This window comes from Drosophila serrata, unplaced genomic scaffold (genome assembly GCF_035046125.1).
Source record: "Drosophila serrata isolate PLE 108 unplaced genomic scaffold, ASM3504612v1 contig_276, whole genome shotgun sequence".
Lineage (NCBI taxonomy): Eukaryota > Metazoa > Arthropoda > Insecta > Diptera > Drosophilidae > Drosophila > Drosophila serrata.
The window spans coordinates 885,720-1,366,296 of record NW_028257174.1 but is presented as its reverse complement, the minus strand read 5'-3'; the positions used below and the strand labels follow the sequence as shown (position 1 = coordinate 1,366,296).

Below are 480,577 nucleotides of genomic sequence, written 5' to 3'. Positions count from 1 at the left end.
TTCTTTTGCGATGCGGGCGCATTTCGCTTCGCCTTTTTCGTTAGTTAGAAAGTGCCGTTACATGCACTGCTTGTTCTCACCCTTAAAAGCGGAACCTAAGAGCGGGAGAGTCGCTCAAAGAGTTCGATCCTCTCTTGTGAAGGTTAATTTTGGCAGTTGAAAAGCTGCTGCCTTTGTTTATCTCTTTTTGTGGGTGAAAAAGGAAAGAATGAAATGCGCGCGCAATTTAATGGAATTTTACTTGTTTAATTGGCTACTTTAAGACTTTTTCAACTATATTTTACTATTAGTAGTAAGGGGAGGATATTAAAATTTAAGTTTTTATTATTATATTATATTATTTTATGCGATTTAAAATCTTTTTAAAATTGAATTATTATATTATAAGTATGCATGTTTTTTTTTTATATCTTCTCCTAAATCTTATTTAAACATTCTTAATCATACAATTTGCAAACTGCAAGAGTTCTGACTACAAATATATTCCCTCATTTATTTATCCAAAGCAAACCATTTAAAACTTTATGTTTTCTTAGACAAAAACTTTAATATTGAAACTAAAATAAAACAAAAATGGAAATTATCTTCGGTAAGTCGAAATTTATATACCCTTGCAGCCTTTGCTACGGAATTATAGGATCGAATTGGAAACTGATCATATAATATATTCGCACTTTTGGATCAATATTTATCGATATTTCTATATGCCATTTTTTTTACTTACCCAATTTTAAAAAATTCATAACTAAGCCAAAAAAGCATTAATTTTAAATCGGAAAGCGCTCCTGTGTTAGTTTTTATTAGGTTATCAAATCTGCATACTCAATAATAAAAAAATTTAAATTTTCATAAATTTTTTCTTCAAATTTAACGATGTTATCCCTTAAAAATTTTTGATAAAAATTAAAAATTTTAATTTTCTGTTTGAGATGGCTAGATCGACTCGGCTGTTCATGCTGATCAAGAATATATATGACTTATAGGGTCGGAAATGACTCCTTCACTTAGTTTTACGCTTCTGGCTAAAATCAGAATACCATTCTTTGAGTCGATATTTATTTATAATATTAAATGACAATTTAATGGAAAAATTTAATTATAAAATATTCATAACTCAGCTAAAAATGCATTAATTTTAATTCGGAAAGCGGTCCTATGTTAGTTTTTCTTAGGTTTATAAATCTGCATACTCAAATTGAATTTTAAAAGAATTTAAATTTTTTATAAATTTTATCTGCATTTTTAACGATAAAACCCCTTAAAAAATTTTGATAAAAATTAAAAATTTTAATTTTCTGTTTGAGATGTCTAGATCGAATCGGCTGCTGATGCTGATTAAGAATATATATGATTTATGGGGTCGGAAATGATTTCTTCACATAGTTTTAGGCTTCTAACTAAAATTAGAATACCCCGTAAGGGTATAAAAAAACCAACAAAAAGGCAGATATAATTCACAAATCTTGAGCTTGCAGCATCCATGACCCAAAATGGAGGACTTGCCCTTGGCTTCATTTATCATCAACAGTTGTGGGCATGTCTTTTGTGCAACATTTTATTATTATTTCTTCATAATTTGATACATCATGCCCAGAGACCTTCGTCTGGCAGTGGATGCTACTGCAGCATCAGATTTTTGGCTGCATGTTGGGGCCATTTATCATGGGGGATGCTCAGATTCCGGATGCTGCTGCAATCAGTGCATACACACACACATACAACACACACATGTGACTCTGGCGGAGATTTGGCCATGAAGTCCTCATAAAATATTATGTTCAACTTTTGCGGCCAGTCCTCGAAATCCCGTGACGTGACTGGTTTTCTTTTTTTTTCTCTCTTTTTTGAAGTCAAATAAATCTGCCATTTCCGGGCTACACATGTAGCTCTCTTTCTCTATATACATAAATATGTATATATATGGAATATATATATATATATATATGAGGGAAATTTACCATTTAATTTTGGGCATACTTTCTCCGATTTTGCGGCACCTGGCTGGACCTAATGAGTTTACTTCCGACTCGCTGGATTCCAACTCGGACACGTGATGAAAATACGCTGTCAGCAAATTGATAGTTGCAAAAGGCACTGAAAGAAAAATCTAATAATTTGGGATATCAAGAACATTAGAAGCTGCATAAGTTAGGATTTTAAAAAATGTCTAGAATTCAAAATATTTCTGAGTTAAGGAAAGGCTTAGGAGAGCTTTAAGGTATGTCCCTTTGGAATACAAAAACTTAAACTGCTCTAAAAATATGAAAAAATACATAAAAAATAAACGGGAAGGAAAACTGTATTGATTTGGGGTATTAAAAATACTACTACTACAAGTTGTTTAATTTATGATTTATGTAATTATAGATTTTAATATACATTTTTAAAGATTTTTCTGATTAAAAGAAAGTCTTACAAGAGCTTAAGGCATGTCCTTTTGGAATACAAAATATTCCCTAAAACTGACCTAAAAAATATAAAAAAAAAAATACATACAAAATAAACAAGAAAGAAAATTATATTACTTCTGGGTTATAATTTATATAATTATATATTTTAATCTAGATTTTTATATACATTTTTTCAAGATTTTTTTCGAATTAAAAGAAAGCCTTAAAAGAACTTCCTTTGAGAATACCAAAGGTGGCCTTAAGCTGACTTAAAAATATAAAAATTAACAAAAATATATATATATTCTACTTTGACTGGAACAACATTATAGTATATATTTAATATATTTTCAAGATATATTATCTATAATTTATTTCCCTGTAAAAGTCAAAAAGCAAATGGCCACTTGGTCTCTGGCTTTTAGTCCTGCACGTCCTGATTCCTTTTGTTATATCTGCCAGATCCTGGCATATATCTGGCGGCGAACACGTGTCTCCTTCTGGTCCTGCCAGCCGCAAAAAATATATATGAATCAATAAATGAGCTGAAATAAATGACATGAGGACACACACTCAGAAACACACACACAAGCTGCCGAGCGAAATCAACTTGTTTACGAATATGAGACGCCTCTGACATCTGGCCACTGGGAAAGGCAACTCAAACCAAAAAGGGCTGGAGGCGTGTTATTGAATAATATTGAAACGATTGACTGGCATCTGCCAAGGAAGCGCCAAATGAGATTTCCCTCACACTCGAGTGCCTTCCTGCTTCCTCTCAAAATCACCCGAAGAACATGCCTTTGGGCACTGCCTTTGCTTCCGCTTGCTTTTCATATATGTGTTATGTATCTATATTTAAAAGGAACAAGAGGTCCCTGGCAATTGTCTTAAGTGTTACTCGAAAATGGGATCAAAATTGCTGGTAGTTTGTTGGGTTGTTCATTTTTGATCTGTGGGGTGTTTTTTTTACTTATTGGTTCCTCTTTAGTTGTTCATTTTGTTCATTTTTTCTTATAGTTCTTGATAATGTTTTCTCTCAAGTTTATTATTGTTTACTTTAAGTGTCTTTTTTGAGGTTTTTAATTTCGGTCTTGTATTATTTGATATGTGGTTCATTTTTGCTGCCTTGCTCCATTTTGTTCATTTGTTCATTTTGGCTTTCTCTCTCCGGCTGACTTTGGCTTCTTTTATTTAGTTGTTCATTTGTTCGCCCTCTGTTATCTTTTTTAATTTGATTTTTAGATGTTTTCTCTAGCTTAATTTCTTAAGGTTTTTATTTCGGATTCGTATTGTTTTATCCGTGGTTCATTTTAGATGTCTTGGTCTTATTTATTCAGTTGTTTATTCTCATTTTCTTATCATATTTATCTTTTGTTAAATTATAAATATGATTTTATTTGCTATTTTATTATTTATTTTTTACATTTTCTTGTTCCGCGATTGGTTTTTTTTAATTTTCTTTCTACTCCTATTTATTTAGGTGTTCATTTCTTGTTCTATTTTTAGGGGTTCATTTTTTCTCTCTAGTTCATTTTTCTTCAGCAAAAAATGTATGCTCTCTTGTTGAATATTCATTATAAATATTTAACAAAGATTTCCGAAATATTTCCAGGCCTAAAAGTGATTTTTTAAACATTAAAGTAATTAACTCTTCAAAGTTAACATTTTATTTAAGCACACATAATTTATTTTCGCCAAATTTAAGCTGCTTAAAAAATAAGATTTGGAATAAAAACTACGCGGAGCCAAAACAAATCGCGCCATTTACCGCATTTGTAATCGCATTTGGACGGAATCCTGGCTGTTGGCCAAATTTCGCTTGTGGCGGAAGGAGCCGTCATAAACTGAAACTGAAACCGAACCTGGCCAAGACAATAACCAGGATATCCGCCTCAGCCCAGTTGGCAGCCAGTGACTACAACTAATTACTGTCCTCTGAGCCAAAGCCAAGGCGTAAAAAAAATAAATAAAATCAAAATCAAAATAAAAATAAATTTCGATATGCATTAAAATCGAATCAATCATGGATGAAGGCTGACGGCTGACGGCTGAAGGCTGAAATGCTGCCTGCAGTTAGCATCCTGCAGGACATTGTTGCAGGCACCGATTTCTGCGGTTATTTTGGCCAGTTTATTGGTGGTCATAACACACACACACACACATATATACTTACCTGGCCCAAACTGAGGACTTTTGGCCATAAAAGCAAACGCATAAACCATCCGAAATGGCCGGCAGCAGAGCAACGTGGGCAACCCTGCCAGCAGCTGCTTACATAATTATGTGGATTCCAGGATTCCAGGACTTTAGGGAGAGATCAGGGAGAGCAGGGAGCAGGGAACAGGGAAAAGGGAGCCAGAAGCTGGAAGGAGCCCCGAGGAGCTGAGAGGTGGGGAGGGCCAAGACAAATTGGCATAATGAAAACAGCTGGCGACGCCTTCGAGGGTCATAGGGCCAAATGCAAATCGCAAATGTCGCGTGTTCCTGCACATTTCACTTGTCGCCTGCTGGTCCTGCTTGGTCCTTTGAGGAGTGTGATTCAGTGATGGGAAAATAGGGGAAAAATACCCTATATAAAAGGGGAAAATATATACAAAAATAAAGAAATTTTATAAAATATGAAATATAGTTAAAAAATTGTGAAATAATAAGGAAAGATTGCCCGATAAAATATGAATTAAATATCTTTATAAAAGCTAAAAAAATATTTTCTAAAGAAAACTAAAGACTAGAAATATCACGTTTCCTTTAAGAATTTTATATATATTAACTTAGTTAAAATTTTATAATAATTATAAAGTTATAAATATTTTTAACAAGATATATATTTTCATTCTTTTATCAAAGATATTTAAATTTTGTAATGACAATAAAACCCAAAACTTAATTTAACTCAAGTAAAATTGAACTTAAAATCCATACAAATCTTATAAATCATAAATTAAATATTTAAATAAAGGCCAAAGCTAAAAACCTTTTTATAATATACAAAAAAATATTTTCACATATTTTTTAGCAATAGAAAAAAATTACTTTAATAATTATATTCAGCATTAAATATTAACCGAAAGATTTAAACCAAAAAAACTCTTAATTTTTATGAGAAAATTCTTTTTCCTATCAAATAAATGTTGTTGTATAAATAATAATATAATATAAAATATATTTAAGTACAAAAACATGGCCAGCACTGAGTGCCTTATGGCTTATTTCTCATTAGAATTTCGCATAACCCAAAGTACAAAGAGAGAGAGAGGGAGAAAGGGTATTGTGGCAACCGGACCACATATGGCCAGGACTGCATAAATTTCCGGCACACTTTCTGTGGCCAGAGATTCGAGATTCCGCCGCCATCTTACCGGCGATGGCGATATCAGGCGAATTAGCATAGAAAACTGCAAATTTGAATTATGACCAGAGGCGGCAGCAGCAGCCGGAGCAGGAACAGGACCAAGAGCAGGAGCAGGAACAGGACCAAGAGCAGGAGCAGGAACAGGAACAGGAGCAGGAGAAGTAGAAGACACAACAAGGAGCATCAGAAGCAGCATTTTCAAGGATCTGAAGCCAGGAGCAGATGTTCCACTGGCCTCTGTTGAAGCGGCAAAATGTATGCGATGCGTAATCAAAGTAGCTGGGGAAAAAAAGAAGGAAACAGTAAGAAAAAAACTCAAAACACAAAGAACTACAAGATGGATTTTTCCAAGGGGAAATTTTGGAGCCTCTAATTGAAAGGAATATAGAAAATATTAATAGGAATATGATATGAAATGGGAAATATTCGATTCAAACTAGTTTATATATTTATTTAAAAATTCAATTGGTTTTTTTAAATCAAATTACTATGGCTTATTTTTTTTTGTAAGCAAAATAAATGTATAATAAATACATATGTTCTAAATTAGTTTGTACGTTTTTAATAACACAAATATTATTTTGAGACGCTTCAAAGTAATTAAATCCTAATAAGTTTGAAATAAACTTTTTTTAAGTAAAAGAAAGATAAAAAATACTAAGTATCTTTTAAGAATTTAATATATAAGCCCGATCCACCTTCTCCTTATTTTGTAATTTTTTAGGGCCTTTTTACTTTTTTATAAGCTTGAAATAGAATACTCTTAAAGCAATGCAAAAACCTTTAAGAATTTCAAGAGTTAAGAATATGAATTAAAGATTTATTAGATATTTTATAACTGGTATTTATTATTATAATTCAAATTAGATCTTTATAAGCTTGAAGTAAAATATTTTCAAGAGGAAACTAGAAATACCATATTTCCTTTAGGAATTTTATTTATATTAACTGAAGAACCTTTTTAAATATTTATTTGTGTACTAAAACGTAAATATTTTTCAACATATATATAACAATTGTTATAAATTTCTTTTCATTATAATAATTCTAATTAGATCTTAATAAGCTGGAAGTAAAATATTATGGAAACCAATGACTAGAAATATCACGTTTTCTTTGACAATTTCATATATATAAACCGAAGAACCTTTTAAATAATTATTAATTTAGTGAACTATAATATTTTACAACCTATATATATAAATTCGTATAACCTAGATTGGTAAAGGGTAAAAAGTAACCCCTTTCAAGGGGGTGATTACCTTCGACACCTAGAGAACAAGACCTTTGAACCTACCCATACTGACGACGATTGTTTGCATAATTCAGAGGGTTCAGTGTAGAGCAATCGTGGCACCATTTTCCGCCCGTTTTCCTTTACGCTTTTCCAATTTGCATGTGCATATGCACATATGCTGGCATTGAACTTTGACCACTGCCAGAGATCCACCTCCGCATCCAGTGACTGTGCCTGTTCCTGTTCCTGTGACTGTGCCTTTGCCTTTGCCTTTTGCATCCTTTTTTCTGGGAGCACATCCCGAAGCATCGTGGCGCATCCTGGCGAGTCTAATGCGACTAATAGATCCTTGTTTGCCCGAAAAGTTTGCGGCACACGGCACACCCACTTGGGCTGAGTTGGCCTTGTTTGCCACTCGAAGTAAGCGGCAAGCATCGAGCTACCAGTTTTCCAGCTACCAGTTTCCCAGCTTCCAGCTCCTCCTCAGCAAATACGTAATCAGTGGAAATTTTCATGCGCATTTTTCCTGCCTTTCGTCTCTATCGTCTCGGCAAATAAACGGCGTTCTCCTCCAAATACTTGAAATACGTTGCTCAATTTCCATAAACACGTGAGCAAATAGCACGTGTGCCTCGGTAGGAGGCGCAGGACTTACAGTTAAGCAAATCACAGTGCCTACAAAGCTATTATTTTGATTTATTTGAAAAAATTTAATATTAATAGGATTATTAATATCTGCTTTAAAATGTGTATTACATATTTTTAAAGTTTTTTATCTGTGAAAATATCTCACCTAAGCAAGAAATTTAAATAATTAGGCACCATAAATTCTTTCTAATCCAATTTCTGATTAGAAAATTCTCAATTTCATTACTTTTTTATTAGTAAAATTTAAAAAATGTTTTGTATCTTTGGTAATCTATTTTAAATGATTTTTTATATTGATTTTTTATATTGATTTTTATTTTAAAACATTTGTAAGTTGGTATAAAACCATTTAAACAAATAAATACCATAAAAACACCCTTTGTTCATAAGCTTGCAGCTAGAACGTATTGGGAATTTTAATGCAAGGCTAGCATCTAATAAGCCAAAGCTGCACATCAATTCTTGATAAATTAACAACATTTAATCAAAAATGCTTTTAACAATTTAAGAAACAAAGCTATAAGTTCTTTTTCGCTTAATTTCATTAGTATATGTTTAGTTGTTATTTCGATTAAAGTTTCAGCATTATTTACATTACATATAATGCCCTATTTCAAAACAATATATTCTATAAAAGCTTTTAATATTTATCAAATATTATTTGAAATATGCAGAAAAATCTATTTTAAAATATATTCAAAAGTATCTTGAATGAAATTTAAATCTCCATCTATTTTTTCTGAGTGCATAAAAAACCTGTCGGCACTGAAGTTTTCCCCTATGGCATTTGTTAACTATTGCCGACATTTGCTTGCGTAGGTGGCACTTCACAAGGAAACCCCCCTTTTCAAGAAATCGCCAACCCCTCTTACAATTTTTTCCTCTTTTTTTTATCCAGTCAAGCCGCCGCCTCTGTTTGAGTTTCGGTGCTGTAAAATGCGCCTCAAATTGATTTTTATTTATATTTCAAAGGGAAAACTTTTGTGCAGCTGTCGTCATTGAGGGAGGAGAGCTTGTTGTTTTTCTTCGTTATTTTCTGCTTTTGTTTTTATGTTTCTTGTTGTTGTTGGCTTGCAGCTGCGACAAACTTGCGAATACGAGCCGTCAATATTTCATCACGGAACTCCTCTTCATATACAACATCGATTTAGTTATTCAAGGGGAAATCGGAAAAAGGGGAAAATCGGAAAAGGGGAATCATGAATCAGTAGGTTTGAGGAGCAAACAACTCGAGGCATTGAATATTATATAAAGAGCCTTCATGGCAGGTATAAATATTCCAATAAATAATCCAATCAGCTAACAAAAATGTATTTATGATTATGCCCATCGTAGCGTTTGTTTTTCCTCTCTTCTCTTTTCAGTTTGCAAAAAAAAAAAAGAGTATCGGGAATTTTCTTTTGAATGATTGGTAGTTTTTGTTAAATCAATAATTTGGATAGGAATAAAATCAATAAAAAATGTTTCTTGAATCTACCTTAAGTCTATACAAAATCTATAAAAAAAATCTACACAAAGTCTACAAAAATCTAAACAAAATCTACACAAAATCTACACAAAATCTTCAAAAAATATACACTACATCTTAACAAATTCTTTATAAAATCTATCTAACACCTATAAAAAGTCTATCTAAATCTTTCTACAAAATCTACAAAAAATCTATCTAAAATCTACTAAACTCTATATAAAATTTTTACAAAATCTACACAAAAGCTACATAAAATCTGCACAAAATCTACATAAAATTTATTTTAAATCTTTACAAAATCTACACAAAGTATATAGAAAAACTACACAAAAGCTATATAAAATATTTTAAATCTATTCAAAAGCTACATAAAATATTTTTTAAATCTATACAAAAACTACACAAAAGCTACATAAAATATCTTAAATCTATATCTATACAAAGCAAGCTACATTAAATATCTTAAATCTATACAAAATCTACTCAAAATCTACATAAAATCTGCACAAAATCTACATAAAATTTATTTTAAATCTCTACAAAATCTGCACAAAATATATAGAAAAACTACACAAAAGCTACATAAAATATCATAAATCTATTCAAAAACTACACAAAAGCTACATAAATTATTTTAATATATACAAAAACTACACAAAAGCTACATAAAATATCTTAAATCTATACAAAATCTACTCCAAATCTACTCCAAATCTACTCCAAATCTACAAAAAATCTACACAAAATCTACATAAAATTTATTTTAAATCTATGCAAAATCTAAAAAAAATCTACACACAATCTATACAAAGCAAGCTACATAAAATCTATTTTAAATCTATCCAAAACCTATACAAAATCTATAAAAAAGCTACACAAAATCTACATCAAATATCTTAAATCTATACAAGAGCTACACAAAATCTACATAAAATATCTTAAATTTATACAACAAATCTATAAAAAAGCTACAAAAAATCTACATAAAATATCTTAAAACTATACAATATGTACATAAAATTTATCTTAAGTCTATACAAAATCTATGTTAAATCTCTACAAAATCTTCACAAAATCTACAAAAAATCTACACAAAATCTACATAAAATTTATTTTAAATTTATACAAAATCTACCAAAAATCTACACACAATCTATACAAAGCAAGCTACATAAAATCTATTTTAAATCTATCCAAAACCTATATAAAATCTATAATAAAGCTACACAAAATCTACATAAAATATCTTAAATCTATACAAGAGCTACACAAAATCTACATAAAATATTTTAAATTTATACAAAATCTACAACAAATCTATAAAAAAACTACATAAAATATCTTAAAACTATACAATATGTACATAAAATTTATCTTAAGTCTATACAAAATCTATGTTAAATCTCTACAAAATCTTCACAAAAGCTACACAAAATCTACACAAAATCTGCACAAAATCTATACAAAATCTACACAAAATCTACACAAAATCTACACAAAATCTACAAAAAATATACACTACATCTAAACAAATTCTTTATAAAATCTATCTAACACCTATAAAAAGTATCTAAATCTTTCTACAAAATCTACAAAAATTCTATCTAAAATCTACTAAACTCTATATAAAATCTATATAAAATCTATATAAAATTTGTACAAAATCTACACAAAATCTACACAAAATCTACATAAAATTTATTTTAAATCTATACAAAATCTACACAAAATATATAGAAAAACTACACAAAAGCTACATAAAATATCTTAAATCTATTCAAAAGCTACATAAAATATTTTTTAAATCTATACAAAAACTACACAAAAGCTACATAAAATATCTTCAATCTATAAAAAATCTACTCCAAATCTACAAAAAATCTACACACAATCTACATAAAATTTATTTTAAAGCTATACAAAATCTAAAAAAAAATCTACACACAATCTATACAAAGCAAGCTACATTAAATATCTTAAATCTATACAAAATCTACTCAAAATCTACATAAAATCTGCATAAAATTTATTTTAAATCTCTAAAAAATCTGCACAAAATATATAGAAAAACTACACAAAAGCTACATAAAATATCTTAAATCTATTCAAAAACTACACAAAAGCTACATAAATTATTTTAATCTATACAAAAACTACACAAAAGCTACATAAAATATCTTAAATCTATACAAAATCTACTCCAAATATACAAAAAATCTACACAAAATCTACATAAAATTTATTTTAAATCTATACAAAAAGCAAAGCAAAGCAAGCTACATAAAATATCTTAAATCTATACAAAATCTACATAAAATCTGCACAAAATCTACATAATTTTTTTTTAAATCTCTACAAAATCTGCACAAAATATGTAGAAAAACTACACAAAAGCTAAATAAAATATCTTAAATCTATTCAAAAACTACACAAAAGCTACATAAAATATTTTTTTAATTCATACAAAAACTACACAAAAGCTACATAAAATATCTTAAATCTATACAAAATCTACTCCAAATCTACAAAATATCTACACAAAATCTATATAAAATTTAAAGCTATACAAAATCTACAAAAAATCTACACACAATCTATACAAAGCAAGCTACATAAAATATCTTAAATCTATACAAAATCTACTCAAAATCTACATAAAATCTGCACAAAATCTACATAAATTTTTTTTTTAATCTCTACAAAATCTGCACAAAATATATAGAAAAACTACACAAAAGCTACATAAAATATCTTAAATCTATTCAAAAACTACACAAAAGCTACATAAAATATTTTTTTAATCTATACAAAAACTACACAAAAGCTACATAAAATATCTTAAATCTATACAAAATCTAGTCAAAATCTACATAAAATCTGCACAAAAAATCGAAATAAAATTTATTTTAAATCTATACAAAATCTACACAACATATATAGAAAAACTACACAATGCTACATAAAATATCTTAAATCTATACAAAATCTACTCCAAATATACACAAAAACTACATAAAATTTATTTTAAATATAAACAAAATCTACACAAATATAAGGAAAAACTACACAATGCTACATAAAATATCTTAAATCTATACAAGAGCTACACAAAATCTACATAAAATATCTACAGAATCTACAATCTATCTTAAATCTATACAATATCTACATAAAATCCATCTTAAATCTGTACAAAATCTTAAATCTATTCAAAATCTACACAAAATCTACATAAAATATCTACAGAATCTACAATCTATCTTAAATCTATACAATATCTACATAAAATCCATCTTAAATCTGTACAAAATCTTAAATCTATTCAAAATCTACACAAAATCTACATAAAATATCTACAGAATCTACAATCTATCTTAAATCTATACAATATCTACATAAAATCCATCTTAAATCTGTACAAAATCTTAAATCTATACAAAATCTACACAAAATATATAGAAAACCTACACAATGCTACATAAAATATCTTAAATCTATACAAAATCTACTCCAAATCTACATAAAATCTACATAAAATTTATTTTAAATCTATAAAAAATCTACTTCAAATCTACAAAAAACCTACACAAAAAATCTAAATAAAATTTATTTTAAATCTATACAAAATCTACACAACATATATAGAAAAACTAAACAATGCTACATAAAATATCTTAAATCTATACAAAATCTACTCCAAATATACACAAAATCTACATAAAATTTATTTTAAATATAAACAAAATCTACACAAATATAAGGAAAAACTACACAATGCTACATAAAATATCTTAAATCTATACAAGAGCTACACAAAATCTACATAAAATATCTACAGAATCTACAATCTATCTTAAATCTATACAATATCTACATAAAATCCATCTTAAATCTGTACAAAATCTTAAATCTATTCAAAATCTACACAAAATCTACATAAAATATCTACAGAATCTACAATCTATCTTAAATCTATACAATATCTACATAAAATCCATCTTAAATCTGTACAAAATCTTAAATCTATTCAAAATCTACACAAAATCTACATAAAATATCTACAGAATCTACAATCTATCTTAAATCTATACAATATCTACATAAAATCCATCTTAAATCTGTACAAAATCTTAAATCTATACAAAATCTACACAAAATATATAGAAAACCTACACAATGCTACATAAAATATCTTAAATCTATACAAAATCTACTCCAAATCTACACACAATCTACATAAAATTTATTTTAAATCTATAAAAAATCTACTTCAAATCTACAAAAAACCTACACAAAAAATCTAAATAAAATTTATTTTAAATCTATACAAAATCTACACAACATATATAGAAAAACTACACAATGCTACATAAAATATCTTAATCTATACAAAATCTACTCCAAATATACACAAAATCTACATAAAATTTATTTTAAATATAAACAAAATCTACACAAATATAAGGAAAAACTACACAATGCTACATAAAATATCTTAAATCTATACAAGAGCTACACAAAATCTACATAAAATATCTACAGAATCTACAATCTATCTTAAATCTATACAATATCTACATAAAATCCATCTTAAATCTGTACAAAATCTTAAATCTATACAAAATCTACACAAAATATATAGAAAACCTACACAATGCTACATAAAATATCTTAAATCTATACAAAATCTACTCCAAATCTACACACAATCTACATAAAATTTATTTTAGATCTATAAAAAATCTACTTTAAATCTACAAAAAACCTACACAAAAAATCTAAATAAAATTTATTTTAAATCTATACAAAATCTACACAACATATATAGAAAAACTATACAATGCTACATAAAATATCTTAAATCTATACAAAATCTACTCCAAATATACACAAAATCTACATAAAATTTATTTTAAATATAAACAAAATCTACACAAATATAAGGAAAAACTACACAATGCTACATAAAATATCTTAAATCTATACAAGAGCTACACAAAATCTACATAAAATATCTACAGAATCTACAATCTATCTTAAATCTATACAATATCTACATAAAATCCATCTTAAATCTGTACAAATCTTAAATCTATTCAAAATCTACACAAAATCTACATAAAATATCTACAGAATCTACAATCTATCTTAAATCTATACAATATCTACATAAAATCCATCTTAAATCTGTACAAAATCTTAAATCTATTCAAAATCTACACAAAATCTACATAAAATATCTACAGAATCTACAATCTATCTTAAATCTATACAATATCTACATAAAATCCATCTTAAATCTGTACAAAATCTTAAATCTATTCAAAATCTACACAAAATCTACATAAAATATCTACAGAATCTACAATCTATCTTAAATCTATACAATATCTACATAAAATCCATCTTAAATCTGTACAAAATCTTAAATCTATACAAAATCTACACAAAATATATAGAAAACCTACACAATGCTACATAAAATATCTTAAATCTATACAAAATCTACTCCAAATCTACACAAAATCTACATAAAATTTATTTTAAATCTATAAAAAATCTACTTCAAATCTACAAAAAACCTACACAAAAAATCTAAATAAAATTTATTTTAAATCTATACAAAATCTACACAACATATATAGAAAAACTACACAATGCTACATAAAATATCTTAAATCTATACAAAATCTACTCCAAATATACACAAAATCTACATAAAATTTATTTTAAATATAAACAAAATCTACACAAATATAAGGGAAAACTACACAATGCTACATAAAATATCTTAAATCTATACAAGAGCTACACAAAATCTACATAAAATATCTACAGAATCTACAATCTATCTTAAATCTATACAATATCTACTTAAAATCCATCTTAAATCTGTACAAAATCTTAAATCTATACAAAATCTACACAAAATATATAGAAAACCTACACAATGCTACATAAAATATCTTAAATCTATACAAAATCTACTCCAAATCTACACACAATCTACATAAAATTTATTTTAAATCTATAAAAAATCTACTTCAAATCTACAAAAAACCTACACAAAAAATCTAAATAAAATTTATTTTAAATCTATACAAAATCTACACAACATATATAGAAAAACTATACAATGCTACATAAAATATCTTAAATCTATACAAAATCTACTCCAAATATACACAAAATCTACATAAAATTTATTTTAAATATAAACAAAATCTACACAAATATAAGGAAAAACTACACAATGCTACATAAAATATCTTAAATCTATACAAGAGCTACACAAAATCTACATAAAATATCTACAGAATCTACAATCTATCTTAAATCTATACAATATCTACATAAAATCCATCTTAAATCTGTACAAAATCTTAAATCTATTCAAAATCTACACAAAATCTACATAAAATATCTACAGAATCTACAATCTATCTTAAATCTATACAATATCTACATAAAATCCATCTTAAATCTGTACAAAATTTTAAATCTATACAAAATCTACACAAAATATATAGAAAACCTACACAATGCTACATAAAATATCTTAAATCTATACAAAATCTACTCCAAATCTACACAAAATCTACATAAAATTTATTTTAAATCTATAAAAAATCTACTTCAAATCTACAAAAAACCTACACAAAAAATCTAAATAAAATTTATTTTAAATCTATACAAAATCTACACAACATATATAGAAAAACTACACAATGCTACATAAAATATCTTAAATCTATACAAAATCTACTCCAAATATACACAAAATCTACATAAAATTTATTCTAAATCTATAAAAACTCTACTTCAAATCTACAAAAAATCGACACAAAAAATCTAAATAAAATGTATTTTAAATCTATACAAAATCTACACAACATATATAGAAAAACTACACAATGCTACATAAAATATCTTAAATCTATACAAAATCTACTCCAAATATACACAAAATCTACATAAAATTTATTTTAAATCTATAAAAAATCTACTTCAAATCTACACAAAAAATCTACATAAAATCTATTTTAAATCTATTCAAAATCTACACGATATATATGTATAGAAAAACTTTACAAAAGCTACATAAAATATCTTAAATCTATACAAAATCTACTCCAAATCTACATAAAATTTATTTTAAATCTATAAAAAATCTACTTAAAATCTACAAAAAATCTACCTACAATCTATTTAAAACCTATACAAAATTTATAAAAAACCAACACAAAATCTAAATAAAATATCCTAAATCTATACAAGAGCTACACAAAAGCTACATAAAATATCTTAAAACTATACAATATGTACATAAAATGTATCTTATATCTATACAAAATCTATGTTTAATCTCTACAAAATCTTCACAAAATCTACAAAAAACCTATACAAAATTTACATAAAATTTATCTTAAATGATTATAAAATCTATACAATACCAACATAAGATTTATCTTAAGTCTATAAAAAATCTATATTAAATATATACAAAATATATTTTAGGTCTATACAAATCTATAAAAAATCGACACAAAATCTTTACAAAATATTCATAAAATGCATCTTAAATCATTAAAAAATCTATACAATATCTACATAAAATCTATCTTAAATCTTTAAAAATTCTATCTCAATTCTATACCAAATCTATACAAATTCTATACAAAAGCTACACAAAATCTATACAAAATCTATACAAAATCTACACAAAATATATACAAAATCTATTTGAAATCTATACAAAATCGATACACAAAAGCTACATAAAATATCTTAAGACGATAAAAAATATACACAAATTCTATACAAAAAATACACAAAATCTTTACAAAATCTACAAGAAATCTATACAAAAGCTACACAAAATATATACAAAATCTACAAGAAATCTATTTTAAATCTATACAAAATCTATACAATAACTACACAAAAGCTACATAAAATATCTTAAGTCTATACAAAATCTATATGAAATATATTTTAAATCTATACAAAAGCTAAAAAAAATCTACATAAAACATCTTAAGTCTATACGAAATCTTCACAAAATCTATTTAAAATCTCTTCAAAATTAAACAAAATTTATATAAAAGCTACACAAAATCTATAAAAAAGCTACACAAAATCTACATAAAAGATATTAAATTTATACAAAATCTACATAAAATCTTTCTTAAATCTACACAAAATTTACATAAAAATATTTTAAGTCTATACAAATTTTAAATCTATACAAAAGCTTCACAAAATATGTCTTAAATCTATACAAAATCTATTTTGAATCTCTACAAAATCTTTCCAAAATCTGCAAAAAATCTACATAAATGTATAGATTTCATATAGATTTTAAATCTTTACAAAATCTTTACATAAAATCTAATTTAAAACTATAAATAATATATAAAAAATCTATACAAAATGTATACTAAATCTACGTACAATTTATCTTAAGTCTATACAATATCTTCCCGGCCAAAAATTTTGGTTTATTTCAGGGGAACCACCCACTTGCACCTCCAACCATGGCTAGTGATTCATTTCCACCGGCTTTTAAGCGGGAGGATTGGAATCGAAGCCTTAGCTAGACACTGCATTACCCCGGACAGAGCATGCGCCACAGCGTTACCATTGTACGGGGTAATACAGTGTCCATTGCCCAGCCGGCGCCCTCGGGGAGGGTTCAGCTGGAGGATTTTTGCCAGCCAAAATCTATCTTAAGTCTATACAAAATCTACAACAAAATCTACACAAAATCTATCTTAAATCTACATTAATACTATCTTAAATGTATACAAAATCTATCTTAAATCTACATTAATACCATCTTAAATGTATACAAAATCTATCTTAAATCTCTACAAAATCTAGACAAAATTTACAGCAAATCAATATTAAAACTTCACAAAATCTATCTTAAATCTATACAAAATCTACATAAAACCTATCTTAAATCTATACAAAATCTATCTTAAGTCTATACAAAATCTACAACAAAATCTATCTTAAATCTACATTAATACTATCTTAAATGAATACAAAATCGATCTTAAATCTATATAAAATCTTCCTTAAAACTATTCAAAATCTACACAAAATCTACACAAAAGCTATACAAAATCTACATTAAATCAATTTTTAATTCTTTCTAATATCTTGTTTAAATCCATATGAAATCTATACATAATCTATATTAAATCTATCTTAAATCTATACAAAATTTATATTTAATGTATCGTAAATTTATAAAAGAAACAAACGTAATCTAGTTCCCCCATGAAACATTTGTGGTTTCTCTTAAACCGCAATCCGATCATTTCCATTTGCGGTTGAGCCGGATTATGCAATCAGAAATCGTAATGCAATTCGGTGGACGTAAGTCCACTCAAAGAAAAGGGAAGACTTTTATTTATAATTTTAAAAAATTATACTGAAATTTAGTTTAATTTATTCAATACTCTTTATTAATTAAGCTTCTTTTTTAATAGAGAAATTGAATATATATGGTTTTAGGCAAGCATATTTTTATTCTTATGCCATTTACTTATTCAAAGTATATTTATCTTTAAAATATACCTGAAGTGATGTGAAGAAAAAACTAAAGTGGTGTTTAGCTATTAATTAACTATTTTTCAAAGAAAATAGTACAAGTGATGTACAAAAATAATATGATATGTGTTCAGCTATCATAAACTTTCTAATAAACCCAAGATTTTCTATAAAAAATTTGAGTTCTTGGGAGAAAGGAAATAGACTCGTGTTTAGTCTTAAAAAAATCTTATAATATTTGATTTTACAATACAATTAAATTTCAAATATTTAATTTATAAGATTTTTTCAATGTATAAAAAATCTGAGAAGCAGCATCTCAACTCGTAGAGATCTGTGATCTGATTTGTGATTTCATTTCGCTGGCAATCGTTGTCATGGAACGTTGGCAAAATCGGGTGGCTGTGGTGACTGGTGCCAGTTCAGGGATTGGAGCAGAGCTAGCCCGTCGCCTGGTCTCCGCCGGAGTGATAGTGGTGGCTCTGGCCCGTCGTCTCGATCGTCTGGAGCAACTGCGCCGGGAACTCCCGGAGGAACAGCAATCGCAGCTTCATATTTATCAGTGTGATGTCACCGATATCGAAGCAGTTAATGCCACCTTTGAGGCAATAATCGAAGAGCTGGGAGGCATTGATATACTTGTGAATAATGCTGGAAAGCTATCCGGTGGTCAATTGCTGACCCTGTCCCTGGACACGGTTCAGCAGGTGCTCCAGACGAATGTGATGGGTGTGGTTAGTTGCACACAGCGGGCATTCGCCTCGATGCGGCAACGGCAGGTCACAGGTCATGTGGTGCTTATCAATAGCATTGTGGGACATTATCTATTTAATCCGTTGCCTGGAAGTCAGCAGGAATTGAATATATATCCTGCCACCAAGCATGCGGTGACCGCACTCACTGAACTATTCCGCCAGGAGATGAGGGACTTTAAGACCCAAGTTAAGGTCACGGTGGGTACTAAATATTGTTAATTAAAATCACATTAAATCTGGTTATTACTGAGCTAACCATTTGTGCACTTTAATTACTTGCATTTTTATGACCTTACAGTCGTTAAGTGAACAATTGAAGGTCTAAATTAGGCGCCAGAAATTCATATATCATTTATTTACAATCTGTTCTTAACCAGAGCATTAGTCCTGGATTGGTGGACACGGAGATAGTGCCACAGGCTTACAAATCGCTGCCCATGCTTAGGGCTGAGGATGTGGCCAATGCCATAATGTATGTTTTGGCCACTCCAGAGCATGTCCAGGTGCATGAGCTGACCATAAAGCCCATGGGGGAACCCTTCTAGGACTAGGACACTGACCAGGACCACTGTAATCCATTTGAATATTTAAATATCGAAAGCACTGGTTTCTAAATAATTTGTGAAGTAATCAAGGCACTGCTATACATTCATGGTTATGAATATAAATATATATACATATATTTTATATAATAAAATTTATCTATGCTACATATTATACATATTTTATACATACATTATTAAATAAACTAAAGCTTTTGAAAATTTCATTTTAATTTGAAATTTGTTTTGATTTTAGTTAGTATTTAATCGTATTCTCTGAATCTATATTTTTTAATTTGTATTTATTCGCATTCTCTGAATCTATATTAATAAATAATTTTATATGGCAATTTCTTCAATAAATCAAAGTTTAAAAAATGCATAACTCAGCCAAAAATGCATTAATTTTAAATCGGAAAGCTGTCCCATGCTAGTTTTTATAAGGTTTATAAATATGCATACTCTGTTTAAAATGTAAAAAAATTATTTTTTGAAAATATTTTTCTTGTCAATTTTATTCTTTAAAAAATGTAAAAAAATTATAAAACATTTTTTTTCTCTCAGAGATAGCTAGAAAGTTTTGCCTGTTGATGCTGATCAAGAATATATATGATTTATAGGGTCGGAAATGACTCCTTCACTAAGTTTTAAGCTTCTGACTAAACTTAAAATGCCCTTCTTTCGAAGGGTATAAAAACAGTAGAGTATTAAGTAAAGTTCTTAAAATTATTAAATAAAATTGATTTATAATTTTCTTTGTTGAAAAAAGTCTTATTGGTATTATATTAATTTTATGAAGCTTTAGTTTTGTGCTAAAATATGTATATAATATACATATTTTGTTCAGTAAACTTATTTAATAATATCATTATATGGTTTTTAATTACTTACTGCTTTTGCCAACTTAATAAAATAAAACCAACTTAACCTAACTTAAGCTAATAAAATAAAATAAATACAAATCTTTAAAATAACTTAATAGTATAATAAATAAATAAAACCCTTATATATTTCAACAGATTTTAAATATCCAAAATATGTACTTTAGTTTCCAACTGATTTATTTGTTGTTTATTACTTTGTTTAGCTAGTTCTATATATATTTTTTATAGCTCCCAAAAGATTTATTTATAAAAGGTTTAAAACGCAAAATACATAGTAAACTTCTTAAGTGATTTATTTGTTTATATTTCTGTTTGTTTACCTATAGTTCTATTTAGATATTTTTTTTATGACTTGAAACTGATTTATTATGCGGAGGGTTTCCTAGTGTAAACTCCTAAGTAGTAAAAGCTTAAAAAATCGTCATAATTGCGACTATATAAATGCGGCACATCGCGAATTGAGTGATGAATGATACTCTCAATTATTCATTTCACGTGTGAACGGCGCGCTTGGGCGTTTCGATAGTAAATAATTAATAAAGCCAAGTACCAGGCCAAGTTGGGATGGGTCTGGGTTCAAATCGGGGGTCTATATAAAGCTCCGACCAGGCACAAACTGAACTCAGTTGAGAAGAGTACTCAGCCAGGGATAGTTTGAACAAGAAAAAATACTTAAAAATAGTGGAAATATATATTAGAAAATATATATTCTACTGGAAAGATGGATCGCTGGCAGGATCGTGTGGCTGTGGTCACTGGAGCCAGTTCTGGGATTGGAGCAGCCGTTGCCCGCCAGCTGGTCAATGCCGGTGTGGTTGTGGTGGGTCTAGCCCGGCGTGTGGATCGCATGGAGGCCATCAAAGAGGAGTTGCCGGGAGAATTACAATCTCGTTTCCATTGCATTCACTGTGATGTCGGGGATTTGGATTCGGTGACGGCTGCCTTTGATTGGATTGAAGAGCAACTCGGTGGCTGTGACATTTTGGTGAATAATGCCGGTTGTCTATTTCCCGGGCAGTTGCTCACCCTGGAGCTGGAGCATTTGCAGCAGGTTTTAAATGTGAATCTAATGGGTGTGGTTAATTGTACACGTCGTGCGTATCGCTCGATGAAACAACGCGATGTGGCCGGTCATGTGGTGCTCATCAATAGTCTCACTGGTGAAACATTGATAAATCCACCGGGTGAAGAGCTGCAGGTCCTCAATATGTATCCTTTGACAAAGCATGGCATAAAAGCTTTGCTGGAGCTATTGCGACAGGAGTTTCGAGGTTTCAAGACGCAAATTAAGGTCACTGTGAGTTTGTGATTAGTTTAATTCTTAATTATTTTTCTTGGAGAGTAATAATGTTGATATCCTTTTTGGCAGAGCATTAGTCCTGGTGTCACCGACACCGAGATTCTGCCTTCGGGTTATGAAAGTTTGCCCATGCTAACACCGGATGATGTGGCCGCCAGTATAATGTACGCTTTGGCCACACCACCGCATGTCCAGGTGCATCAGTTGACCATCAAACCACTGGGTGAACCCTTCTAAGGTCCTTCTGAATCCTGCATCATTTTCAGCGAATATATGTATAGCGATAACTGAAATTGCGTTTTCTTTATTTGAAAATAACTTGGCGACATTTTTTTTTTTGGCTTGAAAAGGGAGATGTGTCACTTGCGGCAAGCAGTCAAGAATGAGAGAGAAAAAAGAATGTATATACGAAAATAAGTTAACATTAGCATGGAGTCCTGGCAAAAAGGATGTTGCTGACGGCTGAGCTAAGGTGGGAGAGTGAGAGAGAGGGAGAGCAAGAGCCGGAACAGGTGACGCGGCCACATCCGCATCCGCATCCGCTTTTGCCGACTGCAGCAAGGACGCTCTCTGTCAATATTGAAAGCGTACGCGTTTGACATAAAATGTAATATAGTCGCACACACACAACACGCTCAAAGGAGAGAATTCCAGGTCGTCGGGGTTTAGGAGATATGCAAAAGCTGCTACCGCGTAAAATGCACCAAAAGAAATGCAAAAATTACATTCCCTAAATGAAAAATTGGGAATTATACGCCACAATAAGGCTATAAAGTAACAGAAACTAGGAAAAATCAGAGATTTGCAATTCCTGAACTAGTACTTGGGAATTATAAGCAATACACAAACCTAGCAGTTGGGAATTATAAGAAAAAATCAAGAACTTGAAGAATATGGTAAATTTGCATGCACCTCAACTATGACTTGAGAATTATAAGAAAAACTCACAACCCCCACTTGAGAATTATAGGAAAAATGCGGGTTTAAGAACCATAAATTTATAAAAAAGAGAAAAACCCATAAAGCATTCTCTCAGTGCATTTTTTGAGACGATGGCTTCGCATTTTGCATTTCATTTCGAGGGAGCAGGAGCCGCACATGGCACACATGGAGCCATTCCTTGACGCCGCCTCCACCTTGGGCTAAGCCAGAGTCAGACAACTTTTATGACTTGCTTGCAAACAGGAGGAGCAGTGGCACAAGGAGCAGGAGTAGGAGCTGGAGATGGAGCAGGTCCTGGAGCAGGAGCAGGAGCAGGAGCAGGAGCAGGAGCAGGAGCAGGAGCAGGATAAGGAGCTGAAGCTGAAGCTGGAGCTGGAGCACTGCACAAGTAACGGTAATGGTGATGCTTATGCTTATGGTAACAGCAGCAGCAGGAGCAGCAGCAGCATCAGCGACAGCAGCAACATCGAACTTCGTTGCGCGTCACGCCAAGTTGTCAATGTTGCATATAAACACGGTGTTGTCAATGTTGCTGCTGCTGCAACTAATATTGTTGCAACTACACTGGAAATTAAATATATGCAAATAAATATACACAAAAAAATATATACAAATAAGTATAAATAAATATATATAAATAAATATATTTAAATAAATATATACAAATAAATATATATAAATAAATATATATAAATAAATATATATAAATAAATATATATAAATAAATATTAATATATAATTAAATTAAAAATAAATATATACTAAAAACTATAGAGAAATAAATATATATAAATAAAAACATGAAAATAAATATATACAAATAAATATATATAAATTAATATTTATCTAAAGATATATAATTTATTTATATTATATTTATATATAGATATAATTTGAATTATTATAATTTATGTTTAACTAAAAAGTCTTAAATATGTAAATGCTGTCTTCTTTAACAGCAGTTTCTAATTAATTTCATTATAATTTAATGTTATTACTATTTTTATATGACTATTATTATTATTCTTATATTAGTATTATTATTATTCTTATATTAGTATTATTATTATTCTTATATTAGTATTATTATTATTCTTATATTAGTATTATTATTATTCTTATATTAGTATTATTATTATTCTTATATTAGTATTATTATTATTATTATGATATAACTATTATTTTTATTATTATTCTTATATTACTATTATTATTATTATTATATTACTATTATTATTATTATAATTCCTATTTCTCTAATTTATATTATTAATTTTATTTTTATTTATTAATTATTACAGTGTCTTAAATAATTATTATATATTATTATGTACCTTTGTAAGGTGTTTCTAATTTTAGTCAGAAGCTTAAAACTGTGAAATAATCATTTCCGACCCTATACATCATATATATTCTTAATCAGCATCAACAGACGAATCAATCTAAGAATATTTTTAAGAAGATAGATTTTATAAAATTTTTCCAAAGTTTGTTTTCTTACTGGTTATTATTTAAAATGCTTTTCTCTTTACCATTATTTTCTTAATTTGAAATTTAATTATTCTGCTAAATGCTAATATTAAATATAAAATGTGTTTTTTATTTTATTTATTATAGTTTGTTTTATTATTATTTCTAGGTACATAGTATTTTTTTTAAGTAACAAAGTGTTACTTATTTTATTTATTATAGTATTTTTATTATTATTTCTAAGTATATAGTATTTTATAAATTATTATTTAAATAGATTTAGTTGAAATCCTTTGCTCTTATTTATATAATTATAATTCTTATAATTATATATATAATTCTCTATTCTCTATTTTTATTCAATCTTTATTTAATTTATTCTGTATAGGTTTTTAATCTACCTAAGTCTTGACTTTTTCATTCTTTATATTGCATATTTTACATTTTCTTAATTTTATATTTTTCCTAAATTTATTTTCTGTGTAAAAAAACTGGTTGCAGTTGCTGGAATATTACTGGCAGAAAGTTGGCGGTGCAGGTCGTTCAGTTGTCTGTTCCACTGGCACAGCGAGTCCTTTGAAAGTGTCTGTCAGGAATATAGAGCTAATAATGTCGCGGCTCCTTGTGTTGTACCCAGGTTTCGATTTTCTTTTGCGGTTTTTTTTTTCTTTTTTTTTTTTTTGTTCTTTTCGTGGAAAAGAAAAACACACACGAAAACACATGACCTGCAGCTTATCCACTTGAAAATGTCGTTTGAGATGACTTAATGGTAATTGAGCCTTGAATTTAGGAGGAGCTGCTTAAAGATTATAAAAATGTTTATATTAAACATGATTTATATTATATATAATATTCTATCCCCTGATATTCCCACCCTTGACCTTCGATTGGGAAGAAAGGGAAATGCCTGAGAATTCGATTCCTTCGAGTCTGCATTGGCCACTTCCGTTCATGTTCCATTTCCGTTTCCTCATCACGGTCACGCCTTAAAGTGTTTTCTTCGCTGCTGCTTTTGCTTCTGGTGTTTTTTTTTTTTGCCTAGCTTTTCCTCTGTTTTTCTTATTTTTTCCTTGATTTTTTTTTGTATGTTTCCAGCGGAAGAAATTTATTTTGCACTCGACACTTGAACTTTTTCCTTTTTAAGCGTGCGCCTTACCCTCTCGTAACCGCCCGAGGTCACAGGTCAACGAGGGGGAGTAGGAGTAGGAGGAGGAGGAGGAGGGTGAGGGTGGTGGCTGTTAGTGTTATGGCACTTATTAGTGGCCAGCTTCTAATTTGTTTTTAAATACGTTGCCCCAGGGTGCCGTCATTTAAGTGGTTTCAACTTTCATTTCCTTCAAGATTAAATAAAGAGCATGCAATGTTTGCTCTTTTTTTTATTATAGTTTAAATTCGGTTTTTATTTGTTGCATTTAAATGCTCATATTTTTTTGTATATAAAATATAAATGAGTTTAAAATTGTTTAAGTACAAAAGATATTTAGGGAGAGTTTAGACAGAGCAGAACATTTCATAAATAAATTTAAAGTGCTACCTAACTTCCGTTTCCTGTGCTTCCAGTATATTTTGTACTTCCAGTTGGGTTATTTTTGTGTTTATGTGAATTATAAATTAATTTAAAGATTTTTTGAGTGCAAAGAAAGCTAAAAAAAGAACTTAGTAAGATGAGACGACTCTATAAATAAATATAAAAGGCAGCCTTACTTCCGCTTTCATTATTTCCGCTTCCTTCCAGTGCTTCCAGTACTTTCAGTACTTCCAATTGCATTGTTTTTGTTGTTTTTAAGTGTTTGTCATTTATATCTAAATATAAAGGTTTATTAATGCAAATGAGTAAATGAGTAAGATGAGACACTCTATAAATAAATATAAAAGGCAGCCTTACTTCCGCTTTCATTCATTCATCCTTCCAGTGCTTCCAGTACTTCCAATTGGATTATTTTTGTTGTTTCGAAATATTTATGTTATTGATAAATAAATATAAAGGTTTTTTGAATGCAAAGAAAGCTAAAAATATAACTTAGTAAGATGAGACGACTCTATAAATAAATATAAAAGGCAGCCTTACTTCCGCTTTCGTTATTTCCGCTTACTTCCAGTGCTTCCAGTACTTTCAGTACTTCCAATTGCATTGTTTTTGTTGTTTTTAAGTGTTTATGTTTCTTATAACTAAATTTTTTTTAAGGAAAAGGAGGCTAAAGAGAGCGCTCTTTAAATAAATATAAAAAACTAAATACCTTACTTCCCTCCACCTGTTCCTGTACCCCCTGCATTTCCAGTGATCTAACCCATATATTCATCCATATTAGCCACATATTCGGCTATGACATCCTGTTCCAACTTCACCAACTGATTGTTCCTCTTCAGCAAAACCACCTCGAATTCCCTGCGTTCGGGATGACTCACCGAAAGCAGTGCACCAATGGCCAACTTGATGGCCCGATGGCGGCTGGGTAAAAAGCTAGTGGCATATCCTTTTTCCAAATATGCCAGAGCCGTTTGTGCTGAACGTCCAATGGCCGTGGCAATATATTCACTATAATTCCCATACGGATCAGTTTGATATAAACGTGCCTTTACATTGGCATCATAGCCACCGATGAGACACGAGACCCCAAAGGGACGGCAATCGGGGGCCTGGGTATACTTTAGCTTCAAGTTGGCCAAATATCTATTTTCAATAATTAATCTTACTGGTATATATATGGTAAAGATGTTGGATAAACTCACTCAGTGATAAGCCTAACGCTAACTGGATCCTCATCATTAAGGGCCCGCAGCTTCTGGCACTTGGCACGTGCGCGGGCCACCAAGACACGGGCATCGGGCGATATGCCGGCATAGGACATTATCATATTCTTATCCAAGGAAAAAATCCTCTCCGTTGTATGCTCCATCTGCTGTGGCATCAATTCCTTTTGCTCCAAAGCCAGCACCACACAATTATAGCAACGAATGCCCACAGCGGTGGATCCTTTCTGGACACCATTTTGGGCATATTCCACTTGAAGTAGACGACCGCCGGGCGAGAAGAGTGTAACTGGTTTATTGCAGCGGGGACGCATTTTAGAAATCCAAGGGAAAATTGGTGAAAATTCACAAGACAATTAGTTTATGTTCTGATTTTTTTTCTTTCTGACAACTGGAAAATGTTGTTTGACGTGGGATATTGAAGTGGAGAAGTATCGATAATAATATATCTTTTGTAGAGAATATGAATACGATAGTCGATATCGATGTTTTTTAGGGAGTCATTGAATAATTCAAATTTACCATATCAATTAATTTATTAAAACCTTGTACGGTATTATTATTTTAGTCAGAAATACAGGATATAGTATATAAAGTATAAATTATATATTAATGATAATTTAAATTTTTTTTTAAGTATTTAATAAAATTAAGTTCCTTAAGAAACATAATAACAAATAACCCACATATTTATTCCCTCTATATTTTTAGTCAAAAACTTGTAACGATGTGAAGAAATCATTTCCGATCCTATAAATCATATATATTCTTGATCAGCATCAACAGCCGGATTGATCTAGCTGTCTTAGGTAGAACAAAATTTTTTGAATTTTTTTTTCCAAAATTTTAGGGCTTAAAAATGACAACAAAATTTAATTTTTTTACATTTTAAATTGAGTAAGCAGATTTATTAATCTACTTAAAACTAACATGGGACTGCTTTCTGATTTAGATTTAAATTAAGGCTTTTTTGGCATAGCTATGAGATTTTTAAAACTGTAAAATGTTGCAAAAATTACCCTATAAAAGTAACGAAATTATTGATTAAATAAAAAATACTAAAATAAATTATAATATATAATGTATTATGCTTACTTATATTTCCCATTCCATTCTTTTTTTGTATTAAATAAGAAAACGATTTATAGATATGGTATATTCTTTTCTTGATAGTTATCCTAAGGAAAAATATTTATATTTTTTAATAATAATAATTAATCTATTTAAAATTGTATATATTTTCTTTAAAAATTTCAAATACTTTCCACAAAATATACCGATATGGTCCGGCCTAAATAGCTTATTAAAGAAAGGGCGGGGAGTTGCGTTAAAATCTCTGTGAATCCTTGACTCTGCCCACTATATTCCATTTAAATTCAAATTGGCCTTTCACCAAAAGGGACCAACACACACACACCCATACAGAGACACACACAAACATGGCGACACCTGGAAAAGCTGGAAATCCCTTGGCGAGGAGCCGAAATTTGATCAAATTTCTGCTGCATACTTTGGGGCGCCAGCTTGGAATTTGCATTAAAATTAGGCTGGTCGAGGAGGAGGAGCGAAGGACGCTAATCAAGGACGTCGCAACATCGTGGTCACCTTTTTTTTTTATTTTGTTTCTGTTTAGAATTTTCTCTTTTGTTAATTTGTTGACACTTTTGGTGTTTTGTTTCTCTTTTCCCTCTTGGGGATCTTGATTGATTTGCTGGGACATTTTCCCCACACACACATTTTCCCAGCTGCTTTTCCTCGACTAATTAACATAATGCTGACAGTTTTTAATAAGTCGAAGGAAATTCTTAACGACAGCAGGTGTTGCAAATGCATTTGATTACCCCAACAAAAAAAAAAAAAAGAATATATAGTAGTTGCCTTTTAATTAAAACTTCAATTCGACGAACCCGAAAATGCAAACCCAGCAAACGCCGCATCGGCAGGGCTTTTCTCCAAGGATTTCCCTTTTCCTCCCAAGCTGTGTGTGTGTGTGTATGTGTATGTGGTGACTCAATCACGCGGCTCACATCTCGCAGCGGAAAATCTAATTAAACAGCTTCGTGGCTGCCTTCCACTACTCCATCTTCCTTTTGGGGAGAGCGCGGAGAGGTGGCTGTATCTGTATCTGTATCTGTATCTTAAAATGTGCAGATGGAGCTGTATCTTAAGCTGTATCTATATATCTGCATCTTTCTTTAAGAGGCAGTTGAGATACTAGTTTATGTTAAGTGTAAAAGCCACAGTAGTAGTATTTTTATTTTGATTTGTTAATTTAAAAGAAAATATTCCTATAATATTATTGAAAAAATTAATAAATAAATATTGTATTATTATATATTTTAAAGTGTATCTGTAGCTGTGTTAAAATATATAAATATTGGAATTTAAACTGTCACCTGTTGAGATTCTCATTTTTGACAAAGATTTGCTTACGCTGATATTTTTCTCTCCCACTTGAGATTTATTATATTTAAAAAATATATATATAATTTCGTATGTAGATATTTGTTTAATTATTAGTATATTTTAGGGAGCTAATTTTTAAATTTTACATACTTTAAAAGGCATTTGATATTTAAATTATTACAACTAAGTATTAACCGACGGTCTTATTCTCTAATAATCTCATTTGCACCATTTAAGGCAGGATTTTCTTTATGAAAATATCTCTAATTTAGTACTTAAATAATTGTATATTTGTGGAATTTTTTAATTGGTTAATAATTCTAAATTTATGGTAAGTAAAGGTCTTATTCGCAATTGATCTATTTTGCCCCACTTCAACTTAATTTTTCTTAAAGAAATTAATAAAAAAATTACTGATAAAAATTAAAAAAAAAATGTTATTTATTATTCTTAATTATTATTTTACTTTATATAATTTTTTAGGCGATTTCCTATTTTATTTATTACAAATTAATACAAACTAAAGCGTTTAAGTTGCTTGCTTTCTTTTTTTAAGTATTTTTATCTTCTTTTATTAAGTATTTATATTTATTTTGTATACTTTAATTTATTATAAATTTAATAAGAAAGTTTTGTGTGTGTATTTTTAATCTCTTCTTAATTGACCAAGACAAAACATTTCGCGTGCAGTTTTTTCCGCGACACTTAACCTGCCCTTAGGGCAAAGCCTTCTTTCTCTCTTGACTTGCATAATTTCCGCTGGCCCCTAGGTTCTACCACTTTTCCCCTCTCTATTTCCACTTTCTCCTTGTTTTCTTCATCCCTTTTCCCTGCTCTTTTCCGCCCTCTTACGTCGCAGCAGCATCAACTAATTATAAAGTTAAGAGCGGAAACATTTACCAAAACATTTAGCGAAAAATGCACATTTGCTAGAAAACGTGTACGGACTTGGTAATAAGCGAGTTTTGTACCGAAACTTGCTAACGAAATCAAAAAGGCCAATTCCACAGTTCGGTTATCCAGCATCCGTGATCCCCTCGTCCTGTGAAGCCTACAACATGTACCAATCCTCCCACGTAGGAGCCAGTTGGGCATGCAAATGCCTCCGTCCGGCAACCGCCAACCGCAAACGAGCTCCGGCTCCGGCTCCGGCTCCGGCTCCGAGTCCGGATCTCCTGCCACATCCCACATTCACTCACTCAGTCCCTGCACTGACTCATGTGTTTCCAGGGAGTTTTCCTTTAAATGGAAGCTGGGAATACCCTCTGAAAGGAAGTTTTACAGCTACTAAAAGTATTTCTACACCTAAATAAATTATTTAAATTCAAATCTAAATATATAATGAATAACATAAATGTCACTTATGGTTACTTAGAGAGACCCTTTTTGGGGGTAGGGGGCAAGGGTATGTGGCAAGTGCAGCCGAGTGAGCAGAAGACAGCAGCAGCAGCGTCAGATAATAAATGTCAAGTCGGGTGAGACGTGGCCATTGTGGCTTATGGCCTTATTTTTTTTTTTTAACTCTGTGCATTCCTGAATACGTAATCGTAATCTCTGCATATGCGTGCAACGCACTCTTGCGGCATTTTGCTGAATTATATATATATCTTTATGCTGTTGCAACCAGATAACATTTGAGTAAATGCAACTACAGCCAGGAATATAACACAAAAAAAAACGAAGGGAAAATTAAAGCAAAGCCGCTATAACAATTTGTAACAAAAAACATGGGCACTTGGCACCCATTAAATCTGGCAGTTGGAAATGGTTAGAAAGAAGATTGTGTCACTAACCTGATCATAAGCCAGGTATCCGCGGTATCCATGTGTCCCCAGGTCCTTTGCAATTGCATTGGGTATTGTTATTAGATGACTATAAAATATACAAGTCAGGCAAAGTGCTGCTCAATCGGCCGGGACTGGTACAATTCTCATTCTCGAATACCCATACCCGAAACCCCATTCCCACCTCATGCCCGCCGCATGCCATACCCCATACCCCATACCTAAACCCATGTCCTGGGAATGTATTACGAAATCACCAGCCTCAACCTCTCGCAGAACCCATTTGGTGCCAGTTTAAGTCGTTGCGGCGACTAAATATCGTTTCTAGAGATGGGTATTTACTTTAAAGAGGAGTTACTATTTAAATGTATATATATTTTTTAATTTTTTATTTAAAAAAATGTATTTTCCTCTAATGTGATGGATTTGCATTTTTTATAATAATCTATTACCAATGCTAAAAGTTAGAAACCTATAAATTATTGTGCTAATCTCAACGGAAATGTTTAAAAAGGAGAACTATGGATGCCCTTGTTCCAGCTCCTTGCCTTGCCTTGAACAATTAACTTATTTATAAATAATTAATCATATAATAATAAAAAAGAAGAATAATAAATAAGAAATTATAATACCCATAACAGGTTAGAATATTGCTGCAAAAGTTGAATAATTTATAATTTACTTAGGCTCTTAACTTTGGGTACATGTTTGTAATTATTCTTAATACAAAGTGCTGCATCACTTTAAATTAAAATTAGGTGAATGGAGACCAAGTAAGGAAATCAATTGAAATATAAATGCAAAGCTAGCACAGCTAATTCTAAACCTAGGCCTGATACCTTCTCTAGCATCTGATATATGATATGATATAATGATATAAATATATAAATTGGTTACGACTCACCGCAGTAATTCTTTCCAGTGTTATGTTCTTAGTGACTTTAATTAGGCTTCTCATCATCTTGATCGAATTAAGCTTCTTCTTCCTGGTTATCCAGATGTATTTCAATGGCCACGTCATATTTTTCGGGTTGCAAGTTAAGCACAATCACTATCACTTTAGATGTTAACACTAGGTACCCCTAGGACAGACTGAGGCGCGCGGCCTCATAGCGCCTCTATTTATAGTTCCCGAGAAGAGAGAGGAGCAGAGAAAGTGAGCGAGAGAGTAAGCGATATCGCTACCGATAGGCTTAGAGGGAAAGAGTTGCCTCTCGAGAGGCACAGAGGAAGAGGCATATAGGGAGAGATAGAGAGAGGGACGAAGAGGGACGAAGAGGGGGGAAGAGGGGGAGTGAGCTATTTATTATTATTATTTATTCATTGCCATTACAATATTTTATTATTTCAAGATCGGAAACCAACTTCGCCACGTCAGCGTTTTTATTATATTATATATTATATATTATATATTATATATTATATATTATATATTATATATTATATATTATATATTATATATTATATATTATATATTATATATTATATATTATATATTATATATTATATATTATATATTATATATTATATATTATATATTATATATTATATATTATATATTATATATTATATATTATATATTATATATTATATATTATATATTATATATTATATATTATATATTATATATTATATATTATATATTATATATTATATATTATATATTATATATTATATATTATATATTATATATTATATATTATATATTATATATTATATATTATATATTATATATTATATATTATATATTATATATTATATATTATATATTATATATTATATATTATATATTACAAATTATTATTTATATTATTATAAAAACCCAACAAAGAAAATCATCAAACAACCAATTCCAAATCTATAACTAAATCATAAAGAACTTTAAATTTCAAGTAATAAAAACTTGATTAAAATATCATTTTAATTGGTAAATTTTATTTTATTCTGTTATTAAATTAAAAGAAACTTTTAATATCTAATATTAACACCTCGATTTAAATATTATTTCATTTGGATAAATTTTAATAAAATGTTGGTCCAAAAATATTCAATAATATATTTTTAAACATATATGTTGAATAGTATCAAGTGCAGCTAAATGAAAAACATTCCCTAAAATATTTGCAAACATTTTTACCTTACTCTGAATTGATTTTCGATATTTTATTTCTCCCATCTCTAGGACGCTTTCACTTCCATTGAAGCGATTCGGGAAGCGCTGACAATTCAGAGACATTACATTCTTTTCTATGTACATGTTATGCAATAAATAGTCCCGTTTTATAATAATCTAATGGCAATTGTGGGCGACAGTTCTCGTTGTCGTTTGCCATCTCCTTCTCTATTTTCCCTTTCTCTCTCCGTCGCTCTTCCTCCCCTCTTATGGTCTCTTTCTCGGTTGTCCATGTTTAGCCTTCTCTATTTCCCATTTCCCACTAACAATTTCCCGCTACCCATTTTCCCTGTCGAACGTAAATGGCATGGAAAGTGTGGAAAGGAAGCAAGTGCACAGGAAAATCAGTTTTGTGGTTTTGATTTTATCAATGATAAGGGGAAAAATTTAAGGAAAATATTTGTAAATATTAAATTTTATATAAAACTGTGCTTTAATATTGGATAATCAGATTCTGGGATTAATTTTTTAATTAGCTAATAGTATAATATTACAAAAATAATGGATAGAAATTGCAACAACTTGGTAAAGTTTAAATAAATCTATAGATGTGAATTTAAAGTGAAATGGGGTTAAATATAAATAAGAAATATTGGATTTAATTTGTAAAATTACTTGAATATATATATATATAACTGAAAAATTAATATAACTTTTTCATAATTTACTTTAATCTTTGATTAATTTATAAAAGCTACTCAAAACAGTCAAAATTTCACCATAATATTTATTAAAACTTCCCAAAGTATAGAAAATATATATGTTTAAGACTGTTTTGTCCTGTGTAAAGGATATATGGCATGACGGGGGGGCATGTTACTGGACCTGCCACGCCTCCCTGAACAGAGACCACCGCACTCTTGACATCAAAGAGAGCATCGCACTGCGACTATAATAAAAATGGCAACGAAATTATGCAATTAGTGGCGTAATATGAAGCACTTTACGGGCGCTGTGGGCGTTCTCGTTAATAAAGCTCCCCCCCTCCAACCCATTTCCATTCCGGAAAAGTTTTTCCCAACCCCCCCAAAAAAAAAGCAAAAAACACAAAAAAAAAGTCAAAAGCATCAGCAGCAGTCAAGTTGTGATGATAACGATAATGAAGTGGCAGCAGCCCAAAAATGACAAAGAAATTGGACCACAGATTTATAGATAATCCGCACTTTGGATGCTGAAAGCTTTATTGGCCATAAATGACTTTCGAATTTCGCTGCTCATTTAATTCCGCAAAATGATTTAATAACGTAAAACTGAAGAGCCTTCGTAGTGTTAAGTGGCCCCCCAAAAGAACATAATTAATTGTCTGTGCGGTTATTGTGGTTCATTTTAAGATTTCATCTACAGAATTGAAGAGATCAAGCAAAAATATTTACGAGAATTAGGAAATAAGTGAATTTTTGGCATAATTGCCAATGTTTGATTACACTTTAAGGAAAATGTCAGTGGAAAAGGGCAACGCAGCGAGCCAAGAAAATTTTCTGCAACAGGAGCAGGATGTAGACGCAATTTACGGTTGCTCCTGCTCCTTTCTTGGCCATGTTTTTTTATTCTTGCCCCGACTTTTGCGGCATTTGAGTGTGCCGTATAAGTCAGGTAGCGCGTAACCTTGGCGTCGTCATTTCTCCACTTTTATTATTTTTTTTCCTGTTCTTTTAGGAGCTTAGAGGGGGGTGCAGCAACCACAGCAGCAGCAGCAGCAGCAGCAGCAGGAAAAATAAAAGAAAATCTGAAAGAAAACGCAGCACAACCCACAAGCCCTCCACACATGCTCATGCAAATACTTGGAAGTCGCAGGCCAGATAAATGCACTGACAATAAAAAAGGGAAAGAAAAGTCCCTATAAAATATAACAACTTAGAATAAAAATGAAAACCAAAAATTAAAGAGAAAGGCTAAAAAGAAAAAGAAGCTGTAAAAATAGAAGAGAAGCTTTAAACAAGTGTTTAGAAATAATATAACAAAGAAAGGTTAATATTAAAAGATAGATAAAAAGTAAAGATAGATAGTGGGGAAATAATTATAAAGTTGCAGTTTTCAAATGGAATTATAGGATAAAATCGAAAATTAATTCGAATATTCACATTCTTTAAGTCAATATTTATTAATATTTTATATAACAGATATTTTTACAAATCAAGGAATTTAAAAACTCATAACTTAGCTGTAGCAGCTCTAATTTTAAATTGGAAAGCTGCCCTATGTTAGTTTTCACTTTAACTTTAAGCATATGTTTGTAGTTATTCCTATACAAAATGCTGTATCACTTTAAATTTAAATTAGGTGAATGGAGACCAAGTAAGGAAATCAATTGGAAAATAAATGCAAAGCTAGCACAGCTAATTCTAAACCTAGGCTTGATACCTCCTCTAGCATCTGATATATGATATGATATAATGATATAAATATATAAATTGGTTACGACTCACCGCAGTACTTCCTTCCAGTGTTATGTTCTTGGTGACTTTAATTAGGCTTCTCATCATCTTGATCGAAGTAAGCTTCTTCTTCCTGTTTATCCAGATGTATTCCAATGGCCACGTCATATTTGTCGGGTTGCAGGTTAATCACAATCACTATCACTTTAGATGTTAACATTAGGTACCCCTAGGACAGACTGAGGCGCGCGGCCCGATAGCGCCTCTATTTATAGTTCCCGAGAAGAGAGAGGAGCAGAGAAAGTGAGCGAGAGAGTAAGCGATATCGCCAGCGATTGGAAGAGGGAAAGAGTTATCTCTCGAGAGGCACAGAGGAAGAGGCATATAGGGAGTTGGACATATCGAGTGATAGAGAGAAAGGGGGGGAGGAAAAGGTAGTGAGCTATTTATTATTATTATTTATTCATTGAAATTACAATATTTTATTATTTAAAGATCGGAAACTAACTTCGCCACGTCATCGTTCATATGCCAGCAATAAGATATAGTCGTCTGATCCGGCCCTTTCTGCCCTATATACTATATTATATATTATATTTTATATATATTATATATATTATATTATATATATATTATATATATTATTTTATATATATATTATATATATTATATTATATATATAATATATAATATATAATATATATTATATATTATATATTTCTCAGCGTTAAAAGCCTCAAAGAATTTCATTTAATTGATTATAATGCGCTCAAAAACAAATACAAATATACAATTTACAATTTATAATTATAATTTTTATAAATACAAGTATATATATACAATTTATATAAAGTATAATTATAAATGTTATATTTATATATGTATTTCTTTATGAGATAATTATAAGGAAATTATGGAAATTAATAGAATAATATGTGTTAGCATACCAGTAATTATTTTCCTAGTTGTAACCATAATTTTTCTATAAATGCAGCAAAGAATAAAATAATAATAATATATGTAATAATTATTACAAATATTATTATAATATTTTTAAAGCACTTAGCTTTTCTAACTGTGTACAATTAATTCGCTGTTGGCGAAAAAATGTCATAACATGAAGAGTGATATTCCACGCTCCAATTACGAGCAGTCGTGCCTCAGCCTCAGTCTCTCCCCCTTTCCCCTTTCCCACCCCCCAAAAAAAGGAGGCAACACAAAAAAAGCAGTAAAAAAAACATGATGCAGGCGGCGAAAAGGACGAAACTGCCACGCCCCCCTGTGCCTCCTGTTGCCATGCCTGCATTTGCGCTTATGTAACCAATGTCATCGTTATTTTTAACTTAATTTACATGCTTAACTAAAGTTGTCAGAAAATTATGTTGACGCATGCAGCTTTCAATTATGTTGCATACACGAGAGGCCACGTCAACGTGGTGTGTACAGAGTGTACAGAGTGTGTGTGTGGAGTGTGTGTGGTGTGTGCGGCCAACATGGCGTATGAATTTTGGCTTGACATGTGCACATCATATTATCATAATTGCGGCGAAACGTACGTGAATAAAGCAAATGAATGACAGTCGAATGCATGAATGAATGCGCACGAGCACTGTGATTTGTATTCATTTGTATTTTCACATATTCGAATGAGTATTTTGTATGGGGTATATAATATGGAGGGGAAAAGTCCCTATAAAATCAAGGGAGGGGGGACTTAATTACAGGACATTTTTGGTGTAAATTAAAATAGGTTAGTGTAAAATAATTTTAAACAAAAAAGGAAGTTAATTTCAAGAGACTGAAGTTCGAATACACTTGCTGTTAGGTTTAGGATCAGGGGTTTGAATGTGAAACCAATCATAAATAAACCAAAAAGACGCATTAAACTCAATTTGGAATGCTTTGCTTTGTAGGATACTTTAATATATAAATAAAAAAAATTGTATACATTTTTTACAATTTTATTAATGTTAACTATTTGCTAAATTAAAAAAAAAGCCTTTTATTATTTTGTGGCATACCTTTTTCTTATATATTATTCTCTATTTATTAATATTTTGATTGAAAATATGAATATATATGCCACTTGGCCATCATTTTAATTTTGGCATTCGTATAGTTACGGGAAAACCTAAAATACGTATATTCTTAAAATATTAAATCGATATTTTTATATGCTAAGTTTTTAAGTAAATTCACGATTTTTAAAATGTCACAACTAAGGCAAAAATGCATTAATTTCACATCTGAAAGCTGTTCTTTGCTAGTTTTTAATCAGCTAACAAATCTGCATATTTAGTTTTAAGATTTTATGACTTTCAATTTTTGTCAAATTTTGACAATTTTACAATATCAAATTTAACCATAAAATTTTGAAAAAAAATTTCAAAAAAATTTGTTTTTTCAAACACAACTAGATCGATTCGGCTTTTCATTCTGATCAAGAATATATATGATTTATAGGTTCGGAAATGATTCCTTCACTTAGTTTTAAGCTTCTGACTAAAATTATAATACCCTTAAGAGGTTAGAATAATGTAGTAAAAGTAAAATAATTTAAATTTAGTGGGGCTTTGAGTAGGTATTCTTTATACAAAGTGCTGCATCACTTTAAATTAAAATTAGGTAAATGGAGACCAAGTAAGGAAATCAATAGGAAAATAAGTGCAAAGCTGGCATAGCCGATTATAAACCTAGGCCTGATAATTTCTCTAGCATCTGATATATGATATGATATAATGATATAAATATATAAATTGGTTACGACTCACAGCAATAAATTCTTCCAGTGTTATGTTCTTGGTGACTTTAATTAGGCTTCTCATCATCTTGATCGAAGTAAGCTTCTTCTTCCTGGTTACCCAGATGTATTCCAATGGCCACGTCATATTTTTCGGGTTGCAGGTTAATCACAATCACTATCACTTTAGATGTTAACACTAGGTACCCCTAGGACAGACTGAGGCGCGCGGCCCGATAGCGCCTCTATTTATAGTTCCCGAGAAGAGAGAGGAGCAGAGAAATTGAGCGAGAGAGCGCTAGAGAGAAAGCGATATCGCCAGCGATTGGAAGAGGGAAAGAGTTGCCTCTCGAGAGGCACAGAGGAAGAGGCATATAGGGAGTTGGACATATCAAGAGAGATAGAGAGAGGGGGAGGGAGGGGGAGAGTGAGCTATTTATTATTATTATTTATATTATATATTTTATTATTTTAAGAACGGAAACCAAATTCGCCACGTCATCGTTTCTATTGCAGTTATATGATATACATAGTCATCCGATTTTAATAAAAAACGAAAATTTAAAATAATACAAAATTGCTGTATTTCAAATTTAATGAAAATATGTTCAAAATTGGAATAGTATTTTCGATCGTTCCTATGGCAGCTATATGATATATTCGTCCGATCCGTTCCTTTCTGACTATAAAAACAACTTCAGATTGCTTCAAAACTGAGATACTGATTTGGAATTTTAATATTGAGTCACAAAGTAAATAAAATTTAAAAAATACAATATATATCAATGCCAAAAGGGACTGCGGACTTCAGGACTTTCTCTCTGCCCTTTTAATGGCCGCCATTTGAGTGCATTTTCAGTTAACAAATGCTTTGGCATTTAACCTTCAACCCTGAACCGAAAGTGCGAGAATACTTTCCGTTTCATTTGCACTCGACACACATTCATCTTAATGCCTCCTTTTTTTGTATTTTTATTTTACTTTATTTTATTTTTTTTGTTGTTGTGTCTGACCGTTGCCCTTTTTGGACGCAACGCAACGCGACAATTAAATTTAATAGCAACGCAATTAACTCTTAATTTCTATTTTAGCCCCACCTTTTTTTGTTTGGTTTTTTTTTTGTTCTGCAACCTGCTGACCCATTGTCTTTGCCACTAAGCGGCAAATATTTTAGTTCTCGCCCAACGCAGCACCAAAAAAATGTGAAATAAGAGCAAAAAATAATGTCTGGAGAAAGGTCCTGACTATGGAATACCTAAGAAAAATAATATTTTAATAGCTCTACAGGCATTTGATAGTATTAAATGGGAGTTGGTTTTAATGTTTTGGAGTTGTTTTGATTTTTGGGGATTTATTTTGTAGTTTTAAAATATTTTAAGTTTTAAGTTTTAGTTTCAATATTTATTAAATTTGGTTATTAAAATTTGCATGTATTACACCCTTAGAGATCTATTTTTATATTTATTTAGTTGGTTATATATTACATTATTATTTAAATACTTATTTGCAATTAAATCCAGGCTAAAAACAAGAGACCAAGTTAACTGATGAGTTTTCTGATGGAAACGAAAAAGACCCATCAGGAAAAATTATATATAATATTCATAAGTCGAAAATTTGATATTAATTTATTTTTGATATATAATTATATTTTTAAAGATTGTTTAAATGTTTTTTTGTTGGGTTTATAGACATTGTTTTGGTGATTTAGACTTGGTTTACATAACTGATAATTCTTAATTGATTATATTTCTTAAATTTAAAAGTACCCTTAAGTGAGCTTTTACACATTTTATTATAGGTTTAGATATATATTTTTAATTTAATAATATGGCGTAAGAACTTTAGAATTTAGAACCATAATTTATAATTATTTAATTAAATTCAACGATTAAATTATGTTTTTTCTTTTAAGAGCTCTCTTTATGTGTCTTTAAATATATTTATGTCGTTATTTCCTCATTTATATATTTATATATATACTATTTTTTTATTTATTTAAATAATATTTGTATAATAATTATATATTATCACTTAGAGACTGTCATAAAGTCTTACCACTCTCTTTCTCCCTTCCTTTTTTTTCAAAAAAGAAGAAGCTGTTGAAATCCCCTCGAGTCCTGTGAGTTGTCCTGTGTAATGGGTATCAAAGGCATACATACATAGAGCCAGAGTCAGAGCCAGAGAACCACATTCAACAGCGACAGAGGTCATTTTATTAATTAACCAGCTGGCAAAGTTGCGTCTCAGTTGGGATAGGGATACCGGGATACCGGGATTCAGGGATTCCGGGTGATACACTGCCGGACTGACTACCCTTTGCCATTGCCATTGGTGGACCAAAAACCCCCAAAAAGGATACTCCCCTGGCGCTTGACTAAAATGTGCGGCAAATTGCGTGAATTATTCCTCTGTGAGTGTGTGTGTGTGTGTTTGCAAAGGTGTTGGGCAAACAGGACGAAAGGACATGGACGAGGACGAAATTGAAATGAAATGAAATGCTTGGGATCTCCACCGGGCCGACGACCCTTTGAATTACTTCATTAAATTTGCATATTAGGTGCGGATTTGGTTACATTTACCGCACTTTTTCACCGCTCTGTGAAAATGTTTTCACAACACATTCTCCCTGTATATATATACATATATATACCCCTTTTTTCCCAACTCCTGCCAACAGATTGAACGAGAATAATGGGAATCCGCTTAATGGGCAGCCAGCGTCGCCGGCTAATGGACGTCATAAAGCGACCTCGAGGCCGGCAAAGCTACCAGCTATGGCACTCAGGTGTCGCAAATATATTCTATACTATATATATATATATCGGATATAGTCTACATATATATATTGACAATTTTTGGTAGGAAAAAAGTGTGTGTGTTGATTGGTTTTCCGTAAAGTACCAAAGGCGGCTTAGCTCGACAATTGTTCTTTTAATAGCTGAGGGTTTGCTCAGAACTCCTTAAAAAACTTCAGAAAATACATTTAATTATTTTGTCGCATTCTTTTTTATAATGTTTTAATCTCCATTAATTAATATGTTGATTGGAAATATAAATATATAAGACATTTGGCAATCAATGCCATTTTAGCCTTTGTATATCTACAAGAAAAACAAAAAATATGTGTATTTTAGAAAAATTACATCGATATTTTTATATGCTAACTTTGGGAGTAAAATCAAAGTTTTTAAAATTTCATAACTAAGCCAAAAATGCATTAATTTCACATCGGAAAGCTGTTCTGTGCTAGTTTTTATAAGGCTAACAAATCTGCATATTTAGTTTTAAGAATTTATAATTTTAAATTTTTGTCAAATTTTGACAATTTAACAATATCAAATTTAACCATAGAATTTTGAAAAAAAATTTCAAAATTTTTTTTTTATTCAAACACACCTAGATCAATTCGGCTTTTCATTCTGATCAAGAATATATATGATTTATAGGGTCGGAGATGATTCCTTCACTTAGTTTTAAGCTTCTGACTAAAATTGTAATACCCTTAAGAGGTTAGAATAATGTAGTAAAAGTAAAATAACTTATAATTTAGTGGGGCTCTTAACTTTGAGTAGGTATTATTTTTACAAAATGCTGCATCACTTTAAATTCAAACTAAGTTATCTGATCCATGACTAAAAGGAAATCAATTGGAAAATAAATGCAAAGCTAGCAAAGCTAATTCTAAACCTAGGCCTGATACCTTCTCTAGCATCTGATATGATATAATGATATAAATATATAAATTGGTTACGACTCACCGCAGTAATTCCTTTCAGTGTTATGTTCTTGGCGACTTTGATTAGGCTTCATATCATCTTGATCGAAGTAAGCTTCTTCTTCCTGGTTATCCAGATGTATTCCAATGGCCACGTCATATTTTTCGGGTTGTAGGTTAATCACAATCACTATCACTTTAGATGTTAACACTAGGTACCCCTAGGACAGACTGAGGCGCGCGGCCCGATAGCGCCTCTATTTATAGTTCCCGAGAAGAGAGAGGAGCAGAGAAAGTGAGCGAGAGAGTAAGCGATATCGCTAGCGATTGGCAGAGGGAAAGAGTTGCCTCTAGAGAGGCATAGAGGAAGAGGCATATAGAGAGTTGGACATATCGAGAGAGATAGAGAAAGGGGGAGGGAGGGGGAGAGTGAGCTATTTATTATTATTATTTATTCACTGCCATTAAAATACTTTATTATTTCAAGAACGGAAACTTACTTCACCTTACTTCATCGTTTCTATTCAAGCTATTTGATATAGTCGTCCGATTCTAATCAAAATCAAACATTTAAAATAATACTGAATTGCTATATGATATAGTCGAGCAATCCTGCTCATTCAGACATATGTATATAAGAGTTAGATTATATAGAAGAGTAGCTGCAAAGTATCATTCAGATAGCTTAAAAACTTGAAGACTGATTTGGAACTTTATTATTAGTCACAAAAAAGTTACTAAAATTAAAAAATAATTACATTATACAGGGAAATTTCTCTATAAAGAGTCATATATATATCTTCCCATATATACGTATATCCCTTTTAGTACTTAAAAATTGTTTATAAATAGACGTCCCTTTCATTCCCCTTAATTTAGCATTTAGATTTATGGTAAATCCAATTCTCAATTACAAGTGAGTTTACAGTGATTGCTTTTGCGGGTCGCAGGAACTCCTGTTGCTTCCGACACTTGGCAATTTTGGATTATCCCCCCTTTATTTTTATTTTTTGTTTTTTTCCATGGAGATCAGCAAACACTTGATAATAATGCCAAGTGGGCTAGGGGTCTATATCACCTCTTGATCCTTCGCTAATCCGCAATCTCTTTTTGCTGCCGTTGGGCACCTGTTAAGTTCATGAGTGGAGCAGCGACATCAACGTCATTATCATGGCCATAATCATGGCCCAGCCATGGGAAAAATCTAGAGGGGAAAACCCATGGAAAACCCAGGGAAATGCTAGAGAAGGGGGAGGGAAAGGGATGGGAAAAACCGAGGTGGCAACGGCCTTAGGCCGCAGCCTAGACGGCGAAAAATTCAGCGACGCGTTGCCCCCGTTGCCATAAATTAGAAAGTGTCAGGTTCGTTACGTAAATTACCTGGCCCATAAAAAGAGGAGACCCAAGGAGCCCAAGGAGCGCAAGGAGTCCTAGGAGCCCAGGGAATCCAAGGACCAAGACCCAAGGAGCCAGGGAGCCTGAAGAGAGCTGCGTGCGAAGGCGTGGCAGAAAGACTTGGAGGAAAATTTGTATTCCACAAAAATATAAAACAAAGATCTAGCAAGGGTTTAAAATTATATTCTTAGGTTTAGGGATTAATTTACTTTTTGGTAAAAATGTATAATAAAATAATTCATAAGTAATTTATATAATATTTAATAGGTATTTAAACTATATATTTAAAATCTAAATATATATTACTAAATCTTTTAAATATATAGATTAAACCATAAACTTTATAAAGAATTATATAAAAGGTCTATTAAATAAATTTTTAAATTAATTATTACTTATATTCAATTATAATGATATAATTTAATTTATTTGTATATTGTCAGAGGTTTAATCTATATTTTTTCATATATATATTTAAAATATATATATTTAATAATTAACTTAGAAAAGCTAAACAAAAATGTTTAAAAATCATATGACAAAAGTTTCATGGAATTTTTTTGTGAGGTTTAGTTTAATTTAATTATTATTATATTACTAAATTATATAATTGAATTGATATAATTTTTCTTTAATTATTTTATCATATATATTATTTAAAAGGTTTAGTATATATTAAATCTATATTTATATTTCAAATATAAATTAATTAATTGACTTTAAAAATATAAACAACTTTAAATGAAATCATACAGTTTACCCAAAAACATTTCTTGTCAGGTTTAGTTTTTGTATTTAATTATTATTATCAAAATATTATTTTTACTATATTAGTTATACGTTCCCTTAATTTTTTTAAGTGCATAAATAGCGACAACAGCAACAGCGACAACGAATTAATGTCTTTTTATTTGCGCCTGGCGCGCCGAAAGGGCAAAAAGATTTGTCAAGGATATTTTCGGCATGGCGTCGGCGGCGGCGGCTTTCCCTTTTTCCTCCTTCTTCCTTCCTTATTCCTTGTGGGCGTGGCTCAGCGTCTAGCTCCTCCCGCTTTGCATGCGAGAGGAGAGAGTGAGAGGGGGACGCAGGGGGGTAAAAATAAATAAAGATGCTGACCCAGAAATAAAAATGAGATTAAGTGTGATTAACACGCTGCCGAGCTTAGACGCTGCCGTCTTCCATATTTCCAATTTGCGGGTGTTACACAGAGAAAACTGATTCAGAAACTTCAATTAATTAATGGAAAATAATAATTTTTTTTTAAAATATTTAAAAATAAATAACAATGAGAGATAACACATATTTTTGATGTATTTAAAGGGTTTAAGCAAATCTAAACGTCTGAATTTTAATAAATACAAAAATATTTATAAGAAAACTTATTCATTTAAGTATTTTATACTTATTGAGTATTAATTTGGCTTTGTTTTTATAAGGAAAACCTAATTTGTAACTTTAAAAATATTTTTAAACCCTAAAATTCAAATAAGATGTATTGTTTCATAGCTTTGTTTCATTCTTTATAATTTTTTTTTGGATGATTTATTTCTCTTTTACATTTTGTTTTTTTTGTAAATATATTACAGTCAAATCTAGGATTCTTTCTCCTGTTTTTTTTTTTCAGTGCCACCTTTGTTTTTTTTTGTATATATACTAAGTATTTTTTTGTTGTCCCCCGCATTAGCCGCATTATGCATTATTTTCGCTTTCACAACTCGAAAAGGAAAGGCGAAGAGCGCGCGAAAAGGACGCGCAAAGGCCGGCAAGGACAAGATACTCGCAGGATTAAAAAAAAAACAAAAAAATGTAAAAGGAAAACAAGACAAAACAAAGGACACCCGATTCCCTCACAGCATCATCATTATCATAATCATCGTCATCATCATCTTCATTCTCATCTTCATCTTCATCTCTTTGCCGGCATATCCTGTATCCTTCGAGAGGAGGGGCTGTAATTTATTTAGTTACAACTTGATTTGCATAAAGCGAACATTTACTTTTTAATTAGGTGTAAAATTTATGCACTTCACTTTCATTTTGGCCTTCTCTCTGTCTCTCTCACTGTCTCCTTGAGCTTTTGTATTAATTTCTTACAACTGACCCTGCGACTAGGCGACAAAGTTAACTTTAGTTTTTTGTACTCAAGTGGCGAAAGTTACTCGGAATCGAAGTTAAAAATTTATTTTATTACATATATATTATATATATACTTTTACTAGATCTTATTCAAATTTAAAAGTAGACTTTAAAGCTTGAAATAAGTTGAGAAGTGTCTTTCCTTAAGTTTGGGAATAGCTAGAAGTAAAGGAGCCCCAATAAGTAGGCAATACTTTTTACACACAGACATAACTGAGGACTTCATGGTCGGTTAAGCTTTTTTTAAACTAATTTTGTTGTTTTTTTAAGGGTAAATTTAACAGCTATGTTTTCTTAATAATATATATATACTTATTTACTAGATCTTTTTCTACTCTCAAGGTAAATAAACAATAAAGAAGTGTGTCTTTGGGATTAGCTAATAGTGAAGGATCTTTAAATTATTGCTTTAATACTTTTAACCCACAAATAAACCCTGTTACCGTTTTATCTATATTTTCCATAATTTTCTATATATTTTAAGCTCGTTTTGAACTCCTCACAAGTGCCACAAAATGGCAACGAGGGGGTAAATGGCTTAAGCTATAGGTTTCGATTTCGATTTCTATTTCGATTTCGATACCTATACGGATTGTAAGAGTTTACGGATTACACTCGGTGTGTCTGGCCATTGCCTCGTCACGTCCAAGATACATTTTGCCGCCCCCATTGGAAAATCCCTGTGCTGCAGTCCCAATCCCCAGCCCACTTTTATATCGCAGCCGTTGGCATGTGGAAATACTTTTGGGCGGGTAGTTAATCGGTGACTTACTCTTCCACCTGGCGAGGGATTCGCCTCGTCTCGTTTTTTCCTTCCTTATTTTCTTTTTTCCTTTTTCTTATTTTTTGGGCTTCCTCTTGTGTTTTTTTTTTTTTTTTTGAGTAGTGTGAACGTGCCCGTGCCACAAGGCCCACTTAATGCAGCACACTGAGGTGCGATAAGGAATTTTCTAGATTTCTTTTGGCCGCCACACACTCGTTCACACGAGAGTGATGTGGCTGGGAATTACAGGGTGTTACCTTTTTGGGGATTTCAAAATGTATATCTAACTATCATTTTATATGAAATTAATTAATTATATATGAAAAATATCCAATACTATGATATAAATATAAATATAATATTATATAATATATTTATAATATATAATATAATATAAAAATAATATTTATAATTGTTATTATAACAGCTGGGGGATTGCTCATAACTTCACAAAATACAGTTAATTATTTTGTCGCATTCTTTTTTCTAATGTTTTATTGTCTATTAATTAATATTTTTAATGGATATAATTATGAATATATAGACATTTAGCAATCAATGCGATTTTAGCCTTTGTATACCTACAAGAAACACTAAAATAAGTGTATTTTATAAATATTAAATCGATATTTTTATATGCTAATTTTTTGGGTAAATCAACGATTTTTAATATATCAGAACTAAGCCAAAAATGCATTAATTTCAGATCGGAAAGCTGTTCTGTGCTAGTTTTTATAAGGGTAACAAATCTGCATATTTAGTTTTAAGATTTTACAAATTTAAATTTTTGTCAAATTTTGCCATTTTAACATTATAAACTATAACTATAGAATTAAAAAAAAAATTTCAAAATTTTTTTTTATTTAAACACACCCAGATCGAATCGGCTTTTCATTCTGATCAAGAATATATATGATTTATAGGGTCGGAAATGATTCCTTCACTTAGTTTTAAGCTTCTGACTAAAATTATAATACCTTTAAGAGGTTAGAATAATGTAGTAAAAGTAAAATAATTTATAATTTAGTGAGGCTCTTAACTTAGAGTAGGTATTCTTTATACAAAGTGCTGCATCACTTTAAATTAAAATTAGGTGAATGGAGACCAAGTAAGGAAATCAATTGAAATATAAATGCAAAGCTAGCACAGCTAATTCTAAACCCAGCATTTGATATATGATATGATATAATGATATAAATATATAAATTGGTTACGACTCACCGCAGTAATTCCTTCCAGTGTTATGTTCTTGGTGACTTTAATTAGGCTTCACATCATCTTGGTCGAATTAAGCTTCTTCTTCCTGGTTATCCAGATGTATTCCAATGGCCACGTCATATTTTTCGGGTTGCAGGTTAATCACAATCACTATCACTTTAGATGTTAACACTAGGTACCCCTAGGACAGACTGAGGCGCGCGGCCCGATAGCGCCTCTATTTATAGTTCCCGAGAAGAGAGAGGAGCAGAGAAAGTGAGCGAGAGAGTAAGCGATATCGCTAGCGATTGGCAGAGGGAAAGAGTTGCCTCTCGAGAGGCACAGATAGAGAGAGGCATATAGAGAGTTGGACATATCGAGAGATAATGATAGAGAGGGGGGAGAGGGGGAGTGAGCTATTTATTATTATTATTTATTTGCTGCCATTACAATATTTTATTATTTCAAGAACGGAAACTAACTTCGCCACGTCATCGTTTTTATTGCAGCTATATGATATATTCGTCCGATTTTAATAAATAAATAAATAATAATATTTTAATAATAAAAACGAACATTTAAAATAATACAAAATTGCTTTATTTCAAATTTGATGAAAATATGTTAAAATGAATGAAAATATGAAAATGTGTTAAATATAATATTTAAATATGTATAATGAATGATTAAAAATCAGTACAGTATTTATATATTTGATGTCCACAGATCACAATAATAAGTGCTTAAATATTCAATATTTTTCCATATTTACATAAACTATAATTCTTATTATTATTTAATTAATTTAATTAATTAAATTTACATTTTTTTCGGCTGTATTTGGCCTTTATATATTTTTAAATTAACAAAGATACATATTGCGCTTAATATTACATCGAAAATATAATACAATTTTAAATACTGAATTTTAAAATAAGAATATTTACATACCTAACTTTTAAATAGCAAAAAATATGGCATTTAAAACATATTTATTAATTAAAAAAACCCTAAATTTCTTTTTCAATAATGTTGTTTTTGGATCTATCGAAAAAGAATATATATTTAAGATTATTTAATTATTGTACATGTACTTTTGCGTTGAAAATTAGTGCAGTACTTAAAAATTGATGTTTTTTTAATGTGCACAGATCAGAATAATAGATTCTTAAATATTCAATATTTTTTCATATTTCTATAAACTAAAATTCGATATGGTAAAAGGATGTACTATACTTATTGTATGTACATTTTTATCGGCAGTTTTTAACCTTTATTTCCATTTTAAATCTTCTTTTTATCTGGTAATTTTAAATTGAAATAAAACTAAATAAAAAGAAGAAAAAAGGCACCCTGTTTCTCCCTTATTCGAATGCGTCTCGGTTTTTATTTTCGTTTCCTTTATTCAGTGGCAACTTTTGTAGCTGGAGCGGCTGCCTTTTGTGTTGTTTGTGTGCACATTTCAGTGCCAACAACTGTCAATCTTTCCGCCAGATGAAGCCTCCTCCCCAGGTCCTTACCAGTTCCCTTTGCAGCTCCTCCCCAGGTCCTTACCGGTTCCCTTCCCAACTCGCTCCCCGATGCACCCCTTACCAGCTCACCAGCCTCTCATCCTTTCCTCCATCACTTATCCGCCATGTGGTCGTGTGTTTTGATACACATATTGTATCGTTTTGCGGCAGAAGCCAGTTGAGTTCTCTAAGGGAGCAGGTGAGGGAAGGCAGGAGGGAGCAGGTAAGGAGGTATCAGGTGGGAGGTGGGAGGTGGAAGGACCCACCCCAAGGTTACCCCCAAAGGAGGCGGCCAGAAGAGGGGGCTCCTTGGTATGGCATAAGTGCCTGTATAAAAGAAGTCGACATTTATTTGCGAGCATGTTGTAAATTGTAAATTACATTCCTAATCTTTGGAAGGGCCCACATACAGATTTCCCTTACATTTTCCCACCCACACTTGTTTCTTCCTTATTTCCCCCCACTTCCACTTCCACTTCCACTGAAGATTTTCCCAAATGACGCACAAATAGACAGCCGGCGAGGCGCAGGCACGCACTTTTGCTCATTTATGTTTTAAATTTCATTTGGAGACAATGGTGGAGGCGGTGGAAATGTCGGTGGAAATTCGTTGCTGGAAAATTTAAGGCAAGTCAAGATGAGTGGAGAGCGTAAAGTAAAGTAACGTAAAGTATAGGGAAGCACGGGAAAGTTACAATTTAGACGCCCAACTTCAGATGTCGTTGTGCTTAATGCTTTGGGGACTTTTGTCCTTGCCGTGATTTGTATGCATATGTGTGTATGTGTAAATACACTGGGAGAAATATAATGTATACTTTGAAATTTTTTAAACGGTAGCTTAGATAAAGTTTAGTTTCTTATTTCTTTCCCCTTTTCTTGGAGATTTTCTGCAGCTCGAAAGTATAAATTATTTATAATTGAGAACTAAGGGTTAAATACATATTTTTATTCTTTAGTATATTTACTTGGGAACCTAAAAAAATTAATTGATTTAAAAATTTCTTTTGTTATTTTTTTGTATTAATTCTACGGTGAATATAATTATTTGCACATTGTTTATGCTTTAACTAGAAACGTTTTTAACATATAAATTAACTTCTTATATTAATAATTTAATATAAATACCTATTTTGTATTTTCTAATTATTTAATTTGATTTTTTTTTAGAGTTTTTGTGTATATTTATACCATTATTATTATTATTATTATCATCATTTAAGTCAGAAGTCTAAAACTAAGTGAAGGAATCATTTCCGACCCTATAAATCATATATATTCTTGATCAGCATCAACAGGGGAATCGTTTTAGCCCTCTTCGTCAGGAAAAAAATGTTATCAATTTTTTTCAATATTTTATAGTGATTAAAAAGTGACAAAAGTTTAAGAAAAAATAAATTTTTTTTTACATTTTAAGTTGAGTATGCAGATTTATTGCCCTGTTAAAAACTAACATGGAACAGCTTTCCGATTTAAAATTAGTGCGTTTTTAGCTTAGTTATGAGATTTTTAAACTTTGATTTTTACGAAAAAAATTTCATTAAAAATATCATTAATTAAGAAATATTTTAAGCTTAGTTTTGATCGATTTCCAATTTGATTCTATAATTCAATTGCAAATTGCAAGGCTATGTAAGCTTCGGCTTTCCGAAGTTAATTTTCCTTCTTGTTTTACTTTTGTTTAAAGTTTGAAAGAGAAGGAATTAAAATGTATGGTTTAAAGAACTTGAAAAATATTTGTTGTATATAAAGTTTTGAGTTTTTTCTTATTTATTTTACTTAAATTATTTCCAGTATAGTTTTTAAGGTTAATATAATTATTTGCATATTATTCATACTTTATTTTGATAAGTTTTTAGCAAATAATTTAACTGCCTTATATATTAAACTGAAAATATACAAAAATTAGATAAACAAATTAAGTTGCATATTTCCATAAATTTCTTAAAATACCACCAAATTTCTTTCAGTGCCTTTGTATAAATTTATCAATGTGTGCGTGTGTCTGTGTGTGGGATGAATGTCGCTTAAAAATCTGCTACAGTGACAATGTCACGTTTTGTGTTAATTTAATTACAAGAAACCATTTGTAAATATTACGACGTGATTTGCAAAGGCACGCATGTTAACCAGGATTTTCCTGGCTCCCCTCCTCCTCCTCATCCTTCTTGACGACTCCCCTTGGCCACGCCCTCCTGTGAGAGTTCCGTGAAAATGATATATAATTTTCAAGCATTTTCATTTGCATTTGCAATTCATACGCACACAAACAAACACACACACACATCTACACCCTGATATGTGTCTTCGCGCAGTTTGTTTGCATACTTTTTGGGAAAGGCAGAGCATTTCCCCCCACCGGAAACCCCTACTCCCCCCTCTCTGCTCCGCAAAAAGAAATAATTTCCCTTTTCCGCTGAGTCTGCTTTGCAGCGCAACATGTTGCCAGGAAACATGTTGCCATGCGCTGAATATGTTGCTGAGACGATTGAAGAAAGAATTAACTTATTTGTGTTTTAAATTAAGTAAATAGGTTAAAAAAAAATATGTTAAAAATTTATATAAATTTCCTTAAAAGTTTGGGAATTTTGTTACATATTTTACTTCATTTTTAGTTGGGTTTTTATGTAACAAAACTATAAAATTAAGACTGATTTACTTTGCTGGGGTATTACATTTTTATTTATATGATATTTTATAAAGAATCAAAAAAAATTTTGAAGTATATATGTACAAAAATTTTTTTTTTAATTTTATGAATTTTTCTTTGTATATTACTGACTTTTTTTTGTTGATTTTATAGGTGAAAGAAAAAGAAAATTAAGATGGGTACAATTTATATAAAAACAAGAAAGGAAGCTAACTTCGGCACGCCGAAGTTTATATACCCTTGCAGATAGAACTTCTATGAATAGGAATCCATACAATATAAATTATATATATTTGTGTTAAAAAACAATGAAGTAATACCTGCTTTCATTTCATTCACCTATACATATTATATTTGCAGTTTTACATTCACTGATTTGCATTTTTCCTCCACATCAAACGATCGTTTGTATGGCACCTATATGATATAGTCGTCCGATTTTCATGAAATTTGCCACAAAATTTAAGACTTATATAAAATGGCTATATCTCAAATTTGATGAAAATCAGCTGAAAACTAAAAAAGTTATAAATTTAATTGTATTAATTTCTCGATCGTTCCTATGGGAGCTATATGATATAGTAGTCCGATTTTTATAAAATTTCGTACAAAATTGAAGAGTATAGTAAAATGGCTATATCTCAAATTTGATTCAATTCTATTGAAAACTGAAAAAGTTAAAATTTTTTTTGTAAAAATTTTCCGGTCATTCCTATGGCAGCTATGTGATATAGTCGTCCGATCCGGCCCGTTCCGACATATATACGAGTGAGAGTATATACAAGGCTAACTACAAAGTTTCATTCAGATAGCTTCAAAACTGAGAGACTAGTTTGCGTAGAAACGGACAGACGGACAGACGGACAGACGGACAGACGGACGGACGGACAGACGGACAGACGGACAGACGGACATGGCTAGATCGACTCGGCTGTTGATCCTGATCAAGAATATATATACTTTATATAGTCGGAGGTGCCTCCTTCACTGCGTTGCAAACTTCTGACTGAAATTATAATACCCTGCAAGGGTATAATAAAACAAATGTATTTAAGGAGACTCAAGAAAATAAAACAAAAACAAAAATTAATAGCAACAGTATATAGCAAAAACATATATACATATCTACAATACTTTTAAAGATTTCTTTTAATTATTAGTTAAGTTTAAAAACCTAAACTAAGGAAATCATGATAATTTTATATGTACCTCTATTTAATATACATAAATTTCTACAAATATTTATATTTAATTGTATTATTTTTCTTGTGTTTTTATTTTTAGTTGTATTTTTGAGGATCGACTCCCATAATGGCAATCAAAATCGTTTTAAATAAACTGTAAGTATTTACCAAGCTGTTTTTTATATATAAATAATTTCTTTTAATAACTTTTGTTTGGGTAACTTTTTAATATGTTTTGTCACATAATCTTTGCACTCAAATTTTTAATTTAAAACTGATTTATATTTATATTTCAAAGCTAAGTCAGTGTTATTATAATTAGGCCCTATTTTTAGTTTACTTTAAAAACTCAAAGAAAGTAACTAAAGGGGGTTAACCTGGGTCAATTAATTTAAATATTAATTTTTGAGAGTTTTCACATTAAAAATGTAGCAAAATATTAAATTAAAGTGAAAGTTACTAATTTAATAAAAAATATAACTTAGTTTATGACATTTTCAAAGACAATAGTTGTCCTTTAAAACCAAACCCTGTGCAAATATGTATATACCTATTGTTGAATGTTTGCTAATCGCTGGGAAATCCCCAAGAATGTCCCACAAACACACACACAAATACACACCCACCTCACACCCACCTTGCACCCATGGAAAACCCGATAATGCCGCGGCAATTAACAGGCCGCTGAGCTCAATTGGCTATAAAACACAATTTGCATTGATAGGCACCGCAAGGCTTAGGGTTCGGACTTACGGAAGTCACACGTGATGAATCAGTATCGGAATAATATACACATGTAAGTAAGTGTATTGTATATATATATATATATATATATATCCCCCTTGGGGATTAGTTGTGTGTTGTGCAATTACTCACTCAAGGAATCTACCTCCCAGACTCCTGCCTTGGGTGCACTTTAACCCATCGCGCCTATTACTTCTGCTAATGGCCTGCAATTGCAGATGGGCGTACTTGTACGCTTTTTTTGGCACTCTTGCACACTAAAATACCCGGTCTAAACACTTAAATTAAACAGAACTTCAGGGCAATTCATTTCATTTTCCAGTGCAGTGCAGCAGGGTGTGACAGGTGTGTAACCCTCTCACCTGTTTCCCAGAGATTAAAGGATTCTTGGTTGAAAAATAGAAAAAGGGATTATTCGCCACGATTAGAGATTTGCTTGGGAGATACAAAAAGCTTTTAAGTTGAGTATTTAACAAGAAATTAAGAATTATTATTCAGGTATTTAGGAACTTCAGTTATATTTAAGTTGATTTTTCAGTTACTTGTTTCACATTTCTGGTTGCCAGGGATTATATTCCTCAGGACTGTACAATTTAATGTCAGAATAATCCATAAAGTCTTTATCGGGTAAACATTCCATAGAATCGCAGTCTGAACTATCTTCCATTGGAATATCTGTCAAGTTAGAATTGTTCATTTCAGAAGTAGGTGCTTTATCAAGACCATTGCTTTGCATATCAAGATTATGTTCCTGAGGACTGGACACTTTTACTTCAGAATATTCCAGAATGTCTTGATCAGGTAAACATTCCATAGAATCGCAGTCTGAATCACTTTTCGGAGAGTTGCTGACTTTAGTAGATGAATCTTTAACTATTATTTAATATAATTAGTATTTGTAATTGAAAATATATAACATACCCACCTGAACTTCCATTGGGTATAGTCTTCACCTGTTGCTGGTCCTTCTCAAAAAATAAAGGAGCCAAATCCTTGAAGTGCTCCATAAAGAGCATTTTGTCCGTGACTATAATCAAGTTCATGTTCTTGCTGGGCAACTTGACATCCTTGATGAATGGTGGCTTTATCTCATGGGCCTTGGGTACGTACTTGTAGCCATCCGAAATGCCCAATTGGTGAAAATCTTTCAAAGTTATTGTTGAATTCGATGTACGCCAGCTGTTCAACGCCACAACATGTTCCTCCATTATGCAACGGATGTTTTTCCAATGATTTGATGATCTATTTTGACTTAAGAAATGATATATTTTGTGTTTTTATGTTGAGTTTCTAGTAGTTTCCAAGAAATTTAATAGAGAGGGGTGCACACACTGGTCACTACTCTAAACAACTTACTTATATTTGCTTATAACTGTTTTAAGCTTTTCAACAGGGATAAATATGTGTTTTTATTAAAAACAATGATTGTTTTCTTTTAAATACACCTTTTTTGCAAAGGCAAATGTTATTTAAAAAATATTGAATGTGTTTTCTTGATCTTGTCCACTTTGAAATTAGCTTTTTGTTATGAAAGTGACCGTTTTGTGTTTTTGTCAAAATGCCATCACTTCTACAGTCATGTGTTGTATGTGTTTTTGTACCATTTGGAACGGTTGGAAAGGGAACATGGTTAAATTTTAGAGTAATAACCATTATTGAAATAATGTAAAATAAGCAATAAACAAATTGTTTGTGAATCTACAATTACCTATTACTGAAAAAGTTTAGTAGTAGTAGTGTAGTTTTCCAGGAATAACTATTATCGATATAAGATACGTATATATTTCTATATATATCTTAAAGAAACCACGCCCTTAAGACTCTGTCAAAGAATCGGCTTAAGTTTGGTTTTGGTTTTTGTGGGTAGGGGCAGAGGATGAAATCGGGGGTCTGGGATTGATTTTCCTTGGTTTTCGTAATCAAAAGTTTTGTTCCCACGGCGCGTTTACACTGATTTCCCAGCCAAACACACACACACACGAAAAGCTTAATTTGCTGCAGTTTGGCCGGGGGAAAATGCGAGGAAAAGCGAATGCTGCGAGGGAAGACGATGTCGCCTCGTCGTTGGGTAGTATAATAAATTTTTGTGTGTTACCAACACTCTGACAAATTAATTAAAATGATTGGCCTGCTCCAGGAGGATGCTCCACCAGCTTTAGCTCCTCCTCCTGCTCCGAGGGAAAGCTGTATCACTCTTCTTCCCCACCGTCACGTTTATGTAGATAAGGATGGCGATGGACGTCGTCGCCTCCTAGGGGAATGGGGGAAAACTGGGAGACTCTCCGCCACCCCCAAAAAAAGGGGTGGTTGCTGGGTTGAAATTCTCACATTGGCGACGTGTCGCTCGCAATTAGCAAAGTAAGCTTAATGTGGTTTCACTTGAATTACTTACGAGTGTTACAAAAGGGGGGGAAGGAGGGAGGAAGGAAGGAGCAAGTGGAAGCTTACCATCTACCAAGGATCCACCTCCAGGCTCCTCCTCAGTCTCATCAGTTGCGACGTGCTGGCAAATGCAAGTTCATTTATTTTACTCAAATTTCAAACTGCAACCGATGCACTTGCCACTTGCCACTTTCTACTTGCCGGTTGCCAGTTGCCAGTTGCCACTTTGGGCAATGGGCGTGGCAGCCATATGCTCATCGCATCGATTCCTATTCTGTGGAAAAGTGTTTGAGGAAAATGTCAGGGAAAAATAATGTTTCATCTAATAAGTTGCTGATTTAAGTTTAATAAAATGAAACCATGTGTCTTCTAAATATGAAAAATCAGAATCAGATATCGGATATATGTATATATGTTCATATATATATATTTGAAGATTTGTATTTAAGGCTGTCTCTCTTTAACCCCATCCCGCTTTTTTGAACTGCCTCTCGATTTGTATCCATCTCTATCTATCTGTATCTCTATATCCCTTTCTCTCTCTCTCTCTCTCTCTCTCTCTCTTTATTTGTATATTTTTGGGTATGTCTATCTCTCTCTCTCTGTGCATCTCTAGAGATAACTCTTTCCCTCTATGTCTCTCGGCCTATCGCTAGCGATACCGCTTACTCTCTAGCGCTCTCTCGCTCACTTTCTCTGCTCCTCTCTCTTCTCGGGAACTATAAATAGAGGCGCTATCGGGCCGCGCGCCTCAGTCTGTCCTAGGGGTACCTAGTGTTAACATCTAAAGTGATAGTGATTGTGATTAACCTGCAACCCGAAAAATATGACGTGGCCTTTGGAATACATCTGGATAACCATGAAGAAGAAGCTTACTTCGATGAAGATGATGAGAAGCCTAATCAAAGTCACCAAGAACATAACACTGGAAGGAATTACTGCGGTGAGTCGTAACCAATTTATATATTTATATCATTATATCATATCATATATCAGATGCTAGAGGAGGTATCAGGCTTAAGTTTAGAATTAGCTTTGCTAGCTTTGCATTTATTTTCCAATTGATTTCCTTACTTGGTCTCCATTTACCTAATTTTAATTTAAAGTGATGTAGCACTTTGTATAAAGAATACCTACTCAAAGTTAAGAGCCCCAATAAATTATAAATTGTTTTACTTTTTCTATATTATTCTAACCTCTTAAGGGTATTATAATTTTAGTCAGAAGCTTAAAACTAAGTGAAGGAATCATTTCAGATCCTATAAATCATATATATTCTTGATCAGAATGAAAAGCCGAATCGATCTAGGTGTGTTTGAATAAAAAAAATTTTTGACTTTTTTTTTTTCAAAATTTTATAGTTAAATTTTATATTGTTAAATTGTCAAAATTTGACAAAAATTTAAATTTGTAAAATCTTAAAACTAAATATGCAGATTTGTTAGTCGTATAAAAACTAGCACAGAACAGCTTTCCGATCTGAAATTAATGCATTTTTGGCTTAGTTATGATACTTTAAAAATCGTAAATTTACTTAAAAAATTGGCATGTAAAAATATCGATTTAATATATCAAAATATACACATTTTAGTTTTTCTTGTAGATATACAAAGGCTAAAATGGCATTGATTGCTAAATGTCTAATATATTTATATTTATATCCATTCAAAATATTAATTAATAGAGAATAAAACATTAGAAAAAAGAATGGGTCAAAATAATTAACTGAATTTTGTGAAGTTATGAGCATTCCCCCAGCTTTTAAATTAACAATTGTCAAGCTAAGCCGCTTTTTGCACTTTACGACAAGCAAGATCTGTGGACATAAAAACATCAATATATAAATACTGTACTGATTTTTAATCATTATGTGTATTTATATATTATATTTAACATATCTTCATATTTTAATTCATTTTAACATATTTTCATCAAATTTGAAATAAAGCAATTTTGTATTATTTTAAATGTTCGTTTTTATTATTAAAATATTATTATTTATTTATTTATTACAATCGGACGAATATATCATATAGCTGCAATAAAAACGATGACGTGGCTAAGTTAGTTTCCGTTCTTGAAATAATAAAATATTGCAATGGCAATGAATAAATAATAATAATAAATAGCTCACTCCCCCTCTTCCCCCTCCCTCCCCCTTTCTCTATCTCTCGATATGTCCAACTCCCTATATGCCTCTTCCTCTGTGCCTCTCGAGAGATAACTCTTTCCCTCTGCCAATCGCTAGCCATATCACTTTCTCTCTAGTGCTCTCACTCTCACTTTCTCTGCTCCTCTCTTCACTCGGGAACTATAAATAGAGGCGCTATCGGGCCGCGCGCCTCAGTCTGTCCTAGGGGTACCTAGTGTTAACATCTAAAGTGATAGTGATTGTGATTAACCTGCAACCTGAAAAATATGACGTGGCCTTTGGAATACATCTGGATAAACAGGAAGAAGAAGCTTCCTTCAATGAAGATGATGAGAAGCCTAATTAAAGTCACCAATAGCATAACACTGGAAGGAATTACTGCGGTGAGTCGTAACCAATTTATATATTTATATCATTATATCATATCATATTATATATCAGATGCTAGAGAAGGTATCAGGTCTAGGTTTAGAATTAGCTGTGCTAGCTTTGCACTTATTTTCCTATTGATTACCTTACTTTGACTCTATTTACCAAATTTCAATAATAAAGTGATACAGCTTTTTATATTAAGAATAACTACAAATATATACCCAAAGTTAAGAGCCAAACTAAATTATAACTAATTTAGCTTCTATTTTATTTTTCTAACCTTTTAAGGGTATTATAATTGTAGTTAGAAACTTGTTATGATGTGAAGGAATCATTTTCAACCCTATAAATCATATACATTCTTGATCAGCGTGAACAGCCGAATCGATCTAGCCATCGCTGGCAGCCAAAAAAATTATGATTGCGATAGTGATTACGATAGTGATTACGATTGTGTTTACCATACTGATTACGATAGTGACTCCTAATATATAACCTGACCCAAGGAAATTTTGAAGGAATTTCGGAACACAATTCTAAGAGGATTTCAGAAGGAAATTTAGAAGAAATTAAGAAAGAAATTAAGCACAAAATTCTAGGAGAAACTTTGTAGGAAATTGAGGAAAAGTGAAGAAGGAAATTTAAGGGGGAATTCAGAAGGAAATTTAAAAAGAAATTTATAAGGATATTTAAGAAGAAAAGCGGAAGGAAATTTGAAGCAAATTTGAGAAGAAATTCAGAAGGAAATTTAAGGAGAAATTATGTAGAAAAATTAGGAGAAATAAACTAAGGTATTCACAACGAAATTCAGAACATAATTCAGGAATAAATTCACAGAAAAATTAACTCCAAATAATCCTACAGAAAATCCAACCAAAACTCAATGAGAAATTTCACCCCCCAAAAAAATAAAACCCAAAGATAATCAGTGCAATAAGCTCGCACGCCCCCTATCATTTTCCGATCAGAAGCGTTAAAACTGTTAAAGGGAAAATGACAAGTGCAAACAGAGTTCCCGGGGAAAGTTAAGGGAAGTTCAACTGCGATATGGATATATATATATATATCTGCCCTTTCCATATACATATATATATATTTCTGTATGTTATAGTATAGTATATATATATCGGTATGCAGACTAGCAGCTCCAAGTGGAAAGTGGAAAGTCCTCTTCATTAAGGCGTTGTCAAGTCGGGTCGAAGGCAAGTGGGCGTGGCCAGGCGGCAAAAACCGAAGCAAATGAAACACGTAACGAAGAGGGGGGAGAGAGAGGGGAGGGAAGGGGAGGGTGGGAAAAAGTTGTGTGTCCAAATTGCAAACGTGCAGACAGGCAAGGGGAAACAGGGGGGCGAAGGAAAATGGGTGTGGAAAATTCTCCTCTACACCACTTTCGGCGTTTAAGAAAAATGTCTGCCCTTGTCGTGTGTCATTGTTGCTCCTGCATGCATAATGACAAAAAAAAAAGGAGAGCAGAGAAAAAAGAGGAGAGAATAAAGGACGAGCCAAGGGACTGAAGAGCCCGAGTGCACTTGGGCGACAATTAGAAGAATTTTCACCATTTTCACCATTTTCAACCATTTTATTCTCGTTGCATCTGGGAGAGACTTTTGCCCAAGAAATGACACGACAAATGAATGTAATTGTGTGTGACACTTTCACTGGCACACCCTTTGCAACACACACACACACATCCTGACACACACACACACTCTACTTGCCACACAACAAAAGCATATAATTTATTATGGCTTAACGGGTTCGCTTAAATTGATATAAAGGTCAAGAGTGCGCACGTGGACACCATGGCCACGGAGAGTGATGCGATGCGATGTGATGTGATATACCGCTGTCTCTGTTCCTGTTCCTGTTCCTGTTCCCGTCCTTCGTCCTTTTGCTGTATTTTCCAGCACAAAATCTCGCAGTGAAACCACCCATGAAACCGCCTGTCGGCTGATGAGCATAATGGGCTGGCAGCGAGCGAGCTCTGGAAACGAGGCCACTTCGTTGCCCAACCTGAACCTCAGTGGCCTACCACGCAACAGACATTCATTTCAGTTTGTGGTGCACGAGGGGGGGCGGAGAGGGTTAAGACACTGTTAAAAAAAGTATAAGAAAATCTATTAAAAATTTATTCGAATTTTATGTAAGATTTAATTGAAGTAGATATATAATTACCTTGATTTATACAGTTTTTAAAAGAATTTTTGGTAAAGTTTTTAGAGGGTATGACAGAAAATATTCACTATTCAAAACTATAGTTTATTAAAATATATATTTAAATGAAGCAATCTATAAAAGATACTCAGATATTCAGTTCATTTTAAGCCTCCATCATATCCATTTTATTTTTTAAATAATTTATACATAATTTTGTTTAAAAAATTTTAAAAAATTAATAAATCGACACATACAATAAATTAAAAAATATATATTTTTTATACCTTTTTCTAGGGACTATAATTTCACTCAGAAGCTTAAAACTAAGTGAAGGATTCATTTCCGACCCCATAAAACATATATATTCTTGATCAGCATGAACAGCCGAATCGATCTAGCTATCTCCGGAAGAAAATAAATTTTCAAATTTTTTTCAACATTTTTTAAGGCTTTAAAAATTGACAAAAATTGGAGAAAAAAAATAATTTTTTTACATTTTAAGTTGAGTATGTAGATTTATTAACCTGATAAAAACTAGCATAGGACAGCTTTCCGATTGAAAATTAAAGCTTTTTTGGCTTAGTTATGAGGTTTTAAAAATTTGATTTGTTCTAAAAAATTTGCATATACAAATTTATGTAAATTTCGGTTTTTTGAAGTTGGATTCCTTTCTTGTGTTGGATAGTGTTTAAATATTATAATTTGGATTTCTATCATATGATATTTTTCGATCTATTTTATATTTTTTAAAATGTATTTATCAATCATATTGATATTTTTTGTAAATTTTTTATTATATTCTATACAATATTTAGGTAATAGCTTTTTTTTAATTGAGTGCTATAATTGAAGATATTTCAACTTATATGTTTAGATATATATTTTATTCATTTTATGGATTTGAATTATTTTCTATAAATCATTTATGTAATATCTTTTTTAAGAAGATATTTCAACCATTTATATTTCAACTTATATATTTAGATGTATATTTTATTCATTTTATACTTTTCTCTCTATATAATATAGGAGGCTTTAAAAAATGCCTAAACTTACTTATAATGTAAAATAAAATTAAAATATATAATATATGAATTAATATTTAAATATAAATTAAAATTTAAAATATATAAAAATCTTGAAATATAGAAATAATAAATCAAAATCTTAAAAAATAAATAAATAATATATAAAAATCTTAAAATAATATATATAAAGTGTAAAAAAATATTAATGATGCTTTAGAATGTACACAAACAAAAGTGTTATTTTACAGCTGAAAAGTATATAAATTATATATTTAAAACTCTTCTCTCAGTGCATTCAAACGGAGAGGGGGAGGGAGGATGGACACGTGCTGCATTTGCAACTGGCGCTAGTCAAAAGTTTGCTCTTCCAAATTAAGTGTTCAGCAGTTTGAGTGGCTTCTGGATTATGGGTCAAATCCTGGCCTCCAACCCATCCTCCAGCTCCTTCACCACAGAAGCTACTTAAATTATGTTCTGGCTTTAAACTCAGGTGGTTTCACCAACCAAAAATAAATATATATATATATATAAATATATGTATTAAAAACAACAAGAAAGGAAGCTAACTTCGGCACGTCGAAGTTTATATACTCTTGCAGATAGAACTTTGATGACTAGGAATCCATACAATATAAATTATATATATTTATGTTAAAAAACAATGAAGTAATACCTGCTTTCATTTCATTCACCTTTACATATTATATTTGCAGTTTTACATTCACAGATTTGCATTTTTGCTCTACATCTAGCGATCGTTTGTATGGCACCTATATGATATAGTCGTCCGATTTTCATAGGATTTGACACAATATTTAAGACTGATATAAAATGGCTATATCTCAAATTTGATTAAATTCTGTTGAAAACTGAAAATGTTATAATTTTTTTTGGTAAAAATTTTCCGATCACTCCTATAGCAGCTATATGATATAGTCGTCCGATCCGACCTGTTCCTACATATATACGAGTGAGAGTATATAGAAGACTGACAACAAAGTTTCATTCAGATAGCTTCAAAACTGAGAGACTAGTTTGCGTAAAAACGGACAGACGGACAGACGGACAGACGGACAGAAGGACAGAAGGACAGAAGGACAGAAGGACCGAAGGACAGAAGGACAGAAGGACAGACGGACAGACGGACATGGCTAGATCGACTCGGCTGTTGATCCTGATCAAGAATATATATACTTATTATATAGTCGGAGGTGCCTCCTTCACTGCGTTGCAAACTTCTGACTGAAATTATAATACCCTGCAAGGGTATAAAAACAGTGGCGAGAATTACCTTTGTTAGTTTTTGGCCCTAAGCCGGATTGTGACTCATTAAACAGATATACTATTATGGCATAATCGCATCATAATCGGTGATAATAACTGCGGTTTTTCATATATATATTTGTATAGATTTCTGTGGCCCAAAAACCGCAACACAAAACCTCAAAATGTATGCAATGCCTAAACGCATTTCAATTATAATTACAAGGCCTAAAGGATCTTTATTAATAATGTTTGTTAAAGTGATTTGAAAGGGTAGATATATTTCTGACACTTTTTGCAATTAGTTAATAGAGTTTAGTTATCTTGTCAGTCATTGTAATGACATTTAAGGACCTGCATTTGCTTAATGCAATTCCAGTTTGATGTATGGGCCCCACACTTATGAGTATTTTTGTACCTTCAATGGTCAGCGAAAATTTTTATGGATCCCAAAAAAAAAAAAAAAATATAGAAGGAGTGGACTTTATCCCTCTGCAGCATCCGATTTGGGTTAATCTGAATGCGAATCTGAGGCGAGGTTGTAAAAGTCATTCAGTCAGGAAGCAATAAAATCGTTTTACGCCAATGCCATGAAAATGCTGAATTTGAATAAAGCAGCTCCTGCTGCTGAGGTCTCCCTGACAGGCTCCATCACCGTCACCAGCACCATCATCATCATCATCATCCTCATCCTCATTGAAGGAGCACAAAATAGTAGAAGGAGTTAAAGGAGAGGTCATCGATGGGGGCAGAAGACAGAAACGTTGAGATGAAGTTGAAGATGTTGAATTTCTGCTGATGCAGCTACCAAATGCGGCACAGCTGGCGACAGCTGAGTGTGTGTGTGGCGAGTCCTTGCCGCAGGACCCCGCCTCAATTATGTGTGTGTTCGTGTCCAGAGAAAAGCGCGCACTTACGCAAAACGAGCTACAGAGCTACGAAGCTAATGCAGAACGCATATTGAAGCCATTTTGCCCAAGGAATGGTTATCCCTTTCAATGCAGGTCCTGCTAGATGCTTCCTGCAAAAGCTAAACTAAAAGAAACTGCAAGAAAAATATATAATAAATATAGAGTATACAAAAGATATGAATGTGTAGAGGTTGTAAAAGGTTTTAAATAGATTTTGAAGTAGTTTGAAGTAAAGGAAAATATTTTGTAATATTTATTTGACTTTAAAAGTACTTTATAAGGAAGAAAAATATATATTATACCATAAAATATATATCTTAATTTGCTAGCACTTTCAATTTCCCACACAATTTCCTCTCTGTGCATCTTCTCAACTTTGCGATCTAAGAAATCCTTCGTCCAGCGTCAACGTCTTCGCCCACACACACAGCACACTATCATACATATATGCATCTTCTACTGGCTTCCTGCTTTCGCATTTCCGGTCGGCATTTTGCATCATCCTGGCCATCCTGGCCATCCTGCCATTGTTGTCAATTGCATTGCCATTGGAGGAGCATTACGTGGCCCTTCCTGCGTAACGTAACGTAACGTCTTTGGCCGCATTTTGGAATGTCCTTGTTGTCCTGCCCCCAAAGTGCATTCAACAGTATATATCTTCCACTAAATATATACATATATATCTAGATGTATAACCAATTCCATAAACCGAAAATGCCAAAGCTTCTGATGCCAATCATCATTGGGATGCCAAATGTTTTGGTTCTTCAAACAGACTGGGACAACAGTGCGTATGCGTAATAAGTTGTGCTTTTAGTAAATGAAATTCTGCTTCTGATAGATATGATATATATGTACATATATATCCTTATGCTTTGATAGAGTAAACATCTCATAAAATATAGCAAAAAACATTTATTGTTTGTTTATTTATTTCGAAATTAAGAAAATGTCCTGTAATTTCTACTTGTACAATTTTTCCATATTTTTCGGCCCTCCATATAAATATGATACATTTTAGCATTCATGCTGAGTTTATTTTAAAACATTTCCACTTTGTCTGTGTGTGCTTTTGTGTGGCTTTTTATGGCCACAATTTACATGGCTCTCTGCTTTCATTTACAATATTTTCATATCCACACAGGACACACAGACAGGACGCAGGACGCAGGTCGCAGGACTCTGGACAGACCATCGTCCGAGTCCGAGTCCCATGTAATTTGCCTTTTACTTCGTTTTGCAGTTTCCGTTTCCGGTTTTGCATTTCGTTGTTACCCAAAACTTTATTGAAATTGTTTCATTTCATTTATCGTTATACGTTTTCCTGGCTTACCAAACCGAAAAATGCAAGGACACACAGGGACACACACAGACGACTGGCATTACTTTGGCCTTTGGGATCCTGGGCATTCATATTTCTTATTAACTATCAGTTGGCTGGCAGAACCTTTTGATTAGTGTTTTTCTTTCTTTATCAAAATCTGGCACTATTTGGGAAAAATAATTGGTAAATAAATTGAAGATCCCGGGGGGGAGTAGGAAAAGGAACCTAATCCTCAAGAATCTATTAAGATGGGTTTTGTTTTATTCTTATAATTATAAACTTTACCCGAAAACTATTTATCTTTTGAAGGGAAATTATTGTATATTTATTATATTTTATTAAATATATTTACGCCTTGATTTAAAATCCTGCACTTCTTGAAAAAATAATTGGTAAATAAATTGAAGATCCCGGGGGAAGTAGGAAAAGGAACCTAATCTTCAAGGATCTATTAAAATTTGTTTCGTTTTATTCTTATAATTATAAGCTTCACCTGAAAACTATTTATCTTTTGAAGGGAAATGTTTATGTATTTATTATATATTCCTTATATTTTATTAAATATGTACACCTTGATTTAAGCACTAATTGAAGCTCCTTTCACTGACATAAATCCGATTAGTTTCAGTTGAAAGTCCCCCAAAAGAAATGTCGAGGCTCTTTTATATAGAAAAACACATATCCTGCAAGCCTTGAGGTTTGAGTTTCAGTTTGAATTTGAATTTGAATTTGAAGTTAAGTTCTTGAATTGAAGCCTCCCCTTTTTTTTCCTTGATGATGATTATGGGCAGGCAATAATTCCATTGCCATTTCCTTTGAGAGAACCTCGGCAAATGCAATAATTTACATGCAAATGCGTTTGGCAATAAATGTGCCAGCGGCAGTGAGACATTGGCCATGGCAAAAGAGGGGCGTGTCCTGGCCAAAATCGAACTAAAAATACACATACACACACACACACACATATCGTGAAAACTGGAAATGAGTTCGCGAAAAGGAAGTGGAAAATGCGTGGGAGGTTTGGGTTGGATGGAAATGTATATATATATATATATATATCAGTGCAAATCGGGTAAAAGTGAGAAGAGAAAAGGCAAAAGGAGTTTAAGGCAAAGCCACATCTGTTTTGGCATTTTCAGGAAAGCGACATCAAATTTAAGGCTTTGGCAAAAAAAACAGGGTGCTTTCAAATATCACAATTTTAAGGCCTACCAAAGGTAATAAAAATATTTATTATAGTCATAAATATATCATTTAAGTATGTATTGTTTATTGTTATAAAAACTAGGCTCATTTTTGAAACTAAAGCCCCCTGTAAATGCAAATCAAGAAAATGAAAAGATGGCCATTCGCTGGAAATTCCTTCTTTCTTCTCTTCTCATTTTATTTTTATTTATTTGATATACATTTCTGTTTTTTTTTTTTTTTTTGTTGGTCCTTTTGGCTTGTTGCGCAAATCCTTTTGACATTTTATTTACAAAACGCATTTGTCGGCAAACGGAAATTGGCACAGAACACAATAATAAAGCCGCACAGGAGATAACAAGCGCAAATAAACGATGGCGGAAAGTGAAAAAGGATTTTCGATGGCTCAAAAGAAGCAGCAGGGAGTCGCCGTCTCAGTTTTCCCTGCCTTTTCCAACAGTTTTCTCTGCTCTCAGCTAAACCCAAGTTTCCACTTTGCAGGAGTCGCTAATGAAGTGTCCTCATAGATTGACAGCGAACATGGCGCCGAGCATAATGCGCCAGAGTGCCAAGGATATTGGCCAGTAAAATGTCTCAAAATGGGCATCCCATTCAATCATTAGCTAACTTGACCAAGGCCAGGTCAAGTGCACTGCTAGAAAAATCTAATTATCTCTAGATTATAGATTTAAATTAAAAAGAAAGTAATAACATAAAAGGAAGCTTAAGTTTGTATACCCCTGCAAATTGAAATTCGATCACTAGGATTTAATGCAATAGGAATTATATATATTTATATGAAAAAACAATAAAGTAATGCCTGCTTTTGTTTCATTGATTTATACATTTTATATTTACAGTTTTAAATTAATCGTTTTGCATTTCCCCCTAGTTTTAACGATCGTTTGCTTGACAGCTATATGATATAGTAGTTCGATTTTTATAAAATTTTACACAAAATTCTAGATTTAAATACTAATTGCTATATTTCAAATTTGATAACTTATAATTTTTTTTTTCTAAAATTTTCCGATTGTTCCTATGTCAGCTATATATATGTATATATGTAGTCCACCGATTCGCCTTGCTCCAAAAGTAAAATTATATAGAAGAATAACTCCATAGTTTCATTCAAATAGCTAAAATTTGTTCCAAAACAAATCTCGCACATTTGTGCATATGATTCCCAACTGGTTCTAACATCCCCGGAACGAAGTGACTCCTGCCGGCCAAGTCTCAGAAATGTGTTGTGTTACAAAAGTTGCAAGTCATTGTGTTTATTAGTGTTCAAAGTTAGTAACTGATCATACATTTGTACATACTTACTGGTCATATGTACTTACTGATCATAGTTTATAAATTTGTTCAGAGTTATTTACTAGTCATGGATACTTACTGGTCATAGATACTGACTAATCATAGTTATTAATTGGTTCAGGCTTATTTACTGGTCATGGATACTTAGTGCTCATAGTGAATGATTGACATACATACTTGCTGGTCATAGATACATATTGATCATAGTTAATTACTGGTCATAGATACTTAATGTTCAGAGTTACTTACTGCTCATAGTTAATTACTGATCATAGTATAGATATATACTTATAGATACTTACTGATCATAGTTACTAATTGATTCATAGTTACTTACTAGTCATGGATACTTATTGTTCAGAGTTACTTACTGCTCATAGTTAACTAATAATCGTAATTACTTACTCATAGTTACTTATTGGTCATAGATACTTACCAATCATAGTTACTTAATGATTTTCAGGACCTTATAGTTTAATAAAAAAGAAAGAATCAGTATATATCAGCCTTAGAATAAACTTTATTTCTAATTAAGAAGCTTATATATTAAGGATTACAAAATCTACCATAAATCTTGAATTATTCCAATTGAAAACCGAAAGTGCAGCTCCTCTATATCCATATATATTTAAGGAAAACCCCCGATGCCATACATCAGCAGGACAATTTGTCAGGCGGGCATTCAGCCAGTCCATCCATCAATAAGGCACTGGAAAAAGCTTCGAAAAAAAGCAAAAGAAAAACCCAGAAACTGTGTTAGTTTGTTTCGATCGCAACGTATTTGTGGGACAATCAATAAGATGGCCAGTCAGCCAGACAGTTTAACGAATTTTCTACAAAATTTTCCACGAATTTTCCCCACGACTTTTCCCTTTTTTGTTTTTATTTAAAGTTTACCCAATTTAAGGCTTCCAACTTAAAGTTGAAATGTTAAAGTTATTGGCGGCAAGTTTTCGCTGTATGCACATAGTTGAGGCTTGTAATGCGGCAAATCCTTGGTCCTGGTGAAGCCTGCGGCTTGCTCTCACCTTCGAGGAACCAAGGAAGTCTGCTTGGATTCAGCTCCAGATCTTTTGGGTTTTCCCCAACAGCTGCGATTGCCTCCCCCTTTCCACCGCCCCTCCACCGCTGCCTCAGATGGCAAAGTATTAAAAAAGTTTTCAAATTTTCGTGAGGCCCGGCAAGTGCAGGTTTTTCCCTCTTTATTGCGTTAAAAAATTTTCGCTTTTACAAAGCCTTATCTACGATATATATATAAGTACTTGTATATATGTATTGAGAGTCGTGGGTGGTGCCACGCCCACCCTCGACCGCCTTTTTCCATGAGCTCTGTAATTGATTTATGTGCGCAAACGTGCGTTGAGCGTCTGCTTACAATTCACCGATGCGACAATGGCCCCGGGGTCCCCGAATCACGTCCGAGCAATGGTCGCAACAAAAAGTCTATATCCCGGATATATACAAAGGGATGTATAGACTAGAAAGATACCTATTGTAATAGGTTACTCACTAAAATTAAGGAATTTCTTGCAGGGGTTTATTTGGGTGTTCATTCTGTTGTTCACTTAGGTATTTACTTAGATATTCACTTAAATGATTACCTGGCTTCACAGCTATTAATTTATACGGTTACTGAATTCTTCAGTTTCAAAATTTAATTTTTTACTGAGTTATTCATTCAGCTATTTAATCTATTGTTCACTTAGTAGGTTACTTAGCAGTTTAATCAGCTGTTAACTCAGTAAATTAGCTAGAATTGGGTCTTTAGGTATTCACTCAAGTTGCCACTCAGATACTCTTTTAGTTGTTCCCTCAGTTGATCTTTCAGAGGTTCAATCATTGGTTCACTCACTTTTTTATTTTCTTCACTTTGTAGATTAGTGAGTGGTTCATCCTATTGTTCATTCAGTGGCTCCCTCAGATGTTCACTCGGCTCTTTTCTGAGATATTCACTCAGTGGCTGTGTCACTCATTTCTTAAGTTAGTTTTCCACTCAGTTCTTTATTAATTTATTCATTGAAAGCTAAACTAAGCTCTTTACTAACTTATTCATTTAATTGTTTCCTTAATAATTTACTTAGTTACCCAATTATTTACTTATTTCGTGGCTTACTTCTTCCTTAGTTGTTCACTTTTCTATATTGAATCATATTTAACTATCGCATATATGCCATTCTGATACCCTGTGTGAAATAGAGGACTCCTACGAAGGGGAAAAAAATGAAAGCTGGCCGCATCTAGGACTTTGCCGCAGGACTACAAATGAGCCCCAAAACCGGCGACGATTTAAAATGAGATCGAGAGTGGACCACGATGCTGCATAATGGATGATTTGAGTGGACCGAATGTGTGTGTGCTGTGGCACAAAAGGCATAACCACACAACAAAGAGATACTTAAGTGTCTTAAATTTTAACAAGTCCTAGCGGATAATGAACCACGAGCTAACGATGAAGCAGATTCCTTTGAAGGAATTACCCACGAGTTACGCGAATGTATTTATTTAATTTAAATTACCTTGAAAGGCTTTTCAACAAATTTTGTTTCCTTTCCACACACAAAAAGTTGAAAGTACTTAATTGAATTGAATTAGTAAGAATAAGGCATATAATATATAAATACGTGTTTTTTAATCTTTTCATTAATCAGTGGTTCATTTTGTTGTTCATTCTGCTGTTCATTTGGTGTTTCCTTTGGATATTCACTCGCTTTCCTACTCAGTTGTACTCTGCTGCTAGTAACTTGTTAACTTTTAAAGACATTCAAAGTGAAATGTAAACAGAAATCCCTGCAAATAACTATGTCCTGGGGGACAATTGTCTTGGGGGTTTTCCCCTAAATTATGCATCTAATCCGCTTGGAAAATACTGAACAACAATGATGATGCTGATGCTGATGATGATGATGATGATGTCAATGGCAGCGGTTTTATTTATTTGTTTTCTTTTGCCTGTTGGCTTTTCCTCGCCGCTTATCTCACCTGGCAGTGCAATCAATTTGCATGGGAATCCCTCTGACTTTTCCGCCGCGATTTACCTTTTACTTCGAGAAAAGAAAAACCCCAAACAACTTTGTTCCGAGACACTCGACAAGCGACTTGGCCGCCGCCATCTGATGATGCTCCGGACTGGAGATTCGAGATTCGAGATTCAAGACTCGAGACTCGAGTCTCTCTCCGGCTGAGTCCCATAAAACTGACCACCAGGGGACGTAGACAACGATGGCGACGTGGCTCCAGATTGAGCACAAGATTGAGCTGAGCGGAGATAAAAATTTATGGAGTGGTCATTTATCACATGGCGGACATGGCGGATGCTTTCGTGGTATTTCGGTATTCGCTGCTTTTCTGTTGTTTGCCAAAGTTTTTGGCTGGCCTTCACATTACTACGTGTTCCTTGTTTCAACAATAGCATTTGGTCACTATGATTACAGAGAGAGAAATTGTTAAGTAACATAATTTCTTAAATTATTTTAGTCATGTATTTTGCCTTTTGTTTTGATTGTTAAAGCTTTCTCTTCTAGTTTAAATATTTCTGAATTGTTGGCTTGAATTTTAAATATTTCTGAATTGTTGGTTGGAATTTTGTATTTTTAATATGCATAATATATATAAAAACAATTTTATTTACTTATAAATATATTTTAAAATAATTTAATTTATGCCCTATACATTTTCATTTTGGGTTTTTATTTAAACATTTTTTTAAAGGATATTCAAACATTATATTTATTGTTTTTGTGCACAACAAATTCTTTTAACAGCTTAATTTTCTGTATATAATACAAATAAATAGCAAATACATATAATTTAGTAATATATTTATAAAAAATTCATGTTATTTTTAGCCTGCATATCTTATTTCGATTTTATTTAAATTTTTTTAAGAGCTTTTCTTTAATATTTGGGTTTCAAGCCTGCCTAAGTTTCCTTTTCGGCTTCTTTTGTCAATATAAAAAACCTCTGTACTTCATTATTATTTTCTGTATATAATGAAAATATATATTTTAAATAAATTTAATTTATTGTTTAATGTATTTTAAAGTTTAAAAAGTATTTATTAGAACTTTTTTGTAGGCTTTTATTTTAATTTTTTAAAGGTTGTTCTTTAAAAATTTGTGATTTCTAAACCTAATAGGGGTTTCTTGTTGATTTTATTTGTTTATAAATAATCTCCTTTACACAATTGGAATTTTCGGTATATAAATAAAATATATATATAAATACATATATATATATATATATATATATTTAATTTTCTAAGTCTAAAAATGTTTCATTAATATTATTTCAACCCTAAATATTTTGTATTTTCTTAAAGCTTTCTCTTGAAGGTTATTTTTTAAATATATATATTTTTAGACCGGTTTAGACTTTGTTTTAGCTTTCTTTTGTCTCTTAAGAAATCCTTTTAGTACTTTTAAAATATTCTAGAATTTTCTACAATTTTTTAACATTTTCTTTCTGTGTATTCGTTGGTCCTTCAGTTCATTCGCTCAACTGTAAGCAGCTATAAAAACCCAAAACAGCAGCTGCAACAACTGTAATAATAACGGGCATGCTGTTGCTTTTCCTTTTGTTGCTGTTGCTGCTTTTGCTGGTTTTCCGTTTGTTGCTATTGTTGTTGTTACTCATTTACCAGCGGAAAAATTTAAAAGTTGCATTTTTAATGGAGTTTCCTTGTCAAACATGACTTTGATTCCCTCGTTGGGCCGCCAGCAAACGCGGCTTTATCCACACTCTCTCTCTGTCTGGATGATCATCCACTAATGTGATTTGTACTTGGATTCCCACACACACAACCACACACAACACACACACATCACACACACAACACACACACAACACACACACTTCATTCCCTTACTTGTGATGTATTCAAATGTTTCAGCATTTTTACACATCTCACACGTCGAAGTCCCCGCGGAATTTGAGTCAAATGGAATGCCAGAATGGGAATCCCCGCAAAATACCCACGCACAGTGGCAGCCAGCACACAACCACACACAGTTCCGCTGGGACAAAAATACACACACTCCACCACACCCACATAGATATATATATATATCTGTAAGTATATATAGACATCCTTCTGGGCGTGAAAATCTGTGGCCAAGTGCCATCAAATGTTTTCGCAAAATGGCAAAAGGAAAACAGGTAATGGCGGGCATTAAACTGTTTCCATTGCATTGCAGAGTTTTTCCTTGGGTTTTTCTTGCTAGGGATTTTATTTTTGGCGAAAAGAAGAAACTTAAATATTTAAGAAAAACTAAATTCTGAAAGGTTTTAAAATAGGGGAAAGTTTAAATAATTATTTTTAATATGTATTTTATATTTTTAGTTGAGCTTTTGAGCTAGTTTGGATTTGGTTTATGAAATATTTTAAATATTGAACTTATTTTACTTTCTAAAATTATTATAATAATTAGCTGGCTCAATTAAGAATTACTAAGTATATACATTTATTAATTTATATTATTTTAAATAAAACTCAAAATAATTCTTACCTTTTCTTTCTAAAACACTGTATTAATTGTATATTCTTATGAGATATGTTTAAATATTAGACTCTGTTTATGAAAAGCTTTTAGAATTTTAGTCAGAAGCTTAAAACTAATTGAAGGAATCATTTCCGACCCTATAAATTATATATATTCTTGATCAGCATCGATCTAGTCGATAAAATAAATTTTCAAAATTTTTTCAAAATTTTATTAGGATTAAACTTGACAAAAATTGCGAAAAAAATTTATTTTTTTTTCATTTTAAATAGAATATGCATATTTATTAATCTACTAAAAACTATTATAGGACTGTTTTCCGATTTAAAATAAGTGCTTTTTTAGCTCAGTTATGGGATTTTTAAACTTTGATTTATCGTAAAAAAATGTCATTTAAAAATCTTGATAAATATTATTAATATGATCGATTTAAAATTAAATCCTATAATTTATTTGCTAACTGTAAGGGTATATAAAAAAGATAAAATCTCTTTATTATTATCAAATTACAATAATAAAAGTATAAATAATAAATAAATTATAAATTGAAATAGAATTCAGTTAGACTTTTATTTAGGATATGATATTATGAAGCCAGTTTAGTTCTCATTGGATTTCTTTGAATTTAGCTTCTTAATACGAGTAAATCTCTACTCCTTTCCCATTCTTTAAATAATTTTACAAGTTTAAAATTATTGGTAGACACTTTTAGTTTTATTTTACCAACTTTTGACAGGCAATTGTTGTTTCTGAATTTATTTATTATATCCCTTACCTGCTATAAATAATATATCTCTTCTCTGACTGACTTAATTAGTAAAACTTTTCCCCTATAAATGGTTAGAAGAAGAGCATATTTTCGAAAAAAGGCCAAAAGAGCGACCTCAAATGCGACCTGAATAAAACCGGAGAAAACATGTGTCCAACAGAGCCTTCAAAATGAAATTTATGACAGAAATTTGTACACGAAACGTATGTTTTGTCATGTGGCCATTTATTCGCCGCGCCTCGTCCCTGTGTCTCTTTTTTTATTTTTGTTTCTTTTTTGTTCCAACAAAATTGGCTTTTTGTTCTATTTTTGTTTTTTTTTTTGTTTTGTGTTCGACCCGAAAAATATCTTCTTTTTTTTTTGTTTGCTTTGCAGGTTTTTGCAACTTTTGTGCATTTTTTGTGTGTGTTTTGTGGCTGTGTGTGTGTGTGTGGAAAAACTAGAGAGGGAAAAATTGAGCTGTCATCAGGCATAAAAATATGTGTGTATAACAAACGGAATGACACTTGAAAAGCTGTTTTTTTCTTTTTTTTTTGCTCCTTTTTTTTTGATGCTCCATGGAGAGAGGTCCTGCAAAAGGTGAGGTTACGTGGCACGGACAAAGTTCGAATCCCATAAAGCCGATTCTTTTGCAATGCTGAGCACCGGAATCCCTTTGACTGATCCGCAACGGAATATACAGTATATGTTATATATATATGTATATATAGTAAGCTGCAGCATATTCCTGGGAAATCGATATATAAAGTATACAAAAAGGGGGATTTTCTTCAACAAAGGTTTGGATTTAATTAGCTTTTACTAGGAAGAAATGTAGCAGAAATTATAGTTAAAAGTTAGAGATAGTAATAGAAAGATATAGAAAAAAATACAAAAATATTTTCAGGACCTAATGAAATATATAGAAAATAATACCCTTGTTAGCATTAATCTAAACTAGTTAATTAATTTGTAGACATGATAAAATTCTATTTTGAAATCATTTAATTTAACTCAAATTGAACTTTGCCTGGGGAAATGTATACAAAATTATAGCTAAAAGTTAGAGAAAGTAATAGAAAAATATAAAAAAAATATAGAAAAATAATCTAGAACTTTTAAAATATATAGAAAATTATACTTCCAAATTGTTAAAAAAGTTAATTAATTTGTAGACATTATAAAATCCCATTATAAACCATTAAAGTGAATATAAAATTGAACTTTGCCTGGGGAAATGTATAAAAAATTATAGTTAAAAGTTAGAGAAAGTAATAGAAAAGTATAGAAAAATATAGAAAAAAATACTCACGAGTTCTACAGCTATTAAAATAAATAGAAAACTATACTTTTTAATTGTGAGCATTAATTTAAACGAGTTAATTCATTTGTAAACACTATAAAATACCATTTTAAACCATTTAATTCACTTCAAATTGAACTTTATCTTAGGAAATGTATAAAAAATTATAGCTAAAAGTTAAAGAAAGTAATTAAAAGATATAGACAAATTTAGAAAAAAAATACTAACGAGTTCTAGAACTATTAGAATTATTTAGAAATCTATACTCTCAAATTGTAAGCCTTAATTTAATCAAGTAAATTAATTCGTATTCATTATAAACCTTTTCAAGCCTTTCAATTCTCCTCAAATTGAACTTTATCTTAGCTCTTATGCTCTTAAGCTGATTTTACAAGCTGTAAGCTGTGTTAATTAATATTTAATTGCTTATTTTAAGTAAAATCTTTAGGGTAAGCCATATTTTGCTGTATTAGTTTGAGCTTTCAGGACATAAAACAAACAAGGACATTCAGTGGCTGGCCTCCACACTTATCAAAACTGTTTAGACAAAGACAATTCAAGACATTTCTATTATCTAATCCGATAGAGAGAGAGTGAGAGGGAGGGAGGAACAACTATTTATCAATATATATAGAAAGAAAATCCTTTCAAATCAAAAACTTGGCCAATTTTCGACTTGATTCCTGTCGACGCTGGCCTCCTCCTCCTCCTCCCCCTCGCTCTTGGTGCGAATATTTTGTTCGCTTCATTGATTTAATGGAAAAACTTTTGCGCTTCAGTTTTCCTACTTGTTTGTGCTGTTTGTTTATGCCACATATATATATAATATATATATATATATCTTTATTGGGAGTATGTGGGTATGTGGTCTGGGCCATAAATCGAATCGAATTGCTGTGGTCCGAGGTCCGTGGAAAAAAATATGTCTGTGTCCATACGTTTTTTCAGCTTTCGCCTTTCGCCTGTTTATAGTAATTTTCAATAGTTTTGCGGTGTTCATGTGAGAAATATGTTTTGGTTTTTGGTTTTGGTTATGGTTTTTTTTTTCCTTGGGTACTTTATTTTTCCTATTTTTTTTTTTTTTTTTCATATATATATATTTTTCCTGCTGTTTTCTCATCCACATAACTTTTCATATTTTTACCATACGCTTTGTTGTTCAGAATCCAGAATTCAGGTCACTGATATTTCTACTTTTTTGTTTTATTTTTTGGGTTATGGCTTTGTTTCTGTTTTGAGTTGGAGTTTGGCTAAGGATTTTGTTGGGGTTTTATTTTATGTAATGAAGACTTATGATGCGTTCAAGTGGAATATAATCTAAGCAGACCCAAAAAAGTAGGCTATGGAAAAACGATGTAGGGGAATGTGATGGAAGGGAAAATGATGATTGACTGGAGTTTATTGCAAATGTATAAGATATACATAGGAAAGTATAAATAAATAAAAAATAAGCCTAAAAAATATATATAAAATATTTTTTAGTACATTAACATACCTTGCTTTTAAGTGTTTTAAATTATATATACAAGTAAACACACTCTTTGTTAATTTTTCTTTGGGCTTTTTGGTCATTGCTTTTTTTTAATTTTTTAAATTTAAATGTATATTTTTTGGGGAAAACCTCCTGAATTCCTAATCACTTATTTTTATCTTTTTATTTATTTTTGTCTGATTATTTTGACTCTTAAAAGTGTATGCAAAATATTAAAATTACTTAAACTTTAAATTTAAATGTATATTTCGAGGAAAATTTACCTCTAAATCCCTAAACGTTTCTTATAAGCTCTCTGTGTAATTTTTCTTTGGCTATTTTATCTTTTAAAAGTGTATGAAAAATATTAAAATACCCTAAACATACGTTGACTTTTTAATATTTTAAATTCTTAACCTTTTCCTTAAAGACCTTTTTTCCACTTTTCTCTGGGTATTTTCTCTCTTAATAAAGTATGTAAAATGCAAAAAATAAATTTAAATTAAATTATTTAAATTTTAAATGTATATATATAAATGAGGAAAAGTTACTCCTAAACTCTAAACCGTTTCCTTAATAATTTGTTTATAATTTTTTTTTGTTTATTTTGGCCTTAAAAAATGCATATAAAATGTTATAATTACCTAAACCTTTATTACTTTTTAGTAATTGAATTTTAAATTTACATTAAAATGAAAAATTATCCCCAGAATCCTTAAACACTTCCTTAAAGCTTGGTCTCCTTTGGTTATTTTGTCTCTTGGGAATTCCAATTGAAACTCTGTTATGGTTGTTCTTTTCCTTGTTTTTTTTTCCAGGTGCTCAATTTTTTTTTGTTGGTTCACCTGACACCATGTTAGCCAATTAACTTCGATGGGGCCATCGCCCAGCCGTTTGATTATTTTCAATTAGTGCGACATATTTGCCAAGGCTAAAAGGGAGACGTGTCAGTAGCATGTCCAGCAATTAGGCCAGGATGAAGATGGAGATGGAGATGGGAAACAAGGACATGGCCAAGACAGACATAAGTTAAGGGGAAATTTCGCCAATTAAAGTTTGTTTTAATTAAACAACTCACTTACTTACTTACTTACTTAGTTATACTTACTTACTCGCTCACTTTCCTGTGCCTGTGCCTGTACCTGTATTGTTGCAGGTAAAATAGCATCGAGACGCCTTGGTTTAGTGGCTGTGAATTGGGACAGGGACAGAGACAGGACCTGGCATCCTGTCCTGCAATTGTACTGCATATCCTGTTGCATATACACTATATATATATATATATACACATGTAGTGTGTGTTAGGGACGTGGGTGTGCCAGCCTAATTAAAATTCTGCATAGCATTTAATGCCGTTGATGAGAAAACGTGCTCAAGACAGCGGAAATTTCCATTTAATTAAAATTTTGCAACAAAAAGGCACGACGGGTGAGTGCAGGTGAGCCTCCTGCCCCGCCCAGCAAGTGCATGTAAATAAATTAAAAAAAAAAAAAACAACAAGAAAAAACTAGTAAACTAAACAAAAACAAAAATAATGTAAAAAGGTAGGCAAAGGCACAGGTCCTCTGGGCTCATGTGACCCACTCAAAAGGAGCGCAGACACCAAAAGTGGAGTTTCCATGGAGTTCGATGGGGAAATGGGAAACTCAGTTTGATCCTTTTGAATGGAAAGGATATAGCTTAGTAATGGGTAATGTTTTAATATATTTTATAAATATTTATAAAGGAAGACTTTTAGAAAGAAGTTGGAGAAATTATATATTAAATTAATTGAAAGCCAATTAAATGAAAGCAAATCCATTTGAAATATCTATTTTTAAAGTAATATTTATTTACTTTAAGTATTTTTGTAGGGAATTTAAAAGACTATAGTATATTTCAGAAAACAAATTAATAAAAAGTGGTTTATTTTGAGAATTACTTTATGGCTTAAATAAATACAAAGATAATAAGTTATAGTATTTTTATACCCTTACAGGGTATTCTTATTTTAAACAGAAGCTTACAAAACAGTGAAAAAGTCATTTCCGACCCTATAAATCATATATATTCTTGATCAGCATCAACAGGCGAATCGATCTAGCCATCTTAGGGAGAATAAAAAAATTTAAAATTTTTTTTTAGTTTTTCATCGTTAAAATTCTAAAAAAAAAATTGGGAAAAATTTTATTTTTTTTACATTTTTAATAGAGTATGAAGATTTATAAACCTAATAAAAACTAGCACAGGAAAGCTTTCCGAATTAAAATTAATGCATTTTTGACTGAGTTGTGATCAATTGAAGCTGCAAGGGTATTTAAACTTCGGCTTTATTGAAGTTAACTTGCTTTCTATTTTATTTATAGGTTTTTGAGTGAAGAAATTTGGAAAGAACATATCTCAAACATTATTGAATGTAACGCAAGACTAAATCTAATAAATAAGCGTTTAATTCTAGTAATTAATATAAAGATTAAATAGGTTTAAAAAAAAATATGGAAATCAATAACTTACAAAGATACATTTTTGAGAGTTTATTTATTTTGATATTCCTTAGCAAAGCGTTAAAGAGAGAACTTCTAAACATTTAATAATATTTTAAATCTAATTTTTACACATTTTTTTTTCTAAAGTTTATTATGTAAATTAATATTAAGCTTAAATAAACATAAATGAATTGAAAAACCCTTCAAATTACAAAAATATATACATTAAATCTAATATTTTTTTATAAATTTCTGATCGGAGAATGGAATATAGTAATTTTTATATTTATTTCTTACATATTTTTAAGAAAATGAAATTTTTTTAAAAGTAATTTAAATTTTAATTTATTAAAAAAAGTAATATAATCAAATAAAAAAGCAAGTTCACATCAAAGGCAGAAAACTGCATCATTTTCTGCCTTGCCGCAGTAGGTAAATACATGAGGAAATGCCTGGAAAAATCCTGGAAAATGTGTGTGTGTGAAAAATTTGGTGGAAAATGTTAGGCTTTGGGCAAATACAATACCGTGTGCAAATATCCGAGATGCTGCAATCAAATGAAAAACAAGTTTTTGGCCATTGTTTGAAAGTTTCTTGTCATTTTATTAATATTTTACTGGTTGTTCTTGTTGTGTGTTGTGTTGTGTGTGTGTGTTTAGTGTGTATATACTCGGGGGTTCTTGGGTTTCTTTTTTTGGGGTTTTTAATTTATTACATTTATTGTAGTTTTGTATTCTTCTTCACTTTTTGCATTTGCATTTGCTGTTTGCTGTTTGCTGCTTTGTTTTGTTTAATTTTTACCTCTGTTTTCTTGTTCGCCTTTTATGCCCTACAATTGAACTAGAATTGAAGAGAAGAGAGTTTTCCATTTCACTTTTTTATATTTGTTGTTTTTTGTTTTATAATTTTGTAGAGCATAAAGGAAGCTTTTGTTTCATTTAATTCTTTACCTTTCCTTACCTTTTCTTCTCTTCTCTTCTTTTAATTTTAGTTTTGTTCTCTTGTTTTTCTTTGTTGCTTTCTATTTCTTGCTGGAAAATTCTTTGTTTTCAAGTTTTTTTGTTGTGTTGTCTTAAGTTCGATTTTCTTTTGGTTTTCTTTGATTTTGATTTGCATTTTGCCGTTGGAGAGTTTTCTTTTTCTTTCTTTTTCTTTATTTTGCAGTTTTTGCATCTTGGACTTGCCGTTGTTGTTAAGTTTTGTTTTTTGCTTGCATACTATAAGTTGCTATTGTTGTGTTTTTGCATATAACAATATTAAAATATTTTTGCAGAGCCACAGAGCAGAGATTTTGATTTGATTTATATTTTCCTCAACTCCAGCTTCAGCTTAATTTGCTAGAAATTCTTTAGCCATTCTAACATTATAATTATTATTATTATTTTGTTTTAGTTTTTATTCATATTTTGCAGCTGCTTCTCCTTGGCTAAAGTAAATTGTTTCCCCCTTTTTGCCGACTAAAGCTTATTTTAAAAAAATAGAAGAACTTAGAAATTAATAAAGGAAAATCTTTATAATATATGCATATGAAACTCTTTGAGTTCTGCTAACAATTACTGCTTACTGCGGGGGAAGTAACTTACTTTAATTTTAATTTTAAATCTCAATTAGTTAGCTTTCTTGTGTGTGTGTATGAATATGTCGTACTCAGTTTTTATGCTAGTTTATGTTTCTAGAAAAAAAAATTCACCACAAAATTCGGCGCACTTTTCCACTTTTCTTATTCTCATTTTCACTAAGTCTAGCTCACAAAAAAAAAACATACCTCATCATGTTTGGTGTGTGTTTTGCCATTACAGATTACATATACTCATGTTTATTTTTATATATATTTATATCTTATAGATAGCCATCGAGCTTAGTTTGATTTAGAGTTTAGCTGCAACATTATCTTCGCTTTGATTCCACATTATTTACATTGCAAAATGGAGCGACTCCTCGGTTCTTTCTGCCTTCAGAAATTGTCATAACTAAACGAACGTTGAACGCATCATCGTGATTATCACTAACCTAGATCTCATTCTATATCCTATCATTTCTTTTCCCTTTTTTTTAAGGGGAGGGATTTTTTATTGGTTTTTTTCGGTAGTTAAATGCATTTTTGGGCACATTGAAAACGTAAAAATGCTTTTGGATTTCTTTGTTTGTTTTTTGCTTTTTTAGCTCTGATTGGTAAAAGTTTTTGACTCCATTTGAAATATGAAATATGAGCTGGCAGGGGGAGAGGGGAGGGAAATTTGATTTAATTTTTTGCTGATGGCCGAGTTGAATTCACTTAATTCACTTAAAATTCCCATAAATCACGCCATTCATTTAATTATTTAAAAGCGTTAAAAATGGACACACATTTGACCAGAGTTTCGCTTAAAATTCGATTGATTTCGGCTTTTATTGTTTGAAAAGAGAAATGTTGTGGAAATTAAAGCCTTAAAAATTTAAAATTTTATGGGAGAAAGTATTTTGAAATAATATTAAATTTAAGAAATTAAATGTTAAGGTATTTAAAATTATGAAAATTGTATAAACGGTATATGTAAGCATTTGAAATTTTATGAAAAATATACTTTTAATTATTAGAAAATTATAGAATTGGATTTAAAAGTTAAATAGTTTCCAAGGTAAAATAATTTTAGTCAGAAGCTTGAAACTAAGTGAAGGAATTATTTGCGACCCTATAAATCATATATATTCTTGATCAGCATGAACAGGCCAATCGATCTAGTCATCTAAGACGAAAAAATAAATTTTAAAAATTTTTTCAAAATTTTATTAGGATTAAAATTACAAAAAATGCGAAAAAAATGTAGTTTTTTTACATTTTAAATAGAGTATGCAGATTTATTAACCTAATAAAAACTAACATAGAACAGCTTTCCGATTTAAAATTATTGCATTTTTAACTGAGTTATGAGATTTTTAAACATTGATTTGTTGAAGAAATTGGCATTTAAACATATTGATAAATATTAGATCAAATAAAGCAAAAATGTTTATTTAAATTAATTTCAATTTTAATTTGGTCGTATAATTTATTTGCAAACGGCAAGAATATATAAAAAAAGATAATATATCATTAATTTAAAATATGAATAATTAAAAGTATAAATAATAAATAAATTATATATTGTAATAGAATACAGTTAGAACTTTATTAAGGACATGATTTTATAAAGCCAGCTTAGCTCTCATTCAATTTCTTTGAAGTTTGCTTCTTGATAAATAAATGCAGGCTTTTTAAATATACATGATTCATTTATAGAAAAAAGTTTAAAGTAATGAATGTGTTATGAAATATGTTAAAATCCATAAGAACTTTCTTTTTGGAACTTAAGAAGTATAAGTTAATCTTAGAATGAAGATTTCTCATTTTATAAATCGAATTTCAAGTGTTAAATGTTAAGTGATTGATATATGAAAGGAGCCAGGACATGCTCTGGGAATCCCCCTGTTTAATTCTTGCTCTTCTGCATTCTTTTCTTCTGTGTTTCTCCTTCTTTGCTTCTTTTTTGCATTCTCTCCTTAGTTGCTTATGTATTTATTTTCTTTTTATTTGTATTTATTTCACTTATTTTTGCTTAAATTTTCTTTTTATTTGTATTATTATTACCATTTTACTTGTTTTTCGGGCGACTAACACACGCTCAGGTGATTGGTGTTGAGGACAACGCCCGCTGCCATGTAACCGTTATTCTGCCGATGGGCGGCAGCGTGTGCATGGGCGTGGCCAGCATGGCTATGGCTATGATTGTGGCTACCACCATGATGGGCATTTGCTGGCTCCACAGAGCCAGAGTCCACCACAAGACCAACCAGGGGACTGCCCGCCTTGCCCAGAGGCACCACAACAGTGGCACCACCATTACCACCGGCTCCACCAAGCATGGGCACACCGCCAATGGGCGTGGTGGCTGTGGTGGTATTGGTGGTGCCTGTGCCAGTGCTTAGGCTGGTCCCACTAATGTGCGCACTAATGCCGCTGGGCACACTGGACATGTGCGGCGAACTGGCCGCATTGGCGGACGACGATGATGAAGATGCTGCTGCTGCCGCCGCCGCTGCTGCTGCTGCTGCAGCTGCTGCTGCATTGGCAGCATTGGCCGCCGTTCTGGTCAACTCCTCATTGGGTATGGAAAAGTGTCTATAGGATATATATTCCGGTGGCAAAGCAGCCTGTCGCTTGGCATTCTCAATTCGTTGCTTCTTTAGCTTTACATAGCTAAGGACAGAGATCATCACTATAAAGACAATGATGCCCAAACAACAGCCCACAATGAGGCCCAGGCGTCGGGTTAGAATGGAATGAATGAATCCATTGCTGGACAAACCATTCTCATCGGTGACCAGGCTGGGCGTAGAGTCCAGCGTCTGGACATCTGTGCAGGCCGAGATGTGTGAGTTCTTGAGCACCTCCATAAGGGCACCATTGTCCGTGGCTATGGTGTTGGTCATGTCCAAGTCAAGATCCTGATTTAGATTGAGATTAAGATGATGTTGCTGCTGCTGCTGATTCTGATGCTGCTGGAGCTGCTGATGATGTTGGTACGGTGAATAGGAATCGGGTAGTGGCACTCCGGCGGACATCATCATCAGAGACTCATCCTCGCGCAACGATTCGTTGGCATGGAGACGCTGAAGAGCATTGGCCAGCGGCTCTGAGAGCCAATTACCGCTCCCGATGACGCAGATGTGATACCGGGTATTGGGACTGAGACGGGTGAGCTTCGTCGAACTGGCGGAGCCATTGAGTCGCTTCCCATGGATCTGTGGAATAAATTAAGCACGGTTATTGTCATCGCCCCGGTTATCACCATCATCATCATCATCATCATCCTGCATTGTCATTTCCATTTTCATCATGGTACCATCATGTACCCCAATGTTCATGGAACCATGTTCCATGTCGATGTTGCTTTATTAAAAACTTTCCCTGCGGCCCCTCGACTTTTCGCGTCCTTTTTCGCGGTTTATCGCAAAGGGAGGGTTGGGTTGGGTTGGGGGTTTTCCCTATCCTATAGGGGTTTTCCCTATGCTATCCCCTGCTTGTAATGAGCGGACAGTATCGATGAGTTAGTGGGTAATTGGCGGAACCACCTGGTCGAAAGCGAAGAGCGGATATGCGGACAAAAATGGCTACACAGGATGTGGCCTAAGCTCACAGGGATAAGCAGGAGTTATGACAGGATTCCCTTCATGGGGACAGGACTTTAAAGCCTTAAACTAGTGGCAAAGGTCTGAATAAAAGTATTTAATAATAACATTTAATATAATATTTGATATAATATTTGAAATAGTTTTTGTATAATATTAGCTTTAATATATATTCCAGAAAAAGTAAGTTCCAGAAGGGTTATTTCATCGAAATTGGTATTATTAAATATCTTTCAAAGTAAATTATTTTTCTGGCCTTCTAAAAATGTATTTAATTATTTTAAAACATTTTGAAGGTCCAAAAAAAGTGATTAACTTTTTAAATATATTTAATAATTTCAAGTTATATGAAATATACCAATTTAAAAACTTTTTAGGAAGCCAGTAAAGTGATATACTTTTTAAAATATTTTATAATATCAACTTCTATGAATTATACTTATTGAAAAAAAAATTGTTGGAAGGTTAATATGTCTTTAAATAAGCTAAAATCCTTTTTTTTTTTTGCAATAATAAATCATAAACTTTAAATATTATATATATTAATTGGCATTTCAGAACTATTTTCAAGTAGTTAAACATTTTTAGAGAAGCTCTTAGTTAAATTTGAACTTATTTTAAGAATTTAAAAAAATATAAAAATAAATTTTAGGATTGGTTTAACTTTCTTAAAGTATTCTAAATATATTAAATTATTTAGATTTCTGTTAAATAATATTTAAATACTTCTATTCCGGCCACTACTGTGCCTCGTGCCAAAATGAAGTTTTCTGGGCGGCTAAACTCTGTCCCCGTTCGAATATGGAGCCATTCTAAGCCTCTTACTAAGTCCTTTGCTCTGCATCCTGTTCCCTCGAATCCTGTAAACCATCACCTTGTGCCTGTGGCAGCAGATGGGCTCTTGATTAAGCGTTTATTAAAGGGAAATTCACGTGGCTATCAGCCGGCAGGCAACGGCTGTCAAATTACTTTTGAATTTGTGTGCACTTGAAGAAAAAATTCTAAAGGTTGTCAAATCGAAAGGAAATAAATAGGAAAAGGCTGCTGGAAATCACCAAGTCCCTTAAAATAGGTGTTTAAAATTTTGCTTAAATTTTTTACACTATAAAAACAAACTATTACTGTGTGCCTATATAAATTAATCAATCTTTAAGATACCTTTTTTAAGGGTATTTAAAAAGTTTAGTGACTCCTAAAGCAACCTAGAAAAGTTTAGAACTTTCCCTAGGACTTAAAGTAACTCCTAAATCGATTATATTTCTATATAATAATATAAAAAGTAACCCCTAAATCTATTATTTTTTGATATATAAACAAATATTATAATATTTAAAAATATTTTCACCCCAAAACTCACCTCATCTGTGGCTATGGGAAAACGTTCTCTGTCCTTCTCCCGTTCCCGTTCCCTTTCTCGCTCCCGTTCCCGTTCCCGTTCCTGCTCCTGTTCGCTGCGATTCCGCTCCCTATCCGGATCGTTTCTATCCCGATCCGTACCGGAGGCTGGGGCCAGACCATCACCGATGGCATGGTAAACAATTTCGAAACCGGTGAGGCCCAAATGGTCGCGACTCTGCCAGGAGACGACCACCGAATAGGGCTGAATGTCCTGGATGGCCATTTTGGGTATTAGCGGGGCATCGCAGAATTGCTGCGGCTCCATTCGGCCAAACACCTTGCCCCGCAGCTCCGTTGGGTGTTCACACCTCAGGTAATTAATGGCATCGCCGCCGGTGAGACCACCGCCCAGGGTTATGCCACCGCTGCCCTGCCCCGTCGCGGGCAAGGACCATTTGCGATGATCCCGGAGCCATTCCCAGAGCTTTTGGGCATCGCAGCTGCAATGCAGTGGATTTTCTGCAACGAGGAGCATAGAGACACACACATATGTGAGGCAATAAGCAATAAGCAACAAATTGGCCATAACACGGGAGGGAAAGAAGAAATCATTGCATACTTTTTGGAGGGTCTTTTTTAAAAGGATTAAAAGGAATAGAAAAATAACTTAAATCGCTTAAAACATAAGCCTAAAAGTGAAATAGCTTTTATTTTAAGTATATCTGTACATCTTTTTAGTACACCTGTACATCTTTTTAGTACCTCTTTACATTTTTTAGTAATTTGAGTTAGAGGATATAGTGCAAAATAGGGATAGAAAAATCATGCCATAATTTAAGGAACGACTATTAAAGGATTTTAATTTGTAAGGAAGAAAAACTTTAAAATCGCATAAAAAGAAGCCTAACAGTAGAATAGGTTTTATTTTAAGTATATATTAAGAAGATTTTCTAGAAGTTTGAGGTAAAATAAATAATACTAAAGGAAATGAAAATAGCTTACATTGGAAAATTGAATTTTCCATACCTCTTGGACCAAGGAAATTAATCATAACTTTGCCAAAAATGCATTAAATTTAATTCGGAAAGCTGTTCTATGTTAGTTTTTAAATCTGCATACTTTATTAAAAATTTAAAAATTTTACATTTTTTTGTCCATTTTTTCCTACAGTTTTTACCCTCTAAAAAAATTTAAAAAATTGAAAAAATTATTTTTTTTCCTGAGTTAGCTAGATCGGTTTGGCTGTTCATGCTGATCAGGAATATATATGATATATAGGGTTGGAAATGACTCCTTCATACTCCTTGAGTGTAAAAATAATCAGGTATGTCAGGAAAAAATACAGAAAATTAACCAATGAAATTATTTCATAAAATTAATTATATATTTTGAAACATAAAATAATTAAATGCCTACTTTTCTTCAATATTTAATTATTGAAATTAAGAAAAAGGGTATAGAAATTGCATTATCGCATATATTTAATAACTTTCTAAAAAACAATAGGGTTTTCTTTTATGTCTCAGTGTATTTTGTGTAGTGTAGTTTTCCGCTTACCTTCCAACTTCAGTGTCTTCAAATTTGTTTCCAGTGGTCTTAGTGGATCCAGTGGCACCAGTTCAAAGTAATTCTTGCGAAGATCGAGCACATGAAGCTTCCGGAGGAACCGGAAGGCGTCATTTGAGAGCACCGTCATCCGGTTGCCCATGAGGAGCAGCTCCACCAATCCATGTAGATTTCGGAATGTCTTCTTTGAAATTCGGTCCAATTGATTAAAGCTCAGATCCAGGGTTTGCATCTCTGACAAATCAGAGCTAAACTCTTCCAGATCCTTGAGTGTGTTGTGCGAAATATTCAGGATTCTGAGTAGCTTCAGTCCTTGGAGCCGTTCCTTGGGCAACATTTCCAGCTCATTGACACTCAGATCGAGTGTGAGGAGATTTGTGAGTGACTTGAAGGCTCCTGGGGAGATCCTGGTGATTCTGTTGTTGACCAAATGCAAATGCTGCAATGCCTGAAAGGCCTCAAAGTCCTTGGAAGTGAGTATGGAGAGATTCGTTTGGCATATGTAAAGCTCTTTGAGATAGGGATATCGTTCCTCTTTGACGGTATAAATACGATTAATGGGATTTCCGGTTAGATTTAGCCACGATAAACGTGGTATGGAGACATCGGAGAGTGCAGAGGAAGGTATTTGCAGGAAACGATTGCTGGACAAGTCCACTTTTTGCAAATTGATCGAATGTCGCAGGAAATTTGCCGGTAGGGATAATAGAAGATTTCCACTCAAGTCCACACTATCCAATTGGGTGAGATTCACGGCATTGAAACCACTAAGAGCTGTGATTTTATTCTCCTTGAGTATCAGTTGGCGGAGATTTAGGGTTCCACTTAGCTTAAAGAAATCTATGGAAGCCAATTGATTCCTAGCCAAGTCAAGGCTCTCCAGTGTGCTTAGATTATACAAGGCAATGTGAGGGAACTCTGTGAGTTGATTTCTACACAACTTTAGCTCCTTGAAGACATTTAAACCACTGAAAATATTCCGATTCATTTGAGTTAAACGATTATCGCATAGATCCAATCGCACTAGATTCGTGTTCTTGGCAAATAGCAAATCTGGTATTTGTCCTAAACTACAATTGGCCATTGAAAGTTGCTGCAAAGATCGCAAACGATCAAACATTCCAGCCATAATGCCACCTGTTGTGCCACCCAAACCCACATGACTGAAGTTATTATGGGAGAGTTGCAAACGTCGTAGATTTGGTATATCCAGTTTCTGGATATCCGCAGGATTCAGTTGATTTCGCTCCAAATTCAATTCATTTAGATTAGTTAAAGCCTTAAAAGTGTGCTGTTCCAGTTTACGCAGTGAACAATTGGCTAAACTCAAAACATTCAAAGGTAATTCATCCAGAAAGACATCCCTGGTGAGTTGAACCAAAGGATTATGTGAGAGATCCAATGATTTGAGATTCTTTAGCTTGGCAAAGGCATAACCCTCGATGGCTTCGATTTGATTTCGGGCCAGACTTAGCTCCTCCAAACCCTGCAATGGGGCAAAATAATCCCTGCGTAGTTGTCTCAACTGATTTCCACTGAGATCCAGGAATTGCAAATGCAGTAAACTGGCAAAGGTGTCCTTTTCAATCTCTCTTATACGATTATCACTCAGGTAGAGTCTGCCCAGTTGTGGTGTATCCGCAAAAAAGGATCTCTCCACACGCACCAATTGATTGTCTCTCAGCCACATGATCTCCACTTTGCCCTGACGTCTAAATGTCCTTGGATGTACTTTATGCAAATAGTTTGCTTCGAGTTGGACAGACAGCAGGGAAGAGTTATCCTCGGGAAAGATATCCTCTAGGACAGTCAATTGATTATCCTGCAGATTGATGTGTTGCATATTCTCCAGAGTGTGAAAAGCCTGCGGTTCTATATCCTCGATGCTATTCTTTTGTATATGCAACTCTTGGAGTGCCGGCAGAGGTTCAAAGACACCCTTTCTCACCCGTCTTATGCGATTATTATGCAGTCTCACTTCTCGCAAATGTTCCAGCTTCCGAAACATGCCAATCTCCAGATCCTGTATCTCATTATTATCCAGTGAAAGGGAAGTTAATTTGGTGCTCTTATCAAAAAGTGTTACTGGCAGCAGTGGTATAAAATTGGATCTCAAATATAGATGATCCAGATTCACCAAAGTGCTAAAAACATTTGGATCTATGTGAGCAATGGCATTCGATTCCAAATAAATCACATCCACATTTGTAGAGTTGGTAAACGCATCCGCTGGCAGCTCCAGAATATTATTTTCACTCAGGAAAACCTCACGTAACTGTGGCAAGTCAGAGAAAACTCCACCAATGGCATGTATATGATTGTGACTCAAATCCACTGTCTGAAGTCGCTTATTCCGCTCAAAAACCTTGGGATCCAATGTCACTATTCGATTGTGTGACATATCCAGGGACATCAGTTCCCTTAGACTCTTGAATGCCTCCGGCTGCACCAATTCAATTTGATTTGCATAAAACGATAACGTTTTCAGTTGCGGAAAAGCCCGGAAGCAATCATCACCGATTTCCGCAAACTGATTGGAACTCAGATCAAGGAAAATCAATGATGGCAATTGGAATGAACCCACAGCAGCCGCAGCAGCTGAGGCATTATTTGTGGCCAACTGAATGTCACCATAGAATGTTGGTATTCTATTGTTGGATAATCGTAGGATCCTCAAGTGATCCAATTTGCGTAATGCCATCAGTGGAAAGGTGCGTAATCCATTCTCCGAGACATCGATCTCCTGCAGACATTCCTCTAATCCGGCAAATGCATGCTCCGGCATTCCTTGGAGTCTGTTTCCTTTGAGATTCAACTTGGAGAGTCTTAGTCCATAGAAACTATAGTCTTCCACGCGGACAATCTCATTGTAATCAAAGTCCAAGGCGGTCAGCTTTTGCATGGCACTCAAAGCACGGGAGGGCATCTTGAAAATAAAGGTGAAATTTAATTAATTTAATTTATTAAGCAAGTTATAGTTAAGCATTTAAATACTCTCAAAAATATACCATCTTAGAGCTTTGTGGGCTTAATAAATATTTCTTTCCGGTTTAATATATAAATATAAAGCCATTATAATTTATATAACCCATTTTCTTGATGGAAATTAGGTGCCATGTAGAGTTAACACCCTAAGGAACTTCCTAGTTTTATTTTTTATAATTTTACCATATTGAAAATTCCATTTGAGCTTTAAGAGTTTAATAAATATTTCTTAATGAGATTAATTATAAATATTAAATTTAAATAAATTATTAAGCCCCTTGTGTTTAATAAATATTTCTTGATGAGTTTATATCTCAATATTAAATGTATATAAACTATTAAAACCCTTGCCTTGTTCAAAGTGGTGTTAACTCTTCAATGTTTTCCAAATTTTATTTATACATTTGTAATGCAATTAAAATTCAAATTTTTAGAGCTTTAATTAGTTAATTACTCTTGTAATTAATTTCTTTGCTCTTGCTTATATACATTGAAGTATAAAGAAACATTTAAAATAAATTACAAAGGCACTTTCAGTGGTAAAAAAAACAGGTACTAAAGTTGAATTAGCACTTTAATAAATTTTTAATTAAATTTATCAAAATTTTAACTTGATGAAAACTGTATTTTAAAAAATATATAGAAATACATAGACACAAAAATTATATAAAATGTACTAAATACTTATTAAGTCTAAATTGAATTTAGCAACTCTTAAGCCTTAATTTTATTTGTAAATATATTTAATTCAACAATTGAAAAATTTCCTGTGTTTATCATTTCCTACCTCATCTCTTAATATATAATCAAACAATTAAATAAATTACCAAGTCACTTTTCTTGGTTAAAAAAAACAATTCTAAGCTGAACTAAGCTATCATTTAACCCCTAATAAAATTTATAAATATTTGTATTTAATAAAAATTCAATTCATTTGCTGATTTAGGGTTAATTACTCCCTCTCTCACTTGTTAATATATGAATAAATAAAACAAAACAAATAAATTACCAAGTCACCTTCCTTCCCAGAAATTAATTCTTAACTAAACCAAGCATCACTTAACCCCCTAATATAATTTTAAAAATATTTTAATCCAATGAAAATGCAATTATTTAAATGTTTCCTAGGGTTAATTACTCTCCACCCCCATCAACCACCTGTTGTTGTTGAGGTTTGCAGCAGTTACTTAATTGGTTACTCGAAATCCCCCGAAATCGTTGCAATAACTGGTTTGTTCGCTCGCGCACATTACGTATACGCCGCATGTGGCACGTGTGTTTACTTAACGCCTTTTGTGGCGAATGCGTAATGTTAACATTCCACCCCCTCCACCCACTAAATCCGTAATTAAAAGTGCCCATTGTGTGCGGCAGAACTACCTTCGGGCATTTAACAACAAAAGAAAGCAACGAAATACACAAAAAATAAAAATAAAACTGAGAATGGGAATGAGAATGAGTAGAAAAAAAAAAGGTGGCATGGCGTGGCATGCCATCTCCCCGTGTCGTGTCACACCTGAAGCACATCCTCTCTTTCAGAGGGGGGCGGTGGGTGGATACACACCTTGTTTGTTCACCTGTTCTGACCGTTACGCTGGCTCGTTCCACCTGTTCGCTGCCACTGGCGCAAAACAATTAAATTGCCTTTGATGCCAATAAATTGAAAGCATCGCGGGTTTTACATGATGCCACGAAAAGTGAGCTTGACGTTTTTCGCGGTAGCTCGGAGCTTTCCCTTACGGAATTTTCCGCATTTTTTTCCACCCCCTCCCTTCCAAAATGTCCACACGGTGGCGCATCCAAAACAAATTGGATTTAGACGCGCCGCATTTTCCCCGCAGAACGAAACTACAAACATAGTGGGATTCGTTTTTTATAGACATTTTCCTAGCAAAAAAACAAAGGTCCAAAAAATTGACAAATTAAAGTTAACAAAATCCAAATTATTCCAGGACTGTCTTTAATTATAGTTGAGGCATAGGTTTTTCTTGTTATTAATTATTGTTTTTATTATAATTAATGTGGGTTTTAAAGTTTGCATATTGTTGTTGAAATGAAAAGACAGAGTGGAGTCAAATTCAGGTTGCAGAAGAAAATGTTGGTGTAAACATTGTTGTAATTGTTGGTGTTATTATAAATCTGAGAAATCAAGTAAGCCTTGGTATGTTTTTTTGTGGTTGTTCATTATACTTGCAGCTATTATTGGTGCAAGCATTGGTGTTGAAATGTGTTCTGAAATCCGGTAAAAACCATTCCAAACATAATTGTTTTCCAATAATTTGTTGATGTATTTTGAGTGGCTCCATTGATTTTTCGGGATTTATTTGCTGATTTTTGGAATATATTTTTCAAGTTTTACATTGATTTTTCTGCTACGGGTTTCTTGGCTTCTTCTTCTTCTGGTTAGGTTTTCCAGCTTCCATAGGATTTCCAGCATCTTCCTTAGCTTCTTATCCCCAGAGTTCCTCTATTGATATTTTTCTTCACGGTTTATGTAAATGGTGCCTCCTCCCTTTTGCGGTTACGTGAGCCGGGACGTTGATAGGTTCCATAGCGTGGCGAGGATCCATTACGGGAACGTGAGCGCTTACGTGGCGGCGAACGGGATTCCGAACGTGAACCGGAAATGGAACGGGAACGATAGCGGAAGCGTGACTTTGGGCGCATAGGAGAACGGGAACGAGATCGGGAACCAGTTGGAGAAAGAGAACGGGATCGGGAACGGGATCGGGAACGGGAACGGGTACGGGAACGGGAACGTGAGAAGGAACGGGAAGTTGAGCGATTCCAGTTATAACGACGACCTCGAAAGGGTGAAAAGCGACGATAATTGCGCCACGGTGCCTTCAGCATGTCCTCCTTAAAAGCATTGACCACAATCCTTTTGCCATCGATCTGACCGCCATTCATGTGCTTAATGGCATTGGCACAGTCCTGCGGATGGATATACTCGACGAAGGCATAGCCACGTCCCTGGCGACCCCCAAAACGATCTGTGGGAAAATCGACTGCGGTTAGGGGGCCATAGTGTCCAAAAATCTCGGATATATGATCCTTGGTCACCTGTGGCGACAAATTCTTGATGTGCAGCCGGACGATCCTTACGGGTGGACGGGCGCGCATGGGTGGTCCACCGCCACGTCCACCAAATCTTCCACCTCCACCTCCACCTCGTCCGTTACCTCCTCCTCCTCCTCCTCTTTCGAATCCTGATCGTCCTCCTTGATCATTTCCTCTTTCACCGCGAAAGTTTCGCTTGCGATAATTGCCGTTGTTATTGTTGTAATTATTATTATTATTCCTGTTGTTGTTATTATTATTATCATTGTTGTTGTTATTATTATTAATATCATTCTTATTGTTATTGTTGTTGTTATTATTGTTGTTATTATTTTTGATCTCGTCGGGTTCTTCAACGTAGTGATAATACTTAACTTCTGGCTTGGGATCATAATGTTCATTCAATCGATTGTGCCGTTCTGTTCCAGAACCCGATTCCTCTGACGAAGACGAACCATTTCTGGGTCGTGCACTGGCCGTGACATTCTGTCGATTCTTGTTATTAGTAGTTTGGTAATTGGAGCCGCAGGCCAATTTCTTAGGATTCCTTACTGGTGAGTCAAATTTGAAATTATCATCGCTATCGCTCTGTTCCCGTTTGAATTTGAGAGACAGAATATCCGCATTATTATTCACAGCGGATGTACCAGTTAATTTGTTGTCGTGTTGATTGAAGGCGGGTGTGGCCATATTGGGATTATTGATATGAGCATTGGGGTTGGTCTTACTGTGAGAAGTGGTCTGCGAGCGAGTGTTGGTGTGGGCATTGGTGTGTGTATTGTGATTGTTGTTGTTACTCTTGGCGTGGGAACCGGTATGAGCACTGCTATGAGCATTGGTGTTTGCATTGGTGTTGTTGGAGTTACTCTTGGGATGAGTATTGGTGTGGGAACCGGTATGAGCATTGCTGTTTGCATTATGGTTGTTGGAGTTACTCTTGGTGCTTTGGGTATGAGCATTGGTGTTTGCATTGGTGTTTGTATTGTGGTTGTTGGAATTACTCTTGGTGTGTCCACTGTTGGCAGCATGAGAACTAGATTGATGCTCTGCCTTATTATCAATTTTTGCATCCGTCTTGGTCTCAGATTTCCCAGTAGTCTTTGCTGGTGGCTTCATCTCCCCTGTCTTGGTATGCGTTGAGGGCTTGCTGGTGTGAGACTCAGTGGTCTTCAAGTTTCCCGACTTGCTCTTCGAGGGCTGACTGCTTGTTGGGGCATTGCCCACGGCATTGTCTAAGGTTGTTGGTTTGGCATTGGAACTGACCTTGTTGGAGGAGGTGGCACCTGAAGTGGCATTGGAATCGGCAGCGAAAATGGCATGAGTATTGTCAGTCTTGTAGGTATTGACATTGGGATTGGTTGGTGTCATCTGAATGGGTTGCACGGGTTGCACGGTCTGAGTACTAAAGCGGCTCATACGTGGCTTGCGTGGATATCGATGGGTCTGCTGGGCCGCAGTAGTAGGTCCTTGAACAGGTTCCAAGGGCAAGACAGGAGCAGCAGTGGCCACAATTGGAGCTGGCACTGGTTTTGGGATGGGTTGTGGTATTTTGATAAATACCTCGGCACTTTTGGGAAGATTTGAAGCCGCCGTCGCTGTTGAAGCTGCCGGCGCTGCCGCCGCCGAAGAGGTTGCTGGCTCCACACGAGAAGGCAATGGCGTGGAGGTTAGCAATGGAACCATCTTGGAGATGGCCAGGCGACGTTTCTTGCGGGAACGCTTGATCCTGCCATGCTCCGAATGATGACGATGACCGCCATTGCCACCCTGACGATGATGTGAGCGCTTCGATTGATTGTGTCGATGATGACGACGATAATGCCGCTGACGATGGCGATGACAGGAGCACGAGTGACGGCTGGAGCGTTCACGACGAATCTCGGAGTAATCCTTTTCGCTGCCGGTGGTGGAGGAGCCAGAACTCGAGGAGCTGGAACGGCTCGTGGAGCCGCTGGATGAGGTGCTATAGAAGCTAGAACCGCTCGAATTGGTGGTATAATCACCACTGGTAGCGGAGTCATCGGAACTGGAGGAGGACTGCCTGGCCCCGGGACGAGACTTGCGACGAATGTCGCGCCTCCTTGGGGAACGACCACGTCTGCGTTGCGACGATGACCCTCGATCCGGCTCCTCCTTCACCTTATTATTGGGCAATTTTGGCATTGTGCTCACCTTTTCTTGGATTTCAATTATTAAATTGTGGTTTTCTTAATAATTTTCACTTATTGTTCGGTTTTTTGCTTGATTAGATCCGTTCACGTTGAGTTCCACACAGAAATGAATTTTCGTTTTTTACTTTTTCGGGGACATTGACAGTGAAAATTTTATCGAATGACACAGCATACTTTGATTTGAGAAATTCGTTTAAGCTTTTAGGGTTGTCATTTAAATCTCTATTAAATGGATAGTAAATAAATAAATATTTAAAGTGTTAACGATTCATTTAGACACGCCATAAAGTAAACCGAATTTAGTTTTAGTTGCAGCGCTTTTAATTATTTAAGCCAATTAAAAAGCATTAATGGCTCTTTTGTTACATTTTATTTGAAATAAAACACAGCTTTGTGTGCATTTTGTGCATATTTTAAATAATACATCGATTTAATTACAGATAAATAGGCAGCAAATATATATTTCTATTTGTGCCAATTCCAGGTTCTAATAAAAATTTAATATTTTATTCTAGGGTGCAATCAAAGGTTGCCATGACTTAATAATTCTTTTCTCTTTTTTGCATTTCTGTGACACTTTTCTGGAAATTTCTTTCAAAAACTCAAACCAAGTGCAGGTCCTTTTTAATTGCATTGATTGAACAGAATTTCCCAGTGTTTGTGTGTGTTGTGGGTGTATATGTGTGGGATTGAAAGGACACCTGACAGGGACAAAAGCGAATTACGGCCTTTTAATTAATGTACTGACATGAAAATTTATGGCAGTCGATTTTAATTTATTGAACCTTCCGCACTGCCATTTGGCGCCTTGCAAACGCGACCGAAACTGCCGCAGATCGAGGACACACTCTGGAGTCCAGGACTTCAGGACACCAGGACTCCACCGAAATTTATGGCCAGTGGCTGGCTAGCGAAAAAATTGTCTGCCATAAAATGATATTTATTTTTATTGTTGCCACATTATGAGATATTTATGGGCATTTTGAATTCCAAAGACACTGAGCACTGAGCACTGAATTTTTTTAGAGAAATGGGTGACGCTTCCTTGGTTCCTCCACTAACTTAGTGCTTGGTCATGACTTGAACCTTCTTGGGGGCACATCGCATTCGGGAGTTACTGCCCCGCGGGATCCTGCGGCACTGGGAGATGCAGGTTTTTCGGAGCAGCTCCCGGCCAGTGTCCTTGCGGAGGCAGTTCTGCTCCTGCAGGCGACAGGTGGCCAGCCGCTGGCAGGTGTTGGTCGAGGCTTGGCGGACGCACACCTCGCGGGGATTCCCAATGTCCCTGACACCGCAACGCCGGCAGCGACTGGGCAGAAGGATATTGCCATCGGTGGCCTCGATGGCTACTATGGCCAAGGTGGCAATTAACAGGATAAGAATCAGTTTAGACATGTCTTAAAGATGCTTCCAATTTCTTCTTCTTGGGTGGAATGATATCTGTCTCTGACTTGGAATTAATATTTATAGAGAAACCAAGTAAGAAATTCTTTACACCATGTGTTGTTGGTGTAACTTTTGTTCATACGTCTTTTGTTCTTTGGGAAATCAATTGAATATGACAGTTTTTTGTCTGCCTTTAATTATTTACAATGAAGACTTTTGAATAGTATTAAAAATACCTTTTTTAATGAATGCAAAATTAAATATATATATAATAATTAAACCTATTATTATTGTAAATATAAATGGAATGTTAAATGTATAGTAAGATTATGTCTTGCTGCATTGATACATTTTTATAATATATTTAAATATAAATCAAAGGCTTAATACCTCATTTAAAAGACTATTTGTATATATTATATATATTAAATGAGCTGTAAACTCTGTGATTTATATTTAATAATTTTATATAACTTTTTTTTATCTAAATTTATATTATTCGTATTACGTATCATTAATTCCTTTAATCATTTTAAATTGAAATTAGTTCAAAGGTTATGTATTAAATATATTAAATTCTTAAGGACGTATATTTTATTTAATTGAATTTTTTACGAATATCAAATATTAAAATATTAAATAATTATATGTTAGTTAATCAAATTTTAATATTTGTTTATTTCATTTTATTTACCAAATATTTATATTAGATTTTCAAATATCATATTAAATAATAAATACTATAATTTAATTAACCAGTTAAAGGCTTTGGTAGAAGGCTCTCTTCTCTTATTCTTTATAATTTTAAGCTTGCTTCTATAGATAAATCTCTTAGTTTTAATAACAATACCTTAACATTGTTTAAGCTTCTTGATATCAGGTCAATGTCTCTTAAAAACTAGTGTAGTTTTTCCTGGTAATTGTTTTCATTTCGATTATTTGTGGTATAAAAAGATTGAACAAGGCTTAACATAGACTTTAGTAAATAATTTTTAGCTGAGTCTAAAAAATGTGCCGCCTTCTTAAAAGATTTATTTTGGGTAAAATAATTGATTTTCTTAGGGCAATATTTCCTTGAAAAATTTGTCAAAGTATTGTAAAGTCCTAATTAAACTAAAACACTTAAATTTAATTAATTTAATTTAAAAACTCTTTGAAGGCTTTGTGCTTCTGGAGTTCTTAACTGGCATTACAGCTAGGACCACCGAGTGGCCAGAGATCACCAGCAGAAGGACATCCACCAGGGAAACCACCACAATTAGTACTATTTCCTCTACGAGAACCACTTCTACTCCCATTTCTACTCCTACTCCTACTCCTACTCCTACTCCTACTCCTACTCCTACTCCTACTCCTACTCCTACTCCTACTCCTACTCCTACTCCTACTCCTACTCCTACTCCTACTCCTACTCCTACTCCTACTCCTACTCCTACTCCTACTCCTACTCCTACTCCTACTCCTACTCCTACTCCTACTCCTACTCCTACTCCTACTCCTACTCCAATTCCTACTCCTACTCCTACTCCTCCTATTTCTACTCCTACTTCTCCAATCTCCACCCAAAAGTGTCCCCAGATCGGGTGCTTGCTGGACAGTCCTCCGGTCTGCGGAAGATTGGATGAAAGACAGTGCCAGAGATTTAGTAATATCTGCCAAATGATGAATCACATTCGTTTGTTCAACATTTCGGTGACTGCCACCCGGGATATGTACTGTCTGGGACTCAAGGGATGGGATCGTGGTCCTTGTTATATAAACTGTCCCCAGAATCCGCGACAAGTATTCCCTTGCCGGCCAACGCCTCAATCGGAGGAGATCTGTGTCCGTTCTAGAGATGGTCGAAGGTGCAAAATGTTGGCCAACACTTGTCAGTTGAGGGAGCAGAATTGCTTCTCCAAGGCCAGACAGAGTGAGTAGTAAGGGAGGATCAAGGGATACACTGACAGAAAAAGTTGTACTAAAACAGAACTAAATTCTTAAGAAAGGGAAGCTAAACAGTATTGTAGATATATTTCTTTAAACATTATAAATTGGAGATGCTTGGAAATCAATAATACAAGAACCTTAAATTGATTTAAGGGTTCTTTAAGAACTATTTTATAAATTGAAATAACATGTCAGGAAAATTTTGTTATAGTTTTGATAGAGAAAGTTCTTCAAAGAAGATTTTGATCTATCAAAATAATTATTTTAAATTAGGTCTAGCTTAAAAGAGTCTATTAAATTGATTAATTTCTAAAGAAGAGTTATTATTTAGATCAAAAAGGAGGATCAAGGGATACACTGACAGAAAAAGTTGTACTAAAACAGAACTAAATTCTTAAGAAAGGGAAGCTAAACAGTATTGTAGATATATTTCTTTAAACATTATAAATTGGAGATGCTTGGAAATCAATAATACAAGAACCTTAAATTGATTTAAGGGTTCTTTAAGAACTATTTTATAAATTGAAATAACATGTCAGGAAAATTTTGTTATAGTTTTGATAGAGAAAGTTCTTCAAAGAAGATTTTGATCTATCAAAATAATTATTTTAAATTAGGTCTAGCTTAAAAGAGTCTATTAAATTGATTAATTTCTAAAGAAGAGTTATTATTTAGATCAAAAAGGAGGATCAAGGGATACACTGACAGAAAAAGTTGTACTAAAACAGAACTAAATTCTTAAGAAAGGGAAGCTAAACAGTATTGTAGATATATTTCTTTAAACATTATAAATTGGAGATGCTTGGAAATCAATAATACAAGAACCTTAAATTGATTTAAGGGTTCTTTAAGAACTATTTTATAAATTGAAATAACATGTCAGGAAAATTTTGTTATAGTTTTGATAGAGAAAGTTCTTCAAAGAAGATTTTGATCTATCAAAATAATTATTTTAAATTAGGTCTAGCTTAAAAGAGTCTATTAAATTGATTAATTTCTAAAGAAGAGTTATTATTTAGATCAAAAAGGATATCTACAACATCTATTGATAGTCTAATCTGTCTTAAATATTTTTTAATTATTAAATTCCCTTTATTTTTTAGCTTGGCATCTCACTTTTAAGCGAAACTGTGGCAAAAGAATTGTGGGCGACAAGCCTGGTGTCTGCTTAAGGCTACCTATTGCTCCAATAGGAGGTGTAATTAATTAAACAAATTAATTACTTGAAAATTTAAAAATAAATAAAAATAAAAGAAAAACAAGCAAATAAAATAAAAACGATCTTTAAGTACTTGAAGGAAATATTGGATTTGTTTTAAATTGTTTAAAAATCATGAACCTTCTTTGTTTGTTAACATAAACCCAAAGAGAGATTTAAATAAAGTTATTATTGAATTATTACACAATAATTTATGACAATAATTAGGAAAATCAATTATAAATTATATAAATAATTATATTAATATAAATTATGAATACTTTATTTCTATCTATTATTATTTATAAGCAAGAATAATAATATTTATTAATATGTTGACTTTTTTTATACGTTAATGTTTAGATATTGTATTTGCAAAGGTAGATATTTATTTATCTTTGATTTCATCATTATTTATTCCGTATGTTTTATTTTTCTATAACATTTTAATTTATTTTTTATTTGTTTTTCGCTTAATTTCAGTTTGAATCCAAAGGAAGTTTTATCAAGAATATTGGTAAGTGATTTCGTCTCACGTATAATTTTTTTAAACTTGCTCAACTACGTTTTATTTCATTGTTTACATAAACAATAATATTGAGAAATGCTGTTTGTTTCTGAAAAGTCGAAGTTCGAATACCTTTTCAGTGTGAATTTAAATCAACGGACCATAATCAATCATAACTTTATCGAAATTGATTAAAACCAAGCCAAGAATTCATTTTCGATTCAAAAAACTTTTCTGTGGTAATTTTTTATTATGTTAAGAAACCAGTACTGGGACTTTAAAATCTTAAAAACGAATATCCTGTTAGGGTATTAAAAATTATAGGTCCTTTTATAGATCCTTGACTCCTTCAACTCCCTTCAACCACTACTTAGTTCTTGGGCATGGGTCGAACCTTCTTGGGGGCACATCGCATTCGGGAGTTACTGCCCCGCGGGATCCTGCGGCACTGGGAGATGCAGGTCTCTCGGAGCAGCTCCCGGCCAGTGTCCTTGCGGAGGCAGTTCTGCTCCTGCAGGCGACAGGTGGCCAGCCGCTGGCAGGTGTTGGTCGAGGCTTGGCGGACGCACACCTCGCGGGGATTCCCAATGTCCCTGACACCGCAACGCCGGCAGCGACTGGGCAGAAGGATATTGCCATCGGTGGCCTCGATGGTAACTATGGCCAAGGTGGCAATTAACAGGATAAGAATCAGCTTGGACATGTCTTAAAGATGCTTCGATTGCTTCTTCTTGGGTGGAATGATATCTGTCTCTGACTTGGAGTCAGTATTTATAGGACTGCAAGTGCCTTTCTTCCGCCATATGTGACATTCTTTTGTCACCGACTGTTTTCTGTTTACTTAAATAATAAGCAATGAGATTGTTTGACTTTTATCAAAAATCATCTGCCTGCAGTTAAATATTTTAATCCGTTTTATGATAATAATGAATGTATTATATATGCATAATTTCATATTTTTATATGACAATTTTTTCGACGAATTCAAATTTAAAATTCTCATAACTTAGCCAAAAATGCATAAATTTTAATTAGGAAAGCTGTCCTATGTTAGTTTTTGTTAGTTTAATAAATCTGCATACTCAGTTTAAAATTGAAAAAAATTCAAATTTTTTTGTACATTTTCACGATTTAATACCTGAAGAAATGCAAAAAAAATTTCGAAAATTTTTTTTTTTGCCTGAGGTGACCAGAAAGATTCCCCTGTTGATGCTGATCAAGAATATATATGATTTATAGGGTCGGAAATGACGCCTTCCATTAGTTTTAAACTTTTGACTACAAATATAGTACCCTGCAAGGGTCTAAAAATATTCTTTATAAATATATAAACTAATTAATTAAAAAATTCTTTAAATTGGAAAATTACATTAGGATTTCCTTTCTTTAAGTCTATTGTTATGTCTCATATATAAATATTTTGTGGAAATTTATACCGCTTAAAGGGTTCGTCATTTTTCCACTGCCTCTGGTGCTCATTACCTTTCTCTCTCTCTCACTCTTTCTCTACGGCTTTTCTCCCCTTTCTCTCCCAAATTCCCTCCCAATTTCTTTCCCCCTTCCCCACTCTCTCTTTCTCTGGCTCTGTGTGCGTTTCCGGCTGGCCGCTTTTCGCCAGTTGCTCTCGCCTGCAAATTATTTTATTGAACGCAATTGTTTTTGGCTTTGGCTCGTTTGTTATTCGGCGGCGGCGGCAAATTACTTTTTATGGCTGGCGGCGTGCCCCACCTTTTCCCTTGGTTTTCCCCCCTCCACCCGCTCCATTTTCCCGCCCCTTAGGCCACTGTTGAATGCCGAGTATTCCAGGATTCTGGATGCCGTTGCGGCGGCTGTTTTTCCAAATTTAATGGCTTAGAAAGCCATTTGGTTTTTATTTTCGTATATATATATATATATATATATATTTTCGTTTTTTTTTTGTGTTGGTTGCCCAACTTTGTTTAACATTATTTCGAGCACCGTATGTTGCCGCTGGATATGGTGGAATGCCGATCCTCGTTCAGTTTTTGGAAGGACTAATTAGCTCGCGGGGAAAACCACGGGTGCGAAATGCAATTTATGCGGCGGTGTGTGCCTTGGGTAAGAGTTTTAGGTACTTCCCCGCCAGTTAGTGGGGTTTCCCACCGTGCAGGGAGGGAGCCCCAAAAATAGGCAACAAATATTTTCTAGGGGTTTTCAGCAGTTAATAAATATATGGAAAATTGTATTTAATTAAGTGGAAACTAATACTATGAGGGTTTTGATGCCCTAAGATGAAAATTTAGAAAAAAAAGATAGTATACCCTCTTTTGGTATTTTAATTAAATTCAAAAGCTTGTAATTATGTGAAGGAGTCATTTCCGACCATATAAATATATATTCTTGATCAGCATCAACAGACGAGTCGATTTATCAATGTTTTAAAGAAATTTTTTTTTTTAATTTTTGCCAAATTTTTTAAGGGGTTAAATCGTTAAAATTTTCAAAAATTAAAAAAAAAATTGAATTTTTAAACGTTTTTAATTGAGTACGCAGATTTATTAAACTAATAAAAACTAGCATAGGACAGCTTTCCGAATTAAAATTAATGCATTTCTCACTTAGTTATGATTAATTTAAAATTTAATTTGTAGTAAACATTTTCATAGAAAAATATCGATAAATATCGATTCAAAGAGTGAGAATATTTTAAGCTTAGCTATGGGTCATTTCCAATTTTTATCCTATAATTTAATTTCAAATTTGAAAAGCATATAAACTTCAGCTTCTCAAAGTTAGTTTCCTTTCTTATTTAATAAATAAATTTTTGAAGTTATATCTATCACATTATTAATTTGTGTTTAAAGCTTTAAAGATGTTTTAGCTTTCTTAAATATTTTATTTTATATTTTTCTCCTCATTTATTAAACATTATTATTGAAATGCCACCTACCTGAGTGAGCTTTCCATTGACAATGCTCAGTGACTCCAGGCTGGGTCGTACATTGCGCAGACTATTATCCTTGAGGGCCTCCAGATGCGAATGGGAGAACTGCAGGTGACGGATGTGAACTCCTGGCTGGAAGACATCCTGCGAAAGGGATGTCACCGAGCGGTCAAAGTCATAAATGGACAGCGAATGTATGGGCGCCGAAATACGTTCCAGTGTTGAGCGCAGGGATATCGCTGTGGTTCCAGGACACTCCAGGAAGAGTCCTGCCAGATAGTGGGAAGGGAGTAGGAAAGGTTTATATTAATCCCTGGCAATTTGTGCATTTCAATTAGGCCTAGAGACCTGCTGCAGCAGCTCCTGTCCATTCTATTGTTCGTTTGCAATTTCACGCCCACAATAAATACCAATCAATATTCATTGGCCAGGACATCTTAGGAAAGTCCTAAGCACTAAGCACTAAATAAGTGCTTTTCCCCCCCATAATCAAAGGGGGGATTTTCAGTACATAAATACGGCTTAGTTTATATGAGATTTGTAGCTAATTAAGATGGGGAATGAATATTAGGGGAACCGAAATCGTATAGCAAGGATTATGGTTTAATAGGGTTTAGGGTTTAATATTTAGAGCTTAAAACTGTATCAAAATGTATTAGGATGTATCAAGAATTTGTTAAGTAATCATTAAGTTTTTCATTAATAATAATATCATATCATATATCATATGTTTTTTGTCTAATTTTCTCTAGGAACTGAATAACAATATATTTAAAAATCAAAAAAGAACTCCATGACATTCTTAAAGGACCTTGCCTTCTCCTATTCGAATATCCCGAAGATATCCTTGTTATTGGATCTCTTCTCACCACACATCCTCGGTGGCATCTCATCTCATCTCGGTTCTCGGATGCTGATGCGTTTAATTAGCTCACTCGGCCGTTTCATTCGCACTTACCATCCTCGAACTTGTAGCAGGGACAGGCGGTGTTGTCGAAGCTGGGGCATTCGATGCCGGCCGCTCCTCCTCCACCTCCTCCTGCTCCTCCTCCTCCTGCTCCTGGAGCTCCTGCTCCTCCTCCTCCTCCTTCTCCTCCTCGTGGAGCTCCTCCTGCTCCACCAGCTAGTGTACTCTGTCCACTGTTGCCCATCTCCGTGAAGAGGAGCTCACGTGCATTGCCTTTGGCACTGGAGATCCTGGCTGAAGGTGTCATCATTGAGGCTGCGGTGCCCGTTGGCAGCAGGACGAGGACCAGCAGGGCCACAACCAGGATGAGGACATGTTGCTGCTGTTGCCTCTGGTGTTGCCTCTGGTGTTTGTGTTTGTCCTTGCATTTGCTTCTGGCCTGTTCGTGCTGTGTCTCTTCATTTGTTTCCATTGCCGTTTGCTCTATTTGATGTCCTTGTTGGCGACGCTGATTATGCTCCTGCTGCTGCTCCTGCATATCCTGCTCCTTTAGTTCCTTGTGAAGTTTGTGCTGCTTAGCTGTTAGCTGTTTTTCTGTCACGATTTTCGTCAGCTTTTCGCCTGATGTTTTTGCTGTTGTTATCCTTGTGGAGTTTGTGCATTTCGCTAATAAGTTTGCCTTGCACATTTTTCTTGTATATTTACTTCTATATATCCTGTGTTCGTGGGTAATCTATCGTCTGGTTTCGATTAGCTTGTTATCAATGCCTGTTTTGGTTGCCATTTTAGCTGTAAAATAGTAAAGCAGCAAACAAGAAATTTTATTAATATGTTAACATTAAAGGATACTTGTATTTATTACTTAAAATTAGTCAAGAAAAGATTTATTTCATTTACCAAATTAATGTTTTAAAAACCCCAGTTAATAAGTCCTTCGAAAAGAAAACCCCTTTAACTTAATTACATAGCAAATGAATAGCTTTCTGCTTATGTGAATGACTCCGCCAGGACTAACCGCATTTTCATTTGTCTTTCAAGGGTCCTTTCTATGCTTTATATATATATAATTTTTGTCCTTTTTTTTGCTGCTTTTTTTCACTTAACATCCTTGGTAATATGAATTATTTTCCCTGCATGCCTAGGCAGCCGCTCTTGAATTTCGTTTCATTTTTATTTTCAATTTTAATGCTCGTTTCCCCGAATGGAAAGGAATTTGTGTCAAGTGCGTGAATTTTTGCTTTTGCTTTTTTTGGTCGTAGAGGGGAAAATATTCGTGGTTGTTGTCATTCCTTTTAGTAGTGCCTAATTTAGTGCTCTTTTCCCGGGCAGTCACGTTGTCCTGCTTTATTATTATTATTTTATTACTTAGTCGTTGTTGCTCGTTTTCTAATTAATGCGTTTTTTCCTCTTCTCTGCTCTTCGTTTTTCTTCTCGTATACAATTCCATTCGCCAGGCCATTAAACGCCATTAAAATTATGGCAGCTAATGCGCCGAATGACTCTTGTCGTCTTAACCGGAAATTTCATTTCATTTTGCCAGAAAAAAATAAATAAAAATAAAAGAAACGAGTAGAGAGACATAAGCCAAAAATGGCAGCCACAGCGGCGAAATATTAATTATTCGGAATTTCCGGCTGTTGGTCAGTTGGTCGGTGAAATGACAGCGAAATAAGGGAAAATGATTTAGAAATGTCCAAAGGGATGGGTTTGAACAACCATTAAAATGGGTCGTTTTTTTGATAAGAATTATTAAAGTGGAGATCCAAAAAGGATTTGTCTTATTTTAAAGGGTATACAAATTACTTATATCATATATATTATTACTATTTTATAAAGTAAAATGTTAAAGTGAATAAAAAACATGTAGGAAAACTAAGAAAGGAGATGAAAATGAATTATGGAATCGAACTGGAGATTGATCATGACTAAGCTTAAAATATTTAAATTTTTTGAATCGATATTTATCGATATTTTTATATGACAATTTTTTCGATAAATCAAAGTTTAAAAATTCATAGCTCAGCCAAAAAGGCATTAATTTTAATTCGGAAAGCTGTGTTATCTTAGTTTTCATTACTTTTACAAATTTGTATACTCAATTTAAAATTTACAACAATTCAAATTTTGATCAATTTTTTGTGCAAATTTTAACGCGTAACCCCTAACAAAAATTGAAAAAATTTTGAAAATTTACTTTTCTTTCCGGAGATGGCTAGATCGACTCGGCTGTTGATGCTGATCAAGAATATATATGACTTATAGGGTCGGAAATGACTCCTTCACTTAGATTTATGATTCTGACTAAAAGCAAGGTTATAATATAATAAAATAAAAATTAAAAGGGTATAACATATATTTTCCCCTTTAATTAGTTAACCCAATAGACCCCAAAAACTATATATTTATAAGTAAAAAGGAATCGGTAAATCCCTCTCTATATCTATATGATCGATCCAACAAATTCGTACAATTCTCAAGTGAATGTTTTCCCTTAAGAGCTTCTTGAAGCTCACGGCTTAAACCTACACCTGTGACACCTGTGTATTTTTCCCTCATCATTCAACCCTTGGGTCATCGTTTTACTGTTTTTTTTTTTTTTTTTTTTTGGGCAATGGACGTATTTCTTTCTTGCCTTCCTTTATTTTTTTCATCCCCTTTGGCATTTTCAATTAGTGGTCATGACAACTGGGAGTTTTTACCGTCGCCTTTTTTACTTTTACTTTATTTTTACTTAATTTTCCTTTCATTATTCGCAGCGTGCTGCGTGTTTTCATTACGCGCCTGCCATTTCCCAAGTTGAGTTGGGTTTTCCCCTCAAGTTTTTTTTCCTCAAAAGTAGTCCCTGCAGCGGTCAGCTGGTTAGCAAGTCACTCAGTCAGTCAGTCATTCAGTCATTCAATCAGTCAGTCAGTTAGTCAATCGAGCAGCAAAACTGAACTGAACATTTGCGGATAATTAAAAGTTAATTGAGTAACAACAAAGGCTTATAATGCAATCGCATTCACAAATTGGCAAACGAAATTGAAATTATGGCTGAAATCAAATATGCAGTGGCAATTTATTTAACGCGGCCAAATCAATAAATCGCCATATGAATAAATAAATGCAAAATGTGGTCGACATTAAACAATTAACATTGAGTGAAGGAAAATAAGAAAGTGTTACAAAAAAAACCAATATAGGAAAAGGACTTCTACAGGTTTGCATTATTATTAAATTACTCAATATTTAATTTACGATGTTTAAAATTCAAAATTAAAATGCTGCGAAAGCCGATGTATAAATTGATATTTTAATGTTGCCATAAAAGAGCAATAAATCGATATTCTCGATTTAGGGTTTAAGGTAATTGTAGTAAAGAATCTAGACTTAGTTTATAATATTTTTATTGGAAATAAATCTATAAGTTTTACAAATTCAATATCTTAACCCTTAATATTCAAAAATTGTGTTACAGAGTGCTTATTATAAATAAAATATTTTATAATATATATTGAGAAGATAGGAAGCTAACCTCTGCACGCCGAAGTTTGTATACCCTTACATATTGAAGTTTAATATATTAATACAGGAAAAAATATTATATAGATTATTGTTAAAAAACAATAAAATTAAAATTTTCCGATTGTTCCTATGACAGCTATATATATGTATATATATATAGTCCACCGATTCGCCATGCTCCAACTTATATATTAGTAAAATTATATAGAAGAATAAGAATAGTTCAGAAGAATAATTCCTGCAAATAGCTTGCTCTTAAAATCTCGCACATCTGAGCATATAATTCTCAACTCGTTCTAACCTCCCCGGAACGAAGGGACTTCTACCGGCCAAGTCTTAGACATGTGTTGTGTTACAAAAGTTGCAAGTCATTGTTTATTAGTGTTCAAAGTTAGTAACTGATCAAACATACATACTTACTGGTCATAGATACTTACTAGTCATAGTTAATTACTGGTCATAGATACTTACTAATCATAGATACGTACTAGTCATAGGCACTTTCTGTTCCGAGTTACTTACTGGTTATAGATACTTATTGCTCATAGTTAATTACTGATCATAATTCTATAAATCGTCCGATTAGTCCGATGTCAGCTATATATATGAATATATATAGTCCGCCGATTTGGCATGCTCTGATTTATATACTATTATAATTATATAAATCAATAACTCCATAGTTTCATTCAAATAGCTTAAATTTGTTCCAAAACAAATCTCGCACATCTGAGCATATAATTCTCAACTCGTTCTAACATCCCCGGAACGAAGTGACTGCTGCTGGCCGAGTCTAAGAAATGTGTTGTGTTACAAATGTTGCAAGTCATTGTGTTTATTGGTGTTCAAAGTTACTTACTGATCATACATATGTACATACTTACTGGTTATAGATACTTACTGATCATGGTTAATTAATGATCATAGATACTTAATGTTCAAAGTTACTTACTGCTCATAGTAATTTATTGCTCATCGATACTTAGTAATCATAGTTCCTTAATGATAATATTTACTTAATGATCATTGATACTTGCTGATCATACGTACTATGTCTACGTACTATGTCTATATTTAAAATTTGGATACATCAAATTTTAACATATTTTTCATTTATCATATCGGAGATTTTTCCTGTCAATAAATGATATTCCCCATCAAAGTTTCTTCCAAATTAATTTCCCGACTTAAAAAACTTTCCAATAAGTTATACCATTCACCTTATCGATTACATATCGAAATCTACAATCTGCACAGCAGCAAATTGAATCCTCTGATAGTGCAATTAACACTATCCTTTTGTTAATCGATCTGAAATCGAATCGCATTCGCCAGTCAATCCCCGGGGAAACATGATGAACTGCCACTTTATTTCGAAGTGAACGGGAATGAAGGCTAGAAGGGAAGGGAATGCTGAAAATTAATTGCAATTAAAAATCCAGCTCCCAAAGGGCCAACAGAAGCAACAACAACAGAAACCTGGACTGGAAGATGATGACAAACAATGGAGCTGATGACGGTGACATCGCCAATGAATCCAGAGCTGGATGTGATGTGTGCAGGTCCAACTTGGACCGCGGAGGAGCAATGAGAAGGAGGAGCTAAAGCCCAGGAGAAACCTCAGCTTGGATGACATTAGCGTTGACAGCGTTCCCCGACAAAGAACACGCCGGCAATGGCAATGAGAATGGCCATGGCCAGGCCAACAGCCAACAACTTTGTTTATGGCAGTAAGCGTCTCATCACAACTTACAAAACTACACAGGAAAAAAAATTAGAGAGCTATATTTGTTTTACAAGAGCTCTAAATGAAAGGGTTAGGAGAAGAAAGAACATTGTCTAATGATAAAGAAATCGACAAACACGAAAATATCATTAAGTTAGTAAATATTAGGTATATTTATATTATATGTATATTTGTCTAATTAAACGATATTTCTCGGGTGCTCGAAATATAATATTTATGAATATATATGAAAATAGATTTTGCAACAATTAAAATATCAATAATATATCGATAAGACAGTAAACAAAGTTTAATTACATAAATAAAATATATTGAAATTATTATTATGTTGTATTCAAGATTAAAATATTGAAAACAAAGTTAAAACAAATTAAGAGATTAAGAATACATAAAAAATCAGGAAATCAGATTTATCAAACATCAAAAAATATCTTTTAATTATGTAAATAAAATGTATCAAACTTGTTTAATGAATTTGTAGTAAATTTAAAATCGAAGATCAAAGTTAGGTGAAGAAAGAAGATTGAGCAATGAATATAATATCAATAATATATCGAAAAATCTATAGTTTAGGTATAGTTTAGGTATCTGTACCTTTTTTTCATTCTTTAAAACTCGAAAGCAAAAGTTCAGAGGAAGAGGCAAATAATTTAATTTAAACTTAATTTCTATTCCCATTTTTTATCAGTGTTTAAAATCTGCACCTGTGTGTTTACCTTTGGCTATGGCCAAGTTCTCTTCCTTTCTAACAGTATCAAAGCATATCACCAGTTTACCAGTTACTACTCACAAGCAGGTACCTTAAGTACACAGGAAAAAATAAAATTAAATATAAAATTATCTTTACAGGAAGGCAAAGTTTATATACTCTTGCAATTTTTAATGATATTATACGATAGGAAATCGATCTTAACGGAGCTTAAAATATATGCATACTTTGAATTGATATTTATTGATATTTTTTAATATGACAATTTTTTCAACAATAATAAAATTTAAAAATCTCATAACTCAGCCAAAAAAGCATTAATTTTAATTCGGAAAGCTGTGTTTTGTTAGTTTTTATTATATTAATAAATCTGTATACTCGGTTTAACATTTTTTAGAAATTAAAATTTTAACAATTTTTCCATATTCAAATTACCAAATTTTACCCCTAATAAAATATTGAAAATTTTGAAAAAAATAAATTGTTGCAGGACATGGCTAGATCGATTCGCCTGTTAATGCTGATCAAGAATATATATGATATATAGGGTCGGAAATGATTCCTTCACTTTGTTTTAAGCTTCTTACTGAATTATAATACCCTCTTTAAGAATTTAAAAATAGAATTTATAATTACAATTGATTTTCCCTATCTCTAACTCAAGAACACCCCTTCTTTTTTATCTCTGTAAGCTAGTAGATATATATTTATGTATATGTTACGTTATAACTCCCTCTGATCCGGTGCCCTTCGTCACGGTGCTACTTAGAACCGACTGCTATTTCATTTTAATGACTCACGTGACTTTCACGTATCTCTTTGGGGCCCAGAACCTGGTTATCTGGTAGATGGAGCTAGGACAGACGAGTGAGAGAGAAGTATAATCATAATAATAAAAGTTATACCACCTAACATGCTATTACATAACAGGGAGTAAGGGAACAGAGAAGCAGGAAAGCAGAAGCAGAAACAGAAAGCAAAAGCAGGAAAGCACAACTTGCCTCGCACTTAATTTTGAGCAAAAACCCAACAGGAGAGTTCTTTGGTTACCTCACTATATGCATCTCTAATGTGATGGGTTAAGTCAGAAGGGAACAGGTAACAGGGAACAGGTGGGGGAATGGTAATGGGAATGAGTTAAGCAGGTGCCACCTTGGCACATTCAAAACATTCAGTTAATTAGCTCATCTTGGCAAATGGCCAAACGATTATCGAACTGTCGCAAATGGCAAATAATTTGATAGTCGAAATGGAAAGTCCACACAGGACATACTCAGAAGTTCACCAAATTCAAATCAAATAAATAGGAATACAAATATATATTATAGAGGAAGAGGTGTAAGCCCTTTAATTAGATGCTGAGTAATTAATATGCTTCAGTTAGTTTATAAATCACTTTGGATAGAGTTCTGAGTTAAAGGAAAACCTTAAGCAGGCTGTCAGTGATTTAAATAACTTATAAAATCTATTATAAATTGTATTTAAAATTACTTTTAATACACTAAAAACTATTTAGAACTATGCGACTTATCTGGGTTCTTAATTTTTGGTTTAAATAAACTTTACTTCCGGTAATCTAGACATCAGCCTGTATTTTTTTCCAAGCCAACTGACAGGCCATTCATCAATCGACCGACTTCTAGGCCTTTCTGATTTTCCTCCCCTATTTCTATATATTTTTCTTTTTTGGCAAGGAAGATAATTTGGCTGCGGGTGGGTATAAATACCACTTCACATGAAGTTTAAATGGAGGGAAAAATATCATCATCATTGGTTTGTGATTGACAGCTAAGGATACAAGGAATGGTGTGTTAAGACAAACAATCTGCCGGTTTTTAAGCAAAAGAAAATATATATATATATATCAGGGAAAGACAGGGAAAATGTCAAACTGACATCTCAGCATCGAAATCATTAACAGATCTCGCATTCAGATTCAAATTGAGTTTTTGCTGCCTAAGTAGATTGTCATGTTTCGGCGGTTATTTCGGTTATTTCCATTTCAATTCCTATGCCAATTTTCTCCAATATCAAATATCCAATATCAAATTCCCACAGTCACAGTCACATTCGTTTTTAGCTAACTGCACAAGTTGGGATTTTCCACACTTTTCCATTGAAAAAGTGCCACACAAAAACGGTTACCATTTTTCCTTAAACTCATCTTCTTCGGCTTCAGGTTCAGCTTCAGCTTCATCTTAAGACCATAATCAGTTTGGCTGGCCAGTTGGTCTTAGTTTAGATAGGTTTAGTTTGAAAATAGAATCAAGCGGAAAACGCCAAAGGCCCCATAAACATGGTGTTTTTTTTTTTTTTTTTGTGAAAAGAGAAAATCTGGGTAAGAAAAGGGGAAGTTGAAATACTCTTACTTGGAATATTAGATGAGGAATTACTATGGAAAATGTATAGAAATTTTATGGATTTATACTTGAAAGTATTTTAAATAATAAAAATATGATAAATATCATATAATAATATAATATAATCATGTTTTAAATATTATAGTAATATTTAATACTTGATACTTTTTCATAACACTTTAGGGTATTCTAATTTCAGTCAGAAGCTTAAAACTAAGTGAAGGAGTCATTTCCGGCCCTATAAATCATATATATTCTTGATCAGCATCAACAGCCGAGTCGATCTAGTCATGTTTGAAAGAAATAAAAATTTTCAAAAATTTTTTCGAAATTTTTGAAGGTATAACTTGGTTAAAATTGTCAAAAATTTGACAAAAATTTGAATTCTTTAAATTTTCAAACTCAATATGCAGACTTGTTAATCTAATAAAAACTAACATAGAAACGTTTTCCGTTTGAAAATTAATGAATTTTTGGCTTAGTTATAATATTTGGAAAACTTGGATTTACCCATAAAATTATCATAAAAAATATTGATTTAATATACCTAAAATACACATTTTTTAGGTTTTCTTGTTGATATACGAAGGTCAAAAAGTCAATGATTGACGAGAGTCATATATATATTTAGATTTTTAATCAAAATGTTTATCAATAAATAACAAAGTAAATAATTCAAATTATTATAATAAAAATTAAAAAAGAAGTAAAAAAATAAATTGTATATTTTACTCTTTTAAAGTTTTCGTTAAGAATAACATCATTAAAATGATCAAAAAAGAATGAAATGTAGTATTTTCCATTTTAAATCTAGTATTCAGATTTGATATTTAAAATTAATAAATTCTTGACTGAGGTTTGATGGATTTTCTCTGTAAGAGTCTAGATATTTCGGTTTCCCAAAGCAGGAAGCTAGCTTTGCTTTATTTTACTTTATTTTTGTAGCTTAATATAATCACTGAACTACCTTCAAGTTAGTGTATTTTGTAATGGCAATTACATGCACATACTAAATAGCCAACTGGAAATGGTCAACACACACACACAGAGGCGGTGTTGGGGGGGTTTTGTTTGGTCTGTCGCGTTTTCTACTAGCTCCTTCGAAGCGGAAGCCCAGAAAACACACACAGCACACACACACGCATTATACACACACACACAACACCTTTTAAAGTGCGGCCCAGAAAAGGCCAAGAGAGCAAAGGAGAGACAGAGACGAAGGCGAGCTGTAAAAGCAGCAATTTAAAGGCGATTAGAATTGATTATAATTAGTTTAGAGCAACAAATGGCAAAAACAAGAACAACAACATCTGCTCCCTGGCTCCCTTCCCACTTAATGAAGTTATTTTTACTCATAAAGTGACATTTATATGACACAAATTATGATCATCGTTATTGTAGCCAAGCGAACCGAAAATGATATAAAAATCCATAAAGAGCCAAGTTTTGAGCATTGTTTTTAGAAAGTTTTTAATAGGAAAAGGCATTTAATTTTAAGTCAAGAGATGTTTTTCTTTAGATTTTGCAAGTTCTTAAAATAATAAGTAAATTATATATAATTTATTAGGTACAGATACCAAAAAAAGGCTTATTTTCTCAAAATTAAACACAATCTCTATTTATTTTAAATTAATTTTCGATAACTTTCCAGTAAATGAAGCATTCACTTGAAAAAATAAGTTTTAAGAGACGTTTTTCTATATATTTTTTAAAGATTTTATAGGTTCTAATAAGTAAATTAAATATAATTTATAAGCTTCGGATACAAAAAAGGCTTCTTATCTAAGAATTATACAATCTTTATTTATTTTATATTAATTTTCGAAAATATCTCAGTAAAGGAAACATTCAATTTAAAGAATTAGTTTCAAGAGACGTTTTTTCTATATATGTTTTAAAGATTTTATATTAGAACTTATAAAAGTAAGTATGAAGTAAATTAAATATAATTTAAATAGTATAATGAATAGAGCAGACTTCTTATACTTTTTTGTTTCTACTTCAAAAATCAATAAACAATCTCTGCACTTAATTTAGATTTATTTCTAAATACTTTAAAAAGAAAGAAGCATTAAATTGAAGGCTTAAAATAAGAACAAGCTTGAAGACGCTTTCTTATATACATTTTTACAATTTTAATACTTCAACAATTAACTACTAAATTATATATAATAGATCACAATTATAAAACCAAATAAAATTTTCTAAACTGGCTTCTTTCTACTTCAAAATATTACACAATCCCTGCATTTATTTTTGAAAAACCTGATGCAACTCCTTTATCCCCAAAAACTATCCCCAATTCCATTTCAAGAGCACTCCAAATATATTTTGAGGAAAAACTTTGAGTGATGGGATAAATGGGAGCTGGTTTTATGCCTAAAACTAAATCCAATCAAGTGAACCAAATGTTTAATAACAATGCCTGCAACCGAAAATCTTAAGTGGCGACTTATTAATGGCCTCCAGATGTGCAATGCTGTTGATGAGAAATTTCTCCTGCCCTTTCTCCAAGTCTCTTGTTCTCCGATTCTCGGTTTCCCTAGTTTTTCCAACATTTTTCCGCTTCCAGGAAGGTCAAGCCCGGAGGTTTCCAATGACTCACCTCGTTCGAGTGTCACGAATATCTCCCGGCTTTAGGTTTTTGGATTTATTTTCTTGTTTTCTTCTACTTTTTTTTTACTTTTTTTCTGACTCTTATCAGAGCCCGAACATTGCCCGACTGGCCGCCAAAGATATAGGTTCAGCTCACGATTTCCTCGTTTCGATTTTTTCCGTGTGTGTGTTTTTCTTTTAGGGAAATATTTCACTCGCTGTCGTCGTCATCGTCGCATTTTTTCAATTCCATGGAGTGAGGCCAAGAGGGGACTCCCAAAAACAAAAAAAAAGTAAAGTAAAGAGCATTGCCCGTTAGTGATAAACAAAAAACCAAAAATAAGAAATATGGCAGGGCAAAGTGCTCAAAAAATAAACAAGAAGTCCCAAAAAAAATTATCAACTTAAAGTTGAGAGCCTGGGATAATGAGTAAATATTTTAAATAAAGGATAAATTAAGTGATTATTATATATGTATATATGATAAAAACAGAAGATATTAAAAGGGTTTAGAAATTATGTTTAAAACATGATGAATAATTTGTTATTATTTATAATAATAGAATAGATATTTATAACAGAATGATAGAATAGAAGTTATAAAGAAGCAGGAATTTTTAAAACAACATGAAATGGGTTTAGAAATTATGTTTAAAACATGAGGAATAATTTATTATAATTTATTTATTAGGTTAGATTTATTATTTATAATTTTATATAAATTTATTTCTTGCTAAGTTTAATTCTTAATAAATTCTGTTATTTATGCATTTGAATATTCAATTTAAATTGATTATAACTTCATTTATAAATTAATTTACTTGAGTATTTTAATACAGTTAAGTACAAAAACTAAATTTGAAATATTTTATATTATTTATAAATTTTTAAATAATTATTTCTCCTAAGTCCACCTGTTACTCACTTTCCTTAAACAATTTTCAATAAGATTTACCTTTCTTAAACTCGCGTTTGGCAAAGGTTTTCCTAAGGAATTCCCCAGAGACAAAGACAGACTAAAATCTAGAGAAAAACGTAGAGAAAAGTGTAGAGAAAAACCTAGAGAAAAACCCAGGGAAAACCCTAGAGAAAAAGAATGAGACAGAGAGAGATAGAGAGGGAGAGCTATGTAAATGGCTTTTGCTTTGGCAAACTTGCAAATTGCTGTCCACTTTTCATGTTGTCCTGTGCCATGTGATCCCTTTTCTTTTTTTTTTTTTTTTTGTGCCAAGCCATGTCTTCATTTTCCCTTTTTTTTCCACCCCCTCCCCTGGCTGGCTTTTCCCCGCCTTCCTGTGTCTGTGTTGATGTTTTCCTTTGCTTGTATTTTCTTTCCAATTTTTTCTTCTGTAGGCTCGAATCGAAAGCAAATGAATCCTAAAAATGTTGGCCTTTTTCCCCCCACCCACATTCACCCGATGTAAACTTGATTCATGTGTCGGTATCGATGTGTTTTCCATTTTCCGGCTCCAAACCCCCCCCCCTGCCCAGTTTTTCCTTCTGTTGGTATCTTCGGCATGCATATGGGGCTTAGTGCTGATATGTTTATCATTGTTATTATTTATGTTTCGATTTGAATGTCAATGTCGAAAGTTGAATGTCGAATGTGTGGCATCGCCATCGGCATTTTCAACTTTTTTTTTTTTGTTTTTCTCGTTTTTGTTTGGTGCCAGGAAAATCCTGGGGGAAAAATTGATTTAAGGCAGTGTTGTTTTCGGTTTATTCTGTCATCGCACTTTGAACTTTTGATGCCATTAAGTTGTCACTTTGCGTTTTCACAAAACTCCCAAAAAAATAAAAAAGCGAAGCAGAACAACGATATCGATAAGAAATAACTAAGGAAAAAGTTATAATTTATAGTGAAGATAAAAGTTTTAAAAATTGTTATTAAATTAATAGAGAGAAAGATAAACTTCAGAGATATTTTGACTGATTTATTTATTGATTTTCAATATATTAAATTGACTTAAATGAATATTTCTAAGTATTGAAAAAGCTTGTTTTTTTTGTTACATTTTCCCTAACAAAATCTTCTTAAATTATATAACTTTTCAGCTTAAACTTGTTCCCTAATTTTAAATAATGATCTTTGTTATATTTTCATATGTTCCTCCTTGCTCTGCTTTTATTTATTATTAAATTATTAGCTTACAAAATTCGTTAGCTTAACTAGTTGAAGTTTTTCCTTGTTTGATTTCAACAACTTTTCCTTCATATTGTTTTTACTCTTCTTAATTAATGTTTTTTTTTTTTCAACAACAAAAAAAACCTGAAACTTGTTCGGAAAGTGAAAACGAGAACATTAACGAAAAGTAAAAATAAAAGTGAAAATGAAAATGATTAGCATGATGAAGAGGCCACAAAAAACAAGAAGAAATATATATACAAAAAAAATATGTTAAAAGAAATTAATTTCCAATGAAAATTCCAAAAGAAAAGGACAGAGGGGAAAAAGAAGCAGCAGAAGAAGAAGATGCAGAAGGCAAACATTCGAAAGACAAAGAAATGTTTTAATTGATTTCACTTAAAGCACCAAAGACAGCATCTGGAGAAGAAGGAAAAGTACCCCGAAAAAAGCTGATTTTTTGTATTTGTTAAACTTTTTGGTAGTAAATTTTTTTGTTCTTTTTTTTTTGGTAAGGGAAAGGCCTGAAGACCAGACGCACACACTTGACCATCGAAAAGTCAACAGAAAAACATTTAAAAAAAAAGTTTAAAAAAAGGCGGGAGAGAAAAGGCTGATCTGGGTTTATACACTGGGCGAAAAGGGGGGAGCGTTTAATTGTTTTATAAATATAAATATTTAAGTATTTATTGAATGTTGTTTATAATGTTATTGAAAAAGTATATAATCGTTTAAAAGTTGCTTCTTTTAACTACTATTTAATTGGAAGACCAAATAGACTCGCCTGGAAATATAGCTACAGTATATTCTTTAAGGCTTAAATTGTTTAAAATTTATTAAATGATCTTAATAATATTATTAAAAAAAGTAAAACGAATTTTGAATCCATAGTAAAACTCTATTTAATAGGATGAAACCACTTTTAAGTCCAAATATTATCGCCTGGAGATACTGCTACAGCATATACTTGCAGGCTTTAATTGCTTCTAAATATTTAATTATGAATTGAATGTTATTAAAAATATTATTATATTATTATTATTAAATGAAAGCTAAATATTAATACTATATTTAACTAATTCTTAATAAGAATAAGTATAAATAGGTAAGATATATAAATAAATTCTCCTGGAGACGTTGCTACTGCATATATTTGCAGCCTTTCATTTTTTATAACTCTTGAATTATTTATCAAATATTCTAAGTAATATTTTTATGAAAAACAGAATATTTATACCATATTCTTCTATTACTTAATATCAAGAACACACGTCAAGTCTAAATAGACTCTTCTGGAGATGTTGGTACTGCATTTACTTGCAGGATTTAATTGTTTATAGCTCTTAAATTATTTATTTAATATTCTAAGTAATATTATTATAGAAAACTAAATATTTTTACCACATTCAACAATATTTTAATATCAAGAACACACGTCAAGTCTAAATAGACTCTTCTGGAGATGCTTTTAGCATATGCCACGCTTAATATTTATTTCTTTAGGATTATAAGTATTGTGTTTTTAGGCCTACTCCCTCCCCCGCTTTGTTTGCAGTGCATTTTTGGGCCAAAGTGGGCCTAATTGGTCATTATGTTGGCCTAAACAGCACTGACGGCGGCGGCTTGACTTGGCCCGGCTCAAGTGGCGGCTAATTAAAAGTAGCGTGAAGTGCGATACAATCCTCGATGATGATGATGGTGGAAAATGAGGGAAAATTTACAAGGAAAAACAAGGCCTCATAATGGATTTACGGCTAAGGACATTCGTCCTGAGATTTCATTCTTTTCATTCTGTTTTTCTTTTTTTTTTTTTTTTTTGGTTTTCGCTAAATTGCTTTATTTTCGACTCCCGGGACTTTTTCATTGGCTTCCCTGGTGGTCGGTTTTTCATGCGTTCCCGACCTCCGACAAAATGTGGAAAATTGAAAATAGATTCTTCTCAATGGAAAATTACCAGGAAGCGTCAAAGAAGTGTCTATATAAATTGCCCAATTAGCTGCAGTGGGGAAAAAACAACAGAAACAACAAGAACAAAAAAATAGCGATCATTAATCATCCTTTGCAGGCGGCAGGGAAAGAGAGTGTGCCATTGTTGTGCTCTTCTTTTTGTGGGATACACGGCAAGAAATTGTGGTTATATAAGGCAAATCAAGAAATACCTTTTTAATATTATTTGGGAAAAGAATATTTCAATTTTTATTAGGGAAATAAATCCATATATGTATATTGTGGCTTATGAAATTTCTGGTTAAATTATTAGTCAATGGTATAGTCACTCTAAAGTTTATTAATAAATAGCTTGTGACTCTTTTATTAACCGTAAAGTATTTAAAATAAATTTGATGGTTCAGTAAAACTGATGATAAATTTATTAATTTACTTATTATTGATTTATTTCTTGTATTTTTTTTAATGGTTTTATTGTGTTTAATATGCATTATGAAATTTCTTATTTAATTATTATTTATTGGTATAGTCACTATCAAGTTAATTAATAACTTTGCTTGTTACCTTTTTATTAATCGAACATTTTTTATTAAATTTTATGCTTCAGTTACACTGTTTTTATTTTACTTGTTATTAATTTACTTATCATTGATTTATTTCTTATATTTGTTAATGGATTTCATAGAAATATTAATAAATAATAGTTATAACTCTAATATTTTAGAAATATTGTAAAAATAAATTAATATAAATATAATTGACTAATTTAAACAGTATCCTATTATTTACAACTTATTTATAATATTATTTACAACTTTGAAAAGGTTTAAATCATTTAATGAAATTGAAATTTTTAAATTCAAAACTAATAAAATTATAATATTAGTTAAATTAAATTGAAGCAAAATTTTATTTCATTATTGATGAATCATAACCACTGATCATAATTGTTTGCTGTGCAAATTGACTTCAAAGAGCATTAAGCGCCAAGCTCCCCATTTCAAAGAGAAACCAATGATGCACTCTTAGCCGGCTGCCTAGTACGATTGTTCCTACTCTCTACCTCTCGCTCTCTCTCCCTTACTCTCTGGATCGATGGCTTGAAGCTGCCGCTCAATTTTGTTGTTCCCCCTTATCGCTCTTCGCTCTCGCTCTTCACACGCTCTCGCTCAGCCACAGCACGACCAGCGGACATCGATCGGAGCATAAGAGAGCGAGAGCGAGCGAGCGAGCGGCGCAGAGCGTAATGGAGAGCGCGAGTCAAAGCATTGAAAGACTTTCCTAAATCTTACTTAAAATCTAAAAATTAAATTAAACAACAACTTCAACGAAGGCGGTCGTGAAGCGCGGAAGTTTTCGTCGACTCGAAACTAGAAAAGCGATTTTTCCAGTGGCGTTTACAGTGACAACAGCAACAAGCACGGGTATTTGAAATTGAAAAATTACAACAAATGTGACTGAATGGAATATACATATATTGAAAGTGTTTTCTTAATTTGAACTTAGTTTTTGTTTTTTTTTTTTTTTTTTTTGTGCGTGTAAATTTTACTGTTACAATTTCCAAGGGCAAACAAACTATTTGGAGCTTCATTCTCCGCTCTCGTAAAGCAACTGTAAACGTGCTCTTCGCCGCCTCCACCACTTTACAGCTTCGCCAAAAAGAAGCGCAAAATAATACAGAAAATAAAAATAAAGAACATGAAAAGAAAACAATGAAAACAACAATAGCAAACACAATAACAACAATTTCTTCGTTTCTATTTCGGTTATTTGTTCTTTACAATTGGCAACAAACATAAATAAATAAAGAAATACATGTGCAATCGCAGCGAACGTGTTAAAATATTAAAAAAATAAAATAACCAAGAACCAAGTAAATAAATAAATAAAAAAAATATTTAAATATTTTGTCATGTGTATTTTAAACGTTTTTTTGTGTGCATTTATCTTTTATATTTCTTTTTATTTTTTTTTTCCGGTAATTCTTCCTGTTGTTTGACCCGATTTTGGTTTAGAAAGAAATATATAAGGTTATTTTTATTATATGAGAATATTCATAATAATATTTTATATATTTTTAAACTTAATTGTATAGAGATTATAGAAAATATAGAGAAATGAAAGTACTCTAATGATAATAATAACATTTAAAAAGTAAAAAGAATCAAAATAGACCCTAAAATGCAATAAACAAATATCTAGTGAAAAAATGTTTATAAATATCATGCTTAAATATTATATATATTGTTTATAAAATTATATATAAAATAATTAAGTACTTAATATTTACAGGGAGAAAACCAGTAAACTTGACTCTTAAAATTCAATAAATAAATATGTATACTGGATAAATATAAAATATAGCTTACGAAAAAATATGTGTTAATAAAATAAACATATATTATATTGTGAAACAGTTGTTGTTTTGTGTTTGCTATTGTTGTGTTTATTACAGCAACAGGCGAGAGGCGATAATTAATAATCTTAAACCATATGTAGAGCGCACATAAATATATCTTTAAATATATATATATATTCCATTTATATCTGCAACATTTGCTTGTAATTTTCCCTTTTCTATAACCAAAATATATCATACTATATTCTTTTTAAATATTTCAGTTTTAATACAAATAGAAACCATCTGATATTGATAACTATAAATATATATATAATCATTTTTTTGTCGTGACTTCTTTGTGTGTGCGTGCCAATTTCTTTGTGAATGGAATACTATATATCCACTACGCGTATCTATATATAAAGAAAAATAATGCAAATAAAAACACATAAAATATATATGTAAAAAAAAACAGTGAGTGTGTAATAATAATGAAAGAAACAACGGTCAACAAAAGGCAATAAAATCGCAGCGAAAAATGAAAGGCGATGAGGAAAAGTTTAAACTTTACTCTTAATACAAATTTAGACATAATTAATTTGGCTTAAACCAGATAAAACCAAATCAAAAATAAAACGGGATTCAGTTCTGGAAACAAGAAATACAGAAAATAAAACCAAAAACGAAACGAAACTCCAACAAAAACCAAAAAAAAAGCGAACAAATTTTCGGATGTTTATATTTATTTATATGCTAATTTATTTTTACAATAATTTGGTATTAACCCACAAACCACAACAACAACAACAACAACAGCAACAACAATCGGAGTGAAAGATAAAACAAAAACAAAAACAAAAAACGATCAACAATAAAAACAAAAGCACGCGCATTGTTTTTATTTGTATTATTTTTCCATCAACGGATCTTCTGCTTTTTCACCTGCTTTATTTTTTGGGATATAAAACAGCAAAAGTAAGTGGATTATAATACTAAAGTGTATTTTATAATTTCATTCGATTTCTTTGGCGAAACTTGTTTTTTGATTTTTAATGCAAATTCAATTGAAGGCAGCAGCGAAATTTTTTAATTTTTACGACTCTGTCGAATGCGGATTTTGTCCCGAAAAGTGTGTATATATATACATATGTAAGATATGTTTTGTATTTCATGTATTTCCTTACACATTTTCCCGCGATTTTCAGGATTTTCCGGGTTCACGCCCCGCCATGCGTGTTGACCTTCTGACTTTTGTGTGGGAAAACTAACGGATGTGTAGAGGTTTTCTTAATTATGTTTTTGGTATTTTCAGTTCAGTGGGAGAATCTTGAATCTTCATTTAGGTTTATCCCCTAGCTCAATAGGAATCAAATATATCCTTGATTTGCTATATTTATAGCAAATTAAGGCTTATAATCGTATAATTTATATTGTTTTATTTGTACAGAAACAAGTTTGTTTTGAGTAGAAAAACTTGTGCAGTCGGTTGTATCATTTAAAATTGATTCTAATGTTTATAAGATGCTTAGAGAAAGGGTTTATTTACTTAAAAATAGAATACGATTTGGGAAAACTCTTTACTGTTTAGTTAATTTCATAACAAAATGAAATCTTTAACTATCAAATAATAATAAAACCGGTAATGTATATGAATCATTGTTAAAATTTTTAATGAGCGTATAGCTATCATTATATTTATTAATAATCAGATTAGGCAAGTCTCTTAGCCTTTTATAGATAATATTAAAAATAAGTTCTTGAGAACATCTGTTTTTAAATCTTGCTTTATACAATTTTTCCGAAAAGAGTTTTAAAATCTTGCTTTATAAAATCTTTCTAAAAAGAGTTTTTGACCTCCATTCCATTGCCTTATCAGTTGTCTTTCAATTTCAAAACATTTTGCAAAACCCGACATAAGTCACGATTATGATTTATAGAGATGAGCAGATGCTAAGAGTAATTAAATAATAATAATAATGATGTCACTACAACTAGTATGTTTATCAGTGCCAAAAGCTGGCCAAGTGAACACTTCCGCTGACCAACACACACTCAAAAATATAGTCAAATAAAATCAAAACTGAAAACCAAAAAATATGGATACCAAAAAACTCAAAAATCAAAACCGAAACGGATCCCGCATAAAAGTGTAACCCAAAGTTAATTGCATTTAAGCGACTGTCCAAAAAAAAAGAGTTAAATTTAGTGACTGTTGAGGGTGACATTCGAGGCGAGAATTCTACACTGAGAATAATTAAGAATATGCTTAGGGTGGGGAAAATATAGAAATAAATTCAAGACAAGAATATTTTCGGGAACTAACTATGTCAACTGAGCCAAAAAACTGTAATTTCTTAATACTTTATTACTAATTAAATAATATTTCAATTCAATTCAATTCAATCAATCGAAATGTATATGATTTTTTTTGGCTTTTTTTGGGTTACTTAGCATTGTTAAAAGATTTTAGTTCATATTTTATGCGTTATTTTTTCTGAAAAAATCTAAGTTTAAAAATATCATAATTAAGTCAAAAAAGCATATATTTCAATTTGGAAAACTTTTTCTTGTTAGTTTTGAGAAGGTTAACAAATCTGCTTACTTAATTTAATATTTGAAAAATTTTAAATTTTTGTCAATTTTTTTTTTTGACAATTTTAACGATTAGACCCCTTATAAAATTTTGAAAAAAATGTCGAAAAAATGTTTTTCTCCCAGAAACGACTTCTTCAGTGAGTAATATTATAAAATCCTCTGTGAGGGCTTAGTTAATATAAATATTATTTGTACTATTTAGGGGAAAATCTATTCATAGTCTAAGTATTCAAGCAAGTGGAATTATTGAATGAAGTAATATAATTTGTATTTATCATAATTTTATAAATAGCTTTCTTTGGGTTACACAAATATTTCTTAAGACTTTAAGCTATAGTTCTTCACTTTCTTTCTGTGTATTTTCATGCAAAGTCATTATCAGCATTAGAAAGTGTTACTGCCACACGCAAAATCACATTCCGAAGATGGAACTCTATTAGAGTTTTGTTTTTGTTGGTTAATTTTTGGGAGATTTGTGAGAAATCTGTGAGAAATTCCATGACCATTGCCTCTAACCACCGGAACGTGAAACGACAAACGGAAAGAGACGAAGAAATAGAGAATCTATCACGAATTTATTATTATTTTTATTATTATTACTTATTTTCGAGGCCTGATGGCCGAGGGCTATATAGTAAAATTGATTCAGCTGCATCGGGGCAAATATATGGGCAAACATCATCCGGGGGAATCCGTTGGCAGTACGTGCCTGAGACCCAAAGAACCAAAGAATTGAAAACCAAAAGACCGAAACTCTTCAAGAGACCGGATCTGGGAGACCGAAAAGCAAATACCAAAAAGAAAAAACCCCGATATATACCGATCTCAGTGAATGTTTGCATTGGAATTTTCCATTTTCCGGGGCAAATGTCTAACATTATTCACATTTCCAAGCCAAAAGATCACGAACTGGTGGGGAATATATATATATTTGTTAGGAGGAAGGATTGAGTTTGGATAAGTTTTTTATCACATTCCCTATATTGTATATATATATATATATATATTTCTATATATTTTCTATTTAGTTTCTATATAGGGTTTATATAGTTTCTATATATATTCTAAATATTTTCCATCTAAATTCTATACATTTTCTATATAGCTTGTATACATTTTCTATATATTTTGTATATAATTTCTATATCTTTTCTATATATTTTCTGTATATTTCCTATATATATTATATGTATTTTCCATATATTTTCTATATAGGTTCTATATATTTTCTAGTTTCTATACATTTTCGATATACTTTGTATATAATTTCTATGTATTTTCTATATATTTCCTATATATATTCTATGTATTTTCCATCTAAATTCTATATACATTTTATATATATCCTATATAAATTCTATATAAATTCTATATATTTTATATATAGTTTCTATATATTTTCTATATATTTTCTATATAGTTTCCATATATTTTCAATATATTTTCTATATATTTTGTGTATCATTTCTATATATTTTCTTTATATTTCCTATATATATTCTATGTATTTTCCATATATTTTCTATATAGTTTCTATATATTTTGTATATATTTTCTATATATTTCCTATATATATTGTATGTATTTTCAATATATTTTGTATATAGTTTTTATATATTTTGTATATAGTTTCTATATATTTTCTTCTTATTTTCCATATATTTCCTATATATTTTCTATATAGTTTCTATACATTTTCTATATACTTTCTAGATAGTTTCCATATAAATTCTATATATTTTCTATATATTTTCCACATATTTTCTATATAACTTCTATATTTTTCCTATATATTTCTTAGGCCTTAAATTCTTATTCTCTTATTATTTACTTTTTTTGCGGCTCGTTTCCCATTCACGACTTTCATTCATTTATTCACCTGTTTGAGCACGTTTTGGGCGGCAATTGTGGCTAATAAGGTATACACATTGGCTCTAACCTCCGCCTGATGTGGCCCCCCTCCCCCACCAGCATTTTCCCCCTCCTCCCCCTGCTTTTCCGAGCTCTTCTCGTGTGCAGCGTAGCGTTTCCCGCCCATCTCCTACTGATCCCTCTCGCTGTCCCGCATGGTTATTTAACCATGAAGGTATAGCATGATGCGGGATGTTCGGGGTGGCGTTAATCTGGGGGCCTTCGGGGGTTTCAGGGAGGCAGGGAGGGGGGGAAGGGGTTAAGGTGAAGGCAAGGGGAGGCAGCAGGATGACGTCGCTGAGTCATCATCGAAAAAGTCAAAAGCGTAGCACGCACCGCACTCTTTCGCTCGCCTAAAATCAGCGAAGCGTCAAAGTGTCGACGAACAGGTGCCTCCGTTCGAAATGCGGGGCCTTATAGGGGTTAAGGTGAGGGGGGAAGAGGAAGGGGAAGGGGAAGGGGAAGGGGAAGGGGAAGGGGAACCCCCTCCAGGGGGCAGCCATTCTGATTGTTACGCTTTTGTGGTTACTACCGATGCACAGAGCGAAAAGTATTGCACGAAATCGAAATTAGTCAGATCAAAAATATGATGAATAATATGGAAACATTGATTAAAAGTAGGTGAAGGCTAGAAATATTTTATTCTGAATCTATTAAAATCACTAAAACATATGGTATTTAATTTAAAAGCTTAAGCTGTGTTAAGCACATTTTATTAAAATTAATAAAAATATATATTTTTGAAAGAAGCTCCGGAAACTTATTAATAAAAACATAAGTTTGTTTGAGGATCGGGATTTACTTTGTGTTATTAGAATTATATACATATATGTGAGCAAGGAATCCACAAAACTAGATATGTAGAAATGAGTTAAGAAATATCTATATATATTTTTAATATTTAATAAAATATAGATTTGACTTGAAGTACATAAATTTAGCTCTTTAATAGTGCTAGAATTAGCTAGCTTTGTTACTATGCCAAGAACCCAGGTTTTAAATACATTTATATGAAAAAGATATATATATATATATTACATATATTTTTTTATATTTAATATAATATAGTATCAATTTTATATAAATTTAACTTTCAAGCATATTTACCTTACCCTTGCAGTGAAAATCAATCATAACTAAGCCAAAAATGCTTTAATTTTCAATCGGAAAACTGTTTTATGTTAGTTTTTAATTGGTTAACAAATCTGCATAATAAATTGCAAATGTTAAAATTTAAAATTTTTTTCGAAAAATTTTCCCAATTTTAATCCCATAAAAAATGTTGAAAAAATTGATCAAAAATTTTTTCCCTTAAAACATTGCTAGATCGATTCGGCAGTTAATGCTGATCATGAATATATATGATACATAGGGTCGGAAATGAATACTTTATGCGCTATAAGCTTCTGACTGAAAGTAAAATATCATTCTTTGATTCGATATTTATCAATATTTTTGTATGAAAATTTCTTCAAAAAATTAAAGTTTGAAAATCGCATAACTACGCTAAAAATGCATGAATTTTAATTCGGAAAGCGTTCCTATGTTAGTTTTTGGTAGGGTAATAAATCTGCATACTCTATTTAAAATGTTAAAAAATTCAATTTTTTCTTTAAATTTTTGTCAATATTATTACCTTAAAAAATTAAAAAAAATTATTTTTTTTAATTTTCTCTCAGAGATAGCTAGAAAAATTTGCCTGTTTATGCTGATCAAGAATATATATGATTTATAAGGTCGGAAATGATTCCTTCACTTTGTTTTTAGCTTCTGACTAAAATTATAATACCCCTGAAAGGGGTCTAAAATTAAGCTCTTCCTTCTGGTTTTTTTTTCTGATTTATTTAATAAAAAAATTTCTCCCAGTGTAATTTCTGTCGCTTCTGCTGCTGCTGGCTGTTGTTGTTGTTGTTGGCAACCAGCGGAAGCAGTAAACAGTTTGGAGATCGGCCTTTTTTTTGGGGGAATGGGGCAGCTCCATGGGTCTAAAAATCTAAAACCTAATCGCTGCCGCTCCATCGGAACCTCATCGTAGGAACTTTTTGTAGTGGAAACACACATTTCTGAGGCAGGTGCACTGCCCCCAAGTTGTTGTTGTTATTATTGTTGTTGTTGTTGTTGTTGTTGCTCTTGGTGTTATTACAATGCGATTTTTTTATTGTTCTTGTCCGTAGACACCGCTCGTAATTTCCATTACACGGCAACGGCCGTTTGTCTTTCTTTATGACGATGGGTGATGCCACCTTCTTCCGCTTTTGCGGAGTCACACAGTGGTGGTAAAAACAGAAAGAAGGAAATACAATTTAAATAAAATTAAAAGAGAAGTGTGTAGGGTACAACAAAGAGTTAGGAAAATGTGTGGGCTTAAGGGGGTTAAGTTCTTGCTTTTTATAAATATTTACAAATTCAAGAGATCACTTTATAGCATAGATTTTATTAATATTTTAGAAGTACTACAACTTTCAAAGATAATTTAAATCAAATGTGTCCGACAAACTGCTGTATTCAATTTACTTTATTTTATAATATATAATAATAAATACAATTAGTTAAATCGATATTACAATGGAGAAATATTTAATTATGCAGTGAAAAATATATTTTATTACATATTTTAAGAAAGTGTGTGGGCTTAAGGGGGTTAAGTTCTTGCCTTTTATAAATATTTACAAATTCAAGAGATCACTTTATAGCATAGATTTGATTAATATTTTAGAAATACTACAACTTTAAAAAATATTTAAAAAATATGTCTTATAAACTAATTTACTGTATTTAATATACTTCATTTAATTTTATTTTGTTCTATAATATTATAAATCCAGTTAATTTAGGCATTATTACAATGAAGAAATATTAAGCTATGCTTGAAACATATATTTTATCACATATTTTTAACACATAATAATCCCTCAATATTCCCACTTTAAATTCAGTGTTCTAAAAAATTCATTTATACATTAACTTCTTCAAAAATTAAAAGAAATAATATATACTATTACTTTTTTAATGTTTTAAGAATATATACTATAAATTGTTTTAATATTTTAAGAAAGTAAATATATACTATTGTTTTTTAAGTGCTATTTTTATGACCACAACTGTCTTTTCAGTCGTTTCAGTTGAATGCGTCGCGCAGCTACTTCCGCTTACAATTCTTTTTATTTTTTTTATTACACTTTATTACACATTTTATATTCCGTTTTTCATTTCTATTTCTACTCTGCTTTTGCTGTCTCCGCTGAGTAATATTTTTTGTTTATTTTTTTGTACTTTGGTTTTTGGCTTAAATGATTTAATTATTCGCCCCATGTGTGTGGGGGAACAACCGCAAATTTCATAAACTAAAAGAAGGCCAAAAAGGTGGCAATTGCATAAAAATGGACAGAAAATTAAATGTTGTCAACCGCAAATGTGACAAGCACTTAATTTTCCTGTTTTTGGTAAAATGCGCGCCCAAAAAAGGGTTAAGGGGAAAGGAGGAAGGAGAGCATCAAGGGGTTAAAGGGCCAAAATGCGGACAGCAGGAAAGTAGGACTTTTTCCCTTTTTCCACCGAAAAAAAACTTGATGATCAGTCGACAAAATTAACTTTAAATATTTGTTATTAAGTATTAAAATAGGTAAAAATATTTTATACCAAATATAAATTATATAAATTAAAAAAAAAAACAAAATTTTTAAGGTATTTAGAAATATTATTATAAAATATATATCTATTTTAAGAAGATTTTAGGTAGTTTAGTTTGGGTTTATGAGTTTTTCCCTCTCCAAAAGATTTGTTGTTTAGGCGATAAAATGAACTCTAAATACTTTTTATAAAATATTTAAATAGGTGAAAATATTTCATAGTAAACAATTTAAATAATTTAAATGTGTATTTTTAAGGTCTCTAAATATTTTTGAAAAGCAACGTAGACAAATATATTTATCTTTAAGAAGAGTTTAAGTAAAAGAAGTGTATTTTATTTTTCCTTTATATAATTCTTTAAAAAATCATAGTATGAGTATTTCTGTTTAATAATTATATATACACGATCTTATATATACATATATATATATATGAATCAGCTCTCCTTAAAAGCAATTGCATCATAAGGTTTTTGTTTGCTTATCTTGAGAGAAAAAAACAGATGAAGAAAGGCCTTCTTCTTGTGGCATTTATTTATTTATTTATCACTTGTGACTTTAAGTATTATGCATTTTTGGGGTTGTCATGATTCATTCGTTTTTCTCTCCACACATTTTCCCCCCCGTCCCTCTCAGCTTTTCCTCCCCCCCTCCCCACGGTTGTGTCTCTGACAATTTTGTGTGTAGTTTTTGTGTGTTGCACCTGCAACTGGATGCCTGTTTCACGCGTTCTTCTGCTCCCTTTCCCCCCCTCCCCCCCTCTGGAGTTTTCTCTGGGCTTTTCGCTCCATATCCCGAATTTTCCCTTAACATTTTCCCCCTCTGCGCCCCGCAGCCCTGGTTTTATGTTTGAGCATGGCAAGTGTGAAAGCATATGTTTTGACAATGCTATCGTTGTGTCCCAGGCCCCAAAAAGCCTAACATTCAGCGTAGTCGGGTTCTTTTCCCTCTTTTCCCTCATTTTTTTTTGGCAGCGGATGTTGAATGTTGCACGTTGCAGGTTGTAGGTGGCAGGTGGCAGGAGGTTGTAGTGGCAGCCTGGGAAAACCGGGAAAAAGAGGCAGACGGGAGTAGGTTTTTCTGGGTGCTAAGGGAAATGCATAGCATTTTGGCGCGACGCGTAAAATTAAAACGCGTGTTTCACCGGCGCGTCGCTACACGGAAAGTAAAATTATATTTTTATGTGAATTTACGAAATTTTTATAGAAAAAAAATTACTGTTCAATTTGGGGGAATATTTTTAAATGAAAGTTTATGTTTTAGTCTGTGTTTTTGGTCACTTCTTCATTATGATAATAATGGTTTAGTAAACCATATTGAAGACTGCCATATAGGCATATTTTTATTAATTTTATATTTTTTATTTTATTATTTTTTATAGTGAACATTACTGTTTAATTTAGATAAATATTTCTTAAGTAAAGTGTACTGTTTTAGTTATTGTTTTTGGTCACTAAACCTATAATTTCCTGCGTTTAAAATTTTATCAAAACGCTTAAAACTAATTGAAGGTGTTTAAATTTAACAAATTCTGCCAAAAATTCAATTTTAACCTGGTAAAAACTAAAATAGGAGTGCTTTCCGAATTGAAATTAATGCATTTTTGGTTTATGAGATTTTTACATTTTGACTTATCAAAAAAAAAATAAAAACAATATTCTTAATATCGATTAAAAAATTGTATTGCACCTTCAGTCAGAAGCTTAAAAGTAAGTGAAGGAGTCATTTTCGATCCTATAAATCATATATATTCTTGATCGGCATCAACAGACGAATCTTTCTAGATATATCCAGAAAAAACAAAAAAAAATTTCAAACCTTTTCAATTTTTTTTAACAAAATAAAATTTAGAAAAAAATATAAAATTCTAGTTTTTGAAAATAGAGTATGCAGTTTTATTGACCTGTTAAAAATTAACACAGAACCGCTTTCCGAATTAAAATAAATTAATTTTTGGCTGAGTTATGAGTTTTTTAAACATTGAATTTTTCGGAAATAGTTGTCATATGCAAATTTTGATAATTATAGATGTATTTGAATCACAAATTTTTCCCCAAGTGTATGTGTCTGATATTGCTGTGTTGTGGATGTTGCTGCCTTTGCTGCAATTTCTATTGTTGCTGCTGCTGCTGCTGCTGCTGTTGGTCCGTTACAGCTGTTTGCGGTGGCCAGGCAATGTTTTCGGTTTGACAATTCTCGTTTGGCTTTTTGGCATTTTTATCCCACACACACGCACATATTTTCCCCCTTTTTTTTACTCATATTTCCCAACATTTTTTATGCATGTTTTTGGCACTTTTTGCTGTGTTATTTGTTGTTTATGCGTTGCATGTTGTTGCCGCAGTGTTGTTACGGTTGCCGCCACCGCTGTTGCAGTTGTTTATTATGCAGTATGTTTCCTTTTCCCTTTTTTTTGCCACTTTTTCCGCTTTTATGACACAGTAACAACAAACAGTTAAACAATATAAGCCAATGAGCTGATTACCAAGGCAATTTAATTGGGATTTTAGGTGATTTTAAATGGTGCAAAATATGGGATTAGAATCTAAAACAGGAAACGGATAATTGAGGGAGATTATTGGAGATTAACTGAGACTTAATGTAAAGCTTATACTTGAGATTACTTTGGTTACTATTTATTTATAATTTTTATATAATTTTTAAAGTTTTTTTTGGAACTATATGTTCCCAAGAATTTTATAACTTATTCCCCTTTTGAAATGTCTTAAGTTCCTGAGAATTTGATATCTCAAATTAATGGTAGCCTAATTAAAAACACAAGACTTTATATTAATGCCCGAAATAAAGGCCTGCCACATTTCAAGGAAATTAAGTGGAAATTTCTGTAGAACTTTCTTTCTGAATGCGTGTAGTCTTTTGTGTTGCTGATGTTGCTGCTGCTGTTGCTGCTGCTGCTGCTACTACATATAAAATATAAAAGCATAAAGTGTTGTATCGCATGATCAATTACTTGGCCACATGACCGACTGACAGACAACCAGAGCCACTGAACAATGGAGCACGAAACACGAAACACTTGCAACAGCAGCAGCAACTGCAACTGTGCATTGTATTGCTGCTGCTGCTGCTGCTGCTGCTGCTGCTGCTGCTGCTGCTGCAATCATGTGAGAAATGTATTAAAATTGTTGCGACAGCGAAATGCAAGCAAGCAAATTGCCGGCAACACCCCCAGATGGAATCCCCTTGGAAAATTGGGAAATGGGGGGAGGGGGAGGTGGAGGTGGAGAATCCATGATGATGATGCCTCAATGCCAGAGAATGCGGCGCGGGGTCAAAGTTTGCTGCAGCTGCAACAGTTGTTGCTGTTGCTCGTGTTGCTGCTGCTGTTGCTGTTGTTGCTGCTGCTGTTGTTGCTGCTGCTGTTATTGCTTCTTGTTTGCTGTGTGTGGCATCTTCTGGAGCGGATTCCCATGAACCGAATGGCGCCCTCAGCAGCAACAACAACAACAGCAGCAGCAGCGGAAGGGGAAACCAGGGGGCAGCCAGGGAGTCGTGTGACCACGAACGCTGACATGCTGACGCTGTTGCAGAAGAATCACTGAGCACAAATGCACTTTCCAGTTCAATTCAAAAATATTTCTTAACAAAAAACTTTAAGAAAGAAGTTTTGCGAGTATTTCCCTAGCTTAAACCTCTTTTATGTAATCCAAAATCATTTTTTATTCATCAATATGATATAGTTTTTCGTTCAGTGCTGCCGCCGCAGTTGTTAACTTTTGCGCTGTCAATGATTTTGTGGTCCAGAGCAATTGAATTGATGCTGCTGACTAAACAAGGCGCGAGGCAAACTCAAACTCAAAGACTCAGACTCAGACTCGAACTCGAACTCGGACGATGATCCAAGAGCCAAAAATCACGGGTGGCCAGCCAAGAACCATATAGCCATATAGCCACTGGCCAGTGGATCACGACCAGACCCTTCACGAACGTGAGATGGCAGATAAATCAGTGCTGCAATAGATGCCCTATTGTTACACTTGAAAAAATAAGTCAAGAATTTAAAGTTGTAGAAAAAGAAAGTTCAATTAAATGTAGCTTAAGGCAACAAAATAAAAAAATAATACTAAAATAAATAAATAAGAACCAAGAATAGAGACTGAGAGGAAAACTATTCGTATCTGTAATCTATAAGCTTAAATTTTGTATATTAAAATATTTAAGGAAACCTTAAGCATTACACTAAAGTATATAAATATAAGATACTTATAGGATGGATACTAATAAAACATGCCCTTTTTTAAATAAACCATCCCCTATATAACTAATTAATATTATTTTAAAATTCTCAAGTCCTTATTTAACAAGTTTTGCTTTTAAAAGAACCTTAAGGAACTGTCCATATTTTCAATTTCTAAAAGTAGAAATTATCTTATATTAGCAGTTAAAGTAGAAGGCTTCTTTTATTAAAATTTACATTTCTTTAAAAAAATAGAATTAAAAATTGCTTATTCGTCACATTTCTGTTGTTAAAAGAACCTTCAAAAATTGCTTGTGTTTCGCCGTCTAAAAATAATAGATTATCTAAAAACATTTAATTTTATAGCCTTAATAAATATATATTTTATATTATATTATAGCTTGAATAAATATATCTTTTATATTATATTATAGCTTTAATAATTATATATTTTATATATTATATTATAGCTTTAATAATTATTTATATTGTATAGTATATTATAGCTTTAATAATTATATACTTGATATATCATTTTATAGCTATATTTTTCTCCCCAAAAAATACTTTTGCAAACTTTTTCTTTAAGTGGCAAAACCTAAAAATCTGTGCTGGGCTAATGAGCGAGAGCGAGAGGCAGTTGTTTCATTTTCCCAGCTGCAACATGTTGCTGGCGGATACACGGCAGCAGCAGCAGCAGCAGCAAAAGCAGCAACTTTTGCGGCAGCAACAACATTGATAAGCTCAGCCATAGAAAGTTTATTGACTTTAAGGAACCAAACGAAGAGCAAATGAAAATAAAAAAAATAGAGGGGATCGAAAACAAAAAAAGCCACGACGACGGTGAAGAGGAATTGGACTTTGTCTAATCGAAATTGAAAACGCAAATCAGTTTAAGAAGAGCAAAAAAAAAGAGTGGTTTTGAAAAGGGTTTGGAACAAATTTAATTCAAGAAAAGAAGAAGCTTCCTCTCTATCTAATTTTTATTAAGTTATTGATTTATTTATTTGTAATATTTCCGAGTTCTAAAAAGGGATAACCTGGCCTAAGGTTTTCCAATAGTTTCCAGCAGATTTTAAGGCAGGAATCTATACAAATTTATAAACAGATTGTTTAATATGACTTTACTGCTACTGATAGTTATAATTATTTGTTTATAATTATAATAAAATTCTGCCAGTTTTTAAGTTTCCTAAAAACATGTCTAGATTTTATTATACCCTTGCAGGGTATTATTTTTGAAATATTTTTAGCAGCTTATATAGGTTAAAATAATACCTTGTTTAACACTCTAACTGTAGGAAATACAATATCTTTAATGAGGAAGGTTATATGACAGTTAAAATTTAAAAAAAAAACAAAGGAACATTTAAATAGGTTTTCAATTGGAGTGACAGAAAGTTCTTAAATAAATTAAGACAAATTGTGTCTAGGTTAAAGATTAAAGGCCTAGGTAAAAATTAGTTCAAATTTTGGGCAATCTTTTTTTTTTTTTATATGAAACACTTTCTTTAACCAATCATAGTTTAAAATTTTTATAACTAGGCCAAAAATGCATTAATTTCAATTCGGAAAGCTGTTCTGTGCTAGTTTTTAATAGGTTAATAAATCTGCATACCTAAATTAAATTTTTAAAATATTAAAATTTTTGTCAAAATTTCGAAATGTCAATAATGTAAAAACCTGTTTAAAAATTTGGAAAAAAATTATCAAAATTTTGTTTCTTCCCTGGATGCATAGAAAGATTCGCCTGTTGATGCTGATCAAGAATATATATGGTTTATGGGGTCGGAAACGACTCCTTCACTTAGTTTTAAGCTACTGACTGAAATATTTTATTTTATTAATATTCGCATTCTTTAGGTCGATATTTATTTAAAGATTTTTCTATAACCCACAGCTTAAATATTTTTTAGTCAAGTTCCCTCTCAGGCTTTGTATTTTTGATTGTCCCTGACATCGGTTTATTCTATAGACTATACAGGCTATAGGCTATACTTTATAGATACAGAGAACGATGACAGTGACGATGATGACAGCCAGCTGATGATGATGATGATGATGATGATGAAAATGTTGATGATGAAGGCTGCCTGTGCCCCCTGTCATTGTCAGGCGAAATTAATTGAGCTTTAATCGTGTCTTGGTCGCCGTTCTTGTTTGGGAAATCTATTTTGCAATTTGACAGAAGTCAAGAGCCACGATAAAACGTATTTTACAAAGATTTTTAAAGGGAAAAATTAAACCCAAGAGAAAAGATTTAATATCTATATTTATAAGTTAAAGTTAAAGCAAGTTCTGTGTGTTTTTGTAGCCATCCGAAATTATCTTTATATAGATGTTCGTAGATCATCAATAATATAATTTCGCTTCATAAAAAATCCCCTCCCCGTTCAATCACATGGCTTTTTAGTATCTGAATGCAAATTTTGATTGTCGTCATCTTAATTTTAGCCACACTTGCCCTGAGTACCCCTTTACCTTCCCCCCTTTCTATATACTTGGGAATTTTTGTGGTCGTTGAAGTTTTCATTGTTCATAAATTTTAACAGACTTATAATGATAATCATTTATATGTCTTTGTCGCCAACAAACTCGTTGCGATTGTCGTCGTCGTTCGTTTGGTTGTTATTGCAGTTGTTTTATTGCCAGAAGAAGATGATGATGGGGGAAGAAAACAAGTAACAGAAACAACAACAACATTTTGCATTTAATTTAAGCTTACAAAAAAAACCAAGAAGTTCACATAAAAATTAATAACAAGCAACGCGATTGCAACAGGCGCTAATTTGATTTCTTGGCGGCGCCACAGCAACTTGCAATAATTGCAGCCGGGTTTTTCATTATATTTTTTTGTTTACTTTATTTTTCTTATATTATTTCTTATATTTTTGTACATTTTTTTGTTTCTGTTTTCATTACATTTCTTTGTTGTTGTTGTTGTTTTCTCAGTTACATTTTTGACATTTAAACTTGTTTTTTTGGCACTTCTCACTCGACGGTTTTATTTCTTTCGTTTTTTTTGTTGGTTTTAACTGCCTTGATTTGCTCTTCTCGCTTTCTGGCTTTCTTGATTTGCTTGCCGGACAAGTTTTCACCCGGAGACTGGGATCTGTAGTCTGGGATCTGGGTTCCGAGGCCCTAGCCCTGCCACGCCCCCGCAGCAGCAGCGCCTTTAGAGTTTCATTAGCAAAAACACGAACTTGAATGTCTAGTCTGGGCGACATAGAACATTTTTCGTGCCTCAATGCAAATTTTGTGTTCATTTATTGGTAGCCCGCTTATGTAAGCCATTTATTAGTTGTGCTGGTAAGCTGTCATGTACACTGAGGGAAAATATTATGACACATTTGGGAACAAGATATCAAAGGGATATATTAAATACAAAAGTTCTTTATAGTCTTTAATAGCAAAGAGAAAAAGTAACCAAAATCAAGGTTTTAAAAATCTCATAACTTTGCCAAAAATGCATTAATTTCAATTCGGAAAGCTGTCCTATGTTAGTTTTTAGCAGGCTAATAAAGCTGCATACTCCATTAAGAAACTTAAATTTTTGCCATTTTTTGAACATTTTCCTTTTATTGAAAACAATTTAAAATTTTTGAAAATTTTCTTTTATGCCGAAGTCAGCTAGAAAGATTCCCCTGTTGATGCTGATCAAGAATATATATGGTTTATAGGGTCGGAAATGATTCCTTCACTATAATTAGAATACCCCATCAAGGTTATAAATATTAAATATAAAAATATTTAAAAGTCTTCATTTTGAAGAGAGAAGTAGTACATAAAATTAAAGCTAAATGCGTCTTAATAAAATATACAAAATATAAGCAAAGATTAGGATAAAGATACATTTTCTTTTCCTGTATCTGTAGGATACACAATATCCTTACTTGGGAAAGCTGAATGGGAAAAAATGTGCTCCTCGAAAATCGAAACGTCAAATGTTGTTTGATTTTCAAATCAGCAGCGGCAGCAAAGCAGCAAAGCATGCTATCAGATACATCTGATGTGTCTGGGATTGAAATAGACACATGGCATTGCGTGAGGGTTAAAGCTTCGCGCCGACGGGGGGTTAAGGCTGGAGGTTGATTGGGGTTCGTTCGCTCATCGAGGCGTAGAATTAAACTGTCAAATTCAACAAATAACTGGATTTGTAACACTGAAATGTTTCAAACAACAAGGCGTAGGAATAGAACATTGGGGAAAACCGAATGCAGAACAACAAAAAAATAAAAATAAAGAGAAAAGGGGGGAAAACAATAATAGAGAACAGAGAACATAGAAAAGCGAAAATGAAAACGATGAGTTTTAGGAGGATTTCCCCCCCCCCCAGGGTGTGCTTTCATGCCACCGAAATGTCTAAATCAATTAATTCGAATTTAAGATGGATCCAACAAGAGTCTTTACTTTTCCATAGACTTTAGTATAATTAAGTTCTTAATATCTTTTTATACATCTTTATGTTTTTACTGTCTAAAAAACCCTTTTTAATTGAGATTTAATTACATTTATTAAGGGAACTGAGCCTTGAAATTGAGTGTGTGAGTTGTTAATTAAGTTTTGCCTTTTTTTTAAGACCCTTGATATATATTATAGTCTCAAACAAGCTGTCTAAATATTATTTATTAAATATTTAATAGGAATTTAAGGTTGCTGTTTCATATATTTATAAAATAAATATACATTTTCATATTAAAAATGCTTTAAAATCGATGTAAAATATATTATAATTATTACTACATATTTCTCCACAAGAATAAGGATTTCCCTGCATTTTTTTTAGCCTCAAAACGAGCTCTCTAAATAATATTTATTTATTTTCTAGGCTGTCTTCTTATTATAAAAAATATACAATGAGTTAATACAAACATTTTGTTATTAAAAATCATTTACAAAAAATTATAAAATATATATCAATTTGTTTTTTAAATTTACTTAAAAGAAATATCTTTTGAAGCATAAGGCATTTCCCTGAATTATTACTTAAACTTTCCTCTGGCAAAGACTAGTTCTCTTGTGAATGAATAATAACGAAATGAAATAAATATAAATTGCTTATCGTTTCTCCCGGATGTTGTGAACATTTTTCGAAACAAAAAAAAAAAGGCATACAAAAAGAAACTAAACTAAAATCCATGGAATTTATAGTCAAGGTCGCGATTTGTTTAGTGCGCCATTTGGCAAGCGATATTCCCGAATTTCCGTTGTGGTCTCCTATTATTATTATAGTGTGTTATTATTTTTCTTTGGTTTATTCCATTTTATTTATCGCACTTGTGGTTTTTTTCCTCTTTCAGAATTTACCCAAAAGAAGAAAAAGCCACACAGAAAAACCACCTGAAAATTCATCCAAAAGGAAAGAGCCTTGTACATCCTGTTCTGCAGATTGTCGCCGGCGATTGGAAAGCATTTTTTTGCCACTGCATTTTGTTGCCTATATAATATATATCATTTGGCTTTATGTGGCCTGATTTGGGGTGAGTACCGATGTTTTTTTATATATATATAAATATATATATGCTAAAAGGGATATAGTGCAGTGAGTTCAACCTTTTGTTTCGGGTCAATTCATAGATAGGAAGTGCAAAATACTCTTAGTTAAAGTAGAGTATTACTCATTTTTATATAATATTTGAAAAAATATATTAAAAATTAAATAGAGTTGTCAGTAATTTAAAATATTTATATCTAAACTTGTAACTCTTATTTAATGAGTTAAAACATTTATTAACTGAATTAATTCTACATTTGTAGTTCAATTTCCTCTTAATCCTTTTAATATTTTATAAATAAATATATAAGTGATATAAAACTCATAAATTATCGTAGTGTATTTGAAAAGCTGTCTGATTTTCCATCAATTTTCCTTGAATATTTCGCAGCTGATAAATTTCATGCCATAAATTTGCGAAAAAAAAATAATAAAGGGAACAATTTCGCGGGGGCGTTGACAAGTTTTTACACCCAAACACCCCACTCTTCCGTTTCGCTTTTTCTCATTTTCGCACTTTTCCTTCTCGTTTTTCTTGTTTTCTCGTTTTCCTTCATTTTCCTCCCCCACACCCCCTGTGTTTTCCCCTCTGTTTTAGTTGATTAAACACAACTGTTTACGCTTGCTTATTGCCATTGCTGCTGAAAGTGCATTTTTATGGCACATTTTGTTGTAAAACACGGCTTCTCTGGCTTCTCTCTGGTGTGTATGGGTATTAATGGGATTGTTTTTGTTTTTTTATTTTTATTATTTCTTATTTTGGGGGTATTTTATATTTAGCGGGGAGAGAGAGAGAGGAACAGAGAAAGAGGAGCACTTCCGACCCGATTAAGAGTCGATAACTGTGAATGGTTAACATTTGCTCCGATTTATTTATTGCAATATTTTGAATTGTTGAATTTCAATTGGGAATAAAGGGATAATATTTCTATGAGTGCATTTATTTATTTTCAATTTAATTTGTATTTATTTAGAAAGAAAGAAAACGATTATGGCAGCTATATGATATGATATAGTATTCCGATTTTCATAAAATTTTACACAAAATGTTAGATTAATATATATAATAAATTTGATAAAAATCTGTTGAAAAATGAAAAAGTTATCATTTTTTTCTTAAAGTTTTCCGATCGTTCCTATGGCCGATATATACATATGTATATATATAGTCCACCGATTCGCCCTGCTCCGACTTGTATATTAGTAAAATTATATAAAACAATAACTCCATTGTTTCATTCAAATAGCTTAAATTTGTTCCAAAACAAATCTCGCACATCTGTGCATATGATTCCCAACTAGTTCTAACCTCCCCAGAACGAAGTGTCTTCTGCCGGCCGAGTCTCAGACATGTGTTGTGTTACAAAAGTTGCAAGTCATTGTTTATTAGTGTTCAAAGTTAGTAACTAATCATACATTTGTACATACTTACTACCTACAGATACTTACTGATCATAGTTACTTACTAGTCATAGATATTTACTGTTTAGAGTTATTTACTGCTCATAGTTACTCACAGATCATAGATACTTCATGTTCAGAGTTACTTACTGGTCATAGATACTTACTGATCTTAGTTAATTACTGGTCATAGTTAATTACTGATCACAGTTCTATAGGTTGTCCGATTGTTCCTATGGCAGCTCTATATACATATGTATATATATATATATATATATAGTCCGCCGATTCGCCATGTTCCGATTTATATACTAATAAAATTATATGGAAGATTAACTCCATAGTTTCATTAAAATTGTTCCAAAACAAATCTCGCACATCTGAGCATATAATTCTCAACTGGTTCTAACCTCCCCGGAACGAAGTGACTGCTGCTGGCCTAGTCTCAGACATGTGTTGTGATACAAAAGTTGCAAGTCATTGTGTTTATTAGTGTTCAAAGTTAGTAACTGATCATACATACATACATACTTACTGTATCTATGAATGATCAGAGTTACTTATTGACCATACATACTTACTGCATATACATAGATACCTACTGTTCAGAGTTACTTACTGCTCATAGTTACTTATGCTCATTGTTAATTACGGATCATAATTCTATAAATCGTCCGATGTCAGCTATATATATGAATATATGTATATAGTCCGTGCGATTTGGCATGCTCTGATTTATATACTATGATAATTATATAGAAGAATAACTCCATAGTTTCATATAAATAGGTAAAATTTGTTCTAAAACAAATCTCGCACATCTGTGCATATGATTCCCAACTAGTTCTAACATCCCCGGAACGAAGTGACTGCTGCTGACCTAGTCTCAGACATGTGTTGTGATACAAAAGTTGCAAGTCATTGTTTATTAGTGTTCAAAGTTAATAACTTATCGTACATACATACTTACTGGTAATGGATACTTACTGATCATGGTTAACTACTTATCATAGATACTTAATGTTCTGAGTTACCTACTGCTCATAGTTACTCCCTGATCATAGTAACTTAATGTTCAGACTTATTTACTGGTCATAGTTATCTACTGATCATAGTTACTTATTGCTCATACTTAATTACTGATCATAGTTATGTAATGTTCATTGATACTTACTGATCCTCTACATTTATCTAAATTTCTCTGGCAGTTATATTATATAGTATGCCGATTTTCATAAAAATTTTCATAATTGAATTTATAATTTAGTAAGCATATAAATTATATTTTTCTTATAGTAATTTCAATAATTAAAATACACTCTCCAAAACAGAGAGAGTATTGCCCTGTTTCACTCCACTCGTATTATTATCATTTTAATTCTTAATTTTCTTTCGAGATTCCTTTATCACAAAAATGGCCATAAATTATGGCAACTCTGAAATGTTGGGATGTGCAAAAATATATATATACATATATATTTATATTGCACATTTATTGTTACCGCACATTGAATAAAAGTTACAAAATCCAAATTAATGAACTCGTTCCTCGATTTGGCAAGCCTCATCGTCCGTCGTCCATCGTCCCGTTCGTGCTGGTTCAAAAACATTTCAATTGCGTTGACATAATTTTAATTAAAATAAAATCGAAAACACACAACACACAATGAATTTAAAGAGCTGCTGACTCTGGTGAAAAAATAAAAAATAAAACTGCTAACGGGGTTAACCCGACACAACAAAAAAAACACTGATGAAAATAAAAAAGCGCAGCTTAAATGTTGCCAGGGGGTCGTCATTGCGATTAACATGGGAATTGCACTTGCCAGGGCTGCATGGCTAATTTTAACCGATTTCGGTTCCATTTTTTATTTCATTATATATATTTTTTTGTGGCCAGAAATCGGTGGAATTAATGCCAAACACGCACACACGTCTATATAGAACGCATCACTCTTTGCTCTTGTTCTCTGGCGTTTCGATTTTGATTCCAACCCGGAAGCGATAGCAGCCAACGATGATAACTGACTTCACACACATGCTCCGAAAGTCCAATGAATTAAATATTATAATAATAATAATAATAATAATAAATAAAAAATTATACTAACAAGAACAACAGAAAGAGTGAAAGAAAAGCGAAGATCATCGAGCTGCCTTGCTCTTGAGAAAAGATTATGCGGCGCTGACTTGTGCGAATTTTCACAGATTCAGCAAAAAGTTTAGTCATTAACTTGTGTGTTTTATTTTTTATCTCACAGTAAGCAAATTGTACAGAAATTGTAAAAAAATTTAATCATTTTAAGGTTCGCTTGTCGCTTGACTTGTATTATTTAATAATTTATAAAGACCTAAGAACTAACTTGAATTTACTTTAAAACAAAACAGTAGTGAATTATAAAAACAGCCTAACGATTAATACGCCCCTTGTAAGCTGCAGAACTTGTTGTATACATATATCTTTGTTCCTATTATTATTTTTTGTATCATTTTTTAATGGGATTTCTATGAGAATCGATGAGAGTTTTAAAGTGTATATATGAAAAGGGAGCCTTATAAAATATCTCTTGAGATCTCTAGTGCAAGGCGGGAAGTAAATGAAACTTTTGTGTCACTTTATTGTCACCTCTAATAATAATATATAAATATACATAGTAGCCCGATTTTTATAAAATTTTTCACAAAATTATAGATTAACATATAATGGCTATATATCAAATTTGATGAAAATCTGTTGAAAATTAGAAAAGTTATAATATTATTTCTTAAAAATTTCCGATTGTTCCTATGACAGCTATATATATGTATATATATATAGTCCACCGATTCGCCATGCTCCAACTTATATATTAGTAAAATTATATAGAAGAATAAGAATAGTTCAGAAGAATAATTCCTGCAAATAGCTTGCTCTTAAAATCTCGCACATCTATGGATATAATTCCCAACTAGTTCTAACCTCCCCGGAACGAAGTGACTTCTACCAGCCAAGTCTTAGACATGTGTTGTTTTACAAAAGTTGCAAGTCATTGTTTATTAGTGTTCAAAGTTAGTAACTGATCAAACATACATACTTACTGGTCATAGATATTTACTAGTCATAGTTAATTACTGGTCATAGATACTTACTAATCATAGATACTTACTAGTCATAGGTACTTACTGTTCCGAGTTACTTACTGGTTATAGATACTTATTGCTCATAGTTAATTACTGATCATAATTCTATAAATCGTCCGATTAGTCCGATGTCAGCTATATATATGAATATATATAGTCCGCCGATTTGGCACGCTTTGATTTATATACTATTATAATTATATAAATCAATAACTCCATAGTTTCATTCAAATAGCTTAAATTTGTTCCAAAACAAATCTCGCACATCTGAGCATATAATTCTCAACTGGTTCTAACATCCCCGGAACGAAGTGTCTTCTGCCGGCCGAGTCTCAGATATGTGTTGTTTTACAAAAAGTGCAAGTCATTGTGTTTATTAGTGTTCAAAGTTAGTAACTGATCATACATACATACTGACTGGTCATATATATTTACTGATCATGGTTAATTACTGGTCATAGATAACCTAATCATCATAGTTACTTACTAGTCATAGGTACTTACTGTTCAGAGTTACTTACTGGTCATAGATACTTATTGCTCATAGTTAATTACTGATCATAATTCTATAAATCGTCCGATTAGTCCTATGTCAGCTATATATATATATATATATTTATATAGTCCACCGATTTGGCATGCTCTGATTTATATACTATTATAATTACATAAAACAATAACACAATAGTTTTATTCAAATAGCTTTAATTTGTTCCAAAACAAATCTCGCACATCTGAGCATATGATTCTCAACTGGTTCTAACCTGCCCGGAACGAAGTGACTGCTGCTGACCTAGTCTCAGACATGTGTTGTGATACAAAAGTTGCAAGTCATTGTTTATTAGTGTTCAAAGTTAGTAACTGATCATACATACATACATACCGATCATAGTTAATTACTGATCATACTTATTTACTGTTCATAGTATGTATATATATGTTATTTTTCCTAAGAGATTCTCAATATCTACAAAAATATTATAATATAATAATATAATAGAAAATTAAAAAAAAGGGACGTTAAATAGTACTATAAAACCCAAACAAGGTCAAGGGCTAAATTCCCAAACAACTGTTGTCTCTCCGATAAAAAAAGCCATAAAAAGAACTATGTTGGATTCGAACTTTGAGTCTACTCAAACACCCAATTATAGCACTTCATATATCTAACTATGTCACTGTGTCAGCTCATTTGGGTTAAACCGAAACCCTAAACATTTCTAAGATGTGTTTATGGAAGAACCAAAACACAAATGTAATAATAATAAACACTGATAAGATTTTAACGAGCCAAAAAGATACGATGATATGATGAGAAAGTATCTGTTGAATCTGCTGCAAAACAGACATAAAAATTAATCTCATTTCAACATGTATCATCAATTTCAGCACGGGTCAAGTCGACTTAATGCAATAACAATACAAATTATTTATCAATTAAGCTGTTACATATAATTTAATTCAATTCACTGCCACCTACAGTTCACTTTTATTCGAAATATATATGTACATATATATAGATAAAGCTTCGGCAAAAATTTATGCGAAAAGTTCAATTGCGTTCAAAATGTCAATAATTCGAGGTTGATGTTCGATACGAATCCGGTACTCTTCCATGTGTTATCAGACGAGAACGATTCCAATGACGACGACTGGTGTATTTTTGAGAATTGTCTCATGAATTTTGCATGCGACAATTTATTTATTTATTTATTGATTTACTTTGCCATGCCCGCAATTGCGAGCGAAAAACCACGAAATTGGCTTGACCAATGGCCACTAGATGCGTAGATATATATAGCTATATATCTTGATATAGGTATTGTTATAGAGTATTGTTTTTTCTCACACACAACCGTTGCCATTTCCATTTCCATTTCCATACCCATTACCATATTGATACACCCATTCCCTTGTGTGTGACGCCAAAACGTGTCAAAGGTGTTGGCAATTTTGCAGTCAATTGGCATTAATTGAGTGTGAACACAAAAATATTTTTGTAAATTGCCCAGAGGGAGGGGGTCGAAGCGACCCCTTAACCCCTTAACCCCTGACTGCCCACTGATGTCATGTCGCTGGTGTCATTGCATTTTCTGCATTTTGTGTGCAGTTTGCCAAATGGTCACCGCAAATGCGCCGCGCAATATGCAAATTGATTTGCCGAACAATTCATTTGAAAATGCATTGCATAAGCCGCAAAGCTGCATCCCGCAAAACACACAAAATACACAAAATACAAAATGCCAAAAATACACCAAAAATACGCCAAAAATCCCGAAAATAAGAAAAACAAAATGAATGTTGGAAGCAAAAACAGAGCAGAAAGTTTGCAAATTGGTGACAAATTCATAAGGAAATCTTGGGTATCTTTTTTATTAATTATTAATTTACTTGTATTAAATCTATGAATATTCATTGTTTATGTTATTAATATGAGGGGAAAAATGGCCTTAGTTTAATTGTAATCTGTACATTTTTTACAAGTTCTAATATATTGTTAAAGTTTTGGAAAAAATAATAAATTAAATCACTTAATAACTTTCTAAAAAAGACTTATTCAAGGTTATATTTAATATATATTCTGACTTAATTTCACTTTAAATAAACCCTTTAATTTATCTCAACCCAAATATATACATTACAGGTAATATTTTGTAAATTTTATATCTAACTTTCAATTAACTGAAATCTCTTGATTTATATTACCAAAATTAATATTATTTGACATAATTAAAACATCATTTATGATTCCTTCAAATCTTTTAATTAATTCCTTTTAATAAATATTTCATTACACATAATAATCCATATATCTCTTATATTATGTTCCCTGAAATGCAAGCACACAATTTATTACTCCAAAAAATACAAACATTTCACTTGAAAATAATATTAATTAAGCCTGCAATTCGCTTGAAGCTTTTTAATAAATTCAAATAAATTACATATTAAATAACACAAAACAAGAAAGAGTATATAATAAGAAGAGGGATTCATTATAAAAAACAAGCTCTCCAGAGACCGGTTCGAAGTCACTTGATAACCTTTTCGAAGCAGTCGTAAAAAATTCTTTTTCGTATTTTGCATTCAATTGGGAATTATGAAGCCACCTTTGCCGACTTTCTCGGCTGCGCAATTGAGGGGGAAAAAATAAATATATATATATTCAAAAAACATATATATATCGAAACACTGGGGCATTTCGAAATCTGTTTTCCAATTCAGCTCACATTTGGCCAGTTAATTTGGCAATTTTTCTATGTTTACATGACGAAAAAAATACCAAACAAAATATAAAACCAAACTGAACTGAAAATCGAACAATGAAATATGGCACAAATAAAGGTTTTGGCCTTGAATTCTGCGCTGCGCTACATACGCAAAAAAAATAGAGAGAGAGAGAGAGACGTAAATAAATAATAAACAATTGTTTTCTCTTTTTTTCCCCTTGCCTTTCATTTGATTTGATTTTTTGTTAAGTGTTGACTTTTGGGGTTACATAAAAGACACAGAGAGTCTAGCTAAACAATTGCTTAAACTACAAAATAAAAAAAAGGAAAACTGCAATAAAACCTGAAACCTAATTTAATTCCATTTTGGATTATCGCTCGGTGCAGTGCACCCAGTTCCATTTCCATTTCCATTTCCATTTCCCATTATCCATTACCCATTTCGATCGATTGGCAATCGTTTGCATATTTCATAATGCCATTTCGAAGGCTATTTCAATTAGCTAATTTTGAGGCAAATATATACATATACATATGTGTATAGATTGTGATTATTCCCACAGCGCATTTCCTGGTCAATGGTTGCTAAAAGGGCTTACTTTAAATTTTAATGGGTTTAATTAGGGGGAAATTTATTGAATATAATATATATACCTTTTATGATTTACAAAACAGTATCTAATATCTCTTAAAGACCCTGAAATATCTAAGAAAAAAGTCTTTATGCCAGCAAGTAAAGAGAATGGTTTTGGTTTTAAGTACTAATTGGTTTGGTCTGTGTTATATATATTTATCTGATATTCGTCACACTATATATATTTATATATAAAGACTGATGATTGATTCCGCTGTCATTGAAGGTTCAAAACTCAAAACATTCGCTTTAATTCGTGGCGACAATTTGTAGACAAGGAAGCCCATTGTAGTATTTCCATAGTTTTGTGATAGGTTGCAATCACAGAGTTTCGGAGGGAGAGACATGCAATGTCAATGACAAATTAACGACTGACCTTAGACACAGTTTTTTTAAGGGTGGGGTAAATCCCGGGGTATCTCCCAGTCTTTACAAAAAAAACCAGAGGACCCTTAACAAGGTCTCTCTGTCTGAGGTCGGGTCTAAAGTCAGGTCTTTCTGTTGCAAATTGTTAGATATTTTATATGTTCCATATATAAGAACATGAACTAGGTGGAGATAAGCTTAAAATACTATATATTTTATATAATTATATAATATAATATAAACAGCAGGTATAGGAATATATTTTGTGGTGTATTTTCCACTCAGTTTATATTCAGATCTTCAGCCTTTGAAGTAGTTTGGAAAATCTCCAAGAACCCAAAGAAAAACTCGTGAAAAATTACCAGAAAAGAGTATTAATTAATTGTTTTTTTTTTTGTTTTTTTGTGACTTGTGGAAGTGCCTTTATACCACAAACTAATTGGTTTATAAACAATAAATATATAAATCAGCAACTACAAATCTTTGATCAACGCCAAAGAAAAAGGTAAACAAACTGCGAGGAAAATAGAAATCAAGAGAAGAGCCTCGCCTTTAATTGTTTATTTAATTGTATTTTTTAACAAAAATATATATTTCATACAAATAAATAAATCAATAGACAAGAATATATTATTTATAAATAAATAAATGCTTTCTTTCTTGAGTACCTTATTTAGAGGGAAACACTTAACCTTGTTTTAGATTAACTTTAAGAAAACTCATTCAAAACCTTATTATATATATACCTTTTAGATATTTTCTGTTGATTTATTTTCGTGTTAGATTATTTAGGATATTAGTATTTGTTTCTAACATTTCCTTGAGTAAATACCATAATAAAACAAGTTTGTTTTTGGGCAGTGTAATGTTTGTTTCACATGCACTTGTTGCTGCTTCTGTTTGCCGCTTCTGTCTTTCTGTAATTTTTCCTCGATGTTTGTCCATTGTCTGAATATCGCTATCTATAGCTGTATCTGTATCTGCAACTGTATTTGTATCTGTATCTGTATCTGTATCTGTAGCTGAATCTCTAGCCGTAATTGTTTGCCCATCTATAGAATTTGGCCAGACAATGGCCTGTCGCTAATGCCAGTCTCTGCTTTTTCTTTTTCGTTGTTTTCTTTTTTTGATAAACCACAGATGTGCCAGACTGCAGTTCAATCTGGCATATATATAGGTGAAGATTAACATGAATATATATATATATGATATGATATATGGTTTCTTGACTGATCTTGTAATTGTAGCTCAGGGAGAAGACATTGCCGTCGACATTGATGGCGTTAATTGAATTGCAAACAGCGGTTTTGCCTCACTTTTTTATGTTATTTGTGGTGCCAAAGCGAAAGCTTTTGCGATTATTGGAGCCTCTCTTTATTTTTTATTTATTTATTTATTTCTTCACTTTCGAGAATCCCAAGTGCTGCCAAGAGAGATTGCTCGATTGGATATGGCTATATATATATATATATATATATATATATACAGATATATCTATGCCTTTTGGGGTATTCGGTATTGACCTAGGTTGGGGCTTTATTTGTCTTGTTTTTTTTTGTTTCTTATGACTGACTTTTTCGCACAGAAGTAATGCTTTGAAATGGAATATTCAACGAAAGCAGGTCAAACTTTGATTGATGGTTTCTGGGTTTCTTAATAAGAAATATGCTTAAATATATATATATTTCATTCATAAAACGAGCCCCTCTTTTGGGTTTTTCTTATGTTTTAAAGCTAGTATTATTATTTTATTGAGAAGCTTAAAATAAAGTGAAGGAGTCATTTCCGACCCTATAAATCATATATATTTTTGATCAGCATAAACAGGCAAATCTTTATAGCTTAAGCCGGCCGAAAAGAATTTTTTTATCAGAAATTTCCCATTTTTCGAAATAAAAGAAAGAGGTTACATCATTAAAATTTGCAAAAATCGTCCAAAAATAGTTATGAGATTTTTTTAAGCTGTGATTTACCGAAATTTTTAAATAAAAATATAGATAAACATTTATTTTAAGAATGCGAATATTTTAAACTAAGTTATAAAGTTTGGCTTCTTAAAGTGAGTATCTTTCTTATTTCAAAAATCTTTCTTAAAGTAATTGAGGAGATCTAACTCAAAGAACAATTTTTATATACTGTTTCTAGTGCTATGAATATATTTTCTTTATTTTATTGCAATACCAAGGTTTTCACCCTTTGTTATACATATGTTATTTATTTACTTTTCTCATATACTTCCAATAACAAACTCATTATAAAAACCCTATTGTTAAAAGTCAGGTGCTTAAAATTCAATCAAATAAATTATAAGGCGACTTATCTCTTGATTAAATACACATTTATTCACTTTAGCTAACTCATTGCTTGTAAATGTGTCATGATTTTTAAGTATTTTCTTTATTTAATTAAACAATTCTGTTTAGTTTTGTTTAATTTATAATATAATATATTAAATGCCAGTCTTATTGCATTTCCCAGCACGCTTTCTTTGCTAACCAGACATAACTGTTGTTTATTATCACATTTACCTCGGTTGCAACGTTATCAGGAACACTTGCCTTGGCAAGAAAATAAAAGAAGATAAAGAGAGAGAGCGAAATGCACTTTTCATGGCCAAGATCTATGTATGTATTTTTTCTTGTATTTATTATTTTTCCTGCTATCAGCAGAAGATGCAACTCGGAGCTCTCTCGGCACCTGGCTTTGGAGCTTGGCAAGGACGTTCATTCTTATCGCTCTCTCTCTCTATCTCTTACCCTCTTTCTCCCTCTCCCTCTCTCGCTCTGACTCGTAACTGTAACGCTTGTATCTCAAGGCTACGGCTCTGCAGGTAGATTTGTATCTATGAGATCTACCCAGAGAGAGAGAGAGTGGAAAGATACAGACACTGGCACAGCGGGCTACCTGGTTCATGGGACCATGGATCCAGGATCAAAACAAACAAGTGTGGCACAAGATTTACCGCCAAATGGCAGGAGACTTGTTAGCACACAGCTGCATGCACTGAAAACAATTAACGAAACTCTAATCAAAATTGTATCAAAAAGATAAAGTATCTTTGAAGGAAAGAAAAGAAAGCAAACTTCTTTAAAGTTCAAAATTTTTAAACTTATTTAAAATAAATAAACTCCCAAGATACTTTCTAGAAAATCTTGTAATTAACGAAACTCTTACAAAATAATATATTAAAAATTAAAAGTATGTTTTGAAGGAAAGATAAGGAACTAAACCTAGTTAAAGTAAGAAATTTCCAAACTAATTTCAAATAAATATACTCCAAGGATAGATTTTTAGAAAATCTGGTAATTAACGAAACTCTTATAAAATAATATATTAAAAATTAAAAGTATTTTTTGAAGGAAAGAAAATTAACTGAACTTACTTAAAGTTACCTATTTCCAAACAAATTTCAAATAAATAAACTCCCAAGATACTTTCTAGAAAATCTTGTAATTAACGAAACTCTTATAAAATAATATATTAAAAATTAAAAGTATGCTTTGAAGGAAAGAAAATGAACTAAACCTAGTTAAAGTAAGAAATTTCCAAACTAATTTCAAATAAATATACTCCAAGGATAGATTTCTAGAAAATCTGGTAATTAACGAAACTCTTATAAAATAATATATTAAAAATAAAAATTATCTTTTAAAGGCAAGAAAATGAACTTAACCCAGTTAAAGTTACCTATTTCCAAACAAATTTCAAATAAATATACTCCATGGATACTTTTTAAATATCTCATAGATTCCTGGGATTTTCTCCCAGTGTTGTTGCAGACCTGGCCAGAAAAACTAGACCGCCTGCCTGCCTGTCCGTCTGGTTCTTGGCTCTTTGGCTCTTAAGATATTGCGTAAGTTTATCTCCAGCATGCTCTTCGTATCTCTTCGCACATGAGTGCTGTATCTTTGTATCTGCGTATCTTTGTATCTGCGTATCTTGTGCTCTCGTCAATGTTTTGGTTTCTCGGCGATTTGTCTGCCCTCCAGTTGTTACGAATTTTTTCGTGTATTTTCCACTCAGTCTGTATTCAGATCTTCAGCCATTCAAGTCGCCTCAATCCCTTGGAAAAATCTCTAAGAACCCGAAAGAAAAACCTCGTGCAAAATTAACAGAACAGAAAAGCGTGTGTGTGTTAATTGTTTTTTATTTTTTTGTGATCTATGCAAGTGCCTTTCTACCAGAAACTTATTGGATTATAAACAACAAATATATAAATCAGCATCTGCAGATCTTTGATCAACGCCAAAGAAAAAGGTAAACAAACTGCGAGGGAAATATTAATCAAAAGAGGAAAGGTTCAAACTGTTCGATATTTGTTTATTTTACTTAATTTATTATTATTTCTTATTTTTTTATTGGTGTGTAAACATTAATTTTGGCAGCTGGAAATATTCATAAAGGTCTTTTGCGTCAGAAAGGCAGAAAATATTAAACAGTTTTTCCCTCTCCCTCCCCAAAAAATAAAGCGATTCATATATCAGACTTAGGCGATGCCAACAAATTAGACTCACCCACGACGACCCTCTAATCGCTACTTATGCTAATGCCTTGCCCGATTTTTTCCCATCTATATAGTATATATAGGATATATATGTATATAGTATATAGTATATTCTGGTGAATGTATGGGCGGTGGTGGAGGAACTAAATCTCTGGGGAATGTTAAGACACTGGCTGCCTGGGGGGAAAAAATGCATAATTTGGAATTATTTACTTAAGGGATAGATTCTGGGGGACAAAAGTCAAAGACGAATCGAAGTCATGAAAACTATTTAGGAAATTATATATTTCAGGGGGGTTTTTTTTTATTAAAGAAACAAATGAGGAGGGAATAAACTAAGAGAGTTGGGTATTTAATTTGATTAAGGAAAAAGGTTTCAAATATTTGTAAAAGTTTTTGGTGAGTGGTTTTAGGTACTCAAAGTGCTTGGCAAGGCTTGTAGTAGGTAAAGTAAATATTTAAAAAATATATATGCATGAAAAAATAACTTAGATTTTTGTTCTAAGTTTTATTAGTTGCTTTCATTCACGAAAGACTGTAAAGTATTTAAAGGGATTAAAATGTATTTTAGGGCATTTATGCTTGTATTATCCGGTGCTTTATTATAAATATATACTAATATAATTTAAAATATTAAAAATTAAGTTGTTGAGTCACAATCTTTATTATTGTGCTTAGAACTTTTCATTACCAAGAATAGGGAACCTTTAAAAATGTATTCTAGGTTTTGTTTTAATTTTTAGTTTGTGGTTTCAGGTACTTCAAGTGTCATATAAGATTTGCTATATTATAAACATATATAAATATAAAGTATAAAATTTTTAATTATATTTGTGAAGCCAAAATCTTTATTATTTTAATTAGTACTTTTCATAAGCAAGGTCTTAAAAGCCTTTAAAAATGTATTACAGGCTTCGTGTTAGTTTTTAGTTTGTGGTTTTAGGTACTTCAAGTGTCTGATGAGACTTATTATATTTATAAATATATTTGGTAATAATTATAAATATTTTTAAAATATAACTAAGCTCTGTATTATTTTTCTTTAGTTCATTTCCTTACCAAGGCTTAAGAGTCTTTTAAAATATTTTCCATTTTTCGTTTCAATTTTTAGTTTGAGGTTCAGGTACTTCAAGTGCCTAATGAATCTTGTATTATCAATGATATATTTGTAAATATTTTAAAATGTGATTTAAATATAACTGAAACCCTAAACCTTATTTCCTTTGAGTTATTTTCCTTACCAAAACTTAAAGTGCCTTAATACCAGCCATTGATTTCTGTTTTGATTCATTTCTTTGTTCATTTTTGTTTGCTTTCATTTGTTGATATATTTCGTTTTTCGTTTGTTTTTTAATACATTTTTTTGTTGTATTTATTTATTTTTTTATGTATGCTTGCTTTGTGGGCTCAAGTTTCGTGACTGGCTCGTTGTTCTGGGGGTTTTGTGCCGTGCTTTTGCCTAAGTGCCACCGAAATGTAAATCGATTCGAGTGCGAATGCGTTTTTATGAATTCGGCACGCGTCTGCGTGCGCATTTCAGGCTCCGTTTTTTTATTTTTTCGTGTGCCAAATGGTAGCACTCCAAAAACCACCGATTTACCATATATATATATATATAGTTATACAGATATATAGACAGCCGCACCCCCTAAAGAGAAGAGGGAACAATTCTCAGCTGGAACGATCATTAATTGTTCTGGATCTCGCCACCAAAAATGTTCGATTTTTCTGCATTTTGCAGATCGTTTTTCCCACCCATAAATTTTATATGAAATTTTCCACCCTGTGCAGCTGTTTGGCAACTGTTAAGTGATCATTTCCCGATTTGGTGGAAAACCAAACACCTGCTGTGGGTTTTTATACGATTTTTCCTCCTCCTTCTTCTGCTCTCTGTCTGTGAAATTGAAAACTAATTGCGTTTCTCACGCCCGATTTGTTTGGAAATCAATTTAGATTGAGAATATGTTGCTTTATGATCTGGGAAAAGGGGAAAATTCATTGCAATTGAACAAACACCATTGATTGTCCGGCCAGAATCATGGAATTCTCATTGTAATGGCAAGTTCTAGATGATGTCAGCGGGAATATAGAATAAGGAATATAAAATAGAAAATGCACAGAAAGAGAATTCAAAATGCAAATTGCAGAAATGGAAAATAGAGAACTGAGAATGCAGACTGTAGACTTTACTGATCAGTGATCTCATGCTTAGCCTTTGAGCCACATTTTACAGCAAAAGTAATTAAGTAACGCGGCGAGCTAAAGTGTAACGGTTTTTCTTCAGGCAAAACAAACAATAAATAAAACAACAACAAAATAAATAAAAAACAATAGCAACCGTAACGAGAATGATAACAACAAAAACCAAACAAATAAAAAGGAAAAAAACAGGGGGGGAAAGAAAACCATCGTCCGTTGCTTTTGGGCCACCTTTTGGCATCGTGGCCAAGTCGTTTGTCAGTTGGCTGAGTGATTGTTACATGCACTGAGAGAAATTAAACTAAAACAGGTTCATTTATGTATTTATAAATTACTAAAAAGAAATTAATCAATAGATTTATTAATACTCCAAAGAAGATAAAGCACTTTAAGAGGAAAATATTATATTTTTTAAAAGGAAGAAAATGAAAATTTCTTTTGGTATTTGTACTAAATTCCTAGATTTTAATTTTAATTTAATATTCTACATACATAAAAAGGCTTTTAACTATATAAGTAAGATCCTTTTAAACCTATAATTTATTTTTTTAGTTCTGTTAGGCAGAAATCATTCTTTAAATTGATATTTTTATATGAAAATTTTATTGAAATATCAACAATTTTAAAATATCATAACTAAAGCCAAAAATGCATTAATTTCAATTCGGAAAGCAGTTTTATGTTAGTTTTTATTTGTTTAACAAAGCTGCATTCTCCATTTAAAATGTGATTTTTGGCCGATTTTTGGAAATTTAAATGATGTAACCCCTTTCCTTTTTTCCGAAAAAATTAGAAATTTCTGAAACATTTTTTTTTTCGGCCGGCTATAGCTAGAAAGATTTGCCTGTTGATGCTGATCAAGAATATATATGATTTATAGGGTCGAAAATGACTCCTTCACATATTTATAAGCTTCTGACTAAAATTATAATACTTGCAAGGGTATAAAAATAATATATGTTTATGGGAAGAAAATTAAGATTGGTTTGGTATTTGTATTAACAAAGTCCCAGACTTTTAAAGTTTCTATCATACTTAAGGTCTTTTTAATAATTTAAAGTTTAAATAAATGCATTTAAAGTTTATCAACTCTAATTAATTCTCTATGAATGATATATAGCCCTTAAGTCATATGAATAAAATGTTTGTTAGAAGAAACTGAAGAATGCTGGCCTTGATTTTAATTATAGATAATTTTACATATATTAAAAAGGTTTTTTTAATTAATTTATTTATATTTTGATATTTTTTTAGTATTACAATTAGATCCACAGTTTACAGATTCCTTTTACTATATTCTCGACAATAATCACCTTTTTAAGCAATTAGTTTAAGCCACAATAAGTGTTTCTATAGACTGCCATTAACTGGCTATCTTTCCAGCTTAATTAGAAATTACTTGAAATTTTTTCAAGTGCACTTTTCGAGCTCTGTTAAGCGGCAATAAAAACCTAAATGACACTTTGTTGCTGGCTGGTTTGGTGCTGCCTTCCGACCACTTGTTGCGCATCAGCAACATCGGCTTTCTGGGCTCTCGGTCTTAAAGTCGTTTCGTTACGTTTTAGTTGCCTTAGTTTTGCATTTTACAAAAAAAAAAAAAAAAACAAAAAACAAAAACTGTTGTATCTTTTTACCCCCGAAGAAAAATCCGAACACGAAAACTGGTTGACACTGTAACTTGGCCACGTGCGTGGGCAATGGCAAACACTAAAAGATACAGATACAGAGGCAGAGAACAGATACAGATACAAAGACAGAAAACAGATACAAATACAGATATATAGCTTTAGATATATATTAGGAATTGTACAATTCTTGAATGCATTTGAGTGTCTGAGAAATCGAAAAGTAAACCAAATGTCCAGATGGTTTTTACTTGTTGCTGCAACCAATGAGATCACTAATCGATGAATGCAATTGATGAATTATTAATTGAATTAAATGGTAGACAAAAATTATTTAAAGATCTATCTTTAGTTGTTAGAAATAACAGATTTTAGACAAAAACTTTACCTAGAAAACTTAACTTAAACTCTTGTACAACTTTCCTTAACTGTCACAGACTCACCTTTATTTTTGATGGCTTAATTCCTAGTCCTGACAGTCCTTAGATTTCCTGTAAGCATAAGAAAAGGCCATGGAAAATGTGAATAACAATTGATAGTATGGATAATTAAGAGTCTGTACTTGGCAGAAATAGAGATTGCTATAAAGGGGAACCATAAAAGGGAGCAGAAACAGGACTATGAATAGAAAGACTAGTAGAGCTAGCAATAGGGCCAAAAGCAAGATCAAGAGCAGGAGTAGAAGCAGAAACAGGACCAAAAACAGTAGCAGGAGCAAGGAAAAACGTGGCCAACGGCTGGCAAATGAATAAGGACTTGGGACAAAGGACACAGGACACATTCGAATAGATAAAGTCGGAATCTAAGGACTCATGTGCACGCATTGCTGCGGGGAAATCCAGGCTGACGGTGCGTGTTTTTCCTCTGTGTGTGTTTGTGTATGTGTTTGGCAGGACATAGAGGAAGCCACCATCCTGGAGGAGGATGCCAGGATGCGGGATTGAATCATTGAATCGAATTGAATACGTGCGAGCACGAAGCACGAGCAAACACACATTCAAACTCTGAATCCCAAATTCAACGTGTCGCCGCCGTGCTTTGTATTAGCAAGATGTCAATGTATGTTTTTTTTGCGGAATTATGTACAAACAGCTGAATATATATCCGCATCAGAAATGTAACATTGCCCTTTTTTTCTTCTTTTTTTTTGTTGGTGCCAACCATCAAATGTTGTGTCCGAATCCGCAAAGAAAAAGTAGCAGGAGCTGCAGCTTTTCCCCCTAAAAAAATTGACATCAGTTGCTGATTTTTAATTAAAAATTTGCGACGTGTGAAGTTGATTTCAATTTGGGGGCTCCGCCAAAAACTGACAGATGAACTGATACACACAGTAGAGATGGAGGACGAGCAGGAGGAGCAGGACGAGCAGGAGGAGGAGCAGGACTCCAATGAATGAATGTTAGGGAAGACCAATGTCCGACCCTTTTTCTGTGTTGAAGCATGAGGTTTGGGGTGTAGTTTTTCCGGGGTATTTCAGGGGGTATTTCAGGGGGTATTTCAGAGAGTATTTCGTGTATATTTCAGGGGGCTTTCGTTTTGCCGAAATAGCAGTTGATGCCTGGTGACAGGCGCCGGGGAGTCCGGTAGTCGTCACATGTCCGCCAAATAGTTGGATTCCAGGCTGGACAGTAACAGAGATACAGATACAGATACAGATATGGGGAGAGAGAGATACAGCTGCAGATACAGATACATTTACGGCTGCAGATACAGATACGAGGGGGAAAGAACCCTTCATAAATATAGATTAGCTGAAAATCGAAATCAGGGAAATAGAGCATTGCATTATTGGGCGGCCAGTCAAGTAATGATGGGTTACAACCGAAATGGATTGAATGATTGCAAATCCCTAAATTGCATTTAAGAGACAATTAACTTTAAGCAAAAGCCAGTAATTTTGTAAAGGAATTACATACATGAGAAATTAAAAAGAGGGAAAGGGAATAAGTTATTTAAAATAAAGGAAAGTTGAGTAGGGATACACCTTGAAGTTTTTATAAGAGTTTAATGCATCTTCCCCCATTTTGTTTATTGTGACTTACTTTATAAATTAAAAGAATTAATATTTCGTTTTAAATTTTCATAAAAAAATTCATATTTTCTGGGACATATTTGCATACTTATATTCAAAGTTGTGTCGGTATCTCTTTCATTCTTTTTTAGCTGAGAATTGGGTCGCTATTTTAGGCAGCAATGTGCACAACGATATATATGCATCTAATATTCCAAAATACTTTTCAAACTTCAAGACAAATACTATGTAATCGTGTATACTCTTTCTTTTCTGTACCCCCAACTTAAAATTCAATACAATTTAACCCAGTTTCATGGGATCGACTTGCTGCGGGTGTCAAAGTCATTGCTTTATATAATAACGTTACCGTTATGACATTAACCTTATCGTTTCTATATATATAAAGTATAAAGTATATATATATAGTAGGTACTTGACATTCAGAAGCAAGACACACAAGAAACCCCGAAACTTTGAGGGGAACAAAAACAAAAGGCAAAAACAATAACCCGAATGGTGCGATGGAATGAGTGGTTTTACGACCGATACGCCGCGACACAAGACACAAGGCACACGCACTCGAACGGATTCCCCGATACCCTGATACCCTGATACCCGGATTCTCCGATTCTCAAACTCTCCGGTTCCAAACAGAGCTATTAACAAGTAATAATGACAGCGGCGGCAATAACAGCCATAAACTCGAGTGCAACAGTTAGAAAAGTCGCGGTCGCAGTGCCACACACTTGAACTCATAAATTCCAAGAACCCGCAGATAACCTACATATATATATATATAAATTTTATACATATATATATATATATATTCTAGGTATATATGTACATACATGCGTGTGGGACTGTCCCGCTTCCACGCTCGGTACTTGTCTTGTATAAATAAACATTTTGTGCGTGCCACCGATTTTTCCCCTCAGTTTTTCCTCGTGTGTGTTGCTTGTGCCCTCAAGCTAAGTGCAACAGAAACACCAACAGCAACACCAACAGCAACAGCAACACCAACAGCAACACCAACAGTAACACCAACAGCAACAGCAGCAGCAGAAACAGCCACTGTTAAAACAATAATAACAACTATAGCAGTTACAGCAGCAAATAATATTAATAATAACAGCAGCCTTTAGAGTAACTTTTGCAACCAGATAAGGAACTCTTAGGAGAAACATCAGCAAAATCTGATACTTATAACACTGATAACAGTAACTTTTATACAAAAAACATTAATTTTTTTACAATAACAGAGATAAGGGAAACTTTTACAGTAGAACAAGAGCTGCTGATATTTATAATAGCATCTCCTGTAATAATAACATCAACTGTTACAGCAATGTTAATGATAACAACAACTACTGCAAATATAACAGTAACAGCCTTAACAGTCCCCAAAGCAAGCAGCAACAAAATGTTGCGTTTATCGTTGTTATTATTGTTATAGTTGTTGTTGTTGTTATTATTATTGTTATTATTACTATTGTTATTAATGTATACATAGCTGTTGTTGATTATGACAACACCGATGATGACTGACTGATGTGATGAGAGATAGTGTGATATATGTACATATATACAATATATGAGTCGCGGGCCCTCTGTTATTGTTGTTGTAATTGTTTGTTGTTGTTATTGTCGTTGTTGTTGGTGTGTGCAAGGGGAACCGTTGATATAACCATTAAGACGATGCTCGATGCTTACAATCTTTGTTGTCGTCTTCAACTTTGAATCCAAATCCTCCTCCATGCAATACAGTGGCTGTGGCAGTTCAAAAGGGTTGTTAATATTGAAAAATATAAGTTCAACATGAAAGGAATATATATTTTCGAAGCTATAAGTACGATTTTTAGTGTATTATAATATCAGTCAGAAGCTTAAAACTAAGTGAAGGAGTCATTTCCGACCCTATAAATCATATATATTCTTGATCAGCATCAACAGGGAAATTTTTCTGGAAATATTTGGGCAAAAAAAATTGTTTTCCAAAAATTTGCCATTTTTTGAAAAAAAGGAAAGGGGTTACTTCGTCAAAATGTTAAAAAATTGACAAAAATTTGAATTTTTTAACATTTTTAACTGAGTATGCAGATTTATTACCCTACTAAAAACTAACATAAGAACGCTTTCCGATTTGAAATTAGTGTACTTTTAGCTAAGTTATGAGATTTACGAAATTTTGATTTGCCCTGAAAAATGACCATAAATTACTTTCCATCTCATTTGTTCTTCTTGGTTTTTTAAGGTTTTTAATATAATTTATTTAGTTATAAGCCTGAATAACTTATTTGGTCTGGCATACCCTATTAAGTATTATGCAAATTATTCTTTATTGAAATTAATATAACAAATTATACATTTCTTTATGAATATAGTGAAGTCTAGTTTATGATTTTGAGTACTCATTTTCACAACAAGTTCCATTGTAACCCCACTGTCTTGTGTGAGGGAGAGAACCGGTATTTGCTGTTATTGTATAGTTCCCTTTTGGAGGAGGAGCTGGAGGGCAGCGGGTGCTCCAAAAGGGGCAGAAGAACAGCTGCTAGTGTTGCCGTTGACAAAGCGCATTGGGTGGCTTCCACCGTCACTTCCTGCTGCTGTTCCCCTCCCTCTCCACTTTCTTGTTCTTTGTAATACCTTATTTTGTATATATTTAACTTACACTTATTGCTTTTCCCTGTCTGCTTTTTCAGGGCCACCAGCAGTGAGCAGGAGCAGCATTACTAGCTAACTAGTTGCAGGTGCAGACCAAAGATGGCACCGCGCCTGGCGGTGATCTTGGCGCTAACGGTTGCGGTGGCCTTCGTCGCCGGACTGCCCATCACATCGCGTCCCATCGAGGGCAATGCCCAGCGGATGGCCTGGGAGGATTGGATCAACTTGGATCCCGTTCAGAAAACACTTGAGAAGGAGAAGAAGGTGACGGCCAAATCGATATTCACGCTCCCCTACCGCAATTGTCCGCCGAACCACAAGCTCTTCAAGGATACCTGCATACTCATCAGTCAAATCGATAGCACAGATGTCCTCAAGCAGGAGTTGATCCTGGCCGGTGGAGTGGGAGTTAAGCCCATTCTGGACTACGACTATGACAGTGACAGTGATGATGATGCTAGCGGTGAGTCTCAGTACGATTTGTCTGATATACAACAGCAACAGCAGCAGCAGCAACAGCAGCAACAGCAGCAGCAGCAGCAGCAACATCATCAACTGGATCAACCATTTCCCATACACATTGGCGGCCTTGGTGGGAACGAGGACCAGGCGCTGCCCAGTGAGAATGCTCCGTTAAAGTTTAATATATTTGAAAAGTTCCCAACGGGCACTGGGGAGCCCGAGGTGGAGGTGGACGTGGATCTGGACCAGGACATGCTAGGTAGCATTGCAAACTCAACCACATCCACATCCACTTCCACAGAGGCGAGCACAACAGCAACAGCAATAGCAACACCTGCAGCAACACCTGCAGCAACTGCCACAGCATTGAGTGGCAATCGCATTGCTGGCGGGGATTTGCTGGCAGCTTCCAGCAATGCAATGTCCACAACCACAACACTCATGGAGAACACCAGCAGCAGCAACAGTAGCAGCAACAGTAGCAGCAGCAACAGTAGCAGCAGCAGCAACAGTACCCTGGAAATTGGCCAGGTGGAGGCCATTGTTGTGCCGGCGGGTCAGCAGCCGCAGGATGGTTCATCAGTGCAACTGGTCACCAGTTCCCTCATCGATGTCGATGATGCCTCTGATACCACTACCAATGCGGATGCAAATGTTGCTCCTCTTCTGGAGAATTTAAAACCCAATGCCAATGCGGAGGCGGATCTGGCTCAACTGCTCAAGGTCGACGCCTTTCTGCCGGCCAGTCAAGATGCCAGCATTGAGTTAATGCCGCCGCCTTTCAGTCATCGCCGTGTGGCGCCGCCATTGAGCGCTGTTTTGGATGTGAAAACCATACAACAGGAACAGGATTCCAGCGAAGAGGAGCCAGTGGAGGAGGAGACCACCACAGATATTGTGCCAGCTGATGAGAATGATGATGATGATGATGACGATGATGAAGAGGAGTGGTCCACCACAGTCACTGGCGAGACAACGGATACCAGCGATGCGGAGGCGGCAACAGAGACACAGTCTGAACCTCAGCCATATCCGCCATCTGCGGAGACCAAGATAGATGAACATGAAAATCATCGCCTGGTCTTGATAAAATCGAAAGTGGAACCTGTTCAGGTGACAACAACAACAGCAGCAGCAGCAGCAGCATCAGAAGCAGCAACAGCATCAGAAGCAGCAGCAGCTGATGTGGGCACCTCCACTGACCGGTTTCATTATCAGACAAGTCCAGGGGAAGGCGGCACAGTGACAACAGCAGCAACAATCCCACCACCGATCATGCAGAACGATGACAATGACAATTTAATGACAAATACTATAGGCGGCAAGGAGACACATCAAGATGATGAAGAGGATGCTGTGGCCAAAGAATTGCGTCTCATCAATGCCTTGGTAAAAAGTAGCAAGCGAAAGCAGCAGCAGCTGAGACAGGAGCCAGAAACATCCGAGTTACCTTTAACCACCGAGGAATCCTACTCATCGTCGTCATCATCATCAACATCAACAGCAGTGTCAGAGACGGCATCAGTCTCATCCACCACCGTCGCAAATTGGTCAAAGGTGATGCCGCAATTAAGCACGAGCAGTACAGCAACAGCAGCAGCAACATCCAGCATTGCTAATGAGAGCAGCACTGCAGCAGCAGCAGCAGCAACATCCACTGAAACCGAGGGAGAAGCAACATCAGAAGCATCCGCAACAGCAACACATTTAAGTATTAATAATCGTAGCCATAGGAATAGTAAAATAATTAGAGTAGAGCAAGCTAGCGAAGAGCCAGCAGCAGCAACAGCAGGAGCAGCAACAGCAACAGCAGCAACATCATCCAAAAGCGATGGCTACACACCCTTCTGGTGGCTGCCGAATATAGGTTGGAGTCTGGAGCGGCAGATGGATCGCAATGGTGAGGATCGATCGCTGTTGCTTAGGTTCTTTAGCTCCTTTGGAGGCAGGGATGGCAAAAGCCACTAGTGGGTGCAATGTCCAGCAGCAGCAGCAACAGCAGCAGCAGCAGCAGCAGCAGCAGCAGCAACAGCAGCAGCAGCAGCAGCAGCAGCAGCAGCAGCAGCAGCAGCAGCAACAGCAGCAACTCCCTAGCTCTAAACGAGAGCCACAGTGGAGGTTTGAAAGCAAATGTTGTGTGTGTAGTCCAGTGTAGTGTGTCGTTTCAATTGCATGTTGAAGTTTGTTCACAGTTGCACCTTTCTTTTGCACCTTAATTAATAATTAAATCCCCTCTTAAATATATTTATTATTTCTCCTTGTTCGTTTTTTTTTTTTAAATGATTTTTATGCCAAATTGTAAATAGCAAATTGTAATTCAATTCTAGCAACAACTTGTACTCTTTCCACACATATATATGTACTATTATTTTTTTGGTGTTAACTAAAGTGCTGCAGTTTTTTTTTAAGTTGTTGATTTAATTTTAGTGCAAATATATAGGGTATTTTTTGTATTTTTTTGAATATTATTATTATTTTTTTTTTATATATTATTAATACAATAGTTTTATGTGCCTGCTGCTGGCGTTGCGCTGCGAACCGTAGCAATATTTAATTGTGATTATTTACGTGTAGAACTTAGGCTTAGTCCGATTGATTGTTTAGGTTTAGGCTAAGATGTAATTGCTGTTTACGAAAAGAAAAGGAATATACTCTCCGCATATATATATATATATAATTTTTAATAACAATATTATTATTATTTGCTGTCTCTGTGTACATATATATATATATATGCTTACTACTTATTACCACTACGTGTACCACTGTAAAAGCCATTCAAATCGAAGCAATTCAATTTCTTTTTTAGATTTTAAGCCTACTATATATTTATATGTCTATCGATTGTAATGCATGTACATAGTTATACGAAAAGCCAAGTGCGTTGTCAATACAAATATATATATACATTTTTTTTTTTGGAAATTCAAACAACAAGAAAGTAACCCAAAAACAACCAAAGTTCTGAATGAAAAAGAAAACAAATGCACTTAAAATTAAGATCGGTTTTCAATCTTGTATTTTTTTTTTATTGGGGTGTAAGAATTTTGCTCAAGATTTAATGGTCTGTTCAGACTATGAATTGAGTGCGATTATGCGGGATTTGGGACAAACTTTCAGTTGAAGGAAGAAGCCCATTCAATCGTAATGCCCACCTGCCACGCGACGACTTCATTTCACCTCAGAACTTGGCCAAATTGGCTGAGCTGCCAAGTGAAACTGAAATTGCAAAAGCTGTGAATTCAAACTTCAAAACTTCCGAGGAGGCGGCCAGAAATCAACAAAAAAGGAAACCCAGGCAGTTGCCCTTTTCTGTGTCCATCCATTTTGGCATTTCTGGGACAGATGGAAGACGGCCTTTGAGTGGCGGCAACTGGGCTCAAAGAGTTGGCCAAAACTCATTGCGAAAAAAGGGAGACTTGGAGAAAACAAGTGGTAAGTTATATTTTGATCATTTTATTATCAAGTTAAATAGTAAGATTGATTATTAATTTGATTTTTCTTTTAATTGTAAGTGTTTTATAAATAATATAAATTTATTAAAGATAACATTTGCTATTTCCAGTCCAGTCTAATTAACTAGAAGTTAATTTAGTTTGTAGGAAAGTAAAATCTTACAAAATTATTTTAATATATATATTAAAATCTATTCTTTTTTTGCAGTGTACCAAAAGGCAAATATAAAAAGCCTCGATTGGCAATGCAAACGACAGCTGCCTCTGTCTGAATCCATTTCGCCTTTTTTGAAAGATGGAAACAAAATCAGCTTCAACTAGCAGGAAGCAGCAGCAGCAGCAACAACTTGCAGCAGCAGCAGCAGCAGCAACAACTTGCAGCAGCAGCAGCAGCAACAACTTGCAGCAGCAGCAGCAGCAGCAGCAGCAGGAACAGCAACTAGGAGCAGTCGTCGTTGCCGAAAAATAACGTGTCGCTGGTATGTAGGTGTTTGCACATTAGAAAGAATTTTAGCATTTCTCCAGGGAACAGTCATCCCTTCCCCCTGCCCGAGTTTCCACTCCGTTTTTCCTTATTCCCTTTCTCCTGGCTTGGGTTTTTCCTGTTTTTTTTTTTTATGTTTTTTTCGTTTTGGTAAACATATGCAGACGGCATGTTTAACATGGCGAATAAAATCATGTGTGCCGGCTGCTGCTGTGTGTGTTTGCCTAACGAGCTGCATTAGTCGCTGATTGCAGCAGCTGCAGCTGGGATCTGAGTCGGAATATGAATGTGAATTTGGAAACGCATCTTGCTTCCGGCCTAAATATCACCTGCAATTTTTTCTTTATTTGCAGCGTTTTTTTTTTTCTGTATTTTTGCTCAGATTCTCTTTATTTTTGTAGGGGAGAAATACAACAACACCCGGGCGCCATCTTTGGGCTGGAGCTGGCTGTGATTTTTATGCTGCCTACTTTCAGGGTGAGTTTTTAGTTTCCTCTTTTACAGTGGCGTCCTAAATAAAGCATAGAAAAATAAAAATTAAAGGGTTTGTTACATACAAAAAATTAAAGTGATATAATAAAATAATATGAAATAAAAAATTAATATAAAATCTTTAAAAATAACTAGAAAATTATAGAAAAAAAACATTAAATATTGTTTTTATACCCTTGCTAGGTATTTTAAGTCTAGTTAAAATAAATGTGAAGGAGTCATTTGCGACCCTATAAATCATATATATTCTTGATCAGCATTAACAGGGGAATTGTTCTAGCTATAGCTGGCCGAAAAAAATTTTTTTTCAGAAATTTTCCATTTTTTGCAAAAAAGGAAAGGGGTTACATCATTAAAATTTCAAAAAATCGGCCAAAAATTCACATTTTAAATGGAGTATGCAACTTTGTTAACCAGCAAAAAACTAACATAGGAACGCTTTCCAAATTGAAATTAATGCATTTTTGGCTTAGTTATGAGATTTTTAAATTATGATTTGTCGCTAAAATTCTTGTATTTTTCTCCTTCTAGGCTCCGCCTCTGTGTAATAATTGGTTAAATGGAAAAGCATCCGGAGAGTGCCCTGCCATGACTATTAAAATCTCAATAACTGTAAAATGCTTGCCATACACTTGAGAAAAAAAGGCGAAAAGGGGATTGGGGGTAAGTGAGGCGGGAATGGGCTTAAAAGCGTCGTCGATCCTGTCTCTCTCTGGCTCTGTGTGTGTGTTTGGGTGTAAGCCTGCCGTTGGCAAAAGGAAACTTCTGTTTATTTAACTATTAAGCAGAAGTGCACACACACACACACACACACAGGGAGAGAGGATAGTATCTGTGTGTGTGCATAAAATATAAATGAAACGGCGCCTAATGCTTGGCAATACAAAGTCTCAATGTGTTGTGCAGTATTTTAGTTTTCAATGCCTGAGCTTTTATGCAAAGCAAACAAGCAACTCACACACACACACACACACACACACACATAAATGGTGCACTGCAAGAAAAAATGGAGGCTTGCAAAATATATTTAATTAAAATCAATAATAAAGTAAAGCAATAAAGGAAGTAATAGTAATAAATTAAATTAAATTAAATCATGAAAATGTTCTCTGCATTTCTATTCCTTTATAAATATGAATTATTTTTTATTAATTTTCAAAATAATTTGTCCCAGTGTACCGCACATACATGCATAATTTTTCAGTGTACATATTTGTGTTTGTATTTACCAGTTGAAGCATTAGCCATTGTCTGACTAACAAACCAGCCAACAAGGGCTCACCAAACCGTCCCCGGCCCCGGCCACGCCCATCCTTTTAGCTCCCGCCCTTCCCACTGATAACCACCCATTTTTAGTATCCCCATACTCCGCCCCGTTTTTGTGCAGTGCACTGAGCTGGGCTGAGCTGGTCCTCCCCTTGCCCTTAGCCCCGCCGCCCATGGCCACTGAACTGAAGCCTCACAACAATCTGCTCAATGAATCTCAATAAGTTTGTCATGGCGGCGTGGCTAATGCAAGTAAGTGTGTGTGTGTGTCGAGTGTGTGTGCGCATTATTTGCATTTGTGTGCGTGTGCTAAATCAAGCGGTAATTGGTTCTTCGCCTGCCATTTCCACTGTTGTTTATATAATTGAAACTAACACAAATAAAGTGCAAAAGCTTTCTGATTATGGGGATTTGCGCCTGCCACAAAATGAGCGTGGCTCAAGCTGGCTCCCATTTTCCCTTTTCCCCTTGGATTTTCCCGCTTTTCCACACCCATACACACACACGCACACTGCCAACGGCAATTGCTTGAGGGGGCGGCATGCGGTAACAATGGCTGCAAGTCGCCCCTGCGGAACAGTGGAGACAAAAGCGTAATAAATTACAAATAATGAATAATAAATAAATAAATTGTTATTGTTGTTAAACTTATTTGTTGTTGTAGGTATAAATATATATATTTTAATATTTTTATTGATTTTTTTAAATTTTTACACATATTTTACAGCGCAAAATACGCTAAATTGATATTTTAAAATTAAAGTTCCCGCCATATATGATCTAAAATGTAGAATTCGCTGACCTCCATATGTGGTCTAAAATTTAAGTTTACAGCCATATATGGTCTAAAAGTATGAACTCATTAACCGCCAGATATGAATTCCAATTTGAACGGCGATAAATTGCTTTTAGTCTGCGCTAACTGTTATACGTCGATCTTGAGATGGTTTGAAACTTGGGATCTTTATAACAGTTTCTGATGGTTCTGCGTCGCCTTCTGCTGATTTCTGTTCGCCTGGTACTCCGGATCGGAAAATGGTCAATTTGGTTGGTTGGCATCAGTGATGCTGAGAGTATCGTGGTGAAAAGTAAGATGCCTTTTTTCCCAATTTTTCAATATAGCTAGAAGAGCATCACTGGTGGAAAGTGAGATGCCTTCTTTTTCTCCAATTTTGCAAATTTGTAAGATGCCTTTTTCCCAATATTGCAATATAGCTAAATGAGCATCACTTGTGGAAAGTAAGATGACTTTTTTTCCCAACTGTGCATAATAGCTTAATGAGCATCATTGGTGGAAAGTAAGATGCCTTTTTTTCCCAATTTTGCAATATAGCTAAATGAGCATCACTGGTGGAAAGTAAAATCCATTTTTTCCCAATTTTGCAATATAGCTAAATGAGGATCACTGGTAGAAAGTAAGATGCCTTTTTTTCCCAATTTTGCAATATAGCTAGATGAGCATCACTGGTGTAAAGTAAGATGCCTTTTTTTCCCAACTGTGCAATATAGCTAAATGAGCATCACTGGTGGAAAGTAAGATGCCTTTTTTTCCCAATATTGCAATATAGCTAGATGAGCATCACTGGTGGAAAGTAAGATGCCTTTTTTTCCCAACTGTGCAATATAGCTAAATGAGCATCACTGGTGGAAAGTAAGATGCCTTTTTTTCCCAATTTTGCAATATAGCTAGATGAGCATCATTGGTGTAAAGTAAGATGCCTTTTTTTCCCAACTGTGCAATATAGCTAAATGAGCATCACTGGTGGAAAGTAAGATGCCTTTTTTTCCCAATATTGCAATATAGCTAGATGAGCATCACTGGTGGAAAGTAAGATGCCTTTTTTTCCCAACTGTGCAATATAGCTAAATGAGCATCACTGGTGGAAAGTAAGATGCCTTTTTTTCCCAATATTGCAATATAGCTAAATGAGCATCACTGGTGGAAGTAAGATGCCTTTTTTTCCCAATTTTGCAATATAGCTAAATGAGCATCACTGGTGGTGCAATATTGGGAAAAAAAGGCATCTTACTTTCCACCAGTGATGCTCATCTAGCTATATTGCAATATTGGGAAAAAAAGGCATCTTACTTTCCACCAGTGATGCTCATTTAGCTATATTGCAATATTGGGAAAAAAAGGCATCTTACTTCCACCAGTGATGCTCATTTAGCTATATTGCAAAATTGGGAAAAAAAGGCATCTTACTTTACACCAGTGATGCTCATCTAGCTATATTGCAAAATTGGGAAAAAAAGGCATCTTACTTTCCACCAGTGATGCTCAGTTAGCTATATTGCACAGTTGGGAAAAAAAGGCATCTTACTTTCCACCAGTGATGCTCATCTAGCTATTATGCACAGTTGGGAAAAAAAAGGCATCTTACTTCCACCAGTGATGCTCATTTAGCTATGTTGCAATATTGGGAAAAAAAGGCATCTTACTTTCTACCAGTGATGCTCAATTAGCTATATTGCAAAATTGGGAAAAAAAGGCATCTTACTTTCTACCAGTGATGCTCATCTAGCTATATTGCAAAATTGGGAAAAAAAAGGCATCTTACTTTCCACCAGTGATGCTCATTTAGCTATATTGCAAAATTGGGAAAAAAAAATGCATCTTTCCACCAGTGATGCTTATTTAGATAAAATGCAAAATTGGAAAAAAAAGGCATCTTACTTTCCACCAGTGATGCTCATTTAGCTATATTGCAAAATTGGGAAAAAAAATGCATCTTTCCACCAGTGATGCTTATTTAGATAAAATGCAAAATTGGAAAAAAAAAGGCATCTTACTTTCCACCAGTGATGCTCATCTAGCTATATTGCACAGTTGGGAGAAAATGCTATCTGACTTGCCAGTAGAGATGCATAACTTGGTTTATTGCGTTTTTTGGACATTATGGCATCGTATTGGCTGCCAAAGATCTAGCTAAGAAACCGCCAAATGTACTAAATTGGTATTTATTTTTATATTATTTATAAAATCTCACAAAAATCGTTCAAAACAGTGAATTTATAACTTTTATTATACATTTATCGATGGAAGGTATATATATTCATCCTATGTTGCATAGCATTTGGCCCACTGTTCAGCCCAACCATAAAAGCCAAGACTTGAGGGGCGAAAGTGCGAGTGCGTGTGCTTGATTACTGCCGTAAGCCCGGGTGTGTGTGCGTTTGCTTACTTAAGCTGCTGTTAACTTAAGTATAACAATGATAAGGATAACGTCGGGCATTCAAGCTACCTTCTGCTCCTGCTCCTTTTCCCTGCTCTTTCCTGCTCGAAAACCCCACCTCGAACACGTGTTTGCACCTTATTTATTTGCCACTCTCAGCCATTGGTTTCAGCCACTTGCTCAAACATTTCAGTTAAGTAATTGGAATGGCTAAGATTGGGCTTTAGTGGCAGTTGGCTAAAGCATATAGCCAGACGTATCCTTGGGGCTTAGTTTAGCTCATTACCCCGCAAGGCATTCGCATTCGTCCTGCAACTCAATTAATGGAAATGGATGGAAATTGCATTTAAATAGCGTTGCTTCATTATATTTTTGTGGCTGTGATGAGCATGAATCCTGGCAGGACTCGGATTAAGGTATCCGCTGCAGCATCCTGGAAAAATTAAAATTTGTCATTATTATTATTATTATTATTATTATTATTAAACCTAAATAATAATAACTCGACATGATTTTTATTTATATTTATTTCGCACATATATTACATATTTATTAATAATTAATTATAAATTTAATAATAAATATTACTAATAATACCTGAAAATCCCGTAGTTTTTGCCAGTGCCAATGCAGTCCTTGTCCTGGGGTCATTTTGGACCATTTGCAGTCATTGCTTTCCATGAATGGTATTCCTTGTTTTTTTTTGTGTCCTTTTTAATTGAGGATAAAAGCTGTTCCAGGATGGGTGGGATAAAGGGGTGACAAAAGGTTACAACGATGTGTGTGCAGGCGGTCAGATGAGGCGGGTCCACCTCTGGCTAACAAGCGTGTTGAGCCTCCAGTGTTTTCGGTGTAATTTTTGGGCCGAAAGGCAATCTCATAATGCGTTGTCCTCGCATTCATTTCGTTGTCCGGCCGGAAGTGCCTGCCTGTCCCACCTCCTGCCCACCGTTTCCTGTGCTGCTGGCCACTTGTCATAAATAAGCAGTGCAGCTTGCAGGACTCCATCGTCGCCATCGTGCAATTTTCCGCCATTTTCCGTGCCATTCCCCGGGCTCGCACTTCGAATCCCAGGACTCTCGCTCGCATTGAACGCGCGAATTCAATTTAACGAGAAATTGCAACAATCAACGCTGCTCCTGTGCCGTACCCCAAACCCCTCACCACTTCTCTTAACCCCTTAAAACACAAACACAGACACATACACAATATACACGCACATTTACTGGACTGTGAAAAAAAAACAAGAGATGAGGTCAATCCAAATTGGGTATACTCTCTCTTATGAAGGATTTACAGGACTGGATTAATTAGCAATATACATACATCTTCATATTAATTAATATGCTACTGGTAACTAACTATATATATTTTACTTTAATAGGTATTTATACATTACCAACCTCTACTAGAAACTGGAGTACTCTGACAGGGACAAACTCAGAAAAACTCAGAAAAACAAACAATGGCAAGGATTTCGAGCAACAGGAGCCGCTGGAAAAAAAGACAAAAGGAATTGGGACCATAAAAAAAGGCAGCGTATGCCAACAATGTAATTTTGACGCTTGATCTCGGCCGGAACACTGAAAGAAAATAGTTAAGAAAATATAAGTAAAATTATATACAAATCTTTAAAATATAAATCAAAATGTATAAATAAATATATAAGAATAAATAAATATGAAACATAAAAAAAAATACATATAAATCATTCAATAAAGCCTTCACTTTCAGTTCTATATTTTTAAATAGCAGGACTCTTATTTTTTGACGTGCACTTACATACGAGAAGCAGCAGCAAAATGGCAGATGGAAAACGCGTTGGTTTCATGAGAGCAAACCAAAAAATAAAAAAAAGGGGGCAAAACCAAGAGAAAGGAACTGCATCAAAAAACTACGCTGGATAATGGACACCGAGGAATTCGCTGGCCACAATCACGAACCAAAAAGATATTAAGGTGCAGCCAGGGAACATGATTGTTAAAGGAATACTCTTTAGTTTAAGTTAATTATATATTATAAATAATATATATTTTTGTTTGGACAAGTCAAAACGTAAAAATCCCACAACTAAGCCAAAAATGCCTTAAATTCAATTCGGAAAGCACTCCTAGGTTAGTTTTTAGCAGGTTAACAAAACTGCATACCCCATTTAAAATATGAATTTTTGGTCGATTTTTGCAAATTTTCATGATGTAACCCCTTTCCTTTTTTCCGAAAAATGGGAAATTTCTGAAATTTTTTTTTTCGGTCGGCTATAGCTAGAAAGTTTCGCCTGTTGATGCTGATCAAGAATATATATGATTTATAGGGTCGGAAATGACTACTTCACTTAGTTTTAAGCTTCTGATTGAAGGGCCATTACCATTTTTTAACCGAAATTAACAATATTTTTATATGCAAATTTTCGACAAATCAAAATTTAAAAATCTCATAACTCAGCAAAAAACGCATTAATTTCAATTCGGAAAACGGCCGTATGCTAATTTTTAGCAGGTTAACAAAACTGCATACCCCATTTAAAATGTTAATTTTTTGCCGATTTTTGCAAATTTTCATGATGTAACCCCTTTCCTTTTTTCCGAAAAATGGAAAATTTCAGAAAAAATTGTTTTTCGGCCGGATATGGCTTAAAAGATTTGCCTGTTGATTCTAATCAAGAATATATATCATTTATAGGGTCGGAAATGACTCCTTCACTTAGTTTTAAGCTTCTGACTGAAGGTCCATTACCATTTTTGTACCGATATTAACGATATTATTATATGAAATTTTTCGACATATCAAAATTTAAAAATCTCATAACTAAGCCAAAAACACATTAATTTCAATTCGGAAAACGGTCGTATGCTAATTTTTAGCAGGTTAACAAAACTGCATACTCAATTTAAAATGTGAATTTTTGGCCGATTTTTGCAAATTTTCATGATGTAACCCCTTTCCTTTTTTCCGAAAAATGGAAAATTTCAGAAAAAATTGTTTTTCGGCCGGATATGGCTTAAAAGATTTGCCTGTTGATTCTAATCAAGAATATATATCATTTATAGGGTCGGAAATGACTCCTTCACTTAGTTTTAAGCTTCTGACTGAAGGTCCATTACCATTTTTGTACCGATATTAACGATATTATTATATGAAATTTTTCGACATATCAAAATTTAAAAATCTCATAACTAAGCCAAAAACACATTAATTTCATTTCGGAAAACGGCCGTATGCTAATTTTTAGCAGGTTAACAAAACTGCATACTCCATTTAAAATGTGAATTTTTGGCCGATTTTTGCAAATTTTAATGATGTAACCCCTTTCTTTTTTTCCGAAAAATTGAACATTTCTGAAAAATTTTTTTTTCGGTCGGCTATAGCTAGAAAGATTTGTCTGTTGATGCTGATCAAGAATATACATGGTTTATAGGGTCGGAAATGACTCCTTCACTTAGTTTTAAGCTATTGACTGAAAGGGTATTACAAGGACATATTACAATATTGAATTTAATGCAGTATTTTTTAAAGAAATAGGAATAATAAGTTCTAATAAATATACAAAATGTTATGTTTCAAACAACAGGAAGCGTCTTCAAAGAATTCCAACAATGGATACATATGATAAAATATAAAAAATTTTGTGATAGTTACCATGACTCACTCCAAAATATCCACTGCTTTTGTTGACATTGAATTACTTTAGCTAATTAACCCTTTCGCTGGGAGAGGGTATAGCTGACCACTTGTAAGTGTGGGTCATTGTGCCTGCCTCAGTGTGTGCTTTTCGTGGGATTTTCCCGCTCTGTTTTTTTGATGTTGTTGTTGGTTGGTGTGTTTTTTGCCTTTTCCATTTTCCGTCGTAACCGTATTTTTTACTCCGCTGCTCGGTGCGACTTTTGCGTGGTGCATTATTACTGCCGAAATGCCAACAGTTTGGGGCTCTTCTCCTCCCGTCCGCCCACAAAAGCCTCATAATATTTCATGGCTGTTGCAGATTGTTGACATTTTGGCTGCTCTGCACCTCCGGGCTTTCCTTTTTTTTTTTGTTTTGTGCAGGTCCTTTATCGTCCTTTTTTTCGGGAGGGGGGGTGTGGAAGTTTGAGCTTGTTGCTGTTGTAGCTGTTTCGATTATGCGGCAAAAACAGTGTCCAGGATGGGGGTGCGTCTGCCACAGCCACTGCAGCGGATGCAAACAAAACGCGGGGGCTTTTTAGAGGGTTAAGCGGGTGGCTGATGCATCCGCAGTCGCGTGCAAACAGGATAAAGCGCACATCTGTCGCAGTGTCCATCAGCAGGATCATCATCATCCTGGGAGCATTGCCACATCATCAGGATGTTGCAGCGGACATGTTGCCGCTTTTGATGCGAGTTCTTTGGCTTGGCACACAGGAAGTGCGACTGCTTCTAAACTTAAAGTTTAATTGTAGACATAGTAACTGATATTTATATATATTTGTGGAAATAAATATCTAGTAGCTCCACAGAGAGCTTTCGAAACGTGTTCATTTTATTTTCTACACATATACACACACACACACACCGTTTCTCTGATTCCTCCTAGTGTCCTAGTCCTTGGCATCCTTAGGAAAGGATTATGAATGCCGCCGTTTGTGTGGTGGTCACTGTACCCACAGAGGCCGAGGAGCAACGCCTAAATCCACGTGTCTGCTCCCTGTGCGGCTGCTCTTTGCTGGAGGGCAAGGGCTCCTTGGAGCTATGCAAACGCTGCTGGCAATTGAGTCACATCTCTGGCAATGGCCTGGATGCGCCGCAGAAAAGTGCTCGCACTGCCACTCCTCGTGGCCGAACTTTGCCTCTGAACAAGCTCAAGGAGAATGCCTCTCTGGAGCAACTGTTGCGTGCCATTGCCGAGGAGTTGTGCCTGGAGTGCAATGTCTTTTGGTCGCAGGATTTGAGTGGACGGCAGCTTCAAGCCCGCTTCGATTTGCAGCAGGATGAGCGATTCGAGCGATTGCTATGCACTCTCCAGGACTGGGGTGTGGGCGAGCGTCCTGGCACCCATGTGAGTGCCATCAATTGCCTGGAGACCAGGGATAAGCCAACGGATAAGGTGCACCAGCACCAGCACCAGCAGCAGTTGCAGGATCTTTCAGCTAGCAATACAGGAGACTTGAAGCAGGAGCAGGAGCAGCGGCAGCAGCAGCAGGAGCAGCAACTCGTCTCGGATAAACTCAGCCAGGAATCGGGATACAAACCCAGTCAGAACCTGAACCAAGGCTGGCAGAGTTTCATGGACTCGGTGCGTTGCCGCTTGAATGTGAACCAAGTGGTGCGCCAGGTGAGGCGCGATGCCACTTTGACCTTTGACTTTGTGGTTCTCCTCATTTCGGCTGCCCTGCTCTCCTGCGTGGGTCTGGTGGAGAATAGCTTCCTGTTCCTGTCCAGCTCCATGCTGATATCTCCGCTAATGGGACCGATTATAGCGGCCATCTTTGGTTCAGTGATTGGCGACCGGGATCTCTGCTGGCTGGGTCTGAAGAATGAACTCCTGGGCATTGCCGTGTCCGTGGCAATTGGCTTTGTCTTTGGTGGCATTGTCTGTGGCTTTGGCTACTTCTTTGCCATCTCCACGGGTCTCACCGAGGAGATTGTGTCCCGTTGCGACACTCATTCGCTGGCCATCAATGTTTGCACTGCCTTGGCCTCGGGAGCTGCTGGGGCAATTGCTGTCTTGGGCGGAAATACCGGCTCCCTGGTGGGTGTGGCCATTTCCGCTTCCTTGCTGCCACCGGCGGTAAATGCTGGCCTCCTATCGGCCTTGGCCATTGGCACTAGATTTTTGGCTCCTGATCATGAACTCCTGCAGAGTTTGCAAAAGCACAAGACGTACTCGGATCATTTGCCCATCGAACTGATGGTCTGTGCCGGTGTTAGCATTGCTTTAACTCTGCTGAATATCGTTTGTGTGTGGCTAATGGGTGTGGTGGTGCTGCGCATTAAGGAAGTGGCTCCGGCGGTGCAGAGGAATCAGCATTTTTGGCATCATGATCTACGCACTGCCCGGGAGGTTGCCCTCCTGGATCCGGCCCTGCAGAATGCCATCGATCAGCTGGATGAGAGTCAAGCGGGTGCGGCCACCAGTGTCCAGGAACCAGGACCCGGTTTGAATAATTACCACACGGTTCATGGTTTCAAGGAGTTCTGCCTGACGGTGCATCGCTTGAATAATGTGAATGCCAAGGAGGCGTCACAGCAGCCACCATTGCCCAGTGTCATGGAGTTGTTTGCTCCCCTCCAGGTGGAGGAGGAGAACCATCTCGAGGAGCAGTCTCGCAACGATACCAGCCAGAGTGTCCTCATTCAGCCGCAGTCCATGGACAATGTCAGTGGGAATATGGTCTGTGCCACTTGCCAGAGTTTGCCCAATCTCCGGCCTCTGGGCAGTGAGATGAGTCTGCCCAGCCTGGGCTCTGTGGCTGGCAAGGATCAGCGCCAGCGGAAGACAGGACAGGTGCTGATACCATTGCCCAATCTGCAGCCAAAGGAGGCAGTTCTGGATCGACCATTGAATCTCCTAGACTTTGGCAAAAGTCTGGTAGGAGAGCCAGGGGAAATGCACGATGAGTTTCAGGCTTAGTTTCCGGAGAAGGGGAAGGGGAATAAAGTCCTTTTCCTTTCCAGCATAAAAAAAAAAAATAAAAAGAGAGAAAAAGGAGAGCAAAGTAAACAGTCGGGTTGCAAGGATGCCCCTTCTCCTGGTCCTGGCTTTGATTACCGCCACAGGATGTCTCTGTTTGTCAACCACTCCAAAAGACCCAGGAATTGGCGGTGACACAAAAATGCAGAAATAAAACTCACAAAAAAAAACAAAATATATATAGACACCTGACAAAAAACCAAGAAATACAAGTACAAATTAAAAATTGAAATATAAATAAAAATAAAAATGACAAAAAAAGATGGAGAGTAAAAGGTTTTAAAGGGGTTTTATAATATCAAAATGTAAACATAAATAAGAATGAAAATTAAACATTTTCTATGCCCTTCCAAAAGGGTTTTATAATTTTACTCAGTGAAATATTCATTTCCCATCCTATAAATTATATATATTCTTGATCAGCATCAACAGGCCAATCTTTCTAGCTATAGCCGGCCAAAAAAATATTTTTTCAGAAATTTCCCATTTTTCGGAAAAAAGGAAAGGGGTTACATCATTAAAATTTTCAAAAATCGGCCAAAAATTCACATTTTAAATGGAGAATGCAGTTTTGTTAACCTGCTAAAAACTAACATAGAAGTGCTTTCCGAATTGAAATTAATGCATTTTTGGCTTAGTTATATCTTGTTTATGTTTGGTTTCTTTAGAGAAAATAACCATATAAGATAAATAAGATTATAATATAATAATAATAATAAGATAAATAAAGATTCAAGGAATGGGTATCTTTCAGATCTTTTAAAAGGAATATAATAAGCAAGAAAACAATTTTTTTCATTAAAACATTAGCTTATATGGCTAAGTTATGCACGGTTTATACTTTAATTTCCTTGTCAATATATAATAAATAAATCTTGACTTTAAGTACCTAGAGTGAGTTTTTTTGAGCTCTTCTTGAAGTGATAAAATTGTCATAAAGAGAATGATTGCCAAGAGACCCAAAGTTTCCGATTCATTATCCTATGTAATTAATATATAAATATATAATAAAATATAAATAAATACAGATAAACATTGATCAAATATACTTGAAATTAAATTATTTTAAAACCTATTAAACTCCCTGCAACAGCTGCCAGAATAAATAAACATTGGCTGCCTCAACTTAGCTTCCTTCCTAATTTTTAGAATATTTTTAGCTGACTTTGATTAACTTGAAGCTAAATAAACATATGTTTTAAACAATGTTTCTTAAGTTTTTCCTTCAATACTTTTTAAAAAATATTTTCCCTTTAGTTTTTCCTTCAATAAAGATGCCTTAAAGATCCTGCTCAATGTTATTCAAGGATTGATTGTTTTTATTGTCCATTTCACTGGCCATATATCCCTTTTCGTCCTGGCTCATTCGCAGGCCCATTAGAGAGAGGGGCAGCAACAATTACGTGTTGCGCTTTTATTGCGGCCACCAGGAGCAGGAGGTTCATCTTGTTTTGTTTTGTTTTAACCCCTCCAATCCTCCTCATCATCCGCCTCGTCCTGTCTGTTGTTTTCACATGCATCCTTTGGCCAGGATCAGGCATTAAACGGGGCCGAGAATGGCGTGCGAGAAAAACAAAAACAAAAAAAGGGGATGCGAGGATTGGCGAGCCACGTGTGATTGCCCTTTGATGTGTTGTTGGATTTTCTCTAATGTTTATTTGCCATTTCAGGCGACCCCACTCGCTGTCCACTCGCAATGTCCTTGATCCTTTTCCGCCTTCGTTTCCGGAACGGCGTTTGCTCCTGTCCTGCCGTGTCCTGTCCTCTCCTGTTTTGCCGGCCAAAAAGGACAGGTGCGACATTTGGCATGTCCACGCAATTAGCGCCCTTGTCCTTGTTACTCCTTTTGCACACCTCTTAGTCCTCGTCCTCGTCCTCGTCCTCGTCCTCGTCCTGCTCCTGTTCCTGGTCAGTTGCTTGCGGACGAGTCCCTCGATTAACTGGTTTTCACCAAACAGGCCGCTAACGAGGCCGCATTTGTCCATCGAGGATACGATGGACTTGGCCAAGACCAAATCGAAATAACCAATTTCCCAAAAAGGGAAGACACAGACTCGATTTAAAATTAAAGTTGTGCTTTTCGACTATAAATTTCTTTTGAATATCATAAGTAAAACCTTCTTTTTTGATAGTTTTCTCTATCTATGTTTTTTGTTTGACATGTACCCTACTTTTCTCTGCGTGTATGCCTGCATTGAGTGCGTCAAGTGCCTGGCAACCGTCATATAATTTTATGATGGATAAGGGAAACCCACTTTAATGAAGGTGTGAACAGTTTTATGAGACCAAGATTTGAGGCTGTTCGCTAAAGGTAATACTTGAAGGCTGAGGTAACTTTACTTTAACTTAAATAGAAGAAATATATAAATTTCTGCTAGGTTTAGTTCTGCTTTAGTTTAGTTTAATAAATAGTCAATGTACTAGTCCGAAAAATATATTTTAAGCAATATAAACAATCCATAAGTGGGAATAAATTAAAAGAATCAAATAAAAATCAGGAAGAACCTCTACAATCTGCCTACTAATAAATTTATTAGGAGACACTTTCCCCTTATTATAATGGTTACATTTAATAATATTGCCACTTCTCCAAAGAAGAATTCAATTTTAAATGAAAAAGAACAATAAAATAACCCTACCTTCGATTCTCTAAGGAGTGTAAAGATCTTAAAGTCAGGTAAATATTAAAATAAATAAATATTAAAAATACACATTTTGTTTGCTTATCCAAAGGGTTTTATTATTTTACTCAGTGAAATAATCATTTCCGACCCTATAAATAATATATATTCTTGATCAGCATCAATAGGGGAATCAATCTAGCTATATCCGGCGGGAAAATATTTTTTTCAGGAATTTCCCATTTTTCGGAAAAAAGGAAAGGGGTAACATCATTAAAATTTTCAAAAATTCGCCAAAAATTCACATTTTAAATGGAGTATGCAGTTTTATTAACCTGCTAAAAACTAACATAGGAGTGCTTTCCGAATTCAAAATAGTGCTTTTTTAGCTGAGTTATGAGATTTTTAACATAATTTAATGATGGAAAAGGGAACCACTTTAATGTGTAAATGTCAAAATACCTTAAAACATAATTCTGACAGGGATTTCTAATACTAATAAGCTAATAAATTCTATTAAAATGACTCACAATAAGGCTACACATTACATTTTTTACTAATTATCATATTTCATGAGAGATTACTAGAAGTTTTCATTAAAAAATGTACCACTTTTTGCTGTCAATTGGTTTGTCAAGACTCAGTGTCCTGTGTGTCCTGCTGCTCATTATTTAGCATAATTATTTATACTTTTATTTATCACTCTCGGACAAGTTTTTATGGTCGCTTCCGCTGCGAAAAACTTTTCTCAAAAAAAAGACAACAGAAGCAAAAGGAAACACTGGGAACTAAGGGAAAAACATTTAATATTAAATGGGGCAGCAGCAGGGCGAAACTTTGATCCTTTTGTGTGCGTTTTGGCCAGAAGGCAAGGCACTAAGGCACTCAGAGAAATTACTAGGAAATTGAAAGAGAAATTAAATGAAATGATATTTTGGTAAAGATTAAATATAAATAAAATTAGAAGTAAAAGTCTAGAGAGTCCCTCTGGTATTTTATTTATTTATTTTGAACTTTCTGTGACTCCTTTTTTTCTCCCAGTGCTTTTGCTAAGAAATCCGCTTGCCTTGCGGCAGTCTTGGTGCCTTAAATAGTTGCACCTTTTGGCCAGGGCCACTTTCAAGCCAACGGCAAAAAAGAAAACCCGACTCGCAGGACCAAAGTGCAGTCGAAGGACTCCTGGTGTGGAGTGGAGTGGCGACTGGAGTGGACTGGATTGTTGTGCCCGGTTTTATACACTGTTTTTCTATTTCTTTCCCTATATTTTTCTTTATAAATATATATATATATATTCTTAAACATTTCCTCCCTTTCGTCCTCTTGTTATTTTGCACTCTTTTTGGCCCCGGGGGGATTACGGAGCACATGCTTAGTGCCTATTATTTATGGACCCCGGCAGAAAGATGCAGCATCTGCAGTGGCAGCCACAAGAAGCCATCGTCATCGCCCCCTCACACAGCCATGGTCAATTGATTTTCGAGGCCAGGGAACAGAGTGTCCCATTGTCCTTTCGAGAAGCATCCTCATCCCCATCCTTATCCTTACTCACTCACTATGACAACGGGGGGCGGGGATTGGGCACAAACATGCCGGATTACAACGTATTTGGTCAGTGAGGCGGCAACCAGGTGTTCTCCTTGAAAGAGCCAAGGACCAAGTTAATATCGAATTGGGCCAAAAGCAGCATTATGCGTATTATTAAACGTTCCAATTCGCCAGGCAAAGCCATTCATTTTGGCCAGAACAAAAGACAATTATTATTATTTTATTGCATATAATACAATATCATATCGATAAGATAAGGCAACTAATGATTATAAATGCAGGCTTAGTGAGTTGTAAATTGAAGTTTAAGAAAGGTTTTTAAGTAGAGCTAAAGCAGGAAAATGTTAAATGTTAAATATATGCATATGAACTGCATTTAATCTTGAAAAAATAAAGAAATTCTCCATAAGAAATCAAGAAATAAGATTTTTTTTAAGCAAAGTAAATACGAGTAAATGTTAAATGTTAAATACAAGTATGTGAACTGCATTTAATATTGAAAAAATAAAGAAATTCTCCACAAGAAATCACCTCAAACAAAGTCTAAGGCAACCTTTAAACCTTTACTCATATTAATATTACATTTTCAAGAACTTTCTTTCACTAACAAATATAATAATTTAACCATAAAGATGAAGAAAAATGTAGCTTTTTCTTTCTGTAATTTCACAAATTCTGTAATTTCCAACATTTCACCGAGTGACCATTGTATAGCCCCGGCAAGTGTTAATTACCAACGTCAAAAGGAGCAGTCTCTGAATTTCCTCCCACAATTTTCCTCTTGCCAGATTCCAAAATCCGTTTTTCTTCTCTTCCCTGCTTTTTTTCCCTGTTTTTTGTGAACTTGCAACTTGGGGGCGAACTTCGCTTTGGCAACAAATTGCACTGGCTTTGTCCTTGGGATGCGTTTTAATCTGGCCATTGTTACTGGTCTTCAGGAGCAGGAGCAGGAGCAGGAGCAGGAGCCAGCTCCTTTCTATCCGCTCCCTTTGCCTTGTAAATTATGTGTTTTAATATTTCACAAAAGACTCAAAAACTGAGCACTTTGTTTATAATCTTATGCCCGCCTTTTGCATCTTGGGTTTTAATAAGCCCCCCCCCCGAAATAAAAACAAAAAAATATATAGATATATATTTATGCACAAATAAAGGCAAGTCGAGAGACGGGGTTAAAGGCTGTGAATATAAATAAGTGGAAAAGACAAGGATCCGACAGGCGACGAGCAGAAATGATGGAAATAATTCTCAGTTGTAACTTTTAATTTGGCAGAGAAGATTGTTTCCTTTTGCAAGTTTTGTTTTGTTTTGTTTTTTTTTATAATATAATTTAAGGGAAATTCTGGGAATATTTGAGAAGATTTAAATTTGATTTAGTAATTGTTTTTTAATAAATTTATTTGGAAATATAAGCTCAGAGTGTGTCTAAGCACCTGGAAATCGACAATTATGTTGAGTTCTACATAAAACGGAAGTTCCCTAAAAGTATATATGCAGATGTAACTGGCAAATGGCATTTCCATTTCCATTTTTCCCTTAACCATTACCACATTTCCACATTGCCCTTTTTCCCAACCATTTTCCCTCATTCCCTCAATATATTTTCCCTGAGCTGATCCTTTAATGGCCAAAAACCATTGACCTGGGGGCAAACTTGGTACTGACTTACGAGTAAAAGGCAACTTAATTATCTGCGACAATTACAAGCAGGCAACAAATCTAAGCTGGAATGTCCTGCGTGTGTGTCCTGTGTCCTGTGAGTGTGTCCTGTGTCCTGTGTGTGTGTTTGGGCTGTCAGCACATTTGTCTACGTGGCGTATGAATAATTGCAAATGCCAACAATGGCCGACATTTGTCGTTGTTGTCCTTGTCGCTGTCGAGCTCCTGTCCCTGTTGCTCCTTGCATTCCACATTTGATATAGTAGATATATACACACATACACCTGCTCCTGATAATTTAGATAAATAATTCCGAATGTTAATTGAGTGCAAGGAGCCTAGGAAGCGGCACAAAAGTTGCTCTCCTCTCTCTATGTGTGTGTGTGAAAATTAATTAACTAAATTATTAAGTGGCAAAAGCTGGCCATGGCTCCTCAACCGACCGTATATATATACATATATATTGTAAATTATGCTTTTATTATTGCCGCAAGTTGTTCGTTTGTTGGCACAAAACGATAATGATGATGTCCGGTCTGCTGTTCTTGGCCAACGTTAATTGCGGCCTAGTGGCCAAAAATTACCTGGCGAAAAACATTAAGCTATATTTATGACAATGCCAAAATGCTTATTTAATGAGTTAATTATTTTTTCTGTATTTATTGCAGTGCCTCCCATGAAAAAAATTAATAAAAATAAAAAAATATATAAAGAGAAAAAACCCCATTAGAATTTTTGCCGAGCTTTTCCTTTTTCGCCGGAGAAAAACTCAATTAGCGAGAAGGGTCTTAATGGTGCGGGAAAATGGGAAATCATGCATGTAAGCTTGCCAAATGGTTTTTCTCCCCTCTCTAATGCTTGGTTATATATATATACATTTTTTTATAATTATGTTTTATAAATATATATGGGGGGAAACCCGCTTTTATTGGAAAATAATTGCATGAGCGGCTTATAAATAAATGTTGCTGGATAAAGTAATTGATTTTTATGACCTTGTAAAATACTACAAAATATAGAAAAAGTAATGTATATTTAAGGAAAATGATCTTTCCCTTTTCTTTGTCCTCTTAGAATGATAGTTTATTTCCCCAATTTTAATCGTTGGAAACTTGCATATCTTTTCCTTTTTAATTTCCCCAATTTCCCTGTTCTGAGATTTAATTGATTATAAATAAATGTTGCTGGATAAAGTAATTGATTTTTATGACCTTGTAAAATACTAAATATTATAGAAAAAGTAATGTATATTTAAGGAAAATGATCTTTCCCTTTTCTTTGTCCTCTTAGAATGATAGTTTATTTCCCCAATTTCAATCGTTGGAAACTTGCATATCTTTTCCTTTTTAATTTCCCCAATTTCCCTGATCTGAGATTTAATTTCAGCAACAGAAATAAATTCGCAAAATAATATACATATAACAAGAGCAGGCGGTCAAAGCCAAGCCAGGCCATTGCCATCATTAACCCGAATTAACTTGTTTAACCCATTCGTGGCCAGCCGCAGAAATTGATGGCAAACATGAAATGTTTTCGGCCCGTCAACGGGACAAAGAAAAACTTTTCCAATTTCCACGCGGACTCACTAGGAAAGAAATTCTTTTTTTTTGGCCCCGATGATGGCCGATGGCCGTCAATCAATCAATCAGGCAGTCGTTCAAGCGCACATTAATTTATTCATTTTAGCGGAATCGCAATGAGAAGTATGGATATATATATATATATATATATACTATATATATATTTTGGCCCATTTAATTGCGCGCTGACTCTCTCTCTCTCTCTCACTCACTCGAAGAAGTTGGCTGGCAAAACGCTTTTAATTACTTAACCGGAAATTGGCAATTAAAGCGATTTAACGGCCCACATGAATGAGTGGGCGTTTTGCGGCGGCCAAGAATTTCCATTCCCATTTTCATTTTCATTTTCCCCCCTTTAAGAATTGTTTTCGGAGGGGGGTTAAAGGCGTTGCCCATCTTTTGGCCATCAACTAACGTCATCGTTCAGGGCCTTAATCAAGTTTTAAATGGCCGCAACCCCAACCCCCTCTCCTCAAGGTGCTCCCTCCTCCCCCCAAAACTCCTCGTTCATTGTTATTTATTGTGTGTTGTTGTTGTTGTTATTGCCGGCAATTTATTTCAATTTTCGGCGAAAAGCTGGAAAGTTTTGTATTGTCATTGCGAAGCGTTTCGTTCGTTCGCCTTTTTCCAATTAGAGAATGGGCTTGGGTTCAAGGAGGGCGTGAGTTGTTGATGTTTTCACAGGGGAGAGGGGAAGGGGAAGGAGTGGCAGCATAAAAACTCATTTAACTTTTCTTTTTTTTTTTTTGGTTTTTTTGTATTTTCTGTTGGCCAAAACGAAACGTCAAACGGCCAGCGAAAGTTGCTCATTCCTCCCTCTGATAACTGTTGCATAGTTTAAGGCGCTCTCTGCTGCATAATTAATTATTTTGGCAGCGAAACGTTGTGGAAATGGAATGGAAACGGAAATGGGGTACAAAATGGGAATGAAATGGTAACGGAAGCTGACTGAAAGTGGCACGAAATTATACAGGGAGGGAGGGGGATTTTTTGAGATGTAATGCAAGCCTGGTTAATTCTTAATTAATGGTAATCAATGAAATATTTTAAACTAGCCAAAATGTTAAATAAATTGTAAACAGTTGAGATATAAATAAACAAAGTTCTAGGGAAATAGTATTCAGGAATAAGGGAAAAATATAAGATATAATATAAAATATACGGCATAATGTAAAGATTTAGTTAATTTTTAAGAATGAATAATTTCTGATTAATGAAAATTAATAAAGTATTAACTAGGAAAATTTCAAATAAATTGTTATGAGTCTAGCGGGAAAAGAACAACGATCTAGGTAAATATTTCTATGAAAGTAATTAAATTAAAAAAAAAAATTGAAATTTTTTGTGTCGATATTTATAGATAATTATATATGACAATTTTTTGAATAAATAGAATATTTAGAAGTCTCATAACTAAGTTAAAAATGCCTTAAATTCAATTCGGAAAGCACTCCTTTTTAGCAGGTTAACAAAACTGCATACTCCATTTAAAATGTGAATTTTTGGCCGATTTTTAATTTTAATGATGTAACCCCTTTCCTTTTTTCCGAAAAATGGGAAATTTCTGAAAACAATTTTTTTCGGCCAGCTATAGCTAGAAAGATTCGCCTGTTGATGCTGATCAAGAATATATATGATTTATAGGGTCGGAAATGACTCCTTTACTCAGTTTTAAGCTTCTGACTGAAGTTTTAAAACCCTGCAAGGATATAAATATGCATAACATTTTTCTAGGCTTAAAATTGATCTTTAAATACTTTTAAAAATCCTCAAAAAAAATCCTAAATACCTACAACTATCTGTATTAGTTTCCTCTCGATTTTCCCTCCAATTATTCCCTAGTTTAAATACTCTCCCTTAAGGAGTATATTACCTCACTGAGCGCAGTTAATTCTCATGCTTGGCTTGCGCTGATGAATTCGCGTTGAGTTCTTGTGGCAACCAAATAGAATGGAAAATTGTGCGCCCGCGCGACTTTAATTCAGTTGGACATATATCCCAGGAAAAGGCGAGAGGAAAACTCTGAAGGGAAAACTCTGAGGGAGGGTTGACTTGCGGCTGGCCGCTTAATTTTCGGTCTTTGCCAAGCGTCCAATTTGCCGCCACATTGCAGCCAAAGTTATTCGCGGAAAAACTTGAAACTTTTGCCACCATCCATCCATCCATCTGTCCGTCCGTCCGTCCGCCCGTCCGTCCGCCCGTCCGTCCGTCCGTTTGTCCGTTCATTCGGGGACCCAAAGAAACCCAAGAAATCTCCCAACTGAGAGCCCAATCCCAGGCCCAAAAACTACTCTATACCGCACTAATTTCAATTGCTTTTCGGGGCGGCTAATGTGAGACACAAGTTGACTTGGCCAAAACTCTCCCCTTCCCTTCCCTTCCCTGCTCCCTCCACCCCCCGGTGAGCGTTAGTTTATGGCCAAAAGTTGGCGGCTTAGAAAATGTCAAGTGCAATTTATACAAATTTCACGGTTACTGCTAAAGTGTCGACAAACTTTTCACGGTTACTCGGACAACTGACGCGTCTCCTCGCCTGCCTTCTGGAAAATTAGCTCACAGTTTTTGATTATTTTTTTTAGTTAGAGTTTTCCCAGGGAAAATGTGAGAGTTTCCAACAATTTCGCGATAGTTAATTAATCGATGCCATACTAGATGTGTGTTTGCATATAGTGTGGTCCTTTGGGGCAATCACAATATTCTCGGCTACCAACTTTTTGCGGTCGCAGTTCCCCAGTTACCCTGGAAAATTGTTGGGTTTTGATGAGGGGGGGAAATATCAAAGGAAACGGGGGGATTTTTCAATTAAATAAGTTTGGAAATAGTTTTTAATTAATAATTTAGGGTCAAAATAGTTTAAATTAATATAGTTGTGCTATGAATAAATGTGAGGTTTTAAAGATAAGCTCATTGAATGATAAAATATTGATTTTACATTAAAAGTTGAATGTCCAACTATAAGTTCTTGTTAGATTTGATCATAAAAAAATTATTTTCTGACTATAAATAGTTTTTTAAATATTTTCCATAATTTTCTACGACCTTAACAATAAGTTAACTATCTTTGTTTAAACCAAATACATTTCGCTAATTAAAAAAAAAAGTTTTATGCTTTAAAATTAATTCTTTTGCAATATTTATGTATTTGCTTTATGGCCATTAAGGCCATGAAAAATGCAGTGAAGGAACCATTTCCAACTCTATAAACCATATATATTCTTGATCAGCATCAACAGACAAATCTTTCTAGCTATATCCCGCCGAAAAAAGAAATTTTCCATTTTTCGGAAATAAAAAAAATTTGCAAAAATCGGCAAAAAATTTACATTTTAAATGGAGTATGCAGTTTTGTTAACCTGCTAAAAACTAACCTAGGAGTGCTTTCCGAATTGAAATTAAAGCATTTTTGGCTTAGTTATGAGATTTTTAAAATTTAATTTGTGTAAAATATTGTCATATAAGACTATTAATAAATATCGAATCTATCAATAAAAATATTTAAAGCTTTGGTTTGATCCATTTCCGATTGGATCCTTTAGTTCAATTGCATACTGCAAAGTTTTTTAATTAATAATTAAGGGTTACATAAGTCTATTTCTAATTAAATATGTTTGAAATATATGTTTGAAATATATGTTAGGATATAACAAAAAATTTGTTTTGTTTTTTAAAATGGGCTTTAAATGAAAAGTTAAATTCTAATTATAAGTTTTACTTATATTTCTATAAAATAAAATGTTTCTCTGGTTACAAATAAATTCTAAAGTATTTTAACAGCTTTTTAATTGCTTTAAAAATATTTTACTATATAACGATCCAATACGAAAACCTATTATAAATTCTTAAAAAAATCTATAAGGTTTCAAATGATTTTTTTCGTGTCATATTATTAACATATATCCCTTTTACTGCACCCTCTCTTGTTCGAAAATACATAAATTTTTTAAGGCACGAAAACATATATACATTCTATATATATACTATATATATTTTTAAAGCAATTTTTCCGTTGAGCTGAAAAATGTTTGTGCATCCGATACGCCAAAAACAAATGCAATCGCCAGAATGGACCACTCTCTGTTTTCCGTTTTTGCAGTTTTCCGCGACGCTTTTCAGTTTGATTCCCTTTTATTTCTATTTTTGCCGGCTGAATGTTTTATCTCGCCCGCTGCGTTTTGGGGGTTTTTTGTAATATTCCCCAATGTCAGTTTGATGGCCAAAAAATACAAACTTTCCGCAACAACAGGAACGCGAAGCGGAAGAAATAAAAAAAAACAAAAAACAAAAAAAAAATAGGAAGCGTGGAAAACTTTCGCCATTTAATTGGAAAATTAAATTTTACGCTGCTGTTGCTGCAGCGTGAAACAATGCGGGCGAACAATTTGCTGAACTCGTTTGTTGTTCCCCAGTCGACTCCGCCCAGGTACGTATAATATCTAAAGTGAAAATGCATTTAAAATAATATATATATATATGTATATATTTTGTGCCTTGATGCTGTTGCATACCGGGGATTCCCCGGGTACCTCGCCTTTCCTTCACTGCTTATGCAATTTTCCAAAATGACTCGGAATTCATTTGACAAATTGTCCGTCTCTCTTCACCCAAAAAAACAACAAATAGGAAAGTATACTACAGCAAAAAAAAAAAGAAAACGAGAAGGAAAAGTGTCTCGGAATGGGGGGAATGCATCACTTCTCTCATTCCTAGGGACTGTCTGTCGGAATTCATTTTGTGCCCTGTCATTGGTCGAGGCAAGTGGCAAAATTAAATTTAACAAGACAAGAGTGCCATTGCTGCCACATTGTTTAAAGTGCTTAACAAGCGGCAGATGGCAGGATCACACAATAAGGACACCTTACCAGCGCCTGCCAAGGAGGTGCCATGAAAAATGAATTGAAAACCAGCAAAGTAACCGCAATCATTGCTCGACTCGCCGCTCGTTAGCAGCAGGCAGCAGTGGAAACTACTCTCTGTGGAAAACCTCAAAAGAAAAGCAGCCCGAATGCTGGAATTTACAAGAATTTTCTTCTTAAAGTGGTAATAAATAAATTGATTAGAAAGTGCAGGTTTAATTGAATTAGCAAAATTTAATTTGCATGATCACGGGGCGTATGCGTAATGTGACGAATTAGGAAACTGATTCACATAAAGCTTAGCTTTACTCCACTTATTATTTATAATATATTATATATAAAAAAAAATCTTATTTATGTTTTTTTATATAAAATAAAGTAATACAATTATCTAATATTTAACTATACAAATTAATGCATAGTTACTTAATATAAGGTATTCTTTGTGTCTGTTTTGGCCGTAGAAAAACCTCATAGTGTAGCCTGTAGTTGCACTTGCCCTCTGTCCTGTCTCTCTGGACTTTCCCCTTTTCACTGGAATTTTCATACCTCCCTTCTCTCCCCTCTATCCCCTCTCTCCACCCCTCTAGCTTTTCCTTTTTCCGTTGTCCTGTCTTTTGTCCCTGGCTGCGGGCGCTGAACTCATTTGGCTTTGGTGTCGGTGCTGCTTAGCTGAGAGAATGGCCACAAGTGGTGGCCAGCAGGGACCAGCAACAAGGGAACAAGGAACAAGGAACCAAGGATTCAGGACGAAAAGCTGAAACGCAGTCATCCAGACATTCAGTCATCCAGTCACTCATCCACCTCGTCCGGCACTTTTGTTTGTGTGTCTTTCTGCGCTGAAGGAGCTTTGATTTTGCGGTTGCAAAACGGACTTTGGACTCTGAATTCAGGGAACTCTGGATTCTGGTGGAGTTTTCCATTTCCCCCCCGCATTTTGCATTAGGTAATTACTTCTTTGTGACGCTCGATGAAGTGCAAATTCATTAAGCTGATGCACTTACTCCTTCCGCTACTTTGAAGCCATCTAATTAATCAATATGCAAGAGACATTATCGCCACTGTATGATATGTGAAATGTAATTAATTTCAAGTGAAATTCAAAGCTAAATAAATGAATGAATAGAATAAATATTTAGTTTGCAGAAAAACTAAACAGAAATTTATTCAAGGTAACTGTGATTTGATATTATATTGATATTAAAAAGCACTTTTATCATTACAAGTTGTATTATTTATTTGTATTATTATTATTTATTTATACCCTCTCTTGGCTTACATTTACTCAACGCTTGCTAAGTATCTCTAAATTAAATTTATCAAGTATTTTGTCTGCTAGGTTTTCCCCTCAAATTTCCCTCCTGCTTTTCCTCCTTTATCCTTTAACTCTCCCCTGCTGCTTGATTATTTAACAGGTGGCAGCTTGATGGAGCCGAGGCAATAGTGCAGCTAAAATTTGATAAAATCCCATCGCCTATAACCATCGACTTGGCTGTCTATGGGTCCTCCCTTCCTGCCCCCTCCCTCTCCCTCTCTCTGGCAGCGCTTTTCCCCCGGAAAATTCGAGGACAGAGTGCACTCTGGCAGGCGGGCATCAGATTATGACTGGGAAATGCAATTTGGTATGGCTGAGACCCGGCAAAATGCAGGCAGCAGCTGCTAACGAAGCCGAATTTCAAGTATGCTCCCTTATAGTTTTCCTTTTTCCTTTTTCCATTTTTTTTTCTTGCTTTGGCCAAAGGAATAAACTTGCTTATTGCATTGAAATGCGATTCCGACTGGCTACAGTTATGTATATAAATATCCGCACTAGAGCCAAAAAGAAAGCGCAGCAGCCAGAAAACGAACGGAAATTTCCCTCATAATTTCGTTGCTGCTCGGATGGATTTTATAATAAATAATTTTTCACTAAAATTCCAGAACACACACACACACAGAGGGAGACAGCCAGAAGATGGCCACTCAATAAAAAAAATGGGGGGAAAAAAAGGACGAACAAAGCTGAGCGTAATACAAATAAATGCGAGAGAGGCCAAGGAAATCAAAAAAAGAAAAGCCAAAGGAAAACGGAATGTAGTAAGTGCATGCCAGCAACAGAAACACTCAAAGTTTATGAAAGGCGCGTCGCCGTCGCCGCCAAAGTTTTTCCCCCAAAAACCGGCAAAAGGAAAACAGAGTCCTTGCGACTAACACACAAGCTTAGGAATGTTTTTTAGTTGAGAAAAAATCATATAGATATTGTACAATATTCTGTGATACGGAAAATAATTCTTTACAATTTTGCAATAGAAATTTTAACTGGGTGTCATATTTAATTTGAATATAATAATCTTAGAATAGATCTTTACCTTAAGAAACATTTAAAAAAAGGACTCTATTATTTAAATTTTGAGCCTGGTTTTATCTATGTTTTTGTTTATATAAATATAATATTAAATAATTTATCCAATATTTTGTACTAAGAAATGAGTATGCAGCATTTAAAAAATCAATTTTTAACTAGGATTTAGCTTAAATTTAATAATATTCTTTTTTTAAAAGATTTTATATCCTGAAAAATTATTTTCTAAATCTGTCAAAAACATATCTTAAATAAAGGCTTAATAAAGCTTAAGCTTTAGCTTAATAAAATTGTACTTTTAATATTTTTCTTTTAACTGCGTATTATTTATATTTATTTTCCAAATATTTTTCATAGAAATGATTTTTTTTTTTTTTTTTTTATATTTACGAAAGTTTTTTAAAGCCATCCCTTAAATTTTGTTCAAGAAAATATTATTGAAAAGATTTAAATAATATATTTAAAACAATATAAAATATTAATATTAATATATTTATTTAAAGCTGTGGTTTATATATATTTTTTATATTTTCTGGTAGAAAAAATGAAATCAAATAAATTATAGAATATTTGTCAATGGGATATTACCTTATAATATTTAATATTTCAACTTTAAACTAGCTTTGATATTTTGTTCCTAAAATATTCTTCATAGAAATTATATTTTTTCTGACAAAGTATTTTAAAAATCTATAAAAAAACATTTCTTAAATAAACTTTAATTAAATATCCTTTCAAGAATTTTTGTTTAAAGGTTTTTAAACTGTAGTTAATACTATATAGTAATAAGTTTAAAAATATCCCTAAAGCCACCTTAGAGAGCACCTACATGTCGGTTGCTAAGATTATTAAACAACAAAAAAAAGTAATATAAAAAAAAGCAGCCAAGTAAAACAAGGACAAGCCCTAGTCCTGGTGTGTGTGTGTGTGTGTAATGGGTGTGTGCCTGGGTGTGTGTGCCTGGGTGTATCGCCAATTACTGTGTCTGTTTGAGCGTACAAAGCGTTTTATGAACCAACTCAGCGACCGCCCCGATTTCCCAATGCCAGTCACGCCTCGGACTTGGACTTTCGGCGAGCCAAAAGAACTTTCCCAGCAGCCGAGTTTTTCCCCTCCTCTACCTCCTGCTTCTCCTTCTGTGAAATTTTCCACCGAACTTGAACTTCTTTTTTTCGCTTTTGATTTTATTGCCAATTGACCAACTTTTTGGGTCGATTGCTTATGTTATCGGAGCCATGGAAAAGCCGGGGTGAAGCGGCTCACTTAAAATGCCAAGACAGCTGTCTCAGATGAGTATCGCTGTAGATGTATCTGTATCTGTATAAGTATCTGTATCTGTATCTTTATCCTTAGCCCGTATCCCATATCCCATATCCTTGGGCTACTGGCAATCCCCCAAAAATTGAGATATATATATATATATATTTGTATATACTAACATATTTAAAGTGTCTTCAACTCACCTTCGAGTCCTTGGGGAGAGAGACCTGCAAGGAATTAAGAAAAAGTTTGAGTTGAAATATAATAATAATAATGTTAAGGATAATGGTTATAATAATAATGATTATTATTATATGTAAATAAAAGATTAATTAAAGGATTTATGGCATTTATAGAATTTAAAACAGACTTGAGAAGTTTTCTGCTTCAATTGAAATGAGTTCATTAATTATATACATAAAATAGAGCTATTTCTGGGAGACTTATAACTAGATAATACTTATCATAAAGTCTTAAGAAGCTTATAAAATAATTATTTAATGTATAATTTAAAAACCTTATACTTTAGATTAAATATACTTAATTTATAACTTATTTAACTACCTTAAAAAATCCCCGAACTCATTTAAATATCCCTCCCAAGGAACCTCTACACTTTCCTCCTAATAATTGATTAAACCAGTAGCAGTTTCCCAATGCCAATGCCTAAACACTGTTCTCAAGATATGTAACCCAGGATATAGATCCTTCTCAGATAGAGAGGGGGTGGTGGTGGGGGGTTTAGGGATAACCACAACAATGCCATAGTCATCATAGTCCTTGTCCTCCTCATCATACACGGCCCCTAATTATCGACTTAAGGGCATTACGCGCTGCCTCTTGGCTTATTAGGCGACGGCCAACCGCAAATTCTGAATTCGGTTTTGGCCAAAAGCCAGCGGGAGAAATTGGAATTGGAATCTTCTGGCCAAGATGAGGTGAGCCATGGATGGGGGAGATGCCAAAGCTGTGCGAAAGCTGCTAAATCTGTGCGAATTAGGACGGCGCATAATAATAGTAATAACAATAATAATGATCAAATTTTGCACGAAATGGTAATGTGCAAAAAGAAACAAAAAAGCGAACAAAAACAATGTAGAAAAAATAAGGGAAAAATGAAGCACTTGCACTGAGGGAAATAATAGGGTTTTATGCTTTTTTGAGTATTTTTAGGAAAAGTATTTAAGGTTAAAATAAATCTCAATTGTTAGTCTAAAATTATATTAAACAAGAAACAAAGTTAACTTCGGAAAGCGGAAGGTTATAAATCATTCCAGTTAACAATTTAATTATAGGAAATCGAATTATTGAAAATCTATTATAACTAAGTTTAAAATATTCCCGGTCTTTAAATCTATATTTTTATAAGGCTATTTTATTGTCAAATCAAAGTAAAAAAATCTCATAATTAAGCCAAAAATGCATTAATTTTAATTCGGAAAGCACTCCTATGTTAGTTTTTAGCAGGTTAACAAAACTGCATACTCCATTTAAAATGTGAATTTTTTGCCGATTTTCGCAAATTTTAATGATGTAACCCCTTTCCTTTTTTCCGAAAAATGGGAAATTTCTGAAAAAATTTTTTTTCGGCCGGCTATAGCTAGAAAAATTTGCCTGTTGATGCTGATCAAGAATATATATGATTTATAGGGTCGGAAATGACTCCTTCACTTAGTTTTAAGCTTTTGACTGCTATGGAAATACATTGAGAAGATACAATTTTCAATTAAATAAAATTCCTAATTTTCTGTTAGAAACTCCCATTGGTTTTTCTGAGTGCACCAACCCAATTTTGCACCGCATTAAATAAATAAAGGCAACATGTGTGTGTTTTCTTGTTGCTTTTCTTGTTTTTCCTGGTGCACATGGCATATAAGCGTAATAAATGCGCGATTATTTGTAGCTTTTATGAGTCGGAGCCCCCTAATGCCCAACTCCGGCGTCCCGGAAAAGCCGGAAAATGTGGCGGGAATCGAGGTAATCCTACACCCCCTTCCCCTCCTCGGCTTTTTGTTTTCATGTCAAGCGTCTGAGAAAAAAAGGACGAGGAGTCGGAGGTGCCCCAAGTGGCTAAAGAATCACGAATCAGACGAGGAATATATTATGTTTAATACCCGGGAATTATTCTTCAGACAGCACTTGAGAAATTTCCTAGCTTTAGAGTAATTTTTATCCTTAAATTTAAGTCTTGAATAAAACTGCCAGCGAAACGGATGTTAACTGTATAGGATCAGTAAGTATCTTTCAACATTAAGTTACTATGACCAGAAAGTCACAATGAGAAGAAATTAACTATGAAAGGTAAGTAAATATGATTAGCAATTAACTATGATCAGTAAGTATCCATGACCAGTAACTATTTATGATACCTAACTAACTTTGAACACCAATAAACAATGACTTGCAACTTTGCAACACAACACATTTCTGAGACGTGGCCGGCAGCGGTCACTTCGTTCCGGGGATGATTGAACCAGTTGGGAATCATATGATATGAAGATTAACTATGAAGAGTAAGTATCTATGACCAGTAATTAACTAAGACCAGTAATTAACTAGGACCAGCAAGTACCTATGATCAGTAAGTATCAAGAACATTAAGTAACTCTGAACAGTAAGTATCTATGACCAGTAAGTATCCATGATCAGTAAGTATCCTTGACCAGTAACTATGTATGATACCTAACTAACTTTGAACACTAATAAACAATGACTTGCAACTTTGCAACACAACACATTTCTCAGACGTGGCCGGCAGCGGTCACTTCGTTCCGGGGATGTTTGAACCAGTTGGGAATCATATGATATGAAGATTAACTATGAAGAGTAAGTATCTATGACCAGTAATTAACTAAGACCAGTAATTAACTAGGACCAGCAAGTACCTATGATCAGTAAGTATCAATGAACATTAAGTAACTCTGAACAGTAAGTATCTATGACCAGTAAGGATCCATGATCAGTAAGTATCCATGACCAGTAACTATTTATGATACCTAACTAACTTTGAACACCAATAAACAATGACTTGCAACTTTGCAACACAACACATTTCTGAGACGTGGCCGGCAGCGGTCACTTCGTTCCGGGGATGTTTGAACCAGTTGGGAATCTTATGATATGAAGATTAACTATGAAGAGTAAGTATCTATAACCACTAAGGATCTATGACCAGAAATTAACTAAGACCAGCAAGTACCTATGATCGGTAAGTATCAATGAACATTAAGTAACTCTGAACAGTAAGTATCTATGACCAGTAAGTATCCATGACCAGTAAGTATCCTTGACCAGTAACTATGTATGATACCTAACTAACTTTGAACACTAATAAACAATGACTTGCAACTTTGCAACACAACACATTTCTCAGACGTGGCCGGCAGCGGTCACTTCGTTCCGGGGATGTTTGAACCAGTTGGGAATCATATGATATGAAGATTAACTATGAAGAGTAAGTATCTATAACCACTAAGTATCTATGACCAGAAATTAACTAAGACCAGCAAGTACCTATGATCGGTAAGTATCAATGAACATTAAGTAACTCTGAACAGTAAGTATCTATGACCAGTAAGTATCCATGATCAGTAAGTATCCTTGACCAGTAACTATGTATGATACCTAACTAACTTTGAACACTTATAAACAATGACTTGCAACTTTGCAACACAACACATTTCTCAGACGTGGCCGGCAGCGGTCACTTCGTTCCGGGGATGTTTGAACCAGTTGGGAATCATATGATATGAAGATTAACTATGAAGAGTAAGTATCTATAACCACTAAGTATCTATGACCAGAAACTAACTAAGACCAGCAAGTACCTATGATCGGTAAGTATCAATGAACATTAAGTAACTCTGAACAGTAAGTATCTATGACCAGTAAGTATCCATGACCAGTAAGTATCCTTGACCAGTAACTATGTATGATACCTAACTAACTTTGAACACTAATAAACAATGACTTGCAACTTTGCAACACAACACATTTCTCAGACGTGGCCGGCAGCGGTCACTTCGTTCCGGGGATGTTTGAACCAGTTGGGAATCATATGATATGAAGATTAACTATGAAGAGTAAGTATCTATGACCAGTAATTAACTAAGACCAGTAATTAACTAGGACCAGCAAGTACCTATGATCAGTAAGTATCAATGGACATTAAATAACTCTGAACAGTAAGTATCTATGACCAGTAAGTATCCATGACCAGTAAGTATCCTTGACCAGTAACTATGTATGATACCTAACTAACTTTGAACACTAATAAACAATGACTTGCAACTTTGCAACACAACACATTTCTCAGACGTGGCCGGCAGCGGTCACTTCGTTCCGGGGATGTTTGAACCAGTTGGGAATCATATGATATGAAGATTAACTATGAAGAGTAAGTATCTATGACCAGTAATTAACTAAGACCAGTAATTAACTAGGACCAGCAAGTACCTATGATCAGTAAGTATCAAGAACATTAAGTAACTCTGAACAGTAAGTATCTATGACCAGTAAGTATCCATGATCAGTAAGTATCCTTGACCAGTAACTATGTATGATACCTAACTAACTTTGAACACTAATAAACAATGACTTGCAACTTTGCAACACAACACATTTCTCAGACGTGGCCGGCAGCGGTCACTTCGTTCCGGGGATGTTTGAACCAGTTGGGAATCATATGATATGAAGATTAACTATGAAGAGTAAGTATCTATGACCAGTAATTAACTAAGACCAGTAATTAACTAGGACCAGCAAGTACCTATGATCAGTAAGTATCAAGAACATTAAGTAACTCTGAACAGTAAGTATCTATGACCAGTAAGTATCCATGATCAGTAAGTATCCTTGACCAGTAACTATGTATGATACCTAACTAACTTTGAACACTAATAAACAATGACTTGCAACTTTGCAACACAACACATTTCTCAGACGTGGCCGGCAGCGGTCACTTCGTTCCGGGGATGTTTGAACCAGTTGGGAATCATATGATATGAAGATTAACTATGAAGAGTAAGTATCTATGACCAGTAATTAACTAAGACCAGTAATTAACTAGGACCAGCAAGTACCTATGATCAGTAAGTATCAATGGACATTAAATAACTCTGAACAGTAAGTATCTATGACCAGTAAGTATCCATGATCACTAAGTACCCTTGACCAGTAACTATGTAAGATACCTAACTAACTTTGAACACTAATAAACAATGACTTGCAACTTTGCAACACAACACATTTCTCAGACGTGGCCGGCAGCGGTCACTTCGTTCCGGGGATGTTTGAACCAGTTGGGAATCATATGATATGAAGATTAACTATGAAGAGTAAGTATCTATGACCAGTAATTAACTAAGACCAGTAATTAACTAGAACCAGCAAGTACCTATGATCAGTAAGTATCAATGGATATTAAATAACTCTGAACAGTAAGTATCTATGACCAGTAAGTATCCATGATCAGTAAGTATCCATGATCACTAAGTATCCTTGACCAGTAACTATGTATGATACCTAACTAACTTTGAACACTAATAAACAATGACTTGCAACTTTGCAACACAACACATTTCTCAGACGTGGCCGGCAGCGGTCACTTCGTTCCGGGGATGTTTGAACCAGTTGGGAATCATATGATATGAAGATTAACTATGAAGAGTAAGTATCTATGACCAGTAATTAACTAAGACCAGTAATTAACTAGGACCAGCAAGTACCTATGATCAGTAAGTATCAAGAACATTAAGTAACTCTGAACAGTAAGTATCTATGACCAGTAAGTATCCATGATCAGTAAGTATCCTTGACCAGTAACTATGTATGATACCTAACTAACTTTGAACACTAATAAACAATGACTTGCAACTTTGCAACACAACACATTTCTCAGACGTGGCCGGCAGCGGTCACTTCGTTCCGGGGATGTTTGAACCAGTTGGGAATCATATGATATGAAGATTAACTATGAAGAGTAAGTATCTATGACCAGTAATTAACTAAGACCAGTAATTAACTAGGACCAGCAAGTACCTATGATCAGTAAGTATCAAGAACATTAAGTAACTCTGAACAGTAAGTATCTATGACCAGTAAGTATCCATGATCAGTAAGTATCCTTGACCAGTAACTATGTATGATACCTAACTAACTTTGAACACTAATAAACAATGACTTGCAACTTTGCAACACAACACATTTCTCAGACGTGGCCGGCAGCGGTCACTTCGTTCCGGGGATGTTTGAACCAGTTGGGAATCATATGATATGAAGATTAACTATGAAGAGTAAGTATCTATGACCAGTAATTAACTAAGACCAGTAATTAACTAGGACCAGCAAGTACCTATGATCAGTAAGTATCAAGAACATTAAGTAACTCTGAACAGTAAGTATCTATGACCAGTAAGTATCCATGATCAGTAAGTATCCTTGACCAGTAACTATGTATGATACCTAACTAACTTTGAACACTAATAAACAATGACTTGCAACTTTGCAACACAACACATTTCTCAGACGTGGCCGGCAGCGGTCACTTCGTTCCGGGGATGTTTGAACCAGTTGGGAATCATATGATATGAAGATTAACTATGAAGAGTAAGTATCTATGACCAGTAATTAACTAAGACCAGTAATTAACTAGAACCAGCAAGTACCTATGATCAGTAAGTATCAATGGACATTAAATAACTCTGAACAGTAAGTATCTATGACCAGTAAGTATCCATGATCAGTAAGTATCCTTGACCAGTAACTATGTATGATACCTAACTAACTTTGAACACTAATAAACAATGACTTGCAACTTTGCAACACAACACATTTCTGAGACGTGGCCGGCAGCGGTCACTTCGTTCCTGGGATGTTTGAACCAGTTGGGAATCATATGATATGAAGATTAACTATGAAGAGTAAGTATCTATGAACAGTAAGTATCTATGACCAGAAATTAACTAAGACCAGCAAGTAGCTATGATCAGTAAGTATCAATGGACATTAAATAACTCTGAACAGTAAGTATCTATGACCAGTAAGTATCCATGATCAGTAAGTATCCTTGACCAGTAACTATGTATGATACCTAACTAACTTTGAACACTAATAAACAATGACTTGCAACTTTGCAACACAACACATTTCTCAGACGTGGCCGGCAGCGGTCACTTCGTTCCGGGGATGTTTGAACCAGTTGGGAATCATATGATATGAAGATTAACTATGAAGAGTAAGTATCTATAACCAGTAAGTATCTATGACCAGTAATTAACTAGGACCAGCAAGTACCTATGATCAGTAAGTATCAATGAACATTAAGTAACTCTGAACAGTAAGTATCTATGACCAGTAAGTATCCATGATCACTAAGTATCCTTGACCAGTAACTATGTAAGATACCTAACTAACTTTGAACACTAATAAACAATGACTTGCAACTTTGCAACACAACACATTTCTGAGACGTGGCCGGCAGCGGTCACTTCGTTCCGGGGATGTTTGAACCAGTTGGGAATCATAAGCACAGATGTGCGAGTTTTGTTTCGGAACAAATTTAAGCAATTTGAATGAAACTATGGAGTTATTCTTGGGTATAATTTTACTAGTATATAAATCGGAGAATGGCGAATCGGTTGACTTTATATATATACATATATATAGATGCCATAGGAACGATAGGAAACTTCTAAGAAAACAAATTTTAACTTTTCCAGTTTACAATAGATTTTCATCAAATTTGATATATAGTCCCCATATATTAATCTAGAATTTTGTGTAAAATTTTATGAAAGTCGCAAGACTATATCTACATATAAATGTATAGGTAAATGAAATGAAAGCAGGCATTACTTTATTGTTTTTTACCATAAACATATATAATTTATATTGTATTAATTGAAACTGCTTCTTCGGAAGTTAATTAATTAAATTTTGTTGTATGTTTTAGGGATTTTTTTCTGCCTTTTCTGGGCACTTGAAAATTCATTTATCGCACTTGGCACACACCTGTTGCCGGCATTGTTGTTTCGCTGTTGTTTCCATCGGTTGGCCATTGTTGTTGATTCGGTTCCCCGGTTGATACAAATTAGTCATCGATGACGATGTCGCCTTTTGTTTGTCACACACACACAACATACACACACACACAGACACTCTAGTAACACACACACACACACATTCTGAATGGACATGGGTATTGGCCAAAAATCAACAAATGGCCCACGTTTCTGATTGGAAACGAGGGGGAAAAATCGGGGCTAAGGGGGAAAAAAAACCGGGAAAAGCAGCAATCAAAAAGCAATGCAAAAAGCCAAGGAAAACTGAAAATAACATTGGAGGACAAATGAAAATTCTCACGCAGGAATTAACAAATTGAAAGTAATTTAAAGTCTGGAAAAAGTACAAATTAATACAGATATCTAAGGTCAATATATATAGAAAGAGACGTCTACAAAATATTTAAAATAAAAAATGAATAAACACAAAAATAAAACATGAAAAAAACCTTATTTTGTTTATAGAAAAAATTTTTCATTGAGTTTTTAAAAGAAATTCACTAAAAACGAAGCTTTAAAAACCCAATGTTTTTTCTTAAGGACTTCAAACATTATTATTAAAATATGTTTGTTTTTCTCCAGGACTTCAAATATATGTATATAAATAACTTAAAAATATAATACCTTAAATCCCTTTCTATTTATATTTAATTTGCTATTTTTGTTAAATTAAAAATCCCTTTAAACACCTCTCCATACCTAATATTAAATAGTTACAACTTTAGACACGTGTGGTTCTTGGCGATAACTGCATTAATTTCAGCCAAACTTTATTAATTATGAAAAGATTGCAAAAGAAACTTCTGTGCCCTGTGCACTCAGGTTACATATACACTCAAAAAAAAGACAGTAACATATAGTCTGGGAGTGTATATATATAGATTTTCCGTGGTCGTGTTGACTTGAAATGGCCTCGGGCGCAATTCGAAATTAAAAATTTTGGCAGCGATAGAAACGGCATGCATGCTACCATTTTCTCCCTTTCCACACACCAAAAGTTCCACACATTTTCCACACACACACACACACACAGTCTGCACCCACTTTTCACCCTTTTTTTCCCCTCCTCACACACACCTCCCCTCCACCCCACTGAGTGTCTGCACACACAAAAACTCAACAGGAGCCTTCAAAAATGCGCTCATGTCGCGAGAGCGCCAAACTTTATTGCGCCATATTTTCTCGAGCAGCAGACAGACAGTACACTGCAAAGAAATGGGTAACATTTCTAAAACAGAAATTTAACAGTACAAAAATTAAACAATTTTTAAGAGGGTTCTATAAAATAAGAGAAAAATAAACTGTAATAAATTAACTTTAAGTAAAGCTCCTTTCTTGGCTTGAAGGTTTTAATTGTCATCTTCTCTTAGTTTTCTTTCTTCTTATTTACACTTTATTTAAGATTTTTTCCAGTGTAACCATGCATGCAATTTTTATCAACGAAGCAGTGGAAAACATTTGTCCTGATCCTCTATTTTCTCTTTTTTTTTTGTTTGTTTGTTTCCCTGGTTGGCACAACTTTTAATACCCATTCCTGGGACTATGAACTCTCTCTCACTCAAGGTATCTCAGCACCCATAGAGCTTACAGAGACTATAACCCACCTGATTCCAGGGTATCTAGCAAGTGTCATCTCCCAAAAAGTGGAGGAGAGATGATCATCGCCTTGTGCACAAAAATGCTCAACGAAATTTCATTGAAAGCCAACGACAACGATGGGCACAATTTTTGGTACGATTTCCACTGCCATTGGGGGAGGGGGACGTGAAAAATGGCCAAAAATGTGGGCGGAGTTTGAGTTTTTCCTCCTTCCCCACCACCCCTTTGGGTACTGCGACAATTAAGCCCTTGCAAATAGCTGGAAAAGCGGGACAGGAAAAGCGGCTCAGACTCTAACGAAGCTAAATGCATATGCAAACAGCAAAACATAAATGCTGTGCGAATATATATAAAAAGTTATTTACAAAATAAAAGGATGGTTTTTATAAGGAAAAAATGGGTTATATAAAATATAATTTAAACAAGGAAAATATATACTGTTTACTATAAAAATTAAGGGTTTAGTTTGAGCACATAAATTCCCCCATCTAAGCACCTTGTTCTTGTCCGGTTCTCATTGGAAATTAATCGCTGATGTGCCTTGTTTTTGCCTTTTCCCGAACGTGTCCATGTAAATCACGATTCACGGAGTCACGAATCACAACGTTCTCCCAGCCTCACACAAATCAAGTGACACAGGGCACAGTACAGCTCACATAATGGCCATTTGGTGTTCAATGCAACGATTTCAATGGCAGGCCTCTTAGGCAGGCACTGAATTGATGGCCAGGATATATACTCCCCTCTGATCGATTTGGCATTAACTTTGCTTTTGCTGCTTTTGAGTTCCTTTTAAATTATCCTGTTACTTTACAAAATATTTAATATTTAGAAAGGGCAACCACTCCCTCCACTTTATCCTTTCCAAAATATAATGGTCTTGCCGGCTCATCCGATTCACCGATTACTGATTACGGATTACTGATTACCCGGATTACTGAACATCGGCCAAAAGCCATATTGTTGTATCAGATTTCCCAGTCATTTGTACAGCGTTTTCCATTCATTTTCGCCATTGTTGTGAGGGGCTTTTCCTCGAGTGACACAAAAAAAGAAATGGGAAGAAAAAAGAAAAGGGCGGTCCCCGTTTTCCGTTTTCCGTTTATCGACGACTTCCTTTACTCTCTCTCTCTCTCTCCCTTTTTCTTTTACCTTTTCTTTTGCTATATTATGTTCTTTGTGTTTCTTAAGGTCTTCTTTTCTCTCTCTCTCTCTGCTTAAGCGGATTGATTGTGGCTAATAAAAATGGTAACAGCAACAACAGGTTCTTAACAATGCGGCTTTAAACTTGCAGGTCCCAAGCCCCACTTCCGCCTGCACTTCAGAAATCCATCCCGAAAGGAAGTGGCTTTCTTCGATGCCTTCCTGGCGGATGTCCCAAGGAGAAAAAAACGTGACCTCAAGAACTCCTTATACCATATATCGCTGCAGCTGTTTCTTCACATAATGTCAAACAATAAGGGAACCGCATGTGCAGAGGAAAAATCACAGAAACCTGATCCCAGTGATCCTAGAACCCCTACAACCTGATCCCTGACTTTACCAGGCTGTTGCTTTCTTGAAAAAGAAAAATGTTTATAAACAGCAACAAAGTCGCGTATAAGTTTTTGTCACAATGCAAAACCGGAAGTGGTAACAACAACAGCAGCAAAATAATAAAGAAAATGTGGAGGGAACAGGGAAAAGTAGTAGGAAAAAGAGGAGGGAAAATGGTAAAAGGAAGTCAGGTTGTAGTAAGAAAAGCAACGAAGGAGCCTGTCGCCGAGGCAATTTCGAAGGCGTTGAATTGAAGTCAAAGTCAAGCGCAGATTCTAGCAACTACTAACCACTTTTGTTGTCTTTTTTTTTCAGCTGTGTGTATATCCTCGGCAAAAAGGGGTATATCAGTTGGCTAGAAGGGTATAAAAATATAGATACAAGTGTAACCCATTATTTATGAAGTTATTTTAGATAAAAATTATAGAAAGTGCAAGGAGGCTAGGAGGCATTATGCTCAAATCTCTGTGGAAAGTGGCCTGCTTTGACTCCAGGGTATGTCTAAACCTATCATTTTTTACCCTAGAATTTTTCCTGACTGTTTTTCCTGTGGGTTTGCTACTGCTGCTGTTGCTACTTTTCTGTTCGCCTTTTTTTGTTTTGTGCGCTTTGTTTTTCCCTCCAGGCAGTTTTTGCATTGCTTTTGAACTGGTGGCAACAATTTTGCTTTATTTTTCTTTTGGCCTTTCGAAGGCTTTGGCTTTGGCTTTGGCTCCTTTTTTCTCCATATAGTACGTATAATATATATATTATATATACTCCACCTCCTGTCACTTGTTTGGCTTAGCTCTCTTGCTGCCATTTCCACTGCTAATGAAGGAAAACTCACTTAAAGCGGCCTCCGCCCCTCCCTCTCTCACTCATATACGGCATACGTATAATTTCATTTGTATTTCGATTGAAAAATTCTTGCAACTTTCTTGCCACTCGGGGAAAAGCGGCGACCCCAAAGTATGCTATGAAAAATTGCAAAGGCAACCGGGAAAAATAAGAGGAAAATATTACAAAACAAAAAAAAAAAGAGCAACAAGAACGAAGGACGAAGCAGGAAGGCTTTTGATGTTTTGCATGAATGGCTTCCCAGACCCCATGTCACTGTATATATATACATAATATATATATATAAAAATATACTATATAGAGCCAAGACTTTTGCTCGTACATTTTAATTGCATTTTTCGTATCAAATTCATATTTATTATGTGAGTGGAGAGTGAGCTTTTCCCATTAACAAGAGGAAATTAAAACGAAAAACTCATAAAGCCAGGCACAGCCAGAGAGAGCGCATGGTACAAATTTATGATTGCTCCGCCAGGACGCAGGACTCTTTTGCCAAGGACTCAACCCCACACCCCCAAAAATTCGAGCCGCTAATTGCGTTATTTTTGTGTGTTTGATTTTCATCAAATTGATATTTTGTTGGCCAATTTTCTGTGAGCCTTTCATGTCTGCACGGTTTTTGGCTTTTGCTCATTGTTGTTGCTTTTACATTTTGGCCCAAAATAAGCGCATAAATAATTAATTTAAAACTCTCACTCGCTCTCCCCCGTTGGGTTGCTTTTTTTAAGGCTTAATAAACAAGATTTAGTTGAAAATTGAATGAAAATTAACCCGTTAAAAAAAAGGGAGGCCATAAATTTAATATCTGTCAGAGAACAACAAAAAATTAATGTATGGTAAAGAGTAAAAACCTAATTCCGTTTTGATTAATAGTTGAATTCAACTTTGACTAAAAGCTAATTTGAAAAGTGTGTAATGCATATTAAGTATAATGTTTATGATAAAAAAAAGTGGGATATATAAATAAATCATGTTTTGTTTTTTCTTTTTGAGTCATAAAATTTATGAATAATTTAAAAGCAACGCAAAGTGATTTAATCAACTTGTGAAGAATAAATAAACATTAAAAATACATAGCAAATAGTTTTAATAAATTAATATACAACTGTTTTGTTTACTTATATGTTTTATATTATTTAGAACATATATTCTTTGGCACTTTCAAAACTATTAATAGCTTTCGTAATATCTTAATAATTTCCCTCTCATTCTCCCATTTAAACTTTTCCCTTAATCGAATTATTTGAAACGAGTAATAAATAAGGGAAAAATACCTGGCCATATAAGTACCTTCTTACAAGACACTATCTTTTCCCCCATTCGAAGTCCGTCTGCCAGTGTTTTCCCCAAAGCATTTTCCTCTACTTTTACTGTTTTCTTTTTCTCTCTTTTTCTTAGCTGGGTTTCGAATTTTTCCAAGCTTCTCGACTACACCGACAACCATTTTCCTCCCTCAACTAACCGCGTGGCAGCCGGAAAAAGTTTTGTTTTGGGATTTCGATGTAGGCTGCCGTTGCAGTTGCACTTCAGAGACGCCGCACAAGGACCAAAGGAGCAGTGGCAGCAGCAGATGCTCCTTCCAAAACCTGATGCCGCCCATTCCTGCCCAAGCTAATAACAGTTGCAATGCCGAAAAGGACTTGCAAAGAAGTGACAGTGAAAATAATGATGGGAAACTTAAGGGAAACTTAGGGATAACCATATGAAAATAATCTATTAAATCATATAAGAGCTTAAGAGAAATAATATTAATTTGGATACTTTGAAATGTAATGAATTCTTTGTTAAATATTGATTGGTTTACTCGTATTTTCTTTCAGTGTTTTCTCGCAAAAAGGGCCAGCAAACGATTTACGCTGAAAGTGCCAACAAAGGCGCAAAAGTTGCTCCTTTTTTCAGGTAAGAGACGAGGGTCTGGTTTCCACTGCCTTCGACATTGCGCATACGCCACGTTGGCCAAGGGGATGTTGTGGGTGTGCGTGTGTTTTGGGGCAAAGTTTTTGCCGCTGAGCGTTTTAATTTAATACACAAACTTTGGCGGGCGAACGAAACCCCAGTTCCCAGCTCCTTGTGCAATTCGAGCTCATCCAAGTGGATTGGCGGTGCATTTATTTAAAGTCAAGTATGTTTTTTTGTTGATTTGTTGCAAAAGAAAGAAATACCAACAAGTTAAAGAAAGAGAAAAAGACATTTCCCCAGCGATCGTTTCTCGCTTTTTCTCTGTGCTCTCTTGTCTTTTGTTTTTAACAATTAATGCCAGCATTTGACACAAGACCGGAAGAAATGTGCAAATGTTTCCTGTGACATCTCCCAGGGGTCATTCAGGTGACTCACCGTCGTTTGTCCTTTATGTCCTTTTGCTTCGGGGACTGTCCAGCACAAAGTCCTGGCCAGCAACAAACAAAAAAAAGGAAAATTAACAAAACAGCAGCAGGGACAGGACAAAACAGGACAGGATAGGACCACCTGCCACCGATACTCTCAACTCTCCTTGGCCATTGTCCTCCATAAAACATAAAACACAAAAATACAAATAAAAATGAAACAAATATAAAACAAAAGTTTAGCTAAATTACAGAGAAAGGGAAGCATAAAATTCAGACTTAAACTCTACTTGATTGAAGGGGAAAATATTGCAACTTGTAATCAACAAAAGTGCGCTTAGAAATGTATATAACATAAGTAAATAAATTCAAGAAAGAGTTTTCCGATACAAATATATATATATTCCTTTAGCTGCTAAGCTTCCCCTAATTTATTATAATAAATAGCCCCGTCTAGACATCAGAAGTTTGCCTTTAGAAACTGAAATCGCAAACAATGTTGATTAGACCATCGTTGTCTCTCCACATTTCTGCCTGTAATTTGTCATTCCCTTTTGCATCTATCAATTCACATTACGCCTCGTCCTTGACTAGGATCCAGGATCGAATATATAGAGAATGGAAAGCAACAAGGACAACATTGGCCCAGATGGATGAATTGATGCCCGGGCATTGACTGAATGATAAGCCCCGAAGGCTGGCTAAGAAAAAGAAACAGGTGTCCGGATGGGAAACAATAAAAAAAGAAAGGAAAGGACAAGGCCTAAAAATAAAAATCCTTCCCATCCCCTAACTTTCATTTTTTTCCTGACTTTTTACGACTTGCTGACAAATGAATGCGTAGACAAATTTAATGAGAGACAGGAAATGTCTTTTCGGTTTTTCGGTTTCGGTTACAGTTTGGCAAAAAAAAGGAAAAAAAAAAAGAATTTATGGGATCCTTGCTCCTTCCTTATTTTCCTTTCCTTTCCTTCCTTGAAGCTATAACGCTCCATAAAATTCTAGGGGACTCGCATATGTTCTTTCTCTCTCTCTCGGGCAAATAAAATAATGGACATTGGACAAAAAAAAAGTGAAATAGATGATAACAATAAAATATAAATAAATAAATAAAATTAACTCATAACCACTTAGAGGCAACCGCAGGACACACAGCGGGAACAGATCCTTGGCATTCGCATTCGCATTCGCAGATGAAGTGAAACTAACAACAACATAATTTACTGAAGGTCCTTTTGGACCCAATTCGTACACAAAGGACACTAGCCACTGTCCATGGAGTATGTGTGTGTGTGTGTGAGAGAGTGTGTAAGTGAGTGTGCGTGAGTTTGGAGCCTTGCGGATGCGGAAGCGGAGATGCCACTTCAAAAATGCCGCCACGAAACCTTCATTTATCAAGTTGACATTTTAATTTATTAAAACAAAATGGAACGAAATGAAATGAGACGAAGGCAGAGGCGTTCGAAAAGGGGGGTTTTGAAGGGGGGTGTCCGAGGAGGGATAAGAGAGGGAGAGTGGGTGGGTGGTGTGGAGTAACCCAATAGGGACGGAGGGCGTGGCTGTCCAATTCTTGAGCTGGAGTTGGGTTACCAATTCGAAGCACAGTGGAACAAGAGAGAGATTTCGGGACTTTTAAAAGTAAATTTAATACTTATCGTTATTAAAATATTTTACATAACATCTTTCTAAGGATATTAATCATTTTGATAACATGATCTAGAGCTCAGTAACAGCGAAGAGGTTCAATAAGTTGTTTTTTTTATGTTAGCAAATGTTAATAATAATAATAGTAAGAAGCTATGTTTTAATCACCTAATATGAAGGGCAAATAACTTCGAAAAGCCATTATTTATATACTTTTGCGTCTTGGAATTTAAATATACAATCGAATTGCATCGATTTTTCGCATTCTTTGAAGCAATATTTATCAATATTTTCATATAACTATTTCTACGAAAAACAAAGTCTAAGAAATCTCATAACTAAGCCACAAAATGCATTAATTTCAATTTGGAAACACTACTATGTTAGTTTTTAGCAGTTTAATAAAACTGCATACTCCATTTAAAATGTGATTTTTTGGCCGATTTTTGCAATTTTAATGATGTAACACCTTTCCTTTTTTTTCAAAAAATGGGAAATTTCTGAAAAAAATTAGTTTTTGCCGGAGATACCTAAATCGATTCAGTTATTCCTGCTGATCAAGAATATATATGATTTATAGGTTCGGAAATGACTAGTTCACATTTTTACAAGCTCCTGACTTAAATTATAATACCATTCTTTGATTCTATATTTATTAATATATTTAAATGAAAATTTCTTCAAAAAATCATTTTAAAAGTTCCCAAATAATTGCGAAAAATGATGGAAAATGAAAAAACCCAGTGTGCCGCTTGGGAAATGTGATGAAGGCGCCTCGGCAACGGGACACGCACTGGACCAACTAAAAAGGCGTTGCAAATGAATGCGTAAAAGATGACAGGATTCTCTCGCAGAATGCCACTTGAAGGTGGATGGAGGATGGGAAAGTGGGGAAATGCGGGAAAATGGCAAGGGAAAAAGGGCAGCAGCAGCAGCAGCAGCTTTAACTGCCGCATGACCAAGCGGAATAAGTTTTGTGAGTGAGCATTTTGCAGCAAATATGACAGAGAACATCTAGAAAAGCTGTTCGAGCGGCATAAGTAGCATAGTTGATAGGGATATGATGCACACACAGATCTAAAAAAATAAGGACAGGTAAGGACGAAAGGGAATTCCTGTGTATAAAAATCAATAAATGTGAAGCAATGTGGATAGCAAAAAAATGAACAAAGTGAAAACATAACCAGTAGTTGGTTATTATTCCGACTTTACTAAGTTGTAATTCAATCTTTAACCAACCTTTAAATTATCCCCAAAGAATGAACCACAATTTGAAACGATAATAACCAGCCATAAATTCACAAGCATTTGCATTTTTCATTCGATTATCGACAAAAAACACGAAACTTTCTTTAATTTCCATAAATTTTCATAGCGCGAAACGTGTCACTCTCTTTCTCTCCTCTCTCTTCACTTTTCCATTTTCAAAGAAAACTGAAGGAAAATTTACGCAAAACAGGGGCCAAGACATAATATTGTATATTAAAATGGCAGCAGCGAAATGTGAAATAAAATAAAATATATATATATATATATATATATATAAATTCCGGACGGAGTCCAACAAAAGGTGCACAACCGCATTTCCCTTTTTGGTGAAAAGCCACGAGGAAGAAGGACTCGCGCTTCAGCGAATGTGGCGGCAAAGTTTTTCCCTTCTCCTTCTTATTTTTCTGATTTTGCGGGAAATTCGCTTAAGAAAATGTTCTTATTTATGGCTGAGCCACAGGGCCAACCATTTTCCTAGCTGTCGCTCAAAAGAATACTCATTTCGAGGGGCGGGAATTTTAATATTCAAAAATGTCGGTTTTGCCCAAACCGCCATTCGTCCATTAAAGTAACTTGGAAAGATGTTGCTGTTCTTGTTGTTATTTTGGCAGGAAAAGGGTTAAGGGTCAAGTAAGGGGGCGGTAAGGCGGTATTCAGGAGAGGGTGAGGGGTGTGGCACCTGGTGTTGGTCATTCGCGTTGAATGCTTTTGAGCGATTCCCTTACCTTGATTCACTTTTCCGTTCTGTTCTCGCTCTCTCACTCATACCTTTACCTTGGCGTAAATTGCTTTTCATTTGTTCGCAGTTGAGGCGGGGAAAAATCGGAGAAAAGTCCGGCAACAGCTGTCATGGCGTGGCAACAGTTTCGACTGGGTTTGTCCCTTAAAAAATATGAAATTTAACCACAGCAACGAGGACGGACGACGACGGACGACGACAAAGAAGAAACGTTTTACAAATTGAAATGAAATTTTCCTGGTGGAAAATGAATGAGCAACGAGTAAAGCAAGGAAAAATCAAGGAGAGAGAAAGCTTAGTGACAAACTTTAGCTTTTAATATATGCTAAAATATTTAAATCATAACTCTCGGTGATTAACTTCCCTCTGTATACAATCCCTTTTCATTTGTATGATTTAAATAGAAATTCCAGGCATTTAACCAATGAATGGTGGGGAAATGAGCCGCATCTATAAATGGGTTAATTCACACAATTTGTTCCCGCTGTGCGACATTCACCCATTAACCCATTCCCATTCCCATTCCCATTCCCGTTCCCATTTGTGTGTGTGTCCTTTGCTGCTGCTGCTGCATCCTGGCAAACAGGACAGGACAGGACCCATCTCCATTCAGGCTCCACCTGATCCACTGCCATTGCGTCGACATTCCGCGAATCCATTCAGAAATGAATGCATGTCCCTGGGTTTTTGAGTTGAGTTGCGTTGAGTTTTGCTGGTTGGAATACTGGTGTCCTGGGCGGCATGGTTGGTTTCGTGGTTGCCTTTGGTTTTTTTTTTGTTTTTGTTTTTTTTTGTATCCTTTTCTGAGGTGGGGACACGGACACGGACACGGACACGGACACGCGATGCTTTTACCGAACCGAACCAACGGGCGAACGAACATTAAGCAAAGTGGCCCGCGTTCCATTTGCAAAACTGGCGTTGCTTTCGCTCTGCTTTTGATTTTAATGGTTATGCTACTTATCATGTCCTTCCAACGAGCTGCAGTTGGACAGGAGAAGGAGCAGGGAGAGGAGCAGGACCAGGACCAGGACCAGGAGCAGGAGCAGTAGCACGAAGCTAGCAAGGATCCTGGCGAGGCACGTGCGCCTATGGGGGCCAGCTGTCCATCAGAGGATTTAAACAAAAAAACGGCCAGAAACAAAATAAAAGAGAAAGGAGAGTCCAATAACAACAGGGAAATAGGGTCAATATTTCGACCATTGAATGACCCTTTTCGGTCTATTAAATTACTATAATAAAATAAAGATATATTTATATAATATATCAATATTATTATTATATAAATATATAACATATATATAAGTATTATTATATAATATATATAATATACCTATAATTAATAGTATATAAATATATATAAATATATTATAAATAAATTGAATTTGTTTAATATTTCTTAAATAGTATAAAGACTGTCTAGAATTATCTATCTAAAATTATCTTTATAAATGTTCATAGAAGAAACTGGTGTTCCCATTCTTAAGTTGTCACCAAAGTTTGGTTTGGTAAAGCTGCTCAGAGTACAGTTTAAGTATTTTCAAGAATCAAATTTATATAGAATATCTTTAAAACTATAGGAAATAGTACTCAAAAAGACATTTTTCATTCTTCAAAAGGATACCTTTTCAGGGTATTTTCATATTATTCAGAAGCTTCCAACGATGTGAAGGAGTCATTTCCGATCCCATAAACCATATATATTCTTGATCAGCATCAACAGGAGAATCTTTCTAGGCACGTCTGGGAGAAAATAAATTTTCGAAATTTTTTTCCAAAATTTTGTACAAAATATTTCGTTATGAAGTTATGAAAAATTGGGAAAAAATTAAATTATTTAAAATTTTATATTGAGTATGCAGCTTTGTTAACCTGCTAAAAACAAACGTAGGAGTGCTTTTCGAATTGAAATTAATGCATTTTTGGCTTAATTATAATACTTTTACGTTTTGACTTGTCCATAAAATATTCATATGAAAATACTGTTAAAATCGATTAAAAAATGGTATTTTACCTTCAGTCAGAAGCTTAAAACTAAGTGAAGGAGTCATTTTCGACCCTATAATTCATATATATTCTTGATCAGCATCAACAGGCAAATCTTTCTAGCTATAGCCAGACGAAAAAAAATTTTCTCAGAAATTTCCCATTTTTCGGAAAAAAGGAAAGGGGTTACATCATTAAAATTTGCAAAAATCGGCCAAAAATTCATATTTTAAATGGAGTATGCAGATTTATTACCCTAACAAAAACTAACATGAAACAGCTTTCCGAATTGAAATTAAGGCTTTTTTTTGGCTAAGTTATGAGTTTTTTAAACTTTGATAAGTCAAAAAACTTGAACGTAAAAATATTTAAAAATTTCGATTTAGAAAATGTGACAATATTAATTTCCAATATGGTCTTATAGTTCAATTGCTAGCTGCAATGGTATATAAAATTCAGGTGCTCGAAGTAGGCTTCCTTTTTTGTAATATTTTAGAACTTTTCTTTACGAATTAATATCGAAATAAAATGTAGTAAAAATCTTTTAAGTTTCATAAATTATATTTTATAAATAATATTACTTATATAATAATATAATTTATATATATATATATTATATATATTCCATATTCCCAATGAATAAACAGCATACCCTTGTTTTCCTACCAAATGAAAAAACGGTTTGGAGTGTTCCATGGAGGAATTCAAGTGAGAGGAGTTTTCCCTCCTCCCTCCCCACCATTGGTGGTTAAATTTTTTCACGGTTTTTCCGTGGCCAGGACGAGGCAGCACCTCCTTCCCCTCCTTCCCCTCCTCCCTCACCTTCTCCTGCTCCTGCTCCTGCTGGCGGAATGACCCAAATATGTTTGCACAAATGAGTTTGGCGGGCATTAAATGATTTGTTTGCACAGCTCGAAATCGAATTAAAGACGCAGTCAGTGGTGCCACCCGAAGGGTATACCAGATGGGCGTGGCACGTATGCAATTTGTCGTCTGCGGCGGAAATTTACACGAAAGCCGTTCAGGAATCACAAAAAAAAGTAAAGGGTGGAGCGAAAATAAACCAAAAAAGCAAAAAAAAAACAAGGACAAGGACTTTAGCTCACACACACAACCCTGCCCCACCCAGCGCCAGTTCCGTCTATAAATAAATTAGCATGGCAAACAAGTTGGCAGCTCCACGTAGTGTTAGTGTTAGTACATGTCACTAAGTGTGTGTGTGTGTGTGTGTGTGTGCTGGTGTGCGGCTTGTTATGGCTAAAAAGCTGTTTCCGCAATGAGCTTGTTTCCTGTCCGCAAGGACATGCTTCCTGCCCCAGCAGCTACTCGGCCAGAGCAACTACTGTCGTTGTCATTGACAAGTTGGCTATAAAAACTAAATGCGCTGCCCAACACTGGACACAACAGTGGACGGGGCTGGTCACACTGCCACCCAGCCTCTGCCTCTTGCAACGAAAACAAATGGAGGAAATGGGCGGCAAAATACAAAAAAAAAAAACAAAAAAAAAATCTAATTTCCTGTGAACAACATAAAGTAAATGTTTCAAAACTGACGCCCCAGGATGTTGCAGCAAAAAAAAAGGGAAGGGGAAGGGGAAGGGGATGCGGTGGCTCAACCCTCTGGCCATGGCCAAGAGAGAGACTCTGTGTGTGTGTGACAACATGGGCTGTGGTAACAAATGCGCTACTTCGGCCCGCCATTTGCCATTTTTTGGTAACGAAACATGGGGTGTGGGCCTCGGGCATAAGTTATGAGAGCCACCAGTTCAGTTACACTGAAAGAAATCAAGAGAAACCTATATAGAGAATACAAAGAAAAGAGAAATTAAAGAATCTCTAGCTTTTCCTAAACAACTCCCTTTAATTACAAGACCGTTTTTCTGCTCTGTGTAGTTTCTCTACAACCCTCCCCCTCTAGTCTACGCCCCTGCCAATCCCCCTGTAACTGGCATGAAACATGTGACCGAGGCACAAAAGGGGGGCTTGGCCAGGCACTGACCAAGTGAGAGGCGCCTCTAGCCTCCTGTCGGCTGCAGACGAAACCGCAGCAGCAAGCGTTACCCGAAAAAAAATGAAAATACATACATATATATCAGTGGAAAAGCTGAACAGAAAAACTAAGAAAAACTGTGTGAGAGAGAGAGAGGAGAGAAGAGAGATCAAACCACCAAACAAGAGCTATGGGGGAGGGGAAAATGGTCCAGAAATTATTTAAACACGAGACAATTTGCTGCAGTTTCGCGGCAACCGCAGGGATATCAATAGAGAATGCACCCAAAGGATGTGCCTTCAGAGTTTGGGACAAAAAAATAGTAAGGAAAATATATACATATAATAAATTAAAATGAATCAAGAGAGAAGGAAATATTCAAAGGGAAGTATAGACTTAGACTTAATAAATAAGCTTTTGCTAGTTTGAATTGTTAAATAAATAATATAAAATATTTAAAACCTTTAGTTTATCAAGAGAATGATTCTAAAAGTTATAACCTCAGCTTTTGCCACAAATAATAAGAAAAAAAATATATAAAATAAATTTAAATGAATCAAGAGAGAAGGAAACATTAAAAAAGGATGTGAAAACTAAGACTTAATAAATTAGCTATTGCTAGTTTAAACTGTTAAAATATAACATAAAATATTTAAAACCTTTAGTTTATCGAGAGAATGCTTTCAAAAAATATGTATTTCCAAGTTTAGCAAGAAAGAGTTTTGGAAAAATATATAAAATTAATTACATTTTTATCATGATTGAAAGAAACATCCAAGAAGTGTAAACTTAACCTTGTAAATGATCTTTAAATAATTGAAAAACAATAGATAATACTTAAAAACTTAAGTTTATCAAAAGAAAAGGGAAATGCTCTTAAGTTTGGTACAAAAAAATAGTAGAAAATTTATATATTTATTTATATATATAAATATTAAAAAGAAGTCCAAGCAAAGCCAGGTTAAACATTTATACCAAAAAGTTTCTACCTTTAATTTTGAAATAAATCCTCCTAACTCACTACTTAAACCACTTCTTCTGACACCATTAAATACCCTTAAATATACCTTAACTAACTGCCGCGTAATTTATTTATTTACGCAAATCAAAGCCGAACCTAAGCAGTTAATTGCTTTAACCAGTTTGGCCTAAACAGTTGCCAATAAAATATTAACAAGGCAATTCGCTGGCGCCATGAACTTATCTGTAAATTTATTTCCGATCGTTTGTCTTTTCCTCCCTTTTTTTTTGGTTTTAGGTAAAACACGTGATAGGCAAACCGCAAGTTGGAAAAAAAGGATATACAAAAAAAAAGGTGAGAATGCTACCGAATTTCCAACTCCCCAAGGACATTAGGTCTTTGTGTATGTGTGTGTGGAAATTGGCTAAAACGAATTTACACAAATTTATCAACGTGGCCAACGTGAAAGCCAACGAAGCAAGGAGCGTGGATAAAGGACATGGACATGAACGAGAACGAGAACGAGAGCCACACGTACACACACGAAAAACCAGAGCGGAAAGAAAGTGTCAAGTGTGAACACCCCGGCACACACACACTCACACACACTCACACTAGCACAGCTGCCAAGCGGAAACCGGAAATGAATCATTTCATTAGAGTTGGCAACGCCTACGACATGAGACACAAGAGCATTAGCCGCCCCTGGGGAAAAGGTGGCCTGGAAACTGGCGGGAGAAGGAGGAGTAGGGAGGGAAAAACCACAGCGAACGACCCAAGAAATTGCCAAGTAAAATGTGTTTGACACTTAACGTAGGTCGCTTGACCGGCCAACAAAAAAAAAAAAGAAAGAGAAAACCAGAAAAAAATAAGTAAAGGTAAGGCAACTTTTCGCGCCAGGTGAGCCCAAGTTTTTGGGTAACACTTAACACGTGTAGAGCGACCCAGCGAAGCGGAAACGGAAACGGAAACGAGGCCAGGACCAGGCCTAAAGTTCAACACACACTCCAAACTCAATATGAATTTGAGTTTGAATCCAAAATCCAAATCCCAAAACCCAATACTAATTTCAGTTGCAAAACCCAAAAGAAGGAAATCTTTTTGCCTAATTCCTTGAATGAAATATTATGTACCGAAATGCATTGTGGCCGGAAAAAACCTTGGAAATATTTATAAAGAATACAGACCTCCTGCAATATGCAAAAAAAAAAAAAAATGCAATGGAAAATTGAAAAGTTTATACAAATGTTACAGTTATAGACCCAAAAATAATTTCTACCCATAAGAGTATTTTCTTGTACCTAAAGCAGAATTTATAATTATATAAAAAATCTCTAAAAATAAACAAATATTTTGAGTGCAACTTTTCAGTAGTTGAGCTTAGTCTTCCCTTTTAATTGAGCTTCGACTCCTGGGGTTTTTTCTTCGTTTTTGGTTTATATATTTTTGATTTATATTCAAATGCAATTTTGAGTTGCCCCCCCCCAAGGAGAGCAGGAAAATATGCAGTTTCAGGCAGAGAATGTAAAAGATTTCCCATCATCATCTTCATGGTGGTCCCTTTTTTTCCCATTTTTTTTTTTTGGTTTTGTTAATCAAATTGGCTTTTTGGTTGGGCTTTTGCCTTGCGGCGGTTGGATGATGGGGCGTATGCGTAATATTCGCTTTTATGACCCAATCACACACACATTCTGTTGCTTCTTTTGTGTGTGCCTCAATCGATTGTGTGTGTGTGTGTGTGTGTGCGGGGTGTATTAAATACAATTGAATTTTTTGATGCGTTTACGCGATAAAAAGGCCCAACGAAAATGCTTTTATGTTTATTCATACCTGCCAAGGAAGCATTTTCCGACATGGCTTTTCCTTCATTTTCTCTCTCTTCTTTTTTTATATATTTTTATATATATGTATACATATTTTGTGTAGTGTATATTACCCCTTTCCGTCAGCCAAATGACTGCCATTTTGCATATTTCTTATCAGACTTCTTGTTTTTTTTGCACGCTTTTTTTGTGTTGCTAATTCAACATTTTCTTTATGGAGGGTGAGGGAAAAGGAAAAGCGCTTTGTGTGAAGCACTTTTTATGTCCTTGATTAACATCCGTAAGTTGGGCTTATCGGTGAGGAAATATCAGCAGTTATTTAACATAAAGTATACGGTTTTTTCTTTGGGTTTGAAATGTTTTATATTTAAATAATATATTAGTTAAAAAACTCAACAGTCTTGTGTTTGATTTTAATTTTAAAAAATTTAGAAATATAAAAATACTCGATACATATTATACATAAGAAATATCTTTATATATCTTTACTTGTATTATATTATATTATATATTTACTTCATGTTCAACATATTATTTTCTATATTTTCTTTTCTAATCAAAAAGTATGTTCTTCCTCCCCCCGAAAAAATAATTTTGTGCATTTGATCTGAGCTTTGGTATTCATGGAATATGTTATACTATCTTGCATATTTTATCCCTTATCCTGGCATAGATCACGTGTCCTTTTTTTTCTTGACCAATATTATAGTTTTTAGTATTGATTCGTTCGAGTTGAAAGGGAGGAGCCATGCATATGCAATGATTTCATTTCTAGATGAATTATGCACCGCAAAAGGGACCCCAAAAAATGAAGAAAAAAATAAATGAAAAGAGTGGAAGGACTAAGGACATGACAGGAGCAGGAGCAGTTACTTAATCCTGCCGACAGAGAGAGCTACGAAAACATCTTTCAATATAAATTTCAACGGCTTGTCAAGCTGTTTCCTGCAAAATGCCGCTGGCAACTGTAATGGCTTCGGTTTCGTCCTTTTTTTCGTCCGGGAGCTCTGGCATTTGCAGGCAAACGCCTTGTTGTCCTGCCTCTCTCTATCTCACTCTCTCTGCCTCCCTCTCTCTCTCTCTCTCTCTCTCTCTCTCTATTACATTACTGATTGTTTTCGTATGTGTGTGTGCATGTCCTTGTGCAATATTTTGCCCTGCTCCTTGTTGTGTATGTGTGTGTGTTATTCCAACTGTCGTTTACCATTCATTCTGGATAAATACAAAATGAAGATGATCCTCCGGGAGCTTTAGTTATTCAATTCCAAATGTAGTAAATTTAATCTAGCAAACAGTCAACGAAATAAAAATCCACAATATTGCCCCGGTCGCTATACAGTTAGTTGTGTGTCCCCGTGTCCTGATCCTTTTACTATTTCCTCCTTTCTGCTGCTTTTCCTGCCTGCCTTCAGTACCTATAAAAGCCATAAAACACGTTACAAGTTCTCCAAGCTGGCCAACTATTTGCTATTTCTACACTGACAGAAAATACTGAAGCTTGAAATATTAAGGAAATATATTTTTACAAAGGTATTATTGTTTTTTTTAACAAGTTATATATCGAATATATATATATATTTAGTGTTTATTAATTATTTAAAATTTATATATTTTTCTCTCTCTGCATGTCTTTGATTTTGTCCTTTCTAATCCTTTTTTTTCTCCTTTTACAGTATGTTTTGTCGCCGCTACGAAATCTATCTATTTTCCTGTGTCTCAGAGAGAAAGATTGAGGCTCCTGTGAGCTGGTCCTAGTGTGTCCTGGCATCCTGCTGACAGGCTCAGTCACACAACCGGACAGTTGGCATTTTTATGCGACTGCTGTCATCCCTCTCTCTCTCCCTCTCTCTCTCTCAGCGAATGTCCTTTTGCTCCTTCTACTGCGTTTTCCAAATGCGTTTTGCCGCCTTTGGCGCCCTCGTGTGTGTGTGTGTACTGGTTTGTTTACCCATTTGACTCGAAAGCCAGCAAATGCAGCCAATACACTGAGAGAAATTACAGGGTAAAACAAATAGAGAGAGAGAAGTTTTTGTGTAGTAAACAAGGCATAAACCTTTAAAGCCTTGAGGAAGTTACTAGTTTCAAGGCATTACTTGCATTACCTTACTCTTTCTTCTTACTTTTAGTTATTTTTAATTACTTCTTATAATTTCCTTAAATAAAATACAATTTAGTTTTAGAAGAAACCCCAGTGCATAGCAATTTTCACCCCATTTTCCCAACATTTGTTTACCCATCTTGTTTGCCTACTGCTGCCTATTTATCTTTTCTCCATCCTGCAGTTGGCTTTGGCTTTGGCTTTTCCCCTTCAAGCTTTTCCCCCTCTTACCCCGTTTGTTATTGCTGCATTATCTTTCAAATGGCATATTTATAGGATTTTCCCCTCCCCTTCCTCTCGTGCTACACAGATCAATATATATATATAATATATATATATAATATATATATATAATATATATAAGGAGAAAGAGCTGGTTAAGTCCACATAGTTTATTGGCAGTGGCTCAGTGCGCCTGATGCGCATTTCCTCAATCAGCTCTTGTCAGACGGAACGTCCAGGGAGAACCTGAGCAAACAGTCAAACATCACAGGCACAGGCTCGCAGGACATGGCCAAAAAGGCACAGGTTCACTACTGATTCTGGCCAACAAAAAAAAAAAAGTGCAAGAAACACTGGTTAAAAGTTTGAAATTTAAAGAAATATATATAAAAAAGCAGATAGTATTACATTACTTTTTAAGTTTCCTTTCTAGTTAAATGTAATTAATTGAAGAAGCTATTTAATTTAGTATTTATCATTGACTACAAGTAAACCACTGTCACTGCTCTTGGTCTTCGATATATAAACAAACTTTTACTTAACCATTTCGTACATAGTAAATTCATTTTCTCAATTGCCTCGACTTTTTCCTTCACTCCACTTCGCTGGACCATATATTATTTGTGTTTATTTGCCAGCATGTGTAAATATTTTATTTTCCCTTGATTTTTATTATATTTGCCGGACTCGGAGCTCGTTCATTCGCACACACACACACACACACACAGAGAGAGAGAGAGAGACAGAGAGTTTTGTGTTTTATGGCGGGAAAAATCAAAGCGTTGCACGGGTCGTATGAGTAATGTGGCATTGCTCATACGCCACGTGGGTCAAGCGAATGAGTTGCAATTCTCTCTCGCTCTCTCTCTCTCTCTGTGTCACTGCGTCTGAATTTTCATTTAAACGATAATGGGAAATTCAATTTGCCCTGCCTGCCGCCACAATTCGCACACAAAACGAGGCAATGGCCAATGGAAATGCTAATTGGTAATCTATATCCCTGCGAATTTTGCCAGCGGAATGTGAATGTGGCTGGCTATGACCTATATCCCATATTTATATTTATTTTCAGCCTAGAAAAGACTACTTTCTAAAGCTAAAAACTAGCAAATAAACCTAAAGAAAGTTTAATTTCTCTTTAATTAATTTCTTTTTCCAATTTCATTGAGTTTCACTTACTTTGGCTTAACGAAATGCTTACTGAATCATTCATGGAACCATCACTCATTCCCCCCCCACTTGAGTCCTTGCCTTAATAGCAAAGTCCTGATCGAATCACAGGACTCGCTCATGACTCTTCCTCCTGCTTTCCTCTTTCTTTTCTTTGTGCCGATGAAACACCTTTTAATTTAACGCCGAGGTTTTTATTATCATTGCAAGAGTGGTGAATCGCTTGGATTTATTAACTCACTTTTATGGCCGGTGTCCCTTATCCTCATCTCATCACAAATTAGAGGCCAAGAATTATCTATCAAAAGCTGAGAAGGGAAGAAAAATCTTGGTTTCCCTTTCGATGGGGAAATGGAACTCTGAAACTCAAACTGGGTCCATGAATTATTTATTTGTGCGGACATGAATTATTGTTATGAAGTTTATTGCAAACAAATTGCGTCCTGGGACAGTGGAAATCAATAGCAAATAAATAAAAGCGCCAACAGTTTTTGTGGCTTTCGCTGAAACAACAGTTCATTGGGGTTCGCTTTTGCGGGGTTTTGTTTTTCCTTTTTATCCTGATGTACCGAGGGGCAGGGGCTTCCCCGGGATTTCGGTCAAGATACGGGCTCCGGGTTCGGACTCTCGGCTTGGCTACGTGTGTGCCGGAGAGTTATGTTTGGGCAGACAACAATGGTGGATGAGATATATATATGTATATATATATATACCCTTGATCCTGCTCACTCATACCCGTGCCTCCTTGGCCCCTACCCCCAATGGCATTTTGCGGGCAGAGGAGCCATCAACAACATGCACAGGATATGGCTGAAACGCTGCGGGCGATTCATGAAATTTAATGAAGCAGGTCCGGGATTTCACCAGAATCGCATGGCTGCCACACTTGGGGCAATACACAGGGATAAATTCAATTCAATTCAATTCAATTCAATTCAAATAAAATAAAGGAGAATACTCTTCAATCAAGAAATTAATTGGAGATCATTTTATAACACAACTAAGCTTTTAATAAATAAATTAGAAATGTAAATAAGAGAGAAATCAGATCTTCAATTAACTAATTAAAATATCAATTATCAGAAAATGTTTCCTTTATTTTTTAAGGAGCTTCAAGAACAGAAAATATTTAATTTATCTAAACAAAATTAGTCTTTTCTGACTCTTTACTATTTGCTTACGTTTTTCAACTGTTTTGCTTTTATTTCTAAGTTGTATTTAGTTTATACTTTAATTGCTAATAAAGTTCTAAAGAATTTGATGACCTTTTAAAATTTTTTAAATAAATATATTAACAGAAAATATAAATTTTATAAAAATTATTAGAAAAGCTGGCAGCTTTCTAATTGTCTTACATTTCCCATTAGTTTCCATTTTATACTCTCTACTTTCTGCTAAGGTTCCTAAGAAAATCATTTCTTAACTTTGTATTTTTAAAGAATTTATATCAACAGTAAAAAAATATATATATTATATATTAAAAAATTTAATAATTGTAGCTTACCGATTTGCTTTCTTTTTTCACTTTTTTACCTTTAATTCTTAGCTTTCTATAATTTATATTTTGATTTCCAATAAAATCCAACAGAATGTCATAATTTTGAAATTTTTAAGGTAAATATTTTAAAAAAGAATATATTTATATTATTCATTTTTAAATAATATATATTCTTGTAGTTTTAACATTTCTTTACTTGACCACTTTATTTTCTCAATATTCCTCAGCTTTTTTTTTAACTTCTACTTATGCTTTTTAGCAAAATTTCATGTAATTTAATAATTTCTCTCAGTGCCGCGTTGCCTGCCAAGCCACCGATGTGAATGAGATTTGTATTTGAAGTTGGCTTTTTAATTAAAATAAATATTTAATTGAAATTGTAATTAGGAATTAGTTGCGGGCAAAAGAAGAACAATACCAGGGACCAGTGTCGCCACTGTATCTATCTGTATCTCAGTATCTTTTATCTAAAACTTTGAACTGTATCTCTACCTGTACCTCTACCTTTATCTCCATCTGAATCTGTATCTGTATCTGTATCTCTGTTGTGAACTGAAACTGCTTGCTTGCTTGGCTTTTCGTTGACTGCGAAAAAGGCATCGCATCAATTTCTGATTAAAAAGGATCAACATTGAACGATGCTTCGGTGAACAGCTTCGGGATAGCCCAGGACGACGACAAGGACAATGACAATGATGATGATAATGATGATGATGATGATGAACATGCCGCAGTCTCTGGTGTACAAACACTGGCACATTAAGGATATTAAAAGCAACCGCAGTGGCAAGTGACAAGGACCAAAAAAGGAGCTGCGAGCTGCTGGCAACGTATTCGATTTCAATAACATTTAGTGGCAATTTCTTTTCGCCCGCTTTGCCGCATTTAACGACCAAAGTCAAAGGCAAAAGCCAGAGGCACCCAAAAGAAAAAAAAAATGGGAAAAGCTGGAAAAACTGATGCAGAAACAAGGAACAGAGTGGATCACGGTAGAAAAATCAGCGGAAAAAAAACACCAAAACCAATACCAGACAGTAGAAACTAATGTTGTCCCCATTAAGCTAAAGGGGCGTCTTTGGTTACACGAAATCAATGGAAAAATCATAGTCATTAAATGGGGGAAATATTCATAAAATACAACAAGTCAACAAGTTAATTATGTGAACTAATGGAAAATGACAGCAATTAATATTTATAACAAAAGAGTATTTGGAGTAATTAACTTAAAGGATTTACTCTAAAAATATATATTATTTAGAAATAATTAATTAAGCTGCAATGATCATTATTATTATTAATTTATAAAGGTTATAGCTTTATTTTAATTATTTCTTTAGAACCTCATTCAATTATTCAATTCATTCAATTATTAATTATATTAATATTTGTTATATAGTATTATATTATGGAAATTATAATTGTTATATTAAATATTATAAGACTTATCAAGTCTCTAACTTTAAAGCTTTGTACTCTTCAAGTGACAGGTTTATTAACAATTAAACTAATTTGAATGACCTTTTCTTTTAATATTAAATTACAAATTGCAAGGCTTATAGTGTGAAGATTAATTTGATTTATTCTTTAAGAGTTTAATTTTCTTCCTTTAAGTTTAATTTTCTCTTACTAAAAAAATATTACCTTTATTATAAGAAAGTGAATAAAGACCCTTATTAAATAATATTAATTATATTATTAGCAAGGGAATAAATAAGAGTTATTAAGACTCTAAGTTAGCAATTCTTCTCTTTGCAAACTATGATTTTTATAAACAATTTAAAAGACTTAAATAACCATTATTTTTACTATATAGATATTATAATTATATAGCTTCCCTTCCAAAGATTTCTTTTATGTATTCCTTTAGAGCTTGATTCTTTCTTTGAACAAAATGAGTTCTTTAATTTTGAATACTACCAATTCTTGGACTCACCTGACTCGATAGAAGTAATGGATCCTGGATCCTGGATCCTGGTTCAAACTGAGGCGTCAGGTGTTGCTCCTGGTCTCCTGGGTTTCTTTTTTTTATGTGTTAGCCTGCAAAGACGAAGGCAAGAAACAAAAGCAAATCAATTACGTGGCTGCCTTTCAGGTGTTCGGTTCAACTAATGTTAATTCCAGCGCGAAAGTGGCAAAGAAATGCAAAGTGTGCTGGCTGCCAGGATAACGAGACAGGATAACGCTGATGAATGCCTGCCAGAAGGCGCACTGACAGACAGCCCTAGAGTGAGACAGGGAGAGTGACAGGTGGGCGTGACCGGGAAATGGGGGCGTGCTTCCAAGCTTCGCAACTGCATTTTAATGCGTTTGCCGCCGCGTGGAAAACTCAAGCTCAAACTCAAAGTAACTGCAACTGTAACTGTAACTGTATCGTTGGGCGTTATCGTGGGCGTGGCACTCTAGCAACAGCCAAGAATTTTCCATCCCCCCCCCCCCCCTAGAAACTTCAATACAATTGCAAATGAGCTTGGAAAATTGCAAGCAATAAACGTATCGAGCGAAGGGTAAAGAAATGGCCAAGCATTTCATTTGAAATTTTCTACAGGAAAGTCAAGAGTGGGAAAAATTATTTAGACAAACTGAGGAGCATTAATAATGAGCTGAAAATATTTAAAATTATATTTACTAATTAAAAATTGATATAACTAAGTATTAAATATATTTTGAAAGTAAAAAATAAAATTATTTCTGATGGGAAAATTGGACAGTAATTATATAAAGTTTAAAATAAATTTATATTATATTTTGAGAGGAAACCCTTTATTTTGTTTAGAGTTCTTTTAAAGCAAAATAAGACCTGCAATAAATTCCTATTTAAATCCATAAATAAAATAATACAAATTAGTTATAACTTCTGCATTTACCCAAAAAAAAATAGTTTCCTATACTAAATAAATATTAAGGATATTACCCCAATTATTACCAGACACTTTTACAATCAAATTAGTTGCATTTAAGGCAAAACCCATACATCCCGTTGGCGTTGTCAAACGATTTCCGATTTGCTACTAGGAAAATCCTTAATAAAAAAAAGAGAAAAGAGTAGTAGTAGTGGGGGGGAAAATGGAAAGTGGCAAGTGGGAAAAACTGGTTAAAGGAAGGAAGAGCAACGGGCGTTGATGGTGACATGCCAGCGGCGGCCCAGGGCATAGATAAATCGTTGGTAAATTTTATATAATCTAATAAAAAATTGATGGCTTTGGAGTGCGACGCTGCGAGCTGGCAATAAATAGCAACAGACACTGGGCTCCGGTTCTGGTTCTGGTTCTGGTTCTGGTTTTAGCGAATATCCTTAGACTCCTCATCCTCAGCCCCGCAAGGACTTTATCCTGCCCGTTATCCACTTTAAGCGATGTATGCGAACTGCTGCCAATCCGTTGAAAAGCGCTTGCCAATAAATGATGAGACATCGACGACGACGATAGGGAGAAGAAAAAGGAGGGGGAGTTGGAAAAGCCGGGGAAAAGCTGCTTCTGCAAAATGGCAGGGCATTAGCTCGTGTTTTTCTCTACTATTTCTTACTCTTATGTGTGTGTTTATTTATATATTTTTAACCAGGGTAAACAAGGGGTATGCCAGTTAGGTGTTAACTAGGCAAAAAGGTAACATGTAACCCCTTTAAACACCTGAATTTAATAAATTATGATTATATTATATCTATCTCTTTTGCACTTGTTATTCTGAGATTAAGTAGAGACACAAACCTAAGCCTGGGTATACACCAGGCCTACACTTTTCTTCTGATTTTCCAGTTTTTTTCTATGCAGCGTTGAGCTTAATGAAATGAGTTTGTCGAACTTATTGCTTACTGAGGCATGCAGCATGCATTCCCACTCCCAATGCCAGTGTCAGGATATAGCAGGATATGCCAGGATATGCCAGGATGTGTGTGTGTATGTATATTGGATCCTTGCACTTATGCAGATACAATTTGCTAGAGGGTCCTTAATGCCTTGGGTACATTTTAAGTTGGCTAAACAAGTTTAGCTGCATCCAAAATCCTGGCAAAGGCAGAAATTTTCCCTTTCTTTTTTGCAAATGAAAAGCTTGGAAAATGCTACCTCCTTGGGCAGCAAATCGAGCGGCAAGGGTTTATGTCTTAAGGCTGATTAATTGAACGGAACTTAGGAAGGGAAGCAAAAGAAAACTTATCTACTTATTAATTGAGGCATTTTTCACGCACACGTAATTCCAGCCTTCGATTGAAGTTTTTCCAGCACTTGAATTAAGTTCCACAGAATTTCCCCTAGCAATTGTCAAGTATTTCGAGTAATTTAACTTTAAATTCAATGTTTTTAGCTGAAAATAAATTCTTTTCCAACGAAGTACTATATACCTTAAGTCACTTTTTCACTAAATTTCCTCTATTTAGCTTAAACAAAAACTACTTGATATAAATTTCTGTTATTTTTATCAATCAATCGATGATGGGTAGGAACTTCAAGTCTCAAATAACATTGACCCAAGTCCAATATCAACAGCAACAGTGATTGTATATGTATGATGTATCCGCTGAAACAACAATCTTGGGCCAAAAGTATCTCGTGCCCATTTTCCGCGATTTCCCAAACCATTTTCCTCGGTTATCGCACTTCGAAGGACGTGAATTTCAAGGAAAAGGCAAAGTTGAGTTGAGTTTGCGATGCGATGCGAAATAAAACAAAAAAAAAAGAAAAAAGGAAAGGGGGGCCAATAGTTTTACGAGTGGCCAACAATTAAGTGGGTCACCAGCCGCAGGTCGCGGCTCGTTGGCAAGTCAATCAGCCAATCAACCAATCAGCCCATGACCCAGTCAGTTAGTCACTAAGTGAGTTAGTCATTCAGATAGAGAGTGAGATAGTCATATAGTCAGTGCTTCAGTCAGTCCTTCAGTCTGTCCTTTAGTCTGTAAGTTCAGAATGGAAAACGTACACGGCCACAAAAGATATTCAAGTTTGAAGCTACTTGGTAAATAATATTTATAGTATTATAATCAAAAATATATTTGTATATGTATATTTAAATATATTTGCTTTTTAATTTATATTAAACATATTTTAATTTATATATAAATTGAATACCAAATATATTTAAATATAAATACACTATCTATACATATACTATACATTTGCTATTTAATTTATACATAAATTTAATACAAATATGATTACGACAAGCTATTATTACTTAAGGGATTTAATTAAGCAATTTTGACTACCATTATTCACTCATAAATTTCTTTAGTAACAAGTTATTTCTTTATTTAAATATGTATCAATATTTAAGCAAATTAATAGTTACTTTTCGGCAGCTAAGTAATATTAAAAAAAAAAAATAATTATTTGCTTGCTCTATTGTCTACAAAATTTTATTAAATAACTAAGACCAACTTACTAAGCTCTAAATTTTTTAATTAGCTAAATTCTTCACCTTGACATCAATAAGCGTTTTTTGCCTACCATATTGTTGCCTCAATTAATATTTAAAATGATTATATTAAATATTTTATGTACAAGACAGTAAACTAACTTCGATAAACTGCAATTTTTTAGCCCCTGCAATGTTTAATTTAATTATAGGATCGAATAGGACATCTATTATACTAAGCTTTAAAATTCCCTCAATATGAATCGATATTTTTATATGACACACTTTTTTGGCTAAATCAAAATATTAAAAATCTCATAACTAAGCCAAAAATGCATTAATTTTAATTCGGAAAGCAATCCTATGTTAGTTTTTAGCAGCTTAACAAAACTGCATACTCAATATAAAATTTTAAATAATTTAATTTTTTTCCAATTTTTCACAACTTTAATAATTAAATATTTTGTACAAAAATTTGGAAAAAAATTTCGAAAATTTATTGTCTACCAAACATGCCTAGATCGATTCGCCTGTTGATGCTGATCAAGAATATATATGATTTATAGGTTCGGAAATGACTCCTTCACTTAGTTTTAAGCTTCTGACTGAAGGTGCAATACCATTTTTTAATCGATTTCAACAATATTATTATATGAATATTTTTTGGAGAAGTCAAAACGTAAAATCTCATAACTAAGCCAAAAGTGCATTCATTTTAATTCAAAAAACACTTCTATGTTAGTTTTTAGCAGGTTAACAAAACTGCATCCATTCAAAATGTAAATGTTTGGCCGATTTATGAAAAATTTAACGATGTAACCTTACCTATTTTTAAAAAAATTGAAAATAAAAAAAAAATGTTTTTCTACCGAAAATAGCTAGAAAGAATCAAGAATATATATGATTTGTAAGGAATTTAAATTACATAGCATTAAAATATTTATATATTTAATATACCACACAATTTGACTAACTAGCTAATTATTCTTTCAGTGCACACTGAAATCCGTGGGTGTGTGCTTCATCGTTTCTGTGCAAAACTTTTGCTTTGTTATCTTGCGAACATTTCAGAAAGTTACACAAATGGACCAGTGGACTCTGGAGCTGCTCTCAAAGAAAAGGGGGAAATGTAAACAGTTTCGAATTACAAGCGGAGCAAGTTTCGTCTATTAACAAATTGGCACGCGTCGCGTTTTTTGGCTCGATGTCTATTTTTCTTGCCTCCTTAGTCATTTTTTCCCCCCTCTATCATTGCCTTAAAGGCGCGACGAGAATCTTGTCGAGAATCTGCTCAAAATGTTAGCAAAGAAAATATTTATTTATGACTAAAGTTGGACGCTCTTCACATGTGCTTGTATTTGTGTAAAAGACTTTTCATTAGCATCGCAATGGAATGTCATGTTTTCTGCATACGAAATCACAAATTAAAATCAGTTTTAAATTAAAGTAAGATATGAAATTGAAATATAAAATAAATAAATGTAAGTTAAAACAAAGAAATAAAGGATGAGCCCACGACTGACATTTCCAAACTGCTTTCAATATAATGTTAAAGAAGAAATACGCGAAGTTTAACAAGATACATATCAAGGACATTCAAAAGCAAACTTTTAATCAATATTTGAAGATTGACGTTAAAAACGGCTATTAATATAATGTTTAATAAAACCAAATATTGTTCGTGTCTTAAGAAGGATTACGCGAAGTTTAACAAGATACATGTCAGGAACATTCAAAAACAAACTTTTAAGCAATATTAGAAGCTTAGAAAAAAACTTACAGATCAGATAGTGAGAGTACAAAGAAAAAACAAAAGTGAAGCTTCAAAAGAATTAGCAACATTTCAAACAACGAGAATAACCCAAAAGCATCTTATAAGTAATAGTGAGAGTATAAAGAAAAAAATACAAATGAAGCTTAGCTTGGCGTTTTCAATCGAGTGGTTGAAAGGAAACTAAAAAATATAGATCATAAAGCAAAATACAAAAATGATCAAAATTAAAATAATAATAATAATAATAAATGAGAAGGTAGCTCTGGACTGTAGCTCACCCAAATGACGACTGAATTGCTGTTCCAACTTGCACTCGGTTGTAAACTTTTCCAGAGTGACCAATTTTTAATGCAAACGATTTCCTAAGGGGTTTAAATAGTATTTTTTATGGCTTTTAGATTTGGTCACACTGAAATTGTGCTACAGGCGATAATGCCACACCAAAACTTTGGTGAAAACTCAAAAATGGCAACGCTAGTAATTTCTTTAAATGTGTATTTCTACAGACTCTTTATATTATAAAATATATTCCATGTTGCACAAGTAAAAATTACTTTAAAATTACTTATTTAATAATTAATTTAGTTTTCTATGTAGTTTTCATGCACAAGCCATAGTAAATTTTGGTTTAATTATTCACACAAAAATAACTTTCATTTGGTAATGAATATTTCTAAATTAATGTATATAAGAATATAAATTTAATACTTTTCTTAATATATTATAAATACTTGAATATGTATTTTATAATATTATTTTCAAATTTTTAAAATATATTTCGCCTTAATAAAGTGACCCTCGATAGATGTATTTATTGAGGTACAAGAAGGCATGGCCTCCGCTGTTCGAATATTGATTTAAAAAATTGAAAAGCGGGTTGCTGACCCTTTTTTTTTTAATTCTTGAAATGGGCAATCAACCGAAAAGGGGGCTCAAATACACTCGCATGGCAATGAGATCTCAAACTCGAACTCGTACTCGTACTCAAACTCGAGTGCGAATGCGAATGTGAATGCTCATTCGAATAAGCTGGAAAGCTGGGGCAAAGACGATGTCAGATTTGGAGCAGTCACTCAAATTCCGTTGACAGACGCCGAGAATCCTGGCCAGGATTCGAGGACCACAGCAAAGCAGCTGCCCGGACATATGCGGTCGCCCCAAAGGGGAGCCGGAGCAGCAGCAGCAAAAAGCCACTCAGTCAACCAGTTGGATCATCATTTGCTCCAGAAATAAGGAAAAAAAATAAACAAAAAAAAAACACAGAGAAAGTGCATACAGAATGTCCAGTGACAGGTTTCCCAACGATCAAGGACTCGAGTTACCCGCCAGGACTGTCAGCAGAAAGTTTTGGGGTCTGGATAAAGGATAATTTACAGGGAAAAATATAACCTAAAGAGGGTCAACATTTTAGTTAATTATAATTAGCTTTCAAGAAAAATAATATAAAAGAAAAGAAGTTCTTTGAAGTTTTCTTTAAAACCATTGAAATCTTTAAAATATTATTTAAATTCTCATATATATTACCAATATTTAATATTCAAGTATTTCCGTACTCTTCAGTTTAATATTTTCATTATTAAATTTTAAGCCGAGCTCTTAATTTTTGTACTTTTCAATAAATATATAACAATTTCGTATTCACGCTTCGCCAGTTTGCACTTTTGCCCTGGTCAAGGGGTCAGGGGTCAGGGGTCAGTGGTTCAGCTGGTAACTGAACAAACAGGCAACAGGCAAACAGCAAAATAAAATTAAAAATACAAATACAAATAAAAATAAAAATCAAGCCAAGGCAAAGCAAAAAATAAAATGCAAATATATATATAAATAAAAAACAGGGCCAAAGTAAATTGCATTGCACTCATCGAGATTTACAGGAGAACGTGGCAAATGGTTTCTGGTATTGGGAATTTTTGTGGCACCTCGATGGGTTCACGGGACTCGAATAAACGATTAATTGATTGAGTTATCGATAATTGACGAGTATATGAACTTGCGGTGAAGCGTGAAATAAATATGCCAGCAAATAAATATGGGGGAAGTCCCTTGAATATACACCAGGACTTCTCCCTTACTAGATATGTATCATAATAAATCCTAATTGACTTCGCCTTAAGGATAGGTTTATTTTAAGTTAATTTAGCGAGCTGTCAGTGTGCCCCAAAAGGAAATCATAACCCGCAGTTTCCCCACTTGCACTTCGAACACATGCAGATCATTGTCGCCGCAAGTTTTTAGTGGGGAGGGAGATGGGAAAATGCTGGGGTGCAAAAACTGAGTGGAAAATGCATTTGCCTGCCGGCCAATGCAAATGTCGAAAATGGGGGAAAATTTTCTGAATGCCAAATGGCAGAGCGAATGCAAATGCAAATGTGAATGCTGCCCGCCAGTACCGGGTTCAGTTTGCGAAAACTAAAAAGTTGATTGTCATCTGCCATTTGCATAAAATGCAATGCGATGCAATGCATCCAGGCATTGTCCGTCGGTCAGTCAGTCAGTCGGTCAGTCAGTTGGTCATTCAGTCAGTCACTCAGTCATTCAATCAGTTGGCCCAGCAACGGAATGGATTGTTGATCTATTGACAATCGCCTCTGGTCTCTGGTCAATTTCCAACCAATGTCTATATCGAGTGCGTTCGCACATCGCATTACAAACACAAACACACACCAAGAGTGAGGAGAGCTATAGCTTTGGCTTCCTATTCTACAGTTTTTGGGGTTAGAGTTAGAGGCGTTATATATCAATCTGTTGGACGCACAATCACTGTCTGTAAATCAATGGATGTGGATTTTGTGTGGTAAACAACAAAAGGAAACGCAAGGCTAATACCCTCTTAAGACAGGGGGATTAAGGCTTAAGATTTTGGGATATTAACAATTGAAAAATGCAGGTATTTGCTTTAGTCAAATTTGTTGCATTCTTTTGGTATGCTTTTTGAGGTATTTAAAATTTGTTTAAAGGTGTTTAAATAGTGTTTAAAGAGATATTCAACTCAGAAAAAATAGGTTAAACTCTACTTAAAGAGATCTTAGCCTTAAAGAATGTTTATAAATATTAAATTAAACAATTGAACAGTATGCTAAAATATAAGAATTACCTCTAAACTAATATGTCGCGTATGTTATTGAGATCTTAATCCTAATAAAGCTTAAAAATATTAAAAAAAAAAACCAATTGAAAAGGTTCTTAAACATATAAGAATTTGCTTTAATCTAATATGTTGCAATCTTTTGATAGGTTTTTTTTTTAGATATTTAAATTAATATTTAATAGGGAAATCTTTACTTAAAGGTATCTTAAACTTAAAGAAATAGGGAAAACTCTAATTAAAGATATCTGAGCCTTAGAGAAAGCTTGTAAATATTAAAAAAAAAACAATTGAAAAGTATAATAATATATAAGAAATTGCTATAATTTATGATGTTGCTTACTTTTGGTAGGCTATTTTAGGTACTTAAATTCTGTTTATTAAGGAAAACTTTACTTAGAGAGATCTTAGCCTTAAAGAAATTTAATTAATATGGAAAAGCGTGTGAAAAGTTGCTCAACAGTATGCTAAAATATAGGGATAATATTAAATATAATATGTTGCTTACTTTTGGTAGGCTTTTTTAGTGATTAAAAAATATATTTAATATAAGAAAGTATTCTAGAAGAGATCTTATATTTAAAGAAAGTTAATAAATATTAAACAAAAATAATAATAAAATAAATAATGATTGAAAAGGTGTTCAAATAAGAATTTGCTTTTAACCAATATGTTTCTTATTTATGTTTAAATTGTTTAAAATTTTTAAAAACTATTCAAAAGAGAATTTTGTCCTTCAAACGATTTGTGTCTTAAATAATCTCTCTTTTAAAAATATTTTACCTTAATATAACCTATAAATTATATTCTCCTCTTACACCCTTTTTCCTCATGATTTTAATTTCCCCAAAATTCCAACTAATCTAACCTCTCTAAGCCAGCCTGGACAATGGGTTACATCCCCAAAAACAAAAAAAAAAAAAACAAACCAAATCAAATAGAAAAGGAAGTGTATAGGCATCGCCGCGCCCTTGTTTTTCCCAGTCCCCCCTCCACTTCTCTTTCTGGAAAATCTGCTGGGAAATTGTGGCTGTTGTTTGGTGTGGGGAAAGGGAGGTGTAGAGAGGCAAAAAGTCAAATGGATTGAATATTGAGTTTATGATGTTGTCGCTGGCAATTTTCGTTGGCTTTAAGCGGTTTGCCATTGTGTGTGTGTTGGTGTTGGTGTGCTGGTGTTGGTGTGCTGGTGTTGGTGTGCTGGTGTTGGTGTTGGTGGCGTATACGCAATATGGCCAGCGTATATGCAATATATGTGTCCCTCTCTGGGTGAGTGTGTGTGTGCTTTGTCGATTATATGCTTCACAGAGCTGCCAACGCACACGCACTTTGCTTTCTTTTTTTTTGTTCTTGTTACGCACGAGTGTGTGTGTGTGGGAGGGTGTGTGTGTTCGAGTGTGTGTGTGTGTTATGGAGTCATGCAGTAAATTGAATTTTACCCACAACAACGACGACATTAGCCATCTCAACGCGACGGCTCTGAGGGAGCAATTCCCTCAAAAAAAAAAAAGAAAATGTTTATATATATAAAAGGCGAGACGAAATTGGTCTGATTTCGGGAAACTCTTTGGTTTTTTGTTTTTAATTCTTTATTATTTTTTTTTTGGGTGGAAACTCTTAAAGGGGTTTGGGTTTCCTTCCGATTTTCATCTCGGCGCATAATTTTATATGCCAACGCGCCCGCCACGGCATTAGCATATGAATGATGTCTGGGAGCCTTAAGTCCCTTTTATTTTTTTTGCAGCGATTTTTGGGACCTTTCTACAAGTTCTAATTGTCTTGAATTTATTTTTGGTTTCTGAATAAATATCTATAGTATTTTTTGGGTAAATTAAGAGGGTTCTTTCAGGCAACGAATTGTTTTTGATTTCGAAAATAAAATGAATGAAAATGATGTATTTTCTATGAGAGTTATATTGATTATTCTTTCAAGAATACTAACTTACCAATAAAATCAGTATTACAGAATAATAAACCAATAACTAATTAGTATAAAAAAAATATTAAAAGATAATTTTATACCCTTGCAGTTTGCAATTAAATTATAGGATCGTATTGAAAATTCATCATAACTACTCTTCATATATTCGCATTTCTTGAATCAATGTTTATTGATATTTTTATATGACAATTTTCTTTGACAAATTAAAAATTAAAAATGATATAACATAGCCAAAAATGCTTTAATTTCAATTCGGAAATGAAAAATATTTAAATACCTATAAAAAATGTGTATACTTTAAGAAACTAGCTTTATATATTTGTATCTAAAAGAAAAAAGTCTACAGAATTATAAATCAATATTTACTAAACTTAAAAAAATACCTTAAAAACTCATATATATTCTTTATTCTTCTTATTTTTTGACACATTTTCTATGCTTTTCTTTTATTATTATTTTATTTATACCATTTGTCACACAATCTGGAGTGAAGGTTTTTTTCTTTTTTTCTTTATTTTCTTTATGGGGCCAAACTACTTTTGCGCTTTTCACTTTTCCAACAGCTTTGGCTATTGAAGTCTGCCACGCCCATGGCCGCCCATCGCTTAGGTAATTTCAGTCGAAACTTTATGCGAAAGTTGCAAATTTGCACCGCAATTTGTGCAAACTTTTTCCAGCTGAGCATTGAAATGACATCATCATCATCAGTAGCAGCAGTGAAAGAGTGGTGCAAATCAATGGAGGGGAAAATGAGTGGGGAAAATGGTGGAAAATCGAAGGGAAAACCAAAGGCTTGGCGCCTGCATCAACAAAAATCAATTTGCACTCGTCAAAAAGTGTTGCCAAGTGGCACATTTAGAAACTAAAACTTGAATGACAATTATGCCGACTGATTTGCATTTTCCCTCTGCATTTTCCCCCAAAAACTTGGTAGCCACAACTTTTGGGCCAAGTTTTCCCACCGCATTTCACAGTCCATTGCCGTTATATATAGATATATATATATATTTTTATTGTTGCTGGTTGTGGTGCTGCTTCTGATTTGATTTAAATCATTTTTATTATGCCCAGACAGTAGAAGTGAGCCTTCCTTCGGTTTATGAAAGGGTTTTCCCCATTTTCCATTTACCATTTTCCCACTTTCCCACAAAGTATAGGGCAAGTATAGGGTCCTGGGGGCAATAACTTTTGACCGTAAACGAGACGAAATGAAATGAACTCGAGTGAAACTTAATGTTTGGTCAACTTTGGGACCTCTCTCTCCCTTTTCTCCTTGAGTGAAAAGGATATGAAATCGAGTCCTTGGTTGTTTATTTAGTCATTAATTGATGCTTAGCCTGGGTGTTACATTTCCAGTCACTATTAATTGAGTTGTAAAGTGGAGATCAAGGCAAGTAAGTGCATTTTAAGCTAGAGTTAATTGTATTTAATAAATAGGATTAGTTATTATAATTTGTTGTTGAAATAAATCAAAATATGGGTTATTTTTGAGCAACTAAACCATAAACATAAAATTTTAAGATATTTGAAAATGTATAATAACTAAATTGAGCTCCATATTGATTAGGTTTTTTAGTATACTGTTCAAATAAATCAGCAGTTGGTCTTCTATATACTCTCTCTCTTAAAAAAGTCGGAACGGGCCAGATCGGACGACTATATTGTTTACCTGCCATAGAACGGATCGGATTATTTTAAGAAAAATATTATAACTTTTACAGTTTCTATCATATTTTAATCTAATTTGATTCAAAGCTATCTTTTATTAGTTTTATGAAAATCGGAATAATATATTATATTACTTCCTGAGAAACGCTTGTTAAATTTAGAGGATCAGTAAGTATCTTCAAATACTAAGTAACTAAGATCAGTAATTAACTATGATTAATATGTATACATGACCAGTAAGTAACTCTGAACCAATTAGTAACTATGATCAGTAAGTATCTATTACCAGTATGTATGTATGACCAGTGATTAACTATTATCAGTAATTAACAATGATCAGTATGTATGTATGTATGATCAGTAACTAACTTTGAACACTAATAAACACAATGACTTGCAACTTTTGTAACACAACACATTCCTGAGACGTGGCCGGCAGCAGTCACTTCGTTCCGGGGAGGTTAGAACCAGTTGAGAATCATATGCACAGATGTGCGAAATTTGTTTTGGAACAAATTTAAGCTATTTGAATGAAACTATGGAGTTATTCTATTTTATAATTACACAAGTATATAAATCGGGGCATGGCGGATCGGTGGACTATATATATACATATATATCGCTGACATAGGAACAATCGGACGATTAATAGAACAATGACCAGTAATTAACTATGAGCAATAAGTAACTATAAGCTGTAAGTAAGTCTGAATAACAAGTATCTATAAACAGTAAGTATCTTTGACCAGTAAGAATGTATGATTAAAAATTAACTATAAACAATAAGTATCTATGGCCAGTAGGTATCTATAATCAGTATATATCTATGAGAACTTATCATTGAGAAGTAAGTATGTAGGATCACTAACTAGTTTTGAACACTAATAAACAATGACTTGCAACTTTGCAACACAACACATTTCTGAGAGGTGGCCGGCAGCGTTCACTTCGTTCCGGGGATGTTTGAACCAGTTGGGAATCATATGCACAGATGTGCGAGATTTGTTTTAGAACAAATTTAAGCTATTTGAATGAAAGTATGCAGTTATTCTTTTATGTAACATTACTAATATATAAATTGGAGCATGGCGAATCGGTGGACTATATCTATACATATATATAGCTGCCATAGGAAAGATCGGAAAATTATAAGAAAAAAATATTATAACTTTTTCAGTTTTTAAGAGATTTTTATCAAACTCAATGAATTACAAATAATCTAGAATTTTTTCTACAATTTTATGAAAATCGGACTAATTATATCATATAGCTGACATACAAATGAACGTTAAAAAAAAGAGGAAAATGGAAAACGGTAAAATGTAAGATATTTGAAAATGTATAATAACTATATTTAGCTCTCAAAAGCAAACATAAATAATACAAATGCAGGCTACTTGTATTTATTTTTAGAGCTCTCTGTCTCTCTTTCACATTTGTTGTGCCATTTCCCCAGGTAATGGTTATTAAATCTTTAAGCCCTTGCAAAATCCCTTCATAACAACCTGGAAAACTCGACGGAAAATCGAGGCAATTGATGGCAATCTTTTGAGGGGGGTGAAGGAGGGAAATGGGTAACCCGCAGCCAATGCCACCAGAAACTTTCTGCGGGCTCAAAACTCAAAATCAGTTTGGATTCGCTGTCATTTGAGCGACAGCCCATATCCGTTGGCAATTCAAGATGCCAAACGAGCACACAACATGCTCCAAATGGCAAATATATATGTATAAATATATATAATGGGATATATATACAAGTGTGGGGAGATGTGCTGTGTCATTGAATCCCATTTAAAGAGTTCATTTTCCATTCGTAACGCGTTCGGAATGCGCGAAAAGCGTTGGCAAAATGCGTTCTGTTTTGGTTTTTCATTTGGCTTTTACCACAACACACTCAGACACACACGGCACACACACATAGCACACTCAAACACACACACACACACATTTGCATATATTGTGCATGACTGGGAGTCCTGTTTTGCCAATTCCCGCATCCCGAATCCTTGTCAGCTGAATTACGCGCTTTAAAAACAATTTTGTCGATGTTCTGTGTGTGTTGTGTGTGTGTTTTAGGTTTCTCTTTTTTTCAGTTTTTCAGTTTTCCTTGCTTTTTTTAATATTTTATTGCGCATATCAAATTCGCATTCGAGCGGAAATCCCTAAACAGGGCCCCTTAACCCCAGGGTGCTCCCGATCACAGGACACTGGGAGAATTTGTACAAGAAATTAGAGTGAATTTGGGTACAAATTAGGTCAATAAAGTGGGAAATTGGAAATTAAATCAAATTATAAAAAAAAAATTGGATATAAAATATTAAGTAAAGATTAATTTAAATATTCGAGAAAATAATAAAATGTATGGGAAAAGTAATAGAATTATTTAATAGCTAATTTTTATTGGGTAAATAAATAAATGAATTATAAATTATAGGAAGTAGGGCCGATATTGGTAAAATATTTCAGAAATAATTCAAAAATATTTAAAATTAAAACAGAAAAGTATCAATATGTAAATTATTAAATTAATATTATTTGTAAGGAAATAAAAATGAGAAAAATGTATACAATGTAAAAAAAATATAGAAATATTAACCAAGTTACTCAATATTTTTCAATACATCTGTATGAGCATTTTTTCATAGAAATCAAAATTAAAAAAACTTAGAACATGCATAAAAATGCATTAATTTCGATTCGGAAAGCACTCCTATGTTAGTTTTTTGCAGGTTAACAAAACTGTATACCCCATTTAAAATGTGAATTTTTGGCCGATTTTTGCAAATTTTAATGATGTTACCCCTTTCCTTTTTTCCGAAAAATGGGAAATTTCTGAAAAATTTTTTTTTCCGGCCTCTATAGCTAGAAAGATTCGCCTGTTGATGCTGATCAAGAATATATATAATTTATAGGGTCGGAAATGACTCCTTCACTTAGTTTTAAGCTTCTGACTGAAGGTGAAATACCATTTTTTAATCAATATTAACAGTATTATTATATGAATATTTATTGGACAAGTCAAAACGTAAAAATTTCATAACTAAGCCAAAAATGCATTAATTTCAATTCGGAGAGCGGCCCTATGCTAGTTTTTAAGACGCTAATAATTGTGCATATTCAATTTAAAATTTTAAAAAATTACAATTTTTTGTAAAATTTTTGACAATTTTAACGATGTAACCCCTTAAAAATTTTGAAAGAAAATTTCAAAAATTTCTTTTTGTTCTAAGATGGCTAGATCGATTCGGTTTCACATGCTGATCAAGAATATATATGATTAATGGGGTCGGAAATGACTCCTTCACTTAGTTTTGAGCTTCTGACTGAAATTATAATACCCTTAAAGGACATGCTAAATATGAAATCAAGATTAATTTAATCATCATTAAGGTTCAAAAAAATATAAACAAAATATGTTAAATATACTCTATATCCCATTTATAGAGAGTAAATAAATTCCTAGATCTGAAATTCATCACATTTCAACCCATAACAAAATCACTATGCTGTCACCGATTTTTCTCTCAGTGCATGGTACAGACAGACAGTAGCACGTGCTCCTGTCACTCGCTTGTTGGCTGCGCGATGCTGGTGTCTGGGCCATGTTTATGAATACATTTGGCCGGGTATCGAGGGGGTAGAGAGGGGGAGAGGTGCCACTGCCACTGGGACTTAGGACTCAGGACTCAGGACTCAGGACTCAGGACTCGAGACTCTCTCTGGGGTGCAAGGCCGCCGGAATCGATGGTGATGGCTTGGGTTACCTTGAGAGAGGTTTGCGCCCTTTTTGTGGCCTCTGGCATTTTTTGTGTGAAATCAGCACGCAAAGTTATATTTTATTGATTCTAAAGCGACTGTGATAGATGTTACAAGATGTCGGCAGCCACCAATGAATATATATTATGTCAGTGTTTATCCAAGAAAATAAATAACAGAGATCAATATAATACTTGAAATGTAATGAAAACTTATAGCAAAGATGGAAATTTTAGAGTTAAAATGAGGTTTAATTTGCATTTTATTATAAAATCTGACATTGTTTTTAATATTTTTTATTAATATACCTTAGAAATCATATTATTTTGGCCTTTGGTGTAACATGTGTGCCATATCTTTGCGGTTCGCTGGGCAAAATACCATCATGCTGATGTTAAAGTGCGCACGTGATGCTCCTGAAACGGAAAAAGGGGGAAGGATGTGAGGGGGGAGCTTCGGCCAAGTGGAGCAATCAGTTCTTGGCCTTTACCCTCTCCTCCTCCTCCTCTGGCCGTCCATTTTTGCGTTCAAATTGAACGCCTCTATTTGTTGGCACTGGCACATCCTGCCTGCATCCTGCCAGGGGAAGGATCTCTTCCCGCTCCCTCACATCCTTTTTGCTATGTCGGAAAATCGTCAGCCGTTTAATTTTCGGGGGCTTGAGCAAGTTATCATTGGCGATTTTCAACAGTGGGTCGAGCATTTAAAGCTTTTATTTATATATAAATACCTTGAATATTTTATATCAATATAAAGCCTTAAATTATGCTTAAAATTACTTAACTTTCAAGTGAAAAAATGATATTTTTTAAAGGAAATTTCAAAGCTATAGACCACAGTGCTGTTGCCCACAAAAATATGGACATTGGGTGTGTGCATTTTGCAGGAAAAGCCGAAGAGCGGCAGTAACGTAAGCCCTTTGCCATATGTTCAGGCAAGAGGAAATTCCGAAAGAGAGAGAGAGGAAAATTGGAAGGAAAAAGGGGTGAGAGAAGGGTAAAGGTACGGTAAGGGGGGGAGGCACAGGAAAAATCGGTAGCTGCCTGGCGCTTTTCGGCGATTGACAGTTTAATAGTTTTCCCAGTCAATATTATGCTATTTCATGATGCACCCAACGCGGATGCTGAAGCTATACCCCTCCCTCCCTTCCCTGTTTTTCCTGCACACCTGACGCTCAGATTTTCCTTCTCTCTCTATATATATATTTTTTTTTTCTTTGCTCTCCTGCTACGCTTTTCTCCCAAAACCCCCGAAAACTGGAAAAGGCTCATTTGGCCTCTTTGAATTTTGATTGCATATGCAATTTTGGCAAGCATTTTCCTGCCCAAAAAGTCCTGGCCAGGAAAATGTCAAGGTGTGTGTGTGCGAGTGTGTGTGAGTGTGTTTGTGTGTGGTCGTAAAATATGCAGATTTTATGCCGGAAATATAATTTTTGCTGCATTAGCGGGGCTGCCGCTGCCGCTGCTGCTTGGTAACGCTGGCAACGCTGCGTATGCGCGATATTCGATTATCTTCCTGAGGAAAACCTAACCAAAAAGAAGGAAATGTATAATAAAATAAAGAAAAAACCTCGAAAAACCTAAATCGTAAAGCCCACATAGTTGAAATTTTCCCTTCTTATTTTTTGTTGTTGTTGGTCAATGAAATTTTAAACCAACGCTTAAAATTCAAAGACTTAATGCAGGTACAATTTTGTATTATTTTTGTTGCTGTATTTGGTGTTGAAATAGCAAATAGTTATTGCAGATTTTGGGGAGCTTAAATCGGGATTAGGGTATGGGTTAGGCTATAGAAAAAAAATATATATTATAAAAACACAACAAAAAAATATATAAAATGAGCAAAGGATATTTTCCTGTTAATTTTTAATGACAATTTACTAATATTTAATTTTGAAAGAAATTTTAAGCCCAGATATGATTATAAGAAGTTGTACTGGCAAACATAATATTTATATAATTTAATATTTTTAATATATAATTATTTTTAGACTTATTTTCCCACTTATTAAATGCCTCTGCAAAGTCTAGAAAATTTACTTATTTTTATAGCTTCTCTCTTCTTTTAAGAAACTCTTTCTTCTCTCCCTTATCATTCAGTAATTGAAGTTATCGATGGACTTCCTTTTTGTAGTTTTCTTTCTTTTTGGTTCCCAGAGAAAATTGGCTCTACACTTTGGCATTAAGCTCTCTCTTTCTGCTCCAAACACACAGTAAATTTGACAATTTGTTGGTGAATTTCCCTTGCCCTTTTTTTTCTTTGAGGGAAAACATCTGGAGGTACTGAGGAAATGCATGAATCAGTGCAAAACAGGACGTAAAACCGACGAGGCGTGTGCTAGTGGTCACAGAAATCGGAAATAGGCACTGAGAAGAAATATATAGTGACAAGGTAGAGAAAAAAAATAAAACAACTTACAAGAAATGGAAAATTTAGTTAAAGAAAATATATAAAGGGAGATACAAATATATTTATATACATGTAAAATCCCAATTTCTTTTCTAATTCTATAAGAATATTATTTCAGATCTATAAAAATTATATAAAAAGAAGTAACCCTTCTTCTAATGGAATTTAATATATATTTCCCTAATTTCCGTACCATTTTTTAATTGCAAAAATGTATATTTTCTATAAAGAATTCATGTCTTATAAAGTACTTTTAATTATTTCTCTCAGTGTCCCCATTCTTGTTGCCTGTTCACTGCTCCGTGCTTAACATAAATTGAAACAGTGGCCAGACCAATGTTAACCGCTTTTCCTCAGAGTTACTCCTCCTTTTCCCCCCTCCTTCTGCTTCTGCGGCTTTTCCTAGCCCATCGATAACTGGATTTGCAGCATACAAATCGGTGTGTTCAGAGACCATTTTCCACTTCGCATTTTCCGATCTCTCTCTCTCTCTCTCATTGCGACTCCATCTCGAAACTTCCCATTGCCATCTAACTTATGACACTGGCGCGTGTGTTTTTCGGCAACTTCATTATCGATTGCTGATCCCCGGGATTAGAGATGGACGGAACAGGACGAACTAGGACGAAGCAGGACCTAGGCCCAGGAAGACAATGGGTGTATCGCTCTCCCTGTCTCCCTGAAACATTCACATCCGTTGCGGCGCACAAATTTGTCCACAAATTAACACAAAGCGTTCGTTGAGCAACCCCCAAACCAAACCCCATTCACACCCATCCTTCCACCCATTTGCCATTGGAGGAGCACCTAAATTGTAGCAGTTAGCATTCGCTTTTCCCCTCCCCCACCCCCTACCGGGAAAACTCTAGCCCCCCTTACCCCCTAAGGGGGAGAGCAGAGTGACCAGTTTTGGTAGGCACTCGCACATTTGCTGGTAACATTTATCGCCGGATTTCCACTGTCATGCCGAAATGTTCAACACACACACACACATACAGCTAAACACAGGCACACGTGCTGCGAGACACTGAGAGAAAAATTTTAGGGCTTACTAGAAAAGATTTCAAATAAAAATATTATCTGTATTGAAAAAGAGTAAAGAGCTGTTATTTTTAAAATTTCAGTCAGAAGTTTGAAACGCAGTGAAGGAGGCACCTCCGACTATATAAAGTATATATATTCTTGATCAGGATCAACAGGCGAGTCGATCTAGCCATGTCCGTCTGTCCGTCTGTCCGTCTGTCCGTCTGTCCGTTTCTACACAAACTAGTCTCTCAGTTTTGAAGCTATCTGAATGAAACTTTGTAGTTAGTCTTCTATATATACTCTCACTCGTATAGGAAGGGGCCGGATCGGACAACTATATCATATAGCTGCCACAGGAATGATCGAAAAATTTTTACAAAAAAAATTAGAACATTTTCAATTTTCAAAAGATTTAGCCATTTCATATTATTCTACAATTTTGTGAAAAATTTTATGAAAATCGGACAACTATGTTAGTATATCATATAGCTCCCATAGGAACGATCGAGAAATTAATACAATTAAAAATTATAACGTTTTCAGTTTTCAGCAGAATTTCATCAAATTTGAGATATAACCATTTTATATCAGTCTTAAATTTTGTGTTAAATTTTATGAAAATCGGATTACTATATCATATAGGTGCTATACAAACGATCGTTAGATATAGAGGAAAAATGCAAATCTGTGAATGTAAAACTGTAAATATAATATGTGATATATAATATATATTCGAATGAAGGTATTACAGGTATTACTTTATTGTTTTTTAACATAAATATATATAATTTATATTGTATTGATTCCTAGTTTTCGAAGATCTATTTGCAAGGGTATATAAATTTCGGCGTGCCGAAGTTAGCTTCCTTTTTTGATTTCCTTAAGAATTTGCTTTAATATTTTAATTATATGATTTTTTAATGTATTTATTTCGAAATTTTTCTGTTTTAATAATTATTATTTAAATGATTTTAATTTATTTTAATATTTTATTTATATTATTTTGTAATATATTTATTTATAAATTTATTCTGCTTTTTTAGGTATTTTTTCTCACAGTGCCTTAGAGGCCCGGGGCTTTTGCGGGAGCATCGCTTGTTTTGCGGCTCGTCGTTTTGTCTCGTATGTTGAATAGAAATAAATTTGCGACTTAAGTCCTGGCGCGCATTAATTCGGCCTAATGTCGTGTAGTCGCATCCTTCCTCTCTCTCTCTCTGCCTTCCTGCCTACCTCCCCTTCCCCCCTCCCACAGGACACCCACTGTCTCCCCCCCTTTAGCCCAGGCTTACACTGTTTTCGGACTAACATTTTATTTATGACCAAACACACACACACACACATGTGAGGAGAGAAGGTCCTTTGTCGTTTCAACCGCAGTCAGTGGCATAAGCTAAATGGTGGAAGGGGAAGGGAGAGGGGAGCAGCCTCCGTTTCGTTCTGCCCACAAATCTCTCGCACCAATACCAATGCATTGTCCAGGACCGGTCAACAAAAGCCGATTTATGGATTGCACTGTCCGCGTGTGTGTGTGTGTGTATGTGAGGGTGTCCTTTTTTTTGTGTGTTTTTTTTTTGGGGATGCGTGACGTGCGTGCGTGCGTTGAGGCTATTAAATTATTTGTAAACAATTTTTGATATCTGATTTTATGCACACACACAAACAGAGAGAGAGAGAGAGAGAGAGAGAGAGAGAGGAAAAGGAGAAAGTCCTTGTCATAACTTATGGTAATTCCTTCGGTTCTTCAGAGAAAATATTAATACAGGAATATGCCAAGGATATGGGTAAGGGGAATTAATAAAAACTTTCAGTTTAGAGTTTAAAACTAATGCCAGAATAAATACATAAATAAATACAAAAAAATATATATACATATACATACATTTTATGATTAATATTACTATAGAATTTACCATATTATTTAATATTTTTAATAATCACAAAACAAAATAAACTTAAGCTTAAATAATTCAAAAATAAACCAGTACCACCCATTTTATTCGCAATGTAAAAATAAATAAGAGCTCTGGAATATAATGTATTAAAATATAAATAAAATTTATAAATATTATAAAATTACAATCGAAACGTGTATTAATTTCATAAATAACTAATAAACTTTACGAGCACTTAAATAAAGAAAAATAAATAAACTTCCTTTTGTTATTTCGTTAATTAATTTTTATACCCTTTCAGAGTATTTTAATTAGTCAAGGGGCTAAAAACGCAGTGAAGTACCCATTTCCGACCCTATACATTATATATATTCTTGATCAGCATCAACAGGCAAATCTTTCTAGCTATAGCCAACCGAAAAAATTTTTTTCCAGAAATTTCCCATTTTTCGGAAAAAAAGAAAGGGGTTACATCATTTAAATTTGCAAAAATCCGCCAAAAATCACATTTTGGATTTTGGAATATGCAGTTTTGTTAACCTGCTAAAAACTAACATAGGAGTGTTTATTTTGGCTTAGATATGGGATTTTTACGTTTTGCCTTGTCCAAAAAATATTCATATTATAATACTGTTAATATCGATTAAAAAATGGTATTGCACCTTCAGTCAGAAGCTTAAAACTAATTGAAGAAGTCATTTCCGACCCTATAAATCATATATATTCTTGATCAGCATCAACGGGCGAATCGATCTAGGCATGTCTGGGAGAAAATAAATTTTCGAATTTTTTTCCCATTTTTTTTGTACAAAATATTTCATTGTTGAAATTTTTAAAAATTTACAAAAATTGAAATTTTTTAAAATGGTTTATTGACTATGCAGACTTATTAGCCTAATCAAAACTAACATAAAACAGCTTTTCGAATTAAAATTAATGAATTTTTGGCTTAGTTATGAGTTTTTTAAGCTTTGATTAGTCATACAAAATTGTTATATAAAAATATTAATAAATATCGACTAACCAATGCAAATATTTTAAGTTTATTTTCGATTGATTTCCTATACGATCCTTTAATTAAATTGCGAACTGCAAAAGTATATAAACTTTAGATTCCCGCAGTTAGGTTCCTTTCTTGTTAAAAGTAAATTTACATCACTGGGAAATATGATGAATAAATTATGAATATTATTTTCTTACACAACATAAGTCTAATAAAAATGTATGTATGTATTAGTTTTAAGCATTTTAAGAAAGTAATATGAACAGTAACAGCTAACATAACATAGTTGCAATTGTAATTATTAATCATTTTCCCTTAGAAACAGATCATAAATATGAAGAAAATAATTAGATTTAAAGATCCCTATAATATTTCAATTTAAGGACTTTAAATTCAACTCCTTTTCACTTCCCCCTTTCGATATTCATTGAGAAAGTTCACAAGTTGGCAAAAATTTTCAGCTACATTTCGCTGGATTTTCGTTTTGTTGGCTTAACTTTCAATTCATTAGGCCGATGTGACAACTTGGTCGGATGCGAGGGCCGAAAACAATGGCTAAATACAATCGGCTGTAAACAAAGGAGGGGTTTTCCCCAAGGGGGAGGGGTGCTTTTCCCAGCGGGTGCGAGGGGGGCCAAGACAAATTGGTTGCAAGTTGCAAGCGGCGACGGCGGTCTGTTTCTTTGAAGTTTTGCGGCAAAGTTTTTCTTTTTTTGGAAACTGCTCCCCTCTCACTCTTTCTCTCTCTTTTTCTTGGTGGCGCTTTGTTTAAAGTTCTGTGCAAATGTGCAAATAGAATTGGACAAGCGAACGCCACTTGGCCACCGACAAAAGTTTTCCCAAGCACTTTCATTGCACCAACACACACACACACACACTTTTTCCTAGTTTTTCTCGACAAGTTTTTCCTTATTTTTTTTGGCAGTGCGCGAATTAGCCAAATAATAAATAAGTGCACGAGACGATGGAAGGAAAAGTGGCAAAGAAATTTCAAACAACAATGAAATTACCCGAGCCGAAAGTCTGTCCCTACTTTTGCCTAATGTTTGGCAACTTTTTCAACCAATTTTTGTTCCCTTACATTTTTTTTTGCTCTCAACCATTTCCCGGTCTCGCACACATTTTCGCATTTTCCAAACCACACATCAAGGACAAACTTTGTGTGCGTGTGTTTGCCAGTTGATGATTCTCAAATTCCATTTTCACATATCTATAGTATATATAGTATATATACTTTTTATCCCTAAAAGTTTCCCCGATATGTAGTCATCATGTCGTGCTGACCAAATTGTCAGAGTCTCTAATTATTTTGGCTGACATTGCGTTAGTTTTTCTTTTGTCGCCTGGCAGAGGGTTCAACTTTATGATAAGAAAGTTGCCAGCAAAAGGATGGGAAAGGATGGGCCAGGATGGGCCAGGATGTGCTCGGTGCAGTTCGCTTTTATTGCCACCAAAAGATAGCCGCAAGTTGCCGTTCGCCATTTAGTAACTTTTTGAATATTGCTCATACGTCCTGTGGTGCCACTTGCCACTTGCCACTTGCCACTTGCCATTAAGGCTGCATTTAAATGCAACTTTTGCTTAAGAAAACTCTTGTAAGGGGGAGAAGGAATGAATGTTTGTTGGAAAATTCAAGCATTGAAAAAAAAACTGAGAAGAAGAAAACGAAGCGCTCTGGGTTTTTCCTAATGAATGTTTCATGAACTTCCGGCACTGTTAGAAAATATATATACTCTATATTTAAAGAAGGTAAAGATTTAAAAGGTGGGAAAATAGGTAAAAAAAAAAAAATATTACGAAATTTAAGGAAGATATTTCTTATAAAATATTAAATAAATATCTTATTAAAATTGTAAACTTGCAAATTTGTATAAATTGATAAAGAAAATATTGAAATAGATTAATAAAGATTGATAATAATTAATTAATTAATTAATTTTAACTTTTAGGTAAAAACAAATTATTCGGTATTAAATTGTATTTAAATTATACATATAATTTAATTTTCAAATCACAGATACCTTACACAAATTATAAATTTGTAAACATATACAAATAAGTAGAGAAAATTTCAAAATAAATTAATAGAGCCTTTCCTTTTCATTTATATAAAAACTGCAGTTCCAAAAGTATATTAACTTTTGAGTTAAAAATAAGTTATTCAAAAAAGAATTATATTTAAATTATAAATTAATTTTTTGAAAGCATCAATACCTTACAAAAATTATAAATCTGTAAACAAAAACATAAAAACCTTACAAAAATTATAATTATGTTATGATATATAAAATATTATAGAAAATAACTAAGTAAACTAATAAAGACTTTTTTTTATCTTTTAAAGGGTCAAGGGTAACTTAAATTTTAAGTTTAAAACAAGTTAGACGGAAAAGAATTGCATTGAAATTACAATATAAATTTGTTTTTCAAGGCATAAGTAATGTATATAAATATATTAAAAATTTGTAAACATGTATAAATTATTAAAAAAAAATATATCAATATAAGTTCATAATGCTTACATTTTCTTTATATAAACATTGCAAGTGAAAGGTATATTTTCTTTAGAGTTTAAATCAAGTTAATCGAAAGAGAATCGCTTTAAATTTATAAATTAAATATATATTTATATCAAAAATATATCCTTATATTTATCATTAATTAAATTTTAATTAAATTGAAGTCCTATTAATATTTTCTTGCCGTGTATCTGTAGCAGTTTTGCCCAAGTGCAGCGCTAACTTCATTTGCGCGCGCGGCAACGCGTCGTATGCGTAATGCCCCACGCTTAAGCATCAGCAAGGACTCGCGGAGGACTCACCGAGGACGCTCCCCTCCCCTACCTGAACCCCTCTACCCCCTGCATCTAAACAAATATCAGGAAAAAAGGACCAAGGATGGGGGATAGAAATGGAGATCTCGCTGGGTTATGAATGCGACTTTGACTGCGATGCGTTTAGTTGAGCGGAAGTCGAGTGCTTCGGCAATTTGTAGCCAACTACTGATGTGTGCAGCAGTAGCAGTAGTATCCTTTGTTTGCCAGGATGCTACTGCTCCTGGCAGCAGCAGCAAGAGATCCCTAGGATCCCGGTCGAAGGGATGTGCGGTAAATGAATGAATTAGGAAGCCAAATCCCGGATAAGCTTAAGTGTGTGGCATGCTCGTGCTCGTGCCCGGGCAGCTTATGCATTTGAGTAAAACCTGCTAGCTAGTGTTTGGGAAATCATTTGAAAAAGGGACTCAGCTAGAGTCGAGGACATGCCGTCTATAGAGTCCTTGAAATGGAAAAAGGAGCGACTCACTGCAAGTGTGGGAGAATTTTGAAAATTCACATAATAACTATCTTCAAATTAGAAACAAAATAGCAAGCAAATAGATAACTAAAGAGTATGAGAGCTTGTAGAAATATCTTTACATTAAAAATAATAACAATCTTTCTTAATTTTCCTAATTTATAAAGAAATACCTAATGCCTAATAAAATTGCATTAGATTTTATGCTTTAACAAAATGAACATATTTGTGGTAATGGCATTTTGAAATCTATACCCTAAAAATTTGCACACATTCACTTCCTTGAATTCATTTTTACATTATGAATTTGGAATTCCAGAAGCATCTTCAATCATTTCATTATTCCGTTTGCACATTCTGTAAATATTCATTGCATCCAGGGATGCCATTTCCTTTTTGGTCTGCCTTCCTTTCCATTCAATGCTTAACATGCACCACTTTTCCCCACTCTCTTTTCCAGTTTTTACTTATTTTGGCTTTATTTTTATTATTTTTGCTTTGGGTCTTGCTTTGTGGGGTTACTTTAGCCGTGTTTTGCTTTTGTTTTCGGCTTCATTACATTGAAGTTTTGTTTTGCCATTCCCATTTCCTTCAGTTGGTTTTTATTGTCTGATTTTTCTTCCCTTTTCCCTTCTTTTTTTTTTGCTTGTTTGTGGAAATTAAGCTTTGAAAAATGGCTAGCTTGCTGGCTGGCACACTGGCACACACACATGCAGACAATGCAGCTGCATTGCACACATAAGTATTTGGAAAATTACTTTCATTTGTGTGTGCTTCGTTTGGCTTGTTATTGTCGAAGGACGAAAAGGAGCAGGAGCAGGAGTTGTCGTCGTCGTCGTCACTTGGCAACTACCAGCTAGCAGCTACACGGAAAGTTTAGTAGCATTTTCAGATTATATTTTCCTAATTAATATTATTTGTTTTGTATTATTTAATGGGTTTGTTAAAGTATTTTTCGAATTTATTGTTATACAGGGCGTATAAGTTATATGGGAGAGGCAGAAAAAGACCTCAAAAATACTTAAATAAATTCTGTAATTACTTTTTTGAGTATAAAGTTTATAATTTTATTTTAAATTTGAGTTTAGAAACATATTTATCAAAGTTTTTGTTATACATTGCGTATACGTAATATTACAATTATTACGTATACGCCCTGTATATTAGTTTTCTAATCATTAATACTCTAATTTTGTTTTAAATTTGAGTTTAGAAACATATTTATTCAAATTATTTTTATACAGTGCGTATACGTAATATGACTTATGGGAATATTATTACGTATACGCCCTGTATTTATATGGGAAAATCGGGAAAGTCTGCACAAATATTAATATGATTTTTATAATTAGTTTTCTAATTATTAATATTATGTTTTGGTTTTTATTTGGATTTGGAAACATATTTAAATACACATAACGTATAAGTAATATGACTAGCTCATGGGAGAAGCAGAAAAAGTCCCCAGAAATACTTAAATAATTTATATAATTCATTTTCTTTATAATAGAATTATAATTTCATATTAATTTGAGTCTAAATTTATTTTTATCCAAGTTATTGTCATACAGAGCGTATACGTAATATGACTATTATTACGTATACGCCCTGTTTATTCCATGGAGAAAGGGGGAAAAGTATCCACAAATTTGTATATAAATCATATAGCTAGTTTTTTATACTTATTAACATAATATTTTTGTTTTAATTTGGGTTTAGAAACATATTTATTGAATTTATAAGTATACTAACACATGGAAAAGCAGAAAAAGTGCCCAGAAATACCTAAATAATTTTTATAATTAATTTTCTTAATATTAAAATTATAATTTCGTATTAATTTGGGTCTAAAAAAGTATTTATCCAAGTTATTCTTATACAGAGCGTATACGTAATATGAATATCATTACGTATACGCCGTGTATATTTCATGGGGAATGCGGAAAAATATAAAAAAATTTGTTTCTATAAATTTTATAATTAGCTTTCTACGTATTAATATAATATGTTTCTTTTATTTGCGTTCAGCAAGATTTTTATTGAGTTTATAAGTAAACATGGCGTATGCGTAATATGGTTATTATTACGTATATGCCATGTATACGAGGGAGGAAAGCAGAAAGAGTGTCCATAAAAAAGTATTACCTCTAAATAACCGTAAATATTATAAAATTATATATATACCATAAATTTCCTATATAAATACTCTTCTCTCTGTGTAACAACTGGCTTAGGGTCCTGCCGATTTTCCTCCCATTTACTGCCCCATGCTTTTTGTGGCTTTTCGGAGAAAGCATTTTCATTTATATTTAGTACTTCCTCTCCCCTTTCTCTGTGTGTGTGTGTGTGAAGTTCCTTCTCCTGCTCCTTGTTGCATTTGTAAATTACAAAAATGAAATTAAGTTCACACTTTGTCATGTGGGGACATTTACGGTTTTTAATTGTTTGTGCGCTGTGCGTTGAGCACTTGAGTTGAGTTGAGTTTTTGGACTTCAAGTGGGAGTAAATGGGAGTAAAATGTTGCCCACTTTTCGGGGGCTAAAATGAGTAATGAAAGTCCTTGAAGCTGCCTCTCTCTGTCTCTCTCTGTGTACATTAATAATTTCGTTAAATATTTGCTAGCAAAGTGTGTGCATGTGTGTGTGTGTGTATATGTTTCTAATTAGAAATTATCCTTAAGAGACCATCAAAGGGATATAAGTTTAAAGAGAAAATATCGAAGAGAGCTTTAAATAAATATATATAATTAATAAAGTTTAAGGTATAATATTTATTTAATCTATACAAAAATTATTTTGTATTAATATTATTAATACTCATAATATTATTTAAATACTTTCTAATCTCCCATTTAAACTCTTTATCTTTTACCCAAAAAGAACCAACCTTTTAAACCTTTTACAAATAACTTATTTAGGGAAAATCCTTAGACAAGGCATTGGCATTTGTTAAGAACAAATTCCCAAGAGCAGCCCAGAGACGAGAATGGATTTAAATAACTTATTTAGTGAGGAGTTTGCCGCCGCCCTTAAATCGTGTGTAATTCTCGCAAGTCTGTTTTGAGAGTGAGTTTTCCCTGTGGGCTTTTCCCCCCCTCAAGCACATATATATATAGGTATGTGTCTTTAGACTTTGCCTTTGCGGGCTCATCAAGTTGTAATCGCATTTGCGAAAGGAAACCAATTTTGTAACAGATTTACATTTTGTACATTCGCCAGCGATTTTCTGTGTGTGTGTGTGTGTGTGTCTCTTTGCTTATCTCTGACGCCTCTGACATAATATATGGCGCAGTTTTTCTTTTTTCGCACACAGCACAAGAAATGAGGTCCTGGGCAATCCTTTTCCTGCCAGCAATTACATAGCACCACGGCCTGATGACTTGGCTTTGCTTTCAATTTGGTTGCACTTGCCAAAAAAAAAAAAAAACAAAAGAGAGCTAAAAAGACCCGGGAAAACCCCAAGCAAAAACCGCTTGGAAAAAAGCCGAAAAATAAATGCAAGAAAGCAAAACAAAAAAAGGGAAAGAGCAACCGACAGATGGAAAATGAGAAACCAAAACCGAAACTAAAGCAAAACCAAAAAATGTGCTTTTTTGGCCCCAAAACTCGGGTTGCGGTCAAAGATTAGTTGGAGATTACACAACACAGCAAAACACAACACAAACACTGGCCATCAAAATCAAAGCTTAATAAAATGGAAAATAATTAGTAAGAGAAGAGGAAGAGAGAGAGAGAGATGCTGACAATTTTCCTTAATGCCAAATGGAACGGAAATTGATAAGGACACATCAATTTGTGGCCAAGTTTTACTCCAACCCCTACAAAAAAAACATGGCAAGCAGCGAAATTTAATTGCAGACCAAAATGAATTATGAATTGATGAAATTTGGCCATCGCTTTTTGGCCAGTAATTGGAAGAATGGAGAACTGGCATAACCCAAACCCCACATCGATTGCCATTAAGTGCCCCCGACATGATCCAACAACAGCTGTTGCTACAAGGCTCAACATGGCTTTGTCCTCCTCCTCCTCCTCCTCCTGCAAAACATCCTTCCCTGGGCAGGACTTGGGCAAATATTTGAATTTATAGCAGAAAAGAGCAGGGGGAAAGGGAGTGGGAGTGGGAATGGGAATGGAAATGGGAAAGGGAGTGGGAATGGAAAAGGGAATGGGAAATGGGAATGGGGAAATGTACAACCAAAATCGGAGCAATCGTTGCCACTTCAGCCTGTTGCTTGCTTGTCTGCCTTTTCGCCTCTTGCCACACCCTTCGAAGAAAATCTGATATTTGGAATCCAGAAATTTCAAATCCTGCATAAAAGGACTGTCGCAACAATAGCTGGCTCAAAAAGAAATGATTAATTTATTGAAATTTACGCTTATTGCCTTATTTATGCCCTTTTATTTGGACAAGCGTTGCCGATAATTTGTCAAAAAGTCGTAAATTATATTATTACAAGGCGAAATATGAAAAGTCCTGGGAATCAGAAACACAAAAGCCAGCATAAAAGTTGGGTTTTTAAGAGAGAAAAGGAATTGGAATCAGTATAGGAAGGAGTTTAGGATACCCTTATATTAAAGGGGTATAGGGAATTTTTAAATCTATTAATTTTTAATCTATGGTGAATTCTTGTTTTCTATTTAGATTAATTAATATTAAAATATTATTTGTGAGCCAAGAAAAAATTCAAGTCAATTCGAATTTAAATGAAGGAGCAAAATAGACTGAACTAAAATATTTTAGGCAAGGTTTTTAAAATATTTGCTGAAATAATAATTATACTCCCAGTTTATTTTAACAAAAATTATGGGATATGTTAGATATTTTTTTAAAAATGTTTAAATTATAATAATATAAAAAAATATAATACCAAATTTCAAGTAAGAAATCAACAATTTTAGGAAGCCCCGAAATGTATGCTATAACATTCATTTATACTTTTTCGGAATTAATAATGATTTATTTACATATTTAATTTTTATTTACTTTTATTTTTTATATTTTTAATAAAATATTATAAACAATTCTTTAAATCTTTAATAATTTCTTGTTGTGTCATTATTAATTACAATTCTCTTTTTTATTTTTGATATAAATAAAGCCAAATAATAATTAAAATTCAAATACAAGATCATAATACCTAATTAAAATATATATAAGGCAAGTTTTTGAGTTTACCTTTGAATTAAATTTATTCTACCATAAAAACCTCAATTAAATAAATTTTCTATTTATTCTATATTCTCTAAAATATAAATTTGTAATGCTAAGAAATATAATTTTCAGCATTTCAGACACTCTAACATCATAAACTCCTCTTTACCTGCTAAACAGTTTAAACTTTTCTGCATTTTATTTTTGCAGGATGTCCTCCTTCCGGAAAAACCACAAGATAAGTGTGTGTGTGCGCTTGTTTTGGGAGAAAGGAAAGTGTAGGGGAAGGGGGGGGTGAGGGAGGAAAACTTGTAAATGAAAATGGTAATGGAAGGCGAGCATTCAATTTGCTTGCGGTTTCCAAGGATTGGGCCGCCTTGCGGTTCAGCCGCACAACTTTGCGGATACCGAAATGCTTGGAGATGGGTCCTGTCAGCTTTTCCACCACATTTTCCACCTCATTTTCCACCCCCTGCCCAAAACCCCCCGTTGGGAAAGCTCATGTGTATGACAAAGATAAACACATTTCAGCATTTCGACAGCGAGGCAAACGATAACGCCTTCAATTATTAATTATTATCGCCGCAAAGCCAAATGTAAAAGCTTCAATTAAAACTTACGCACACACAGGTGGGTGGGTGGGGAGAACAAGGATACCTGCATACAGGATATATGTATATATGTATATGTATAACCTGCATTTTCCAACTCCCTGCCCCAGATTTCATTTTGAATTCTTCTTGTTTTAATTTTTGCTTTTTTTTTACCCCCATAGCTGCCGCCGTTGTTAATGATTTATACAAGGATTAATTTATACTCACTAATGGATTTCACTTGGCAATGTCCTGCCAGCCAGCCAGCCAGCATTCAATATTATCAATTACTTCCCTGCTCAGCCGCTGGGAAATCGAGAAATATATACACATATATACAGAAGGAAAAGAGAGTGAGTTGAAGAAAGACAAAAAAAAAAAAAAGACGGAAAAATTAAGCAAAATTAATTATGGCCCAGTGAGCGCAAGTAAGCAACATTGCCACACCGCAATGCAAATTGCTTGGCATTTATTTTATGGCATTTCTTTTACATTTCGTTGGCTATTTTATTGATTTCTTCTTTCGTTCCATCTCCTACTGGTACAGGTATTAAATAAAGTAAAGTGTAAGTAAAGTGAAATGAAATAAAAATAAAAACGAAAATGAAAATAAAAAGCAACTCGAGTGCGCATCATTTCTCATGGCGAAGGATGCCAAGGATCAAACGATGCTCGCATAAAAATCAACTAATTTGCACACTTTACCAAAATGCAAAAAAGGGGACGACTGCTGCACACAGAACAGAAACAAACGCAGACAAAGTGATGAGGGGAAAACCCCGGGAAAAGCTCTGGGAAAACTCTAGTCTAGAAGAGAGGAAAATACTAAAAAAAAAAAAATAAACTAGAGAAGGGCAATGCGGAAACGGCTGTCAATAAAATAAATGAGCGCCATTAGCAGCGGAAAATGATGAACACTTGAAAGTGTTTCGCCAGGCACACAGACCCCGCCCACAAAAAAAAAACGAAGGAGGAGAATCTGCAAGGATATAGAATAAATATATATATATATAGAGAGAGAGAGCTTCTAGGAGGCGGACATTGGCTGCGAAATGGTGCGGAATGTCAGGAGCAGGAGCAGGACCAAAAAGGACCAACTGACAGCCAACTGATTTTGTTTGCGTATGGAAATTAGCTGATATCTGATATAAGCAGATGCCAGATAATAAGATGAAGTTTTATATATATATTTTGGTTAAATATATATACTTTATATGTATTATAATATATATTACAAGATAACCTGCATATTTCTTATAATTCAATGTGTTTTATGCCTTTTCTTTTAGTTAGAAATCCACTAATGGAACCCCCAAAATGCCTAATATTTGTAATAAATGTCAAAAGATTGCTTTGACTTTTTATTAAGCAAAATAATATAGAATGAATTAAGCTTAAAGGATAGCAGGATGTAATATATATATATTTAGTATTATATATAACAACCGTAAAACATATTTCTTATTATTCAATATATTATTTTTATACCCATTTCAGGGTTTTATAAATTTAATCAGAGGCTTGTAAAGCTACGAAGGAATCATTTCCGACCCTACATATCATATATATTCTTGATCAGCATCAACAGCAGAATCGATCTAGGCGTCTCCGGTAGAAAAATAAATTTTCATAATTTTATTCAACATTTTTGTTCAAAATATTTCATGGTTGAAATTCTACAAAATTGGCAAAAATTTAAATTCATAAAACTTGTATATTGAATAGGCAGATTTATTAACCTATTAAAAACTAACATAAAACAGATTTCCGAATTAAAATTAATGCATTTTTGGCTTAGTTATGAGATTTTTACATTATGACTTGGCCAAAAAATATTCATATAATGATACTGTTAATATCGGTTAAAAAATGGTAATGCACCTTCAGTCAGAAGCTTAAAACTAAGTGAAGGAGTCATTTCCGACCCTATAAATCATATATATTCTTGATCAGCATCAACAGGCGAATCGATCTGGACATGTCTGGGAAAAAATAAATTTTTGAATTTTTTTTTTCCAATTTTTTTGTACAAAATATTTCAATGTTGAAATATTGAAAAATCGGCAAAAATTGAAATTTCCTAAAATTGTATATTGAGTATGCAGGTTAATTAACCTTATAAAAACTAACATAGAGCCGCTTACCGAATTAAAATTAATGCTTTTTTGTCTGAGTTATGAGATTTTTAAATTTGGATATGTCGAAAAAAATTATCAATTAAAAATTTCATTAAATAATGATTTAAAGAATTTAACTAATTTGTAACCGATTTGATTCTATAATTCAATTTCAAGAAGTAAAAGCATATAAAGTTTGGATTTTTGAAATTACTTTCCTTGCTTGTTAAACTTAATTTTAATTTAGTTAAAAATACGAAATCCTTACTTGGACAGCTTATAATAGATATTTTTAATTCCTTTTCCATAACATAGCTTCTTCTATTTATATCTTACCCTAGATATTATGTAATAAAATTAATTTGAAATAAAGAAAACTATTCCTGTTAAGTGAAATTAAACCATAAAAATAGACATAAAAAAAAAACAACAACCTCGACAGATTAAATCACTCCCAATTGACCATTTTTCCACAGTGCTCTCGCTTTTTGTTCTGGACTCTGCCAGTTGACTAGAGATCTCACAAGATAGTCAGCCAGACGTCCTCCTTCGGGTGGGGGGTGGCATTTTCCCACCAACTTAACACCAAGCCCCCCCCCCCCCTTTACACAGTGGGTGGTAGTTTTCCCCCCTCCCGCACTCAAAGAAAAGCGGAAAGACAGACAGAGATGGGTCACAAAAGCCGAAGGCAAACAAGTCGCGTACATTTGTGCAAATAAAATTTGCTTGAATAATTTTATGATTGGTAGACAAACTGTTAAAGCATAAAGGAGAGCAAAGGGAAAAGGGGAAATCCAAAAGGAAAAGAGGAAAATCTACAAAGAGAGGGGGGAAAAGGCAGGAAAGAGAGAGAGAGGGGAAAAAGCCCAAGACATGGCAATGTCAGGACATGCAATTTATTATCACATCAAGAGGGTTAATTGCCGCAAAGTGCATTCCCTTGAATTTTTTCTTGCGGTGCATTTACCACGTGCCGCCATAAAGCTGTGTGTGTGCGTGTGTGTGTATTTGTGTGTGTGTGGCAAGTGTTTAAATAAACGACAACACTTGAAATAAATTGCAGCAAATCAAGTTAAATAAATTGCGCGAATGTAACGAAGGATGAATGGGGCAAAGGCCCAAGGACAGTCAGGATGTGTCTGTGTGTGTTGGTGAGAGGAGTCTCGTTATCACCCACACACACACACATATATATGTGATATATTTTCCTTTTCCTTTTCATGCCTCGTTTTTCCACACATTTTTTTCCTCATTTATAATATATACAGTAAATGAGTCATATCCGTTTTATGCAGACTTTTAATTAGATTATTTTATGATTGTTTCCTCGCATTCATTCTGTAATTAATTCTTTAATTATTTATAACTGTATATAAGTGATAAGTAAGATAGATATGTTATAAATATTTACTATATATTTTAAAATAAATCAGAGGATTAATTCAAGTAGTTCACAGAGTGAAAAAGAAGCTTTAAAGATTAGTTTATTTAAGCGTAAATGGATCAATTAACAGCACAATTAACATTGGCTTTTTTTTATAACATATTTTATATATACTTAAAATATATTATATAAATGAAATAAATTATTCGTTAACCATTTAAGTTTGCGGTTTAATTCAAGTAGAAGCTTGACACATTTCTAGCCATATTCAACCCATATTTGGAATGTTTTTTCTTTCGTTTTGAGCTCCCCCATTTATTTATTCTTTGTTTGTTTATTTATTTATTTATTTATTTGTATTTATTTGTATTTACACGCTGGAACCGAGGCGCACATATGTACATATGTTTGGCTTATTTATTCAGCGGCGACACTGGAGAATTGCTCTCCTTTTCTTGCCCTGATTTTTATTTATATTTATTTTTATTTAGCGTCAGAAACACAGGAAGAAATAAGTTAAATATAAAATAATAAAATTGATAATACCATTAGCAAATTAATTCCTAGAATTTTTTTTAATATTTGATATTCAAATAATTTTGGAATCATTGCTTAATATATAATAAGTTTCAAAGGGTATTTTAATTTCAGTAAGAAGCTGGTAACGCATAAAGTATTCATTTTCGATCCTATATAATATATTCTTGATCAGCATCAACAGCAGAATAGATCTAGGCATGTTTGGGAGAAAATAAAATTTCGATTTTTTTTTTCAATTTTTTTGTACAAAATATTTCATTGTTGAAATATTGAAAAATCGGCAAAAATTGAAATTTCTTAAAACGTTAAATTGAGTATGCAGATTTATTAAACTAACAACAACTAACATAAAACAGTTTTCCGAATCAAAATTAATGAGTTTCTGACCAAGTTATGAGTTTTTTAAAAATTGATATGTCGATAAAATTGTCATATAAAAACATAGATAAATATCATTGCAAAAAAAATTCAATTATTTTAAAAAAACCTTTAAATACTCTATATTTTATAGAAAAATTGATCCTCAAGCTTATTATATTTATGAGTTTCATGGGTTTTGGATCGCTTTAAAATGTGCTTCAAAATTGCTATAAATTATTCAAATTTTTAATGATTTCATGAGTTTCGAAATTGTATTAAAATATGTCTTTAAACATGCTTCAATTGAATACTTCAAGTTTATATATGATCGATTTCCGATTCGATCCTATAATTAAATTGCGAACTGAATAATAATATACAATATATATATATATATTAGCTTCGTCTTGCCGAAATAAGTTTCCTTTCTTGTTTTTTAATTATTTTTAATTTATATTTCCGTATCGATCTTTCATAAAGAATATTTAGCTACCGATCTTCAGAGATCTAAAGGATCTTAAGGAATCAACTATTTCAAATCATGGAGAATTCAATTATTATATACATATTTCAATAAAGTAACAAGTAATTTCAATCGTTAACAATTTTATCAATAAATTATAGATGAATTGACCCCAAAATAAAGCTCCGTGTTCCTCACCCTTTTTTGTTTGTGTTAAAAAAAAAGTATACTTTGATTAAGTGCGTGCTCCCACATTCCGGCTGGAAGATTGACTCATTTGCCCATTTTTGATGGAATGTCGCCAACTAAAATGTTTTCCACTCGATGGTTGAATTTCCACGCCCCCTCCCATCGCATTTTCCCCGCCTCTCTCCTCCCACACACTGAAGTTTATCGCGTTGTTTGCCTTTTGCGTTGTTTGCCTTTGCCGCTTTGTCAACACAAAAAACAAAAAAAAAACGAAAAGAAAAGAAAAGGAAAATGGCAACAAAGAAAGGCGGGAAAGCCTGGCTAAGCGGGGGGTTGGGGTCGAGGAAAATGCGGGGGCAAAAGTAAACGAAAAGGGTTGTAAAAACGTAATGGCGAGTTAAATAAAACAGGGAACGTGCTGAGGGCAAGACAGGAAGTGCGGGGCCAACGGAAAATATGCCAACACTCCCAATCCTCCTTTTTTAGCCACGAAAAACGAAGGAAATATGTACGAAAATATATATATTCAAAAGTGTCATAAATGTAATACAACTTTTCCTTTATGACAACTGCATATGGGGTGTGCGAGTGTGTTTGTGTTAGCGCGTTGTTCGAGTGCCACTTTTTCCCAGAAACTTCTCGCCGGCCAATAAAAATAAAAAATAAAAACATAGAGTACTACCGGGGACTTTAAATGAAATAAAAATAAACCGGAATAAAGGAGGCACCAAAAAAAAAATATACACAAAAAGGAGTTGCAGGCTCAAAAACTTTATCCTTTCTCTGTGTGTGTACTTTTTCTACTCCCTTTTTCTCATTTTTTTTTTTTTTGTGCGAGCATAATGCGTTTTCGTTTTCCATGCCATTGGAGGCAATTTTCCCAGTTTCAGGTAGTTTTTCCAGGCTTATATGACTTGGAAAATATCAAATAAATTAGAAAATCGAAGAGAGATAAAAAAAGTGGAAACCATTTGGGTTATGTATTTATTTTTTATGGAACTAATTTTAGTTTTCCAAGAAAATAACAAAAATATTTTAAATAATAAATAAACTCTAAGGTACTAAGCTTGAAAATAATGTTTAAATAAATTTCAGCAATTAATATTAATAATACTTAACAATTATGCAAAGGGTATATCCCTTTTGGATATGAAATGTATATTTTATGGAACTAATTTTAGTTTTTCAAGCAAATAAAATATTTTAAATCAAAAACTACGGAGTTCTTAGTTTGAAAATAATGTTAAAATAAATTTCTGATATTACTATTAATAATACTTAACATTTATGCAAGGGGTATATCCCTTTTGGTTATGATACATATTTCCTATGAAATTAATTTAAGTTTTCAAGCAAAAACAGATTATTTTAAATAAAAAACTGTAAAGTTATAATAAATAAATTACAGCAAGTAATATAAACAAATCTTCACATTTGCCTTAAAAAATTATTAAAAAAAAAAACCTTTAAATATAAATTTTTATAAATACAAATATTAAATACAAAATAAACATTATAAAGCTTCTGAAACATCACTCAAGAGCCAAAGTATTAAATAATTCAGCAAAAACTGAAGATGAACATTTGTCAGAGGTTAAGTTACCATATAATTTCAAGCCAATTAAGTGCACTTAACAATTAAATAAAGATTATTGGCCAAAGCCGCTTTACAGCAATGGAGTGCACTGTGCTGCTCCCAGGGGCTTATCGCTGCTGTTTCTGTGTGTAAGTGTTCAGAGCAGAGAAAGCTTTTTACCAAAACTTTTAAATAAAATTTAAGTTAAGAGCAAATGTTTTCTGCCCTTAAAAAATTAAAATATATATATATAATAAAAAAAAGACAGAGAGCTTTAAAGTGGAAACAGGAAAATTATCCCTTTTTACCTGACCCCCAACAAAAAATTAAGAAAAAGAAAAGCAAACAAAATTGAAAACTGCAGTGAAAATAAATTAAAAAACAACGAAAAAAAGAGCTAAAGAAATGAAAACAAAAAGAAACAAAAGAAGCCGCGACAGACACAAAAAAATAATACCAGACTTAAATGCAGTTAAAAAAATCAGTAAAACTAATTAAAAATAAATTCCAAATATTTATTTTAACAGAGAAAAATAGTTTAGAAAGTGTTTTCAAGGCTTTTTTAGTTTTTAAAAGAGATTTAACTGACTAGAAATTAATTCATATATATTTTTTAAGAATTTATTTTAATTAAATGTTTTTCTGAGTGCTTAAAACCCTGCAGAAGCGAACCGTATGCGAGGCATTTGCGCCAAAAGTTAGGCCATCGGCAGTGTGGGGTTAACCCCTCCCACCTACCGCCCACCTTAACCCACTGAAGCCGTGGAAGATTGCTTAAAGTTTTATTGGTTGTTGTTTGCAAAGCAAAAACTTTACTTTTGCGCGATTCTCTAGCGTTGTAGCGGTATATATGCACCGCCAGAAAATGGGGGGTGGGTCTACTTGAATTTTCTTTTTTCGATTTTTCTTTTTTTTTTTATTTTTCCTTTTGTAAAAAGTTGCCAATATGGGGAATCCTGCGGGTTCCCGTTTTTGCTTTCATTTCGCTGTCTTCGCCTTTCCACTTGCCATTTGCCATTGCTTCTGTTCTCTTCCCCTCTTTTTTGGAATTTCTTTTGTGAAAACTGTGTAACTGCCGTTAGTCAAGAGGAGCCATTTCCCTGGCCTCGGGTTTCCCCCCCCCCCCCTCTCAAAATCCGCAGCGGAAGTGAAAAGCGAACTTCCCGAGTTGCAGTGCAAGTGGAAGCCACTTGGAAATCTACTTCGTGTAATTTTCATAAACAAAATAGTTAAACATTGCTGGAACTTGTCTAATGTCCTGGCTCCCTCTCTCTCTCCCACTCTCTCTCTCTCTCTGTCTCTCTCAATAATAATCATCATTATTATTGTTATCCTTATCATCATCATCATCATTGGAATCATCGCCTGCTCCCCCGGTCATTTCAAGTGCAAAAGTACACCAAAAAGTTTTGTCGATGGTCTGTCTTCGTGGTATTTTGCCCCTCCAAAAATGCAGATGAATCTTACACGGAGAAAAGTAATTTTAAATACTAGAAATTCCCAAAAATATAATGGATTTTTATCTGCCTTTAGTTAGCCCTTATTTTGCTTAGTGTAATCTTTGTAATCCGAGTAGTCCTGAGCTTATGCACGGACTTACTCCGCCAACTTCCTTTAAGCGATGCAAATTGAGGGCTCAGAATGCCTTCAGATCTATGCGAAGCTTGGGGGAAAAGTCGGGGAAATAAGTGAGGGGGAAAAGTGCTAGGGGGAAAATCAGCAAAAGAAAATGTGAGAGGGGGTAAGGTGGAAAATTATGAGCAGGGAAAATTGGAACAGACACAACTCGGCTTTCCAGGTAAGTTATTAATACATATTTTTTCCAAGCCCCCTTTTTAATGAGCTTTTAAACCATTAAGAATTGGTAATTATTTGGATAGAAGTTTAACTAAGGAAATATGTTATATTTAATTAAGAGAAAATAATTAAAGGAAAATTAATTTAAGAAGACTCAATTTTTATCAAATAATTTTATTAATTAAAAAAGTATTTATAAATGTTGGAAACGAACACAAAACCAACATTCAAGTGGGTTGCATTTGCATTTCCTCTTATATTTAGGGGGGAAAATTATGTTTTTCCCCTATTTTATGCCTCTCTTTCACTCTCTTTCTCTCCCTCTCTTTCTCCTCATCTCTCTTTCTCTCTCCTCCTCTCTCTCTCTCTCTGTTCCTCATAAAATTTCATGTCCATCAATCAGTGTTGCCTCAAACAGATCTCCACTCAAATTTGTATTCAATCATTTTTCGGGCTGCAGAATCGTTTGCGGGCCACCCGTTGATTATCCTTTTCATTACCGTGGCACACACACACACACACACACACACATATATATACTGAATACTGGACACAAAGGCCTTAGGCCACGCCCCCTTCAAACACACAGACTCACACACACACACACACCGCTCTAGCGCCCCTGGAATGGCACTTAATGGCCGCACACAAAACATGCGAAAACTTTGTGCAAACTTTTCACAAAAACACACACACACACACACATATATACAGATGTATTAGTGTTAGTGAGTGTGTGTGTGTGTGTGGGAAATGTCATTGGCGGAAATTGAAACGCACATGACAATCCATTTCATCAGCAGTTTAGTTGCCTTCAGAACATTTCAAAAGCCAGAAAAAGCGAGTGCAAATTTCTTCTGCCAAAATGAAACTAAAATATGTTGGCTTAAGTTATTAAATATAATTATAAAATATATTTTATAATTTAATGATTCTAATAATATATAATATATCTATACAAGATTTATATATTTTTTTTAGAAATTTTCTTGAATAAATTAACAAATGATTTTAGTTAACTTCAGAACAATGCAGAATACTTCTCTCACGAAACTAAAATATTATGACTTTACTTAATAAATATAAATTATAAAATATATATATTAAAAATATATATTATGTGTATATACTATTTACATATATTTTTTTTAATTCTTGAATAATTTAAATTTAATTTCAAAGCCAGCAATGAAACAAAATGAACCAACAATATTTTGCTTTAGTTAATAAATATTAATTATAAAATATATATACTAAAAATATATATTATATTTATATAAGATTTCTATATTTTTTAGAAATTTTTTTTTTTAACAATTTAAGAAATAATTTAAGTTGCCTTCAGAACATTGCAAAAGCCAGGAAAAGCAAGTGCAGAATTCTTCTGCCAAAATTAAACAAAAATATGTTGGCTTTAGTTATTAAATATAAATAATAAAATATATATTCCAAAAATGTGTATTATATATAAGATTTCTATATTTCTTAGAAATTTGTTTTGAATAAATTAACAAATGATTTTAGTTTAGTGCAGAATCCTTATTCCAAAATGAAACTAAAATATGTTGGCTTTAGTTATTAAATATAAATTATAAAATATATATTCTAAAAATATATATTATACCTATGTAATAATTGTATATATTTTTTTTAGAAATTTTCTTGAATAATTTTAAAAATGATTTTAGTTAACTTTAGAACATTTCAAAAGCCAAAAAGAGTTTTTTACTTCAAAATAAAACTAGTTATTAAATGTATATTATAAAATATATATAAATGTTTATTATATAAATATATATTATATAAATATATATTATAAAAATATATATTAAATAAATATATATTAAATAAATATACATTATATCTTTATAGTATTCCTATATTTTTTTAGACATTTTCTGGAATAAATTAATAAGTGATTTCTAGGCTTAAAAAGTATATAAAACATCACAGCAATCCTTACTTCAAGGACTTATTTATGCTCTTTTGTTTCCTTACACTTTTTCCTAAACTCTACATAAAAAATGTAAAATTATACTATGAAAAACCCTCTCAAATTTTATTTACTTAAATTACAAATCAAAATTTTTTGTCTATATGTAGTTCTTCCTAAGGACAACTCTGATTCCTGTGAGACTGTATGGTGTCCAGTGAAGTAATCGATGCCTGGTGATGCCTTGTTCTTTGTCCTGTGATTGTGCTCGTCCTTTTGTGCAAATGTGTGAGTGAGTGTGCGAGTGTGTGTGTGTAGGGGTGATGTGTCTGTGATGTGAGATGAGAGAAGAGGAGGGGGAGTCCTATGCGATGTGATGTGATGTGATGTGAGTGGCAGCCACTAAGCCAAATCAACAAAAATCAACATTTCAACAACAAAGTCCTTGACTGTTAAACTTAACCGGGCATTCCCGGGGAAAAGGAGCAAAGGAGGAGCAGGAGCAGGGTAAAAGCAAAGCAAAGCAAATGCCATAACAGAGCATAATAGAAAAACTGTGTCTGCAAGCATCTTGGGGCTATAAGCTTCATGTCGACGACATTTCGGGTGAGTTTTTCCCTACCCTTCCTCGTTTTTTTTGTGATTCCTCCCATTGAGTGTAGTATAATCAATGTCAGTCAATATTTTCCCAGACGGGGGGCAGTGCTGGCAAATGGAATTGAATTGAAAAAGAATGAAGAAACGAAATGAAAACGAAAACGAGAATGGGGTATGGGGAAAAAACGAGGAGAAAGAGGAGCCAAGTGAAGGGCAACAATAACAAAACTAAATTACATATGCACACAAAACTTGTCACTGTCCCAGGCACTGAGAGAAAAATAGGGGTAGAAATTATGGTAATTTGAAGACAATTCAGATATCAATTAGTTATGGGAAATATTAAAAATTTGAGGTGATTCGAGCACAATTTAGAAATCAATGAGTTTAAGGAAAAATTAAAAATTCATACCACCTTTCTTGTATTATTTTTTAAGTGATTTCCAGCTCAGAGAAATCCTTTAAAGATTTATATTTTGCAGAAAACTTTACGGCCTAATTTTAAGTGACTTTAAACCCAAAAGACTCCTTTGAAGGCCAACAACCTGTGGCATAATTTTAATGTCCATTTTAAACTCATAAATCTCTTTTAAAAATTAAAAAGTTAAGCATATTTTAAGGACTTCTTCAAAAGAGATTTCCAGCTCAAAGATATTCTTTAAATATTTACAATTTGAAGCATGTTTTAAAACATATTTAAAAATATTTTCGAAACTCACAAAACTTTTTAAAAAACAAATCATTTACAGCAACTTTAAAGTATGAAACTGAAATAAAAATAATATATCTACTTAAGGAATGCATTTAGGTCATTTTAAGACACACAACTCTTTTAATAATGTCAAACTCAAGGCGTATTTTAAAGCATTTTAAAAATATTCAAATATCTGCAACGATATTTATCGATATTTTTATTTGACAATTTTATCGACATATCACTGTTTTAAAAAACTTATAACTAAGCCAAAACTGCATTAATTTTAATTCGTAAAGCGGATTTATGTTAGTTTTTGCTAGGTCAACAAAAATGCATACTAAATATAACATTTTAGGCAATTTAAGTTTTTGACAATTTTTCAATATTTCAATAATGAAATATTTTTAACAAAAAAGTTAAAAAAAAATTTCAAAAATAAATTTTTGTCCAGATATAGCTAGAGAAATTCGCCTGTTGATGCTGATCAAGAATATATATGGATTATAGGGTCGGAAATGATTCCTTCACTTAGTTTTAAGCTTCTGATTGAAATTATAATACCCTGAAAGGGCAAAAAAATTATAATAATTATTATAATCTAACAATTTCCTTAATAAAGCTCCTTAAGCATCGAGTATCTTTTTTTAAAAATTATTCATATAACTATCCTAGAACCTAGAGAACTCATTATTTTTTCCCTAAGTGTTTTTTCTACATCTGTGTGTGTGTGGTCGTTATGCTAAATGACAAGAAACAAGCCTCGACACACACACACACACACCAAGAGCAACAACAACAATGGCAAACACATTTTCTGATTAGTTTGCAGAGGCCACATTAGTCCCCAGTCGACGGGGGAAAACGCTGACAACTGACAAAAATCTGTATAAAGAGCGGAGACAAAGGTCAATGGGTGCGGGGTAGAGGGGTGGAGGAGCAGGATATCGGGGCTAGTGAGGCGGAAAAGCTGGGAAAACAGCAAGGATAACTACTCCCACACACACACACACACACACACATACACACACTCAATCAACTCATCTGAAGGCATTGTTCAAAGCAAATTATCCAAAGAGGAGCCTTGCATATCTAATCAAGTTCACCTCACGATTGACACACTCCACTAATTAGCTTTCAAATCGAATTTAAATTATTCACAAGAAGCCCGAGCTGGGATTAAATTTTGCACAAGACAAATGAAGCCTGCATTTTCCATTTTCCATTTTCCATTAGGCCGAATGACGTCAAAGGAATTTCGTAGGAAGGACCTGCGATTGCGACTTCTTCTTCCTGGCAATTAAATTTCACAATTCAATAAGCGAAGAGCCCGGACTCCAAAGTGCAAATATTTGACAATGTTATTGTAACTCACAATTAAGCCAGTCATGAGGATATGTCATAAATTCAACAAAAGGATCAAGCGGAATGCGATAATAACTTGTTGAGCCCCCAAAAATGTCTATGGTTTCTGGTTTCAACATGAAAACAATATGTATTTTGGCATTTATTGATGACATTTCAAAGTTAACCAGCAATTAGGTAGGGTTTTTTTTATCCATAAACAAAATAAATGTAAGTGGAAAACTGGCATTAAATGTGCTGAATGAGTGTATTTTAAAAGCCTAACAAGGGGTTTTATAAAATGAAAACATAATTAAGTGAACTCGTTAACATTTTTATTTCACGTGTTAAATATCAATTCAAGTGTAAAGAGATTATAAGGGCAGTCCTAGATGCATATTAATTGATTACTTATTTAATTTAACTTATTTATCATTTAATTAAGACCTTAGTTTGTCTGCTTATGGTACTTTGATGTGCTTAATTATTTTTCGGAATTTTAGATTGTTATTATCTTTTTCTCAAGCTTTGTAATTATATTTTGTATTTAAATAAATATTTAAAATATAAATTACTATCTGTGGCTTTATAAAAACTAATTTTTAATATCTTACCATAAGACATTTTTTTTATAATTTTGTAATAATAACTTTGGTTAGAAACTTAAAACGAACTGAAGGACTCAATTCTGACCCCATAAATCATATATATCCTTGATCAACGGCCGAGTCGATCTAGGCATGTTTGGGAGAAAAAAAAATTTTTCGAAATTTTTTAAGGGATTAAATCACTAAAATTAAAAAAAAAAAACTCCAAAAAATTTAATTTTTTTACATTTTAAATTGAGTACGCAGATTTATTAAACTAATAAAAATTAACATAGGAACGCTTTCCGAACTAAAATTAAGACATTTTTGGCAAAGTTATGAGTTTTTCATAAAAATTGTCATATAAAAATATCGATTTAAATAATGTGACCATTTTAAGTGTGGTGTGATCAATTTTCGATTCGATTCTATAATTCAATAATAATCATGTGTTTACTTATTTATCTGAATTATTACACGCACTTTAAAAATTAATAAAATAAATAAAATGTATTTTCCCTTAACGTAGCGCTTTAATAAATTAAATTTTTTACATATCAATTGATTTCTCTGTCTCCTTTCTTTTGAATTGAATGTTGTAAATCTTATTTAACTCACTCTTACACATTTAATTATATTTCTGAATTGTTACACACACTTGTTAAAAAAAAAACCCATTTAAAAATGTATATCACCTTTTTTATGCTGTCATCCTAATTATATTTCCCCATTTGAATAACTCTTTAAACCGATTAAAAATCACCTTAAAATCCTCCCTCCCCCCAACCCTCCCCCGCTTTTATAGATGTCATTTACGCACTTTTCCCCAGCATACTTTCAGGCGCATTAAATGGCTTTGCTTTGTCAGCAGCGCATTAACTCGCTCTCTTCCGTTTCCCTAGAGCTCAGCAAATTAGCGCAAATTGCTTCAACAAAAAAATAAAAAGGAAAGGAAAATCTGCGAAAATCAGGAAAAAATAGAAGAAACCAAAACTCTACTCTTTTTGTGGGCATTTTTTCAGTGCATTTTGAGGCAAAGCTATTAGCATCATTTTGTGGCCGGACTTTGTGGGAAATTTGTTTTTAATTTTCCTCAAAGATATATATATATATATATATATATATAGGGATTTTTTTCCTATGCGCATTTTGCACCTTTTTTTCCTTGGCCTTTGTCACCCAAAGCCAAGGGGCCACGCCCCTTGCATATTAATGAGGACCTCATCGTCCTTAACACGCTCTTGAATTAGTTGCCAAAAGCGATTCGCTGTCGCCTGCTCACCTTGGCGCAACTTTTGCCCCGATTTCCATGGGGTTAAGCAGCAACAAGCGGAAGGAAAACTCACTGCGAAAATGGTGAAGGAAAACTTTCCTTTTGCCTTGCCTTGCCTTTCCTTTCCTTTCGTTCCGTTTCTTTCGCGCTTTAGCCGCAGACACTTGCGGTTCCCTCTACTACCTTTCACCTTTTTCTTTTTTTTGCCATTTTAATTTGCTTCGCCGGTTTTTCGCCGTTCGTATATTGTGTGTGTGTGTGTGTTTTTACACTTGTCTACAGGATTGGGGCTTGTGAATTTGTCTAAGCAAAAAATAAGGGATAAGTTTTTAAGGAATTTGAAAAAGTGTGTGAAATATTTAAAGAGATTTAAGGACTTTTTTTGAGGAGCAAAAAGTTATATTTGAAATAAACTTTAAACTTGAAAGAATTGGAATATAAGAACTATGATTTATTTAAAATATAAAAATACATAAAAATATATATATTTATTATGTAAAATATATATATATATTTATATTATATTTATTTATAATTAAATTAAATTATTTCCCAGTTTATTATATTTTTCCCTTGTGTCTAACAACTTCATTGAGTCTCATTTTTAGGTTTAGCTTTGGGTTTTTGCCCTAATTTTCGCGTTCTTTTTGCTCCTTTCTCCTCTATTTCTTTTTTTCTCCTATTTCTTTTTCTTCTCTTTCCTTTCTGTTGCTCATTTTGCGCTTAATTTCCGTTTTAATTTCGCTCGTTTTATTCAAAACCTTTTCTCCTTTATTATTTTTTGTCTTTGGCCGTGCAAGAACGCGTTTGGAATTTCGGCCTAGGCCCAAAAAGAGAGAGACATTCGGCCCATAACAATTAGGCAGCAGCAGCAAGGAGCAGCTTTTGGCCATGTTTATGCTGCGTGGGCCAGCAGGAATCCTTGTCCTTTGTACTTTTGCCTTTGACTTTGACTTTCAATGACTAACTGGGCCAGAGCTTCCCCCTCACTACCGAACACTAACCTCTCCCCCACCGAAAAGAACATTTATAGTAACTTGCTGCTGGTCAGTGTGCTGACGTAGGCATGGCCCACACACACACACATATATAATACTGATGTACACTGGAGAAAAATTCTAGGAGATTTGAAAATGTAATAAAAGAATAAAATGTGTATTAAACAAGAAAGGAAGCTAACTTCGGCACGCCGAAGTTTATATACCCTTGCAGATATAACTTCTGACTTGGAATCTCAACAATATAAATTATATTTATTTGTGTTAAAAAAAAATGAAGTAATACCTGGTTTAATTTCATTCACCTATACATATTATATTTGCAGTTTTACATTCGCAGATTTGCATTTTTCCTCTACATCTAACGATCGTTTGTATGGCACCTATATGATATAGTCGTCCGATTTTCATGAAATTTGACACAAAATGTAAGACTAATATAAAATGGCTATACCTCAAATTTGATGAAAATCAGCTGAATACAGAAAAAGTTATAAATTTAATTGTATTAATTTCTCAATCGTTTCCGATTTTCATAAAATTTTATGCAAAATTGTAGAGTATAGGAATATGGCTATATCTCAAATTTGATCCAATTCTATTGAAAACTGAAAAAGTTAAAATTTTTTTTGTAAAAATTTTCCGATCATTCCTATGGCAGCTATATGATATAGTCGTCCGATCCGGCCCGTTCCGACATATATACGAGTGAGAGTATATAGAAGGCTAACTACAAAGTTTCATTCAGATAGCTTCAAAACTGAGAGACTAGTTTGCGTAGAAACGGACAGACGGACAGACGGACAGACGGACAGACGGACAGACGGACAGAAGGACAGACGGACAGACGGACAGACGGACATGGCTAGATCGACTCGGCTGTTGGTCCTGATCAATAATATATATACTTTATATAGTCGAAAGTGCCTCCTTCACTGCGTTGCAAACTTCTGACTGAAATTATAATACCCTGCAAGGGTATAATAAATGCAAAGCTAGCACAGCTAATTCTAAACCTAGGCCTGATACCTGATATAAATATATAAATTGGTTACGACTCACCGCAGTAAATTCTTCCAGTGTTATGTTCTTGGTGAATTTAATTAGGCTTCTCATCATCTTCATCGAATTAAGCTTCTTCTTCCTGGTTATCCAGATGTATTCCAATGGCCACGTCATATTTTTCGGGTTGCAGGTTAATCACAATCACTATCACTTTAGATGTTAACACTAGGTACCCCTAGGACAGACTGAGGCGCGCGGCCCGATAGCGCCTCTATTTATAGTTCCCGAGTGAAGAGAGGAGCAGAGAAAGTGAGCGAGAGAGCGCTAGAGAGTAAGCGATATCGCTAGCGATCCGCAGAGGGAAAGAGTTGCCTCTCGAGAGGCATAGAGGAAGAGGCATATCGTGAGTTGGACATATCGAGAGATAGTGAGAGGAGAGGGGGAGTGAGCTATTTATTATTATTTATTCACTGCCATTGCAATATTTTATTATTTCAAGAACGGAAACTTACTTCACCACGTCATCGTTTCTATTCAAGCTATTTCATATAGTCGTCCGATTCTAATCAAAAACAAACATTTAAAATAATGCAAAATTGCCTTACTTAAAATTAGATGAAAATATATTCACAACTGAAATAGTATTTTTCAATTCATCCTATGGCAGCTATATGATATAGTCGTCCGATCCGGCCCGTTCCGACTTATATACGAGTGAGAGTACATAGAAGGCTAACTACAAAGTTTCGTTCAGATAGCTGTAAAACTGAGAGACTAGTTTGCGTAGAAACGGACAGACGGACAGAAGGACAGACGGACATGGCTAGATCGACTCAGCTGTTGATCCTGATCAAGAATATATATACTTTATATAGTCGGAGGTGCCTCCTTCACTGCGTTGCAAACTTCTGACTGATATTATAATACCCTGCAAGGGTATAAAAATCTAAGAAATAAAAGATATCTCTATATGAAATCTACTTGTAGTAGCTTTAGTTTTTATAGCCAATAAAATAAAGTCTTTTTCCTTTAAGGAAACTTGCCAGGTGTGGAATATTTTGAAAATAATATTTAAATAAATATTTTTAAATATTTGAATAATAATTTATTTAGCTAACAAAATAATTAACTAAACATTTAAATAATAATTTATTAAACCTTATAAAATATATAACAAATATCTACAATATTCCAAAACATCTGTATATATAAGTTTTTTTTTGTCTCAAGAAACTTTCCAGGTTCGTATTATTTAAAAAAAAATATTTTAATAATTTGTTTTAAACATTTTAACAATAATTTATTTAACCAAATAAAATGTATAACAAAAATCTATAATATTCCTAGAAATCTACATAAGAAATCTTTTTGTAGTAGTCTCTACAAGAAAGTTTTTTTTCCTCTCCAGGTTCGTAATTAAAAAAAAAAATATATATTTTAATAAAATTTTTTAAATTTTTTAATTATAATTTATAACACCTAATAGAATATATAACAAAAATCTAATTCCAGAAATCTATATAAGAAATCAAGTTGTAGTAGTCTCTAAAATAAAGTCTTTTTACTCCCAGGAAAGTTGCCAGGCTTGTAATATTTAAGCAACAAATATTTTAATAATATTTTCTTAATATTTTGATTATAATTTATTAAATGTATTAAAATATTAAAATATATATAAAAAATCTACATTATTTAAGAGCTCTATATAAGAAATCTACACATGTGATAACACTAGGTTTGTAGTCCTTTTTCTCCGAGGAAACTTTAAAGTCTTAAAATTTGTATATTTTCATAATATTTTTTCTCAGTGCTTAGCACTCACCTATATGCTATGTGTGTGTGTTTGTGTTTGTGTGTGTGTCTGAGAGTTGGCGTAAAAATTTCATACGCCAGCAGAAAATTCATTCGCGCGTGTTTCCTCCTCTCACTCTTACTCTCTCTCCCTCTCTCTTTCGGTTGTGCCTGCCTTAACCCGAAACTTGAACCGGGGATATAAATTGACCCTCGATAGAGGTGTGTGTGTGTGGGTGGCAGGATATGATTTATAAATGAGTTGATGCATTACTTGACGCGTTTGCCGCTGTCACAGCAGCTGCCACCTTGGGCGGTAAATTTCGTATTGACCTGGCCCCATAAATGTTTCAGTGGATTTTGTCACCGAAAAAGGACACCGATACCGATACGGGACACATCCTTGATGGCGAACGATGATGGCGGTGTCCTGGCAACCGCACATTGTTCGGAATCAATTTGAATAATTTGAAAGGCTTTGCCTAATCTTTTGGATAAAAAGGATCACAAATACATAGAAAAAGCAAACAAATTGAGGAGTCTAGGGAAATTTGCGATTAAAAAAAGGGAAATCTGGTGTAAAGAAATCTAGGAAAAGCATAAAAACTCTTGATAAATATCTCCCATAATTTAGAAAAAATATTTATAGCTATTAAACAATTTTATAAATTTTTTAAAATATATTTGTACAGCCTAATGAGAAGTTTATGCTTTGGTTTTATTTCTTGAACTGTAGACACATTTTCTTGTTTTAAATTTTAAACTTTAAGCACTGTTAATGTCTTAAAATTTATATATATTTTCATATACATCTTGGAGCCATATAAGTGTGCTAAATTAGCCGATGTAAGCAAACGCTTGACTGCCCTCATTAGGCCTTAGCCTTGCCTGCTTTTGACTTGACTTTGCCAGTTTAACCAAAAACAAAAAAAAATAAAAAACAAAAACTTACACTTTCCACTTGAAAATTCAGCTCATATTTGTTGCCATATTTGTTTGGCATATTTGTGTATCTCGGTCTCGGTTGCTTTCATTTTTTATTTTGAGCATGAAATGTTTGCGTTTTGTTTTCTGTTTTGCGCCTAAAATTGTTCAACGCTTTTGTCCTTGTCTTTATTAAAACTTTGCCTGCAGCAGTCAAAAGGAAGCAAAAGCAAATACAGAAAAAAAAGATAAATACAGAGAAAGAAAATCTTTAAAATATATAATTCCTCCCCTATTAATATTTCTAGTAATACCTTTAACTTCCTTTTAAACCTTCGATCTTCTTACTAAGCATTTAATACTTTATAATCTTAAATTTTAAAGTAATTATTTTTGTTCAGTGCTTTTAGCCCGAGAGCCATTAACATTTTCTTTTGGCTTTCTTTCGCTTGTTTGCCTACACTTTCCCGGGCCCCTGTTTTTCCGAATCTCTGCCCGCCTGGCTGGCTGCCTCGAAAGGCTTTTCCTCTTGGCTTTTCCCTCCTCACATGTACATGTTGCCGTTGGTTAAATAATCTTGTTCTTGGCCCCACCGTCGAGTGGTGTGCGGTGTGTGTGCGGTGCGGTGCGGTGCGGTGTGTGTGTGTGTGTGTCCTGGCTGACCAACAGTTGACCCCCAAAAGCGGTGCCGGGGTTTCGTCTTTCAACTTGACTTTCTGGCCGTGCAACTCGCAGGCCTACGGGGTCCGGCCATCCAAAAGCCACGGAAAATGCAATTCGTATTCATGGGGCAACATGTGCTGGCAGCAAGGACATTCACTTGGCTCATCTGCCTCATCGTTATGCACTGCATAAAAATGTCTTTTATTTGATTTTGCTACATTTGTTGACTTGGTCACACTAGCCGAGGCAGTGTGACTGCACTTAATGGAGAAACTATGATTCTTATTAAGTTATTTCAAAGTAAGTTAATGATTTTGGGTTTATTTTAAGGATCTAACAATTCCTGTACAGACAAATTTCAATTTTCTGTATTTGCCGACTTGGTCACACTAAAATGAAACAGTGTGGCTGAGCTACCTGTCGAAAGTGTATTTATTTTCTGAATGTTTAAAGGGAAATCCCAGATTTTTTGCAGTGCTCAAGCACAGCCACACACATGCTGTAGCACATTGTATCCACTTTTGAACTCTTGATTCCTGATTCTTCTTTTGTGGTCCCGACTGCGGTGTGCACTTGTCTTTGATTTCACTCCAGCCAGGCATCGCCTCTTTCTTTTTTTTTTTTTTTTGTATCAAGCTCTTTCACTATATATATATCCCTGTGCATATCCTCTCCATATCCTGAACCGCCTTTCTTCTTCCTTTCTGTTGACCTGCCGACGGCTACAAGTCCTGGCCTGATGGGACGTTGGCCTCTGATTTGGGCCTCAGTTTTTTTCGCTTTAACCTTTATTACATTCTGGCCGAGAGGCAGGTTTGACTTTGCTTTAATGAGCGCAATTTTATTAGCCGCTTTAACGTATTCTCGAAAAGAGAGATTCAAAAAAAAGGGCAGCCATTAAACTAGCCACCGCAGGACACTCGTTTCATGTACAAAACGAATTTCAAACTTTTTGTTTGAACCATTTTTTTTTCGTTCAGCAAATTTGCTTTATGAATTCCACGAAGAGACCAAGTACAAAAATTAACTTGACCAAAGAAAGAAACCCAAGGTAAATATTTACACTAGCCCACAGAATTATTTATATATAATTTTTAAAATAAATACTAAGCTAAAAGTCTTGAATAATATTATAATATCCTACCTTTATTATTCATTATTTTTTAAGCCAATGACCGGGGGGAAAAAACACTCGATATATTTCGATTTCAAGAGCCAAAAGTTGTTAGCCCAACTTATCGACTTATCGAACTGTTATGGCTACAAATTCAATTTAATGATGGATCACATGAAGCGAGTTTTGTGTAATTTATTGAAGTATGTTGTTCCCTCTCTCTTATAAGAAAAAGAATAAATCAAGAAAAAATAAAAATGCAAAAAAAAAAAAAAAAAAAGGAAGAAAGGTTGCCTTAAAGCAACTTGAAAAGGACTTGAAATGGTATTCCCTTTGCTGTCTCCTTGCCAGGTTTTTCTCCTCCAACAAAAGGTAAGCAGCAAGGGCAATAAATAAGAGAGTATGTGTAAGAAGTGGGTGTGTGTGCAGAGTGTGTGTGTTGGGTGTGTGTGTGTGTGTGTGTGTGCAGGAAGGAGCGAACAGGAAGAACAACAAGATTCGGCCCAGCATCAACAAGAGCAAAGTTACAACACATTACACTGCCATAAGTTAAAGCATATTTCTGCTAATTTTAAAGATAATTAAGTATATTAAATATAACAAAAAAATAAATATAAATATATTATAAAAAAAATAAATAAATAATATAAAAAACAATTAAGAGAAATCTTTTTATCTATACAGAACCCTCATCTTTAATATTTCTTTTTTAAAGAACTCTTTTAAACTTTTTAAAATTCTCTTAAATTTAGTTTATAGTTTATAGTATAGTTTTTCTCTCTGTAACAGTAGCCCCATCTTTGTGTGTGTGTGAGTGTGGCAACTATTTGTAGAAGTTAACGTGAATAATATTTACTTACTGGCATAATAAATAGTGCCTTTGTATGGAGATTGGACCAAACGCAGGACTCTAGCTCTCTCTCTATCTCTCTGCCACTCAGACAGGCCATCAAAATCTAAAGTATCATCTATCCCCTACTCCCTCCTTCTATCCCTCTTTAGCTGGGCTATCCATCTCCTTCGCACACACACAGACACACACTCGAAGGACCTCCTCTATAAGTACATCCATTTGTTTATACTTGCGAGCTGGCTCACGTTATTTGCTTAGACAACCAAATCAAATTGAAAAGTAAACTCAGTTAGCATTCAAAAGCTACAAAATGTATTCCAGGGGATGTCCCTCTACAGATATATATATATATATATATGTATGTATGTGTGAGTGTGTGCTGATGCAAAATGGCGCCCGTTTGGGTCAAGTTTCCGGTGTTGGTCAGCCTAGTGTGTGTGTTATGAGTGTATGAGTGTGTGTTTGTAAGGCAAAGTGAGCAAAAGGCCAAGAAAGTTTCATAGGTAAATCAAATGCCTGGAGAAAATGCATCACAGGATAGAAAACCTCTGGAAAATATGTCTAAAAAAAATACTAAAATAATTTTAAACCAAAAAACCTACTTTAAAATCTTTAATTACATTTTTATTAAAAAGTTTTTACTTCAAAAACCTCTCAAACCTTTAATAAATTCTATAATAACAAAACCTGTTGCTTTGGCGTAATATTTTTTATAAATTTCCATTTTCCATATAGAATCTCTGGCAAATATGTCTCAAAAAATACTAAAATAATTTTAAACCATAATCCTTATTTCAATATATACTTTTAAGCATTTTTTAAAGAGTTTTGTATTCAAAATCCTTTGAAACCTTTACTAAATTCTACAAAAACAAAACCTGTTGCTTTGGCGTAATATTTTTTATAAATTTCCATTTTCCATATAGAATCCCAAAACACACATTCCCTTAAGCCCACTGTGCCTTGTGTGGCACTCACTCCCCAAGGTGAGGTTTTGCCTTTGTCGAAATCATGCAAATAGATTTACAATAATCATAAATATTAAGCCCAGGTCTCTCTGTATTTTTTTCTAGGTCTGGGATTTGGAAATTCGAGCAGCTGCGACCTCAGGAAAAAGGTGTTCCGGAAAATGCGGAAAATGTCCTAAGCCATGAGCCTGAGCCTTTGACTAAACAAATGACATTGACAAAATAGACACGCAGCAGGGAAACAGAGAATGGAATCCTGGTATCCTGGGCAGGATTTGAAATGGAGTCAAGTGGAGCGTAGGGAGGCTTGAAAAGAAATCGTCTTAATTTCACTTTGTTTATGCTGAGTAATAACGAATTATGCAAATTATTTTATAATAAATTTATGCCAACAGCGGAATCGAACGCACAAACGAGCACAGAACGAGGATATAAAACACAAGCCAAAAGCGGTAAAAGGAAGAAAAAAAAGGACAATGCGACCAGAAAGGACAAGGACAAAGGAAAGGGGAGAGAGAGGGAAGAGTGAAGAAGAGCAAGGAGAGAAGAGAAAGGAGAGTAGAGAAAGGAACAAGGACATGGGACAAGGATTGAGACAGATAACAACATTTAGTAGAAGGCGAGAAGAGTTTTCAAATTGTGCGACGAAGACGACTTTGACTACGCAACAGAACTGTTCATTTGGATTTATTTTAAATGTAAAAAAATATTATATATTTTAAAATTTTATTCAGTTAAAAAATAATAGAAAATAGGGAGTTAAAATAACTTAATTTTTAGGGTTTTGATACAAGTTAAAAGCTATTAGAAACGATGAAACATTGAATAACAAATGAAATATAAAGAAAATGTTTTAATTTAAAAAACCCATCAGTATAGGTAAGTTAAATTTGAAAAAAATATATTAAAATAATTAAAAATAATAATTATTTTATATCTATACATAAATAAATGCAATTTATTAGAGGTTAATTAAGTATATATTTATATTCTTAACAAATTCCCAACTATTTACAAGCATCTGCTTTTTGGTATACAAAAAAACTAAACCCATGAAAATACCTCTACTCCTTCTCATCACAAAATTTTCCAATTCTCAAGAGCCGCCCATAGATTTTCCCTAACCGGTCGGCTTTTCTTATTTCGATTAGAAGATGGAGGCGCGTGTGGCCAAGTATGCATGAAAATCCAATTTGCCTGCATGTTGCGGGGGGAGGAAAACAAAAAAAAGGAAAAGCGCCGAATGCCGAATGGTGCTGGAAAACGCGTAACAATCAAAGTGAAAACAAGCACACACACAGAACATGGACATGAAAAAATGGTAAAGGTATAACTGTTACAGTGATATTTATGGATTTTCCACAGAGACAATAGCGACAAAAGAATGTCTGGCCTTAAAGGCAAACAGCAGGAAACCAGATTATCCTTGTGCCTGGATTTTGTTAATGTTTTTTACCTACATATACATATGCCGGAAAATGGTAAAGTCAATTGAGGATTTTTGGAAAGGAAATCAAAGAACTGGAGAAAGATTTGTAAAGTTTAGATTCGTTTTGTTTGGGGGGATACATTTTTTATACCCTTGCAGGGTATTATAATTTCAGTCAGAAGTTACTAACTAACTATAGTTAAATAACTATGATCAGTAATTAACTATGAGCACTAAATATTTATGATCAGTAATAAAATCTGAGTTACTACTCAAACTCTGAACAGTAAGTAACTATGATCAGTAGATAAGTAAATACCTATGATCAGTAATTAACTATGATCATTAAGTAACTACTATCAGTAAGTATCTATGACCAGTAAGTATCTATGAACATTAAATAACTATCAGCAGTAAGTAACTATGATCAGTAATTAACTATGATCAGCAAGTATCTATGTCAACTACGTAACTATGATCAATTAGTATCTATGACCAGTAACTAACTTTGATAGGTATGTATCAATGATCAGTAATTATCTATGACCAGTAATTAAATATGATCAGTAATTAACTATAATCAGTATGTATATATGTATGATCAGTTACTAACTTGGAACACTAATAAACAATGACTTGCAACTTTTGAAACACAACACATATCTGAGACGTGGCGGGTAGCAGTCGCTTCATTCCGGGGATGTTAGAACCAGTTGGGAATCATATGATTATGAGATTTGTTTTGGAACAAATTAAAGGGCAAGCTATTTAAATGAATCTATGGACTTATTCTTCTATATAATTTTACTAGTATATAAATCGGAGCATGGCGAATCGATTGACTATATATACATATATATAGCTGCCATGGGAACGTTCAGAAACTTTTAAGAAAAAAAAGAATTATAAAATTTTAATTTCCCCCCTTTCCAAACCCTCTTCTTTTTCTTTCTAATTTTCTCTAAAAATTTGATTAAATCCTGTTGTAAAAGACAAAGCTCAAAACTTAAAACGCAACAAGCCAATTTTTTTTTCTGGGCCATCAAATAATTGTGAGCTGCTTGGCAAATACAATTACAGTAATTGCAAAATTTTGTGCGCCACTCAAATAAATATGCTCAGCTGTTTGTTTCGCCGAAAAATTAATTAATTATTCCATGTTAGATGGAGCGTGGGACGAAAAGGTAAATTTCATTCGCAAAACTGACAGCCTTCAAAAAACAAAAAAAAAAAAATAGGAAACAAGCTAATAAAAGTTTTACTTTGGCTGGAAAAATGTAATTACAAGTACAAGGTAAATGCAAATATATAATATTTAGCTTAACAAATGTTTCAACATAACTGACTGATTGGTTTTATCGATGGACATTTTTCACTTAACCTCGTCCCATAAAACCATATTTTCATTTTGATGGTCCCAAAAAAAAAAACCGTTGGCATATGGCCATAAAAATGGCCAAAAGTCAGACCCAAAAACCAACTGCCAACTGGCCCAAAAATTGGCTAAAATGAAGACGCTTAAGGGTCCGGGTCCGAAACGTTAAACGTAGCAGAAAACTTTAGTGGCAGTCATCGGGACTTTTCCTCTAGAGAAAAACCTCTGGCGGAAAAGCGAGCGAGCCGGGCCAATCCTTTCGTGTCTATTTACATTTTTATTGTTGGTCGGTCGTAAAAAATCTGATTAAATACCACGTAATAGATCCCCTTTGATGGCTCCACTGGACTCGCTCCTGTTTCTTTTTTTACTGTGATTGGCCGCCCTTGGGCTTCCGGGTTAAGTGTTGTTAAATTACATTCAATAAACAAGCAATGAATATTTTATTGTTGTCTTCAACAAGGTGGGTTGTGTTTATTTTTTTTTTTTTGTTTGGTTTGCCCCCCAAATAATTTATGTTATTCAAAGGGGAAGAGAGGTTGAGCTGAGTAGATATGAAAGCAGATTGATTTGCGCTTGAATGGCACAAAATCTCATTTTAATAGAATCATTTTGGGTTTTATAACACTGCCTGGCTCCCTCTCTCCTTCCTTCATCCATGACGAGATTGTGTTCTCCCAAAACTTTTATTGAGTCCCAGCAGTTACCAGTTTTTCCCTCCATCCTTGCCAAGTTATGTTGCCCCATAAATTGAGTAAATTGTTGTGCTGAATTTTAATCGCTTTTCCTTGCGGTTCCCCCCCATGATTTTTTCCAGCATCTCTTGCGGTTATGCCATTAATGCAGCTACTTAAAACTAAGTAAACAAATGCAATTTCCCTTTTTCTTTTTTGCAATCCCTCCTTTTGGATGAGTGGAAAACTGATTAATATGCTGAAGCTGGAAGCAGCTGGCAGGTGAGAGTATACGTAGAATGTAATTATAAATGGCACATCGATTAATTATGAAATGCATTGCATAAATTATGCTTCCTAGATTATAATTAACATATATTTTACGATTTTAAGCTTTAAGAAGCTTTCCTTCGATTATCGGGTCAAAATTTTCATTAGTCCTGTTGCAACACACTCTGGTATCTGCTAGACCATGTCGCGTAAATCTCATTTTACGACTGGCATTTTTGGTGCAACTTTGTTGTACATTTACCAAGGATCCCAAGGATGCCGATGATGATGGTGAATGGCGCTCCCCGGGTCCTTAAGGAACTGTTAAGTGGTCTTAGGAAGGATGCAGGAAAAGCTTACAGCTCTGAAAATGCATTTTTATGCTCCTTCGGTGTTTGCCATTTTTAATTGCTGTCGCTTTTCCAAACATTTACGGCTTCAAATGAGCTGAGGCGTCGAGATTTATGGCCACAAAAAAAAAAAAAATCGAAAAAAAAGCAAACACATGAGAGTTGGTCCGTATTTTTGTAGTTTAGTGTGTTTCCAGCAACAAAGTCACACTCTCGAGCAGACTAATACATTTCAATTTAGATACTTAAGTGCTGCAAGCTCAAGTGAAAAGAAATGGCAAACCATTAAACGGTCAAGGAGGGGGGGTGTGGCCAGTGTTGCAAAAGCGTTAGCAAAACAGTGTTGCATTTCCTGTTGATTTTATTCGCAGCAAAGTTGTAAAATGTTCAACTAAAGTGTTCATCTTACTTAGGTAATCAAGTGTAGATTAATAGTTTTTAACTCGGACACTTAAAAATGCAAAATTGGATTGCGGTGAAATGGTTACCAGTATTATTGTCTAAGTTTATGCTTTTAAGCCATACTTTTTTAATATGCTTGTATGTTTTTAGTTTCAAATATCTAAAATATAAAAATTAACCAAAGAGAACGGAGGAAAAACAGCGGAAACAGAGTTTGAAAACTGCCTATATCATATTTAATTCCTATCATTTTTAAGTTTTGATTCGCTTTTCTTTGTTTTTTATTAAAAATAAATAGTTTAGAGTAATAAATTTATGCAATAAAAAAAATCAAATAAAGGCATATCAAAAGTGTAGTCAGTGTTGCAAAAGTTCCTTTAAAATCGGTGCCATATTTTATTCCTAAACTGTACTCTTATTGCTATGTCATTTTAACAAAAATCCCATTTCAATAATCCAATAAATCCTTGACTAAATAAATTACATAGAATAAATATATAATACACAAAGCTCATTAGCGGAGTTTAGAATGAATCATAAAGTATATACAAAACTGAGTTGTTGCACAATTGCATCTGCAATATTTGGATAATTATAATTGTAGTTTTCACAAATTATATGTTTTTGTTGCCAACTTTTTGTAACTTTTTCATTTCTGAATTTTCAGCATGTTGTTTAGCATTTTTAAGAGAGGGGGAAAATAGGGGGGAGCGTAGCTAGAAGGGACCATTGTTGATGGCATTTAATTATTTCGACTCGGCAAAAAAGGACACATAGTCACATCCACAACTACAGCTACAGAGCTACATCTACATCCTGTTGCCTTGTTATCACTGTTATTGTTATAGTTATTGTTATTATATTGCATTTTATGTGACTTTTATGTTGCAGAACTGCGACAGACTGCGCTGTGTTGATGCAGAATCCTGCCAGGACACTCGCCGGGAATTTCCGCTTGCCATAACGAACGTAATTTCCCTGAAAATCGATTCAAAGCCCACTCTTATTTTTATTTATATTTCTTAATTCCTTTGCCTAATACTACATTTGCTTGCATTTCCTTTTCTGAAAATTAATTCCCCTTTGGAGTGCATTTATTTCCGCATTTAATTAATCGTTCTCTTAGGAATTCATGACGATTAAACCAACGACTTAACCCTCTCAAGAGAAAGTCGGCTTAGGAAAAGGGTTTAAAACACACACACAGCTCACCTCAGTTTCAGTCGAGTGAGTGCATTCATTATGGATTCACTTCACAGCAAAGAACTCAACGCCAACTCATTGTTCTTTCTGCTGGTGAAGGAGTGAGTGCAACGGGTGACTTTGCCACGACAAGTGACCCCAAAATAATTTCCAGCACATTGTGTTTTTGCTAGAAAAAGGGAAGTGAGAGTTTTTCGGGGGAGGGAGGGGATTTGGGATTTTCCCCCTCCCTGCCCCCAAGGACTCCTACTGCCGCTAAGTAGCGACAAGTTCGCACAAAGGCTCAACGGTAGAGGCAGCGACATTACGTATACGCAACGTTTGCAGCTGCAGCAGTTGCTCCTTTCAATGCACGCCACTTGACGTTGGGGGAATGCAACTGGGATTCACATTCTACCATTTCCCATTCCCATTCCCATTCCCAGAGAAAGAGAGACAGCTCCTCCTTCTTAAAGACGACACTGGAGTGACTGGCATTGTTCCTGGCACTGTCATCCGGGGCTATTTACTTTTAGCGTGTCTGGGAAAAGGTTCTTTAAAGTTTTCAAATTGAAAACTATAAAGATGGGAAATCCCTAATTTAATATACTTAATATAGCTATAAAAATATTCTTTAAATATTCAAGAACTCTTAATAAATTTGTTCAAATTTCTGACTTGTCCTAAGGTGCTGACAAAATTTCGCGAAACTTGTCATCTTTCATATTTAAACAGACACTTTATGGTGCTTTTCATTACAATTGTCCTGTGTGTGTGTCTTTGTGTTTTTCGCAAACAAAACGCCAGGATGGCAGACATTGTGCAGGGGGACATTTCGGGGGTTCAAGCGCACTCAAGCGAGGAGTCAAGTCCTGCAGTCCTTCGTCCTGCAGTCCTGCATCCTGCATCCTGCCTCCATCTGCGGCATTTTAGCTTCCCCACCCCAAAAACGGAAGTCATAAAAGACGCGCATTTTCCCTTTTTAGCAGCTGACAAAAGGACAACAACTCCAATAATAATCATAAAAATAACAATAACAATAAGTACAACTTGCAAGCCATAATTTTTGTGGACACTAGATAATTCCCAGGATAATTTAGATAAATTCATTTCATACAAACGCCTCCTCCTAATTGAGTGGCACTGCATTTAGCAGTTCCTGGCATTTCATTTATCCTGCGGTTGACTTTTATGGCCCACCGATTTCATGCTGGAATCATTAATCAAGCAAACGAAAGCCTATGGAGACAGCAGCAGCAGGGACACACAGGACACGCAGGACACGAAGGACACACAGGAGAGCAACAACAATGATGATGATAATGATGATGATGGTATAAACTGGATCGAGTTGGTATATACATGCCGGATTTGGCACAACGGGGATTTAATGCATCAATCAGCCAAGTGCAGGATAATAAAATATACAAAAAAAAAAAGCAGGAAGAAGTATATGAAACACACAACAACAAAAAATAAATAATACACAATAAAAATAATATCAATAAAAAATTATATATCGAACTTAGAGAAGTATTTTGCCAGGATTACTGAGATTGGGAATATTAAAAGGAATTCTAAAGGCTTTTATTGCAAATTTAAAAAGCTGAATTAATAATTAAATAAAAAATTAAAAATTATAGAAATAAAATTATATAAAAATAAATGAAATATATTTATGTTACTAATAGAATAAGAATCTATAAAATTAATGTAATTATGAACATCATCATGTTATAAATGTATAATATATATAAAAATTATATAAAATAAATATTTACATATTAATATATATAATAAATATGAAAAAATCCCTAAAGAGAATTAAATACAAATCACATAATCCTATAAAATATATAATCACATAATAAATCGTCAAAAAATTAATATTACCTCAAAGTTCTTATAATTTATTGTCCTATAAATATTTATTAAATGTTTATCAACATTTATCTTAAAGCTTTAACAAATAACCGAATTTTCTTCAAGTTTTCTTCCAGTCTTAGGATTTTCCTTTTCTTTTTTTTTTGTGTGAAAATAAATCCCGCAGAAAAAAAGTATTATATATGAATGTGTGTGAAATAAATGAAAGCCTGAATTCCTTAAATGGAAAAACGGATAATAATATGATGCGTTTGTGTATTGGGTTTTTGGGTTTTTGGGTTTTTATTAGAACCAAACCAAACCAAACACTTGGAAAGGCACCAGGGAATTTCCCCGCCCACGAACTTGCTCTTTTTTTTTTGCAAGTCGCAAGTGAAGTTTTCCCGCAAGCACAAAAGAAAAACTCTGGTGGGGAAGAGGGGAGGAAAAAAAAAAGAAGCCAAGAGCAGCGCTCCTTTAAACTGTCAGTTTTTCGGCCCCAAGCCCTTTTGTGCAGTGTTGGTCGATGCTTTAACAGCTCTTAAGACCCCTTTGGACTCGATTTACAACAGACACTTGAAGAAAAATCAGTAAATAACAAGAAAGTAATTGATAATTGCTCATGTTAACATGTATCAAGTTGAAAACATTTAACAAAAACTCAAACTATTTGCTGTTTCAAAGGGATTTATCCATCTATCGGCATCAATGGTCCACAGATCTTGAACACCTCTTCGAGTATATAATTTGCGGCCAAAGTCTTGAGACTAACGCTAGTCATCTCTTCCTCCTCGTTCAAATAAGGCAAAATGCGTTCTGCAATATCCTTCAACTTGGGTAACAACCATTCACGTATAGCTGCCTCACCCATTCCTCCTAATCCAATAATGCCACCATATATGATCTCCAAAGATTCTGACATCAAAGCCTCTTTGAAACTTTCAATAATCGATGGTTTGGTAAAACTATAACGTTTTGCAATTGTCGAGAGAATCGAACTTGAACATATCCTCACTGCCCAGTGATCCACGGCCCCGGGATTGGTGCAGATTTTTTCATTCATCAGGCAATTCATGGGACCAAGTATCAAAAATCCAATGGTATTTTCCAAATTTAATGTTCTATTCTTCATCAAAGCTCGTAGCATTTGTATCATCATGATGAGCATCTTGAAATTCTCGCCGGCAACATTTAAAAAAATGGTTTTCTCAATAAATGGAGCCAGCAAGAACATAACTCCATTCACACGTGGATCCTGAGCCAGGATCCGTTGACCCTTCTTGCAAATCTCCTCCGAGCGATTCAGACATGTATCAATGATTTCGCGGAAAATTTCCATCTGTTCCTGGGTTATATTCGGAATAGAAGATGATCCGTCAAAGATGGCCTCAAGTGTTGTGGGAATAAGACATTCATCGACAGTTTCTTGCGATGAACTCATTTTGAATTGTTGAATTTTTCAATAGTATAAATTTCACTAGACTTTTTTCCAATATTTATTTTTTGGGTTTCTATTATTCGATCTGCTTACTAATAGCCTTGGAACTAGACTGAGGAAAACTCGTTTCTCCAGATATTAAATTGACAAACTTTAGACGCAAAGGTTACTTGGTTTTATATATTTTTCATTGAGACCCCAAAGGTTATTTTGTTTACTATTTTTTCAAATTAAAATTCGAAACGGAAATTTAAAGACTCCATAAATTCACTAAATTTTGCAAATAAAGGTTTTAAATTTTTTAAGGGTAATAATACCGAAAAAGACTAGAGACTTCAAGGTGACTTTTTCCTATTTTTTTAAAATTAAGTATTTTCAGAAAAAACTACAGACATCAAGGTGATTGATTTTTAAAGAGTAATAATAAAGAAAGATAAGAGGCTTGTTTTCAGTTTTTTCAAATTAAAATTCGAAAGGGAAATCTTAAGACTTCATAAGGACGCGAAAGACTCATATTTCTTAAAGAATTTATTTAGATTTATTTAAAAGTAATAATAAAGGAAAAGTTTGAGAGTTCGAGGTGATTTTTTCATATTTTTCCATATTTAAATAAAGACACTAATCACTCATATTTTTCAAAAAAAGAAAGGTTTTACAATTTATTTAAGGGAAAAAATACAGAAAAAAACATAGAGACTTCATTGTTTTATATTTTTCTAAATTAAAATTAGAAAGAAAAAACTATAGACACCAAGGCGAAATTGTTTTATATATTTCCGAAAGCATGATTACAAATTTTTAAGGGTAATAATAAAGACAAACTTAGAGATTTTGTTTCCTATTTTTTTTTTAAGGAACAACTAAAGACTTCATAAATATTTTAAAAGACTCATATTTCCCAAAGAAAGTTTATTTAAGAGAAATAATACAGAAAACAGTATAGAGACTCAAGGAGACTTTTTCCTATTTTTCCAAATTAAAATTCGTAAGAAACTATAGAAACTAAGGCGAAATTGTTTTATATATTTCCCAAAGAAAGTTTATAGATTTTTATAAGGCTCATAAATAAAAAACATAAAGTGCTTCCAAGCGAAATTGTTTTATATATTTCCCAAAGAATGGTTACCAATTTTTCGGGATAATAATATTGACAAACTAAGAGACTTTGTTTCATATTTTTTTAAAAGAAAAAACTAAAGACTCCATAAAGATATAAAATACTCATATTTCCCAAAGAAAGTTTATAGATTTTCATAAGGAAAAAACATCGAGTGCTTCCAAGGTGACTTTGTTTCCTATTTTCTTAAAATTTTTCTTACACTTAAAACTCCCCCATTTATTTCAAGTGTATTACCCCCTTTTGTTCGCAAGTTTACACGCAGCTGTCAAATCACAATACTTGCTAAGAATTTCCATTAACTCATTTCCACACACACACCCCACACTCTCTCTGTGTGTGTGTGTGCGTGTGTATTGATTGTGTTAAGTGTTCTTGGTGCACTTGAGGCTTTTGGAAAAATGGTTGGGGCGGGGTGTTGGGGAAAATGGTTGGTTGCTTAAAAGAAAGTTTCACCATTGTTATAACAAAATAATGGCCCTCCAGGCTACCCAAGACTCACACGTAAAAACAGTTTAAAAAAGCCTCAAACTTGCAAGCACTTGTCGCTTAATTCAACATGCACACAAGTCTTTTTTCTCACTGTGCAGTAGTCTTTCTTTTGTTTTCAAACGCACTTTTCTCGCCTCACTGTAAGAAATTTATGTCTACCTCTTAGGTTTTTTACTAATTATTATATTGTAGGAATCTAAATTGTTTATAATATTTTTCTTACAGTGTTTTTTGTTTAGATTTCAAGCCTTTTGTTGTCTGTGAAAACCGATATGGCCTGGAACTTGGTCAAGGGGGATATATGTATATATACTTGTGAGTGTACTCACCTCACACACATTGACTCATGATTGTGGATCGTTTATTCAATTACCTGGAACTCTTTGCTGGCCAGGACACTGTAAAGAAAATGAAAAGAAAAAGAAAAGAATATGAAAACAGGACATGAGTAAAGGTTTGAAAAACCCTCGAAGTAGAATCATTTTTTTCTGAAGGGGTTCAAGGAAGAAGGAGAGGAAAACGTAGTCGCCAGGACACATTTTCTCAAGTGTTTTCCTGGGCAAAAGATTTGATTTTCTGCTTCCTTGAATACGAAATTATTTAATTTAATTGAAGAGGCTCCATTTAGTAATTTATTTATATTTTTTATAGGCATTTTTCCTTTTGAATTTTTGAAAGTTGTTTACGTTTTTGTATAACTTTTTCTTGGAAATTACTGTGATATATTTTTCCAGGAATAATTTTTCCCTGTTTAGTTAATGTTTATTATTTATTTCATGCTCAAATTTGTATTTAATTTTGTGTCTGAATTAAGGAATATATTCAACTTGAAGCTGAATTTTCCTTTTGCTTTCAACAAGAACTTTATGCCATATTAATAATTCTTCTCCATTTCTTGGACTCGTTTTCTGCCATATTTTTGTGCTTTATTTTATTTCTTTTTTGTTTTATTTGACTTGTACTTCTTTTTGTTATTATTATTTTCCTTGTTTTTTAAATTTTTCTTTTATTTTTTTGAGGAGTTTTCGGTTCCGTGCACTCGCTCCTGCAGTTTGACTAACGAAATTTTTGGACTGCGGCGAAATGCTTAAAAATTCGGAATTCAATCAATCCCAACGCTTTGTGTTATTTTCCTGACCCCCCCCCCATTTTCCACACTTTTCCCCCACTCCCCTGTTTTTCTACTCTCCCTCCCCCCTCTTTCTCTCTCTGTTTGCTTGCTTCGTTGCTCTGTTTTATTATTTTGTTGTTACCTCTACAATTGTATCAGCAGCAGGAGCATCAGCGGAGGGGAAGAGTTCTTTGTCAAGTTATACCCAAAAAAAAAAAAAAACATTTAACAAAAAAAAAAAGAAAAGAAAAACCGGAAAGAGAATTCAGTCCAGTTGGGAAAAAAGCGTATAATTCAAGTCGAAAAACAAAGCCTGGCTGCTTTTTTTTTGGGGAGTAGGATGAGGTTCTCCCTCCAATTGGTAGCAGGATGTACTGCAGATGGAGAAAGGAGCAAAGGATCCTCGTCGTGGGTGTCGGATGGCAAAGGTAAACACGTTAAGCCAAAAGCCAAGGGGCGCTTAACCCCAAACAAAGGCAAAAAAAAAAGTAAAACTAGAATTAAAAACCATTTGAGTAAGGCTGATACCCTGTAATTAATAGAGGTTTATAACTTTTTCTAGGTTTTGTTTAGAAACTAAAGCAAAAATTATAAAGAAAAACAATTTATATATGAAGCAGAGGGTAGAAAAAAATAAAAATTGTTATTTAAGAACAATATACAAAGTGTACACAATAATTTAGAGAAGTAAAAACTATAATTCAACAAGTTGTGCTTTTCTTTTAATTTATGAAACCATATTTAGTATTTAATATATTCTCCAATAGAGAGAAATAATATATAAAATACTCCTTCAAATATATTACATACAACACAACAAGCTAATTTCGAAAAGCCAAAGGGTATATACCCTTCCAGTTATCAATAGGATCATGGAAGTAAATGTAAAATCAATCATAATTGAGCAAATATGTGTATTCTAGGTATTTTAAATCAATATTTTAATATGTAAATTTTTAAAGTAAATCAAAAATTTTGAAATATCATAACTAAGACAAAAATGCCTTAATTTTAATTCGGAAAGCCGTTCTAAGTTAGTTTTTGTTAGAATAACAAATCTAAATCTAAAGTTTTAAGATTTTAAAAATTTAAATTTTTGTCAAATTTTTAATTTGTTAAATACTAAAATTTGTACACAAAAAAATGAAAAAAAAAATCGAAAAAGAAAATGTTCTACCAAACATGGCTATATCAATTCGCCCTTTAATGCTGATCAAGAATATATATGCTTTATAGTGTCGGAAATCACTCTTTCACTTAGATTTAAGCTTTTGACTGAAATTATAATACCCTGAAACGGTATAAAAATGTGTTTACTATTGTTATCATCACCATCTACAAATTATTATTTTTATCTTATTAACATGATTTTTTTGATATTTTAGATTGTTTATATTGCCAGTTTTTTCTTTTAAAAAGGGTTTTATTATATTAATTTTAATTTAACTTGAAATTATACACATTACAATTGATGTCATATTTTTCTTCTTTTAGGAACAAAACTTTTATAATTTAAACTTTTTTGTTGTTAAATGTAGAGGATCAGTAAGTATCTCTCAACACTTAGTAACTATGAGCAGTAAGTAACTCTGAACATTAAGTATCTATGATCATTAATTAACCATGATCAGTAAATATCTATGACCAGTAGTAATGTATGATCAGTAATTTACTCTGAACAATAAATATCTATGATCAGTAATTAGCTTTAACCAGTAAGTAAGTATGCTCAGTAAGTATCAATTAAGTAACTTACCTATGACTAGTATGTATGTATGTATGTATGATCAGTTACTTTGAACACTAGTAAACAATGACTTACAACTTTTATAACAACACATATCTGAGACTTGGTTGGCAGCAGTCACTTCGTTCCGGGAATGTTGGAACTGATTGGGAATCATAAGCACAGATGTGCGAGATTTGTTTTGGAACAAATTTAAGCAATTTGAATGAAACTATGGAGTTATTCTTTTATATAATTATACTAGTAAATAAATCGGAGCATGGCGAATCGGTAGACAATATATATACATACATATATATAACTGACATAGGAACAATCGGACGATTTATAGAACTATTATCAGTAATTAACTATGAGCAATAAGTAACTATAAGCTGTAAGTAACTCTGAACAGCAAGTATCTATAATCAGTAAGTATCTTTGACCAGTAAGAATGTATGATCAGAAATTAACTATAAAGAATATGTAACTATAGTAGGTATCTATAGTCAGTATATATCTATGAGAAGTAAGTATGTATGATCAGTTACTAACTTTGAACACTAATAAACACAATGACTTGCAACTTTTATAACAACACATTTCTGAGACTTGGTCGGCAGCAGTCACTTCGTTCCGGGAATGTTGGAACTGATTGGGAATCATAAGCACAGATGTGCAAGATTTGTTTTGGAACAAATTTAAGCAATTTGAATGAAACTATGGACTTATTCTTCTATATAATTTTACTAGTATATAAATCGGAGCATGGCGAATCGGTGGACTATATATATACATATATATAACTGACATAGGAACAATCGGACGATTTATAGAACTATTATCAGTAATTAACTATGAGTAATAAGTAACTATAAGCTGTAAGTAACTCTGAACAGCAAGTATCTATAATCATTAAGTATCTTTGACCAGTAAGAATGTATGTTCAGAAATTAACTATAAAGAATATGTAACTATAGTAGGTATCTATAATCAGTATATATCTATGAGAAGTAAGTATGTATGATCAGTTACTAACTTTGAACACTAATAAACACAATGACTTGCAACTTTTATAACAACACATTTCTGAGACTTGGTCGGCAGCAGTCACTTCGTTCCGGGAATGTTGGAACTGATTGGGAATCATAAGCACAGATGTGCAAGATTTGTTTTGGAACAAATTTAAGCAATTTGAATGAAACTATGGACTTATTCTTCTATATAATTTTACTAGTATATAAATCGGAGCATGGCGAATCGGTGGACTATATATATATATATATTTATTACTTTTTGCTGACAAAATAAAGTTCTTGAATTTTTAACATTTTAATTAACATGCTAGCTTGAAAATTGAGATTTATTAAATTTATTAAAAAGTAAAACCGCAAACCACAAATAAATTATTAACCAAATTACGGTTATTATTTATTCCCAACCATAAGTCTAAGCAGATAACCCGGATAATACTATATAATAATAATACAATATGTAGTTCAAAAGAGAGTCACAAGACACAACAAGAAAAAAGAGAAGCAAAAGCAAAAGCAAAATGTAGAAGGCAACATCCTCGAGGGCCACGTGCAACACGGCGTATGAGCGACATCAAAGGCTGAAATTGCATCAGAAAATATTGCCGCCGGCAGTTTTTTTGTTTTTTGTTTTTGGGGGGCAAAAAGACGACGCACAATTTGTAAGCAATACGCCAGCTAGAGGACACAATCCTGGTATCAAACTCCAGATCCTGGCATCTGCCGGATCCCTAGAAACCCAGAGCCGAGAATCCTTAGCCCAGAGTCCTGGCTCTTAGAGTGAAGCGTGGAGCATAACCGGATGGTTAAGCAAGCCAAAGGCAACGTGCAAATCCTTCACAGGGAACAGAAAAAAATACAGGAAAATGCGGTAATAATTCTTCTTACGCACAAGGCGCCCAAAAGCTGCCAGAGAGGCTTGTACTTAGCGCTGGAAAATCCAAAAATAAAAAACAACTGAAAGCCAGGAAAAAACTGTGGAAAACGAGAAAGTAAAAAAAAAGCCAAGACACGGTGGGAAAAAAAAACAAGGAACCAAAGCGGGCGACATGCAAAAATCAACAGGAACAACACACTGCAGAAACAAAAGCGTTGAAGAAAATGCCAGGAAAATGGGAAAGGAAGAGAAGGGAAAATCCAGCGCCGCGCGTGCTAAGGATAACATGTTAATCCTTGTGAAGATAATGAGCAACAATATGCTTTGCATAAGCACCGCCGTCCACCAAAGTGAAAGCGGAAAAGCGCGACCCAAAACCACCCCTCCTCTCCCCCTCCCAAGGCGGAAAAGCTCTCCCTCGCCGTGGGAATGTGGCAAATTGCAGTTAAGTTTCGTTAGCAGCAAAAAGAAAGAAAAACCCAGCAAAATGGTAATGCAACGCCAAAAAGGTGCATGTGAAAATATCCAATAACGCTGGACACAAAAGGCAAAAGGGACGAGCAATTAGACTGTCAGCATATCATGGCACGCACTGTACCTAGAGAATTTACACACTAATTATTTAGCCTTGGAAAGGGCAGGAAAAACTCAGAGGGAAATGCAGTGCCAGTAAGGGATAATTAAAATGGTTTTTATAGGAAGAAAATCCTGAAAAGTCTTTAAATTTGAAGTGAATCCAAATTAATAACAAATAAATGGTTTTTATAAGAAAAAACCCCTGAAAAAATGCTTTGAAGTTTAAAGTAAATCTAAATTAATGACAAATAATTAAATTTACTATTTAAATTTATACAACAAATCTGAAAACCTTTAAAATTTAACAATAAATAAGTGAAATATTTAATAGAGTCACCTTCCCAAAAAGAAAACCGATATCAACTTTGAGGTAAACTTAACCCCAATGCATATTCATATGCAAAGTCAGGTCGCCGATGGCTCTGTTCTCTCTCTCATAATGAACGACCTTCGCTTGATTTCTGCCAGGTGACGACAGGTGTGCAAATTAATGCAACAACAACAGCAGCAGCAGCAGCAACAACAACAAACAGCAGCAGTAAAAGCCGCAGCAGCAGCAGCAGCAGCTTTGATGCGTTTCTAATCAAATTCAATAAAATTGCATTGCACCTTGCGCATAAATTTGCCAAGCAAAAAATGGAAATCGAATTGGTTGTGTCGCACACACAGTAACATGGCCATGGGTGTATGCATATTTATACACTTTTAACTATACATATATATATATATATATATATATATATATATATGGACAAGTTCATGAAGGTCCTGTTCTACGATGCACAGAGAAAATATATATGTATATGGAAGAGTAAACTAATATATTTGCTTGTTTATTTTTATAGTTTAAACCCATTTTCTGGTTTATAAAAGTCTTTAAATAAATAAAATAATATATTCTTAATTTATATACCGCAAAAATATTATGTTATGTGCACTATAAACTACAAGAAATCTGTAATAAGTCATTAAAAAATATATTAAAAGAAGCGTCTTCAAAAATCTCTGAAGAATTCTTATAAAATATATTCAAAGATTTTCTATACAGAAATATCTTATACAAATTTTTAAACAATTTATTAAGAAACTTATAAAGAAATTTATTAACAGATCTCGTACGAAATCTGATAAGAAATTTCTCTAGAAATCCTTTTAAAAATTCTCTAAAGAAACGTCTTTAAAAGTCTCTTTAGATTTCTTATAGAAAATATCCAATGATTTCCTCTACAGAAAAATCTAATACAATTTTTAAAGAAATGTATTAAGAAATTTCTTACAGTATCCAATAGAGAATATTTCAGGAAATCTCTTAAATAATCTCATTAAAACTATGGTAAAAAATCACTAAGATAATATTTAAAGTATGCTCACAACAAATATCTCAAAATATCTCTACAGAAATGTATTTAGAAATCTCTTATGAAATCTCGAAAGAAATATGTGAAGATATCTTTGGGAAAATCTCTTAAGACATCTCCAAAGAATTTCTAAAAGAAATCTCCAGAGAAATCTTTTACGAAAGCACATAACAAATCTATTAAAAAATTCTTTAAAAAATCTCTTAAGAAATCTTTTCAAAAATTTCTTAAGAAATCTGAAACAAATTTCAGTGAGACAATACTCAAGAAATCTTATAGCAAATACCTTTAAAAACAAATATCTACCATAATCGATGTAGAAATTTTGTAAGAAATTTCTAAAGATAACTCTTAGATATCTGTAAAGAAATTTCTTAAAAAGTTTTGAGGAAATCTCTTAAAAAATATTCCAAGAAATATCTAAGGAAATTTTCAAATAAATCTGTAACGAAACAAATCTCTAAAAAATTTATAAAAAATGTCTACGAAAATCTCTTAAGAAATCTGATAAAAAGTCACCGGAAAAATCTCTTAGGACATCTCCAAAAGATTTTCTAAAGAAAGGTACAGAAAAAATCTTACAAAAACTCATAGAAATCTCTAAAGAAATCTTCTAAGAAATCTCTTCTGAAATATCTTAGAAAATCTCCACAAATATTGTTTAAGAAATCTTTAAAAATATTTACAAAACATCTTTTAAGATATATCTAAAAATCTAAACACAAGCGATTTTAAAACTCTCTTATAAGTTTATTATAAAGAGTTTCCCAAACTTCAATGTTAGATAACTTTTTTTTTTTAAATTCCTTTGTATTATTAGATTTCTTCAATCATTTTCCCATTTTCCGCTGTGCACAGAGTACACACCCCTCTACCTTTATTCGATGCATGTCATATGGATATATATAGACGATGAATATGGGTATAATCGTAGTCGCATAGTTCGCACTGAGTGCCGGTTACATTGCCAGAGATGCGGTTAATCCAAGCTGCGGGTTCCAGTTGCAGCATCCAGGATGCAGGATGCAGGATGCAGGATCCAGGGGAGTATGGAGTGTGGAAAGCAGAGTGACGACGACCCACAGCTCATAAATATACAGAGATGTGTTTGTGTGTGTTTGCGTTTTGTGTTTGATCAAACAAGATGGCGCAGAGTGGGGGAGGCATAAACAAATACGAGAAGCACGCATCCATATAGCCATATATCCATATATAACCATATATCCATATGCATGAGGGAGCAAGTCAATGTGCAGGAGCAGAAGAGAGAGACAGGAGGCGGGAGGCGGGAGGAGCAGAAGGTCCTGGGGGGTGGCAAAAGGTCCTTGGTGTGGCAGGTTAGGTGGTTTTTTTTTTTTTTTTTTTAGGGGCATGCATTTTCAGCGCCCGCAAGGCCGCCTTTGATTTGCATAATCTCGGTTTAATGTTTTTTCTTTCGGTTCTTTATTATTTCCACACGGAATTGAGAGTTGAGAGCGAAAGTGAATCGATCGATGCACTAAACAGTGCGTTTCATAAATGAAAAAGATGTTTTTTTTTACAGGGAATTAAATAATTATTAGGGGAAAGTAATACAAGTACAAAAAGAGTTTGCTAATGATTATACTTTTTGACATAAGAGGGATTTCCCTATAAACATTTAAGTAAATAATATTTTTATGTTTAAAAATATAGGAAAAATTATATATCCTTAGGTTTCTCTTAAGAAGAATCGCCAAAAGCTTCACAATAAGTTTTTAAGTAAAAAAAAGTGAAAAAATTTCAAAAATATGTATATATTAAATATAATAAAAACTATATATCCCTAGATTTCATTTAAGAAAATTGGCCAGAAACTTTGCAATAAGTTTTTAAACAAGAAAAATTCAAAAATATTATATATATTCTCCTTAAAAAAAGTCCCCAACTCACTCAAGTATTTATTAAGCCACTAAAAAACCTAGAAAAATTAAATATCCTTAGGTTACCATAAAAAGAGCTTCTCTATAAGTCCCAGAATCTTGAAAAAACTTTTTTTTAGCCATTACAAATCTAGAAAAAATATATATACCTAGAGAACATCAAGAAGAAGAGGTTCCTTAAATGCCCTCCAAAGTTAAGGATATTAAACTACTAAGAAATAAATACCCTGTTCTTTAAAATAATCTTCCTAGTCTCCAGAATATTTTTTACGGTACTAAAAAAACCTAGTTAAATTAAATGTCCTTAAAAAGAACTTTTCTAAAAGTCCCACAAAGTTCAGAAAACCTTTTTTTAGCCACTAAAAAATCTAAATAAAACATATATCCTTGGGTTAAAAAGAGCTAAAAAGTCTAATAGTCCAACAATCTAGAAAGAGTATATATAATACTAGGTTTCTTAAATAAGAGCTTCCCTAAATGCATTTCAACCTTAAGAATATTTTTTAAACTACTAACATAATCTATACAAAAATAACCTTTAGAATATTTTTTTAACCTATTAACAAAATCTATACAAAAATAAATACCATTGGGTGTTCTTTCAAATGAATCTCCACAATCTAAAGAATATTTATTTAAGATACTACAAATATCTAAAAATAATATAGGTTGCTTCAAACAGAATTTCCCTAAATACCCTTCACCGTTCACAATATTTTTTTAATCTATTTAAAAATCTATAAAAAATATTTAAACTTGGGATCACCTCTAGAAAAACTCGTTTAACCTTTATAAAATTTGTGTAAGCTACTTAAACTTTTTTATAAGTTATAGAAATCCCTCAAAACATGTATAAATTATATAAAAACTACAAGTGCACCTTGTAATTCCGTGTTAAATCTATATATATATATATTATTTGAGCGATTGCTGCAAATGAAAATGCGAAATGAAAATGGTGAAATGCAAAATGTAAAAATTCTACTGAAATGGGGGGAAAATGTGAAATACAGAGCTCTCAGAGGCATCGCCACACATGACAATACAATTGAGTACGGCCTTGTCGAATGCCGATGACAAATCGTAGGGGGGAAAACGGGAAAATTGGAGTGATATGGAAATGGAATGAAAAGGCTTAAGCCGGGGACTTACACACAGGCGGCACACCTCCTACCCCCCTCGAGGGAAAACCGTCACTCTTTCGAGGTTCCCATTTCCCGAGGTCTCCGGGTCTCAGAGTCTACATCTTCGTCTCTGTCTTCAGTCACCAGTCTCCGTCTCTGTCACCAGTTTCCAGACTCCTGCAGCATCCTCAGCCCCAATTTTCCCCCCTTCATCCTCAAGAATCTCCATCTTCTTGGTGCAACCGCTGGCGGCCGTCTCCCGGATTAAGCAAATTTCGCTGTAAAACTATGGAAATTTCCGCCAGGCTGGCACTGGCACAGTCACAGGCACAGCTTGCCAAAAAACTTTACTCCCCTGAAGTGAATGCACACATGCGATACTATATATATATATATATATAAATCTATATGTATATAGAGGGAAAATCTGGTGTATAAAGTGCGTATATGGTGGCATCTGTGTATGCATTAAACTCGGCCAAAAGTTCTTGGTGGAAGCTTTGGTTCTTTGGGATCTTTGGGTAAATATGAAATGGGAAAAGTTTCTACTGTTGCTTACCTGTTGCCGAAACCAGGGTCTTAACTTCTTATCGAATAAGAGGGAATGGTTTTAGTTAATATTTCTTTAGTTTACAGAAAGAGTTAAAAGAAATAGTTGAAGATTTTTAATCAATTTAAGAAAAGTAAATAAAACTAGTGAGGAATTTCTTCTATAACAAATTTTAAAGCCTACTTTTGAGAGCTTTCCTAAAGAGTGTTTACTATTTTCTTTCTTTAATATTGTTTTAGTTTTTAAAGCCTTTATTATGTGTTTTATATTAAATAATTACCTAAATTACCCTTAAGAGCAAACCCTAAATAATAATGAAAATTACAGCTGACCAGGATGGAAACCTAAAGCCAATTAATAAACATTTGTCCTACAATTGGTCAAAATACTAAACGAAAGTTATCTCCCTTTCCGTAATAAATTTGACTTAAGTACCAAACATAAGCCAACACACACAAACACACACATTTGCATACAAAGTGGAGGGAAAAGCTGGGGAAAAGCTAGGGAAAAGCTAGGGAAAGAAAATGTGTGAGAGGGGAAAGGGAAAATGCCAAAGTCATGTTGCCATAATAATACGCAGCTGTAAACGGCCTAGACACAACCTTGTTTCCCCCTCTGACATTTAGGGGGGTGGGGGGTTGGGTGGAAAAGCGGAAAAGTGGGTGGGTTCTTTGGGAAAATGCCTGTCAAAATATTACACATTAGCATGCATGAAAAATGAAGAAATGCTCAAAAGACGGCGGCCAAAATTAGGTTGTTGCGAGCGACACACTGAGACAGATAAGTATGCAAACAAAAGGCAGACGCCAGAGTGTCGGTTTACAGACGCCTTAATGAATTTAATAAACACTTCAGAGAGGGAGAGAGGTGAGCTTATTTTATGAGATTTAAATCGAAATTTTGTCATTTAAAATGTATAGTTTAAATGAATGAATATAAATTAAGGAGAATCTTATTTACTACCTCTGCTTAGCGATTCCATCTCTTAGCATTCCCTTAATATATATTTGAATTGAATTATTAATTTCTTCATAACAATTCCACTGTAATAAGTTTTTCCAGCAACATTTGTTTGGGGGTTGAGGAGGTTTTTCTTACACATGTTTGCACCCCAAGTTCATATTGTAAAGCATATAGGAGGGCACATAATGGGGCGTGTGTGGCAACACACACACTTCACTTCAACAAACTACTTGTGTGTTGTGTGTGAGTTTGTTGGCAGTGTTTGTCAGTTAACTTGGCGGACTAAAAATGAACTTGCCAAACACGTAACGAAGGTCACACAGAAACAGCCAAACATTGCTGCTGAGGCACCATTAGAGGAAAAAATACAACAACAAAAAAATACAAAAATAAAAAACACACAGAACGAAAAGAGAGCGAAAAGCAAGTAACAATGCCACACACACAACAAAAAAAAAAAGGAAAAAATGGAAAAACAAAAGACAACTGACTAAATTCCCCAAGAACAGAAGCTGGAAAACTGAGAAAAACTAAGGAAAAATGAAGAAAACAAAGGAAAATGTGGTAGAAACAAGAAGCAACATGCTGACCATAAAGTCAAACCATTTGGGGATCGAACTTGGTAAAGTGTACTTATTTACATGATCCAAAGAGGAACAACTATAAGTATATCCATCAGGTGACTTAAATCGAGTTCAAGAAATAAAAAAGAGAAATTTAAATAATAGGAAAATAGAAGAGAGTAAATAAACAATATAAACTATACATATTATTCAAATTTTGGTATATAATAATTATAATCATAATATATTTCCACTCCAAAGCTTAAAACTAAGTGAAGGTGTCATTTCCGACCCTATAAATCATATATATTCTTGATCAGCATCAAAAGCCGAATCGATATAGGCATGTCTGGGAGAATATATATTTTTGAAAAAATTTTTCAAATTTTTGTACAATATATTTCATTCTTAAAATTTTAAAAAATTTGCAAAAATTTAAATTTTTTAAAATTGTATATTGAGTATGCAGGTTTGTAAGCCTTATCAAAACTAACATAAAGCAGCTTTCCGAATTAAAATTAATGCATTTTTAGTTAAGTTATGCGATTTTTTAACTTCGATTTTTCGAAAAAAAAATTCATATAAAAATTTGAATAAATATTGACTTTAAAATTGTATTATAATTTTAGTCAGAAGCTTAAAACTAAGTGAAGAAATCATTTCCGTCCCTATAAATCATATATATTCCTGATCAGTATCAACAGGCGAGTCAATCTAGCCATCTTCGGCAAAAAAAAATACATTTTTTAAAATTTTCAATATTTTTAATGGTTTGCATCGCAAAATTTTTCGAAAAATGCCGAAAAAATTTACGTTTTTAATGGAGTATGCAGATTTATCAACCTAATAAAATCAAACATAGGACTTCTTTCCGAACTAAAATAAATGCACTTTTGGCTAAGTTATGATATTTCAAAATCTTTGATTTAATCAAAAATATAAGTATATAAAAAATATTGAAAAAGTACAATTTTAAATGATTTGAGCTTCAATTATGTATTTCATTTTTATTAAAATGGACCAATATTTCTAATGCCTTCTGAGTACTACGTATTTATAAAACGGAATAATATATAATAATCAAATTACATGATACAAATTTAAATCTTTTAAAACATAAATCCCTAAAATTTTAGGACAAATTCACTTCACCTAAAAATTAAAACATATTCAAGTAAAACAAAGCTATAACTTTCCAAAGTGCAACCCATTTTAGCGCTAAACTTTAAAGTTTTAGCAAAGTACAAACAAAACGCACACCCAACATGTCTTTGTGTTTGTACATTGACTGACAGCTCTTTGGACTAGTCCTGCATCGGTATTAGTGTCATTTTCCATTTGCTTTTCCAACATTTTGACATTCTCATGAACTTTCGGCTCGCGACTCAAAGAAAATCAGCAAAACTTGCAGGCTAGCATACAACACACAACAAACAAAGTGCACGAGAAACAAAAGAACTACAAAACAGGGCACAACAAATATATGTGTGTATATATACATATATATCATAAAACTCAACTTAAAAAAATAAGAAAAAAAAGTGAAAAATACAAAAATATAACTATAAAGTCAGAGCAAATAAGGACATGCGCCTCCTATAATCTTTTTTTTCTTTTATTTTGTGTGTCAACAGCCGAAAGGCTGACGACTGACAGTCACAGTGACTGTGAAAAGTATGTGTACTTTATCAGTAAATAAGACCAGGGAAATATTTAATTATTTCTTAGTACATTTTAAGGAAATATTTAATATTTCTTATATATATTATAAGTTTAAAATAATATATAATATTTTATGTGCACTTCATCAGTTAATTAAATTTGAAAAGGAAATATAAATATAAAAATGGGTAATTTTTATAGCTAATGTTGTATGAACTATAGATTTTCTTACTTTGAAGGTAGTTCTTAAAAGAAGTAAATATAAAATATTAAATATTATTTATAAATAAATTTATAAGAATTACTCCATATTAATCATATATTGTATATGTTTTAAATATTTTATGTGTATTTTATCAGTAAAAAAACTTGAAAGGGATGTATAAATATAGAATCGAAAATTTTCATAGCTAATGTTGTATGAACTACCTTTTCTTACTTTGAAGGTAGTTCTTAGAGGAAATAAATACATAACTACCTTTAATATTTCTAAATAAATTTCTAATTTTATAGTTATCATGTGCAATATATATCTTAAATATTTTATGTGTACTCTGAAAAGTAGCTAACAAATTATAGATTTTCTGGCTTTGAATGTAATTCTTAGAAGTAAATATGAAGTCTTACTACCTGAAATATTTCTAAATAAATTTCTAGGTAGTATTTAATATTTCTCATTTGTATTATGTATCTTATATATATTTCCAAAAAACTCCTAGACATTAATACCCATAATATCCCTATTAATAATATATAAATAAAGTACACATCTTAAAATTATTGCTATTTACTTGCAGCACAGACTGTTTCAAATGTTCACACTCTCCTTTCCCTGTTCGCATACAAATCGAAGTGTTTATGTGATTTGGGTTGCTGTTTTCAGCTTTTCTTTATATTTTTGTTGTATTTTTTTTTTATATTTTTATGTTGTTATAATATGCGAGCGAGTCCTTTGGGACTGCCGTGTGTGTGTGTTCTTTTCTGAATTCGAAGTCAGCCTTTGGAATTCCTGTCTGTCTTATGTCGGCATCGATTGTGTTTATCAAACGACGATGCTGCTCATATTGCTGCGAACAACTTGAAAATTTCGAATTTGTTCAAGCCAAGTTTATACTCAATTTTTCCCCCCATCCTGGGAAATCCCCCCGAAAAGTTGGAGAGTTAAAAACAAGAGGATATAAGGATCAGACTTGTTCGAGTTTAAATAAATATGTTTCAGGATTATCAAGCTTGAAAATTGAAAAAGAAAAATATATATTAACCAGATAGGTGGCATTAATATATTTTTGTAATAGTTTTAAAGGCTTAAGAAACTTTTAAAATTTAATACAAATTACTATTAATAATTTTCAATATATTAATTTATATTTGTACCTAGATTAAATATATAATATTATGCACGAGCATATAAAATTAAATTTTAGAGTTAATAAATATGTTTCAGGCTTTAAATTTGAGTAAGCAATATTTATAAATATATGTTCTTTACTTTGAAAGATAAATAACCTTTTAGAATTAAGTATTTATAAATATATATTTTTTTTACTTTCAAAGATAAATAACCTTTAAGAATTAGGAATAAGACCTTAATAGATTAATTCAATTTTTTTGCTTACCCTTAATAGGTATTTCGTTAGTCTTAACCTGACTTTTTGGCTCTTTTCTTGCTTAAGCATTTGAAGCACGTCCAATATCTGCTCGAATATCAAAAGGATACGTCTGTGCCTTATTTTAAAGCCCAAGGACCCTGGGGTTGAACGAAGTTTAATGAAAACCCATTAGGATGAACAACAAGCTGCCAAGGAATCAATACCAGAAATACCTCGAAAAGCTTCAAATGTAAATATTCACTGAGCGAAAAAAGGTTCTTTAAATATTAAATATAAATAACTTATTATAAGTTTGCATATAAGTTCCCCTCAAAATATATGTTTTATTCCTTTGCAAATTCCATTTCTATCTATTTAATTTCTATATTATTATTTTTCGCACTGTGTCTTCAAGTGGACAAAGTGTTGCCTGGAATCACGCGCATTGCGACACGTTTGGCTTCCTTTGGTCCTTTCGGCCTTGGGTCCTTTTCGGTCCCCCCTTACTGGTTGCTTTCGATTGTCACCTGTGTGCGTTGCGGCACGCACACCATTTACCTGAGGGAAATGGCTCCAGTGCTGGTTTGTTGTTGCCTTCTTGCGGGGAAAGCGGAAATAGTTTGAATACCAAAGCGTTCGGCGTTCGGCATTCGAACATTCAAGCGTTCGGCGGTCGCCATTCTTGCCACGAAAGAGCAGGTGCAAATGAATGCCTAGATTTATGCGTAATAAATTTCAATCTGTTGCCAACAAGACGCAGATTAGAAGCCCCTTTTTCCAAGGATCCCAAGACCAAGTGCCTAAGGACCCAGGGTATCTCCCCCTTCCTTTGTGGTTCGGGTTCTCTTTTTTTTATTTTTTTTTCTTTTTTTGGGGTCGGTTTGTGTTTTTGGGGTCCCGTGATAAATGGCCGGGTAACTTTGACCAAACACGATGAACTGGCTAAAAAGATATTCAAAGAAGACAACAACAACAAATAAAAACTCAACAAAACAAAAGGCCAAAAAAAAAAAAATATAACGGCAAAGGACGAAACAGGAAGCTTAATGAAGTCCAATATGCAAATTGTAAGCGACAAGATGACTTTATTCGAGGAACAGGACCAATGGGGAATTCGTCTAGTTTGATACCTTGGCGATTGCTTGGAATTTTAATGTTCCCGAAAAATAAGCAGTTCTGAGATGATCAGAAAACAAAAAAAATAAGGAAATAAGGATTACTTTTTGATTCTTAAATAAAAAAAATAGATGACAAGTGTTTTTTAATTGCATCTTAAAAAATAATTATTTAGGAAATAAGTAAGGAGTAAAAAAACATAAGTATAAGCTTATAATAACCCCTATAAATTATAAGGTTTTTTGATTAGATTTTAAAGTCAACGAAATATAGTTAAACAAGAATACTTTAAGCAAGATTTAACTTATGGAGGAAGTATTTCAAAAACGATTCTAAGTAATTTGAGTTATTTTTAAAATAACTCTGACATTTGCATTTATCAGGGTTTATGCAAATACTTTATTGCTTCATTATTGTTGTTCTTTCGGTTAATGTTTTTTTATTAATTATTTATTTTTTAATATTTCTTTGCGTAGTTCTTAAAGTTTTCTTTTATTAATTTTTTGTTATTTTTTTTTAACCCTTGCAAGGGTATTCTCATTTTAGAAGCCTAAAACTAAGTGAACGAATCATTTCCGACCCTATAAATCATATATATTCTTGATCAGCATAAAAATCTGAGTCGATCTAGTCATGTCTGGCGAAAAAATAAATTTAAAAATTTTTTCGACATTTTTTAACTGGTTAAAAATGATTGTTGACACTTTTAAAAATTGATAAAAATTAAAATTTTTTTAAATATTAAATGCAGTATGCAGATTTATTAACCTAATAATAACTAGCATGGAACAGCTTTCCGAACTAAAATTTATGCATTTTTGGCTAAGTTATGAGATTTGAAAAATTTGATTTTTCCAAAGAAATTATCATATAAAAATGTGGATAAATGTTGATTATTATTTTAAGCTTAGTTATTAAGATAAGATTTTCCATTGAGTTCAATAATTTATTTGCATATTGCAAGGCCGTATAAATTTCGGCTTTCCAAAGTTCCTTTTCTTTTTTTTTATTATTTTTGTTTGTATTCAATGAGTTTTAAATATTCCTCGAAAACCCACTTGATGCCTTTTTTGCAGAACAATAAAATTATATATTTCAGGCAATTGTTACTATTCAAAAACAATGCTTTAAGAAATTTATTAAAACGGATCAGATGAAGTTACCCCCATAAGTTGGGACAAGAACTTCATTTTATTCAAGAGATTTGCAAATCCCTGGATATATGCCCAGAAAAGTATGCTATGAAAAACGATGCTTCGATTTAAGGAAAATTTCTTTTAAGATTAATTTAAGCTTTAAAAAAGTTTTACATTTTTTGGAAAATTAATTTTAAAATACTTGAATTAAAATTTATATTGTTATATATTTATATTTTTAATATAATATCAAATCATTGGTGCTTTAAAAAGTATTTATTTGTATAGAAAAGAAGTTTTGTAAATATTTTTATTATTTATTAATATTATTTTGTATTAATATTTACATTGTTGTATATGTATATTTATAGAAGTTGTAAAAATATTTTATATATTTTAATATATTCAAAGGTGTATATTTTAAATTTCTTTACACGTTTTATTTATATTTATAACTATTATATATTTTATATTTTTTTACCTTAACGAAACTAGCTTTTGATATTGAAATACATTTACTTTCACCCTTTGTTTCTTATTAAGTGCTTTGGCTGCAGCTGGCCTTTATCCTTTGGCTTGCTTTGACTTTTAAATGAAATTTATATATAGAAATTTATATATATAGCGAATATGGAACCACGCCCAGGTGCCTGGCTAACCCAGATTGCTCACGAAATGAAGTAGGAGGAGTCTTTCGCAGGACTAAAACCTAGAGGCATCGCCTTCCTGCTTGCCACCACCGCCACACATCCTCCCTCCGTGGCAAGTTTTGCCTGTCAACAAGTCGCAATTTCAGTTGCATTTGTCGTCTCAGTCTCAGTCCTCAGTTTCTCTTGGCCGACGACGTCGTTTGCCATTTCACTTTGAAAATTGCCATTTCCGTTCAATTTCGCTTGCAAATTAGAATTCCAGTGATACGCTCTGTGCGCGCCTCCATGCATATGGAATGAGTGTGTGTGTGTGTGTTGCAACACACACAACACACACACACACACACTTTCATGCCACCAAAATGTGGGTGTTTTTACTTGTATTCTGTTTTTTTGGCATTTGTTTTTTTTGCCTGCTTAAACTGTTGCATTTTCGCCCCCTGGACATATAGTAGATATATATATATATCCCGCATATATACGTAAATGTATTTATACCTTAAAAAAAAGGGAAGAAAGAAACGTCTGCCAGGCAAGAGAAGTTCTTTCCTGTTTTTCCAACACATTTTCATTTTTAGTTTTCCCTTTTTTTTTGAAAGAGTATCTCTAGGGGTACTTTAATTAATCTAGGCCTTGTGGAATTTATTTAGAATTTAAAAAGTCATCTTTAAGATTTCTTTCTTGTTTTTCCAACACATTTTCATTTTTAGTTTTTCTTTTTTTTCGGAAAGGGTATCTCTAGGGGTACTTTAATTAATCTAGGTCTTGTGGAATTTATTTAGAATTTAAAGAGTAAATTTTAAGATTTCTTTCCTGTTTTTCCAACACATTTTCATTTTTAGTTTTCCCTTTTTTTTCGGAAAGGGTATCTCTAAAGGTACTTTAATTAATCTAGGTCTTGTGGAATTTATTTAGAATTTAAAGAGTTAATGTTAAGATTTCTTTCTTGTTTTTCCAACACATTTTCATTTTTAGTTTTCCCTTTTTTTCGGAAAGGGTATCTCTAAGGGTACTTTAATTAATCTAGATTTTGTGGAATTTATTTAAAATTTAAAGAGTTAATTTTAAGGTTTATTTGTATATATTTTATCTGAATTCTAGATATTTTTAAGTCTTTGGTAAGAGCCTTCTTGTGGCCCATAAAGAGCATCTATAACTTGACTTTATTTTCGCCACTGTTTTTGTGATTTCCCTTCTTTACTTATTTTTTATATTTTTTGCACTTGTCGTATATATGAAAGTTTCGCAGTTTATTCCCCGGGCTAAAATTACATTCCAGAATGTCGACGACGGCGGCGTCTGTCTGAGTTTCTTTCTGGTTATGCGTTTTTCCGCCGACGATGACTGCAAGTGCATCTGGTTCGCATTTGCTAAATATATATATATATATTCACCCGTATATATATATCCCTATATATATATAGGTATCCTCCTATCCCCTGGGTTGGCTTGTGGCAAATAAATACACATGTAATTTCAAGATTTGCATTTAATGGCAAAAGCCTGGCAAAAGTAGCAGAGTTTTGTGGAGTTTGCGGTGCGCCCGGTTGAGTGGCTTTTCCTGGGCTCACCAACTTGGGGAAAATTCGGGGTTATATATATAATATATATATATATTATCTATATATGGAATATGGCGACAAGTCAACAATCAGCAATGAAATGCTAATGAGCACATTCATACCCGGAATTATGAGTGACTCCTTGGGGCTGTCTTAAGGCGGTAAGTTATTCACTGCACTCTTGATTTATTCCATTTATTTAATTTATTATAATCGTATTCGTATTAATTTTGGGGATATTTGTCTCAGAAATAGAAATAGTTTTGTATATGAGTTAATTTATTTCATTTAATTTGGGAAAGAAAATGTAATTATTAAAGGGTATTCAATAAAGAAATGTCATGAGCTTCTAGCTTTAAAAAAATATATAATTGATCAAAGGTTTATAAAATTTGTTTTTTGTTTATTAATATTTTTATACAGCTAATTTCTGAATATATTTCTTTAATATTTTAATGAAATATTAAGCCAACGGCTTCTTTAAATTGTTTATAGGGTATTGTAGTAAATATTAACCAAATTCATTAAGTTTTTGGCTATTTTATAAAGTAACAAATTAAAGGCTCATTATATATAAGTATTACATTTAATTCTACAATATTAAAACATATTTATATAATAATTTTAAAAAATATGAAGCCCAAAATGTATAAAATGTTTAATAAAATCCTAATTGTATTAAAAATATTAACCAAAAGTATATCGATTCACGAGATTTATTTTTTTTTAAGTTGTAGTCTTTTTAATTAATAAATAAATTTATTTTTCTTCAATTTTTAAACATATTTCTTTAACAAATTTTAAAATATTAAACCTTAGCCGTATTAACTTTGTTATTTTAGCTTTGCATTAAATATTAATTAAATTTAAAAGGTTGTATATTTTCTAAAATATAAGTCTCTTTACGTATACATTGTATTTATTATTCAGCTAATTTCAAGCATATTTCTTTAATTATTGAAAATATATTTAACCTCGGGCGTATTTAATTTGATAATAATTTTATTTTTGTATTAAGTATTCAGATAATTCATAGGGTTTCTTTTCATTGAGAATTTAAAGGGTTTTTTAAATTGAAATATTATTACTGTTATTATATTATAAATATATCATATAAATATTATTTGTTTTATTATTATTATTAAATTCTTCTACAAATTTCAAACATATTTCTATATTTCAAACATATTTCTTTAGTATTATAACTACAAATATTAAATCCAATCCCTATTAAATTCCCAAACCGATTTCCACAGCAACCAAATTCATTGACTTGGAAAGATATTAAGCATTTATAGGTCTTTTGTTTTTTTTCCCCCATCTTTATGCTTTAGATTATTATTACCCATAATCGGAAGGGGGAAGGAAAAAAGCCAATGAAAATGTTTTTCCAAACGTATTTAGAGTGGGAGTATGTAAGCATTTTCCGGTTTTCCCCCCCCTCACTCACTTCAGTTCATTATTTTTATAAACTTTTGGCATAGGGAACCCGATGCGATGCGATTCGATCCGATTCGATTCGATTCGAATCCGTATTCGAGTTCGTATTGGAAAAGACAAACTGTAAACAACATCGATGGAAACGCACACAGATTGCCGCCATTCGATTATCTCAGATGAATGGATTGTCTTATTCGATTCGATGGGCGACCAACCGACTCACTGACTGAGTAACTGAATGAATAACCGACTGAATGACTGACTGAATGAATGACTCACTGAATGACTGACTGAATGACTGACTGACTGAAAGGAGAGTCTCTGATTGAATGGGTTGGCACACCGGAAAAATAGCAACTCCGGATGGAATTCCTTGGTTATTTGCATGAAATGATTGCAAAAGAAAAGAAAAAACCCTGAGACAAACCATAAGACATATGGCCTAGGAGTTAACGAAATTATGCAAATTGGATTTAAATATTTACACTCACAAATCCACTTAAAATAAAATTATTTATAAAGCTAGCAGTGCCTAGGAAGGGGGTTCTTTAATTTAATTTAAAAAGGATATGCCACAATTTACAGGCTTTAATTTCATTAAAGTATATTTAAAGCATTTATTTGAAACTTTAAAAATGCTATAAAATATTGTACAAATCTTTAAATTTAATCAATAATTAATTTAGATTTAATATATAAATTCTTGATTAAGTTTAAAGTTATGTACAATATTTGATATGATTTTAAACTGTACAATAAATTCTTTAATATTTTATTTATAATGTAATATATTATTATATATCTTTATTGGTTAAATAATAATTAATTTCAGTATTTACTTAATTTCCTTTTTAAATTTTACACCTAAAACATCTTTAAAATATTTCAAAAGTCGTGGTAATATTCCTTTAATAATTTAAGTTCCAGATTATTTAATAAACTACCTTTATAAAAATATATAAAATAGTATACAAATCCCTGATTTACCTCCTTAATTTATAAAATTTACAAACATTTTAAACTTCCCAAAAATTTAACCCAACTGCATTCCAAAAGTATCAAGCAACTGTTTAAATATTATCCACGAAACATCAAGGGAATGCTTAAATTTTTCAACGAAAAGAATTCTATTTTTAAGCGAGGAAAATTGCAGGCCATAATGAAATTAGTTCCATCGGAAAAGCGAGGCGAGGAAAAACACACTGCGAAAATGCGCCGTTGCACCGGTTGCATGCCCCCTTTCCTTTTTTTTTTCCTTTATTTCGATTTTTTTTTATTATTTTATTGATTCGAGCCATTAAATTGATAGCAGATCATAAACATTGCCCCGGCCACGTGACCTGGAGGCCAATCATTGAAAATTTGATTTTTCCTGGAAAGCGTGGAAAAGCGACACGGGGTTTCAAAAAAGAAAAAAAGAGAGAGAAAAGTGGAGAGGCAGAAGAAAAGCCACGGCAAATGGCAACTTGGCCATAAATCAAAATATTGTTTGACATAATGTCGATTTTGTCGTGGGCCACAGATGCCTTTAGGCCTCTCCGCCGAAAAGTGAATGTAAAATGAGTTTTGGATTGTTTGAAAAATGTTTTGGGAAATATATATATGGATATACATATGTATTTTTCTATATCTTTATATATATATTGTTGTAAATTTATGTATATTCGACGGTGTGAGTTAATTGCAAGTGTAACTGAAGGGAAATGGCACTCATTTATCAATTGGTAATATTTCAAATGCCAAGTTTTGGCAACAAAATTAAGCAAACAAAAAGTTTGACAATAAAATTGAATAGATTTTTATACAAAAATGAAAGAAGAAATCTAATTTTTAATATTAAATATAAACCAAAAGCTTGAAATGATGAAAAAGTATTTAAAATAGAGTCCAGAAAGACTTCCAGAGTCTCACTTAAGAATCAAAATGTAATATATTTTTCTATCTAGAAATATTCTAATGCTAATTCCCATATAATTCCCTATTACTCTCTTATTTTCCTTTGTATAATTTATCTAAATCTAATGTGTGACAACTACTTTCCGTTTTGTCGACACTTTGCTTCATAATTTTTGTGTCAATTTTCTTCCTTTTTATTTTTGTCTTTTTTTGTAACTGCCAAAAGCATTCAAATTGAGTTTAACAGCTTCAATCATTTCTCAATTTGGCTTCGGGAAACAGCTGAAAATGTTCTAGGAGCTAAGGGAAAATCCGAAGGGGGAGGGAGGGAAAAACCCTCCTCGTTCTGACCAGGGCAATTCATCTTAGTCGCCACTCAACAATTGACAGATTCGCGCATTGCGCTGAATTGTTTTTCCAACTTTTTCTTGGACTTGCCACTGTTTGTGTTTTGCCCTTTTATCGTGGATCTTTTTATCATAATTTGCCTTTTCCCAAAAGTATATATATATTCCTGATGCTTTATACATAATTTCAATGTCAAATTAGTTTGCAGAAAAAAAAAAAACAGGGAGAACTGAAGAAAATTGCAACGGCAAAGACAAACTGAAACTGGGCTTGGGCAAATATTTTCCTACTTTTTTTTTTTTTTGGGCCGGCCGTCAGCTGGCCAAAAGTAAAATCCAGACGAGAGAAAAAAAAAACCATACGAAAAGGGCTGGGAAAATGGAAAATGAGCAGGGGAAACGTCAATTTGCATAATAAATGAAAATGCATTGAAAAGTGGCAGAGACAGCTGCAAAAGGAGGCGCCAGCCAGCAACGTCATTAAATGCAAAAGGAGTTGCCTCCCACAGCTCCTGCTCCTGCTCCTGATCCTGCTCCTGCTGCTGGGCGAAACCAATAAAACAATCGACGAGGAAAAGTGCTAGCAGGATGAGCTGGAAAAGAAAGGCAAGCAAAGCTCTCAGTGCAGTTGAAAAAAGAAATATAAAGGAAAATCTAGCTGAAACGTGCCGGGCCTGAGAAATCACTTCCGCATCTAGCCCCGTCTTTTGGATAATAGTTTTCTTGTTAGCATTTTCTTTTTTGTTGTTTTTTTTTTTTGGGCCAACACAGCACATTCGAACCACTTACTGTCATTTGCCAAGGCGCCAAACAGACGCAACAATTTTATATATGAAAAGTGCTTAAAAATATATACACACACATATACATAACTTTATACATATATGTATAATAATAATAAAACAAGAACTAAACTGTAGGATATAAAAACCGCAAAGCAAAAATACACTTACTTGCAAATACTTGAAAACTATAATTAATAAAATTAATCATATATGTTTATAGCTGAAAATATATTAGGTTATTATTTTGTATATTAATTATACACTTCATTTAATATTTACCTTATTATATTTATATTTACCTTATCCCCGATTGCTTGGATAACACCCCAAGTTAGGTCTCTAAAAAGTTAGCATACTTCTCAGGGCTCAAACATTGATATGTGTGTGTGTGCCGCACTTATTGGTGAAAATTGTTGTTGAAAAAGCTGGTGAAAAGCACTCGAAAGGCAACCAAAGAAGTCGATGATGCTTCCTGGCCACCAAGAGAGAGAGACAGAGAGACAGACAGAGCGAGATAGAGAGAGAGTGGCCCCTTGAAGTTGCCCCTTAAATGGCGAACATTTCGCAGCAACGAACACAAGCTGCACATTTAGCTTCGTCGAAATTATGCAAGGAATTTCACACGCAGCACACCAGCAGACGTGGTGAAAAAAAAAGCAAACCAAATACACACAGACACCGGCACACACACACACACACACATACACATGGACAAAGGAGAGGCGGAAAAGCGGCAAAAGAAAAAAAAGCAAAAAAATGCATTTGTGGCATCGACTGCCAGTTGACACACATATTTGCCATGCCAGCGACTTGGGGACATCGCCCATGCGAGTCAATGACACGGCAATCATTCACCCACACACACGTATGCGCAGACACACACCACACACACACACAGGCACACCTATCAGAGCCCCACAGTATGTGCACTGAGGAAAATGGAGGAAAAGCTGGTCAAAAACTTACAAGAAAATCAAAAAATTCACTGCGTCTGCGTTAAGAACTTAATAATCACATGTTCGCCAAAAAACTGTTAGTGATGGTAATGATTTTAGATTAAAGATGACACCAAAATATCGACTAATAAAGGTTTTATCGATTAATAGTACAGGTCCTATTTTTAGTATTTTTAAGGCCATTTAAATACCAAATTTCTTGAAGTTCTGCATGTGTGAACATGGTATTTTTAATTAAATAATTTACATATTGTAAGCATTAGATCATTTAAATATTAGTGTTATAAATATTTGGAGAAATTCAAGGATAATTAATCAAAAGAAAATGAAGTGTTCAAAAGCCATTAAATTATCTAATAATAATAAGCTAATAGAATGCTTGAAAAATAAAAATGTATTACAAAATAATATACACAGTATAAATATCTTTAAAATATTAATTTATAAAAAAAATTTCGATAAATATAATATATAGATATAAACCTAGTGATGTTAAAAATATTTGAATAAATTAATTAAAATGATATAGGCTAATAAAATTAAATAATACCAAAAATATTTAGATATATGTAAACAATATGTAAATAAAAGCAATATTTGTAAAACTAAGAAAGACTATCGATAAATCGATATAAAAAGTATTGCTAAACGCTCGTGAGCAGAAGACAAAATGGCTGCTTTCTTAGAAAAAAACATAAATAAAAACTATCGATATAGTATATAACTTATGTAATACTAATAAGACTACTTTTAATTTTATTTAGCATTATTCAAAATCAACTTCTTGATAAAAGAATTTGTATATGTTTTCATCAATTATTATTAAGAATTCTCTGAGAATTTCATTGCAAATTTAATTACTTAATCACGGTCACACTCTTTTTTTTCTCTTAGTGCATGGCACACACAGCGACCACCCACAAAAATATCCCATCACCTATGAAAACTGTCTGGGGAAATGACAGCCATCAGGAGTTGGCATCAACTTAAGCATCATTTTAACGTGTCATTTCAGCGTTTTGTGACGGAAATGTTTTGCATCATCGATACACACACACATACACACTCGCACACACACACACACACATTTGTAAAGAGGGAAATCCTAGGCAGAATGCAGACTGCATTCAATAATTTAATCACTCAGGCTGCTTGGCCGGGGAAAAGCTCTCTTTGTTAATTTCCTCAAATCAAAATCACAAGAAATAATCTAAGAAAGTGCTTAAGCTTTTAGCCTGAGTGAACTGCATTTAGAATTTCAGTATTTTTTTTTCTCTCTCTTTTTCGTCAAGGAAATGAATTAGAAAAGTGAATTCTCGGATGATTTAATTCACTTTACAGAGGAATTTTCCAAATGAATTCAAGTGAACAGATGAATTAATAATTCGGAATCTCAACAAACAATAACAAATATATATATGTATGTATATGTATGGATTTGATGTAAGGGATTGTCTGTGCATTCAACAAATTTCCCATGTTATTTTTCCACATTTACAAATGTCGCATAAATCGGCTGTCAATTATATGGCATTATCGTTCAATACTCAGGGCTCGGTGTGCAATAAATATTTGATAATATTCACCGATTTCCAACCAAGTGTCTATCGAATCGAATACAATAATTATGGTATATATGTATGTATATATATTTTTGAAACGGAAAATTGCCAAATAAATGGAAAAGCATATTGTATGTGTGTGTCATGGTCGCCACAGGCAGTGCTGTATTTTTGATAACAAATAATAGACATGTTTCGACGGGTGTTTATTTATTTTTAATTCTTTCTCTTTTTTTTTTTGCTATCTCGTTGTTGTTTTTGTTGCTTCTATTTAGCTGTTATTATTATTATTATTGTTGCATCATCATTGTGTTTATGTTTATAAAAGCCGGCCAGTTATCGAGGCTAATTATTTACAGTTTGCCGCCCACAAAATGTGTTGCCAAAAATTGCCATTTAATTGGAAAATCCCGAAAAAGAGAGAGAGGAAGAGTTGAAATTAAAACTGTCCTCGGATACAGAGATAATTTGATAACAAAAGGAGTGGTGTTGGAGTGCATACAATTATCGTATTAGCAGGCTATTAAAAGCATATTATTATTATGTTTTGTAGTTTAAAAAATGTGGAAAATAAGGGAAGTACTTGTAAATATTTTTATAAAACAAAAGCCAGCTAAATATTCAAGTTATGCCTTGAAGAAATATATATTTTTACTTTCCCCAAAATAGTAATTATCACTTCGATTATCTGAATTTGATGGCATTTTTTTGGGGGGTAGTATAATTATCGCATTTCGCCCACATTAAAGTCCAGAGATATATGTATATATATATATAGATATATATACTTTTTGGTGGCCATAAGCCAACTCATGCGAAATGGCGATAAAACTGCATTCAATTTGTACGCAGCTCGCAGCCAGATCCCAGATTGCACATAATTACAGTCGCATGATAATGAAATAATAGACCAATGTATGCGAGTAATAAAATTAAAAATAATAAAATCCCAGCGACAATGATAGCCTTTGACCTCTCTTTTGGGAAGGGGGCGTGGCACAGAGAGAGACAGAGTGAGAGAGAGAGAGAGAGAGAGGAAAAGTAAATAAGCGGCCACACAACTGTGAAATTGCGTAAGTGGGCGTGAAAGTAGGCGGCTGTAGGCGACCGTGTGCGCGCACTTCCGTTTCCGGAAATCATACATCATACATCATATATCAAATAGCGACGAACGGCGAAGCAACTCGGATGGAGATATTTGGCGAGGCAACAACTCCTTAAGGGGTTACACTTCAGCGAAATGATTAATAATATTAAATTAAAGTAACAATTATATAGAGAGTAAGTCTATGGATTCTTTATCGGTATCCTATTCAGAATTTCTGTGTTTTACTAAGACATTTTCTTAAGACTTTGTTAATTATTTTGTAACCTTATTTGTAATTTTTAAATAATTATATAGATAGTAAGTAATAATATTTAATTAAAGTAATAATTATATAGAAAGTAAGTAAGTTGTAATTATTAAATAATAATATAGAGAGTAAGTCAAGTTGCTGTGAGAATATGTTGAGAATTTCTGGGGTTTTCCTAAAACTTCATCCATCATAATAAATTTTAAATAATAATTTAGGAAATAGGTTTGTAATTTGTTCATCAGCCTCCATTTCAGGGTTCTATAAGATTCAAAGAGTTTCTGGTCTTCTCTACTTTTATTTCATATTTTTCAACTTCCCTTAATATTTATACCCTTCCAAGGTATTATAATTTCAGTCAGAAGCTTAAAACAATATGAAGGAGTCATTTCCGACCCGATAAATCATATATATTCTTGATCAGCATCAACAGGCGAATCTTTCTAGCCATTTTCGGGAAGAAAAAATATTTTATTATTTTTTTTTTTAATTTTAAGGGGTTAAATTTGGCCCAAAAAAGTGATAAAAATTTTAAATTTTTTACATTTCAAATGGAGTATGCTGTTTAATAAACCTACTAAAAACTAACATTGGGCCGCTTTCCGAATTAAAATTATTGAATTTTTGGCTTGGTTATGAGTTTTTTAAACTTTGATTTATCTCAAAAATTGTCAAATAAAAATATTGAAAAGTATTTAATCATATTTAATCATAATTTCACCTAAACATAACTTCTATAATTAAGTAATTAATTTTTTAACCAGATTAAGTTGACACTCTTTTACATTATCAATATTTTCGTGACCAAATGCATCAAATTTGTGGCAAAAAAGAAAAAATACAAAGCCGTAAACGTAGAACATAAAATATGTATATAAAAACATGTATAAAATGCGAGCAAAACAAAAAAGAAACTGAAACTTTTTTGATGTTTAAATTATGTTGACATCCTTCTTATGTGGGATCTCCCATAAAATAGAACAACAACAACAAAAAATACAAATAAAAAACAAAAAAAAAGGGAGCGTAAAATAAATAAGAATAAAAGAAGAAGCAGCAGCCCGAACGGCGACGCCTCATCAAGTTTAAGAAAGGGTTTAGCCCTTACAGTGGACACCTGGTAAAGGCGACACAGGGACTATATTATGGTATATTATGTAGAAAATATTTGGTATTGAATTACGAATATTATAATACTATATTTTAATAATAATTAAATAATATATTTTAATAATAATAATAATAGTAATAATAATAATAATAATAATAATAAAATCCTATATTTTAATAATAATAAAATATTATATATTACTTATAATTAAATACTATATGTTTGAAAACTAAACCTAAGGAAATTTTACTCTAAATAAGCTTACTTTGAATACTTTAAATAACTTTGAATAACTATATTTTAAGTTAGTTCAAATTATACTTTTTTATCATATAAACTTAAACTTAAATATATTTAAAGGTTCTTTAAATTATAGTATATCATCCTATATTTCTTTATCTTGTACTGCATTGTTTTATATTATATTAACTAACATTTCATTACTCATTTCTTTATCTTGAAATAACTTCATCTCTCTAGATTTTCCCCTTGTTAAATTTGCTAATTATTAAGCTCACTTTGGCTGCTTCAAAAATCTATGGTAAGGACATCCCTGAACCGGAACTGGGTTAGGATTCGAATCCAAGTCCGTATCCGGGTCACAGTCCTGGGTTTTAAGGGGTCTGGGTCGCTGATTAGCGCATATGACGTATACGACATGTGTCCACATCCCTTTTTTTGTGTCCCTTTTTGGGACGACGGCCTGCAAAAAAAACCCCTTTTTTTTGTCTTTTGCAGAGGCATCTGCTTGGGGCTTTTTGCCATATTTTTTATACACTCTCTAAACACACACATGTTTTGGGTGTTTGTTATATTGCAGCCATTATATTATTTTAAGCCCCACAAAGAGCTCATTAATTTCCACACATAAACAGACAGGGCAAAAAGCAAAAGGACATAAAGTACAAGAATTTAACTAGAAAGGATGAGGCAGGACATCTTTCATCTGTGAACGTAGATTGATCAGAGAAGCAAAGCTTATGTGATCTCTCTCTCTCTCTTTCTGTGAATGTGTGTTTTTCCCATTTAATAATTCATATTTTTTTTGGTATCTTTTGATCTGTTGCTGTTAGTCTGCCTTTTGTTATCCATTTAGTCGCATATGCCACGTATTTATATTGTATAAACGTATATGTTATATATATATATATATTGGACACATAAAGCCAGCCAATGGAGCCATAAATTATGAAACAGTTTTGTGCTGTTTAAGCATATCATAATGCGACGAGCCTCAAAGAGCCATCTTGGCTCACAACTAGTGTCTGTGTGTGTGTGTAGAGAGAATTATGGGGGAAAACCAAGGCATACAGAGAGAGAAATTTAATGGGAAACTATTCACAAAGATATTCAATTAAAATATAAAATATATATACATTCCACACCTAAAAAAGGTGGAAAAACAAGAACAGAAAGCCAAGTAAGTTGGCTTATTATGACTATAAATTTTAGTCTAATTTTCCCTTCATTTTCCCCACTATTTTTCTCTTCCTGTGTGTGTCCACAAGGGCCATCTCTTTGCTTTTCATGTCTTTTATTTATTATTATGCAAGCCAGGAAAATCCAAAAGCCTTTCTCCCCACACACTCACACACACACACACACACACACACAGAGAAAATAATTTAAAAGTAATCAGGCAACAAATGTTTGCCTTGTTCCAAAACATAAAAAAAAGAAAGAAAGGAAAGGAACAAAACATTCCAAAAGCCTGTCCCTCATCGCTTCAAGTTTTGTCCGGGATTATACTTATGGCCAACATATCGCATTGGGTAAAAGTTTTTGCAGTTTTCCCCGGGAAAAATCAAAAGGAACCCCATATACATATAGAGCCATCTTTGGCACTCGCTCACTAATTGCCACTGGGACCGGCCCCGCCCCCCCCCCCCCCCCCAAACTATAAATTTATTAAAGACGGCAGAGACCAGAGATGAGAAAATTGTGGAAAATGTGGAAAATGAGACAAGAGATGGCAAATATGTTACTCCCTGGCATTTATAATTAATTAGCAGCACTAATTTGATGCCCTCGAATGGCCACAACAGTTGCCGCAATTTGTTTCTAGACGACGTTTTCGTTTCAATCCTCTTGCTCCCCTTTCACCGGGAAATGTGGGGAAATGGGAAATGGGAAATGGGAAATGGAAAACATTTAAGTGCCTAGGCCAAGGTCAGGCCATTATATCCTTTGCTGGGCGAGAACAATGGGATTTTCGTGGAAGCCTGAATTCCTTTGGCGGCAGAGAAAAACGAGGTATCAAAGCAAAGTGTTGCTCATAATTCGTGACTAAAACAGAGTCCTTAGAAAGCAGATGGAGTTATACTATATATTTTGGGGTTATTTTAGGGGAATTTTTAAGAATTTTGGTTGAATTAGGAATTTTAATTTCTTTAAAATATAAGAATGGGGAAATTATGAATATAAATAACAAATAAAGCAAGTTGGAAGTCTTTAAGAAATAGATTTATTTAGTTAGTTAATAGAAAGAACCTTTCTTTTAAACCTTTAGTCATATTTACAAAGATTTTGTAAGAAAAGTTTGTTGATAAATAAAGGAAAAAATAAGTTAATGAATGAAAAAATAAGTAAATGAAGGTATAAATAATTTAAACGATTACTTAATAAAAAAATTATTAAGATAACTATTACTTAGGCAAATTATTTTCCAATTCTACTGCTTAGTAATTCAAATATCTTTATTAACTATAGGAATTTATTAATACTTCTGGAAAATAAACATAAAAGAGGTAAAAAAAACCCATGTATTTAATTCAAAATCTCTTATAATTATATTGTAATAACAAAGTTTTGAAAGATAAATCAACAATTTATAAGAGTTTCATATTTATTTCGTAGAAAAACAAATCAGATATAAAACCAAACCTTTTTGTTATTTGATTTTTCTTTCTAATTGTTGTGTCTGCTGTATTTTTCTACCCTCTAATGACCTTTAAATTACTAAAATGTACCCCTGAATCATCGCTTTAATGAGGAATACAAAAAAAAAGAACTAAAAAATTAGAAAAAAGAGTGAAGGTATAAATAAATTAATCTATTACTTAACAAGTTGATTAATAAGAAAAGAATTACTAAGCTTAGTAAAGCAAGTTCTTAATGTACTGCTTAGTAATTCAAATATTTTCATTAACTATAGGAATTTATTAATACTTCTGGAAAACAAACATAAAATAAGTATACTCTTTATTTAGCTTAAAATCTCTTATAATTACATACTACTAACAAAGTAATAAAAGATAACTCAACAATTTATAAGAGTTTCATATTTATTCCCTAAAAAACAAATCACAAATAAATCAAAACCCTTTGTTACTTGATTTTTCTTTCTACTTATTGTGTCTGCTTTATTTTTCTACCCTCTAATGACCTTTAAATTACTAAAATGTACCCCTGAATCATCGCTTTAATGAGGAATAAAAAAAGAAAGCTCTAAAAAAAATTAGGAAAAAGAGTCTGAATGTCCCGCTGACATTACTGTAGACACATGCGATTATGTGACCCTTTCACTTCACTTCCGTCCAGTTCCGGGCATCGCATCGCGTTCCGTCTCTGCTAAATGGCATTCAAAAGTGGATTTTTAGAGGGGGAAAAGGAGCCAGGGGTCAGTTCATTTTCAAAATGCATGCCAGAACACGTACCCAGAGAGTGAAAAACTGGCCAAAGAGCCGGCTCCTTTACGTCCATCAGGCCAATGCATTAATGAGCGTCCAGAGACGCATTAATATGCCAAAACTCTGGTCCAGTGTATGCCTCATCCTTTCATCTCTCTCTGATTCTGGTTTCCATTTTTTTTTCTCTTTTGCTTTTGACAAATTGAATTAAAGGCAGACACAACACAACAAATCACACTTGAGACAATGGAGATGCTCAAGTGATTTGAAACGGAAGCAACGGGCCAATACAATTAGTTTTACTTAAGCAGCACTCAAATAATTTAAATTTAATTGGGGTCAAGAGTGTGTGTGCGATGTGTGCCTGTCCACGTTAACGTTCACGTTCACGTTCTCCTCCAAAGCCTGACGCTGCATCTGACATTATCTAATTAGGCAGAAGACAGCTTTCCAGCTTCCCAATTCCAATTTCAAGCCCCAACTCCATTGCGTGCACTCGAAATGATTTATTTCAGCTGCAAGACCCACAAGTACCTCGAAGCGATGACAACGAATGCCAATGTCAGGGAACTGGATAAGAAGTACTTCCAAAAGGGGGTGCCCGAGGGGGTGAGAAAGGGATGTGCTCAAGGGGTGAAAAAGGGGGTGCTCAGGCAGTGCAAAAGGGAGCTAGTATTCTGGTTGCATTGGGCATTGCTTCTCCTATCAAAAATAAGTGTAAAAGCAACACATTTTGCTATTTGCCTTAACAAAAGGTGAGAATGCCCTAAAAACTAAATAAATAATTAATTAAACATCAGCATCGCCATTAAGAATATATGAAATAATAATGAAAAATAAACAATTGAATATTCTTACAGCCCAAGGGCGTTAAGTTATTGTCAAAACAAAACACTTAACGAATTTTAGGGGAGAAAGAGTCATTGTCTAAGAAGTGCTTCCAAAAAAGGATGCCCGAAGGATGAAAAGGAGATGATAGAGCACTGCCAAAGGTGCTGCCTAGGCAGTGGAAAAGGGAACCACAACTTGCTATTTATATAACCAAATGGTGTGAAAGCATTAAAAATTCATGGAATTAAATAATTAATTAAACACCACGCTTTTCCTATTAAAAAACAAATGAAATATTAATCCAAGGTAAGCAATAGAAGATGATCAAGGTCTGAAAGCGTTATAGCCTTCAACCAAATCAATTGCCAAAACCAAGAACCCACCAAATTCTACAAGAGGGGGACATACACACATATAGGGTTATTGGTTATGCCCAGACACACTAATCAAAATTCACCGCAGAACCCAATTTTGTGCGACAGTGTATGTGGAAGGAGCGAGTGGTGAATTCTATATGGGTTTCCATTATATGGCCCAAGTGGCATGCTTGGAGGAGCCCATGGTTCCACCTTAAATATTAAGCAAGTTGGCCAGAAAAGGGGCGGCCGAAAGACACATGCAGTGCAGTTACACTGAGCGAAAAACTATAGTTCAGAAGACTTAATAAGTTTTGAGGGAGTGTAAAAATTATAATGTTTAACTTGGAAATGAAAGAAAGTTAATAAATAAAGTAGAGTCTTAGGCAAGCTGTAAACTTCACTTGGAGACCTAAATTAATTTAAATTATAATTCATATTTAGTAATTTATAATATAAAATGGGTAATTGAAGTTATAAAATAAAAGAAATATATAATTTAATATGTATAAACTATAAAAATAATATATGTTACTTTGTTTTGCAATCATTTTGAAAGATTTATATAATTTAAATGTTTTTTTTTTAACTAAAAAAAACCACTTCATCAGCCTCTTTTCTCTCAGTGCCTTTTGGCATTTGGGCAAAGCGTCAGCGGGGGCGTGGCTTTGAGGGCGGGAATGATGGTAACCGCAACATTTTAGTTGCATTTGCGACGCTCACCGCAAGAGGCAGCGCCACAAGGACCAAGGACATTTACCTAAATTAAAGCTAATGAATTGCCTCTTCGCACAGAGACTCTGCCAGCGTCTCCTCCTCTTGCTCCTGCCACCCGGGAAAACCACACAGCACCCCCTTCCCCCTTCCCCCTTCCCCCTTGGGGAAAAGCTATCCCCCCACTCCCCCCTTACCACTGGCTGCGTGCAGCCACTTTGCTGTCTGCTTTAATTTGCATTGCACTTGTGTATGTTTACATTTTTTATTTCATTCATTTCCATTCTTGTTGCGCCATCTATTCTCCCCTCTCTCTCTTACTTCTTTCTCTGTCTCTGTCTCTCGTTACATCCCCTTTCATTCATTTAGTTTTTTATTATTACCTTTTTTTGTTTGTTTTTTTTTATTGTGCTGCTTTATTTTAATGAATAAGTGCATTAAATGGCCATGGGGGAGGCTGTAGAAGCGGAAACGGACATGGCGACTGACTGAATGGCTGCTAAGCCTTAGACACAAGCGGAGATACAGCAAGGACGAGCAGGATCAGGAGGGGGGGAGGAGGTGCAGAAGGACGAGCAGGATCAGGAGGAGCAGGAGAAGAAGGAGGAGCAGCAGGAGCAGGAGAAATCCAAAGTAGGGCCTATGAAATGGGTGCCAGAAAGTAAACAAGATTAATATAAAAAAGGATGTCCTCAATTTGTAACCCACAAAATGCATCCTTTCCCAGGGAAATGCAATTTTTTGAGGTAGCAGGAAAAAATAGAAATAAAATTTAATAAGCTTAAATCCAAAGGAGATTATGGATGTTTTGCAGGGGGGAAAAAATATAGCAAAATAAATATTAATATAGTTTTGATGCCAAAAATACGTAGGTAAAATTTGTTTGCTTGCCACAAATGCAACATATAACATAAAAATTGAAAGTTTTAGGACTTTCCTTTTATTATTTATCATTTTTTTTTTTTTGATAACTAGAAAATCGTAAGATTTCTAGTATTTTCTTTTAGGAAAAAAAAAAGAAGAAAATGCAACTAGTTTTGTTGTGATGCCTTCGTGTAGCCATGGCAATTACCATTTCCAGGACACTGTCCTTGCTAAAGGAAAAGGGGAGGAGGAAAAGACTGTTGCTTGGCAAGATTTATGCTGGCTCCTCCCTCATTTTGGACCCACAGTGCAATGGCACAAATAATTGCCTTAAATTAGCGCAGCTGATGGTGATGGGTTCTCTGGGTGTAGGAGATCCCAGAATGTCAGCCTCAGCAGTCCTGCTCTCTTGCTCCTTTCCCTAGTCCTGCTCCCTGCTCCCTACTTCCTTTTCCTCCTCCCAAATCAGAGCCAAAATCAGCTCCAGTGGCAGTGGCAGTTGCCTCGTTACAAGTACTTTATGCAGTAATTGCAGCACTTGTCCCGAGACTGCTGCCTGCTGCATTCAAGTGCAATTCTTTTTCTTTTTCGCTAATGAAAAGCGCAGCAAGCAAGCAGCAAAAATACAAAAAAAATATATATTATACTACATACATTTATACATATATATAAATATATATCTCATCATGGCAAAAAGTGGTATAAAGTTATCAGAATGAAAGCCAGCAGCTGCAAAGATTCCATACAGAAATGGCTTAAAGACAATGAATGAATGCCATTTTTGTGGCAAGGAGCGAAAATAAATTGTTGCCAAAAAAATGAAAGAATACATAAGAGAGAAGTGTGTAAAAATGCGGGAAAATATATACAAATATTTAAAAAATGAGAAACACAAATACTTATAAATATTATTAAACAGTAAAAGATCCAACACTTAAAGGAAGCCTTAAGAAAAATATTTTAATGTAAAGTTTGTATTATGTTCAAGGCAAAAACGTAATTTAAAGCCTAAATCAATTACTTGTAAAGCTTGTTTATGTATTTGAAAGAGTAAAACTAATTAATACAATTTATTAAAGTGCTTAAAATATGAAAGTAAAGAGTTTTAAGCTTGTGTAATTATTAAAATCAAGCAGCTGGAAAAATTGTTAAAAAAAAAACGAATTTCTGAGGAAATAATGTAAAGGTTTAGGGAAATATTTAAAAATAATATGCTTTTATGAAAAACTATAAAATTTATATATGACTCCAGGATAAATTATGAAAACCAGTTAGTGAAAACCTTAAGAAAAATATAACTAATTGAGTTAAAAGCTTTAACTAATTAATTTCTAATTAAATTCAAAGAAAAAAAAAATTATTCAAAGGTCTAAGTTAAATATATATAAATATTTTAAAATTACAAATACGAGAAGAACTTTAATAAATATAAATGTTTTTCAAAACAGGTGAAATTGTAAAAGGAGACCATAAAAATAATATTGTTTACCCAATGAAATGTCTAAACAAATTTATATCTTTTCTTATTTCTATATATTTAAATACCTAACAATAATTTGTGTTATATATCTTAAGGTCTCACTTATTTATTAAATATTTTTTAAGCTTCTACAATCCTTAAAATTAATCAAAACAAGTTGCCAAAATATTTAATTCTTCTTCCAAGAAACCATTTGTTATAAGTTTTGCCAACAAAATGTTGTGCTCATTTGCAAAGCCCATATTTTAAAATGCTCAAAAAAAGAATATACAACAAAAATAAAAATAAAAACATGAACAAGAAAAAACACCCTTTTATTTTATTAGATTTTTTTTTTTTTTGGTGACTGCCGACCGAGATTTTTTTGGGGTTTTTCCAGGTGGATATATCCAACGGAAAAGGGGGAAAAGGGGACTCTCTACAACACAATTTCCGCCAAATTTATGTGCCTGCCAGGGCCATGGCCTGCCCCTCACTCCTCCCCAGGAGGTAGCAACAAATGTAGAAATTCAAGTGCCAGCCAGAGGAAAAGATGCAACAAGGCCGCGTAGCAGCACCAAAATAAAAATATATATATACACAGAAAAAATATAGAAAAAATTGTAAACACTTATTTACTGTCCATTTCCGCTGGCTTTTGATGCAAGCCCAGGGAAATGCATTAGAGAAAGTCAAGAGAGAAAGAGAGAAGTGAATAAGGCCAAAAGGAGCTACACGTAAAAGGAACATTTCCATTTGTATTACCATTTGTATTTGTATATTTCCCACCCAGAGTTCAGAGTTCAGAGTGCCGAGTGCTTATTTATTCAGCTTGAGCTTTGTTAGCTGCCTTTTCACCTGCATTCCATTGGGATATATATATATATATATTTCCCCCCTTTTAACCTGGCCAAATCAATTCCGTTACTCAACACATGTTCCGCCTTGATATCCACATATATCAAAAGAGGCCCAAAGGCTTGGAAAAAGGCTAGGAAAAGCTTGAAGAAAATGGTTACAAATGCAGGTTGGAAATTATTTGGGGAATTGGGAAACAGTAACTAAATTATAAGTTCAGAAATTAAACTTTTCACTTTCAACTTTTTAGCTTTTGAATTAATTATTAGAATTTTAAAGCTTATAATATATTTTATATTCCTAGAGAAAGGTCATGTAAAACTTTTAAGTGGGGTAGGTTATTTAATAAAGATTCTAACTTTATATTCTCTAACTCAAAAATATGTTTTAAACGTTTTTCAGTTATTTCATTTATTAATCATTACTTTTTGTAAAAAAATATTTTGTTCAATATTTTTTAGAATTGGAAATTGTTTAAATTAAATACTTTAAATAGATTTAATGTCCAGAAATTTTTTTATATTCACGAGGAAAGGTCATAAAAAATATATAAAATATATAAGTGAGGTAGGTTATTTAATAGAGAATCTCATCTTACTCTAAAATAAATTTTAAACCCTTTCTTTGGAATTTAGAAAATAAGTTCCTTTTCATATTCTTAACTTTGTATATTAATTTTAGTATTTATACATCTACAATAAAACTTGAGCCTTTCAACTTTAATTTTATAAAAACACTGCATTTTAATTTCTTGGATTTCTATTTTAATTGAAAGCTTTTTACATCTTAAATTGCCATTTCAATTTCCTTTTAATTTTTTTAATTTACTGCACAGGAAATTAACTGTGTTTATAATTTAATTTAAAGTTGTCTATATTTTCAATTAATTGTAAACGGTTTCTTTTATTTTTCTAAAATTATTGCACTTTAATTTTCTATATTTACTGCATAGTTTCCACAATAATTCAACTTTAAACATGTCTTAATAAAATTTGTAACCTTTAATTTTTAATTTTGTAATATAACTGCACTTTAATTTCGTGTATTTCTATTTTAATTAATCTCTTTATATATTTAAAATGAGCTTAAAACTTTTCCTTTTTAATTTTCTAAAACTGCTGCACATTAATTTCCATTGTAAACTGCATAGTTAAGTTTTAATTTCCACCAAAAATTCTGTAAAACCCTTTAGCAAAGATTCTGTTTGTTAAGCAACTTTGCATGGCAAAAAGGATCGAAAGGACATAACATCAACACTTGTAAACACAGTTAGCCCTGGCATTTATTTACAACATAAGAATGTATTTATTTTAACAACGAAATTTATTTATATTATAAAGAATTATTATTTAATCTTTCTATCCACTCAAGCAAACAAAGTAAATGCAAAAACGAGGCACAAATAACATTGTTTATTAGGGAAAATTTATTTTAAATAGATGTATACAAAATTCTTTTCAAACTTTTCTTTCTCTGATTTAAATAGCAAAATTCCTTGCTTTTTAATCAATTATTACAGAACTGAAAGCCGGTAAAAAAGGTAAATAATAAATACCTTATATTAACCAGCAGAGACACTTTAATAAATTAAGTGGAAGTTTACCCTCTACAAATGTTTATTTATTTAAGGGGGAGAAAAAAACCAAAGGAAGAAGGCGAAAATATTGTTTGATTTAATAAATATTGAATATGGAAAACCCCAAAAAGAGCTTGGCTTGTGTTTTTCGGTGGCATTTTGGCCCCGTCATCGGCAATCAATCAATTTGCCGCTTGTCATAACAACTGTGCATCAGCAGAAAAGTTTGCCCAACGTGAATTTTCTGCGGTTTCTGGAGAGGTTTTTCTTTTTTCTTTTTGGAATTATTTTTTTCCCTGAGTTTTTTTTGAGGGGATTTTTTTGGTGATTTTTTTGGGGGGTTTTTCGTTGATTTTTTGGGGATTTTTTGTTGAGTTTATAGAGAGGCTTTTGGTGATTTTTTTTTGAAGGCTTTTGGTGATTTTTTTGGTTTAATTTTTGTTTGTTTTTCTTTTTTTCTAGAGATTCTAACTTGGCACACTCACCCGAAGAAGCGCAACTGGCACGTGTTTTTCTTATTTATTTTTTTCTTGTGCTATTTCTCTTGATGCTTTTTCCACGGGCTGTTTAGGAATTTCCACACTTCCACTACTTAAAAACACTAAAAAACACTAACACACACGCACACTCTGCCTCACTCAAAAAATAAATCAACACTCGCGTAAACAATTAACTTGTTTTCCTTGTAAATTTTCTTCTATTAACTGATTTCGATTTTGCGTAATGATAAGATGCGATAAGAGATCTAACTGTTTGGTTTTTCCTCGCACAAAAATCACGCCAATGTTTGGATTCCGTTATTTTTGAAGCGAAAAGCGAGCGTCGCTGCTCTGCTGGACCGACGCTGTGGGAAAACGCGCTTTGACTGATTCTCGTCCAGCATCCGCCAGCTGCCGGTAACTGCATCTCGGCCTTCGGCTCGGCGACGAAGTTTGCCGAGCGCCAAAAAGCCGAGCAGCAGCATCCAACGAAGCTCACGGCCGAAGTCTTTGTTGCGGCAACATTCAGAGGAGATTCGTTTCGGGAGTTTCCCAACCCCCCCTCCCCCCAGGTCAGTTTTTGGGAAAGCATTTTTCGTTAAGATCAATGGAATCATTTTCTTAGAACAACTCTTTTTTTTGGCAATTTTTTCATTTGATCTTTGTGAACTTTGCATTTGAATTATAAAATTAGCAATTAATTGTAAGAAGAAAATAAATGTAAATAAATAAAAATTAAATCATAAAAAAGCGTTATTAATTTACTTTAGAAAAGGAACTAACTATAATTTACTTCTTGAAAAATTGTAATGGTTTTAATGCTAAGTTTTGCATTGTTTTAAAAGCATTACAATTATACAATATGCAATAAATGTGAGAGAAAAAATATGAAAAAATACAAAATATATATTAATAAAATTAATTTATGAACTACATCTTTAAAAAAAATAAATAAATGATTTTAGTTAATTACAATTATTTATCGTACATTTAGAAAACCAGAAAGTAAATATTTTTTCAAAGAGAAGATCACAGAAAACCTTATAAAATTACTATAAGTTTTCATTAATTAATAGTTTTGTCGATTAGAATGTATGTAAATCATGCAGTTATCACCGACAATATTAATTAATTTTTAGGAAAACTAAAAAATAAACATTTTCCTATTCCTATATTCCATCATTAGTGTAGAATCTTTCTCTCAAATATCATTATTAATTAAGATTATGATTGCAAAAAAATATATATAAGAGATATGTAATATGATATAATATGATACACACTGGAAAACCTTAAGTATATGTAATCTAGATTTATCAAATCGATATTTTAATATGCTAATTTTTTGGGAAAATCCAAATTTTTCAAATATCATAACTAAGCCAAAAATGCATTAAATTCAATTCGGAAAGCTGTTCTGTGCTAGTTTTTATACGGCTAACAAATCTGCATATTGAGTTTTAAAATGTAAAAGATTTAAATTTTTGCCAATTTTTTTGGTCAATCTTAATGATAAAACTGCTTATAAAATTTTGATAAAAATGTTGAAAATTTATTTTTCTTCCGGACACATCTAGATCGCTTCGGCTTTTTGTGCTGATCAAGAATATATATGATTTATAGGGTCGGCAAAGACTCCTTCACTTAGTTTTGAGCTTATGACTGATATTATAATACCCTAAAAGAGTATGGTTATATAGCAACAATTGAATAATTTCTATGATAATAATTCCTAATTAAGTTAACTTAGGCTATTAATAATGAGTACACGTTTGATAATATCCATAATATAAATTGCTATATCATTTTAAATTTAAATTAAGTAATGGGAATAAAGGATTTGAGACAATTAATTGGCAGAGCTAGCACAGCTAATTCTAGACATAGGACTGATCTATATATGTATGTATGTATTTTAATAATTGTCATGCTTAAGACTTACCCCAGTAAAGAAGACACGTCATTGTTTAAATTCCTCTAGTGCAGATTGGTGACTCTAATTAGGCTCCTCATGGTAACATCCACGTCATCTTCTTCCTGGTTATCCATTGGTTGGGTGATCATTTTGAGTTCGAAGGCTAATCACTATCACTTTCACTATCGATGTTAACACTAGGTACCCCTAGGACAGACTGAGGCGCGCGGCCCGATAGCGCCTCTATTTATACTTCCCGAGGAAAGAGAGGAGCAGAGAAAGTGAGCGAGAGAGCGCTAGAGAGAAAGCGATATCGATAGCGATAGGCAGAGACACATCGAGAGAAAGAGATGCACAGAGGGATAGCCATACCGAGAGTTGGACATAGCGAGGGAGGGAGAGAGCGAGAGCGAGAGAGCGGGAAAGAGGGAGAGGGAGCTATTCTTATTATTATTTATTCACTGCCATTGCAATATTTTTTTATTACAAGAATGGTAAATACCTTGGCCACGTCATCGTTTCCTTTTCAGCTATATGATATAGTTGTTTGATCCGTTTAAACTAGAACTGAGCTTACTTAATTAACTTCAAAGTTAAACAGTAGCAATTTATATGTTTCTTTTTTGGTTAAGGTTAAATAATTAAACCCTAATTTTAACCCTAACAATTAATAGTTATTTCTTAAAAAAAAAAAAATGAGGGGACTATCCCCTAATTACCTCTTCAATTAAAAAGCTAATCGGAATTGACTCCTTCACTTAGGTTGAAGCTTTTGATTAAAATATATATAATATAATATATAATATATATAATAATACATGTCAGCTAATAAAAAGTAGTGGATGTACCTTTCTTGTTAAAATCTATGTTAAATATTTAGGTTTTCTAATCGGAATACATATACTTTTTTTTAATATTAGTAATTAAAATTATTGAGATGTTAAGAATGTCTTTAAAAGATTGAAGCTCTTTGAATTGAAACTTCTTTGCTTATTCGAATTTTCTCGCTTTTCTTTCCTTTTTTTGGGCTCTTTGCTGCTCAGTGTCTCTTATTGTCTGCCTTGTCATCGTTCGCGGCTGCTGGAGGGAATTTTCCGCCGCGGGGGCTGCCGCTTTTCCGCCGTCTTTTTCCACGTCGTGCTATTTTTGTTAACGCCGCCGCCACATTCACGCGTGCGTTAGGTCAGTGACGCTTAGCATCTTTTTTTCTTTGGAGACCAAGTAGGAGTAAGAATATATATATACATATATCTATATATATAGACATATGCAGGCATATAAATATATGGATTGTATGGAAGAGTTCAATTTATAAACGATTTAAGGGATAAACTATTAATATTCAAAATATTCATAGAGATTCTATGAATTCATTGTAATTCAGATTTGTTTATAAAGCTTGTTAATAAGAAACACTTTTTTTAGACAGCTACAATGAAGTTGATAATATTAAACATAAGTTTATTAATTTAATTATATTATTTTATAAGTATTTTATACTTTTATGTTAAAAGTCCTTTAAAGTTACTAGTATATATATTGTAATATTACCTTATTCCCCCCTTTTAAAAAAAAAAAACATATTCTTTTAATTAAATACTCAATAAATATTAAATAAATTTTTGTATGAATATTAAATGAATACAATGTATATTTATTTGATGTATATTTATTTTCCTTTCCCTGTTCCCCTCGCTTCTCTTTTGTTTATTTAAAATATTTCCCCCCATTTTGCAGTTGCCTTTCCATTTTTTACATCACTTTTTGTTTTTAGCAGATGACACTGCCAGGGGAGCAAGGGGAGATTACTATATATATGTATATAAAAGCTATATAGTATTCCATATTCCATGGACTTTAATTCCCTTGGAAGGAATTAATAAATGCAAGAAAATGCAACAGAACAGGCTAATAATAATTAATGCATTAATTACTACCATAAAATGAAAGTTAAAAAAGTATTTCCCTTTAGAAAGTTTTGAAAATAATCCAAGTTGTTTGAGTATTTTTGGATATTTTATACCAGGTTAAAAACTATTAAATTTTACATTAAAAATAAATTATTTAAATGTAAATTTATATAGGTTTAAATTCATATTATTATAGCTAAACTCGGACTCATATTAAAAACAAATAAATTTATTTTCTTTATAAACTTTCGTATTTAGAAAATTATATCAAACTTAATTCAATTGTATTTAATAGATTCCCTAATGTGTGACATTTGCTGTTCCCTTTATTTGATCTTTTCCAATTAAATCAATTAATATTAAAATCAAACCCCCTTTTAAACCGCTTAGTTCTGGGACATTTCTTGCTCATAGAATTTTGAACTCTGCTCATTGTTTGGCTTTGATCCAAGTCAAGCACAAAATAGGGAGTGCACACTGTGGTACAGTGAGCTACCCACCACACACACACACACACAATGGATGGAGGCGACTAAAGATAAATCCCTGCTCTGCTAACCAAACTTAATTATGTCGAGCATTAAAAATGCAACTGTCAAACCGAGGCGACATTAGGGTCTTCCCCCTTTTCAGCTTTCTCCTTCTCAAAACCCTCTTTCCCTCCCTCCCTTCACCCACATCCCTCGCCCCTCCCCCTTCTCTGGCTGCTTAAGGGTCTTAATATGGGCGTGGCTGTGGCTGGCAACATCATCCATCCTTTATTCTCAGTGCACAATGGACGACGCAGGAGAGAAGACCACAGACGGCTTCCGCCGTTTCCCAGGTCACTCATCCGCCCCGTTGGCCACACACCCACACACACACACACACACACACACACTTAGCCCCCTCCCCCCAAGCAGTGTCCTTAACCCCATTTTGGTGTCTGAAATTAAGGCTTCAAGGATCAAGAAACAATCAAAAATAACCCCTTGATTTTTAAAATTTATTAAGAATTTATTATGGGGGTTAATTTTAAGAAATTAAACCTTTTTGAACTTGATTAAGTAATTAGGTACTTTTAAGAAACTGTTTGACGTTAAAATTTAATGTTACAAGTTACAATTTAATATTACTGATAAATTAAAAATATATTAATTTATTGTCAATTTAATTGAATTTATTTGAGGTTAAACTCATAATTACCTATAATTCCGAATCTTTCTGGCTTTTTTCTGGCATTTATTTTCAAAAAACTATCTAATTCGATTTTATATTGTTCATAAATAAAATATATATTTTAAAAATTAGTTACAAGTTTAAGGTAATTAAGAAATTTAAAGTAATTTATTTAAATTCATTTCAATTAAATTTATTTGAAAATAAACTCTTTATTAACCTTTATTCAGCCCTCTCTTGGATTTATGCTGGGATATATTTAAAAAAATAATTGAAAATAATAATAATGTTATTGAATGAAAAAATATATTTTAAAAATTAGTTACAAATTAAACGTAATTAAAAAGTTGATAATAAATTAATTTAAATGCAGTTTATTTGAATTTTTAAAGGATAAGCTTATGATTAACCATAATTCAGCTCCTTACTTGCATTATTCTTTTATTTATTCTCAAAAAATCTATTTAAAGTATAATTTTAAGGTTAATATATATAAAATTAATAATGAAAATAAATTTAAAATGTAGTTTAATTACAAACTTTTAAATTTCTCTAATTTCAATTAAGTTTAATGTTATTTTTTCAAGAAAACTATGCCAATTAACCTTCATTTAGTTTTTTTTCCCAGACTTTCTTAAAAGGACAGTGCACCCCAAAGGGTTAACCCAACCCCACCCCAAAAAAGTAGCCTTCGAAAAACCGAAACATTCGGGGGCTAAACTGGGTCACAAGGATAGCCATTAATTTATAATAATTTCAACTAAGATTTCACAATTTCTTTTGCAGCTCTCTCTCTCTGTCTCTCCCCCCTCGAGAGCACTCCTTCGCCGCACTGTTTTGCCTTAACAATTTTCCACACATTTTCCATTCATCATTTGCTGCTCGCCCACTCCTGCTCCTTAGAGTTCCTACCCCATTTTCCCCCCCCTGAAAATTTTCCACAGCCGCAATGCCACTGTCAGCGCCCGCAGAAGCAAAGTCAATTTCGCGAACTTTGCATGCCGTCGCCCCTGTTTGAGTTTTCGGGAGCAGCGAGTGTACACTATATAGTGCAAGGAAAAGTGGGTTTTTCCTCGCTACAGCCCCCTCTCCGTCCCTCCCCCACAGTCCTCGACATTCTGCCCACAAGCCGGCATCAAATTTACAAGCGCAATGCATCAATCACAGGAATGGAAGAAGCTGAGGGAAAAAGCTGGGGGAGAGGAGGGAAAAAAAGCATTTTCCATTGCGCTTTTCGCGGCTGAAAAACAGAAGAAAAACAAAAAGAAATGTCGGCCAATTTGACGTTAAGATGGAATTTGTGAAAAATTCATCAAATTGACTGTGCGGCGAGCACATTGCTCATTGAAAACTCGGAAAAGCGCAGAGGCACAACAAAAAAAAAGAACAAGAAAAGGATAAAGGATAAAGTTGCCAGAGGAAAAGGCGTAGTGACCATGGCCTGCGATAATCCAGTTAGCCGGCACTTTCGCATAATGCCCAGCGAATGCCATAAGATACAAAGAAAAAAAGGAAAACTAAAAGGAAAAAAGGACAACACGCCCGTCCAAGGATAATTTCCCCCAAAAGAACACAGAATGCCGGCCACAGATTCAGCCGAGAGAATTTCCCTTTTGCTGAATGTTTGCCATTTGAAACTGAAGCAGGAAAAGTTGTCAAAGGAAAACACTTGGCTTTCCACAGATTATAATCAAATAATAATAATTATTAATGATCTATTAATTGTGTTGATTTCTTTGTAATTATTTTGAGTATGTTATTTATGGAATATTAAATAAAAGGGCATGTAAAAGACTTTACTACAAAGTTGCTGTCAAGATTCTATTTAAAAAAAAAATTTAAATATATAAACTGTATAAGCAAAAATAAAGCTTAATAAATTAAAATAGATTTATGGCAGCTGCCATTTATTTATTAAAAATATATAATAATATATTATAAATATTTCCTAGAAAATTAAACTAGAAAAAAGAAAGGAAAAACCTAGGCATTGCAGTTTAAAATTTAATTCTTGATTTAAATCGGAAATCAATCATTATTAAGCTGAAAAGTCGATATATATCGATATTTTTAAATGACAATTTTGTCAACAAATCAAAGTTTAAAAATCTCTTAACTAAGTCAAAAATGCATTAATTTTAATTCGGAAAAGAGTCCAATATTTGTTTTCACTAGGTTAATAAATCTGGATACTCCATTAAAAAACTAAAATTTTTGACATTTTCTTGAAAAATTTTAACGATGGAATCCCTTAAAAAAATGTCGAAAAAATTTGGAAAATTTATTTTTCCACTGGAAATGGTTAGATCGACTCGATTTTAGATGCTGATCAATAATATATAGGATTTATAGGGTCGGAAATGACTGCTTCACATAATTTCAGGCTTCTAACTAAAATTTAAATTAAAATAAATTATTTATTATTAAAAAAAATTAATTTTTGATGTTCTTAAAATTTTTTCTTTGTTAAGAATATATTTTGAGTAATTATTTTAAATATTTATTCCACGCAACAAAATGTTGCCAAAGAAATGTTGCTAAGCTTGCAGAATCTGTTTCAGAGAGAGAGCACTTTGCTGCAAACGCGGAAAACTAAAGGAAAAGCGGCAGAGAGAATTTCCCTAAAGCGACGGCGCTGACAAAGGACTGTTGCTGCTGCTGCTGATTCTGCTGCCGCTGTTGTTGTTGTTGTTGTCATTAACCAAGTGACTTATTGACTTACTTATGAACCTGACCTCACACACGGCGCCACACAATTTCCCTCGGCACCGGGAAATTCATAGAAAACTCACAAGAGGGGTGGCGCTTATCGCTCGTACATCACGCGGACACCACAAAAACCAATTGCAAAGCACTTTTGGGTGTTTTTGCAAATAAATGGGATTGGGTTTAATACCCACTAAAATTTGTATATCAATTAAGGGGATGAAATTAGTACTTGTTATTAAAAATAAGTATAGTAAAATAAACATATAGTAAAAATATATTATGATAAATAATCTACAATTGAAATTAAAGTGTTTCCTGAAGTATATCCTGTTTAATTATTATAATTTATACAGAGCAAATAATGCTTTCTAAACCTTATAACATTTTTAAATTCTATTTAGGAACTTTTATAACTATGATTCATTCTGAGATATTGTTTCTTGTAATATAATAAATATATATTTTAATATTTATATATTCTTTTGTATATATATCCTTAATAAATATATATATATTTTAATATATTTATATTTTTTTTGTATATATCTCTTAAAATGTTTAAATTTTCTTTAAACCTTTAAGTTAAACTTCTTTGAAACTCTACTTGTAGCCTTTTGGTTTGGCTTGAGGCTTTTGCTTGCCAGAATTGGAATCTTGAATCTGTTTTTCTTTTTTCTGAGGCCGCCTTTTGCTTTTGCCATTTTCCACACATACCCATTTTCCATTGCCATTTCCCTGTTACCATTTCCAGAGGCCAAACTGCAGCGTTGTTGTCTGTGTCGGTGCCAACAGTTTGTGGCTTTGTTTTGACTTTTATACTTAGTTTGTGTTTACTGCTCTGTGTTCGTTATATTTATTTGCTGGTGTTGCCACAAGCGGTACTTAAGTGTGTTTACTGGCGGAGGCAGTGGGTGTCCTGTGTGTGTCCTGTGTGTGTGCCGGGTGTGTATGTGCCACACTTTAACCGGATTATTAATGCTTGTCTAGCTTGCCTCAAATTAATCAAGTTGACCATTCATTCGCTGCTGCTCGTAGAACGCATGAAAACTTAATTAGACTTTAGTGCTTGGCTGGAGGAAAATTCCTTGCTTCTTGATTTTCCATTACCATTTTTGGCGCTCGTTTCCGACGCTTTGCCAACCTGTTAAATGATGTTATGGGCCATGTTAACAACCATTTCCCTCTCTCTCTCTCTCTCTCTCCCCCCTTCAATCTGATTGATGAAGGTCGCGGCGGCGCCATAATTCGATTTGATTTATCGCCCACATTAGTGACATCTGACATCCATCGTGAAGGTCCTTTTGTACATCCTTCGATGACTTGTGCTCGGGGCAATCGGCTTTTGTTGCCGAAGGACGACATTCGGGGGGGGGGGGCTCATTAAAAGGACAAATGCGAGCATTATTACTGATTAAGTTGAACTCTTTTTTAATTGAAAAGGTAATTAGGGGAGAGTCTCCTGATGTCTCACGGGGTTTTTCTTTTATGAAATAACTATTATTTGCTAGTGTTTAACTTCAGGTTTAATTAGTTTATCTTTGACATAGAAAAATTACATATTAATTGCTACTATTTGGCCTAGGGTTTAATAAGTTAACTTTAAAGTTAATTAATTATGCTCAGTACTAGTTTAAACGGATCGAAAAACTATATCATATAGCTGAAAAAGAAACGATGACGTGGCCAAGGTATTTCCCATTCTTGTAATAATAAAATTTTACAATGGCAGTAAATAAATAATAATAAGAATAGCTCCCTCTCTCCCTCTCTGTCTCTCTCTCTCTCTCCCTCGCTATGTCCAACTCTCGGTATGGCTATCCCTCTGTGCATCTCTTTCTCTCGATGTCTCTCTGCCTATCGCTATCGATATCGCTTTCTCTCTAGCGCTCTCTCGCTCACTTTCTCTGCTCCTCTCTTACTCGGGGAGTATAAATGAGGCGCTATCGGGCCGCGCGCCTCAGTCTGTCCTAGGGGTACCTAGTGTTAACATCGATAGTGAAAGTGGTAGTGATTAGCCTTCGAACTCAAAATGATCACCCAACCAATGGATAACCAGGAAGAAGAAGACGTGGAAGTTACCATGAGGAGCCTAATTAGAGTCACCAATCTGCACTAGAGGAATTTAAACAATGACGTGTCTTCTTTACTGGGGTAAGTCTTAAGCATGACAATTATTAAAATACATATATATATATATAGATCAGTCCTGTGTCTAGAATCAGCTGTGCTAGCTCTGCCAATTAATTGTCTCAAATCCATTATTCCCATTACTTAATTTAAATTTAAAATGATATAGCAATTTGTATTATGGATATTTTCAAACGTGTAATCATAGTTAATAGCCTAACTTAACGTAATTAGAAATTATTATCATAGAAATTATTCAATTGTTGCTATATTACTATATCTTTTCAGGGTATTATAATATCAGTCAGAAGCTTAAAACTAAGTGAAGGAATCATTTCCGATCCTATAAATCATATATATTCTTGATCAGCGCAAAAAGCCAGAGAGATTTAGATATGTCCGGCAGAAAAATAAATTTGTTAATTTTTTTTCAAAATTTAATGAGCAGTTTATCATTAAAATTGACCAAAAAAATTGGCAAAAATTTAAATCTTTTACATTTTAAAACTTAATATGCAGATTTGTTAGCCGTATAAAAACTAGCACAGAACAGCTTTCCGAATTGAATTTAATGCATTTTTGGCTTAGTTATGACATTTGAAAAACTAAGATTTAACCAAAAAATTAACATATGAAGATATCTGTTTAATATACCTAGAATACATATATTATAGGTTATCTTGTAGGTAAACAAGGACCATAATCACTGCCGAAAGTCATATATATTTATATTTGTAACTAAAATATTCATCAATTAAGAATAAAACGTTAACAAATAAAAAATCTATACCTCTAATTAATCAAATTTTTAAAATTCTGTAAGCGGTAACATAATTAAAACTGTCAACTTTGCTTGTCATGCTTGTCTAATTACCTTTTTAATATTTTACTAGGCTTATATTCTAGTAAGGCTTATTTATTATGAAAAAATATTCAATAAATCCCAATTTACATATAGTTTTTAATGTATATTTTTTAATAAACACCTTTACCCTTTTCCTATTTATAAGCAACCAAAAACAGAGCTTGCCACGCTTGTCTTGGCTTTACAATGCGTGCACTTGTCCATTTATGCAGACAACTCTCTAAACAAATCGGTTTTTGTCTATCTAAAGATATATAAATAAAATAAGAGATATATACAAAGTGTATATAGATATGTATATATACATATATATAGCTATAGGAGTGACATTTGTACGAAATATAATTGAAGTTAAGCAGCGAATTTCCGCACTGAAATTCGATCACGAAATGTCAACTGTCACAGGCTTCGCTAGTTGCTTTTTCGCCTAGGTCCTGGCACCCCTTTTTGAAGCTTGATTTCCTTCACCCCCACCCTCCCTCTCCCTCTCCCTCTTCCTCTACCACCCACTTATCCTTGGCGATTTTCCCAGCGCTTTTCCCACTGAAGCCTGCTTGTTTGCTTTAATAATCCGCACACAGCTTAGAACGCGGACCTCCACAAGGTGGGAGCGGGGGGATGACAGGTGAGCTGGCAGAGGGAGTAACTTTGTTTCACCTGCAAATATTTGCTTACAAGTAAAGTAAGCTTCGCTTCCATTAGTTACCTTCAAACAGAGGGGGCGGGAAATGCAGAGAGCAACTGTCTGGTCTGGTCTGGTTTGGTCTGGGCTGCAAAATGAAATTTCGGCCAATTTTCTGCGCATTAGCCGGTACGCTTTTCCCCACCAATTTTCCCCCCCAAAAAAACTGGCCAAAAGCCCAGCGCGAGTGCACGAGCGTAACAATATTTGTTGACACTTTTCCTCCTCCTTTCTTTTTATTATTATTATTTTCCCCTCTTCTTTTTTTATTTAATACACCAGACGCACCTGAAAAGTGCGCAAATAAGGCAGTGGGGGTAGGGGGGCAGGTGACATTCCTCCAGTAAAAAAAAAATGAAATCATTTTCAGGTGTAAAACGCTTCAAGTCATTTTATCCTGGTCAAAGGAGCGCCAAAAACAGCCTCAGAATTCGATAAATGAAACAAATAAGCTGGGTAAATAGTCGACCATGGAATACCGGGTACTGGGAATTATATTTGGACATTTGTTGCATACTTTTTAGCTGCTTTGGTAAAGCATAGGTGAGTGAGGTAAGCTTGAATTTGTATTCAAAATAAAAGTAAGTGAAATATTTAATGTTAAAATGATTTATTTCTATGTTTTCAATATTTTTTAATAATTCTTAAGCACGGAAACAATAAAGAGCTTCAGGGAAATCTTTAAAATGTAGGCTTAAAAGAATTTGTTCAAGGTTTTTACCCCAAAATTCTCAATTATTTATCTCCAATATACCCTATTCAACACCACTGAGTACCTGTCATCCTGCAAAACGTTGAATTTTCCTTTTATTCAACTTTATTTGGACATTGCAAACAAAACGAAGACCAGTCGGCGGCTGTGTCCCAATCAATGTCACCTCCGACTTGAAGCTTTCTTAAATTTTTATTAGCGTAAAGACAAATATACATATATCTTTTGAATGTACATAAATTTATGCCACTGCACCTGCTGCTTTAAAAAATAAGAAATGAATAAAAAAAAAAAAAAAAAAAAATAAGAATAACAACAAATGGCAGGGACCTCCGCTTGGAGTGAATTATGTGGCTGTGCACGAAAAAAGTTCACAGCAAAACAACAAAATAAATCGAAAAACTTTTCATTTCTATTAAATAATTTATTTTCAATTTCTTTTTTCATTTTTATGCGCTCTTATTCTTATTCGCCAGCATCAATTTAATTTATGTTCTCCAAAGTGGATGAGATTTGAGCGAATAAAATGAACATTTGGATTAATTTATGTCTTACAATGGGCATTTAATAAATGGGAAATAACTTAAATCGCCTTATGTATATTTGCGAGAATGGTTTAAATGCAATTGAAGAGGTACTTGAATATAATCTCGATATTAACACTTAAATCTTAAAAGATTTAAAAGCTGTTTGAGGGTTTGGAGAAATCTGAATAGGTTTAAAATTGTATTTCTATAAAAAGAAAATAGAGAAGTATGGTTATTCTTTATTTTTCAATTTGTTGAGATAGTAATCATCTTTCTTTGAATAAATAGGAAATTCCTATTTAGCTTTTGCTTACGGTTTAGAAAAAGTCTCCTTCAAGGAGCATACAGTGTGACCATGTTGTCTGCACGATTAACCCTTAACTTAACCTTTCACTATTCCATTGCAAAATAAAAACGATTGTTTTCAATCATTGCCCTGAGTGGTAATCAATCACAACCCAAGCATAATTCATTCACACGCCATCAGCTTCGACATTGCATACCGGAGAACTCATTCTTGGGCCATTGGGTCACCAAGCGACTTGGCCAGGAGTCCTCAAAGGTATTCATGAATTGCCCCAGTGCACATCGTCCTCATGTGAAATTATGCAAATTAGCTTGTAATGACCCCGGCTAAATGAGCGCCTCCTTCTGAATCGTAAATCTGCCAGGACTCGTCGTGCATTTTGGAGTTTTTGAGAGTTCCAAGCCCCTCTCTACACACACTCGGCCATCTCCTGTCTTGAAATCTTTGCACTGGCAGGAAATATTTGCTTAAAAGATTGTTTAAAAATTCTAGTACTATAAAAATCTATTTATCTTTATATTAATAGGCACTTTGATCTATTTCTCACTCGCCTAAAAGCAATTGAAACCTGGTCACTCTTTTTTATGGCATTTTAAACTATACATTAAACGGGCACACTATGTTTTAATAATTTTTACCAAAACCTTGATGTAATCATTATTTTTTATTATTTTTGTTAAGATATTTTAAGGAGTCTTGAAGTTTTTTTTCTTTCAGTCTCACTTGCAGTGCTACCTTTACCTTTTAATCTATTTCCCTGACCCCATCCTCCTCTAGCATGTGAGGTATTATTGTGGCCACTACTACTCCTCCCCCTTTTAAACCCGACACGCGAGGATGTGGGCGTGGCCAGGACTGACCAGCGGCAAGCAAACAAATAACAAAACAGAGACACACTCGCCTGACGGATGATTCGGTTACGGGAATGGTTTCGGTTTCGGTTACGGCTACGGTTTCGGTTATGGTTACGGGTACGGGTTACGGGTTACGGGTTACTCCTAACCCGCCGGCAGGAGTCACCAAAGGATCGCAGGTGGCAGGTAGAGTCCAAGCTGCCATTCGCACAAAGCCCTGTAATTGAGTGGGAGAGCGAGCAGCAGCGGCTCTACTAGTAATGCCACCCAAAGTCGGGCATTCTTCACTTCAACCGTTAGGAGGAGGCGGTAACTCGTGACGAAACAATCGACATCGCCATCGCCCCTGCATTATCGGTCGCGTCAATTGAAAATGAGAATTGGAATTTTCGTGCAAATATTTCCAATCCAATTTCAATTTTGCATCACATCACACAACACAATGCCAGCAAAACGGGGCACCTAGAGACCATTCATAACTATATGAGTCTTGTAAATACCCTTTTTGTATAATAAATACAAGAGAACAAGGTAAGAATATTACAAAATTAAAATAGATGTATTGCAGAACCAAAAATTAATTGGTTTAATGCAGAATTTGAAGAAGTTTTCTATAATATCAGTGTTGAAAAATTTTTAAAATAACTAATTTTTTTCATTGAGGTGTATTTTATTGGTAGAAAATTATTTCAGATTTTAAAATACGCCAGAAAGTATTACATTTTGATCTGTAATAATATTTTCCTCTTCCTAAGATCCTAAAATATATTTAAATATGTAATATAAATATATAAAAATATTTTCCCTTGCATAAAGCCTTCTTGTTTTTCTTTAAATAGCAGTGTGACCATGCACTTGTTTGCTTAATTAACCCTTAGGTGAAATAGATTTATTTAATTGCCAGCAAATTAATTTTATAATCATTTATATTAATATATTTTTTGCTTTATTTGAGGTCTATTATAAAAAGTATACATTTACCTTTACTTAGCGAACAGTTTAACCTTAAAGCCTGGCTAATTAACCCTTTTGTCTAATTCAGTTGAAACTATTTCGTATTAAACCTTATTATTTCTGTTGTTCCTTTACCATTATTAAATATTTAAATGGTGTTTACGAATATTTTTTAGGCTTTCCTTTCCTAGTAAAAACCTTGCGAAAATCCCTGTTAAATTCGCCATACCCAAAACTAGAAAATAGGGACATGGACATGTCCCTCGCTTCCGGCGAGCCTGGGTCCTCGCCTGGAGGAGGAGGAGGAGGACCGCCGTTCGCGGCTCGCTCCCAATTCATCATAATTAATGTGCCTGATTTGCAGGCTGACCTGGTGGTGTTTCGTCGGCCCTGGAATTTTGCCAGGAGCCAGGACCCAGCCCAATCCCATCCCAGCCAGGATATTTCATTGCAATTCGGAATTTTCTGGTAAGAGAGAGAGAGAGAGAGCTCCAATTTGATTTCGATTTGTTTGGCTGTGCGGCAGCTCGCTTTATTCTAATTCGCAATAAACTCGAAATTGTGTACGATTTCCCTCCACCTCCACCTCCCCGGGGGAAAATTCAATTCCATTTCCCCCCAGCCCATTGCTAATCACGTTGCACTTCAATCACTCACAAAGGATTTTGTCGCTTTCTCTTTTTTTTTTTACATTTTTGCAGTTTTCAATTAGGTAAACAGAGAATCAGTGCCAGTTGATTCGGGAAATTAGTTAGCAGTTAGCCAGCGCCAATACTCCATTTATTTTTCACAATATTTTCCCCCGAAATGATGGAATGATGGGAATGATGGCTACTTGTTCCCTTTTAGATGATTGCATTTCAATTTTGATTTTTAGCAAATGGAGATTTTTATTAATTTCGATTTGAATAAGAGGTTTCCATAATCCAATAATCCTTGATGTATATTTTTGGGGAAGAAATAAACTTTTGGTAGCTAACAAATTTTAAATAATAAAGATATTCAGCTACGAAAATGATTTAAAATAAATTGAACAACAATGGTTGAATTGAAGATGAACTATGACAAAGGGCTAGCGCACTGAGAAATATGCATAATAATGATCAAATTTAATAATTCCCATTTTAACCGGAAAACTTATTCCAAACAATGGGCCAAAATCGCTGGAAAATTGACTAAGTGCTAATGGAATATGTCCCGGCCAGCCTCACGTGACCTCCGACCTTCCCCCGCACAGAATTCACCAGGAGCCTTCTCGTCCTGCGCAGCCATGCGTTTGTCCTTTCAGTCGGTTTTAATTTCCATGTCCGTGTCCGTGTCCGTGTCCGTGTCTGTGTCCGTGTCCTCACTTGCATTTTCATCGCCGTCTCTTGTTGGCATAAACAAAACTATGGAAGTTGTGCCGCCTTTAGCTTCTTTGTCAGTCAAAATCGTTAAATTCTCTGACAATTCTCATTTATCATCGGCATCGTCAGAACACTCTTCCCACTCTTCAAAAAAAAAATATAAGAAAAACTTTCGTAACTTTTGCCTGAGGCTCAGAAAACAGAGAACACGGACCAAAAAAAGGTACAGTATGACCATGCTATTTGCATTATTAATCCTTTGTGTGACATGGTAAAACATTTGTAAAAAATTTTACATCTTGATTTAAAGCAATATATTTCTTTTTACGGATCAATTAACCAGAATTTGAAATATATTACTTGCGACCAATAAACCCTGCACAATTAACCCTTTAGTAAAATTTATTTAAAAATATTTCAAATTGATATATTATTAATCTATTCATTTTGTTCCATTATAAAAAGTGTGTTATTGCAACTTACCCTTAATGTGATATAAATTCTGTAATGAAAAATATTTAAAAATTTAATATTATGCAATTTAAAAATATTATAAAATATTAAATAAGATATTATAAAAATAAAATGTAAATATAATAATAAACTATGACATATTCAATTTTAACTGATCCTTTTTCCTAATATTAAATGTATTAAAATTAATTCATATAGATACTTCTTAGTAAATAATATTCCTTACATTTTAAAAAACAGTGTGACCTTGCAGCTGACACAATTAACTCTTATGGTGCTCAAATTAGTTTTTCGAATTTTCTTAGTGCTATAAGACCGCCACAAAAATTTCTTTCCAGTGCTGGCATGCAGAAAGCATCATTCTGTCACTCATTCACCGCCTCGGAGCCCCCTTCTAGTCCGTCCATTTATCCGTCCGTCAGGCATCTGGCACCTGCAGACTTGAGCCTCGAACCCGGAACTCCCTCACACCCGGACGGAAGGGGATCCGCTCAACTCGCTCAACTCAACGCCTGCGATAGATATTTGCATACATTTGCCAACTTTTATTCCCGCTCATTCACTGAAACAACTCAGCCATGGATCTCTGCAAAAAATACTTTTGCATTTCTTCTACTTTTCCACAACTACTATTTTCCCTCATACTCATACTCCTCCCCCGCAGGCTAAGGGGGCGTTGGAAAAGCGGAAGTTGAGGTTTGGGGGGCGGGGCACACAACTTTCGCTGCAGTTAGCGGCGACGCAGCAGCCCTTTGTGAGTGAATTTAATTAAATTTATGAAAAATTTACATATTTATTGGTTTAAATGGCCAAAAATTTCTCGTTGTCCATACGCACAGTATACGGCGTGGAACGAAATTGTAAGGCAAAAGGTTTTCAAATGAAAAATATTTATGGTATTTATTTGTTCCAGATGGAAATCTATTTTTTAAGTATTTCAACTTCACTTTTATATTTTTATTTATTTTAAATTTATTTTCTAAATCATTAGCAAAGCATTAGAATGTATTATAAAAAGAAATTTATTAAAATAACTTCTTAAAAAATATTTGCTATAAATATTCGCATACTTTAAATCGATATTTATCGATATTTTTATATGTCAATTTTTTTACACAAATCAATATTTAAAAATATCATAATTTGGTTAAAAAACCATTAATTTCAATTCGGAAAGATGTTTTAAGTTAGTTTTTAATAGTGTAATCAATCTGCATACTCAATTTATAATTAAAACAAATTTAAAAATTTTCAAATTTTTGACATTTTTAAGAATGTAAAAAACGACATAAAAAAATGGAAAAAATTTCGAAAATGAATTTTGTTTCTCTGAGATGGCTAGATCGATTCGGCTGATCATGCTGATCAAGAATATATATGATTTATAGGGTCGGAAATGACTCCTTCACTAAGTTTTATGCTTCTGACTAAAATAATAATATGGATAATCATAAAATATAAATTTAAGCTAATTAAGCGGTGACTTAGAAAAAATAAACTTTTTAACACACATTTAAGCTGCCCGTGTCTTATACCCCCGAAACGCACTGTTCGTGTGAATGAATATTCAAAAATCAGCCCAAAAAATGTATGAGCGTGTGGGGAAGCTAGAGAGAAACCCACACTTATTTGGTATTTTGATTTTTTTTTTTTTTGTGAAAATAGTTTTTGGGAAGCCAACGAAAAATGCACATAATTCTGGCGAAACGAAATGGAAATTCACTATGCGAGTATTCATTTACTATTCACGAATAATTCAAGCAACAAACTAGACAGAAACACAATGCTATAGTTAACCCATTAAGATGTAATCTCGATTATCCGTTCGACTCACGCTTTCACTTTCCTCTAAACCAAAAAAATATAATATATAAATATATATCTATTTATTCATATTCTATGATATTTATTCATTTAGACATAATCTTCAACGATTTTTTAATGAAAAACCAATGTTTATTGACATTCACATGCCAGGCTTTTGTGTACAGCACAAAAAGCGAAATAAAATTGTATAAAATGCCAAAAGAGAGCTGAGAGCTGAAAAGCTGAAAACCTAAATTAATTCATTTATAGACATTTCTAACAAACACAAACTGTACTGTATACAGACTAAATATCTAGTGAATATAAATTGCTGGACCAGTTTTATGAAAGCTTTTATTTGTTTTATTCTATTTCAAGGTTCTTTAAGGTTGTCTAATTAAAGTTAAGCAAGTCTTTGGGTTTAAATATCTGAATTGATATTGTTGCATTTAACTTTTACTCTTGTCTCTATATAATTAATTATTAAATATTTAAATATATTGTTTATTTTTTTAGCAGCAGGTTCTAAATAAGAGAACTGTTAAATATTTGTCTAATTCAACTCAACTGGTTTGTCTTTCCCAGAAATATAATTCCAAGAATCAAGAATTTCGAATCGAAATGAATTGAAATGAGACAATTGCCCTTCACTCGAGCACTCAGCACTCGCGACGAAGCCAATAAAGTTAATTTACACTGGAAAAAAGACCTTTGTAACTTTTGAATAAAGTAAAATAAATTAATAAGAAATTAAATCATATTAAAGCAAATCAGATTCTTATGATATTAAAAAAAAAACAACTTGAAAGGAAAATGTTTCTAGTAAAAAATTTTTGACAAATGAAATGATTAGTCTATAGAAATTTAAACAATTAAGTAAATATTTGTAATACATTTAAAAAAATACTACCAAATTAATAATAATAATAATAATGCTGAAATTGATATTCTAAAGTTTTTGTAATAATATGTTCAAAAAACTTGATACAAAATATTTGAAAAATATTTAAATTTCATATCAATGAACTTTACGTATTAAATCAATTTTAAAACAATTTTAATCTTTTTTTTATATTTTTAGGTTCAATATTCCATATAAAAATCATTATATTATTCAAACTAATATGAAATAACCCAAATATACACGATTTAGTTGCTTTCAATATTTTATTAGCCACTTTAAGACACTTTCTTACAAGACTCAAATACCATTTCAACATTTTCTGTATATACATTTTAATATATATTTTATTTTATATTTTAATTAACCAAAAACTACCTCTTTATTTTTCCCTGTGTCTGCATTCTCGAATTTAATGATGCAACAATGCCTCAATGTGGGTGTACCTTAGGTTTTACTTATATATACATATAAATATATGTATATTCCTACCACCTCTCCCCTTACGACTTGATTTCTTTTATTATTTTCCTGGGCGGGGCTCCTACATCTGATAACTGTAATCTGTGTGATTAGCATCTCATTAGTATGCCAACTCAGGCGGCTAAAAAGAGTGCCGGCCAAGAACTCGTCCAATCGTTAACTGGCGGCAATCACTGATTTTGGTAACGATGATAGGCAAATTAATGCCGTAGAGAGGAAGACCATCATCGTCGTCATGCATATGGATAGATGGCAATGGATGATCCACCAGCCAGCATAATGGCCTGGCCAATATGCATAATTTCGATTCATTCGAACAAAAGTCACAGAGCCAACATACACACACATACACAGAGAGACATTAAACTATTATTTTAGCCGAGAGCTCATTGAAATGCGCACGCATGCGCAGACTTCTCTCCTGATCTCCGCATGAAACCGGCTTCGCTTCGAATTCACTCGATTCGAATTAACTCGATTCAACTCGAATATATATATATGAGTATATATATATTTATAAAGACATATAGAGCCGAGTTGAGACAACGTCATCGGGGCGCAACCAGTTCAAATGAAAGTGAATCCGAAATTGAGACTGAGCAAGGGGAATACAATAGAGAATACGAGATCAATAGAGGGGAGTCTCTGGCGGGAATTTCACTGGGAAGTGTGTTAAGTAATACATAATTTTATATTTAATATACATAAAAAATAATAAATAATTAAAAATAAATAATAATAAAGAAAAACTAAAAATATTCATATTTTACTGATATTTTCATTAAAAATTCGAACTGAATATGTATAAGTAAGGGATTTATTACTTATAAGTTTAAAATTATACACGGACAAAATATTTGCTACATAGCTAAAGTTAATACTAAATTTTGAGTATTCTATTATATTTTTTTAAATTTCTCTTATTATTCCCAATTGGTTTTGGAAAGCTATGGTATTTCCTTTCTATATATATTTAAATATTTTTTACTATATATGCTTTTAAGTTCTTCAAAAGCTAAAATTCAATTATAATTCTTAAAGCTTTGGAAAAACACCTTGATAGTTGTCATGATTACCTAATGTCTCTTATAATTCCCAATTGGTTATGGTAAAGTTAAGGATAAACACTTATGTGATTAAAGAAATGATTTCATTTTATGTAAAAAATGTAATTTATGTACAAAAACCTTTCCTTCAATTATATTTTCTAGATAAGCTTCTGAATTAATATTTCCTTAAATTTTTCTAATAATTCTCAACTGTTTATAGCCATATCTTATGAGCCACATATTCGTTTGGTGTGACTTAACCCTTTCGGCTTCATTGGCTTTTCTCTCATACTTTTTGAGCCGCTTTTTCCCAACTCTGGGCTCTGAGCCACAATCGATCGAGTGGCTTTTTTTGTATTATTTATTTTGTATAATTTTTTTTTTTTTGGTTGAGTGGCGGTGGCTTCGCTTCGTGTTGGCTTCTTGCAATTTCTTGGCCAGTGGCTTCGATCAGTTGGCGGTTTGCATTTGCGCGTTGCGGACGTTTCGCTCTCACTCGCCGATCGATCTCCCTTCTCTCTTTATCTCTCTCTTCCCGTCTCTCTCTCACTCGGTTCCCAGAGAGGGATATATATATATATATAATATATAGATTTCGATCCAGAGAATCTACAAGATGTTACGGCCGTGTTTGTGGGTGGCCCTTTTACTGACCATAGCTGGTGTTAATGGTAAGTGTGCCGATCAACAATCAACGTGAATCAATATAAAAATATATATATATATTAACTGGCATATATAATATATATAATTTCCGCATTCCCCTTACATATAGTCATATATATATATATATACATATATATGATTTTTTTTTGTATTTTTGTTACTGTGTTGTTTTGAGTGAGTGAAAGAAATGGAAAGAGTTGGCATCTCTTCCTGAGTGTTTGTTATGTTTGTTTGTTTATTTGAGAAATGCGAATTGAGCAATGAAAACTAAAGAGAAAATTACAACATAAATTAAAAATTAAAAAACTTAAAACTGGGAACTACGTGTAGCAGGTTGGTCAGCCGCTTCCTGTACGAATTAGGTAACCATTGCCAGCGGTTTTTCCTCAACTGGTTTTTCCCTATCGCGCAAGGTCAGCCGCTGTCCTGGCCCAAGTAATACTCTTTGGTGGATATTATGGCGGAAAACGGGTTGTCCCCGCTTTCCAGTTCCAATGTTGCGTAACGACGACAAAAAGACAAAAAAAAAAACGTCCACCTTTTTAGCCAAAACTGACAGCCAAAAATGACAGACGCCGAAAGAAACTGACCTCCAACTTGATTAGCGGCAACTTTTGCAGCTTTTACTCGCTTGGTTAGTCGCTCATGCTAATTAGCGGATTTAGCCGGAAAGTCTAAAAAACCGAAAAGACAGCCAGGCAACGGGTGTACATTTACATACACAGAAAGAAATAAGTAGAGATTCACACATAATAAAAACAGAACGATTAGATAAATAATAACAAATAAGGCAGAGTTGGGAATATTTTTAGGCAAAGAAATGTAAAAGTCTAATATTTTAATATGCAAAAGCATTATTTTAAATATTATTCATTTCAACTATTGTTTTAATTTTAATTTATGTTTATGATAAACAAAGGTATTTAATATCAAAAATACTTCATCAAGTCAAGGTTTCTGTCTTCACATAAATAAATGTAAAACAATTATTAAAAAAATATTTCTTAGCATATTTTCCTTCGATTTTTAGCCTAAAAAATCGTCAAATTCATATAAATTATGAGTACAAATTTTAAAAATAATTATTTCTGTAATTTACAACAATATTTCAATTAAACTATTATAAAAATGAGTTGCTTTATTTAAAAAATTATTATTTCTGCGATATAAATAAATATTTTAATCAGTATTTTTAAATTTAAAAACGTTTTATTTTGCTATCATTATTTATGTGTATAAATAAGTAATATAAAAATAAATATAAAATATCTTTACAATCCTCCACTTATTATTTTCTTTTATAAGTATGTATTTTTTAAAAGTAATACCGAATTTCTTATTCATTTATTTATATAAATATGTATTAAAAGTCGAATCTGTTTGTGTATTTAAGTAATATTTAAGTGCTAGCATATCTTGTATATATATATATTTTTTTTTTTTTCTAAAAATTTAAACTCCTTTAAGCACCCAACTTTTTCCCTTAGTGTATCTCACATATCGGAAATATCAACAAGATGAACTTCATGAATATGCAAATCTCGGGCTAGTCTTTTCTGCATGGATTTCATGGTCAAAACTGTTGCTTTCATTATGTATAGATATCTTATATATATATCTTTTTTTTATATACTTTGGTGTTATCTATGGACTGTGTTTTTTAGCCTTGTAACGGTGATTATCGCAGCATCACGATCATTTGTAAAAATTTCTTCTTTCGATTTCACTTTCTTTTGTGCAAGAAACTTGTTTCGCTGGCAATTATGTAAACGCGAGCGTTAAAAACTTAAATGTAAAAACTCAAATATATATATATATATATATATTGTAACCGTAACAACGGGATCGATAATACCCCAGCTCTTATGCATATAAATATATATTTTTTTATATACGTATATATATTTTTAAGAGCTTGCAGCGAGCAGATGCTGCCTGAGCTTCATTTATGCAACTTGATTGTGACATTGATTTTACTTTTTCCGTTTTTTGGCTTTTTTGCGTTGCATAATTGCTTTCGGTTGTGTGATGAAAAATCTGCCAAAAAGCTTAACTAAAACACAAAAAACACACATACACACACATACAGAAAGAAAGGAAAACAAAAATGTTTATAAAAAAATATAAAAAAATACTTTCAATTCATCAGCGAGAGATTGGCGATTGCACAAAAGTGGAAAAACACATATTAACGGACTTCTGTGTATGTGGAAAATGGGGCGGGAAATGGAGGCTTGGCCTGCTTTTTGTTGTCCTGCATTGCGGAATCCTTTGAAAAGAAAGAAAGATTTTACAACCTAATGAAAGTGGTTTCAATATGGTGTTTATGGGCATGGAAAATGCTTTTATTTAGTTATTGAATGAACGTCATTTTTATAAATGGGGGGAAATGCATTCGATTTTTTTTTTACATTTTATTTGAGTATTTTATAAACCTATGATTTTTTCCCAATGATTTTCTATGGATTTTCTGTTTTGTGGTGATATGGCAATTTGAAATTGAAGTAGATACACTTTTATGAAATGAAATTTAATGATTATTTTTGCCAAGCGGTTTATTTGATTCATTTAAATGCTGAATTTTTTATAAATTTATCAATTTTAAGTGCTGGAAATTATTAAATAATGTAAATACTCCAACACCCTGTAGTATTAAAACTTAATTAACTTATTTTTGGGTTTGACAAAGCCTGAAAAAGGATTTTGCTTCTTTTTACTACTTTTTTAGTGTTGCTTAACTTTAATCAGAATAGGTAAATACCGATTTCTTAAACAAAATATTATAATAAACTTAAAACCTACATAAATGCTTTACTTTAAACTATTTAATAATTTATTTATCTAGCAAAAAGTGCTTAGGATACTGTTTTCCTTCTCTAATAATTTTCCTAGTTTTTCGAAAACCAAATCAGTGTTGATAAACGCTTTGATCAATTGATATTAATTATAAAGCTATCACTCTTCAATAAATATATTTAATAAATATTTTTAATCATTCAAAATTCCAAGAAAAGCATTTTCTTCCTTCAACTATTCCTCTAGTGTTTCGAAAACCAAATCAGTGTTAATAAATGCCGCTTTGATCAATTGATATTAATAATACATTTATCACCCTTCACTATATATATTTAATAAATATGTTTTAATCATTCAAAATTCCAAGAAAAACATTTTTTCCTTCAACTATTCCAGTAGTGTTGCTTCAATTAAATCAGTGTTGATAAATGCCGCTCTAATGAAGTGAAAAAGGCCAAATCTGATTACACCCAAGGAAAAGCCAATTAAGAGAAAGAGGAATTTATCTTTTCCGCTCCGCCTAAGACTTTCCCCCCTTCTTAACTTGACTCAGAGAAAATAAAAAAAATATATATATATATACATATATAAAAAAAAAACAAGGAAAAAAGAGATTGTCTCTGCAAGGAGTGGGTTTTTTATGTAGTTTACTTTTATTTTCTGTGCTTGTATTTGCGCTCACTTAAAGAAAACGAAATCAACATAATTTAAAAATACATTAAAACGAATGGCACCGAGGAATGGGGAAGGCACATGAGCCTGCATTTAAACGCAAATTTGCTGTTGACAAAGGCAAGTGGCTTTGGCCATTACACACTCGAAAAGTGAACAACAGCAACAGCCCGTCCGTCGTCCCGTTCTGGCTCGGCATTATTTACAATTTAAGTGTTGTAAATGCAGAAAAGCGGCATATACAGTCGCAAAAAAACAGTGTGCCGAATGTTGCAAAAAGGAAGCAGGGACACAACAACCAAAAATACAACAACAAAAAAAAGACAACATTTAAGCTGCTTAACACACACACACACACACACACCCAGGGAGACACATGGACTGGCGTGAAAAATGAGGCGCAAAGCAGCCACAGAAATGCGTGAAAAATTACTTGAAAATGCCAGCGGATAAACAACAACAAAAGCAACAAAAAAAAAAATACAACAAAAATTACAAAGTTGCAGGGTAAAAGGAGCGGGGCGAAACTGAATGGGAAATGTTTTAAGTGAATATATATATATATATATGTATATATACCAGATATCTGTACACATAAATATCTCCAGAGATGGAATTCAATGAAAGTGTGTCAGGGGAAAAAAACAAAAGAGCTCTGAATATAAGAATTTTTACTTATTTGTAGAATTTCTATTATAATTCCCAAGTGGTTTTAACAGGAAATCGAAGCTAAGGTCATATTTAAAATTCTGATTTTTAAACCCTTGCAGGGTATTGTAATTTCAGTCAGAAGCTTGAAATAAAGTGAAGGAATCATTTCCGACCCTACATATCATATATATTCTTGATCAGAATCAACAGCCCAATCGATCTAGCCATCTCCGGCAAAAATAAAATTTTTTAAATTTTTTTTTGATTTTTTTTCTCTAAAATTGTCCACAAAAAAATTAAGAAAAAATCTAAATTTTTTACATTTTAAATAGAGTAAGCAGATTTGTTAATCTAATAAAAACTAGCACAAAACTGCTTTCCGATTGGAATTTCATGCATTTTTGGCTTAGTTATGACCGATTTACTTTGCCATGGTATATACATTTCGGGTTCTCAAAGGGTAACCCCTTTTTTCTTTATTATAAAAACCGAAACTAAATTGTATTTTCTAGAGTAAATAATAAAATTAATTCGAGCTTTTCATTTATTTCCAACTTGTTTTAACCGAAAATGGAACCTAATGTCTTATTTAAAATTATAGAAAACTATGTTCAGCATAGCAAATGAGACAAACTCATTTTTAATATGGAAAATAAAATCTTCTAAAATAATTAATAATGCATTTTTCAATACATTAGGTTTTATTAACTATTAACTACCAATAAAAGCTCATAAAATATTTAATAAAATTATGATACCAGCATTTTAATTTATATTTTTTAAGACACAAGTATACACATTTTTCAAACATTTTCATCTCCCCTCGCATTTAAATATCCACACATAAATCTTGTAAAATTTACTGTATTTAATTTGATTGTTTTCCAACTGAATTTTTATTTAAACACTTATTTCCTTTGCTGCCTTTCAGCGTCGATTAAATTAAATAGCGAAATATAAGAAAAAAAGATGGAAATGTAAACAAATTACGAGGGCAAAGGCAATGGAAAAGTCAACAAAATAAATGCATATCATATAATGACACACCATCTTTGACATGCCAAAGTGCTTATTTGTATTAATTGAAACAACAAAAGACTTGAATGCACTTGTAAAAGGATATAATTAGCTTGTCCCCTAAATATTGAATTAAATTTTCAAACTATTCGATTTTTCGCCACCCTTCGCCCCCCTTCTCGTTTTCATTTTAAGCTTCCGCAAAAATGTTAAATAAATTATGACCTCAGGAAAATGGGGGAAAAAGTAAAAATCACAAAGTAAAAAACAATGCCAAGGGAAAGCAGCGAAAAAGTATATACAAGAACAAAAATATATAAATAAATAAAAATCACACAGTAAAAATGAAACAAGAAAACGTTAAAGTTATTGCATGATGTGCATAAAATAAAGATTTTTCAGCTCTTCGCACAGGTTTCTCTGGCATTTTTGCTGAAATGGTTTTTCATTTCTTGTTTTTACTGTTTTTGTGTTCTTCAATTTTATTTATTTTCTCGGGCACATTTAATTTGCGTCGCGTGGCGCGAGGGAAAAGGAAATGAATCCTTTTTGAACGCAACGGTTCTGGGCTTATTTTTAATTATTATTTTCCGCATTGGCAATTTCTTAATTAAGGGCAAAGGACACAAAAAAATATAATATATATATATATGTAAGAGGGAACAAAAAGAAAACGTTTTCCATGTAATTGGCCTTATGACTTTTAAATAAATGTACAATAAATTTATTATTATTGTTACTTTTGCGTCTTTTTACGTGTTCGTCGTCGTCGCAGCAAAAAAAAGGTGAATTAATTGACATGGTGTAAAATTGAAAGAAGGAGTATTGCAAATTGCTTTTAAAAGAGTTAAGGAAATATTTTCTTTTTAATATTGAAGCTTTTAAAATGGGGTTTTCTTTCATATTTTTGAAACTATAAGAGTCTTTAGGAAATGCTTAATTGAAATTTGATTTACTAAAATGGTCACACTGCCAAAAATATATTCAGATAATAAAGCTAAGGTCACTCTGTTAAGGGCTCTTTACTAGAAATAAATAAACTGAAATACATAATTTATTTTTCTTGTCTTAGCTGGCAAATATTATTTTCTTTTAAAGATGTGTACTGTTAAATTTTAATTACTTCAATAAATTACCAAAAGTTTTCAAAGAATTGTGTTAAAAAATAAACGAAAAACCCATTTTAAAAGAGGATATTACACGATAAAGCTAAGCTCACACTGTAAAAGATCTTTAATAACAAATAAAGTAGATGTAAAAGTTCTATATCTTGTTTCTCTTTTGAATGCCTGATTTAAATTCTTGTTTTCTACAGAAAAATTAAAATTTAAGAATATATTTCATCAATTTTAAAGAAACATTTGACTTAATATCCTCAGTTAGCAACTGGTAACTTTATAAGTAGCTTCCTTGGAACAAAACTAAGACTGACCCTTGAGTTGTTCCTGGCATTTAAGGAGGCGTTTTTGGTTGCCAATAGAAGAAACGGGAAAGAGCGCAGACTGGAGGGACAGAGAGAGAGTTAGAGAGAGAGAGAGGGCCTTAAGCCGCTTAAAGGACATCGCCTCATTAGCCAAAGGACTTCTTGCCTTGCTTGCCACCCAAACGGGGCGCCAGTTTATGGACATTTCTAGGATGTGAGCTTCTGCCTCGGCTGGTTAATAAATATTAATTAGCCATAATAATTATATGGAAAAAGGTTTTTCTCCCTCTACACTCTCTCTTTCTCTCTAATAAATTCTTTTAATTTTTACTAACATTTTCATTTTGATTTAATTCCGCTTGTTGTTGTTGCTGTTATGCTTTGTTTTTGTTTCTATTTTTCCTTTTTTTTACACACACTCACCACATATTTAAATTAACTGATATTTTTGTTGCTCTTTAGCCGCATTGTGGTCATTGTTTGTTGCCATTATTGGATAAATATACACATGGCCATAAATAGATTTATATTGGGTCTATATATATATATATATACATATGTATATATGTATATAGAAATAACCATAAATTGACCAAAAGCAACATTTTTCCGGGGACATTTTAAACTTTCTGGAATTTGTGTTTGAAAATACAAAATTTAAGTTAAGAGAGTAATAAAAGAGGGCTTTAAAGGTATATCTTTCTGTTTCCCTTCATATATTTTATTGTAAAAAATAAATCACAAAGTAGCCTTCAAAAAATATTTAAAAAAAAAAGGGGCAACTCGGAAAATCCTGGGCTACAGTTTTCCTGCCCCACTTCTTTGAAAGCTTACGTATATCATAATAAAAATATTACAAAATATATTTACACCTTTCACTTTAGGCTTGAAACAAATTTTTGCAAAATAATTCCAAGACGTGTTCATTCATTCATTCTATGAAATTTCCACAAAATATAAATATATTTATAACCCAAATGAAATGATGTGCAAAAATCTATCTCAAGACATTTCCCCTTTATAAACCGATTGGAAAAAGTATCTCAATCTCTGCCGTCTGGCATTTCATGAATTTTAATGAAGCAACAACAAAATCCATGGACATTTTTTTCATTGTACAAATTTTAAAGTCAAATACTGTGAAAATATTATTGTATTTGGCCTGTCTGCCAATAATCTCTCCCTCCCCTTTCCCATAAATATTTATTTTATGACGAAATATTTTGGGTTTTTGGATATTTGGTTTAAGCTATCAATTAATTGCACGCCACATGGCATGGGAAATCATAGAAACTGACAAATAATTATTATAATAATTATAATATCACTAGTGTGTGTGTGTGTGTGTGGGCATAATGCAATTGTGTCTAATAATAGTTTTCATTTAATTAACATTTAGGCCCCCACCGAAAAATGAATGTTGAGAGTGGGTTTTATGAATAATTTTTGAAGCGGCAGTTTGCGTAATTATAATCGCCGCTATATCTCATCGATTTTCCTCCCCTCATTTTCCAGGGAAATGTTTACTATTTTTGCTGTTTTGCTATTTGGTTTTTGCTTTCGGTTAATCTAATGCCGTTAGTCAATTTATATTCATTATAGTTGCAACTACTAGTCCTAAGCCGCAGCCAGCCATATTTGGTTGCAAAGTTTGAAGTATGCATTTTTGAAATATTTTGCATTAATTGGGTTTTTATTATATTTTGTTTTTGTTTTTTTTTTCTGCATTTCCAGGTTTCCCTTTTTTTTTTGTTGCATTCGTTGATCAAACGTAAATCGACATTTAATTATAACTTATCTGTTATTTATTTATTTATTGGTTTCATTCGCTTATCGCGGAAAACTCCCCTCTTTCCTCTCTGGTGGCTTTTGTATAAATGTCAAGCCGCCAAACCCTTTAAGCTTAGATTTAAATGCAAAAAAATAATGTAAATAAACTGGAGGAGAGAAAAAAATAACAGAAGGATAAAGTACATGCATCATCATAAATATACATTAAGCGATTATAATTTGTATTTATTTGTGTGTGTATATATGCATAAAACATATAAATCTGATGGGTTACAAGCAGTATTGTGTCTATTATGCAATTAATTGCCGGATATTTAAATATGCAACGGGGGGGAAAAAAACTTGACTCTATAAAGGGGTTTATAAAATAAATAATAAAAATATCAATTTCAAGGGAAACCTTATAAATTATTATAATTAAAAATGTTGTAGAATTTATTATTGATTTATATTAAACCCTTAAAAATCAAGGAACTTGCTAGGACCTCTTCTTTTAAAGCAAAACCTTGCTGGGTTTTAAAGAAGCCTCAAAAACTGTCTTTAAAAATATATTTTTATTGCTTTTAAAAATGTTAACTAAGTTATATTTAAACTCCGAATTATCTGTTGCGAAATTGTTATATAAATTATAGTAACAAAATAATTATTTTTTATAATTTAACCCCAGGTCAAGGCAAGGAAAAGGAGGAGTTCCAATGCCCCTCACATATTGCCAATGGAAATTATGCCGATCCGGCTACCTGCCGTCGCTTTTACCAGGTGAGAAAACCCTTTCCAGATCTAGATCTAGATCTATGCGCCTTATGACATTCACACATTAACCCTTATCTCTCCCTCCTCAATTTTACAGTGCGTTGATGGTTTTCCCTATTTGAATCGTTGTCCCTCTGGACTGTTCTTCGATGATTTGCAAAAGTTCTGCACCTTCAAGGATGAGGCCAAGTGCGGTCCTTTGCCAACAAGTAAGTGATTAGGAAAGAAGGACTTCCACTCTCTCTCTCTCTCTCTCTCTCTCTCTCTCTCTTTCTCTCTTTCCCAATTGAAAGTGCAACATAAATCAGGGAGAGCGAACAAAGAAAATGGAGTAAAAACTTTAAGTGCACTCTAAGTGTGTGGTCCTTTCGGGTTCAGGTTTTTGCTTTTTCTTTTTTTTTTACTTTTCGTTTTCCCTGCAACCCTTTTCCCATACACTTTTCCTTCCCATCGTCATCATCATCATCTGTCTGGGACTGCAAAACGTTTTCAAGACTCCAAAAAAAAAAAAACCCAAAAAACTGAAAATATAAATGCGAACTTTGAGCCGAAACAATAGCCGGGGGCTAAGGCTGCTAAGGCAGGTCACACACACAATTTATTAGGAGCTTCAAATAGATTTTTCTTTTAGAGGGGAAAATATAAATCAAAATATATATTTAAATATAGAAATTTTACAAGGGAAATTGGAGCATCTGTTTCACTATTTACTGCAAATTATATACTGAGGATTGTAATATTAATATAATCATATTTTTCAAAGGTTTACTTACAAGAAATAAGGTATTATATAAATCAAATAACTCATTATTAAATAAAATCAATTATTTTGGCTTGAAAAATATATCAAACAAGAAAAAGGAACCCGAAATTTATATATTCTTGCAGTTTGAAACGAAATTACATTGAAAATCTTTCAAAACAGAGCTTAAAATTCGCATAGTTTCAATCGATATTTAGCGATATTTTCATATGACAATTTTTTCAACAAATCAAAAATTTTAAAATCTCATAACTCAACCAAAAATGCATAAATTTTAATTCGGAAAAAGGTTCTGAGCTGGTTTTTGAAAGGTAAATAAATCTGCATACTCTATTTAAAATGCAAAAAAATTAAAATTTTTGTAAATTTGTTTTTTTTTTAATTTTAACGTTGTTACCCCTTAGAAAATATGAAAAATTTTCGAAAAATGTTGTTCCCTTAAAACCTGTCTAGATCGACTCGTCTGTTCATTCTGATCAAGAATATGTATGATTTATAGGGTCGGAAATCATTCTTTCTCTGCTTTTTAAGCTCCTGATACCCTGTAAGGGTATAAATTGTAGTATACTTTTCTGTGCTCTTACTTGCCACAATCCTTCACCCAGGACATTTGTCTCTCTCGGATGTTGGGCATTAGGAAGCAATTTTGAGTAAATGTCGCATAATTCATTTATGGTTGCAAAATTCCCCATGTAATCCCCATGTGTGTGAGTTTGTACACTAAACCAAAAATCGAATTCGAATTCGAATACGAAATCCAAAGCAATGACAAAAGCTATGAGCAAATGGTGACCATTCCTTCCCCACGGGGGAAGAACGACTCTCCACAATTCCACAATTCCAAACATTGTCCGCTCTATTGACTTTGCCTAACGACGATGGGCGGCCACCTTTCTTTGGCAAGGAAAGGGGGCGTGGCCAGTGGCCAAGATGAATGCCAAGTGCTTGGGAAGGACCTGGAAAATGCCAGGAGGCAAAACCCGGCAGACGGCATTGAGTGCACTTCAAATGGGGCACAAACGCGACCGCTTAAGAATAACCAAGTCTATCTTTCGTTTCTTTCGAAGAGTTACAATTGCAGGCACAAGAATAGGAGCTAAAGAATTAAAAAAAAAAAAATTATAAATTAAACCATTAAAAAGTACTTTGAGTATATAAGAGAATTTGTTATAATTCTTCTTTTTACAAAGGTTTAAATTCGATTATTATTAAAATCATTTCAAAAATTATCCGACTTCTCTTTTTTTTTGGTTTTATTTATTTTACCTTTCCTGTTGATGTGTGTGTGGGCCATTAAAGCCAACATTTACGATTTAGTTTTCAGTTTTAACGGCTTCTTCTTAGCCTCACCTCTCAGTCTTTGGACTTTTGCATTGACTTCGTGGGCACCTTCAAAGCTTGGGGACATTTTCCTAGATTTTTTTCCCCATTTTTAGTGGCATTTTTTTGCATACACTTAACTTACAATATATAAAAATATAATATATAAAACTAATATATATAAAACAATATATTTAAAGTAATATATTTAAAATAATATAGATAAAATATAAAAGTATTATATTTCATACATAAAAATATATCAATAAATATTAATATTTTCTAAAAGAGTTTTTCAAAGTCAAAACATAATTTACCCCAAAAAAAATATTATTATGGAATAAATATGTTACTTTTAAAATATAGAATATGAAAGTCAAGATAAATATTAAAAAAAATATATAAAATCATTATTAAACCATGAATTAAATAATAGAACATTTTAAAATACACATTCAAAGAATTAAAGTATTTTTTTTTTTAATTATAAAGAATTTAACTTCAGGTTAAAGCAAAATTAGATAACAAGTTCATATTATGTGTAGCTTTATGATAGGTATGCACAAAAACATTTCAAAATATATTTAATGGAATACAAATATATTAGAAAAAATCTATAGTTTATCTTTTTAATTTAGGCAGAAATTACCCTCAAAATCAACACTAATTTCGTTAAGTGTAGCCAACAAAAGACCAAAAATGCAGTAGAAACGAGCTCAGAATTAAATGCACCAAAAAAAAGGGGGAGTGTTTTAGTGGGAAGATGGATTTTTTTTAAGGATGGGTTTTTTGTAAGGGGGAGGGGTTTGGGAGAAGGGAAGTTAGTAAAAAACTACACACACACACACATACAGTCGGCATATGCAGAGTGACATATCGCTCGCCTGCAAACACGCACTTTTGCAGTAGTCACCATTTCGCTTGGAGTCAGAGTCAGAGTTGGGGAGTTTTTGGGGAGTTTTCCGGGAGTTTTTCGGGGACTTTTGGAATAGGGTTTTAGGTGGCTTAGGGAGGGAAAATGTGCGGTGCAAGGGGTATACGGAAGCTGATCCCGGTCCGTCGGTCCGTCGGTCGTTGGTCGGAAGGCAACCGCTTGGAAGAAAGCTGCGACAGCTAAAGCGTTTGGGGATTTGCGTAATACCAACTGGAATGTTGTCTCATATATATAGCTCCTCGCGATGGCTCTCTTTCTCGCTCACTCTCTGGTACACCGAGAGAAATATAATTAAAACATAAAACAGAAATTAATTTTGTAAAATTTAAAACCTAAACTAAAGTAATTTCAGGTTTTTAATACGATTGAAGTACGAAAAATATAAAATAGAACCCTTTCACCTTTAGTACTGAAGAAATTGTTAAAAATAGATTAAATTTTTGTTATGATTTTTTTTTAATAACTCCCTCACATATATTTTTAAAAATTTGTTTAACAATTTTAAATGATAAATTTAACTTGTAACTTATTTTTGTAATTAAATTAATCAGTTTTCAAAATATTTTTTTCTTTAAATATTCACATTATAAGTAAATTTAATATTGATCCTTAAAAAACTATTTAAACCTTTAATTTGAATATAAAAAATTTTTAAAAATATTTTCTGTATTCTCTAAAAATATAATAAAGACCAGCTCAATACTTTTCAATATTTTTTTATATACTGTTTTTAATACTTATTAAACTGTACTGTAGACTACAATTTACCTAATTTTTTGACTTTTCTCTTCCTTCAATATTTACTTTTTTAACATAAAAACCTTGGTTTTTCCGCTTTAATTTTTTAATATATATTTTTTTTGCAGTGTGTGTGTGTCATTTATGTTATTACTTTTCTTCGCACACACACAGACACACACGGGGAGAGCGGACGAGGAGAAATATTGCAGCAGAGATTAGGTCAAAGCTCTGTGCATAAAATTTTTGTCCCGCTTCGTTTTTTTGGTACTTTCTTTTTTTCCTGCTGACACCAGATATAGATACATATATAGATATATATATATATAGGTATAGTAGTTTTCCCTACATGTGTACATATATTATTTTTTTTTTTGGGAATCAGATACTACGCTTTTTGCCTTCTTGCTGGGACCACAGGAAATGGCCAACAGCTAAGCCAATATAACACGTTGCCATCTTTCGACCATTTGGCAATTTGTTGGCACAAAGGGGTTATATATACATATGTATCTGTAGTGACAAATTGTTAAAAGAATATGTATTATTTATAGGAAAATACTACGAGTTTTGAAATAATGAAAAACCCACTAAAAACCAAGTAAAAAGAGTCTTCAAGTGACTTACAGTGTTACCAGCTTGCAAGTTTTAATAATATGCGGTCACACTGCTGCTTCGATTACAATTTCGATAACGATAATCAAGCTAATTCGGCAGACAGGATAAAAATCTGTGCAAGACACTTTATTCCTTACTCAGTAAATTGTTTTATTCAGAAATGCGACTTTTTCAAATAGAAACAATAGCAATGACATTGCCTCTCCGTACATTATCTATGTATATTCATGGCACAAAATCCCCTAGCTAAAATACTGACTCATTCAGGCATATACTCTCCTCAATCCTGTATCTCTCAAGTCTGACTATCCATTAAATCCCACCTAGACCATTTTGCACATGTATTTCATTATATAATTTAAAGCAATTTCATCAGAATGAGTGAAGCACTGAACTAACTAACTGATTGCCTATAATCGTCACTGGCACTTTAATTTTGCAACCATCTGCCAGCTGCCTAAGCCGGCCGAGGATTAAGAGCTCTGCCAAGGAAGGACTTCCTTCTTCCTTCACAAAACCATTTCTCTGAAAATCTCAACTGACGAATTGCGTATACGTAGACATTACGTATACGCAATGGCTGGAGTCTCAACTGAATTTGAAATTGTGACAGCAACTTGTCCCCAAAAATAAATAAGCAACCAACAAAACTGGTTGGGCATACACACACACAGTACACAGAGACATGTGTGAGTGTGTGTGTGTTGTGTGTGTTTTTGTCCCGAAAATATATGCAATACATTGTGCATATAAATGCGAATTCATTTCATTTCATTTCGATTTGATTTGGCCAAGGCGAGACACGAATTAAAATATTTAAAACGTTTTTTTTTTCTTCCTTGACAAAAATTTAACCCTAGATTTAGTTTGATAATTTATTTATAAATCAAATGATGGGAATATATATATTATTCTTTACATAAATAAAGGATTTTTAGTTTTTAATATAATTAAAAATTATTTAAACTCATTTCTTGCTTCAAAACATGTCTGAATCTATATAGAAAATATTTTTCAAAATATATTCTTAAATATTTTCTATAGTAACTCTAATTAGTTAAGCACTTTTCCTTTAATTTTTAAGAAGAAATAAAAATGTCTCTGCCCTTTTTGTAACATTTCACTCAAACACTCTCTAGAATTGTTTTATAATACAGACAGACTCCTTCCTTCTTCTTTATTTATTTATTTTTTTTTATGTAAAGGGTTAAAATACTTGACAAGGAAATGACAAGCTGATTTTCCACACACACACACACACATACTGCCACACAGCTGAGCTGATAAAATGCAAAAGAAAAATGTTTTGCACTGAATAGTTTTCAATTTCATAATTCAGTGAGCACGCTCAATGACAGCATTTCAATATTGCTTACACAACAACAACACCCAGCAAGAAAATAGCCATGGAAAAACAACTATATATTTATATATATATATATATACAAACAACTGTGGGAAAAACTACTATATACATATATGTGTGACATTGTGTGTATTTGTCCCAAATATTACGTATACGCAGCGTGTGCCAGTCGTTACGACAAAATGTACCATGGCACAAGACAAAGTTACTAAAAGTGTTTATTACATTTTATTCAATAACTCCACACAGAGGAAGAGAGATCTCCCTGAGTGTGTGTGTTTGAAATTCTTCCAGTTTCTTGTTTAGATTTTTAAAATAATAAATACAATTTTATGCTGCAGAAGGACACCATTTCGTTTCGTTTCCACAGAGAATTTATGTTGATTGCAGTACTCCTGTGTCCTGGCCAATTAATTGCCAAGCATTTCATTTTCATTGCCGTTATTTACGATGTGACCACAAAAATATATATACATATATATATATATATATATGATATAAATATATATTTTGCAAAAGGACATTGATATGGCCACAAGCTTTTATTTTATTTAACTTTTGTTTTTGTTGATATTTTCTAGCAAACGGAAATATATTAATATATGCCTCATATTCTTTTTATTTTGATTTTTTATATATTTACTTTATAAATAAAGCCAAGGTAACAGGCGAGGGAGGAGGCGGAATAATCAATGCCAACTGCAGGACATAGTTACTATAAATATATATATATATATATTTATATTTATATTTATATATTTCTCTTTCGACTTGGTTTATTTCATTTGCATAACATTGAAGCTGTGTGTAATTAAATCCCAGTTAAGCATTGTCGATAGGCTTAATCGAAATGGAAACTTTAGACAGAGTTGAGTTTCCTTTCACACTCCAAAAAACACACACTTTTCACTGGCTTAACTCTATGGATTGGGGAGGAAAAATAAGAAAAGAGTTTGGGGAATAGGAAATGAAAATGGAAATGGCAATGGCAATTTCCATTGATTGATGATGTGGCGCCCTGGGAATTAGGGAAATGTTTACCAAAATAACTAGAAGCCATCGATGACATAATTTGTACCAAAAAAAGAAAGGGAAATGATTTGACTATTGTATATAAATGTATATATATATAAATCTAGTGACATTTTCTAGAGCTTAACAAAGCCTTTGATTAATTGTTTATGGGAATTAGAAGATAAGTCACTCAATTTCCAGTTCAATTAATATTTAAATACAACATTTTATCAAGGTAAAAAGTATATCAATCTTAAAGTCCTTCAACCTGATTACCTACATTTAACCCCGCCTCTCCTGTAATCTTTGGCTTTCAGCCATCAAAATCGAAAATCAGAAGCAGACTCCAGAATCCAAATCAAATCAAATCGACGCCTTTGGCGAGTGCTAATTCAGTTAGTGCAAGTTGCACAGTCACAGGACCTGCCAGGATATGCATTTAATATTTGCCAAGGATATGGATATGGGTTGGCTCTCTCTCCCCACCTCTCTTCCTTCATCTTCTCACCTTTGTTCTCTGTGTGAACTTTGTTTACTCGATCACAAGGCAAAACAACTCCAAGTCGACCAACTCGATTGCCATCGAGACTGAGGCGTCGCAGTAGAGCACAAAATACAGAAAAAAAAATAAAAAAGCAATTCAATTCGATCGAATTTCGGCAGGAAAACTCAAGTGCACTGGGAGAAAATGTTTACTTCAAGAAAAAGTAAATTGTTTTTGAAGATATGTATATTAGAAATTCCTCATAACCAACAGAAAATATCTCAAATAGAAAATGTTATTTAGGAAACAGAAATAGAAAATATCTCAAATAGAAAATGTTATTTAGGAAATTATTATAATTTCTATTTAAAAAATATAATTTCATGTTGTTACTTAAAACGCAGATTTGTAAGCAAATTCTTAACTTTTAAAGTGTATTTTTTTAATAAAAATATATGAAAATAATTGTATAAAACTATTGTCTTAAGTTTTTAAGCTTATCTTCTCAAAATTTTTTTGATTTTATATTTTATATTTATATTTTTATATTTATATAGCAAATTTTGTATAAAAAAGTGATTATTATATTTGTTTACCATTTCAAGGTGTTATTATTTCAGTCAAAAGCTTAAAACTGTGTGAAGTAATCATTTCCGACCCTATAAATCATATATATTCTTGATCAGCATCACAAGCAGAATCGATCTAGACATTTACGGAAGAAAAAAAAATTTCAAAATTTTTTCATAATTTTTCATCGTTAAAATTGACCAAAAATTGAATTTTGCATTTTTGGCTTAGTTATGAGATTTACATTTTGGATTGTTGAAAAAATGTTCTTAAAAAAATTTAATTAATATTGGTTAAAAAATGGTATTGCACCTTCAGTCAGAAGCTTAAAACTAAGTGAAGGAGTCATTTCCGATCCTATAAATCATATATATTCTTGATCAGCATCAACAGCCGAGTCGATTTAGTTATGTCCGGTGGAAAAATAAATTTTCGAATTTTTTTCAAAATTTTTTAGGGGTTATATCGTAAAATCTGATAAAAAAATTTTACAAAAAAAATTGAATTTTTTAAATTGTAAAACCTAATATGCAGATTTGTTAATCTTTTCAAAACTAGCTTAGGACAGGAAACCGAATTGAAATTAATGCATTTTTGGCTTAGTTATGATATTGGAAAATTTTTGATTTACCCCAAAAATTAGCTTATCAAAATAATGATTTAATGTATCTTAAATATTATATTACTAAGGTATATTTTTTTTTTAGCTTTCTATTTTTCCCAGTGTCTCTCAGTTGCCACGCCCACATATGCAAATAGCTTTTGACCGAGAGAGAGAAAGAGTGTTCTCGGGATTTGGCTTAAGGTTATTTACCTGCGAAGACCTCACCCCCTTCTGACTTTTTCCCCTTGTTGTCCCTACCTTCCCCTCTCCCCCTCTTTCACCTTTACCCCCTTTTGTTGTTAACTTTCTTTTAACTTGTTTCTGGGATTGGCATTGCCTCTGCTCCTCCTCCTTATTGATATTTGCCTGGCATTGTTACTTGGCTCCCCCTGAAACGGATTGGATCTCGCATAACGAAATAGATTTTAAATAATTTCCCAACTTGTTTCCTTTTCTCTCTCTCTTATTATTTTTTTTGTATTTTTTTTAGCGCCCGCTCCGGCCACGGAAGCACCTGCCGATACCGCCCAAAGGTGCAACACGGAGGAGTGTTCCTTGCCCTATTGCTTTTGCTCCAAGGACGGCACTCAGATACCCGGCGGCTTGGAGGCCGAAAAGGTAAGAGAGAGGGTACTTTTTATAGGGTATTTTCGGGTATATATTCTAGTACTATATGTACCTAAAGGATAAACTTTATATATAGTATTTAAGGCTACTTTTTGCTGTCCAATTTTTGATTTAATTCAATTTGACGATGTATTTTGTTAGTAAAATCTTTTTGAAAACTAGGTTTCTTTTTACTGAAATTTTCTGCATTTTTCTTAGGATATTTAATCGTCGAATCCTTTACTCTGAGTACTACTTGTTGGTCTCCATTTTTTGCCATTTGCATTTAAATGTTAACTTGCAGGGCGATAAATTTCAAGTGCAAAAATCTTTTTGAAAACTAGGTTTCTTTTTACTGAAAATTTCTACATTTTTTCCAGGATATTAAACAGTCGAATCCTTTACTCTGAGTACTACTTGTTGGTCTCCATTTTTTGCCATTTGCATTTAAGTGTTAATTTGCAGGGCGATAAATTTCAAGTGCAAAAATCTTTTTGAAAACTAGGTTTCTTTTTACTGAAATTTTCTACATTTTTTCCAGGATATTAAACAGTCGAATCCTTTACTCTGAGTACTACTTGTTGGTCTCCATTTTTTGCCATTTGCATTTAAGTGTTAATTTGCAGGGCGATAAATTTCAAGTGCATTGACAGCTTTTATTTTTACGACACAGAACTGGGGCTATGGCAGCTGTGGATCGGCTTCAGCTTTAGCTTGGCTTATATATATATATATATATATCTTTATATATGTATATTGGAAGAGTACATGTATAGCACATATATTCCTCTGGATTCAGTATTTTCCGGAAAACTCTCTCTCTCTCTCGTTCTCCTCTGGTTTTCCCTCACCAGCCTCATCGTGTTCTGTGGCTATAAATCTATGTATTTGCATTCGGTTTGGCTCTTATCGTCGCTTTGCATAAGGAAATTGTGCTCTTGTACTTTTTGCCATCTGTTGTTCATTGTCCAGTGTCCTTCGTCCTTTGTCCTTCTTGTTGTTACTGTTACTGTTACTGTTACTGCTGGTGTTCCTGTTGATTCGAATATCCTGTTTAATAACTACGCTTTGTTTATTTGGCCAAGAGTTATGCGCTGCATGGTGTAAATAGCCATCGCCAATATAGTGGGGAAAATAGGGGGAAAACCCCCTGGAAAACTCATAAAACTTCTTTCACAAAATGGGACAAAAAAATAAAAATCAAAACACCTAAGCTCTAAGGTCCTTTGGCCTTTTATCAATCGAGTTATTTTCAGTAAATAAATGTAAGATTTAATTCTCTCTTTTTATTTAATCATTTTAGAATTAAATATTATTCCTATATTTATTTTTAAATATTTTATTATATTCTTTTTAGCTTACAATTATTTCCTGCTATTTTTTCCTCCAATTTAATTAACCAAATTCACTTGCCCTGAGCTTAATTTTCATATTAATCGTGTAAAATGCGCTTATGTTCATAAGCTTTAATGATTTGTTTAATATTTTCCTTTACCCACATTTTGGTTTTCATTTTCAAATGCAAAAAAAAAATCGGTTAATGTATATATTAATATATATCTGTATATATTTGTATTCTGCTGATTTTGTACCCCTCCTCGCTTGGCCTTTGACTCGTGGCCCCGATTTTTCCTACGGCAAATTGACAGACAGTTTTCCATGTACATTAGTTTGTGGTTTCCCTTGCACAATAATAATAATTATAATAATTATAATAACAGGAGACACGCTGCAAATGCAGCAAAACTGAAAAAATGAGGGAAATAATAATACTCTTCTGTAAATCTGCGATAAATTATAGATTTAAAAGTAAAACTAAAAGAAATATGTTAAAATTATTTCTTAAAGTTTAAACAAGTAGTTTTCATCATTCAAAACAATTTAAAATAACTTATTTATTTATTTTTACTTATCTAATTAAAAAAATAAAGTATTTAGATATATAAATAGATATAAAAAATTAAACTGCTTAATACTAGACTTAGTTTTCGATGGGTTAGTCTCATCTTCTGTTTTTATTTCAAAATAATTGCCAACTTTGGTTTATTTTAGACATGTTGTTTTTTAATCCTATACTTTCATATTTTTTATACATATTTTTGTATTCCCAATCTATATCCTCTTCCTGCAGAGTGAAAGCTTAGCGAAAATAAAAAGAAATGAGCACAAACCAAACATAAGTTGAATGCAAAAGCGGATGTATGACATACATACAAATACGCAAATCGCACAGACAAACAAACAAACAAATCCACACACAATCAAGCAGATGCATCAACACACACACAAAGGCACATTCATACACACACACACACAACACACACACACACACATACTGCCAAATACATATGCATTCCAATACAAACAAGACAAGTGAGCCACTTAATTTCGAAATTGAAATGTATGTTTGTCCTTGCCATTCGTTCTGTGTGTGTGTGTGTGGGTGGGTGTTATGTGTGTGTGTGTGTGTATGTATTTATGTCTGTATGTGTGGCAGTGTTGCCTTAATTTATGAAAGATTTAAGTTGAAAAAATTAATTAAATATAATACAAGAAAATAAAGAAATTAATTTACATAGATTTATATTTTAAAGAAAAAAATACAACACAATCAAAAATATTGCCAAAAAATCCGTAATTATATTTATATTAATATTTAAAATAGTTTATAGAAATTAAAAATATCGAAAAAATTATAGATTTAGCTTGAATATATAGATATTATTGGAAAAATACCAAAAATTCAATATAATATGTTCGTGTTCCTTATTTTAGTTAAAGTATTTTAAAAATTTGCTAAAAAACTTAATAAAAATGACAATCAATAAAGAAAATATCGTGAATTGATTTTTTAGAAATGTAAACTATTGAAAAGTATAAAATTTAAAATGAAAATATTGACTTTAGAGGTAAACTAGACTAGAAATGATCCTCATATATATTTTATGGTTTCCTATTTTTGTAAAACGAACTAAAGTCTATCTAAAAATGACAATCAGTAAAGAAAAAAATCATAGATTGATTTAAGGAAAATTAAATTATAGAAAATATCAAACTAATGTGAAAACATTGATTTTAGAGGTAAAGTAGACTAGAAATGGTCTTCGTTTATATTTTTTCCTTTCCTAATTTTCTACAATTATATTTTATACGAATAAAAATTGTAAATATTAACGTCAAAATCGATTTATTGCAATATTAAAATATCGTTTTTTATAGTGGCTTTCAAATAAATTATTAATTTAGTAGCAATATATCGATATTTCTTTTTGTATACCTTTTTTTTTTCAATAATCCTTTAAAAGGATATAAAATAAAGCTAAATAGCTGTATAAATTTGACCATAAACTAGCCACAAAATCGAGTTAAAATGCCAACACTGCTGGTGTGTGTGTGTGCATAAGTGTGAGTATAAGTGTGTGTTTGTGGGCTCTGGCGGTGCTTATTTAAGTGTTATTAGCGCTTACATGTGTTCGCACAGCGAATGCGAGCTTCCCTTTCCCCGAAAATAATTCCATTTGCTAACTGAATCTTTATCTATGGGGGGGAGTGTGTTCAGAGTGTGTGTGGAGTGTGTGTAGAGTGGAGTGTGTGGAGTGTTGTGTGTGTGGGGTGTCTGTTTCCTGTATCTGTGTGCGAGAGACGCGGGCATAATTATAATTAATATCATCTCAATTAACCGCAAACAAGCGGTTAATTTGTGCATGCCAAAAAGTTTCTTTGATTTCTCATCACAAAACACGCATACGACGCGTGTGCCCTGGCTTCTCAACTTCTCTGGGGGATTTTATATAATATAATATATATATATATATATATCCTGCCAGCAAAAGTAATTTTCTGCTCCTCTTTATAAAGAAAATTCCCTTTTTTCAAATCTTATTTTATTTCTTTTTATTTATCATATTTAAAAGAAAAAAAAAATGTTCCAATAAAATAGTTGAAAAAAAGGTGTGCTACAGAATTAAGGACAAAAAAAAAAAATTGCTCGTTGTGTGTGATTTTTTCTAAATAAATAAAATAATTATATACAGGGAGCACTTCATTTAGGCTCCCCATATTTCCACCTGCGACTTAATGCTAGCTCCTCGTGCCGATGTAAACTTAATTGTCACCGTTGTGTCACCAACTCCACCTGCAGTTATGGCTGCCGTTGCTCCCCTCTTACGCTTCAGATCCGTTATGGCTATATACGATATAGTCTTGGCCGTACCCGCCTGGGTAAGTGTATATGTCCTCGTATTGGTTTGCAGCATCATTTTATTGGCGGAAACCACTTCCCGGGCAATTAGTGTATCGGTAGTCGCCTTGGTTCCCCACGTATAATCATTGCCCTCCTGGGTGCCACCACCAAGTGCCTCGATTTGGCCAAAATTGTTGGCCACAATGGCAAGGAGCAGGAAGAAAACACTGGGCAGATACATCTTCGATGGTTGATCAATAAATGTTGACTGTTGGTTATAACTAAAGTAGCTTTCGCTTTTATAGGTGAGAAAACTCCGAGAGTTGCATATCGGGTATTTTTTGGTTGCAACCTCCAAGTTGTTTGGTTTGACCTACTTCGATAAGAAGACAACGAAAAATAACACCTGCACAAGCATCTCTCGAGCATATCTCAGACAAGCTGCTGCCAGAATATATATACAATATATCTTGGCCAGAAGAAGCCCTTATGCTTACAGCATATATTACAGAGTTACAAAGATGCGATCAAGTCGAGGTTTAAATACTCTTCTAGCAGGGTTTTTGGTTCATTTAAGACGGGAAAATGTCTTGGGATATTTCAATGGGGCTTTTGTCAATCACTTTTAAAGTGTTGAAATATTTTTAAATATGATTTAAGAAAATATTCTATAAGAAAAAATTTACAAGAACATTTATCTTAAAGTTTTGACATTCATTTTTGAGTACAGAAATATTTGTAAATATTTGTAAGATATTTGAATTATTATTTCTGTATTTTGTAAGCCTAGCGAATCTTTACGAATATTTATGTGAAAGTTCTGATGTTAATTAACATTCTTAAAGCTGACTTTTAGGCCTCTAAAAATAAACAATAATATTTTTCCCAGAAGTTTGTTATTAATTTTTGCTATAAACATATTTTTAAAACACTTTTTAAGCTGAAGTTCTATTAATTTAAAACCTAGAAAATCTATAAGAATATCTTTTAGGAGTTTTTAGTATGATTTTTTATATACAAAAATTTTACAATATTCTAAGGAAAACTTTCTATAACTTTTTGGCAGACATTTTATATTTTTTAGGCGTATAAAATGTACAAAAGTATTTTTTATAACAAGTTTTGTTATTAATCTTTTGAGTAAACAATTACTCTTAAATAAATATTCCAGGAAGCATTTTATTTATTTAAAGCCTAGAAAATATGGAATAAAAAATTTCTTTGAGGTATATAATAATAATAATATTTTTTGTATATGCAAAAATTTTAAAATATTTTTTCCAATGGACTTTCGGTTTATTTTTCAACCTACAGAGCCCAAAATAATATTTTCCTGATAATTTTGTTATACATTTCATTATTATTCATTTATTTATTAGGGAGAAAAGCCTACAAGTAATGTTTTCCATATATTTCCCTTTTAAAGATTTATTTATACTAAATTTTTAAAATCAATGAAACATTATTTAATACATGTATTTCTTATTAAGAACAGCCTAAAAAATATGTTTTCCATAGATTTCCCCTTAAAGATTTATAGATATATCAATTTTTTTAATAAAACAAACTTTATTTAAAGCCTGTATTTATTTTTCTTGGCGAGACAAGAAGGTTTACATTTTGACAAAAAAAAAAATATACATACACTTCCAACTAGACCTTTTCTTTGCTTTTTTTTCCTTCTTTTTGTTTGTTGCTATCTTCATCGATTTGGATGGGGGGGAAAAGGGAAAGTGAAAGTATATGTTTTCCACTTGATTAACGGCCCCATATCTCGACAAGATCTTTGATGCCATAGCCCCGGACCGATGTAAACTTAATGGTGGCCCCCTTTGAGCCCGGACCGCCGCTAATTAGCTCAGCTGTGGCACCATTACTCTTCTTTTTATCCGTAATTCTGATGGCCGTTATGGTCAAGGCATTCAAATTGTCCTTAAGAAACATATTTTATATTTGAATTTTAAATTTTGTTATCATTTTATAGTTCATTTTTAAATGTTTACATACCGATTGCTTGAATGTGTACTTTTTGGTCTGTACCAGACCCACGAAGAAGGCCTTCGAGACGGTATCTTTGGCCAACTTGTAGTCATTGTTACCGATCTCACCCCAGAGGTAATTATTCCCAGCATGAATTCTGGGCAGGGCACAGGCCAAGACCACAAGGGCCGCCACCAAAAGTGTAAAGAATTTCATTCTGATGACAATTGTCGTCGTCGCTGTTATTGACGATGTGTTATTGCAACAGAAAATGGGTTCAAACTGATTTCGTTGGGCAATTCAGTCATACCTTTTTATTATGAAATCGAAACTCTATACTGACTGGATAGTTATTGTGATATCTACAAGTGGCTGGTTAATTGGACAATGACACAGTATATTAAAAAAATATCTTGGGAATTTTTGTTCTAACTAATTGAGTAAGTTTATTCGCTCTTATCTTATCGGGGTTTAGTTGGGGGGTCTGTTCTGGATTGTGATTTCTATTACTTTTGATTTTTTATATATCTATTTGTTGTATTTTCAAATTTATTTGAAGTAAGAAAAATAATTAGGAACCTTTTTAAGGAAAACTAACTTCGGGAAGCTGAAATTTATAAACCCTTGTAGTTTGAGTTTGAATGCAATGGAAAATCAATCATAACTAAGCCTGAAATATTCACATTTTAATCGAAATTTATTCATATTTTTATATGACAATTTTATCAAAAAATCAAAATGTAAAAAACTCATAACTAAGCAAAAAATACATTAATTTTAATTCGCAAAATAGTTTTTTTGCTATTTTTTATTGGGTTAATAAATCTGCATGCTCGAATAAATATTTAAAAAAATTAAAATTTTTATAAAATTTGTGACAATTTTATTGATGAAACCCCTTAAAAAATGTTGAAAAAATTTCAAAATTTTATTTTTTGCCCAAAGATAGCTAGATCAACTCGGCTTTTAATGCTGATCAATAATATATATAATTTATAGGGTCGAAAACGACTCCTTCACTTAATTTTGAGCTTCTGCCTAAATTTAAAATACCCTAAAAAGGTATAATTATAATTAACGCTCTATAATATTACAAGTCGGATTTCTTTTCTACATAAAATAAGAATAAGTTAGCCATAATAGTAAGAAAATGGTCATTCTACTTTGAAATATACCTTCAAATAAATTGAATTTAAAATTGTAGACCCCTTGAAACCAATTCATTAACATAATTATTATTATTGTCAAAACTCTTTAAATTTTTCTTGGCCATAAATCAAGGCAAAAATAAGGAATAAAAAAGAAAATAGGAAAATAAGAAAAGAGGCATTTGATAAAGAAAAAAAAACCACCGCTTTTGCTCAATTTGAATGCGAATCGAGTTTGATTTGCGAAAATGAAATGAAAAGATGGCACACAGTGTCAACAAAAACTTTGGCTGGGATAAGTGGTGAGATGGCGAGTGGCAGCAAATGGGGGAAAAAGTGTGAAAGGGGATGGAAAATGGGAAATGGAAAATGTTGGGGGGGGGGAGAGAGGCCAATGGGTGGGTGGTGCAATCAATGAGCCGCTCAATTGTCGCTGCGATTGAGCAACTGAGCTATGCAAATTTGCCAGAGCAGCGACGAAGGAAACTTGTGGCCTCCTTCCGCCTCAGCCTGCTCCTACTCCTCCTCCTCCCCCCTGGAGTTTTCCCGCCTGCATCCTTGCCTCAGGAGCTGCCATATTTGCTGAAAGACTAAAGTGCAAACTTGAGTCGCATTAGGCAAAAATTATCAACGCACACAGAAGCAGAAGCAGAAGCAGGAGCAGTAGGAAAAGCAAAAGCAAAAGCAGAGGGGTGCACCCAAAAGGGTCGTTGGCGCCGAGGAAATATTCTAGCACTTTTCATTCTCTGTTTGCCATCCGCATGTATGTATGTCTCTGTATAGATTCGTCCTTTCTAAATTTCAGGATATATTCTATTAAACACATGTGGTCGCTTTAATGGGGCATTTAAGGGGGGTTATCGGGGGATTTATGTTTATCGAGGAAATTATGTCAAAGAAACTATATCGATGAAAGTATATCGAAGAAACTATATCGAAGAAAATTATATCGATGAAAATTATATCGATGAAACTATATCAACTATATCAAGGACATAATATTGAGGAAATTACAGCAAGAAAATTATACAGATTATATTAAATAGAGGGAAAAGTCTAATTAAAACACTACACTTAATATTATATCGAAAATGACTTAAATTTCATATATAGAAATATAAATTATCGAAGAATATCGAATTTCATGTAAAAATATCTATAGTAAAGAAAACAAATATAAAAATAGCCATTGTATTTCTTTCTTAACAATTTATTTTTTATTGTCAACAAAGAATGTTAATGCCAAGTTTAGAATTTTCTTTGGCACACTCCGATATATCATACAGAATATCGATTAATGATATATATCGTGTTGATATATCGTATATATATGCTGCATCTATGGATTTATTTCTTATATATCCATAATTTTTTTTTGTGGAAAAACCTTTTCTTTGGTGGCATATTTTTTGACAAGCAATTTGCCTTGAAATGCGATAGGTAATCGACGATTCAGCAATATGGCAAAAAAAAGCATAAAGTTCACAATGCTTTACACTTTTTTTCCTCCCCCAATTCCCTATTATTTCCATCTTTCCCTTTCTTTATTTCTTTGAGAGAAACTTGGTCCAAGATAGAAATTTATGATTTGCTTTAGCTCCATTTCTCCAGCATCTCTACACTTCTCCCGCACATTCATTATATTTGCAATAATATTTTTACTTCATAATTCAGACGAGAGAGAGAGAGAGAAAAGGGGCCGAAAGTTCGTTTTGCAGTTGATTTGCACCCATTTTGCGGAAACGCGCCTTTTGAAATATGCCGTTCAATAAAGTCCGGAAAAGTGCGGGAGAATAATAAGAAAAGTATAAAAAAAAAAACCAGAGGAATATAAAAAGCCTGAAAACTCCTGTCGAATCCAAGCGCAAATTTCAATTTCAATTCAATGCCGAGCCTTGTCATCTAAGCTCCGCACTTAAACTGACCGCCAAGTAGAGATTCGATTCGATTCGATTCGATTCACGCCCCTGCATAATTTTGCCAGCTCAATTTGGTTAGGTGCCCAGCAGCCTCTTCCTCATCCTCATCCTCATCTCCATCATCATCATCCCCATCATCATCTTCACTATCACTATCCTCGTTGCATTTGCAATTTGCAATCGTCATCGGCGATTCCAGCGACCACATTAATATTGAATTTGTACAATAATCCTTTTTATGTGTCCTTACAATGAAAGCGTTAAGTGCATTCTGGACGCCGTGCCTCATGCCTTTATGGCCAGATCTTGGCAAAATGCACTTCCGATTTTTCAGTCATTCGTCCGTTTTTATAGATATATATATATTTTTTTGTATGCTCAAGATTCTATGGGTTCTAAGGGCCAAAATTCGATATACCTTAATCCCAACAGGTTTTTATAGTGAGTAGAGTTGATTGATTTTGTGACAAAGGTTGACATTTTGACTTAATTTTGGAAATACTTTTACTTATTTGAGAAAAATGTATGAGAAGAGTTGCCAGATGTGTGAGATACGGTCACACTTTTTGATGTTTATGGTAAAATAAATATAAAGTCAAGGAAGATATATATATTTACATACCACCATAATTTCTGAAAGAATTTTTAATGTTTTAATATTTATTTATAGTAAATTTTATGACTTTGATTTTAATTATATTTGTTTTGTTACATTTATTCGCTCAGGGTTGCCACTCAATTTAATAACAAGAGATATAAATTATAAGAATATTAATTTTCGAGATCATATATGTTAAATAAATGTTAAAGCATTTTTAAAAATGTATAAATATTTATTTTTCTTGTATTTCGAAGTCTAATAAAATAAACAAAAAATCAGAAAACGGAGTAATTTCTAGATTTATATCTCATGATTAGCATAATCTATAAAATTAAGCTAAAAATGCCACAATTTTCCTATATTCATTTAATATTCATTCTAAATTTTTTTATTATTTATATATACTTAACCTTAGAGCATTTCCTAGTTCTCCTTAATTTTCTCACCAAATTTTCACACTGTTTTTATGTGTAACCTCGTCATTTCTTTGGCATTATTATTACTTTTTTTCGCTGGCGTTCGGATTTCGGTGCGGTCTTTGATTATGGGAATTGCACTTAAAGTGTTGCAACTCGAAACTGTTGGCCTTTCAGGCATTTGGGTTTGCCTTGCCTCTCTCCCTTGGTTTGGTTTTCGATAGATTCCCATATTTTTGGGTGGCAATTTTGTAATGGAATTTCGCAGTACTTGCTGGTGCAACTGCAACTGCTACTGCTACTGCTGCTTTTTGGGGTGTTATTGATAGTCGAGGGCATTATTTGAAATTAATTTGGTTTTCGTGAATCGGTTGCCGCTGCTAGTTCCACACTCCCTGCCTGCTGCCGGTTACCCACATGCCCACTAATTATGTTTAATGCTCAAGTTGCAAGTTTTGCCAAAAGCCGAAAGTGGGCTGGCTGGGAAGAGAGATTTTCCTCCCCTTCCCACCCACAAAAATGCAGCCAGGCGCAATGCAGACAGGAAAAACAAACGCAAAATGCAAAACCTTCAATTAGGAACTGCCGTCAGCGTTGCTTTTTGCGGCTACCAATGCCATCGGTATGCCCCGCTGATTTTGAGGTCGGCAATCCTCTAATTGGGCACAAAAACACACCCATCATACACACACACAAACACCACCTTTTACACCTCGTGGGACAGCAAAGTGCTTAGCATTTATATTTATTTTTATTTGCAGGTAGGTTTTCATATAGGGCACAAGGATATTAGAAATGGGAGTGTGTCTGTGAAGGGTTTATTTGAACTTACGGAGTAAATTTACATTCCTAATCAGCAATGATATATATCGAGGGGATTATAGGAAATAAAAAATAGGAAATAGAATAGGAAATTATATTGAGGAAAAAATAAAGAGAAATTTCTATCAACATAAAAATACTAATATGGCAAGTCAATATTGCACTCAGTATTTTAACAAAAACAAGAAAGGAAACTATAGTTTCGATTAGTCGAAAGGTTTAGCCATAGGTTAATAAGTTCTAATGTTAAATCGATCATAACAAAGCCAAAATACAATCATCTCATTTCGAAAAGTTATTCTGTGTTGGATTTTTTGAAGATACTAGCATTTTAGGCTCTAATATTTAAAAATAACTCAAATTCTATGAATTTTTCACCATTTTAATGATGTTACCGCTTACAAAACTTGGAAAAAAATATTCAAATAAATATTTATCGAATTTGTTGTTCGAAGGTTTAATTATTTTTATATTATGATTTTGATTGCCAATATAAATATATACACCTATTGGCAATCATTTGCTTTTTGGCCTTTGTATAAATATATGAAAACCTATAATATGTGTATTCTTCACATATTAAATCGTTATTTTTATAAGCTTTTTTCTTTAGAAAATCAAAAATTTTGAAATATCATAACTAGTTCAATAATGCATTAATTTCAATTCGGAAAGCATTTCTATGTTAGTTTTAAGCATGTTAACAAAGCTGCATACTCAATTTAAAATAATAAACATTCAATTTTGTATCCATTTTTTTTTTTACAATTTTAACGATGTAAAACTTTGAAAAAATTTCGAAAATTTAGTTTTTAACCAGCCGTAGCTAGATCGACTTGGTTTTTGGTGCTGATCAAGAATATATATGATTTATAGGGTCGGAAATGACTCCTTCACTTAGTATTAGGCTTTTGACTGAAGGTGCAATACCATTTTTTAATGGATATTAAAAGTATTATTATATGAATATTTTTTGGACCCGTCAAAATGTTAAAATCTCATAACTAAGCCAAAAATGCATTAATTTCAATTCAGAAAGCGTCCGAATTTAAGTTTTTCGAAGGTTAATAATTCTGCATACTCCATTTAAAATATCAAAAAATTATTTTTTTTATCATTTTTTTTTTTAATTTTTGTGATATAACCCCTTAAAAATTTCGAAAATTTATTTTTCCGTCGTATATGGCTAGATCGATTCGGTTTTTCGTGCTGATCAAGAATAAATATGATTTATAGGGTCGCAAATGACTCCTTCAGTCATTTTAAAGCTTCTAACTGAACTTATAATCGATATATATCAATATTTTCGAATAAATTTTATACTAACGTTGATCAGAAGCTTATAATATAAAAAATAGTAATCAGATCACACTATATTATTGTAAAGATGCTAAGAAATGGTCATATTAGGCACCAAATATTATATCTTTATCTTTATGGTCTATTTTTTATAACAAAATACAATTATTTATGATTCTAGGTCCCTCAAATCATTATGCTAACCTTCGATGGAGCTGTCAACTTGAATAATTATGATCATTATCAAAAGATTTTCAATGGCAAGCGTAAGAATCCAAATGGATGTCTGATTCGTGGCACTTTCTTCATGTCGCACGAGTACAGGTGAGTTTTGTAGTTTAATAAGCCAGCTCCAAGCTGACAACTTGACAATTGATGTGTTGCTGCTGCTGCTGCTGCTGCTGCTGTGACAGCAATTTTCCGAATGCACATTATTTTGGCATTATAATATTACGCTTACGCTTACGTCTCTTCGTTGGGGGGCACAAAGTTCGTCCCGCTCTCAATTCTTGGGGCCAAGAAAAGCCAAGTGGAGTCTGTTTGGCAGACAAAGTTTTTGTTCAAAATACTTGTCACATACTTGCCATGCCACACACACACGCACACACACACACACATCGCACAACATGACACACACCCAACACACACACACACTGTTGTTCGTCAAGTCAAGTCAAGTCAGTGGGGTTCGCTCTGCTCTACTAATTGTTGTTGATAAATTGGGGCTGACAAAGTTATGTCAACTGCAAAATGAATTTTCACCGAAAATATATATATACATATATATATCTCATGATGTGTGTGTGTTCATATATGAACTACATTTTGACAGACTTATAAAAACGACAACAAAGTAAAAGCCCAACAACAGCAGCAGCAAAATCAAGTGAGAAAGAAAATGATGAAGGGCCAGCGGCAAAGCCAAAAAACAAATGTTTCCAAAATAATAGTTAAGAATTTAAAATAAATAATTTGGCTTACAAAAATATTGATATAATATTATATATATAAATAAATATAAATATAAATATAAATATATATATAAATAAATATTTCGATATGTTTAAAAGTTATACTTATAACTTTAACTTTACTTAAACCCCTAACTAGTTTTAAAAATGTCAAAACGAATATATTTGAAAATATCTTCTTCAATCAATATCAATATCAATATCTTCTTCTTCTCTTTTTTCATAAACATAATTAAATACTATTTTATAATTAACTATCTTATAAATTCCCTAAAACTATGGCTTTTCAACGTGTATTTTTTTATTAAATTTCCTTATTCCCTTAAATTGAAATCTTGAAATCTATCTTGAAATTTTTTAAAATGTATTTAATTTTTATGTGAGAAGTTTAAATAAATATTTCAATATGTTTTAAAGTTAAAAGTTAGCCCCAAACTAGTTAGTTAGCACTTAAATATCTGAAAATCAAATCTTTTCCTCCTTTTTTTTCATAAATTATATGTTAGAATAATATATGATTATTTAACTATTATTTATTAACTATAATTAAGCTTCTTCAGTACCTACAAAATTCTCCAAATCTATAGTTTCTCAACCTGTATTTTATTATTACATTTCCTTATTCCCTTGAAATGTTTTCTTGAAATTTCTTGAAATGTATTTAATTTTTATATGAGAAGCATAAATAAATATTTGAAAGTGAGTAAAAGTAACAGGAAAGCTTCCTAATTAGTTAGAAAAATGCAAATACGGAAATATCAGAAAACTCATATCTTCTTTATTTATTTTCTCATAAATAAACTCTTATTTACATAGAAAAAGTATGTTGAAAAGTACATTAAGAAATATAATTAGTTCATTAATTAGTATTTATAAGCTATAAGCTTCTTAAACACCTTAATAACTCCAAAATCGATGATTTTTTTTAACCCGTTTTTTCATTTTTAAATTTCTTGCAAAATGAATTTCAAGCTCAACTTAACCTTTTGAAAGACCCTGTAAACTGTACTATTTCTTTAGTCAGTTGTGTAACCCCCCCCCCCCCACACACACTCACACACACACACACATCAAGTGGCAGTCGTAGATAAAGACAGCATCAGCAGGATATATAGTGTAGCATCCCAGAAAGAAGATGCGAAAGCTGTGAGCATTGCAAGCCCAAAAAATTATGAGAATGCCACAGAACAGTGGTAAAAAAATTAAGAGAAAAATTTTCAAATAATTTATTACAATTTAAGTTGAAACTTTAATTTAATACCAAAAAGTTGAAGTGAAGTACAAATCAAGATATTTATTCTTTTTAGTTTTGAAAAACATTTAACAGTTTACAATTTTCTTTTCTTTAAGATTTATATATTTCCAACGAGTTATATATTAATTCCACCCTTTAAAATATATTTTAATTAATTAAACCAGCCAAAATCGTACATATCCTTAACCAGAGTGCCAACAAATATCCTGTCAGACTTTTGGAGAACCCAAAAAAAAAAAAAAGAAAACAGGGAAAACTAAGTGAACAGCAACAGTCAAAAAATTTGCGAGCCGAGAGCCGTGAACGGCAAAAATCTTGAGTGAAGTTTAAAAGCTTTTCCTCTTTTTTTTTTTTTTTTTTGTTTTTTTCCTTGTACTTTTGTTGCGGAAAAGTCTGAGGGAGGGGGAGGGGTGGAGCCGAGAGGGTGGCACAGTTTTGAAGTTGAATTGAAATGCGCTGAATGGCAGTAATTGCCTGAATATGTTACACATGCACACACATGAATGCGCTAATCGGGCGGGCATACTATATATCTTTATATATATAAATATATATAGCAGGATACCAGGATACTCTTCAGCATTTTTCTGCTACCAAAAAAAAAAAAAATATATATATAGAGAGAGAGAGAGAGAGAAGGCAGAGCTGCCACTTTTCATCTTTTTCATCGCCACCGGCAGCAGCCCATAAATAGTGGTAAACTGCAACTGCCTGCAACTTGCAACTTGCCGCAAGAACAGCACAGAAAAAATACAACAAAATAGTACAACAAAAAACCTAAAGAAGAAACATAATAAAAACGAAGAAGAATCTGCCTGCTTCGCAGTGCGGAAATGATTTAATGCAACTCGGGAACTCTTCAGCTCTTCAACTTATTTTGTTAAGAATTTTTATTTTCAATTTTCAAATGGAGGTTTATGCGCTTTATTTTTCCGCCAAGGCAATTAGTTTTGTCAGTTCTTTTATATGTATATATAAATGTTATGTTTTATATATTGCATATTCACTGACATCGACTGCTGCGGTTCCTTTTTGGCCTCCATGAATCATATTTTTGCAGAACTCGGTTTCTGCGGTCAGCAATTGATTTAATTTCGCGGATAGAACGATCTGAGAGTGACAGTTGTCGGTTAAATTTAAAGCAAAAAGAAGGGGGAAACAAACCTCTAGGCAAGAATTTAAATCAAGAAGTTAAACAAGTCCCAAGCCTTCATCAAGAGATTTATCAATGTCTTTGGTTCAAAATTTATGGCTCTGTGCAGCATTTCATTCATTCATTTCCTAATTGTCCCAGACATCGATGAAAGGCAAATAAATATATATATATATGTTTATATATAGATAAATACAAACTCCTTGGTATTTTAGGGATTCGAGGACTGCAAAGTGCAGACTGCAGGACTCTGTGTTCTTTGGTCCACCAAATCTACCGGTCTTTGAGTAGCTTTGTGGCCCAGCTGCTTAGAATATTCATTTCAATTGTCATTGCCAGCACGTTCGCCACGGCAACTGGGAACTGCTAACTGCTAACTGGGAATCGAGAACTAACTACACTGCAATAAAAATATATTTAAAAAGAAAATAAGGAAGAGGGGTAAATTAAGTAGAAATTAAAATAAAACAGCAAGTAAGTGAAAAACGATATAAAAAGAGAGGTAATCCAGTTGAAATCTACATAGTGGAGTAGTAATTCCTACGAATGTTCCAGTTATCGGTATGTTATCGATAACATTTATCGTATTAAAATTTTAGTTGGAAGATTGTAACGATGTAAAGAAGTCATTTCCGACACTATAAATCATATATATTCTTGATCAGCATCAACAGGCAAATCTTTCTCGGTATCTCTGACAGAAAAAAAGGTTTGTGCAATTTTTTCAAAATTTTATAAGAGGTTATCGTTAAAATTGTCAAAAATTTGCAAAAATTTACTTTTTAAATTGAGTATGCAGATTTATTAAAATAATAAACACTAACATAGGGCTGCTTTCCGAATTGAAATTAATGCATTTTTGGTTTAGTTATGAGATTTTTACATTTTGACTTGTCCAAAAAATATTCATATAACACTATTGTTAATATCGATTAGAAAATGGTATTTCACCTTGAGTCAAAAGCTTAAAACTAAGTGAAGGAGTCATTTCCGACCCTATGAATCATATATATTCTTGATCAGCATCAACAAGCGAATCTTTGTAGCACTTTTTGAGAGAAAAATAAATTTTCGAAATTTTTTCAAAATTTTATAAGGGATTGGTTAAAATTGTAAAAAATAGTCAAAAATTTTAGTTTTTTTTTCTAAATTTTACATGGAGTTTTCAGATTTATTACCCTAATAAATAACTAGCATTAAACAATTTTCCAAAATAAAATTAAGGCATTTTTGGCTGAGTTATGATAATTCAAAATCTTTAATTTATTCAAAAATTTAACATATACCAATATCTATAAATATCGATTCAAAGAATGCAAATATTTGAATAAAATGAAGAGCAATCTTCTTATTTCATAATGTTTATCTGATATGACTATCCTCTATCAATATATGTACATCTCTAGCAATGCCTGTTATTTTTTGTTTAAATACATTCACAAACTTCTTTGTAACATTTTCTCTTGGTGCATAACTGGCCAGGACGAAGCGAGGGTTAGCGTTTGTGCCAAGGACTCCGAAAAGGGTTTTCGACTGCGAGCTGTTTGCTATTTATACGCCAAAATGTCACTGATAACGAACTTTCTTCTTTGCCATTGAATGCTGCTCCTTCGGAAGCAGCTACTGCTGCTGCGGCTAAGAAAACAATCAGACAATTGCCACAGGACTTTGCACACACTTTTGCCGACTGCAGGACTTACGCAGACACACACACACACACACACTAACACACACACGGTGCTAAGACAATAGTTGTTCATTTTGTATTTGGCTTTGGCAACACTGCAAAAACCAAGGAAAAAATTAAGAACAATGTTGGAAGGAAACTTTTTGCGCAGCATTTTAATTGCACGCAAAAACTTTTAACTAACTAACAAGCCGAAAACTAGGCAACACCTCACTGAACACACACACTCCAGCAGAAGGCACAAAGAAACCGGGCAGCAGGATAAAGACCAGGATCAGGACCAACCGGAGTTGGAGTAAAGGAGAAGGAGTAAAAGCTAAAGGCCAGACCAAAGCCAACTAAACAATAGCGACTTTCGAGGGGGGCCCAAAATCTAATTTTCAAACATTTACGTTTTAATTTTCCTTGTTAACAATACACTAACGCAGCTTACTCGAAGCACTTGGAGAAAATATTTGGATATGTAAAATAAAATAAGGTACAAATTAGAACAGCTATTTCGTAATACATCAAATAAATAAAATAAAATAAAAACCTACACTAAAGTGACACAGAAATAGCGTTGGAATTGAAATAAACTTTAACTGGCGGCGAAAAGTATGCTACATAAAATGTTCAACTAATTTATTCCACTTTCCAACATAAATATGACATTAAATTTGTTTATTTTTTATATAAAAATCAAGACAAAATTCTTTGGAATAATCTACAAAAGTGTACATTACATTTTTTATTTTTATTTTTTTAACATTTTTTACCTCTAATTAATTTCTTAAAATAAAAGTATCCCAAGCTGTGCTTTAGCTTACGTTAAACAGCTGGAGAAAACCCAAAACAAAAACATGTTAACTTCATAAAGGCCCCTACAAGTTAATCTTATTAAAAAACAACCATTTCCCTCAGTGTAATCAAAGGGAAAAAGGGACATGAATAAACATGAGCAACTCCCCCGCAGAAACCAGAAGATTGAAATCGAGTCCGCGTTATGTTCCGTCATAGACGAAGGGCGAAACTTTTATTGCGAAACGGAAGTGGGCGTGGCAGCAGCTGGTTTAACTATGTAATTATTTATTTTGAATCGTTTTCCCTCTCTCTGTCTCTCTCATCTTTCGCTCAGGTGGGGAAAATGGAAGGGAAAGGGCGTGATTATTAGTTGAGAGTTAAACGCTGCCTTTTCTCAGTTACAAAAGGATATTAAGGATACGAATTAGTATTGTAGAAGAGATTAAATCTTAGGGAGTGACTTGATTGATTTGGAAATCTGTCGGGGAAATATATATGAATTTATTTAAAATAAATTATATAGATAGAAAATACATCAGAAACAAGAGACAGGAAATATTTAGGGAGTCCTAGAAAAAACTATAAATACTGAAATGAATATTTTTTAAAAATAAATTATTAACTAACCTAACTTAATATGCTAAAAATATATCTAATAATTTAAAAATTCAACCAAACATAATTTAAATATATTTTATAAATAAATATTCCTACCAAATTATGTTTTCAAAGTAGTTAATCACTAAATACCGCAAACTAATATGTTTTAAAACAATTAAAAAATTAACTAATCAAACCAAATAATTATATTTCAATATATTTAATCATCAATTTAACCATACAAGTTATAAATTAATTTGTATAATCAAATGCCACACAAAAAAAATATATCAAACCACAAGGATTAAAAAAAAACCTTTCGACTGCCAAAAACTAATTTTCAAACCAAATGCATTGCAACAAATCCCAGTAAAGAAAAACCAATTAAAATTCACAATAAAATATACCAAGGGATTTTAGGCTCTTTTTTTGGATTTTTAATTCAACCAAAAAAACCGAAATGGGGACATTTGTGCGTTTCACTAAACATTCCATTAACTCCGGACCAAGGACTCTGGAGCCATTAACTTGGCTCACTCTCAATCAAAGCGTTTCCTTGCTGCATATTTAATGCCTGTCATATGCCTAATCCCGATTGCCTGCTGCCACATATCGATTAGGTGGCATTTATAATGGAATCAATAAAACACAAGCACCGACCACAAGACCCTCCACGATCCCCCTCCTCTTGGCCAAGACATTGTCCCAGTTTCGTGTGCACTTGCAAGTACATTTTAACCCAAAAAGCACTGTAAAAAATAATATACTAAATAAATTAAATGATTAATACTATTAAGAAAATCTATCTATAAATCTATACCCTTGCAGGGTATTATAATTTCAGTCAGAAGCTTGCAACGCAATGAAGGAGGCACCTCCGACTATATAAAGAATATATATTCTTGATCAGGATCAACAGCCGAGTCGATCTAGCCATGTCCGTCTGTCCGTCTGTCCGTTTCTACGCAAACTAGTCTCTCAGTTTTGAAGCTATCTGAATGAAACTTTGTAGTTAGTCTTCTATATACTCTCACTCGTATATATGTCGGAACGGGTTGGATCGGACGACTATATCATATAGCTGTCATAGGAATGATCGAAAAAATTTTACAAAAAAAAAATTATTACATTTTCAGTTTTCAACAGAATTGCATCAAATTTGAGATATAGCGATTTTATATCAGTTTTAAATTTTGTGTCAAATTTTATGAAAATCGGAAGACTATATCAAATAGCTCCCATAGGAACGATCGTTAGATATAGAGTAAAAATGCAAGTCTGTAAAACTAAAGCTGTAAATATAATATGAAAGCAGATATTACTTCATTGTTTTTTAACATAAATATATATATTTTATATTATATTGATTCCTAGTCATCAAAGTTCTATTATATGCAAGGGTATATAAACTTCGGCTTGACTTGGAACTAATAAATATTATAATTCCCTACAATTTAATGTAATAAATTAACAAACTTTTCTTATTGTGCATTTGGTATATTTGTTTTGGACCAAATAATTGCCTTGGCGTATGTTCCGTCCGAGTAGATGTGCTCTTTGATATTGCATTTCATGAATTGTTTGCCATCGTTTGACCTCAGTAACCACACACACACACAAACACACACACACGCACACTAGAAAACATACTACAACACACACTCTAGCACATAAACACACACATAGACATATATATAGGCGCTAAGGACATGCCGTCGAGGGCCGTTGGCAATTACCAAAGTTGAACTTTGACACGCGTAATCAACACCTTGACATTTTCCCCAGCATCCAAGCGGTCATCGTAAAAAGAGATGGAGATAGGGAAGGCAAGAGAGAGAGAACCAAATCTGTTTAGCATCCTCGAGCCTGGCGGCCTGGCTAAGCAACTTTGATGTCCTGGCTTACCATTTAAGTTGCCAACGGCCATCACAGAGAGGTGTATATGTGTGTGTACTAAGGTAGTAGAAAAAGTTCGCTTTGCATTTCCATTCCGGTCCCGTTTCAGCGACTTAATATTAATAACGTCAAGCTAAAGGCTAACCATCTGCCACGCCCACTTAGACCAAAACGCCTCCGGGGGCACAATATGGTCAGAGAGGCTGCTGCTTCTGTTGCTGTTGCTCCAAGAAGTCAAGTGGGGAAACAGTGGGTTTAGTTTGAGGAGTTTTTTAATGAAAAATATAAACAAATTAATTGTAGAGGTCCAAAAAACTAAGTTTACAATTAATTTTAAGTGTAATTTTATCAAACTTTGATCATTTAGAGACTATAATCCTCATTTTAAATTTGCTTCTGAGCTGGAAGATGTACAAACACTATAAATATACTTCAAAGTAGTGATTGTAGAATGAAAAAGTATACAATAACATATTGTATAAAAATCAATTATTAAGTATAGCACAACTTGGTAAAAAAAAAAATTAATTTTTTGTATTAGTTTTTATTAGCTTAATAAAACTCCATACTCCTTTCAAAATTGTAAAAAATTGAAATTTTTGACCGATTTTTGAAAATTTTAGCGATGTAACCCCTTAAAAAATGTTGAAAATATTTGAAAAAAAAAAAATGTATTCTGCCGGATATAGCCAGAAAAATTCCCCTTTTAATTTTGATCAAGAATATATATGAAATTACTCCTTTACAATGTTTTAAGCTTCTGACTAAAATTATTATAGCCTTTTTTAATCGATATTAAGTATATTTTTATATGAAATTTTTTTTCGAAAAATCAAAGTTTAAAAATCTCATAACTAAGCCAAAAATGTATTAATTTTAATTCGAAAAGCTGTCCCATGCTAATTTTTTCTAGGTTAACAAATCTACATACTCAGTTTAAAATTAAAAAAAAATGGCATTTTTGTCGATTTTTTTAATTTTAAAAATTGAAAAAAAATATATTCTGCCGGATACAGCTAGAAAAATTACCCTTTTGATGCTGATCATTAATATATATGCTTTATAGGGTCGGAAATGACTCCTTCACTTCTGACTTAAATTATAATACCCTGGAAGGGTATAAAAATTAATTTAATTTTATGAGTTTCGATCTTACTATTTTCTTACTTGAATTCCTAGGCTGAACATGTTTTTGAGTCACTACAACAGTTTTTTATTATTATTAAAGATATAAAGTTAATAAACCAAATAGAAAGCTAAATTATACAATAATTTCTGCACTTTTTATGAATTTTTTAAAGCAATTTTCACCGCTTTTCTATTACCACTATGACCACTGTGCAGCACTCTCGCTTTTCTTTTCTTATTTTTTTTTTTTTTTTGTTTGCTGCTGGTTTGTTGTGTCGCAACTTGTACCTTGAGTTCGTCCAGCTGCTCGGGGAAAATATATACAAATATATATAAAATGTATATATTTTCTATGCCTAGCGGCGGGCGCAACGTCGCGGTTTTTGCGCCTGATGTTGATGCTAATGTTGACGTGGCCATGCCCCCGATGCTTCCAACAGCATCTACAACAACAATAAATACCACGACAGCAAACATACACCAACAATTACACCAACAAACAACAACACAACACAACAACAACAACTGTGTGTGTGTGTGTGTGTGTGTGTAAGGCGACAGCGAAACCGACATCTTTAGCTTTAAACTTTTCTAAATGACCTGAACAACTTTGGAGCAGCTGTCTAGGGGCGAGGTTTTCCAAGTTTTTAAGTTGCCATCAAAAAGGCAGTAGAGTTGGTAGAAGGAGAAATGAAAACTTGACGGGGAGAGAGAGAACTTTCATATATGCAAATTTCACTTTAATTTTGCTTTAAGTGTGACCGCGAGACACGCTGCGTATGCGTAATGTTCGTCATTGCATTACGCATACGCCCCGTGTGCTTTCAGTTTCAGTGACGGAAAAGATGCAAATTCTATCAGCACAGGGAAAGTGTATATATTCTTTATATTCAATTATTATTTCCTTTAATCTCTTTGTCTTATTATGATAACTATTTAAGGTAACATATACCGACACACTTGTTGTTTTTGAAATCGATTTTTGTGGCTGCAATTAATCCTGCTTGCCTGGACATGGCTTTTGCATCCTGGCTTTCCTTTGGGAGTCCCCCCTTTTTTAGGTCCTGGCAATTGGTTTAGATCAGTGAGCTGTGCAAACGAACCTTCTCCGTTTCGCCGTTTGCCTTTCTCCGTATTCCTTTCTCCGTAGTCCTTTCTCCGTGTTTTGCAATTTGGTAGGAAAATATCCGTAACGTTAATATGTAGATGCTGTTCGCTGGCTAATGGTTTCATCTCTCTTTCCCCCATCTCTCTCTCTCTCTCTATCTCTGTGTGTGTTTGTGCTGTATCTGTGTGTGACATGTGCATGTGTGCATGTGTGCATGTGTGTGGGTGGTCGATTTTCCTTGTTTTTCCTACTGCAAATTGTTGATGAAGGCTTCTCTGGGCCCCTAGTTGGCATTTGTTGTTCCTGTTGTTATTGGCCACAGCGCGAGCACTGTTGTTTGTTGTTGTCGACAATGATGATGAGAGTTTTGGTCCAGAACTCTGGAAATGGTTGCGTTACGTTACGTTACGTTACGAGAACGGTTACGGCTTCAAGTTCGAGGGCGGAGCCAGTGCATCCTTGGACGCAGTGTTGACTTCTTAAGTTAACTGGTTTGATTTGTAATTTTTAAGAAATATGGGTAATAGATATTCTGATTTTTCAATTGCATTTTTTTCTATCACGAATTTATATTTTTGGGAATATATTGTTTAGAGAATTAATAAAACTTTATACATATATCCTTCCTGGGTATTATAATTTCAGCCAGAAGCTTAAAACTAAGTGAAGAAGTCATTTCCGACCCTATAAACTATATATTTTCTTAATCAGCATAAACAGCAGAGTCGATCTGGCCATCTCCGGCAGAATAATAATTTTTTTGAAATTTTTTCATAATTTTTAAGGGTTTAAACTTTAAAAAATATGCCTAAAATTAGGAGTATGCAGATTTTTTACCCTTATAAAAATTCGCATGGAACTTTTTTCCGAATTAAAATTAATGCATTTTTGGCTTGGTTATGAGATTTTTAAATTTGGCTTTTTCAACAAAAATTGTCCTATAAAAATATAGTTAATATCGTTTAAAAATAGGTATTTTTATTTTAGTCCACAGCTTAAAAGAAGGTGAAGGAGTCATTTTCGACCCTATAAATCATATATATTCTTGATCAGCAACAACAGGGGAATCTTTCTAGCTTTTTTTTGGAGAAAAATAAATTTTAAAAATTTTTTCAAAATCTTATAAGGGGTTTCATTGTTAAAATTTTTAATAAAAAATTTAAATTTTTTACTTTTTTAATGGAGTATGCAGATTTATTAACCTTATAAAAACTAGCATGTAACTTCTTTCCGAATTAAAATTAATGCTTTTTTGGCTGAGTTATAATTGTTTTAAACTTTGATTTTTCCACAAAAATTGTCCTACAAAGTGATCTATAAATATCTATTTAAAAAATGCAAATATTTTAAGCTTACTTACGATTTAAGGTAAATAGAGTTTATATATCAGTCTAAGCTATTTTTTAGTAGCTCAAAAACAGTCATATCTCATTTTGCGCAAATAGAAACTGTAATTAAAGTAACTTTAATTTATTACTTAACCGAATTACCTTAAAAAACCATTTTTCTTTCATTTTTTTCCTGGCCTTAAATGTATGTAGGTAATTCCCCTCAATTTTATCCTATTAAAAAACCCTTAACTTCAGCTATAAAAAAGCCAGACTATCAACTCTGCTTGGACACTGCAACGGCAAAGAGATTTCAACGAACAACGATAAGGATGACGACGACGACGATGATGATGATGATGACAATGTCGTTGATGTGAAATAAAGATAACGACAACGTTGACAATGACTATGACAACAACCCAATGACACTTTAACAGCTCTTGCAGGTGCCTTGCCACTGTCCAAGCACACACACACACACACACACACACATGTCCAAGTATCCTTTTTGGCTGAAACTCTAAAGCCATGTTGGGGTACATTAACTTTCGGGCCTCTTGATCTTTGCAGATGGGTTCAGAGAGATTGGCATAAAGTTATCACTGGGAAATGTTATCAAACTTAAAGGGAAGAAGTTTTTTTTTCGAGATGATTCAAATATACAATTCCCTTGAAAACATATTAATCCTGTTAACAGATTTCGTTATCAGTTTTTAATTGAAGTAAGTCGAGGCAACTAAGCGGATAAGCCATATGGTCTACCTTTTTTATTTCATGGGTTAATTCTCCTCTTCAGTGTCATAGTCATAGTCTATCCTGCTCACTCTCCCCACCTTTCTCTTTCTCTCTCACTCTCTCTCTCTCTCTCACTTTCTTTACCTTTCTCTTTCTCTGCTGATGATGATGATGGCACATATCTGCCTCTTGGTGTGTGTACGCAAAGTGCACTTCATGTGCACTAGACCTTGCTCCACTCACCAGATTCTTCGCTTTTTTTTCAATCCCTTTACAGTGTGACCTCGATAAAATTCATTTGTATATTTACTACTTTTATAAAACACAAGCATGGTCACACTTAAGCATAAAATATATGTAAAATGGCTAGGGAAAGTCCAAAAATCAAGCTTATCTTTCTTATATCGTTTTTTTGTGAAGTGATTTTTTGTATAAAAATTTCTGCAGTTCTATAAATAATTATAATAATAAAACAACCTTAAAATTTAATCATAAAAGTTATACAGGTAAAAAGAAATTATTAGGTATTTAAAATAAAAATTGTTAGGGCACATTAATAAAACCTTATTATAATAACTATTCGAACTGTTCTCAATTTAATAATTAAAAGTGATATTCCCTTTTAAAAATTACTCATTATATATATTTTCTAGCATTCTTATTTTATTTTTTCCTTTGTTTATATTAATTTTCACAACATTTCCCTCTTTCCTGTGTTTACTGTAATTTTTTCATCGAATTCCTTGTATGTTTATGCGCCAAAGGAGCGCTCCTTTGCATTCGCCCTCTGTTTTTGGTTGTCTGTTTTTATTAGTTGGTTCTTGTAATCACTAAAGCTCCCTCCCTCCCCAGCCCATTGTCCCCCATTTTCCAACGCTTTTCCACATCCCCTTTTGCCGTCCTGCCAACTGTTATTGCTTAACTGGTGTTGATAATAACGATGATCATGGACAAAAACAAAGAAAAAACGAGGGGGAAAAAGAAACTAGAAGTCAGCAAGGCAGCCATAATTTTTCCATGTGAACAGAATCGACCCCCTAAACCTTCCCGATTTTCTTTGGCTTCGCCTTGGCTTTTGGCTTTGTCAGTTGATGTTGTTGTTTTTGCATTTTTCCTTAATTTTCTTCCATTTTTTGTTGTTGTTTTTTGTGTTGCAATTTTCTTTATGAGTGTATAGAGAGAGAGGGAGAGCTGTCGAGGAGAGCTTTATTGAAATGGAGGTGGTAAGGGGGCCTTATTGTTTTTATGCCTTTGCCCAAGTCACGCTAGCTCGTTAGCCATGGTCACAGATACACGAATACTCAGATACATAGATACTCAGATACATAGATATTCAGATACTCAGATACTCACACACGCACAACATGCGCTGGCCATGCAAATGAAGTTAGTTTTTGGTTCCTCAATCTACACAGAGACTCAAAACAAACTTTTTCTTGACTTTCAATTGTAATAATCAAAATATTACTATTAAAATATACATTTTCTAAGATTTTTGTAAATATTTTAAACTCTTAAAATATTTTTATAATAAATTCCTAAGAGTTTTTGAAAGAAAAATACATTTTTACAACTAAAGATCCTTTGAATTGTAGAGTTTATTTTGTCAAATATGTTCATTAAGAGAGTTTAATGGTTTTACTTCTTCACATCCCACTAAACTTCCATAAGTTCATTAAATTAAAAATAATTACATATTAAATAATTAAATTGCGATGCTTTTACTACGAGAAATTAACAATTTTAATTGGAAATTAAAGTTTAAAACCTTTTTCTTACCACAAAACTTGTTATGAATTTTTATTTACAAACTTTTATGGTTTTGTTTTACTTCTCCTACCTTGATCTAGGTTTCTGTTTTTTTCAGTGTAGAAAAACCAACAAGAAAACTCAACAGAAAAAATAGCTTTGGATGAACCTGTAGATCTCGGCTTTTAAAAGCACATTAAAAGAAATTGCTCGACTTTGAGACGGGGCACAAATTGAAGAAAAATACATATGCGAGAATGTGTGTGTGTGGTTCCCAGGGAGAAAAAATTCCTACAACAAAAGGTTAGATTGGATAGTTGGAAAATTAAACTCCCATCTCTAGAAATGAAATTATAAAAATATAAATAAAATCATATTAGTTACAGAATAATTAAGGGAATATTTGTGGACTATACTCGGAAATTAAACATATAAATAACCCCTCCATCTTTATCAGTATTTCCTTTGCAATAACTTTCTTTTTTATTTAAATTTTACTTTAGAAATCAATCACTTTAATCTCTTAATTATAAAAATTGAAGTAAAATCATTTAAATAACGGAATAATTTTAGAAATATTTATTAACTTAACTGGGAAATTAAACACTTGAATAACCCCTCCATCTTTATATCAGTATTTTCAATCACTTTCTTTCTTATTTAAATTTTAATATTTAAAATCAATCACCTAAATCTATTAATTATAAAAATTTAAATAAGATCATTTCAATTACAGAATATTTAAGGGAATATTTATGGACTAAACTCGGAAGTTAAACATATAAATAACCCCTCAATTTTTATATCAGTATTTCCTGTGCAAACACTTTCTTTCATTTTTTAAAGTTTAATTTCAAAGTCCATCACCTAAATCTCTTAATTGTAAAAATTAAAATACAATCATTTAAATTACATAATAATTTCAGAAATATTTATTAACTTAACTGGGAAATTAAACATATAAATAAAGCCTCAATTTTTATATCAGTATTTCCTTTGCAAACACTTTCTTTTTTTAATTTTAATTTCAAAATCAATCACCTAAATCTCTGAATTTTATTCCACAGAAAAAGGCAAGGTGTATGTTTTTTTTTTTAGATTTTCACCCAAAGACTTTTCTTCTCTTTTTTTTTTTGCCCCACTCCCTTGTGTGCCTGTGTAATCTTACAATTTCTAATCGTTCAGATTACATGTGTTTCTGCCTTTTTAAATGCAAATTGAACTTGTTAGCAACCGCAACAGACACAGAATGAGGGTGTGTGTATCCTGTGTGTGTGAGTGTGTGTTTGGAATTAAGAGGAGTAAGAAAAAGACGCCGTTTTCCATTGCTGGAAAATTTAATACTCACAAAGAAAATGAAACAAGGACGCGAGGGCAGAGTTTTTTAAATGGATTTCGGCAATAAAAAATTGTGGAGGGGAAAAAAGACACTATCAAATGCTTGGTTTTTCAAGGGGGGTTGGGGGGGAGGGGGAGGGAAATGGCATAAACAATGACTGCACTCTGTCTTTGGCCACTCGCGACAAGGCCAAAGGGAAATTCATCAAATGTGTGACGCACTTCCACCACAGACTTTTGGCCTTCTTCCCCTCTTTGGGGTTTTTAGCCCACTTTTGAGAAACGGGGGCATTTCTTTCCATTTCCATTTCCACTTCCATTTTCTTTTCCTTTTGTTTTTCCTTTTTGGTTTCTATTTTTTCTGTATTTTTTTTTTTTTTTTTTTTTTTGGTTTGTTTTGTTTGAGATCCATGTTTTGTCAGTTTTTCTTTGTAGCGTGTCATTTGACTATTTTTGCCACTGCCTCGCTGGCTCTGTTAATTGCTGCTGACATTTGTCACCTCGACATCTTGTCCTCCTTCCCGTTTTGGCCTTCAAATCCTTGGCTCTAACCACTCCTCTAACACACACACACACACACATATGCCTATGTCATTTGAGCCCAGTGTCATTTGAAGCAGGAGGTGCACTTTTGAGTGCTGGTCCTCTCACAGGGTATAATTTTGGATTTTGTCAAGGTTTGTCAGAGTCACAAGAATGGATTTTATAGCATTCGTAGAGACTGAATTTAATATGATATGAAATTAAATATATTAAATAAAAACTATCTTTAGGTAAGCCCATCCCAAAAAAAAAACATTTTGGCAAATAAAACCCATCAATAAACAAATTATTATCATTAAATTCAAACTAAATGCGTGGTGTGACCATAAAGGCAGAATATATACATAGTATGACCCTAAAAACAGGACTGCATGCAATTAACTTCGACCTGGTCACTCTTTAATATTTTAAAATCTGCTTTCTTTTAACATAAACATAACTTACTTGAATTTAGCAATTTTTATTCAGTTAATTGAAATATTTTAACAAAAATGGAACTCTTTAACCCTAAATAGAGACCTATATGGTCATACTTTAGCTTTAACAAATGAATCTAACTTAAAACACAAACAAAACTAATTTTTATTCAATTATTATTATCATATCAATTAAATAATATAACCAAACTAATGCAAACTAGGAAATCTTAATTGATTACTCTCATTTTGCTTAACAAATTGACCTGGTCACATCAAACAGTTTGCTTTAATTATTTACATTTCCTTCGTTAACAATCTAAAATTGAAAATGATTCCATCACAGTTTTGTGGAGAATGTGTGTCCACAGTATGACAAAACTAATTGGAACACTATCTGTCACAGCAATCGACGCGAACTCATACTATCATTACATCACCACCATCATCATCATCATCATCATCAACATCATCATCGTCATCGACAACCCTGTTTTGGGTCACATTGTTGGCAACACTGTTTGTTTGAATTGTTGGCTTTCTTTGGGTTTCGTTTCCTCACTCCTTTCCTTTCTGTTTCTTTCTGTTTTCTTTATTTTTCCCCTCTATTTTTTTTGCAAGTTTTCCTCATTTGGCCTTGGCTACAAGTGCTGCTGTCTGCCCCTTCCCTCCCCTTTTTTTCAGCTTCTAGTTCTTCGTCCAGCTGTTTGTCTAACAATTGAAATGTCATGCAATAAATCTACCCCACACACACTCGTACACTCGCACACCCCAAGCACACACCCACACACACACTCTCGTGGCACATCATGAGGCACAGGCTTTTCAACAACTTTTCACATTTCCACATTTTTGCATGAACTTTTTGACGATGTCAGATAGTTTTGTGCCCGTGCGCTATTGTTTGAAAGTGCAGCAAAAGCGGGGGGGTGAGAGGAGGAGGAGGGGGAAATGGGTGTGTATTTGGGGGGGGGTTAAGGGGTTAAGGGGTCGGTCCTCCTTTCGAGAGGTTTCGTGGGCGGCATAATGGAGGTGTGGATGCATCAGGCTCTATGCAATGGCGTGGTTGCAACGCCTACGGTGCTGCAAATGCGTCACTGACATTGCAGGGAAAGAAAACAAATAGAATTCAAGACTTTAAACCACAAGAAAATATTAATTTTTTAATTTAAGAAATATTTTTTAAAGGTTTAAAGTTTAAAAAATATTAAAATTGGAAAATAAAAATATTAAAAATGAAAAAAAATCAAAATTTTAAGCTACAAAAAAAAAATTTTAATGTTTTTATTTAAGAAATATTTTTTAAGTTTATAGTTTTAAAAATTTTTAAATTGGAAACTTGGAAATACGTTTGTTATATTTAAACCTTTGGAGACGGTTTTATGAAATTAGTCAGTGAAGAAGTCATTTGCGATCCTATAAATCATATACATTCTTGATCAGCATCAACAGGCGAATTGATTTAGCTATTTTTTAAGGAAACAAAATTTTGATACATTTTTTTTTTTAATTTTATCAAATTTTAAATTTTAAAAATTCGACAAAAAGGTAAATTTCTTTAAGTTTTAAATTGAATATGCAGATTTATTTACCTTCTAAAAACTAACATAGGAGTGCTTTCCCAATTGAAATTAATGCTCTTTTGGCTTAGTTATGAGATTTTTACGTTTTGACTTGTCCAAAAAAGTATTCATATAAAAATATTGTTAATATCGATTAAAAAATGGTATTTCACCTTGAGTCAGAAGCTTAAAACTAAGTGAAGGAGTGATTTCCGGCCCTATAAATCATATATACTCTTGATCAGCTTCAATAGACGAATCTTTCTAGCTATCTTTGGCAGAAAAGTAAAATTTCGAATTTTTCTTCAAATTTTTTAAAATTAAAAAAAAAAAAATGATAAAAATTTAAATTTTTGTACATTTAAAACTGAGTATGCAGATTTGTTAAACTTTTAAAAAGTAACATAAAACAGCTTTCCGATTCACAATTAATGCTTTTTTGACTTAGCTATGATCAATATAAACTTTGAAATTTGATCTATTTTAGATCACTTTGTTTTAACAATTTACAATGTTAAAAATATGAAAATTATTAATTTAAAAAAAAATTGTTTATCTCTTTCCCCATTTTTCATTAAGCACCCAACATTTAAGGTCCTCGTGAACTGTTTCAAAATTATTAAATAACCTTAAATAAACATTATTTTACATCATTAAATGCCCTTTAAGAAATTTGTATTTAAATAAAATAATTTTAATATAAAGGAAATAGCTAAAATGCTTTCATGTTTTTTTCTAACACAATTTACAACATTCCATCTCCACTTAAATATTTTAACTAATCTTTTTTAAATCTTTAAATATTAAAAATAAATTTCTTAAATATTTTTCCTAATTACTTTTTTTATTTTCTGTGCAAAAAGAACAACAACAACAACAACATGGAGTTACTCTTTTCGCATTCATTATGATTTTTACTTTCCGTTACTCGTTTCTCGTAGTTTTTGGGCAAAAGTTTGACTTTAGGGCGTAATTTCATTGCAAAATATTTACACACACTGAGCACACAGCGAGTCAAATGTTTAATAAATATAAATATACATATATATATATAACATATAGTATATATATATATATATATATACATATTTGTACATTCAGGCAACATTCTTGCTTATGGTTTGCTGCTGGTTGTTGCATGAAACGAGTTAACAGAACGAAAAAGTGCCAGCCAGAGAGAATGAAAAGACAATGGAAAAACAAGCAGAAAGCATTCATAATTTTATTTTCATCTTTTGTTTTTTATATTTTTTTCTTTCTTAGTTTTTCTTTTTTGTTTTTCCCCCTTCATATTTTCTCTTAACTATTTGGTCTTTGCTAGAAGCGGCAGCACCGAAAAAACTATACATTATTCGTTAGCAGTTTTCCCTCAAGCTGCAACCCCCTTTTGGCGCCCTTTGAGGAAATAAATATTTCAAAAACACTCACTCACACACAACACTCATATAATACACACATATTTTTTGGTAGTTTCGCTTTTGGCATTGCAAAACTTCAATTTTTTATGCTCTCCCACAAAAATTAAAAGTTGAAACAATGGTAACAAAATTGCAACCAAGCTACAAAATATATTTCATATATTTGAAATATTTTAAATAAACCAAAAAAGTTTCTGGAAAATATTTGAAATTCTATAATTAAAAAACATAAACCTATGGTTTTGATATTTTTCTTCAAGTACTTTCATTCGTTGATGAATCTTATTTATGAAACAGCTTGAACTTGGCACCACCCCTTTTGGTAGATTCACATTCATTTTCCATGTCCCATTTCCCAGTGCAGTTTTGTTTTCGAAAATTTTCTTCTAATTGGCAAAATGCCGAATGTGTGAGTAAGTCAGAGTTCCGTGCTCGTTCGTCAGTTAGTTTCGAATTTGCAAAACAAAACAACACACACCTTGGGTGCTTTTCTTTTGTGCTAAGCCAGTCATTGAGTGTGAAAATGATTTGCTAACAGGTTTTCCCCAGCAGAAGCTAACTGGTACATCCTTTTCTTATGAGGAAAATTTTAAAACAATTTTAAAATTTCAACCAGTAGTTGCAAAATTTTGTAGAATTTTTATAATTAATAAAAGTAGTATTATTGAATGAAAATAAAGTTTAATAACACAGAACGTCAATTATTTTATGGAAATGCATGGCATAATTATTTAAATGTTTAATTTCTTCTTGATAAATATTTGGTATATCGTTTTGTATATCGATAACAATTAATTTTCCACAATTGATAACATTATATAAATGTTTTAATTATTTGTTAAGGGCTATTTGTTTTAAAGAAGCTTTAGTCAAATAATTACCCAAATTAATCTATTTTCTGCTTCGGTTTTCTGATTTTCCTGATTTTTCTTAGTGTTTGTATATCGATAATACAAAAAATATCGATGTTAATCAAAAAACTAATTTTGTATAATCTTTTTTGGGGTAAATATACTTTTTTAAGTTTAACCTTTAGGTATTCCATTTTAATTTTATAATTTTTCAATTATATTTTGTTTCCTAAATCGATAGTATCAAATTCAGTAGCTTAATTATCGATTTTTTCTGGTTTTTCTTTTGCTAAGAATCCCATAATTATTGTCCAATTTGCTTTTGTTAAATATCTCTTCATTTTTTACGGTAAATATACTTTGCTTATATATTATAAAAGTTGAACTCTTTCAACTCTTTCCCTTAATCGATAATATCGAATTCAGTAGCTTCAGTATCGATGTTTTTCCTATTTTTCTCTTACTAAAAATGCTAAAATTATTATCCAATTTGCTTTGGTAAAATATCTATCTCTTGCACAATTGTTTAAATTTTCCCCAATTTTTCTTACTCAATTACAGCAACTACCAGCAGATTCAGCATTTGGGATATGCCGGACACGAAATCGGAACGGAGAGCATCTCACAGCAGTTGGGACTCCAGGACAAGGGTTACGAGGAGTGGGTTGGCGAGATGATTGGCATGCGCGAGATCCTGCGACACTTTGCCAATGTGTCCGTCAGGGATGTGGTCGGTATGCGAGCTCCGTTCCTCAAGCCTGGCCGCAACACCCAATACAAGGTGAGTGGATCCAAAGGGGGATTCCCCCAATGGGCAGGCGGAGGCGCAGCAGTGAGTTCGCAAAAGAAAAATGCAAACAATGAACAACATCAATTGACATGCAATTGTCGAGGGCGATGACGATTCCTTGAAATCAGAAGCAGTGCGAAAATCGAAAAAGTGATTCATTTAAAGCTGTCTTTCTGTCTGTCTGAGGGTTCGGTTTCAGAATCGAAACAGGATCGGAACAGAGACAAACGGAATGTCAAAATGAACTCAATTTCCATTTAATTGAACTGATTTTCAACTCAGATGCTTGCAGGGAAACTCAAGAATATCAAAATCAAAGATTTTTTACGATTTTTGACGGCAAAATGTAAGAGAAAATATTAAATGACACTAATAATATTTAGCAAGAAATATTTTGATTGAGAAAATTAAAATTCAAAAACAATAATTAACAATTATAAGGGTTATGAAAGATTTTAAGACAATATTTAGAAATTAAGGGGACTTACTATATTTAAAAATTAATAATTAAACAACGAGGAAGACTTAACACCACTCATATTAATAAAATTCAGGCTTTAATCAAGGGAAATTTTTCAAAAATATATTTTTCCCTACCAAATATTGACAACTTCTAAGGGCACAAATTTTATTTGATAATTAAAAATTTAACAACAAGAAAGTCTTTTTACGTGTAATATTAATAAAATTCAGGCTTTAATCAAAGGAAATTTTTCAAAAATATATTTTTCCCTACCAAATATTAAAAACTCTTAATACTTTTCATTTATTAGGAATCCCAAAATATAAACCATTATAGTGTTAAATTTATTTTCCAACTTATTAAGAGAGAATTTAATCCAGGAAAATTCTTGACAATTCTTTGTATTATTTTTAATAATAACTTCTTGTAAAAGCTTTAATATTTTTTTTAATACCTAAATACCTAAAAATTGATGAAGACTCTATTAAGTTAGTTTTATAATTAATTAAGACCGAATTGAATTCGAAAAAATTACTACAAATCAGAATTAAACTTAAAGAAACCATAGTGCAGTTTACTCATAAATTCTTTTGTCCAAATGCTTTGCTTTTTATAGCTTATAAAACCCAAAATAGCTACCAATATTGCTTTAAATGATTTTTCTACTTAATTACGAATGAATTAAATACCCGGAAAAAGTAATTATATTTACCCAAAATATTTAATATTATATTTTGTGCCTGTTGTTTGCCTGATTTAAATTTCACATCGCTGAGATTGGCCTTTAAATTGAAATTGAGTTTTGGTGGTGGGGAAGCCGATGAGGCAGATGAGGCACAACCTAACCGTAACCTCAGTTTTCCCCCCAAACACACACACGCACACACTCGCACACACACACACACTTGTAGAGGGGGTGGGGGGTACTGAAAGTTTCTGGTTGACATGACATGACATGACATCAATGTCACACAGGGAAAGCGGTTCAAGAGCAGCAAACACATTATGCGAAAATCAGCCATATTACGTATACGTAAAACAGCCCTAAATCTCCAATTCACGCATTTAAAATCATATCTATGGCAGATCTCTTTATTAAGATAATGGAGAATGTAGGGGGGGGGGGAGTGAGTGTGTATATATATCCACGATATATGCCTATATGTATATATATATCCCACACATTGCGATGGGACAATGCCGATAGGCATTCAGCCATCTGTTGCTCGACTTTATGCAAAATGCGTTAATTTATTAAAGTTTACACTGAAAGAAATTCAAAATAAATAAATTTCTTTCTTTTAAAATTGAAAATGTTAGTTTTTTCGTATTTTAAACTCCCATAAGCTTTTAAGGTATTTCTACAAAGAATTTTTTAAATTTTGTATATAAATTCATACTGAATATGTAAAAAATCTAAAAGAGAGACATATTTCTTTCTAAAATCTTAAAAAATTTTCAGATTTCTTTTAAAATTTATATGATGTTTAATAATAAATTAATAAAAGCTGTGACAAAGTTTCAGATCAAAACATTAACCTTAAACCGAGATATGTCTTTGTAAACTTTGTAAATTAAGCTTTATATTTAATACCTTTTAAAATCTATATTCATTATTATATTTATACTTGTATATTATATATAATATATATTTATTTATTTATTTATTTAGGTTCTGGAAGACTTTGGTTATATCTACGATAGTTCGATCACCGTTCCCCCAGTGGCCGTGCCAGTGTGGCCATATACTCTCGATTACAAGATCTCGCATGAATGCAAGAGCGGCACCTGTCCATCGCGCACTTTCCCCGGCGTTTGGGAAGTCCCATTGAACACTCATTATGTGGAGGGCTATGAGGGAGGACATTGTCCGTATTTGGATCAGTGTGTGTTGCATAATCTGGATGAGGATGAGGTGCTACAGTGGCTACAAGAAGACTTCTCCCGCTACTATGAACAGAATAAGGCACCCTATATGATGCCATTCCACACCAATTGGTTCCAGACCAAACCCCTGGAGAATGGTCTCCATAAATTCCTGGATTGGGCCCTCGAATTGTAAGTAGTTTCTTATATTTTTTTAAATTTAATAATATATATTTTAACATAATATTAAGTGGGCCTATAGAGGGAGTAATTAAAGATGTAGCTTTGGTTTTAAGAACAATTTTGCCAAGGTGTCTAAATTTCTACTTTAAATCGTATTTGCAAGAGATTTTCCGTATTTTTGTATAATTTTAATATAATATTAAATATTTTTAAATTCTTCTTGGAGAATATAATATAATATCAAATATTTGTAAATCCTTTTTGGAGAATATAATACCAAATATCATTAAATAGTTAAAAAACAAACTATGTATGCTTTCAAAACCCTTTCTAAAGGTGTCTAAAATATTCCCTAATAATGTTTCAGGCTTAATTTTTAATTCTTCAATGTTTTATAGCTTAACTTCAATATTATTTTCAAGAGATTTCCTTCACCTCAGAATAGATATTCAAGCCTAAATCAGTTAAACGTCGTATGTATATATTTTTAACCATTTTCCTTTCTAGTTTTTACTTTTTGTCAGACTTTTTTTTTATTGGTTTAGACAGGCTTTGGCTTCGTTCACAATTTTTCATAAAATTTTTTATTTTTTATTCAGCACATTTTATATACATATATATATATTTTTTTTTGTTTTTATTTTGTTGATGGTTTTTTCATAATTGAAAGGCAACTTTGGAACGGTCTCTCTGGTTCTACTTCTCTCCCCCTCTCTCTCTCTCTCTTTTTCTATCTCTTTCTATTTAGCTATCTCACTTGCACACACACACACATGGGGGGCAGCTGGCGTTTCCTGCAGTGCACTTCCGATTGCCGCTGGCAAGTTTTATATTCAATTAAAAAATGCCAAGCGAGACAGAGATACGAACAGAGAAAGAGAGAGAGAGAGAGAGGGAGTAGTAGAGCTGATAGGAGGGGAAAGAAAGTGGAGAAAGCAAGGTGAAAGGATGCAGGAGAGAGAAAGCAGGAAGGAGCAACAGCAGCGGCAGCAAAATTGGCAATTGCTATAAAAATTGCTTGTAGAAGAGCGTCCTCGGTGGTGGTGATGGCGGCACATGTTGTGCAATGTCGACAGGTTGAGCAGTTCACCAAAAATAACATTAAAAAAAAAAATACAGAAAAGAAAGAAAGAGAGAATACCCTTCAAAGTCCCTACACTGATACCGGTTTTTACACTGAGGGAAACTCAATGCATTTCTTTAAAAACACACAAAAAATAAAAATTGTTGATCAAATTCTTCTTAAAAATGTTTACTAAAAGGTTAATTGCTACTTGAAATAATAACTAGAGATTTAAAAGTATTTATTGATATATTTTTTTACAAAATAAATAAAGTAAATCTTTTGTTCTTTGTATAAACATGGGGTTAAATATATTAAATATTTTTAAATATTTAAACACAATATTCTTTTGTTAAAAAAAAATGTAGTTGTCGCATTTTGTAGCATACTTTTCTGTTCAGTTCTTTAAATAATTTTAAAGTCACTGGTTAAATTCTTGTAAATATAATATAAACTGCAGAATTACCTTAAAAGTTAATTTATTTTAAAATGTTCACTTTTTAATATTTAATTTTTAATTTTTAATTTTTTTTTTTTTATATAAAAATTGTTTTAAACAGTGCATATGGCCAATTCTGCTGGCAGTCACTCAACCATATGCACAACTCTCGGTGGAATCTCGCCGTTCTCCCTTTCTCCTTCTCTCATACTCTCTCCGCCTCTTTCTCTCCCTCTCTTTCTCTCTCTCTCTCTCTCTCTATCTCTGTCCAACTCTCTCCCTTTCTCTACCCTTTTCCCTTTCCCAGTCCCTCCACAATGGCGACGCTGCGGTCAGCGTTTAAAAAAAAATAACCAGGAGCTGTGTGAGCTCGGTATAAGGATAAGGAGCGAATAAAAAAAATCGCACGTTTTAATGAGAAAAGTTTAATTTTGTTAAAGTTTCATTTTCGCAAAAATATCAGTGCAGGCCCAGGCAGAGCGCAAAATAAAAAAAAAAAAAGAGAAAAAGGGGGAAAAAAAGGGAAGAGCAAAGCCAAAACAGGATACAGCGGTATTAGAGGTCGTGGCTAACTCAAAAAAAAGCCATGATAAAACGCACTACAACAAAAGGAAAAACGGGAAAAACAAAAACAAACAAAAAATAAAGAAAAACAAAGACAAGCCAATGAAGAGAGAGCAAAGAAAAGTTACTAAATGAAGTTATGTTGATAGAATCGCACTTTGTCATCGACATCACTCTCTGAACGTTGGCTTATCTTTGGCTTAAACGACTTCTGGCCAGCAAAACAAGTCAAAATGGGGAGGAAAAAATAGGTTGCTTAAGTTGGCAACAGAAAATTACTAGACTTTAGCTAATTATAATTAGCTAAAAATTAAAATTTTCGAATATTTTCAGCTTGAAAATAATTATTTAATATCGAAATGTATATAAGTCCAGGGAATATGATTTATAAAAGATAGGTAACAAAGAAATAGATTTATAAAAATTTAAATAAATTAATTAGACTTTCACAAATATGCTCTATATTTTATAAATACAGAATCTGTCTCTTAAAATAAATTGTAAAACCTATTTCTGCCTTTTGAAAGCTTTAGCAAACCCTTCAAACTTTGCCAACAATTATCTTTTCTTAGTAAAGGATTTAATTTTAATGAAACCAAGAATTTTCAACTTAAATAAAATACAGAATTAAGAACCACATTTAATGATAGCTGTTGCTTAAAAGTGCATGTTTTTCGTTTCCTCTTTTCTGTTTTTTTTTAGCAACAAAAGTGAACTTTTTATTGTTGCCATTTTTGGCAAAAGTCTAGAAAATTTCAACTTAATTTTACTCGAAAATTGCATTCATACATATCTCACCTGGCTCACACCTTCGTGCATTAGAGAAAGAGAGAGAAGAGAAAGCAAGTTAAAAACTATAAAGATCTGGCCAAAGGGGGAAAAACTGAAAGAGCAGCTGCTGCTGCTGCAAAACTATTTCTCGCACAATTGTACGAAGTTTTTAATTAGTGTGAATGACTTTCAACATTGCGTTGCCGTTCGGACCAGAGGCTCAAACTGAAGCATCAGCGGGAAATGGAAAATGCCCTGGGGAAAATGCGGCGTTTAGTGTTTGCATGAGACGCCTGAAAATGCGTAAAGAATGCCGTAAAGTTTTTCTTTTGGCGCCCCTCCATCATCATTACTCTTTTGTTTTGGCCTACAGGTGCACTGTCATCCGGTTTCCGCCCTCAAAAAGTCCACCCCCTCAAAAAACCTTCTAATGAGGACATGTGTGGGATATTTTCAAGGATATTTCTTCACATTTTAGTTCTTGAGTTTATTAAATACTATTTTGTTTTAAATAAACAACATTCTTCGTCATGTTATGTATTTTAAAAAGTAAATGTCCAAAAGTATGCTATAATTTTTTACATCTTACAACTTACCTTGGGGCAAATATTCAGGTGATGCAAAATCGGAGTGTGTTTTCTATAACAATAATAATAATACCTCATAAAGCCCTTAAAGAATTTTTAAATCAACGATGTCAGGCATCAAAAAATATTAAATTAATTTATACTTCTACTTTTGGACAAATTTTAAATGGCTTTCTTGTGTATAATATCTATTTATAAATTGTTTAATAAATATAATTATAGATTTTTCAAAAGATTTTCGAAGAATAATTCATTTGAAATATATATATATCATAAATAGCATTGACAAAAGACTTACCGGATTAAGCACATCTTGTAATTTATTTAAATCTTCGAATAATTTGTTCCTCTTTTTCCTGTTGTTTCTGTTGGTTTCACTAAAGCACATATTTCGATCACTTATCACTTGTCAAAAGAAAATAAAAATATATATCAATAAAAATAAATAAATGCAATTGATCATTACTCAAAATATTTGTATTCCTTAAATCGAATTTTAATGATATTTTTATATGACAATTTTTGTTGATAAATTAGAAATTTTCATAACTTATAACTTGGCCAAAAAATCATTAATTTCAATTCGGAAAGCTGTTTATGTTAGTTTTTATTAGGTTAAAAATTCTGCATACTTCATTAAAAATTTTAATTTTTGTCGATTTTTTTTTAAATAAAAGATGTAATATTTTTATAAAAAAAATTGAAAATTTTTTTATTTTGTCGGAGATAGTTAGATAGATTCCCCTTTTCATGCTGATCAATAATATATATAGTTTATGGGGACGCAAAAGACTATTTCACTCAAATTCAAGCTTCCGACTAAAATTAAAATACTCAAGAAGGGTTAAAGTCCCAACTCCCGTTTCCCAATTGAGTGGGAGAGGAGATCTTTCCATCCTTCCCACTCAAAGCGCACTCGCACTTCTAACGCTTTCGTTACCGTTCTCCCGCTCTCACTACTCTTCCCGCAAAAATACACGCACTCTCTCATACATACATACATACATACATACATAAATTTGTCGCTTACCTTTTGGCGGCGGCGACAAATAACTTTTCTTCGTTCGCTTTTGCAGAATTATATTAATAACCGGCGTTAACTGTACACGATTTGTTGTTGGTTGTTGTTAATAGCAGCTGCAGTTCATCTATTCGCACATTTCACTTCTCACTTTGTTAGTTTCTTTGATGTTTTGCACTTGACGAACACTTGGAGGTTAGATTTTTCGCATTCCGCTTTCGATTTTCTTCCGCCATCGTTTCTAGCGTAGTTTGGATGAGTTTTTCTTTGCGAACACGATTAACACGTTAAATAAGGATTATTTATTGTTTTTCCTAAGGTTTTCCTTCACTTGTTGGGCATTTTCCATAGTTTTTCACTGCGAAACTGGGAGCTGCGATCGCGATGCGTGCGAAGTCGAAAAGGCGGCGAAGCAAATGATGCTCGCTCTAGGCGCTTTCCGCTTTGCGCTTCCCTTCCGCCGCTCTCCAAGTGCCGCTCACCAAGTGCCGCTCTCCTTTTCCATGCTCTCCTTTTCCATGCTCTCCTTTTGCACTTGCCGCTCACTGGAATGGAGCTGGACTCTGCTCTGCTCTTTGCATTTTGTTTTTGTTTCTTTGGCACGAAATACGCTATGGGACAGAGAAGTTAAATATATCTTGATTAATTTGACTTCCCATAACGATTATATTTAAATAATTACATTTATATTTATTTATATGACAGTTTTTTTGACAAATTAAAAATTAAACAAGAAAGGAAGCTAACTTCGGCACGCCGAAGTTTATATACCCTTGCAGATAGAACTTCTATGAATAAAAAACAATACAATACAAATTATATATCTTTGTGTTAAAAAACAATGAAGTAATACCTGCTTTCATTTCATTCACCTATACATATTATATTTGCAGTTTTACATTCACTGATTTGCATTTTTCCTCCACATCAAACGATCGTTTGTACGGCACCTATGATGATATGATTGTAGAGTATAGTAAAATGGCTATATCTCAAATTTGATCCAATTCTATTGAAAACTGAAAAAGTTAAAAATTTTTTTGTAAAAATTTTCCGATCATTCCTATGGCAGCTATATGATATAGTCATCCGATCCGGCCCGTTCCGACATATATACGAGTGAGAGTACATAGAAGGCTAACTTCATTCAGATAGCTTCAAAACTGAGAGACTAGTTTGCGTAGAAACGGACAGACGGACAGACGGACAGAAGGACAGACGGACAGACGGACATGGCTAGATCGACTCGGCTGTTGATCCTGATCAAGAATATATATACTTTATATAGTCGGAGGTGCCTCCTTCACTGCGTTCCAAACTTCTGACTGAAATTATAATACCCTGCAAGGGTATAAAAAACACATAACTTGGCCAAAAAATCATTAATTTTAATTCGGAAAGCGTTCCAATGTTAGTTTTTGGCAAGTTAATAATTTATAAGGTCGGAAATGACTCCTTCACTTAGTTTTAAGCTTTTGACTGAAGGTGAAATACCATTTTTTAATCGATATTAACAATATTATCAAATGAATATTTTTTGGACAAATCAAAATTTAAAAAGCTCATAACTAAGCCAAAAATTGAAATCGGAAAGCTGTGCTATGTTAGTTTTTATTAGGTTTATAAGTCTGCATACTTTATAACAAATTAAAAAAAATTGAAATTATTTGCTTTTTTTTAGAATTTTAACGATGTAAAATATTTAAAAAAATTATCAACAATTTTTTTCCCTTAAAACAAAGATAGATCAACCCGGCTGTTAATGCTGATCAATAATATATATGATTTATAGGGTCAGAAGTGACTCCTTCACTTGGTTTCAAGGTTCTAACTAAAACTATAATACCTTTTCAGGGGTATAAATATTTATACATATTTTATTATATATATATTAATACAGGATGTATAGTTATTTTTAAATTTCAAACGAAAAATGCTGGTTAAAAACCCAAATAAAAAATTAAGACAATAATAGATTATTAGATTATAAATTATTATTATTTATTTTTTATTTACAAACTTAATTTGGTTTAAAATTTATTAATTACATATCGAATAGCTTATATGTAATTAATAAATTTTAAACCAAATGAAGTTTGTAAATAAAAAAAAAAAAATAATAATCTATCCTATGATCCTTACTTGAATTATGGCCTCCCAAAATAAGCTTCACTTCTTGTTTATCTGAAATATATATTTAATAAATCAAAGCCATATTTATTTTTTGTATTTAAATCATTTTATATTTAAATTTTCACCCTCAGACCCGACGTCTATATCCTGACCGTCACCCAGATGCTGCAGTATATGACCGATCCCAAGGAACTGCGTGACATTAACCAAATTGAGGCGTGGAAATGCGACAAGAGTGTGGCTGTGGCACCGAAACCTTGCAACATTTGGCAAACTTGTGCTTTGTCCTTCAAGATACCCGAACAGAATCTGACGGATACGCGTTACATGGAGACATGCCGGGAATGCCCCAATGTCTATCCCTGGCTGGGTGATGCCGGCGGTACAGGAATACCCGGAAAGGATAACTACATTTTCAATGTTGGTCGTGAAGAAGATGAACCCGAAGAATCTAGTTAAACCTTTTCCTTAAATCTGCCTTCTAAATAATATACACTTTTTTTTCTGTTTTGACTTTGTCTCCAATTATTTTTTTGTTGATTTTTTTCCATCAGTAAAAGTGCCAGTGAAATATATTTTCTTTATTCCTATTTCGAAATACTCCAGAACTTTTCTCCAAATAGTTCTTAAGCGAAATTGTGTCAAATTGTTCTTAGTTTTTAAGCAAAGACAAAACAAATGAATTTTTTTGTATGAATAAAATGACAATTTAAAAAAAAAAAAACGCAATATTGGAAAGTTTACTCTAAAATAAACTCTTAATCTTACGGATAAAAAGCACCAAAATATCCTTCAGGTTATCCAGCACATAAATATAACATTGGTAAAACCCATTGACTAACTTTAGAGGTAATCCCTGACTAATTTATTTACCCGGACCATTTCAATTAAAATGTTTGTCCACCGCTCGACGGCCAAAAGTTGTTTGCCCCCAAAAAATATTATGGCCAGCGGAAAGTTTTTCGCAACAGGATGTAACGTCCGTCTCCTAAGCCCGCTAAATGGGAAATGGGAAATGGGAAATGTGAAATGGGAAATTGGGAAAATGGGGAAATCCCACGGCAATCCCCCAAAGTGCCGTTCAGGTGGCCTCATAAATGCTAACTGACAATCGATAACTGCCGGACATAAATCACAGCGAATCGACGAGTCCAGCTGGCGCCATCTGGGTGTCGCATCTGTTACCAGCGCATAAGCCCCCGCACCCCCCATCCAGAATCTCCCAAAACAGTGTGACCGAGTCCACCGAAAATAAAGCGACCGCACAGAGCCATTCAACTTGCAAATTGCATTTATGCATTATTCAGGCGGCCCTCGAAGCAAAAGCAAATGCGCAATTTTCAACTTTTTGCCCGGCAAATATCAACTATGTATTTAAAACAGAAATTAGACACGACACCGGTAATAACAATGAACAAAAAACAAAAACAAAAAAAAAAAACGAAAATGAAAAACAGGTCACCATCAAAGCAGCATCACTGTACTTGAAGAAAATATTTCTAATAAAATAAAGGAGATGTAATTTTAGAAGTCAAGTAGACAAAGCCACTTTTAAAATATCTAAAAGTAAGCTTTTAAAGTACTTCAGTTAGTTCTCTAAAATTTATCCTTGGTTTTTGGTAATGACTTAAAAATTACACCTAAAATTAATAATATTAAAAATATAGAAAGAAGCCTAAATAAAATACCTTACTTCTCGGGCTCGCATTTCATTAAATTAAATTTAAAAAAATTATTCTGTAAGATGGAAAACTAGTTTTCCATTAAAATATAACATTTTCTATATTTTCTAAATATTTCTTCAAGTGTAATCAAGCATCCAAACAACGCTGACAATGCGCGCCCAAAGGGCGGGTGGGAAAAATCACAAAACTTTTACAATTTCAACGGGGTAAAAAACGTGCATGGCGTCAAAGGAACACGCTCGATGTGTGTTTCTACAACTGTATGTGTGGGTGTGTGTGAGTGGGTGTGGGTGTGGGAGTGAGTGTGCGCGTGGTGTAGGCGCTAAGGGGTTAAGGGTCACACAGCCCGCAACAAAACCCAGGCGGAGGGGAGAATGGCTTAAAGTGCGACAAACAACATCCGTTGCCATTGTTGTCGTCGCTGTGATCCTGTCCTGAGGCCAGTGTTGAGTAGCTTATTTTACTTATAATTTATTTATTGAATTTTTTATATTATATGTAAATAAAATATACATTTTTGAAGATAAATATTCGAAGAAAACTGTCAATTAAGCAGCTTCAGTAATTTTCAAAATATATTAAACTAAGCAGTACTTTTCTCTAAATTATTAAAACTGAAAAGCAGTTGAAAAGTGCATCAGAAATTCTATTTTTACGATTTTGTATAAAATTTAAAATAAATTAAAATGTTTTCCGCATCGCTTAAACCTTTCCAACACTAGAAATCAGTATGATAAGTAAGTTTTAAATAAATATATCCAATAATATTACTTAATGAACTAAATATTTTGCAGATTCTTAATTTTAATATTAAAAAAAACACTGCGAATTGGCTGCTGCTCAACACTGGCCCCTCAGAAATTGCATCAGAGTAAACGAGATGGCAAGACAGATACAGAAAGAGAGGGAACCAAACTGTCCGTCTCATGCGTTCGTTTTGCAAAAGTTTTTTGTTTTTCGGAACAAAACTACAAACACAAGCAAACATGGGCTTTCACACACACACACACACACACAGATTGGGAAGGAAACAGGACATGAAAGTGCATTCATTGCTGATGTTTGCCCAGCGTGTGTGTGTGTGAGTGTGTGCCGGCAGCAACTTCTAGCCCCAAAATGAATGAATAAAGTTAGTCAGACAAATTGCATTTCCCCAAAAATATTATCCCAAACAAGTAATTGAAAATTTGTTGCCCCGTATTTATGCCAACCCCATTTTTGTCCAGAGAATGGAGTGTTTTAATGTGTTTTTATTTATATAGAATATAAATAGCTTTGAGGGGGAGTATTTAGATAGATTTAAATCTAAACGATTAATTGGTTGATTAATCAGCCATTAGATTTAAGCCTTCACACAATAAAACATTAGCTAATTTATTGATAATTAATCTAGGAGACTTCAAAAAAAATGAAGAATATATTCAACTTAATGGCAAATCAAACGAATCATGCCAAAGGACCTCTTAAGACTTCTATGATTTATAGGAATTTCTTTTTAAAATAATGATATTTCGATAGATTTAAAAATTAAACGATTAATTGGTTAATCGATATGCAATTTGAGATGGGGCTCCACAAGCCAAGCTATCGTTAACCTATCGATAATATTCAAAGCAGCATGTCTGATCAAGTCACAAGGACTTCTTTATCCTTCATTTGATTTATATGAATTTCTTGTTCTTTAATTTCTTTTTTTTATATTTTGAATGATGAGGGTAACCTGCAGCTGTAATAGCAAGTGCTTAAAGTTAAAAAAGTTTAAAGTTTATCAGACATTTTGATGGTGTTACTCATTTCCCAGGACCCATTGCCATGACTCATTCGGTAACTTTTCCGATCATATGTTTCGCCAAGTGTTTGATTTAATGGAAAGTGCAACTTTTCGCTCTGCAACTGTGTGCCAGAGATCTGTGTGTGTGTGTGTGTGTGTGTGCTTCTTTCTACACGTACGCATATTTTGCAAACTGCACTAAATTAAGGTAACTCTATGCGGTGCACCTCCCCCCTCCCCTCTCCCTCCTCTGTCTCTGCCACCCCCCTTTTTTGGCCGCCTTTTTATCCCGGTTTTTATTTTTTTTTTAGTTTTGCAACCACCTCCTTTTGGCCACGTTCACTCTTTCTCTCTTTGCTTAAAGTGTTGGCCCGGTACTAAGCCAAAAAACTAACTTACACCTAACTAAATGACAAAGTTTTGTGAGGACACCAAGCACACACACTCACACACACTCGCACACACCTGGAATTTGCGGAAAGTGGGGATAATATAAGGTAAACATTTCTTTCTATGCATATGCGAATAGCTTGCATATGTGTGTGTAAGTGTGTGTGTGTGAGTGTGTGTCACCACATGGACGCCAAAAGGCACGCGCCCACACACACACACAACACACACACACATTCGTGCACATATGGCAGCAGTAGTGGGGCAAGCTTACACTGCAAAAAAAATATATACACATGCTTGGGAATTTATATAAATATTTCAGAAATTCAATTTAAAGCAATTTAGAATAATTTTAAATATTAAATAAAAATTATTTTAAATTCAGTTATAAAAATTATTAAAGGGTTATTTAAATTTATAATAATTAGTAGATTAGGAATATTAAATTTATATTTTTATATGCTAATTTTTTGGGTTAATCAACGTTTTTTTAAATATCAAAACTAAGCCAAAAATGCCCTAATTTTAATTTGGAAAGCTTTTCTATTATGTTTTCTTTTAGGTTAACAAATTTGCATACTTCATTAAAAATGTTAAAACATTCAAAATATTATCAATTTTTTAAGTTTTAACGTTGAACCCCTTTCCTTTTTTTACGGAGATATCTAGAAAGATTCGCCTTTTGATGCTGATCAAGAATATATAGTTTATAGGGTCAGAACTCCTGAACTTTTTTTAATCGATTTTAGCTATATTTTAATATGAATATATTTTATAGGTAAATCAGAGTTTTTCAAATTGCATAACTAAGCCAAAAATAAATTAATTTCAATTCGGATTGCTGTTCTGTGCTAGTTTTAAAAATGTAAACAAATCTGCATATTAAGTTTTAAAATTTAGAAAATTAAATTTTTGGTCAACATTTTTTACAGTTGTAAAAGTTATGAAAAAATTTCGAAATTTTTTTTTTCCTTCCGGGCATATCTAGATCGATTCTGCTGTTGATGCTGATCAAGAATATATATGATTTATAGGGTCGGAAATGACTCCTTCATTTAGTTTTAAGCTTCTGACTGCAAAAATAATACCCTGCAAGGGCATAAAATTGCTTCAATTTAATTAAGTTATTACACAAACCAATTTAACAGAGACAAATAATTTTTAATTAAGCTATTACACAATCAAATTTAACTTAGAAAATTAATTTTTTAATGTGAATTTACCTAAAAAAAAGTGTCCTTTATTAAATGAATGTTTCCCAGGTCTGTTAAGATTTGCTTATAAATTTCTTATTTCAATTGTCTATTCGTACTTTAATTTTTTATAATTTTCTTTACACATTTTCTGTCAGTGTATGAGGCTTGTTGAATGCCTGCTACTCTCTCTCTCTCTCTCCCTATCTCCACTTTCTTTTTTTTTTCCTGGTGGCTACTACTTTTGCCACTACTTTAACCGCATAAACGAATGTCTCTCTGTGTGTTTGTGTGTGTGTGTGTACTGTGCGTGTGTGCGTGTGTGTGTGTGAAGAGTGGGGGCGTGGCTACAGACGCCCACGGACGTGCCAGTTACCGTTACCATTACCGGCAAAGCTTCTCCTGCTGCTGCTGCTGCTTGTTGGTGTCAGGTAACCGGATGGCCGTGTTTTGGTTTTTTGTTATTTGCGCGACACTCACACACACAACACTCATACACACACATGCACATGCATTTACTGTTGTAACAGCCATTTTTACACATTTACAAGTTGCCACTTTATATTGCATAATATTACCAAGTCTCTACATGTGCCACCTGACTTTTTTACGACCCAACATCCTTTTTTCCCCCCCACCATGTTTTCCCCTCTTTTCTTTTCACTTTCTTTGCCTTTTCAGTTTTCCGAGGATTTTCATTTTTGTAATGACTATATAACGTATACTTTATAAATTATATATTATATATATTTCTTATATTTTATATATACTGAGATTTAAGTTAAAGCCTTTTCTTTATGTATTATTCATATTTAAATATATTCGTAAATATTATTTATCTAAAGATTTCTTTAAAGAAAAAGTTAAGAAGAAAACATTTTCTAGATTTTTTTTTTGCATTTTAATTGATTAATGATTTAATTTATAATTAGAAAAGTAATTTAAATTAAATTTTTTAATTAATTTTTAATTCGAAATATAATTTACGACAAAAACTAGATATCTTTATTTGAGTTTATTTGCATTTTTTGGTTATTAGATATATTCAATTTTAAGAGTAATTTCCTGAACTTTAATTGATTCTATTATATTTTATATATTTTTTTTTATTTGGGAATGCTTTATTTTTAATTTTAATTTAATTTAATTTTAATTTACATGAAAAACTAGATAACTTTATTAAAGTTCTTGACATATTTCTTGATTATATTAAATTTTTATTATACTGTTTACCTAAACTTTCACTGATTCTATTATTTTCTTTGACTTGATTTAATAATAAATTTGTTTATTAAAATATTAATTAAAGTTGTCTAAGCTTCATAAGATATTTTATATTTATTTTAATATGCTCTAAACAATTTTTAAAATATTTAATTTAGAAAAATTTAGTTCAATGATGAATTCATGAATTTCTCCATTCTTAAATTACTTTTCAATTTACTTTCTCATATTTTTATTTCTATCAAAAAGATTTAAGTAATTAAAGTCTTCTTAGCTTTATTATATATTTTATTTAAGTTACTATATTGTTTTCATTTTTTAAATATTTTTATACAAACTTTACTTTAATGTTTCATAACTTTCCCCATACTTAACTTATTTTTCTTTTACTTTCTCATATTTTTATTTCTATCAAAATTATGTAATTAATTAAAGTCTTCTTAGCTTAATTATATATGATATATAAGTTACTTTGCTTTAACCATTTATTTTTAATATTTATTTCACAAACATTTATTCAATGTTTCATAACTTTCCCCATTTTTAAGTTATTTTCCTTTTACTTTCTCATAATTTTATTTTTACCAATAAGTATATAGAAAATTCGGCTTCCTTTTGTAGATTTTTCTCCCCTCATTTTTTAATAGTGTTTGTCTGTGTGTGTGTATTTGTCATGTAATTCAATAATTACGCTCTTGACATCATATTCGTGTGGCATTTTCCGGCTATGCATATGTATGTGTGATATGTGCGAGCGGCTTGAGAGTTGTGGCTGGAAAAGTCACACGCCGCTTAACAATTAACCCGTCGCCTTTTGTCACGCCCCCTTTTTGCAAACACACACACACACACTGGCACGTGACATTGCGGTTGAGGAAAATCAAGAAAACAAAAAAAAAGGAAGAGAAAAATCCCAAAAAGAATTGAGGGAAAGCAAAAGAAAGTGGCAGATATGTGTGCGGTGAAAATGCTCCTCATATTTGTCAGTTTTGCAACAGTTACGCAATTTGTGTAGCAATTAAATTGGGTTTTCCCCAACTTTAAGTTTGTCAAAGGGAAAAGGTAACACAAATGAGTGATTTTGTAAAAGGGATTTTTATGTATATTAATATAAATGGAAATATAAAAAAATATCTATATAAATTTGTAAAGGGTTTTAATATTAATAAAAAAAATATTAAAACAAAAATATATATATATATTTATAAAGGGGCTTAATATAAATAAAAAAAAAATATATAGATACATTTGTATAGGGTTTTAATATAAATATAAAAATAAAATATGTAAACATTTGTAAAGGGTTTTAATATAAACATAAAAATAAATATAAACATAAAAATATATATGCATATATAAATGTAATAAATGTAATGCAAAATATTATTCAAAGTTAATCAAAAGTTGGAAATCCTTGACTTAAAAATAATGATTATTCAAGTTGTTTTTCATCTTAAGTTTTGTTTAGTTTATTTTGTAGTAATTTTCTGAGTTTAAATTAAGGTCAAGAAAATAAGAAATGTAGAATATAAATATTTGCTAATTAGAAAAATATATCAAGAAATTGTTTAGTATTTTGTATACCAAAAATTGGGTTAGTTTTATAATAATATATTTTGCAAAATCAACTCTCTAGAGCCTGCCTTTATATTCGTTTATTTTTATAGATTTTATATTCTTATATATCTTTTTTTAGTGCTATTCATTTCTATATCTATATTATTTTATTTATCTAAATATTTTTAAGTATTTTTAAATATTTTCTTATATTTCCATATATTTCTATATATTTTTATATATTTTTTTTATATTTCTATATTTTGTATATATTTATTTTAATTTTTTTTAAGTATATATATTAAATTTTAAGTATTTATATTCATTTCTATTTATCTCTATATATATATTTAAATTTCTTTATATATTTATATATATTTAAACATATTTCTTTAACGATTAACAATTGCTTTATAAGTACAGCGACGTCCTCTTTAGAGTGAGAGGGAGAGCCTTGGTGTAAGTATCCTTGTTATTTTCCACTTTCCTCCAAAGGAAAATGGAAATGGAATGGAGTCCTGCCTGCCTCCTTAGCACTGATTTAAGGACGAGAGGCGCGGCGGTGTAAAGCAGCAGAAAATCGATTAACATGGCTTTAATGGTAACCATTTCTGGCCAACAGTGTTGTCAACATTTAGCTTCTCAAATATTTTAACTAAAAATTATAAATTCCAAACCTTAATATATATAATTTATATATTTTTATATATTTTTATAACTTTACTTTAATATAAGTTTATTATTTAATTTTTTTAGACACCTTTTCTTGGACATTTCCTTCTGTTTTTTTTAGCTTTCTGACACACCTTTAAAGCTGACAACACTGTTAGTCCTTCTGACTTCAACTTTTTCCACGCTTCAGAGACAAATCCCGGGATTCCCCTAAACCTACCCCCCGAAGGAACTTCCGGTGTAAATGAGCCAACATCTGGATATCCATTCGACTTCTTGGGCCTCCTGAAGCGTGATTCGCGGAAGAGAGTCCTTTTTTGAGAGGAGGCGGCATTAATTGTGACAGATTTGCGCCATCAGCATTTCAAACAAATCGCTTTAAATTTCAATTCTTAAAGTCGGAAATGGGATATTAATGCATTCAAAATGCGGCATTTGTAATTGACTTGGCATTTTCCACAAGCTGTGTGGGTGTGTTCTTGGGGGTTAAATGCTATTTTGATTGCCTTGAGAAAAGGAAAGCTGGCTAATAATTTAATAACACTTAAATATAGAGAGACTTTGTATATTTATTTTGTATAAATTTTAATTCCTTTTTAAGCTTTCAATATGATTCCAACAAGAATGGATTTCAAAAGGCATTAGTGGTTTCGATTTATTGATTTAATTCTAAAAACCTCCACTTCTCCCTCCCTTCCCCGCAGTAAAAAGTAATATTTGTAAATCAAATTTCCACACATTTTCCTCTCCCCACACCAGAGGTACACCTGGTCTAATTGAAAATGCAAATTACAATTGAACACGAGCTGGAAAATAATAATTAAAAAGAAAAACAACACAACAACAAAAAAACAACAAAAATGGCAAATGTAACAAAATAAAAGTGGAAATGGGAATTGTAATTTCACAGGTAGTTTTCACTTCAAATTGGTTTGTGATTTAAAGAAATTTTACTGTAAAGAAATATATAAACGTAAACCTTAAAGTTTCAAATAATATTAAATGTATAGTTTATTTTTCTTATTCCAGTTTTTTTACTTCAATTTCAGTTCTTTTTCTTTATGACAAATTGCCTTCAATGCAGACAGAGAGAGTTGTGGAATTGAAGGGTTTAGTTTTTGTTTTATTATTTATTACCAATGCAAAAGCGTTTTGTAAACGACAAAACACTTCCTTTTCCCTCTCTAAATCGGCATTGAACTCAATGACAATTGAAGTAGTTAAGCCTTGAAAATAAATATAAAACGGAAACTGAAAAAGCTATAAATATTTGATGTTGAATAAACAGATTTAGAAAATCGATATGGACACAGAAAAGAAAAATATAATATTAAAAAAAGTACCAAGTACAAAATCTTCAAAATACAAAATATCAAAGTTTTTGATTATATATTCTACGAAAACTAACGATGAAGCAATGAAATTGTTCATATAAATATTTAAAACAGAGTCAAATTAATTTTAATGTCAATTTCTAAATGTATTAAGGCAATATATTAAAGCTATCATATTTAAAATAATAATAATATAAAGTAATCATATTCAACAATAAAGAAATATCACATAAATTCCTAAGACATTCGTTTTAATCTATAACTTTAAATAAAAATAAAAAAAAACCTGAAAGTTATAAATATTAAATGGTTAAAAACATATTTCGGAACTAGAAATAAAGAAAATGAAAGCTAACTTCATGAAACCGAAAACTTGCTTCATCATTCATTCATTCATTCATTCATCATAACTCATTCAAAAATGTATTAATTTCAAATCGGAAACTATGATCAGTAGGTAACTATGATCAGTAAGTAACTATGATCAGTAAGTATGTATTTATGATCACTTACTAACTTTGAACACTAGTAAACAATGACTTGCAACTTTTGTAACACAACACATGTCTGAGACTTGGCTGGCAGAAGCCACTTCGTTCCGGGGATGTTAGAACCAGTTGAGAATCATATGCACAGATGTGCGAGATGTGTTTTGGAACCAATTTAAACTATTTGCATGAAACTTTGGAGTTACTCTTCTATATAATTTTACTCTTATATAACTCGGAGCATGGCGAATCGGTGGACTATATATATACATATACATAGCTGCCATAGGAACCCTCGGAAAGTTTCAAGAAAAAATACTATAACTTTTCCAGTTTTCAACAGATTTTCATCTGTTTTAAAGTGAAGCTATTTTGTATTATTTTATAATTTTGGTTTAATTTTGATTAAAATCGGACGAATATATCATATAACTGACGAAGTGGCGAAGATAGGTTCCGTTCTGGTAATAATATAATATTGTGATTAAATAATAATAAGTATAGCTCCTTCTCCCTCCCTCACTCTCTCTTCCTCTCTCGCTCCCTCTCTGGGTATGTCCATCTCTCGATATGTCCAGCTCCCGGTATACCTTTCCCTCTGTGCATCTCTAGAGGAATCTCTTGCTCTCTCGCTCTCACTTTCTCTGCTCCTCTCTCTTCACTCGGGGAGTATAAATAGAGGCGCTATCGGGCCGCGCGCCTCAGTCTGTCCTAGGGGTACCTAGTGTTAACATCTATCTAGTGAAAGTGATCAGTGATTACCCTGCAACCCGAGAAATATTACGTGGCCTATGGAATGCATCTGGATAACCAGGAAGAAGAAGAAGCTTAATTCGATGAAGATGATGAGAAGCCTAATTGAAGTCACCAAGAATATGGGGTAAGTCGTAACAATTACAATTATTTATTATCAACTATATAGATGATATTGGAAGAATCAGACTTAGGTTTAGAATCAACTGTGCTAGCTTTGCATTTATTTTTATACTAATTGCCCTTCTGACATGGATCCCATCATTTATTATTAACATAAAATGATACAGCAATTTAGATTAAGGATATCTACAAACGCATACTCAAAGTTAACTGCTCAACATATTTATATATTATTTAACTTATGCTACATTATTCTAACCTTGCAAGGAATTATATTTTCAGTTAGAAGCCTAAAATCAAGTGAAGGAATCATTTCCGACCCTATAAATCATATATATTCTTGATCAGCATGAACAGCAGAGTCGATCTAGACATGCCAGGTAGAAAAATAAATTTTGAAAAATTTTTCATAATTTCATCATCAAATTTTACATTGTTAAAATTATAAAAAATTGATAAAAATTTAAAATTTTATAAATGTTAAATTGAGTATGCAAATTTATTAACCTAATAAAAACTAGCACAGAACAGCTTTCCGAATTGAATTTAATGCATTTTTGGCTTAGTTATGAGATTTTTTAACTATGTATGGTCGGAAAAATTGTCATATAAAGTATTATTAAATACATAGAAAGAATGCGGATATTTTAAACTTAGCTATGATTTATGGGGTCGGAAATAATAATAGCATGAAAAGGTACACAAATTACAAATAAAAGTCTTCAAATGTGTACAAATATAAAGCATAAAATGCAACATTTTAAAAATATATAAAATATCTTTAAAAAATCTAAGAAATACAGTTAGTAAAATCTAAAAAATATAAAGAGTTAAGCGATAAATTTAAAATATCGTGAACAAATAACCTGAAAAGCTATAAATGCTTTACATATTCTAGAAAAAAAGTGTAATATTTCTAAATTTAATTTAATGGAAATTTTATAATGAGTAAAAAAATTCATTTCCGATAAATTTTCAATAATTTTGGTACTAGAAAAATTGTATAAAACCCGCTTATATATCAACCAGCAAGTATTTAGACCTAATTACCAATTGTAGTCCTTCAGATTGCCTAATTTATAGGCATTTTCACACAAATCGAGCCTAAAAACACAAAAAAAAAATGCAAATAACAGAGAGAGAAAACGAGGGCTTGGTAAATGTTAACGCGAAATATTTATTTATGCAGCATTGATTTGACAACAAACATGGATGCGAATAAAAACAACAATTTCCACACACACACACACACACAAATAATGGATTACCTCCTCCCCTCCCTCCCTTCCCCCACTCGGGGAAAAACCACAAAGGAGGATCAAGAGCTCCTGCTAATGACAGGACATTCGTGCTGTGTCCTGGCATTCAAATTAAATTAAATTAAATTAAATAAGCAAGGCCATTCGTAATGTGTTATCATGCTAAACACATGGCAATTTACTGTGAATAATTTCACTGAGAATACAAAATAAAATTGAAGGATATTATTTGCCGAAAAATGTATATATATATATGAAACATTAAATGTGTGTAAATATTTAATATTTACCACAATTCGTAATGATTTAAATCCAAAATATAATGTTTATTATTTTCAAATTAAATCGAGTTGATTTCGAGGTTCATCCTTAACCCTTTTCAGTTTCAGTTTTCATTTTCATTCATTGTTTTGTTGTTGCCTTGCCCCAAAACCCCTTAACCCCCTTCGGCGACGGGGCAGACCCCCGTTTAACCCCTTTGTGCCGGTGTGCGTGACTCAATGCCTGTTTTGTAGTCTGATGCAGATTGGCTCCACGGCAACGGCAACGGGAAAGGAAGAACCTCAGCGGAAGTTTAGCGCATTGCAAGTGGGCCAGTGTCATCAGCCCACAAAACCCACTTTCGCACAACAAGCACACACACAGGCCACACACACACACACACCCACACCTCCCAGAAACACACATCTGCCACGCCTCATGCAGCACAGTGATGTCTAGGAAAGCTTATCGGAGTTGCTTTCGTTGCCACAATAAATCAAGTCACAATAAAAAATAATATAACACAAAATTAAAAGGAAATAGATGAATAAAAAAACAATGAAAAAAAAAACATATATATATATATATAAATATAAATATAAAAGTTAAAAAAATATATGACAAAATATGATTTAACGGTAGTGCTTAATATCAAAACTTATCGATATAAATTATTTAAAAATTCATATTATCAGTGGAAATACATCAGATTAAATCTATTGTATTAATTTATATTTTTGTTAATTTATTTTGAAAAAAAAATCTTTGAAATTTTTTAAAAAATTTTTAAGAGGTTACATCGTTAAAATTGTAAAAAAAATCGATAAAATATCGAAATTTTTAATATTTTAAATTGAGTATGCAGAATTATGAACCTTATAAAAACTGACATAAAAATGCTTTCCGAATTGAAATTAATGATGAGATTTTTACATTTTATTTTGTCAAAAAAAAAAAATTAATAAATAATAAAAAATAGTTTATATCGATTAAAAAATGGTATTTCAACTTGAGTCAGAAGCTAAAAACTAAGTGAAGGAGTCATTTCCGACCCTATAAATCATATATATTCTTGATCAGCATCAACAGGCGAATCGATCTAGGCATGTCTAGGAGAAAAAAAAATTTTCATTTTTTTCCCCAAATTTTTGTTTAAAATATTGTATTAATGAAAGTTTAAAAAAATTGCAAAATTTTTAATTTCTTAAAATTTTATATTGAGTATGCAGATTTATGAACCTTATAAAAACTGACATAGAACAGCTTTCCGAATTAAAATTAAGGCATTTTTGACTGAGTTATGAGTTTTTTAAATTTTGACTAGTCGAAAAAATTTGTATATACAAATATTGATAAATATCGATTCAAAAGATGCGAATATTTTAAGCTTAGTTATGATATATTTTCGATCCTATAATTTAATTCCTATCTAAAGTTTATTTTTTTTTAATTATACGTATTTTAAACTATATTTTCCAAAACCTTTTTATATTTATTTCAAAGAATAATAGTTTAAAATGAATTAAAGATTTTTCCCATACATGAAATAGAAGACCGACTTAAATATTTTAAATGCACCCCCTTCATCAAAATAGCTATCATCTGGAAAATCTCCAGTTGACCAGCACAAGCGGAAAATGCGGGAAAAGCGCAGTCGGGGACACAGTGAGACGACACCCCCGGGGGGGCAATGCAAATATATGCACATGTTGACATAAGTACATGCAAGCCGACGCCGGCCACCAAATGACGAGGCCAATGGAGTTGATAGAACCAACTAAGATGCCTTCGCATCTGCCAGGGTGATGGTGATGGTGATGGTGATGGGGAATCCCCTCAGATCCTTAACCCCCTACCAGTCCCCGTTGTATAAACACCCAAAACATCACGCAGGAGGGGGAGGGGGGATGGGGAAAGGATACGAGTTTAGGCAACCTCCTACGCATATCATTCACACACGCACTTTCTCTCACTCTCTCTCTGAGCCCATTTTAAGCCCATGTTTTATGCCATTAAAAATGAGGAATTTTATTAAAAATTAAATAGAAAATTTTAATTAATAAATTAAATGTAATAATATTATTATTTAAATGACAGAATAATTCATTAAGCAGCTTAAAAGAGCTTTAAAAGTGTTTTTTAAATGCTTATTTAAAAAAAAGCAGAGATCTAGACTAAGTATCTTTCATTACATAATGGAAATGAGTTAATAAATAATAAAAACAAAATATTCTAAGCTATACAAAAAATGATAAATAGTTATTAAAAATGTATAGAGTTCTATTATAAATTTATTTTTTTTTTTGCTTGGTTAAGTAATTCCTAGAAGGGAAAATAATAGAAACATGGAGCTATGTATGATAACTTAATTTTTTTGAATATTTATGTTATTGATCAGTATGTTTTATTATAATATTTATATATTTTAATATATTTTATATCCATTTACCATAAATTACTAATTAATTTACTTATGTATTTATTCATTATAAGAATAAAACTCGACATGGCTTTAAAACATTTATATAAAAGTAAAACTCAATGAAATTTAAAAATTTAAGTAGTTTCTTGAAGGGAATATATTAGAAACAAGTAGCTAATCATGATAGCTAAATTATTTTAATATTTTCTATACTTCTATTATTGATAAGTATATTATATTATATTATTTATATGTTTTCATTAATTTATATATGACTTTTTATCATTTATATAAATATAATTCCTTGAAAGGAATGTGTTAGAAACATGGAGCTAAGCATGATAGCTAAATTATTTTAATATTTCTATTATTGATTAGTATATTATATCATATTTTTATACATATTATTATATTTCTTATATGTTTACCATATATTATTAATTCATTAATGAATTTATTCATTCATTTATATACAAGAATAAAACTCTACACTCTACTCTCTTTCATTTATATAAAAATAATACCCAATGAAATTAGAAACTTCATAACTAAATTATTGTATTTATGTTATTGATTTGTATGTTATATTACATTATTTATATATATTATTATATTTGATATATATTTACCATATATTATTTAATAATTTATTTCATTCATTTAAAAATAAGAAAAAAAAATTCAACATGGCTTTATATCGTTTATACAAAAATAATACCCAATGAAATGAGAAACGTAAAATAATATATATATATATTATGATATATATTATATATATTATGATATATATTATATATATTATGATATATATTATATATATTATGATATATATTATATATATTATGATATATATTATATATATTATGATACATTTTTTATATATTTACTATATATAATAAATTAATTAATGAATTTATTCCTTCACTTATATATAAAAATAAAAATCTCCATTGCTTTATATCATTTATTGAAAAGCAATACTCAGTGAAATTCAAAAGAACTTTTGCAAAGTTTACTTCTTAATAGAATTTGAGAGGTTTAACTAATTTGTATTCGAAAAATCTTATTAAAACCTACAATAAAATCTCAAAAAATCTCCCATTTTCCAATTGCAAAATGAATTAAAATTTATAAAGCTAATTATATGGCGGTATAAACAGTCGGTTCCGACCTGGCTGATGATGGGAGGAGGGCCTATGTTATGTGCGTGGGGAAAAGGAAGCCTTTGAGCCTTGAGGTCACTGCAAATGCGTGACGCGTGAAAATTCGTCAAATGCAGGCCAAACTGACATGGATGGCTGAGGTTTTGGTCCTGGGATCCAAACACATCCTTGTGCCACCCAAAAAGGACACGCCGCCATTGCCACCTAGCTGCTTAAATATGCACAAAGACTCACGCATATGGCCAAAAGCCCGGGCAAGATGTGCCTGGCCATGTGAATGGAAATGGAAATGGGTGTGTGTGTGTGTGGATGTGTGTGTGGATGTGTGTGTGGATGTGTGTGTGGATGTGTGTGTGGATGTGTGTGTGGATGGGGGGCGTGGCAACTCGTTGCCTGTCAACTGATTAAGCATGGGCCAAGGCAGCACTGAAGGACCCAGAATCCAGAACTCAGAATCCAGAACTCAGAACTCAGAATCCAGAACCAAGGATTCAGGACCAAGGACGAAGGACCTAGGGACCAGAGGCAGTCACACACACCAAGTGGCTCTGGACGAAGGACCAAGGATCCCCATGTGAGTGCCTGTCATCGCCGCGAGTCAGGAGCATTCATATGGTAACAAGCGATTCACACCACTTGAATTGCAATTAAAAGCCAGTGGAGTCCTTCTTGCAGAAAGAATATCCTTTCGTATCGTATGCCTTTGCCCATAAATCAAGGCCTTTTATCTGGAAATTTATATGCTCACTTGAGAAGGAGAAGAGAGAAAATCCTTTGGCTCTTTTGCTGGATTTTACTCTCTAGGAAAATTAAATAAGCTCTGGGATAATATAAAATAATATATAATATAATTCCCTGAGCTTGAAAAATAAGTGGAATAATAAGAGAAATACCAAAGAGATGCATTAAGAATAAGCAACTTCTTTGAGAGCGCAAATCTTCGGCTTAATGGGTTTAGTTTGTAGAAAAATTGTAAAAATGGTAAAATAGAAAAAATAAAAAAATATTATATACCTCGAGTGCTTAACAGTACATGAAAAATATAAGAAACTCTAATAGAAATATTTAATAGATGCATTAAAAAAATATTTAACGCAAATAAACTCAACAACTTTCTTGGTTTAACTTCTAAGAAAGTTAAATAAGTTTTCAAAATATTTTAAATAGAAGGTTTGGGGGTTTAAAAAAATATAGAATAAATAATAAAACATTGGAAGTTCTTAATAATGATAGGAAAACTAATTTAAATAATAAATTTAAGCATTTAAAAATAATAAACTTAATTAAACATTCACACTTCCCTGATTTACTGCTATGAAAAGGTACCTACAAAAGCTTTTGAGGCTCTACAAAGTATTGAACAAATAATAAATAAATGAAATAATAGAAAAACCAATTTAAAAAATAAATTTTTCCATTCAAAAAATAACAAACTGAATTAAATTTTCTGACTTCCTTGATTTACATCCTATAAAATTTAAATAAACTCTTGGCAAACACTAAATAAAAGTACTTGGGATTTTAAAAAATATAGACAAATTGTAAAAGAACAACTAAATAAAAATATATAATTTAATATATAAGAACATACAAAAAACTAATATGCCCTAAAAAATAATAAACTAATTTCAACCTTGACTTTGTGTTTTGTTTAAATAAAAAGATTTTTGGATTTAAAAAATATTAAAAAATGTATAAGAGCCAAAATATTAAAGAAAACCTAATTAAAAATGTTTAAAATAATATATAAAATAATAAAACTTATACACCCTAAGGAATAGTAAACTAATTTGAACCCTGGACTTTCTTGGTTAGCCTTCTAGGTAAATTAAATAAATTCTTACGAATCAAAAACTATGAGGATATAGAGCTTTAAAAAATGTTTACATATTAATATTGTATGCAATATATATTTACTGTTAAATATATGAGAAACCTAATCTAAATTAAAAAAAAATATACCTTTAAAAATTAAACCGACTTAAACATTGACTTTCTTGCTTTACTTTCTAGGAAACAAAAGTAGGCTTTCAAAAAAAAACAAAAAAAAAGTTTTGAAGGCTTTAAAAATTATAGAAAAAATAATTGAACTCCATGACCAATCAAAAATATTTGAAAAACTAATAAAGACACTAAGCAAAGACCTTAAAAATAAATCATATAACTAGTTGTTTTGCCATGACAAGTGTATTATTTTTGATAACACTATTTTTAGAATGTTTAGATGGCATTTTCTTCATTTTACTTGCAGGGCTTTAGGGCGATGGCACTGATGCGCTCCTTCCTCTTGCAAAAGGCATTAATGCGTCCCTCCAGCTGATCCACTTCCAACCACATTTCACAGGCGGCTGCCCAACGTGGCGGCGGATCGCGGTTAATCATCTCATCCAAGGCATCCAAACGATTGATATCCCACATAATGGACTCGATACGACGACGATCCATCTCGCCCTTCAGACGCTCCATGCGGATGGCAAAATCGGATTTGGGGCGTGTTGGACGAATGGGAGCCAATTCGGAGTCCTTCACCTGGCAGGCCTTCTCATTGGGACCCGGCTCAATGGATTTGGGCACAAGAGCCACCGATTGGAGCACTGCCATGGAGGAGGAGGAGGTGGAGGAGGAGCAGGACAAGGACGATGAAGTATCCATATTCGAGAAAGTCTTATCCATTGAAGTCCCATCCTGTTTCTTGGCCTTATTCAGCTGCTTGATCTTCTCCAGAATCTTTTGGCGCTTCGTCGGCTGAGGAGCAGACAAAGGTTGCTGCTCGGGATCCGTTTGGATGCCAATGGAACGTGTGGAACCTTCGGGTAGCTCCTCCATTGGGACCACAATTCGGGTGGGGACTCGTGAAATGCGCTTCCTGGGTGCCATTTTCAAGACTTTATTCTTTTCTTGATTATTTTTGGAAAAAATTTATTTTTGAAAGTTTTTTTTCCTTTGGGAGAGACAACTTTCTTGTTCCAAAATTGAATTACAATTGATTAATGTCAAAGGGGTTTTCGTAGAGGTTGACACAAGGCAAGGCCCAGGCCTACTTAAAAATATAGGATTATAGGATTTTGTAAAAGTTAAAATAACTTTTATCGAAGTCAGTGATCGGTAATTTAATATTAATTTGAAAGTATGCTAATCCTAAGGTTACTTTGTTTAATAAATAAATACTAAAATAACTTTAAAATGTTTTCTGTATTTCTGTTGAATTTTCTGCTTGTAATAAAATTTTAATTTCACTTAAAAATAATTTTTAAGGCCTTTGTTCACTCTGCAAATTCATTGCCAGAAGCGTAGATTAATTATAATATATATAATTAAAAATATTGTATAAAATATGAAATATAAAATATAGTGCCAAGACTTCCCCTTAGGTTTTGTAAACTAAATTATATGTAAAGAGCTCCTGTAAGAGTTTAGATATTCAAATTTAAATTGAGAACTAAAAAGGAAAGTAACTTTGGGAAGACGAAGGTTTTATAAACTTGCAACTAGGAATCGAAAATCGATCATTGTTAAACTTAAAATATATGCATTCCTTAATTAAATAAATAAATTTATATATTCTACAAAATATATTTATATAATGTTCATTTTTTCAACAAATTTAAAATTTAAATAACATTTTGAATCAACATTTTAAAAACTCATAACTTAGCCAAAAAAGCTATAATTTCAATTTGGCAAAAAGTTTCGTGCTAGTTTTTATAGGCGCAACAAAACTGCATACTCAATTTAAAATATTAAAAAATTCAATTTTTTATCAAATTTTTTTGACAATTTAAACGATGTAACCTCTTAAAAATTTGGAAAAAATGTCGAAAATTTAATTTTCTGTCAGAGATACCTAGAAAGATTCGCCTGTTGATGCTGATCAAGAATATATATAGTTTATAGGGTCGGAAATGACACCTTCACTTAGTTTTAAGCTTCTGACTAAAATTATAATAACCCAATAGTTAATAATATTAATTTTGATCATTTGAGCTTTGTCAAAGCTGGTTTACTCTGGAAATTAATCTTGGAAACCGGAAATTAATTTTAAAAAATATATACGAAATATAATATATATATATATTCTTAAATAAGAAATGTTAAGGCAACACTTTTGTAGAATTTTATACATATTTTTAAAGAGAGTTCAAATATTCAAATTTGATAAAAAAAAATTATAAACACATATTTCTGCTTCGTCAAAGCTGGTTTATTCTGAATATTAATCGCCGGAAGCGTAGATTAATTGATTTTCGCAGATTAAAATGTGTCAGACACACAGGAAAATCTATCAGCGGAAATTAAATAAAAATCTAGGCCTTGTCAAAAGCAGTCAAGAAGGAAAAGTTGAGGAAAAATCAACGGAAACTTGGCTAGTTTTAATTACATGACCAAAGCAGGCAACAGGTTAGGTCAATTTCCAAAGGGAAATCTCGCGAGTATCCTGAGACCCCTGTTCATAAAAAAAAGTACATAAAAAATTCAAACAGCCTGCCCTTTTCCCGAATTTTCCTGAAATGGGAGGAGTAGGAGGAAAAGTGGTGGAAAAATCGAGCCCCGCAACGGTTGTCTAGGTGAATTCGGTGTGTGTTGGCTGACCAAAGCAATCGAAGGGAAATTAGTCACAATTGGCAGGGGAACACTGAGAGAAAGATGTATATAGATATTTTGGAAAAATATATTCAAGTTTGAGAATATTTAATTTTGTTGATTAATTATTTCTTTTATATATATATATATATATTTTAAATTCAAAATCGTTGTTTCTTTCAATTTGAAATAAATAAAAAGAAATATATAAATAAAAAGAAATATAGAACGGAGCTTCTGAAGGTTTATTTGATATATTTGATATATTTGATACATTTGATATATTTGATATATTTGATATATTTGATATATTTGATATATTTGATATATTTGATATATTTGATATATTTGATATATTTGATATATTTGATATATTTGATATATTTGATATATTTGATATATTTGATATATTTGATATATTTGATATATTTGATATATTTTATATATATTATATATAGATAATTTAGTATAGTGTTTTATATTTTATTGTTGTATTTAAAAGTTAATGTATTTAATTTTAGCAAAAAATTAATCAAACCAAAAATTAATTAGTTTTTTAAATAATAATTCTATGAATATAGTATATAATATACATAATACTTTAACAAATATTTAAGAGCTTCAATTTGTTGATTGATTTTTTATTTTCTATCACAAATTAAGGTTTAATATTTATGTTTTGGAAAACTTTAGAAATGCTAAATAAATTTTTAATTAGTTTAATGCTTTAATATATATATATAATATATTTATTTATACTTTATTATTTTATTATTATTTATTTATTTATTATTATTTATTTAATTTTTATAAAAAATTAAAATTTTAAAATGATTTTTAATTTGGGAGCACATAAATTTGTTTTATAGTAATTTTTATAGATAGTATAGTGTTTTCTTATTTTATAATATTTCAAATTAGTTTCCGATCTTTTAGAAATTTCCCAAAATTCAATAATAAATCCCCTTGGCTACCTTTTTGTCTCAGTGTACTATCCGTTGCCGGGGCAACCTTCAATTTGGACTCGGTTGGCGCAAACAAAGACCAAGCCAAGAGACCACAACAAATGACGGCGGCGAAAATGCAATTGCAGGCGAGCAGCTGAGCAGCTACGACCAGTTCCAGGAATGTCCTTCAAGGATGTGCGAGGTGAGTGAGAGTGGATACAAAAATCAAAAATCCCCCTAAAGGTAATATATCAAAACCTCCCCCCTGCAGATCTCGGTGAGCAGCTCAAATTGCTGGGCTTTCCACGGGTTTTCCCCCTCCAAGCTCTGGCCAATCCGCACGGAAGTTTGGCCAGTTTCCACATCGTGGCCGAGCTGCTCCAATGGCTCTCGGGTCTCATGGAGCCCGGTTCGACACTGCCCGGTGGCGTGGACACCGAGGAGCAACGCATCCTCCTCGTCCGTTCGGCTACCGAGTTTTTTGTGACCAAAGCGGCCATTCGTTTGAATCCTCGAAAGCTTTATGCTGCCGCTGCTGTGACGGCAGCGGAATTGCAAAAGATAACCCGCCTGCTGACGGCACCAGGGACTGGTCAAGTGGAGGACTCAGGGGGACATCCTGCGGATCAGGAGGAGCAAGAGCAACAGCAGCGAGATCAATATCGTAGCCTCAATCCCGTCGATATTGGTGACAAAATGGAGGAACTGCGTCGTGCCCGTGAATTGGCCACAGATCTCACACAACGCGGTGCCACACTCCATGATCTGCTCACCAAGGAGCTGCAGCACAAGGAGCAACGTTTGGCCCAGGCCCAGCGACCGCTGGAGTTGCTCAGCGTGGAACGAACCCTCAAGAATGCCATTCAGGCCAGTCAGGTGCGTTTGCAGTCGAGTCGAGCTCAGCTGGAGGCAGCCAAGGTGGAACTGAATGCTTTGGGTTCCAAGCTACAGCGAAGGAGAGCCGAGTTGGAACGTACACGTCAACGATTGGAGGCACTGCATCGCATTCGTCCGGCTCATATGGCCGAGTTTGAGGATTGTGAGAAGGAATTGCAGCAATTATTTCAGCGATATTTCCTTCGCCTTCATGTCCGCGATGCATTGAGATCTCAATTGGAAATAAGAACTAAACGTGCCACGCCCATTGCATCACCGGTGTTGCAAAAGCCAGCGGAGAGTTCAATGCCATTTATACCCGAAGGACTCATCGAGGACGATGACGATGAGGATGGCAATGGGGATGATGATGGTGATGATGATGATGATCTGGATGATGAGGATGAGGTCGGTGGTGGTGGTGGTGGTGGCATCGGCGACAATGGACGGGATGATGGCTCCGGTTCGGGTCGCCTTGATATGGTTGTCAATGGACGCAGTGTCTTTGGTTTGGATTCGGAAATACCCGATATAAGAGATGAGGATAAGTTGCTGTTGCTTCAACAGAATGGTATGAGTGGACAGGGAAAGCGTCCTGGAACGGCCACCTCAAGGATAAGACCCACAACGGGTAGGAGTAGAAAGGGTGCAACAGGAGGTGGGTTAAGGAAATCTCTCTTAAAAATCGCCTTAAGGATCATTTTCATATTTTCTCAATCGAAATCTAGGCAGAGCAGCTGCTGGAGCTGAAGGTCGAGAAGATGCTCGGGCAGCCAGGACCTCTCGAAGGGGAGCCGGAGCAGGAGCAGGTCCTGGAGCAGGTGGAGGAGCTAGCCAAGAGGCTGGAGGTAATGGCCGTAATGGACGCAATGGTCCTGGCAGCAGCATGCTCAACTCCCGGGACGATGACAGCAGCTTTGGCAGCTCTGACAGTGAACTGGATGTGGGCGAAATCATGGGCATGAGTGGCATGAGCGGCATCAGTGGCATTAGTGGCATCAGTGGCATGAGCAACATGGTTCTGGCAGCCGGCGATGATGATTGTAAGTTGCTTTTAATAATATAAAATATATTATTATTATTTATAACCCTTTCCCAGTTGATCTCAATTCGATTGATGACATTAGCATTTCAAAATTAACCGGCGAACTGCCTTTGCGTCCAAAAACGGCCAATAAGGCGGAGCATCACAGTGATGAGGATTTCTAAGAGGGGGAATTCCCCAAAAAGGATTTCTCAAAACCTAACTAATCATTTTCTATGGATTTTATAGATTACACTACCTTTGAGAGCAGTTGAGGTTGTGTTGAGCAGCTAATTAATTACTAAAACTGTACTACTTTTATATAAAGGTCAGCTGTTTGTTAAATAAAGCAACTAACAAATACCTCAAGTTTTCAAATTAATTAAAACAAAAAAGGAAACTAACTTTAGGAAACCGAAGTTTATATACTTTTGCAGTTTGTTTATAGTTTGTAATTAAGCTTTAAATATTTGCATATTTTAATAGAAATTTATGAATATTTTTATATGAAAATTTTCACAACAAATTAGAGTTTAAAAAACTCATAATTCAGCCAAAAAAAAGGATTAATTTCAATTCGGAAAGCAGTTTTATTATAGTTTTTATTGGGTAATAAATTTGCAAACTTTGCGTAAAATTTTTAAAAATTTAAAATGTTAGCAATATTTGTAATAACAATGAACCCCTAAAAAATTTTAACAAATTGAAAAAAATGTTTTTCTTTTAAAACTTACCTAAATCGATTTGCCTTTTGATGCTGATCAAGAATATATTTATATATATATTTATAGGGCCGCAAATGTCTCCTTCACTTAGTTTTAAGCTTCTAACTCAAGGTGCAATACCATTTTTTAATCAATATTAACTACATTTCTATTCGAATATTTTTTCGACAAATCAAAACTTAAAAAACTGATAACATGGCCAAAAAAACATTAATTTCAATTCGAAAAGCAGTTTTATATTAGTTATAATAAAGTTAAAAATTCTGCATACTTCATTTAGAATTTTAAAAAATTGTAATTTTTGCCCATTTTTGAACAAATTAAAGATGTAATATTTATGAAAAAATTTAATAATTTTGTTATAAATTTTTTATTTCGCCAGAGATAGCTAGATAGATTCCCCTGTTCATGCTGATCAATAATATATATAGTTTATGGGGTCGCAAATGACTCTTTCACTTAAACTCAAGCTTCCAATTAAAATTATAATACTCAAGAAGGGTTAAAGTCCCAACTCCCGTTTCCCAATTGAGTGGGAGAGGAGATCTTTCCATCCTTCCCACTCAAAGGGCACTCGCGCAATTCTAACGCTGTCGTTACCGTTCTCCCGCTCTCACTTCTCTTCCCGCAAAAATACACGCACTCTCTCATACATACATGCATACATACATAAATTTGTCGCTTACCTTTTGGCGGCGGCGACAAATAACTTTTCTTCGTTCGCTTTTGCAGAATTATATTAATAACCGGCGTTAACTGTACACGATTTGTTGTTGGTTGTTGTTAATAGCAGCTGCAGTTCATCTATTCGCACATTCCACTTCTCACTTTGTTAGTTTCTTTGATGTTTTGCACTTGACGAACACTTGGAGGTTAGATTTTTCGCATTCCGCCTTCGATTTTCTTCCGCCATCGTTTCTAGCGTAGTTTGGATGAGTTTTTCTTTGCGAACACGATTAACACATTAAATAAGGATTACTTATTGTTTTTCCTAAGGTTTTCCTTCACTTCTTGGGCTTTTTCCATAGTTTTTCACTGCGAAACTGGGAGCTGTGATCGCGATGCGTGCGAAGTCGAAAACGCGGCGAAGCAAATGATGCTCGCTCTAGGAGCTTTTCGCTTTGCGCTCCCCTTCCGCCGCTCTCCAAGTGCCGCTCTCCTTTTCTATGCTCTTCTTTTGCACTTGCCGCTCACTGGAATGTGGGAGGGAGGGAGCTGGACTCTGTTGCTCTTTACATTTCGTAAATAAAGAATATGATTTAAAGGGTCGCAAATGACCAAAGCTTTTAACCAAATTATAATATTTAGAGGTTATCTTTAAATTAATATCATTACAATAGAGTGAAAACAATGAGCAACTGAATGAGCAAGCAACAAATTAATATTATTATTTTATAAACAACAATTTTTCAAAAACTCAATTGGAATTTACGATTATAGTATGTTTAATACAACTTTATTCGATTCATATATATAAATGTCTTAATATTAATACGCATTTGGGAATAAAATAAAATTATGAAGAGAAGGAGATTTAGATTTAGAGTTTTGAAAAGATATTCAAATTAGAAGAGGAAGCAAATCCAGAAAACTTTTAAGATTCTTTTTCGGGGGAAAAGATATATGTACAATAGCTGTGGGGAGGGGGAGAGAGGGTATCGATGGATTATAAAGATACGACTTGGACTTTGTCCTCGACTTCGTTTCAATTTCAACTTCCGATTGCGATATTGCCATATTGCCATATTACATGACCACATCCCGGCAGACAATCTTGGTCTTGGAAGAGGACCTCAGATTGCCGTATAGATCCGAGGATGCGGATGACGAATAATCAATGTGACTGCTGCCCGCCTGCGATTGCTCCTGTCGCGCCAGGAAGCTATCGGCTATGGCCCGGTCCAATCCGGTATATTGGAAATTCGGTGCTCCCTCGCCATCGAGGACATCCGCTTCCGATTTGCGACGCTGCCGCCGATTGGCATCCGATTTACCTGCACGCCGGCGTCGTCGCTGGCCATTCATCTCCGCCGACTTGGTGCTCTTGTGGGTGCGATAGGTGCCACTCAAGCTGGCCGGATGGGCGTAGATCATGCCAGCTCCCGGTGGTCCAGCTCGGATATAAGGCAGTGTCATTCCCCGGTACTGAGCCGGCATCAGTGGCGGCGGCACGGGTAGCAATAGACCAGCTCCAGCGCCAGGTGGCGGTGGCTGTGGTGGCATACGTGTGGGTGGCGGTGGGGCCAGCTGGAAGGGGAACAAGCAGATCTCTTAATACCCTGGAATATCGGAAAACTAAGCATTAAACTTACCCCACTTCCAGCCGTGGAGGGAATGAGCATTATTTGCCGGGATGGCGGGGTTAATTTACGGATTGTTGGCGGCGGCAGAGTGCCCATTTGAGTGGCATACATCCACATGGCTGCCATCTTTTCAGTATTAACCTATTTACAAAGTAAATAAACAGTGAAAAGTATTGAAAAACCTTGGAAAACTCATAGAAATAGCAAAAACAAACCTTCTCGTTGCCATTCAAAGACATGGCCTTGATGTACTGATCAACCTTTTGCTGATCCAAGGCAATGCCCGAGGCGTTTGATTTGATGATGACATCACGCAGCTCACTATGTTGGGATCTGCAATAAAAATACAAAAAAAATACAAAATAATTTAAAAAACGGTTTCAAATTTCAAATTCAAACTTGGTTTCAAAAATAATATTTACTAACACTTATTTGGTATTTTATCGCACAATCGATTAGCCGATTAGCTACCACAGTTCAGTATTTTTATCTATACTTGGTATTTGTTAGTGCTGCAAAACCTAAGCGCTGATTTTTAAATGCACAGCTAATTTAAATTATCTGTAAGCCAATTTTACTTAACAAGTTCGATCTTAATTAAATATATTTTTTTAATATTTCTTTAGAGTTCATAAAATCTTATAATTCTTTCAATTTCACAGCTTGTACCATTACTTAAACTAGTATTTTATCGCTTACTGCCACGCTTCAGAGGCCTGGTATTTTCAAGCGCTGTGCGCACGGCCACACTGATGGTGCTAATCGATTTATTTTTTAACAACGGCAAAAACACGCAAAAAAAAAAAAAACTATATCCGCAAAGTTGACGCCGATCAGCCAGCAACTCGGCCGCCCTGTAGCTAAGCGCAGCAGATCGGCAGATCGATAATTACCACGTAGCTCAACCCTTTCCTTTCCCCCCGACAGCGATTGGAAGTGCAGCGGACAGCGACAACGGCAGAGCGGATAAAGGAGGCAAACAACAACATAAACGCAAGCTCGCCACGTCAGTGGGAGTGAGCGAGAAGGAAAGAGTACACCAGAAGCAGCAGCAGCGAGGCCCAAGGACCCCCCCCCCTCAAAAGGATCAAAAGGAGGAAGGAAAATGTTTAGTAACTTTAAGGAACGTTTTATTTCGGCCATTGCACCGGACTTGCCACCGCTTCCGGGCATCAGCAGTGGCGAACGGGAGCGTGGTCATCATCATCACCATCACAGCGGCCACCAGAGGCTGCGATTTGGTGGTGGTGGTGGTGGCGGCGGCGGCGGAGGAGGAGGAAGCGGTAGCGGAGGCGGTGGCCCAATGCCGGACAAATTTCCCTACGCTCGACCTCCATTCCTGCAACTTCTCACACCCGATGAGCTGCGCGCCTCCGCCGATCACAATGTTCGACCGATTATAGTGCCGCGCGACATTAACCTGCTGCCGTGGGGCACTGGCTACGCCGAGTGCGTCAATTCGGGGAAATCGGAGTGGAACGAGGATCAGGGAGCCTTCTGCCGGTAAGCATTAAAGGGAAGGCGTTGTTTATACTCCTCTTAAGGGGTTCGAGTTGCTTGTATTTTGTTTTAGGGAACAAATTCTATTGCATTGTGTTTAATTGTTAAACCTTCTTGGTTATTTTGTGAGTCATTCTTATTAATTGATTGCATTTTTTCTGTTGTTAACTCTGTTTTCCCTGTAAATTCATTTGCATTCTGTTTAGTTGTTCATTGTGCTTGCTTAACGTCTTGTTATTTCCATTGTTCATTCCTTAGTTCACTCTGTTCATTCTCTTATTTGTTCTCTAGTTCATTTTGTAGTTCATTGTTTCTTTATTTGTGATTAATTCAGTTATTTACTTAGGTCATGTTTATTTTAGGGTTTATTTTCTTTTTCATTTGTGAAATCTAACTTTTTCAAGAGTTTTAAGAGACAAAATATCATATTTTCTTTATGAAAATCATAAAATCATTAATACTTTTCTTTTAAATTATAAAGAAACCACTATAAATTGCTCTATTTTATAGAAGTCACTAACCTAGTTCTGTTAATATTCTTTTTATACGCACACTACCCTATATAATGATAAAAAAAATATTGCTTATCGCTTTGTAACCGTTTCCTCATAATACCAGAAATATCATTTATTAGCTTATGGCGGTCATAAAACCTAAATATGACTATTTTATATACTTTGAATTTAGCTTTTCGCTATAAATAAATGTATTTAATTGTTATGATTACTTTCTGTTTAGCTTGTTTATGCATATATTTATTTCTACAATTCAAGATTGTTTACATTAATCCAATTAATTCGTTGAAGATGATGCATATCCTCTCTAAACTTTAAAAATGAATATATAGATTTGTTCTCGCACTCTTTTTGGTATTTAAAGATTGCGTCACGAAAACCTCGCGAGTTTTGCTATTTGCTCATTATTTTTTGTTCTTCTTGGAACTTGAAAACATCTCAGGGAAGCTGGCATGATGATTGTTTGCACTTGTCGCAGATAGGAATTTGATTTACTAGACTTTACTTTGGGTTACCAAGAACAAAAGCAAGCATAGACGCAGTATTTAAAAATCAATAGTTAGGAAAAATATTTATAATTGTATAGAGGCCATAAAAAATAATTAATGGGTGCTTTTTATAGGTTTTCAAGTGACATTTCTATTAGAAATGAACAATAGAATCAGGAAGTGTATTTATTTCAAGGGAAATAATGTGATTCACTCTGTTTCTAGAGCTTTTATGATTGTTATGATTAGCTTTTATAATTATAATCATAGGAAAATCAAGAAAAATGTTAAAGTTTGAACTTGAAAATGATTTTATAAGCTTTCCTAATGATACCTAATCTCTTTTCTTCCTCCACAGACAAGTCCTCTCCGATCCGGAGCACAAGCATCCGGATCTACCGTACACATACTTTGGCATCTTCGATGGTCATGCTGGCTATGGTGCCGCGCTGGCCGCCTCGCATCAATTCCATCACATTCTGCATGAGAAGCTGGTCGATTGCCTGGAGCTCCTACTGCCGCGTGACTCCTCAACGGAGGGAAATGGCTCTGGTGGCGATGGCACTAAGCTAAATCCCACATTCCCGCACCCCATCTACTTCCAGCGACGGGTGTCCAAGGATGAGCTAATCATTGGTGCACTGGAGAGCGCCTTCTTCAACATGGATTCGCTGATAGCGCAGGATAGTGATCGATATAGGGATGCCGGCGGTTGCACCGCCTGTGTATCCCTTTTCATTGATGGCAAAATGTATGTGGCTAATGCCGGTGATTCTCGTGCTGTCCTCTGTCAGCGAAGGCACCAAAAGGAATCACCGAAAGCAGCTACATCAGATTCTGGCATCGAACCGGATCCCCTGGAGTCTAGCTGCTATCCAGTACCATTCTCAGCGGATCATACACCCGAAACGGAGCGAGAAAGGTTGCTAAATGTGGCCAGGCTGAAGCCACATCTGATGGGCAACTATTATGTGGCCATGGAGTATGCCAAGAGGCCGCACATTAAGGATATGGGTCAACGGATACTCTGCCGGCAGGGAACTATGCGTGGCTGGACGTACAAGACCCTCACCAGGGATGATCTCTGCATGCCGGTGGTGAATGGCGAGGGAAAGCGAAGTCGCTTACTCGGCACACTCGGTGTGACGCGAGGCTTTGGTGATCATGAACTGCTGGCCATTAATACTGGCATTCAGATCAAACCCTTCCTAACGCCCCATCCCGATGTCCGACAACGTGATCTCACCCAGGTGGTAAGCATTCCCGATGAGGATAATCGTGACGGTGACTACGGTGTCCTAGTGATGGCCACCGATGGCCTGTGGGATGTGTCTGAGAATGAGTCCGTTGCACGCACCGTCTTCCAGACGCTCTCCAAATACCCCACGGAGAAGCATCGCTATACGATGGTTGCCCAAGAGCTGGTGGCTCGAGCGCGAGGTAAAATCAATGATTCGGGACACTGGCGTCTGGCGGATAGCAAAGCGGCAGCCACTGTCGATGATATCTCGGTGATTGTCATACCAGTTGGCCAGTATTACAAGGAGCATGTGGAATGGACGCAAAACTATAAGCGAGATCTTGAGCATAGACGTAGACAGGCGCAGGCCAATATGGCCCAAGAGGCGGTCAATGTGCTGAATGGCGTCATAGCCGAGGAGGCGCACGTCGTCGAGGAGGAGGTGGATGTAGAGGAGGAAGAAGAAGGCGAAGTGGTTGTCCACGAGGCGAGAAGCTCGCAAAAGCCAGAGGAGAAAGTAGAGGATGAAAAGCTGGTTGTAGAGCTAACGCCTGCCTTGGAAAAGGTGTCGTTGGAGGACACAGAAGCTGCAGCAGGTATTTAAAAATTTCTAACCAGCAAAATCCCTTGTTTTTAAACTACTTTTTGTATATTTTTAGGCAAAGAAAGCGAGGAGGATAAGGACAAGGAGGCCGCAACGACGACGACGACGACAAGGCAACAGCAAAAGGGTCGCAAGGGCAAGGGCAAGCACTAGGACTCAATGTCCTTTCGCATATAGACATATTTAGAGATATATATATATATATAACTATATATATATATTGGGTATTTTGAGTAGAGCTGTATCTCTCCTTCTCCATTTATATACCTTAAACAATATACATTTATGTAGAGAAGCAGAGACACAGCCCTAATTGAAAACCAAATTAATTTGAGGCATTCGCCGAGGCAGTTACTACAGTTGCAAATTATAGATCCCGGTTCCCGGCGCATACATCTATATTTTTTTAAACCACAAGAAACTCAAGAAAATACCAATTCAAAACATTCAATTTTTTCGCTTGCGTACAAAACGAAAACAAAAGAGAAACACCGGAAACATTGTACAATAGTTTGCTATAACGTAAGTGTATTTATTTCTATAATATATTTTTGTTTTCTTTTTAATTCAAATTAAATCACGAAATGAAATGATAAGAAGGAATGAACAAAGCTTCGGTGTAGCGAGGCAAACATTTTCAATTAAAACAAATCAAAAGAAACCTTATGATTCCAATTAATGAAACCACAAAAACAAAAAAAAAACCGAAATTAATAATTAATTTTAAGCTGCAAAATAACAAAACGATGAAACGATAAACGTTAAATAAAAACAACAATTATTGTTAACTAGAAAAAGTCAAGCAGAAGGAGGAAATTTACTTCTTGGGAAAGTGGTAGCTATGGAAAATGAATAGTCCAACATTTTTCTAATAGCAAATAAACATCCTAAGAGCAAGGGAATATTCCAATATTCCAATTGGAAGCAGAAGTAGGACGATGGAAATAAGTATTTCAGAAGCAAAATAACATTTCACTAAAAAATGAGCATTACTTAAAGTAAATAAATATTCCAATAACAAAAAAACAGCCTAAACGATGGGAATTAAACATTTCCAAGGTAAATGAATATTACAATAGCAAATTCACTTTCCAATAGTGAATTGACATTTCCAAGAAACTTGAAATAACTTATAGCCATAAATATTTTTCTAAAATTATTTCTAAATTATTTTTCTAATTTAAAGAAATTAAATTTTTTGCCAAATTTTTTTTTATTTTAACGATATAACCCCTTTTAAAAATATATCGTTAAAATAAAAAAAAATTTGGCAAAAAATTTAATTTCTTTAAATTAGAAAAATCATATATAAATCATATCATATATATATATATGATTTATAGGGTCGGAAATCACTCCTTCGCAAGTTACAAGCTTTTAACTAGAATTATAATACCCTGAAAGAGTATACAAATTAATATAAAAAGTAAAGTTTCCCCTTTATCGAATTAGAAATTAAACTTGAGCTTCTTAATCCCAAAGATTTCGCCATTCTCCCCATAAAGAAAGCCCTCCCCTGATAACCCATTCTCTTATCGCATTTCCGATAAGAATTGCGATCTTATCTAAAATGAACCTAAGCCCAGCGATAAGAGGCGCCCCACAAATGATTCATTTGCTTTTTAGTGCCTATCAAATCATATATAGATATAAACACATGAAACGCAATTAAATTACTGCTCTATATAATATATTAATATTATATTTAAAAAAATACCTTGGAATCAAAAAATTTAGAATTTTAAACTTTGAATTTATATTTTTATTTATTTTTTTGTTTGCTTTTTGTGTGTTTTTTGTCTTGGATTTGTTTTCCAGCTTGTGATTTTTTTTTATGATTCAACTTTACAATAATTTCGAATCGATTTCGATTACAATAAAAGTGTGTGTTGTTCGTGTTTAGGTTTATTTAGTTTCAATTTCAATTTCAATTTCAATTTGTTTTATATGTATGTATATTTTGTTAGTTTTTATTTCATCGGATTTCATCTTCAATATATATATATGTGTATATATAGTTCTGGAAGCTGTAAAAATCTACTAAGAAAATATTTGTATGTAGCTTCATCCCATATATACAATGTATGTTTGGAGAGTAGTCATGGGTGAGATGTGGGTCTGGTTTTGGGATGGGAAATCGTATCAGTTTTCCAAATATATTGGTTAGTTTCTTTCCTGTCGTCTGTCTCTGTCGGATTTGTGTGTGCACAGCATTTTTTTAACAAACCATTAGTACGTTTTCATTATCATCGTAGTGATTAATCAATGTATTTTTTTTTATATCTATCAGAATCTCTCACTTGCTAAAATATGGTCTGAGGCTTGGAAACATGTGAATTAGGTAGTGGGAAATATTTCTTGAATTTTTAAATGTTCTTTTAATTTTTAAAAATAGTTTTCTATCATTTTTGAAATGAAAATTTTGCAAAAAGAATATGTTATTTGATCAATAGTAGGCAAAAATTTGAGAATTTTATATACTTTTAAAAGATTCGAAATCTGGCAAAAATAAATTTATGTTTTCCTTAAATTTCTAAACTTTGTAAACAATTTTTTTCATTTTTTAAAGTTATAAATTCTCCAAGAAAGAAAAAAAAAGAACTTTGAACTCTTCAAAAACTTTTGAAAATTCTCAAAACAAAATTATATTTGATTATAAATTTACTTAATTTGATTTCTGAAAAGTATTAGAAACTTTAGAAAAATTTAAAATAGATTTTTATATGTTTCACAATTTTTTTTAAACATTTTTCTGTAATTTTTAGAGCAAACATTTTGCCAAAAATGCTTCAAAATCTCTTTAAAGTAGGTATGAAAAATTTATTTTATTGAAAAATTAGAAAATATAGTAAATATTTGGGATTTATTTAATCAAACGATTTGAAATCTTGAAAATATATATAATGGATATATATAAAATATTAAAAATCCCTTAATTCCCAAACCAAATTTCAGCAAATGAATCCGATTTCCTTCTTATTCCTATTTCAAAACTTTTCTCTACTCGTTCAGCTAGCTAATGTCTGGATGTTGGATGATCAATCATGCTTATAATATCTTCCACTCCATCATTATTTGTTTAAAAATTTTGCAAGTTTAACTAACATTTTCTAGATGTGTATATAATAATAATATATATATATTTTTTTGTTTTATATATTATGCAATTATTATTGTTTTTCTTGTTAGCAGTAAGTTCAGTAGTGGCACAGCGCATAAATCTTAATTTTGCATTTACAAACACACACTTACACACACACACACACACATGCACACACAGAGAGAAATTTCCCTTCAATTGTCGTACATTTATAGCTTGAATCAATAAACGATTGGAATTTACAGTAACGAAACGCACTGTCTGGCATACATACATCATAATTCTCATTAGCATCATTTTTATTCAATTTTCTCGTCTTTTTTGTTGTTGTAATTTTCTTGTATAATTTTTAACAAGTTTTTTTTTTACTTGAAATTGAAATTGAATTGCAAACGAAGTAGTAAAGAATTTTTTTTGCTTATAAAATCACATTCTTTTAAGTTAGTTAGTTAGTGGAAAACAAGTTCTTCTTGTCCTCAGATTTTTCCCATACAATCATATATATATGTAGATATATCTGTAAACATTTATAAGCTAGCGCACATATTCGAATGGAATTCAGAATTCGCTTTTTTAATTGCACTCCCATTGCCGGATTCGCATAATTATTTAAATGGTTACGCTGACATTTAGGTAAAATATATATATATATTTATATATGTTTGTAAAAGCACATAGCCAACCTTATGTGGAGTCGGAAGTGAGTATATATATATATATCTATATATATATATATAGTATATGGGGGAATGGTTCTCCAATCGATTTCACTGAGTCACATTAATTTTTACAGTGCGATCCGAAACACGATACAACTTCGGTTGGAAGACATCGGACAGCGATGAACGAAATGCGAAACCAATTGTCACAACTGCTTAATGCTTACAGTACAGTGCGTTTCAGATATATAAAACAACTTAAAAAGGTTGTATATTAAAAGAAAATCATATATAGACTTGTAAGAGTGGATTAAAAATAAAGAAAAACAAAACTAAAGCTGGATTAAGTGAGTTTGAATATGTTGAAACTTATTGAAACATTTTTAGATAGTTTAAAAAATAAATAAATGCAATTTATATAATTTTAAAAAACTGTATACTAGTTAGATATGGAAAGATTAACCCTTTTTAGCTACCTTTAATATTCCGTAACGCACTGTCTGTCAAATTTAAGCTTTTCTATATACATATGCATTATATGTTATCGTAACCATATCATATATATATTTTAGTTACTTAGTTCTTTGTTTCTTTTGTGCAAAATTGACATTCCAAGTAGAATTTGTGGGAAACTCTCTTTTTTGTTTTTAGTTGTTATTAACTCTTTACAGTTTTTTGCTAGAGTTTTGGCGACAAATTTGTTTTATGTTAATAATAATAGTAATAAAGGAAAAGGTCTTGTGGTTTTGCCTTTTTCAATATTTTTATCTTTTGTTAATTTCTTTTTATGTTTTTAATTTGTAATTAGTTAAACAACAATAACACTGTGATGTTGGAAAATTTTAGCTACGATTAATTTAATTAAAAATATGTATGCCTTGGATTTTTATATATATATATAGATTTTTTGTTTTGAGTGTGCGAAGCAAAGACCTTATAATATATGGGGTTTATGCATCTTATTATTATAAGGTCTTTGGTGCGAGGGTATTAACTTCGAGCTCGGGGAAAAAAATACTGGGAGAGTTACATCTGAGATGCACACACGCTCGGCTCCAAGGATTTGTTATATATATATATATATATAAATAGCTATATATATCGGTATCTGTATCTTTAAAGTTATAGTTTTATATTATATATATAGATGCCCCCCGCACATTGCTTTGGCCTTGGCATCCTCGGTATGCTTTTCGTATATAAAATAAATAATTAACACTTGTTGGTTGTCCAGAAAAAAAAAAATACTTTTAAACCACTCGCAGCTTGTGCCTGCGACAACGCTGGCGAGGATTGTGACCTCCTCCTCCTGCATTAACCATCCTGCGACGGCAGGGTTTTGTAGCCCAGCAATGGATCAGAATACTGTAGAGCCGGAAAAGTAATTGGATTAGCTGCCTCTTGGCCAGGCGCCGCATGCACCCGGTTGCCACGCTTGCCCACGATTACGAATGCAGATTGGCACGATCCTTGGCCCGTCGCTTGGCCAGCATGGATAGCTCCACGGGTCCCACATTCGCCGCCTGGGGTATGGCAATAGCCCGAAATGTGGCATCCACTGCACCCCTTAATGCCATCGAAATGTGATTCTGTTGCTGCTGCTGAGCGCCCAACGAGAGTTGTGACTGTGAACCGGGTGCCACAGCGTACTCCGTCAACTGGACACCACTGGCAAACTGTTCTCGCAACCATGAATGTTCTAGTATCTGCGCTGCCGTTGGTCGATTCTCGGGTACAATGTGCAACATCTGACGAAGTAACTCCTTTGCGGGTGCACTGATCAAAGCCCAACGGCTGCTGGCAAAATCTATGTGCCCGGATCCAATCCGTTTCAATATCACATCGGGTGAATCATTGGGAGTGCTGGCAAAGGGCGTTCGACCCGAGAGCATGATGTAAAGCAGGACACCCAGCGACCAAATGTCACAGGCCAGGTCATAACCCTGTCGTTTTAGCACCTCCGGAGCCACAAAATTAGCCGTGTAGCAGGGCGTCATCAGGAGTCCATTGTCAGCTCGCAGCTGCTTGGCGAAGCCTATCGAAAAGATCTTAATGTGTGTTCCAAAAAGGAGAAGTTTTTATCCCATTTACTCACCCAAATCGCATAGCTTCAGGGTCTCCGGTGTCTGACGCATGCTCGCATATATCATATTCGAAGGTTTTAGATCCCGATGCACTACACCATGCTCATGGAGATAGGCCACCGCGGATGCTATGGTTCGTAGCACAGCGCTCGCTTCGCTTTCACACATTTGACCCACGGCCAGGATGCGATCTAGGAGTTCGCCACCTTTTAGTAGCTCCATCACCAGATACGCAGAGCCTGCATCCTCGTAAACCGAGTATAGGGTAACAATATTTGGATGATTGCCATACCGCAGCATTATTTCCACTTCCTCCCAGCAATCGGCGGATGTGGAGGCAGCAGATGCAGCAGCCACCGCTGCCTTTTCAATCACCTTGACGGCATAATGCTTCTTGGAGGCTCGATGTTCGCACAGACGGCACACGGAGAAGGTGCCGCGTCCCAGTTCCTGTAGCAGATTGTATTCGGCATGGAAGTTACCGGGCAGAACGCCCGGTAGGCTGCGAGGAGCACTTGCAGCAGCAGCAGCAGCAGCAGCAGCAGCAGCAGGAGGAGGAGGAGCAGTGGCACCAGCAGAGGCGGCAGCCACGGCAATATTATGATGCAGAGGACTGGCACTGGTGGAGCAGCTATTTGGCGATGTGATGCACTGACCCTCTAGCAGCACAGGTGCCACAAAGCTAAAGCCTCGAAAGATTTCATGCGCAGAGGCGGATATGGGTCCGCCGGGTGAGTCTCGCGGCGATTTCGATGTGTACTCCACATCAAAGTAGAAGGCATCGTCACGGCTTACAGCGGGTATAAAGGGTGGACGCACTTGCTTTCGCTCCAGCCTCACCCAATCGATGGTGGCAAAGAAACAGTGCGCCTTAATGTCCAATATACCCTGGGCACCGGCTCCCAAACGATTTAAAGGATTCCTTTTGAACAGAGCTCGCAGTAGAGATTGTGCCTCCGGTGAGAGATTCTCGGGCATGCCCAGTTTACTTCTCAGTATCTGATTCATGGTCTCCTGTCGCGTCTGGCCATGAAAGGGTAGATTCCCCGTTAGCATCTCGTACATGAGGACACCAAATGACCACCAATCGGCGGCAAAATCGTGTCCCTTTCGATTCACAATCTCCGGAGCCATGTACTCCACCGTTCCACAGAAGCTATATGTCTTGGATCCATCCAGGGGTTGCTTCGAGAGACCGAAATCCGTGAGAGCTATATGACCATGCTCATCCAATAGTATATTCTCCGGCTTCAAATCCCTGTAGATAATGCCCAGCGTGTGCAGATGATTCATGGCCAGCGCCAGTTCAGCCAAATAGAATTTGACATCCTCCTCGGTGAACATGACTTCCTTGGACAAGCGCGTGAAGAGATCACCGCCGCGCAGGAAATCCAGAATCAAATAGAGCTTCCCCGGCGTTTGGAACGCATAATGCAGGCGAACAATGAAGGCGTGACCGACATCGGCCAGGATCTTGCGCTCATTGGTGCTCCGAACACGATCCTTGACCTTCAAGGTGGCCTTCTTAAGCACCTTCATGGCATACAGCGTACCCGCATCTTTGCCAATTATTTTGCGGACAAGGAACACTTTGCCAAAGCTGCCCTCGCCCAAAACGCGCAACAGTTCGAACTGGGAGGGATCGGCCTTGTCGTGACCCTCTTTGATAACCTCCTTCAGCTCGAACTCGTTCTCGTCGAGGGCTAGGGCAGTGCCTTCAGCTCCTCCTGCTCCTCCTCCGCCGCCGCCGCCGCCAGCTCCCTGCTGTGACTCCGAATCGCTAAGCTCCATCAGCTCGGGCGGTGGACAGCAAAGGTTACGATTTTGGGCGTGACTACTGCTCCGCTGTTGTCCCTGCTTGGGCGAGATGTGATGCTGTTCTAGCGCTGCCTGTAAGGCGGATTGCTGCACCTGTTGTTGCCGGCGCTGCGATGATGTCACCGTGGTCAGCACAGCACCATTGCCATTGCCATTACCATTATTATTGCCACTGCTGCCGGCACCGCTCTCATCGTCCTCGGTGGGTGTGTGCTCCATGGGCGTGACCGCCAGGCTGCTGCAGCCGGATGAGGTGATCTGAAGGCGCTGGCGCAGCTGCAGGCCCATTGCATTGCGCTGCTGTTGCTGCTGTTGGAGCATCTCGTGGTTCTCATGGTTGCCAGTTTGCTGGGATGTCTCCTGCTGCTGCTGCTGCTGCTGCTGCTGGCGGAGATCCTTTTGGGAATCGGCCAGCGGCATGACTCCAAACGCTGCTGGCGTCTTTTGGCTGCTCCGCCTCCAGCGACGCCTCCACTTTGCCGCCGCCGACGCCGCCGCCGCTGTTGCCTCCTCTCCTCTGCTCCTCTTTGCTTTCTCTTTGCTCTCGCCCACTTTCCTTTTGCTCTCTCTCTTCCTCTCCCACTCGCTCACGCAGCTCTTCTCTTTGCTTTATCACTTCCGCTATACTCCCACTCGCTCTCTCTCGCTCGCTCGCCCGCTCGCTCGCTTGCTCGATTGCTCTGCTGTTGCTTCTTCGCTGGCGGATTTCCTCCTTCTGTTCCGCTTTGCCCACGTCCTCCAAGCTTTTATAGTTACTCTGCCTCGCTTTCACACACACACGCGGCTGCTGCTCTTGGTTTACTACCACAGACAGCTGTCTCCTTATCACTATTATTTACACAACTTAAAAACATTAAACAATTGTTTTTTTGTTGTTTTTTTTTTTGGAATATTTTTCCCATCGGGTGTGACCGCGGCGTCAGTGTGCAAATATACCGAGACAAGGCAAGGCCAAAGCAAAATATACCAAACACATTCAAAAAATACCAACGAAATATACCGATATTGATACGCAACGGATACTAACACTTATCGATTATTTGATTAATTTTTCAGAGCGCGCAACTTGAAATTCAAGTAATTCCGAGAGATTTGACTTATTTTTATAGATTTGTATAATAAAATAGGTGAAAAAACTACTCACTTGGTGCAGATTTGCAGGGCGCATCTATAAACGGACACAATGCTAACGACAAAGTGCAGGAAAAGGGCAAATATCAGCCCACAGGCGGCGGATACCTCACTGTTTGTGGTTATCAAATCGAACTGGGGGTTTAAAAAGAGAGACATTAAAGAGATTCTTTTGTGGACAATAGCCTGGAAACCTCACCTGCTCATCCTTGCCTTTCTGCTCTGCCATCCGGTTGAGATCTCGCGATAAACCCACACCGGAAATGGCCAACGCCAGGGTACTGGTGGCAATGCAAACCAAACTCAAGGCTAGGAAGGCCGTTTGCGTCTTCCGCATGCTCACCACACCCAGAGAACCCGTCACGGCGGCCGTCAGTCCTGTCCAGATGCCACAGCCGGCCATCGAGAGTGCCGCCTCACGAACAATCAGCAGCGAACCGAGTGCCACCAAGGTGATGGCCAGCAGAAGTTGCAGTGTTCCGAGGACAATCTGCAGCGGGAAGGCCGAGCAGCATTCATTGCTAGCCTTGCGGCGCCGGCGATCCTTGGAGGAGAGCGAGGTTGTGGATGCACTGCCTCCACCCTCACTACCAGCTCCTCCCTTGTATTTGATGAATTCCGGAGGACAACGCTGCTTCCGGCTTATACGTGAATCCAACGTATTGGCAGGACTCTTCAATGTCGCCGCCTGGCTACCAGGCTGCTGCTGCTGTTGTCTCGTGGCCATTGCCTCCTCCAGCTGCTGCTTGAACTCCTGATGGGATATCAATTTGGGCTGTTCCGCTGCCGCTGCAGCGGCTGCCTTGCTCTTTTCCGTATCCAAATCCAAGGCGGCAGAGAGGAGTTTCAATGCCGGCGGCTTCTCATCATAAACGGGACTCGAATATATGTGACTCTGGGCATCTTGACGCGACTGCTGATCCTGATCCTGATCCTGATCCTGATCGTGCTCCTCCCGCTGCTTCTCTAGCATACCAATCTGCGAGTTGGTCAAACTGCCGCCACTCGTATTTGTATTTGTGCTCTGCTCAATGGTGGTGACCACCTGGAGCAGCTCCTCGCGATTCAAACTGCGATCCACAATGGTGTCCAGGCTGCCCGTGGTGGAATCATGCGAATCAATGGTGCGAGCCGGTGAAGCCGAATGCCGGCCACCGGTTTGCTGTTGATGATTGCTGCTGGTCTCTGTCATTGCTGATGGCTCACTGGCTCATTGACAAGCTGCAAAATTAACAAAATAGGGTATTTTATTAATTTATTAATATTATTATTAATTGTAAACAATTTTTTAAGATTTTTATAGCAGCACAAACTTGTTTTCTTTTCTAATTTTTCTGTAAAACCTTTACTTTTCCCTGAATTTATCAGAAATACTACTTATTTTCTTGACTTCCTGTTTGATATATATATTTTTCTGAGTGTATCACATTTCCGCATGAAAAGTGGATTAGCAAAAAATAAAAGAAACGTAGAAAAAACGACAGGTTCGTTGCCAAAGTCTTTTGTTGTGGCTCTCACACACTTTCGAAAGGCGTTTTGAATCGATCAAATCGTTCGATCAATCCCCCTTTCATTGATCACTTGATTGATCTTTTAAGCCGCAATTTTGTCGCATTATCGCTGCCTGCCAAATATGCCAAAGAATATGTACAAATGCGATATTCAAGTAGTTCTTTAATGCAAAAAAATACAAAATTAAACCAGAATTGAAACCAATCAACATTTGTCAACCAGCTGGCATTGTCGAGTGTTCTTTTCATTGAACACCTTGACATTTGCCTCACGCGGGGCCGGTTTTATTTTTGTTGTTTCTTATTTTTTATAGTTTTGTTTGGCAATTAAACAAAAAGCGAAACCGAAACCGAAACTAAAGCCAAAAATCAAATGAAAAAAAGGCTTAACGGCAAGGTAAAACCTTATAGAAGGTGGGTTTTTTAAATATTTATATTTAGACAACTTTCTTTTATGTATTTTATGTATAGTTTTATATATTATACTATATATATTGCTTGAAAACTGGGTATGTGCTGGCATTGTTTCTAAGTTGGCGGCACCATGCGGCGTATACGCGATATCGCTTAGAGGTAAACCACTTGAAATGGCATCTGATATGGCCACAAATTGTTACCAAGTGCAAGTGCTGCAAATTGGCTTTTATCTAGGGGAGTGGAGCAACAAAGTACAAAAAAAGGACTAGAAACAGACAGAAATAAACCTAAAAAACTGGTTATAGCCAAGTGTATAATTACCAGAACAATTACTTAATATTTTCATATTTTTGGTTAGAGTTTAGGCTTTTTTAAAATCTAAATTGAAAGTTTTAGACTTGTAGTGTTAGGAAAAAGTTGTTAAGTAAATAAAACAACTTCAAATGATGAGAAAAAATTAAAGAAAAATATTCTATAAATTATACGTAATAAATAAATTAAATTCAAGGTGAAATATATAAGAAAAAGACCTAAAAAAAAGGCCTCCAATCAATTCAATTTAATCTCTAAAACATATATAATAATATTTTATAATTTTTTAATATTCAATTATATACCATCTGCTCTTCTATTATTAATATTTATAACAACTTTTATTGACAACTTCCTTTGTAAAAATATATAAAGTAATAAAGAAAAACTAAAAAAAATTAATTTTATAGAACATATTTAATATTTATCTAACATTCAAGCTCAAATATATATCAGGAAAACTCTGAAATTCATTTTTTTTAATATATATCAATTCAATTAATAAAAACTCAAGCATGTGTATATCTAAATATTTTATAATATATCTGCCACTTCAGCTTTAAATATTAAAAATGGTTTATACAAACTCCTAAATAAAAAAATATAAAATAATAAAGAATAACTAGAAGTATTAATAATAATAATTTTTGAATAATAAGCAAGTTTAATTATATAAAGAAAGTACTGTAAATATCAGAAACCAATTATAATTTACTCTTAAATATTTTTAATAACATTCCAAGCTCGTAAATAATAATACTATTTAATAATATATCTGCCTCTTCTGCTTTAAATATTATTTATTAAAATTCGAAATGCAAACTCCTATATAAAAAAATATAAAGTAATAAAGAAAAAGTAATAATAACAATATTGGAATAATAAACAAGTTTAATTACATAAAGAAAGATCTGTAAATAATCTCTCTCAACCCAACTATAATTCACTCTCTCAAGTATCATTAAATATTTTTAATAATATTTTAAGCTCATAAATATTCATATTTTACTCATATTTAATATATAATATATAATATTCATATTTCAATAATATTTCAAGCTCTCATAAATGTCTATTAATATTTCCCAATATATTCCTATATTTTCCAATAATTTTCTAAACAAAACTGGGTCACCATCTCCGCCTTGGCTAAATGAACAAAAACCAAAAACAAAAGCAACGTCTTGGCGCTAAAGTCAGTGATCTCTTCTTGGAGAGCTCAGGAAAGTTGGTATTTAGCTTTGGTATTTCTCGATCTTTGCTGTTGACATTTCGCCACTTGCAGCCAGTTCCCGCTTCCAGCTTCTCCAACCCGCTTCTCCGTTCGCCATCCCTCCTCATCTTGGAAAGACACAGAGCTTTCCACTGTCCCCCAAGTCCGGCTGCTGCTCATTTGTGGCACTTTTCATTTCCATTTCATTTTCACTGTTGACTTGACAGCAATTAGGCGTAATTGGCCAAACACACACACTTTGAGAGAGAGAGACACCTCAACAACTCGCAGCTCTTCAATTAGCATACATAGTACATAGTACATGCCTTCGATTCCTATTTATCCAAAGTACCAAAAAATACCTCCCAACTTCAAGTCAATTCCCACACTCGATACTGAGGAAAACTGACTCTATAGCTAGAAAATAGTCAAATTATATGTATACATTTGAATATATATTAAAAATTATTCAATTTTCATACAAAAAAGATAAATATAAAAATATTTATATACAGAAAACTCTTTAAATAAACTCTCAACTGATATAACAAATATTTTAAATGATTTTTAGGAGGTAAGAGAATTATAAGAAATTTGTATATATAGAAAAAATACCATATGAGGCATATTTTTAATTTTGTTTTTAATATAAATAATAAAGAAGAATTCCTACTTTGCTTTACTTTACTTTATATAAATGCAATTATATAGATATACAAATTTAGTTTACTTTAACAAGTCTCTAAGAAAATGTAAAAATTTTTAAGAATATATCTTTCTTCTAGTAAATCTTTAAAAAAAAAAGGCAGATATATAATAAAGTTGATTAAAAAATATCAAAATATATGAAAATGTATACAAATTCTTGCAAATATTATGATTATTAAAGAGAGACCAAAATAAAGTAAGAAAATGCCAACATAGACCACAATATACATAAATATGAGTTACTTTTAAATCTTTTCAATCTGTTAAAATTTTAAATTCTATTTCCTACAAATAAATAAAAATGAATACTTATAATATATATTACAAATTTCAAACTTTCCTTTTTTGATTTTACTGACTGTAGAAATATTTTAAAATCCTAATTTCTGTTAGAAAAAATATTTTAAAACAACTAGATTTATCCCTTCAGCTAAGTCCTAAAGTTTTTGTTGAAATTTTTAGACAATAGTAATTTATATACTATATATTATATAATATATATTTTAATATATATTTTAATTATTAATTTTAATTCCACCTTTAGCTAGTTTAATTTAGCTATTGATTTTTTGTGTAATATCTAATCGCACAACTCTATTGCCAAATGGCAGCTGCTGTTGCTGCGCTCGAAAATCGCCCAACCAAAAACCGCAACTGCAACAGCCACAAGCAACTTGCTACCATAATGCAAAAAAAAAAAAAAAATAGGAAAAAAAAAGCAAAAATAGAAGAAAAAAAAAAGAAAAAGATACACAAACATTCAAATTTGTCGATAAATCAGTAGAGCAAATAGCGAAACGCGAAAGAAAGAGATTAAGATAAGTTGAGAGATGCGAAATTACATTTAAGAAGATTTCCAAAAGATATTCAAGAGATATTAAAAAGATATCATAAAGAGTTGAGATATGGTAGGAGATAATTAGGTTTAATGGGAGCTTAATTTATTTAAAATTTATATGTCTATACTTTTATTATATTTTAAGGTACACCTTGAAATTTTAGAAAAAATAAATGAAGATCGTAGATGCTATGAATTTCCCCGGAGCTTTTAGTTTGGTAAAACTATGTTTATTTTTTGTAATAATAAAACATATACTGTTAATCTCATAATAATATTCGTAAAATATATTTTATTTTAATGTAAAATTGTGTATTTTTTTTCAAGAGCGACAAATTGTGCAATAAACAAATAAACACATGACAAAAAAAAAGGGGCTCAGCTGCTTTTAAAACTTAAGTTGAAGCGCAGCTGCTTCAAGTTGAATGCACAGAAATAAATAAAGTCAAGTTAAGTCATATAAAGATATACATACATAAATATAGTTAGTGTTATAGTTTAAGACAAAAAAAAAATATATATATAAATCTATAAAATATTGAATTTATTAAATATTTACTTTTTGAATTTTCTATAATTTTAATAATGATACCTTTACCCCTACAAAATTTTGAAAAATTTAATTAAATATTTCGTGGAATTTATTTTTCAAATATTTTATTCTTTATTGATAAAGATTTTGATTGCAAGTACAAATATATATGACTTTAGGCAATTGCTGGCTTTTTTACCTTTGAATACCTACAAGAAAACCCAAATTCTAAGTTATTAAATTAATATTTTTATATGCTAATTTTTTGGGAAAATCAATGTTTTCCTAATATCATAACTAAGCCAAAAATGCATAAATTTCATTTCGGAAAACTGTTCTGTGCTAGTTTTTTTGAGATTATCAAATCTGCGTATTGAGTTTCAATATTTACAAAATTTAATTTTTGTTCAAATTTTTTGGCCAATTTTAACGATAAAACCACTTTAAAAAAGTTGAAAAAAATGAAAAATTTTATATATCTACCAATCATAGCTAGATCGATTCGGCTGTCGATGATGATCAAGAATATATATGGTTTATAGGGTCGGAAATGACTCCTTCACTTGGTTTTAAGCTTTTGACTAAAAATATAATACCATTTTTTGAGTCGATATTTAATGATACTTTTATATGACAATTTTTTGAAAAACCCTAATTTGAAAATCTCATAACTACGCTTAAAATGCATTAATTTCAATTCGGAAAACTGTTCTGTGCTAGTTTTTATGTGGCTAACAAATCTGCATATTGAATTTTATTATTTAAAAAATTTAATTTTTTGTTAAAATTTTTGGCCAATTTTAACGATAAAATCCCTTTAAAAATTTCGAAAATTTTTCAAAAATTTATTTTTCTATCGGACATGTCTAGATCAATTCAGTTTTAGATGCTGATCAAGAATATATATAATTTATGGGGTCGGAAATAACTTCTTCATAATTTTAGAAGCTTCTGACTGAAATTATAAAACTTTGGAAGGTCATAATAATTAATTACTACAGATCTTGGGGATAACATTAAAAATATTTAATTATACATATTTTACTGACTATTTAAATGGAAAATAAAATAATAACCTAAAAACTTAAAGGTATTTATGCTTACAAAGAAAAAAAAAAAAAATAAATTCTTTGATTTTGTAATGAGTCTTATAAACAAAAATACTAAAAAATTATTAATTTTCTAGATAGTTTTATAAACGAATATAATAAATAAATACTTTTTAATTTTTAGACACTTTACTACACAAAATTTATAAATAATAATGTTACATAAAAAAAGTAAAACTAAACCGCTTACAAAGAAGTCTTTTAAATAATTTAAAATACTCATTTTCCCTCCTTTTTTTAATTCGGAAACACTTCTTTTTTGTTTAAATAACCTAATCTGGCTAAAAAATGCATTTCAAAATATATTTCCCAGGTGTATAGAGTAGGAGGAGGAGGTGGCCCCCACCTACTACCAAAATTGTAAGCCTCAATGCATAATTTAAGCCAACGCCAAACCAAACTCGGCTATGCAAACACACACAAATTCCTAACACCCGCTGTCACAACTTTTAATCAAAATTTGGCAGGGTTTGTTTACAGTTTAATTTAGGCAAAATAGTGAACAAAATAATTATTAGCAAATCAAAAAAAAAATTAGGAAATCCACAAGCAAAGTGTACATATGAAATCTAAGAGGAGTTTCTATTTGGTTCCGCTGGCTAAGGCAATCCGGCGTTAATATGAGGAAATCCTCAAGCGGGAGCTCCATTAAAAAATAGTTAAAAAATAGTTGGGCAAAAATTGGTGTACGTCAATCAATTGGCCACCAAAAATTATGGCCAACATGGGATGCCGATGTCGATGCCAAAGCCGAAACCGAAGTCAAGTCAAGTGAAAGTGTTGAAGTCGGTTTGGTTTTTGGTTTTGGTTTTGGTTTGGGTTTTGGGTCTGCATGTGAACGCAGGTAAAAGATATATATATGTATATATATATATACAGGTGAGCTGACCGCAGCTTGTTGCTGCTGTTGGTCCAAAACCGGTGCAATTTTTACTTTCAGGAAAACTTATCGACATCCCACTTGCCCCCCCCCCCCCCTTTTATCTTTTCACATTTCTCTAGTTTTGTTTTGTTGCTGCGCTGCCGGATTTTCATATTTCCGTTTGGCTTTGCCCTTTGCTTTTGCAAAAAAAAAAAAAAAATTAGGAAAAAAAGAAGAAAAACCTAAACAAAACCAATAACAAGAAATGGAAAAGAAAATTGTGGGCAGCATTTCCAAGAAAAACCAGTCGATGATACTATTTTGGCATTTTTTTAAAAGAGAGAGATTTTGGTGATACAAAAACGAATTACTAAATTCAGTTAACAAAAAAATATTTAGAAAAATTTATAATATATATTTTACAAAGTCTTCTGTATAGTTTTAATATATAAATAAAGATTTTATGAATTTTTATATACCAGAAAGAAATATATAAAAAAGAAAGAAAGCTAACTTCGGTAAACCGAAATTTCTATACCCTTTTAGAGATAATCCTTCAAAACTTAGCCAAAAAAGTATGTATTAATTTTAATTCGGAAAGCTGTTGTGTGATATTTTTTATTAGGATAATAAATCTGCTATTCAGTTTAAAATGTAAAAAAATTTAAGTTTTTCTTTCCAAATTTTGACAATTTTAACGATTTTAAATTTTGAAAAATTTTTAAAAATGTATATATCTGTATATATAGCTAGAAAGATTCGCCTGATCAAGAATTTATATAATTTATAGGGTCGGAATGACTCCTTCACTTAGTTTTAAGCTTCTGACTGAAGGTGAAATACCATTTTTTATTCGATATTAACTATATTTTTATATGACAATTTTTTTGACAAATCAAAATTTAAAAAACTCATAACTCAACCAAAAAAGCATTAAATTTAATTTGGAAAGCTGTTCTGTGCTAGTTTTTATTAGTTTAACAAATCTGCATACTAAATTTAACATTTTTAAAATCTAAAATTTTTATCAATTTTTTATAATTTTAACAGTGTAAAATTTGATGATGAAATATTGAAAAAATTTCAAAAATTTATTTTTCCACCGGACATGTCTAAATCGACTCTGCTGTTTATGCTGATCAAGAATATATATGATTTATAGGGTCGGAAATGACTCCTTCACTAAGATTTATGCTTCTGACTGAAAGTAAAATACTCTTGCAAATATAATAATAGTAAAATATATCAATTAATTTCTTTAAGTTAATCAAAGATTGATAAGAGTCCTAATTATTTCATTCCAACATTTTTTGTAGCATTTTCAAGAAAATCTAGTTTATTTTTGCATTTTGAAAAGAGCTTTTTGAATATAAAAATTATTTTTGTACAACTTATGTATGGAAATGGAAATAATAAGAAAGTCTTTTGTATAATTTAAGTCTCTATATATTTTTGGTGCGCATAAATATATTTTTTGATATATTTTAAATAAATCAAATATCAAATCCCTTTAAAAGTAAGTAGTTTATTTAGGAAATATCTCTCTATATCTTTTAAGAAATATTTTAAGCGTATATAACTTTAAGCAAACAGTATTTAAATATGTCAATAAACAAATTTAAAGCCTAAAGTGACTTGTAATTATTTGATTTCCGTTAATAAAAAACCCTCTTATGTCATTAAAAACTTCTTAAATCAATTTGTAATTATCAATAAGACACCTCTTTTTTTATTACATCATCGATGTGAAGAAGACACCTGCAAAAATAAAAGAAGTGGAAGCCTTTTGTTGCAACTCTGTGAAAAATCCCACAACATTGACTGACTGTCTGACTGACTGATTGACTGCCCAACCTAATGGATATATATATATGTATATATATAGATATATGTTATATCCAGATGATGAAGATGCTTCCTGCTATCCACGCAATAGTTGCTCATATTATGTGATTAAATATTGTGATGCATGTCGTCGTCGTCGTCGTTGGTTGGTAATTAAAACGCCTGCCTCTCGTGACAGCGACGAGAAAAAGCTAATTAAAATATCAAAAGAGCGTGCCTGACTGCCACGTGCAACAACAATATTAACAACAATAATAATAATAACAACAATAACTGTGAAATGTGACACTGCAACGGCAGCGGTCGTAGTTGCAACACTTGAGTTGCTTCTCTTGTAACATTGCATCATCATCATTATCGTGATCATGATCATGATCATGATCAGTATTATCTTCGTTTAAAGAAAACAATCTTTAAGAACAATCCTCTGACAAATAGAGCAAGTATCTTGGGGGCGGGTGACAGTTTTTTTTCTTCTGTTATTATTAAATTGCGTTCCATTTGCTAATAGGAGCAAGTCATCAAGTTCGCTGCCTAAGTCATTCGTTTCCAAAAGGGGTAATTTATGTGTCTGCTGACCAAGAACGAAAAACATACATAAACATATAGCATTTGTTCTGAATTCTAAACAAATGGGCTTTAAAAGTCAAGCTGATAAAAAACTTGTTTTCGGTTAAAAAAAATATACTAAAACTTTGAAATAAAAGCTGGAGAACAAAGGAACTTGAGAGTTCATAAAATCTTTGCGACTTTAAATAACATTTGAAAGGGAAAATTAGAATTTAAGAGATTAAATATGATAAGGAAACATTAAAAAAATATGTTAAGGAAACCTTTTAAATATAAAATATACAAAATATACTCTTAGTAGTATTTTTCTATTTGAATTTAAAGATTTAAAAATTTACTTAAATATTTTCTTGAAAAGTAAATGTATTAAAATTTAAATATAATTCTAAAACTGCCTGTTTCTTAAATCAAAAATCCTTCTTATTGTAATTAAATATTTTAGATTTTATAAAATTGAAAAAAACATATTTTCTAACAAATTAAATTAAATAAATAATAAAATAATAATTAAATAAAACAATAAAGACAATAAAACCTTTTAAATTAATGAAACATTTGACTAATTTTTGATTGTATAAGTTTTCCTATCAAGTTTAAAGAACAAAATAAATAAATAGTAATAGAAAAAAAATAAAATGAATACGAGTAAATTTGAATTCAATATTAATGCATTTTTTCTAAGAAATATATCGATATTTCCTTTAAAAATTAAAGAAAAACTAGTTTTAATGATATTCTATGTTATTAAAGATACTTGTACTAATTTTTTCTATCTCTTATTTGATATAATATATAATATAAAGAAAAGCTAGTTTTAAAAGCTAGTTCAAAGAAATATATCGACATTTCGTTTAAAAATTAAAGAAAAACTAGTTTTAATGATATTCTATGTTATTAAAGATACTTGTACTAATTTTTTCTATCTTTTATTTGATATAATATATAATATAAAGAAAAGCTAGTTTTAAAAGCTAGTTTAAAGAAATATATCGACATTTCCTTTAAAAATTAAAGAAAAACTAGTTTTAATGATATTCTATGTTATTAAAGATACTTGTACTAATTTTTTCTATCTTTTATTTGATATAATATATAATATAAAGAAAAGCTAGTTTTAAAGCATTTTCTTCACTTTTAAGATATTTTTGCTTAATTTTTCTTTTATTTTATGTATTCTGTCAGTTCTTAGAATATACTAGTTTTTCTATTATATATAAAGATTTAAATATCAATTATATATTGATACATATTTTTTAAACAAATATTTCTATAAAACAGATTTAATATGGTAATAAAAGCCTTTACAATCTAGAGAAAAACTAATTTTAAAGCATTTCTTTCTCTTTTAAGATATTTTTGCTTAATTTTTCTATCTTTTATTTTATTTATTCTGTCAGTTCTTTGAATATACAAGTTTTTCTATAATATTGAAAGATTTAAATTTCAATTATATATTGATATGGTATATATACATATTTTTTGAACAAATATTTCTATAAAAACTTTGAAAAGTAAAGAAATACTAGTTTTAAAGATTGTCTATCTCATTTTCTATCTCTTTCTTATCTATTCCTTTATTTTTCCCAAGTTCTTTTCCAAGAAAACCTTATTATTTTCCAAGATCTCCTATGGAATCTATCTTTGCCATCTCCCTGTACACTTGAGAGCTCTTAACCCATAGACATATGCCCTCTCGTAGCTGCATTTTCTTTGGGATCGACATGAGCCGGCGTTAATTTTATGCAGGCATTCGGACAGACAGACAAATGAATTGGAATGAGAATAATTATGATCGTGTTGCAAGTGGCTGAGGCCTTAGAAACACACCTGAAGTGCATTTTGGAATGCATTCAGACAGACAGAGGTTGAAATGTCAGAGTATTTAAGTCACACGATCAAAGAGTGACAATTTTGCATTGTCTAAGTTTTTGTTTGCTTTGCGGAGATGTTGGCCAACAATGGGTTAAGAGCGGCAACAGCCTTCAAAAAATTGTGGTCAGCTTCAGTTCGCTTTTTTGTGTGTTTATTTTCCTTTGGAATTTAGTGGAAGACTGTTAATTTTTTTGGCCCCTGCCCATGTTTTTTTCCAATATTTTTTATACATTTTTTTGGGGGGGGATTTTGGTAGCCCAATGACATGCCTCATTATTATTATTGTAGTTGATTCAACAAGAGATTTAAGTGAAAAATAATCATAATATTTTTTGTTGCTGAAGCCTTCAACGAATATTAATCAACTTTGTCCAGTGGAGAGCTTCACGTGCAATTAACAATTTCATTTCTGTGAGGTAATCGCTTGTCTGTGGTTTATATTTAGAAAAAATAGTAGAAAAAAATACCATAAAAAACCTAACAACAACATCATTAACACTTACATATCTATGAGACTTTAGATAAGATCTTTGGCACACATCAGTCGTGGCTCTAAGGCTTTAAACAAATATAAATAACAATTAATTTTCGATTAGCACTCGGTTTACATAAAAATATATATCTTAGTACGTATAGAGATGGTATTAGGACAACCTTCGAGTTGCTTTGAACTTGAAAAATTATATTATTTAATATTTTCAGGTGATTAATTGAAGTTTTCCAAGTTAATTTTGATTTTTGAGTAGGAAAAATATGTAGTTTTTTATGTGAAATTAAGGGAGTCTTAGTAAATAGCTTGAATATAATATTTAAATACTAATAAATCAATGACAACTACTTTAAATAAATATTCATAATTTTTAGGCTTTAATTATTACTTTAATGATTTATTATTCATTTAAAAAAAATCAAGCATAACATACTTGTAAATATATTATTTGTTTAAAAAACAGCATAAAATACTTGAAATTATATGTTTTTATATTAAACGTATTATTTATTTAAAATAGAAGCCTAAAATAACTAAAAAGACTACGTTATTATAGAAAAAAAACAACAAAATTAAAACATATTTAATAAATTTTTATTTAGAAAACAAGCATAAGTTACTCGAACATTTATAATTCATTTAAAAAAGAAACATAAGATAAATGAGAATATATTTTTTATTTAAAAAGAAGAATCGGACACCTGAAAAATTAATTATTTTACAAAAATCAGAAGGATAAGGTACTTGAAAATGTATTATTTGTTTGAAATATAAGCATAAGATTTTTGAAAAATGATTAGTAATTGAAAAAGCATGAAATAAGATTAAAATAATATACTTTTTATTTAGAAAATAAGCATATAAGGCTTAAAAATTTATTATTTATACAAAAAGAAGCCTAAAAAGTCATGGAAAATGTGTTTACTTGACTTTAAAGTATCCTACATTTATATTGTTTTCTTTATGTTTAATTATTAACCATTTAAATATATTCTATACAAAACAACTTTAAAGTCTTTTCTCTTTAATAATTTCCTTAGTTATGCCTCTAATTTAATTTAATTGAATTCTTAGCTCTTTTCCAATATTAATTAAAGAGTGATAAATATCCCATTTACCCATCTCTCATCCCCATACAAAAGGTTACTGATCTTGGTTGATCTCTGCCTAAAAATAAAATTATACCACCTCACCGCTGCTTTGGTAATTATGGCTTATTATCATAGCCAGGTGCAATGGCAGGTAGCCTCAAATGCCGCACATGGTATGTATATATCTATGTTTATACATATATCGCATATAGTTAACATTCAAGCAACTGCCTAATCTGGTTTCGAACAACTATCGTTGCACGCATTCGCAGTTGGAGTCGCACTCTTATTATTTCTTTGCAATTAAGGCGGCAAGGTCGTCGCCGTTTGGCGTTTGCCGTTTGCCGTTCGCTCTTGTTTTGCCACAATAAAAAAATACAGAAAAATAAATAAATACAAAAAAAAAAAAGACTTCATACGAAAAATAATTGTAAAAAAACATCCAACGAACGGAAAGTGCGGAAAAATGGTGGACTTACGCACTGCGAGTGCAACGCACGCAGTTGTTAACTTGGCCAGCGATCGAATATTGGTAACAGCCAACGGGCATCTAAGCTGGCCAATTTACGACCAGCCTTATGGCTTATGAAATACTCAAAAGAGTGGCAAAAAAAATTGAACAAGGAAAATAGCCTACGAAAAAAAATACAAATAAAATCGCACATATCTTTAGAGAGCAATCAGAAAACGAAAAATGAAATAAATTCAGAAATAAAACACTTGCCCAACTTGCAAGGAAATGAAGGCGTATATCATTAGATAAAGCTAACTAGAGCACACGGAAAAAATAATATATATAAAATATAAATATTCATATTAATAGCTAGTAAAATATTAGTTATAAATATTTACAACTAGGAAGAAAAAATATAATAGTTTTTACTCTTTAGTCATAGATTAAATCAGTAAATAAGTTTAAATATTCAATGAGGCTTTAGTTTAGTTACCATGTTGTCTATAAAAAATTTAATTTAAGCTGGTAAATTGCACAGGAAAATGTTTCTAAGCTGAATGTTGCTAACAAATTGTTTTTAAGCATATACTAAAACTGATAAGCCAAGAAATAATGTATTTAAAAGTATTTATAGTTAAATATTTTATGCATTTAATTAATACATAGTTTGTTTAATATTTAAGAATATCTAAAGCAACATTTAACCTGGCGAAATGCTCAAGGAAATGTTTCTAAGCCAAATGTTGCTAAGAACATATTCTGCTAAAATAAATCTACATTTATTTAATGCATTTATTGTACCTTTTAAATTGATTAAATTTAAGATTTAAACTGGCAAAGTGCTAAAGAAAATATTTCTCAGTTAAATGTTGGTAAGAAAATGTTGATCAAAATGCTTCTAAGCCTAATGTTGCTAAGAAATTATTGAAAAACATTTACTTAAGCTGTTAAAACAAACCTCAATTTATATAATACATTTATAGCGCTCTTTAAATTTATAGAATTTAATAATTAACCTGGCAAAATGCTTAAGAAAATGTTTCTAAGCAAAATGTTGCTAAGAACATGTTGATCAATATTTACAAAAGCTGTCAAGCCAAACCCTACGCTATAAAAGCATATTATAGCTTAATAACCTGTATTTTTTTATTATTTTAACTCTGAAATATTAACTTGAATTTTCTACTATTTACTATATATTTTTCTAGCAGTGTATCCGTTAGTCTGAAATCTGAAAACTCAAATCGCAAGCCGCTAACTGCGTCTGCGCCTGCGTCTGGGTTCCCCCTTTCACTTTCAATTATTAGCCAGTGGGCAGCAGTTGCGGTTTTTATATTTTTGTTGTTTATTTTTTTGGCCTCTTTGCAATTTTCTTGTTTTCGCCTCGCATTTTATTATTATTATTTATAATATCCACACACTTCAGGGAAAAACTTTCGCTGCATGCAATGTTTTCCTTTAGTTTTTTTTTTTGGTTGCATTTCCTGCAATTATCGCATAAGTACGCGTGCCGTGGGCGTATTTCACGTACTTCTCTCTGGGTTTTTCATATTATTTATAATAATTTTTTTATTATCATTATGCAACCCGAAGAAGTCCATAGATGGGTGTCCTAAGTACCCATTCCCTTCTCCCATTTTGGAGGCTCTCCAGACCCTAATTCGTAATCGCAATCAAAATCAAGTATTTCTTCATTTGCTAACTGAGGTTGTGATGCAAAAAAAAATTCATAATTGTAAGACGATTAAGCCATCGAGTAATTAAGAGGGGATTACCCAAAAAAAAAAAAAGAAGACTGGCCATTAGCAATGCAACTTTAAATTTTAATTAGCAAAAACTATTTATGAGGAAGCCCAAATAAAGAATGGTTTTTGAGAGGGGGAATATAATAAATTATGTATGTAAAAAAATACTATTTAATATTATTTTTAATAATAAGTTTAATATTTAAAACTAAAAACAAGTTACAAGTTATTGTTTTTGTCTTTAAAGATTTTATAATTATAACTTTAAATATTTATTAGCAAATTTGTATCTTCTGACATTTCATTAAATATATTTTTACGCTTTTTTTATTATTAACAAAATATAACATTATTAAATGTAAAACATTTTTAAGAACACATTTCACAGATCAAAACCTTTTACTTTGACAAAATAAACTTCAAATTTTAAAGAATAAATTTCAAATTGAAATAATTGTTAGAATACTATTTATTTATTTGTTTCTAAACTTATAAAGGAAATAGATTTAAGTAAAATAATTTTGTATATTTGCTTGGAATAATTGTTGTTTATTTTTTCTAAGATTTAATTACCCATTCTAAAAGTGAACTTTTGACCAGCGAACAGACATTAAAAAAAAACTGCTTTAAAGTTGTTAAGTACAACGCAAAAAGTAAAAAACTAAACAACTAATTTCCACCCAGTTTGTGGTTGTCAAAAATTGTTCATAAATACTTTCCATTTTATTTATTATTATTTCTTTTTTTGTGTGTTGCTCTAACCTCCATAAATTTCCATATTTCTGGTAATGGTTTCTTTTGTGACTGACCAAAGGCAACAAGTAGCAAAAAAAAAAATAATAATAATAACAAAAAATAGCAACAAATAATAATAAAGAGCACAAAAAACAATTGACAAGACTTTTACAAAAGAAACTGCACTCGTTTTAAGATCGTTTTTCATGTTTATTATTTCTTTTTTTCCTATTTGCGCTGCGAAGTGGCCCGATTTCGATGGGAATTGAATTGTTAAGCTGCTGTGGAGATCGTTTTAAGATCGTTAGCCAGGGGTTTAGGGGGGATTTAACCAAACAATGTTAAAGGCTAAAAAATAATGAAATGACTCACATTTTGGACAGCGATTATACAAAGAATAATGAGAGTAATCAAATTTTGTTCAGAGATTTATATTTCGGTTCTCAGTCTTTGTTTTTTGGTTTTTGAAATTGTTCTGCCCTCGAAATATGACCTTCAACATAAACAGTAGGGAGTACAAATTGTTAGTTCGAGAATTTATCTAACCAAAAGCTATATAGAAACAATGATAACTCTTAGTTTTTATGAGTTTCTAGCTTGCTTTGAATTTATCTCACTTTGACAGCCACTGCAGCAGCTGACAGTTTGTCAAGCGACATGCATATGCATGCACGTGCCTGCTTGATAATAATATCATTTGTAATTCATGATTATTGTTTGCCAGCATTTTCCCCCTCTCGCTTTTCACCTTTCTCAATTCATTTCTCCACCTCTTTCGTGTGCAAAACTTACGCTAATTGAAGCGGCGTCCGTGGCCTTTGTTTTATTATTATTGTCTGTTTATCAGCTATTTTCTCCTGATGCTGCTGTTGTTGTTGTTATTGTTGAGGTTTTTATCTCAGGTTGAATGAAATCTGGTCGCTGCTGTTGATGTTGTTATTGCCTTTTTTTGTTGTTGTTGTTTTGCCGGCAGCTTGCTGCGTGCAATTAAAATTCAACAAATTCCATTTCACTTCGAAACACACAAATACAATACAATAAAAAAAAAATCCACTTCAGTGTTCGATGAACGATAAACGATAATCGAACGTATCGATTCACGTGCTAACACGGGTTACCGTTATTTGCGAGAGCTGTCGGAGAGCGCTTAAAGACAGACAAGAGAGAGCATGCGCGTGTTGCTCGTCGGCGCGTTCGTTGCCAACTGAATTCTGAATTGCGGGTTGATCGCCAAGCGCGGCTTTCAACCGCTGCCAAGTCGCTGCCGCAGCGAAGCTTTAAGTTTGCGGAATGCCATATGCTTTGTTGTTGCCTGTCAGCGGTCGATTAGTGATGCGACAATCAGCTAATGGGCCATAGAAAATAGCTAGATTTTGAAAAAGTTTTAAAATAACTAAGCCAACGAACTATGCATTAATTTATATTTTTAAAACGCTATCGTATTGGTTTTTCATAAGCTTATGGAGTTTTGAGTTTTTTAAATTATATTATATTATATTTTTTTTTAATTTTTGATAAATTATTGAAATTATTTATTGAAACTTTAAAGTGATACTTTCAATTGTTAATTTTACGGTAAGCTCGAGATTTTCCAAATATCATAACTAGACCAAAAAAGCCTTAATTTCAATTCGGTAAGCTGTTCTGTGCTAGTTTTTAAAAGGTTAACAAATCTGCATATTGAGTTTTAGAATTTAAAAAATTAAATTTTTTTGTAAAATGTTTGTCAATTTTAACGATGTGGAAAATTTTTTGAAAATTTATTTTTCCACTGGACATGTCTAAATTGATTCACCGTTTGATGCTGATCAATAATATATATACTTTATAGGGTCGAAAATGATTACTTCGCTGCCAAAAATTATGAAACCCAACAAGGGTATACAAATATACCATAAAATATATATAAAAAAGTTTAAATAAAAATGCCAAGTGACCAGCACTGATTTCGAACGCTTTTCAACCTGTTCGCGGTGCGTTTTTCGACAAAACTCCAAAGAAATGCCGACAAGCAAAACGGTAATGAGCGTGCAGCAACTTCAACGCACTTTCCAATTGAACCGCTCGCCGCCCAGCATCTTCAATCGTCGCCAGCTCTCTGCCATTCAATTTCCACTTCAGTTTCAATCGAGATGAAAAACGAAGAGAAAAAGAAATGGAAAAGAAAAATACTTGCTGATGTCACGGCGGCGACAATAATTGAGAGTGATTTTCAGGTGGAAAAATCAGTAGAAAATCAGCGGAAAATCAGAGGGGAAAATCATGGGAGAGCTGGTAGAGATAAAACGGAAGTGGGAATAAATCTCCGGGGAAAATATCAGTGAAAACTGAAGAATTAAATAGGTCTTTTGAAAAAGGGAAAATAATGTAACAAATTTTAATTTGTTATGGAATAAAGAATACCTTCTTTAAGAAATCTTTATAAATGCCTTTTAAATTCTTAATAAAAAATATTTTTTAGGAATGTAGAAGCTCCAAGCTCCAAATATCATTGAATATCACTGAATATCATATAATATTATCGAATTTCATAGAATATCATGGTATATTATAAAATATTATAATTTATCATAAATATATTATTATAAATTACCACAAAATATCATATAATGTCATAGAAAATTCCAAAATAAAATTTCAATAAATACTTCCCATAAAATGGTCTAAAATATTATAAAATACTATAAATTATCATGAATATCACAAAATACTATATTTTTTCAAGCAGTGATTACTATTTCCATTTCTTGTACCCCCTCAAATCTCTTAATTAAGTGAACCATTTAACAATCAAGGTAACCAGATCAATTCCCATTTGCATTATGATCATTGACAAAACCATTTGGCATTCCGATGCCATTACAACTGGACTTTATAAAGCCCTTTCGATTAAAAGTTTATAGCAATTTGCAGCTGCTCCACTTTTAGTTTATAAAGAATGTTACATTTAAAACGGATCACGATTCGCTGAGCAATTGGTTGAATACAGTTGTTCGTCGTTGATGATTCTTGGCACACAATTGAAAGTGAAGTTTTTCTTGGGAGTCAACATTGAAAAACTTGTTCTTCGACTTTGTAATGTTTACCTTTATGTTAATTGAAATCACATCGAAAAAAACAACAACAAAAAGAAATAAAGAATTCAATGGTGTTGCCTTGACTAAAACTTGGATTGCGACGTGACTGGAGAATCTGTTTTTTGGCTTAAGGCTTTATGTTTTGTTTACTATTTGTATTATTTTTTATTTTTTTCTTTCCTGGCTTATGTAAGTCTGGGTTTCATTTAATTATTTCTGGAGTGGCAAGCAAAAGAAAAACTATATAAAAATGTTAAGTATGTGCGTTGGTAAGAGGCCTGTGTAACGGTTGCATTGCAAAGCAGCCAAAAAAAAATATATATATATAAAGATCCGTAAACAAAGGCAAGATAATACGAAATTATAGGCCATATATAAAGCAATTCAAACGGAAAAAGAAGCGGCCAGACAATTGAGTGTGCAATTAAATGCTTTTTTGGCGCGCACTTAAAGTGGCTTAAATAGAGCGTTCAACTTGCTAGGAAAAAACAACAACAAAACCCAACAGGAACTAAATAATAACTAAGTAACAAAGCATAATCTTGAGATCAAGAACTAAAATAAACAAAAACATTAGGTATTTTCTTGATTTTTCTAAACAAAACCTAAAATAAAATCATAAAAGCAACTTTTAATAGCCATAAAAGTAGCATCATCAGGCATCTGCAATCAACCCAAAGAGATAAAAGCAAAAGTAAGCCAGGCCAAAAAGCTTAACAAAAAAATATATATATATATTCATAGAGGGGGAGTTAAAGTCTGGCGCGAAAGTGCTGTTAAAAAAAAAATATAATTTACGCAAGTGCTTAAATACAAAAACAAAAAAAATACCAAAAAAAAAACCGAGACAAAAGAAACCCGCCAAAAGGAGAAATATTCAAGCAGTTGCACAAAATATATATTAAAAAAAAATGAAAAAAGATATAAGAAAAAAACTCCTGGCCGGCAAAACTTCATGACTGGTTTTCCACTTGTTTTTTGTGCCACAGACTTCCAGCGATTTTTCTCGGTTTTTTTCCTTTTTGCCACTTGCTTTATGTAAGGCTGCAACCTGCTGTTGCTGCGGCGACAAGTTTGTGCCTTAAGTCTTTCGTTTTTCAGTTTTCATTTTTTTGTTTGCTTTTTGGATTTTTTTTTTTTTTTTTTTGGCGGCAATCTCACATTGCGAAAGGCAAATGCATGATAAGCAGAATGTTTATAAAGCTATTATTTATTTTAAAAAAGTCTAAAATATGTCATTAGAAAACCATAGATGAGTATTTAATTTATGCAAATAAAAAGTAATAAAAAAAGGGATTTTACAGTATTAACTTAAACAGAAATTATACCAAAAATAAATAGGATGCTCTGAAAAAATTCTATATATAAATAATATATTTATTTATTATTACTAAAATTTAATGTAAGGTAAATAATCAAATAAATCAATGCAAAACTGAAAAATGAATAAGAGAACTGGGAAAACTTTGTTTAAAACTATTAATTTTATAAATAAAATCTATAGAAAACGAAAAAAAAAAAAATAATTATAAAAATTAAAAATACGTTTATCTATTATGATAATTATACATACATTAAAGAATGATAAGAAAACTGGAAAAACTTTAACAAAACTATAAATTCTACAAATACATAAGTATAAAAAAAGGCAGTTTTCTGTATTTTTATTGAATTAAATATGAAGATACCCTAAATTAAATTTTCTTCGCAAGAAATAGCTTGATTTATTATTAATAGAATTTAAGTCAATATATTTTTTATAAATAGAATTCAATGTAACATAAGATAAATAAATAAATATATCAATAAATAAATATATCAATAAATAAATATATCAATAAATAAATATATCAATAAATAAATATATCAATAAATAAATATATCAATAAATAAATATATCAATAAATAAATATATCAAAATTAAACACGAAAATAATAAAAACTTTTGTGAAATGTATAAATTCAAGAAATAATTCGAAAATAATAACGAAACTAAGAAAAACCTTAATTAAATGTATAAATTCTACAAATCAAATATATAAGAAAGGTAGTTTATAATGAATAATATTATTAAATTAAGGAACATTCCTTTAAATATAAATTGAAAGCTTCACATAAATTCTATTTATAATAAATAATAACGAAACTAAGGAAAACCTTAATTAAATGTACAAATTCTACAAATCAAATATATAAGAAAGGTAGTTTAAAATAAATAATATTATTAAATTAAAGAAAATTCCTTTAAATATAAATTGCAAGCTTCACATAAATTCTATTAATAATAAAGCAACTTATTGTTGTTGTTAAAATTTATGTTTATATAACATATTTCAAAATCTAACATATTTTTATACCCTTGTAGGGTATTATAATTTCAGTCAGAAGTTTGCAACGCAGTGAAGGAGGCACCTCCGACTATATAAAGTATATATATTCTTGATCAGGATCAACAGCCGAGTCGATCTAGCCATGTCCGTCTGTCCGTCTGTCCGTCTGTCCGTCTGTCCGTCTGTCCGTCTGTCCGTCTGTCCGTCCGTCCGTCTGTCCGTCTGTCCGTCTGTCCGTTTCTACGCAAACTAGTCTCTCAGTTTTGAAGCTATCTGAATGGAACTTTGTAGTTAGCCTTGTATATACTCTCACTCGTATATATGTCGGAACGGGCCGGATCGGACGACTATATCATATAGCTGCCATAGGAATGACCGGAAAATTTTTACAAAAAAAATTTTAACTTTTTCAGTTTTCAATAGAATTGAATCAAATTTGAGATATAGCCATTTTACTATACTCTTCAATTTTGTACGAAATTTTATAAAAATCGGACTACTATATCATATAGCTCCCATAGGAACGATCGAGAAATTAATACAATTAAATTTATAACTTTTTTAGTTTTCAGCTGATTTTCATTAAATTTGAGGTATAGCCATTTTATATAAGTCTTAAATTTTGTGGCAAATTTCATGAAAATCGAACGACTATATCATATAGGTGCCATACAAACGATCGTTTGATGTGGAGGAAAAATGCAAATCAGTGAATGTAAAACTGCAAATATAATATGTATAGGTGAATGAAATGAAAGCAGGTATTCATTGTTTTTTAACACAAATATATATAATTTATATTGTATGGATTCCTATTCATAGAAGTTCTATCTGCAAGGGTATATAAACTTCGGCGTGCCGAAGTTAGCTTCCTTTCTTGTTTTAAAATGTTTTCAGAGTTAAACCTGCTAAATGCAGTTGCTAACAAAATATGCATATTATATATATGTACATATATACATATATTTAAACCCCTAAGCCCACACAAATATCTGATCAATATTTCCCCTCCAAAAAAATACATGCTGCAACTAAGAAACGAGTTCAACTCCCAAAAAAAATACACAAACTCTCGATGGAGATACAAAATTTCAAAGATACTAAAGCTCACAGATGTACAGATACACAACAGTCAATAAACTTTAAGAGTGTTGTGTGTGTGTTGTGTGTGTGTATTTGTTATTGTTGTTAAAAGACCAAACGAAACTCGCACATTTTGCCGGCTTTCGGCTGCTGCTTTCACTCTCCATTGGATTTTGGAATTCTTTCATAAAAACAAAAAAAAAAAAACAAAAAACAAAATGCTCAAGACCAAAAGAAAAAGAGAGAGAGAGAGAAAGAGAGAGAGAGAGAGATGAAGGTGGCCCAATGGGAGAGGGAGAAAAGAGAGATGTATAAATTCGAAAACGTCGCCAGTTAACGACTTTTTTTCTCCTTCTCCTTCTCCCTCTCCCTCTTCCTCTCCCTCTTCCTCTCCCTCTTCCTCTCCCTCTCTCCTTTTTCCTCTTATCTCTGTTCTGTTTTTTTAGAGTTTCTGCATTTCTTTCACTTGTCATGCGGGGCGTATGAGTAATTTGCAATGTCCATACCTTGAGCCGCTCCCAATTCATGCATATTCCCTGCCTTTTCTTAAATATTTCATTTTTATTTTTAAAGCTGCCAAGGTGCGTAATTAGGTTCAGGTGAGAGATTAAACAATGCCATGATTAATGGTCTGCCTTTCGAAAACCAAATCAAACGAATCAGCCAAAGAGGATGTGGTTGAAAAAAATATATCAAATTAAGAAATTTATTGGAAAATATAAGCTGAATTTTTAAATAAATTAAAAAATATTAACAAGAAACAAATGTTTTGTTTTTATTTTTGTAGAGGCATTACAATTTCAGTTAGAAGCTTCAAACTAAGTGAAGGAATCATTTCCGACCCCATAAACCATATATATTCTTGATCAGCATCAACAGCAGAATCGATCTAGACATATCCGGTTAAAAAAAAAATTATTAAATTTTTTCCAAATTTCATCATCAGATTTTACATTGTTAAAATGATAATAAATTGATAAAAATTTTAAATTTTGTAAATTTAAAACTGAGTATGCAGAACAAAAACTAGCACAGAACAGCTTTCCGAATTGAATTTAATATTTTTCAATTGTTTAAATAAAACTCTATCAAATTTTAAATATAAAAATAATAAATTTAATGTAAATTATATAAAAACACATACAAATAAGTTAAATTTGATATCTGGGGAAAATTGTATATAAAAAAAACCTATTATGATCTAATATAAATTTGAATTCTTGTCTTTAGCACAATCAATATTTATCTAAGCCTTAAAAAACCCTCAAAAATAGATTGATTTTTAAAAATATATAATTATCTTAATATGTATCTCGTTAAATCTCTACCAAATCTGCACCCACATCTCTTAATTGATGAACAACGCCCCCTTAAGTTCCCTAAAATGGAAATATTTACATAGCTACATCTTCATCGTTATCATCATCATTATCATCATCATCACCCATGATCATCCCGCAGAGAAATAAAGAAACCCATTTCTAAAGTGAAAAAGAAAGTGAACAACTTGTCGAACAGCTTAAATCTCCTCGATTCTGCCAGCAGCCAAAAAAAAAGAAACTAACTTCGCAAAGCCGAAGTGTTTATACCCTTGCTTTATGATACCGTTGCCATAGGATCATGGGATCATATGTGAAATCTCATAACTCAGCCAAAAATGCATTAAATTCAGTTCGGAAAACTGTTCTGTGTTAGTTTTTATTAGATTAATTAATCTGCATACTCAATTTAACATTTACAAAATTTAAAATTTGTATCAATTTTTTATCATTTTAAAGATGTAAAATTTGACGATTAAATTTAGAAAAAATGTAAAAAATTAATTTTTCCACCGGATATGTCTAGATAAAAATAAATGCAAAGCTTACACAGCTGATTCTAAACCTAAGTCTGATTCTTCCAATATAATCTATATAGTTGATAATAAATAATTGTAATTGTTACGACTTACCCCATATTCTTGGTGACTTCAATTAGGCTTCTCATCATCTTCATCGAATTAAGCTTCTTCTTCTTCCTGATTATCCAGATGCATTCCATAGGCCACGTAATATTTCTCGGGTTGCAGGGTAATCACTGATCACTTTCACTAGATAGATGTTAACACTAGGTACCCCTAGGACAGACTGAGGCGCGCGGCCCGATAGCGCCTCTATTTATACTCCCCGAGTGAAGAGAGGAGCAGAGAAAGTGAGAGCGAGAGAGCAAGAGATTCCTCTAGAGATGCACAGAGGGAAAGGTATACCGGGAGTTGGACATATCGAGAGATGGACATACCCAGAGAGGGAGCGAGAGAGGGAGAGAGAGTTAGGGAGGGAGAGGGAGCTATTCTTATTATTATTTATTTACAATATTATATTATTACCAGAACGGAACCTATCTTCGCCACTTCGTCAGTTATATGAAATATTCGTCCGATTTTAATCAAAATTAAACCAAAATTATAAAATAATAAAAAATAGCTTCATTTTAAAACAGATGAAAATCTGTTGAAAACTGGAAAAGTTATAGTATTTTTTCTTGAACTTTTCCGAGGGTTCCTATGGCAGCTATATATATGTATATATATAGTCCACCGATTCGCCATGCTCCGACTTATATAAGAGTAAAATTATATAGAAGAATAACTCCACAGATTCATGCAAATAGCTTAAATTGGTTCCAAAACACATCTCGCACATCTGTGCATATGATTCTCAACTGGTTCTAACATCCCCGGAACGAAGTGTCTTTTGCCAGCCAAGTCTCAGACATGTGTTGTGTTACAAAAGTTGCAAGTCATTGTTTACTAGTGTTCAAAGTTAGTAAGTGATCATAAAAACTTACTTATGAGCACAGTTACTTACTGGTCATAGTTACTGATCATAGTTAATTACTGATCATAGTTACTTACTGAGAGACTAGTTTGCATAGAAACGGACAGACGGACATCGGCTAGATTGACTTGGCTTTTAATGCTGATCCGGAATATATATCCTATATATTTACAAACTTAGACTAAAATGATACTACCCTGAAAGGGTATAAGCATAAGCATTTTCTATTATGTAAATAATTATCATCTCCACGCTAGTTTCTATGAATATTAATTATTATTATTTTTCACAAATAAATAAATAAACTTGTATTTTACAAAATCCCCCCCATCAGAATTAGCCTGGAATTTCACAAATTTCTAAAACAATTTTCGATTTTATTTATGGTATTGGCCCAAAAGGCATTTGCATAAATTGGCCAGGCCAGTAGCCAGAAATAAATAAACAAAACAAACGAAAAAACAACGACTACAAAAAATAAGGGTCACACTCTCGCCTGTTTTAGAACTTTCCCCGGAGGCTAGACGCTGAGCCGCACCTGTATATTTATTTTACCTGTAACACCGCCAAAGCCAAAGCTAAAACCAACCAAAATGCCAAACAGCGCACAGCTAATGGCCCAGACTTTGCATACACTGAGCGAAGATTTAGGTAAAGTGGGTCAACTATTTAGTGTTTGATAAAAATTTAATAATAAAAATAAATAAATAAAATATTTGAATAAACAAAAATATTGTTTAGAAAAATATATAGTATTTAGTTTTCATTTAAAAAATATAATAGTATTCCTAAGTTCCCCCTAAACAAGCTTGTATAATATAATTATATATTTTTATCCAATTTCCTTTAATTTTTAGTTTCCCAAATATTTATATCAATTGAAATTCCTAGAATTTTTTCTCAGTGCCTGCACGTGAGTGAGTTTAGTGGCCGTGTTTTGGCCACACTTTTGCTCTTGTTACAGTTCAAGTGCCGGCGTGCGTACAAAATTAACCAACAAACTAAATTGAGTGGAAACATTTCTGTTTTGTTTGTATTTTCGTTTGCATTTTGTAGCTTCTATTTTTTTTTTTAAGCCAACACAGCCACATGCTAATTATAATTACAGTGATTAAAATCAAAGTGAAAAGCAAGCACATCAGCCTGCTAAATGGGCGTAAGTGTAATAAATTAAATTAGTTAGATTTATCTCAAATGGGAGGTTCTTCTTGGAAGAGTAGAGAGGAAAATGGAGAAAATATATACAATATTAAATCTATAATTAAATTTAAGTGTATGTACTTTTTTGAAATATTTTTTAAACTTTGTTTACAACGCCTTTGATTTTTATTTCGACATTCAACAGACTTTAAATCTCTTGCAGAAAAAAAATAAATAAATCCATTACTAAGTTAAGATATTAAAAACAAAAATAATAATAATAATTAAGATTGGGTAAATTTATTTCTTTCCTTAATATTTTTTTGCAGAAGTTTTGATTTAATAGAAGAATTTATAAGACTTAAAATCAAAGAAACTTTAAAGAAATCTAAGCTCTTGCATATGGAAAAATAAATCTTTAATTAAGACAATAAATAAATATAAAAAAAAAGAAATGGAATATTTGATTTTTCTTTATAATATTTTAATTGTTTTAAAGGCGATTTCATTAAGTTAAGCATTTTTTTCAGATTTAAATTCAAAGCAAAAGAACCCCTTGCTAAGAAAATGATTTTATATGTTTAAAAATTTTTAGAGAAACAAATATATTTAAAAAAAAGTTATCTAACCTATTTATTAATTTATTTAATATTTTTTTAAGGTATTTGAATTTAATTTAAATTTTTTGCAGACCCAAAAACAAAGAGACTTCAGGGCAATAAAAGAATAAATGAGGGAAGCCCTAATTCTAGCTCAGTGTGCAAAATATCATGTTGAAAATGTACCTATAAATATTTATATCTCTTAAAAATACAACTAAAACTTTAAATTCAAATCAAAATAGATAAAGTTAAACATTTTCCCCGCTTGAACCTAACTTAATCTTTAGCGTAATAATTTTTTTTAAAGGTATTTGGATTTAATTTCGATTTTTTGCTGATATTTTTCAAAATATATGGAGGAAGCCCTAATCCTAGCTCATTGTGCAAAAGATCATGTTGAAAATGTACCTATAAATATTTATATCTCTTAAAACTTTAAATTCAAATCAAAATAGATAAAGTTAAACATTTTCCCCGCTTGAACCTAACTTAATCTTTAGCGAAATAATTTTTTTAAAGGTATTTGAATTAAATTTAGATTTTTTGCAAACCTAAAATCAAAGAATAAATGAGGGAAGCCCTAATCCTAACTCACTGTGCAAAAGATCATGTTGAAAATGTACCTATAAATATTTATATCTCTTAAAACTTTAAATTCAATTCAAAATAGATAAAGTTAAACATTTTCCCCGCTTGAACCTAACTTAATCTTTAGCGAAATCTGTGTAATATCAGGCATGCAAAGCGATGCGGGCCATTACTCAGACTCAGACCGCGACTCAGACAACAGACTCTCCCATTTCGAAAACGCACACTCACACTCGATATCTGTGGGTGCTATATGCACATATTATACCTATACCTGCATATATATGTATATATGTATATATAACTCGAATATATTACGAACGTGCCTGACATACGCAATTTATGCGTAGAATTTGCAATGGCTGCTGGCCAAATGTGGATCGAGGTTGACAAGTGAAACCCGCTTACCTGATCGACCATCGCATAGAACAGGTGCGACGCGGTCATTGACAGTCATCCAACAATTCCAACTTGGCCAGCACTTTCACTTGGCGGCGTCATTAGCATGGCATCATCATCATCATCATCATCATCTTGGCCACGATCTCCATTACCATCATCATTGTTATCATCTTGACAGCGATTGTGTCTGATCGAGAGGCAGAGAGTTAGGTAATCTCCCGGCCAAGTTGTGACTTCTTCTCAGCTCTGATATCATAATAAGCGAAAACTATAGCTAATTTATAATGGAAGAAGTTGGTTAATGGGGTTAGATATTGAACAAAACAAT

At 33.1% G+C, this 480,577-nt stretch overlaps 19 protein-coding genes and 2 long non-coding RNA genes across 41 annotated transcripts; 8 read left to right on the top strand and 13 right to left on the bottom strand.

Moving 5' to 3' along the window:
• Nucleotides 1-19,019: 19,019 nt before the first annotated feature.
• On the top strand, nucleotides 19,020-20,192 carry LOC110180365 (farnesol dehydrogenase). The gene is made up of 2 exons (XM_020948031.2): nucleotides 19,020-19,615; nucleotides 19,795-20,192. Exons 1-2 carry the CDS (start codon nucleotides 19,040-19,042, stop codon nucleotides 19,960-19,962), a joined length of 744 nt encoding a protein of 247 aa, XP_020803690.1. The 5' UTR covers nucleotides 19,020-19,039; the 3' UTR covers nucleotides 19,963-20,192.
• Nucleotides 20,193-21,451: 1,259 nt separating this feature from the next.
• LOC110180367 (farnesol dehydrogenase) lies at nucleotides 21,452-22,436 on the top strand. Its single transcript, XM_020948032.2, has 2 exons — nucleotides 21,452-22,140; nucleotides 22,213-22,436. The coding sequence occupies exons 1-2, from the start codon at nucleotides 21,565-21,567 to the stop codon at nucleotides 22,378-22,380; spliced, it is 744 nt and encodes a 247-aa protein (XP_020803691.2). The 5' UTR covers nucleotides 21,452-21,564; the 3' UTR covers nucleotides 22,381-22,436.
• A 3,489-nt stretch (nucleotides 22,437-25,925) lies between these two features.
• Nucleotides 25,926-26,341, bottom strand: LOC147643185 (uncharacterized). The gene is made up of 2 exons (XR_015272247.1): nucleotides 26,260-26,341; nucleotides 25,926-26,198 (listed from the first exon to the last, which is right to left on the bottom strand). It is a non-coding gene; the product is annotated as an uncharacterized LOC147643185 (long non-coding RNA).
• Nucleotides 26,342-26,788: 447 nt separating this feature from the next.
• On the bottom strand, nucleotides 26,789-29,168 carry LOC110180368 (proteasome subunit alpha type-7-1-like). The gene is made up of 2 exons (XM_086835385.1): nucleotides 27,286-29,168; nucleotides 26,789-27,226 (listed from the first exon to the last, which is right to left on the bottom strand). The coding sequence occupies exons 1-2, from the start codon at nucleotides 27,618-27,620 to the stop codon at nucleotides 26,839-26,841; spliced, it is 723 nt and encodes a 240-aa protein (XP_086691511.1). The 5' UTR covers nucleotides 27,621-29,168; the 3' UTR covers nucleotides 26,789-26,838.
• A 25,407-nt stretch (nucleotides 29,169-54,575) lies between these two features.
• LOC110180369 (uncharacterized) lies at nucleotides 54,576-55,426 on the bottom strand. Its single transcript, XM_086836560.1, has 2 exons — nucleotides 55,005-55,426; nucleotides 54,576-54,952 (listed from the first exon to the last, which is right to left on the bottom strand). The coding sequence occupies exons 1-2, from the start codon at nucleotides 55,285-55,287 to the stop codon at nucleotides 54,627-54,629; spliced, it is 609 nt and encodes a 202-aa protein (XP_086692686.1). The 5' UTR covers nucleotides 55,288-55,426; the 3' UTR covers nucleotides 54,576-54,626.
• A 27,720-nt stretch (nucleotides 55,427-83,146) lies between these two features.
• LOC110180349 (uncharacterized) lies at nucleotides 83,147-90,629 on the bottom strand. Its single transcript, XM_020948011.2, has 3 exons — nucleotides 87,699-90,629; nucleotides 86,161-86,660; nucleotides 83,147-84,416 (listed from the first exon to the last, which is right to left on the bottom strand). The coding sequence occupies exons 1-3, from the start codon at nucleotides 90,607-90,609 to the stop codon at nucleotides 83,286-83,288; spliced, it is 4,542 nt and encodes a 1,513-aa protein (XP_020803670.2). The 5' UTR covers nucleotides 90,610-90,629; the 3' UTR covers nucleotides 83,147-83,285.
• Nucleotides 90,630-92,620: 1,991 nt separating this feature from the next.
• On the bottom strand, nucleotides 92,621-96,043 carry LOC147643184 (uncharacterized). The gene has a single exon (XM_086835370.1). It carries the CDS (start codon nucleotides 95,913-95,915, stop codon nucleotides 93,183-93,185), a length of 2,733 nt encoding a protein of 910 aa, XP_086691496.1. The 5' UTR covers nucleotides 95,916-96,043; the 3' UTR covers nucleotides 92,621-93,182.
• Nucleotides 96,044-96,985: 942 nt separating this feature from the next.
• LOC147643183 (uncharacterized) lies at nucleotides 96,986-97,318 on the bottom strand. The gene has a single exon (XM_086835200.1). The coding sequence runs from the start codon at nucleotides 97,316-97,318 to the stop codon at nucleotides 96,986-96,988; it is 333 nt and encodes a 110-aa protein (XP_086691326.1).
• Nucleotides 97,319-100,919: 3,601 nt separating this feature from the next.
• On the top strand, nucleotides 100,920-165,127 carry fog (folded gastrulation). 3 transcript variants are annotated; one of them, XM_020948029.2, is made up of 4 exons: nucleotides 120,983-121,167; nucleotides 122,366-123,059; nucleotides 139,718-139,897; nucleotides 161,704-165,127. In XM_020948029.2, exon 4 carries the CDS (start codon nucleotides 161,765-161,767, stop codon nucleotides 164,093-164,095), a length of 2,331 nt encoding a protein of 776 aa, XP_020803688.2. In that variant the 5' UTR covers nucleotides 120,983-121,167; nucleotides 122,366-123,059; nucleotides 139,718-139,897; nucleotides 161,704-161,764; the 3' UTR covers nucleotides 164,096-165,127. The 3 variants fall into 3 exon arrangements, with proteins under 3 accessions (XP_020803686.2, XP_020803688.2, XP_086691497.1); XM_020948027.2 differs by lacking the exons at nucleotides 120,983-121,167; nucleotides 122,366-123,059 and adding an exon at nucleotides 100,920-100,953; XM_086835371.1 differs by lacking the exons at nucleotides 120,983-121,167; nucleotides 122,366-123,059; nucleotides 139,718-139,897 and adding an exon at nucleotides 152,781-152,919.
• Nucleotides 101,315-101,647, bottom strand: LOC147643182 (uncharacterized). The gene has a single exon (XM_086835199.1). The coding sequence runs from the start codon at nucleotides 101,645-101,647 to the stop codon at nucleotides 101,315-101,317; it is 333 nt and encodes a 110-aa protein (XP_086691325.1).
• LOC147643180 (uncharacterized) lies at nucleotides 102,444-437,563 on the bottom strand. 18 transcript variants are annotated; one of them, XM_086835374.1, is made up of 10 exons: nucleotides 437,152-437,563; nucleotides 409,891-410,492; nucleotides 409,159-409,265; nucleotides 346,227-346,245; nucleotides 290,288-290,356; nucleotides 225,192-225,295; nucleotides 193,703-193,726; nucleotides 157,434-157,481; nucleotides 104,808-105,545; nucleotides 102,444-104,118 (listed from the first exon to the last, which is right to left on the bottom strand). In XM_086835374.1, exons 9-10 carry the CDS (start codon nucleotides 105,442-105,444, stop codon nucleotides 103,820-103,822), a joined length of 936 nt encoding a protein of 311 aa, XP_086691500.1. In that variant the 5' UTR covers nucleotides 105,445-105,545; nucleotides 157,434-157,481; nucleotides 193,703-193,726; nucleotides 225,192-225,295; nucleotides 290,288-290,356; nucleotides 346,227-346,245; nucleotides 409,159-409,265; nucleotides 409,891-410,492; nucleotides 437,152-437,563; the 3' UTR covers nucleotides 102,444-103,819. The 18 variants fall into 18 exon arrangements, 13 of the variants coding, with proteins under 13 accessions (XP_086691500.1, XP_086691502.1, XP_086691504.1 ...); XM_086835376.1 differs by having other exon boundaries at nucleotides 290,332-290,356; XR_015272242.1 differs by lacking the exons at nucleotides 102,444-104,118; nucleotides 104,808-105,545; nucleotides 157,434-157,481 and adding exons at nucleotides 165,568-166,577; nucleotides 172,404-172,583.
• Nucleotides 166,117-172,698, top strand: LOC147643181 (uncharacterized). Its single transcript, XR_015272246.1, has 3 exons — nucleotides 166,117-166,543; nucleotides 167,090-167,221; nucleotides 172,385-172,698. It is a non-coding gene; the product is annotated as an uncharacterized LOC147643181 (long non-coding RNA).
• On the top strand, nucleotides 174,779-181,047 carry LOC110180364 (uncharacterized). The gene has a single exon (XM_020948030.2). The coding sequence runs from the start codon at nucleotides 175,580-175,582 to the stop codon at nucleotides 177,581-177,583; it is 2,004 nt and encodes a 667-aa protein (XP_020803689.2). The 5' UTR covers nucleotides 174,779-175,579; the 3' UTR covers nucleotides 177,584-181,047.
• Cda4 (chitin deacetylase Cda4) lies at nucleotides 350,831-412,738 on the top strand. The gene is made up of 8 exons (XM_020947990.2): nucleotides 350,831-351,127; nucleotides 360,140-360,231; nucleotides 360,323-360,434; nucleotides 369,127-369,254; nucleotides 381,792-381,934; nucleotides 402,696-402,915; nucleotides 405,060-405,445; nucleotides 412,146-412,738. The coding sequence occupies exons 1-8, from the start codon at nucleotides 351,073-351,075 to the stop codon at nucleotides 412,471-412,473; spliced, it is 1,464 nt and encodes a 487-aa protein (XP_020803649.2). The 5' UTR covers nucleotides 350,831-351,072; the 3' UTR covers nucleotides 412,474-412,738.
• LOC110180333 (uncharacterized) lies at nucleotides 373,289-373,725 on the bottom strand. Its single transcript, XM_020947992.2, has one exon. It carries the CDS (start codon nucleotides 373,664-373,666, stop codon nucleotides 373,289-373,291), a length of 378 nt encoding a protein of 125 aa, XP_020803651.2. The 5' UTR covers nucleotides 373,667-373,725.
• LOC110180334 (uncharacterized) lies at nucleotides 374,975-375,706 on the bottom strand. Its single transcript, XM_020947993.2, has 2 exons — nucleotides 375,433-375,706; nucleotides 374,975-375,357 (listed from the first exon to the last, which is right to left on the bottom strand). The coding sequence occupies exons 1-2, from the start codon at nucleotides 375,619-375,621 to the stop codon at nucleotides 375,184-375,186; spliced, it is 363 nt and encodes a 120-aa protein (XP_020803652.2). The 5' UTR covers nucleotides 375,622-375,706; the 3' UTR covers nucleotides 374,975-375,183.
• Nucleotides 430,423-431,361, bottom strand: LOC110180370 (uncharacterized). The gene has a single exon (XM_020948038.2). It carries the CDS (start codon nucleotides 431,187-431,189, stop codon nucleotides 430,554-430,556), a length of 636 nt encoding a protein of 211 aa, XP_020803697.2. The 5' UTR covers nucleotides 431,190-431,361; the 3' UTR covers nucleotides 430,423-430,553.
• On the top strand, nucleotides 433,865-436,103 carry Cluap1 (clusterin associated protein 1). The gene is made up of 4 exons (XM_086835234.1): nucleotides 433,865-434,042; nucleotides 434,112-435,374; nucleotides 435,445-435,759; nucleotides 435,816-436,103. The coding sequence occupies exons 1-4, from the start codon at nucleotides 434,021-434,023 to the stop codon at nucleotides 435,923-435,925; spliced, it is 1,710 nt and encodes a 569-aa protein (XP_086691360.1). The 5' UTR covers nucleotides 433,865-434,020; the 3' UTR covers nucleotides 435,926-436,103.
• A 329-nt stretch (nucleotides 437,564-437,892) lies between the features above and the next one.
• LOC110180377 (uncharacterized) lies at nucleotides 437,893-476,782 on the bottom strand. 2 transcript variants are annotated; one of them, XM_086835369.1, is made up of 6 exons: nucleotides 476,653-476,782; nucleotides 452,107-453,128; nucleotides 451,921-452,042; nucleotides 438,984-439,101; nucleotides 438,778-438,909; nucleotides 437,893-438,712 (listed from the first exon to the last, which is right to left on the bottom strand). In XM_086835369.1, the coding sequence occupies exons 2-6, from the start codon at nucleotides 453,097-453,099 to the stop codon at nucleotides 438,212-438,214; spliced, it is 1,866 nt and encodes a 621-aa protein (XP_086691495.1). In that variant the 5' UTR covers nucleotides 453,100-453,128; nucleotides 476,653-476,782; the 3' UTR covers nucleotides 437,893-438,211. The 2 variants fall into 2 exon arrangements, with proteins under 2 accessions (XP_086691495.1, XP_020803702.2); XM_020948043.2 differs by lacking the exon at nucleotides 476,653-476,782 and adding an exon at nucleotides 469,004-469,496.
• On the top strand, nucleotides 439,483-443,917 carry LOC110180376 (protein phosphatase 1H). The gene is made up of 3 exons (XM_020948042.2): nucleotides 439,483-440,271; nucleotides 441,630-443,107; nucleotides 443,171-443,917. The coding sequence occupies exons 1-3, from the start codon at nucleotides 439,874-439,876 to the stop codon at nucleotides 443,266-443,268; spliced, it is 1,974 nt and encodes a 657-aa protein (XP_020803701.2). The 5' UTR covers nucleotides 439,483-439,873; the 3' UTR covers nucleotides 443,269-443,917.
• On the bottom strand, nucleotides 444,855-451,830 carry S6kII (Ribosomal protein S6 kinase II). Its single transcript, XM_020948041.2, has 2 exons — nucleotides 448,970-451,830; nucleotides 444,855-448,909 (listed from the first exon to the last, which is right to left on the bottom strand). The coding sequence occupies exons 1-2, from the start codon at nucleotides 451,194-451,196 to the stop codon at nucleotides 448,320-448,322; spliced, it is 2,817 nt and encodes a 938-aa protein (XP_020803700.2). The 5' UTR covers nucleotides 451,197-451,830; the 3' UTR covers nucleotides 444,855-448,319.
• Nucleotides 476,783-480,577: the final 3,795 nt, after the last annotated feature.

Bases quoted from the DNA above. Each gene is read 5' to 3' on its own strand.
- LOC110180365 (XM_020948031.2), top strand. From the start codon at position 19,040: ATGGAACGTTGGCAAAATCGGGTGGCTGTGGTGACTGGTGCCAGTTCA. The intron at 19,616-19,794 runs GTGGGTACTAAA...GTTCTTAACCAG, and splicing joins AGACCCAAGTTAAGGTCACG to AGCATTAGTCCTGGATTGGT.
- LOC110180367 (XM_020948032.2), top strand. From the start codon at position 21,565: ATGGATCGCTGGCAGGATCGTGTGGCTGTGGTCACTGGAGCCAGTTCT. The intron at 22,141-22,212 runs GTGAGTTTGTGA...CCTTTTTGGCAG, and splicing joins AGACGCAAATTAAGGTCACT to AGCATTAGTCCTGGTGTCAC.
- LOC110180368 (XM_086835385.1), bottom strand. From the start codon at position 27,620: ATGCGTCCCCGCTGCAATAAACCAGTTACACTCTTCTCGCCCGGCGGT. The intron at 27,227-27,285 runs GTGAGTTTATCC...TATTGAAAATAG, and splicing joins AGCGTTAGGCTTATCACTGA to ATATTTGGCCAACTTGAAGC.
- LOC110180369 (XM_086836560.1), bottom strand. From the start codon at position 55,287: ATGGAGGAACATGTTGTGGCGTTGAACAGCTGGCGTACATCGAATTCA. The intron at 54,953-55,004 runs GTGGGTATGTTA...ATTAAATAATAG, and splicing joins TATACCCAATGGAAGTTCAG to TTAAAGATTCATCTACTAAA.
- LOC110180349 (XM_020948011.2), bottom strand. From the start codon at position 90,609: ATGCAAAAGCTGACCGCCTTGGACTTTGATTACAATGAGATTGTCCGC. The intron at 86,661-87,698 runs GTAAGCGGAAAA...TCCTCGTTGCAG, and splicing joins GAAGACACTGAAGTTGGAAG to AAAATCCACTGCATTGCAGC. The intron at 84,417-86,160 runs GTGAGTTTTGGG...TTTATTCCACAG, and splicing joins TTCCCATAGCCACAGATGAG to ATCCATGGGAAGCGACTCAA.
- LOC147643184 (XM_086835370.1), bottom strand. From the start codon at position 95,915: ATGCCAAAATTGCCCAATAATAAGGTGAAGGAGGAGCCGGATCGAGGG.
- LOC147643183 (XM_086835200.1), bottom strand. From the start codon at position 97,318: ATGTCTAAACTGATTCTTATCCTGTTAATTGCCACCTTGGCCATAGTA.
- LOC147643182 (XM_086835199.1), bottom strand. From the start codon at position 101,647: ATGTCCAAGCTGATTCTTATCCTGTTAATTGCCACCTTGGCCATAGTT.
- LOC147643180 (XM_086835374.1), bottom strand. From the start codon at position 105,444: ATGTGCAAGGCAAACTTATTAGCGAAATGCACAAACTCCACAAGGATA. The intron at 104,119-104,807 runs GTAAGTGCGAAT...ACTATCTGGCAG, and splicing joins CTGCTACAAGTTCGAGGATG to GACTCTTCCTGGAGTGTCCT.
- fog (XM_020948027.2), top strand. From the start codon at position 161,765: ATGGCACCGCGCCTGGCGGTGATCTTGGCGCTAACGGTTGCGGTGGCC.
- LOC110180364 (XM_020948030.2), top strand. From the start codon at position 175,580: ATGAATGCCGCCGTTTGTGTGGTGGTCACTGTACCCACAGAGGCCGAG.
- Cda4 (XM_020947990.2), top strand. From the start codon at position 351,073: ATGTTACGGCCGTGTTTGTGGGTGGCCCTTTTACTGACCATAGCTGGT. The intron at 360,232-360,322 runs GTGAGAAAACCC...TCAATTTTACAG, and splicing joins CCTGCCGTCGCTTTTACCAG to TGCGTTGATGGTTTTCCCTA. The intron at 405,446-412,145 runs GTAAGTAGTTTC...TTTCACCCTCAG, and splicing joins CTGGATTGGGCCCTCGAATT to ACCCGACGTCTATATCCTGA.
- LOC110180333 (XM_020947992.2), bottom strand. From the start codon at position 373,666: ATGTATCTGCCCAGTGTTTTCTTCCTGCTCCTTGCCATTGTGGCCAAC.
- LOC110180334 (XM_020947993.2), bottom strand. From the start codon at position 375,621: ATGAAATTCTTTACACTTTTGGTGGCGGCCCTTGTGGTCTTGGCCTGT. The intron at 375,358-375,432 runs GTATGTAAACAT...ATGTTTCTTAAG, and splicing joins AGTACACATTCAAGCAATCG to GACAATTTGAATGCCTTGAC.
- LOC110180370 (XM_020948038.2), bottom strand. From the start codon at position 431,189: ATGGCACCCAGGAAGCGCATTTCACGAGTCCCCACCCGAATTGTGGTC.
- Cluap1 (XM_086835234.1), top strand. From the start codon at position 434,021: ATGTCCTTCAAGGATGTGCGAG. The intron at 435,375-435,444 runs GTGGGTTAAGGA...ATCGAAATCTAG, and splicing joins TAGAAAGGGTGCAACAGGAG to GCAGAGCAGCTGCTGGAGCT. The intron at 435,760-435,815 runs GTAAGTTGCTTT...ACCCTTTCCCAG, and splicing joins GGCAGCCGGCGATGATGATT to TTGATCTCAATTCGATTGAT.
- LOC110180376 (XM_020948042.2), top strand. From the start codon at position 439,874: ATGTTTAGTAACTTTAAGGAACGTTTTATTTCGGCCATTGCACCGGAC. The intron at 440,272-441,629 runs GTAAGCATTAAA...CTTCCTCCACAG, and splicing joins GATCAGGGAGCCTTCTGCCG to ACAAGTCCTCTCCGATCCGG. The intron at 443,108-443,170 runs GTATTTAAAAAT...GTATATTTTTAG, and splicing joins GGACACAGAAGCTGCAGCAG to GCAAAGAAAGCGAGGAGGAT.
- S6kII (XM_020948041.2), bottom strand. From the start codon at position 451,196: ATGCCGCTGGCCGATTCCCAAAAGGATCTCCGCCAGCAGCAGCAGCAG. The intron at 448,910-448,969 runs GTGAGTAAATGG...TCTTTTCGATAG, and splicing joins CCTGAAGCTATGCGATTTGG to GCTTCGCCAAGCAGCTGCGA.
- LOC110180377 (XM_086835369.1), bottom strand. From the start codon at position 453,099: ATGACAGAGACCAGCAGCAATCATCAACAGCAAACCGGTGGCCGGCAT. The intron at 452,043-452,106 runs GTGAGGTTTCCA...TTAAACCCCCAG, and splicing joins AGAAAGGCAAGGATGAGCAG to TTCGATTTGATAACCACAAA. The intron at 438,910-438,983 runs GTTTGTTTTTGC...CTTTGTAAATAG, and splicing joins CTTTGAATGGCAACGAGAAG to GTTAATACTGAAAAGATGGC.